This window comes from Psittacula echo, assembly GCF_963264785.1.
Source record: "Psittacula echo genome assembly, chromosome: 2".
Taxonomy (NCBI): domain Eukaryota; kingdom Metazoa; phylum Chordata; class Aves; order Psittaciformes; family Psittacidae; genus Psittacula; species Psittacula echo.
The window spans coordinates 20946438-21523153 of record NC_137737.1 but is presented as its reverse complement, the minus strand read 5'-3'; the positions used below and the strand labels follow the sequence as shown (position 1 = coordinate 21523153).

The 576716-nt window shown below is 37.6% G+C and overlaps 1 protein-coding gene across 2 annotated transcripts; it reads left to right on the top strand.

Annotated features, from left to right (window-relative positions):
- Positions 1–109751: 109751 nt before the first annotated feature.
- On the top strand, positions 109752–544093 carry ZNF385D (zinc finger protein 385D; the record flags this gene model as incomplete). Of its 2 annotated transcripts, XM_080639318.1 has the most annotated exons (9): positions 109752–109854; positions 201053–201331; positions 405420–405562; positions 449062–449172; positions 482044–482206; positions 535026–535259; positions 537146–537324; positions 538627–538728; positions 543121–544093. In XM_080639318.1, the coding sequence occupies 9 exons, from the start codon at positions 109752–109754 to the stop codon at positions 543352–543354; spliced, it is 1548 nt and encodes a 515-aa protein (XP_080495444.1). In that variant the 3' UTR covers positions 543355–544093. The 2 variants fall into 2 exon arrangements, with proteins under 2 accessions (XP_080495444.1, XP_080495443.1); XM_080639317.1 differs by lacking the exon at positions 109752–109854 and having other exon boundaries at positions 200413–201331.
- Between the last annotated feature and the right edge of the window lie 32623 nt (positions 544094–576716).

Genomic DNA, 576716 nt, shown 5'->3' with positions numbered 1-576716 from the left:
AATAATATTCATTAGCCTAACTGTCTTGCATTAACGTGAGCGTGAAGGCTAGTGGTATGTGGAATATGTGCTTTAAGCTGAGAATTGTTCTTCCTATGTAGACTAGATAGCAAAAATGATGTGATGAGGAAGAGTAATCTGCTTTTCTTTTTTTTTTTTTTTTTTTTTGCTGGGTCTTGAGGGAACCAGTATTGAGGCATGTGCCTGTGAAGAGTCTGCCTCAGACTGGAATTCTGACTCATTTCAAATGTCCACATTTTCCTTTATGTTGGCCACCACTGTTGTTCAGCAGCATGTAGAAATAGCTTGCCTTCAAATCCAAGTTTCAGTGGATAAAGTAAATGGGCATATATCTTGCTTATACAGATGGCTGACAACATCTTGGGATTACCAGTGTGTGTAACCTGGGGAGCCCAGTGAGAGGCCAGGAAGGAAGACAAAGCAGATGGAGAAGCTGTGAGCTAGCAGCAAAATTGCTGTTCTTGAAAACTATAGACCTATAGTCAATTCCTCTACATTAAAGCTATATTTCCAGAACCATTTGAATAATTCAAACCTCACAGAGAAACCTTATGCAAGTTCCTGTATTGCTTTAGAGCATCTCCCAGGTCAAAAAACAAAGACCAAAGGACATGGACTATACCTGGTTTATTACTGTACTAGAGTATCTCTTCTAGGGATTAGGTGTGAAGGTAAACTGTCCCATAGTAAACATAGCACTTTCATCGTCTTGGGAGTGTCTGAATAGTATATGTATGTAAACAGCTTGATTAGCAAGCATAACCTGAATCTTCAACGTGTTCATAAAAAGGGCTTAAGACTCCATGCAGCAAAGCATGTAACAGTATTGAACACTTCTGCTATTGCTAATGCTATGCTACTTAAAAAAAACTAACCAACAAACACTTGGTCAGATGTTCCTACAGTTCAATCTATTGTAAAGACTGCTCCTCTCCTAGAGAGAAGCTTCATTGCTGACAGTTTATAGCTGAAGTCAGCTAGCAAAGAGTTATAGTCCTTGCACATCATGATTTAGCAAATAAGAGTCTAAGTGCTATTTACTTAGTCATCGAGTTAGTAGAGGCAAGAGTACAGTAGAAGTAACTTAGGACTGAGTGACGGGAAGGGGCTACAACTTACTAATGGTCCTGAACAAATAGTCTTGACAGTATCCTGCCAGTCAAGTTTGGGTGGAAGTAGATTTCATTTAAATGAGCTATGAAATGGAAATCCCAGGAGTCTGATGTAACATCTTATTTCAGTAATATACAAAATGTAAAGCGTGTGGGTGTGGGCATGATTACAGATTAGTGGATTGAATCACAGCTGATCCAAAAGATGGAGTTGCACATCATTTTTAAAAGTGCATTTCTGCTGTGAAAGGGGAAAAACTCTTCACAGTTTTATATGAAATTGGTACAGCTGCAGCCTAGACTAACTTGCTGTAATATTCTTTTATTGCAATTTTTTCCTCCAGGCAATAAGAGTCTTGCTTTCAGAAAAAAATCTCCTTTTTCAGAGTAAGGATCTCTCTAAGTGCAAATGAAGACAGGAAAGGAAGAAGGTGTGATGTAAACTGACTTAAAATCAAATTAACCAACTGAAAACAACCCCAAACCCCCACAACCAAACAAACACCACACAAAAAAAGCCCCTCAAACCCCTCAAGATAACCTCCTGAACTCTAGAAGAGACATGCTGCACCATGAACCTTTCCGAGTGAGGTTGGTGGGGAGAAGATAATTTAATATAGCAGTGGAGAGAAGATTTGTGAGGTCAAACGCTCAGCTAAGATTTATTCCTCTACTGTGAGTCAGCTTGTAAGACAGGGGTACAATGAAAACTCCTGAGCACTAACTCTTCCTTGCTTCTGAACTTCTAAGACTACTCATGTGCATAAGTGATTGCAGAAGCAGACAGTATTTTGCTGTACAAGGATTATTAAGGAATATTTTCAGGATGAGGCATTCTGGTTTCAACTTCGTTTGGCAGGGTTTTTTTGAGTGTGCCAGAAAAGCACTTGGCAGATGGAGGATAATGGGATAGAACTTCTCTTACAAAACTTTTTCTTCCCAGTGTCTGAGGAGAGGTGACTCTTTAAATGCCTTTTGCAAAAGAAAGTGTTGCAGAGGAATGTTCCTGGACTGAGCCTAGGCATAAGGACCATGGCCACTGTGTGCTTCTTATGCATGTTCTGCTGTCTAGCGATAGGGTTATCCACTTTAATCCTCTTTCCTCACAGATTTATTTTTATTCCTGGCAGAAGTAATCTGTGCAGATGTGCAAGAGCAGACTAGAACTCTGATAGAATAGTGGGTACAGAGCAGTACAGATTGTTAGGGTAAGCTCGGCATGAACCAGAGTTGTTTGCTGTTACTCTCTGAATCCTTGTATTTCAGATTTTGCCAAGGTGTTGAAAAAGTTACTGCCATCTGTAAAACTTATTAGATGATTGATTTTTAGTAGCAGAGTGGACTGGGGTGTGGGAGGGCCATATTGCATCTGATTTAATGTAACTCAAGACATCTGAAATAATAAAAACCAATTCCATATTTTGGTCTCTTGACTAAAATAGCAGATATTTCATTCTGCATAAATGAAGTAGGTAAAAGTGCAGACAAATTAATGTCTTGGTCTTGCTTCCAGAAAATTCATAAAGTCAAAGCCTGTTTTGTTTAAAAATAAGTGTATAAAATAAAAACAGTTGCCAGAAGAGCCCTGAACCAAATGAAACTATGTCTTGTGGAGGGAGAAAAAAGGCTTTCATGACTATTATGACTGTCATTCCATAATAAGTATGACTGTGGATCCAGTGATCAGGATCACTTTCAATATGTTAAAACATTTTCAACATCTCCAGTTCCTGTTACAGCAAGTTTAAGTTTTGTCTTCTGTCAAAGCCACATTTACACCCTTTAGATGCAAGTTATTTTAGTGGCACTGAGCCCAACAGAGAAGTAGGTGGGTCCAAGAAGTAACTGTAAGAAGTATATGTTGTGTTATGAATAATGGCAGCTACAGTGGGGACCCTGCATTAATCCAACTACACAGGACATGAAATATTACTAGACTTTAAAATTAGACACCTTTTTATTTTGTTTTTAAACTTTCCTAAAAAATGGCTGTCCAGTATAAGTACTCATGAATGCTTAAAGCCTTTTAACACATGATACCAGTATTTTACTGTCAGCTGCAGAGTGTGGTAACTGCTTCAAACCCTTTCCAGTAACACAACTCAAATTATGAGTGCTGCATTTTGGTCTTATTTCTTTACAGCACATACAATTCAAAATGACAAAGCTAACATTTAATAAACTCTCTTCCATATTTGTTTAGTAAGCAAAAGCTTATATTATGTGGCTTTGAAGTTATTCTTCAGATGCCACTCAGAGAATATTAAGAATAAATTAAAAAATAACATCAGACTGAAAATCTGTGACTTTGGCTTCCAGCAAAGTTAGCCTTTAAATTTAAAATCCCTTTTCTGAATCTTTCCATAAGGCACACAACTGGGCAGTTCAGTAAGTCCAAGAGGGACTGAAGAGCAGGGCCTTATGAGGCATTTACTTTTTATCTATTTGGCACTTTTTCAGTAAGACTGTATATGCAGAAAGCAGATTGGTGTTTAAGCTTCCAATGGACCACAAAATATTGCTCTTTCTGCTATTTTCAAGGGCTTAAATAAGGAAAAACTGCTAGTCTTTCTTTAGAATGTATCCTTGGAAAATAGTATTTGAGGAGGGTGAAAGGATGACATTTTAATTTGAAGGAACGCTTCACTTCCATGTATCTATCAAACCAATTGACTTTGCTGTCATTAGCATTGCAGGGAGAAGGAATCCTCAGTTTCTCCTTGAGTCCGTAGTCTTCATAATCTGGTATCTAAGAATTTTCCCGTTTTGGAGAAGTATTCCCCCATGAATGCTGTGGAAGTTGTTATGAAGTTGTGCAGCTCTGTTGGCTGTGTGCCAGGCATATATTTGTACTCATGCTGCTGTGAACCCATTCAGGAGAGCTTGCCATAGCCCCAGGCTTCCTACAGAGGGGTATTTTTTTTACCCTGTTGTTTTTTATGAGACAGTCCTATAGTTTGTAATGTCACAATAGGACCAGGTCAGCTCAGCTTTTGAGGCCTGAATGATCTCAGCTGAAAAAGTTTTGAAAGTCAAACTATGAAATTCAATTAGAGGAGACTGCAGAGTGCAGTTTGTGTTTTAATAAGTGATTCTGAACTTCAGGCTGCTTGGTGCGTACTTGAAAGTACCAAGAAATAAATTCTATTCCTAGGAATCTAGAACTATAATGTATAAATTGTTGTGGCAATTAGGTTGGTTTAGCTTCCGACTTTGCAGCGTTGGCCCAGACTTTAGGCAACATCACAGGGATGCAGAAAGGTGGTTTAGAACAGCACTGGGTTTAGTTCTCTGTTGTGCAAAGTGTGGGCTGTGTACCTGACCCTTGAATGCTTTGAGAAGCCAAGTAAAGCATTTGAAGGGCTCTCTGCAGTTCTCGTTTACTGAGATTACCCATTCTGGACTGGGATTTTTTGATGCACTCCAGGTAGTCCGAGGAAAATGAGGAGTTTAACAAGTAATATATGCAGTCCATGCTATAGAAGAGTTACATAGGATCTGCTGTAGAGTATTCTTGCAGCCTGGAGCTGCAATGGATCACCTCACCTCTTCTCTTACTGCAAAGTACTCTGCTCCATGTGCTCATACTTTGAAATTATGTAAAGAGAATGAGCAGCAGTATGCCAGAGCTTTTGGAGACAATATTTCCTCAGGAAATGTGGGCTGCTTATTTAAATAATGGTTCTAGCAATTATCCTGTAAATATGCTTGGGGTTAATTTAGTATTATGATGTATCTCATCTCCGGTGTTAAAGTAAGTGAAAATGCTTTCCAACACCCTAACTTCTTCACTCTGCGGTTTAGATGTATTAGGGAAAGATAGGCATATGTTATACACTTTTAGGACTTCCAAGTTGAGAGCATGGAACTGTTACCAAGGAAAAGATGGTCTGATGTGAGATTGTCTTACTTGTGGTATCCCATACTGCCATCCTGCATTTGTGTTGCTCTTATTTTCTTCTGGCATTTAAAACTTTTATATTATATTGAATCTATATCAGAGATCCGTAAGAATCTTTCATTAAGGTTAATTTGAGAAGTCCTTCTTTAAAGGAAACAATAAGCTTGAAATTTCATCTATACCCAAAATGCAGATGTCTCTGGATCATTGAACTGGGAGGAAAAACCTGCAAATAACCTCAACAGCAGCATATGAGATGCTTGGAAGATTAGGCTTTTTTGTCAGATTTGACTAAAGGATGTGTGAAAATGCAAGCAGGGCAGCTATTTTGGATGTTTTTCTGAGCTCAGAGAGCAAGACTTTGTTCATGCCAATAAAGAGGATTGTACCAAACATACTTTATTCCATTGCAGTGTTTCTTTCTTATCTGAAATAATCTTCTAAGCTCATATTTTTATATTTTCTCAGATCAGAAAGGACAACAAAATGCTTCTGAAAGCATCTTGTGTAATTATAAAAGCAGCCATGGAAAGGCTGTTCTTAGTGTTACTTCTTGATTTCTGTGCATGTACGACTTATACAAAAACTCAGACCAAACAGAAAGTTTATGTGAAGAGAAAAATGATTGAAAACTGGAGCCTTATCTTGCTTTTGCAAGTGACAAGTTATACCTATGCGTGAATATTAGGAGAATTTCAAGAATGGGTTCTTTTTTAAGGCTGTAGATAAAGTACAAGTGGAAGAAAAATCTTGGAAACAGAACTGTTATGCTTTTTTCCCCCCTTAGTTCTATCATTACAAACCCAAATTCTTTTAATGCTGTAGTTTTTCTGCTTCAGAATTTTCCTTTGAACAACTAATTCATGGATGAAACTTCTATATCAGTACATTTGATAGATTTAGGACACTTGTCCTAAAAATATAACAGTGATAAGCAGTTGAAAAGAACACCAAGCATAAAAATGTCCTATTGATACATTTTTATGAAGGACAACATATCTAATGGAATACTTAGAATGCAACAATAATGGGTTAAAAAGGGTACTGTTTCGTATAAGTGTAGCTTGTTGACTTAATACATAATTCAAGAATCTAGTTAACAGTTGGATTACTGTGACCTTTAGGGGACCCCTAGAAATCTATTCTTTTAAGCCAATGTTGATAAAAGCAGCTTTAACTTTTAGTTCTGTTACAGAAATGAAAGTAATTAACTTATTCCTAGTTTAACTAGTGTAAGCAATGCAAAGATCCATTAGTTTCTACAGTTAGTCCATGCTTGCAGTATTGTAATCTAGTATACTTGCCAAGACCTCCTGGCAAAATGTATTATTAATGTATGAAATGAACTAATGTGAGATGCGACTGAGGTAAAGACTATATCGAGTTTCAAAAAAGAAAAATTACATGAAAATTTTCAAATAAAAGGTTAGAGGAGAGGCAGGTGGTATCTGCAGCTACACAGCTAAAAGAACTGATACTGACTTTTCAGGTGCATTAAACTTAAAGGCATTGTGAGCAGATGTACCAAGTCTCTGCTTCCTAAATCTTAGTTCTTCTCATCAGCAACACCCAGCACCAGGTAAGGTTCATGTCTGTACCAGTTCTCTTGATTCCATTTCCACTCCACTTGCAATACTTTAGCTATGATGGGACCTAATGGAAGTACAGCTCTATGTAGTGATTTGAAATAAGATGATGTACCTGGTAACTGGCAGCCAACTAACATGTTAAAGTAGCTCCTTTCCCTCTTTGTCTTAAATTTAAGTGTTTGTTTGTAGATTTTGGTCATGTCTTAAATTCTTTAGTGGGGTTAATAGTTACAGCAGAGAAATGTTATCTCTAGTCTTGTTCACATTACAAGTCTAATCTGTCTATAGCTTGATAGGATTATGGGTGGGATAGGAAAGAAATCATTACAGAAACCTCAGCAACAGTGGGGGATTTAGTTAGTGCCTTCTAAATAGTTGGGGTGACTCAGATGCACTAAACAGAGCTTTTCTATGGAAGCCTGTGTTCAGGTTCACTATCTTACCAGTTTCAAGTGTGTGTTCAAGAAGCTTAATCCTACAATATTTTTCTTGCTGTCTTTGTAGAGTAAGTGGCTCTCTAGCTACTCACTTGGCAATATACCCTGAAGTATCACAACATCACAGTTGTGGCAACCCTGGATTATGCCCTGTTATACTTGTGGAAAATTAAGGGCTTATAGCAGCTGAATATAAAATAAATTCTTTCCTATATTTTTCCCTTGTCCTTCTCTGTACAGCATTCATTTTATTCAACTGCTGTCTATATCTCATTAGTTCATTCAGTTACTCTGCTCTTAAAATCATGCAGCTTTTTTGGACTAACTGGATATTTTAAAATAATGAAAAGATTTGCATGTACATCTACATTTTTCTCCCTCAGAAATCATAGTGTGAGAATTGTGACCTTCATATAAACCTTGTTAGCTGCCTTTACATCTCTTCCAGAAATGCCTGCTGTTGCTCTGGCTTTGCACTGGATGCCAGATAGATTAAAGGGGTGTAGCCTTTATAGCTATATGATTTTGCAGTATTCGTCTAATCCATATTTAACAGGAATTTAATGTGTCCTGCACGAGATGAAAGGATTTATCTCATACATTGTCATTACTTTGAGATAGTAACCTTGAGGGAGGAGGAGAAACTTAATGGGCTTTATTTGCTTCTGATTCTTGCTATGAAAATGTTAGTCCTTCCTGTAGGGGCAAGAGCCACTGCTTAACAGAGCAGGCCCTGGGAGTGGTTATGGAGGGCTCCAAAATTGCTTCAGTCATATTGTCTTACACCAATAGGATCTGTACAGGGAGTGATTTAAAATTGAAGAGAAATTTGTGGCAACTCAGCAGACCTATCCTGCTTGAAGAAGAGAAGTGCAGCAGAAAGCAGAGGGGGAAGGAAGGAGCTCCTATATGCGCAGATGGATTTCTCTTCCCTCCCTTGTCCCAAGTCTAATTCTTCTGCCACAAATTAATTTTGTAATGAATGTTTGTGTGGGAACATAAGTGCACATTCATATTAGCTTTGCAAAATATACTCTAATTAAGTGCTCCTATATATTCTCTTTTTTAAAGAGAGATTTTTTCAACCAGACACATAACCCAATGAATGTTCACTTTTAATGCAGTCTAGCAGCAAATGGTCTGAAATGGCCCATGGACTCACTATCTCTTTTGAAGTCCAAAATTATACTAACCAGCAGAAGCTAAGAATATGAGATGAGCAATTCGGTTTATGACAAGCAGGGAAAGAAATTTGTTTCAATTAGCTGCCAACAGATGAGATTAAGGTTATTTAGGGATATAACACCATTTGGGTTTTAGTGGTGTTCAAAGTGTCATTGTTTTATACCACAAAAAATATTAGAATAAAGTAGTTTTAGGCTGAACTTAGTAGGCAACGATCATGGGAACAATCGCAGTAAAAGCACTGAGGTCAGCTGAGTTGGTTTGTGTTTATACGCAAGTACATCACATGGTAGATTTTCCATGTCTTTTATGACTGGCACAGTGAAGATTTCAGCTGTTTTGCACATATATTGAATATTTACTTCTAGGAGAAGATGGAATTTATTCTAAGAATTACTCGATTTCCCATTACAAAGCCATGTATATGTAATTTAAACTGTATAAGAATACGTTTTCATATTTTTTTGCATAGTGCTTTGTGAAAACTGGAAGAAATAAGTTGAATGAATGTTATGCTGGCTTCTATATATGCTGCTCCTGGAACACAGTGGTCATCAGAAATTACTATTGTTCATTGCTCTTGACTTCACAGTATGTTGAAGACCTCAGCCTAAGAACTGGTATGAAAACAAGCAGCACACCCATCCACCTTTTATAAGCCTGTTTTTAATCCTCTGCAGCTTTTCTCCACTGTCCATGTACACATGTTCTTCTGAAACTACCCTTGACTTCCCTTTTGTTCTGGTTCATCACTTTTGCCTGTCTTGTGGCACTGCACAAAGCCTGCCTGGCCTGGTAGTACTTCATAATCATTCCCTAGAGCAACTTCCACAGAGGTGGAAGCCTCTGCCCAGCTCACAGGACTGTCCTCCCCCTTGCATATGCGGTGAAGGGCCCTTTGTGTGCCTCCTTGGATGGGCTCATAACACTGAGATATATTCTAACTTGTTTGCTGTCTTCCCTATCCCCAATCTTCTTGGCACACCCTGCCTTTGAACTTCTCCCTCAACCCACCCTTCTCTCTGACATTTTAGAGATAGTTTAGCAGCATTGGAAAGTGTTTGTGTGTAAGTGGCCATGATTGTTTGATACTTGCATTTAGGCTTCTATTAATATACTACTCTTGTATTATACTCTTGTATACTTTATACCTGTACTTTTAGAAACTCATATCTTCATATCTCTCTACATATGTACTGATGACAATTTATATGTACAGCGTAAGCAGATTTTTGTATATTTTCTTATGTGCACATATGTGCATCTTTATACTTCTAAGTACTTCCTGGTCCTGTGGGAAAATTGTCAGTATGCTTTGAGTTTGCATGGGTATGGCTTTAAAAAATGGCAACCAGACAGTTGCAGAGCAGCATGAAAACACAAGGTGTAGAGGTGTGGGACTTCCCTTGGAAGTCAGGGCTGGGATGCCGGTCACCTCCCTGCTTGGGAGGTGGTTGCCCCAGTGCTGCTGATTGTGGCAGGGAAGCTGTATGTGTTCCACCTTTGCTCTTGAGTGAAATGCTTACCCTGAGGGTATGCAGGGCACACATGGTGTAGGGCTTACACAGCCCCCTCACCGCAAACAGTGCTCTTGCTTTTTCCCATTAAATTTAAATAGATAAGAATAAAAAAATTGGGGTATTTTTGAGAATCTCTAAGTAGAAGCTTCTAGTTTCATGTACATCTGTATTCTGCAGCTCTTGACCTTTTAATGCAAGTTTCACATTGCTCAGCATGTGATATTCTGTCATGCAAAAATGCCACTGAACTGTTGACCAGTGAAGAAACCTTACAGGCTGAGTTCTTGCTACAGTGACCAGTGACTTAATATCTTAACATGTCAGGTAAAAGTCACAAAGAATTAACTTTCCCATTTACTTAAAACAAGTATGAAGGTTCTTTTTTAACTACAGTGACTCCATCTTTGTTAAAAATCTTGAAACATTCATTTATGGAGTGGTGTGGGAAGACACTGGTTACTGATTTAGGTGGGAGTGCAAATACTCCAAGTTCAGTAAGAGCCTATAGAGCTATGAGCAGCTCAAGAATGTGGAATTTTCCACCCACCACTGCTCTTTTACTGATAGTGTGCCAAATGCTTTTTAAGCCTCCTGAAAGGACTGAAGGGCAATACAGGTTATCTTTCCAGTGCTTGCCTCTTGCTCCAAGGCCAACATTATGGGTCACAGACTTTTTCATGTTCTAGAGACTGCTGTTTCCAGTTTTTAACATCTCCCATTTCCATATGAGATGCTTTTCCTGTAGTCCCTTTGTAGGACTAATAAGTCCCACCAACTCATTAAAGGTATCCAAGGTGTTTTCCTGCAGTTCAAATGAGTTCATGTAGGGGAAAAGAAAAAACAAAACCAAAACCCAAAAACACTCCTCATGCTTGCTAAAGTGAGTCTCATCATTCTTTTGTCAGAAGAGCTTAAACAAATCACCTTCCTGCTACTTGTGTGTCCTGCAAAATAAAAGTCCAACTCTATGTACATGTAAAAGCAAGACATGTAAGGAGGAAAATAAACTCTAAACCAGCTATAGATAGTACTGTATAGTCATGTTTTCAGTTAGTTGAAGCAGTAGTGTGATGGGCTGCTGTGTCAGACCTTTTCAATTCAGTTTCTCATGAGATTGCTGTGCCTGCATCTTCTCAACAAAATCACTGCAACTAGCTTCTAGGTCTTCAGGGAGATGTTAATAACGCATATAATATCATTGTGATTTTAATTGCTCTGTCCCTCTCTGCTCATTTGATAGTGTTTTTTGAGCCTTCTACTTCTGCAAAAACTAATGAGAATGAGATGCTCAAAACCTTGACAACGCTGTTGAAAGAATGCTTTGTTATCCCTAAAGCAGGTTTGTGAATAAGCCATTTTCTTTCACTTTCCTCTACTTTTCTAAGGGCAAATCCACAACTTTATTGGTAATATAACTTAAATCCTTCTTGTACCTAAAGATGTTTTGTGCCAGTGTGTTGGCTTTTCTGTTAACTTAGGCTTAAACTATGTAAATTACTAAAGTGGGGGAAGGAATCATGGAAATAGTTTCCTCTACCTCTACTTCATAAGACACTAACTGAAAATAGTTTGGGCTTTTCTTTTGTATCTTATAACTAGATATTTTATTCTCTGAAGCAAGAAGTATTACCTCACACTGGAAACATGACCATCTTACGAAAGGAAAACCATACTAGATTTTAAAAGTACATATGAAGATATTTATGTAAGTGAATGTCACAATAGGCAAATAATATATTTACGAAGCTATTAAAAATATTTGCTGTCTTTTAATTATAGGTGCCCTAGACTAAGTCTTCTGGATGAAATTAAATGCTTTCTTAAACAGCATTTAGCTGTGTAGTGCTAAACTTTGAAAAAATAAGACATGAAACAATGAAATATGCTTTGTTTTGTCACAGCAGTCATGCAAGAACTTGTCTTGCATATATGACTCCTGATGTTTAGATTTGTTCTGCATGTATGCTCTCAGAGCCATTTTAAATAACTTTTTTTAAGGTATAAAGATATATATTTAAATAATGACACTTCATATTTTAGATTGTAATGAAGTAAAATCTCTTTTCACATACAAAGAATGGGCTGCTTCACACATGAGTGGAAGCAGCCCAATTATTCTTCTAGAAAAGAACCATGTGGTTTCCTTCTGAAGATCCAGGTAAATCTGTGTGACTTTCAGCCAAGACTAATAAGTTACTTTTGACCTTTTGGTTGCCAGAGTCAAACTTGCTTGCTATCTGTTTGCTAGCTGTTATATTGTCTAGTGTTTTCTAGACTTACTAATATCAAATTCTGCTGGATGAAAGAGAAACAGTTTTATGCCATTTTTTTTTTAAGCTAAGAAGGGGTTAACTTGTAATTCTGTGTGTGCTTTCAGTATCAGTTGAATAATGAGACTGGAGAGAAAGTAATGAAAGGGCAAGTATTTTATCCCAGATATTTTTACACATCTGAAGCACAGACTCTCCAAACTGGGAGATGCATATGAGATGGAGGTCCCTCAGTGATAATTAGGATGCTTTCCCCAAATTAAGTATGTTTCTAGGCTTAGTGATATGCCTGTCTGCTTATGCCTAATTTTACAGTATTTTTGCTTACAGTGTTTTCTGTGTACATTATGTAGAAATTATATTCTTCTTTTCCTAGAAACACAGCTCTGCTTAGAGAACTGGGTTTTATGCGCTTAGAATTCTGACATCTCATAAATGACAGCTGATTGGAAAAGAGAGATGATGTTTGTCTGAGACCAGTCCTTAAAGACTCAAAAGTGTAAGTTGGAAAGTCACTAAGACTTTTAAAATAATAACAATAAAAAAGAAGGTATTTAGAGAATGCCACGCAGTGTTGCTGTGTAATATGAGATCAGTCACTAAATAGGTACTAGCACATCTTTTGCAATGGTGAAGACACTATACAGTCTGTTTTCTAGAACAGAGGAAATCAACCTTTATGCTGTGGTTTGACACTTGTGCATGTACAGAAACATTTGCATTATTATGCACTCACGATGGTGTGATTGGCTGTGTTTACTATTCTGGAGCTTGAGGCTGATTTCCTATCAGACTGTCCTCGTTATCTTATAATAGTGCAAGCCTCTTTCAGCTTCAAAATGCTGCTTTTGAATTTTTTTTTCCACATGAGCTTTGTGCTCCTGAGATAATTTATAAGAAACTATAGATATAAGCACATCCTAGTGACTTGAGTTTTAACGCTGTGATGAGATTAGATTAACTTCGCACAATTCTGAGTCTCATTATGAGCCCTGTCAGAAAGCTGGATTCATGTTGTGCCATTTTCTATCCTCATTACCGTTTTTGTCACAAGAATGAAATTTTTCATCTGTCATACAAGCTGGAAAAGACAGCAGTCTGCAACTGTATTACGATGGCCTTTGTAGTGCTGTGCAGTTTGACAGGCTGTGCCTTTCTCCTTTGTTCTTTTTAATGGTTTTTCAACCTGTATGAGGGAGAGAAGGGATGGATATCCATCTCAAGGTGTAATACATGATTAATAGTGCTGTCTATGTCCAGAAGACTGCAACTTTCCAAACTAGGTGACTGCAGAGGGTGGCAAATATTAGAAACATTACTACTGCTAGCTGAGCCCCTTTTTCGTTTGCTTGTGCTTCAAGAATCAAGATGAGGCTAAAAGTATTAAAGTATCTAATTTATACCTATGTTTCCACAAATTCATGGTTGCTTTGCCTTGCTAGTATTACATGTCCCAAGTGATAGCGTTTCTGTGTAAAACAGATATAACAAACTGTCAGTGTTTTACAATATTTAGCCTAAATTTTCTTACTCTTAATTTCTTATCATTATCATAGTTAAATGCCTGCAAATTACCCTGTTTTATCAAATTCCTGTCCTTTTCTGTTTATGTCAGTAGACCTGAGGAATATAGCTGTCCTCTAATTATTCCTCACACACTCTGTAATGAAAATTTCAACAAAGGTTTTTAAATGGATATTCTTCATTTTTATATCTTATATTTGTAATATTTCCTGTACTTTTCTATTTAGAAGAGAAAATAATTCACAGTTCTGTGTCTATATGCTCTCTGTGGAGATATCCTCATCAAACTACTTGCATGATGAGGGTGTGTGACAGCACTGCTTCTGTAAGGGTTTGTTAGCAGGACAATGCTAGGATGATGCATACTGAAGTTAATAATTTTTTTGCCTGAGAAACCTGCTCAAGTGCAGATGCCCAGAGGCTTCAGTTATAACTATTAGTATTAGTACCCAGCACTGCTCTTATAAGAAAAGGGCTGGAACCATGATGTGTGCGTCTTTTGGAGACAATATTTTTGGCAGAACTTTCTTGTGATGCACCCTTGTAAAAAATAATATATGACAGTTTCTTACATCATTTTACCTTCAGAAATGTATTGACTGACTAAATGACACTTAACTGCTCATCCCTTCCACAATCTACTGTAAGAATAAACTCAGTTTTCTTGAATTTAAATGTAGCAGGTCTACCTGCTTATTGAATAAACATGTCTAACAGCAATTCTACAGCAGATGTGAAATATGGAAAAATTTCCATAGTGCTAAATCCTTTCCTAAAGGGCTTTTACATAAACCAGGGGGTTATGAAATGTGTATTTCACTGTTCCTAAATGTTAAAGAAGTGCACTTTTACATGAAGACATCTGGAATGTAAAGTTCAAGTAAATCACCAAAGACTCCACCTCAGATGCAATCTATTTCAACATGACCTTACATTAGTAAGCCCTGCACCTTGCCTGCTGGCAAGTAAGGGCCCACTCCATCTATCTTTTATCTTTTCATAGAACTGTGTAGCAGGTTTCAATAGTGATTTGTTTTTTCTTTTTTATTAATGGAATGCCATTTCTTTTCTTAAATACCCTGAAGGCTTGCAGCATCATTTGGTATGTCTTTGTCCTTCTCGCTGCACAGGAGAATCTAAATAACTCAATTTTTTTCAATACTTGTCTTAATTCAGTAGATCATATTACAGTAAATGCAGGGACATAATACCAACAAAAGGAACATCACTTAATAGTGAAATTCCATCCCAGCATTAAGAACAACTAAGTTAACACCACCTGAGCTTAAAGAAAGCAAACCAGACTCTACTACTTCTGTAATATACTTTATTTAGTTTTTGGCATGTCCTATTTAGATCATGAACTTGAGACAGTGCAATGTGCTTAAAGTAATTATTTTGATCCATTTCATTATAATGGGCAACATCTTCTAAAAGCCCTTATTGCTTTGTTTACTTAGAACATGTTATGCATAAAACAGTCAGTAAAAGCTGAATCCATGAAGCCAATCAGGTTATACCACAATGGCTTTTGGTCCATTTTCCATGTAGGTACCCTTGAACTATTAACTTTTAATTTTGCTTGATTGTTCAGTAGATGAAAATGTCTCACAAAGGAATAATCCCTGCTGTGTAGTAGCTAAAATGGCAAAGCAATTGTAAATGCATGTTTAAAATTGGAGAATATATAGGTGTATAACAGGTTGTGAGGTGGGGGAAAGCAGAAAAAGGAATGGTTAGTAATGGCTTGTCCAAGTGCCTTGAGGTACTTGTAGAAAGAAATATTGGTTCTTTTAGTATCTCTTCCTCAGCAACAAAATAAAAGCTAATTGCAGTGTACAGTCTTCATTTGTATTTGAGATGCTACATGTTGTATTTTGGACATGTCAGGACTTTGATTCCTTTTTTTTGCTTTTCCTGAGCCCCGTTGTTTGGAATAGGTGCTCTAAGCACTTTAAAGCCTTGTTATCCTCATAATTTCCCTTTAGGAAAGGATGCCTTTTTTTGGAAGAGTAACAGAAGTACCATAACAAACAGAAAGGTAAAATCAAGACAATGCAGCAGAAATTAGTTAGGTGGCAAATTAAGAGGGAGCTTTATCTTCTGAGGAAGGCATGTAGTCCTATATTAATTTTGTTCATTTTTACAGGGAAGACGTGTATGACTAGGAATTCTCTTATTGATCCATTGGGGTAAATGTTGAAGTATCAGCCACGTATGTTACTGGCCTACTATTTTTGTCCTTTGTTTCTCCAGCTTCCTAAGACTGTTTCTCTCCTTTAGCCAATGACAGATTTCATGATGCAGAGAACCCTTAGGTAAGAAGAGAATTGATCTTTGCAGCATCAGATTTTTCTGGGAGGATGAGGTGGGAGTGGGGAGTGCACTATTTTCATTTTTTTGTTTTATCCAATTCCTGGTTTGCTGTGAGATTGTGTTATGAAAAAAGTAGTGCAGACTCAGATTTCCCTAGGTTATAAAACAAAGTACAAAACAAGGCTACAAAATAGAAATGAAACCTGATTTTGAATCAGCTCTGAGTAGTGTGTGACTGAAGAAATATCAACAGTGTGCTGGTAGTCAGGCATGTTCTTGTAGTCAGGTCCAATACTTCAGAGAATCAGAATACTGTGAAACATCTAACTTTTAAATCCATCCATGAAAGTCTTTGGTTTGTTTTGGGAATGCTTAGGAACACAGTTGAATATTCAAGTATATTCTTGGGAAGTGGACATGGTACTTAACTGAAAATCAGTTTTAGAAAAGGATGATGTAGGTAAATGTCTGTGCGGATTGAAAGGTCTGCTTTTCTTTTTTTTTTTTTTTTTAAGCCTTTTGTCCTCAGAAATAATGTTACTGCAATTAATAAAAATTGCTGAACTCTTATGTTATGCATGGTTAAAAGAACCGATTTTGCTTACTTACCTCCCCTGATGAGTCATGATTCAGAAATTTTGTGTCGATATTAAACTAAGTACCCACATTACTGATTTTTTTCTTTTATTTTTTTTACTTGACTGAAACTTTAGCTACTGCATTAAGAATTGGGTTTTGCCTTTCTTAATTCTCAAATAGAAATACCTTTGTCTAACAAACTTCATGGAAAACGCTAGAGCAGAATAAGGCCCTCTGAGCATGTACCTTCAGACTTCCTGAGAATATCCTGCATGCTGTTTCACAGGTATCATGAACTCATGGCTACTTAGAGTCTGTAAATACATAATTTTCTTTGATTTGCTAAATATAAACTGTAAAATATCTTCTAGTTGTAAAATTTGTTTAAACTGTGCAAGGCTTATGATGGTAATGATAAAAGCCTTTACTGGAACATCCATTGTCAAAATATGTGACAGTTGTTTTGGACACTATTGTCTAAAGCTCTTCAGTGGTTTCTTGGTTAATTATTTGCCATCAGAGATTTCTAAGCCAATAAAGCAAGACATACACATCTAAATCATAGAATAGTTAGGGTTGGAAAGGGACTTAAGATCATCTAGTTCCAACCCCCCTGCCATTGGCAGGGACACCTCACACTAAATCATGTCACCCAAGGTCCTGTCCAACCTATCTAAATATCTTCTAATTTCTGAAAACTGAGTTTTTTAACAACCTTTTTTTCCCAGATTTTATAGCTTTTGATTTTTCTTTTTCCTTTCCTAATGAAGAGCAGAGTTTGAAAATGTATGTGATTTAGGTTAACAAGGTGTCCTAGTTTCAGCTGGGATGTGAAAGAAATGACATGTGAAAGAAATATTTTTGTAATTCCCATCCATTTAACACATAAAGGATTTGTGCTGGCTCCAGCTTAAAGAATCATTGCTTTTAGGAGCAGGCTGCAGTTTTTCTTTTTGGTTTCACTCCATGTTCCCCAAGACATGGGCCATTTGTTTTCCGCTTTAAAATTCTTCTAGAAGAACAAAATTGGAACATGTTCAGCTCTTTGCTTGTTGGCTTTTGAAAGTGAAAATGTGATCCTGTATGTCAGCATGTAGAGAACAAAAGCAGCAGCGTGGAGGCAGTGAACTGCATTTAACCACATTTTCCAAATGATGCCAAATCTTGTCATAATCCCAAATCTTTCAGAGGAAATATTATCTTTGGTTGGTGTAACATGATGGTAGTTTAGATACTGTTAGAGAACAATCGGTAAAATCAATCATGGAAGAAAAATTTCCATAGTGTAATACTTGTGATTGTCAGAGTATATAAACCAAGAGGTAACAATCTGAGCTAGCAAATAGTTCTCATACTCAGGGATGATGGGGGTTTTTTTAATAGTAAAACAGTAATCATTTTGGACAGAGAAAACATGTGCAAAGGTTTTGCAAATGGTGGGCCTCACCTTTGCCAAAGGCAGGCTCATGTCAGAGGCTGAATGGCTCGGTGAACAAAGGAAAGGAAGATTATGAGATGTGACGAGTATCTGAAGAATCAGGCTGGAAGGAGGGGAGCAGTTGAAGGTTAAAGCATATTAGGCATTTTGGGGAAAAGTCTTGGTCCTGCTGCTTTTGTAGCACCATCAGTGTCAGTGGTGTGAGTTTATCCCCTTCAGTAGTTGAAACATTCATACCTGAATCCTGAAGATGTTCCTTGTGTCAAGTTATGTTAACTCACGTTGTCCTACTAACATACACACTGACTTTACTTACAGAAGTAAACCCTTAAAGACTTCAGAGACTAGAAATTACCAGTAAGTGCTTATTCTACCTATTTTTCTTCTTGTCTCAGTTTTGTGACAGCTGTTACCTTGAAACAAACTTCTGACTGAACGGGGAGTTCACATTGATTCTTTTACATTGCTAGGAGTTGCAGCTGTTAATTACACATGTAAAAACGACATTTGATGGTTTCCCAAGAGATTTCCTTGCCATTACTCTTTTGAAACAGCTACTGAGGGTGTTGTGGAACAACCCTGCAAAAATGCAGCTGGTATATAAACAGTTGATATATACTGAATGCCTGATATATACTAAAAACAGGCTAACAGTTTAACCTTAGCTTTGTTACAATGAATACAAAATGTGTTAACAATTCACTTTATCCATTGTTTGCTCAATAATTTTAAAGCTTTAATACTCCATTTAAAATGTGGTCTGCTGTTTGCATTTGTGATGAGTAACTGCAGGGCAGGAAAAAGGTAAAATTAGCATGGAAGTGTTAGTTTTAGAGCCCCTAACTGATTAATTCAGCAGGCAATCTGAGTCAATTAAGACTAGGCCAAATCTTGTCATAGCCCCAAATCTTTCAGAGGAAAGATTATCTTTGGTTGGTGTAATGTGATGGTAGTTTAGATGCTGCTAGAGAACAATTGATGAAATCCATTGCATGTTAAAAAAGCCAGTGTGATGCTTGTGATTGTCAGAGTACATGAGCCAAGAGGTAATAATCACAGCTAAGAAAAAGCCCTCATCCTCAGAGATTATGTTGGGGGGTTTAATAGTAAAAAATAAATTATCTCTTTGGATGAAGAAAGTAAGTAGTTGGAGTTGTTCTCTGCTGCCTCCTGGTCAACAGAGCATGCTGGCTTTGAATTAGATAAGTAGTGATGATTGGTTGAGAATGGGTTTTCATTTTTTTTTAAAGTAGAACTCATCTTTTGAAGTTGGTCTTAGGAGCCAGGTCGTTTCCAGAAACATACTGTGTGTTATAGAGGATATGACTCCATGTAAGTTTTATTTATGTAAATGCTTGTAATTGCAGTAAGTCGATATGCATTTTGTTCATTTTTGTAAGAAAAGGACTAAATCCTTTATGTGGCAGCTATCAAAGGGGTCTTTATGAACAACGGCCAAAACAGGATGTCTGATTTTTGAGTGTGTTAAAGTTGTGTTTCAAAGATGTTGGAAATGTTGGATCAATAAACATAAGTCATCACCCATTCTAGTCCTTCTTTCGAGAGGAAAATTAGGACCAGGAATACCTAATGGTGTTTCATTTCAGGCTAAAGTAAAAGTCTTCAGTTATGCAAGAGAATAAAATAGGATTTATGAATCTAGGCTATGAAATTAAGTGTAAGAACATAATTATTTAACATTACTTGATACACCTGACTCCTGCAGTTGTACAGCTGTTTGCACACAAGTGCTAGAAATGAACTTGAGTTAAGAAAATACAATTTGTTGTATGATGTGGGAGAAGGATTGCTTGTCAGGAATGGATTGATCACGTGGCCCTGGGTAAGTGCAGGATGCTCCTTGTTGCTGTATATGCTTACTGTCAATATTCATCCACATTGCAATTTCCATTTCAATTCCAAAACTCAAAATTGCTGTGCTCTTGTATAATACACTCCTGGCACTAAATCATGCTACCTACTGATGTTTAGTGACCTGAATGAAATTGTTTCGATGTAATTGAGTGGTATGCTTTGTGTGTAGAAATAAGTCTTCTCAGCAAAGGCTAAACTATGTTTTTAAGTCATAAAAAAAAGACTTGTCTATTTTAGATTTTGGCAAACAGTGAGCGCCCATTGATTTCATCCACAGAAAGAGGTAAAATATATATATGTAAAAGTACACAATCTTAAAAGCCATTGCTCTAGAATTGCACTCTACTTGTTCTCCTTGTTTTCATATTACAAGCCATATCTTTTTCTACTGTGATAGACTTCTCTAAACAATGCTGTGTTACTCTTAACTGGGGATACAGCCTTGGTCCTCTTTTGGAAGTAGGTTGGGTGCTGTTGCCAGAAGGAAATGCAGTATACAGCAATAGGAACGTGCAAAGTGGGTGGATATGGGTTGTGTGGTGAATGTATTAAAAGCCTGTACTGCATAATAGATGTGCAACAGTAGAGTATTTAAAAGTTGTTTGGAAAATTTTGTTAGATTTAAATGTGCTCTGTGCTATGTGTCTTTGTATTCTGCACCTCTGTTGTCAGTGCCAATGAATTTTGCTATAGTCAGCACAAACTGTTCTGTCAAATTGAAGAAAAATTATCAGTTTTCAGTATTTTCACAGCTTTGGGAGTGGGTATGTATCACCTGGCCAAAGGCAAAATCACCAGAGTAAACGGAGATGATGAAGTCATTTCATGATTTTTATCATCTTATTTGGGAACTAGCTAATAGATGGTAAAGGTTGATTCCTTTTTTAATGGTTTTCTCTAATAATAAAGAACTACTGTTGCTCTCTTTCCATCATGTACTTCGTCAGAGCTGGTCCTCTGATTGTTGTCATCCCACTGCTGGCTTTGAAGGCTAAGGATGGAGGGAAGTGATTGCATGAGGAGTCCCAGGCCCAGTTCCTACTTTCATTGATGTATTTCCATAAGACAGCTTCTAAGTCTGGTTACTGAAGAAATAGATTCCCTATAGCATGACTGCTGCTTGCTGTCTGGCTTACTAGACAGGTTACTTGTGTTATTTTGGAGACCAAGAAGCTTCTGGGTGATAGCCAGATGTGTCTGAATAAAGGGATAAATCACTGTTCACCACTCCCAACAATGCATTCACCTTCCAGCCTTGATAGCTATGAAAGGTCTGGTAGCTCCTTCATAGAGCTCTTCAGCCTAACTTTTTTGCCCTCTGGAAAAGATTTTGCACCTCTCTAAGATCTGCATTTTGATAATGACATCAGCTCCTGCAGAAAATCACAAAGGTTTTGCTGAGAAACACAGTAGTAATTTCATTTAGCTCTTTTTGTCTACCAATGACTATAAGAAGTCAGCCCTACTTGCTGTTTCATCTCAGCTTTTCATCACCTCTGAGGAGTAGCTGTAAGCTGCTCATGGATCTGGCTGCCCCTGTCTGGGCTCACTGCCTATGTGGCTAAACATTAGCTCTCCTGACCTAGCCCCTTGTTCTTTGTAGGATACCACTTAATTTCATCAGGAAAACCTAAACAGAATTGTACTGCTTGACATAAGTCAGGAGCCCTACCTTGAGTTCTCTTCAGAGCCTTGGCTGAGGGAAATGACACCTATTTTATCCCCTGAAGGACTACAAAGGAAGGATCTGGCAGACACTCAAAGGCCCTTAGGAGTCTTTTTAGCTTCAGGTTTATAACTACTCATATTCACTGAACATGAATCTGCTGGAAAATGCCACACATTTTGGGCCTGATGTCAGCAGCATGCCATGGATGTACAGCTTTCTTTCCTTATGCTGGAAGAAGGGACTGGTCTGCAGCCTTGTAGGTGATGTTGGAGCCTGTGCTGTGTAGGTGGAGTTAATGGAGCAGAGAGGGAAGGAGACACAGCCCCACACTCTGCATTTCGAACCTTCCCTTGCACCTTTGTACCCTTCTCCCTTCTACCACCCTTGGTAATGGGTTTGGTTCTATTGAAGAAGTCCTTTTTCTGTAGCCAGAGTTCGCTTGGAGAGACCTTCTGCTAAAAGAAAGCTAAAGCGCTGCTGGATTTGCGGGTGCTCTCCAGTGCACTATGCTAAAGTGAGAAGTACTGCCTGCTGCAAAAAGAATGGTCTCTGCTTTGGTTTATTGATACACAGAAATATTGACTAAAATGTTGACATGTGGTATTTTAAAGCAAGCTGATTACCTGAAAGCCTTCTGAAAGATGCCTTATGTTAGATACTAATAAAACCTCAATTTAAGTCAATCTGTTCTGCAATTTTATTAATTTTAATCCTCAGTAGCATCTTTTAATTCTCAGTAGCATCTTTCTTCTGAGGAGTACTTACAGGTTTTACCAGTCCTTGACTACTATTAGGTTCTTGAAAAGTAATCTCAATTGGTTTTGTGTTCAGTTTGTACCCATTTAAATCCTCCCCTTAACTTTATATGTGCAATTTGAATTACATGTGTTTTTCTTAAAGCATAAGTTTTGTGTCTTCTGCCAGGTTTCTGTTTAATGTTGCAAGTATGCGAAAAACAAATACAACCTCCCATTACTCAGGGAGAAAAGATTCTTCTGATAAGATGATACATTTCAGTTATTGCCTGTAATGGGTCCAATTTAGACTATTTTATTCCCTCTCCTCTCTCCTCCCCCTCCCAGCACTAGGAACAAAAGATATGCCTTGGGCTCCCACTAACTAAATATTTGCAGATAGTGAAATAGCAATCCTGGACCAGTAAGCTTCTCTTTAAATATCTCATTATCGTTTACCTACTACTACAGTCTGAAGTTGAGGGTCTTGTTTGGTCTGTAGGTTTGTGACTGTGCAGTCTACAATTGCCTACATAGTCCCATTTGACTTCTCTTAAATATAACAGTCTGTATTTGTACTGTTTCCTCCAGTTACACGATTATGTCTTTGGCCCCTAGACTATGTTTTCTGTGGCCTTTTCAGGTGAGTTTTTGACTTCTTTGCACACATAAAGATGGTTTATGTTCTCCAGGTTCCACATGGAGTCACCTTACTACTCACACATTTATTTTCACAGCATTTCTTTTGCTGTGTTAATAATTGCCACTTCCCCCATCCCTCCTTTAGAGACTATGCAAAAGAAAAATGAATTCATTTTCCTCATCCCATCTTGCCTTGCCAGCTCCAATGTAAATAGTTTTGTGCTGTGATCTTTCTGGTTTTCTTAATACTTGTTTATTAATTTAACCCTGTGGTTTCTGCATATCTTGCTTTGTTTGTTTGCTTTACAGCTAATTCAATATGACTAAAGATAAAAATACCACCCTTGTGGTTTTGAATGAAAGAAGCTTGTCTTCACACTTCTCTATTCCTGTCAAGTGCAAAAACACCACTAAAGAATTCACATATCCCAAGGAAAGCAGGACATGTTCCTTCTTTACCAAAGATAGGTTTTTAGAAAAACTTAGATTGACAATGCGTTAGTTACTACTCAGATGAAGCCTTCAGTCTTACAGATCTGCACAGCTCCAGTGGCCTCTTGTGTAAAGGTATTAACAGTTACATTTGATGTTCATGACACCAGAATAATTAAATTTTTCACCTCTATCTTCTCTCCCTCCTTCTCCCTGCCAGTTCTTCCTTTTGCTGTTTGTCACTCAAAGGAAAATGATTATTCTACTTTGATGTAGGTCCTTTTTCCTCTTTCTACTGTGTTACTTAAACACAGTAACGGGTGAATATCATAAAGTATATTTAGTTAACTCATGGCAAAGTCCAACTTGCCAGAGTTAGGTGCCTAACTGAATAAGTAGTTCAAAGCTATTTTTTCTAGCTCCCAGCTATCTTATAGTCTCTTTTGTACCTCAAATTAAGTTATAAACATGATAGATTTTGTATATGTTATTCCTCTGTACCCAACTTTGGGCTAGACTTTATTGTCAACTTGCCAGCAGACAGAAGTCCACAGAAGCCAGGGAGATGCCAGCTGTACAGCTTTATCATAAAGCTATTGTATTTTTCTCCTTTTCTACTTGTTATTTGTCTAGCACAAAAGCTGAGCCATAGAGACCCAATTTTGCACTCAGTTTCTAATCATATACTTTACTTTCACCTATAAGTTGTTCTGTTAACATGGTTCATCAACTTTCTCAGGTAACTGTATAGGTATTGGCAAGAACTACACTGTAGGTTTTGGGGTTTTGTTTACTTATTTTAGTTCACCTCTATAACTTGATACTACTGAGAAATATGTAGAACAACTGTTAACCTAAGAAAAATGTTTTGGAACAGATCTTACACGTACAGGGTGTAACAGAACAGTGGAGAACCTAAAAATACACACTTGGGACAAACATTAAAGAGAAGGGAGTAATTGTTTGGAATGATCTTAAGGAAAGAATTTTTATGACAAAGAACTCAAAATCCCTTTATCTGTCCTTGTAAGTGGTTTTGTACAGTATCAAGCTCCTTTTAATGTTTAAGATGGTCTTATTCTTTTCAAATGGAAGTGGCTGAGAAGACAGAAAAAGGACTGATTAGAGGCAAAATGATTTCCAAAATGTCAGAATGAGTATCACTTCAAGGCAATAATGAATTAAAATTACTTCTGTCTCCTAACATTCTGCTGCTTAATCTGTACCTGCATTCATAAAATGAAATACTGTGTGGTAAGGGTCATACAGAAATATGATCTGTAGGAAATAACAACATTCTAAGTTAAGTAGTAACTTCTTTTCTTCCACAAAAGCTGGGATTAAAAAGTAGGTCAACAAGCCCATTTAAATAGCTTATTCCATAGTGTGTTTTAAATTAGTGCTAGTGACAAGTGTATGAAAAGCTGCACATTTTGTTTTTATAGTATATTGGTTAAATTTAGAATTGTTAAAAGTTGCTGTTATATGCAAGCCTCAAGGCAAATTCTCAGATCTTTCAGTCAGTGGACTTTATTGCTTTTAAACATATATAACATGTTGGTATTGTATTTGTAAACCAGGCATTTTATCCAAGCATGCAATTAAAGCAATGAGTGTTAATGTCAGTACAGTGGTGGAGCCTTTTGACCCTGAGGAGCTACAATTTCATCTCGAAGGGTAACACATTTATGTGCTCCAAGCACATGAAACCCATTCCTAGTTTTGTCCATGAATCCTTCCAGAAGAGTGATTTTTTAATCTAGAAACAAGCTGAAATCTTTAAGTATCATTGAACAGAACTGCCCTTGTAATATTACTTAGTAATGATAGGTCAGGCAGCTTCGATCACACAAATGGCCCTAGATAAAAGGGTGATTGTGGCAAGGAAATGGCTTTTGCAGGAGCTCTGTTCTTGCTTCAAAAGCCGTTCTTTGGCTTGCAGTCTCCCTCTCTGCTTCTTGAAAACTGCCAGAAACAATTCTGGCCTTGAAATTCAGAGGTACCCAGTGCCAAGGTAAGGATAGGTTTCCAGCTCAAATAGAAATCTTTCTCTGTTCCTCCTGCTTTTGTTGCTGTGCAAGAGAGAGTTCTCATCTGCACCCTGACTGTGAAGATACCAGCAGAGCTGAGTGAATAATGAGGAAATCTACTCACTAGTGTTTTGACATTGCTTAGATCATGTTTGTACTTCTTTTATCTGCTGCTGAGCTTTTTGTGAAAAGCTGTGGGAGTGAAGTGTTTGCTCAAAAGAATACTTTCAGGGAACTATTTCTGGACTGTATTCATGATTAATTTAATCAAAACCCAGTTTTTCTCACTGTAAAAGTAGCTGATTAATGATTACATCATAAGTGAGGAAAAGAAACAGAACAAATCAGTGTGTTAAATTTGGGCTCGTTCTTTTTCAGAGCTCTATATAATTCAGCTGCAGCAGCATGTCGTCGGTAGCTTTTCTCTGTATCCTGCTCTCCCTTGTCACAGTCTCCCTCCTGTCTTGCTCTTCTATGCCATTCTATTTTATGTAGGTTTTCATTCTGCTTTCCTTGTGAAGTATATGGGTATCTTGCAAGTTTATGGTACATGAGGTGACTACCATCTGTCATATTTGGTTCTTTCCTTCCCTACGTGAAGAATGAGATACTTAGCAGGAGTGCTTTGCTTTGATAGGATTGTTTTCTGCTTATAGGAAGCAAGATAGAAGAATAAGGAATTGCATCTGGAGTAAGAATTGATGCCATTTGTGATAGTCCTTAATTCCTATGGGAATTCATTCCAGAGCCTTGGTTGGCTATGGACAAAGCCCTGTGGTTTAAGCTCATTAAATTTGTTATATTTTTTATACTTGCACACTCCAACAAAACTTCTTTGTCAGGTCTTCACCCTTAATTTATTCCTGTTTCTCCTGTAATTGTTGTCTAATTGGAATGGTCAGCTGAAAATACTGAGAAACTGAGGCACAAAAAAAGCTGCCAGTGCAATGAAGTGTTTGTCTCCGTCTTGGTGGGGTTTTTTTCTTCTAATGTGGCAGTTGTTGAAAAAGTTTCTCATTTGTGCTCTGAAAGCTGAGACACTGGCAAAAATAAAATAATTGAGGAAAATTACAGCTTATTTTCGAAGTCATCTATCAAGCAAGGTTAACTGTTTCATACTAAGCACTGTCCAGTCAAGGCGAAATACTCAAGCCACCAACTTTTTTCTTGGTAACGACTAAGTTTCTTCTGAGTCATCCCTAAGCTTAGCTAACAGTCCACATGTATTTGGGAATGCACTTAAAAACCACGTTTGTATCCCTTTAACTGCAGTAGATTGAAGCAAGTAATTAAGCATGCATCCTATGAGGACTGATTTCCTGCATTGGATCTGTGTTGCAAACATATCTTAATAGGATTTGTCACATAATACTTCTATTTCTTCCTTCTTACATAAATGGTGAGATGAGTTAGGTACAATATGACAGGGTTGTATGATGCCACAGCTAGTTACCAATATAAAAAGTCATTTGAATCTATACTTTGTGGAATGACTTGATCTGGCAGTGCTTCACAAATTCCTGTGAGAAACTTTTAAAGGAATACCTCTCTGACAACTTTAAGACGCAATTAAATTTTAAGAGCTTGAGAGGTTTAAGAGCCAAAGGAATAAGCTTTTATTCAAAACAGTATCAAACTCTTATTAAATTTGATGAACTTTGAGGGATACTTCAGGGATATCTCCTGTTTAGCATTGAAAGGAATTCTAAAGGTGCTCTGAGAATTTACTGTTATAAGAGTATTGACAAATTATTCTGTCTTGGTGCTAATGGACTACTTACTCATGAGCTGAAGATGAATATCCTGTTTTCTTGTGCAAGAAAGCAGCAAGCAGACAGGTAAGAAAGCCCAGAAAGAACAGATTCCGCAATATGGCATGAAGACTGATAACAAACATGTACCTTCCCAGCACAGTGATGACCTCATTATGAACACATGATCATGAATGAAGTTAGGAAGTTCCACCAAGAAACTGGCTTAAAATTTTAAGTAAAGTGTGTTAAGTAAAAATTTAAAAGTGATTGAAACTTGTAACAGTGGCAAAACCTATATAAGGTAAATTTACTTGAAACAATGCCCTGTAACAGGGTTGTAGATCAGAGATTTTGGACAAATAGTTAGACTTGGCTGGAATTTAATAAACGTATTTATGGATGACAATCTCTTCCAAAAAATCAAGTGCACTTTTGTCTGATGTGTTTTGTTTACTCTGAAGTAAGTCCAGAGGAGGGCCCCGAAGATGATCAGAGGGCTGGAGCACCTTTCTTAACAAAGACAGACTGAGAGAGCTGGTCTTGTTCAGCCTGGAGAAGAGCAGGCATCAGGGAGACCTTCAAGCAGCTTCCAGTGCCTAAAGGCAACCTACAAGAAAGATGGAGATCAACATTTTACAAGGGCATGTAGTGGCAGGGCAAATGCTTTAAGAAAAAGGGCTTTAAGAAAGAGGGGAGATTTAGATTAGTTATAAGGAAGAAATTCTTTACTGTGAGAGAGGTGAAACACTGGCACAGGTTACCCAGAGCTGTGGCTGCATCACCTCTGAAAGTGTTCAAGGCCATATTGGATGGAGCTTTGAGAAACCTGGTCTAGCAGAAAGTGTCTCTGACCCTGGACTGGGTTGGAACTGGAGGACCTTTAAGGTCCCTTCCAAACCAAACCATTCTGTGATTCCATGTTAAGAGGACTGAAGCATAATCAGGTATTTGTCAGTTATAATTTGTTAGATTTTCTATAGTAAATGAAGAGACCTTCCACAGATTAGTGAGATTTCCCTACCTCCAAGGGTTTATTTGCTTTAGTGCCCTAAAACATATTTCAGTTTAGAGAATTAAGAATCTTGAGTCTGAGAACTCGTTGCCAGAGGTCCCTTCTATGACTAAAGTTTTTCTCAGGAAAAAGGTGCAAATCAGGTAGCCATTGTTTGTGTCCTGTGTTTTTCTTTTCCTTAGCAGTACTATAATCCACAGCTAATTGCTTAACTGATCATTTTGCTTCTCTTTAATTGTGACATTTCCTGAGTTGCAAGTCAAATTCCATGACTGTCCCACCCATTAGTTTTTCTTGAAAGACACTCATTAAGACTTGCCCTCCTGTTTCTTGTTCCCTTTTTGGTAATCTTCTGAATAGAATTTCTTGATGCTTTACTGTATGAAACACCTTTTCTGTTCCTAATATCTTATTTAGCAAACCAAATAAGTAACCTTCAGTGTAAGTGCTTAAGAGAGCATTTCTCTGTGAATGGGCTGAGTGAGCAAGGCTTAAATAATTGAAGTTATATTTTTACAATCCAGCTTACCTGCAATGATATTACCATACATGATCCATATTTAAACCTCTAAATTGATCTGTTGTTCTTTCTGCCTCTATTTATTTGTCTCTCACAGTGCTCTCATGGAGAAAGTAAATAAATACTCTCATGCTTTAATAAGCAATTAAACTTTTTATTATGTCATCATTAGTCTTTCCATAGAACCGATGCAAACTAGGTTAGCAAAACAAGTGTTCATCACTATTTCTGATATGCTGAGACGGCTCTGGGTAAAACAAATGTTTTTGTCTTGCTTCAGGTGCTCCAGACATGTGCTGCCTATTGTGATCTGCAGCCCTTGAAAGAGTCCAAATGAAAAGCTTGGATCTGGAGAGAAATGGTCATTAACAGTGTAATTTGATAGCTCCTTTTCTTTCTTCATTTCTTTTATTCTGTTTTGATAGTGGGTAGATAAATAGCACTGTGCTATCTGGCCAGGATAGTCAAACAGCTAAGATTTCTGCTCATGAAGCAGTTTTAGATATGTATAGATGTGTTTTTAAGATACATCCACATAATACTTGCATTTTCATGTTTTGAGATTCTTGAAACTAACAGTTTTAATCTGAACAAATGGGTTCCGTCTAACACAGAATTGACAGAAAGTGGAATTTTGTATGAGGATTGTCTTTTTGAACTAAAACTATGGGCAAAAATGAGGTTACAACATTTTCAATAACAAATTAATTTCCTGGTGATTCTCCTGAGAATCTAGGTATGATTCAATTAATATCTCTTAAATTTGGGTAATGATTCCCCAACTCTTAATCCTGTGTTTTTAAACCCTGGTGGTTTCACCCAGCATTGGCTGAAAACAGCTGTTGTGAGCAGTCATCTATGTTCTTGTGGTGATTTGCCAGTTGTTCAGAAGCATTTTTTGCCTTTGCTCCCATCCGTCAGAACCAAACAGTGCTGATATATTTAGGACTCTGGCTCCACTGTGAAATTAGAAGTGGATTTCCTGGTGTAATTAAGGCTGTGTTACCCCAGAGATACAGGTCCAGGCTTAATCTGACTCATGTCAAATGGCTCTGCTATCCTAAATGGAGCTGTTCGTGCATATGGGTAAGCTTATACCTAAACCTCTGCAAGAGACAGGCTTGAAGTTCAACCTGAACCACTAACAATATTCTGGAGGCAATAGATTCCTTAATCATCAGGTCTCTCGGGCATTATGTTTTTCTAGACTTTTTTTTTTTTTTTTAAATTAAAATTACTCTTCCTCTTAGAAATGTCATTGCTATGAAAAAAAAAAAAAAGAAGCTATAAAGTTACTTATCATAAATTCTGGGAGGCAAAACTTCTGGTAAAATCCATAAGTTAAAAGGATTACAACATTTCAAAGTTCCTTTGTCAGACACTATTTATTTTAATTTTTTTTTTTCCCTACATTATCACTGTCCCTGCAGGAATGACAGATGACAGAGAATGATGTTCCCATTAAATTGTTATCCATAAACCCTCCAGAGATTTATAATTAATATTAAAGTTTACTAGATTGTTCTCATTGCAAGAGCTTGCTCATGGTGCTCTGTGTTTGTGCCAATCTATAAATCTTCATAGCTCTGGGATTCCCAATGTGTTCCATTATGATGAAAAAGTGGCATCTGATGCAGGGAGTGTAAATACTGTTCAATAAAGTGTTTCATTCTTCACTGGTGACTTACAGCTTTATAGCACATAAATAAAGCAAAGCAAGAACTAAAATATGAGGAATATGTGTATATCACCCATGTTGTCTGGAATGAAATTGTTTCTACTGTGGTGACAATTTTCTCTTCTTCAATTTGTATTCATGTTTTGTGTTATGCCATTCTAAAGGCAGCTGGTTGATGTTGTCATAGATGAAATCAAATAGATGCTAGATTCTGCTATCCTCCAAGTTTTCATGGGAGAAACAGGTCCAGCTGGGTCAGAGACCAAGGGATATAGTTTATCAGCCTGGTGAGGTTTGATAAGAAACAGTATTTTTTATGAATCAACTTTATATAGTTAAAGAAAATATTTTGGACACACAGACTCTTTGTTGCTTGAACATGATAAGAATTTTTTGACCTACTTATGTGGTTTTTTGGAGAGAGTTATTAGTTAAGTAAATTTTGACCACTTCGTATTTTGGAGGATGCTCTTCCTTCTTACTGATTCACAATAAAAATATCCTCTTAAATGTAAAGATGGTAGGAGACTTTACCCCAGGAAGGATTCTGGATTCCTGATAAGAAGCTGGACATTATGAATGGTTCAATATTCAATTCTCTGTTTAAAACAAAACCCCACCTGTCTGCATTACATACAAGAAAGCTGGGGGATGTAGCACTTCTATCCGGTAATGTGGTCTTAGTCTTTGGTGCAGTTTAGTTGTAAAATTGCTTTCACAGATATATTAGCTAATCAATCATGGTGATTTATTTAGCTACTTTTGATAGTATTGGTGTCTCCAACTATTCTTGGCTGTCTGGTAAAGCAGCTGATGGTTGGGGGCCTTCTGTGATCTGAGAAGGTGACTATAAGAAATAGTGTCTGTAAGAAGCAACATTTCTTCTTGGCAAAATAACTCTCTTGGTCACAGCAACAAGGGTGTTTCAAAACCCAAAATCAGTGCTCCTCTGCAGCTCAGTGAGTGAAACCCAGGCCCTGGGGCTGTTGATGATGTGGGGGATGAAGCCAGCAGGAGTGGTAGACATAGCAAATAAGTGTGACCAGGCAGCAATGATGAATGCCACCTTCTTGATTCTATGTTGGTTCTGGAGCTATATCTAGTACAGCAGCTGCAAAGTACTCTGACTTCTTTCTTCCCTTCCTGTGCACAACCTTCCATTGAACTGTGTGAAAAAAATTCCCACACTAGAAGCCATGAACTTAAAAAGCAAATCAAAGCAAAAAAACACCCCCCATAAGCCCCACACCCAAAAAAACCTCAACAAACCCCAACCAACCACAGAACAACAACAAAACAAAAAAGAAAACCTAAAAAATGACCCCAACCCAAAAGCTGTACAAAGTAAAATGCCCTCAAACTCAATGAAAAACAAATGCATAAATAAAAAAGGCTTCCCCCTCTCTCCCACCCCATAAGACAGTCTAAATATGCTGACAAGACCTGCTTTGTTCAGCATCAGCCCATGATGAGTTTTGCTGTTGCAGTGATATGTGAATTTTCCTAATTCAATCACTAGGGTAAACACTTAGTAAAAGATATGATGACAAGTGAAAAGGATTTCACAGATCATCAAATCCAATCTGCTGTGCTAAGCATATTGTCATATCACCCTATTTATAAATATGCCAGTTCCATCAAAATTGGTTAAGATGTTTGCTCCTCTTACCTGTACGAGCAGCTTATTCTAGGAATGCACTTGTTTTATGGAGGGGTCCAGTTTATGGTTATTTATGGCCTGGTTATATCTATTGGCTCTTCAGTCTGCACATCACTTCAACAGCTCTTTCTCTTTCCAGTGTTCATAGCCTGGTGTGTTTGTATACAGCTGTCCAAAGACTTCCCTCTGCCACTTCTTTCTCCTGAATTTTGTGCCTTTCATGTAAGATAACCTTTATTCCTCTGATCATCTTAGCCCTTCTCTGACCTGCAGTAGTCTTACTTTATCATGAAAAAGGGTAACTGGAATCTGTAAGCTTAATTCTAGGCAAGGTCTTAGAGAGGTAACACACAGTGCTCTGATTTCTTATACCATGTGTGATGTGTCATAAGACTGAATTTGTGTTTTTTTTATGTCTGTACTTATGGTTCATGGTCATTGCAATCTGTGTGATACCAGGCATTTCCAGCTAGTGAACTCTTAGTCTTTAGTAGAAATTCTTGTTGTATGTCAAGACTTTGTCTGTATAAGACTTCAGGTTGCATTTCATTTCCCAGCTGAAAGGAAAACAAGACCTAATGGACAGGCAGGAAGAGATGCAGTGCACTTTGGTCATGCCCTTGACTATCAAGGGTCAGGACTGTAGATTGCAGAGTCTGAATGCCCATGCTTATTTTGTGAATTATTTTATCAGTTTTACTGCATTTATCTCACTTACATTCTCTGCATTTTTGATATCGCCCTACTGTGTCATTAGTACAGCTTGTTATATTCACAACAGTAAGCAGCTTGATATGATTTAGACATATGGTCCTATCTGCATGGATGAGAAGTATGGCTGAAATCTTGGGTGAGGCATTTCTCTGTTATTGCAGGCTAGATATGAAATAGTTTAAAATCTGCCTTGATCAGTGTGTTTTCTTCTTTTCTTCGTGTTTCTGGGCTCAGGTGGATGTGTACAATACAGTAATGTTCACTGGGCATTTTTAGAGAGATCTGTTTACACCTGGAACAAAGATTTATAATTAATTTTACTTTATTTGAACAAGTGTACTTCTTAGGGTGTTATATGTATTCTTTATAAGCTAGAACTGTAGTAAGAGCTGCTCCAAATACTCAATGTATGAGTGGTGTTGGTTAATAGGAGATACTATAATGCTAGCAACTGTTTTTACTAAATTTACAGGTTGGATCAGGAGACACTGCATTTGGCTTACAAGCAAGATTGAGGTCAAGGCATGGGCGTTCTCATCCCTGCCACAGATCTGCTGGATGAGAGTGAGTCAGACTCTGCCCTTTAGTTTCTTTGTCTATAAAACTTAAGCACACATCATCAATTTAACAGTCTATGACACTTTACAGTGTGAGTTCAGCCATGGCCTCTGCCTTCAAACCAAGTGGCATGTTAAGGTGTATTTGGCAACACCACAAAAATGTGGTAATGATTATATTAAGTCAGGGAAAGAAAAAGGAAAAAAAATATACTGTGTATGTTCCTCCAAGTTCAGCAGATGAGAGTCATTGAAAGTGGAGGTTTTAAGGTCCTCTGCAGTAAGTCATATCTTGTGGAAGATATGCTGGCTGTACCTGGATTGAAAGACCATAACCAATAGTCTGGGTTTTAGAATCAGAGGGAAGCATGTCCATATTTCACTTTTGTTGAGTGTCTTATTCCTTTCTTCTTTCAAGAGTTCTATCAGCTTCCCTCTAGGACCAAGAGCTGTAATGTGCTGCCTTCCCCTCATTGTTCACTGCCAGAAGGGTAACAAGGCCTGACTTGGAAATGCTGTGTGAGTGGCAAGCAGCTGAGCAGTCTGATTCAGTATATTGTTGCATACAGCACTGTAAATCTGGCAAACCTAATTATACTCAGAGGGATAATGACAACTCCATATGGAATGGAAAATTGTTTGCATGTAGATTCTTAACTCTTCTGGTCTTCCTGTAGTTAGTAGGCAGGCAGCAGCCTCCAAAGCTAACAGTGATACTATTTTTTGTCCAGCTGGCATGGAAGATTTAACTTCACATGAGCCAGCTGGCTATCTCCTTGCCTCCTTTCACCTAAGAGACCAAAATATGTCATCCTTGAGATATGACCAGACTCTTGGAACTCACACATCTTTCTGGGGGAAAAAAAGCAGCCTTATTAGCAGTACTCTGTATATGCTTTGCTTCAGAGATATATAAATGTGCATGCATATGTATGTATATGCTTTATACGTCTTCCTGCACAGATGTTAAAACTAAAATGTATACCAAAGAATCTTCACGCTTACAAATACAAATCCAGAAAAAGAACCAGGAAATGAAAACCTAAGGTCTATGACTGTCATACTTTCCCTACCCTGCATACGTGATAACTTTAATTATCAGTTGGGTTGTTTAAATATGCAGCTGAATTTATTCCATATATATACTCAGAGGCATTGATATTAAGAGCATCAGAGTATTTTCATTTCCTGTATTTGGGGATTTAATTTGTTACTCTTCAGTATGGCTCTAGTGCTCTTTGTACTTATTTTCCTTTCTCTAATACATAGAAATAATATGGTGAAAGATAAAAATGGTGGTTTTAATAACACTGTTTTTTAAATAGTCCTGCTAGGCTCTGAAAATCACATCTGGAACAATGAATTGGATGGGATGTTATAACATTTACTGATGCTGCTGTTTGGCTGAATCTTGATTTTGCAGAGGCAGCAATGTATCAGTCTGAAGCTTTCCCAGGAGAATGTAGAATTTGGAGACAAAGTGATAAAAATACAGATTCTGTCTATTTGGGTGTGGTGCTAGGGCAATATTGGTGCTATCTCATTAAGATACAGATGCTTCTTTTAATGTCAATTATTCCAGGCAGTCCTGGCGAGCTCCTTTTAATAGCATGGGAAATGAATGGGGTTATTTTCCATCTCCTCTTCTGGCTGCTCAAAATTTAGAAAATGCTCAAATGAAGCAATTTCAAAATTATCCGAGCTTGCAAAAAATGAAATTAAAGAGCGTGACATAAAAGCACTTGAAAAAGTGCTAACTGTGGATTCTTTTCTTGTATTTCATGAACAGCAGATGTGAGACAAACCACTAGCAATAATCTGAGATGCCTATAATGCAGTTTACTAAAAACAACAAAGAAAACCCCTTACCTCACATAAGTCACTGGTATTGTCTGTTCTTTGCATACCTAGTCCTGGTGGCACCATGTGCCTTAATTTATATTCACTAAAACAGAAAGCCTTTGTTCAAATAAACATTTAAATAACGCTAAATATTTGCCTAAAAAAAAAATAAAAATTTGCAACTATATTCCAGGGTAATGAATGAGGATTGTGACAATGAACTCTTTAGAATCCACTAATTGAACATTAATAGTAAATGAAGATAGGATTTATAGTAGTTAAAACAGAGGGGCTACAGATTTTTAGTTATTACAATCTAATGTACTGATACCCTTCTCGCTCCAACAGTTTCCTTTCAGCAATGTGTATGGTCTCACTTAATGACTAGAACTACATAACTAGTCTTGGCTGTTGATTCAAGAACGGGGCTCACAAGAACGATCTCAAAGGATATCAGATGCTGTTTGTACTGAGGTTGCTGATCATGAGTTGCTCAGTGCTCTCATCTGTTTCTAACATTTGTCATCTGCTCTGTCATTAATGATTGTGATTTCCATCTTCTAGGTGAAGAACATAGTTCATCAATGCTTATTGCAACTCACATTGTGAATAATATATGCTTAGGATGCTGAGAATCAAGCAAAATACATCACATGTGACATCAAGGAAAGATCTCAAGGGCTATCATATAAGACTGTTTTATAAGCTTGACTTTGGAATTCTTGTCTACATTGTCAAACTTATAAAGAAAAGTTGAAATAAATAAATATGAAAAAGGCCATCTGAGATGGCCTACTTAGTGCCTTTGCATCTGCTGCAAGTTTTAACTGCTTCCACTGGAGGCAGTTCTTAAAGTTGTGTGGCACCCAGATTATTTGCAGTAGTTTTTCAGTGACAGGATCCTTCAAAGGAATCTACAGAGATATATCCAGGAATATATCCAATGGCACTGACCACAGGAGACCTTTGTTGCTACGTAAGATGTCTCATGTTTGGATTGCATCCATAAAAGGGGCTGTAGTGCAATTCCTAAGCCCTAAGACTTCCAAACCATGGATTACATTGTGAAGGTTCTTTTTAAAATTTTAAGCGAAGTCTGTTGATGAAGATGACTTCCCTGAGAATTGCTGGAAAAACACGTTATGTATATGGGAGTACTCCACAATTTAGATGGCACAGACACGATGACTTTTCCAATTTATCTTTGTATGTGGTTTATAACATCCCCAAATTACTTCTTCAGTGCAATTTTTCAATTTTTCATGCTTATTCTTCTATCAGAAGTGAATATTTTTTCCCAAAGGATTTCAAAGAAAATCATTTTAGCTCAGAATGAGCTGGGTGTGAGAAGGATTGTTTTGACACACTTTTATGCTCTGGTTGCTCCAGAAGCATTTAAATCTGAAAATTGCAATTGTGATGGGTAAATCTCAGCCTCTCAGATAACACGTTCTAAACACACAAAAATAACATTCAGAGCATGCTAAGGTTGTGAAGTTAAGTGCTTGCCAAAAAAAGTTACACAATGACAGAATGAACATATATAGGTAGTGAATCCTGCTCCATATATATGTTATGACTTTTAAGTGATAATGTACTTTTTATGTCCTGTCTTTTTTTCTCTTTCTTTACTTGAGTCTCATATTTTTTCTTATCACAAGTTTCCCAGTGATGCTGAACTGTGTGGTGTGATTGACATGCTGGAAGGAAGGGATTCCATCCAGAGGGACCTTGAGCGTGAGAGGTGGCCAATGGCAAGATCATGAAGTTCAGCAAAGCGAAGTGCAAGGTCCTGCACCTGGATCAAGGCAATCCCAGGCACAGCTACAGGTTGGGCAGAGAATTGAATCAGAGCAGTCTTGAGAAGAAGGACTTGGAGGTGCTGGTTGACCAGAAGTTCAACATGACCCAGCAATGTGTACTTGCAGCCCAGAAAGCCAACTGTGTGCTGGGCTTCATCAAAAGGAATGTGACCAGCAAGTTGGGGGAGGTGATCTTGCCTCTCTGCTCTGTGAGGCCCCACTAGCAGTCCTGTTTTCAGCTCCTGGGGTCCCCAATACAAGAGGGATGTGGACCTGTTGGAATGAGTCCAGAGGAGGCCATGAAGATGATCAGAAGACTGGAGCACCTCTCCTATGGAGGCAGGCTGAGAGAGCTGGGCTTGTTCAGCCTGGAGAAGAGAAGGTTCCAGGGACACCTTAGAGCAGCTCCCAGTGCCTAAAGGGGCCCTACAAGAAATCTGGAAGGACATTTTACAAAGGCATGTAGTGACAGGACAAGGGAGAATGGCCTTAAATTGAAAAATGGGAGATTTAAATTAGATATTAAGAAGAAATTCTTTGCTGTGAGGTTGGTAAGACACTGGCACAGGATGCCCAGAGAGGTTGTGGCTGCCCCATCCCTGTCCAGTGGTCAAGGCCAGGCTGGACAAGGCTTGGAGCAACCTGGTCTAGTGGAAGGTGTCCCTGCCCATTGCAGGGGCTTGGAACTGGATGATCTTTAAGATCCCTTCCAATCCAAACCATTCTATGATTTTTCTATTCAGAGTCAGTTTTCTTGCTCAGTAATTCTTTCTGGTTTATCTATGCAGACCTCTCATTTCTACCCCATCCTTATTTCCTTGCCACATATTCTTTCTTTCATCTTCACTCCTGAATGTCTCTTCTCTTTTTGAACTCTAGTACCTTATGTCATCTTCCTGCCATTGGCCAAGAAGAAATGAAGTTGTAAGGAACACAAAATCCACATCTTGCTTGTGTAGCTATCATAAGTATCATGATACACATATAGGAATATGCTTGAGAACAAACTTATGGAGGAGGGACAGAGGGGAACTCTTTCATCCTATGACCGCAGTCGAGTGTCTCAAATCCTTTTGTCTTGAAGGTCCTTTTGTTATGCTATACACTTTGAAATTTCCAATATTTATGGGTTATTTCAGTTACAGGAGTGATGAGTTTTCGAAGACTGTTAATAAAGGAAGATGTTAGAAAAGTCTGCTGAAGGAAGCTATCTAGGAAAAACAAATCTGAGAAAAAAAAACACTGTGGGTATTCTTCATACATCTGTATGTCACTAAATATACGAGCATGATAATTTTGCATGCAACTCCTCTGTGAAACCAAGAGCTCCTTTCACTCATATCCACCATGTATGCTTCCCATTCTTTCCCTGTATCTTTTTATTTAATTGACTTTTTCTGTGTTGTCTTAAGTTATATTAATTTAGCTTCACAGGGAAGGTTACTGTGTGTATGTGGCATTAACTGGAACAACAACCTGCAGGTTTTCAGGGCATTTCTGGTCTGTGCTCTGTACTCCAGCTATGCTTAATGATCAGTGAGCTGGGAGGTGTGAGCACACTGAATAAACCAGTGAGCCCAGCTCACTGGGTGAATTTTACCCTTAGTTTAATTTGAGAGCTTCTCACTGATGTTTCAGAAAGCTAACTTAGAATCATAGAATCATAGAATGGTTAGGGTTGGAAAGGACCTTAAGATCATCAAGTTCCAACCCCTCTGCCATGGGCACGGACACCTCACACTAAACCATGCCACCTAAGGCTCTGTCCAATCTGGCCTTGAACTCTTGCCAGGGATGGAGCATTCACAGCTTCCTTGGGCAACCCATTCCAGTGCCTCACCACCCTCACAATAAACAATTTCTCCCTTATATCCAATCTAAACTTCCCCTGTTTAAGTTTTAACTCGTTCCCCCTTGTCCTATCACTACAGTCCCTAATGAAGAGTCCATCCCCAGCAGCTTTATAGGCCCCCTTCAGATACTGGAAGGCTGCTGTGAGGTCTCCACGCAGCCTTCTCTTCTCCAACCTGAACAGCCCCAACTTTCATCTTCATACAGGAGGTGCTCCAGTCCCCTGATCATCCTCGTGGCCCTCCTCTGGACTTGTTCCAACAGTTCCATGTCCTTTTGATGTTGAAGAAACCAGAACTGCACACAGTACTCCAAGTGAGGTCTCACGAGAGCAGAGTAGAGGGGCAGGATCACCTCCTTTGACATGATGGTCATGCTCTTTTTGATGCAGCCTGGGATACAGTTGGCTTTCTGGGCTGCAAGCGCACACTGAAGGCGGCTCATGTTCATTTTCTCATTGACTGACACCCCTAAGTCCTTCTCCACAGGGCTGCTCTGAATCTTGTCTCTGCCCAACCTGTAGCTGTGCCTGGGAGTGCTCCAACCCAGTAGGACCTTGCACTTGACATGGTTAAACTTCCTCAGGTTGGCATCAGCCCACCTCACAAGCGTGTCGAGGTCCCTCTGGATGGCATCCCTTCCCTCCAGCGTATCAACCGAACCACACAGCTTGGTGTCATCGGCAAACTTGCTGAGGGCGCACTCAATCCCACTGTCCATGTCACCAACAAAGATGGTGAACAAGACCGGTCCCAACACCGATCCCTGAGGGACACCAGTCTTTACCAGTCTCCAGCTGGACATTGAGCCATTGACCACAACTCTTCGCATGCGGCCATCCAGCCAGTTCTTTATCCACTGAGTGGTCTATCTATCAAACTGATGTCCCTTCAATTTAGAGACAAGGATGTCGTGTGGGGACAGTGTCGAAGGCTTTGCACAAGTCCAGGTAGATGATGTCACCTGCTCTACCCCTGTCCATAGTTCTGTAGCTGCATCATAGAAGGCCACCAAATTGGCCAGGCAGGGTTACCCCTTAGTGAAGCCATGCTGGCTGTCACCAGCCACCTTGTTGCTCTTCATGTGCCTTAGCATGTCTTCCAGGAGAATGTGCTCCAAGATTTTGCCAGGCACAGAGGTGAGACTGACTGCTCTGTAGTTCCCTGGGTCATCCATTTTCCCCTTCTTGAAAAGGGGGGTTATATTACCCTTTAAGAACTTATTACCCATTAAGAACTTATGTTTTTAATTCTCTATGTTGTAAGTAGATCTGGCTAATTTGTTCCCAGCTGTTTAATTTGCAAAGGGGGCTGTTGTTCTGTGGTAAATAAAACTGGAAAAGAAGGAGCCCAAGGAAGATCTGTTTAATGATGAAAGTTTGTACCAGTTCAAAGCTGCTGTTGATATTGGGTGCTATCCAAAATCTCCTGTTGCCAGAGGAGATGGTTCTTGTGATGTCATACTGATTTCAAATGAGGGTCAGTGTGCTCAGCCATTGCTCTGTCACCCGAATCTCTGGGAGGATGGGCTCTGCCAATGTCATTTAGAGTGACCCCACTCCTAATTTCCCCGGCCTAGTACCATATAGAATAGGCATTCCCTCCCACTTGTATAATTCTACTCTGTTTTTCTCCCGAAGTATTAAATGTGAGATACTTTTGTCCTTTTCAGCCTTTCCTTGTTTTATCTTTCCCTTCAAGAAGCCAGATGTGCATGGTTTTGTATAATCCACTGTTATCATGGACAAGGTCTGAGTGGCCCTCGCTGCCTGGTAGGCTGCTGTCCCCTAAATCTGAGTTGCTAGCTCATTCAGCCAGAAACTGATTCCTGGATGGCCTGCTCGGACTCATTGTCTGAGTCTGGACATGACTTAATGATCCCCCCACCGACACTCTCTGTGCTTTTACATTATAAACCAAACCAAAACAAAACAAAAACAAAAAACCATATTTTTGAGAATCTAGGCAGTTAAATGAAAGATAATAGATGAAATCAGGGGTTTCTAGTGATCCACTTTGATGGTATTGTATGTTATGGGCTCAGGCACCAAACCATAGTCTTGACAAGCCCCACCAGCATGTGGCCAGCTGTGGGGCTGAGAGGAGCACTTCGATGGAGAGTTTGGTATTGATAGTCTACTTTTCAGTTTGCTTTTCAGGAAAATGTGCCTCACTGGACAGGCTCATGTTTGAATTGGTTTCTCACTTGTCTTATGATCCATAATGCCCTTTGGTGTTGCTGATCATGCTGTTTTCTCTTTTGCTTCACCTGCCTGTTTTCCCCAGGTTTTATCTGCCTCTGCACTGCTGAAATTTCCTGTTTGCTAATTTACTTTTAGAGGGTGTGGGATAGAGACCCCTGTCAAGTAGTCTGTCTGCTGGTCAAAATATGCCATAGGCAATCTCTTACATAAGTTCAGTGGTCAAAGACACAAAAATACTTTTTGTGCTGTCCGAACAAATATTCAACTCTTTCCAATATCCAGGCTTTTTCTCTGTGATTTTTAACAACTGTTGATAATGGATTAGCTGCTATGGTAAAACTTTGCTTTATGGACTATGTACTATTTTGGGCTTTGTTCTGGTGGGTGAAGAGAGCTGGTATAAGTTGCTTTGCTATTTTGAATCTGTTATCCCACATATAAAAGGAGAATAAAAATGCTGGCTGCCTTTCTGCTATGCTTTTAAATGCACTGCTGAAAAATGTCACTTAAAAGTTGGACATTATCATCTATAATTATAATCAAATCCATGTGAGCATTATGCGTAAGAAGGCAGCCTGATAGCATATATGGTTGTACATGTTAAGAAATTGGGAAACTCCAGCTGCTGCTGTAGACGAGTGACACTGCAAGCATTTTTAAGCACAGATAATTAGCTGTTCACTCTGTCACTAAGGCAGAGAACATGGGGAGTTGCAGTGCTACATGTTAAAATTCCTCCCTGTATTTAATTTCTCTGCTGTGATTTTGCATTAACATAATCCTTTCACCTAATTATAAAAATATCAGCAAAGGACTGAAAACCAAAGTCAGGTTTAGAGCTGAATGTCCTGTTGTTATGCTTTGTGATGGCATGTTTAGGGGAAGAGAGAGGGCAGTAGGAACTCACACACCAAAAACTCTAAAGTTGGACCACAGAACCTAGCTTGCTTTCTTGACGATACAGCTTCTCTTTTGATGTCTACAATTTTTAATCTTATTGTATAACTCTGTCCTGGAATTTGAGAACCTTAAATGTACTTTGGGGCATCAGGTTACTTCAGGAACTTTGATGTGAAACATTAGCTTTTTTGGCTTACAAAAGTAAAAAGGTTTTGTTATCTTAAATAAATATAAATTATTACAATTGATTTAAAAAACTATTTTTAACTTGCGAGCATTGTCAAATATGAATCTTTATTTTCTCATTTCAGGTGTTAAATGAATAAATCGTCATGTAACTCCGTAGATGAGCAAGGTTTTAGATCTACCTCCAAAACTCCAGCTGCTACTTATGTTAGTCCCACTTCCCTTGCTGATCTTGTCTGGATACCTCAGGACAGTCCAAGGACGTGTTCAAGCTGTTGTCTGATACACCTATGTTATAGAGGTTGGTTCTCCCTTATTAGATTTTTGTTTCATGATTTATTGGTTCCAGTCCCCAGCATCAGTATTGTAAAGTTAAAAAGCCCAAAAATCTCTCTACTTCATTTAATGGATGTTACATAACATATCCCTGATATCTTTTTTTTTTTTTTTTAAATGAATGTCTTTTGTTGCAAATGTTCTGGATTATGTTCCTTGGTAAAGGAGCAATAAGGTTCCAAACTGCATGATTCATCAGTCTGGAAATGCTCGTGCAACCCAATTCTTATTTCTCTGCTTCATGATACTAGTTTATTGCGTTTTACTGACATTTTGTAAAAACGCAGAACAAATCCTTGTAAACAAGTGAAGCAGATTACACTCGGTATAAATCAAGACAGTAACATGAAGTTGTGACTTCTTTTCTTTCTTGAACTGCAACTGTTTCCTGCTATTGTTAGTAATAATAATACTACAGTGACTGTGGAAGTAGCATATTGAGCTGCTAAAGGATTATGACTGTATTGTGTTACACACTTCAAATGCACCTATCACAGTATCACAGTATGTTAGAGATTGGAAGGGACCTCAAAAGACCATCTAGTCCAATCCCCCTGCCAGAGCAGGAACACCTAGATAAGGTTACACAGGAATGTGTCCAGGCGGGTTTTGAATGTCTCCAGAGAAGGAGACTCCACAACCCCCCTGGGCAGCCTGTTCCAGTGTTCTGTCACCCTCACTGAGAAGAAGTTTCTTCTCAAGTTTAAGTGGAACCTCTTGTGTTCCAGTTTGTACCCATTACCCCTTGTCTTATCATTGTTTGCCATTGAGAAGAGCCTGGCTCCATCCTCGTGACACTCCCCCTTTATATATTTATATACACTAATAAGGTCCCCCCGCAGTCTCCTCTTCTCCAGACTATAGAGACCCAGCTCCCTCAGCCTTTCCTCATAAGGGAGATGCTCCACTCCCTTAATCATCTTAGCTGCCCTGCACTGGACTCTCTCCAGCAGGTCCCTGTCCTTCTTGAACTGAGGGGCCCAGAACTGGACACAATATTCCAGATGCGGTCTCACCAGGGTAGAGTAGAGGAGAAGGAGGACCTCTCTCGACCTACTGACCACCCCCCTTCTAATACACCCCAGGATGCCATTGGCCTTCTTGGCCACAAGGGCACAGTGTTGGCTCATGGTCATCCTGCTGTCCACTAGGACCCCCAGGTCCCTCTCCCCTACACTACTCTCTAACAGGTCGTTCCCCAACCTATACTGGAACCTGGGGTTGTTCCTGCCCAGATGCAGGACTCTACACTTTCCCTTGTTATATTTCATCAAGTTACTCCCTGCCCAACTCTCCAGCCTGTCCAGGTCCCGCTGGATGGCAGCACAGCCTTCTGGCGTGTCAGCCACTCCTCCCAGCTTAGTGTCATCAGCAAACTTGCTGACAGTACACTCAATTCCCTCATCTAAATCATTGATGAATATATTAAATAATACTGGTCCCAATACTGACCCTTGAGGCACTCCACTAGATACAGGCCTCCAACTAGACTCCGCCTCATAGACTACAACTCTCTGGCTTCTCTCCTTCAGCCAGTTCGCAGTCCACCTCACTACCTGATCATCCAGACCACACTTCCTCAGTTTAGCTATGAGAATGCTGTGGGAGACTGTGTCAAATGCTTTGCTGAAGTCAAGGTAGACCACATCCACCGCTCTGCCATCATCCATCCACCGTGTTATTTCCTCATAAAAGGCTATGAGGTTGGTCAAGCATGACTTCCCCTTGGTAAAGCCATGTTGACTGCCCCTCATAACCCTCTTATCCTTGACATGCCTTAAGATGGCACCAAGGATAAGGTGTTCCATCACTTTTCCAGGGATGGAGGTGAGGCTGACTGGTCTATAGTTACCTGGGTCCTCCTTCTTGCCCTTTTTGAAGACTGGAGTGACATTTGCTTTCCTCCAGTCCTCAGGCACCTCTCCCGTTTCCCAAGACTTGGTAAAGATGATGGAGAGTGGTCTAGCAATGACTTCCGCCAGTTCCCTCAGCACCTGCGGGTGCATCCCATCTGTACCCATGGATTTATGGATGTCCAGATTGCTCAACTGGTCCCTAACCCATTCCTCATCGACTAAGGCAAACCGCTCCAGTGACCTGACTTCATCTGAGGTCTCAGGAGTACAGGGCTCTTCAGGACTGCCTCCGGCAGAGTAGACAGAGACAAAGAAGGCATTCAATAACTCTGCCATCTCTGTATCTTCTGTCACCAGGGCACCCACCCAATTCACCTGTGGGCCTACCTTGCCTCTAGTGTTAGTTTTATCAGCTATGTATTTGAAAAAGCTCTTTCTGCTGTCCTTGATCCCTCTTGCCAGATTTAATTCTAAGGAGGCCTTAGCCATCCTAGCTGCCTTCCTACATCCTCTAGCAGCAGCCTTATATTCCTCCCAAGTGGCCAGCCCCTCCTTCCATGACCTGTAAACCCTCCTCTTCCACTTGAGCATACCCAGCAGTTCCTTATTTAGCCATGCAGGTCAAAGACACCTGATGGAGTCTTGTGTATTTCCCTGAAAGGGGATTGAGTCTGAGGGGCCACAGAGCACAAACAGATTTGTTAGAACACCTTTTTGTTAGAAACCAGACAGAACACCAGATTTGTTAGAAAATCTTAGGGGTTTATTTTTGTTTGTTTTTAATTAATGGACTTGAGCAGGTAATAGCAGAAAACTATTTGCACTGTTCTTTCACTTACTCTTTTGAAGTGTTCACACACCACCTGTACATAGCTGGACCAACTGTGAGAGGCCAACCAGACTGTACCCTTGCTCAGAAGTGGTTTGTCACCCTCACACAACCATGCTTTCTAGACAACTGTTTGGAAACTCCTTTAAGGTCCCTTGTGTTAGCAGGTGTGTGTTACATCTGTAGTTTTGATCTGCATGTAGTAACTCATTTCCTCTCTTGACCATGGTCTGAGTTATCCCACCACCGGTTGATGGACATGTTTACTAGCCCCTTGGTGTCATCAGTTTACCAGTTCCTGGGAGACTTTCGTGTGCTATCTCTTGGCATGTACATTTCCATTCTTCACACATTGCTTTTTGGTGACTGTTCCTCCATCCTCTTCTGTAGGTCCTTGGGGAGCCCATTCAGACAGGCTTGTGCAGAGGTTTTTTTGTGGCAGGAACAGTGCTGCTGAGGTGCCGACTGTGACTGAGAGAGGCAGAATGTACGTGGGAGAAAGGAAGAAGAGAGACTGTTGTGTAGCTGGAGAACAGGGCCACAGATTTTGTTACACTCCTGGCAGGAAAGTTGTGAACTTCATCCAGAATGCTTGTGTCCTTCTTGCTCTGCCCTTCACTCTCAAGAACAGCTGCTCCTACAATGTTTAGTTCCTGTTGTTACTTTAGCTCTGATGCAAGTTATGCAGTCACGGAGTACTTGCTTTCCTGGATATACTAGTATTCTGGAAATAGGCTCCAAGATCTGAGGAAAACCTTAAAATATCTTAAATCAGGCCTCTAGGGCTTGGTTTGCACACTCTTACTGTGACTCAACCTGAGCTGTTTGTTCCTCTCAGTGAATCAGACATTTCTTCCAGTCTCAAATCCACGAACAGTGGTTAGAAAAGGTAGAGCTCAGAGGTATGTCAGGCGTCAGAAGGAAACAATTGCTTGGAAGAGTCTATTTTCCCTATGACTCTTCCACCCAACATATCTAAAGTATTTAAAAGAAAAGAAAGAATAAGTTAAACATCTGTAAGAAATTAAATCCAAAAGGAAGACTCAAAAGGATTAAGAAAAATCATTGAATCACAGTCTCAGTGTAATGTGTTTTACAGAAGTCACTTTGTTTTACCAACCCTTGTCTTCCCACTGTTACTGAGTCCAAGTGCTGAAAGCAACAGTTGATGAACCCTTGTTTTAATTTCACTCCAGATATTGCTAATCTATCTTTATGTAACACTGACAAACATACTTCAGGGTAGTAATTTTGACTATATTGGTTTGGCGGTGATGGTGTCAGCGTTAGATTCTGCTGAGGATATGAGTCATGACCAGACCTAAGGTTGTAACTTCATGTTAACCTTTTCTTTGGTTCTCTTTTTCAGTCTCTGAAAGCTTGTTAGGTTTTATAGAGGAAATATTATGTGGAAACTGCTTTTATCTTTAGGTAAATTCCATTCATGTAATAAGGATTGGTGTGTATAGAGTTTATAGCTTGACCATGAAACATTTGTGTTTTGAATGAAAACCATTCAGATCTATTTTCTTTTTTGCACTAGGGTCTGATGCTAAGATGTCAACAGTTGCAGGATCAGGCCCTTAGTCAAAACTGTACAACTGGGAAAATGCGGAGTTTGTACAAGGTCCTCAAAAGAGATGAGTAAACTCCTGGCTACTCTCTCGCTCCAGTTAAAAGCTGGGCATGGAAGGGAACTTGATCATTCTGTAAGATGTTACCTGATTCTACAGTACTTGATGCCACACTGCATTCTCCTTAGCCTATTCAGGCCTTGGAGAAGGCCCTGGTAGTTGCTGGTGACTTCTTAGTGCAAAGGTCAGAAGAGTTGGAGGGGTTTGTGATGGCAGCTAAAAAGAAAAAGTTGAGAAGACAAGTAACTCCATGCTGTGCCTTTTCTTGTATTCCGTTGATTATTGCTATTGATTTGCTGAATCAAAAGCATAGAAATTCCTTTAAATACTAGTAATATTGATAACTTTTCACTGAATTTTCTTAGTTAATAAGTATCATATTTAAACAAGATTTTGGTTGAGTAAAGTGTCAGTTCCTCTTACCATTAAAATATACTTAAAATGGCTTAATAGTGCTGGTTTTTCAACCCCAGTGTACACTGGTCAAAAGAAGTTAATCTGAAGTTCCTAGTATTAAAAGTATTCTTGAGACTGTCAGTTGCTTGGCCTGATATACTTAGGAATGATTATAATAATAAAGCATCTTATTGTTTTAAACCATACCTACAAGAGGACATTATGCAGAACAAGAATGAATTAGATGATCAAAATTTATGCAATTAATGGATCTGGAACACCTCCTTGAGATACAAAGATGACATGACCCTTGTGTTTGATAGGAAAACAGCCTATTGGTGACAGTGGTGGTAAGCAAATAATAAAAGAGTTAGTATGGGTATTTTTGCCTGATGCTAAATTGTACATTTCACCATTGATTGAGGGTAATCTTACCGGTTTTGACTGTGACACTTGCAGCAAATTGTTCTCCTGTTTATACATGAAAAGCCACTTGACCTTCTGGGAGTTTAAGGAAGGGAAAATGACACCAGAACTTGTCTGACCATGATGTGTGTAGTAAAATTTTGGCTGTCAGACAGAACACATTTGAAAGATTTATATGGATGTGTTTTGTTTCCTATTTGAGTTAGGAAGATAGGTGTTCTCCCTAAAAAGAAAAAAAGAATTACTTGAGCCTTTGCTTTTGGAGCCCAAGAATGGGAACAAATTGAGGCTATATTGAAAGGCAAATTCATGTCAGGTCAGAAAACCAGAAAATAATAATTACAAGAATGCATTGTGATTTATTTTTTTTTCCTCATGTAATTCAGTTGGGAGTTCATTGCTCAGGGAAGGCATATGATTGATAAAGTCTTCTTCATTTTAACTATTATGGAACAACTTGATTAGCATCTGAGCCAATTTCCCAGACTGCCTCAAACTTTGAACAGACAGAAAAGGAGTCAAGTCTCCATGTTGATTCAATGCGTACCTAAGATGAATAGTCAAAAACGGAAGGAGATGTGGAAAAGTTCCATCAAAATCTTTGATTGAGCAAAAGAGGTAATTATTAGACTACTTTGAAATCTTGAGATTATTTTTAATGGTGGGACTAGGTTTTCTTAAAGGTGCATTGAAATCAGTAAGAGATAAATACCTCCTTAAGCGTTCTTGTGAATTGCACTGTATTTTTGGCTAAAATGCAGGTTCTTTGCCATGTTTATCAATTTGTGGAAGGTTGGATATGTGTCAGAGCCCTAAGAGCACTAAGAGGTCTTAATGACCAGCCTTAACTGGGGTTTTGTCCCATTAGAGTCTTTAGCCCCTACCCTGAGCTACTTTGGAGGAGTGCTTGCCTCTCATGTAGCCAGAGTGATGAGTTTTCCTAGCCAAGGGTCATCTTGATGCAGACCTCACCCTGTGTGCTGGCTTCTTGTCTTGTACTTGGACTTGTCTTATCACCATGGTATTGCCTTGTGACTAGGACTCCTGGTTGGACCTGGCCACAATCTCAGGATCTGTGCTGCTCCCCAGCTCAAGATGATGGATGGGCACTGGATAGCAACACCCTGTCCTGCTTGTCCCTATGGGCACCTGGTCCTGACTCAACTTCCTCTAGGGAACAAACTTGCTCTTGCTGCTCCTTTACAGCTTTTTTTTTTTTTATTATTATTTTTTTTATTTTTTTTTTTTTTATCTTGGGTTTTTGGGGCTTTTTGTTTGGCTTTTTTTTTGGGGGGGAGGGAAATTTGGGTTTTTGATTTCGTTTGGTTTGGGGTTTTTTTTGTTTGTTTTTTGGCTGTGGTGGAGGTTTATTGTTGGTTTGGTTTTATTGCCTTTTTTTATAACAAAATCATGTTCTGCAGACTCCTTTATTACTCCATTGGCTTCACAGAGATGTTTGAATTAGATCTGATGCCTAATCTTTAAACAATTATTGTTAGTAGAGCAGGAGCACATCCTAGTGAAACCAGAATTTCCCCTTCATCTCTAGGACTTGACATTATTTGAGTTTTTTGACCTAATTTATTTTCCTGAGCTTGACTGTTTCAAAGATTTTCTTGCAGGTCTCCTCTATGGTAGATCTCCATTACCTATTCCCTAAAGACCAGATATAATCCTTTCATCTGTCTTGTGTGGTTATTACTGCCTGCTGCAACAAATGAGCACAGCTTTAGCAGCTTTAGATGGATATCTGTGTAATCTCTTCATGGGCTGGCCAGCAGAATCCCACTCTTCACTGGTACAGTGATCTTTCATATTCATCATGTGAATATTCAAGTGCTCAGATTTTGGTAATGGCAGTACCCTGGAGAGAAGATAATAAGCTTCGAGGAATGCAAATATTAATCTTCCATTTTACAGCATTTGCTGAAAACATTTAAAATCGCATACCTATCTGATTTTAAAATTTACAAGTTGAACCATGTTTGGTTATTTACAGTAGCTATCGAGTATGATCAATAAAGCATGACTTGTGTAAGGGAAGTTTCAGTGGAAGTTAATTAAAGGTAATCAGGAAATAGACAAAGTGTACAATAATGAATTTTAATGCCACAAATCTAATGAGAATTTTGTCATCAATTTCACAGAGATTTCATGAAAGACTCATCTGACTTAGAGGAAATTTTCCCAATGTGTAAGTCAGTTTCATGTTAATTGCTATTTGCTGAAATAATTTTAGTAATGAAGAATGTGAAGTTAGATTTGCAGATGATTCACAACCACAAAAAATGACAGAATGAATTTTTTGTTTTGTTCAATTCTACTTCTTTACCTGTTACTGCTGGCAGTATCACTAGCTCTCTGTGGCTGAAAAAGTTAACCTGATTGAAGTGATCAAGTTCAGTCCAAAGCAACATCTGCAGTCGAAAACTGATCACAAAGTTATACAGTGTGTCAAGGGACTGAAGAATAGAAGTACTAAGTTTGCTGTTTGTGAGTGGAAGAAAGATATCTAAAAGAGTGCCTTCTATTTAGCGAACCAGCTGTAGATTTTGTAATGATGCTTTTCATGGTAAATGATGGTTCTAAATAAATATACTACAAGTATCAGAAGTCTATAAAATTTTAATGTTTAATTGTTGCAAAATCAATGGTGGTGTAAAAAGAAGCACAGTCCAATAACATTCCTTGTTTTTATTGCGCAAGAGAAGTTTTTCAGGGTTTTAATGGGTTTTGGGTTATTTTTGGTTTTGTTGAATTTAAGACCTTCACATTTGTCAGAATGTGAGTCTGAGTGAACTTCACAAAGAGATGTTACATGGCTCAGGCACTAAAACCCCTCTCCTTGAGTAAAGAAATCCTTGCCCCATCTATATCTTTGCTGAAAGGAAGAAACTAGTTCAGTTTTCATGCTTATTGTTATTGCTGGACATCACAGTAAGTTTAACAAGGCCTGTAGGTTTTCAACCGTGATGCTTAGCCGAGGCTGGGGTTCAAAGCATGGGGGTATTTGTGGCTGCATTTAATATGGAGGGGCCTGAGGATAAACCAAAGGCTGGACTTCGTGAGACAAATTTCTGCATATCTGAGGAATGAGTGGTAGATACAGGTCTGAAGAGGAAACATAGCCCATGAGGAGAGGGAAAAAAGCAGTGCTGCAAGAGGTGAGGGAGTTCCTTGGTTATCATCACACCTGGTGGGGCTGTGAGAGGAATGGGGTAAGGAAAGGCTGAGCTAAACCAAAAACCAGAGAGAAGAAAGAGAATAAGGCAAAGCTGAAAAAGATGTGAAGAAAAGAAAGAAGGAAGGCAAGATGGGACAAACAGTCAATTGCTCAGGAAAATCAAATCCCTGTGAATATTTGCATATATAAAGTTTAGTTTCATGGGGCTTTATTATCATATTTCTAACACGTGAGAATAATCACTACTTCAACTGAGGAAGCTGCTCATATCCTGTGGTGGAAGAATCGACTCCAGGCATCAGCTCTAGCAGAATTTACTTTTGCTAGATGAATAAAACCCACATTAGCTGCCAAATAAAAATCATTATCACATGAGTTTCTGCTATGCTTGCTCAGTCTCTCATGTATGGAGTAGGTATTGCCAACTCATCTCAAATAAACTACCCAGCAGGTTGCTGATAATGGCTTTAGGCTGATACCAGTCAGGATCATGATGCGGGGCATAGTCACATCAGTAGTTAGTGTATTGAGCCACTCTTGAAACCACAGCAAAATCCCACAGCTGTCATTCAGCATCCTCCCTGCAAGACATTCTTGGTACTCTGAATTCACTTACAGTGGTAGCTTCACCCTTCGGGTGTTCTGAAGGCAATTTAGTTGATAAAACAGACAAACAAAACACAGACACTGTAGGCAATGCAGGCTTTCATAATTTCTTTTCTATCTGTTTTTTGTTTGGTGTGGAGTTTTTTAACTCATATTTCTTTTGTGCTGTACATTACTGTCTACACAATGCAAAGCAGTGTGATTGTGAGACTGGATGGCAGTCAAAAGAAAATTTTGCCCTTCTGTGTATTTTTTTACTTTTGCAGTTCAGATCCCCAAAATAAAAGGTATGTTATTTGTGTTTATCTAATCTTAATATTAAATGTAGTCTGCACTGTGGAGGTGGGCGCTGCTGTTTGGGGTACCCCTTCCAATTTATGTCATAACTGCTAAAAAATGATGACGTACTGACAACTGGGAAATGCTGTAAAAACCCCATATTCATTCCAGAACATCAAAAGATGCTCCTAGTATCTCTCACATTCCTTTAAAATGGCTTTCTTATTTATCTTTTTCCAACAAGGCAAGTAATACAGTTCAGTGCAACCAAAGTTATATTCTACGCAGTAGCAGCCTGTGTGTGTTCTATTTCAGAGGCTGAGCAGTGCTGGAGGGACCCATTTTTTAATGCCTGCTGCAGCTCTCTTCATTATTCTTTTAGCCAGATGTCAAACAGAAAACTGACAAGCTTTAGATGCTCTTAAAAATGATAATAAGAGAAGATGATAGAATATAACTGCTTTGTACTCTTGCAGCTGAATTGCTATTGATTTTAAAGAATGTAAAAATCTCATCGTGAGACAACCATCTCTCTAGCCCTTAGCTACGCTCTGCTAGCTTGCCTGCGTGGGGCAGGGTAGGACCTTGCAAATAGCTTTGCTCTTTTCAAGGAGATGGCTTGTAGCATGTAGTTCTGTTTTGTACGAGCCTCGTTGCTATAATTTGTCTCTCTGATTAGTCTTTCTCCTATTGCAACTGCTATTAGGCATTATGTTGACTTTCAGGTGCATAGAGCTATGTTGTATTAGAGCAAAGAGGCACTGATTGTGTTAGATGTTGCATTGTAGCACTTATTTTCATGGGTGCAGAAGGATTTGTTGTAGAAAAATAAGATACAGTCCCATCCAATGAAGTGGGAAGTTCTCTGAGCCCAAAGTGTATTTCACAAGTAGTGGGCATATAATTCAAATATTTGTATTTTTAATAGGATATTTTTCCTACCTTTCACCTGCAGATTTCCTTCCAAGGAAGTTATATTTTTTCCTTACTTTATTTTATTTTGCACATAAGGAAAGAACATAAGAGAAAATATTTTTGTCACTGTTTTGCTGGTGTTTCCTTATGTACAAAGAATTTTTACAGCAAAGAAAAGAAATTATTTCTTTATCAACAAGGCACAGGAAACAATCATTAATTACTGTACAGATATTGCAGCTTATCTAATATATTCAATTACTGCAAAGAATAGTGGCAAAGCTGGATTTTGTATAGCTTTATTACTGCAAAGGCTATAGGACAAAAGGAAATTATGTTATTTCTGGTTTAACTTTTATATGATGCTGTAAAAGAAACATATGCAGTTGTAAATTGTTTCTTTATGTAGGTCCCTCTTACCAGTAGATACTTCTGTTAAAAGATAATGTTTTGCCAGATAGCCAATAGATGTCTCAGAAGCACATTCATGCTTTTTATTCTTGAGAAAATACATGTTTCCAGACTGTATTAACACAGATTGTTTCTCCATTTAGTGTATATATGTGATAATTATGGAAATATGTCACAAATAATTCTGCAGGGTGTAGCTTTTATTTTTTTCTGTAGTGATATTAAACAGCAGTATAATTACAGGGAGCGATGTGTAGTGATATCTTTAACTTGCGAAGACAAGGTGTCACATCTAATACAGTACAAACCTAATAGGGTGGTACAGCATGACAGCAGTGAGTTCAGACTGCATGCTCAAGTATACATTGGGGTACGTGTCGGAACAAAGCAGGAGACAGAGTTCAGGAAGCAGAAGGCTTGTAACATTTATAAAGCTGGAAGCATAATAATTTTCCTGTCTTTTGTTTTATATGTTAGTTCTGATGACCCAGAATCTGATATTTTTTTCCAGATATCTTGCTAATTTTTTATTAAAATCCATGACATTGAAAAGTAACTGTCACACAGTTGATATTTGGTTTAAACATAGGTATTTATTTAAATTTTTGTTAGGATTTCATCTCCTATTTATGTAGCCAGATATTTGATTGTGTTGACTGTACAGTTGTGTTACTTCCAGTTAATTTTTGTGATGTAATGTGCAATAAACACTGAATGTATTCCAGATTTCTTTTTTCCTTTATGAAAGTAGTATCACAACAAAAATATAGGAAGTATGGGTGATCTGAGTTCAAGGTTTGGCTTGAACCACCCTCAGTAAGGCAGTGTATGTGATCTCCTTGAACTTCTCTCTCTGGCAGGCTCCGGGAGCTCTGTTGAAAGTTCAAAAGGTTTCTGCTCCTGGGATAAGTTTTCTGATGCACAGCTGAAAGAATAATTTGTATCATTATTAACAGATATGAATGAGAGAACTTGTGAATTGAGCATTTAGGAGGACAAGAAGATCCTAAGCAACTGTATGCTTGAAGAGTTTGCTTTTCATTCAGTAAGTGCAGTGGCGGTTGGTGTACCTGTTCAAGGGCCAATTTTATGCAATTGAACTTGAAAAATAAATTTGAAGTGAGCTATTTTTACCCAATACATACAGTTTGCAAAAATGAAAAAGCTTCTGATTTTTCAGACAGTAATATCTCAGAAAATCTTGTGGTGATTCAACACAATTTTCCCTTGCAGATGGATTTTGTATCTTGCTTTTAGTCAAAGCGTTCAGTACTAGCAAGGCAGGGAAGATATCCCAAACAAGGCTTGTAACAGTATTTTGGGAAGCCTACCGAGTGCATAAAGGCATTTAAGTAACAAGAATTGGCACGAAAGGATCAAGGATCTAATGTCAGCACATTAAAAGGTATATGTGTCAGTGCTTGATAGTGGAGTCCAGCTCCACTGTAAGTAATTTGGGTTTTTGTTTTGTTTTTTGTTTGTGTTTTTTTTTGTTGATGGTGGTTTTTTTTGTTTTTGTTTTTGTTTTGTTTTTTCTTTTTTACCAGAAAAGAAATATGATCTCCACTGAGAGGCTTATAGGTCCTACATACCACTTAAGGCAGGAATTGCAAAGTTTAATCAGGCAGAAGCAAATCATAAAAGTTCATTTAGGGAAAAATTAGAATTCCTCAACTCCCTTTAATGTCCACATACCAGGTAAGGACTATTTTTCTTTTTCTGCCCTTGCAGAAGTGGAAACTTCCCTCTTTTCTGGATGACACAAACACTCCTGGAAGGGGTCAATGCAACAGCTTCTTCCTGTCAAGCAGAGTGTTAGGTGTAGCTGGGGGAGTATTCAGGATCCAGTGTATGGCTGGGGCACAGCCCAGACTCTTGTGGGATGACTCTCTCATGGGTCACTTTTTGGCTAGATGTATACCTAGATGTAAAGACCTTTCAGTTGCTAGAGCTCTGTGTCTGTCGGAAGCAGCTATGTGAAGAAGTTCTATGCATGGGCTGTACAGCAATGTCTTGTGGTCTGCAAACTGTGGGCTGCCCTTCTGGAACTCCTGCTCTGGAAAGGTTGTTTCTGCCGGAAGATGTTTTATTCCAGAAAACTCATATGTAAGTAGTTCCCATATCTGAGGCCACTTATAAACAAGAGACTGTTTCTGGAAGTCCTTTTTGGTAAATGCTGTCTTTTTTCTGTTATCTTGGCCTCTTTCCCTCCTCCTTGATTTGTCAGTTGAGAATCCACATAAAATGAAGAATGTAGCACATTCAAAAGAAAGTTCCTGGAGCTGAAATGTTGTAGCAGTTCTGCTTCTGTGGACTCTTAAATCAGTTGCAGTTTGTGTTACTTGTGCTGAGGAGAGTTAAAAGCCTTAGAAAAAGTTGGTGTTTGCATCTGTGGCATAAAGTACCACCACTTCACAACACAACAAGGGTATGAGCTCTTGAGAGCTGAAAGCACTGTAGATTTTATCATTGTGAGCAAATATAGTATGCACAGCCCCAAGAAAAGGTAACTTCAAGTCTTCAACCTAATGACAGCTATTAGGGCAATTAAACACTAATTTTAACATAATGAAGGCTTCTGGGCTGTGCAAGACACCAATATCCTGTCTGATTTCATTGCTGAAAGATACCCTAACTTGGTAAACTCATATCACTGGTGAGTGGTTCTTTCTTGAAGCACCATTTCACATCCTGTGAAATTCAAATCATTAAGCATTCCACTTGGAAATGGATGCTTTCCCCTAACTTTTATGTACTGTACTTATCAGAATTGAGACATTTCCCCCCTACCCCACCCCCCATATCCATTAACTTGATACTGCAGCTGGATACACTGTGGACAAATGGAAAGAAAAACAAATCTGGTTTAGTAGAGCTGCTGTTTGTCATGAGCTCTGATGAAAATGGTTGTGGTACTGAATGCATTTGTTGTTGCTGTATGTAAGATTAAATATATCCCCTGTCCACTGGACTCCTTTCCCCTGCCTTTAAATCAGTTAACAGATAAACAGCAGTCTCAGATGCTCAGATTCCCATCTACCTCTGAGAATGTGGTGTTTGGTAGATTTTTTTAGTGGCTTTTTTGGGGGGTTTTGGGTTTTTTTTTTAGTGTTTGTCTTTGCACGTGTAGAAGATTAAAACTGGCATATCCTGGAAACTGGGCAGCCAAATAACTTTAGATACTTTCTGAAGAATGTGTCTGTGGGGCCATGCCTTGAAGATGATGCCCAGGTGCTTGCAAGTTGGGTTGGGAAGAGCTCGTTAGTTGGCATCTGTTGAATTTAAAGGCCAAACCAGAAGCAAAAACCAGGTGCAGTTTGGAACCATTCAGTGTGTTAGTGTCTTAGAATCATAGAATAGTTAGGGTTGGAAAGGATCTTAAGATCATCAAGTTCCAACCCCCCTGCCATGAGCATGGACACCTCACACTAAACAATGTCACCCAAGGCTCTGTCCAACCTGGCCTTGAACACTGCCAAGGATGGAGCATTCACAACTTCCTTAGGCAACCCATTCCAGTGCCTCACCACCCTCACAGTAAACAATTTCTCCCTTATATCCAATCTAAACTTCCTCTGTTTAAGTTTTAACTCATTCTCCCTTGTCCTATCACTACAGTCCCTAATGAAGAGTCCCTCCCCAGCACCTTTATAGGCCCCCTTCAGATACTGGAAGGCTGCTGTGAGGTCTCCACGCAGCCTTCTCTTCTCCAGCCTGAACAGCCCCAACTTTCTCAGCCTATCTTCATACGGGAGGTGCTCCAGTCCCCTGATCATCCTCGTGGCCCTCCTCTGGACTTGTTCCAACAGTTCCATGTCCTTTTTATGTTGAGGACACCAGAACTGCACACAATACTCCAAGTGAGGTCTCACAAGAGCAGAGTAGAGAGGCAGGATCACCTCCTTCGACCTGCTGGTCATGCTCCTCTTGATGCAGCCTGGGATACAGTTGGCTTTCTGGGCTGCAAGCGCACACTGAAGGCGGCTCATGTTCATTTTCTCATTGACCGACACCCCGAAGTCCTTCTCCACAGGGCTGCTCTGAATCTCTTCTCTGCCCAACCTGTAACTGTGCCTGGGATTGCTGCAACCAGGTGTAGGACCTTGCACTTGACATGGTTAAACCTCATCAGGTTGGCATCAGCCCACCTCACAAGCGTGTCGAGGTCCCTCTGGATGGCATCCCTTCCCTCCAGCATATCAACCGAACCACACAGCTTGCTGTCATTGGCAAACTTGCTGAGGGCGTACTCAATCCCACTGTCCGTGTCACCAACAAAGATGTTGAGCAAGACTGGTCCCAACACTGATCCCTGAGGGACACCACTCGTTACTGGTCTCCAATTGGACATTGAGCCATTGACCACAGCTCTTTGTACGCGGCCATCCAGCCAGTTTTTTATCCACCGAGTGGTCCACCTGTCAAACTGATCTCTCTCCAATTTAGAGACAAGGATGTCATGCCGGACAGTGTCGAAGGCTTTGCACAAGTCCAGGTAGATGACATCAGCTGCTTTGCCCTATCCATCAGTTCTGTAGCCCCATCATAGAAAGGCCACCAGTGAAGACCGAGGCAAAGAAGTCATTAAGAACCTCAGCTTTCTCCAAATCCAGGGTGGCCAGTTCTCCTGATAGCTTCTGGAGGGGGCCTATGTTGTCCCTAGTTTGTCTTTATTTTTGCAATGTACCTGTAGAATCCCTTCCTGTTATCTTTCACATCCTTAGCCAAGTTTAATTCTAACTGGGCCTTAGCTTTCCTAACCTGGTCCCTAGCTTCCCGGACAACATCTCTGTATTCTTCCCAGGCTGCCTTTCCTTGCTTCCACCTTCTATAAGCCTCTTTTTTCCCTCAAAGTTTCCTGAGCAGCTCCTTATCCATCCAAGGAGGTCTCCTGGCCCTCCTGCTGCACTTCCTTCTAATTGGGATGCAACACTCCTGAGCTTGGAGCAGGTGATCCTTGAATATCAACCAACAGTCTTGGGCCCCCCTGCCCTCTAGGGCTATGTCCCATGGAACCTCACTAAGTAGGTTCCTGAAGAGGCCGAAGTCTGCTCTCTTGAAGTCCAGGGCAGTGAGCTTGCTGCACACTCTTCTCACTGGCCTGAGGATCTCAGACTTGACCATCTCATGATTGCTCCAACCAAGGCTGCCCTGGAGTGTTACATTTCCAAGCAGCCCTTCCCTGCTGGTGAGCATGAGGTCAAGCATGGCACCTCTCCTTGTCGGCTCATCTGTTACTTGCAGACGGAAGTTGTCTTTCTTTTCTTTTCTTTCTTAATGTTAAGCACAGTTATCTTATTTAATTTAACACAACTAGCTTATTTAGAACTGGGAATTTGATATCTCTTCTATACCAGACTTGACATCCACTTCAGAGATATCTCTCTATCAGGGAATAGCTTCTTAGTCAACCTCAGGATTACATTACAGCTCCTGTGTAAGAACTGCTGTGTGTCAGGAGGTCAGTGTAAATAATGAAAATCTGTAGCCTAGAATAATCCAACCTGACACAGACAACCTAAACCCACATTATAATTAGCATGGTGGTACTTAATTCCTTGCTAAAGTACATTGCTTCTCTCACTTGGGAAGGTAAAAGTGCTTATAAATGTAATTAAAATTCTTATTTGAAAAAAAGATGATCTAGGCTTGGACTCACTTGGGCTTTTAATCACTGAAATACAGAAAGATTTGTTCTTATGGGTAGGAAGAGATTGATAATAGCAGATAGTATGATAACATAATCAGAAAATCAGTTTGTGGAATTATTTTATGAGAGTATTGTTGTTTACCTTGGCCAGCATTAATGTTCTGACTTGAGAAATCAGCACTCTTTCAGCACTCTTTGCTGAAAGATTGTTGCTGATCCTGCCTCTTTCTCCCAAGCTCACTCCCCAGCACATAGTTAGCAAAGTTCTGTTTGCCTTTTACTCAGCAAAAAATTCAAAGTTGCAGCCTGTCTCTAATTCCCAAACACTTGCAGAAAAGCCAACCAAGTGACAACGCACAGAGGTGGAGGGGAAAAAATCCCAGTATGAAAAATGGTCTTGGATGCAAATACTAAGAAGGCAGAAAGTGATAGTCTTCTACAGCTCAGCTTTCTTCTTACCTTTGCATTTTTTCCTTTCCTTTTAAGGCATTTCCTTCTTTTTACTCGGATCACTGACTTAAAAGGACACCTTAGAAAGGTCAGTTGATTATAACTGAAGGCAGCCTTAGTTGAAGAGAAGGATTTACAATCAGGAACAGATGAAAAGATGTATAAAATGATACGAAACTTGTACTGAAGTGGTTGTAATTTATACTTGAAAGGGTCATAATGACGTTGCTTCTCTGCACTTATATCAGGTGTTGCATCTTAAGATCTCGAAGGGCTTTACAGAGTGACTTTATTAGTAGTATAATCTCCTCCTTTGCCTTTAACGTGTTGCAATAGCAGAGTAGGAGAAAAGTTGGGGGAGGGCATTAACAGAATCTACAATATTCTCTGTGATTTAGGCTGGCATGCTGTGTCGTATAAATGACATGCTGTCACCTAGACCTCATCAGACTAGCTATAGCACATAGAAGATCATAGGTGCTGCCCCAACCCTCACCTGATAGAAAACATTATGCAGGAGAAGGTGTAAAAATTTTCTATCACAATCTGGGCCAGAGATGCCTGATGAAGTTGTGGGGGCATCATGTCTGAACTCACATAGCTAAAACATAAATGGCTAGCTGGGATCATGATGTCGATTAGTTGTCTAGACCCCCCTGTACTTTCAAGAAATGGAACAGTCTTTTCTATCAAACAGTTTCTGACCTGTTTTAGATGTTCCTGTTAGCACCATTAACTAAAAAGGTCAGGTAGATATTTAAAGTCAGATGAACTTATCTCCCTGCCCCCTTCCAAAAGCAAATGCTTTGTGGTGTTAAGGCTGTGCTGAGAAAGGAACTTTTGATTTGGATTTTTTGATTCTCAGGTTAAGAGTCTAGTAAAAAGAGAGTACTAAAGTAATTCTGATTTTAATGAAAGTTTCCTGAACTGCTATGTTTACTTCTGGACTGCAGGTGGTCTTTATACACTGAGCATGCTGTGAATTGTCTTAAACAGATAGATCCTACAGATACTAAAGTGAAGAAATAATGTCTTTACGTCTCATGTTTGGACTACAATAGTTAACTATTTAGGTCTGTGAAAAGTCATGATGCTGAGTGTGTAAGCACATTTTATCAAAGCATCTTCAGGACTACATAGTTAAGTGGCTTTTTTGGTTGCTTTCTGGACACAGAATCAGCTACAGCACTGTTCTGTGTGTCACACACAGAGTTTGGTGTTTTGGGTAACTTGTCCTATATGACGCCAAAAGACTTTCCAGGAAATGGAGATGACAGCCTTAGTATACGGAAAATGAAAGGGCTGTGTTCAGTATACTTCATAAGCATTTCTTGGGGTCAGAGCAATCATGGAATTGATCTGGTTGTCTCAATACTTGGAGCTGACATAACATCAAGAGAAAATAGATGGGAAATAATCCAGTCTGCCTTCTTCCACTTACTGACACCTAATGTTGCTTCTGCTGGGATCCTCCAGTAGCTTTGAGGCAGGTGAAGGATTACCTTATATAGAGCAGGTCTGCCCTAGAAACACCTCCTTGCTTTCTTTGTAGACCAGAGCTTTATTATCTTTATAGATGATAAGGAGTCTGCAGAACAAAAATCTAAACTCAAGTTTAGTATTCAAGCGTATTCAAGTAGGCTAAAGGTGTGTTGTTTAAAACCTACTATACTTAAAAGCTGCTGTCCTTTCAGTAACTCTTTCTGCATTGTATTATGTAGTTTTCTTGTTAAGACATCAGCCTCACAGTCTCCAAAACAAGATCCTAAAACTTGAATTCTTGCATGCATTTGCAGAAGCAGCAGGTGCCAAGAAAGTAGCTATTATATTGCTGCCACCAATTTCAGTGGCCCAGCAGGAATGGTCTTTAAAAGTAAAGCTAGACTTACAAGTGTTCCACATTCTAGGGGGAATATTCCTTACTACAAAATAAAACTTCTTTTTTAGAAGTCTTAAGGCAAATAAATAAGTCCTTGCCAAGGTAATGTCTGTTGCTGTTGGTTACTGGCCTCAATAGACCTTTCAGGAAAAACCTCGTTTAGGCACAGGTGGAGTTGGGCTGTTTTAAGAGAATATTTTGTAGGAAATGACTAAGCTGCACCATAGTCATTTCCAATCTTGGCAATTTAAAATGTTTTTCTCAGGTGAGAGACTCAAGAGCTTTCTAGGTTTCCCTTCCCTTTTGTCTACTTGTCCGAAGTTCTTTGACATGTTATTTTAACATCTGCAGAGAGAACTGAATATCTACCCACCATCTGCTGGGGAGATAAAAACCTGATTCATAGCATGGCAAGATGCTCCTTCCACCAGTAAAACCTGTAAAATTTGCCCCAAATTCAGACACTGTTTAGAAGGTTGAAATATTTGTGTTTAGTTTGTGTTCTCCATTTTCGGTTTTCACATACTTCTCCACAGCTTAGCCCTTTTGCCTGAAGAAATGTTTAAATTATGCAGTTCTTTTTTTTGGAACGATCTCAGATTAGGAGGCATCCAGAAGAGGTTTCTTATGGAATTCAGGCAGCATTTACAGCCTGATTAATGCAGAAGTGGCTTACCCCTTCTGAGTCTTTCTGTAATGGTATTACAGTAGCATCTAGCTCTGTCAGGTTGGTATTATATATACACTTCCCCTTTCCTAATAAGAAGGTGCCTAGGTGCTCAAATTAGAGAGCTGAAATTTTATCTCTCTTGCTGTTCAGGTTTTGTTGTATCTCCCACTGCCTTATTCTGAGAGTGGGAGTAGGCTGTCTTGGTCTGTACTTCCTGACCCTTTTTTATGTGGAGTGAAAGTAGAAGATTTTTGATATTAATAACATAATCACACTAATACTCTCTGGGTTTTTCATAACTTCAATAACTCCATGTGTTAAAAAGAAAACAATGAGGAGGGGTAAAGGTCAGCACTGAGCTGGTGGCCTAGGAGGTTGGTGAATCCTGGTGATTGAGGTAGAGCTTTGGGGAAGGTCACATGGCTCTAACCTGGGATACGCTAAAAGCAATCAGTTTATTGAATAACAAACTCAGTCAAGGAAGCAAATGAATATATATTAGAAAGTTTATCAACTGAATGACATTTATTTTCTGGGCCCTTCTGAATTGCCTACTTTGTGAAATCCTACTTTGATTTTGCAGAAATATTTGCTATACAACCCTCTGGTTTCTTCCAGTGACTGCTAGTGATTTCATCTTATGCTGTATGAATTTTTAGTAATATACTGGGAATTTTCTTTTTTTTTTTTGTTCTGCAGTTCAGACTGAACAACTCGGAGTGTAGGCTTCCCTAGAGCTTCAGCCATATTATTCTCTTGTTTTTGCTGTTCCATCTCAGCTGTAAATTGCATTTTCAGTCTTTTGCTAGCAGTGGGATGAGCTGTTCTTGTCCCTCTTCTTCCCATCAGAAGTCTGGTTTCTCTTGTTTAATTTAATATCTTTTCCATTGGAGAGAGTTTATCAGTTTCTTAAGCATTCTGTTATATTTTATTTGCCTTATTGTCTGTCTCACTATTTAATAAGTCTGGCGCAGTGCCTTCCCAATGGAATTCCTATGCCTCCTCTGTGTACGAGGTTTTCAGCAGTTAGCATACGTTTTCTTGTTGGTTTCAGTTTATTCGGGCCGATGGGTTCTTCCCTGCTGTTTGACTGGCACATTGCAATGATGGCTCTGTCACTTTTCTCCAGCCTGATTATGCCTTTGATTGTCATATCCTTCCAGAGCTCCAACTATTTTCTAAATGTTAGTCTTGAAAATTTTTCAGTCTCCCCATTAGCTTTCTCGCAGGGATGCAAAGTGATTTTTCCCAAGGGCATACTGAATTTTAAGCACTCTAGGCACACACACACACATTTATTATAAAAGCCCTGTGATGTCAAAGACAATTCAACTGGTTGTGACAGGGTGACTTCAGGAGTCTCACTGCTTTGCTGCTGCAGCTGACCAAGAAATGGGCACTGAGACAGATTGAAAACTATCTTATGTGTGCCTGAGATGGGCTTAAATGCTGCTTTTTTTGAAGTGGCACACAGAATGTGAGCCTCCTTAACACCCTTGTGACAGCTGTTCCTAAACAAAAGTGACTGTGTATAAAAACACAGTATTATAGACCCACCTGAGCACTGACTAATCTTGTCCTCCACCCTAAGAAGGAGGAACCAGGTCCTATGTAGCAAAACCAGAAATGATAAGCAAGAGAACAAAAACTTCCCCAGCACCAAAATGTAAATTCCTGTTCCTACAGCATTTGTACACCTGCATTTCCCACCAGCATGCTGTAGGGAGCAAGGTTTGGGAAGATGAATGACAGGCAGAAATGATTATATGTTCTCCTCTGAAATCCATATCAGAACCATATATCTTGAAATGTACAGTATGTGAGTGTGATTTGTCTGGACCTGTGGCTCAGATTTCCTGGATTGAATCTTGCATCGTGATCATCCAGGTTCTGCCACACATCATCATACTCAAATCCTTACCTTGAGAACATGGAAAACAACAGAGTAAGTCACATGGAAAATTGATGCTATTTGTCTGAAGTGGAGCCCCCTGTAGCCTGTGCAAGTCACTAACCTTCTGCCAAGCTGGTACAAGTCACATCTTGAGAGATGGATGTGCTGATTGTGCAGCGAGTGTACTTTGTTCAGCTTTGCATGGTAGGTCAAAGCAAGGTGCTGTATGTGGAGGACAGGGAGCATCTGTAAAGGCATCTTTTCTGAGCTTTTTTATTAACAAGTGAATGAATGCAGCTCCTTAGATCAGTTTATTTCCTGGGCTGATATTTCTTCTTATTCTTATACGCCTTTGCATTTCTTGCTCTTAATTTCAGTGCCTAAACATTTCACTTTAATTTTCCACATAAAACTCCTAGGAGGTAAGGTTGTAGCTGCAACTGGGAAGCCTGGAGCTGGACACAGCACTGCAGCTATCTTACCAATGACCTACAAGGATGCTGGAGATGGACTATTCATCAGGGACTGTAGTGACAGGACAAGGGGTAACGGGTTAAAACGTAAACAGGGAAAGTTTAGATTAGATATAAGGAAGAAATTCTTTACTGTAAGGATGGGGAGGCATTGGAATGGGTTGCCAGGGAAGCTGTGAATACTGCATCCTTGGTGGTTTTCAAGGCCAGGTTGGATGAGGCCTTGGGTGGCATGGTTTAGTGTGAGGTCTCCCTGCCCGTGGCAGGGGGTTTGGAACTAGATGATCTTAAGGTCCTTTCCAACCCTAACTATTCTATGATTCTATGATTCTATGTTTTCTGAGAGGGAAGGATCACCTCCTTCAATCTCCTCGCAGTAGTGCTCCTAATTCAGCCCAAGATACCGTTAACCTTCACTTGGCAATTACATTGTTCTGTTTTTAAGGAACGTTTTAGTGCATCATATTTTCACTCCTGAAATGTGAATGTTTATAGGTCTGTGATCTTAAATAAAAGAAGAGAGCAGCTTTCAACAAAAATATTTTTCTCAGATTTAGTCAGTGCATTTAAAGGAGTATTCTTAAAAATAGTAAAACTTTTAGGGAAGTCTGGCAGAGCTACTTCTGTTTTGTTTCTTAATTTTCCACTTCTGGATTTGCTGCTGCTTTAATTTTGATAGTTCTGGATACTTCACAGTGTCTTAGTTTTCACTAGAAAAGGGATAGGAAAAATGTTTTTCAGGCATCTGTTTAAAATAATATAAATACTTTTTTTCCTCTTGCTGGGCAGCTAGAAATTTTATATAGCTGCAGATTGCCAATGCCACTCCCTCTAGAGAACCTGTGTCATAGGTTTTGACTTCTTCCTTGCCTTAGCTTATTTGGATTTCAGTTTTTCCATTCCATAGTTTTGTTTTATGGTAATAACAGGTAGCTTATTGGTGGAATTGTCTATATTTTTTTTTGTGGCTGCAAAGGAGACAACAGAACAAGGAGATTCACTGCCAGGAACTTCCTCAATAATAGCTAGAAGTAATATAATTTTCTAGGTTATATAGGGTGGTAAACAGAGGTCTTCAAGAAGACATCTAGATTGCATTGCTGTCGAGCATGAAAGATATATTAAAACGGGTAGGAAATGGAAGACAGGGGATTTTTGCCAGATCAGGTATCTCTATGAATGGACTCTGCCAGCCTGAGAAATCCATGGCTGCTTTATTCCAATGTTAAATCTTTATGTTTGTGTTGTCAGGGGGAAATATACCTATATATCAATGAAGTAAACCTCAGTGATGTACTTCTGAAGACTGGATTATGCACAAGGTTCCTTTTTAACCAAACTTCAAGGTGAATGACAGACATGAATCTGCTGTGCCTGAACTGTAAATTGAGCACATAAGTGAAAATGACCAAATTGAAGGTGAAAAGAGTCTTTGCAACACACTGCACTTCTGTTTTCCAATAGTGATCCAAACAAGGATCAGCACTGAATGTGAGGGCAGAAAAAAAGAATACTTGAAAGTAAAATTTGGAATAAAGCACAGTTCCTTAGAGACAATGGAAAATCTCTGTTGAAGGAAGCCACTGATGGTCAGAAAGGGAGGATAAAAAGATGGACATGACAAGAGGTAAACAATGGTTTCCAGGTGCCATGGTGGGGTGGCACAGCCAGCAACTGTGCAAAGTGCTCCCACGCAAAATCCTACTTTGGGTTGAAAAGACTTCTTTAAGTCTAATGTTACCTCATGAATAGGGAATAGAAAGTTTCTATATATACATATATATATATAGACACTGGAGCACTTGGCATCCCAGGCCACCCTGACTCCAGGAGGTCTCCTAAAAGACTGAAGTCAGCAGGGAATTGCTGAACTCCTCACAGCTAAAAAGGATTTCACTTGTGTTTTGAATGGAAATTTTGAGATGACTGTTAGGTAGAGGCTACTCATCTGTGCATCCTTGGAGCATCATGAGCTGCCATGTACTTAACCTCTACTAAACATCATAAGCTAAAGCATTAAAAGCAGAAGACCTGCATCCTATTCTCACCTCTGCCTCTAAGTTGTTTCTTAATTTTGGTTAACTGACACAATTACAACTTCAAAGCTTGGCTTGCTTTTCTATGTTGTATAGGATAGACCCTTTACAAAGCTTACTTCACTAAAGGTTGCACATGCAAGAGGATATTATTACATAGTGTGCAGTGGGTAGAAATAAGGTGGCTTAAAGCAATTGATTTGTATCTAAAGGATTCATATGGGAGCTACTTATAGCACTAATGTTAAGTAGGAGCTTCACAATATATGGAGGTCTAGACTAATGTTTTTCTATAATTCTTTCATTTGATTTTACTCTATTGTCAGTATCTTGACAGGCTATCAGTACTCTGTCCAGATTTCTATGAAAAATAACTGTGCTGTACAAGCATGGAAAGCCTGCTGGGAGGTGGTGGGCAGAGGCAAAAATCTAAGTCTTTAAAATGTATGTATTGAATAATGCATTCTTATTGTACTGGGATTTCCACCCTTGTTTTAAAATTTTACTTTGTGCTAACAATTGCACCTAGCTGTAATACACTTAATATATTTTTACTAATAATAAAAAATTGTTATAAAGGTACAAGGAATAAAACAGCAGAGGGTTGTAGGATGATATTAACACATTATGTACTTCATATTGTTTGTTGGAATTGCCACTTGTAATCATAACCATATATCTCCAAAGCCCTACTTGGTTTGAAATAATTTACTGTTGCAAAATCAGTCATGAAAGATCCTTGACATCAAAGTTTGTCAGTTTAGAGAATGGAAAAACAGGCCTAGCAGACATAACTGTATTTAAATGTTTTAGAATATAATAAATAAACTCTGTTAAACTCACAAGGGCAGATTCAAGAATATGTAAAGTCTATTTGTATAGCTATGACTGGATGCTTTGCACAGAGCAGGTTTGAAACATAGCTTTCTGAGAGTGAATATCAGTGACTTATTAAAGTTGGTTCTAATTCAGTAAAAGTGGTGAAAATTTTTATGTATTCATTGTAGAGAGAATTTTCATGCTCTGACATTTGTAAGTAGTCACAGTGCATGACTGCCATATTAAAAAAGAAGCTTACTTCGTATAACAAGGACTTCACAATTTAATCTGCATAGATTTTAAAGATTCATTTTGAATCTTTTATTAAAGATAAATAAATAAAAGTTTATTCTTCTTTAATAAAAGTCATAGCCAGTAGTCATGGGTATCTTCACTGCATGCACTCTTTTATAAAAAGTATGCCCACATGGTACATAACCTAGACCAAAACTTAATCTGAGTCAAGGCTCACAATCTGACTACTGCTGAGCATGAAGATTTGTATTTCTTCACAGGTGGAAGATTCTAATTTCTCAAACTTAATTTCCCATTAGGTTTCATTTTTGATAGGATTGGTTTTGAGGATGCAGTTGTCTGGACACTTTTCAAAGGAAAAAGAATGAACTGCACTCAGAAGCACAAGTGTCTCATCAGTTTCTAGAATTTCCTGTTGAAGAACTACAAGGAGGTAAATTTGAGGCATAGGAGTCAATGTCAGGACATAAATTTGAAGGGTGATAGTTCTTGATAGTACTAATCCTACTGATCACATTGTTCTTCCCATAAATGCTCTTGGGTTTAATCTCTACTGGCAGCCTAGCATGTGAAGTTTTTAGATGTGAATCTATTTGTCCAATGGTATCATAGGAATAGTTCCTTTATTGCTAGATAGACTTGGGAAAAAATGAAAATGAGCATGTTCTAACACAAAGAATTCTTCTGGCTTCAGCTTTTAATCAAGGCTTGGATCTTAGTGGTGTTTGCAAGTTGGTTGCATTCACACTTGCATGCATGTTGCTAGGGATAGGTAATCTTATTATGGCTCTCATCCTCTAATTTCTCTCTCATGTTTTTGCCCCCTCACTGTTTTGTGGAAACTCAATAATTTACTCCCCTTCAGTTCTTAACTATATAAGAAGCTTTATGAAGATCTAAGCTCTGGAGCACTTAGATTTTAGAACTTGTGCCATCCCTATTTTTGACTAATCTTTTTAATACTCTTGCCTTCATTATAGCATCTGCTCTCAAGGCTTGGAAGGAGACAGTGCTTGGCACTGCATTTCAAATGCACAGAGTAAAAAAAATGTATAAATGATCTGTCATAGCTTGGATACTCTTATATTAAGGGGGGGGGGGGGGGGGGCAGAGGAAAAAGGCTGTTTCATTGCATTTACCCGTAATGGGGTTTGACAACGCACACAGGAAAAGGACAGTTTAAAACTTGTATGGTTTAGTTACCTTTCTCCAGCCTCCTCTTTATCATTCCACTTTAATTTTTAAATATTTCATTGCATCTCAATAATATGTTTAAAATTCAGCTTGGCATGAAATGCATAAACTGTATTATTAACATCCCATTATTTTATGGTTATACAACAGCAGATTTGAATTGTCACTTTAAATCAAAGATAAGTCAAAGCAAAGATCTTAATAGGCTGCTTAGATCTGTATCTTCACTGAATGAAACAGTAATTTGGCAGTCTCTTCTGCTAAATGTAGTGAGATAGCTAGTTAGCGTGATATGCCCAGGCAAATATATTGTGTTGCAATGATGGAGACAATTCCCTGTGGCAATTACACTGGCAGTTGAGCTGATTCTTCTTGATACACTGATTCAGCGTGTTCTTAATGCTGAGGAAGGAAAATGTGTTTTAGAGGCTCCTAATGTGAATTCTAGGAATTGGGCTGGATATCACTTGTCACCCAAGATAGTCTTCCCATATTCTTATGCTATTTATTCTTTCTAGTCTATTAAAGTGCCTTTACTATGGAAAGTATCTAGTTGAAAATTATATATAAATTGTATGCTAGTAGTGAAAATGCTTAGTATTCACAAAAAGCTCCATATACTTGATAGGGGATAGACCCCATACTTTATGACACCTAAGCTCCATTTTTTAGCACTGGAGTTTTTGACAACCAGATATTTTTCCAGATGTTTCACCATCAGCCTTTCTGTACATCCAGAAAACAGCTACAATACATGTGTTGAGAAAGTGAGCATACTGTAATGCATGGGGTACTTTGAGCTCTCACGGGAGCTACATACAAGAAGGACAAGTCTGTCTCATAATACAGAATCACTCTCTATCTCCAGGACTTTGGAGACTAAGGGACTGCAATATCTTGTACATGACCTTGCTTCTTATTTCAGGTGTTTGATTTTGATCACTATTTTGCTAATGTCTTCCAAAGAGAAAAAGTGTTTTTTATAAAAAAACAAATAAATAAAAATTTCCATGTTATAAATAAAGTGATGGTTTTATTAATGCCATTAGGGAATATAAACATTTTTTCAGGTCAAGTAGAATTGCTTACAACAGTATTTCTTCAGACACTACTAAATAAAGCAAAATAAATAGAAAATACCACTGCTGGTCTTCGATTTTCTGCTCAAAAGAGGATGTTTTCAGTAGGACATTAACACTTATCCACCTCCTTTAGTTGCTGTCCATGTACGTCAGAAAAACCCAGCCCTCTAGACAGTGAAAGATAAAGATGGAAGGTGAAAAGGAAAGTTCTCTGCGTAAATAAAAGCCATTTTTTTTCTGACTTATGTATTTTTTTCATTTACTTAGAGAAATATTTGTGTACTGTGTATGTTCCTGTATTTCAGTTGCTGATTAAAATGTATTCAATAGACATTTTTATTTTAGAAGTACAGTTCTTCCAATAGGATTGGAAAAAAACCACATCCCTTAGGAGTAGGCATTACAGAAGACTTGTGACCCTCCTGGGAATAAAGCAGCAGCTAATACTTCAAATTAGAACTTGAATTTAGTGAAACCAAAGGCTGTACTTCAAGAATTATAATATTAAAGAGAGGATGATGAATCCACACTTATGAGCATTCGTGTGTGACACGAGAAAAGATCTTACAGATACATACAGAAAAAGAATGGTTTAATGTTGTGTTTCTCTTATTTCTTTTACTACTTGTGCTTTCATCAAACACTGTCTCAGATCTCCCAACACGATAATCATTTAAGTCTCGCTGTCAAATTAGGAGAACAGCAAGGATAATAAGCATCATTGAAATGCTGCCTGTTAAAAGAAGCAATGTAAGCAGCCAGATGGTTGTACTCCAGTCTTATCTTAAGCAGTTGTCTTTGGACTCACAGACTTTTTGCTTGTAATATAAGTGCATGCTTTCAACCTCTTCAGATGGTAAAAATATTCAGTTCTGCTGGTATACTGTGAAACACACTCAGCAATTGCATTTCTAAATTTTTCTGTATGAAGAATAGTAGTGTTACTATTTTAACTCCTCTTGAAAGTGTCCTTAGGAGTCTCTTCTTGAGCAAAAGCCACTTTTTGTCAGTGTGTCTGTGGGACACCATTTCATTATTTGTTTTGTGCAAAAGGGACAGCTCTGTGCTTTGCTTCATGGTACAATCATCCATAAAGCCATCACTCGGCTTTTTCAAGAAAACCTGCATGCTTTCACTCCTGGTGAAGTTCAGATGCATATCCTCATTTCACTCTTGATGACTTCCCTGTTCTCTGCTGGCAAGCTACTCCAGAAAGCTACATCAAAAAAGAAAGGTACAAAAGGATAAAGGAATGAAGCCCTGTTCATGCATTCATTGCATTTATTTACCTTCAGTTTAAATACAGGATCTTATCCATCTCTGTAGATGTTATGTCTGTTTCCTTCTACGGACTTCATTACAGAAGAATTTATGTTCAGCTGTTTTGCTGCCTGAAAGCACTCCTGAAATATTCTTGTGTTTTTTTGTGAAAGATTCTGTTTCAATTTCAGCTGGCAAAGCAAGTGTTTTTTAATTTGGGGATTTCCTAAAATTTTACCCAGGCTATCCACATACCTATGGAGTACCAATGGTTTTGCAGTTCTGTGGCCCTATGGGACAGAGGGAGTTACAGCTACAGACATTATAGAGTTCACAAAGCGAATCTTAATCTGGCTAGAGCTTTCTGGTGGATGATCTCTCTGCTTCCTCCTAAGTACTGGTTCATCCGATGCTAAATGTGATCCTGATTTTCTAAAGGAAAGGACTGTGAATGTACTACGGATGAGCAAAGGCTATATGGAGCCACATGATACCTAGGTTACTTTTCTGTAAGAGACTGTGATTGAAGCTGCATCTATTTTTAACGTAGGGGTGGACCTGAGAAATGACACTTCCCTGTAGAGATCTTTTACATCATGCAGGCATTTAATTAACAGTGTTTCCATATCTGTAAAAATGAGTGAAATCTGGTTTTCTGTGGTTTTGGGTTTTTTTAATTTGATTTTGTCATCTAAGGAAGTATAAACTCCCCTTGGAGCTTTCCCTTAGTGGGAGCAGGTATGAGGAGTTTCTTTCTCATATGGGAATTTTAAGGGTTTCTCTATTTTCTATAAAGTTGGTAGGACCCACACCATCTTGCTGATATTGATCTTTTAAATTCATTTCAGTCAGCGAGCTCAGTGTTTATTGAGGGTGACAAATATGCAGCTTGGCATAAAAAAGAAGCACTATCATAGTGGAAAAATCTAACAAGAAAGCTTATGCAAACAGAACCTTTTTTAAGTTTCATAATGCTAAAGATTTGGATGGGGAGAGGAGAAAAGCTGATAGCCCACTGACAAGTTGAATATGTCATGCAGCACAATATGCTGGAGTCATCATACTTGCTGACTTGCATGCTTGTAGAGAATGTCTGATGTGTTCCTTTCCTGGGTAATGGCATTTTAAAAAGTCACTATTTTGCTTCTGGTGTTACCCTGGCCCTTAAGCAAGTTAATTTAATTTATTTATGCCTTATTTATAGTGTGTTAGAAGATAAGTTAATGACCTATTGACTGCTTTGCATTTTAGCTGAGCACATAAATCTTTCCTAATGTTGGGGTGTTCTAAGTATTTGAACTTTTTTTATAGGACCTAAATGTAAACTCCAACTTTGTGGGTTTTTTTCAGTTGTTTTTTAAACATTAGGGTATGTATTTTAAGTGTTTAGGTATTTTTACCTAATGAAGTTCTTATGTAGGTTTTTGGGATGTTGTTTTCATTATCTTACAAATGTAATAGTAATTAATAATAATCCAACAGTTATGATGACCCTCAACTTTTTGTGAACTGAAGATGTAAGAAATATGAATAAATGTATGTTAACAGGAAAGGAGGTTTTCGTAAGTATGACTGTATATAATTTGTCAATGTAGTAGAAAATCAAATTTAATCTCTATATAATAAATTGAGCTGACATTCCACAAACAAAGCTTATTACTCAAGAGTGGCTGTAGTAGTGACTTAGGCACTGACTCATTACAAAAGTGACTCAATGCCTATTGCTAATTTTCATTTGCAAAGAGCCCTCAGAACCTGTTCTTTTACTTGGAATCACCACTGGTTTGATCTGGCTATTGAGTACATTTCAGTCTTGTTTCTTTCTCTGTTCTCAGCATAAAGTTTCTTCTGCTTTTATGCATTAGGGGAGCAGCCTATATGCAAAGTTAGTTTAGTGATTTTTTTTTATTATTATTATTGTTATTTTTTTCTGTTCTCCCCCAAAACATCCTTTAAAATCCAGAGCTGGATGACGGGTGGCTCCAGGGCTATTGCTACATTGCAGCCTTGCTTCAGATCTACAATGCCAGAAACGCACTGCTATTTCAGCTAGTGTCATACAGGGGCAAACATGAATTAGACAGCTATCTCCATTATATTATGCATACAAGCTATAAAAAGCCATTCTACAAATCTGGTTTTGCCATATGTATATAAGCTAAAAGGTTGCCCTGGGGCTCAGCTACAGAACTAGAAATGGCTTTTCCTCACTGTATTTTTATTTATATGCTGTTTTTTCTGCAGAGGAGTTATTTAAGGCCAGTTTTTTCAAAAACTGATTTATTTGCCTATTATTTGGCTGTCCATCATAGGCCAGCAGTGGTCTCTAGCTCTGAAATATCAGTCCCAATTAAATGCAAATTGAAACACCAAAAATATTAGCAACAGTTGAAATATAGGCTTTTAACATTCTAGGACTCAGAGTTCAGACTCCTAATAGTTTAACATGAGTAAGAAGGCTTCTGTGCGTCAAGTGGGTATGAGACTTCAATTTTGTAGTAGGTTTGGAAATGCCCGTGACTGCCAGCTTGCAGGGATGCACCAAAGTCTTTTGGGAAGTCACCTCAGTTTTCACAAAGTTTATGTCCTTCAGCCATTGTGGTTTTCAGTCATGAGAGTCCCAGATAATCTGACATGACATTTTAGTGAAAAGTGTGTCAGAGGATAAAAGTTTGAAAAGAGCTTCCAAAACGGGAAGCAAATGTAATTGTGCAAAAGTAGCCAACTTGTGCTGCTTTTTTGATCTGGTTGGGAATTGGGGGAGATATTGTACAATATTTCTGGAGGGCAATACTAACTTGGTGTGACATGGCATTGCACAATGGAACTTTAAATAGCTATGGTGAATAACACGGTCAATTTCAACTCCTCTTTATGATACTCAAATTTGTCAGGATGGTGTATAATTTTCTTAAATACACTTGTTGTTCATAGGTACTATTTCATTCCAAGTGCTATTATTTATTCTACAGGCTGAATAATAAAAAAATTAAAAATAGTATTTGGAATTCTAGCCACACTCTTCAGGCATCAGCCTGAGTATGTTATTTTCACTCTCTGAATGAATGAGCATAGCTTTTTATTACTTTTTTTTCCTCTTCCACTTGCAGAGTCCTCACAACTGGAATTCACACTCACATTCACCATCTGATGTGCAACTTTACTGGCCTCAAGGCCTCTGGTAAGGAATTCTGGGAATTAGGTCACCCTGTGATGAATTGTCCCCTACGCCATGTAAAATAATACCACACAGGTAGTGAGATTTATTGGTTATAAAGCTTTCATTAGCAAAGTAAACTTCATTTCTGCAAGGTGCTTCAATGCCTTGTGTGGGTGGCTCATTGTTTTCTCTTGTGTGGGACTTTGGAAATGTTACCCACCTGCAATGTGAAGCACTGTCATGTACCAAACCCACTGTGCTATATAATACACTGTTATATACTTATATGAGTAACTGCAGTTTCTTGCAAAAAGGCTTACCTTTTCCAGTTGTACTAATATGCTCTTATATATCTCTCCTTCTGCAGGATTGAAACACTCTACTGCCAAATGCTTCTTGTCTTTTATAACACTACTGAAATCTACTGAAGGAGGTTTTGCATTTTTACAGTGGTTATATGCACATTTTAAATGAAATCAAGGCAACCTCCAAACAAGATACCAGAAAAAACCCTTCTCACTCTTCTTCTCCCCCACCTCACCCCCAGCCTTTGTAGAACAATAAGTTTGTCTTTACATGGCTGCACTCCCAAAATGATTTTTCGAAACAACATTCTCTGTAAATACTGCATTTGTCATCACAAGCCCTTGCCTCTGAGAAAGCTCATACAAAAAGCAGAGACTCATTGAAATCCTAAGGGGAGAAAATTCAAAAGGGGTTGGGTACAATCATTGTCTCCATTGTGCAATCACTGCTAATAAGAATTCAAGTTAAAATTCAAATGAATACTTGCAGAAATGTTCACCCATCTCACACATTTTATATAAATATGAGATACATGTTATTTATATACACGATGTAAATAGCATCAGTTTCTTGGCTCTTTTAAAATGGCTTGAAGAAATGGAGTAATCGCTTCAGCTGATGAGGCTTTGCAACATGTAATTTACTACGGGTCCCATCACTTTTGAATGTGTTGAGATTATGTTTGATGTATTATTGAAAATGTAACTCCTTCATCTGAATTTCTTCCCAACTCTCAAACAATGAGAACAGTCGCAACAAAGAAGAGAGTGGGAGAAAGAGAGGGAATGAATGTCTTACAAAATAGACAGAATAGCCATCTAATAAACATGCTGGTAAAGGAGTATTTGGATAGGCTGAAGTTGTCCTTTATTCATTATACTTTTGTCTCCATATATTTTTGTCTCTTTTGCCTTTTGTCTTCTGCTGTACCTTCCCAGAGGTTTATAGGTGTTTTTGTATGTATATTACTGTTGAACTACTCAAGGGATTCATCTGCATGGAGAGTTATAACAGCCTTTTTTTTAACCTCACTCAGCAGTGGAGCATTCACAGTGCGGGTATCCTCAAGATGCTCTTTATCACCTCAGTGAATGCTGGGGAAGGGGGAGGTGAGTCTCTGCTGCTTTTTTTCTCCAGGTCATTCAGAAGGGAAGACTAGATTGAGTCCCTTCATGTGATCTCTACACGGGTCAGTTTTCTTTCACTGAAAGTGTGTTAACCTAACCATGATGAATACTTCCCTTTATTACCTCTTACCACCTTGCTGAACTGGGTCAGCAATATTAAGTTACCCTTTTGCTAACAATATTAGGACAGTTGTAAGAGCTGAACTGGGATTTATATCACTAAACAAGATATGGTTTGTCTCATCATCTCTATGTTAGGATTGACTGGGGAATTCCTTTCAGGATGTAAAGATGGGCACTTCTTAGCCCACTGCAGTTGGTGTCACAGCTGGCAAAAACATCCCTGAGCTCAGGAGCAACATGATTTCACTCAGTAGAGTGCAAGTTACTTGCAGTTATTTTACGCTTATTTCTTTCTATCTGCCTGTTTGTCACTATTACCCCTAACAGGTATGAAGTTCCATCTTTTCCTCTGTGCTATAACATAATAAATAGTTGTGAAAAGCTAGCAGATTTTATGTTATTGCACTAATTTATTGCATGATGCTGTCATGAGCAACAGCATCAGCAAAACCTTTAAAGTAATATTTGAAAAGAGCACAAATGAAGGTTCAGGAATAGCTTCTTAATAGTGCACTTGAAAAAGAGTGATTTTCCAACCAACATCTCTCTGACAGACCATTAATGGCCTAGCAATTTGTGGTAGGAGTACAGCTCTGTGAATGATTGTAGCTGCTCTTTTTTCTTTTTATTTTAAATTTGGCCCAGGAACAAAACCAGGAATGTTAAGGGAAAACCCCAAAGGAAAATGGATATTTATTTTCCTTTCCCACAAAGCTAAACAAAGCCCCAAAGCATATGTTGATTTCAGACTGAGTGGGATGTTTTCCTTTCAATACACAATTAAATACCACATTTAATTTTCAGTTGTACTTAGCTGTTTTTAAATAGGTAAGATGTTAAAGCAAAACATGTTAAGAAATTAGTACAGCATTAAAATGCTCATCAAATGTGTTTGCTGCTAGCCCCAAAGATGGTGATAAATTCCACCCAAAGTCCCAAATGCTGTTTCTTGACATTGCATTTTCCCACAAATGTAATCTAGTCTTAATAGACAGAGGCAAAATTCTTGTCTTTAGTATTCTGCATAGTCTCAGACAAAACATTTGCTCTGCAAAGTGTATTCCCATTAGTTACCTTATTCTGTTTCCCTTATTGGTCTCTCTTTTGTTTCACTCTTCTACAGCACCTTGTCTGGAAAACCACAGTGTGTATTTATACTTCATAGAATCTAATTAACTTAAGCCATAGTAAAGTGAATGGCAGTAATTAAATATTTCAAGTCTCTACCATACTGGTTTTTTTGCTTGCATAAAATGTTGTTATTATTTTATACCATACAATGTATTAGCATCCATCCCAAGTTATAATTAGCTTCAAACAAAGAGACTTTTGGGGAAAAATAAAAAGAAACTAAGAATCAGTGCACTGACTTGCAACCAGATATCTTACTTTTTCTTCCCTTTTCTTTCATAGTATATACACAACCATATTGTAATTCATGTGTTCAAGAAGGACTTTGAGATCTTCACATTAAGACAGTCTTGTCTGAGCTTTTGCATTTAGTTCACTTGCCTGTTGTAGTTTAAACTCAGCTGGCAACTAAGCCCACACACCCAGTGGAATGGGGAAGAGAACTGAAAGAGTAAACTTGAGAAAACTCGCGGTTCTGTGATTCTGTGGTTTGAGATAAAGATGGTTTAACAGGTAAAGCAAAGGCTATGCACACAAGCAAAGTAAAACAAGGAATTAGTTTCCTGCTTCCCATTGGCAGGCAGGTGTTTAGCCATCTCCAGGACAGCAGGGCTAACAGTTACTTGAGAAGACAAATACCATCACTCCCGGTGTCTGTCCCCTGTCCTTTTTTCTCTAGCTTTATATACTGCGCATGATGTCATATGGTCTGGGATATCCCTTGGGTCAGTTGGGGTCAGCTGCCCCCGCTGTGTCCCCTCTCAACTTGTGCACTGCTAGCCTACTTCCTGGTGGGGTGGTGTGAAAAGCAGAAAAGCCTTGACTCAGTGCAAGCACTGCTCATCAGTAACTAAAGCATCCCTGTGTTATCAATACTGCTTCAGCACAAATCAAAAACACTGCCCCATACTAGCTATTATGAAGAAAGTTAACTCTGCCCCAGCCAAGTCCAGCAAATTACCTTACGTTGAGTGTGGTCATTTGGGTATAACTGAAGTGTAACAGTCTACCATCCCAATAGCAAGTTTCATTTATATATGTTTACAGAAAGTAAGTTTTATCAGAAGTTTAGTTTTGTTTCATCATTTGATTATCTGGAAATGCTGATGGCTAGAGAGGGAGACAGGGAGGTCACAACTATATTAAACATAGTGATAGTCTTTGGCATTTGTGAATAATGTTCTATCATTAAACTCTAAACTTATTCTATCTGCAGTTCAGTACTTGTATTTTTCCTTTTTCACCCTCTTTCTCCCTCTGGGATATGGTAATAAATGAAAAGAGCACATGGTTCTGCAAAACCCTTAGATCTGCCTTTTCTAAAGGGGCCACAGAGGATGCTTATAAAATTCCCATTTTCCTTTGTTCCTGATAGGAAACCCTTCAGCTTTGTGTTCATGTCGATCATAATTAGTAACAAACTAAACCTCTCCATGGAATACTTAATTTGATCTAAATATGTCATATATTTATTAATACAGCTGTAATTATATGGTTCTTGCAGGGATAGAAAATGGAATACCTGTAGAAGTCACTGAATATAATAAACAAGCAAGACAAAAGGGAAAGCACAACCAAAGAGGATTCTCTGTGCCATCACTCTGAATTCAGTGGCTGCTAGGCAGCTGGATGCCCATTTTTAGAAAATCTTTCCTTCAGGCCCAAATACACATGCTTTCATATGAACACTGGCAATCAATACAAACTACATCAAAATGTGAATTTACATCAGCATCCAGAAGCTCTTTCTTTAGGCTAAGCCCATCTTGAGAAATTCACAAGAATAGGCAAGTTAGTGCAAAAGGTCCTTTCTGGTTTTTCTACTCTAACAATTAAAATAAATACTCCTGTGGGATGGAGCAGTGAGCAGCAGTAACTACTGGTGAAAAGTGATATGGTTTGACTACATATGACATCCCTTCCATATCCTATTTTATTCTGCTAATCCTGCAGATGCAATAGAGTGGATTTTTACAGGGGGAAAAGGCAGGGGGAATGGGTCTTTCTAAAGTGGATTTGGCACCACTCTGGTACTTAGATGAAGGTCAGATATTCAGAAGGGGCCATCAAGCATCTCCAACCATGACACTTGTGCACAGATTTTTCAAAGAAGTCAGCATCTTGCATGCAGAGCTCGTTCTGATAATATTATTTGTTTTGGTGGCAAAGCTGAAGCTAAGCTCTTCTGAAAATCTGACTGCTGTAGCCAATTATATTGACAGAAGCCCAGTTGGTGCATATTGAATTGTGGTTTGGAATGGTCAGAGAAATGGGAATTTTGTGTGTTTCATAGATTTTGAAATTAGTTTAAGAGAAAACTGAGCAGAACAAAGAGCTCATTGTAAACCTCTCTTGTGTAGCCTTCTGGAAATCACACCCACAATGTTTAGTCAGTACATTCTTGTCTTCAAATAGTAGGGAGACAAATTGAATGGCATTTCACTGTTTGGGTATAATCTTATTCCTTTGAAGAATCACATATAATTTAATACATGAAGAGCAGAAATTCTAAGTCATGAGTGAAATCTAACCCTACTAATATATTGTATATTTTAGCATTAACAATAGAACAAGTTTTGACACTAGTTTTACAAGCACTGGCAAAATAATTGATGTAAAACAATAGAATAAAAGTTTGTTGCTTCACCAAAAAGTTAAGGATGTGACTATTTTAAAATATGCTCTTGTGGTTTCTCCAGCTGCACTTTCATCTGTATATCTATGTGAAGAAGGCAGATACGTACCGCGACCAGCGGTACTTTTTAAATTGTGTTGCTTAAACCAAAATGTTACAGTATGTTATAGTGTATGTGTATGTACTTGGCTGCAATAATTTAAAGAGCTTGATATAAAGTTAATTCACTTTCTGAATTCATTTAAGAACATGAGTGACATTCAAAAATTACTCTCAGTCCCAGGCATCTAATAAGTTTTTAAAAATGACTGCCAACCATTTTCTGTTTTTTGTTTTTTGTTTTTTTAATAATTATAAAGTAATTAATACATTTTCTAGTGTCAGTGTTTACAAGACCAAAGTTTTGCAAAAGAAAACCCCTAATAATTCATCAATTTTAAAGATATGTTGAAATAAAAAAATATATGTGGAAATATAAACACCCATGCACACACACACATTACAGAGATGTTATTTGAAAGACTTCCTGCTCTTTCCATCTATTTTCTTTTCCTTGCAGCCAAGCAAAATGTTTGCTGGAATGTTCAAGACCAGAATAAAGACGTTTGTGGGAAAGTCAACAACTCCATAGAGGCAATGGCATGATCCACAACAATGACATGAAGGAGAGAAATGAATATACCTGTTATTTGTTTCAACCCCTACCCCTTATTTTTTACTCCAGGATCTTTCTGCACAAACCACAAGTTCTAGGGTATATTGCTTAATAACTTTTGGGTATGTGCTCATTTGCTGGAGGCAAGTGTTGGAGGGGATATAACAGCATAAAAAGGTCCAGCCTTTTTTTTTGTTAACCAGAAATAAAGCCAATAATGTCTAGGCTTTATCTGAAGTTCATTGGGTTTTGGTGGTTTTGTTCCTTTTTTTTTTTTTTTTTTTTTTTGCTTTGGTTGGGTTTTGTGTTTGTTCTTTATTTCATAGTTCAAGTTTCTAATTATAGACTCAGTCAAAGCCCCACATATATAAGTGGTGTGTCAGTTTCTAGATAGTATATGCTTCCACTGTGACCTATTTTCACACAGCAAAGTCACTGGATTGATATTCATTCTTAAGTGCAACATCAAACCAGCAGCAATTTTAAACCCTGAGAGACGTCTCTTCAGGTGAATGGATACACAATAGTGTGTTCCCATTTTAGCCCGTTTATCATCTGGAATGTAGCAGCAACTGGTGATGCTAAATGCAGTGATTTCATTTGAAGAATCCTATGAAACATAGACCAAAGTCTAAGTGGTTCATTGCCTTAAAAAAAATGTGTGAGATTTTGGACAGCCTTGGGTGACGTGGTCTAGTGTGAGGTGTCCCTGCCCATGGCAGGGGGGTTGGAACTAGATGATCTTAAGGTCCTTTACAACCCAAATGACTCTATGATTCTACGTTTTCGTAGGTGTCTAAATCACACCAAGCAGAGAAGCAGGAGGGATTTGGTTCTTGTGTCTTTTTCAGTAGTCTCTGTTTTCTCCTTGCAAATTTTGGTTCAAATCTAACCTGCAAGTATGAATTTCAACAGGGAGATGCTGAATACTGTCTGCAGTATACAGGAAAAGTTAGAAAGTTTGCTGGAAAGAGAAATTCTTAATAAACAAAACCTTTTCCTTTCCATTGCATTCACAGACTATCCCTACTAGTTTTCTCCTTTTACTGTGCAAAGTGACCAGAAATTCTGATATGAAATGATTTGCCTCAACCCCTGCCAGTTATCTTAAGTTAATTATTATGAATTTTATGCGTGTTTGTATCTTCACAGATAATTAAACAATATTAGAATATTCATTACAAAAGGGATCAGACTGAGTTTGGATTGAGACTCTTGTACTCTTCTTCATGACAAGCTGTTGCAAAAATCCCACCTATACACACAACACAGTATTTTGAGAACTGACATTTATTTTCCACAGTGCTTTCTCAATAGCAGCAAACAGAGAGAAATCATAAATAGATAAACATGACTGGATTGTATCTGTCCAATCAGTCATGTTCAGTGGCTTAAAAAAATTAATCCTCTGTCCAACCACCCTCTTCAAAACACAACAACCAGGAGCAGTCTGAAAGAACCGTGAGTTATTGACTATGAGTTGCATTTATCTTTCCAGCAAGGACTAGAATAAATATTAAGTCACTTCATAATATGAAGATAATCCTTTCTTTCCATTTGCAGAAATAGATTTTTCAATAGTTATTTTTAAAAAGGAACTCTTCTGGAATTGAAGTACATGCATTTTTTTTTTAATTGCCTCTTTTTTTTTCCTTCACTGGAATCGTATTTTTCAGGCCATCTTTATTTCTCATCTTTTTAAAAATAAACAAATCTTGAAACTTGATCAATATTCTGTAAATTTTAATTTTATTATTCTCCAATCAAACTCTGACTGTTACATACCTTAGTGTAATGCAGAAACCACGTAGCAAAGAACAAAGAGAATTTTTAATATGAGGAGAGAAGGCAGATTAAAAAGATAGCATTTTGCATAAAAGATTTAAAAACTGAGCTGTCCTTTAAACTCATGAAAACTATATATAAGATTTAGAGCATTTTACAAAGCCAGAGAATGATGTAGCTTGAGATGATTTTTAGATCCAGTAAGCACATCATAAACATCCCTTGGTCATTATATATGCTGGTAGAAGAAAGAATAAGCTGAAAATGCTGCTTAAAATGTGGAAAGGATATATATTTAAAAATCTTTTAAAAGTACTAGCAGATGTACTATGAAGAATGATGTCTGGATCAAACTCCTTTCTTCTAAACATTACCCAATCAAATACAGCAGGCTCTAACAAATTCTGATAAATATTTTAATCTCAGTAAGAAAATTAATGCTGTGATGTGCAAAATGAGCGTATGAGTATCAATAAGATTTTTATGTGCTAATGTGTTTTTCCTGGAGTATGGCGAACACAACAGGAAAGAGCCTGCCAGAGGTGTGTGTGCATGTGAGGCACAAAAGGGCTGGTGACAAAATCAGATACAGATGGTGAGGAGAAAGCTAAATGCTGACATAAAAACAGAAGCATCTTCATTTGTATTTGCTTTTTGAAAAGGTAACATGATCAGCACTACATGCTGAGGGGCAGTGCTGCTAGCAGGCTGTGGAAGGAATTGAGTGGGGGCAGTTGCAGCTGGACTGAAGCAGTTATGTGAAATACAGGCCTGGACACCTTGCTGGTGTGGCATAGGCTTTTTTTGAAGAAATCACAAGATTTAGGTCTGACATGGATGGATGAGTCCAGAGATTATTCATAGATCCTGTTTAAAATAAGATTGAAATATGCACCCTATTCTTTTTTTCCTGTAACATAACAAAAAGTGTGAAGGCAATCTGCATTTTCAGAGCAACCAAACCCTCTTGGCTATGCAGATTATTTTGAATATTGAAGTGTTTTTGCATTTAATGTTATTTCACTTTGTTCGCAGTAGTTAAATAAACAGGTTTTTTTGTTTAAAAATATTTATAGCAGTATACTAGTTGTAATTTCAAATTTTTTAATGCTTCTGGTTTACTTACACATAAAAAACTAGATCTTTCTGCATGTATTGCTTTTTATATGGGTTCATCTTTTTAACTTTTTAAATAATTTATTCAACATATTTTGACATATGTATAAACTGTTCTTTGTTCTTTGTAATGTCTTACATGAATATATATATTCTAAGCTACCTGAAACCTCCTATCTTGCAAATAAAATAGAAAGAAGGGATTAAGTTAGAGGGCAGTCATGTTAATAAAGCAAGCTTGAATCTGAATACAGTAGAAAATCTCCTAACCCTTTCCGAAAGCCAAGGCTATAACTGAATAAATTTTTTGTTAAACTTAAGTACTTAAGTATTTTTAGACAATTTTCCCATTAATTTTCACAACACTTATTTGATTAAACACACATATATATATATATATTGGGCTGTTTACTAAATGAAATAGTGTGTAAAGTATGTAAATGATACACACATTTTTTTTACCATGATCTTTACTTAAACCTTTCTCTCCAAAGATAAATACTAAAATAGGTCACAGTATAAAAATAGCATAGTAAGCAACATAAGGACTAGATTCTGTTTGCAAACTGAGTGGTATATATCCACCCTAACTCCACTGATTTCAGTGGTTTAACTTGAACTGTGTTGTTATTAATGATTGTGCATCTACTGCAGATGAAATGCTAATTCCTTCAAGGTCCTAACAGCAAGGAGCAGGATTTAGCTGGCAAAAAAAATGGAGTGGAAGGAAATGCCTACCTTCTTTCATTCCATCTGCAAATTTCTACTTGCATCCTGCAATGCAGGAGTTCTCACCCTTCAAGCAGACAGATGCCAGGTCTTTTAAGTAGGTACCCAAGAGACATACATCTTCAGCCTTCCTCTGACAGATAACAAAAACTGTGCCCATCATGGAGCTGCAGTGGCCCTCTATCCTATGACTGGCATACAGCGTCCATATTCTGTTTCAACATATATTACTCTTTCAGTTACATGGAAGGATAAGCACTTATGTTGGGGATGCCCAGATTCTGCAGCTGTATTATGTAGAAGTCTGGGCATGTTGCAGAGAGAGGGGTTGGTGAGCCCTTTGGAAAGTCAATAAATGCTAGAGCAATTTAAATAACTTGTGTTGCTTTTTGATTCTCTCAGGTGTCCCTGAGGATCAAGTCATGCAGTATACAAAATGTACAGAAGAGGTCCAATAAAAAGGCTGCAATGGAAGGTGAGATCCTTGGACTGTGCTAGTCCAAAGGATGATGTGCCATAGGTAGTCCATGCTAGGCTGCTGTGCCTTGAGGCATAATCCTTATGGAGCTCTTATTTGTTAATCAAACTCTACTTCTTCCCCAGTAGGCCAATAATGTAACGAAAATCCCTGACTTTTAATGTTCTTTTTTATTTGCAACTAATTCCTTCTTCCAGATTCAGTGCAAGTTTGATTACTTCTTAAGCCATTTATTAAATATAAGGAGCAAAAAACTAAGCCAAAAGTTTCAGGTTTAGTGATATTTGACAGCTGGAGAAACACCAAGACTAGCAACTGCCAAGCAGAGGCAATTCTGAATAGAAGTTTAAAACAAAAAATTGATTTTTGTCAGAAAATCTTTCATAAATCATTTGGTTTGGGGCAGCTGAAGCAAAATATTTTTCTCACATCAACTTTGCCAAAACGTGGTCTATTCTTCAGAAATACTTTATCCTTAGAAAATTCAGATTCTTAAGGCTTTTACATTTAATTGGCGTTGAAATTAGGGAAAAAAAGTCTAGTACCTAATTAATTTCTTCAAAAACCTGCCAGCTACAGAGCTTTATAAGCAACCTCAGAGATAGCATAGGGGTTTTTTCATCCTTCTATGCAAGGATACATACCGCTGCAGTGTGCAGTTATTAAGCTTCATCCTCATTGCACAGGTATTCATAATGATACAATTTTCAATCACAGTTTTATGTAACATCACAGAATTTGATGCAGCTGTATTAATACATAGCAATTAAGAATCAAGCCCATCACACACCTCTTACATCCTTTAAGTATTGTTGAAGGAATCCTTCATATAGTTTGTCATCAGCAGTAGCATGTGGGTAAGTTTGAATGAGTAATCAAACCTTCCTGATACTAATTTCGAAGTTAATGAAGAAGCAGTCAAATTAGTAATAGGATGCATGTCAGACTAAGCAAAGCATTTAGGATATATCTAAGTAGAAAAGCAAAATGATCATTGCATAAGAAATGGCAAAATGTCTGAAAGGTTTTTGTGACAAGGAGTACTGAAGAATGGGATAATTCAGATAAGCTTTTTTTTTTCCTGCTAAAAAGAATCTTCCTAGTGTCTGCCTTCGTTTATCTTTCTATTCTCCAAGTGTGTGTTTTTCACAATCTCTTTGTTGCTGTAATGCTGGTTGATTGAAATTCTCAATTTGTAGGTCTCCTTGAACATGTTTATTCAGGGAATGGGACTTGCACAAAACAATACACTTGTATGAGGCAATCCCATCACATCAGCCTTCATTATCATTTTTAGATTGTCTAACTGGGATATTTTTCAGCGGTTGCTGTAGTTCCCATACTCCCACAAAATAGCCTCAATTGTTGCATGCCAAGCTTTGATACCACATTTGCCTTAGCTTTACCATGATGTCTGAATTAGATGAGCATCCAGTGTGCTGCCACAACTGCAACCTTTCTCCACTAATACAATGGGATGTTTTGAGCACAGGAGCTGAGGTCTTTCTTTATATGAGGATGTGATACAGCTGTTGGGTTTTGGTGGGAGTTTTTTCTCCCAATGTATTTTTTAATTTAAATTAAGATGCCATAACTGCTATCTATTTCAAGCTCATCAGTTTATGCACATGCACAGATTATTGCACTGGTCATCTTCAAAGGAGGATGCAGAGTGTCTGAGCTAGTTTCATATTTTCCACAGCTGGATGATGTGTCTATCCACTTCCCTCTCTGCCACATCACATGTCCATAAATCTATCATGAGTAATTTTTCTCATGTGGAAACTAATTAACATTTTGGGAACATATTGCTCACATTGTCTTGATATTTTTTAAGTAACCAGATGCTGTAATTACTGTGCATACAGTTCTTTTTGCCTATAGGTTGTTAGATAGCACCCCCATCACTTTAATTAACAGCATAATGTTCATTTAAATGGTAAAAGATGAGCCAAATTTGTTTAGAAGCCTTTAAAAGTAATAGGAAGATCTATGCTGAAGGTAAAAACAAAACAAATTTAATTCAAATCATTCATGCTAGAAGATTTAATTAACTTCCTTTTTACCGCTACTATTTTCACATGAAATTCTCCTACCATTAATTATATTCCTTTTGTTTAATTTTTATTGTGTATATACTAGTACTTTCTGTTGTTTTACTGCAAAATAGATCTAGATCTTCAGTAATTACATTCCTGGTGAAACCTGTATTTATTGGTTCTTGTTCTACTATTGTCTACTTTGATTAGATGGTTACTAGGGCCTCATTTCTCCTGACTTTTTCCAAGAAGCTTAACAAACTGGATTTCTATTAAGAAAAAAGATCTCTCATTGTCAGTTATTCTTTTGGTGACAAGAGGCAATAAGTGTTGAGATCTGGTTTAAAAAGATCCATATACAGAAGCAAAGGGAAGGAGGGGCAAGGCATAAAACATGAAGACATGTATAAGGAATCAGTAAATCATCTGGCTCTCCTAGCCATTATTGGTCATTTTTCCATAGGCAGATTTACTTATGAGTAATGTCAGTGTGACTGTATTGTAATTGGTCCTGTATATACTGTTGGGTATAGTGAAATGTAGCACCTTTCGAATGAGAGGGACTTGTTATATCAGACTTTCATCAGAAGCTTTCTGAGATCCAAACACGCTGTGTCAGCTTTTAATCATCAGTCTTGGTTATAGCGCATTCTGAATAGTCGGAACAGATTTTCTCATGAGAAGTATTAAAGAAAAATAAGGAAAAGAGAATTCAATGGAATGTGTCATCAGTTAAAATGCCAAACACATGCACAACAAAAGGATTTGATTTGAGGATGGTATTCACATAAAATCAAAAAATAAGATTACAGTCCTTTATATAAATGCTATGTTTAATTCATGACATTTGGTTGCACCTTTTTTCCTTGTCGTAGCCTATGACTATTCAAAATATTCTTTCATACAACCATGTAAGTTCTTTTCAGTTTCATGATGATGAATGTTATAATCTTCTGACCTAACTTTCAGCTCAGAATGTTGTATGGTACAGAGCTATGACTGAAATTATAAAGTGATAAAAAACTATTACATTTGCAAAATATATCTTATTTTGTTTTTTGGGTTTTTTGTGGTTTTTTTTCCTGTACTTGGTGGACCACTTATAAATAAGAATAGCAGTATCAGTGACATTTGAAGTCTGTGTGAACTGTTACTAAGCGTCAGAGGAACATAATAAAATGGATACTTCCAGTAGGAAAATCTTGTTTTACCCACTTCTCTGTCAAATCAGGAGGAAGTGTAACATTAATGCCAAACAGGAAGTAAAGAAAAAAATGGATTAGCAAGCGGAACTGAACTTGGGAACTATCCAGGAGAAGTTCAGCTGTCATAAACAAGACTAGGTATGTGCTAGCTGAAAAAGAGAGACCCGTGTCTTGTTCTGTGTATTTGGTTGGTTGTTTTTCTGTATTTCAGGAACCTTTAAAATGGAGAAGCCAAAACCTCTGATATATTGTCTGTTTATGGACTGACCTGTTTTTTTGATGAGTAATGTCAATACCTGTGATGTACTGGCACCGGTCATGGAATGATGAGTTGTGGGAAAGCGTGCGGTTCCAAAAGCAGTCTCTACCTCTGGGATTAGTAAATTACAGACGATTAAAGGAAGGCTTTCCTTTTTTGTGATTGCTTATAAACTTGGTTAAGTGTCAACACCAGAAATTCCCGAAGTGGGGTTGCCAGACCATGCTAGTGGTCTGTGAATTAAACCACTACACCACACGATTAGGATGTCAGTTGCTGAGTTAGCTAAGACAGTAGCATAAGGTTTAAGACATGTTAATTGCTGACAGTGGACAACACAACCTTCTTACTGTTGTGTATGGGGAAAAGATGTGGGGCAGGGTAATAGAGCAGTGGGAAATCATAGTCAAGGACAGAGCTGCCTGAGGAAGAAGCTGGAACTAAGAATCAACAGGCAAATATGAGAGAGGTCCAGATACCAGGACTCAAGGCTGGGGAGATGGGAAACAAGTCCAGGATAGGTGCAGGTTTTTCAAGCAAAAGAAGACGAAGTTAAGACAGGAATGACAAAGGGAGATAGAGGCAAAGATCACAGACTGTTTGAGTGGGCTGTGTTGCCAAGATGCTTGTTGTCAGGTCTCAGTACTGTTGTACAAAGTGAGAATTACAGAGAAAAGGGCCTTCATTCAAACTTCAGTCTCATCTGTTGCTTACTCATGCTGAGTCATCACCTAGCTTGTTCCACCTCCTGAACTAACGCAGGCTTAAGCTTAACAGTAATTGAAAGGGTGAATGGCTGTAATTTTACAGTATCTTGTAATATCAATAAGCAGAAGCAAAACTCTCTCCACAAAGCATTTTTATGAGGTTCATTTTCATTAAAATTTTGATTATTCTTTTTTTTTTTCCATGAAAGAGGCAGGAGCTTTAGCTGCAGAATATGCTATCTGAAAAGCAGATAGCTGGAGACCCTTAGTTTTGACAAATTCAAGGTACTCTGATGTGCTTAAAAGAAACTGAGCAGGATTGAAGAGGGGCAAACAGGAGGGATTTGAAATTTACCTCATCTCCAAACAAGCTTCAGAGAAATCTTTCTGTCTTTGAAAAGCAATTTTCACAAATTAGCCATTTCCAAACAAGAATAAGCAGCCCTCTCACCCCCTCAAACCACAAATTTAAAACCAATTCTATCTCCATGCAGTTTCTACTAGGATGAAGTTGGTATCAGTCAAAATGCTGCTGGACTTAAATTCATTAGTGTCACTGCTGGCAGCCAGTACTGGGAAAAACCAAACTACTGTAATGCATTGCTGGAGAGTGTTCTAAAGATGATGGGATTATTTATCTTCTGCTAGATTTGAACATTTATCTGAGTGCAGTTTGATCAATTTGGATGGTACTACTGTCACAACCAAAACCCAATGATCTTTATGAAGCACAGTGTCCTGAGTGATGATTGCCCTGTGTCTTACTCACAGTATGGTATGTGCTCTAGAGGCTGACATTACTGTTTTGGACAAACAGATTAAAGATCTTGTTATCTAATACTTGTATTCTCAAGGGCAAATGGATGAATGAATGTTATTCTGGGGACATACCTTACTTAGAATCACAGAATCATAGAATAGTTAGGGTTGGAAAGGACCTTAAGATCATCTAGTTCCAACCCCCTTGCCATGGGCAGGGATACCTCACACTAAACCATGCCACCCAAGGCTTCGTCCAACCTGGCCTTGAACATTATATTGGTAAAGCAAACTAATATGGAAAATCTTGTATTGCATTGTTTTTTCCCTTATTTCTTTTGTGAGTTGTAACATCTTTTACAGTCAGATTATTTTGTTCAATACTGACTTCAGTGACTTTTTATATATATATACATGTACATGTGTGAATTACAAAGAAAATTCTTATAATTAGTTTTTTTGATGCTTTAGAAATTGAAAAATAAGAAGTGATTGGGAAAAATACACAAGTTCACAGAAAGCAGTAGCTAAATGTACTGTTTTGCTGGGGTTTACATGTTTTAAGTAGAAGTAAAAGAAATGTCTTTTTAATTTCATGAATGGGTGAAGAAAACTGCTGTGAGTCACAAAAATTAATTGATCCAAATGGCAGCAGTAGAAGCATGGTTGGCCATCATGTTTTTTCTCAAGACTGTTCTGCTCCATCCTATGCATGTGTCACAGCCATTAACACAGACCTTAAATACTATTTCAGCAGGTTTTAGAAATCAAAATGTAGGAATAAGAACATTCACTTTGAGATTCCTGACCCCTCCCATCCATTCAGTATTATCTCTGTGATACCTGCCTGTGAATTGCCCCACTGCACCTCGGTTGAGTGTAAGACACATTCCTCCTTCTCCCAGTTTCAAGTTATCACTGTTTCTACACAGCTGTAAACAACTGTCTCAGTCCAACTGACAGGCAGCTGCTTTGAATTGTGGGTACAGGGTTTGCTATACCAAGTTTGATTGTTCTGTGGCTAGTGGGTTTGGGGCAGAAGTCTCAAAAAAGACATGAAGTGCTATGTGCTGTATTGTAATAGTGCAAACCTCACTGCAATTAACTGTACCCTGCCACTGACCCTCAGTGGGCTCTGATGGACTGTAGGACTAGAGTGCAGGTTACCAGATGTCATGTACATTAAAATAGTGACCTTTTAGACCATGGACCTCTGCCACCTGCCTCTACGCTGTTCTGTTCTTTTTCTGGGTTTTAAAATGGTCTGCAGATAAGTTAATGTACCTGTCATCTTGCCCCAGTGAGATTTGTGCCTAATCTTTCAGCGGTCTCTCCAGTAATGCTGCTCACATTTTACAGTTTTGATTCTCTCATATAGTAGATTTAGTTTTATTTTTCTGTAGATATTCCCTGGGGCCAAAACAGAAGGAAGGGGAAATCTTTGCTGTAAAAGTCTTATATTTATGAGGCTTATGACGACAGGGAGGAGGAAGAGCCTTAAAAAATAACTCCAGTTCATTTTAAACCTTTGTTCACTTTTCAAAATGATCCGTGGAACACAATTTTGTGTCTATAAAGCAAACAAAAAAAAATCTTGTGTTGTTGTTATTAATAAAGCAGGTGGCTCATCTTTCAAAATCCCATTTTAGCCAGGCAGTGATTTTCAATGGAACCTGACATGTTCATTTTTGCCAGACTTAGCAGCCCCCAAGGCTTGTTGAAAGTCATCTGAAAAAAAGCCTCCTTAATAGATCAGTTTTCTTTGCTGAAGCTGTAGCATGTCCTGTATTTATAGTGATATAGTTCTTTTACAATTGTAATAGTTGAGCAGCAAGCTAACTCTGGTAGAGAAAGATTAACAAAATAGGCTAGTTATACAACATTGAAGAATGATATGTCCTGGAAACCATTTAGTGAGCACCTTTATATATTGGCAACTCTATTTTCATTTGACCATTTATTCTAGAGAAGTCACTTCGGCATCCAATATACAGACAACATCTTCAAAGTGGCACTGTTTCTGCATCTGGCTTCTGAAATGCCTCATTTTATGTCTAAACTTTGGTACTCAGTGCAGCGTGCTTTTAGAGTTTTCTTGCATACTTGTAAGTATAATCATCATAATGATTTCAGTAACTCTCTCTTAATGTGGCTATCATTGTTCTCTGGCTTCAAGAGGGAATTATAAGTTAATTTGAGCTGATCTTTTTTTTTATATGTTAATATTGTATGAGAGGTTCCATCTAAGGCACACCACTACATGCTCTGGGGAGTTATGCCATGATGGATAATAAACGGTATAGCTAAAGCGCCCATGTTGAGTAACGAACTACTTCATTATGCCAACATCATGATGAAATAATTTCCTCCTGCATGAATTAAGATAAACTGTATTTTATAATTTTATTTGGCTTGTCCTGTGTCTGTTGGTTTCTCTGCAGATAAATGTTGACATTCTTCTCCAATGTATAGAGTTTTTTGATTTGATACTTCAGCTCTGTATAAAAAGATACCTACAGAATATATGCATTTGAACTAGCTGAGATCAACGCTAAACCACCAGGCAACTTTCCTTTTTCATACTGTTTTATTTGTCTATCTTGGTTTTGTTTGGCTTTTTTTTAATTTTATTATATTTTTCTTACATGCCAGCTGGAACAGCTGTTACCTTCTGGTTTCTTAGGGCATGTATACCTACCTATATGGTAGTAAATTCTGGACTTTCAAATAGCTTTCTTTATATTCTTGATAATCAATCCAGGAGGATATATTCTTCTTGTACTACTTTTCATCCAAATTACTTTTGAGCATGACAAAGACATAGGACTCTTTGAGGCAGATTTGGATTTACTGGAAGATGAAGACGCTGGAGCCTTCCCTCTTTTGGAGTGCGGACACCTTAGCCTGTATATGGGGGCCTCTTTGCAGCTCCCAAATCCAAACTGCAGTCAAATCCCCAACTTTACTCATGTTTAACTGTCTGAGACTTTCTGATCCCTGAAGTGCTGCCAGACACCTGAGGCTTCCTGTTTATTTATTTAGGTTTACAGTAATTGCACACAAAAACGTAGCTCTTCTGTAAGAGCCTTTGCTGATTACAAGTTCGGCTTACTCACAGAAAGGTAATTTACTGCCTGCAGGGCAGGACCCAGGTATACCCAGCTTCCTGGGTAGCTAAATGTATCATTCCATTCCAGTGCTCATTCACTTGCTGGCCTTTCTCAGACTGCTGGCAAAAGCACTTATCCAGCAAATGCTTACTCATGTAAGCAATAATACTCTAATTAGAAAGTAAGTAGAGTTTGGAGACATTAGGTTTCTGGTTTTTTTTAAGTGAGTAAGCACTTGCAGGGCAAAACCCAAGGGCACCAGAAACAATGATAATTTTCTGCATAGTACTTTGCCTATTTTTATCCTGAAGTCTGGATCTTTACATAACATTCTATTAAACTGAGATCTTCCTTTCCTAGAGAAGTCAGGCAGCCCAATGGGCAGACATTCTTATGCTTCAAAGCATTTTCTAATGACTCCCTTTTAAAATTAAATGAAACATTAGCCTGAATGATAACTGTGATCTGCCTCTAAGTTCCTTTTTAAGCACTAAATTATATCCTTCCAGTCACTGTGTCCTTTCTTCTGTCCCTCTGAATCTCACTTCATGCTTATTAAATAACTGCTTTAACAAATGTTGGCGTTCAGGTACGTTGTCATTTTAAAATGGGATTGTTTACAAATGTCTTCCCAACACATTACAGCTTATAAGAAATTGTGCTTTTTCATCTTCAAGGATGAAGATGACTGCAAATGTGTCCATGCAGGGGCAGTTTTCCACAAAGACTGAAAAATAGTTGTCAAAGCAAAAAAAAACCAACACTAATTCAGTGAGTGGAGGACTGTGGGTTACCCAGGCAGATGTTAACTGGCATGCATATGCTTGACTTGCTGCTGCTTCTATTACCACTCTTCTTAATAGCACTCTGACTGCCTTTAAAAATAAGTCCTTTGTAAGAACACTTTCATCTCTCAAACCGTTCTTGTGATTTTACTCTTCTGCTATTTTCTTCTTTCAACAGTTTATAAAGACTAAAACTGCAGAAACGTTAAAGCAAAGAGCAAAGTTTTGTCAAGCCATGTGTTCTTAAATGGTGTATTTTATGCAGTTGATAATAAATGCTTTAAGGCATAGAAGAAAAAAAAACCAAATTCAACCTAAAGTAGGCATGCACACTCCCAGCGATTTCAGCACTTACATTTAGGGTGACTTTAACTGTCTGTTTTCACTCAGGACTAGGCATAATGTTCAAACTGTGTAGCTTTCATTGACGTTAGGTGTTGGCCTGGGATCTAGAATAAAATTGCTTTTTTTTTCTAGTCTACTCAAAAATTACTTCACTCTATTTCCAGCTTTATTCCTTTGCAGAAGTAATAAAACCACTGATATAAAATGTTCACTAGGTATAAATATATTTCCTGGTATTTGATCATTTTCTTAGCTCAACAGTGCTTTAAAAGCATCATTCACCTGCAAACATTTTGATCCTCTCTTACATGAATAGAAAATTTAAACCTCTAATACATGCACTATTCTACATAAAATACCAACTGTAGGCAATCAAATATCTCTTCAGTTGAATCATAAATTGCAAAGCAGGAGTTTATCCCCTAGTAAACAAAGGTTCTAGCCCTATCTACTTGGTACGCCAGGGAAGCATAGATTGCCTCAGATAGTTAAAGAAGCAATGTTTTCTTTATACTTGTAGAAATACACTGCATAGGAACTGCTTATCTAAGGTTTGGTAAGAAGAGAACAGGTAACTTGGAGTGCCAGGTTGATGACTGGGCTTGGTGTGCTGACACTTTTTCTCCATCTAAAAAGGCTTTTCTGGGGGCTCCTTCTGCTTTCACTTTTCTTAGATATGAAACAAGAAGGTTTTCAATATTGATGGATCCTAAGTAATTCAGAAGTTTCTTTGGTTGTTATTACTTTATTGCACGTCTAGTTCCTCCTTTTCCTATCCAGATTGTATTCTATCCTGTGCTCTGCTGCTTTAAATGGATATCTGAGGTATGAGGTGATGACATGAGGTTAAAGCACACCCTTACAGCTTAAATACTGTTTTCACATTATTTGAAAATTGTTAAATTGCGATTATAATAAAACTTTACTTATTCCAGGAAACTATAATCTCATCATAGTGTCAGAACTGAGAGGCTATTGTGGCATCTTTCAGAGTTTGTTTTTGGTCTTCAGAAAACCAGAAATTTCTATGTGAATTATAACTTTTAAGAAAAGGTTTTAAAATCATTGTAAGCCATAATATTTTTCATTTCCATTCTTCCTAAAGAATGCCAACATGAAGCAAGGAAGATGTATTTAAATAATGTCCCAATTTGGTTTTATCCTCTGACAGTGAAATACAGAGAGCTTTTCCAAAATTCATTCATTTTCTTAAATCCCTGAACTATAAACCTACCTGTGAGCCCTGTGTGACTCCAAAATCATATCGTTTGGAGTGAGAAAAGAAGCTGTGTTATAGAAGAGACCAGAAAAGTTTTAAAGAGGAAAGTAAATAGAGAAAAAATAGGTAAAAATGAGTTGTAGTAACACTCTCAAAATTCTCAAAACTCTCAAAATTCAAAATTTTGAAAAGTAAAAAGAAAAGTTGCAACCAGTGCCGGCAATATCCATCCAGAAAGAGGGACAGTATTTACTTGGCTTTAGTTTTGTCGACGTAAGGAATGCAGTCTTGGTCTTCACTTGGCAAGTGGCAAAAATCCTATTGACACTGATAGGGTAAACATTTTCCTCAATGTTTTTCTGATGCAAGCCTCATATGAAAATGAACAAACTGACATTGCACTCAGTAGAACTTTTGCCACTGACTTCGCTGGCAACAGTGCTAGACCTTTTGCCTTTGGGCCTTGAGTCCGAAATCAATGGGATTTCTGCTTCAAATTAGGTCACATATTCCAAACCTAGTCCTGCAGTGGATTTTGTGTCTCATAGCCTTTATTTATTATTTTGTTATGACTACATCAGAGTCAGATCCATAATCTAGCACAGAAGTGGAACAATCAGTTTTCAGTGTACAAATTAAGGTGTGCATAGATGTTATGTTGTGTTACAGATTCAATCTATCTGAGCTCAATTCAGCTATGATGAAGTTTCCATTGCTCTCAGTGAAACAAAAGTAGAAATAAATCTGCCCCCTTTTTTCTATATCAGAATAAACCCAAGATTTTGTAAATTAAAAAATAAAAAGGAACATTTGCTTGATGCCACTTTTCAATTTTGCTTTGAAATAGTTTAACCAATGCAGATTAGTAATCTGTAGACAAAATTGTGTTAACAAAGTTGAGCATCTTGTTTGTTGTCTTAAATACTGAAATAAAAATGCCAGAAGCTAGTGGTAATCTTGTAATAATGTGTAATTTCTATGAGCATTTCAGTCTTGTTTAGATGCAAAAGCTTTGATGCAATAGAACTCTTTTCAAAGGAAAATATAGCCTAAAGGGTATGCATCATACTTCATTTAAAAAGCCCTAGGAGAACTTCCCACTGAGATTCTTACAAATTATGTTGTTTTTTTTTTCAAAAAGCATCAGTGGAAAAGTACTAAAATGTTGGAATGTAAGAAAAATGTCAGCATTTCTAATTGTTATTCTTCTGTGCGTGTGTATGTGTACACACAGACCCTGTGACGTCCAACAGCATAAGTTTACATAATGGAAAGTCTATATATATTCATTTGTGTAGTTGCAAATTGAGCATTCTTTACAGAAATAGGTAGCGTTTTAGTATTTTTGCTTTACTTTCAGTGTGATAATTGTCATTGCCATGTTGTTTGGAGATACATAGTATGCATTAGCCAAGTACTTAAGTGGTGTGCTTGGCATTGTACATTAAGAGGATAATATTTAGTCCATTATGATAATTATGGGGGAAAACAAACCCCAGGAAAGAGTAAACATCTAACTTGCAAACAAAGACCCACTGGGAAAGATAGACTAGACCTGGATTTTCACACAAAAACTTTAAAAAATTGCTTATTGCATTTACATAGCTTGATTAGGTTATTTATTTTAATTAGTCCGTGCTTGTAGGTTGTTCCCCATTAGCAGGTGTAATTTTCATTTTTCTCTGTGCTCAACACATTTTGCTTTAGTCCTATCTTTTGTACTGCAAGTATATGACCGCTCTCACTTTTATTTTACAAGCAGTGGGACAAGAGATTAAATTATCTCTGTGTTCTGTAAGGATATGCCAACTCTGAGCACTGGAGCTTGGTGCGCATCTCCTGGAGTAGATGTGGATTTGAATAGATAAAGATATACAGTGCAGCATTTTAGCAGTATACTTACTGGCACAAAAGCTGTTTGCAGAGTACTGCTGTACCACTTCCAGCCTTGATCCAGCTTCATGTGCTGCTAGGCTGGGTCTCACATTCGTTGCTGCCACTGGGTGTAGTATATGTGAAGCCAGCTCAGCTCAGCTGTAGCTCATCTACCTACACAGAATCTATGTAAAAGATAGTAAGCTACCAAAACCATACAAAAATCTTATTTTTTGTTGAAGAAAGCCATCTCCAATATCTATCTTCCATATCCTGTAGCAAAATTATCTTTGCCGAACACCTGTACTAACTTCATTGTGCACTATAGTATATTTAAAACCACATCCATTACATATAAGCCTTATATAAACCTATAAACACCTTAAATCAGAGAGATTCCTCTAAATGTATTTATTAAAAGGTTCTCTGTCCCTACCAGTGTATCTTAGAGAAGGTTTCTCTTTGCTGAAAAACGTGCTTTAATTAGATTAATGCATGGTCTTACATAAGCCAAGGCTGGTTACCCATTTTAGGAATATTCCAAGTGAGTTGTTGTCTGGATGGCTGTGTCTGTACTTGCTGCTCTGCTACACAAATATTTTTGACATAGTACCCACTGAGGATTTTCTCAAAACTTACGTATGACAGTTTTTTGAGTGCCTGATAAATAAAAGACCTTCCTGGGATCTTGGACAAAACCCACTCCTGGGTGACTTAGTACTAAGCCAATGCAAAAATTACTGGAATTTGAGAAGTAAGCGAAGAGACCCAGGCCATGCTTAGACTGGGAAAAGTGAACAGTACTCTTATGCAAAACGAAATCCCAATTACTATGCAAAAGGCATACAGAGCTCCAGTTCAGGTCATGGAACAGTGCATTAAGCTCTACAAACTGTGGAAAACTGTACAAGGTAAGATAAAGGCTAGCATCAGGATAAGGACAGAGGTATTGCAACAGATAACATCACTGTGCAGGAATTTTAAAGATTTTCTTTATACACATCATGAACCAAGAATTTGGCAAAATCCCCACTTCTGGGGCATAATTCCCAGGAAGAATAGCTAATATTGAAACTCATGTTTGGACTAACCACCTGAAGGCAAAAGGTGCACAAGTCAGCTTTGCAAACAAAAAGTTATGTGAGAAGCATGGTGCCACTGTAGCTTCAGTTCCACTTTGCAACGAATGTGTGTGCTTCAGTGGAATAAAAGAGTACATGATTTCTGAAAATGAGGAAGAGTAGAGAGGAATTTATCAATTATTTATTAATTTTATCTAGAGTCTTTCTCCAGCTCTCTGAAGACACTACTGCAGGAATCCCAAGAGACATGGGATGCGAAGTACAGAAAGACTTTGGGAATTGAAACGGCTAGTAAAATCTGTAGTCATGAGGTACTGTGACAATGTAGATAATATGAACTCCTGGATGACTTTTGCACATTCCACATAAATGTATATATTACAAGGACACTATATAGGTTTGGACTGTGAGTGGACATGGCAGAATGCAGAAGCAGAGTATATTTGTACCACACAACTGAAAGATGAAATATTCATTTCTTTGGCTAAGAAAGGAGTTTGTTCGTTTGTTCCTTCCATAGCGATGACCAAGGATGTCAGTTTTTGCAACGACATTAGGTATCCTATCAGTGGACATGAAAGGATGAGGGAAAATTTTCTTTTTCTTACAGGAAGCTGTAAGAATTGCTGTTTCCCTAGATGGAAAGTGTACAGTTAATGACAGGTTGGGTCTATGACAGCAAGTGCAATAAAAAAGCATTATGTGTTCAAGAGAAATTTAGGGGGAAATGTGTTAATGTAGTAATGAGATTCATGTGTGGTTGATATATCAAAGACAAATGTCAACTTATCTATTTGTTAATGAATCTATTAAAAGCTTTGTTTATACTTGCTTTTTTTTTCCCGCAAGCAGTGTGGATTGTGCAAATACTTCATTAAATGTAGGAGTTGGAGCCAAGAGAACCCTTTCAAGTCCAGAATCATGTCAATTAACCCAATTTAACTGCATTCTTGATCCACCTTTATTTTTTACCATTTCATTTTAGATTTTTGGATAAGACCAGAAGTGCATTGAGTAATTCTATGTGACTGAATGACTCTATACATCCTATTTTACTAATAAAAATACAATCTGTGCTCTCAGAATGGCACAGTACCATGGAACATAAACCCAGCACAAGCACCAAAACTCAAAAGCTTAGTTAGAATGAGTCACTGAAGAAAAGTTGGCATGAACAGCCCAAGATTCCCAAGCTTAAGTGAGCTGGTGGGGAGAGAAGAATCCTATTTAAATGCGACAACCGTTTTGTGTTGAAATATTTTCTAAGATGCATTTTTCTTACTGCTGAACAGCTACTTTGTCAGTATCAATAGTTCAAAGAAATTTGGCTTTAAGTTGAACTAATGAGTCATTATAGGTCTAGTTGCAACCTATACATGTAGGTTTGCCACTTGGACACAAAAATGTTTTGATTGGAGATATTTTTACAGTATTTAATAAGAAATGGAGTTTTATCCACAGCTAGTTGCATAACTCTAGGACAATTTTGTTATTAAATCTAATGTGTAGTGCAAATGATTAGCTTGATTTTTTTTCTTTAAAGCAAAAATTTACTAAACTAAATGTGAAAATTGGCAACAACTCTATCTATTATTTCTAACTGACTAATAATAACTGTATGAATTTTCAATTTGCGCTCGTACGGTCTTTTCAACGAATGAAAGGTCAAATGCTGAACAAGATGAATTTAATCCTAGATTTTTGACAGCTATGTCACTAGCATGTGGTCAAGCCTGAATGCAATTCTGTACAAAATAATTTTACGAGTTACAAGCTGGTAAAATATTATGCATGAAAATCTAAAATTGTAATATTTTTCCTTCTATTATCTCACTGGTGTACATCTCATTACCTTTGGAAGGCATATGTGATATCTTTAAGTAATTAGATGAAGGACTTTTACTATGAAAGTGTTTCTGGGATGGGATAAAGGATCGATCATATGATGCCATATGCCTTCGCAAATGGATGAATGATTTTTTTTCCCCTAAGGTGAAAAATAATCCTTTTAAGGATTTAAAGAATAGTTACTACCAGTTGCTGAATATGTTAAAATTTTAAGACTACAAACATTTTCATTCATCATCTCAGTTATTCTGATTCTCTCAAATTCTCTCAAATAACAAAGAGGGATTTTAATAGTAAAAAAAACAAATGTAAAGTTGTTTATATGTCAAATAGAGATTTTATTTTTTTTTAATTTAAACTTTTTCAGACCTTCCACAGCTTCTTAAAAATCCATGGCATTTGAGCAATACCAATATCTGTGAAAATCCAGAATGACCATTGAGCAAACAGAATTCCCTGCTGAAAAAAATGTGATTGAGCACAATGTTGCCAATGTATTTCCCCAAAGAAACGTTTAATTGTTCAGTCCTTCTAAACAATGTTAAAATAGTAACTTCAACATAACCTCTCATTTGGCTTTCTCATTATGCTTGCTGAAGTTAATGGGACTATATGCATGCTTAAGCATATACTCTAGAGCTTTCTTTATAGGTTGTAGGTCAGAATGGCAAGGGGATAATATTTAAACAAGGAAACAAATTTTAGTCAAACTTCCACTGCACTGTTATGTTTAATAGTGAAGGAAATTATTTAAAATCTGCTGGCACCTAGTCTATATTCAGCATGATTTCAAAACCACAGGATGGTCTATTAAATTTTTCTGGCATGTGAAACTTGGAACATGAAAAATTAAGGGACTGTTCCCACAGATCCCTTGCTTGCAAGAATAAGTACTTACAGGGCTGAGCTGAAAAACCTGAGTTCCTTCTGAGTTTTCACTGGAAGCCAAGCAAAATCAGGGACTTAGAGTGCAAGCATCCAGCTTGGCACTTGGCTTTCATCTGATCTCAGACAGGATCCAGATCCAGTCAGTATGTCTGCTTAAAAACCCCTGAGAAAATAATTTAGCAGGAACTCTTAAAAGCATGCCTAATGAGTAATAAAGAGGTGTCTGCCCCACAAATGTAGCTTAGGCCACTGTTTGAAACCTAATTGCAAATTAAAATATGGCTGAAAAAGGAAATCTCCCTTACAGCTGACAACCTAGTGGTTGAAATACTTCTCTAGAAAGTGACAAATTCTGGTTCAAATACCTTTTCTGCCATTTCAGAATTAAATGTGTATCTATTTTAGGAGTAAACATTGGCCATCTTTCCTGAAGACTTTTCCAAGGGAGCAGCATGTTTTCAGTGTTTCAGCTGATTGTGGGTCATAATTATTATAAGATAGATAAATTCGTGTATCAAGAATAATTGATATATTTATGCCATAGAAGAAAAACAAGTTAGCATCACTTATTTAGGAAAACCTGTGGGCATTTAGTCTTTTGCTCCCTGGAGTATTTCTGTATTTTACTTTTAGCAGTCTCTAAAGAGTTTTGTGAACTGCCAGTTTTCTAGCTCTGTAGAGCTGAATCCACCTCTAAAGCAGGTCTTCCCATAGACACACAGCACAAATTCTTCTCTTTTAGGAGTGTAATATTTATAATTTAGACATTTTATTCCCTAATTTTGTATGATTGTGCTATGTGTCAGATATCTGCTATGCATTAGATTGCATCCTTTTTCTTTGCTGTGGCGAGTTAACGGACTCAGAAATAGAAATTAAGGTAAGCTGAGCTTTAATCAAAACTGAGTTTTTCTTCCTTTGACACTTGTATATAGAAAATATTAACACACTCCAAAGCATGGGAACACTATCTAATGTTTCGTTTGCCTTGGGTTTATCATATTCTTGCTAGGGTCTTTACATTTTTTGAACAGAAAATTTCAATTATGTGTTGTTTAGAAAATACGATTATACTGTAGAAAAGTAGGAAAGGTCATCATTAAGTGTGATTCCAGTGTTTGTAGATCAATTTGGTGAACCTCCATCTTATCAGAACAAATAACACTTGCGTTATTCAACATGTGCATATGTTTGATCCTGCAGTTTAAAGAGGAAGATTTACTAAAATCAGTATTATCATTGAAAATGAAAATTTTACAGAATCAGACCAGTATTTTTGGACTTTTATCTAATGTTGGCCTAACCTTAGTGTTATATTGTCCAAAATATTTTTGAGAATTCTGGGTAAAGCCCCAAGCCCTTTCAAGTCAATTGACTTGATCAGGTGCTGAGGTTCACATAATCATAATTTTTTCTATTGCACATCAGGAAACTATAGAGCAGAAAATGATAACTTTTACAAAACATTTCCTTCTGTGTGAATGAATACTTAATACTGCTGCTTGAGTAAGACTGGAAGAACTGACTGTAGTGCCAGATGCACCTAAGTCTAAGAGGGTGTTGCATTGTTCTGAAGAACTGCTGAAGCTTTTAATATTCAGGCTTTTTATCTCTAGTCTCTTAAACCAGTGCTGTGCAGAGTGCTTCTAGAAGTGAAGAGGGAGTCTAGGTATGTAGACGTGAATTGTCGGTATTTCTTTCCTTTTCTGTGTGCAGCTGTGCTGAAATTTGTATTGAGCTTTGCTTCTGAAAACAAATGCATAGGCTTGTATTCAGAAATAAAGTCTAGTGTATGTGCTTTACATCTTTAGTTTCGTCAAACCTAGCTTTTTATTCTTGTGCTGTGTTTTGAAGACTGGAGTGCCCTAGAATGATCATTTGTGCCATTAAATGAAACTCATGCCATGGGGGTCCCATAGGCAAAACCAACTGTCTTACACACTTTAGCTCTCTGATTACTGACAGGAATCTTTGGGATTTTTTCTTATATTAGCGTGAGCCAATGAATGACTGAAATGGATACGAACCATCAACTATTTAAGAAACAAGTAAGTTACACATGATGTATGTAATTCTGTATCTATATAAAGAATGCCTTTGAGAGGCATAGGATTATGAAATCCTGAGCGGTTCAATGTATTTATATTGAAAAATATGAGATGGAAATAGAAATAGAAGAAGGCAGATCTGAAGCACTTATATGTGTGTGGTGCTTTTCAGTTTTACTGTAGCTAGACAGAAAACGTAGAAAGACATGCATCATTATTAACAACTCTATTTGTGGTTTGTCAGTCTTTAAAAGTCAGGTAGTTCCACAGTACGTATCTGATATATGGCATCTATTTCCATATCCCTTAGTTCCTGGCTGTTAAATCTTAACTTGAAAAAATGTATTGGGAACTCAGGAGGTGTCAAAAATTGAATTGTATTTTTATCTCTAGTCTATAGGAAAGGCAGGGTCTGGTTGTGACAAGCTGAAGCAACCCTAGGGTAGAATGCTGATTTTTTCTGGTCAGCAATGTGGCACTGGCTTCTGAGAGCACTGTGTTGTACAGCTCAGATGTGCACTGGGTAAAATAATATCTGCTTCTTTCCTCCTGTCCCCATTTCCTGTATAGGATACAAACGTTGTTTTCCTTTTCTCTATTCATGCAGTACTGTGGAAATGTTTATTTTGACCAAGACTGAAAGATTGCATAGGTAAAGGCCAAAATTCATCTGCCTGGTAGTAAAGCCCCCGCTGCTGCACATACAGCTGTGAAGAAGTGCTGAGAACAACCCCCATTTCACATTGCATACAGATCTGGTCTATGCCAGCTATAAGATGTGCCAATCAACTAGGCAGCACATGACCTGACATGCATCATAATTGTGAACATTACCAGCATCTGCTTCTCACTCCAGGATGAGATTATTTTTCTGGTGTGTGTATGAAGAGAAAACTTCTCACATGGAAAGGGGACACCTTAGTTAGCCTCCTACTGATGGTCTAAATGTCTCCCTTATGCCTCTGAACCCTTTCCTCCACAGGCCAAAAGAGTAGAATTGCAAAAACTCTATTATTCAGGGCAAATAGTTTCAAAGAAGGTTAAGTAGTGTGTGCCACTGTATTTGTGATAGTTGTCTTTATAGCTATGCTGGTTTTAGCACAGTAGCACATCAAAGAAGGAGGAGGCAGTGAGATGAAGGTGTGATGCAGTAATGTTGCAAGAACCTACGAACCCATCAGCATGTTCTGCTAGATGGTCAGGTCATCAGAGTTAATGTACTGGAATTCAGCTACTGAATGTGACAGAGTTGTGGCCATCCCCTCGATTCTGTATGATCCCTGAGCACTGCATGGGTCCAAGATTAAAAGAAATAGAGAATAAACCCAGAAAAGAAATGGTTCCATTAGGGGCCAATGAAAGTACCAAAGAAACTTGAAGAAGGATGAAGGCAATGGAAGGTTGAAGGAATGTTGTTATGTGATGACTAGCGGGGAACCAGCCAAAGGAAAAAGAAATAATGTTAGGGATCTCCTGTACACCTTACTCCAAATGAATTTCCTTATTTTGATTCCATATTCTTCATTGATGTTACATAGAAGCACAAAAAATGTTTTCTTAAGGTTATATTGGAGTGATTGTTAGATGCCTACTTATATTTATTTTAAAGTAGCAGTTTTTTCAATAATTAGGTTGTTATTCAAGTACGGGGAAACACAGGTCAAATGATGCAATTTTGTGTTTAAAATTGCAAATCCCTCTTTTCTGTGCGGCTTCACATTAGCACGTTCTCATTACCAAAATCACCTAAAGCAACAGGTTTTTTTCAGCAAAAGCCAGGGAAAAGCCATATAGTATAGTTGTAGTAGATTTAATTTAACACTTCCATAACTGTATGAGTTCAGTTACATTAATATGCTACTCAGAAAAGAGGTAGCATGGCCGGTGTTTGATGTGCTTTTAGCCACTGCTGTTAGGGTCCAATCCCAGACACTATGTTCAAGCATAACTCTAGTGGAATAGAAAGTAAAACCCTGAATTATGGTAACAGAAACAAAGAACAAACAAACCATTTGCAGCTGCTAGTATCATAAAACCTGTGTGAGGTTTTCTGCAAACTCCTGCAACCTACCATATGCCAGAGGGATGCTACAGATGTTGTGGCTGTTGGCAGGTTGATGCAGAGCCAGGAGAGGTAATGTTTCATTCAGTGCCTTCCTCTTGCAGACCATGGCAATAGGTTTTCTGCAGTTTCCTACAGACATTTACCTAGACCAGATTCTATCACCAGTTATATCTTGTAAAACTGACTTAAATTTATATAACTACTACTTTTTAAAGTAAAGCACAGCAAATATGTATCTGACACAGTGACAGGGAAATGTATTTATAACAGGGAACACAGAAAAACCAGGTTTTGCAGATTGTACAAAATGTATGTCAAAAAGGAAGAGACAGGAGTTTTCTCTCAAACTGCTAAATTTATTTGATAAGGAATTTGGAAAAAATCAGGGACAATTTATTTCATTTGGGAAGAAGTAGAAATAAAGATGTCTAAACTTTTTATCATAGCTATTTCTTTATTAAATTCTGTGGCTGCGGTAATTATAAACTGAATTTAGTCCTTTATGACTGGCATTCTAATCTTCTCTCAAGCATTCCTGGGCATACTTTTGCTCTATATTTATTTAAAATCCAATTCCTCAGGGTATCCAGAGCAGAAGTGCTAGCAAACACCTGAAAGCAGTGAGCCCTCTTGGGGTCCTGTCTTTTGCATATCTTAAAGATTATCTGGCTTCTGATCCAGCTCTTGAGTAGCATTTCCATTTCATTAGATATTATGAGGGGCCAAGAGGCACCCATGCGATAATTCCATAGCTTTGAAAACAGAAATCTCTTTTACATTGTTTTACAGTCAGCAAAACTTGACTGACCTAAAAAAGCAGTAACTATTCAGTTTTTCTTCATACTTACTTTTATCATTATTATTTTCTTCAGGAACCTCCCACTTTATTTGTGAGCTACTAAATGGCGGTACCTGGAAATGCATACTTATATCCCTCTAAATGTTTGCCCATTGGGTTAGTGATGTACTTGTATATGCAGTTTCCTCAGCCTGCTCTAAATTATGTAGTGAAATATCAGAATGCGTTAAAAATTAATACTAGGATAAATCAACCTGAGATAATAAACCTTGTAGTTTTTCAGTATATTGGATGAAAAGACAAAAATGTGAAGCTAACTGTGTCTCACAACAACATCTTGGAGACAGAATTGTGATCCAAATAGTCCCCTCTGATTAAATTTGAGTGAAACTTTCAGTAGAATGTACTTTTGGCAGGACATTCAATATCTAATAGGATAATTTAAAATTTAGGCTTCTAGAATAGTAACTGAAATGCTTTAAGGTCGAGGCTTAGAGCTTTCCATGTTTATCGCCCCTGGTGCATCTACCTAGAACACTCTACTCTTTGGGCAGACCCTCCATTGCTTTTTACAGTCAGCTGGATCAAACTCTGTGTGTCATGAAAAAGGTAGGCACAGTTTATGAATTGTATCATCTGGCCTATCAGTTGGAAATGTATCCTTCATTTCCACTTGCTGGAAAATGACTTTTCTGCTGTTAGGCACAATAACTGAAAGAACAGAGGTACATTGAAAGAACCACAGGCAAGGGCATAAAGAACAGAAATGGTGCTTTTCAGCGTGACATTGTTTCACAGCTACCTACTCTTTTCCCTAGTTCCTAGGAGTAGAACAATATTATACTCAGAAGAAAGATCCTGGGAAGTGAAGTATGCATTGAATTTTGGGACTATGTAACCTGACAAATTTTGCAGATACAAAGATAAGTCACTATTTCTGCTTTATTCAACAGAAAACAGTACTGGCTTTCTTCTTTCGTCAAAATTTCAGTACTGAGATCCGACTCCATTGCACATTCCTTTTTATGACGCGCATCTATGCTTCTAAACTGACCCCCAGTTCTGTGAATGAATTAAAGACCAAGAAGCAAAGAATATGACTTGATTAAAGTTTTGCCTTGAAGTTTTTCTCAAACATCCCCAGCCATCAGTGCTCTCATGTTTTTGAGCTGGTGGGCATCCCTGCTGCCCAACATGCAGGTGCCAAATCTTTGCTCAACTTGATGCCAGTGTGTGCATAGCTGCTCCTAACACATAAAAGAAGGAAAACTCGGAAAGATTATACTGAAGGTTACAAAGTTGTAGTGGGGATGGAAGCTGTTATTACCAAGGCAAGAGCCACCATAGTCTAAAACCTGCTCTCTGCCTTCTCTTGTAGCTGGTACCAAAGCCACCCCATTGTTTTTCCAATTACTCCATCACTGGGAAGAGTAAGAGGAGTGTACATAGGCCAAACCAAAGCAATGCATGAATATAGCTGAGATTGCCGTGAAGGAGCAAGCTGGGGCAGAGGTGCTGGGTTAGCTGCTTTATCACAGCTTTGCACCTGTGCAAAGCAGAGGAGGGCAGCTGCAGGCAGGTAAGTTAGTCCAGAAAAAGATGCTTGTCTGCTTCAGTCTGGTTGGTACAAAATCACCTGTATATTTACATAACATATTATAACCTGGAGGCATCTTCTGAATGGGCACAGGTTCCCATGTGGAATGTGAAATGATGCTCTGCAAGGAACCAGTGTCATTTTGTGAGCTGCTTTTCTACCCCATCTAGCTTTCCTCTGTTTGGCCAGGTTAGAACGTAGAAGTCATCAGTACCAAAAGGCACTAAGAGAAAATTCTTGCCAATGGTAAATTATGAGGTAAATTATGCTAGCAAGTTTTGTACTGGAAGACAAGAAGGGACAGAACTGCCTTGGGACTTCTAGATTTGAGCTGAATTGTTATGCTGAACTGAGCTCAAGCCTTACAAATTTGAGGTCATGTCCTCAGACTGACAAGGCAGAAGGTACTGTGTATTCCCCTTTCCAAAGGAAGCAAGTGTAATAATTTCAGCACTGAGAAACGTTACTACTCAAAATTCTTCCATATTATTCCTAGGTAAAACAACAGATGCCTAACCAAAAAAGCAAGTATGGCAATGCTCCTATTTGTCAAGGTCTGAATAAGTCAGTTCATTATAAGCAAAATTTAGAACACGTATTCAAATTACCAGTCTGTTTAATGTGTCTATGCAAAGAACATGTTAAACAGAGAGATATGACATCCAAATACTCCTTTGCCAGTGGAAAAACAGCCCCAGGTTAATAAATGAAAACAGTTGTACATCTTTAACATTAGATGAGCAGGAAACATAAACAAGAATAAACAAAAATTAGCCTGCAATTTACGATGCTACCCTAAGGGAATAACAGTATGATACATAGAGGTATCATGTAACATTTCAGTATCATCACTTTATGATATCTGTACCTTTTCTTTTCAACAGAGGCTGCTCATATTCTCTATAACACCTTCTGTTGGCATGTTATTAGTAAGTGTCATGGTCCGTTAAATCACAGGTACTACTCAGTGTAATGATATCTAAGAAGACTCTTATGTTTTTCACTGCTTAAAAAAAAAAAAAAAAATTAAATAGTAAAATCATTTTTTCAAGAAGGGTTTGCAGATATGTTTTTTCAGCTTTGGAATTTCTGAAGAAATACCTGTTTGTGCAAAGACAAATTTAAGACTGTAAGGTTGGTATAAGTCTTTTTTGATTTTTCCTATTTATTAGACTCATTCTGGAATATTAATTCTACATACAACTATTACAGACTTTTCCTTCTCTTCACTAATTCCTTGTTTTATATTTTATATTTTCATATAATTTGAAAATATTGCTCTGTACAAAACTTTTTATACCCTGTTCTTAATTTGCATTCCAACTAATTGCTGTAGGAGTTTCACATTCTTTGCAAAAGGAGAGATATCTCCAGAAGTATTTTCTTTTGTTTTCCTTTCTTCCTCCTCCCCTGTGTAAAAACTATTCTAAAAGTACATTTACCAAAAGTCTATTTGCTATAAAAAACATCCCCATGCAGAATAGCAGTGACATGATACACCACAAATCCACTTGTGTAGTCTTTATCAATGACAACAGAAGCAGGATGAAGTGAAAGAAATAAATATGTGATTTAAATCAGCCATTTGTATATTTATTTGAGATTCTTCAAGTGAAGATGAATAGCAGGTTTCTAAATGTGATATTATGTGGGTAAGCAAATGAGTCATTATTTGTATTACAGTGCAATAGAGTTGGGCAAGAGCAACACTACAAGAGGGAATAAGCAGTCATATCTAACTGTTTATTCTATTACATTCATCACCACGGGCTGTATCTGTACATGTCAGGTCAAGGGCAGTAATCCCTGTTCACATGAATCATTCTCATTGCTAATGAAAACCATCCCTGATGCAGCGTGCTCAAAGACCAACAGCTTCATTGGGTGACAAAACCAGACCAACTCACTTCTGCAAGCCAGAATTCACAGGTGAGGCAGAATGGCTAGGGTGGATTCAGGGTTTAGGATGGAGAACAGATTAGCAGAGCCTGTTGGAGGAGATATGCACTGAAAATAAGATGGATAACTTTTAACTGGAGAACAACAGTGCTGTTGCATCATAAGCTATGTCTCCTTCCCACCTTGGCTGTTTGAGTTTCGAAGCCAGGGTCTCTCTCTCTCTCTCTCTCTCAAAAAGAGGCAACTTGGTTCTGAGTCAGTTTCCAAAGAGTGAGTTATAAAGTTATGATAACAATGAATCCTGATTATCTTTCTTCACAAGCTTCTTGGAGTCAGGGAAACAGAGATGGAATATAGTGGCACAGGAAGGAGGTTTTATTTTCCTTTTTCATTCTCCCCCTTCTTCTTTCAGTCAGTGCAAATTCTGCATACGTTTTATCTGTATTTCAAAGTGTCCAGATAAAAAGAAGAATATGCTTGGTTGAAGTGCTGATATGTATAGATACATATGTGGATGAAAAATTAAAAATCAACTGTGGAATAGCTTTTCAGGGCTGTGGCAGTGATGGCTGTGATTTGAGATACAGGTGGATTTATTACCAAGATTACAAACAAAAGTTATGCGCATTATTTGTCCTTAGGAAACATACTGCTTTGCCAAATCCCTGGGAATAAAACTGCACTTCAAACTATTTTTTCTTGCCTGAAAATTGCCAATATTCCCTCTCTCTGTGCCTGTAACTTTTTAATCACAAACCCTAATTTTAGGAGGGCAACAAATTTCAGAAAATGTGATGTTTCTTACATTGCAACGATGTTTTTACAGAAATTGTGGCGGCCCCATGCCAAAGCAAGGGGTGGAAGGCAATGGCGGGGGAGTTCCTGGGACTCTAGCTAGGAAGAAGGGGCTCGGCGGAGGTGAGGGCGGGAGGCTGCTATCTCACCACACATGGGCTTGTGGGAAGTGGGAATCTCAGGTTGAGTTACTCATCGTTTTGGAGTCAGGAGTGTGCAGAACCAATGATTTTGATGGCAGGAGGTAACGTACACATGTTTTTCAGGGAAGGTGCTGTGGGAGGACTTGCCGGCGGGCAGGAGGAGGCTTATACCGAGGACTGTCATCTCCCAAGTGTGCAAGCCTTCTGGTCCCGGGAGCCCACCAGCGTTGCTGATGTTCTCCCTCTGCACGGTATGAACAGGGGGCTGCCGCCGCCGCTCTACCCCTCCCCGGCAGGCGGCGGCGCTCGGACCGGACCGGGCAGGGGGCCAAGCGCTGTCCTGCGGTGCCCCGTCCACGGCAGCCAGGGGCGCGGGGCGGTGCAGCCCGGGGCTCCGCGCTGCCCGCCTGCGCTGATTGACACCGGGCCGGGCGGAGGCGGGCCCGGCGGGACCGCGCTGCTCCCGCCCGCCGCCACCGCCTTCGGGCAGCGGGTCCCGCGCTCCACCGCCGGGTTCGGCTGGGCGCGGGGCCGGGCCGGGTCTGCCGAGGCATGGCTGGCTCGCTGGGCAGGGGGGCGGCTTGCTGGCGGATGCGGAGCGCGGCGGGAGGCAGGAAAGAGAAGACGCCGGGAGGCAAGCCCCAGCCGCGGCACGGTAAGAGGGCGGCCGCGGCGGGGCTTAGAGGGGCTCACAGCGAAGGTGGGACGGGGAGCACCGAGGTCCGAGCGGGGCACCCCCGAGGCTAACTTGCTTGTGACTTGTCTTAGCCGCTGGGCTCCGTAGGGGGCAGGGGGATCCTCGTTTCCTTTCCCATACAGCGGGTTGGATGGGAGGGGAGCTCCCTGCCTCCAAATTCCGCCGAGCTGCCCCTCATGCCTTTTATTTAGCACGTACTGGGGCTAAGGGAGAGGAAAAGGCTTCGCGTGCATTTTGGCATTTGCTTTGATAGCGGCTTTTTTGATTGTTGCAGAAAGCATTTGCAACCTGGCAAACGCCAGTGAATCTGGGAAGAGTCCTCGAAATCTTTTTTGGCTTGCATCTGTCTGGTCTGAATGCCTGGGAAACACCGTTAAAAACACTGCTGTTGTCCCCCCTTTACTTGTTAGTGGAGACAGATGCTCTCTTCCAGGGCTATGCTGTGCACAAGCAGTTCTTTCAAAATCAGATCCTGGCTTTGGAAACAGAAGGGAACGGTCTTGCGTGAACTATTGAAAACAAGTGTTGAGGTTCGTGACCTCTTCACTGTGTGCAGATCGGTGAATGCGGTTACCTAGAGCTAAGCCTTGTCATGTATAGTTTCCTTACTGTGCCACTTGGCTGTCACTGTAGTCTGCTTTGATGAGCAAACCCAACTGCTCATAGATCCGATCGCAGTGTCTGGAAATCTCACTAGAATTTGTTCTGTGTGTTCCCCTATTGGGAACACTCTAGGGAACAAATAGGGGAACTGTTTGGGTAAGTGGGTTTGCGGAAGTCTCCCACCTAGCCCCTCAAGGATAAAGTAACAGTTTAAGTTGAGTTTGAGTTCTGCTTGAATCTGTGCTTGTTTGTTGTTGGGTATATTAGTTTCCAGAGTAACTTTCTGCCTTTTCCAGAGGAAATAATTTGACTGAAGGAGTAATTTGCACTCCTCACAAGGATGAAGAGTGCTGTAGTGCATGCAGCAATCTTGACGACAAAGGTGTTGGGATGATGAGGAACCTGGCATTTTAGGTGACAGTGTTCTGAAAAAGGTGCTTGCTATGAAAGTAATAATAACCCTGAATGCCTGTCTGAAATGAGAGAAAGCTAGAAGTCACTTCTCCAGCCGACTTTCACCCAGGTGTTTCTGAGCTAGAGTGCTTTTGCAGCCACACCTCCTCTTCTCTTTTGCTTGTTTGTGCATCTTTCACAAGGCAAAGAGGAAACAGACTAAAAGTCTGAGCAAAGGTTTTGTCAGTGGATGTCAGAAAACCTCTAAAAGAAGTGACTGTGCAGAAAAGGAAGTGTCATCCAGCTAGAGAATAGAGGTGGCTGTTTAACAGTAGTTGTAAATATTTATCCTATGAATTCCAAGTGTGATGCTGGTAGTGGGGAATAACAGATGAACAAACGAGTTGGTGGGATCCCTCTAAGTAATATCTCTGTTATTTGTGGATGTTACGCAGTAGTTAGGTGCATAGACCAAAATCCTGGATGCAATGAAGTCGATGGGAATTTTGCCACTGACCTGAGAAGAGCCGTGATTGAACCCACAGACTGCGTGATGTAAGGTGTCTGGCCAAGCTGAAAACCTTTGCCTGATACAGCTATGCAATTGTGGCAAAGTTTTATACTTCTGCAGTATGCCGCCGTAGTCAAAATATTATCAAAGTAGCTCTACCATAAATTAGTTAATTTAGGGAGATATTTTGTAACAGAGTTCTAATTTAGCATAACAAAAAAGGTGTGGTGTGCTTCAGTGTCTCAGAGTTACTTCTTCAAAATGTTTTGTAAAGTGTCATATGTCAGTAAATTCTCATTTAAGTAATTGCTGTAACAACATGGAACACTAAATTTAAATGCAGCACATACGGTTCGCATCCCAGTTACTTTTCAACTGTACTTTAAGGATAATCATTCTTTCTGCTGTGCTGTCTTTGCAATGTACACTGTCATTATTTATCAGGTCATTTACTATCCTTTAGGAGCTCCAAATGTAAGGCAAAACCAAAATTAGACCTACTTTGTACATCCCTAATACTGATTGTGTTCTATAGGGAGATTTTTGGGGAGAAAGAAAGAAAGTGTAGTATTACTTTAGCATGCTTCTTAAATTTTCAAAGTTATAGAAACCCTCTGTTTTCCAAGAATGGATTCAGGATTTACCTGAAATTAGATAAATTTCAGATTTTTTAGACAGTATTGATGATTTCATGCAGAAATGGGAAATTTACATAAAATGTTAAAGCTGTAGCATTAGAGGGTTTATAAGTAAGACAAATGTGCTGTGTGAGCTGTCAGCAATATTTAACTGGCAAGCAGACTCACAGGTTTGATTCATGCATGCATGCAGTCATCAAAGTGAAATGAGAACTGTTCACAAGAGAACTGGGAGTTATTGAAAGTATGGAAGACTTTTGGGGAAGTAATGTTATTCTTTCCTATTCTCTCTTTGCTGCAAAACCATTTCAATGTGCCACCAGCCTCTGTTGGTAAAATGTGGTGTAGCCCTGTGTATCTGAATGGCACTGTTGTGATTGACACCAGCTAAAGACCAAGCACGGTACTTCTGTGTATGTTTGGCTTCAGATATGTTTATCTGGGCATCACTTCAGGATCTAAATTGGCAGAGTGCATACTGAGTTGGGAACACCTGAGCAAATCTGCCATTTAACTGAGTCAAGTTACAAATATTTGCCAGCTTTGACATTCTTTTCACCTTTTATATGAGCAATTATGGAGACTATGCTATACTTTTCAAATATTTTAAAACACAACATGAAATTTTCCCTGTGATCTCATGTTCTGAAGTTCTTGTTTTGCACTTTTTATAGTTTGTAAAGTACAAGCATTTCTATCCATTGTGGTCTAGGCAGTAAACAAAGTCTTTGTCAAGATGCAAGCAAAAAGTCAAGATCCTGTTAAGATGATGAATAATAACGGTCTTGTAAAAAGCCTATTTTTAAATGATTTAATGTTGGTTTGGCATTGACACCTTACTTGTAAAGTCTCCTAAGAGCTTCAAAACCTGGGTGGAAGGCTACAGCCAGAATTCTCTAAGTGGAAGATGTTAATGAGTAGCATCATGGAAACAACAGTGTAAATCAAGTAGTATTTTACTGTGCTACTTAAGAAAACTTAGAAATACTTGGATGAAAAAATCTCCTCCCTTGAGGAGCACATACAGAAAGTTTGTGACTAGAGGTTATGAAACACAAAGGTATTTTCAGTGGTGTCGAATAATTGAAAACAACGGAGAGAAAGCTTTTTAAAGCTATGTGAAAGTTAGAAATAAAACAATCACCAGTGGAAAACAGAGCAAGTAAATAGTGCTAGATGAACACGTGGGAGTGTGTGCATACAGAGGTGATATTTTAGACAGAAAATGATTACTTCTTAATTTATTTTATTTCTTTTTTTTTTAAACAAAATGTCACAAATTTAGGCTGGGGAGCAGAAGTTGTCTGTGCTTCAGCCAGCACAATGAAATCAGTTGGTATTGAGCCAGTACGTTGGGTCATGGCCAGGTAGCCTGGATAAATGAATGTGAGCTCTAGCGGCACAGCTCTGTTTTTCACCTGGACCTGCCAACCAATTTTAGTCTTCACCTGTCTAGAGCTGTCACAGAACAGGACAAAAAAATGTTGTCTTGATTTCTGCTTGGTGTTTATTCCACTTGAGTGTAATGGAAAGGCTGTAACGCGGTAAGGACAGAAGTCAGCATATTATGTCTCTAGAGAAGTGGACTCCTCTAACTGTGTTGAACTGGTGGAAGAGCTGCATACAGACCTGCACATTGTTTTACTCTTGTGTAAACTTAGATATATACATATATCCTGATGACAATGACTTCTGGTTGCTGCTGGACTAGACTAAATCCACACTTAATGGCAGGGCAATAAAGTTGTGCTTGAGTTTTTCCACTTTCAGATGTTCTCATCTTCTCACATTTATTCTTGAAACATTCCAGAGTATGCTTCAGTATTTTTTGTCAGCTTGTTCCTTTCTTTTCCCTTCTGTGTCTCCTGGGAAATAATGTTCTTGGTCATATTGAGGTAGTCATAACTAAATCTTCTGTTTTGTTGGAGGCATAGTTCTCAATGCCTCACTTTTTACACTTGGCTTACTGTAGTATTTGTAAAAGTAAATGTCTGAAATTCATGTAGGCATTTTTTATATATCTATTTATATATATAAATCTAAAAATAGAAGTTGTCTTCTTGAAACAAATAAACCTCTTTTCTGTGATCAGCTGGAATAATCTGCAGGTAGACTTTAAATCTTAAAGCATTTTTATAGTCTGTATGTTCAGAAAGTGTGAACATTGATGCTATTTCTGCTTCGATCTACTAACACTTTGATGCCTCAGCCACTTTAGGGTCTCACTAGTCAGTGAGTTTGTGTTTGTCATGTGTAATGCAGATCTTGCTGTGAAGGCATGGCTTTCAGAACAAATAATGGGTTAAGATAAAGGGGTAAAAGAGTTAGTTTACCAAATGTATTTTAACTTGCTTAGCCTTCTCTTTGATGCAGATGCCAACTGATACCTCTTAATCAGACTATATATGTAAGAGGTACAACCTCTTAAAGAACTTGTAAGATTTTAGGACTTAAGTTCCATTCTGTGTATGGTTTGTTTGTTTGTTTTTAAAATCAGTTCATAATCGTGTTACTCTAAAAAATAATACTCTAAAAGGGTAATACCCTTCGTGGCTGGTAATGGGCGCAATAAAACCAGTAGGTACCTCTTACATGCCTGCATGTACCTTTTCTCCCCTAGGTCACCGGGGAGGTTATTTATGATACTGATAAAACCTAGCATTATAACTTGCATAATTAGAAGTAATCAGAGCTACTGATCAATGGTTTATTTTAAATTTGAATTTACAATAGAATGAGAAACCCACCTTCTAGGTCATCTTCAAATACAACTTTACGATATTCATTTAAATCTAATTTCGGCACAGAAAAGTAGTTAAGAAACTGGAGACTTCCCCTCCATAACCAGATTTATTTTTCTGACCTTTTTTTTTTTTTTTTTTTACAGAAGATTTGGAGAATTTTAATCACACAAAGGTCATAAATCACTTTGCTGGGAAAAGCAAGGTGTGCTTTAAAAGCTGGGGGTGGGGAGATCACTTTCCTGATTATTTGGTTCATGCTGTTTAAAATTATGAAGCTGGGTGAAATGATTACTCTGACAGAACTATAGAATCTATCTCATTTTAGTACATTCTGAAGTATTTCATATTTTGAGTAGCCCTGGCTCAGGGGCATTTTATACTTACATCTGGAAGTTTCCAGTGTTAGTATTCAGTTTAGTGTCTCTGCCTTTGTCTTTCCATTTAGCCTTGCCATGGTACAACAATGAATCATCTTGTCCCTTAACTAAAGTTGGAATGTCTGTTTATGTACTGAATTTGTTTCATGACGTCACCATAATAATTGATTTGAACTGTGGCAACTCTGACTGCTTTCCCATATGTATTTGGGCTGGACTTTACCTAGTGCTATTCTAAGCAGCAGAAGGATAAGCCATCCCAAAACCTGGAATGTCTTTATCCTTTTAGGATTCAACCTCTCTTTCTCATGAAACTATAGGGTAGCATTTGCATATTTTCTCTGTGTATATGAAATCAGAGAGAGGCTGTAGTATCTCTAATCATACAAAATCATGACAGAGTTGCAATACACATAAAAGTATAACAGTTAAACCAGGAATATTGTTGTAGGTTTGCTTTGTTGTGCTCTGTTCTGTTGATGGATTTTAAATCAGTGCTAATTAAAATATTGAGGCATTAAATGAAAAATAAAACAAAACTATAGTGGCATTCTTTGATTAATAATGTTAATAGAGTGAACAAGTGTCACAGTGCAAATGAAGGGGCCACGTCTCAGGGAGGCTGGGCCAGCAAATGCAGATTCCCACCTCTTGCCATGTGAGTGGGCTTGCAGATAGCACTCTCATTGCTAGTTAAACAGTGTTTTGAAAATTAATGTCCTTTTATTAACAAGTTATTACGCTGACTGTACCTTGACTTATTTAATAGCACTAAGACTTATTTTGTGGTAGTATCATTGAAATGATTTTCTTTATTTCCATTAAAAAAAAAACCCCACTTTGTTCCATTTGGAAGGTAAATACTGAAGGATCTGCTAAATAAATAAAACCGAAATGTTGTGTAAAACATACTGTTCTTTTTAAGATGACTTTGTGATCTTGTGTACTGTGATGTCTAAGAATATTTTTGTGTGCTCTCTATGAACAATCTTCATTAAGAGTTGTTGATGCTGCATTCCTGTGGAAAATACCAAAAAATAGAAATGAGGAGTAGGAATTAGTGGGTAGAACTTTCTCCTGAAGGCAGATTAAAGTAGAACTGTTAGTTTGTGATAACAAACCCAAAAGCCTGTGGAGGGAAGTGAGAAAAAAAGACTTGTTATTGTCAATGACTGCATTGAGCTTTGCTGTACAAACCATTCCAGTATTTTGTTCAATACTTATCACTCTGAAACTGCAGAGCTGTCTAAACTGCTGGCATTTGTAGTGAGGGGGAGGAATGGGAGGTTGAGAAGAGATACTCTTTCTCCAGAAGCTGGATTGAGTAAATATGCGTAGTATAACCAGGTGTCCTACCAATTTAATCTTTTTGGCTGATAGTCACTGTGGTTTTATGTGGGAGGTCATGGTTGCTCCTAGAAAAGAAGTGGGTGTAAGTAAAATTTTTTAGGGGGTGAGAGGAGGTTCTGTAATAAGAAGCTGTATGTAGAAAGATCAAGGTACCCTTGCGATGCATTTGCATCATCCAGGATTGCAAAACAGATGAGATGCTGTGTTTGGTGGTGGGCAGAATGTCTCTGGGCTTTTGCATCACTTTTTAATACAAGATATCCCTATAATCAAACCTTGACATCATTAGTATACAGCTTATAATGTTCCAGCCTGTGTTTGAGGGAATGGGAATCGTCAATTTTCATTGAAACCAGAGGTGTGATTTTTTTTTTTGCTGTCTAGCTATTTGTAATTTCAAGAGAGATTCAGGTCTCAAATCCATTTAAAAACTGAAGGAACATGCTCTTTAGAACACAAGAAATGCTTTAGGGAAACACAGTCTTTTCCAGTCTGGATGACGTTGGACTTCTATAGATTCTCTATGGCAGGCTGCTCCCATCCAGGTATTGATTTCAGTTAACGTTTAAGTAGCCTGAGGCGTGGTCAGTTGTTTGTGTTACTGGTACAGTTGGGTGCAGCCTAAATTACTTCGAGCCTTTGGCCTACCAAGGCAAGTTCTAATGAAGCAAAAATGACCTTATCACTGGTTTTATTCTTTGTGCAACAGGAGGATGTCTTGTTATTTTTTACTGAGAAGTGGTAATGGTCTAATCAGTCCAGCAGCAATTTTTATTTATTTTTTATTTATTTTTGTATGTGTATAGTCTTTGTTTCCTGAATGTCCAGGATGAGGAGCTAGCCCCAGCTCAGTTACTTTACTTTTAGGGAGAGGACTCTATTGTAAGTGTAAAGATGGGAAAAAGATCACCTTTCAGAAACTGTAGTGACTGGAGTGAGCTTCTGATCTTGGAATGACTTGATTCTGTGGGATCAAGCTATTTGCTGAATGCACTATATCAGTTGGTAGCTTATTTTCAAGGTTTTTTGAATTCTGCTGTTTTGCCACTTGTTACAGGGACTGAAAGAGACAAATGATCTCGCAGAATGATAATTGATACCTGAGAGTTTTTCAGGGTTCTTAATAGCTTTGTTCCATTGCAGGGTGTCGTGGTTTAAGCCCAGGCCGTAAATCAGAACCACGAAGTCCACTTCCCCCCCCCCACCTTTCTTCCCTCCGCTCCTGGAGGGACGGGGAGGAGAATCAAAAGAATGCAGCTCCCACGGGTTGAGATAAGAACAGTTTAATAACTAAGGTATAACACAAATCACTACTGCTACCACTAATAGTAATAATGATAAAGGAAATAACAAGCAAGAGAATACAACCGCTCACCAACCGGTACCTCACCCCCACCCTGCAGTGCTCCAGCCCTTCCGGGAACTCTCAGTTCTACATCCTGGGCATGACGTGCTGTGGTATGGAATACCTCTTTGGCTAGTTTGGGTCAGGTGTCCTGTCCCTGCTTCCTCCCGGCTTCTCCTCCTCCCTGGCAGAGCATGAGACTCACAAAGTCCTTGGTCAGGGTAAACATTCTGACCAGCAACTGAAAACATCAGCTTTATCAGTATTATTCCCAGGTCGAAAGTCAAAACACAGCACTGCACCAGTAGAAAAAATGACTGCTACTGCTAAACCAGGACACAGGGACAGTAGATCTGGAGATGCATTGTGCATCATGGCTAGCTTTATTTCCCCTATCTTATTCCTGTAATACCATGATGGCAATTTGATGGTAGATGGACGTTTTTACCCAATGGTTTTTGTATTCTGCAAACTGACTATTTCTAAGTGTAAAAAGAGGAAAGTTGCAAAATTCTGTATTGCATTCTTTGTATGAGTGACAATAATATATGACTTTTTTTTTGTTTGTTTTAGTCAAGATAAAATCTTTAGTTTTAGTGAGTTCTGATCATATTCAGCGTATTTAATATAAACCTGAGGAATGACTAGAATAATTGACATTGGAAGAGTCCTAAGAAACATCTTTAGTCCAGTCTCCTGCTCTGTGTCAGCTGTGAGATCAGATCAATCTGCCCAGGGCTTTCTTCAGTCCAGTCCTAAAACCATCCAGGAAAGGAGAATCTACAAAATCTGGCAACTGGCTGCTTTTTCACAAGTCAAGATTCAAAATTGAGTCTGCAAACTGGAAAAATGGGAGTTCTAGACAATGGCCCCATCTTCCTAGAAATCAGGCCTAGAGTAAGTGGTGCCAAAACGATTCCACTGATAATCTGAAGTATCACTTGCAAAACACAGTGCAAAATGCCGCATTTTAGGATGTTCTATTAAAATTACCATGGAAAGCTAACAATTTGCTTATATGGTTCTTGAATAGAGTGGTAACTATTACTAGGCTTGCAATCGCTAATCAGAATTCACCTAGAAACATAGTAACTTTTTATGAGATATGGAAGTGTATGCCAGCTATCTGGCCCTGGAGCTATCTGTCGCAAAAATCAAAGTGTGGATAAGATTTTCTGACAAGAAGAGCCTTGGCAACTTGAGTAATTGAAATATTCCACTGTAGTCTATACCACAGAGGTCTCTGGTCATTATAATGGAGCTCTATAGCAGAGGCCATTTCACTAGGTTCTGTTAGAAGAAAACTTATGTGCCTCGCTGTCCATGAACCAGACATTCTGCATGTCAGTGGACTCTTAATTCTTTAATTCTGAAGCCTGTCTCTGGCTTCTTTGGCAAAGAGTCTGGAACCCTGATGTTCCAGTTGGATATGGGCTCACAGCCCTCTCTGAGTCCCGCCGGAGTGTAGTAACATGGCTGCCTGCTCTGAGGCTCCATGTACCACTCTGCATCGCGGTGGGTGGATTTCTCTGGAAGTCGTCTGTGTCTGTCATGAAGAATCTGTGCAAGAAGCTGCAGTTACATTTTGTCTTTATGTCCTGGTATCTTCCAAGGAAGCACTTTATAATTTTTGGTATTAACAGCCAGTGTCTTACATATCCTAATAAATTCACCTATTTGTTATATTTAATTTACTAATGCTTCTGCAGTCATGTAATAGGATACATTGGACCATGGACACTGTCAATGCATTCAAGGTAAAAGCATTTTCTTTCCTTAGTATTTTAATAACATCATTCATTGAGTTCTGTGACCATTAAAGACTCAGTTTGAAATTTTTCTCCTGCTTGTGTTCTCCCCGTTTGTTGTTATTATTATTATTATTATTATTATTTTAACCCGATATCTGATTTTATCTTTGTCCCTCTGCTCTTTGAAGGATTTGTTTTTAACAAGTACATGGGTAAGCGTTTCTGTCAGTACAGGTCTGATTCAGAAGTCTTTATTCAGTGGTTTTCCTAGGACCTTACATTCCTAGTAATACTTCAGGTGTCAAAGCTAGGGGCAACACGTGGTTTAGAAATGAATTCAATTAAGTCTTTTATGGTTTTCGTAATGTAGGAGAAAATTAAGGACTGTATCTGCTGTCAAAGTTGTGAAAATTTGGCAGTGGCTGATGATAATGGCAAGACAGGCTTCTCCTATTCCTAATCTTTAACATGTTTCTTAAGAATTAACACCTGCACTAAACCAGTTGTATTTTTAAATGTGTCTATGTGCAAGTAGGTGTGTATGAAACCAATCTGTGTAGCAGAAGGAATTACAATGAACTAATAGCTTTTTCAGAAATCTGTGTTCTCTGGCCATAACTTACTGAGCCTTGAATCTGGTGCATTGGAAATGTGCTGCGTGAAGGGTGACATGAAGTATTTTTATTGTCAGAACAGCACCGCACGGTGCATGTCTGTGTTACCTTGTTTTGTTTGTATGTTTTTGCAATAGAAGAAGATAGCAATAACAGCAGGCACTACTGAGGAGCGTGGCTAGGAACTCTGCTGCCATCTGTGTTAGCGCTGTCTGTTCATGTTGTGCGCTTGTTTCCATATGTATAGTTTAGCACTTAGTCTCTACAACAAGCCATTAGTAACATATCTGAAAACAGTTGTCATAATGAAAGTCGATGGCAAACAGTCATTTAAGAAGTTAATTTACTTGTTTTCAATATATATGCTCTTTTTTACTTCCTTTTTTTATTTTTTTCTTTCTTACTTCCTACTACTGTAGACACATTTCGTGAGATACTGCTGCTCATTCCAAATTTAAACTCATCATTTCTGGCTTTGTACATTGTAATAACCTCCACAGCAACCACTGTGATGCCATAAACAGAGGGTTTGACTTCAGGTGAAGAATGTAGGCAGTAAAAGCAGAAAAACCCATAAAGGAAAATGTGGGACGATGAGGAGCACAGGGAAAGTGATTATTCTGACTTTCTGGGTAGTGATTCTCATCCTCCCCCCACCAACTTTTTTTATCTTTATTGATAGCTGAGAGAAAATAAATTCTTTTAAAATGTCACAGTGGAACTTTCATTTCAGGCAGTATAGTTGAAAAACTATGTAAGCAGTGGGGTCTTATTCTGCATAGGGTTTCTTTTTCTCTCTTTCCATTCATTTTTTAAAAAATCACTTTAGTAAATCCACCCTGGGAGGAAAGTTTTGCTGCTGTACTTTTCCCAGGATGTGGCAAGCAAAATTGCATTTGCTGTTCAGAGAACGAAATTAAACTTGCTCTGTCCTGATGATCCACTACTCCTACACCCAGCACATTCCTAGGAGAGGCTCCTGCATGCTATAGGAGACAGTTCCCTGAATGTGCCTGCACCTGCTCTTGTGCATGAAGAAGCAGGAATAGATTCAGGCCCACGTAGCTCTCAAATTAGAATTAGGTACTCTGTGGAGTGCCTGTGTGTGTGTGTCTGCCTCCTCTCTGGGGTGTCGCTTTTGGAAAGGCAGACTTCAAACATGTCACTTTGCTTATAGGGGTTGAGATTACTTGCCATTCTGTAACGTATTTATACATGCTCAGAAAGGTCAAGGGTCTATGGAGCACTGGGCAATTGAGGGATACCCATTTTCAGCTTGCATCATCTCATGTTCAGAACATAGTTGCTAAATTGTAAGATCAGTAAAAGGAATTGGAAAATGCAGATTCCCATTGTGGCAACTGGAAGAGCAGACTGTTATTTATTTGTTTACTTGGGTGGCAGTGGGAAAGGCAACTTATCTCCCACACTTTTTCTTCTTGAGTAATAAAATCTCACTCTTCAACCACCCATCCAGTAGAGATTATGTACATAAACCTCTATTTCTAGGTTTTCGTGCTGCTTTTACAGCCATCCAGTTCTTTCTTCTGGGCCTTGGCTTCTCTGTAGCAGCTTCAGGTGGATAAATGCTCAGATGACCTTACGTGCTTATGTAGTGCCTTAACTACATGCCTAAAAGATTGCACAGCAGTAAGTACTTTTCTTACAGAGTAGAAGCTGAATGCATATAATGCCTATGGAGAAAAAATTCTTCAATAGCAGCAGAGAAAGCCCAAGGATCAACAAGGATCTCTGTTTTAATATAATACTGATATTAAAAAATATAAATTTATATTTATATAAATATAAAGCTTGTTAATGTGAGGAGACTCCCACTATATATATATATATATATATATATGTATATAAAGTTAGCTCTTTATATTTGACAATTCCAGCAGTTTTCATTTACATTTCAAAGCCAGAGAGTGACTCAGAGCAGGCCTATCTGTAATTCCTATAGTTCCTCTGTGTGGATGGCTGTTTCTGTAAAACTGACACAGTATGGGCAGTTTTCATCAATTTAATTTGTTCCATCTTCTCAGATGAGCCTTTAATCTCCTGCTTACTGATCCCTGGTTTATAATCAGATTTGACAGCGATAGGATGGTGGTAAATATCATGATGTGAAAATCTGTAACAAGATAGTGCTGTCATTTCTTCTCCTTGCTCCTCTGGCAAGGTGAAATTTTATTTGTGAAGTGTGGATAACTGAAGCTTAAACCTGCCAAGTTTCAGGCCATTTTCAGGTCCATCTGTTTACAAGTAAGCCTTTTTCTTTCCCTCTGGAAAAGGCAAGAAAAAGGGTTATTTGTTGACTTGCTTGGTAATGTTTTGGAAAACAATTTTATGTCAAGTTGATTAATTATTCTGTTTCCCCATAGGTTGATAACATGCTGATTTCAAGAAAGACCTGAAATAGTAGATATTTGATGTGTGCATAATCATTTTGGTTCCTGAATAAAGCCATTCCTGAATGGCTTTAATGCTGTCGATAAAAACCGTACAGTTAAGGTTTTTAATAACCTTAAGTTTATGTAGGAAAATATGATTAATAGCTGTATTTAGCAAAGCCTGTTCATTTTGGGTTTGTTTTTTTTCCAGTGCTTTGTATACATATGTTAGTTGCAAAATTTCTGCATCTATTTTGCTTCTCATCAAAATGGAAGAGTCCTTTTTGCTTTTTAGCCATCCTCTGCATAATCTTAAATCTCAAGTTTTGCCACAAATTAGTTTAGTAAGAATACTCAAAGTATAGAAGGTTAGGGGTATATGCAAAATGAAATGTATACGCAGGTTATGTTAAGTGTAACCTGGGCCTGTGAAATAAAATGGTTTTGCCCAAACTATAAGATGGTAGCAATCATTTTCAATTTCAACAAAGAGGCCTTTTTTTCTTCAATATTTTTACTTGGTTGTGTCTCCCCTATGCTTTTTATATTCGTATTTATAATTCTGTCATTATCCCATGGTAGCCTGTCTGCCACGAATCTTCCTGTTACCAGTCTTGGGTGGAAAAAGACTCTTAATACACAATCATATATTCTCTATTTCTCTCACTCTGCTTTTCATGATATGCTATTTTCCATGTCTTCGCTGTTCCAGAAATTCTTTCCCCTTTTTAGTCCCCATAACCTCAGTTAAATGCAAGTGTCACTGTCAAAAGCAAGGATGTAAATGTGATTTCTTTTACTGCTTAACCTCTTGCCTTTCATTTTTAGGATTTTATGTTCCTGCAACCTGCCTGTTTGAATTTCCATCTGGTGTGCTACAGATTCTTCTATTAGATCAATATGAATTATTTGCTGTTGAGATATAGCCTGTAATTTGATTTTCTTAAAGTAATTTGTAGGGTTTTCCATGGGTGTAAAATTCTTCAGGATTTTTCTTCACAACTGTAATGAGAGTCCAAATTGTCTGGAATTTGGAGCCTGATAAGCCCCAGATTCATTAGCTCCACAGGCTTCCCTAGGTCGTAGTACTGTCACTTTCATTTATGTTTTCTCTGTTTTCTGTTTGTTCTGTGCCAATAATTCTAGGAGGACCAAACATAGTAAACTTTCTAGGTATAATTTTACGGATAGAACAGAAGAATTTTTCTGAGTGAACCATGCTCCTAACTATATGCATCAAAACCAAACTGAAATCACAAGATCTAGAGATGGATGTAGAATCATAGAATCATAGAATAGTCAGGGTTGGAAAGGACCTTAAGATCATCTAGTTCCAACCCCCCTGCCATGGGCAGGGACACCTCCCACGAAAACATGTCACCCAAGGCTCTGTCCAACCTGGCCTTGAACACTGCCAGGGATGGAGCATTCTCAACTTCCTTGAGCAACCCATTCCAGCACCTCACCACCCTCACAGTAAAGCACTTCCTCCTTATATCCAGTCTAAACTTCCCCTGTTTAAGTTTGAACCCATTACCCCTTGTCCTATCACTACAGTCCCTAATGAAGAGTCCCTCCCCAGCATTGTTATAGGCCCCCTTCAGGTACTGGAAGGCTGCTATGAGGTTTCCATCTTGTACATCACACAAGTCCTAGTGATGATTGTCCTCATTGGAAGCTGCTGTTTTCACTGATGTGGCTGTGGTATAATGTCTTTGATGTTTTGAGTACATGTGACTTGCAGAACTCTGTGGAAATAGCTGATACACAGTGAGAATCTGATTTGGAAGGTGCCCACACTAGCATGGTAGTGAGGGTCTGCATTAGTGCTCTTCACTGGCAAATGGTAGAAATCCTTTTTTGTTGGGTCAGTGTTTCTGTTTCATCCACCCGTCTTTTGGGTATTCACTGGATATGCTATTACAGAACTTTGAGAGAAATACTGAAAAGTTGCATGCAGTAAATGAGCATTACAATTTTCTTATTAAGCTACTTTTCCCTTTGGCAAGCTGTTCAACTTCAGACAGTATATTTCTTCTCCTGCAATTAGAATTAATTTTGAATGTCTTGACAGCCAAGTTAGTTGAAGTAGGAGTAAAACTCCACATATGGCAATCACTGAAGGTGAATACTTGGATTGAGCTGGGTCTACCAGCATTCGGTAGTGTCCAACTGACCAGCAGCCAGAAGTGAACTCTGAGGTGTGAGGGAATTGCAATGTGTATGGCTAAACTGAAAACCCTTGCTGTTTGTGCCAGCATGTGAATTGACCTTTAATTAGAATTATACATTTTGCAACTTTAGGTGAAAGGTGGTAAAGGCTGCATCAACTGAAAGTGAACTGCTTAGGGTTTTGGAGGTTTATTACTGAGAACAATACAATTCCAATGAAAATATGAATTCTATATTATATAGAATGTATTTATATTTAATATATGTTATATCAATTTATAAATTATATATTAATGTATAGGAATAGGGTGCTTGTCATGGAAAAGAATATGCAAAGCTCTGTATGAGAAGGGACACAGCATTGCCTGACTCTCAAACAGTTACAGGGAGTTTTCTGGCAGTGAGTGAGAAGCTGGTTTTAATGACTTAAACATATAGGGGCATACAAGCAATGTCTGCACAGCGGCTATTTGCATTTTAGAAATGGGAACAGGTATCTAAGGAATTTATTGAGGCAAGTTAGTAGGTTTTTTGACTGTGGAGAAAGATGCATCTGTCCAAGTCTGCATGCATAGGGGTTGTATGTTGTTGGCATTTTTTGAAGTTGCTGATCAATAGCTCCTTGAGTAAACAGTTTAAATTTAAAAGTGTGGAATAGTTTTGAATGATGAAATATGAAATATTCTAGCAGTGATAAGGAGAGCAGTAGCAAAGGGTATGATTAAGAAGGAGAGAAAACATTAGAAGCAAAACAGGAGAAGTCCCACAGAAGGTTTTAATGCTAAATAAAGGACATGATATAACTGAGCTTGCACAAAGGTGAGTATAATAGGTTTAAAAAGAGATGTGGAGAAGATGATATATTTAACTGGTTAAAGAAAGCAAAGAGGAGTATAATATATGGTGGTCAGCAGTGATGATCATTCCAGTTCAGCAGCTGAAAAAGGTATTTGACAAGTGTACTAATGACAGACAGAATAAAACAGCAGAGAGGAGCTTTTTTAATCTTTTTAATCTTGGCTCTTAATTGAAGCCAGGAAGCAAAGGAGAATACTGAACTGAAAGTCTTCTGGTATCTATTCTTTCCCTATGGAAATTTACAGTTCTCCAATTAGAAATACAATTATTTTTTAGATATGTAATTCATACAGTGAAAAAGTTGCGGGTTTGTATGTTTGTGGAATTGACCTGATTTGGGGATGAGAAAAGTGAGAGCAGTTTCCTATATAAAGATCAAATCTCTAGATTAGCTATTGGATTAACAATGAGGTACTTCATTTAGTAATGTTTTATCTAAGAGGACAGAAAATCATAGACCTGCATCTTTCAATAAGCAAGTTAACATAGAGCAAGTAGTGAACGAATAGTGTCTCCCAGTTCTCATCAAGCAACCGATCAGTTCAGGCTGAAAGGGGTATGTGTGTATTGGGGGGGTTCTTCCCTTTTTAATTTTTTTTCCTTTTCTCATTTTCCCGTATGAGTCCAGAAATACAGACAGTTGGTCTGCACCTGCAGCTTCTTGTTGTCTGTGAGTAGATATCACTAAGGATGTCTTTGGAGTTAGTCTGATGTTTTGGATGTTTCAGTGGAAATCGAAGCAGGCACTAGGGGCACTCTTGGATGTTGAAATTGTTGCTGGTAATGTTCTTATTGCAAGGAAAGGAAAATTCAAGTAAGAGGCAGTAGAATATTGTGATATTGGACAGTAATAACTCTTTGGGGCATGCCAGGCAGTGCTTGTGTCTAAGTCAAAGGATGAAAGGGAAGGTACCTCTTGTGGGAAACTGAAAAGATCAAAGGAAATCCTAAGGGTGTCCGTGGTTCTAAAACTGTGGAAACAGCAATGTTAGCTGCACTGTGGTACTGCTGGAAAGACTGCACACAGTGGTGGTTGCTAGCAGAGTCTTTAGAGACACAAGAAACTACGGCACAGTAAAATTGATAGCGGAGCTACCTAAGAGACTGATAGTCAAGGTTAAAATGGCAGATCCCTAGCTGAGACTGTGTGACTGCTCACATTACTTGAAAGTAAGACAGTAGTACAGCACAGGGACTCCAGTAAGTTAGAGGAAGTGGATCCCTTTATTGCCTGCAGCAGCCTTTTGCAGTCCATGCCACTACCATGCAACTGGCAACACGTGGAAGTAATTCATGCCAATCTTTTATGCCTGTGCCTCAGCCTACTAATTCTGCTTTTCCTCGTTCCTAGTCCAGATTTCCTTCTCTGGGCAGTCTGAGGCTCCCTAACACTCTTGATTCCCCCCTGTATTTTCCTAACCCTTTTTCTGTCTTCTATGAAGCCATTCACATCCAGTAATCTTTTCTGGATTTATGAGCAAACAATATGTTTCCCTAGCCTAATTTTCCCAAAAGTCTTTAGCCATGTTTCCCCAAAAATTCCAGCTAGGACAGACATTGAACTAAAAAAAATAGCATTGCAATAAAGTTTGGCAAAGTTCTAAGCAACGGAAGATGGGGTCTTCCTGATAGCAAATGATGGCAGTGTTAATGTGCAGTGCTATCAGTTCTTCCTGTAACAACTTTTGACAGATATTGACATAAAAAAACGTTGTCAAAAGTTTGAAGGAACAAATTATGCCCAGTGCTCATACCTCAGAGTTATAGGAGGCATTTGAAAGAAAGGGACTGATGAAGATAGATGGAAATTAAAAATACACTTCTGTCTGATGCTGTTGCTTAATGTTCTTAGATGTGGCAGTCAAGGATACTTTGACTAAGGGAAAAAATGCATTCTTTTTTGTCTTTAAAGTATTGTGTGTTTGATAGTGCTTTGTGGGATTTGTTTAGATATTGTGCAGTACTAATTTTTAAAAGTTAAATTACTACATTGTGCAATTTGAAAAGAGAATTCAGATACAACACATGAACATGCATTGAATTTCCTTTTTGACACTGAATAAATTCAATTGCAGAGAAATTCAGCATTGAATTGAGGAAGCCATGTTTTATGGTCTGATTTGGACCTCTGTCTTTAATTGAATAAACTACATTTTCTTAAGGCCTTTTTAGAAAACAGAGTTTCCTCTGAATAAGTTTTTATTTTAGTGGATAAGGTATTTCAATATCATACACAACTGAACTTGAAATATATATATATATATGTATTTCATTTTTATTTCAAACTAATCCTTCCTGGTCGTAGAATAACTATCTTCTAGAAACAGTTCCTATTTTCAGTGGGAAGTTTGTATCCAGCATAACTATTCCACTTCAGGCAGCCTTGTTCTCTTAGACTGAAATATCTTTACACCTGAATTAGTTGATCTGCATGCCCTTTATTTCTTTTGTGGTATTCACCATTTCAGTGCTGGTATTCAGCCAGTTTTGCCCCTTTGTATTTTAATTCATCTGAAGTTAATGCAGCTGGAATCACACAATTTTCAAATCGCCATGCTTTGTTCTTTGTTCACAACTACAGTAGCCCAGGGCTCCTAGACTCTCTTCAGAGTGAGGAACAGTGTTCTGGCTATGTGAACGCTGAAATGAGAAATTCTTGGCATATTTGGAAGCATGAATAGAGAAATGCAGAAAAGGACCAGGCCTGCTTCAAAAGAAACAAACAAGAAGGGAGCAAGCTAAGAAAGTGTCTTGGGAGGACTGTAGGAATAAAAGCTGTCTCAGTGCCTATATCCTTTGATGAAGTACAGGGCTGAAAGTGGGCTGATGTGATGAATGTGCCATGGTGCTGCGTTGCCCTGAAACATTTGTGTCTCGAATGCAGCAAGTTCACTGTGTCCTAAAGGCAGATTTAAGTTGAGCATCTTCTCCTGTTGCCTGGTGCTAAATATGCCAAGCAAGGAGCTCAGTCATGCCAGTTATGCTTAGCCTCGGGCACTGTTAAAGGCATTCCCACAAAGATGGTGGAGAGAGTGGGCATCCTTTGTCCCCAGGCACAGAGAACAAGCTTAGAATTTATTCACTGTTATTTTGTTCCCTGCATTGAAAAGCAGAGTGAAGTTTTCTGGGGTAAATGAAACAATAGCCTGGGCTGGGATAATTGACTAAGTTTAGAGTGAGTGAGAGCAAAAATGAAAATGGCCACCAACGTGAGCTTGGCCTGCACTGTGACCACCCTTGCATCGGAGGTTTCTCACGAAGGCTGAGTGGAGAATAGCTGAAATTGCAGCTGAAGATGCTCTCTTAAGAAGTGTCCTGTTTTTCTGTTGGTCTAGCAGGATGAAATGGTTCATATGATGATCAGATACATGCCAGAAAGGGAATGGGAGTGTATGGTTGGGGAGAAGATGAAAGACTGGCAGCCACATCTTGACTCACTAGGGCTGCTTGAGGTATGCAACATTTGGCAACAAATCACTCTCCTGTAGCTGCAAACAGGGCAATGGCACTAGGCAGTGTTTATGCATGTTTTTTTTCCCCTGCCACTAGATCACCTGTTTTTGCTCCTTTACAATTTAAGCCTCTTGAAGGCATGCCTCAGGGCAACATGCTGATAATCTGTGGAGCTTTACATTGGAGTGGGTATTGCTGATGCTAATACCCACTCTTCCAATCCAGAACATGTCAGTTATTGTACAAAGGCTCAGTACAAAAAGGCTTTATAATCATCAAAGTGCTACTAAGGTATGATAGGAATGTCATCAGATATCAAAAGGGAGGGAGAATACGTGCACCGTTTATTGATGCTGATATGGAGGGAGACTTGTATTGGAACAATAGTTTTGTGTAGAGTATCTTTAAAGCTGTCTTTAAACAGCTCAGGGTAGTGTGACCCTTATGGAGAAAAGTCTAAAATAGCTGCTGAGGATCAGAGACATCTTTGTAAGGAGTGAAAGAGGGCAGAGGAGACGTGTGCCTGATCTCTAGAGTAAAGGCCAGCAGAAGGCCAAGAAAGCAGATTAACTGAGGGAAGTACCTGGAAAAGGCAGGGTCAAGCAAGAAGGACATCTGGGCAAAGGTGGAAATAAACAGCTCTTCAACAGACTGCACTGTTGATGATGAACATCCCAAGACAACCAAGTACTATGCACTGTGATGAGGACAGGAGGCTGATAAGTGGATAAGCCAGTTAAGAGACCACTGAATGATCACATCTGTCTTGCAGCATTTTACCACATAGGAAAGGGTGACTTTACCTTCATGATTTATAACCTATTGACACCAACTTATGAGCAGTCAGAACTCCAGGCATGTTCTGTTACAGCTGTATTGCAGTTTTATATTTTGTTGTTTATATTCAATTAATAAACTTATTTTTTATGGTGAAATAATCTCTGAAATGCAGATTCCTCTTAATGACAACAATTCCTAATAACTTGTTTATGTAAAGACAAAACATGAATTTTCTTACGTACAGTAAGGAATCATTTTTCCTGCCATCTACGTTCTAGACTCCAACTGGGAATGTATGATGCAGCTCTGACGCAGATCCACTTACCATCTGGACTACCTTTTAGAAACACCCTTTTTCATTGTTAGTAGCATTTATAAAAGCTCTTTAGCTTTGCCCTCCCCCCCCAATCTGTTAAAGGGGATCTCAGATATAGTTGCACAGAGTACAGCAAAACACAGCAGACATACATGACATGCTGCTTCCAAGCATCCAGCCTTGTCACCCCCATGTTACTTTCAGCCTTACGAGTACCTAGTTCTCTTTTGTTGGAGTAGCTGAGTTTCCCAAGAGCCTGGCTGAATAATCTCACTGCTGCCTTCCTCCATGTTAATACATGGTATTTAGCCATGCTATGAAGTGCCCTGGGGAAGACCAAGACCTGGTTTCTCTCATTAGCCTCAGAAATTCATGGAGAAGGCTAACAAATACTGTTAGTGTTCAAACAAAACTGAAAATCTCAAGCAGTTGGTTGTTGTTTCTGTGAGATCAGCTATGTGAATTGATGTATTGGAACAAAACTAGTTGGCTGCATATCAATAGCAACTGAAGTGGTGAATATCCAGATGCTAATGACCACAAAGTTAAGAAACAGCTCTCATGTTAATGGAGTAGCACTGAAAATGGTTTCAAATGAAGGCATTTTCCCAGTGAGATTTTAAGTTGTGTTACCACAGTCACAGATGGAGAATGTTAATTTAACCAATGGACCCTTTCTAGCTGACCAAGCCTCAAAGTATTGGTGACTGATGAAGTTGGTCTAGGAAAACTTTTCATTGTTGTTCTCATAACCATTTCCTAGCTCATGAACACAATGCAACTGCATAACAATGATGAACATAAATTAATTGACTGCTTAATAATGGTGAATATTGGGATGTACTTTGGTAAGCTGGTAAATAGTAGTCTGCAGATTTTGAAGAAATCTGTCTTGTAAGGAAAAGCAAAGTCTTTTACAAATACCTGATGTATAACCTGTTTCACTGAATATCTTAACACAATTTGCTTACACTCTTTTTGCATTTTTTGCAATATATGAGATATGTATATGTATATGTACGTATGTAACTTTTCAGTAAAATTATCCTTCTAAATTTTACATAAACATGTGCAACTGCCTGCTTTTTAGAGAAAAGTGCATGGATTTGTGGTCAGGAGTTGTAAGAAAATTGGCACCTTTGAATAAAAATTAGATAAAATTCAGAGAAAAATAATTTGAAATTTTAACTTTGCATTTTTGTGCATTATAGCTGACTTCGTTAGTTATAATCCTTCAGGTAATGAACAGAGATGATTTGTGTGTCTGATTAAGACCAATGTGACTGGAATTTCAAATTGAAGAACAATTTTTTTTTCCTCGCAGAGTCCGTAATACAAGAATTGTTTGTTTTATATTTTTTTTCTTTTTTCTTAATATTTTGAACTAATAATTAAAGAATACAATAATCTCCTTGGGGAGAAAAAAAAAAAAGCTTAATGCACTACCCTATTTCAGATTGTTTGACCTATTTAGGAAACTAAGAACTTTGATCTTCTGGACTTTATTCTGTCAGTATTTGGCATCTACCAAGGACTGCATCAATTATTACCAGTAAATATGAAACCCCTATGAGCTACAATGAGGTCATTGAGGAGAAACCAAAGAATTACAGATTCAGTTTGCTGTCATTTAAAATGTGAACCCTAAAGTAAATCAGACATTAGCAACTGCCATTGTTTTTCAGGATCATGAGGTAGAAATCACTGCTTTTTGCTTTCCTGTTGTACATGACGTGATTTGCATGTTCATGACACAGTCTAACTGAGAGGAAAACAAAGTTAGTATTTGAGAATGTCTGAAATGAACTAATGTTGTGATTTGTGCCAGATGGGTGCCTAAAGTAATTACAGTGTCAGTGCTTCCTAAGTAGGGTAACGATATGGACCTAAATCTGGTCAGTCTGGAGAAATCTATTTTGATGAACTTTCAAGTCTGTTTAGCTCAGACATATGTTGAAAGATAACCTAACGGGATGTTACTGCAATCTGTTTGTATTTCTCCAAGCTATTGAATACGCTATTGCTATAATTATACTGACAATGGTCTGCACAAGTACTGAGACAAAAAGGCTAACGCCTATTGTTTTTCTGCTTAGTATGAAGCCTAAAGAAAAAATCACTTTTACCTTGGTATTGCATTATATTAAAAGCTAAACTTTCTTGGGAATCTTTGTTGAATTTTTTTTTTTGTTCCCGTTAACAGAAACTTCTGATCATGGATTTGGGCATTGAAGGGGGAATAAAAGGAAACGACATAAACAGTGAAACAAGTCAACTCCTTTCCTTCCCATTCCCCTGGCTCAGCTTAACCCAGATGCGTATCCTTAACCCTTCCTAGTCTCAGCTTCCCTTATTTTCACTGCAGGTTAGGTTCAGTATTCCCTAGATCTTTTGGTGAGATGAAGTATGGGAGGTAGGGTCCCATACCATAATGGTATATTTCTGCCCTTCTCTGTTTTACTTTTTTCTCTGCCATTCTCTTTTTTAATGTCCTTGCTCTAGAGTGGCATCCACAGGCCAAAGTTCCCTTGGGGGTGTCCCTGCCCTGATATAGCTCCCTCACAACTGCAGTCCCTCAGGGAATCTCCCTTTGGCATGGAGAACCTCCTGCCCAGGCCAAATCTCACTTGCATTTACAGCGCCATGTCTCTCATCCCTCGTGGCTGCTGCTGGCTCTCTTAAACCTCTCATAAATCTGCACAGCATTTTGGGCACAATGGGCTGTTTATGCTGGTTTCAGAGCTGTCTGGAACTGGATGTCACCAGCTCAGGGCTGCCTTCCACACAGGGCACTGCTGCAGCCCCATGTTACCAAAACCCTGCCCTTAGTGCCCAGTACACAGCTGTAGCACAGATTTTCCTAATCTTGTTTTCAAGTTTTACTCTACAAAAACCAGTGCACAGACAGACTTGAACCTACAGTACTGAATTAGGTTAGCGTTTGGAGGAAATGGTTACCTTCAAGGAAGGGCTGTTCGATGAATAGCACATAAAGAAACAAGACTTTGTAAAGAATCATTTTCTTAATTCTTGGTTTTGTGTCTTAGTCCTTGTGTTTCATTAACATCGAAGTCATCTTTCATTTTAAATAAGAAGAGACAGCTGTATTTCCTCATGGACTCCTTCAAGATTACTTTTTAGAGATAAGCAGCATACTCATTTACCTTAAGCTGCAGAATGCTTCATGCCCTTATTCCTCCTTCGCTGCCTTTTAATATGTTGTTTGCCATGCTGCTGAAATAGTCATTTAGCTCTTTTGGATAAAATGATTTTTCAGTAAGCGGAGGCAACAGAAAGACTCAGTGCCTGGGAGCAGGTACTGTCTTACCTTTATGCTCATACCTCCAGCAGCTGATGGTCATCTCCTGGTCTCTGTAATCTGGCATTTCAGCAAGGGTACGTGTCTGGTTTGCTGACTCAAGATACACAGCTCTTCCTTAGTGTCCCACCTGAATCTTGACAGATGTATCCCAGCTGTGTCATCTAAAGAGCTCAGGACTCAACTGACTGATGCTGGGATTTATAGTTCATCTGTGTGAGCCCAGTAGTGTTGGTTCAAGCTGGGGTCTGAAGGCTGAGAAGTGGAGCCTTGGTTAACACTTCCTGCATGATTAAAAAGCTGTTTGAGTTTGTTTTCTAAGTGATCATATTCTAAATTTATCTTCACTTTAAGGAGAAAAACTGGGATTTGCTAGGATTTGAATGTCTTTTTGGATCCCACATATTGAGTTGAATGCTTCTAGACTGCAGGTTTTCTAACAGACGTATCCTATTCATCTGAACAGATCAGTTTATTATATAAATTGTCCAAGACCTGTTTTACTCAAAATGAGCTAGCATTCAGGCTTTACATAAGCTGAAGAAAATATCCCTTTGCAAAGCTGACTGCAAGTCAGTAGACCAAATTGTGTAAAAAGAGTTTGGTATTTCAATTTAGAATTATATTGAGGATGGAGGGGAAAAGGAGAGATCATTTTGTGCTGAAAGTTATGATTAGGACAAAAATAATTCTAGCATAATAGTCTCCCTTTGGAAAATGGGGTTTCATTAAAATCACCCTTCAGCTGAACCTATCAGAGCTGTCAGTCACAAGAAGAGGCCATTAGACATGAAACTGTCCAGAAAGATTGTAGGTGCGCAGCCTGTCTGTCTGTATCTTCCATGCAATAAATACCAGCACACGTTTTGATTTGAGAAATATGAGAACAGTTTAGTCAGAAATGCTGAAGCAATGAATTTCTGAGGTAAGATTCTTGCGTGTGGAGGGAGTGGTGGTGAGTGTGCTACTTGTTCTGAATTCTGTGAAGAGCTTAGATGATACAATTTTTTCTGCCTTGTAACTCATCTGTAGTGTTGTTGAGTTTGGTTTCAGATGTGATGCATATGTCTGATATTGGACATTGCATACTACTTACATGTTTTGGAGAATCTGTGACTTGGCAAGACATCTGCTTTATTGAGGTTAGGAGGTTAACTGCATGTTTTACCCGGAGAGTTTTTCAGCAATGAAACACTAGGGTCATCTTCATGAAAATAATTATAAATAATGCCAAAACACTCGTATCTATTATTGGAGTAGTATATATCCCAAGGTGATATTTTAAAAAGAGAAATCTCTTTCATATGTGTAATATTTTCTGCACTAATTGACTTGGAAGCCTTTATAGTGTTAATTGAAAATGCCAAAAATCTAAATAATAGTATTAATGTACAATAGTTCTCTTTTTCTGTTTTACTACTATTTCTAAATTGCTGTCTTTCTGAATCTTTCTGAATGAAATGGTACTGAAATTGCAATTCCTATTTAGAGAGAGTGAAAAAAGCCAAGCTCAGAATATTTTTGTTGTCTGTGATGGATGCTTGACATCCAGTATTTTTGATATATATAAATAGATGGCAATTGCCACTTACCCATCCTATTTTATGTGACATGCTATCAAACTTGTTCTGGCTGCATGTAGCACAATTTCCACAGGATATGGTGATAGCTTTTGGATTTAGCTTTGAGGGCTTTTGTATCAGTTGCATTTTCTGATTTATTTTAGTACATATGTTCAAGCCATTAGAAAGCGAAGGCTCTCTGATTTATATGTATGTGATCTAAGGAGAAATAACACTTGTCAGTCTAAGGGTGGCCCTCAGCCAACAAAGACTCTTCCTTCAAAAGAGTAACTTGACCGATGTATGTACTTTGGTTACAAGAAAGAAGCAACCAAGTATGAGTAGCTGTGTTTTGGTGTGGGTTTCTTGTTGTGGTGTTTTGGGTTTTTTTTGTTAGTTTTTCCCTAGCTATTGTTACATTCTGTATTGCATATACAATATATCATAGGCAACTTTGACTTTTACAAAGACAGATGGTCTCTTCTGAGAAGTTTCCCAACTTCCTTTCTTTACTTTCCCTCACTTTTATTTCCATCAGTCTTCTGTCAGCCTCCCGTTCCCAAACATGTACAAACTCATCATACGATGAAGACTCTCTTTGGACTAACAGCCATAATATATCTTTGTATCTGCAGTCTGGCATGGACTGATTGGTTTTTGACAATTAGATATGTGCAAATTTCAGCAGCTGGTATGTTTTATCCAGTACATTGAGTGCTATTGAAGTGGGGAAAATCAAATAGAGCTAGCACTATACCAGAATAAACTTACACAGGCAATGAGTAGTGGACAAAATAACTAAGAAAATCAATATTTTCTTAAAAAAAAAAAAAAATTCCTGATGTCATTGTCTTGATCTTCAAGATAAACTGCAAAAAAAACCCCCACTATTAAAAATGAACATCAGTGCTAAAAATAAAATTTCATTAGATATGAAGTGTAACAGCGACATTGGTATTATGGCAGATTATCGTTTTTCCTGAGTAACGCTTCCTAACTCCCAGCTATTCTCTTAGTGCTAAGTATTTGCTCCTCATGCTTGGGTAATGTACTATGAGTTAATTGTTTCTAGCCCTGCTAAGTTTTTTTTCTGCTCAGTAAGAGTCTAGCTCCCCTTTTCTACTGATTGTCTAATTGCTCTGGAGCTGAGCTAATTATATAAACCAAGTGTTTCCAGAGTTTTACTTAGCTTGATGTTCCTCTATTTTTCAAGTCTGGTCAAAAAGCTTTTGTTTCCTTCAATATCTCTGTTTCTGCTGATGTAAGACAAAGATAGTATCTCTGCAAATGCTACTTCAGCTGTTCTTAACGCCCTCTTCTTGCTTGTCCTTGTCTCACCTGGTCAGTAGTTGGAGGTTGTAAAGGTTTTTGAAGGCTGTAAAGACAGATGAGTTGGGGAGAGATTAATTTCATTCACCCTTGAGGCACTTAAAACTTCATCATGGGGGTCAAACTAACCAACTAGGCTTCCTCTGCAATAGAGAGAAATAGGCACAAGCAAAAGCTGATTTTGTTCTTTTATTAAATGGGGGAGATAAAACAAAGTTTTAACCTTGAAAAGGTCCATCTAGTTCATGTTTCTACTTTTCCCTTTAAAAATGACTGATTCTGGAGCAGTGTTTCTGCCCAGATCTCCAGGATACAGTCTGGACCTGATGGCTTACCAAAACCAAGATGGAGGGAAGGCCCACTGATTTCTGTGATACCGTTCAGATGAGTGCATTTAAGTATAGGAAAGCAGTGACTAGATAACTAATTACTCTTAGGGATTTAGGAATAGGATGCTGGTATTTGTTGGTTTGCATGCAGAACAAAATGTCATTAAAATAGTAATTTTAATGTCTGCATTAGATGCACTTTGTATCTGACTCTTTAATGTTCTATTACAGTGGACTTTGCCTACCAATATTGTTTGCTTTAGTGGCTGACATGTAATTTTGGGTGAAAAATGCTGCACTTAACCTCCTATTATTAATCTTTGAGACTTTTGTATGCTTTCCAAAACTGAATTACATTTGAATTCTGTAGTAAAGTGTTTTAACTAACCTCTTCCTCATCTGACATTTCAATGTGGCAGGTTTTTTTCTCTGCCTTGAAAAAAAAAAAAAAACAAACCCAAAAGTTTTATGCTAACGTTAGTAATTATCATTATCCTAAAATGAAGATCAAAGAACTTACACACAACTTGGAATATTTTTGTAATTACTGTGGTAGACAGTGTTTGTTGGTTTGTTTTTTTTTTTTTTTTTTCAAAACCAGTACTCCAGGGGTGTCTCCAATTTCTAAACTCAATTAAATGGACTACAGCTCTGTTTTAATAGGTTTCAAAGAGATACCTGTTCATTCCTCTCTGCATACGATATTTTGACCTGGAGCCTCAAGAAGACACTTGTGGAGATTAAAATTTGGGCAAGTTAATTTTCAAAGGGAAAGAAAGAATATACTAGAATGTGTCTGTGAAGATTTACTAAAGGTTGCTGAACTTTCTATATTATATATTAATATTTGTTTTCAAGTGCTGTGCATTTAAGCTGTGTAATGTTCTAGGGGAAAAAAAAACCCTCCTTTTTTCCTGGTTATGGTTGGAATGCATTTTCTTGTACTACCAAAGCAAAAACTAAAGGTGTAGTAGGTAAGTACGATCACAGAAGGAGAAAGAGACAGGCAAATATGATGTACTTTGGAAATGTTGCAGAGATTTGAGATGTTTTAATTATAAATTATTCAATTTCTAGGCTTGCTTTCCTAGTAATGCAAGTTCATCCATAGAGTAGATCGTAAGAGGCAGTAGCAATTACAAGTATTTTTAGCGAATAAGTATTAGAAGTTCTAAGAGAGCCATAAAACTAATTATGCATTTTTTAAAACATTATGTTTGAGCTACAAATAATTCTGAAATAGTTTTGAATACCTTTAAGTTCATATACTTTTCAAGTATAGAAATTAAATGTTTTGGCCTCCAAACACACATCCTATATGCATATACACTGTGCAATTTGTACATAGTACAGATCTGATTAATGGTGTAAGTTGATCAGCAAATTTAGTCCCAAACAGAAATAAGTGTAATCTAGATGGAAAGTTGCAAATTTTCTTGTATCCTTGGTAAGAAGTAGAAAGGATTTAAGTGGTAAATTTGTGTATCTGCTTTTAGCTGATAACCATTTGGAAACTTCAGTGAATTTAATCTACCAGAGCTATTGTATTTGGAAGTTTATAGAATGCAAGAACAAAAATTCTATTTCCTGTGACTTTACAATTTAATATAGGATTATTAATGCTGTCTTTGTTCAGCATATTATTTTTTTTCCTCTGCTTTACAAGGACATTATTTTGTGCTTGCATATTTTTCTTATATGGAAAACTGTTGGTTTTAGTTTCATATCTGATTTGGGAGATGGGAAGATCTTTTCACAAAAGTGTTTGTTTATCCACTTTTCCTACGTGCCAATCTAATAGGTGGTACAGTTTGAATTACTGTTATTTTATAGAAGGTCTTTAGAGAGAAGGATTTAAATCTTATGGTTTCATATTCACTTTTTCATTGAAATAAAGAGTAAATGGGTTTGATGGTCTGTTAGTTAGCATAACATTTAGATTAAGTGAACTAGAAAATAATCATGCTCGAGATAGAGTGTCCATAGACAGCATAGCATGTCATTCTTTACAACTGTCTTCCCATTTATATTTGTTATTTATTCACCTTCCCCAGCAAGGTCAAGCAAGATGAACTATATTTGAGTCAGTAAACACACTGGAAAGGGGTTAGTTCAGTGACAGTGCCTCTCTGTTCAACATAGCTGGATTTAAATTTATTAAAATTCCACATCCTGCATAAAAGCATTTCATGGAAACTGGACAGTTGGACATGGATTTGTTTTGAAATTCAGTTAGTTCTGCAGTGACCAAGGATGCACTCAGAGATCCACAGTAAGATTTTCCATGTGTATTCCTTGGCAGTTGGTTAACAAAGTGAAGATAACCTAGTCTGTTGGGACAACTGCAAGGACCATGGAACTTACGATTAAAAGCCAAGTCATTGTTTGGGCCTACAAATTGATGCTTTCATTACCTCTTTGTGAGCAAAGGTTTCATTATGTTTGTAGATTAGTACTGTTTGCCACTGACCTGTAAAAATAATACTATAAAGGAAATAATATAGACCAAATAGCTCTATAACAATAGAATTAATAAATTATTAGATTGCAGAGAATTAAGCAAAGATGCCTTGTTGGCAGTCAAGTCAGATGATCTCTGTAGCCTTTTAACTGCATATGACTGAACAGTGAAAAGTAAACAGATCTAAAGATCACTGAAGTCAAAATAAAAATTCCCATTGTATAATGGGCTTTGAATGAGCACTGAAGAGAAAAAGCTGGAAGTAATGCAGTACTTGCTCACTTCTCTTGAAATATTTTCCAAGTCAACTATCAGGGCAACTTGTGTGGCTCCCAATTCCAGTGTCGTGTGATGTTCTGTTGTACTCTTATTCCCTATTTGCATTTTGTTAGCATTTGTGCAAAGCATAAAAATAGAAACATTTAAAAAAAGCACTCAGGTCCATTGTCACAGCTTAGACTAATTATATTCACTCATTTAACGTGGCTTTGAATTAATAGCCAGGTTTTACTTGGGTTATTAAATCAGGGACTTTCTTATAAAACATTTGCAAATTTTAACAGTTATTTTGAAATGATGTGTAAGATGGACAACTATTAACATTGCTAATGTCCCTGTGCCACTACTGTGGACCAGAGAAAAGGAGAACATGCCTTTCATGTTCAGGCACAGAGAAGACTACATATATGTCAAATTTCTGCTGTAGGTAACTGAGGGCCAGATATTTACATACATGTACACAGAGCGTTACTTCTCTGTGACACGTGGCCCCCTGAAAGTGTGTGGCATGAACGTCACTGCTTATTTTCTCTTCCCACAGTACTACTCTGATCTCACCACATCCTATGATATTTCAAAGGCTTAGAGAGGTTTGCCTGGTGCTGTTTCATTTATCATAACTGATTATTTAATCTTCTCATTTTCTCTTGGAACAGTGAACATTTTTCCCAACTTTATTTTTTTTAATATGAAGAGTTCAGAGCACTTTCTCCATTCTCTTCTGTGTTTTGTTCTCGTTGCGTCTTTCTTGTCTCAAACTGGTTTTACTGGCAGCCTGCTCCAGTATAGTGAGGCTGCACTGTGGGTTTCCATGCAGATGCTTGCTGAAATCATTGGAAAGTTGCAGCCCTCTGAGGCTGTCACATAGCTATTTCTGCTGCTGTGGCTTGCAGGCTTTTGCTTCTGGATGACATCCCTGTGTGCATTTCTGCCAGTGGGTACACGGACGTCCTCTGCTACTCAGTGTGCGTTAGTGTTTTGGAGCTTACTCTACTGGAAGGTTTTGGCAGTAGTGTCACTCGTGAGGTTGAGTGAATGCATCCATGACACTTGGGCATGACAGTTACTTGAGGAAGAAGAAAACAGTAATGTCTTTCATTCTCAAGTGCTTTTTACAATTAATAACATCTTGATAAACTTTATTGCACTCCTTATGCAATGACATTTGGGCATGACAGTTACTTGGGGATGACAGTTACTTGAGGAAGAAGAAAACAGTAATGTCTTTCATTCTCAAGTGCTTTTTACAATTAATAACATCTTAATAAACTTTATTGCACTCCTTAACTTGAAAATAACCAAATTTCAGTAACATGTTGTGAAGCAGATAAACTATAAACCCTAGCCATTTTCTTGGGTAATATGAGATGAGACCTTTGCTGTTCGATTCAAACTTCAAGCTTTGTGAACAAGGGCTACCCCTGTAATTGTAATGAGGTGACCTGAGAATCTTTAAGTTACCCAAAAGCTGCAGATTCCAGTGATCTTCAGAAAACATGATGAAAATCAGATTTTAAGTTAATATTAAATATTGCAGAACTCTTGATGGAGTCAGAATTTTCATAATTCACAACAGTTCCATTTCCAGTGAATGGACAGATTGATGCCAACTCTATCTTTGAGTGTCATTTATTTTTGTTGTGTTTTGTTTGTTTGTGGGGGCTTTTGTTTGATTTTTGTTTCCGTTTGAGTTAATACAATAAAAAGGACTGAGGATTCTTTATGATCTATTTTTAAGTAGATACAGTTCATTTTATTGTGTGCCAAATATGATGTTTTCCTTTTCTTTTAGCATTATTGAAGCCCATCGATAAATGGTCAGATTCAAACCTGAAATGAAGCTGGTAGTTGAGCAGGAGTTAGAGTTTATTCTCCAGCTGAAGTCCCTTGGACCTTTCCTCTGCCTCACTGTCTTTTCTCTCAGCTCTCCAGGCTTTGGGATGACAGCTTATCACATGGAGAGACTAACTACTTGAGCTTTCTCTGTCATGAACATTGTAGTTTCAAGCTGAGTGACACTTAAGACAGAATTTGAAGGTTTTTCAGTGCCAGAAACTGGTAGGTGCATATATTTATAATTTTGCTGGTGGTAAACAAGGATATATGGACACAAAGAAGTACTATTATAACTTCTGTTGGAAGGCGTAGGTGATATATCCTTAGATTATATAGTATGAGAAAATACCAGTAAAACCTTAATTAGGTGTGGAGTATCACAGTATCACAGTATCACAGTATGTTAGAGATTGGAAGGGACCTCAAAAGATCATCTAGTCCAATCCCCCTGCCAGAGCAGGAACACCTAGATAAGGTTACATAGGAATGTGTCCAGGCGGGTTTTGAATGTCTCCAGAGAAGGAGACTCCACAACCTCCCTGGGCAGCCTGTTCCAGTGTTCTGTCACCCTCACTGAGAAGAAGTTTCTTCTCAAGTTTAAGTGGAACCTCTTGTGTTCCAGTTTATACCCATTACCCCTTGTCCTATCGTTGTTTGCCATTGAGAAGAGCCTGGCTCCATCCTCATGACACTCCCCCTTTATATATTTATATACACTAATAAGGTCCCCCTGCAGTCTTCTCTTCTCCAAACTATAGAGACCCAGCTCCCTCAGCCTCTCCTCATAAGGGAGATGTTCCACTCCCTTAATCATCTTTGTCGCCCTGCGCTGGACTCTGTCCAGCAGGTCCCTGTCCTTCTTGAACTGAGGGGCCCAGAACTGGACACAATATTCCAGGTGCGGTCTCACCAGGGCAGAGTAGAGGGGAAGGAGGACCTCTCTCGACCTACTGACCACCCCCCTTCTAATACTCCCCAGGATGCCATTGGCCTTCTTGGCCACAAGGGCACAGTGTTGGCTCATGGTCATCCTGCCATCCACTAGGACCCCCAGGTCCCTCTCCCCTACACTACTCTCTAACAGGTCATTCCCCAACCTATATTGGAACCTGGAGTCTGCTGTTACTCCTGTAAACACACAAATAAAGCCATATTTCTGTTCCATAGTGTAGCTGTGATGATAACATATGGCCTCCAAGCTTTTATTTTTTTTTTTTTTTCTGGAAACGTTTATGAATCAATACTTAGCCCTTCTGGTAGGGAATAAAACAGCAATTAGGAGCATTCCCTTACCCGTTGCCTTTTCTTTCTGTCTCAGCATGTAGGCATGTTATTGTTCTAGGTGGGATGAAAAGCGAGCAAGAGCTATTTAGAAAACCTGTTTCAAATACTGGACACCTACCCTATTATGTATTTTTCCTAATATAAGATGTCATTTGCATTAGACGTTTTTATGATATTCTGACACTCAGTAAATATGAGTTTGAAATTAACTAGACTTTTCCCAGCACAGTGATCCTGATGTATCCATATTCTTCAGTATTACATAGTATCTGAATTTTGGAATCCTGATGCATCTAAACACATGTATCTGTACCTAGAGGAAAAGATATTTTGTAGGTGCATGTAAATAAAGTGCCAGTATCTGAATATGAGTAATTCCATATCTTGCACTCGCAAGTAGGATGCTTTAGAAGAAATATTTTTCCCTGAAAACTCTGCTTGCACAGATAATTAAGGGGGGAAAAAAGCATCATGGCTGCAGAAACTGTGGAAGGATTTATGTTTGTTCTCAGGTGTTCTTTTGTATTTGAGAACCTCACTTGCCAGGCTTTTCTTCATGCTGGGGAAGGTGTGGTTGGGATGGGGATAGGTGGAGATTCCAGGTGAGGCTGTTCAGGGCAATTACTGCCTGTGCAGGTGCACTTGGCATCCTGGCAGTCACACCAGTAAGAGCAGACAGTAGTTGAGATTAGTCTGCAGCCTTTGACTCAGCAGAGTCTCCAACTGGATCTTTCTCTTCCATCCAGGTATTAATTTTCTTGTTAAATTATATTAAAAATAAAATGCTTTGGTAATTTTGTATTTTAGTTGTCTTGGTGTACCTGAAATTTTATGAAGGTGAGTGATGTGGATCTAACGTATATGACAAAATGTGGCTGTGCAGCATGCTGTTTGCAGAGTGGACATTCTGTTGCAGAGGTTTGATTTATTTGTCTTAATTTGTAGGCTTTTAATTAAACAAGCAAAATTAGAATAAAGCCAGGCACTAATGCTCTTACCTATTTTGATATTGAATCCTATTTCAGGTTCCCTGTTCATTTTCAGGCTTTGAGTTGTTGAAGGTTTTTCTGTTGATAATAACCTGAATGCATCCTAGACACTAACAGGAGTAAACTTGGAGCTTTTGATAGAAAACAGAGTTTCTGACACATAGGAAGTTTTGGAAACAGGTTGTGAGTGTTAGAATAAGTCTCTTAGCTGGATATTTCTGCAGAAATGATCAATACTTAAAAGTCAACAGTGCTAAGATTTACATTGTTATCTGTAGGCGTTAGACTGCCTAAGGTACTGTAATGGTTGAAGCAGTTTATACTATGTTGCAGGCTGTCCCAGTGCTCTGAAGACCGAGTTGCCTTGCGCTGCACTGATTTTACGTCCAAGCATAGGGGTTAGAAGCCTAGCTCTGTTTTTCTAGGAAATAAATAAATGAATAAAAAGGTAGGAGAGTAGTGAGGTTGGTGTAGCAAAGCAAAATCTAGGTCGCAAAGTAACAGGAGAATGGTTATGGGAATGACACCTGCTTGTGTTTCTCTGAATGAAATGGATTTTGCAAGGCAGGAAAATGGGGTTCCCATTGTTCCTCTTGTGCAAAGAATTAATGATGTTTTAATGAGTTTTAGGTTTTTTCCTTAGTGTCACCTGCAACTCCTTGTTAAGTATTTTGGAAGATGATCTGAGGTTGTGTGGCTGACTGTAAATGTACCCTGGTGCTTGTAGGGTTGCTTCTTGTAAGCTCCAGCAGGTTTCCAGACTGGCTGTTGGACCTGCTGTAAGTTTAACAATTTTTGTTTATTAGAGTTGAAAAATGAGGCAGTAGGAGGTTGCATCTCCTCCCTACAGGTGTGCTGCTTTATCCACTGGCACAGAGGGAGTGGGGGGAAAATTGTACCTTAAATCTGGTGTTCAAGATTACTAGACAGAAGCTCTAAAAAGTTAAAATTGCTATCCGGAGGCATGCTAATTGTCTTCTATTCTCCTATTGAAATGTTCTCGCAGTAGCTTAAAATAACATTAAGCGAGGCTCCTGAAAGACTTTTAAATGCGTAGTAGTAATTGTTTGAACTCCAAAAAAACTAGGGGGAGATTACAGCAAAAGTCTGCTTTTTATAGCACAGTTGGATACCAAGGCTTTACTCTTGTATGTCTGCTCTGGTCTTTCCATTTGTTCATAGAGTTAAGGTATTTACACAGCTGTGAAATAATTTTGAGGTGTATTTATTTAAGATCTTCTCTAAGAAGTAGCCTCCTGAGGTGGGAAACTTGTTTTCTTGAGAGCCCCAGTGGGATACCAGTTATCACGTGTTCCTTGAGCATCTTTCATCTAGACACAGTGCAGGCTATATAATACATTGAAGACTGTTCAAATGCAGAAAAAGACACTGTTTTGAGTGGGAACCACATTTGGGCTACTTTACACAGCAGGGGTAGCTGTTTGAAGGATGCTGAAGTTCACAGTTCTTAACATGACATCTGGGAGGTACTGCATCTAAGCTAGGCCAAGTACTTCAAGTGTTCGGGGAAGTATCAGTAAGTGTGCAACCTGCTGTGGACCCTTTTAGAGAGTGCAGTGTATTTTCTGCTCTGCAGCACTAACTGAAGATGTCCTTGTGTTTTATGAGTGCAGATACTGAAATTCTATTTGAGTGTTGTGTAATAGCACAAAGATAGTGGAGAAATCTTGCATTTGTTGCTTCCTGTGAACTTTTTTAAGGCCTCCAATCAATCTGAGTTTCAATATCTCACCAACTGTTCCAGCTTGCTTCAGAATTGTTATGTTCAGCACTTCCACAGCATTTTGTTTTAGGAATGAAACTAAAACTAATAAAACCCAGGCAAATTTCATAATGCAAAAGCTGTTACAACCTCGTTATATACCACAGCAATAGTTCTGACAACAACTATATTTGAAGAGTTCCAGATTTGTATTCCAATCTAGTAGTGTATTTTCTATGATAAATCTACTAATTACATGTATGCATTCTTGTTCTTCACTAAGGATGATCTATTTATTCTGTCCTAGTAGTAAAGACTTCTGTATTTTGATACTGAAAATTGTGGATTCTTTTCCTTGAGTCACCACTGAGGCTGTATAGCTAGCTGTAGATTTTGATATCACATATGTAATATGTTTAAAAACTGATAAACACCATTTAGATGGCACTGACTTTTTTCTGTCTCTCTCTCTCAGCTTCCAAATATATGTTTCTCTTTCAAAAGCAAAATATAATGATTTGGTGCCTAAAGAAACACCAAAGGCAATGTAAAAGTTTGGTGTTCTGATATTTGATGGTGATGTTGACTGAAATTTTTCATACCCCTCATGTATAAAATTGTATATGAAGCATAATTTGGAACCCTATATATTATATCATTTGCAAGACAAAAGATTTGTGATCAATTATGGATGTTACTGTAACAGTTGAATACAAAGATGGTGATTTTTTTGTTATGATACTAGGTGAACATTTCCTGCTTCCCCTGCCTTTCTTCTCTCCCTCCTCCCCAAGATGGAAAAGATTGTACCACCCAATTTAATAGAGTCTGGTTAAGATACATTTTATAAAGAGTCTCACAGTAATGCTTTGAGCCCTTAGGAAACAAATGTGTATATGACAGTATGGGAAAATTGATGAGTGATCGCATTTTAATGGGTGTGGGCTTTCCTAGCATATAGAGGAAAGAATAGAGAAATTGGAAAAGAAAGTGGTGTAATGACATAGATTGTGATATTGGTGGTAACTGGCAAGTTTGAGGAAGCATTTGTTTTCTTGAATAGCTCTGCTCATTAAGTTGGGCCTGAATGGACTCCTTTGGATCTCTTTGGCAGGAGAGTTACAACAGGTTAATGCATGAATCTGTTTTATCCAATAGCTGATGCAGGGGATAATAAAGCTGGTTGAAATATATTTGCTGGTTGTAGGCAGAGAAGAATTAATTACAAATTTTAATTCTTATCTGAGAACTTATACCTTGGAATTTATAGCATGGCTAAAGTTAACTGCAATTTGTTTGAAAAATCATATGACAAGCAGGAAACTATTAAGTATGCTCACTTGGAAGCATTTAAGAACCAAAATGTCAAATTTTTCTCTTATAGTTTTCTAACTATAGTGCAGAAATACAAAGGTTTAATGTAGACAGATACCGATTTCTCAAATTTAAATTTAAAAAACCCAAACCAACAAACAAGCCAACAACCCAAACCCCAAAACACTCGGGTGTACACAGTCTAGCCTTGCAATGGGATCATTCTGGGTACAATGTATTTTAAGTTTGTTATTGATATATCTAGCTCATAAACCAGCTTGAAGTAATTCCCAGTGACTGTGATGACTCTTTAATTATGAGAGCATAGCTAATCATCTGAAAGCTGTCCTCTTGCTGATTTCTGCCAAGAATTTGTCTTGACACCATCAAATGCTTTTTTTCCTTTCTGTTTTTTTCAATATGTATTTTAAGCCAGCAAAAACCTTATGAACCATCTTCTGTCATCTGTCGAAGAAACTCAGTTGGTATGATGCTGTGAGTGACTTGTTTACACCAGTAACAGTAGAACAGTTGGCAGCTGTTGGAATGCAATTCTGTAGTAGTAGGTCATCTTATGGAAGAGAGGGTATTAGCTAGTTGGGGAAGCAGTGAGGGAAGGGTCTTTATTGAGCAGAAATGTATCAGGCCTGCTTTGTTAACTGCAGCATGTATTTTCAAAGATTTATTGTATAATTACCTTGATTAGATAAGAAAAAAAGTGCCTGGAACTAATCAAAGAGCTACAATTCATTGGTTTTGTAATATTTTCTTTTTCTCCTTGTGGCATGCAGGTGCTTGGTTTGAGTGTGAGGATGGTGGTGCTTATCTTCTATGAAGTTTGATTAATATCTAACTTTTTGCATCATGGAAGGAGCTAATCAGTTATTCAATTGGCTAATTTGCTTCTCAATTTGATTAGGAATATACTAATCACTTAAAATCAATGTGAAATATGTTTAAGGTTTTTGACTTAAAGTTACAACCATCTTTAAGGTGGGGAGGTGGGAGGATCTGCTTACTACTACCAGTTTGATGCAGCATTAAGTCTGAGGCAGCTGCAACCTTTCCAAGAGTACCAGAGAGAAGGGAGAAAGCTCAGAAGCAGATGCTGCAGGACTTGCTGTTACAGGCTGCACTTGAACTTGTGTCCCTGGTGCCTGCTGCTTTTCCTAGTCAAGGGCTCATTTACCGAGTCAAGAGTAAAAGTGAGAAAGCAATATCCCCCTTGCTCAGCTGATTACTTCTGTTCTCACTCTTGGGATTTCAGTGGGATTTCCATTTTGTAGGTGTGATGTTTGCTTTTTTTTTTTTTTTTTTTTTTTTTTTGTTTGGTTGTTGTTTTTGTTGTTGTTGGTTTTTTTTTTTACATATCCTGACTGTGGAAAATCTTAATTTTACTATTTAATTTTGCTTCATGACAGGTGTCACTGAGAAGGTGGCAATATGTGAAATACTGTCACCAGTGGTGTTGGGCTTTTTCTTCACACTGTTGACAGGTACTGCTACTTGGGGAAATGGGGCTGTTTCTCTTCATAGGAGAAGCCTTTGCTGGCCATCCTGTGTTTCCTTTTTCTGTTGATGGTAAAAATGCTCTCTCAAATTAAATTATCAAATTAAAAATAAAATTAATTATCAAATTAATTATCAAATTAAAACTTGCTTCCTCTGTTGTTTTTTCGCTTCACTTGATGAGAATTGGACAATGCTTGGCCGCTGCTTTTGTTATACATAGGTTTTCACTATGTTTGCTCATTTACTGATGCTCAGAGTGCGTTACGGAGCCTGGACTCTGTTAAAATGAATAGCAAGAGGAGATGGACTTGAGCCCTTGTAAACATAATAAAAGTCAGAGTTAGCTGCAGATATGCAGCTTTATTTATTAATAATGCTTTCTGCTGTTACAAATCTGTAGGGACATCTCTGCTATGGCACAAAGGCTGTATTTAAATCCAGATAGGGAAGTAAACTAGAAATTAAGCTATTAAGTCTATATGCTTCCCATTTATGTTGTTGTGTAAATTAATGAAACCAAAGTCAGATGAGCCATCTACTGAGGACATAAGAGACCAAACTGCTTACCTCTGTCAGACAACTTGTTAAAATAAGAATGTAATGGACATTATTACATTAATTGCTTTTTGGTTCAACTTTAAAAACATAAACCAGCATTTTAATTATTATTTAATTGATATTTAATTTCCACTTAAACAATTTTGTGCCTTCTGCTCTTAGATGGCTCATCTGTTCACTTGTCCGTTGCCTGGCCATGTTTGCAGTGGTAATTGGCTGAATGTTGGTTCCAATAAGAATAAGGCATTTGTAGTTGGAGGCTGAAGGTGTAATCAGGATGGCAATGATATCTGTGAATGTGTTCTCTTTGTTTGTCTTTATATAATGAGTAGGGGAATTGATGTATCCCCATCTGCTTCAAGTAGATTTAACATCAGCAGTACCAAAAGTTTTCTTTAAAAGTGTTTGACTAAAAGCCAACACATGCTGGCCATGTGTTTATTAAAATAGTAAAAAGCCTGCGAGCTGAATGATAAATATTGTGATCATTGTTTTTTGTATGTCACCTTCTAAAAGGCAATATGAATTTGGCTTGTGGGTGATGGAAGAAAGTAATCTTAAAATGTAGGAACATGAATTCTGAAGTAATGGTAGTCTTCAGCTGTCTCTGCCTGAAGTAGTTCAAGTTAAATATTATTTGCAGGCCTTCTCTAGGGAGTGGGCATGCAGAATACAAGGATACATTTTAATATTTGATGATCATTGAACAACCCTAATTTTTTTCCACCTTTTGTCTAGATAGAAGGGTGAGTCCAAATTTTACCTTGAACCTGAGATTCAGAAAGTCTGAGAGTGTTTGTATTTCATTTTCTGTTTTAGTCAGATGACCCTCCTAAGTTGAATAGGGCAGACATAGAAAAGCATCACTTTTCCTAGTCAAGAGCTCCTTGACTTTACCTCCACAAAAGTCTAATGACATTTCCAGAAGGAACCTGATCTTGTTCTGCTCTGTAACTGCAGAAGACTTTGCTAAGTTGATGTTCATGACCTTTGATTATTTTTTGGCACAATATCCATGAGGGATTACATTCTTAAGTTAGAGCAAAGTTTGGATGCTTTGGTTTTATGACAGGCCAAAGGGGTTTTTGGGATCAGTGTGTCAAGACAAACCTAGAGAAAGAGAGAGAAAGAGAGACTATGGCTAAGCCAAGGCTGCTTCAAGGGCTGGCTGAGCAGTGCTTTGCTTACAGAAAAAGTATATTGCCAAACACTGAATGTGAACACCCCCCCCCCCCGCTATGAATACATAAGATGATATTCCTCTGGGAATATTTGTTTGACTTAATGAATATTTAGTTTGCAATGTGTTTTGAATGCATTGTTACCATATTTCCATTTTAAATACTGCCATTAACAAAAGAGAAAAGAGGATGGCATAATAAGGCAGGAGAGTGTGTGTCTTTATGTATGCTCAATTAGCCTTAGAAGCTACTACTTTATGCCCAGATTGTGGCATTAATACTCACAGATGGAGTAGGATATTGTGGAAAGATTCTGCCCAAATGGCTGAGGCTGCAGGCACTCTCTCATTGGAAGGAAAGACGAAGACAGGATATTCCCAGTGTGATTTGGTAGTGCCTACAGTGTGGCAAGTCCCGTACCTTTTAACTGCAGTGTTACTAACCATGAAAAACAAATAATTCTCTGGTTCAGACCTTATATTTCTTCAGCCTGTTCTGCCTGTCAGTAGGGGTGCAGGGTGCTGATGATTCTGGTCTTTCCAAAGAGTATAACAGCTGGGAATCAGACTTGTGCTGTCTCTTGTTACTCTTTCCATGGTATTTCTACAGGAAAAAAAAAAAAAAAAAAAAGGAATTAAAAACTCCACAACCCTTAAAACCAGATCTGGGCACATCACATGACTTTCTGGCAAACACTCAAAAGAGTACTCTGCTTTCTGGCATTTCTTTCACAGTAAATATGCACAGTTGCCTACTGGTGCTCAAATGGCATGTGATAATGAATTTTCCTAGAGAAATGGCAATGTCATCGCAGCCTTCTTAATAAAGGGGTAGCTTTACATAACCAGGAGTATATTACTATTATGTAGAATTAAAAATATATTTCCTATGGTGTTAGGCTCAAAGAAATGTGAGACTTTCATTAGGTTGTTAATAAATCTGCCTGTTCCTTCTGAAGAGCCAGATACTGCGGTAATGGCATTCAAAATGATGCTGACATCAGCCCAGTGGTTCTTGCCACGACTGAAAGAGCAAATAGTTGCCATTTAATCCTAATGTAGTGAGATAGCCTGGAGCTAAATAATACATTTTTGCTTGTAATTATTTAGCACAATCCCAAAGTGAAAAATAAATTTACATATGACTTGTCTGTTGTCGAGTATCTTTCTTAAAGGGTATATGGGAAAACAGAAGGGAAAATAACTCCCAAGAGGATGGTCTGTTTGCATTACTTCAACTGTTAACATTATTATAAGCCTTTAAATAAAAATGAAATCTAAATAAGCCACAAGTTTTAAACATTAAGGACTCCTACATGCAATATTTAACAATATTCCATCAAAGATACTACCTGTTCATGTGAATGTATGAAGACAAAACCACTTTCCTAGGTTCTTAGGTGCAGAACTCCTGTGGTGGTTTTCATTAATATTCAAGTAATTGAACATATGCATTGAAGGCTGTGTGAAATTCCTCCTTTTCTCATTCAGTAAATTGAAAAAAAAAAAAGAAAAAAAATACTTACTAATCTTTGTGAATTGATTTTTACATAACTTTAAAATGCAGCACTGGTTGTGTGGAACTGAAGGTAAAATGCAGCGAAGGTTTGTTCGCAGGTGATGTGAGCCCTGCTTTGTGCTTTTGTGAGCCACCACTTCCAGTGTTAGCATGCTGGAGACCTGTATTCAGTGTGACTCTGGAAAATCCTGAAAACAACTGTACTGATGAGTAAATAGCATTTATCTTTAACAGACTTCTTCAGTGGAAAGTGCTGTTCCTGATTTTTTATGCTGTATTGCTCTTCTTTTATTTTATTTTATTTTTGCATCCTTGCGGTTTGGTTACCCCAAGCTGGCACTGGTTGTGCCAGAATTGCGAAGTTTCTACTGTTGTCCCAGTATCGCAGTGCCTCATTGTCAAATGTTGATGCCACAGTATGTATTAAACAGGATAGCACAACATCACTTTTCTCTGACCCTTCTCACACATGGTGTTTCACTGGCTGATAAGCATTTCTTATGAGGAATGGCTGGGAGAGCTGGGACTGTTCATAGAATCATAGAATGGTGTGTGCTGGAAGGGTCCTTAAGGATCATCTAGTTTCAACCCCCCTGCCACTGGCAGGGACAACCTTTCCAGTCTGGGATGAGGCAGCCACAACTTCTCTGTGCAACCTGTTCTAGTGTCTCACCACCCTCATAGTGAAAATTTTATATCTAATCTAAATCTCCCCTCTGTCAGTTTAAAGCCATTCCCCCTTGTCTTGTCACTACATGTCCTTGTAAAAAGTCCCTTTCCAGCTTTCTTGTAGGCCCCCCTTAGGTACTGGAAGGTCTCCCCAGAGCCTTCTCTTCTTCAGGCTGAACAAGCCGTACTCTCTCACAGGACAGGTGCTTCAGCCCTTGGAACATCTCTGTGGCCCTCCTCTGGACTCGCTCCAAAAAGTCTACATCCTTCTTGCACTGGAGGCCCCAGAACTAAACAGAGCTGTTCAGCCTTGAAAAGAGAAGGCTTGAGGGGGTTCTTATCAATACGCATAAATACTTAAAGTGTGTAAAGAAGATGGAGCCAGGTTCTTTTCAGCGATGCCCAGTGATAGGACCAGAGGCAACGGACACAGGAGGCTCCATATCTGAACATCAGGAATCATTTATTTTTCTGTGAAGGACACGAAACACTGGCACGGGTTTCCTCGAGAGGTTGTGGAATCTTTTATCCTTGAAGGTATTCAAAAGCTTCTGGACATGGTCCTGGGCAGCTGACTGTAGGTGGCCCTGCTTCAGCAGAGGGATTGGACCAGATGATCTCCAGAGGTCCCTTCCAGCCTCAGCCATTCTGTGATTCTGTGAAATGCTTGATCTGGTGTGTTACAGCTTTGGCTTTATAGTTGTTTTTCATTCGTGTGTGACTTTCAGGCAAAAAAGAGGAGAAGAAAAAAAGGCAGCATTAAAACAAACCTGGCAGGCCTTGTTTAAACAGATGGATTGAAAGAGAAGAGAAGCATAGTCCTTTGGGTTAGCTGGAGCTGTAGATCTTAGTCCTCTGAGAGTGGGGAAGAAGTTAAATCCAGGGCTTCCAAATGAGCTCATGGCCTAGTTTGTCTGATCTAGGCATATTCAGCAGTCGCTGACTGGTACTGGTGAGGCTGCACAGGGACCTCAGAGTGGGAATACACAGTTGCCAGATCAGGACTGAGAGCTGCTGAAGCTGCAGTTGCCTCCAGCTCTTCCTCGGCACATTGACTGTAGATAAATGGGGAGACTAATTATACCCAGTCAGGGTGGAGGCTGTCAGTCCCACCATCTCCTTCTTCACCTGCAGCCTGCTGTCTGTTACGACTGAGTGGATAGCTCTTGAATTTGAAGGAAGGCTTAGCTGAATGTTTTGTATGCTGCTTAGTTCTAGTGTAAATGAGCTTGTCTTTATAGAGACCTTTTTTGGTTTTGGGTGCCTTAATATGCAGCAATGATTGCTCTGTTTTCCCTTAGGAGAGGTGATGAGGATGCTTTTATCTTTCTGAGGCAATCTAATGTAAAGCAGATGAGAAGAATAACAGCAATTATAAATGCTTCCTTTGATACCTATTAATTTTATTGATGATGCTTAAAATTTACACACAGAATAATGTTTCTGTGACTTTGTGTTAAGACTTTTAAAGTGGAGTTTTCATTGGAAATTTTATATTGGTGAGAAGACCTTTTAATGTGCCTTTGCTAATTTTTTACAAACTGAACTGCAGCATTAAAATAGTCTGTTTACAGTGACAAGTGAGGGTAAATCAGGTTGTAAAGGCTGCCAAGCTGAAGGTTTTGTTTTTAAATATTGATTTGGAGTGGATTATTCTGAGGTGAGTGCGTATGTGGGAGATGGTAGATTCAACCAATTTGAATCTAGCCCTGAACTATGATTCATAGTAATTAGATTATTGACATTTGCTACTAGAATGCATATAATTATATTCAGCTGCATTCATTCTTAAGATTGGCCACTAGCAAGCAGGCAGACCTCAGAATGCTCACGGAGGTTTCTGAAAAGATGTGGCATTTTATTGTAACACTGAGGAAAGAGGAAGCACAGCATGGGTCAGGTACCTGTATGATTATGGCAGTTGATTCTTTCTTTTAATTGGCTTGCCTTGGGATTGACTTGCTTTTCAAGAGAGTCACATTTGGAGAGTAAGGGAGCTAGATTGTCCTCAGGTAGTGGCCCTCAGCATAGAGTTGAAGACCTAGTGCTGTTCTCCACTTCACAGGGACAAGTCAGACATACAGGGAAAAACTAGGACAGCCCGAGGACTGTTTTACTGTTGCTTCACTAGCCAGCCGCAGTACTTGCTAAGTGTGAGGTGAAGGAATTATCTTTGTCCACTAAAACTCCAGAGAACTTAATCTTCCTAGAGAGTAAAGAGGAGAAACAATTCACTTGGGTTTGGTCCTCTGTAGTGAAGCTGCATATTACTGCAGACTTGGAAGTGTGGGTTTGCTGATGGTGTGCAGTCACAGGACTGAAATACATTGGCCTTCTCAGTCTGATCTTTACCAAAGTCTAGGAAGATCTGAAAATGGTTGTTCCTTATCGTGGCTAAATTATATGTTGCACAGAATACCTAAGACTTACTGCTTTAGATATTTTGACTTCTTGACTTGTAATCATTTAACATCTTGAATCTGTTTGTTTTTTTTTTTTTCTGAGTTAGGCTTTAATTCACAGACTAATAAACTTTTTTTAAATGGCATGTTACTGAGTTACCATATAAGGCATGCTTCTCAAGTACATGATTTATGCAGAAGTGTGTTGTTTCTAATTGATTGCATGCCTTTCCGCGTGCTAGTTATGACTTCATAATTAGAGCAAATAAAATACATTAGATTTCAACAAGTAGTAAATAGTGCTGTAGGATTAATGGTGACTTACACTGAAGGTGTTAAATCCTCTAATGAAGTGGAACAAGTAGGTAAATTAGCGATATTGAGTGACATCTAATAACTTGAGAAACTGAATTCTGAAAATAGATTAATATAATTATGAATTTTATCCATGATATGCTGCTAAAAGCCAAGGAGCTATCAAAAAGGATTCTCTTCTGTATAGTGGCATGCTTTCAAGTTATTTCTTTCAGTAGGTCTGACAAGCTTTCTGCAGCTAGGCTGAAGTGGAGACTAACCGTGGAAGCCCTCAGCAGCCAACACCTTCCTCTTGAGGTACAGAAACATGGCATCATTTATCACGGGCTGTACCATGGGTAATGGCTGTAGTGTATGAAGTGGTGACCAGTTGCCTTCTCTAGCTGGAGGGTATCATCTCTTAAGTGTCTCTGTGTGGCGTACTGCATGGAGCTGGGATCATCAAGCTGCATGCAGGTGTATTGATTTTTTCAGATGCTTGACTAGTAGGAAAAGAATTGAAGCACTGGAATTGAGATAAATGGCAAAAAAGGAGTTGTTATTATAAATACCCTTGCTTTTTTATGTATATACTGCCAAACAGTAGAAGCCTGTAGAAACTGAAATATTAATGTTTTATGCCTTATGTGTAAGCTTCCAGTATTCTGCAGTTTTTTGCTGTTGTCATTTGAAGGCTGGTGCTAAAAGGGGAGAGGAATGGAATTATTTATTAGGCTATTTTTTCCTTGAACGTTTTTCCCCCTCTCCCAAATCTACGTAAAGTTTTAGCTATTGTGTTTTGAGATAGTGCAACTGGAATCAAGTCAAGACAGCATTCTTAATGTGCGTGTCAAATCTCCCATCCCACCACAAGAAGAATAATCCTTCAAAATTCTAGGTCCAGAGCTTTGTTTTGGGTGATGTCAAAGTAATTGAGTATAGCTGTATGGATTTGTGTCACTGTTAAATGCAGTAGGTGTATTTGTGATATATTTCAAAGTGTTCACATTGGAAAATACTGGCACATCCAGATGTTTGCTCCAATTTGTTGCCTGTGCCTATGGGAAAATATGATCATGGTTAAATGGCAGATTCTGTTGTTTATCTAGTTCTAACTAGAAAAAAATAAATGCATAGGCCTGCTACAGGGCTTTCTCTCTGTAGAATGGCATTTTCTGGCCATACATCTTGCTTGTGCCAAAGGATTCACTGGTGTCCAGGGCAACCCACAACATGACCTTGCCAATGCAGTTCAACTCCTTAGTTAGGCTCCTTCAGCCTTGGTCAGACAGCGTGGCTCCATTTTTCAGTTGAGGTAAGAGATTGGAAATACAGCAACAGACCTGTCCAGTTATGTCTATGTACGGGGACTGAATGGCTCTTCTGTCTTGCTGGACTCTGCAGTGTCCCATCTGAAGACTCATATCAACCTGGAGAGAGGCTGAGGGAGCTGGGTGCTGCTGGAACTGCTGCCCACTTTCACAGCCATTCACCTAGTACTCACCCTCCCATATCTGCCTTCAGCCGGCTGCTTGCTGTGCTCCACTGCAATACCTTGTTGCAGGAGGTAAATTTAAGAGGTCTGATGGAAACTAGAGACTGAAGATAAGACATGACAGATGATGTGTTCCAGAGTACCCACTGTAGTTGTTGTTTCGGAATGGGAAAGTGTTACTCAAATGTGTTTCCTCTCATATGTTCAAGGGCACCCGAAAAAAAAGAAGGCTGTGATTGTTCTGGAACTATGGCTTGAAGCAGGATTATTGTGGTAAAAAATATACTCTCTCTATTTCAGCTGTTTTCTATTCCAACACCATCTCTGGACAGCTGAGATTTCAATCATTTTTGAATGTATTTCATCAAGATGCCTTTGGGATGCTTCCTGAGATTTCCTGGTAATTTCATTAAGTAACTCTGCTGTTAGTTATGCCCAAATTTTATTTGGATTGACTTTATTAAATGGCCTTTGACTTGATATTTGAGTAGAAAAAGCTGCTGTGACATTTGAAAATGTTCAGGTTTGGTTGTTTTGTTTGTGGGATTTTTTTTTTTAAGTTTGTAATTAAGTTTTATGACAAGACTTGCGGTTATTTCTCCTCTATTTGAGTATGTGTACCTAGAACTGTGTTTTCCTTTTTAGCTCCATTATGTTTGTTTCTGTACTTATAATTCTCTGAAAGTTTTCTCAGGTATCTGGAATATAGCTGTTTTAAAAGATTCATTTCATAAAACTGAATTGTTTTCAAAGTGCGTGTATGGATTTGCATAAGCAGCTCTCTGGAAGGGGTCTAATCTTTAGTGTTATTCATGAATAGCATCTTACACAATTTTGCCTTCTATTCTGATTTAGGGCTTTTAGACAAATGATTTAAATGCCAGATTTACAGTTATTAATGGCCAAGGTTAAGAAAATGAAAATTTTATGTGCCTGACATTTTTGAACTCCCATGTTCTCAGCAAATCCCAAATCTACTGAGCAGCCATGGTGAAAGTGAGAAACCATTACTAATTAGATTCAGAAAAAGTTAGCACGCTTCAGGCAGGCTGATTATATGGGCTATTTTAATGGCTGTTTGATGCTAGGTATGGATTTTATTTATCTGCCAGAAAGTTGCATGTAGCAGAGCCTGGAGTGCTTTTGAGTGTCAGGAGGGAAATGCATACATTTTTTTGTTTGTTTTGTAGTGTATTTGGGGAAATATCCATTAATTTATATTGAATGTTATGGAACAGAATTGAGGGGAAAAAAAATGGAAGTTTTCTGAAACTTCAACTTGTAGTGAAAAATACAGCTAATACACGTTTACGGGAAGCAATAAGTGTGCCTTTTGGTTTTCTGTTTTTTAATAGCTAATCTTTGAGGAAAATGCCATCTTCACAATAAATAGGGAGAAATGGGTGGAAAAAAAATTCTAATTTTGAACTGCCTCTGACCCTTAACTCATTGTGGCAAATATAGCTCCAACCATATAACAGGAGACTAAGATTTAAATTTACATCCTAGCAAAATGTCCTTAACCTTATAGATATTCTTGTGATCTTGTCTTGAAAATTATCTCCCTCATAATTATTTCAGTCTTATTGGAAGATTCCAGACCTTCCTGTGTTTTGTAAAACTAAATTCTTCCAAATGTCCATATAGGACTTTTAAAGTTCCCTAAGGGGAAATGACTTTCTTTTACTTGGGGATTTCTGCCTTGTTTCTCAGCTAGTTTTATCCATATTAATGTAAATAGTAGCTTCCAAAGACAGACTCTTTTCAAAGCCTTGGCCTGTGTATAAAAGCACTAGCACATTCTGAGAAGAATTCCAGAGTTTTCTTATCTTTTTATATACGTATCTACATGTAAAACATGTTTATATATATGTAATCTAACAAATCCTGAAATTATATATGTTTATAATATAAATATGAAATTTGCGCACAATATATATATTTAAGTAATTTATACCTAGACAACAAGGTAGACTTCTAATTACTTTTGATAGCATATAAAATATCAGAGAAATGTTACTATTTGGGCCTTTTTGTCTTGATGTCCAAACAAAATAGACGTGCATTTTGTTTGGACAGCAAACAAAATGTTTTTATGCTTTTCCTCTGTGTGTATTATCATATGGCCTGCTTTCCCCAGGACTGCCCCTATTAAATACATTTTTCTTATCTTTTTTGAGTGCTATATTCAGGAAAAATGCTAGATATTAAATCAGATAAAAGGTGAGACAGTATTTTTGTATTTGTATTTATTTATTAAATATAAATATTTTAATTCCATGAATAGATCTGGAATTGAGAATGGTGCCAGAAATTTGGAGAAGGATAGCAGTGGTGAGAACAGCAGTCTAGAGATAAAATTTGATTTAGGAAATAGGTTTTACTATCCATAACACAGAGCTGAACCTATATTGATTATAGAAACTTGGCACTTTTGAATTTCTACATGGCCTGGTACCGTATTGGAGGCCCTTGGTTGTCTGCCTATTGTTTTGAAGTACTGTCCTTGTATTAAAACCTTGCTCTGCTATCATCTTTACCCCATTTTTCTGTTCTTCACCCTTTTGCTGAAAACATCACTCTGTATAGTGTTAATTCGACTGTTAAGAATAAGCTACATTGCAATATTTTTAGTACTTCGGTAATATATTATTTACATATCACTGACATAAGTACTGCGTGGAACTCCCTTATTGACACCTACACAGCAGCATTCCTTCAGTCTTTTTATGTTCATGCTGTCTGTATATTAGGTAGTGTTATTGGTATGTGAATCAGAGATATTTTATGATGCAATGCATTGTCCCTCTATATTTATACTGCATGTATTTTTTGAGTCTGTCTTCGTATGCCCCTCCGTCCTTTATTCTTACAGAAAAATTTCTTCATTATCTGTCATATCAGTAACTATTACACTTTCCAGGAAAGCATCTTTGGGGTATTCTTGTATTATGCTTGTACAAAGTATATCCTATAACTTGTTCATTAGTGGTCTTTCCTGTATTATTCCATGAAACTCTGCCAGTAAAAATAAATTCTGCATGTCTCAGTCAAGAGTATCATTGTAAAATTAATCAAGATTAATCATATGAATGAGAAAAGAGAATATTTGATCTGCGTTACTCCATAAGTAAGTGAAAATCAGCCAGCTGTCAAATTTTAGTGTCTTCTTTTGGAACCATGAAGGTGTGTTCTTGTGGTGTTGTCTAAAGATGTGTAGTATCTTGCCCTTTAAGAGCTAAATGCCCAATAATCATAGAATCATAGAATAGTTAGGTTTGGAAAGGACCTTAAGATCATCTAGTTCCAACCCCCCTGCCATGGGCAGGGACACCCCACACTAAACCATGTCACCCAAGGCCTCATCCAACCTGGCCTTGAACACTGCCAGGGATGGAGCATTCACAACCTCCCTGGGCAACCCATTCCAGTGCCTTACCACCTTCTCAGTAAAGAATTTCTTCCTTATATCCAATCTAAACTTCCCCTGTTTAAGTTTGAACCCGTTACCCCTTGTCCTGTCACTACAGTCCCTGATGAATGTTGTTTAAAAAAGCCAAGCAATGTCAGGAGTTACTAGGAAGAAGTAGAAAATAAACCAGAACATCATTATGACACCAAATTATTCCATGGTGTACCTGTGTGTTCAGTATTAGGGTCAGTTCTGGTCTCCATCTCTCGAAACACATGCAGTAGAAATGGGGTAGATTCTAAAAAGGCAAGCAAGTATGATCAAGGGTATGCAATGACTTCTGTGCAAGGAGAGACTGAATTGGCTTGGACTCTTTATTCCCTGAAAGAAGGAGCTTATTTTAGAACATTATAAAATTGTAAGTGGCATGGAGAAAATGAATAGGAGAGAAAGAAATATTCACTGTCATGTCTAAGAAAAGAACAAGAAGGAATAAATGAAACTAGCAAGAGCTGGCTTAAAGCAAACAAAAAGAACTACAGTTCAGTGCATAAGCTACTTGCTGCAGGAAGCTGTAGATAGTAACATTTGACATGGGCCTAAGGTATGATTGGAGAGTTTCAAAGAAAAGAAATCCATTAAGTACTCTTTTAAAACAAAAATAAAGCTCACACAAAAACAAACAATGAAGCAAACAAAAAGCACCCTCCAAAGAAACCCCCACAATTTCAACTTTGGAAATCCACAAACTGTTGGAGACTAAGAGGATATTCAAGGTGTATGTGCTAGGTACTTGGTCTGTTTTGAAACTCTTCTATATGTCCAGTCGACTTCTGTTGTTTCAGACATGCTAGATGGACTTGTATTCTCTCTTACACTCTTGTGATCTACAGCAGATTAGCAGATAAAATAAAACCTATGGAAAAACAATTTTCTTCTAAAACAATACTTTGTGAAGTGTTTGTGTATATACATATCCGAAGACACCTAAAAATACGTCCATCACAACCAAGTGTTACTCCGCGCACTTTAGTTTAAAGTCATTTGCCAGGATAGGAATTTGGTTTCCCAAATTCTGCACTTGTAACAGTGATAAAATTCTTTATACTCAAATGAAAATATGCAGAAATCTCTTTGGGACTTTGTGGCATTTGTTTCAAGGCTTTATGATTTAATTTTGTAGAAGTATAATTTGAAGTAAAACCTATATATTTGATGGTATATTTCAAAGACTATGTTCTTTGAAAACACAAGTGATTCCACCTTTTCCATCTGTATAACCCTTGCTTTTAAGTAACACTTGCTGGAAGAGTTTAATAGTAGAATTTTTTATTTTTTTCTATTTCTGGCATGCTCTGTCACTAAACTTTAGCGCTTACATTTCTTGTCTGGAAGACAAGAAGAGCCTTATCTTTCAGATTGCACCAGCAGCGTCATACAGGTATGTAGCAAGGAAACTCTGAAGATCTTACGGTTATATTCTTAAGGGCAGTGCTCAGAAAACCATTTTGGTGGTGCTTGAAATGTGCAGGTGTGAGCAACGCAATTCAGGATGTACTTGAAACTGGCCACTGTGCAGATCTCCAGTGCAAGGACCATTTATCAGGTAGTCAGCCAAGCAGGTTGTGCAAACAACATGATCTCCAAGTCACTTTCTAGTGATAATAAAAGGGCATGAATGCATTGTACTTTTTACATTGTGTAATGTGAAAAGCATTAGGATTCTGCATGATTTATTGAAACAGTTGCATAGAAATCATCATTGCAAATTTTAAAAAAGGAACAGTATCTCATTATATTTTAAGATAAAAATTTGTCAGTGGGTCCTGCTTGTGTGTTTCAGTTATTTATAAATTCCCACTGTCTTGAGCTATGCACATAGAAATCATTTTTTCTATAAAAAGGACCAACCAATTCCTTCCCAAGAGGCTTTTGCATGGTAGAAAGCCAAATAAAAAGAAAAAAAAATCCCTTATAATACACATCTGTGATATTGTGTAAGTTAAATTTCTCTTGCTGCTTGACATTTACTTACCCAGAGTGTATCTCAGAGAATGGTTTGTCATTGTGGTGACATTTTTTTTAATAAACATGAGTGTGTTAAATGCAAATAACTACATTAGTGTGACATTATTACTGGAATTTACACACATAAAGTCAGGAATTTCAGAATAATGATTCCCACAACTATCATAACTTGACTCATTTCTTACATGAGGTGCACTATGTTTCTGTTACCCTCTGTAAGCATTTGTGTCTTGTTAAACACTAAATGTTGTTTCTGTGGTTGGACCACTGCCTTTCCCATATGCAGCTTTGGATTTTGCTAAGGTGGTAGTTGTGTGTTATAATTTTCTCAGCAGTTGTTTAATGTCAGTGAAATAAATACAGTGAGAATCCAATGCCCTTCAGTCTGAAACCTCTCTCTTTCCTCAGAGATTATTTTAACCTGAATGGGACAGTGTCAGGGAGTGAAATAGTGCAGGAGTCCTGGCTAAGGGAGGGTCACTCATCAGACCTTCAGTGCAAACTAAGCAGAATGAAATAATTTTGGCTTTTGTTTGGTTTGTTGGGTTTTGGTGGTTTTTTTTTTTTTTAACCCCAGGGCATGTTTTGACTGGGTATAGTTCACCTTTATGTAAGCATAAAATATCTCTGCTATAACTATTCTGTTAGATTGTTGCAGCTTATTCCAGTAATGCGTTTTCAGTTGGCGCAGTGACATTATTTTCTTAGGTGAGATCAATTAACAAAACATGCAAATGCTCTGGAGTTAATTTAATTGAATCTAAATGAACAGTTACACCAGATTATCTATATTGGCAGGAGGATATGGATCTTTTCCTGAGAAAAGCTGTATCAGAAATCTTTTCAGCCATTGTTACTACTAGATCTTTGAAATAACAGTTTGAGTGTATACATAGCTTGCTTGGGAGGGAACTGCAGGTTTGGGAAGAGAGGTATTGACATATTAAGAACTTTTTCTTAGAACAGTGTGAACTCTTTGGAAATAGGATACAGTCAGCACAAAGTGGGTGACTGCAGGAACAACAGTTTCTTTATGCTTAAGTGTAATGTGTGTTTTTCCTTACTTGGCTAAAGTAAATTAAAAAAATGCATTAAATGTAAGCAACATGGTATATTTGCACTCTTGTAGGGTTTTTCAGAAATAAACATCCTTCTAATTTTCAAAGGACACAGTGTTGCTCTGTAATAAGAATGTCATTTTAAGGGCAGGCCCTACAAGACAAAAAAATCTTTTAATGCTATTATTAGCAAGTCTTGTAGCTAGGAACAGAGGGCAGGATTGTCACGCAGTCAGCAAGTGTCTGCAGGTGAATTGTTACAGTGGATACCTATGAACCTGGCATCAATTGTATAGATTAGCCCTACACCCTGCAGTATTTAGTTTGTTCAAGGTGGCATCTCCACAGGCTTTTCTGCAAGACATCTGGCAAATAAATGTTTTGGTTTCCTGTCTGAAACTAGGCATTCTTCATTGTTCTGCATTTTGCCCTTTTTTAGTTTTAATGTCTATGAATACTGTAGGTTTTTGTGTATGCACTTGAAGTCAGTTTGCTCAGTTAATCAAACGTCTATTCAAATCTAATTGTCCTGGTACTTTGTGTACATGTATTTGTAAAAAATATCCCAGTGCATGGTGAATGATGCTCTTTAATGTGTTTCACGTATGTCGAAAACAAACAAAAGGAACTTTATTAGGCATCCTCCAAGTGAATTAATTCTTGAGCTAAGACATTCTACCCTACGAGTAATTTTTTTTCTTTTAATGATTTATGGCAGTGACTTCTATGGAAGTGACTTATTTGAAAGTTCTTTCACCTTAATGACTTCCGTTGGTGGAACAAAGCTCCAGCGTCATCAGCATTCTGTGCCTAAACCTGCCATCTGCTGAGGAGCTGCAAGGTACATTAACTCTTGTCAACTTAACAGAGATTTGTTGTAAGAGAAGCTGCCTTCTTTTTGAGAAGTTCAGACTGAGCCTTGACACTTAATCTAAATACTGAATCTACAGGGATTTTCCTTGAGGTAATTTTGAGTGGTTATTAGTTGATTAAAGTAGTTCCCTGTGTCAGTTTCAATCATGAATTGGCCTTATATGTGTTGGAGTCAGTTTATCATGCTGATGGATATTAGGGTGCAACTGAGTGTTTTTCATATAAATTGGAAAGAACAGTTTGGTAATCCCCTTTTACAAGCTGTAACAAAATCCCTCAGAGCAGCTCTCCAAACATGTCCATCTAATGCAGTAGTGCTAAGCAGCTAAAGGTTAAATACCCTTTTCACCTTCTGTTTTTAAGGTAGGCTGTCAGCTGTGTCAGATCTGTTGTGTAAGGCAAGCTTATTTAAATATAAATAGACATTCTCAGATAATGAAATTTTAAGTGTGTCAAAAACGTAATGACTTGGATATTCATCTGTTTATTGACTCTAAACAGAAGCACTGATTGTAGCAAATAGTAAGTTATTTTGAATTTGTCATACTGAAATGAGAAGTACGTTTCATTTTTGAAACTATAGTCACAGCAGTGATGAGCTCCTGTGCAGTGTTCCAAGTACATTGTGCTTGGATTTTTAGCAAACAGCAGGTCTGACTACTGCTTTCTGCCACCTTTGCCTCTTTTTGCTGTAAGCTCTTCCACTAGATCATGTGTATGGTTTGCCCTGAAGGACTAGGCTTCAACACTTCACTGAATTTGAGTTTCCTTTCTGAAAAGATAATCTGTTTCACTGGGTTCTAAATAATACTTTACTATTTTAATACACAAGTAGAAAGCGGGTTTACTAGTTTGATATGAGTACAGGAAGGTACCTTCAGCTTGGAAGCAAATAAAAGATATTTTTTTTGTCCTCTGTATACATCTGTAAAATTAGTTACTTTGTGATTAAGTAATTAATTAAAAGAAGAATCTCATTTGAAAATAATGCATGGAAGTTGTGCTAAATTTCTGGACTTGGCATAGAGTGTGAATTTTAATTTCCAGGTGTTTCTCTTCACATTTCTTTAATGAGCAGTTGCCATCAATTTAGAATCTGGAAAACTGACCATGTCATAATCGTGATTTCTTCTGCATTAACTTCATCAATGTGCTTACCTGCCAGTTCTTGTTTAGTTAGATAAATTGACAGTTTCATATAGCTTGATGTGGTTTATCTGACACATAATTTGGATTATTCATGAGTTTTCCTCCTTTTAATCTTGGAAAGCTGGTGATTCCAAACGCACTTGAAAAGGTTTCTTTAGCATATAACTGCTAGATATCTGGCATGTTGATTTGCATTTGTGTGCACATCCAGTGCCATGGTGTATAGAGGGGGATTTCTGGAAAAGCATTGCCGGCTACTTCCCTCTCCTGGAATTTCCTATTTTCTGGCATTTCTGGGGCTTCAGTGTATGTTTTGTCCTTTCACAAGTGCAAGTTCTGATGTGCAGGGTTTAGAATTAGGAAAGGTAACCATCCATATCCTATGCATACTGGCCTTCTTCAGGGAAGCCTTTTTATAATATTTTGGGGGTTTACAGATAAACACAGCATTTCCGTGCCCTCATTTTTCTAATTTCTTGGTTTTGCCATTCTTCAAATTCCTGTTTGGCTTCTGTAAATTTGTGACAACCACATTGGTAACTCCAGAGATACATGATTAAGATTTTGCTTATCATATGAAGATGGAAAATAAAGCTATTTAGTTTTTCCACTGTTCTTGTGGAAAATGCAGAGTTCTTTAATTTTACATAGTATTAAAAGTTGCATTAATTCTGTCTTTTTTTATTTTTTTATCTCTTCTCCGTACATTTTGTGATTTGTACTGTCTGTAGCTCTTAAGTTTTTTTTTTGTTGTTGGTGGTGGTGGTGGTGGTTTTTTTTACTCTGAGGATCCCATGGAAGTTAGTATCAGAAAGGTAATTCAGGTTTTTACTGTCACTTGAATATTGGATATTAGCAAGTTTCATTTTTACCATTTTCATATTATCCATTTATATATTTAAATGTGAATGATCTTTGCCAATTTTGATAGAAGGAAAGGAAAGGTTGAAACTGTTCTGCAGAAAGTTTCAGAAGTAACATTCTTAGATTTGAAGCTCTTTATGCATTTCTGAGCAATAATCAAGAAGCAGTAGATAGGAAGTTGATAGGGCAGTGGGGAGCTTTCAGAGGGTATAAAACCTTTTATCAAGAATTTATAATTTTGATAGATTTGCTTAGTAAAAATTAACAAACCAGATCCATGGCATTCATGAAGGTTCCCCATATTTCTGTGCTGACTTGTCCTCCACCCCATATTGTAGACCTGAAACTTCTGCTGACTAAAACTTTAAGTAACTGTATCTTTTTCAGTGAATATTTAGAAAAAATGAGATTTTTTTTTTTAATGCATTTGTTTATAGATATTTGCACAGTGAATTTCCAAATATTAGTTTCATTTCAATGAGAGTTAAATATTCCATCTTTTCTGTATTGCAATACCAGCTACTTAGAAAATCTTCTTTTGTAGAAAATCTTCTTTGTAATGGGCAATACATGGTTTAGACAAAGAAAGGAAATGCAGGCACAGAGACACATTTACTGGTTAAAATTCATAGTGTTTAAAACTTAAATTTTCATGTATACACTCTCACTTTTGTTTTCTTCTCCTTCCCCTCTTATCCCCTGCACAATCCCTGAATTATGAATTTTAATACTGTGCTGTGGAGCTGTTCTGGTGTGTGTGGGATTCTTTGTTTTGTTTGGGTTTTTTTCCTCTTTTATTTTTAATGAGTGTTTATATATTAAGGAAGCAAGTATTCATTTGCAAGTGTTTGCCTTCTTTATTCGCAAATGGTGATGGAGACCTATATATAGACATATTTTAGAGGAAACTGATCCAAGGAGGTGCCTTTGAATCAGCTGCACTTTACATCTATTCCTGTTCCTCTTCGTGCCAGCTTTGGGGTTGCTGACCACAGAAGAATGCCATAGTCGTTCTGAATCTTTGAAATAATGATTATTTGAAATAGGATTAGGAAGAGGAAGAGAAGGGTCAAATTGAGAACTGCATCATTTTCTGTAGCTCGGTTCTTAAGATACTTGAAACGTTTTATCTCTTTCTGTTCTTTTCTGGTGGCATTGCTTTCCCCTCAGATCAGTAATTTGCAGCCATTGCATGACCACACTTGGCAGTTTCATGTGTCAAACAGGATGCAGCCTTCTGCTTAGGCCAAAAGGGGATTTCAGAATTGCCTTGAAAATTCAACCAAATTGAGTAAGTGATTGTATTGGTCAGACAGGTAATAGTGAAGCTGCTTTATTGAACTGGTTCTTATCTGTGTTCTCCCTCCTCTTTCCCCCGTTATCTTTTAGGATAAAAAGACTGAGCGCCATTCAGTTGGTCTGGAATGGTTACAGTTGTGAGATAATATTGGCTGTTCAGTTTGTTTGCTAAGTAAGGCAGTATTATGCTTGGAGATGTGCTTTACCTATCTGTATCACTCAAATGGTGTGTGAGTGAAGAGGCGTGTAATTGATTTAGCAAGGATGCCCTTTCAGGTGCAGCTATATATTTTTCATTAACAATAAATAAATGAAAAGGAATTAATTTTATTCTATATTTTATCATTCTCTTTAGCATTATAAGCTTACTTTCAGGTATTCTTTATTTCTGAGTATGCAGATTTTTTCAGCGAAACAATATACTGGGAACCTACTCAATTTATACGTGCCTCTAAGAAAAACAGGTTTTTGAGACTTTATTTTGAAACAAAACTTTTGTGAGTTTTTTGCCAAGATGTTTAAAGGTTTGATGTGATTCAGTTTGATTTACCAGATTTATTTTTAGAGGTTCCTATTGTTTGCATTCTGCAACTAAATCAGTTTATCACAAAAATCTGTCTTGGTGTTCTCAACATAAGAAAAATAATCTTCCCAATTGCTCTCCTGACTTGTCAATGTGTGCGGTTTGAAAATGTTCTCAGACATGGTATCTGGTGTAATGATATTTTATAGGACAGAAAGTTTGAGTTGTTGGCCAGAGAAAGAGTAATGCTTAACACATGCTATTCATGCAAGCAAGTGACCATCTTGCTGTACTTCTCCTCTCCTTCCCTCCCCCAAGCCCTGAAGAAATGTGCAGAAATAATTGCAAAGTTTAATCCTTCAAAGACTGGGCCCTATTCTTGGATATATTAATGGTACCTTGTTAGAATGTAATTGGTTTGAACATAACAGTAGAGCAATGTACTGTGAACATGGTATTTATTGGCCAAGTCTTTTGCAAAGAATTTTTTTTTTTTTCTTTTTTGGAAAGAAAAAAACCCCAAAACCACAACCCCCCAACCCAACCAAACTCCAAACACATGGATTTTTCATATTTCTTTATGTATACTACTTAGACTTGTAGATCTCGGGGAATTCATAAATATTTTGGCCTTTTTTCTTTACTTGTTTCAACTGAAGGATAGTACATGAGGATGATACCATGGATACTAAATTGGTTTTTATCATAAATCTGTGAAGCCACAGTAACTGTTTTTTCCCAGCTCTTCTGTTATTCTAATTATGAATCACAGAATCCCAAGGGTTGGAAGGGACCTCAAAAGATCATCTAGTCCAACCCCCCTGCAAGAGCAGGGTAACCTAGAGTACATCACACAGGAACTTGTCCAGCCGGGCCTTGAATATCTCCAACATAGGAGACTCCACAACCCCCCTGGGCAACCTGTTCCAGTGCTCTGTCACTCTCACAGTAAAGTTTTTCCTGATGTTCACATGGAACCTCTTATGCTCCAGTTTACACCCATTACCCCTTGTCCTATCACTGGACATCACTGAGAAAAACCTAGCTCCATCATCCTGACACTTACCCTTTACATATTTGTAAACATTGACGAGGTCACCCCTCAGTCTCCTCTTCTCCAAGCTAAAGAGACCCAGCTCCCTCAGCCTCTCCTCGTAAGGGAGATGTTCCACTCCCTTAATCATCTTTGTGGCTCTGCGCTGGACTCTTTCAAGCAATTCACTGTCCTTCTTGAACTGAGGGGCCCAGAACTGGACACAATATTCCAGATGCGGCCTCACCAATGCAGAGTAGAGGGGGAGGAGAACCTCTCTTGACCTATTAACCACACCCTTTCTAATACACCCCAGGATGCCATTGGCCTTCTTGGCCACAAGGCACAGTGTTGGCTCATGGTCATCCTCCTATCCACCAGGACCCTCAGGTCCCTTTCCCCTTCACTACTTTCCAGCAGGTCAATCCCCAACCTGTACTGGTACATGGGGTTGTTCTTCCCCAGATGCAAGACTCTACACTTGCCCTTGTTGAATTTCATCAAGTTTCTCCCTGCTCGACTCTCCAGCCTGTCCAGATCTCACTGAATGGCAACACAGCCTTCTGGTGTGTCAGCTACTCCTCCAAGTTTAGTGTCATCAGCGAACTTGCTGATAGTACACTCAGTTCCCTCATCCAGGTCGTTGATGAAAATACTAAACAGCACTGGTCCCAGCACCAACCCCTGAGGGACTCCACTAGTCACAGACCTCCAGCTAGATTCTGCCTCATTGACCACAACTCTCTGCCTTCTTCCTTTCAACCAGTTCTTGATCCACCTCACTACCTGATCATCAAGCCCACACTTCCTTCGCTTATCTATGGGGATGCTGTGGGAGACAGTATCAAATGCCTTACTGAAATCAAGAAAAACCACATCTACCGCTCTACCATCATCCATCCACCTAGTTACTTCCTCATAGAAGGCTATAAGGTTGGTCAAACATGACTTCCCCTTGGTAAAACCATGTTGGCTACTCTTAATGACCCCCTCATCCTTGATATGTCTAGAGATGGTGTCAAGAATAAGTTGTTCCATCACCTTTCCAGGGATGGAGGTAAGGCTGACTGGTCTATAATTACCCGGGTCCTCCTTCTTGCCCTTCTTATAGACTGGCATGACATTTGCCATCCTCCAATCCTCAGGCACCTCTCCTGTTTCCCGTGACTTACCAAAGATGATGGAGAGTGGCCTAGCAATGACCTCCGCCAGCTCCCTCAGCACCCATGGGTGTATTCCATCTGGACTCATCGATTTATAGATGTCCAGATTGCTTAACTGATCCCTAACCCAATCCTCATCTACCAAAGCAAACTCCTCCTTTATCCTGACTCCTTCTGGGGCTATAGGAATCTGGGGCCCTTGGGAAGAGTCTGCAGGAGTAAAGACAGAGGCAAAGAAGGCATTCAGCACCTCTGCCTTCTTTATATCCTCTGTCTCCAGGGCACCCATCTCGTTCAGCAGTGGGCCTATATTGCCTCTCGTGTTAGTTTTATCCACTATGCATTTGAAGAAGCCCTTTCTATTGTCCTTAACCCGACTTGCAAGATTAAGTTCCAAGGAGGCTTTAGCTGTCCTAATTGCCTCCCTACATCCTCTAACAACTGTCCTATATTCCTCCCAAGTGGCCAGCCCCTCCTTCCATAATCCATAGATTCTCTTTTTCCACATGAGTTTGCCCAGCAGTTCCTTGTTTAACCACACTGGTCTCCTGGCTCCCTTACTTGATTTCCTACCCATTGGGACGCTCTGATCCTGAGCTTGGAAGAAGTGGTCCTTTAATGCTGACCAACTATCTTGAGCCCCTTTACCACCTAGTACCCTTTCCCATGAGACTTCCCTTAGCAATTGATTGAAGAGGCCAAAGTTGGCCCTTCGGAAATCCAGAACTGTGGCCTTGCTAGGTATTCTGTTCCTCCCACACAGGATCCTAAACTCCACCATCTCACAGTCACTGCAGCCAAGGCTGCCATTGATCATCACCACTTCAACCAGACCCTCCTTGTTGGTGAGTACTAGATCCAGCAGTGCTCCTCTCCTAGTTGGTTTTCTGTGAAGATGTTTTCCAAAACCAATTCTTTTGCTCATCCTAGAGGGTTGCTTGGCTTTTTTAAATCTGTATTCACTGCTTTATATAAAGTGAAGATACTTGGTATAGATTTTGATGCTTATCTCCTGCAACAGACCTCATAAGTCAACTGTTCAGACTGACGTTACTTGCCTTGTTCAGCTTGGAGAAGATGACCTCATTGAAATCTAAACTTTCTCATGGTGGCAGTGAAGGTGCTGATATCCTCTCTGGATATCATAGTGACAGGACATAGGGAAATTCAGTCAGACTCTGTCAGGGGAAGTTTAGATGGGACATTAGGAAAAGGTTCTTCACTGAGAAAATGATCGATCACTGGAACAGGCTCCCCAGGGAAGTAGTCATGGCACCAAGCCTGTCAGAGTACAAGAGGTGTCTGGACAATGCCCTTAGTCATATGGTTTAGTTTTAAGTAGTCCTGTGAAGAGCAGGGTGTTGGACTTGATGATCCATATGTGTCCTTTCTAACTTGAGATAGTCTACAATTCTATGATTCTAGTTTGCATAGAAATGGAGGGTGACAGCAGTCATTAACATTCTGCTAATGACAAAGTGACAATACTGAGCATATTCTAATGTAACTTTTGCAAACTGAGAATCTAAGAAAGGACAGATAGGTTCACAACAAAAGAAACTTTAGAAACACTGATCAATATTAGCTTTCTTTAAGAAAACAAGTCTGAAGTGCAAATGTAAAGTAAGGTAAATTAAATATTTTCAATGAATGCTTCTTTGCTCATTAAATCTGGAGAGAATTAATATTTTGGGCATTTTAATTTAAACTGATGTAGCTGCTCAGAGAAACTTTTTGACGGGAATTCTATTGCATGGTTGTTTATCATCCTCATTGTAGAACATCTGCCTTAAATCTACTGTACTTGTCTGTGAAAATGTCACTGCAAATGGATTCTTCTTAATAGCTAGGATACCTGTAATTACTGTATCTAGCTTTAATATAAATGCTTTAGGTACTCCATGTTTCTTCTGCAAAGTAATGTGATTTATTGAAATGTACTAGTGTCTAAAAGCAGGTTTGAAAGTACATTTTACTCCATTTCCAAAATATCTTATTTCCTAGTTATCTTCAGAGTCATTTCTCTGTGATAAGTCCCTCGTAAAAACAGACTAGGAGCAGAATCATAATTTTGAAACACTGGATGGGGTTCAGTTATATTGATGTAAGTCCTGATAAACGAACTGCTATATACCTGCAAGGTGTTCTGCAGTTCAGAGAATCAGAGGATGTCTGAGGTTGGAAGCCTCCGCCTACCCCCTACAATTGGGTATTTATATATATTGATAAGATCAGGGGGGGATCAGGGACGAGCTTTCTCGTCTAGATTTATTTTGTGTTCCCCTATTGTTCATCTGTGGGCACTTTTCATACACTTATGTTTCGGTGCTTTATAGTGGTATGTGGAGATCTTAAGGGTTATTTTTGGAAACTTTCTCATGGGATATATTATGTAAAATCTAAATCCTGAATTGACAGGTAACAACATGTTCAGGTTGCTTTAAGCATAAATTGATGAATAGCGACAATGGATAAATAGTGATATTGGGTAAAAATACTGAAATTGTTCTAACCGAAAAAAAAGCCCAAAGCTTAAAGGAGCTGTCTGGCTGTCAGAGATTGAACTTTAATCCTGAAATCACTTCCAGAAGACTGTTTCTATTGTATTTATAGGAATGATGTGACGCTGAATGAGCCATATAATGGGTTCCTTTTAAATTACCAGATCAGTGGTAGCCCTGCCTACTTCCCACTGAGGTTCATTAGATCACTTTCTAAGTAAGTTAAAAAGTATTGAAGTGAAAAAAATGCCAAAGAGAAAGATCCGTTACTAGTTATTTGAGATGACCAAATGCAGTTCAGGTTTGTACAACTTCTTCATCAAAAGCCCGTTCTGCCAAACTTGGAACTCATTTGTATAGAAAGCATAAGCAATAACAAAAGGGGATTTTAGTTTTTTCCTTTCACTCAAAGGGTGTGTATCTGCCTGCTTTACCAAGAGCATCAGGAGTAGTTTCAAGGTCCCATCTTTAAAAGTACTGGCAGATGTTAAGAGAGTGAGAGTGGAAGAAGAAAGGGCATGGTACATAATGTTGTTAAAAAATGAATAGCAAAATCTAATGAGTATGAATTCTGTAGTGTCCAAGAATTATTATTCTTGCTTCTGCTTTAGATTCATTTGAGCTTCATTGGAAGAGACTTTAACCTTCAGCCATTGTGCTCAACCAGGATGACTCGAGCTTTTTTTTGCAGACAATCTAATTAGTTGAGCAGAAATGTATGAATGCAGTTGTTGCCTTAGAGAATCTGTCAGCAACCAAAATTGTAATTATAACTGCATACTATAGCAAGTACATTCTGAATCTCTAGATAAAGCAAAATATAAAATAGCTTGTATTTTAACTTCACACACTTCTTTAGTACTGCTTCCTTACATAAGTTGATAAGATATGCGTACCCGACAACTAGAATAATTTTTTCAGTATTGTGTATTTTTTATTTTGCAAATAAAATTTCACTTAATAAGTTGACCCTTTGTTCAGGAATACTTGTGCTCATGCACTGATGTGCGCACACTGATAATAGTTGTTGCTGTCTAGAGAAACTCAAGATCAAACCTGTTAGAGCTGGCTTTATGTCCTGTCTCAGTTGAGTCCCACTCATATTGGATTCAACACCCTGATGAGGAGTAGCTGGTTTGATGATGAGTAGCTGGTTTATTCATGTGCTGAAATAAGTTCATCTGCCAGAGGAGCTCACTGTTCTGCTGTGCAGCATGTGCACATTAAGTTCAATGCAACTTCAGCTAGCAGAATTTACAGCATAGGTGCTACATAGGTGATGCATTAAAGTATCTGTATAATCCAGCATGTATATGTATTGTATGCCAGACTCTTACTGATCAAGTTCTGTGAAAATGTTTCATTTGTTTTTGCATAACTTTCCTTTTCAGATTCAGAATGTGAAGTAGTATTTTATAAACACAGCTTTTTTTTCATAGAAATCTGGTCTTGGGTAAACCAAAACCTAAACCAACTTCAGTTTCCAGATTTTTTATTTGCTTGCTAACTATATTTAGAACATTAAAACTTCTGGGCAAATATACAGATAGTCACCAAACAGTGATATGGCCCAGAAAATCTACAAGTATGTACAAAAGAAAAGTGTTAAATTTAAAAAAATAAACTAGTAACTCAGCTGTCAAATTTAACCATAATCCCTGGTTCTCACTTTTCATGTCCTTTGAGATAGTTCAAACATGGTGCTTCACTCACAGAATACTGTAATGCACGGTGGAGAAAAGGGAATTCTCCATGGCTGATGTGCAGCATTCCCACAGTGCCTGTCACTCTTATGTTTTGCATTGATTTTTTTCATTTGTTCTTTTCTCCTCTTTTTTCATCCCATCCTGTTGCTGGAGTTGTCATGCTGAGTTTTTATGCTTTCCAATACCTTTATCACTGCTGAATGCCTGTGTATAGATTTTGTACCCAGCTGTGATGAAAGCATGTGCTATTAAGATGCATAAGAAAGCTGAGGCTTCCTTGCTGAGGCAAACCCTTGGAAAAAAAAAAAGACACTTTGTACAGAAAAAAGAATACATTTTTGCAGTCATTAAAAACATTTCTTTTGGGGGGATTGTGGTTTTTGCTTGCTTATTTGGTTTTTTTTTTTTTGAGGGGGGGTTGTGTTTGACCTTCACTGTCGACTTTACCTTCCTTCAGGAATCTGTTCCAGTGTCACAGTCCTAATTTGAATATGAGTACTGGGAGAGATTTTACTTCCATACACCCTGTGAATGAGTTCTTGTTTTCCAAGTTCTGTCCATGCTTAGTGCAGTACTAAGCTCATTTTTCACAAAAACATAAGGAAATATTAAGGATTTTTAAACAGACTATGAATATTTAGTGAGTGTGACTGAATGCCAAGGCAAAAGGGAGGTAAATCTGTTATGCAAATCTGAAGAATGAATGCACTATCCTAGTGGTATGGCAGGAAGCATTATAAAACCATATGTATTCAAGATACAGCCCACAATACAGTCTATTTCTAGTGATCTCTGACAAAAGTATGAAGAAATGACACTCGAGTGACCCTGAGCTGGAGCAGAAATAGAAGAAAAAAACTCTTACACTGTTATATGAGGAATTCCTACAAATTACTCTGGCCCCAGAGAAGAGCAAAATGCTCTTTCTTAGCAGATGCTGAAAAGATGTTTCTTACTTGACTATGGTTTAGCCTTTCATCTTAGAATGATAGTCTTTCAGACAGTACCATTCATTTATCATGGTAATTATATGTTCAGCTTGTGATTTATTCTAACATTCATACTCTTTAAAGCTTCAACCTAACCAGTTTTTACCCATCTTATATTTGTGTGGGTGATATTTCCATTCCTGTCTTATGGGATCTTCTTTATGGGGCTTCTCTCCACCTTGTCAATTTAATTTTGAATTTAATCTTTGCCTCTGATGTGCCTTCCATTCCTTTGTGCTTGATGTAATCTGTCAGTTTAATAAGTATATACTGCATTCTATCATCCAGATGTTAATGAAACTAATGAATAACATTGGGCAGAGAACATCCCAGCAGAGCCTATTAACACATATTTCTCATTTGGAGAAATGACAGTTACAACTTGGTCATTGTTTTCTCATAACTTTAGCATTGGTCTCGTAGAAGTTTCATTTAGAGTATTTTTTTTCAAAATGGAGAAAAGAATGGGAAAATGGTATCAAGCAACTTCAAGATAAGAGTTAGTGTCTGTTTTTCCTTTCTCTGTAAGGCCACTTACTGCCTAAGAGGTGTTTTTACATGATTGGTTTTGACACTTTCATGTTGGCTGTTATTCAGCTTTTTGACACTTTTGAGGTACCAAGTTTAATTATTCTTTGTTTTTCTGCAAGTTGAAATTAAACTACATTGTATCTCCTTAGTTTTTCATCTTTTCCTTCTTCCTAGTTTTAGAGGCAGACTTTGTATTTGCCTTTTTCTAGGTATCTTACACTTTATCTGTCTTCTTTGAATTCTCAAAATTAACAACTCAGACTGTGTGTGTGTGGGGTCGGGTTTTGGTGTTTTGCTTTTTTGTTTGTTTTGTTTTGTGTTTTTGTTTGTGTTTTTTGGTTTGTTTTTTGGTGTTTTTTTGTTTTGTTTAATTTAACAATTCCAGGTCAATAGACAAGAGTCTTGTGGCATTTCTACCCTAATATTGTTGTGTATCAGTTGAATTATCATGATTCCTCATTTTCCCCTCCTGCTATTATTAATAGGCATAATAATGAAGAATTGAAACAAAATGGCAGACATTTATTTCCTTGTAATTGTTGAAGGGACTAGCAGTGGTGATAAATAGAGTTAATTGAATATGGGCAAGTTGGTTTACTGGAGTGCTCAGCCTCTAACAATTTGTTCATCATTGCTCAGTGAGTGAAGGAGCATTTTGTGCTCTTGCTAACAAGTTCTCAAATCAAGGCACAGACACTAGATTGTTGTAGTGTTATGAACATCACTAATTATATTTTCACTGTATAAATATTCTCTCCATATGGATTGAGGCTGATTAAAAGTTTATTTGTGCCTCCTATGTCATGGCAATGCAAATCACTATGGAGGACTCCTCACAGGTCTGTTTATTTTCTGTCAAGCCTGCCTTGGTTGTTGGTGCAGGTGTGAGCTGAAGACCCTCAGGGTGAAGTGTTGGCTTGGCTCAGCTCCACAGTCCTTTCTGAGTGTTAAGGGCTCAGAGCAAGAGATGTGTTATAAAGAGACTAGTATCAGTATGTAAACTGATCTCAGCACCTCTGCTTTGCATACCTGCAAGTTTTTGCTGCACCCGCACTGGTTTTCTTAGCTGGAAGTGATTCCTTGCTTCAGACAAGAACTTGTTTCACAAAAGTTTGTCTCATTGTAGGCTTTGTAGATTGCTGACTATATGCTCTGGGAACAAGCTCTGCTGTTTCCAAAGGCCTCATTAGAATGTCTCACTGTGGAAAGGACACTTGAAATTCAAGTTGCAAAGTATGTTAGGTTATTCCTTTCTTTCTTGTTGTTAATTTTTCTATGTGAACTAGGTCAATTATTAAACCAAATGAGCAGAGTGTTTAACTAGGGAGACTCATTCAGTGTGTGGTACCATAATTCTTTGCTTTATTTCTGGTGTTTAACTTTTTCAATACTGTTTTTATTAGGTTCCACAAAAGATCGTTTATGTTTATGCTTAGTATGTAAATTTTTCCTTGCCAAGCAAGTTCACAGGAAGCAATTCAATTTCTTGTAAAGTAAATGTGAGCTACTAAGGCGAGTCAAAACTCCATGATTGGTGCAATTTATTAGATAAACTGCACACACTGTGTGAATACAGGAGCATACCATTGCATAAGGCCATGGATTAATACTCTGATGAAACAGGTGCACTATACTGTTTCCTGTATATTGTGACAGGTTGAATGATGCCTATGCTATTTAAAGTTTCCTTTGAACACCTAACTTCTATCAAAAAAAAAAAAATGCATGAATGCAGTATAAGTGTAGATTACTAAAAGCTCCTTTTTTATGATATAAAGAAAAAAAAAACAAATAAAAAGAAAACAACTACAGTAAAATCTTTTACCTGTTTCTTAATGGCACAAACTAACAATCCTCAGTAATAACAAAACTTATTATGAATGTGCCTTTGATTTCTGTGTTTACAAGTGGCATGCATGAGAATGCATATATGAACAATAACTGTTTTGTGTAAAGATCATAAAATCACAGGATGATTTGGGTTGGAAGGGACCTTAGAGGTCATCTAGTTCTAACCCTCTCACCATGGGCAGGGACACCTTCCACTAGACCAGGTTACTCAAAGCATCCTCTAACCTGACCTTGAGCATTGCCAGGGACTGGGACATAGCCTGCCTTTCTTTTCGTGTCATAAACCATTTACTCTGCAGAGGTTAAAAAAGGATTAAGATACTGCATGTAGTCTGAGGTATAAGCCTATTTTATGAGAATATATTATAAAGTGTAGAAAGCTACTCCCAGACACCTCCCTATATTTTAATACAGGCAACTGCATTCTGCCCACATGACTTCTTGCAGTTTTGTTTAGAGACTGCCCACTTAGCTTTCTTTTTTCCATCTTAATAATGGATATGAAAATTTCTCAGTGAGCTGCTTTCAGTAGAACTATGAACATACTGCACTCTGCCTGTTAAGAAATTGTTCTCCACAAATCAAAATGAAAGAAACTAGGAAATTGTAGTAAATTAGAATCACTTTACAGTTAAAAATAGGGCTGAAAAAGAAGCTTCTTTTTCTGATGTAGGACTATCTAACTACCCCTTGGAGGCACTAAGTTATTAACATGGTAATGATTTTTCTTTTAATGATGCTGACCGAGTTGTAGGCAGCACAAAAGTTGCCAGCAGTTGACATTCAAAAGAGTTTTTGAATTACTAAGTGGAAAATTGAAGAGAAATTGCTATTTTACAGTAGAGTGGGTCTTTGATTAAATGTTACATGCAATCACCAGTTTTCCCAAAAAGATGTGAAGTGCAACACACTTCAGAAGGTATTGTGGTAGTACAAATATTATACTCCTTATGTGAATGTATTTTAAGGGAACATGGCTAATATTGTACTCTCCAGGTTGCTATTCCCACTTTAACATCACTTCAGATCCTCTCAAAAAGAGGAAGAGGAGTAAATAATTGCTAGAAGGAGGAACAATGCAACCCAGAATACAGCTCAAGTGACTGTATTGTTTTCAGTAGAATAGGGAACTCGAGAAAGGAAACAACCAAGCAAACTCTTGTTTGCAGGAGGACTCGGCACATAGGTAGGATTATATTGCAACATACAGTTAAATATTCTTGATGTTTAGTAACTTTCTTATTTCTGTAGCTTGCGTTTGTCACAGATTTAATGTGATTTCATCCAGATTTATGATTTTAGGGAAGAACTATTCTTGGTTTTTTTTGATTCGTTGGCAAATAGTAAGTGGAGGTGTCTTCTAAAAAGGCAGATAAGGGCCCCTTGCTCTTTTGGATCTTTAAATCTGTAATGCTAAGGCAGAGGACAAAATGCGTGTCCTTGAAACTTCCTGCTAGAATGCTCTTTGTGTTCAGTAAGATACATAAAACAAGTGTTATGGTTGCTGTTAAATGCTGACATTGAAGAGGTGATGTTTACTGGGATATATTGGATGTCTCTAAAATTTGAACAGTATGATTTAAATTTCTTTTGATCCTTTTTGTCAGCCTCTAGTGTCGATTTAATGTGTTTTAAATCAAATTCCTGGATTCAGAGCAGACTCATTAAAGACTTTTATAATGAAATGTTAGAGCAAGTGAGTTGTGTTTCAACATGAAACAATGCAAGTCTGAGCTAACCAAGATTTGTGAACCTGGGCTGAATTTAATATATTCTCCCTAACTCTTTTTTATTTTCTTTTTATTTGGAAAGAATTTGTAAATCAAATAAACACTGTGAAGTTGTGAACCCGTAGAAAGTAAAGGTAAATGTATGTTGAACCCCAAACTCCTGAGTTTCAGTTTCTGAAGAGGATTGATGTTCACAAGTTCTTGGATTTTCATAAATGTTTTGGAGGTTTTCACATATCCAGTAGAATTTGATTACTGAATTCTAGGTCAAAAATCAAATAAACTTTTGGAGAGTGCCCTTGTGCCTCAGTTGTTGTCTCTGGCCTGTATTTCTGCTGTGAAAAAGCAGGATTTAGGAAGCTGGCATGTCAGATTATTCACTGCTGATGTAAATTCATGTGTCTATCTTCTCACCCTTCCCCAGGAGATTTGGACTTTATGCCTGTTTTGTGAAACCTACGTGTCATCCTCTTCTGTCAAGTGGCTGCATTTGAAACAGCCTCTCTAGAAGCAGAGTTGCTATTTCTGTAGATGATGATATTAAGTGCAGCGGTGGTATTGATTTATGCAGAGTTCAGATAACACGCTCTGGAAATACTGCATACAGATAAATTAAGATGACCCTAATTCAAATTCTTCATTAGAGTAGAAACAATGAAGAATCATTTATAGAAATAATTTTATTTCTGTTGAACACTTAAAGTAATTCAGATTGGGGGAAACTCCTGATTGTGGTGTTATTACTGGGGGGGGAGAGGGGTTAAATGTTTGCTCTGTGTGTCTGTTTGAGTGTGTGTTGGTCTTTGATATTGACAACATTGTGAGTAGAGTTTAGTGTACAATGGGAATGACTGAGAGGAGATTGGGGAATGATTAATCTGCCAACCCATCCACTCTTAGCTGCCTGCCCCCGGGCAGCATGTTGCCCAGTGAGTGAAGAGTGAAATGTATGGGCACAGTAGATTGTGAATCCTTTTGTGTGGCTAATCACCTCTTTGTTCTAGCAGTGGTTTTGTTTAGTCCCTGTGTGTGGTTGTTTTAGTTTTCAAATATTAGGAATGTCCTTTGTAGGGCTGCCTGAGCCTACAAAATCCTGATCTTAACTCTCATCCCTGTAAAGGCCACTTGGGTTTTCTACATTTTCTGTGCTTGCACAAGCAGGATACATTTGTCCCTCAATTGAGAAACAAATGGGTGATTTTTATAAACATTTTCTATTAGCTTTCTAATTTTGTTCCGTAATTGTCTTAGAAAAATATTTCCTGTCGAGTACTTATACTCTCTCTATTACTCACCTACAACTAACTTCTCACTTGTTGGCTAGGTTGATAGAATGATTGGGGTTGGAAGGGACCTTGAAGCTCATCTAGTTCCAGCTCCCCTGCCATGGGCAGGGACATCTTCCTCTAGACCAGGTTACACAAAGCCCATCCAACCTGGCCTTGAACACTGAGAGGGATGGAGCAGCCACAGCTGTTCAGTGCCTCACCACCCTCACAGTAAAGAACTTCTTCCTACTATCTAATCTAAATCTACCCTCTGTCAGTTTAAAGCCATTGCCCCTTGTGCTATCACTACATGCCTTTGTAAAAGGTGCACTTTATGCAGTATAATCCTTAAATATCTGAAAAGATACATTTACCTACAGTCTAAAAAAGTCTGACCCACACTGCTTTGGTAACAGCATTCAGCTGTTTTGGAGAATGTTACGTGTTCAAAGCACTCAACACGTATTAGCAAATTAATCGATTAAATTAAAGAACAAAGTATTCTTCCAGCAATGCAAAAGAATGTGCTTAGCACACATTACAGTACCAATAAATGGATTCCAAATCTCTTTAGCAGATTTAGAGGATGCACTGTACTGTTTTCTGGTGAACACATTTGGGTAAGTGTCTTAATCTGACTCAAAAATTTTGCCACAAAATGGGCAAAACCAAATGTAATTTCTTTTGAAGTCCATGTGACTACTGAGAAGCATTTGTATGTTTCCCTTATGTAATGATGTTCTTATGATTAACTATTTTTTAATTATTACTTAGTGATTGCTTTTTAAGAAATTGGAGAAATATCCATGTAAGTTAGACTAAAGTTAGAGCATACTAATTGCAGGTTTTTTGGTTTGATTTGGTTTTAGGCTCAATTTGGGCATGATTTTGAGGTTCTTATTCCTTAAGAAGAGACGGTACAAAAAATAAACCATCATGTCAAAGATTTGTTAATGGTCTAAAAATTTCACTTCAGCCTTTTGTGTTTAGGGTATACCTAGGATTTGTGCTTCCTATCCTTAAAGCACTAGATTAATATGATCATGAACTTAACTGCTATTTATATAGGATATTTGTGGTATTTTTTTCCAATTGAATTCCCAAATGACATGATATTGCATAATCTTCTAGTGTAATTTTCCTTTAAATAGCAAACAGAAGGGAGCAGGAGGCTATGAAGTATACTGCTGACCTTCTCTCCATGCTAGGCATAGTATCATGCTAACAAAAAATACTCTGACGTTCAAACATAAAAATTTTTTTGTCAGTTTTCCTTAAAAGTACAGTAATAAAGTTGGGTAGACAAGGAAGAACAGCAGAGCAGAGTGGGGGTTCAAGGAAAGGAGGGAAATCATCCATTAGTATTAGTGTTAGAATATGCGCTAGATTAGGAGCTCAGAAAGCATGAATTCAAGTTTCACCTCTCCTACTTCACTTGGCAACTGCATGGTTGACTGAAGTGTTTTTGTCTGGATACAAACAGGAATTGTACAAGATTTACAGATGTGGTAAAAGGCTTTCAACAAAGTCTCTGCTGGCAGGACCGAGTGTTATGTAAGGTATTAAATGTTGTTCTGTACGGTATTTTCCTCAAGCTCCTACAGGTAATGAAGAAAATAAAATAGTGCTTTTATCTAATCTTCCCAACTTCACTGCTATTTCCAGTGCTGAAATATTACAGTACTTCATAATGGTCTTTTATTCTAATAATTCATTTAATTTAAAGACACTTCTGCTATATTTGAGAGTTCAGAAAGTTTTTTGTCTCTGTTGTATCTCTGTAGGTACTTTCTCTTTCTCCATTTTTTTAGATGGTCCATATTTCCTTTAATATACTTTGAGAAAATAATACTTTTTGTAATGGGAGTGAGAGATCTTTGTGCTTCACAATAATGCAGTTCTAGACTGCATGTTCTTTTCTGTGTCTTTCATACTGGTAAAAGATTTAAAAACTTACGAATACATCTTAATAAAACTTTCTTTTTAAAGGAATTATTTGTTCTGTGTGATGAAGTATTTCTGTGATGAAGAGTTCAGTATAATGAGTCTACTTTGAGAAAGAAGGTTGTACCTCGCAGTATGGAAGCAGTTGGGGCTGTTTGAGTAATTGGGTGGAAATGTGGTGGGACAGGACTGTTCTGCAGCCCTAGTAATCGGTAAGCTCCAGATGCAGCTGTTTGATATAAGGAACTAGGAGGAAGCATGAAGTATAAGTGCTCTAGGAATAAAGCTATCTTTGCGGTATTTTGGGGGGAATCTTATGTGGGTGATTAGCAACGTTCTGTTGGGACAAACAAATGAGCTTAGTGAAAGTGATGTAAAAGTAGAGGAACAAATGCGAAAGTGAGCATGGAAACAAAGATGAGAAACTAATGAGGTTTGGTGTGTTGCATAACCTAGGACAAAACATTTGTTAAAGACATGGACTGTACATGTTCTGACCATGGTTAATGCAGAGTTGCTCATAAAGAAGAAATCAGAGTCAAATTGAGTAACTACAGGGAGGCAGCCTGTGGGACTGTGAAGAAAATGAGTTTTGACTTCATGAGTTTCTGGAAGGCCAGCCTTATGGTGTTCTCCTTTCTCTTTGTTCCTTGGCATAATCCTGAAGTGCAGTTCTAAGGTCTGAATGTCCCACAATTTACAGAGTTACTGTTATTAAAATGGACACCAAACCATACCAAGCTAACATCTGCGGTGGCAAAGTGGATTTCCTCTAGTTGCATTTCTTTTTCTATATATGTATATAAATATAATTTTTTTCCTTTGTCTTCACTGGTCAACCATTAGTAGAAAGGGTTCTTGTTTCATGTGGTGAAAACAGAAAATCCTTGCATGCATGCTGAGAAATATGGCTGGTTATGAAGGTAGTTAACGTTATCAAGTGGTTACCTCCAGGATCCTCTGCTTTTCTCACTCCTGCAAATTGGTGGAGCCCAAAAGTTCATCAGAGGGTGAATGTGGCAAAGTCAGTGTGAGAGGAGAGCTCAGGGATGGAATAGCTTTGTTTTGTTATACTCTTTTATGCCAGAATTTACCATGTTCGATCATACATTTTGTCAGGGTTGGTGGTTTTCATGTCTATGGTGAGCAAGAGACTCCTGCAGGCAGAAATAAAAGGATCTTGTGTCATCATTTGTCAGTGCTAATCCCTTTGCTGACAAAATGCTCTCTTGAGTAAAGAACAACCTATGCTGTATTCACAGGTGTGATAAAATATTGTGCCATTGTGAAACTTATATCTAGGGTGTTGGCTGCTTGCTTTCATTTCATACTTTGACACTTGGGCACTTGTTTTTTCTAGTAGGCTTGTTCTCAGAGAAAATCCACCCTCCTTCTGATACCTCTTTCACTGGTTGAAATGGTGACAGCACGAAGAGTGGTAGCTGCTTTATCTCTCACTTTAAACTCATAAGTGTTGAACATGTGTTAGTAGGTGCTGTACCAATTGGCTGTAATAGGAGCACATTCTTGTACAAAGCAAAATTTGAAATACAGTGATTTAATATTGCTTAAGCCAGAAGACCCAGAGGCTTTTGCTCTCCTTTCTCATTAAAATTTAAGTTTGTGCAAGGAAAGTTGAAAAAGTGTTGTCATCTATTTCTGTGTGAAAATGCTGACTTTGGCCAAGCTCTTAGAAAATTTCCAGTCTTTTTGACCCCAGATGATTAGCTCAAATGGCCGTGTTGATAGCTCTTTCAAAAGCCTTGGATATCTAAATCTGGATATATATTTACATGTATATTTTATTTTTGTATACATAAATACATGCAATAAATGATAGTTTCCTGTCCTGTTTGAAGTTATTTATTCCACACAAGGGTTGAAGCTAGTTATTAGGACAGAAATAAGTGTGCTCTGTGGCAGATGATGTTTCAAAAAAGTCCATGTAGACTCCTAAGCGGTTGGTGGCCATTCAGAATGGTTAACTTCCTAAAGCCATGTGGTTAGTTATTTGTGTGTTACAGATTTTTGAATTCTTCAATACTGAAAAATTGTGTCTGTAACAAAATAATAAAGATAGAAGTCATAGTGCGCTACAAGGAGAAAACCAACTGCTCTTTCTGCTTACTTCTGGGTACATACTGTGCAACTCTAATGGACAAATTATTTTATTTTTTTCTGGTTTTTTTCCTTAAATAAACACAGATCATTGTAAAAAGTCTTGATATAGTAAGAAGTATCCAGTGTAAAGTATCACTGCATTGGTTTGTGTGTGAATTCTTGCAATGAAAGTCTGAGTTTGTTGAACTCTGAGCAGTATGTGGAATGAGATTTAGTGAATGAAGAGTAGTAAGTGCAGTGATCAATAATCAAGGGATTTGTGGAAAGCAGTTGGTGACAGTGAGTGTGTGTTGATTCCAGATGTGTATGTACTGTAGGAGCAAGGTGTGCTGAAGTGGAAAACACTGCTATACTGTGAGGTAAGCCATGCCTGTTTGCTTTCTACCAGTGAATGTTGATTGCAAATGACATCAATGGGCCAGATTTAAATAATGCTAAGTAAAAGAATGATGATTTTGTCTAATCTATGGAAATGAGAGATTGGATGGAGTAGTCTCTCGTGTGCAGTGGCTTAGTGGAAGGTCACTTGTTCAGTTGTTTGGTTTTAGGCTGTGTTTTTGATGGCTTTACTTACTTGCAGTGTTTATTCTTCATATGACTGTGACAAAATGAAAATGTGACAAAGATTTCAAATGGATTGCCATCAAAATGAAAAAAAGTAAATGAATGTATATTGAAAGGTGTGGCTTTTCTGTTGTCCATAGCACAACAATTTTTCCTTCTATAAAAGAAGATTTTTTTCAGGAAAGAAACAAACCTGACAGTATTAAGGTTTATGATAGAAGTAGTAATTTGACATAATATTTACTTCTGTTACCTTACAGATCTTCTCAGGAAACTAAAACCAGCTGATTCATGAAATTAATAATGAATGTATTGTAGCCTTTTGAATCATACAGTCAACAATGAAGTTTTAGCTATTGTAGCCTTTGTACTTTTTCATCATTAAATGTTTCCCTTTTCTGATTAGAAAAGCTTTGCAGTTCTGCAAATCTTTTGTCGCATAAGAAGTTCTTAGTCATTCAGGTGATCCCATTAAAATTCACTGAGACTGCTAGTGTGAATAGTCTGGTAGGCTGTGTTTAAATTAATAAAGGAGTCTCATTTCTGTTCTAGAGTAGAGGTATATCAAACACTGCAAGTGCTTTAAGTGTTCTTTAACCCCAGCTATAAAAGATAGCATAAATTTGAAAAGTGACAGTTTCTATAATGCATGGCAAGAACAGCAGAAATAATGGTGACTACTGAGATGCTGAAATCACAGCATGAATTTTGAGGCAAAAGGAAAATAGGGATCTGATTGCTTTTCTTGCACGATTTGTATTCCAATGTGCCACTGACTTCAGTGACTGTCAACCTGACTTGCATCTCAGTAGAAGTATGTTTATCTTGCCGTTTTATGAAAATATGTTCACTTAGATGTCTGGTTTTTAGTAGAAGGAGCCCCATGTTATGTAAAGCTCTGTCAATAGTTGGGGGTCACTACTATCCTTGTATTTAACGCTTCTATAACTTGTCTGAAAAAGATGATTTAGATTGAGGTCTTGTTTATGTCCAGTGAGGTCCAGTGTTTTAGATGATGAGGTTAATCAGTGAAGGTATTTTTGAGGTAAGTCTTGAAATACCAGGCCATTCAGTATTCCGTCAAGTGTTCTAACCTCGTGTCCTAAAATCATGTTTCAAAATGAGTTAATCCTGAAAATTTCATATATATTTTATTCAGTAGCCTTAGATGACCTTCAGTGCTAACGAGTATTTAATGTCAAATAAAGCTGTCATTCTGAAAAGTGGTCGGGTAAGTCCCAGGGATTTTATAAACTTATCCTGTGACTAATAGAGTTTAAAAGCTTCTTCATCTGAATCAGCAAAGCTGAAGGAGGAAACTTCATAGGTCTTACACAGAGCTTTAAATTCTACCATGAGTGACTTCTCAGTGGTTTTCAACAGCTTTAGCCTACCCTGACAGGTCAGGAGAGATTGCAGATGGCTGGTGGAGCTCGAAATATTTTACAGACTCAGCAGCAGTACTTTTTGCAGATCACAGTGGCTGAGCAAAGTGCTCAGGCTTCTCAAGAGCAGCAGTTCTGGGTCTGTGCTATGAGCATTTGCCGCAAAGTGCTGGACTGCTGCAAAGGTCTCCCAGAGAAAGCTGGAGAGAACATGCTTTCTGTGTGTTTTGTGGTTTTATTTCCAAACTTTCTGTGGTTCTTTTTCAGAAGTTTGTATTTTTTCATTATTTTTTTTTTAAGGACAAAAATGACTTCCAGTCATGTGAGGATGTTTCAGAAGTAAGCACTGATGCCTTTTAATTATTAGCAACCCATGATGTGTAAAGCCTAATAAAAATAATATGGTGGTAGAATCCTGAAGGTGGTGATCCAAGAAAACTTTGCACAGAAAGGATATATAAATATACATACATATTTTTTCTGTAAAACCGAAACACCTTTCTTAGTTTAGAAGCCCATTTTGTATTTCAACAATGGTAAGACACCATCATTGACTAATGTGTTCAGAAAGCTCCTGGGCCTCTCTGGTAATGTTCTAGATTTTGGAAGATATTGCTGGAATGTATTGCAAAATCAGCAATTTTTACAAGCAACGTGAAGCAGCAGTGCCTGCTCTATAGAGGAGCTATGGGTTTGAAGTTACTAGTTTGCCCATGTTTTCCTCTATTTCCATATTTTCATTTTTGAGCTGTATATGATGAAATTGTAAATAGGTAACATTTAAGAGATCGTGGTTCAATAAAAACTTAGAGAAATAATTTCAAGCCCTCCCCTTATACTTTACCCTAAAAGCTGTTTTAATGTGTGTAACTTATAAAAAATATAAGCAAATTGTCCCCAGTATTCCCTACCCTAATTTTCCATACATGAATGTAATAGAGGGATGAATTACACTTGTGGGACAGTAATGCAAGGAAAAAGTTACTGCAATAAATGTCTCACTGCTCAGTAGGTCCTCTTAGGTCCTGATAGTCTGTGATACATTTTCCTGGACATACACTCACCCTGTGGGATGATGGCAATCATATCTTGAAAATACATTTGCATTCACTAATAATGAATCACCTGAATTTATCTCAAATAAAAAAATAAATCATCCCAGTTTCTCTTTTCAGTAATTAGATCCCTTTTGCACATTTTTTTTTTGATGCATAAGCATTTCTATAAATGCATTACATCTGGGTGCTGTGATGAAAAGGTTATTAGAAATGTGACACAGACAGGCTTTTGTGTTAAAATAATACCCCAGCTGTGAAAGTGAAGCCTTATGTGGGCCATGTGTGAATGTAACAAAAGAATTTAGTTGCTGCTGTAGGATACTGTGTCATCCTAGGGGAACATGAAAAGGTCCAGGTATCCCAATTTGTCTTTCAGAGTTTTACTGATACATGTCAAGGACAGTCTGGTTTGCTAAACATTTATCTCTGTATCCCTAGTACTGATGAACAGATTGAAGTAGTTGACATGAAAGAACATTATAGTCGTATAAGTAATAGAGGAGCTGACAAGGAGAGGTGCCATGCTTGACCTCATGCTCACCAGCAGGGAGGGGCTGCTTGGAAATGTCACTCTCCAGGGCAGCCTTGGTTGTAGCTATCATGAGATGGTCCAGTTCAAGATCCTTAGGACAGTGAGAAGAGTGTGCAGCAAGCTCACTGCCCTGGACTTCAAGGGAGCAGACTTTGGCCTCTTCAGGAACCTACTTAGTGAGGTTCCATGGGACATAGCCCTAGAGGGCAGGGGGGCCCAAGACTGTTGGTTGATATTCAAGGATCACCTGCTCCAAGCTCAGGAGTGTTGCATCCCAATTAGAAGGAAGTGCAGCAGGAGGGCCAGGAGACCTTCTTGGATGGATAAGGAGCTGCTGAGGAAACTTTGAGGGGGGAAAAAGAGGCTTATAAAAGGTGAAAGCAAGGACAAGCAGCTTGGGAAGAATACAGAGATGTTGTCCGGGAAGCTAGGGACCAGGTTAGGAAAGCTAAGGCCCAGTTAGAATTAAACTTGGCTAGGGATGTGAAAGATAACAGGAAGGGATTCTATAGATACATAGCGAGTAAAAGACAGACTAGGGACAACGTGGGCCCTCTCTGGAAGCTGTCAGGAGAACTGGCTACCCTGATTTGGAGAAGGCTGAGGTTCTTAATGACTTCTTTGCCTCAGTCTTCACTGACAAATGCTCTGACCACACCACCCAAGACTTGGAAGGCAGACACAGGGACTGTGAGAATGAAGACCTTAGGCCCACTGTAGGAGAGGATCTGGTTTGAGGCCATCTTAAGAACCTGAATGTGCACAAGTCCATGGGACCTGATGAAATCCATCTGCGGGTCTGAAGGAGCTGGTGAATGAAGTTGCTAAGCCACTGTCCATCATATTTGAAAAATCATGGCAGTCAGATGAAGTTCCCAACGACTGGAAAAAGGGAAATATAACCCCCATTTTCAAGAAGGGGAAAATGGATGACCCGGGGAACTACAGACCAGTCAGTCTCACCTCTGTGCCTGGCAAAATCTTGGAGCAGATTTTCCTGGAAGGCATGCTAAGGCACATGAAGAGCAACAAGGAGGTTGGTGACAGCCAGCATGGCTTCACTAAGGGGGAATCCTGCCTGACCAATTTGGTGGCCTTCTATGATGGGGCTACGGAACTGATGGACATGGGTAGAGCAGTTGACATCATCTACGTGGTCTTGTGCAAAGTGTTTGACACTGTCCAGCATGACATCTTTGTCTCTAAATTGGAGAGACATCAATTTGATGGGTGGACCACTCGGTGGATAAAGAACTGGCTGGCTGGCCGCATGCAAAGAGCCAAAAAAATGGCTCAATGTCCGGCTGGAGACCAGTAACGAGTGGTGTCCCTCAGGGATCGGTGTTGGGACCGGTCTTGTTTAACATCTTTGTTGGTGACACGGACAGTGGGATTGAGTGCGCCCTCAGCAAGTTTGCCAATGACAGCAAGCTGTGTGGTTTGGTTGATACATCAGAGGGAAGGGATGACATCCAGAGGAACCTTGACATGCTTGTGAGGTGGGCTGATGCCAACCTGATGAAGTTTAACCATGTCAAGTGCAAGGTCCTACACCTGGGTCAGAGCAATCCCAGGCATGGTTACAGGTTGGGCCGAGAAGAGATTCAGAGCAGCCCTGCAGAGAAGGACTTCGGGGTGTTGATCAATGAGAAAATGAAGATGAGCCGGCTTCAGTGTGCGCTCACAGCCCAGAAAGCCAACCGTATCCCAGGCTGCATCAAGAGGAGCATGACCAGCAGGTCGAAGGAGGTGATCCTGCCTCTCTATTCTGCTCTCGTGAGACCTCACTTGGAGTATTGTGTGCAGTTCAGGTGTCCTCAACATAAAAAGGACATGGAACTGTTGGAACAAGTCCAGAGGAGGGCCACAAGGATGATCAGGGAACTGGAGCACCTCCCGTATGAAGACAGGCTGAGAAAGGTGGGGCTGTTCAGCCTGGAGAAGAGAAGGCTGCGTGGAGACCTCATAGCAGCCTTCCAGTATCTGAAGGGGGCCTATAAGGATGCTGGGGATGGACTCTTTGTCAGGGACTGTAGTGATAGGACAAGGGAGAATGGGTTAAAACTTCAACAGGGGAAGTTTAGATTGGATATAAGGAAGAAATTCTTTACTGTGAGGGTGGTGAGGCACTGGGATGGATTGCCCAGGAAGGTTGTGAATGCTCCATCCCTGGCAGTGTTCTAGGCCGGATTGGACAGAGCCTTGGGTGACATGGTTTAGTGTGAGGTGTCCGTGCCCATGGCAGGGGGGTTGGAACTAGATGATCTTAAGGTCCTTTCCAACCCTAACTATTCTATAATTTTATGGTTCTAATATCGGGCTTTCATTGGTTGTCAAGGCATGACAGAGAAAATGCTTTTTAAGTTATATGCAGTATGTTTATACTTCTCAACTAAAAGTGCACAGTCTACCTCCCAAAAAAGCGAGGCTGGAAAGTACCAGAAATTATGTTCCTATTGCCATGAATGTAAAACTAAATGCGTCCTCTTTGCGAAAGAGAATGCAATCTCAAGGTGCAAAACCAAGATAAACAACAGTAACTTTCACCTGCTCTTGCAGAAACATCTGCTAACCTTTCCAAACACAACAGACTCTTACCCTGATGTGTTTGCACTGCTTGGAAAATGATCTGCTCACCATTAATTTCAACATTAAATGGCCCAGTGTGTGTAATGAAGCAAGAGAATAATAATAATACAAAATCCTTACAGTTGTAAATGCTGCTAAAGCTACCTGAGTATTTATAAGGTGCAGACAAACTGGGGAAAAAAAAAAAAAAAAAAGGATTACTTTTGTGGAAATATGAATGATAATATTCAAATAGAAGCCCTAATTCATCAAGCTTTTTTTAGCACAGGTGTTTGCAAAAGTGCATTTACAAGGAAACAAAATGTACAATATTTTGTTTGATCTGGAAATCTCTTCTAATTGAATTAAAATTGAACTAAACTAGAAAGAGCTCTTGCTCTTCTAGGTTCTTCTGCTTTAAATGTCTTTTGTTTAAAAAATACCCACATAACAATTCCTTATAACAAAAGTATTAAAAAAGGGAGAATGACTTCTAACTTTTAGCTGATTTTATATGTGGTAAACATTGCTGTTTTCTAGGGCCTGAGAGGGTTTGAGAATTCAAATCATAAACTCTGGCAATCTTGAAAAATTATCTTGCAAACTACAAGAAAATAATAAGTACTGAAATTGCTTATATGGAAAAAAAAATTACAAACCCAAATTTCTGACGTTCCTCTTGAAAGGAAAAGAAATTCTGAGTTTTAGTAATCCCTTGCTTGTGACCTTTAATTTCCTTTTTTCCACCATGGCTACATTTATTGCCAGTTTATTTTGCTCAATGTCTGAAGGCTGCATTTGATATGCTGATATGCATAACAAAGATAGTAGGGGATGAACTATCTGTCTCAAAATTACCATTCTCTATTCTGCAATGTTTTCCGGGGGGGATTTTTTTTTTTTTTTTGTTAGTAGAATTCCTAGAAAGCTTGTTCATGTGACTTGCGTTTTAATTCTTTTCCTAATTAATTTTGTAGGTGTATTTTCATCAGTATATTGCTGAAATACTTAGCCACAAAAGAATAAAAAAGTGAATTGTGTTTCTTAAGAGAGAACCTATCAGTAAAATAGAGACAAACACCGAAAGTTAATTCAAAAAATTACCTACTTGGATACAGTGGTTGCTAGTGGTTGTATTGGAGACAACAGAGCTCAGTTGTCTGCAAAAATTAGTTGCTCCTTATGCCCCAAAACTTGGCCATGCTTTTGCTTTCTGCTGAGATATAAAGATTTGACTGGATGTTTAGTTACTAGGAAAACAAAAGATCTTTTAAGGTGGTATGTGTCACTTAGAGGATAGCTGGGTGACTGGTTGTAGGCTGATTTCACATTAGGGAGTTGATCCAGAGAGGCTGAAAGAGGTGATTTTTACCTATGAAGTCAAAAGTAATATTCTTCTATCAGAAATATTGGGCCACAGGACTAGGGAAGTGATGGTCCCCCTATACTCAACACTGGTCAGGCAAGCCTTGTGAGGAGTGGCTGAGGAAACTGGGGTTGTTTAGCCTGGAGAAAGGGAAGCTCCTTATTGCTCCCTACAACTACCTGAAAGGAGGATGTAGCAAGGTGGGTGTTAGTCTTTTTTCCCAAAGGAACAACTGATAGGATAAGAAGAAATGGCCTCAAGTTGCACCAGCATAGGTTTAGATTGGCTATTAGGAAACATTTAGGGCTGTCAAGCGTTGTAATGGGCTGCCCAAAGAAGTGGCTGAGTCACCATTCCTGGAGGTATTTAAAAGATATGTAGATGTGGTAGCTGGGTCATAGTTTAGTGGTAGACTTGGCAATGCTAGGTTAATGGTTGGACTTGATGATCTTAAAAGTCTTTTCCAACCTAAACGATTCTGTGATTTTTAATTGCAATTCCTACAACAATTCTGTAGTTTTGTACAGGTTGATTGTCATCTTTTTCCTTTGCGCATCCTTTTTCCTTTGGACCCTACTAAATGGTCTTATTTGTATGTAGCTCAGAGTTAAGTTGAAAAATCTGCATTTTTTTCCTTTAATATCTGCGCTTACTTCCTGCCTTCTCAGAAATAATGCTTAACCCAAGATTTTGTTTAGTAGAGGCATTCTGAATTGCAAACAATCACCTCTGTGCCTTCCTTTTTGGCCAAGCCAACTCAGTGCTGTTGAATGGAATTTTGAGGCTGAGTGGAATTCCCAAATATGGAAAGCAAGAATGTGGAAAAAAATAATACACTTCAGGGTGCGTAGCAACACCAAATTTTCTAGGTAGGCAGAGCCTTCATAGCTTTGGTCGCTATGCCTTTTGCCATTTTAACCACTGCCTTCTATACACCGTCTGTACCACGAGATACCGCTGCTGGAGAGGAGGGTGAAGCAACGCAAACAGCCTGCTTTACCTGTGCGGCAAAAGCATCCCTAAGGACCTGGGTACCAGACACGTAGCTGATTACATGTCTTTATTTGGCCCTATTTTAGGCACAAATCTTTGTCTTCACAAGGACTATCTCTGAAGGCAGATTGAATAAAAAGCAAATGAGGGAGTTTTCATGGCTTGGCTTTGGCTGTAAGTCACCACAGTAGTGCTTCTCAGATTTTTAGAAGCTGATGTTTGCAAATTAATTGCTTGGCCTTTAAATAGTTCCAAACCACCCAAAGTGCTCCATTATGTTAGTATAGGCTTGAGAAATAGATATGTAGTACTAGCTAATTGAATAACATATGGTGTTGATTAGTGCTTAGCTCTTTATAGAACTCAATTAAAAAAATGTCTGCAGTATATTTTGAGACTATGAGATGTCTGTTGGTTGCTTCTGGCATGAGGGAACTGCTGAACCAAGAAATGATGAACTTCTGTTTAGTTCATCTATAAGTTCCTTTAGGAACTCGTGGTGCACGTGACTGTGATGGGAGATAGGCTGGAATCTGTTCATTTGCAGCAGTATTGAAATGCAGCCTTTCCTGAAAGATTTAAGTGCTCTCCTGGCAAAACAAAACAAAAGCCCAGGCTTTTTTGTTTTCTCTGCTATTGCTCAAGGTATACAAATATACAGTGAGCCTATTTCAAATGGATAAAAATCTACTCGTATAGGGTGCAGTTTGTAGAGATGCATTTCTTGGGAGGAATTCCAGGACACAGACTTTAAGTTACAAAGCCCTTCAACCCCAAATAACCTCAGTCTCCTCCCCCCTCATCCTTCTCCCTCCTTCCCCTTCCCTCAGCAATAAACATGTGGGGAAAACCTGTCTTTATTTCTTTCACTTGATGCAATTTTTGCTCAAGAGATTATTTTCCTCTCAAACTTCACAAAAATTACCGGAGATGATGATAATTATGATTTTCTTATTATTCACATAGATGATTGAAGTGGTATAATAGCTAACAGCAGAGATCAGACTGGGAAGAGCTGGAAGAAGACAGAAAAACAATAAACAGGAAAATAAGGTGTTTCTCTCTCTTATCTTTCTTTTTTCCTTCCTCATAAGCAACCTCTTCTACTGTATCTTTTGTGGATTTTTTGAAGAGAAAATTTGGTAAATAGTGGCTTCAAGCGTGACATGTGCTGTTTGAGATGGCAACAAGAAATACTGACTTCTCTCTGCAGTTTTGTCACTGACTAGTAATTTAGCTCTTGGGTGCATGATCTGACAAACTCTTCCTTTACTTTTTAGAAGCAAGTTATGGTTATTCTTACAGTCCTAAAATTCTTAGTAGAAAAGCCTACCAACAGTGTAAAATTATTTAATGCATATATTTTCCAGATTTTTGTCAACAGCTTTCATTGTATTGTATACTATTTTGTATTTATTTTTTATCTGAAGGACAGCAAAATCTGAAAAACTCAGAACAAAGGGGGTCTTGAAAAATCAATTATCTAAAAAATAAATCCTTTCCGATCCCAGTAGGTTCCTATTCCCCTATAGCTCTTCCACTGAAATGACGTTCATTCATCCATCCAGAGAAAACAGATGAGGCCTGCAGCGTATCCTGAAGGTTACTCAGGTCATTTGGGAGGGAGCTGCACTTCAGTGCTTTTCACCGTGAGTGCCCTTTCACCGTTTCCACATTGTGTGTCCTTCTCATTATGTGCTTGTAACTGCCACAGCAGCAATGTGTAAAATAGAGCATTCATGACCTAAATTGCTCTGGGCTCAAAACCAGGAGCAAGTGCAACCCTCCTCAGAACCGTAAGGCTGCAATGTCAGGACCACGTCATTCAGTGATAATGGGGGTGGAAGAGGCGAAAGCTATTTTGTTTTTGTGTTCCTGATCCTTCCCCCGGGCTGTCCTGCCCCCTCCATCCATGTGTAAAATAGATGACAATATGTTCATTTTTAAGCTTATCCCAGGTACAAGTGTCAAGAGCCTACTTTTTTTTATTCAGTGAGGTCAATCTAGAGGTTGTAAAAGCAAGTTAGTTGTTACTGGCTTCTTGTTAAAGGTGCCACAAGTACCCAATGCAGCAGGGATTTTTGCGAAGCATAAAAGGCAAATAGGGAGTCCTTAGCATACAGACACCAGTTTTGGGGAGGTTTCTGTCATATATGGGCTCACAGTATGGAAGATATTCTTTAAAGGCTAATAACGAGGGTCACCGTACTGCCATGGTTGTCACCAACCAGTAATATTCTATCACTTGACAGATCTAGCAACATACTTACGAAGTTTGAAGAGATTTGAAGATTCTAGTTATTACCAGAAGGGTGTTTGTGTAGCGTGCCTGTAACATTCCCCCAAGATGTGAAAACTGACAAGGTGATAATTAAAGAGAAGATCTTGATAAGTCATCGATCTTTTTTTTTTTTTTTTTTTTTTCTTTTCTTTTCTCTTTTCTTTTTTTTTTTTTTTTTCTTAAACATTGTGCTAGCAACAGTTTCTTTGAAAGCAGCTGGTATCTCTTGATATCTGAAAATTGTGTTTTATTATTACCTGCGAAAGTTCAGTCTTTTTAACATTTTCAGAGGCTATTATGGCAGGCAGAGTGAAATTCAGCCCATCTAACTTGAGATCTACAGCAGACATCTGCAAAGGAAGAGGAATATATGTTTCTAGGAAAAAAACCCACCTATGTTTATAATTTTGGTCTATTTCACAGGAAGATGACTCTTTCCATAGGCCCTTTAGGTGAGATTTACAGTGACTGCAGAGTCTAGGGGTAACTGAGATGCAAGCATCTATACCTTTGATTCCCACTTTAATGTCTTTCACAGTTTTGGAATGAAATATTAGAAATCCCTGAATATTGTAACTAGGGGGCTTTTTTCCTTTAATGCCTTGTCTGTATTTTTCTATCCTTCAGCTATTACAGGAATGTATTTGTTGTAGCAACCTGTTGGGAAGCACACAGGGAGATATTCCCTAAGATGTACTGCATCATTCATCAGTGGAAGGTGATCTGCATTGAGTACAACTGGCTTACCTACATAGTGGTCTCTTACTATTGGATTCATAAGTCTCTGTTGGTCTCTTAAATGTACCCAACATACTTGACTATTACATGTGCTGGGTCAGAGTCTTAGTGACTGAGACAGTTCTGTGCTGACAAGACAATCTGGAAATAGAACAGTTGTAATACAAATGAGCAAAGTTTCCTTTCAATATCCTTGAATAGAAAGCATGATATTTTCTTGCATTTAAGAAGGCAAGGATTGTTTCATGGGAAGGATGTAATTTCTAATCCCTTACTTTCAAGCACATTTCAGAAGAGAAATCCCCAGCAGCCTCTATGTTAGCTGTGCCAGCAAACACCACAATTCATAGTTGTGTGGCTTTTCCACATGGGACAGTTTTCTACTTCACAAAGCTATAATGTCATGCAAAGTTCATTTTAGTGGTAAGCATCATTGAGCCAAAAGTGAGTTCAGAACTCCAGGGAAAATAAATGTAAGCATTTATCCACAGTGCTGTTTCAATTGGCTTGAAATTTCGCGGTCTTCATCAGGGTTCCTAAAGGTTGAGAAGTTAGCTTTTTTTTTTTTTTGGGGGGGGGGGGGGGGAATGGGGAAAGAGTGGTGGAAGGGGAGGAGAGAAGAGAGGGAAAAGTCACCTGCAAAACTGATGGCTAAGATATGTAACTATTATAGTCAAGATTAACTCTGTAATATGGCAGCAGGGAAAGAGGGTTTTTATTTAATGCCTATTGATCAGACTGGTAAGATATTGATAGCAATTAAAAATTGCATTTTAAATAAAGATTATAATGTTTTCTTCTAACCATTTTCCATGGAATTTTCCAATAGAATAAACTAAGCATTCTTTTCCTTACTCCCACCAATCAAAATTGCTGCCTGAACATTTCAGTCCAAAAAATAAAGTATGCAGTAATGCAGGCACAAACTGAAAGTCTGCTGCTTTGCAAGAGTTAATCTGCAGCTGCATTAATTTAAACAGTGGTGGATCTTTACAAAATTTCACAAACTTGATGTTTTTTCTTCTTTTAACATATTAGTTGAAGTTGCAAATTGTATTTTAGAAGTATACCAGCAAGTTATACTCAGTAGGATGTCTCCCCCGTTATCCTTTGCTCTCTTTATTTCTTTGTCCTTTAAGGAATATCAGGTAGAAAGTACTCAATGTTTTAAACTGCTGCTGTTTTTTCAAATTTTTTTGTCTTCATGTTTGGGATTTTTTCTTTTTCCTCTCAAACCATTTGATCCAGTCTACATACTGAGTACTGCTATGTAGTGCTATTTTACAGCATCAGATCAAGTGGTTTGTACAGGTCTGTACTATGTCACCGTAGTCCTTTAGTAATACCATTATATACTCAGAAATCCCTTTGTATCTGTAAAGGAAATGGTGGCAGACTGTAATATAATATGTCTTCCTGAAACTTTTGTTTTCTTAATTGATATCTGGTCTGCAGTTACCATAAAATCATAGGATAGTTTGGGTTAGAAAGGATCTTAAGATCGTTAAGTTCCATCCCCCCTGCCATGGGCAGGAATGCCTCACACTAGATCATGTCACCCAAGGCTCTGTCCAATCTGGCCTTGAACACAGCCAGGGAGGAAGCATTTACCGCTTTGAGCAACCCATTCCAGTGCCTCACCACCCTCACAGTAAAGAACTTCTTCCTGAACTATCCCTACTTAAATTGTAATCTGTTACCCCTTGTCCTGTCACTGCAGTCCCTAATGGAGAGTCCCTCCCCAGCATCTTTGTAGGCCCCCTTCAGATACTGGAAGGCTGCTATGAGGTCTCCACGCAGCCTTCTCTTCTCCAGGCTGAACAGCCCCAACTTTCTCAGCCTGTCTTCATACGGGAGGTGATCCAGTCCCCTAATCATCCTCGTGGCCCTCCTCTGGACTTGTTCCAACAGTTCCATGTCCTTTTTATGTTGAGGACACCTGAACTGCACACAATACTCCAAGTGAGGTCTCACGAGAGCAGAGTAGAGAGGCAGGATCACCTCCTTCGACCTGCTGGTCACGCTCCTCTTGATGCAGCCCAGGATACGGTTGGCTTTCTGGGCTGTGAGCGCACACTGAAGCCGGCTCATCTTCATTTTCTCATTGATCAACACCCCGAAGTCCTTCTCTGCAGGGCTGCTCTGAATCTCTTCTCTGCCCAACCTGCAGCTGTGCCTGGAATTGCTGCAACCCAGGTGTAGGACCTTGCACTTGACATGGTTAAACTTCATCAGGTTGGCATCAGCCCACCTCACAAGCGTGTCAAGGTTCCTCTGGATGGCATCCCTTCCCTCTGATGTATCAACCGAACCACACAGCTTGGTGTCATCGGCAAACTTGCTGAGGGCGCACTCAATCCCACTGTCAGTGTCACTGACAAAGATGTTGAGCAAGACTGGTCCCAACACCGATCCCTGAGGGACACCACTCGTTACTGGTCTCCAATTGGACATTGAGCCGTTGACCACAACTCTTTGCATGTGGCCATCCAGCCAGTTTTTTTATCCACCGAGTGGTCCACCTATCAAACTGATCTCTCTTCAATTTAGAGACAAGGATGTCATGCCGGACAGTGTCGAAGGCTTTGCACAAGTCCAGGTAGATGACATCAGCTGCTTTGCCCTATCCATCAGTTCTGTAGCCCCATCATAGAAAGGCCACAAAATTGGTCAGGCAAGATTTGCCCTGAGTGAAGAATTATCCCCTTCTTTCTCCAGATTTGAGAGACATGTCTGAAGGCAAAAATGTATTGCAGCTCTAATGCCATCACAGCTTTCTAATGAAAGAGAAATCAAATCATAGATGCTCAATTTTTTTGTTTCCAAGGTGAAATTTCCCTTATTACTTTTCTGTGTCTCTGCTGACTGTGCATTTTATAATTGCTTTTTCTGGAACAAGATGCAAGACAGAAGTGTTCTGTATGCCAAAAATAAGAATCTCATATATTATTAGTCTGTTTTGACTTGCATACTGGAGGGATGCAGTAACATGCTAGTATACCTTATTAGGCTGCCAGCTTATCTATTTAAACGTTTCAAAAGGAATTAGATATGTGTGCACATAGTGTATAAGATTTGTTTAGTTTACTAGATTACATTCGCTTACAAAGTTTTACACCTTGGTTAGAAGACACCTTGTATTATAGTAATCCCATGCCTATATGACTAACACTATATGTCTAGAGGTATGTTTTACTTGTAATTTTAAATTTATACTGCTCTCTAGTGGAGAATACTTTCAATGCAAAAGTATATATGTATTAATGTACAGATGTCTATAAGCTGGGATTTCTGAAAAGTTACTGTCATCCAGAGCAATTCAGTAAAACTAGTGCTATCATGTTAGAATGTAATCCTTGTAATGCTTTGATTAAAGACTGAATGTCTAAACTTAAAAATATTTTAGACAGATGAATATACCTCTTTGGAATTAGCAATATCTCCAGCAAACTCTGCTGCTTCCTCAGGAGAAACCTCCTCTTTCCATTAGGAGAAATATGCTACAGATCTACTATAGAAAAACCTCAAGTTTTCCCCTAAGCTTCCAGTCTCATAATCTTATGGGAGAGTTGTAATTTGTCTATAGAAGTTCCTATCATCTGTTGGTATAATAGGTTTGATTTTATTAAATAACTGCTTTTATGCTGCTTTTTTGTTTTTTGGAGTTTTTTTGGGGTTTTTTTTCCTTCTCTAATTTTGCTTTGGAATGAATTCTTTAGCCTGCTTTTGCATCTCTTGCTGTGGGCAGTTAAAATCCTAGGTAAGAATTGACTATGCACAAAAAATGAAATAGTAATACCGACTGAACTGGTTGAGTGAGTTTTTAACGTACAGCAAGTGTGGAGCTTTTTCAGAACTGGATCTCTGCTTGCTTAAAAGAAATAAGATTTGTTACCGTAAAAAACCACAATGCTAGTTAGATAGCAAGCAAATCTGAAAACTGAGATTGGGACTGTTTTGAATATTGGTAGGTGTTAGATTTGCATCTTTAGATAAATTGATCTTTATGATTTGATTGGAAAGCAGTAAATGTGTTTAAATCCTTGGGAGGACTGGCAAAACATTTTGCTGATGAAATTCACAATATTTGAAGCTCTCTCAAGTGATTTGCAGTATTTTGATGTAATCAGACCTAAATCTGAAGGCCTGTTTGGATTTATTTTTAGATACTGAACCTTGTCTGGATCTGGGATCAAATGAGTCTGTAGCCCATTTTCTTGTGTTGCTGCAATCATCATTTTTGTCTCTAGGTTGACTGATGTGTCAGGTAGAGATCAAATAGTATCATTGTATTTAAGTCTGCAGTAATTTTGTCACTCAATGTACCGATCAGTTTCTTTGGCTAGACCTTCATTTATTCACTAAGTCTAGGAGAACAAGCAATTTAAAGTTTCATATGCTATATAAAGGTCTCATCAAGATGCTAAGTTAGTATGAGATTTTGCACTCTGTGAATAGCAAATTAGGCTTGCAGTGCACAGAGCACGTCACCTGTTCCATTTCTGCTCACCTTTAATCACAGAAACTCATGTTTACATTGGCTTCTCTTGAAGTTTTGCAGATGAGATGATCGTCTCATTTCTCTTGTAGTTGTTACAGTTTGGTATTAGCTGAATAGAAACTAACTACCAACGAATTACAATCCTGGGAGGTTAAGATAAGAAACTAATAGGACATGCTTATTGTTTGAACTATTTTGAATGAGACAAGTTATGAAACGGTTAGATGGGCTTGGAAGCATTCATGGGAATTGGAGAGGGGGTGACTAGGGGTTGCTAAATAATTAATAAACTTGGAAGTGGGGACTATGCATTTAAGTTTTGCAGAATAAAATATAAGGGGGTTATTTTTTCTTCTAGTAATTGCAACACATCAGAATATGTAAATACAGGAAACCCTAACTCACCTCCCCCTCACTCCCCCCCTCCTTTTTTTTTTTTTTTTTTCCTCCCCTCAAAGCATGGGTTTTCCATGGGCTGCAGTTTCCTTTATGGCATGTCTGCCTGCTCTGGCATGGGGTTTTCCTTGGGCTGCAGGTTGGCTATCTGTTCATGGAGGTATTCTGTGTGCTGCAGGGAGACAATCTGTGTCATCATGGCCTTCACCGTGGGCTGGAGAGGAATCTCTGCTCCAGTGCCTGGAGAACCTCCTTCGCCTTCTTTTCCGTTGTCTACAAGGCTGTTTCTATCACATGTTTTTGTTTGCAGATGTAGAAATCTTGTGTACATTGTTTCGTGTCGCTCATTGCTTATCCTTCTTATGTCTTTTCCCCACAGAAAATATGAAGAAGCCCTGGAGCCCTGATTTACCAGCTGATAACCAATCGTACAATTCAGATTTCACATCCGTCCCAGACAGAGAGAGTGAGAAAGAGTTACTACCTGATGGCACTGAAGGAAAGAAGGAGAGAGAAAAGAAACACACAAATTTCACTTTGTGTGGTGTTTGTAACATTCAGCTGAACTCTGCTGCTCAGGCACAAATCCACTACAATGGCAAGTCTCATCAGAAGAGGCTAAAACAGCTCAGCAATGGCAGTCTCAAAGGTGATAATGGTAAGCATTAAAATATGTATACCTTTTTGCCATTTTTTGAAGAGAGAATTGCAGAAATGTGCAGTAGAGTCTATATATGTGAGTCTAAAAACTTTTTAAATTCAGACAACAAATTTTTTGAACTTAAGACAAAGGCTTCTGGTGACCCCAGAGTGCTTGGTGTCATCCCTAGCGTGAGCATCTGGCAAATAGATAAAGGTATACCATCTGTGTTGTTAGAAGTGTTTTCATTTTATGTTTTGCTTACGTGATGATGTTAATTCGTATTCGTTCTCATTCCATTTGCATTTTGATGGTTTTCAGCATAATCAGTGATGTTCCATATTTCACGGTTGACTAGAAAGGTTATACTTGCTGAGGGTAGGATTGCTTTTGATGAATGTAAGGTGATTGCAAAATAAATTGAAACAAATACGTTACACAGAACAAATATATTCCCAAACTCATTTCACTTTAGTCTGCTAATTCAGGTTCAACCCATAGCAAGCATATGTCTGTTTAAAGATCATAACTGAAGTCAGAGATGGAACAAAGGTTATTTTGGTTTTAATTGATTTCCTTGGCAGCTTTGGGGAAAGTATTTTATAGTAGGTTGCATGTTTTCCTATCATCAGGGTGAGTTGTATGCCTCAAAGAAAAATATTTGTGGCTTTATGTACAAAAGTAGATAATAGAGGCAAATGATGGTCCCTGACAGGAAAAAGCAGATTACTGGGTTATAATTTTCTCAATGTCATAACAGGTAGTAGTCAACTTTGCTGCTCTATGGGTGGAGTTGTACTGTATTGCACTCTCTGCTTCTATGTACTATGTCACATAAATAATGGTTTTAATATGATGTGCTTAGGGCTTTCAGACTCTCTCTTCAGACCTCACACTTTGCTTAATATTTTGTGCCATGAGTTACTTCTTGTCTGCAGAGGGATTTGCAGAACATGAGTCCTTAGATAGGTATTTTAATAACTCGTGAGGAATAATGTAGGTATGTTACTGAAGTGTGTTGGATATGAGTGCTTTTCTGTGTAAGAGATGTGTTGCTCATTTCCTTAAAATAAAACAATAAAACAACCACTGAGCAGCACAAATCATTTTGTGCTTACGTGGCAGGACTATAACATGTGCCACTGTTCGTAGTTCAGGCTTATGAGGAGTACCACTGCTATTAGTAGGAGTTGTGAAAATACATAAAGATTGATTTCCTAATTTATTAAAGGTGCAATATGGTTATCCACAAATGCATTTGTTCTAGCAAAATAAACAAAGCCTAATGTTATTGCTATCTTTGTTTAAGGTAAAATCTTATCGTTATTTTTAGCACAATAATTTTGCTAATGGTGGAGTGTATTTTTCTCCAGTTAATTTTTCTGCTTTTATCCATGGTAATGAAAAAATTAGTAATTAAGCAGTGCTGAAATTAGTGTCAGAGGGCTTCAGTCACGCTTCAACATTCATATTTTGGCAGGGTTTTTTTTCCTTCTTAAAAGTATCCCTGCATCATGTGTACCTGCATCCATTTGTAGACAGAAAATAGCAGATTGACTATCTAGCTCTTTGTTTCAAGGTGCAGTTATTTTTTGTGGTTGCCTGAAACTTGAGGTTTTTCAAATCTGGCAGATCTTTGAGTGTAATCAAAAGTAGCACTTAACTGAGAGAGCTACGTAGGGAAGAGCATAAGGGAATGATATTCCCATGTTACTAGACTTTGAGATTTCATTTTTTTTTAAACTGAACATTAACTGAAATAGACACCAATATTAAATATTTCTTGCTAGAAGTCAGAACTGTATTACAGCTGAATGTCTGAGTAACCACCCCTCTCCCCACTTTGAACAGAGACCTTGTTAGAGATCCCTTTTGTAAGTCAAGTAGAAATCGGAACTTGACAGACTTTCCACAGTAAGTTTTCTCAAAACTGGTATTTATGAAATATGGGCAATGTTTTTCGGACAAATGAACTTTTTGTTGATGAGACTCCAGGAAGCCCAAGCAACACATGACCATGATTAAAAAACATTATGACTTGACCCTTTCAGTTTATCATGTGCACACAAATGACACTTTTTGAAGGTCACTGAAGTAACTGTTAAACATGTATGGTACAGTTTATTCAATGTACAGTCATTGGTGTACGTATGTCATTTATGAGAATGGTATTTCTTGTTTAGAAGTCTGATCATCACAGAAGGCAGCTGTTATGATCAATGTCCAGGTTAATGGTCTAATAATTCGAGATTAAATTTTGCTGTAAATTAAAATTAAGTAAAGGCTCTGCTTTATGAGATATCTTCCAAGGCTTCATCATCAGTAGTTTTTCATTATATCTCATGTTGAATGAGTGAAGTGTTTGCACTATGCACAAGAAAACCCTGTTTCCAAATGCAGCAATTCATGGACTGTACTATGGGTTGTATATGTTTTGCAAAATTGTGTGTTTGCTTGGAACTGACATATGTGGAAAGGTTGGGAAAAATACTGGAATTGTGACTTACTGTTTTGCTTTATCTCTGAATTATTCCCACAGAGCAGCCAGGTTTATGTGTTTCATATCACAAGGGCTAATAGAAATGCTGAACTGATTTGTATGGAGCAACAGCCCATGTTTAGTTCCAAAATAATCTGTAATGGACTGCTGAACAAAGGTAGGGTACAGTTGTATTAGCATTTGACTATGTAATTAATGCTGTCATCATCTTCGAACTGTGTGAAATAGCTTTTATCTGCTAGAAGTAAATAACAGAGCATGCTACTATACTTGAATATCTCTGTGGAATTTCATAAGGTAAGTTACTTAAGCACAAAACCTATTAATGTCTGCAAATATACAGTTAATAAATAATGTTGCTTTTTACCGCACAATGCACATTTCTTTGCTCCTGTGTTGGTATCTGTGCTGAATTTGCGCAACTCACCACATTTGCTCTAGAAGGTTTTGCTAGCTGCTTATTTGTCAGCTTGGTAGCTTTATTGTATGATACCCGCTTGGTTCCTTCCTGGGTGCAGAGCAGCCTCAGAGCAGCACACTCGGCAGTCACAAAAATGATGTGAACCCATTGTTTCATGTGTCATTACTCAGTACAGTGATTTGTGATGACTTCACATGACATAGTGAGACATCAGCACTTCTATTACTGAACTGTATGTGCTTGGGAATAACACAGTTTTCTGTGTTGCTTCTTCCTAATAATTGCCTGTTATGTCACTTAAAAAGAATTCTTACGCTTTTCTCATTACACCCTATAATGCAATCTTCTTGATGGTGATTTTTTGCCTTTCTGCTCTAATACATGCAGTACCAAGGTGACAAGGAAGTCAGAATCTTGAGGAAGTCAGATCTTGAGTAAGTTTGAGGATTAAAAGAGAGCAAAATGAATTTTGTATGTGGTCTGCTGACATTGTACCACTTCTCACAAAACCAGACTGGAAGCTGTGGGAAGAGGTGATCTCTTGTGGGAAATGGTTTATTCTGACCAGTAGAAGCAAGACTTGTGTTTCTACTGACAGAATGGAAAAATAACTGTGGGTGTGAATGTGTGGCAGTACCAGAGAGAAAGCTGATATTTCTAAGACTTTTATGTAAACCAGAATTTCCCCTGTGCTTTCTTTTCTGTAAATTGCTGAATGAGTGAATGAGGCATGGTTAGGGCAAAACCTAAAACTGCTTGCCTCTGCAATACTTCCTACAATACATTAGATAACAGGTGGAAAAATAATGGAGATGAGAAATGGCACAAAATTAATAGAAGTCCTTTCACTTTAAAAATTGGTTTCTGAAACATTATGCTTTTAAAACATAGGAACCAGAGAGGCATTTGGCAGTAATTTCTTTACCTAGCTCTTTGGATTCATAGCCCAAACAAAAGGCTATCCAGTTTAGCAAGTTTCATTTACTTTCTTTTAAACTAAACCTACCTACAACTTTTTTTTCAGTGAAATTTCATCTTGGAAAAATCTCATTATGCTGTGAGCAAGGACAGTGAATGCATGAAAGAAAGGAAAAAGATCAGGATTAAATAATCCTATTTATTTACTCCTTGCTAACTTCAAAAAGCAAAACTCTTAATTCAACTGTAGGTATTATTTAAGAATGAAGAGTAATTTGCTACAGTTATACTGACATGTACCCTGAAATATGAACAAAATTTGTTTCACACATATAATTTTTTTTCGACTGCATTTGGTGATTGAATGTAGTTTCCTACACAACTCTTGAGATAAGAATTTCATAGTATCAATGCTGTAATTTTTTTTTGCACACTGATCATTGGAAAATATTTAATCTTTTGCGATTTTTTTTTTTTTGTGTGTGTGTGTGCAAATCCAGACTTTTTACTGTCTTGCAGGTAGGAAATCCAGAATACTCACCTAAACCACTTGCAGAGTCTCCTCCTTGCACTTTTTTGTTGCTGGTTCTTTTCTAGTTGTTGCTACACTTTACACTTCTGCTGTCAAGTTTTTTGATTATGAAAACTGGCAGCTTTGGGGCAAATAGAATCTTACTTTAAGGTGGTAAACTACCAAGCTACAGCTTTCAGGGAAATGGTGTCACCTGCTCTTTTCATTACATTAGTCCTCCTTTCAGAGACAGAGGATTGGATAAGGCATTGAGTGATGGAGGAAATCTTCAGACAAAGTGTGTTTTCCTTCAGAAGAAGGCATTCTGTGTTTGTTTCCTGGGAAACAAGCATTGTCACATCAGTCTGAGATGACTCTGGAAATCATGTCTCTTGCAAACTTTTTTTTTTTAATTTTCTGATGCAGAACCTCGTGGCCAGTTAACAGTAACTCCAATATGTGTTATCCACTGGTTGTAAGCCTCTAGTTTGTGGGTTATAAATGCCAGTATTTTGTAAAGAAGCAGAGCAGGTTCCTTCAGGGCATTCTGTAATACTTCCCAAATATGCAAGCTGGAGATCTCTGGACAAGCAGGACTGGCTGAGGGCAGTGTGTTGTCACTTCCACTGCTCTCAGATGTAAATCTTTCTTCTCATTCCAAAACACTTGTTTGTTTTCATCATGTTCCTATTCCATTTAGTGAACGTAGTTTCTGCTTTTAAGAGCACTTTTACAAGCAAGATATGCTTTTAGAGCACTACTTGTGTTTGCAGAATTATTTTTTTATTATTTTCGGAAATCTATACCCACCATCTGACATTATAGCTAATCACTAAGTTTTATCACGTGGTAACATGGGTATCATTGAATGAATTAAGTTTAAGAAAGAGCCAGCTCACACCAACCACATGCATGGTGTTCATATTTCCCCTAATAAGTGCACTAGGATCCACTTGGTTTTGTGAATACACAAAAAAGGATGGGTGATAATTGTGGACAAACTCATCATATGTGTGCAGATATCCATTGTGGACTTGCTATAGTTAGCTGACTGCTATCGATCTCAGATAAATACAAAGGGATGTCACTAAATTTTAATACAGACCAATCATAGGTAAACCCTAGCATTGTAGCAAGTTGTGGGGAGGCTGGGGAGAAAGTTTGATGAGTACACCTGGAATAACTTCTGTAATGACATGAAGTCACTAAGATCACTTATATTTTAGCAATCCTCAAAACATCATTATATATAAATCCATTATTTTGGATTTGGGGAGGAGAAATTCATCGTATTTAAACAATTTTTCATGTAGTGTATCTGGTCTACTGATTAGCATGACAATGAAAAGTAATAATGATATAGGAACCTAGAAAAATGTGGTTAATTATGATTAGTTCTTCAGAAGCTGGGGGTAAGTGGAAATGGCTAAATATGCTTAAGATGGTATTGAAGTTCCTTATTGTTCATCAAGGGCACTTAAGAATATGCTTATGTCCTTTGTTGAAGTATGTTTTTTGTCTCAACTGGCAAATTCCTTTCCTTTCCACCATTTTAGGTGACATCTGAATAAAACCTGCTGTGACAGTTAATTATGAAACCATTTCAATTATATGAAGAGTCTTAACCATCAAGAACATCTGCCTAGGGTTTAAAAAAACCTCTTAACTGTAGGTTGAAAAAAGTTAAAAAGAATTGGTTTTTTTCTAGTTTTCTGCCTGAATGTAAGACTGCACAGGTTCACTTTTTATATCCCCAGCTGTTTATCTTTTGGATACCATCCCAAAGCTAGATGTTTGTTAAGTTGTCTTCATCAAAAGAACATGAATGTTCATGAAAAATTTCACAACAGTGTCATACAGCTGGAAGAAATTCAGAGCCCCGGGTCCTTGCTTTGCTGCCTTCCAGCAAAGGTTTGTAATTGCTATGCTAAGGCAATAGGGGCTGAGGTACTTAAAGGTTCCTTCAACAGCACACAAAGATTGCTGTTATATGCAGGTTAAAGGGTGAAAATCTTCACCCACTGTGTGCCTGCTTACTATGTACATTTTATCTTCTTCCATGCTTCCAGTTCTTTTTCTATGTGTTCCAAATGTTGTTCGCTCATAGTTCACTTGTACTTTTTAGACATTTATGTCTGCATGTCTTCAGGCCTTTATGTTTCTTCTAGATGTACAACACTTTTTCTTCTGTGTTGACAAATGAATGCCCTCTTAGTCCTCAAATCTGTGCTTAAGATATGCTTGCAAAAAACAGGAAATAATGTAATCTTACTCTCTTTGCACTTCTGCCTAATACCAATATAGTCTCTTCTTAGGGCTTCAGGCTAGATCTATTTGTCTGAATTGGTTTGTCCTTCCATTTTAAAGTTAATACTGTTTTAGGTGTGTTGTCTTAATGTTTTCTGCTGTAGCATGAATATTGATAATCAACACTAAATGAGCTGTTTAAGGTTCAGTTACTCTGGGAGCAATCCATGTCCATCTGTGGTGTTTCTGAACTGTGCTGAGATGCTGGTCTGCCATTCTTTGCTCCTCCCTGAGTGTGGCACCAGTCTCGTTTCTAAGAGTTGGCGTTTGATCTCTGCGTACATGTACAGTTAACAAACTGTTGAAACCTTTTTTGCAGGATCTCCATTGAGTTCTGATTATATCACGGGGTCCAATATAGATTATGATGACTATGGCTTTCTTCCAGACCTTCTCAGTAACTTGTCATCTTTTAATGTGATGGGATTTCTTTTTTTTCTGCCCTGGCATCTGGTGGCAACAAATCATCTATGAGTCATGACAACACACTAAGTTTATCAACAATTCCTGGTATTAATTTCCTGAGAGCTATCTTTTCCAATATTCAGTTATTTTCCTTATTCCTCAGTGAGGCTGCAAAAGGAAAATTTTGTATCTCTCATATTATATGATTTTGTTTAATTTTTAGGATATTACATAATGTAAGGAGAATTTTTAAAGTATATCTGAATAGAAGAAAAATAAAGAAATAGTGACACACATTTTGGTAATGCTTTTTCTTATTTATGACTTTTTACTCCTTTGCTTGAAAATATACTGTTTTCCTCATAGTCACCTCACCGAAAGCTTTAGTTGATTTTTTATCCTCTGACATGTTTCACCATAGGGAGAACTATCTCAAGTTTAGTGTTTTAAGACCATCTCCAGTGAAATTAATTATAAAACTCCTGTTGATTTTAAGAGAGGGAGGTACGTTCCACACTCCTTTGAGAAATTAATTGATGAATTAATGTTAGCACATATTTATGCCAGTTCAGTTTACATCATCAAGGAAGCACCAATTCTAATCTACAGTTCACACTACTACTGTGGGAGTGAGTTAATTTGTATAATGTCTTCCCTTTGTTTCTCACATTAATGCTTATACATTAACCTGGCTGGAATCCCCATGCAGACAGCATTGTAGATATGTAGACATCATCAAGAATTACTCTCAGTTTTCCATATATATGAAATTAGCTGGAAAGATACACTAATTATAAGCAAAGCAGCTCCCTTTACTAAACTAATTCTTTGTCCTGTAATCAAAATTTAATTTCTTAACATTCTTTTCTAGACATTTTATGTCACGGTAATATGTCTTTAAATGCAAGCCTTTCTAGTGGGGATAGTATGAAATTTATTATATGGAATATAACATGAACGTGTGACTTTTTCACTATAAAAGTAATATTGAGGCTTTAGCATTATAATGACTTTTAGACTAGAACCAAAACCGTGACATAATCTCCCTCTCTGCTGGATCCTATGATGTTTTAGAAGAAATGAGAAAGTTAATGAAAAATAATTTTCTGATCAAACATTTTAAGAGCTTTAAGCAATTTCATTCGTAGCTACGTACAGTGAAAGAAAAACTGGAAATGTCAAAATTACTCACTTTGATATCTCTGAGTACAGTTGGTTAGCAATTTTGTGAAAGATTATTCAAAAATGAAATTATTATTTTTCTTCTGTTGAATCTTTTCTATTTAGAATTATTCTTGGGAATTCTTAACTCATTTGTCCACCTTTTTTGCCAAGAGAACCCCATCCCTACCTTTGAGAAATTCTCATTCCATCACAGTAGAACTACTAATACTGTTAAAAAATGCATAAAAAAATTCCTCCTTCCGCTTCAATTCCTGTCCTCAAATTTGGTAGAGATTTGAATCTTTGCAGCTTATATTGTGCATAGATGTTTTCCCCCACTGGGGAAAGGCAGAATTTGTCTTTTTGTTGGTCCTCTGTTTTAACTGTTTTGATAATATGCCCTAGGTGATGGGTTGTTTTTTTTGTTGTTGTTGTTTTGTGTGTGTGTGTGTTTTGCTTTTGTGGTTTTTCTTTTTTTTTCTTTCTGTGTTTTTATTTGATCATCAAATGGAAGAATAAACAATCATTCCATGGTCATAGTTCTTGCTGCACTTAGCTCCATTTTTCTCACTTTTGATTGAGTTATTACTAGTCATAATACTTTGGTATCATAAAGCCACTGATTTCTAGTAAAACACAGATGGACACATATGCATAGCTGCTTATTCTCAGTAAAATTCTAATTTCAGTGCTGCCTTTTCCTCTTTTTGCCTTCGCACAAATAGTACCTTTAATGTTTTGTTTTTTTTTTTTTTCTCTTCCCTGGAAGAGGTAGCAAAACTCTGCTGATAAAATGACAGCATTCTTCTTACCAAAGACAGTTAAGGGCTGCAGAGAAATGCAGTTGTGTTCAAATCGAAATGCCACCAGGGATGTCCTCAACTAAGTACTAATATGTGATACTCTGAAGTATTATTTTTAAGTGGTGTAGTAAAAATTAAATGTCTTTAAAAGAAGCAGCTTGCCTCTTTGGAGTATTTTCTGACCTCATGCCCATAGGACATTACAATCAAGCCTGTGGGAGTTTTTCTTGTGGAATCATATGCTGGGAAATTTTTCAGTGGCAAGCATAATAGTACATTTTCAATGGATCTATATGGGAAGAATATAAAATAAGGATGACCGCAAAGAGATAAATGTCACTCATGTCTTCAGAAAAAGCAAGAACTAGAAGCCAGTCAGTCACTTATCAGTGGCCGAGAAGTATATGGAGCAAGTCTTTATAAAAGCCATTTGCGGATACATGAAGTAGAGGAAAGTAATTTGGAATAACCAGCACAGATTTACATGCAGACTTTGTAGGACCAGCCTCATTACTTTCTATGGTGAAGTGTGAATATTTTTGGACTTAAAGTTTTCATCATGGTCCATCATGGTCTCCCATAGGATCATTATAGCCAAATTGGCGAGATAGGGGTTGGATAAGTGGAGTACAAAGTAGATTAGAAAAATCACCAACTATCAGGTTCAAACTGTAATGATCAATCTTTCACAGTTATATAGACAGATGATTGGTTATGGCACTCCCCAAGAACTGATAGTGAGGCCAATGCTGTCTTAACATCTTCCTGAGTGACCTTGGTGATAAGATGCATTGAATGCTTACCAGCTCTGCAGATAACACTAAATATGGTAAAATCAGTAGTATGATAGTGTACAAAGCTTGAAAAAAAACCTCACAGGAAGCTTAATAAGCTGCAAGAGTGCCCTAGCAGTAACCTCATGAAATTCAACAAATGCAAATCATGAGGTCCTGCATCTGGAACAAGTCCTGCAAGTACAGGCTGGGCACTGACTGGGTGGAGAGTAGTTTTGTGAAAAAGGACCTGGGTGTCCTTGTGGGCAACAAGTTGAACATGATACATGAGCTTTTGTGGAGATGAAAGCTTAACTGCACACTGGGCTGCATTTGCAAAAGGGTGAATAGCAGTTTGAGGGAAGTGATTACCACGTGCTCTGTGCTTTTGTGATCGTATATGGAGTACTGGGCACAGTTTTGGGCCCAAAGTGCAAGAGGCATCAACAAAAGGGAGTGAATCTCAAAGAGAAACGCTGAAGCAGTCAGATAGCTGAGCACATGACTCATGAAGGCAAGCTGACAATCTGGTTTTATTTACTGTGAAGAAAAGAAGGGCTAATGGGGGATCCTGTTGCAGTCCTCAAATTCTTGAAGGGATTTTAGAGCGAAGATGGATGTGAGCAGTGAAAGAGCAAGAAGGTATAGTCACAAGTTGCAGCAAGGGAAATTCTAATTAGATACATGGAAAAGAGCATTCATAACCTCACTGTAAAAATGGGTGAGCACTGGGATAAATTACCCAGAGAGGCTGTGGAAATTATTCTTTGGAGATTTTAAGAACTCAGCCTTGGAAGTTAGTTCTGCTTTGAGTAGGAGATTGGGTAAAATGAATTCCGGAGATCCGTTTACACCTGAATTATTCTAAGGTTCTGTAGGAAACATACTGGGAAAAAATCGTTTTGAGGTTTCATGGGTCTACTTGCTTAATTCGCATCTGGCAGGAGCAAGATATGTACAGCGAAAGGCTTGAATTTTTCTTCATGGCTGTGTGTTTAAAAATAAAAAAATAGACAAAGCTCCACTCTGAATGTCAACTTGCTGATGTTATGTGGCAGAAACAAAACAAAATAAAATCTGTATTCTTAGGAAGGCTTTGAGATGTAAAACAAACTCTTGAAGCCTTTTTTAGTATTTTTATTTTTCCATCAAATTGCCTGTAGCAGTCAGAACTGCTGTTGATGCATGCTGCAGTCTATCTAGTTAAAGGTTACAAAATTCTTGTCTTCTAAAAGGGGAAATCTAGGAACAAAGCTACTAGTATACATAGACCTTGTTTTTTTAGACCTTTCTTCTGTCGCTAGTGGTGAGAGAAGGACAAGGCTAAAGAATGCAGTCAGTAACAACAGATACAGTGTTGTTCAATGATGTATTAAGACAGATTTGATCTTCATGGCAGGCCAATATTAATAGCCATTCAAACTTATTTCTCTTAAAAATGCATTAGCTTTTCATGTAAACCATTGAAGATGTCAACAGTAGACCCTGCCAAAAAAACATTGTGATGATCAAACAGCTCATTAAAAAATTTTCCAGCAATTAATATTGAATTTGTGTTTTCTGGGTTTTGTGTGTGTGGTATTTTGTTCTCACAGATCATATCTCATCATGAAATTAAGTTATGATTAATTAAAAAGTAATTGTTTTATGTGGGGGAAACATACATATGTCTCTTGAGAATTGTCATTGTAATCTAGTATCAAAACTACCACACATCAGTAATGGCATATTCCCAATGTTTTAAAATCTTGAAATGTTTAAGGAAAAAACATTGCCGTAATAATTCACTGTATTTTATTTGATTTCAACACTGAGTCTTTTGATGTCAGTGACCCTTGTCACAAATGGATGAAATATGCTTGAGAAAGCCAAAGAGATCCTGGAACTGTCAAGCTTTGAAAAATGTATATTACTCAGAATTGCAGCATTGGTATTTGAAGACTTGCTACTGTGAAATAAAGTGTTTTTAAGAACAGTGGCAAGCCTCTCTGGTTTTACGAATGCTCCAAATTAAAAGATTCTGGAAATAAACGATGCTTTAGCTAAAAACCGTAGCAATTAAATAAGTTTATAGCTGGTATAGAAGTCTTAGTACTATTCAACAAGGAAACAATTTTTCCGACACTTTATTCTTTACAAGGAAGATTTTATTTCAACAAATTTACTCTTTGTGAGATTGGATTTAAGTGTAAATAGTTATAAATTATTCTATGTGTTTTGGTACAGACTGAAAATTTAGACTGATGATTAAACTTATATACCTGTAAATCTTTTTCCAGAGGGAGGGGGAGGAAATAATTAATTAATTAGTTTCTTTTTTGCTTCTTTTGATACTATACACAGGCCATCTACAAAATCCATTGACCGCATTGAGTACTAGAGAGGTTAAATTTGAATATGTGTGTTTCTGAGTACAGTGATTATATATTCATACGCACATTTATGCACACACACAAATTATGGCACAGTTTTTTTCTTAGTCTGCGTACAAATATTCTAGCCCTTGGGCTAGTTTGGAGGAAAATTTTAGTGCTTCACTCTACTTATCTGTGCCATCTCCATGTCAGGACAGTCAGTCCTATATGGTAGTCAGCAGGTAGTTAGATTTTAAGCTTTGAAAAATGAAGTGAATGATTTTTTTTTGCTGAAGAGCTGCGGTTATTTCTTTTCTTTTTGAAAGAAATTTTCCAAACAGCGTGTCTTTATTTTGTCAAATCAGAAGCCATATCAATGATGTTTTCAAGTGAACATCAGTAGGAATAAAGCTTCCCAGTCCTTAATGGCTCTGGAAACCTGAGTTGCGTTTCTTCTAATTCAGTTTTATTCACTGATGCTGCAAATTTTGTAGACCAGGGAACCTGCTCTTACACAATATGACTAAAGTTTTTTTCCAAAGTCTTTATTTTTTTTTCCATTGAATACACTCAACAAAGCCTCTTACACTTTTAGTATTCATATGATGTTATGACTGATGTAAACCGATACTTAATAAGAATAGGTTTTACTGCTTTTGACAGATATCTAGGAGTATGTTATTTGTTGCTAAGATTACTGAAACATCATATCTTTATGCAAGATTTTTTTTGTCCTCACTGGGAATATGAAGTAGGGTAGTTACTGTTCAGTGCTATTAAGATATCACTGGTATGTTTTGGTAAAAACCCTATTCCTTGCTGTAGCCATTCTTTTTAATTTCTTTGAAGAATGATCTTTATAATATGGCTTTCTTCTTCTGCCAACTAACTGTGCATATTTTGGTAAGTGTCATCATAAAAAGCTTGAGTAATCAAGCTTAGCTGATCCCCAAAGTTACCTAGAAAGAGAATTGTCACCATGTCTTACTGTTTGTGGATATCCCAAAGATTTCTGGTTAATGTGTTCTGACAGAGTTTCCCATGTTCTGCAGTTCGTCTGCTATAGATGTTATGCCATTAAAATGCAGTGACTGATGGAGCATGTGCAAACACAGAATGGCAGGACTGGTGAGTTTATAGTGCAGTTTCTGAAGACAAGGTGGGGGGGAATCAAATGATATCTGCTTCATCCTCTATATTCCTTTGATAATAAAGCATTTCACAACATTCTTGAGACCAAAGCAGACAGGAATATGTACACAAAGCACAGCATGGATTTTTGAAATGTGCTCAGGTTATTTGTTTTGTGTACAAAGTGAGGTGCCTAAGGCTTCTTTTCTCTTGACATTGTGTAAGGTCAAAAACCACCCACTGTGATCCAAAGAAGCCCTGCGGGAAAAGCAGGGTATTACCCATACAGAGGGCAGTAATCAGGCCAAAAGCAGCTTCTTACTATACCATTTTGCTGTAACAATATGTGAGGTCAGATTCATACTGCTTAATCTCATGGAAAACTTTAGAAGGGATTGGCTCCCATAGAGAAGTGCTCTCTCTGATGGTAAAAGGCCTTGTGAACAGTGGTGTGAACCCCATAATGAACTTTTATGTAGGATAAAAGAGGATCAGTACCACAGCATGAAACTAAGGAGGGAATAGTAAGATTCAGGTGGGGCTAGGTCAGTGCTCTTTCATGATTCGTTAGGAAAATGAGGCATGAAAATTAATTTTTATAGGATGGGATTAACTTGCAGAGGTAAATACAAATAGAGAAAATTATTAGAATGGGTAAATGAACAACTGTGGGGAAGACTACGGGATAGAGGAGGGAAGTGTTTGACTTGTATGTCAAAGTATACCTGGCAAAAGGTGAAATATTTTTTGTTCCTGACCATCTTGAAGTCATTATAGAAATTACCATTAACTTCCATAGAATTTATATTCCACATTCACTTAAATGCCTGGTGCATATATTTTCTACTCAGATGGTGGGCTCCTTCTGGAAGGTGCCAGCAGGTTGGTGTAAATTACCCAGCAGAGAGGGTGACCAGGTATTTGAACAGGCTTCCCAGGAAAGTGGTGGAATCACCATTCCTGGAGACGTTCAAAACCCACGTAGATGATGCAGATTCTTGGTGGATGTTTTTATCTTCTAAAACCACTGATTGAACTGCAAAGTTCTCTTATGTCTTTTGGGGGTTTTAACCTGCATCTCTAAAGCATCTTACTGTTTTAAATTCAAATATTAAATGGTTGCTTGGGAATGAATAAATGTATCAAATGTTCCTTTTTGCCTGTACAAAGCACATGCTGCAAGTGAGAGTGCAACTTTATGAAGTTTAACCATGCCAAGTGCAAGGTCCTACACCTGGGTCAGAGCAATCCCAGGCACAGCTACAGGTTGGGCAGAGAAGAGATTCAGAGCAGCCCTGCAGAGAAGGACTTGGGGGTGTTGGTCCATGAGAAACTTAACATGAGCCAGCAGTGTGTGCTCGCAGCCCAGAAAGCCAACTGTATCCCAGGCTGCATCACAGGGAGCATGACCAGCAGGTCAAAGGAGGTGATCCTGCCTCTCTACTCTGCTCTCGTGAGACCTCACTTGCAGTATTGTGTGCAGTTCAGGTGTCCTCAACATAAAAAGGACATGGAACTGTTGGAACAAGTCCAGAAGAGGGCCATGAGGATGATCAGGGGACTGGAGCACCTCCCGTATGAAGACAGGCTGAGAAAGGTGGGGCTGTTCAGCCTGGAGAAGAGAAGGCTGCGTGGAGACCTCATAGCAGCCTTCCAGTATCTGAAGGGGGCCTACAAAGATGCTTGGGAGGGACTCTTCATCAGGGACTGTAGTGATAGGACAAGGGGGAACAGGTTCAAACTTAAACAGAGGAAGTTTAGATTGGATCTAAGGAAGAAATTCTTTACTGAGAGGGTGGTGAGGCACTGGAATGGGTTGCCCAGGGAGGTTGTGAATGCTCTATCCCTGGCAAGAGTTCAAGGCCAGATTGGACAGAGCCTTGGGTGACACAGTTTAGTGTGAGGTGTCCCTGCCCATGGCAGGGGTGTTGGAACTAAATGATCTTAAAGTCCTTTCCAACCCTAACTGTTCTGTGATTCTATAACCTCTTTATATTCCAACTTATTCTTCCATGAACAAACAGCAGCATTGTTAACTTCAGTATGTACAATAACAAAAGCATGATGTGTACAATAACAATATTGTGAAGGAATAAAAAAATACCAATTCTTTGTAGTATGCTGCCATTTTTATTCCTCCTTCGTGTCTCCCTTGCCACTCAGACATTATTTTCTAACAAATTCAGTTAAACAAATAATTCCATCAGAAGCTCCCTTTCAGCTTTATTTTTAACTCCCCTAGTAATACTGAAGTGTCAGCAGCCACCAAATTTTCATGATATTTACAGAATTGCTGAGAAGTTTGCAGCTTTTTTTTTTCCTTCATTTTTGTCTGTGAAGTGCAAAATAACAAGTTTTTATTGTTCAACAGTTGATAGCATCTAAAACTTAATATTCCCACAGGTATATTAGGTCCTAAACCCCTTGGCTTTTTACAATTAGAAAGAAGAATAATCATGGTGGATATTTCATTTATCTGGCAATTCACTGGTGTCTGAAGCTGCTACTGCCAAACTCTGGAAGCATTTGTCCTGAGTAAGTATTTGATCTGGAATTCTTAAAATGCCTTTGGGAGGTGAGATCAGATGTGTAAGAATGTGATTGTGTTTATTTTTTACATGAATCCTGCTGGTAGAATCCTTAGGGATTTGCTGTATTAAGGATATTTATGAGAAAATTGCTCTTGGCTACAGTTTGAAAGGGAGCAATGTAGGACAGGGTATCCAAACTGGGGACTGATCACAGAGAATGGGTAGAGTCTCCTAGATCTGGAGTCCCTTTCTGATACCTAGCACTCAAGCAAATTAAGTGAATGTGCAAAAATCTGCAGTCACATTTCCACTTCAAAGATTTGCTTGTGTATTACAGCGTCTGAATGTTCATAATTTCAGAAGTGACAAAGTATTAGCGCACTTAGTCATGCAATAGATGGACTCAGTGTATGCTGTTGTCTGTACTTCAAATAAGCCCGTAGTGTGGGCTTATTTGAAGAGCAAGATCTTCAGGCATCCGACTATTATATTTGGCCTTTGGTGTGAAACAGATGTTTGCCATTTGTGCACATAAATACTTCTGTGTTCTTGCAGTCTTCCTGCTTTAAAGGGAAGAACTGGGCAAGAAGATGATAATTAAAATCTGGCAAGTTTGTCATAGCAGTTCAGCAGCATGTCTAGGTTGACATTTCCCATGAATATTAGGTAGTAAAAATGATGAAGCAAGCAGAAAAAGAGGAGTTACAGAATCAAGTATGTGAAGTTTCTTTCCCTAAGGATGTATTTTTCCAGTAAGAAGGAGGAGTTATTTGCCCTCCATTTGGTAAGAGATCTCAAGCAATGCAGAAAACTGTTGAAAGATTCCAAGCTGAAAGATTCTATGAGCCAGTTGAAGTCTATATAAAAAAATAACTATGAAATCTAACCTTTATGTCAATTTTGCTGACCAGAATAGTTACATACTCTATTACTAATACACATTTACTGATTTATAAAAATATATATGCACATGTGCATAAACATACAGAGGGTTTTAATTAGTTGCTTAGTGTGTAAATCTCTGCCCCTTTAAATTTGCTGACTGAAAGATGAAGAATTCCTGCCCTTTGAAAGTTCAGCTTTCACAGAGGTTACAGTAAATCTCTTAATCTCCCAAGCACTTATTCTCCACTGGGTTTTTCACAGGCATTTATCCACAGGACATTCATTTCCAATATGTATTTAAATCCAGGAATAACTACGTGGGCTTTGAGCTATCTGCTTTCATGCACTTGTAATGGGCTTTACCACAGGAACTATGGATGAGCTGAAAGAAAAAATAGATTCAAGCTCAGTCATATTTGGCTTCCATTTCAGCTTAAACTGAGTCTCTATTTATTCTTGGTGAAGAGGGCATTAAAGAAAACAATTATTTGAGGGTGAGGGAAGGGCAGGATGGATCCATATTAAAGGATTCATTCTGGCTTTAGGAAGAACACCGGAGTATCAGGTTTTCAGGCTTATATAATGGGACATAGTTGGATGTATTGGCAGAATTGGGTGTGAGGATTTGAAACATATCCTCACACCCAGTGCCCCTGAAACAAAAACTGTTAGCTTTTCTTGTTCCTTACAGGAACTATAGACCAGATTCTTAGATGTAAATGGTCATAACCTCTCATTGTCCTGTAAATACACAGTAACTCACAGTAGCATGCTTTCCCATTACTTAGTAAATTCTTTATAGCTAATATGCAAAATGGCCCACTTTTTTGTAATAGAAACTTCATATTAAATTAATTTTATGCTGTGAAAGAAAACACAGTGTTCTTTAAGTAGTTACAAAGAAGCTGTATCTTGAACTTCTGTCATTTTCTCTGCTATGCATCAAAGAATTTGTTTCAGTTTCATAAAGAGCGTACTTAGGGAAGGCAAGTGGAGGAAATTGAAAGAAACTGTGCAGAGGACGCTTTTAGTTCTGTATTTCCAGCCTGTGTAAAATAGCCTGAATTTGAAAACTATCTTAAATTGTATCCAAAAATATGTGTGCTTATGCCAATGAATATAAATCATAGAATCATATAAAACATAAATCATAGAATAGTTGTTGGAAAGGACCTTGAGATTATCTAGTTCAAACTCCCCTGCCCTTAAACAGGAGTTTTTTCATATTCTTCTGTTGTTTTGTTTTTTTTTTCCTGTCCTATTTTCCTCTCCAGCATTATTCTTCATTATAACTGTTCTCTTTCTCCATTCTTCGAGATTTTCACAGAATCAGAATCGCAGGATCATTAGGGTTGGAAGGGAACTCTGGAGATTATCCAGTCCAACCCACTTCCAAAGCAGGGCCACCCAGAGCAGGTTACACAGGAATGTGTCCAGGCAGGTTTGAATGTCTCCAGAAAGGGAGACTCCACAACCCCCCTGGGCAGCCTGTTCCAGGGCTCCCTTATTGTAAAGAAGTTCTTCCTCATGTTAAGGTGAAACTTCCTGTGTTTTAGTTTAAGGCCATTGCTCCTCGTCCTGTCGCAGGACAGCACTGAAAACTGTAAAGACTTGGAACAGTGTTCATTATTTTCTGGTAAATATGCTTAACTTGATTTTACCTTTGAAAATATTCTCACTAGGGAGCATATAGAGTGATGATGAACTGTTCAGTAGAAGATAGATTTTTGTATTTCTTTCAAAATTGCATGTCTTGGTCTCATGCAGTGCTAGTACTACAAATAAAAATAAATGGGCTAATTATACTGTGATGCTTATTAAACTCTTGAGAAATTCAGTTAGTCCCTCTTTTCTGATGCTGGAAAGTCGAACACAGATGTAACTGTCTGGATAGATGCTTATTAGGAAGAAAATTCAGGTTAAATTTTGTGAAATGCTGGTTAAGGTTGGGTCAAGGAATACCTTGATGGGAAGTGATGGACTCACTCCAGTATCTTGACCTCTCATGGTGACGTGAAAAAGGAATTGGAAAGGAGGAAACTAGTCCAGGAAATTGGGCTAGTACCGGTTTGAGGTTTAACTTCATAAATTACTGATATGCATAGCCTAAAGAACAGATCATACTTGATCTAATTAAGTGCTGTCCAGCTATTTAGTAAATAATTGCCTGACCAAATTTACTTAAAACCCTCTGGTGCTAGGACGAGAATAGCAATAAGCCTGAAACTTGCTTTTTATGTGTGTATTTATTTTTCCTCCTTAAAGGATCAAAGTCCTGGCCAACAGTTCTAAACATGTCTCTGATTCAGTAAATTTATACAGTGTTGTCTGTTTTCTTACAAAGTTAAGCAAACACTTATAAGAGAATGCACAATATTTCTTTGACCAGAAAAGTATTATTTAAGATCACTGCACTTGTTAGATTATTTAAACAAGAAGCTGTTAAATTCGCCTCTGTGCAACAGCCTATCCTTGCACTCCAGATTCCTAGCTAAAATAAATTTAAAAAAAACGTTCAAGGTGAAAAAAAGTAATTTAAACATTGGATTACCTTGAAGTGGGAGATTTTAAAACTGGAAATCTGTTCTTTAATAAATTAGTGGTCAGTGACTTCTTTTCAAAACCGAGGAGTTGTTTGGTCACACCAAGTTCTTGTTTGCTGTAGATTGCTGCACGTTGCTGATGAATGCGTATGCTTCCTAGCAGTAACATTTCTTAGCAGAGTTGACTATAGCAATAAAGAGAAATTGTCTATGAAAGAAACTTGTTTGAAACACCATTTAACTTGCAAGCCATAGAGGTTTATGCTGACTGATGGCACATTTAATGATCATAATCATGTGGACCACAGCCAAGAGAATTCTCCTGTTCAACTTACTGAATTTGTTCTTCATTTCTTAGGACCCTGGATGTTAGAACCCTTCCTTTATCTTTTAGTTTTGCAAAGTAAATTTAGGGAAGCAAGATAAAGCCATGCTCTTCAGCATTTGAAAGCTCAAAAACTGACTTCTGTTTCTCTTATTGAAAAGCTTCTAGATTGAAATGCAAGTTTCTCTTTGTCACTTAGAGAGTTGGCATTTGAGATTAATTAATTTTCCCAACATTTAATAACTGCATTTTAAATGAGGCCTGCCTTGGTGGTTAATTACTGGGAATTTATGGCTGCCTTGACATTTCTAATATGCCACTGATTACAGTGGAATCACTTACAAACTTCCATACATTTTAAGTTGTTTGCTTATGAACTGTTTATTCATCCACTTTCATGGGAAATTGCTATAGCAGAAGGGATTGCTGGTACTCAGTATGCTGCTGTATGAATTAGTTTACATCGGCTTCTCATCTGGCAAATTATCTAATAGTCTATCAGGCACTTTCATCTACCTGTAATAATGATGGAGAAATTCAGTAGTGTAATAACACTTGTATCCAACCCAAATACATGTGTGGAGTATGAGACATAGAAGTTTTCTGACTTGTCCAAAATCTTGCAGGGAGTTTCTGGCAACTAGAACTAGAATGAAAAATATCTGATTTATGTTCCAGTTTTGACTTGCCTTTCTTCTGATATTTACAGTCCAAAGCTGACAGGTAATTCACTTACTGGTCTCCATATTTTCATCAAAACCTGTGGTACATCTCTTTATGCCCAGCTCTCTGACAGGAATCAAATATTTATTTAATTGTAATATTTCTTTTAGAAAATATTAAAGACTTTTTAATAAGTTCCCTCTGATAGTAGTTTCTAATTCTGTGGCTTGTAATACAACGTAAACTTTGATGGTAGCAGGTCTGAGAAGAAGCCAAATTCTGAAGACAATTATGCTTACATGGATATACTTCTAGGATTGAAAATGGAGTATTCAGCGATTTTTTTCCCCAAACCTTGACACAGGAGTGGTTTGTGAGAATACCTGCATGCCTGCTAAAGCTTATTTTTCTGTGAATTTTAGTTTGAGGATTTTCTTACTCATTTGTAAAAAAATACCAAAATACCAGAAAAAACCCAGCAAAACCCAACACCCCCTCCCCCCCAAAAAACCACAAACAACCAAACAACCCAAAACATTCACAAACAAACAAAGCTCCATCAAACCAAACAATCCCCTGCAAAGCTCCCAGAAAACAAACAAACCCCAAACCAAACTTCAGGACTCTTTTTAGTTGGGAAAAATGAATAATTTTAAATCCTTTTAGAACATTGAATAACTTACAGCATAAATGTTATGCTGTGTACATTATGTAAAGCATAATAACATAACATAAGAAGTATCTCCACCGAGTACAAAATGGAAATTTGCAGCTACACCAGATACACTCATAATGCTTAATTTATGAGTAGTAAAGATGGGGTCATGAACTGGAAGTTACACAAATTTTCGGTACTAGCCATATTCATAAATTATTTTGCTACTCTGAAATATAGTTGAACTCGTCAGATGCTGAAGGGTAAATGACAAGAAATTATAGTCAAATATTCAGGCTCATGCCAATGAGCTGTAGTTCCCTTTGCTTCCATCATCCATACGGAGCTTTACTGTCTGAGGGTCTTCTGATATTTCACATAGGCTTCTGTGACTGTCACTGTCTTTTTGTTGTTTGTTCATATTGTCACTTTTGCATAGCCCATTTAACTGTAATGGATGGATGGATTTAAAAACCATCTGCAGCTACTATTAATATCACTCTTCAGTGTGTGTATTTCCACAAGCATTTGGTAACAGCTGTTTGAGCAGAACACTTTTGATTTACTTCCTTTGAATCTAATTTTACAGTACCATTTCCATTTTTATTTGACTTAGGTAATACTTGTCTGTCAGAAAACGTCAATCATAAGATTTTAAGAAAGTAATTTCCAAATGTCCAGTAAGGTATTTGAACTTAGAAAGCACATGTTGCATGTCAGTAATTTAAAATCAAAATGGTTTTATTTTAGTGTTATTACTGGCAGTAGGTTATTGGAAGTTTTGAGTGTTTCTATAAAGCTCATTTGTTTTACTTTAATTATATGTGTGTTCTTCTGGCAAATCAAAGAAATTATTTACTGTAAAGGCTGTACTCAGCATATATTTATTGAAAAATTTAAGATTACTGTTATATTTTAATGACTTCAGTGGCCATATATTATGCTTACTACTTGATTACTGCTTAATGTGTGATTTACATCTGGGTAGTAGAAAAGCTTTCTGATTAAATAAAAGGTTATACAAACTTAAAATGTATGTAGCTTTTAATCAGGTCAGGAAAGCTAAGGCTCAGTTAGAACCGAGTCTGGCCAGGGATTTCAAGGATAACAGAAAGGGCTTCTATAGGTATGTTGCCAATAAAAGACAGTCTGGGGATAATGCGGTCCCTCTCCAAAATGAAACAGGAAAACTGGCTACTGTGGATTTGCAGAAGGCTGAGGTTCTTAATGACTTTTTTGCCTCAGTCTTCACTGGCAAGTGGTCTGGCTGTGCCACTCAGGTCTTGGAAGACAAATGCAGGGACTGGGAAATTGCAGACCTTAGGCCCACTGTAGGAGAGGATCAGGTTTGAGATCATCTTAGGAACCTGAATGTGCACAAGTCCATGAGACCTGGTGAAATCTATCAGTGGGTCCCGAAGGGGCTGGCGAATGAAGTTGTTAAGCCACTGTCCATCATATATGAAAAATCATGGCAGCCAGGTAAAGTTCCCGACGACTGGAAAAAAGGAAATATAACCCCCATTTTCAAGAAGGGGAAAATGGATGGTGAGGCACTGGAACAGGTTTCCCAGAGAAGTGGTAAATGCTCCATCCCTGGCAGTGTTCAAGGCCAGACTGGACAGAGCCTTGGGAGTCAAGATCGAGTGTGAAGCGTCCCTGCCCATGGCAGTGGGTTTGGAACTAGATGAGCTTAAGGTCCTTTCCAACCCTAACTATTCTATGATTCTATGATTAGAGTTTATTGCTGCAGATAATATCTCCATGGAGAAGAAAAGGTAATATTTTGCACTACATAAATTCTTCTGTTCTGCAGGAAATTCCTTTGGTTAATGTGGTTAAAGTTTGGGATATGAAGGAAAAATCAGTGACCTCTTTAAAAACAGTTTACTGAAAGTAATGCCACTTATATTTGGAGCAGTAGAACGTATTTGCCCTTGTTATATTCTAGATTGACTTTTAGTAATTTTCTTTGAAATAACTGATTTTCCAGACAGTTGTGAAATAGTGATAATAATGAGCTTTTAACCAGAAGATGGAGTACACCAGGTTAAAATAGGTTTTACTGTAGTCTTCAGAACCACAGGACACAAAGAAAGGAAAAGACTCTGGAAGTTAAAATATTTTCAGAGGCTACTTTGGTTCCACAAGTGTCATTCTTGTTTGACTGAATCAGTCTTCCCGTGTTCTAGAAGATGCAAAAGTGCTTGGTTACCATTGGGAACAAGTGACAAAGATGTTTTATATTCTCTTTTACCAGGTAATGGTTTTAGATAATCAGTATATTTTCTGTTTATACTGTAGTGAGGAATAATATAAAATTTTCAATTAAAACCCTTCATTTGGTGATGATTATGCAAGCTAAATTAGTTCTTGCTGTTGCAAACTGATGGTGAGTGAAGCATTTAGTATTAGGAAATAAATACAATCCCAACTTTTCTTGGCTCTCTAAGGAGGGTTTGGCAGGTCTTCCTATAGGGTTATTGATCCTTTTTCCTTTGTGACTCAGCACCTGGTCAGGTTATTATTTACAGGTTATCTGATACTTACAGTATTTTTCTTTTGGCATTCAGGAACTTATAAAGGGTTCACTGCTTCGAAATGTCTTCATCTTGAAGGGCAAGAAATGTGCAAGATCACTTTCTGAATAGTCTTTTCAAGTATGTCTTTAGTGCGGGACTATGCTATGCGTCTTCTACCCTGCAGTGTAAGGTAAATCATGGACTTGGAGAAAAACTCTGAAGTGTCTGATACCTTTAATGGGGATTCTGTTTTGAGAGCAGAATATAACACTGAGTGCGTGTTCTCTGAAAATACATGTGATGATGACGTTGCTGGGATCATTTTCCATTTGAGGCTTCTATATTATCCTGAGAGCTGGATTTTTCTTGTTACCTTCATCATGTTCACTGGGTAGGATTAGTTCTAAGTCAGTGTTAATGATCTGGGTGTACAAATCTAAAATCTCCAAACAAATCGGACATTTCAGGCCAATTGATTTGTGACAGGCCAATGATTTCCAAAAGTAATTACTCTGTGCTGTACATTCTGGTGAATGCTTTACATTTCAGCACTACAAACAGAATTTGGGGAGGAAGAGAATGCTGTTTTATAGCCAATTTTTGTAGGATACAGCCATGACTCCAATAAGCATTGCAGTGCTTCAGCTGAGGAAACTGCCCTGGCTGTTTTTCCATTCACATTGGAAATAAAGCTTCTGTATTTAGTACTTTTTTTTTTTTTTTCTTAATTTTTATTTACAGATTTTATTTTTATTTATTTTTAAATACTAGTCAAAAGACGAAAGAATGCAAGTACTTCTTCTGAAGCAGTATTGTCTGTTTTCACCATAGGTGAGCTTGTATCTCTCTGAAAACCAAAGAGCTATTGTAGCAGAATACCTTGTTGAACAAACTATCTGATGTTGTCACTTCTCTTATCATAATAATCATAGCTTCAGCTAGTGAACAACACCACTGAATCAAGAGTTGATTTTTTTTCTAGACTTTATATCGTTGCTTGCATCAGATGCTAACTTGCAGTGCTTCTTCTAGCATGACCTGAATTTCTTGAGGATTTTCAAGTGTTATTATATTAAGGTACCAGCCAGACTACATTAAAATGAAATACAGTTCTAGCTGTTTGGGTTTTTTTGACAGGTGAAGTGCTTAACAGTTCTGTTTTCTAGGCCTATCATTTGGAAGGATCAAAAGAAGCTTGATAGTCTGAAATTTAACATTATGTCCCTTTGAGGGTAAAGTAATCTGTTTTCATGTCACCTAAACCCAACTAATCTGTGTTAAAACAGGAGAGAATATTTCCAGGTTTTTGTGCAGAACATACAGGGAAGAAGGATTGTTGATGTTTTGTTTTAAATTTAAATGTGCTTAAGTAATTGACAGCTGTTTATCAATATAAATAAAAAAAAGAAAATTTTCTCCAATACTTGCTGCAGCACTCTAATTGCAGAAGAGGAGGTGCATTTCTGGAGTAAAAGGTAACAGCTTAAAAATGCTATCTTGGCCTGCTCTAGCTTTACGTAGCTAAAATGCTAAGCCACTCCAAAGAGAGCCTTTGATGACCCATATGCTAATACTTCATGGCCAGCATTACTCCTTATTGTCAAGAAATCTAATAACCTTCCTTGGCAGAGATTGCCATCTTCTCATGTCATCAGTGATCTCTACCAGCAGTTCTGAGTGGGTAGGTTCATGGTAGATCCATGTGGTTTTGCACTGTTCCACAAAGATCTGCTCTGCATGGCTTCATTTGGAGTGTGCTTTTGTGAACTTGATATTATTACTTGTCTCACCAAATTTCAAGGATGACTTAAGACTAAATATCACAGTTGAAGTGTTTTATTTTGTTCACTAGCAATGACTTTTGTGTGACAGCTGCTCTAAGGGTTGTGGAAATGGATGCATAGACACATGGGAGAATTTATCTCTCTATAGTCATAAATTCTGGCAGGATTCAGTCATGGTTTAGTTTGTTGTTCCTGCTATACACCTATAACCCCTTGTTAATATTTCTGTCATTGTTTTAAGAAATGGCTTTTTTGAAATGTAGGCGACATTTATATTTTTGCTATGCTGTTATATCCCTGCTAATACATTTGGGATCTACCTTCTATGATTCTCAAAAGCATGCGTTCAAGAACTGTATTTTTGTGTGTAGTGAACAAAATTGTGAATGTCAAAATTCCCAGAGGCAGCGCTTTAGTTTAAAAAGCAAAACCCTAATAACACCCTACCCAAAACCAGCAAAAGCTCCTTATCTGTGGAGTTTAAACTAGTTATCTACAGACATTTCCTGAGTATTTTTTTCATCTACCACTGCAATCCATATAAGATACATTACCTAAAAGGAAGCAGGCTTAAGAATTGAACTTGCAGGCTGAATTTGAAAGGTAAGATGAACTCCCTGTTGAACTGGCTTGCCTGGTTTCTTTTCAGAACATTTTTAATATGAAGAACATGTGAAGCGTAGGTCATGTTTTACGAGAAGTTACTTGATACTTTTTTTCCATGGAACACTTGAAAGGTTTTGCTAGAGTATCGCTTGCTCTGTGCGAATGTTATGCTGTGGCATAAAGAATAACTTTGTGTGTTTACTTTGTATGTTTACTTTGAGTGTTTCCAGAAGGTGACGAAGATTTTAATTTTGGGGGAATATGGTTTTCTGTGAAATTCAGTTTTGAGGTAACATCAAAGAGACATTAAGGGAATCTCTATTGTGTTTGGAAAGTTGTACAAATTGCAGTCTTCTGGATGTAGTTTTTTTGTAACCCAGAGTCAAAGTCCATTTCTGTTTCTCAACTAAGATTTATACATATTAAGTGTAGGTTGACCAGCATCTGACATAAATGTTACTATTCTCTTTATCTTCATCTCCAATTTTAATTAAATGCAGGTGCGAGACTGAATAATAACATCAGCACTGTTCCCACGCAACAAATCCACATGTCACTTCAGAAACATTTGATGTCTGTTTGTGAGAAATGTTTTCCTTAGGAATTGGTGTCAGTACTTTTTACTTATTTCATATTTAACTCTCTGCCTTGCATTTGAATGCAGAAAACAAAACGAGTGTGTAGAAATACTTAAAAAAATAAGTATGCCTGAAGCATTAGTTGCATTTTGCCTATCTTAAGTCTGAGACAGGAAATTCTTTACAAGCATTAAAATTCTTTTTTTTAGTATAGTAATAATTCAGATTGTTACTCAGCACGCTTTTTAATTTGAACTTTTTATTATTAAGGTAATAGTTCAGTTTTCCTATATCTGATGAACTTGTAGAAAATGTCTTGAAATAAAATATAACATCAAGAGCTTTTTGTCTGTGAGAAAACAGGTTTAGAGGTGAGAGTTACCTTCTGTTTTCAACTGGTTCTAGGAGTGAAGACTGGTGATTTTTGGTCAAAACTGTAAATATTGTATTCCTGGTTTTGACAAAATTGCTAAATGTTGCAGTATTTATCATTTTACATGTGTGGACACATTTATACGTATGTATGTATGTATGTATAAATGGAATATATGTGTTACTGTAGCTGTATAATATACCATGTAATATGCCATAAGAGAAATTAGCACATTGAATATCTGTACCTGAATTTGCATGCATTAAATGCTGGCAGTATTCTAAGTTGTGAACAAAATATCCTGTACCTTTGCAGCACTCTGTCCTTTCACAGCCTCCTTAAAAGACTTAAATTTAATGAGTCCAATCCCTGAGGTTCTGTCTTTAACCAGTGGAGTAATTTGATCTATTTCTGTTGTCATATTAGAAACTTTTAATTTCAAAAAAAAACCAAACCAGAGTTCTAAAAATATTTCCAATGCTGCATATAATAAGTTTTGCTTTAAATATTCTGCATTGGAAATGTGAGCCAAATAATTGACTTGTAATTGAACAGCAGATCACTTCTTCCCTACCTGCAGTGCCACTCAATTGTTCTTGTTTTTCTAATAATACAGATTGCAGGTATAATTGTGAATAACAGAAATGTGCTTTATCAGTTGCATTTCTATTGAAGGGTTCTGATTTTGTTCAGGATCCAGAATAGTTGTTTCATAATGCATTTTGTTTGATTTTCAGTGTATAATTACGTTAGTGTTTTTCTTTCATTTTGTTAAATGCTTTAGTACTTTTAAACTTTTTGTAACTGAATTTAGTTCTTTGTAGAAACTGCGTACTTCTAAACTCCTACACTCCTGTTCCAAGCTCTTACAAAACTGTCATTTCATTATAGCCAAAACTGCAGTTAAATGCTTTTACTTGATGTTTATAAAAGGTGACCCCATTCTGTTGATGTCCTGGTGGTTCATGACAGGTCAATATATGTAGTCTAAGAAAGAGACTAAACCATTGTTTGTCTTCTACTTCAAGTTTATAAGATTTTATACAAGTATAGATTTGTTGTCTTCTACGCTTATTATTAAACCTTTAATTTTATTTACAGTCATTAGGCCATTACATGAATGCTTTGATTGCATTTGGTAGTTTTTAGATTATTGCTTATTTTCCTCATGCACAGATCTAAAAAATTCTAGTTAATAGATTTTTTTTCCACTGGATAACATAGTATTTATGCAACCGTGTATGTTGCTTGCCCATTGTAACTATTTGCAGGGTTTTGATTATAATCCGTTTTCCTATTAGGTTTGTTAGTCCTTTTAATACTTTAAGAAGATGAATTTTAAACAGACAAATTTATTTCTCCAAAATAATTGTAGCCATATAACGTTTTGCTGGAAGAGTTACTGTAGTGTCTCCCAGCAAAGAATATAGCCTGGATGTGTTCTGTTGTTTTATGCTACCCATGAATATAAAATGGAGGAGACTGTGAAATAGCTGAGTCTTGATTGAAAACACTCTTAGTAGAGGGTAGAATAGCTTGATAAATTTGTCATAATTAATTTGATACTGAAATATCTGAGGGAATGATTTGGTCATGGATCACAACCCCAGAACAGCTTTCAAACACTTCCTTTACCTAAAGTTCTGTAGGTTCAGTAATGACTGTGGTTGCAAAGCTGAACACTTATGGTAATGAATGAAGTCAGTTGGCTGGCAGGCAGTGGCTTTTTATAACATCTTCCTTTGTGGCATTTTATGTAACCTGTTAGGTCAGGGATGAAATGGTGTGATCCCAGGTTTGGCAGTGCCACTATCTCCTGTTAGGTGATTAGTATCCATGAGAGGGCACTATAGCATGTATTACAGATGTGGAGAAGAGATGTGTGGAGAAGAGATGCATGGAGAGGCTAAGAGAGGCAGCATATCTTCAAATACAGCTGAAGATAAATCTGCTAAGTGCCTTATACTATTAAATTGAAAAACCAAGGCGAGCTACTTTTATTTCTGTAGAAATATGAACAAGTTTAACGTATGCCAAGACTTCAGTGTAATTTAATACTAATACACTCTATGCAACAATTAGCAAGAGAAGATAGTACAGGTTTTTTAAATATTGCTTTTTTCGTATTGCTGGACACTGAAATTATTTAGGAACATATATTTAACTAATTTATGTCATGATTGGAATGAAAGTGAAATGAATGCACCAAATACTCTCACCTCCTTTTATTCTTCCTAGCTCATTGACAGCAGAATAAAATAGTAATTGTCACTTTTCCATGTTCTTTCTGAATCCAGGCAAACTGTTAAAATGCAAAAGCTGAGAATCTGACACTGTAAGTTTATATTAGTATCTGCAGAACTAGATTTTCAGTTTTTCTACGTGAGCAAATTAAACCTAATAGCATGCCCCCAGCCCCTGAGGGGCTGCCATAGCAGCACCAGGCACAAGTAATTTCCATACTGCAGAGCATGAAAGAGTTCTGCTGAGGTGAAATTGAAGCCTGTACCAGGATTTTTTCCTGGCGATTACCTATATCAGCTCTCCAGAGAGTACGTTTAAATGCTGAATCTTAAAGGCTTCCATGTTTTCGAGAGCTGGGAGGCTATCTAACATCAGAGTGTTATTTGTGCGCCAGCCCAACTGTTTCAATTACCAATTTATCGCTGGGGAGCAGTAATGGATCTTTAAAGTTTGAAGATAGATCTGAGCTCTTACTCTCGAAAAGAAAACTCACGATTCCATTAGGAAGATAGTGTAGATGCTGAGCAGCTACATGATTTAACCCTACTGTTTTCAGTAGCGTTTATTAATATGCTTTTATACATCCTATTAGAGCTGCAATATTGCCCATTCTGCTCACACTGTAGCATGGAACTGAAGTCTGTGTGAAAATACTCGAAATTATGTTATTACTCCTATTAGTTTAATGTAATAAAATTACTTTATCTCTACCCTCAGACTCATGGTCCTTTGGCAGACTTAGTAAACGGTTGTGAAAGCCCAAGAATCACATTATCACCTCTTGAGAGGTAAAATACAATATATGTGTTTGTAGTGCATAGTGCCACTCTCACTCTGTTCCACGATGCACCTAGACAGGCAGTTAATTTTCTGCATGTGCTTACATTAATTTGTAAAGAGCGGGAAGCATTTAAGGTAATTGTCTGAAAAATCTGAAATAATATGTTACTGCATATCAGTGTAATGGGATATTATTTCGGTATTTTTGTAAATAGCTAATTTGTATTAACTGCCATTAGGAAATGTATTCTTCTAGATCTCTTTTTCTGACCCTGAGTGCTCCAAATTTGCAGCCTGTTTCAAAGGCATCTAAAATATGCCAGTCAGAGGCGTTTCATGCATTGTTTCAAAACTGGAATTTTATAATGCAGTATGGAGTGATCAGGACAAGATAGTTACGTTTACATCCATCATAGTGTGTGTCTTACAGCTGGGACACCTTCTCCCCCTGCTCCCTGTGGGTGACCAGTGGGAGCTGTTGGAGGAGCCCAGCCTACAACAGGCTGGCTCAGGTGTAGGCGTGCTCAGGTGTTTGTTCAGTCACCTCCCTGTAGGTTTGAACAACTTTCTGTTTCTTCTTCCTTAATTCTAGGTACAGTTTAGTGAGGGTTGGAGAGGTGGTTTTTCATTTATTTTGTGGGGGTTTTTTTGTTTTGTTTCTTCCAAATAAGGTCCCCATGTCAGATTTCCTTTTGATTTCTGTGGACTGGTATTACATTGGGAATATAAAAGAACAGCTGACTGTGACTGGTTTGCTCTAAGAGCTGGATTTCTCTATAGCCTGTCAAATAGTTCTGTTGAGGAGAGATACCCAAGAGGCATTTTGTTAGTGCTGCTGCAGGGCTTTTTAAATTATGAGACGGTGTTCTCAGGGATGCTGATGAATTTCAGTGGCAACTTCAGTAAATCAGAAAAGCCATTTTCAGCTGTTCTTTTAAAGCTGCTGCCTTATTCTTTGTGGGGTTCGGCCATACAAAAGACTCTCTCAGAGGGAAAGAGGTGACTGTCATTTCACAATTCAGAGTATTAAAAGAAATAATAATCTAAGGTTTTGTATCACTGCTTAATACATTTTAAGAAAGATTTGATTAGAATGGTTTATGAAGCTATCAATTCCAGCATGTCAGTAATTGAGGGAGGGGAAGTGGGATGAATTTTTCAGTATGTTTCTAATACTCATCATGAATCATTTTGTCTAGCGTGTCATCCAGAACTTCAGCTTCAGAGCAGCCTGTTGACAACAGTTCATGTGTTAGAGCCGTGTGGCTTAGCAGTATGTGCCAGAGATTTTTTTAAAAAAAGGTGAAAGATATTTTGCATTTATTTATTTTCATTTTAAGCATGAAGGCATTTGGTGTCATAACTGCTTAATTCTGGTTGAAGAAAATGGAGTGCCCCTAATGGGACATTGGGAATTTATGGTATGGTGTTGAAATCAAGATCATGACTAGCAGCACTTCACACTCTGTCTGTGGAAGCAGTTATGTCTGCGGAAGGTCACGTCTTTGCCTCCCATCAAGATTCTTGTATAATGCAGAATGTCATTTGTATTTTTAAAATCAGTATAAAATGTTTACTGTCCTTAGAGTGTGATGACTACTTTAAAAATTAATATTGTAATTCCTATTTTAGAAACAATTTTGTCCACAGTTGCAGACTTCCTGAATCATACTACCTGGATATCAAATAGTTTATGTGTGAACTTGTGTGCTTCAGCTCGTTGAACTGGAAATATTTTATAATGCTACATAACATGTTTATTTCATACAGGTGATCTCATTTACCTGTCATGGTCTGCTGTGTGTGTCCTCATTGCAGGTGACAGGAGATATTGGTAAAAAGAAATAATTCTTGGATTCAGTATCGAATACAGTCAGTTATACATAATGAAATCCCTAATTTGCCCCAGTTAAACTGCTTCATAGATTTTTTAATTAAAATAATAAAGAAAAATAATCCTAGGGATGAAATCATGTCTCACTTAACTAAAATTAGACTTTAGTTATTCAAGTTTGGGTTCCTACACTCATGTCTGGAACATGAGGAAGAACTTGTTTGCTGTGAGGGTGGCTGAGCATTGGAATAGGTTGCCCAGAGAGGTTACTTCCCTGGAGATATTCAAGAGCCATCTGTACACAGTCTTGAGTAATGTGCCCTAGGTGAGCTTGCTTGAGCAGAGATGTCTGACTACGTGACTTCTGGTGGTCCCTCCCACCCTCAATCATTCTGTGATTCTGTGTGATTTAGTGGCAACAGCAAGTGGAAACTGCTGTATAGGCTGACAGAAGTAAAGCCATGAGACTGCCAGTGAAGTGCGATGTGCTGTGAGTTCAGAGGTCCTGCCATCACCCACTGGTGAGTCCAACAGCTGAAGTGATACAGAGGACAAAAGCATTACATCACCTTGCTGTGAAAGGGTAGCTGAATTGACTTAGGTTTCTTCCCAGCATTTTCCTCTTTAAAGAAAACTCCAGAGAGTGAACATAACAACCGTAAAACCTAAGGCAGAAACATAACAGCCCTAAAACCCGGATATAGAAGAGAACTTGTTTACTGCCTTTTTTTTTTTTTTTTTTTTTTTTTTTTGAGGGAGAGAATAAAATCAAAATAAGTAATTTTCGAGGATATAATTGCTGGTTTGGTTGGTTGGTTTTGGTTTTATTTGAGTTTTTTGTTTGGTTTGTTTTTTTTTTTTTTTTGTTTGTTTGTTTGTTTGTTTCGTATTTAGTTCGTTCTGATTTATTCGAATCTTCCATGGTCTTTGCATTAACATTTTCCAAGTAGAATAAAGCTAAAAAGGACTGTTATAACTAAATACATGATAAATAAGAATCATTCAGACTGGAACAAACCCCTAAATTCTTATCTCTAGGCAGAAAATAGTCATCTCCTTTAATCTGGTGCTAAGGGACTCTACTCTTGAACGAGAAGGCTCATACCCCTTGAAAAGGATATCTATATGTTTGCTTCTCTTATTGGCTAGAATGGATAATTATGAATGATCTCTATTTTTTTTTTCCTGAGTTTGATTGCTCGATGTAAGATTCTCAGTTTGAAGCCTGCTTTTATTGCTTATGATGATGTATCAGAGGGTAAATAGCTCCTCACTTAACTGTAATACCAGAAATAATGATCAGCTTAGGTCAGGCATAAATTCTGCAGGGTCTAATTTTACATTTGGTTCTAGTGTTTCTTTTTAACTCAATGTATGCCTGTCTATAAACACTAATTTCAGCTAACTAGTGATGTCAAAGTTATGCAGTCAATCTTTAAGCACAGGGAGTTATAAATATAATCCCATGGCAGTTGATCTATTCTAAAAATATATCTAAAGATATAATTTATACATGAATTTGTGTGATATAGGGGGATGTGGGGGATTGTAGGGGTACCATTAAACACAGAAAAGAGTAATTTACAACAGCAGTGCTGTAACAGCGGTGATAGCTTATGATTCTCAGTGTAAAAAAAAGTACATAGATTCAGTCAAAAGAACTAAATGTGATACTGTGCAGGATGGGTAGGAAGCTATCTAATGCAGGCATTCTTCAAAGTGGCTCACGCTGTCATAGCAAGAAGTACTTGACACTGTTGAAAGCTCTGTTTCTAGAGCTTTGACATGCTGTAGAATAATAATTTGTAACGTGTACAAGCTCCTAGGTCAGCCTGAGGAGTTCATAAAAGCCAGCTGCTGACAACTTGTACCTTGCACTTGGCATGAATTGTATGACAATAATTCTTAATTTCATGAGCCTGTGTTTTTTGTTTTATTCTGCTTTTCCACAAGGCCTTTGCCTCATTCAGTGCATTATGATAAGGAACTAAACCTTCTTACTACATTTTCCCTTTTTACTTGACAGTATTTCAAAGTTAACATGCTTAACAATATAGCGCAGACATTTTTAAACTCCAAACTTAATAATGATATCAAGATCAAAACACATCTAGTTTTTACATTTAATTGATTTCAACGTGTGCCATAACACATTTTGTTGCATCTGAAAACTTACAGTAGGAATGAGGAAATTATGAAATATGGGCTCAGTTCATTTCACTGGCTTCTGAAAGGCAAACAGCATTTCACTCTGGTCCATTTGCAGTGTGAAAATATTAAGTGGATCTTGGATGCAATGATTTTTCAGCTATTATGACAACAAAACTATTGAAGTGTTAACTCAGACCCAGATCTAGCTTAGAAATTAAAGATGTCATGAAGAAGGCGTAATGGGCTTGATGGGGCACCAGATATCCTTCTGTTGATTTCTTTAAGCTTTGTTGCTCGTTCTGCTTACGGTTGATAAGGCAGGAGGTGATACGTGGTTGATTTTTCAGCAGCAGCAGATGGAGGGCACCAGCAGTAGTTGGAACAGGTTGAGCAGAGAACATGCACATGCTTGTACTGCATTTCCGTGTGGCTGTAGAGGTGCTCATAAGTCCTGAAGTCTTCTGCAGCTTATTCCCATATGTTTACAGTTAAGAAACCACAGGAAGCTGCTGAGAGCTGCTGCTTTTCCATGGAGAGCTGGGAACAGCTGAGAAGGCTGCAGGCATATTTGTGTTCATTACTAGTCTCTACAGACCTGCTAGTTTGAATGCTACTTTTGGGCTACCCTTCTGCATTGACTGGGTTCAGTATCCCATGCTATTAATAGGACACAGCCTTCGACTTGTAAACTGCAATAATTCTAAAGAAGAGGTGGCATCTAGGGGGGCATGAAGTGCATTGTATTTTAGATTTGTTAACCTCTCCTTCATTTCTGTTCCCCACTGTCCTCTGTCTTGTATCCTCACATTTTCTTCAAGGCAGATGCTTCTGCTTTGTGATGCAGAAATAAGAGAAACAGGCAGAAAGGGATCAATAATGTTAAACCTAATGCAAAAGAGTTGGGTTTTTAAAAAAAAATCTGAAGAATTTTGCAAGGAAATTTATGTTATTTCCCATAAGTTACATTACCCACTTGGCAAGGAACATGAAAAATAAATGTAATTTGTAGAATTAAACTGGTAGTAGTACAGTATAATAGACTGCACTTCAGGCCTGATTATTAGCGTATCTATAAAGTTGCTCTCATTTGAAGCTTAAGGGTTAAGTCCGGAGTTTCATAGCCAGCTATCTAATAACAGCTTAGCATGTGAATAACAGGAGCCAAAAATCTGGATGATTGATTTAGTATCTGATTACATTATATTTGTTACAACTTCCCTAAACAGTAAATTCCATGCTTGCAAGAGGTGCCAAATTGACAGCTCTGGAACTTTACCTATCGAAAGAGAACATTTCTGACAGCAGGAGTTTGAAATCTCTCTTACTGCCCCAAAACTCAGACTAGTAGGATTCAGTACAGAATATAAGGATTCAGTTTTGTCCTCAAACCATTTAAGACTTAGTTTCTCTGCAGAGGTTAGCAAGCTCTTGCACTGCATAGAGGAGGCACAGCTCCATGAAAGGTGTTAATGTCATATGATGGAAGAGCCCCAGATTACTGTTATGCACATGATTGCTGACTGTGGAGCAGAGTTAGAGACCATCCAGGAGCTGTGCCTGCATCCCAACCTGTGCTGCCTTCCCAGACCATGCAGAAATAGACCATTCAGCTTCTTGTTTGCAGAGGGATTCCCCATGCAGAGTCATCAGGATTTGGGGAGCAAGGGTGGGGAACAGAATAAAGGAGAAGAGTCATCCATCGTTTTTTTGTGCGTGCTGGCACTCTTGTGCTTTCAGTAGTGTGGAGAGGAGGGCAAAATCTTCCTGTATATGGCTAACTGCAACTTTCACTGGACTTGCCTTGGTTTTAAGAATGAGCATTTATATTCTTAGGTGCATGTGTGACAGAGTGTGTGTAACTTCTTTCTTAAGCTAGTTCTTAATGATGGAAAAGTGTTAGCAATTTTGGCCTAGAATCTTTTGCTTGTTTTTATGTCTTCTAGTGGTTTTCTTCAGAATTATGCGTTTTACTCACTCTTGAACTTCGGTTTTGTGTACGGTTTGTTCATTATGCCGTCATCCTAAATAGCATGACAGCTTCTGAGTGTGGTAAGCTGTAAATATAAATAATGCTGGTGCAGTCTTAGATATCAGTGGCTCCTGATTCATCAGCATTATTGCAGATGAAGATTGTTTTCAAAGAGGGCTGAGAGATTGTCCTGACTTGATGGGTGTCTATGGAGCACCTGGGAATTGTGCTTTGACCAGCCTGTGCTTCTACATAGTCTGCTGCTGTACTTCTGGAGTTTAGCAGTGGGTTTCAGATTTATATCCATCCAAGCAAGATAATACAGAAAAGTGAAGGAAGGAAATAACGTTTCCATCAGTGATTTTATCTGAGCAGCTGAAGTTTGAAAGAAGTTCAGAAGAACCTTTAAGATTATTCTTTTAACCGTGAATAACTGAGAGATGCGCAGATAATGGGGTTTTCAAATAAAGCTCAGATGGACTGAAATGTATTTAGTTCTGTGATAGTCCTAGAGAAAATTGGTGAAAAATACCATTTAGAACAGGGTTAGATAAAACTCTGGAAAATATATTAAAGCATTAATCTTATATTGGCAGAATGGAATAGATGATTACTGCTGATAAGTTATTATTTATTGGATCTACATATCCAGTATGTGAAGGAATTTTTATAAAATCTAATTTTGCATTTTCTCTGTTGGATTTTAATGAATGGTAGTTTCAACTGAAATAGTGTCTTATCAAACACATCCCAGCATCCTTGGCTTTTCAACTTGAGATTTATTAGCACTGCATTAGTGACCAAGGTTGTCTGTATTAAAAACTTGGTGTTTAGTAGAATGGAGAACCACCAGATTTTAATCATAAAATAGTTTTGTGATTTGGCTCCAATCAAGAAAAAACAATAGTTTTTGTTTGTTTGTTTGTTTGTTTGTTTTTTCTGAAATGCTGGCTTTTCTATAAAGGTGGCCTGTTTCTGCCAGACCTATAGCAACTCCAAAGGGCTTGTCAGCATTAGCACAGCTTGGTTAGAAACAGCCAACAGGATGTGGAATATTTGTACAGTCTTTCTAATTCCACAAAGGAGTAGGCACATTTGCTGTTTTAGATGCAAATGCAAGAGATGGTGATATAAAATGCAAAGGAGGAGTAGCATAAAATATATTCTTTGTATTTTGCACTGAATATGTCAAAGTATTGCTACTCATAATTGAGCGTAAGTTCGAAAATGAATACAAGATTAATCGTTAAATCCAAAGTTGAATGGAAGCCAACCAGTCTATTTGTTTTTGGTTTTGTTCCCCCACCCTCCCCCCAACTTTTTTTTGGTAGTTGATTTTAGGTTTATGTTATAATGCAGTATTTTCGTAATGTAATACAGAAATTGTTAAAGATGTGTATTGCTTGTAACGTGTTAGAATTATCTCTATGTAAATTTCAGGTTGAAATTTGGCTTTTCCACTGTCTTCTTGAGGAGGAATTCGTGGGCAATTCTAGGAGAAAACCAGTAGAGAAAAATAACTGTTGAGATTTTAATAGCTCCATGGTAGGAGCATCTGGGAGTAGGAAAGTAAATTTTTCAGAGAGAGTGTCCTTGCTGAGAAGGAGCCATCTGAAGTGTTTCAATGTATAGATTTTTCATCATATTCCACTATTAAGTTGGAACAATTTTCCCTCACTGTTAAAATGATACAACTTTCAACACAGCACTAGTTCTTGCAGTTTCACTTTGCTATATAGAGCTTTGCTTTTTGCTGAATTTTGCAAATACTAAGGAAATTTTTTGGGGGAGAAAAATTGGTGCAAGCATAATGGCAGTGGGGAGTACCTTGAGGTACCAGCATAATCTTTAGAAAGCAAAGAAATGGCATTTACTTTGGGGTGGCACTGGTTAGCTTGCTCACTTTTCTACCCCTTCGGCCAAGGGTTTATCTGCTAGTTTCAATGTACTTGAAGAGGAGCTTACTGCTCCAGTTAGAGGGAATAAAAGTCGTGAGCATATCTAGATGCTCTGGCTGTTTATGTTGGAGAAGTCTGTTGCATTGGAGAAGCCCGGACATTATAATTTTGCTTAGAGAAGGAAATCTGAGCTTTACATGAAAGTGGAACAGTAATAAGCAAAATGGAGTTCAGAAAAGCGTAGTTTCGCTCTCTCTCTTTCAGATATAGTGGAGGAAAATATAGTTTGTATACATGAAGTCAAGAGTGAGGTCATTCGGTGTCTGAACAACAACAAAAATTTGAAAGGGAGACTATCATACCAAGAATTTGTATATATTTTTTTTTACTGAATTCTGCTAAAGCTGATTATAACTGGCATCCTTCTCAAATTTATGGACAGGAAAAAAAAAAAAAAAATCACTTTTCCAAAGCAAAAAAGGGGAAGTGATTGCTTCCTCCCCCACATCCCCCCCAGCCATTTTCAAGTGGATGCCTTGACTGTGCAGAAATCTGTTGTTTGTACTAAGTAAATGTTTGAGCACTAAGTAATTTTGTTTCCGGCCAGTGTTGTTAAATATTTTTCAGTTATACATAAGTGTTTTGTGTGATTTATCCCTAAATAATGATTTTTTTTATTTGTTGAGTACCTTTTTATTTTTCATGTGAGAGGGGTCAGGTTCAGCACATAAAGTACTTTGTCAGGATTATCTGATGCTCTGAGCTCCTTGCAGTCCATAAGTATTCAAACTTGCAGCATGTGAGTGAGGTCAGAAAGCGGTATCTCTTCGTTTTCTCAGGTAGGAGAGTGAGGCACAAAGAAGTTGAGAACTAGCTCCTCAAAGGGATCTCACTACTCAGATCCTGCTGATTTCACAGGGAGATAGGCACTCTGTTTCTGAAGGTGGCTATCTGGCTTACTGAGAACTCACAAAAGGTCGTTGGTAGACTACTGTTATAAACCTCAGTCTTCTAAATCTTGATCTATTACCTGGCCTTCCTTCCTTCCTTCTAGGGAAGTCTTAATGTTTTTCTTTCTCTTGATCTTTCTCAGAGACAAAGGCAAAAGGAAGGCTTCAGTAGTATCTCTAGCACAGGTAGTTTGAAGAGGGGAATAGGGAGAAAAGAAGTTAACTCATATTCCTCTTTAAAGTTTATTTTAATTCTGACACAGTAATCAAACTGATCATTTTCTGCTAAAGTGTATGCTTGAATACTACAGACCCATCTTTGACAGACTTTGTTTGACTTAAGCATCAGGGCAATGCTTTGCCAGCCCTTAATATTCTGAGTATTTCTGTGACCATGAAGCAACCTTCTATAAATACGTTTTAGCAGTTGTACATGGCTGTCTGAAGAAGTCTGTCTGTAAAGATCTATTTGCAAGTGTCCTTTTACCCCCTGTTTTGTTTTTTTATTAACAAGCAGCTTTCAAAGGCTGTGTATATTTTTGGCAGAGCTGTGAGCTTTCTCTCAGGGCTGCTCACATTTCAGAGAACAGGTGACTTGCATGCTTCTTGTTTATAAATTACAAGTAAACTACATTGTCAGTACAATATATATTTAAAGCATCTTAGCTAATTATATTGCTAACAGTTTCCAGTTCGTTTTAACATGCTCCGAATTTCTGGTTGGTGTTTTGAGGGGTCATTTCTTTGTTTTGTTTTGGATGTTGGTGTGTTTTCTTTTTTCCTTTTTTTTTCCTCCCTCCCCCCCACTTAGAGACCTCAAGATGACTTTTTCAAACAAAGCTTCTCTCTTTTTGCACTAAGTTGTACTTCGCATGTATTCTCTGAAGGGGATAATTCTCCTGTGTTTGCTTAAAATCACTAATAATTTCCTGTTAGAAAAGAGAGCACTCAAAGATTGCTAACAAATGGTACATGTGGGAACACATAAGAAATCACAAAGCATCTTATCAGCCCGAGAAAATGAACTCCTCATCTCTTGGCTGATTGAACACCGTAGGGCGATTTCAGGAATTTTTTTGTTTGCTTGTTTTAAATTCTGAATGGGTTGTATAGAAACTTTTGGGAAGTGGCGTAATGATCTGCACTTCTTTTGTGGCTCAGTGATGGAAAGAACTTGCCTTGTGGAACCCAGGGCTTAATTCCCTGTTGGAATCATCCGCTTGACTGTTGAAATTATGCCAGTGGATAATTCTACCCCTGATATTCCAGGAAACAGAAAAACGGATGCTGAAAACTGCTAATATCCCTGATCTGTAAGCAAATATCCCATACTTATAAGGGCGGGGGATACAGCATATTTTTTAAGGAGGGATGTATCTAGCTTCAAGATCAAGCAAACTGTATTTTTGTATTCTTGTGCCAGTCAAAACTTATTTCATGAAAGAATGAAGGTTATTTGAGCACTGTCATTTCTGTAACACTAAGTATTAAAAACCAGGAAGCCGAACAACACAATTAAATAGAAATAAAAAAGAAGGTGCTAACACTAGAGCAAACATAAAAACCAGCACTTCATACAGTCACCTCAGAATTCAGATACTGAAGTTTCCTTCAGCTCCAGAACTCTTGTTTTTCCCTTTTGTTGTCCAGCCGTACATTGGTTTTCTTCCTCGCTCAGCCTCTCTGACCATCTGACCTCTGTCAGATGATATCAGCTCCTTTCCATACTATGACTAACTGCACTGCTTTTGATCTGATCACACGCAAGTCACATTCTACCTGGCAAGGTCTGTGAGGGAAATGCCATCTCTGTGCATGGCATGGATGTCTAGGGGAAAGCCCTCTACAATTCCACCCTCTTACCAGTTACCAGGAAACCCAAGCCTGTCATGGTGGAATTCCTCATCTGCCTTGCCCTCTATTGAGACTATAGCAACAGAAGCCAAAATAAGGCAGGAGCAGTCCAGTAGCCCTGGCAGTTTCTTCTCTGGATGGTAGTGATTCTTCTTGGCAGATGGCTCTGCCTGAGAGGCTTCAGTCAAGTTTCAAGCCTGTTTTATAGCTCGTCTCCCTTTCTACAGTTTCAGAGGATGGGAACAGGATGAGAGGCAGTGAGAACACAAACTGCGTCTGAGGGTGTCACGGGGGCATAAGGTGCTCAGGCCATGTAGGACTATAATCTCAAAGCAGAAACACACATTGATTCTGTGTACGCTAACACTTAGCTGTGGTAAAGTCATGAGAGATCAGTATCATGGAGATCCTCAGATTCACAGTTTGTTCAGAATTGCTTTTGTTTCCTGTTCAGAGCTGGACCGCCTTAAACCGTGAAGATAATAATTGTTATCCTGCTATTTGCTCCATAGCTGAGATACCAGTGCCTAATGGAAAACAGCATGGTGGCAGCACTAGATTTTAAGATTACTGTAATGGAAGTTATCAATGGCTGCAGAAACTTGGTAAGGAAAAAAAAGTGTTCTTTCTATCAAGAAACTTTTTCATTTGTAGACTATCAAAATACCGAAAATAGCATCAGCATTTTCGGTGTTCAAGTGTAGACAACGTGTAACAAACATATTGATGAGGGTGTTAATAATACATAAAAAACATTTCAGCATTTTATAATTGCGTTTCTTAATCACATAAAAATGCATATGGTAGTAAGGAATGTCTCTCAAGGCCTTTATACAGAGGAGCGTGATTAAGGTGTGTTTTTAAAAGTGTGCAAATAGTGTATGGCCTGAAAAGATAAACCACATGATGGAAAAAGTAATTTTCAACTATCTCTGGGCACAGTCTGCTCACAATATATAAATGAATGCATCAAACTGGGCATAGGTAACAAATCCCAGGCAGACAAATCAAGGTATCCCCAAATTTTTCTGTTTAGAACATTGTTTTTACATGAGAAGGTCAGAAAGTTACTTATAAATACCTGCATGAACAGATTTAAAGCAACTTGGTCAGTCCAATGTTTTGTTCTGTCCCCCAAGCACATATGTACTTGGTTCCTTCTGTGCATTAACCTTACAATATACTCTCAAATTCCATCTGCAAGTGCTTTTCCTTTGTCTCACTGAGATTGCGTCTGGTACTTAATTGGTGAGCAGGTGCAAAACAAGGTGTCACATTCCTTCCTGACATCATAAGCAAATCTTGCATTTCTTGTATCTGTATACCCTTATGGGATTATGAGGCTCCGCAAGTTACCTGGAGTCTGTAACCTGTCTTGTATTTTTTTTCTTGCTGTCTGTCACATCATTTAGACTGTCCTTGAAGCATGCACCATCATATTTTGTTGTATGTATATATATTTTTAGTGGAAAGGCACCTTGACCCACCTGTGATCTGTAGTGTGGGTAGCTATTATGTAAATTTTAGCCTTTAATAACCTCGAATAATTGCTTTTCAGTAATATTGCTTGGCAGCAGTTATCTGTGATATACTAGGTTTATGTTCTGAGAAAAGGAGGAGACTATCACTTGAGACAAATCCTCGAAAGTGACCTCTTGATTTGCGGAATACATACAAAACAGCAAATCCAGCATGTTGCTGAGGTGCAGCAATAAATACATTCAACTTCTTTGGTTGACTTGCCATCCTTGCCCTGCTGTTTGCTTAGCCAGGGCTGGAGTTGAAGTGCCCTGAAATACGTGTGATTGTTGTTATAGGCCTTATTTTAGCCTGTAGTGTATTTATTGATCTTAAATGGAAGTAACATTTTGTTAAAGAGATTTCAAAATCTACAGTGAAAGATATACATGTAACTGCAGTGTAAATATCTCTTGATTTATTCAGTGTGTTTCAAATCCTATATAAGTGTGTTTTTTCCTCGTACTTACTAGGTTCATCTTACCCTGCCCTGTGCTGAGCTCTGTTACACCTCTGTGAATCTTTATAGTTCAATATATTTTTTTCAAAGCTTATGTGCTGTACAACTGAGCTCTTGAGAAGAACAAAAGCATTCTGAAACTGTTCAGCAAATGAATCCAGACTGTGCCACTTTCCAGCAACTGCTTAGTTCAGCACAGCGTTTAACTTAGCCTCCAAGAGTTCCCCTGAGCCTCAAATCAGCATCAAACTGAAAAGCAGCATGGTCAGGATAGCACACTGTTTCCCACAGCTTCAGAACATTTATTTTCTTTTCAACTTATCCTCCAAGCAATTGAGTCTCTAAATTGGCATCACACTATGTGACATGCTTAGGAGGGTACATCACTAATAGCATTAAATTGCTGATTTCTCTTAAAAGAAATACAAAACAAAAAGGAACCAGACAAAAATACAAAAGTTTTCTGATGTTAATGGAGCCTACAGATGAGAAGGACAGAAATAACTGCTTGTACAGTCATTATCAGCTTTGGCTTTTTTTCAAGTACCACACTTCTTTGGAAGTAGTTACGGCTTGCGGCTTCTTGAGAAATTGTTTATGTTTTGTGAAAGCAAAAGGATAGAAATGGTCTGATTGAAAGCCATTTAATATGGTATGCCTGAACAGTGCCACGAGATTCAGTTTCTGCCTCTCTCATGGCTATAGTTTGGGATGGAGGCCTTAGTAGCTATGAGAAACAGATCATTCTGATCATCTTCATGGCTGTCTTCTGGACCTACTCTTTTACAAATGTGACAGTTTTCACTAGTCACAACACTTGTGCAACAGTTTTGGGTAAAATCCCTTGACTTTCAAAAAACAAGTGGTGTTTGTGGGAAAGTTGCAAAATACTAGTAGCAGTTTTATGGGGAAGCCCCCCCCCAAAAAAGACTAAAATAATATCATCTGACCTTTGCAACCTGAAAACCTCATTAGTTCTATGCTAATATACGTGTATCTGAATCATCATTAAAAACAAACTAAAGCTGTGATATCAAATCATCCATATTATGCTTTAGTATCTTCCTTTATTTTGATTTGTTAGGGTTTTTTCAGTGCTATCTTTCATGGTTTTGAAAAATGGTTGTCCAAAGAATTTTTTTGTTGGTACAAGTTGATAGGATTCTGCAGTATTTTCCTAATACTCCTCGTTTTGTCAGTTACTTTGCTTATTTGTGTGCTGTCACAGAAAAGTACTCTTTGTGTTTTGAGACAGAACAGAAGATGTCTTGTGTGCAGATAGCTGCATGTACTTTTTGCAGGCATTTCACACTGTTTTTTCCTGCTGTGTCCATTTCTGGCAACAAATTCAGTGCTGAGATAATCTGACTTCAATTGCCAAAGTGCTTTATTTTATCTGGTATCCAAATTTTTAGTGTGTTTATTGCAGCCATGCCAGAAAATAGATGTGACAGCATTTGGATTTGGCAAAATAATAAAGAGTCTCTAAACTTTTTTTTTTTCCCATATAGAAATAGAACTTTAAAAGAGATAAATTGTGCTGAGTGAAAAAGATTCTTAATGTATGTTAGTTATTTTGTTAATGACTTTGTACAGGAAAAGCAGGGTTGCTTTTGCAAATGGAACTGAAGTATTCTTTGTCTGAAAGAAAGCAAGTGTATAGGAAAACTTAGCAAAGCACATATACTCTTTCATCCTCTTAACACTTTGCAGTTTAGGAAGTTGCAGTTGGAGCCAGAGGTGGTTTCTGTGTGTTTGGCACTTTTCAGAGGATTATTTCTTTTTCCTGTTGGTCTGCTCAGTCTCCCTTTGAACCCATGTAATCCTTAACCATCCACAACATTTATAGGCCAAATATTTTTGCCAGCTTAACTGCTCACTGTATGAGGAACCATTTTGTTTCTTTCAGTCTTGCTGCTTGCTTCCTTTGAAATGTCCTAAAACTTGCATTGGAAGAAGCAGTGAACAGTTGGACTTCTAGCACGCTATTTTAGAAAGAACAAGCTTTCCTCATACTGTATCATAACTTGTACTTGGATACTTGGGGTGGCAAAAGAGCTAAATATCCTAATCCTTTATAATTATAGATTTCTTTGCAATATCTCTATGAATTAAGGTGCTGTTAAGTAGAAGCATGGAGAGGCTATCTTTCAGATTTTCAGATGTCTAGAGATACACAGATAATAATGCAACAGGAATTCCAAAGTACACAATTGTCTAATTCTATCATCTTCTCCTTTTAGTTTCCTGTATACTGTTTGTCTTAATTGACCATAGAGTATCTTGCTGAAAATAGAACAGGTATTCTGTACTGCAGCGGAAAGTGAATACCTACCTCTAGGATGTCAGAGTAGAATCTGCAATAGTGGATCATCATCTGCCTTGGATAGAGAAACAGGTTTTTGTTGACTTCTATAGGAACAACATAGATCCAATTCGAGCCAGAAACAGTCCCCAGCATTTGTAGCCATCAGGACTGGTTTCTCAGGGTACCTCCAGCATAAGTGGAGCAACATCTGTACCCTGCAATAGCTAAGGAGCACTCAGTCACAATACTTGATTGCAGTTCTCCATGCTCTTCACTTGAACTGTAACTCGCTATGCAGTCCCACGTCAGATGTCCTACCACCCACTGTAAGCATGAAATAGCAAGACGAGTAGCTGAGGGCACCCAGGCACTTTTGGCAGGGGAGGGAGGAACACCCAGTACATGTCCTGGGGAAAGTACCTTGGTGTTTACTGCAGGGCCGGGGCATCACCTTACATCTGGGGCAACAGACTGGCTACTCCTTGCTACCTGTTCAGTGCACTGAACAGTGCTCCTGAGATCACCATCCTTTTCAAACTTCGGATTCCCTAAATGTACCATAGAGAGTGGCTGTGTCATTTTCATTCTGTCCCTGATAGGTAAGGAAGCTGATGTTGCTATAGTTTGATGCATCCAATTATTATAAGATACTGTACTAAAATGGCTATTTCTTGGTATAAGCCTGCGGCATCAAATAAAAGAACACCAGGATGAGTAACATCTAAGCTGTTGTAATCAAACAAAAAACTTCTGTACTGAAGTTTAAATAAGATTCTATTTGGTATATATTTTGCAGTCCCTTGTTGAGTTTGTTTTATAATGACAATTCTGTCAGTCCTTTGAAGAGGCTCCTTAAGAATCTATCCAATTCTTGTAATGGTGATAGTATTTTGTTGATTTAAATGAAAACCAGAAAAAATTAACCCTGTGTATTACAGTGAGGCTAAAGATACCCTCTTTCTAGAGGATAGAATGCTAATATATAGTTGATATTCTTTTAATTGGAACCATATTCTATGTATAGCTCATCTCTTCCATTAGTTCTATAGGGACTTCCCATTTTTAAAAATATTTTTAGAATGTCCAGCTGTCTGTCCTGTTTCTTAGATAACTGCTGTAATGAGCATTGTATGATAATTTTAGATGTTTTGCAGCTACCTGTATCTGTCTATGTCCCTCCTGGTCTGAATAGATCTGAGTTTTGTTTCTGATATATTTTAAATTTGACTCATCTACATTGAGCAGGAAAACAATAAATAGGTTGTTTAAAAAAAAACCCCTTGCACTCTCATACAAGTACTAGCAGAAACTATTTTATTTTTGACGTATAGAGTTCTTACGAGGTCAAAATAGCACTTATTAAAGACATTGTCTTTGAGTGGTCTTGCCTGAATACTGACTGTTGTAGAAACATTTTAAAGATCATGTTATGCTAAAGAAGCTTCATATGCAAAAGGTACAAAAATTTTTTGCATTGCATGGGTGAATATCTACTTGAGGTAGAATGAATGTAGGCTTAACTTGTTCATGCATTCGAGAACGCTCTTGACATAGAAAGGAGGAGGTACACTAAGAATTCAAAAGGAAGGAATAATTAGGAAATTGTCTACCAGGGATGGTGGGTTATATGCGAAGCCTCAATTTTCTAGATTCTCAATTTTGGTACCTTAGTAAAATGCTAAATTATGTCTTGGTTAGGTGGTAGATACACATGGATTAATTCACACCATCGTGTCCGATAGAGGAGAAGGCTGGTATAGAGAAGAGTGCTTAAAAAGCACGCAGAGTCCCTAAGTATTGCAGGCTGGGGAAGGACACTGACATTGTACCAAATATGCTGAAAGGAGCTTTCTTCTTCTGCTCTAGTGTTTTTTCTGCAGAAGTTGTCAAGTGGCAAAATGAGGGTTATGCTGGGTTAAAAGAGCTGTTCAAAAGGGGAGGATGCAAGACAGTCCAATGAGAGACTTAAAGAAGGAATAGTATTTGGGGCTGTTATAATTGTTAGACTCATCTAGTAGTTTCAGTAAGATGAACTTAGTTTTCTTTTTAAAACTGCTTACCTTTATATTATCAGTATATTTTTTAAATAGTACTGAATTTTCAGAAATCTGTTCTATGTTTCTGTGTCACTGCTGGTTGCTGACTCCTTAAAAGAAAAGCTGCAAATATGTTTCCATTTCTGTCTGTTGTGAAAGGGCAGTCAGTATAATATACAGTGCAGTGTGCTGGAGCATGAGGTCTGAAAGTAACGGAATTTCAGTATTCATCTCTCAAAAGCTGACACTACAGTTTTGAGGATTGCTGAAGAGTATGAATTTTCTAAGACTAGAAAAGACATCTCTAACTGAGAGAATACAGGAAGAATATAGTAACAAACCCTCCAGCTACAATCCACAGCAATTTAAATTTGTGGAACAAGCACTTTCTCATGCATGCAAGGGTACTCTTGACATAGAAATTAGAAGGTTTATGAAGAATTTCAGAGAGGGGAATAATTAGGAAATAGCCTGAGCTAATTCTTCTTGGTATGTATTTTTTTTTTAAGAGAACAGTCAGTTTCTAATAAATGCTAAACCATTGAGATAGACACTATTTAACTGGGTTTGAACTATTTTAATTCGCTCTGTGTGTTTGTGTAACATTAGATGTTTGATTGTGTCCTTGGTCTTGGGCAGTCCAAAGCCATAAAAATCAGGAGATATTTTTCTCTGACAACTATACCATGAACACTTTTCTTCTCCCTCCAAGGCATTTCAGCCTCCGTGACTGGTCTTTCAAACTGAGTTTCTGTAATTTGTCGGAGTATGCTGCTGAAAGAAAATGTCAACCACAATTCTCTGTTGAGGTTCATTTCTGTCATGTAATATTAATTTTTCAACAGTATATAAGGACACTACTGTTGAATTTTAGGGGTGATCATTTTGATACAACATTCTGCTGCCATAGCCAACAAACATTAACATGTGGAAGGTCTTTTTTTCTTTTATGGGAACAAGAAGTGACTAGGGCTGTCTCTGCTGAGCCACTGCATTGAATGCAGTAGAGGTCTGGGGTATTATATTTTTGTTCTAAAAGCAACTTTTGTTTTTCATAGAATCACAGAATTATTTAGGTTGGAAAAGACCTTTGAGAACAGAAAGTCCCACCGTAAACCTGACACTATCAAGTCCAACACTAAACCATGTCCCTCAGTGCCACATTTACTGAGTTTGCATGGCATGGTTTTGGTAGCAGGGGAGCTAGAGGCGGCTCCTGTGAGAAGCTGCTAGAAGCTTCTACTGTGTCTGACAGAGCCAATGCCAGCTTCAAGACAGACCCATTACTGGCCAAGGCTGAGTCCATCAGTGACAGCCTCGGGGAAAACAGTGCTCCATCACATCTAACAGTTACATGGGAAGACAAATGGCAATATTCCAAATATCCTCCCCTTCCTTCTTCCCCCAGCTTTATATGTTGAGCATGGCAGCATATGGTATGGAATATCCCTTTGGTCCCTTGGGGTCAGCTGTCCTGGCTGTGTCCCCTTCCAGCCTCTTGTGCACCTCCAGCCCACTTGCTGGTGGAGTGGTGTGAGAGATAAAAAAGGCCTTGGCTCTGTGCAAGCACTGCTCAATAATGAAAACACCCCTGTGTTATCAACAGTGTTTCCAACACAAATCTAAACCAGAGCCCCATACCAGCTACCATGAAGAAAATTAACTCTATCCCAGCCAAAACCACTACATCCTGTCACTATGTGCCACTGCGGGGAATGAGGTACTAAAAATTGGGAGTGAATTTGATCCTGAGAAGGGAGGGGTGAGGGGAAGATGTTTTAATATTTTGGCTTTATTTCTCGTTACCCTACTCTGATTCGACTGGCAGTAAATTAATTTCTCGAGTTAAGTCTGTTTTGCTTCTGACAGTAATTGGTGAGTGATCTTCCTGTCCTTATCTTGACCCACAAGCCTTTCATTACATTTTCTCTCCCCTGTCCAGATGAGGGAAGAGGAGTCATATAGAGTAGCTTGGTGGCATCTGGCATCCATCCAAGGTCAACCCATCACATGAATCCAAATTATTTCAGAATTCATGCATTCCACACTAGCTTTTTAAGCAGATGGATAAAGGCAGTCTTCAAACGTCATTCAGCTATGTAAAAGTTTTCCAAACAAGAATAATCATCAAGCCATATTGGAATATTCTGTCTAATTTCTATTTATTTGTTTATGTGAAAGATTATAGAAAAACTTGTCTTCAGTTGAAAAGAGCATCTTGAAAGTCTTTTGAAACTTTGTAGTTTTTTAATCTCACTTTAATTAATTTACTTGTCCAGAGAACAATTCTCAGAATGATTCTGTAGCCTGGTGGTGAGGTCACTCATTCCCACCTTCCAGTCACTGTACGTGTGTCCTGGGTTCAGCAGCAGCCGTCAGTTTTTCTCCTTCTTAGTAGCTGGTGCAGTGCTGTGGTTTTGACTTTCGGCCTGGGAATAATACTGATAAAGCCGATGTTTTCACTTGCTGGTCAGAATGTTTACCCTGACCAAGGACTTTGTGAGTCTCATGCTGTGTCAGGGAGGAGGGGAAGCCAGGAAGAAGCAGGGACAGGACACCTGACCCAAACTAGCCAAAGAGGTATTCCATACCACAGCACGTCATGCCCGGGGATGTAACTGGGTTTCCCAGAAGGGCACGTTCTCTGCTCTGTCGGGCTCGTTTTTGGCGGGTGGTATCGTATTCTCTTCCCTTGTTATTTCTCTTATCATTATTATTATTGGTGGTAGCAGTAGTGACTTGTGTTATACTTTAGTTACTGGACTGTTTTTATCTCAACCAGTGGGAGTTACATTCTTTGTATTCTTCTCCCCATCCTTTTTGGGGTGGGGGGGGAGTGGAAACTGCGTGGCTGACTTGCCGACTGGCTTAAACCACAACAACATGTAAACCATTTTAACAAGTTTGTTTTAATGGTCTAGACCGAGAGAGTGCCTCTCTCACAGCAGACTCTATGTAGTTCAGTGTTTATGGAACACTGAACTACAGTCTTGAACTGCAGTTTATAGAACTACTGAACTGGCAGTCTTGATTGACAACCCAACTTCAGGATTTCTTTGAACTAATATTTCTGACATCCCCAGACGCTGCCCTAAGTTTTCAGAGATGTGTCTGAGCACCAGATATCAGGTATGGGCATTATTTTTCTTCCTGTATTTTGGTGATTCACAGCTATGTCTATGAAACCAGTGCCAGAAAACTGGAATATTATGGTGTCATGGTTTAAGCCCAGCCAGTAACTCAGAACCACGCACTGCGTTCGCTCACTGCCCCCAGCTTCTTCCTCCCCCCGCTCCTGGAGGGATGGGGAGGAGAATCAAAAGAATGTAACTCCTACAGGTTGAGATAAGAGCAGTCCAGTAACAAAGGTATAACACAAACCACTACTGCTACCACCAATAATAATAATGATAAGAGAAATAACAAGGGAAGAGAATACAACCACTCACCACTTGCAGACCCATCCCCAGTCCGACCGAGCAGTTATCTAGCCCTTCCGGGTAACTGCCCCCAGTTTATATACTGGGCATGACGTGCTGTGGTATGGAATGCCTCTTTGACTAGTTTGGGTCAGGTGTCCTGTCTCTGCTTCCTCCCGGCTTCCCCTCCTCCCTGACAGAGCACAAGGCTCCGAAAGTCCTTGGTCAGAGTAAACATTGCTGAGCAGCAGCTAGAAACATCGGTGTTATCAGCGTTGTTCCCAGGCTGAAAGTCAAAAACACAGCACTGCACCAGCTACTAAGAAGGAGCAAAATGACTGCTACTGCTGAACCCAGGACATGTGGTTTGGAGGAGAAATTAATCCATTGTACTTCAGATATTAATTTTTACCTTTTTATCCATCAGAACTATTGAACAAATGTTATCTTGATGTAAATTGTTCATTAATGGAAAGTTGTCCAGCTGTGAAGGTGTGGTGCACAAGTTTTCTAAAATACAGTTTCTTTCTGGCTGACATATGCTGGGCACTTAGAAACAGAAGTACCTAAAATCACTAATAGTTTCTTAGAATTCTTTCATGCTTGATAGATCTTGGAATTCTTCACTGTGTTGAAGTATGTATTAACAGGTCTTCATCTGTGCAGAAATGCACAGTGGCACATTACTTTGAGGTTAGATGGCTCAATCCAGTGTTGTTCATTCCTTGAACAAAACATGAATGAGAGCTTTCTGCAGGTTTCCTAAGGTTCTGCTCATTTGAATTTTTGTCTTTTTTAAGATTTCCAGACAGGAGTATGAAACATAATGCAATATTGGCTCTTCAGGGCAAATCATTCAACTGAAGCCTGTAACATGGTGCTTCCACTTTCAAATCTTCTAGTAAACACCTGATTGGACCTAAATCATAATTACCGTCCCCCTTCGGGTAGTACCAGAAATGTTCAGGGTGTAGGCCAACTTAACTTTGGCAGCACATCCATGCTAGAACCATCCTCCTCATTATTACTTAGTTCTGCTTGTGAAGCCTCATACCTGTTGTACAAGGACACCCGGGAAGGTGGAGTGGTCACAGAAGAGAAGTGCCTACTGCACCGAGTGGGAACTTGTCCCTATTGTCCCCTATCTCTTAAGTCATTGTGTTCAACCAGGCAGGGAATCCTCCATATCATGCTTTCCGTCTGCCTGTCTGGCCTGTCTCAGGAAAGGTAGGGTGCTTTTCCAACAGCATGTCTTTCTCCATCTCTGATACTCCTCAACCTACTCATATCCTCACTGAACTCTGTCACTGAGGGCTCCTTTCATACATGTGGGAGGGCTTGGGTATCATTGCTTCTGGCCTTGCCGACATCTCATCATCTGTCTGGTTTCCCTGGTTCGGGAAACCCTGCTGTGCACAGCACTAGCGCATTCCAATGCTGATCATGTTGGCAGGTGAGGCACTCGCTTCGGCAACTGACAGTCTTTAAAGTCCTTTGGAAAACTGAAATACTTATTGGTGGTGAGACCTGAGTTTTAATTTAAAACCAGTTTACTAAACATATAAGGCTTGTTTGACCTTCAGGAGAAGGAAAAGACAGTCTGGTCTTGTAAAGTCTTAGAAGAAGATATGAAAACCAACTTTGATAGTGTTGCAAATTTTAAAACTATGACTGAGATAGAGAATGGTATTAGCTGTCCTATACCATTGCTCAGATGAGCTAAAATAAACTGACCTATAAGTGGTATTAGGCATTTTATTACCTTCTTACTATCCACTTGAGCTCTAGACCTTTATTAAAGATTGTTTACAGAAGTTATTGAATGCCACTGGTTTTATTTCTGAAGTACTGACATGATGGCATTAATGTCCCTTAAACATAAAAGGAAGGAATGAGATAAATTGTAAAATCATGATCTAGGTGCAAGGGGAAGTAAGATAAATATAAACCAAGCTTGTATGTTCTTCCTTGCCAAGAGTCTCTTTATATGCCAACACATCTGCTGTTACTTTAACAGCTTCTATCAAAGTAAAATGGAAAGGAAAAACATTAAAAGAGTAATTCACTGCACAAAAAATGCTTCTTCAGAGTCACATTAGGCACAGCCTTTGCATACGATCTTTGCTTTCATAATGTATTTGCTGCTTTGATGGATGTTAAGGTTATAAGGATGCTAAATGGGGATGGAACATTTTTGATTATGGGCATCATTGATCTTGATGAAACACTAGGTATGACTTGGATATAGTGATGCAGCCCATGTTTTTTATTTCCTTTTATTGATAGTTTCTTTGTCTTCATGGCTTCTGCTTTGTCCCCTGTTCTGCTGTAAATATAAATGTGGTTTTCTCTAAAACCTTTTTAATTTTAGATTTTGAAAGGTGTGTGTAAAAGAAAATAGCTTTAGTAAACAGGAAAGGTCAGAAGCACAGAAAACATTCCCTTTCTTTTTAATTGTCATAAAGAATACATATAGCTTTAAACATACTTCCACCTACACTTTGTGTGTAATTTTGAAGCTAACAGTCTCTATTTTGATCAGTTGAATTGGCATTAAGGTGTATATCCTGGCTATTTGTGGCTCAAATGAGTTTGAGATTACCCATTTAACAATATTTAGCAGGTTGGTCACTTTGTAACACCATTCTTTATAGGTGAGTAATAGTGATTACTGGCTTTGGTATGCTTTTTGATAGGGGAGTGTCGTGGTTTAAGCCCAGGCCGTAAATCAGAGCCACGAAGTCCACTTCCCCCCCCACCTTTCTTCCCTCCACTCCTGGAGGGACGGGGAGGAGAATCAAAAGAATGCAACTCCCACGGGTTGAGATAAGAACAGTTTAATAACTAAGGTATAACACAAATCACTACTGCTACCACTAATAGTAATAATGATAAAGGAAATAACAAGGAAGAGAATAAAACCGCTCACCAACCGGTACCTCACCCCCACCCTGCAGTGCTCCAGCCCTTCCCGGAACTCTCAGTTCTACATCCTGGGCATGATGTGCTGTGGTATGGAATACCTCTTTGGCTAGTTTGGGTCAGGTGTCCTGTCCCTGCTTCCTCCCAGCTTCTCCTCCTCCCTGGCAGAGCATGAGACTCACAAAGTCATTGGTCAGTCTAAGCATTGGTGTTATCAGCTTTGTTCCCAGGCTGAAAGTCAAAAACACAGTGCTGCAACAGCTACTAAGAAGGAGAAAAACTGACTGCTACTGCTGAACCCAGGACAGGGAGCTGTGTTTGAAAGTTCTTACCCATTTCAAAATAGTCCACCTGAAAACTACATGGGATTAACAATTTGTCTATACTCGGTCTCACCTCAGATAAATTTACTGTAACTAGAGAGATACAAAAACAGTTTATAAAGTAGGATTTCTCCTAAGATTATAGTTAACAACAGATTTTTAGTCTGTTGCTAAACTAATAGGTTTTTTTTTTTGTTTCATAAAAACGTCTGATAATGTGCTTCCTTTAAATTCAGTTTACTACTAGGTGATTGAATTCCCCCAGACTGTGACAAATACGGATTTTTTTGTGTGATTTGGTGAAAACTCTTCTAGTCTGCTTCTTGTACAGCTGCTGTGAAAATACTTGCTTAATCAAAAGATTTACATGCCCTTGGGTACAATATGTCATGAATTGTGTTTCATTACTAGTGTACGCAGTTTCTGCTGCTGGAACATCTGCTGCTTGTTTGGAAAAGTGTAGGAAAATTCACTATACAGCTAATGGATAATAAAGCCATTGAGCTTGAGATAATTGCTTGTGCTAAACTAAATTTCTTTTGCTGCGGGCCATATCCTCATTCAGATCTTTGACCCATCTTTCTGAGGGATTAAATCAATTTGATTTTTACCAGTGCTATATTGAATTTTAGTACCTGTTGCTATTTGTTGATAGCTGATGGTTTGTGTTGGCCCTATTTGTTGTTATTGTTTGCTGCTAAAATATAAATCTAACTATACGTATGTTTATTATAAATAGCCAGTATTTTTACACATTCTTGGTGCATAAAGTTGTTCTGTTTGGTCTTCAGCTGTTTTGCTTCATCAATTTTACGCAGATAGGTGCCAGTTCTCTAAAATTATATTTAGTCGTCATTAAAAATTCAGTAAATTTTCAGGAGAGAAAGTATAAGTTTATTAATTTATATTTAATTGTTTATTAACTTATTTTTATTAGCAAGCTGTTTGCTTTCCCTCTGCACAAGTCAAAAATTATTGGTCTTATGGCAACTGAAACACTTTTGGAATAGCAAATGCAATTATTTAGAATCAGTGATAAAATTAGTAGTAATTAAATGCTTAGTACTTCCTATATATTATCAGGAATACCGAGCAACTTACTGTGGCTGAAGAATATCTTAAGCCCCTGTAGAGCAAATTCAGTTCAACGGGCTGAACTGGGGAGAGAGTTTGTTAATTTTTCACTAAATGGTCTGTGCTGACAATGAATATTGTAGAGATGGAAAGTTTGCAAGGTCAGTTTGTTTTAAGTAGACTTCAGTGTTGATTCCTGCAGAGTTTCTGAGAAGGCTTCTGAGAAGAGGAGAAAGCGAGAGAAGAGCAATCCTGTGGGGAAGGATAAGTATCTGTTAGAAAAAAAGCAAGATTTATTAGAAAAGGACTCCTTGTAGCCCATAGCAATATTATCCATGATTTTGTTCACTGGAATACTGAGTTGATAAGAGTATATTCAGTTTTGTTTCTTCCCTGGGGTATTTAACTGACTTTTCTGCTTTCATCAGGACTGTCCATCCCTATATGCTGAACACTTTCCTTAGCTGATGGTGACTCCCTGACCTTGCCAGGGATTTTCCAGCTTTATCTGCAAAGGCTGATAATTATTTTAATAACAAGTGCTAGCTCAATAATGTTTAGCCACTCAGGCCTCCTCCCTCATTATTTTTCTTCCCTGGGGGCAACTGATCTGAAAACAACCTCTGTTCTCACCTGAGGTTTAAAGATATGAAAATTCATTCAGATCAGTTATCTTTTCTGCTGTCTTCCTTGATCCCAGATATGGTGAGCTTAACTGAAGTCTGCTAGAACAGCTGGTATAAATAGCTTACCCACTCGCAGTCTACTTTGAATCCAGTTTGTTGTCCCGATTGCATGAGGCAAACAGAAAAGATGAGCAGAAGTTTTAATTACATGTACATTTCAATATCATGTTCTAAATATTGTTAGTAGCTTCATTGCTTGCCTTGTTCTAAGTCATGTGCTGCCAGAAGTTCTCACTTGCATCTGTTCTCAGCTCTCAGCAGGAGGCTTTCAAGCTGAGTCCAGGAGCGCTCGCATATACGGGATATTCCCAGTCTGTGTTTATTACTGTCATAGCCACAGGGTACCATAGCTATGGACTACACTAGTCTTTGCCCCAAGAAACTTACAAAGAAGTGGTGAAGTTACTTTAGAGAAGCTCCTTGTTAACTAAAAGCTCCAAAGGCAGGGGGAAAAAAAAACCAGACTTCTAAAGATCTCCACTGTCGCTTCTTGGGTAAACTAAATGGGCTGTTGTTCATTATTCAAGGTCAAGCAGTGTACTCAGTTAAACATTGCAGAGATTCATACTACATAATAAAGCTAGTTTCAGTGGCTTATGAGGACATTTTCCTGTATAATTTTATTAAGTAGTATGTTATTTTTTAATGGAAAAACAGAATTTGAAAATGCAGCACTTTAACCCCCCCATTCCCTGGTGTGTAGTGGATCTTTCCTGAAGTATTATTAGTGTCAGCAACAGCAGTATTGATAATGGGTTTAGAGAACTGTTGCAATGAGGTGTAGTAGATCCCACAAGTAAAGCATTGGGCAAGAGGGAAGAAGCTCTTTTCTCTGTCCCTGACAGGGGCAGTTTTGGTAATACTAGCTTATGGCGCAGGGGTTGGACTAGATGACCTTTAAAGGTCCCTTTCAACCCATACTATTTTGTGGTTCTAAGAAGAAAGTGTCAGAAGATGAATGGAGTGCTACTGGCATCAGTCTGTAGTTTAACAAAGTATGCATGTCTGAGACTGCCTGTTTTTTTGTAGTCATTTTAGTACTTTGATAGCATTTCCTAGAAGTCCTTTAGGGTGAGAAAGATGGGCACTTGTAAAAAAATACTTAAAAGTCTGCTTCAGCGCAAACCACTGAAACCTATGCCACTAAACAGTGGCTCATTGCTGGAAAATATTGTGTCAAGTAGGTGTGATGAGATTCTCCTGGCTAGTTGCAGAGAGAAGGAATCTGTCCCTGAGCTCCTGTCTCTTTTTGAAGGTACGAAAAGATCAGTACAGAGTCTGATCAGTACAGTCAGCAGAGTCAAAAGTATAATTTACCTCTTTCAAAAGACAGGTCTAAAATAGATTAATAAGCTATGTAGATCATCCTTAGGCTATGGAAGGATATGACTGATGGTGACAGTCATACATATGTATAAATAGTATATGTAGATTTTATATACATAAATTTTTTTTTAGATGTGTAAAGTTAGTGAAACCTGTGGAAAACTAACAGTGAAAGAAAATTGTGTTCTATATTGCCATTTAGTGAGACAACCTTAAATTATAGAGGAAGGAATCTACAGAAATCAAACTAAGCTGGCAATTAAGTAGCACACAGCTGCTTTCTAACTTCCTTTCACCAGTGGGATGCGGAGGAGAATTGGAAAAATACCTCTGTGTGTTGAGATAAGAACAGTTTAATAATTGAAATAAAGTAAAATAATAATAGTAGTAGTACTAGAAATGGAGCTATATGTATATATGTGCTCTCAAATATATTTATGTATATATATATATTTATTAAAGAAAATATTCAAAGTTCATATTGGATTTTGTGTAGTACCTCAGAGAATTCTGATCAAAAAGCAGCTGTTTTCATCCTTCTAGTTCTGAATGCCTCCACAGGCAGAGTAAAAAGGGGTCTCAGCACAACACAGCTGGGCACAGGGAACTCCTCCATGGCCCACTTAACAGCATGCTACTCTGCAGGCTGAGGAACAAAGAGAATATCCCTAGAAAATCATGGAGAATCCTCCTCGTAAGATAAATTTAAGGTTCGATTTGTGGCTCAGCAGATGAACATCCTGCGTATGATCAAGTAACTTTCTATTTCAGTTATTAAAATGGAGTTCAAATAGGAATTTGAAAGCCGAGCCTATTAGATCTGACGAGGTGCATGTTTCTAAAGCAGTAGATGAAGGAAACAGTCATTACTTGGTGATGAGGATCAAGTATTTTTCCTCCCGCATTACATGGGAAACCATAGCATATGAACAGCCATAAAGGTAAAAAAATAAAAAATAAAAAAAATAAGAAATTAGCATTGAATGATTGAATGTGATAGAAGTAAGGGACGAAAGAAAGGTAGAAAGTGGGTCTCTGATGATCAAAAAACAGACTAAGAATTGATCTTTATGATCATAAGGGATTGCAGCAAAGCTCCTGGAGGAAACATTACTGCACTGATCAAGAGTAGAGATGACTACTTAATTTTTTTATTTTAGTTGCCAAAAGATAGAGTTTCAGGTTGACGACATGTTTATGAATTTGCATGGAATTTTTCATATGCCTCTGGCTGAAAAACAGTTCTCTTCTGTGATTGTAAGTAGTTATTGAAGCTATAAGGGAATAATATTTAATTGGAAAACAAAGCTTCCCCCACCCCCTAATATAGTCACCATAACAGAAATAAAAATAAAAATTTGAATGTTTTGATTTTGAACTGGATCAGGCACTTGACACAACCTGAAACAGTTTTATGTCAGCTTTTAATTTCATCCGAAAGATTGCCTAATGTACACTGCTTCAAAGCATGTTTCTCTTGAGTTTTCTATTCAGCCTTTTGCTGACTTAACAGTGATTGGTGACTTTAAAGAGCAGATTTGGAAAGGATGTAGGGTAGGTTTAGATAAGACATTAGGAAGAAATTCTTTGCTATCAGGGTAATGAGACATTGGCGCAGGGTGCCCACAGAAGCTGTGGCTGCCCCATCCCTGGCAGTGTTCAGCGCCAGGTTGGATGGGGCTTGGACCAACCTGGTCTAGTATAAGGTGTCCCTGACTGTGGCAGGGGTTTGGAACAGGGTGATCTTTAAGGTTCCTTCCAACCCAAACCATTCTATGATTCTGTGTCTTCTAGAGAAGATTTTAAATACTTAGATGTTGTTTTATTTAGGAGGGGTGTAATATAATTTAATGTTCCAGCTGGTGGTTAACTTTCAGCCCTAAATTATAGAAGTAATCCCAACATTGGCCAGAAACTGAGAACAAAAAAAGGTATTCCCGTCTTTATTATATTTCTTTATTATATTATTATCCTTTCATTATATATAATAATACTATATTATTATATTATTATCTTTTCATTATATTATATATAATAATACCATATTATTATATTATTACATATTATATAATATTATTATATTTCTTTATTATATTTTTTTTTCTTTATTACCTTCATGGATCTGGACCTTAAATTCTTATTCTTTTCCTGCAACAATGCTACAGTGCATTTGAGTTTCATCTATCCCATGTCCCAACAAAGCAGTGCTAGAACAGTGTTTGTTTTTTGCATAAAGGCATACATATGCTTTTTCTTGTGTCTACCACATGCTGAGCATGTTGTTTTGTAAGTCTTTATAATGAGCTATCAAATACTATTTTTGTTGCTAACAGGTTGCCGCTAAATTGAAACATGATCCACGGTAAATTAAAACTACTAATCTTAATTTAACTTCTGTTTGAGGTCTCAAGTGTAAATTTCAGAGGCATTTATGTTTATTAAAAGTCGAGATCTAACAGTAGAAAAATTAATTATTGGATATTAGCCAGTTAAAATGCACAAAATCATAAAGTGGGTATCTCCATCTAACTCCAGAGGCTGCACAGCCTTGTTCTGCACAGATCTTGGTCTTTTAGGAGTCAAATAGTCTTATGACACAAAGTGCTGAGTTCTTGTGCATTGGGTATGGGCAGGCAAGCCAGATTTTATATGGACTGAGCAGTTTTCAATTGAGTTCTAACCAGGAACATTCTTATTTTACTCACACTTTATGTTGAACTTGACAGACATTACAAAGAATGAAAATGAATGCTCTTGACTTCTGTATAGGGGTTGAAGGGTCTTGAAATGTGAAAATGACTACCCAGGTTGTAAGAATTAGAATCTAAATTTGATGTCTGCACTATTTTCATATATATGTCAAATTTCTATAAATGAACATATGAATTTATATTCATATGTAAATATGAATAGGTATATGCTCCGTACAGCTTCCTGAAGAGGCGAAGTGGAGAAGGAGGTGCTGATCTTTTTTTCTTCTTTTTTCTCTGCGATAGAGTGACGGGATACGTGAGAACAGTGAAAGCTGTGCCGAGTGGGTTACACTGGACCGTAGGAAGCATTTAGCTTCCAAGAGGGTGGTCAAGTACTGGAACAGGCTTCCTAGGGAGGTGGTCAATGTTCCAGGCCTGGTCTGGATTTTGCTGGCTACCTCCAAGCTCTCAGAGACAGGTAGGCAACAGCTTGGTTTGAATGTGAAAAGAGGCTCATGGAAGAAAATTAGAGAGCTCTTTGCACTGTAATGGACAATTTTCTGGTTTTGAATGTATAACAACTAAATATAAGCAGAATGGCCTGGCCCATTCCATTCCATTCTTGCTGGTTTTTATGCCTTTATATTTCATTTTAAAATGCACATTGTTATCTAGCATGTATATCTACAAGTAAAGACCTTCAGGATTGAAATGAGTGGTTTTCAGGATTTTGGTTTCTTGGCTGAATGATATATTAGATATCAAGTCATAAGTCCATTTATTGACTTTTCCAGCAGAGAAATAAATCAGCAAGGTTTTAATAGCATTTGCAATAATTGAACTTGAGTGGCTTTCAGCAGAAGAAAATAGCAAGCAGATTGTAGAAGTATTAAGATAACCTGAAATGTTTAGATTGGGCTGTTTCTAGTGCAGTACTATCGGGATCTCACCAGTCTACTTTACAATGCAGAAAACATGTTGGATTTGCTTTGGATGTACTTGGATCAGAAACAAAGAACTATGTAAATGTTTTCTTAGTCTGCAGGTAACCGACAACTGTGTTATGTATATTGGGTAATTACACACACAAAAACATTGGTTTCACTGTGGATTTTATACAAGACTATATGAAAGATACATACAACACAATGAGAACATACTTGTCCAAGTCTAGAGCTCTGCGGAAGATGGGTGCTCCAGAGTACTCTCCTTCATGACAGTATTCAAACCTTTTTGTGATTATTGCAATGCATTGGTTTATTTTATAAAGCACTTGAAACTTCATATATTTGAAAAGATGAATCATGCCAGAATTGTGAATAAATAAATTTTAATTTTGTCAGGTCTTTGGAAATATAGTTGCTATAGTGTATTGATTTTATTTCAGTGTTTAAGTACTGAATGTAATGTCTTTGGAAGTGTAATCTATATATTGCTTCTGCATCATGGCTTGTTCCATCTTTGGCATGCAATTTATCAGTGTCTCGATAGAAAAATGGTTGCAAGTTGAGTCATAGACATGTATGGACGTAATTATTTGCAGTTCTGTTTCTTAACAAGTTTTTGTTAATATTTTTACTTAAAAAAAAAAACTGGAATAAAATTTGCCTGTTGTCATTCTATTCCAAGCTAACAGACAGTGAAAAACACTAGCAAAAGGATATGCAAAGCAGTTTTTAAGGTATCTGACACAAATCCTCTGATCCACTTGAAAATTGGTAGGTTTTCATTGTGGTGTGAGAAAAAGCTACCTAAAATAGAAGTGTGTGTTCCTCTCATAGCTCCACATTGAGGAATGGTAAAATGTAATATACAGTGGTGGTCTGTTTTTATTCTGTTGTTTTAGAGATCACATTTCCAGTGGAGGCAGAAAAGCTTTAACTGGAGGAATTGAGAGCAACCTGCCTTGTATCTTTTCATAGAGGGAGAATTGTTCTTCTAGCAGTAATGTGAATTTATTCCTCTATTTCCTTTGCTCTTAATACTGATGTCTATTACAAAGTGTTACATCCCAGGTCAAGTAACTAATCTGATCTGAAACACCTTCTTCTTGCCAAAAAGAGAATACGAGGGACTTGTGGTTTAGGTTGACATGAACTGAAGCTTCCTTATTTTTGTCCAATAACTTAAAAAAAGTATTCTGGTTAATTCTTTATATGCCAACAAACACAAGGATTTATTTTTAACTCATTTAGGTTAATTATTGGCCTGTAATAGTGTAGTGATGTCATGTTGCTCAATATAGTATGAGAGTGCACTTGATTCTAGCTGGCCAGTGCTTCCTCTGTTGTTCTGGTATGTTTTCTTTCTGGATCACCGTATCTATTTGGAGAGTTTATGAGTAAATTTTCTCCCTGGTCCTACACTTTTTGATTTTTTTTTTTTAATATTTTTATTATCAGAACCAAAAAGATTCTGATAGGAGAAACCACTCTAGGCTATCCAGCTATGATATTAGTCAGTCTGAGTTCAGACATATTGTTAGAAGATTATAATGAATGTTTCTGAAATATTTACTCCAAATCACTTCTTCCAAATAAAAGGGATACAATGAATTTCACTTTTTGTTTTCCCCCAAACTGCTTGCTTATTTCTGAAGTAGAAATACTGATGTATTCTAGGTAACTTTTCTGTACAGGAATTTTGAAGATGCTCCTTGTAGAATTCCTACTAGTAAGTCACTTTAAGTTCTCGGGAAAGGACAGGAGAAACCTGACACTGCTGGAAATCTTGTGAGTTCATCTGCTTCATTTCTTCGTGAAAAGGTCTGTATGAAAATACTTGAGAGGTACTGTTTTATTTTCAGTGTAGTAAGTATAGCTGAACTGAAATTGTGATTAAAATCCTAAAAGCAAAGTGAAAACCAAGATCACCAAGGAAGAATTCTTGCTTGTAATAATACAGAGTATGATACTTTAAATACATGTCAATGAATTGAAAAGATACAAGTAGGAGTATGAGTCTGTATATTTCACCTGACAACACTATCAATGATCAATTTATACAGTACCAAAAGAAAATAAATTCTAACAAGTACAATGAAAGAGGTGAAGTATGAAGTGCAACTTGTCATCTACATGCACTTTTGAAAAATACATCTTTAGATTTTAAGGTTTTATTTATAATCAGGATCAGCGTTTTTGTTGACAATATACTTTCTAACAATAAAAAAAAGGCATCAAGAAAGAATGGCATATTCCATGCAGCATAACTGCTTGCAGTGGGGTCTCTAATACCAGGCTTCAGCATCAGTAAGTGATCATGCAGTGCTTGTTATAGTTTGTCAGGTGTTCTGGCAACGTATGTGTCAAGATGAATAGTTGAATGTTAAAAACCTTTTTCTCTCTGTTCTTTTAGATACGAAACATTTTATACTTTATTTCTTTTTCAGTAAGAGATTTACTCTGTGCATTTGCAAAGTGCATATCTGTATTTAATCATTGAATCAGTTAGGTTGGAAAAGACCTTCAAGATCATCAGTGAGAGCCATCCCTTATTTACAGGAGCTAGGAAAATATTGCCTGTTTTTTTTTATGTGATTTTCCAAATATGAACCCTGTTCAATGAATTTGCAGTTCTTGTAATGTTTTTCTCTTATGGAGATGGAGATAGAGATTCTATGGCTTTTTTCCGCAGTCTGTCAAAAAAGCTGATTTAAAAAACCAGCTTCTCTTTCCTAAATGCCTGTTTTCCACACCAATTAGTTGAGTAAATGCTATTGTTAGAAAGCTTTTTTAATGTCTTCCAATGAATTTGAGGAAAGAGGCAAAGGCCTTGCTATCTCTTTGTCTGGGTTGGAGCTAACATCTATATCTGGACACCAGGTGGAGGTTCTGACCTAACCTTTATCCTCTTGAAAATCAATGACCACTCCTTTGCTTTGAAGTTTAAAAAAAAGTGAACTCATAGCACTGTTTTCCTTGTGGAACTTCATCCTTGGGCCAGATTTGGTCCATGTTATACAATGAAAAAAAGTGCTCAGACCATTGAAGACAGAGTAGGTTATCTCTCTCAGGCCTAGTGAAATGTGAATAATTTTACAAGAGGAATGAAGGCAGAAGGAGGCTGAATAAGTTCCAAAATACTTTGAACATTAAATCATGGACTTGTATCTGAATATGTTTCTGTTTTCTGACTCTCCTCTTTCTCTCTTGTCTTTCTTCTGAGATCATTGTTCTAAAATGATGCAGTGCATAAAGAATTGCCAAAGCCTGAACGTAACTTTTCTTGATTTCTTACTTTCTAGATGGCTGAGAAGTGTAACCAATAGGAAAGAAAGTATGGAAAAATGTCTTTCATGCGTTAAAATTCATTTTCTTACACTTGGGGAAGATTTCAGTGCAGGGGACTGTCCTCTTCTTCCCCTGTCTGTTTCTCACTGGAGAGGTAGCCAGCTACTTTGAGCAGCTTAATGTTGGACATTGTGCTAACTGCAGTTTTGGATTGATGACAAGGATTTTCCCTCATTGCAGATCAGCTTGTGCACTTGAATTTTTTCCTCACCTTTTCCTTGCAGCCCAGGGAACTGGTGGAGAGATTACATTCCCCTGACAGTTTTGTTCCATCTTTCAGTGCTTCTTTAAAGGCCTTATTCAATTGGTTGTTCAATACCCAAGTAAGTCAGAAATGAAAGTGAACAGACAGATGACATTTCCTGTAGGATATCAGAAAGAGTCTTGTATGGTAAGTAGGTAGCTCTCCTATACTTTGATCATTCGCCAAAGAAAGCACTGTGCTCAGAGGCATTTGCCTAAAGTTTGTGTTGATTATTAGCACTGTCTTAGCAAGTTGAATAGGGAGATGGATGTTGATGGCAACCTGTGTCATAGTTTTCATGGCACTGTCAAGTAGTATGGTTCATAAAAGAAAAGTGAGCTGCATGAGATGAACTGCTGTCAGACTGCTTCCACTGCAGTCATATATGAAGGCGTTCTTTCATGGGTGCAAGTCATATGAAGACATGACACAGTGTTGACAGACTTAATACATTCATGCATTGGCAAAATGAAAACAATCCATATGGGGCATGATAATTTACAATATTTTTGTAGTAATTCAGGGGGTGAAACTAATAAAATTCAGATTTAAGAAGCAGCAGATTGTGTCTTCTTGGTGCTTGTTTTTTATTTTTTTGTTAAGGAAGTCATATCTGTGCAACATTCTTTTGTGAAGAGTCATTGACACAAATTGTTTCATCACTAGACTATTCTGTCAAAGCTGAGCATCACTACTGTCAAGTACTTTTTCTCCGAGCTTTCTCATTATTACGAACATTCAGCATCAATGCAGTCTCATTAACAGCTGAATTAAAATCTGCACAAAAAAGTTTTAATTAAGTTAGCTGAATGAACAGAGCTATAGGAGCCTAGACAAAGGTGAACAGTAGTTGTCTTTTCGATCTGAAGGATCACGGCTGTAACAAACCCTATCTTTTCTCATTTGAGTTGTGTCAGAAATGAGAAGTCGAATTACCTGGATAGTACAGAGCTGCAGTAGCTCAGTGAGGAACCTGTTTTAAAGCTGGAGAGAACCTCAACCCTTAACTTGCAGTTCCTCTGTAATGCTCACTTCAGGCTTCATCTTTGTTTGAAAATACTGATTTTCTCATCTATGTGAAAGCAGTCAAACCGTAAAAGTGATGGGCTCTAACAGGAGCTCTAATTCTGCTGCAGTCTTTCTTGCACTGCCATTATTGTTTTCTTTCTTATTTTTTTACCACTGTAAACTGTCAGATTTTCAGTGTTCACGTGTTGTTTTCAGAGATTTCTGCTACCATGAATGCCAATCATTGTATTTGTAGATACCAGTGAAAAAATAATCTCAAGCTATTCTCACCAATAAATGTTTTCAGTTATTGTAATTCTCCAGCTCTATTTTTTGGTAACATTATTTTTTATGTCACTTATTAATGTCATTCACTGCAGCACAGTGGGATTAAAGTGTGGGGTACCTTGTCATGATGCAAACTCTTGCATTCACAGGATATAGCAGTGTGCTTTGATTTTTTTTTTTTTAAAGAGAGTGGGATATCTGGTGTCTGCAAGCTGGCCAGAAGAAGCCACAGCTCTTTTTACTGATGCCTTTTTTTGAAGCAATTTGGGCTTTCAAGTTGAAGAATGTTTCTACTAGCTGGTGTCACTACAGCATATGACAGTAAGACAAAAACAGAGACATGAATTACAACTGTAATACTTGCATATCTCCTTTTCTTCTTGTAACAAAGTTTAGCTGTTATAAAATAACTGCCTTTTCTGAATTGTTTTCCTACTGCAATGCTCTGTCTTGTTAGATGTTTTCTGCTTACGTGTGCTTGTTTTATAGGCATGGATAGACAAAATGGAATCTATCATAAATTATAACAGTTACCAGTGAGAATAAATCAGATCTTGAAAAATAATTCAGTGTGCTCCTGGGAATAATTTGGATGTGATTCACTGCTGAAATCTGTGTTAAACAAAGTATCATGACTGCACTGGTAATTAAGTCTTTCTTAGTGTGAGTTTGGAACAGAAATATTTTATTTAACATATTTTTGTGTCTTTTAAACTTTTGTAGATTGTTCCCTTCACCCACCAGACAAATATTTTCCTTTTAATTAAAAAACTAAAGGGTCTGATTCATTGGAAATAGATGGCATATGTTAAAAAAACCAAGTCATCTGTTTATGTCTATCTTGTTTATATTGTGTCCAGGAAACACGGTTTTAACTTGCTCTCTTTCCTCTTGTGCTTAGCTGTTAACTTGCATGGGAACTAGAAAGTCTCATAGTCTTAAAGTCTTAATAGAATATCTAATCCCCAGAGACGAAAGGTCAGATCTGGCCTGGTACATATCAATCTACCTCTCTTGGAATTAGTGAAATTAAGACAATTTGCAACTATGTGGGATTTGGCATAAAGGGTATGACCCATTCTTATCTATAATGAAAAAGCAATATTGAGATTGTGAAATGAAGTATTCAAAAGACTAGGAAATGACTGACTTATATGGCTTTGATGTTATTGGAATGATGTTTGAATTTTTGTTTTAAGTTAAGGGATGTCCTTAAGTATGGTCCTGATTAGAAAGCCTTTCTCGAATTGTGAGCTTTGTATTCCTCTTTTTGAGCCATCCACAAGGAAGACATTGTTAGCTGCAGTTCAGAATGGTACATATGCATGTTCTTAGTGCTAAGCAGGCAGTACTACTTGAGTAGGCATTCTCAGGAAACAGGAAATAAGCTAGAATATAGTGATATGTCATTGAAGGTACTTCTCTCGAGTAAAAAACTCGAGGAAAGAGCTATAAGATATTTTTCCTCTATACTGTCAATTAACATTCATAGTGGTACTTACGGATTCATATTTTCACCATTATGGCTGACTCAGAGCCTGTACTGAATTATCCATGACTATTAATTTCTTTCAGCTTTGTTTTAAATAAAGTTCCTGTGATTTTTCTGTAAAAGTCTAAAGCAAAAGCTAAATGAATATTTCTGAGTTAAAAATATTATTACTTTAGAACAATTACTGTATTCTAAAAGTTCTCTTTCTTCCTTTGCTGATACTACTTCAGAGAGGCTTTCACAATTAGGGGTGCAGAAGTAATTGTAGATGCCCAGTTTAGATACACAAAATGTCAAAAGAGTAGATCTCTAAAGGACACTCTCTCTGGATCGTATTGCTACATACATTTTAGATGTTATCATAGTAACTGCTGTATGTAAATGTGTATGTTTGCTATAATCTTTTAATGCAGTGGTAGCCCATTATATGTGTGGTATAAATGTGGCTGTCAGTACTTTTTTTAAAATCTGTATAATACGATCCATGTAGCATGCCTTATTTTTTGGCATGTGGATGTGTCTTTATGTTTATGCATATACACATACCATGTTTTACGTATTTATGATGAATAACATGAAATGATGTTCCTATAACATGTAATGAGGACTATGGGGCTTACACTTCCACGTTAAACAACTCCACAACCGCCTAAGTGTATTGGTTACTATGACAACCTCCTAAAAATACCTATGCAGTTTTAAAAAAGGACAAAGCAGTCTCCAAAAAAGTGAAATTGTGGTATATGATTGAAATCACATACAATTATATTTGTCATCATAAGTCATTAAAAAAAAGATGTTGTTTTAAATAAGGAATTGTTTGCATAACATGTCAAAATTACATGTGTTTGACATGCAGGAATCATGAGAGCCCTTGAGAAGCATAACATGGAGTTTTACTTGTCAGAAGTCAGGCTCATGAGGAAAAGCTCACTGAGGTATTTGGTGAAGCTCAATGTGCACCACAGCAGCCTGGTGGTGTAGGATCCAGTGTGGTCTGTGAGAGAAGGGAGGCACCAAAAATAAAACTGGTTATATGCCAAACATCTTCCTACTCTTTAATTGAGCTTAATTTCCTCTCCAGATCTTGTAAAGAAAAGAGGATTGCCAGTCAATAAATGTGAAAACTATCACTGAACCATGAAGGGCATTTGGTCTGAAAGCCATGACTGATCCATGTTTAAGCAAAGCCTGAGCCGTGCTCCAGAAGTCAATGTATTTTTGCACTGACTTGATAGTCAGATATGTTCGGAAGGTTTTTCGTAACTTTGCAGTTGTGACACGTTAGGGCTATTTTCAAAAGACATGGAGTGGTGCATGGAGTTGCATGAATGACTCAAAGATTCAGGATAACTTGCATCAATCAAAAGAATTTGCTATCTGTGACTATTGATGATGTCCTGGAAGCTAGGGACCAGGTTAGGAAAGCTAAGGCCCAGTTAGAATTAAACTTGGCTAGGATAACAGGAAGGGATTCTATAGGTACGTAGTGAGTAAAAGACAGACTAGGGACAACGTATGCCCCCTCCAGAAGATATCAGGAGAACTGGCTATGCTGGATTTGGAGAAGGCTGAGGTTCTTAATGACTTCTTTGCCTCAGTCTTCACTGGCAAATGCTCTGACCACACCACCCAAGTCTTGGAAGGCGGACGCAGGGACTGTAAGAATGAAGACCTAGGGCCCACTGTAGGAGAGGATCTGGTTCGAGACCATCTTAAAAACCTAAACATACACAAGTCCATGGGACCTGATGAAATCCATTCACAGGTCCTGAAGGAGCTGATGAATGAAGTTGCTAAGCCACTATCCATCATATTTGAAAAATCATGCCAGTCAGGTGAAGTTCCTGACGACTGGAAAAAGGGAAATATAACCCCTATTTTCAAGAAGGGGAAAATGGATGACCCGGGGAACTACAGACCAGTCAGTCTCACCTCTGTGCCTGGCAAAATCTTGGAGCAGATTTTCCTGGAAGGCATGCTAAGGCACATGAAAAACAAGGAGGTGGTTGGTGACAGCCAGCATAGCTTCACTAAGGGGAAATCCTGCCTGACCAATTTGGTGGCCTTCTATGATGGGGCTACGAAACTGATGGACATGGGTAGAGCAGGTGACATCATCTACCTGGACTTGTGCAAAGCCTTCGACTCTGTCCCACATGACATCCTTGTCTCTAAATTGGAGAGACATCAATTTGATGAGTGGAACATTCGGTGGATAAAGAACTGGCTGGATGGCCACATGCAAAGAGTTGTGGTCAATGGCTGGATGTCCGGCTGGAGATCAGTAACGAGTGGTGTCCCTCAGGGATCGGTGTTGGGACCGGTCTTGTTCAGCATCTTTGTCGGTGACATGGACAGTGGGATTGAGTGCGCCCTCAGCAAGTTTGCCGATGACACCAAGCTGTGTGGTTCGGTTGATACCCTGGAGGGAAAGAATGACATCCAGAGGAACCTTGACATGCTTGTGAGGTGGGCTGATGCCAACCTGATGAGGTTTAACCATGCCAAGTGCAAGGTCCTATAGCTGGGTCAGAGCAATCCCAGGCACGGCTACAGGTTGGGCAGAGAAGAGATTCAGAGCAGCCCTGCAGAGAAGGACTTGGGAGTGTTGGTCAATGAGAAAACGAACATAAGCCAGCAGTGTGTGCTCGCAGCCCAGAAAGCCAACCATATCCTGGGCTGCATTAAAAGGAGCGTGACCAGCAGGTCGAAGGAGGTGATCCTGCCTCTCTACTCTGCTCTTGTGAGACCTCACTTGCAGTATTGTGTGCAGTTCTGGTGTCCTCAACATAAAAAGGACATGGAGCTGTTGGAACAAGTCCAGAGGAGGGCCACGAGGATGATCAGGGGACTGGAGCACCTGCCGTATGAAGACAGGCTGAGAAAGTTGGGGCTGTTCAGGCTGGAGAAGAGAAGGCTGCGTGGAGACCTCACAGCAGCCTTCCAGTATCTGAATGGGGCCTATAGGGATGCTTGGGAGGGACTCTTCATCAGGGACTGTAGTGACAGGACGAGGGGTAACGAGTTCAAACTTAAACAGGGGAAGTTTAGATTGGATCTAAGGGAGAAATTCTTTACTGAGAGGGTGGTGAGACACTGGAATGGGTTGCTCAGGGAGGTTGTGAATGCTCCATCCCTGGCAAGAGTTCAAGGCCAGGTTGGACAGAGCCTTGGGTGACATGGTTTAGTGTGAGGTGTCCCTGCCCATGGCAAGGGGTTTGGAATTTGATGATCTTAAGGTCCTTTCCAACCCTAACTATTCTATGATTCTATGATAATAATATGGTCACAGTTCTTGAGAAAATAGTTTGCTCTGTGGCTGCTGAGGTCACTGTTAGTCTTTTTAGTAAATCATATTCCACCGATAGACATAGTTCAAAAAACATTAAGAAGACTTTTTTGTGAGAAATAATAAATTGGCACTCAAAGGTGCACCCACTGGGGCACATTGGTAAATGATAAAAATTCAGTTCTCAATAATGGTTCTTGAAAATAAGTTCTCAAAATAAGAAGATAAAGACTTTAGTTTTATTCACAATGAGAAAAGATCTGAGCAGCCATGTTAGCATGTTTTGTTTAGCTTTACCAGGTGTGTGCAATAGCATATCTTCTGATAGCTGAGCTGGGTGAGCCATAAAAGCTGTACTGAGGAGTTGGAGTTCTGCTTATGGCTGGTGAATGACTTTTAATATTAAACCATTTTGTCAGAACAACTGGGTGCTTTGTTCACCAAAATTATTTTCTCAACTGGCTGATGTTCAGGAGTAAACTTTTTCAGTGTAATTTAGAGATCATGCAGTTTCTTCCTTTTACTATTTAAAATGCATAAAATAAGATTACTGTCATTATAATTCTTACCAACTAAAGAATCTTTTCATTTCATCAAATTACTCACATTAACTCTTTACTGATTAGGAAGTAGAATACAGGCCATTTGCTTTTTAAGGTGTGTAATTTAAAAAGAAAACCAGAACAACCCTCAGCTGTATGATGGCAGCGGAGAAATTAGTTGAGAGAATTAACTAAGTGCATTATTTATTTTTAGAAACAGTCTGAAAGAGATCATAATTTGTCATCATGGAGTGATAAAACTCTGAAAAATGTTTAGCATTTCTTTAAGCTGGTGTGCTTTTCAGCTGCTTTAGGGAGAATATCACATGCTAATGTTTAATTTTTTTGCTCAGCCTCTTCATTGAAGAGTTGGCTTCAATCTCATTAAAATGTGTGGCCCAGTTTTAGGAAATAAGGGGAAAATGTAGAAGGCAAATAGAACAAAAGAAAATTAGAGATGAGAAGTCCTTGGCAATTTCTTTTTCAGAGAGGGTATTAGACATGAGAGAATGGTTATATGGCAAGGTTGAGACAGTTTTGTTTAGCTCTGATGAGTTATAACCTACTTCATATACAAAACTTAAAGTAAGGCTTTCTTGTAATTATTTTGGCTTTGATATAGTCAGATTTACAAATTATTTTGCATGCAGCTCTTTTGAGAAGAAAATTAGTAATACAAATACATTTTTTATAAGCAAGGTAGCTTAGGACTCATGATCAGCATAGTTAGGGGAATATTCCAAGAAGAAAAAAAGACTCTCGGAGATATGGGAAATCTACAGATTAGATTGCACCAAATAAAAGAGATTTAAAACCACTTAGTGACATGAGTTAATGTTGTTTCACTCATGAATGCTGACAGTTTCAGAACTTACGGCAGTATAGTATTACAACGGTCATGTTGACAATTACATTGTGAAGGCAAATCTAAGTATTTCCACTGAAATGATTGCAGTCTTTTTACTGTCATTTTGTGGTGAGTGAAAAATAGTATTTATTGTAACTAGAATGAAAGATATAATAATCTACAAAAATCAGTAGTTGATATATTGCAGCAGTTTACATCTTTCAAAGGATGAGAAATAATTTCTTACAAAAAGTAGGTTGAGATATAATGCTCTTTGAAATATTTTTAAAAATTATATTGATGTTGAAGCCTTTTACAGCCTCGAGTCATGCAGTCCATTTGATTAATGGAAGGCAAAGGAGGTTCCCTTATACAACCATAAAAAGAGATGTATGGTATTGTTCCGTTAAAAAAAAAAAAAAAGGTACAAAGCAGCTGATAATTTAAAACCTTAAAAAGCCCATAGTCAGAAATGAAATAGACTATCTGCCACTTGAGGAAAAAAAAGGGGATTTTTTTTTTTTTTTTTTTTTTAAACTTTAAGTAAACTGCGTGTTAATGCAAAAAGAAAGTAAAATCATGACACCATATTTTCTCAGAAGAACTTTGGTTTCTTTTTCCTCTTTAAACTGCCTTAACTTCTTTAGCGCCTTTGGTGTAATTTACATGAAATTTCCTCTTTCTGTTTTGTATTATACTAGACATACTTTCTTGATCTTCTTTATTGTTACAGTTTCTGTGAAGTAACAGAAAAAGAATTGTACTATCAAAAATGAAAGATGCTTTGGGTTTGGTATTGTAAAGGAATGAATCAGTCATATCAAATGTGCCATATAAGTGGCTTTATTTTTTTTCTACCAATGACAACTTATTATAATTTAAGTACTACCTAAACCAAAATATTTCAGCTGCAGAACTAAGTGTTCCAGAACTTCACTGTTTGTTCTGCTGTCCACCAACTACCTTCAATGAATGAGGACGCAGTGCAAAATAGCCCATTAGTATGGTACTATTTATAGCAAAGTAATGGGAATCTATGTATAAACGCTCTTTTGAAAATAATTGAGTCATCCTTACAGCTGCAAGTAAGTATGAGGTTGCCAAAAAACTCCACTCAAATTCAAGAATGGCTTTTTGAAAATTTAGCTCCCTCTTTTAAATAGTACATGCAAAGGCTGATAATTCAAACTGTAAAGAAAGCAGCTGACATTTATATACTAAATTTACAGTAGTCACAGGTTAGCAACATTAATATATTCATCCAACATACATGGGAATTGAGGATTTAATTGTAACCTCAATGGTAAAAACTGGGGATGATTAAGTCCAATGTATGCAATGAACCACAGGGAGCAATTTCTAGTCATCTTTACTGGGCTTTTGATATAATTAGTTTGCTATAGTCTTTGCCAAAACTCAGTCACTTACAGAAAGGTGGAATCCTACATCCTACAATACTTAATGATTTTTCTATATGAGCTCTAATAAATGCTGCACTCTGTATGTATAAACTTAGATTTGCCTTACAAGCTTTTACGGAAAAGTCTATACTTACCCTGGACACAGGTACATAAAGCACCAAAGGAGAAGAAAGTAAATCTTAGTATGATAACTTAGAACGCAGGATGTGCTTACATTTTCATAATTACACAGGCTTGTTTTACAGAGAATGTTATAAATTTTAATTGAAAATTGTAATAATATAGCACTGTTGGTGCTTTAATAATTTTTGTCTGTATTGTTATTCTTGACCATCAAGTCTTTCACAGTCTACCTGCTGGCCTAGATTGAGTAATTAATATTCAGTCCATCAAATGAAACTATTTGCTAGATAGTTTCATGTTATTGGGTGTGACATACTGCTTTGAAAGGAAGGCTCAGGGACTAATGTTGTGTTTCTTTAAGGAGATTATTTTTCCACACTGAAAGCTGCTAAATCTCAGTTTACTTCCTAAGCTTAGGTCACAAATATTTGTTAAATATAGGCATGCATCACACACAAAGAGATCTAAATCAATATTTAAAACAGTGTTGCAGTGAGATAGAGATACTTATTGGCCTAAAAGTTATGAAGTTCTCGTTGAAAGCAAAACTTACAATAATCAACAGAAGCTTGTAATTTTATTACTTAAATATAATAGTGTCCACAGTGGTCTAGCACTGCATGATGTGAAAAAGTATGAATACTTTTTACAAAGACGTTGCACATCAAAAAGGGGATACACAAGCTAAAGATGCTAAATCTGATGCCCTACAAGTCCTTTGGTCCTGGGCTTTTATTGTCTCCTGAGAAATTGAAGTAATGATCCATCAAGTGGGATCAGGAGAAAGGGAGTTTGGAGAATGCTGGGAGACAAGCTCTTTTGCAGTAAGTATCCTGGAAGAAATTAAAGTCCTGTGCCAGAAGCATTGCATCCTAGGATCATTTAAATAAAAGTAACACTGGTGCATTTAAGGCACAAGTTGAAATTATGGTATAGTTAATAAATTCATTAAAGGTACAGTGAGCTATTGTCCTTTTTTTGCACCTTTACACTAACCTGAGCCTAAATCATCTCTGCAATACAGCTGCACCGTATGAACCTACATGCTTCTTTGAACTGTCTTCCCTTTAGCCCCCCAACCATTCACTATACTTTCTTGCTTGTTTGCTACGTATTCTTTGAGACTATACATCATTATGATTTCTGTCTCTAAAGATTCTAAGTCCTGGCCTTTACTGCTGTCCCTACATGTGTTCCTTATTGTCTTCTGATATAGTATTATAATCCTTTCATCTCCAGTTACAGATATTAATGCCCCTTCCTTCAACTGATGTACATTTTTCACTGTTTTAAGAATGAAACTGCTTTCCTATTCTCATTCTTGTTCAAGTTCTTAATCTTTCTAGTAATTAGAATTTTTTAGTAATAAGATATGCTTACACTCTTATCTGCTTTTGGCTGTTATTTGCCTCTTCCATTTGCATAAGTTCTACTCACCTTGGATGTCTCTGTCCATTTTAGACTTGCATCTGCATGTTGTTACATGGAGTGTTTCCGCTTAAAGTGTCATCTCAGAGTTACAGCATTTACTCTGTCCTCCTCTGTCTCTCTTCTCAATACCTTTTGGAGTTCTGAAAGAAGTTGACTACCAACGGGATGTCTAAATTGAACAGCATATTGGAGATAGGCAGGCTTGTTTATAAGAAGTTTTTATTTTTTTTTTTTTTTTTAAAAAACAGTTGAACATTCAAACACTTGTAAGCCATCAAAATGAGCATTATCTGTGTTACTATGCTATCTGATCACGGTTAGTTTGGTTCTTCCTACTCCCGTGCTGTCATACTGGTTCCCCTCCTTGTTTTGCTGATGCTGTGTTTCAAATTATAGCATATATTTTTCAGGACAGCAACTGTCTTTATTTACAGACTTACTCCCAAGAGGCCCACAGCCTTGATAAAGACATTGGATGGTACAGCAATATAGATAGTAATTGCAGTTAAAGCGAAGGTCCTAAACTAGCTTCTTAGAAGGAAGAATCTGTTGCACAGCCAAGTTTTTTGTACTTCTCCTTTCTGTCACATGACAGAGTCAGTCCTGCAAGGTTATGAGCTTTCTGTAACCTATTGGACTCCTTATTGCACCTTGCAGAACTCTTCACCACAACAGAGGCAGGAGTCTTGTTTTTATCTTCCTCTTTAGGTAAACTTGCAAGGTCTGAAAATCGTATTGTAACAGACTTGCTATGTTGAAAGAGGAGGGATTTTTGCGTAAGAGGCCTTGGAATCTTTGTAGCATTGGTGAAGGAAGGTGGGGAGGGAATAGTCTTTACATTTAAAAAAAAATACTCAAAGAGAGTAAGTTTTAGAAGGCATGTGTGCAGAAAAAATTACAATATAGTGCAGAGTGGTAGATTACAGTGCATCTTGTTAAGGCTTCAGTACTTAACCTCCAGGAATAAGTTTGAATTAGAACTGAAAAGGAAAAGATAAAAATCTGAAGGTATTTTCATCAGATACCTGAAGGGTCATTTGTGATGTTCTGACTAAACCAGCAAATGCCTTGTCTGGCATGAGTAGCAGCAAAAGGAAGAATATGTTCCTGCTTAATAGTTTGACAGATTTCATCACGGAAAGTGACGGGAGCCGAGCCAGAAAAGGGAAGCACTCATTGTTATTTAAGCAGAAACAGTGAAGGCAATGTAGCATAACTAAAAGAAAGCAAGCACTTTAATTTACAATAAATTTGCAACACTGACTTCATGTCATGTTTTTGCCAAATTGACAGAGGATATTAAACTCTTTTTCTGAAGGACAAAATCCTCAATACTGTTGTTTCTTAAATGTTCTTTAGGGTAGAAGAGTTTTAAATCTAGTAAGGCTGCTTTGACATTCAGTTGCAAGATTTTGATTTTGTCTAACTAGGATTTGCATAATCATGGCAACATAAAAACATAGAAAATATAAAATTTCACCTTTTGAAATAAGCACATCTGGAGAAGGCGATAAAAATACAAGATGGCTTAATGTTTCTGTTAGCTTATCAAATGCAACAATGCTATTAATGTTAATGACAAAATTCATAGTTTATATTTATCTTTCAAGTCCTAGAGAGTACCTACAATGAGATAAATTAGACTGCGTTTAACCTTGTGGAGCAGATGAGGTTATGAAACAGTGCAGATGACCGTAGATAATACAATGGAAAGGACCTCTGATGTGATTCTGTATATTGTCATTGCCAGAACAGGAGGTCACCTCCTGACTTGTTCCTCCTGCTTTAAAGGGGAAAAAACCTGATTTCAACCATTTACTAGGGAAAAGAAGAATTTCCTATATTTTATTTAGTTTTGTTTGCATTTGGCCAAAATATTATTCTTGCATTATGTGCTATCTTATATTCTGCCGTGTAAATCAGGAACTTGCTCACCTGCAGTGATTGAAAGAAAAGCTCTTTTGTGCACGTAGATGCAGAAATAAGGGTATCACCCACCCTAAGTTGTCACGTACTGTGACAAGTATGTGAGCTGGGGCATGCATTACGAAAAGCTTCCTTTTGTTTATAAGCACCACAGAATGTAATTTTTCATGAGTATCAGAAGAATCCACATTAAGCTAACTGACCAGTCTAAATGTTTTTTGGCATATGCGCAGCATATACATTGCAGTGTGCCCAAGTGTGTAAAGGCTGAGTTGTATCTTGCAGAAGTTTTGCTAAAGTGGTACTTTAAGCATAAATAACCAGCATTGTAAGAGTTCCTTTTCTGAGAAGCAATTTGTTAGAAAAAACTTAAGACTTGACAAATTATAACTGCAGCTGGTGAATGGTGAAGCTGCTAAATACATTTCCTGTTTAAAAAAAAAAACAAACAAACTTTTTTATTTTATTTTTAACCTCAATAAGTACTTTATTATTTTAGCAAGTTAAAAATATAAGTACTTAAATGATATGACTGCCAATTTAACTAGACTTTCAGACTCATCACTCTTCCATAATGAACAGTGTTATTCTGGACAATCCCCAAGACAAACAAAACTATGTGAGAACTGGATGAAGAACACAAATTCTGTTTCATAGATAAAATCAGAATGTAAAATTTTTGGTATAAATTAGAATGAAATTAGAGTTCAAAGTAAATTCTGTAGAAAATCAGTGAGCATTCCAACTCCCTTGTAGTCATGAGCTTTAGTAATGTTTCAGTTGGGTAAGATACCTGTGAAGTCTACACAAATAACTTTAGAATCTTCTAGCATTTCTTTTTGTGGTACTACTCTGCACATAGGTCACAGCCTTCTGCCTTCAGTTTCAATGGATGGTAGGGTCTGGAATGGTTATTAATGCTATTAATGTCCTCCTTTTAAACCTGCTAAAGCTTCTTTCAGATGAAGACATCTGTAAAGTGGTGTTTTGGAGTAATCAAACTATCTACTTACTGAACTATCATAATATGCTGCTGGGCCCATCTCTTTCTTCTCAAAGATGACATGTATTTTAGCTATAATTTCTAGCTCAGAAAACTTTGAATTTAAGCTCAGCCCTTTTTTCCTCAACTTGAGCAAGGCTGAGGGTTCTTAGTGTTGCACCTGGCCTTAGTGCTCACCATGAGTGTAAGCAGATGTACTTTTTGCTGCTAGGATGGAAGTATCTGTGTGTTGTGACATTAATCTCAACAGCTCTTGCACACCTGTCAGTGTTCATGGCTTTGGGGAATGATAGTTTGTGCTTGGTTTTAGTTTTGAAAGCAGAATATCTCATAAAATTAAGAATATTATTTTCATTAGTTTTACCTTAAAAGTAGTATTATTTATACCACTTTTTCACTTTGGTAGTTCTTCCTGTGAAATAACATGGTTACCATGCATTTGGAAACAGTTATTGCAGTACTCTAGGTTGCCATGACATTTCCCTATATACAGTGCTCCAAATGCTTATGGCATGATATGAAAACGCTTTCACGCATTTTCAACTGTTAATGTTGTGTTTGTCACTGTACATACTAGGAGCTAGCTGTAAAACTCCCAGGAGGTCTGGAGTTGTTAATCTGGACGTCTTATCAGCTTGCTGTCTGTGGACATTAACATGGGTATTAATATTCAGGGTTTCCCATGTAATCACCATTATCTCAATCTGTCTAATAATTTATATGCATATTTACGATGACATGAAACTAAACACACTGTATAAATATCTGATGTTATTTCTGCTTCAGTAAACTATTTTCATTCCAGATAATTTGAGATTTTTGTCAAAAATACCAGAATAACCTAATAACATTGCTTAATCTCAAAATAACATTGTTTTCAACTTCCAGTTGAATACATGTTCATGACACGTATCCATGTTCATGACACTAACTGGCAGCAACAGACTCAAACAGCGTTAGAGATATTTTTTTTTCTACTAGATAGAAATAACAAGTAAATTGGTACCACACAGTCTTGCATATTCTGCTAAACAAATATAGTAAGTTAACATCGTTTGACAGTTGCTTTGGGCCGGTTGGGTGGCTGATTTGCAGAAAGTAAAGGAAGTGAAAGGAAAGATACAATCCTATTGCTATTAAAGTCAATGACAAAGCCTACATGCATTTTGGACTTGAAAGGTATTTAAAAGGATGTTTCTATATGGACAGAGATTTTAGAATGGAATTTTCGTATTTGTTAGACGTGATCTATTTAAAGGTTAAGGATTCTATTTTCTTTTGGTAACAGGCAGTGATTAAATTAATTTCTTGTTGTTGCTGTTAAGAGAATCAGCATTAGGAGGGGTTAAGCTGTGTTCTGTTCTTTCATGTACATTAATGGCTATTGTGCAGGCATCATGGTGGTTATTCTTTGTAACTGAAAGCTTGATCTTGTCCATAGATTCTTTTAATATTTGAGCATGGAATCCCTCTTTTTATGTTTTTCTTTTTCCTGTTTATTTTCTCATTTTTCTTGTTCTAGAGCTCTTACATTTTTGACGAATAAGAAAGTTTATATGATACCATGGATAGGAAATTTAAAATTCTGAGCAACAGGTCCAATCAGAACCTTAGGATTATGTCTGTGAAATTTGCATAGTGGAGGAAAATTACATATTCACAGAATAGTTACTGAAAAATATCCCACAGTGATTATGCATATCCTTGCTCTTTGATTGGCTAATGATAGGTTTCAGGCAATCACAGTAAAGGAAATAGCGCATTATGCGGGTATTTCAAAATTAGCTTGTGCAAATCAGACATCTATAGTCAATCAGAATGCAAGGAAGCAGATAAATTTTGAGGAAAGAGCAGAATTATTTAAGTAGAGTAACAACCCTTGTGAGCAAAAGTTATTTATTTGTCTTTTCTGAAACTTAAAAAAAAAAAAAATCATATTTCAAGAATAAGAAAGCATGGAGAATATCAGTGAAAATGTTAGGCCAAACTATACATTAAAGTTTGGGGATTTAGGAAAAAGATATGCCATCTTTGCCAACTACTGCATCTACTTGGCCATTATAACAGAAGCACAGGTTTTAATTTTGCTATTGTCGTGGTTTAAGCCCAGGCCGTAAATCAGAACCACGCAGTCTACTTCCCCCCCACCTTTCTTCCCTCCACTTCTGGAGGGACAGGGAGGAGAATCAAAAGAATGCAACTCCCACGGGTTGAGATAAGAACAGTTTAATAACTAAGGTATAACACAAATCACTACTGCTACCACTAACAGTAATAACGATAAAGGAAATAACAAGGAAGAGAATACAACTGCTCACCAACCGGTACCTTGCCCCCACCCCGCAGTATCTAGCCCTTCCGGGCACTCTCCATTCTACATCCAGGGCATGACGTGCTATGGTATGGAATACCTCTTTGGCTAGTTTGGGTCAGGTGTCCTGTCCCTGCCTCCTCCTGGCTTCTCCTCCTCCCTGGCAGAGCATGAGACCCACAAAGTCCTTGGTCAGGGTAAACAATCTGACCAGCAACTGAAAAGCATCGGCTTTATCAGTATTATTCCCAGGTCGAAAGTCAAAACACAGCACTGCACCAGTAGAAAAAATGACTGCTACTGCTAAACCAGGACAGCTATTAATTAAAGTGTAAGACATACATTTAAAGGCTTTGAGATTAAATTTTGTGGTTAGACCTTCTCATGACGAAGAAACCATTTCCTGTTGATCTGTTTATTTTTTCTGAACATGCTTTTTTTTTCTGAAATTGTAACTGTCCATTCTAGCTGAGCAGCTAGGCAATAAGGCAATATGCTAGTATTTTAAAGGTTAATTTGATATTGCTACTTTGATTCAATGGCCTTCTGTAGATAAGATCAAGGAAACTGTGTGCTCTAACAGCTGCTATAGAATAGTTTCAGGTTGCTAAAACCTGAGGGCTTCATTATGTAGTCTGTAGTTAAAAGGAAAATTGTTTTTCTTGAGAATCTTATAGATGTAAAAAAGTTCAATTAGTAAGTGTATTCCAAGAAATGTACGGCAGACTTTACGTAATTTGAAGGCTAATACCCATACAGGAATTGCCTAGAAACTGTTATTATTCATACTGTGTTTGTCACATGGAAGGTGACTTAAAATTGCAAAATGATGTTGTTTGTTACTTCCTTGAAATCTTCACTGGAGAACCAAGGTTGGTTTATCCCCAGACCTTTCTAATTTTCTTCTTTAGGCTCTTCTTTAATTTTGTTAAGTACTGAAAATCAAAATATTGACTATTCTATGTATACAAAAGTGTTTTAATTCATCCCCTTTAAGGTTCACCTTGGAAAATTGTTTTCTAGCTCTAACTGCTGGTAAATTATTTGCAATTCTAAAGCCAGAAAGGCTTGGGTTTTAAGTTCTATCAACATCCTACCTAGTGATGCTGGCTGTGAAGGGATTTTTGTATTACTGTGGATAATTCATCAGGGACTGTAGTGGTGGACAAGGGGTAACGAGTTAAAACTTAAACAGGGGAAGTTTAGATTGGATATAAGGAGGAAGTTCTTTTCTGTGAGGCTGGTGAGGCACTGGAATGGGTTGCCCAAGGAAACTGTGAATGCTCCATCCCTGGTGGTGTTCAGGGCCAGGTTGAACAGAGCCTTGGTGACGTGGTTTAGTGTGAGGTGACCCTGCCCGTGGCAGGAGGGTTGGAACTAGATGGTCTTAAGGTCCTTTCCAACCCTAACTATTCTATGATTCTATGAAATGGGCAAAGCAAAACAAAGAATTAATTCCCTTCTTCCCACTGGCAGGCATATGTTCAGCCATCTCCAGGAAAGCAGGGCTCCATCATCTGTAACGGTTACGTGGGAAGACAAATGCCATCACTCTAAATGTCTCCCCCCTTCCTTCTTCTTTCCCTCACTTTATTTACTGTGTGTGATGTCATATGGTATGGAACATCCTTTTGGTCTTTTGGAGTCAGCTATCCCAGCTGTGTCACCTGCCAGCTCCCTCCCCCCCTCCAGCCCATTCACTGGTGGGGTGGTGTGAGAAGCAGAAAAGGCCTTGGCTCTGTGTAAGCTCTGCTGGGAATAGCTAAAACATCCCTGTATTATCAACACTGTTTTCAGCACAAATGCAAAACATGGTCCCATATCAGCTGCTATGAAGAAAATTAACTCTATCCCAGCCAAAATCAGCACACAAAATAAGGATTCTAGATATACTGAGAATTCATCACCAAATTTGTTGGCACAATATTTAGTAATCCAACAGGATCAGCATGCATCAATTACAGAAGACTAAAGCATCCTTTCAGTACTACTTTTCACTATCTTATGATTTTGCTGTGAGTCTCACGAAGTGTACTGTCTTTTCTATATGTCCAGGTGCTGAACTCTAGGATTGTAACCTTGTAATGACAGCTAAAGTAATACTAAGAAAAGAATTTTTTAGGTCTTACAGTGTGCAAAGAAAATGTTTAGAAGATGAATGCAATTTGCCAGGAGGCAAATAGAAGTAACTTTTGCTGGTTTATACTATTTCTTGTTCTTGGTTTTTTGGTTGGTTTTTTCTTCCTTCCTCCCTCCCTCCCTCCCTCTCCTTCCTCCTTCTCCTTCCTCCCTCTCCTTCCTTCCTTCCTCCCTTCCTCCCCAGTCCTTACGGGTCCTTCTCAAACACCAGAACAGTCGGAGTTTAGTGCTAAGTGCTAATATTCACAGAAGGTTCTAAATCTTCCTATTGCAAAGAGTTGGGGGAAGCATGGCCACTAGAAACATGGAGCTTAGTCGAAGTAAAAACATCCTCTTGTTCTTCTTTCAAGCCTTGTTCCATCAGGTGGAATATTCTCAGGACTCCCCACTCCTACCGGTATGTCCTGTACTGCTGTTGGTTTCACTAGAAAACTTCCTTCATTTCCAAACCAAAACTGCTTCCAGATTAAGTCCAGTTTAGTGGCATAAAATGGTGACAGAATTTATATTTTAAATTTTTATGTCTCTGTATTTTAGATTGATGTTTTCTTAACTTAAAAACATTTGGATTACAGTATGTTGTAGATTTAATTGTAAATAGCATATCAAGCTAGCATGATTGATTTCTTTTTTATATTTCCTTCAGCATTTTTTATTTGCAGATGTCTCCAGTAAATATGTGTTCTGTAGATAGATTGTTCATCATGAGGAGAAACATAGAAAGTAACTCAAAGGGCAAATTGTATTACTGTAGTGCCATGGAAATATGGTTGCAAATAACTTGCTTTGGAGAGCTTAAGTGGCTTGGATAGCTTGGAGTAAATTGCTATTTTAACAGTGCAAAGGTGCTGGAATCTGCTCCCTAGCACGTTATACTGTAGTATACAGAATAGTTCAACTTCCTTTGCAGTGAGCTCTGCCACTCATGCCCTGCTATGAATATATTAGACAACGACTGAAACTTAATTACTCTTTGAATGGCACTCAAATGGCTGTGATTTATGATGGAAGGTTTTCCTATTTGTAGTCCATCAGTTGTTATCATAGAAATATTCTTGCACTGGCCTTGTATTGACCAATATTTGGGTAAGAATTACTGCTATTTCTTGTTAGAGAATTACTGTGGGCCAGACTGGTAGTCTCCTTTTTCACCTTGGCTGAAAACTGGGTAATGCCACTGCCCTTGCCTGTTGGGGAAACCCATTCCTCTCTATTTCTGAGTTTTATTATATGTACCATAAGTAATTCACTAAAAATGAAAAATTCAGGAATGACATCAACATTTTGCAAGATAATAGTTATAGTAAAGAGCCGTGCAGAGAGTTCAGTTTTAAGTTGGAAAAATGTCCTTCATAACCTAATTTTTGCTGCTGCTCCTTCTCTAAATATTCCTAAAACCATGGTAAGACAGTGTAGCAAGTAAAGGCACAGGCCTGTTCTGTAGGCATGAACAGAAATGGAAATGGTGAATACTGCCACGAATATTTGAACAGACAAATTCAATTAGTATCAACAGAAAAGAATGTCAGTGTTACGGGAATAGCTGAAAGTCATGCACAGCAGGAGAAGCAAATATGATTAGGGTGAACGAGTGTCTAGAGTAACACTAGGGGACTTTTTTGGTGTATTTTATGGTAAGATGTGGGGAAAAAATGGACTATTCTTGTCAAGATTATCTTTGGTTCAGATCCCATCATGTTAGCCGCATTTCTGTATGCTCTGCTTATTCTGCCAGTACAAAATTCTTTTGGACTAGAAAGGTTAGAAATCTTCATTGGTAACGGATGGGTTCAGAAATTGGAATGCAATCAAAATATAAGTACCTTTGAAAAGAAAAAATGAAAGTTCCTAGAGTAGGAGTTATTATTAACAAGTTGGAACTTGTTAATAATATGTAACCTGTACATGAATTCATTTTTATAGTGAAGTTATTAATATTTACTTTGTTTTTTGAGTACACGGAGCCTTTATTTCAATGATTAGTAAGTGAAGTCTTGTCATTCATAAAGGAAGTCCTCATGCACTGCAACTAATGTTTAACCTTTTTTAAAAAGTTGTTATTGCATAGCTCAAGAGAAGATCAAATGCTGAATATTTCTATGCAGTAAAATACCACAAATGCAAATTCCACTTTTTTTTTTTTTCATCAGCTATCTACAGTGAATATAAGGTTATTGACAAAAAATAATGAAAGTAATACAGATTTACCATCGTTATTCTTGTTTATTTCCTAAAGTAGCCATTAAAATCAAATGTTGCCTGGCTATTGTCATGTTCTCCCCCTGCTGTTTGTGATAGTTTTAGAAGAAAATCCTCTATATTTTATCATTTAAAGCTCCTTTATATGTAAGTTTACCTACAACAAAGGCAGGAGAGTAATTTTAATTAAATGTGCAATATTAGATGTTACTTGCAGCTCATAATAATGCCTGAGAAAAAAGCCCACTGTTTACTGTGTAGTTTTCTAGATGCTAAATGTGCATTTGAATGTGGAAGGGAAAAGCAGAGAGCTCTTCTGTTCTTCAGTGACACTAAACCCAGGGGCTCCAGTTTGCTGCAACCAACCACCTCGTAGAAAGCAATGTGAAAAGCTGCAGATTAACTGTATTCAGATGCACTGGTTTGATGTAACATCAGCTTGCTTGAATTAATGTCCTGTGACAAGCCCTCCTTTGCAAAACCTGTAGAAGCAAACTGTTTCTTTGTCTACAGTTTTAAGCTTGGCTACAGCCTCTGGTAGATTCTGCTTTGTTTCTTGCATACCGTTTTTTCAGACAAAGTCGAATCATCATCTCTGAAGGACTAACCAAAGGGTATACACCAAATTGCTAGTGGTTTATTCAGCTTTGACACTTCCCAGTGTGATCCTTACTGCCTTTTGTAAACAAGAAGGCAAGGGAAAGGCTCCAGAGACTTTCTTCTATTCATTTCTGTAATAGTTTTCTTGCCACGGGAGGCTTAAGAAGATTTGTACTGCCTGCTTTCTTTTCATTAGCAGTGAGTGCAATGCTGTTGGGTAAGTTAATGTGTGAGACTATAAAAAGAAAAGTACAGGAATTTGGAAAAAAAAGTGCATTTTCTCATTGATCTATTTTTAATGTTATTTTTCTTGATTTATTCTGTATGGAGTGCAAAGAAAAATAAAATAACATGTAACAGTTGAAGTATGTTCAGTTGTTCTCAGCCAGACAGAGAATTAGAATGTAGCTGTAGTCTGTTTCTTGAATGCAATACTATGCTTCACTGGGTTTTGGCAGCATGTTAAAATTCTTGTTATTAGACTGACAAAGAAACCAAACTGAATTTTCAACACAATCATATTTCGTCATGAAATGTAATAATATTTAATGATTTCTTTGTATTCCTGTATGCAACAAAATGCCTCAATCTGTGAGCCTTACTTTGACCTCTGTATTGCACTAACCTTTTATGCTTAAATTACCTTTAGTTACCTTTGAATTATTTCCTCTGTATTTCATTCTGAATGTTTGCTTTAATGAAAGCTGAGCACATGAGTTGAGAAAACCCCAAAGTTTGGCAAATGCATTTATACTTAGTACAATAGCTGTTTTCATCAGATTAAAATTTGACTCTATGTAGAAGCACTTCAGCGGTCAGTTTTATGTGTTGTGACAGTTAATGTGTAAATCTACATCTGTATGTATACATATAATAGCATTTTAAAAAATAGTACTATACCATCGTTGTTGTTATAATTTTCCCCAAATCTCTGGGCTCATAAAATTTGTTGCAAACAATGCAGAATAGGTAATGAATATAAATTAGCCTTAAGAGAATAGTCCTTTTAGAGGGGATTAATACAGTTTAAAATTCCTATCTTATGGACTGGTGGTGATAACTCATGCAGGACAGTATGTGTTAAGAAGAATGAAACTGATAATAAGTGCTCATAGTCCTTAAAAGATTACTGGATGCTACATTTCTTAACTTTTTAATCATGCTGCTTTTCCTTTGTCTCCCAACACACACTTAAATTTCTCTTCTGGGATATAAGGAATACAGTAATGACTTAGGAAAAATGCTGGTAACTCAGCTGAAACAATTCTTTTTTAAGAGGGTAAGCACAACTCTTCTCTGCCTGGTAGACCAGATGCTCAAGATTTATAAAGCAATTTTGTTAGGGAAATATGTGGGGTTTTCTAAATGCCAAGTTTTATTTTTTTTTCCAGACAGTTACTAGTATATTCCTAGATATTTTGAAATATCCAAGCAGAGGTAACTGTTGATAGATGTAACTCAGCACTATTACATATTTATAGAAATCACATTACCTCCAGCCATACTTGTCAGCAGCTTGGCTCTTTTGATTCCCAGTTGGCTGAGAAATGTAGCTTGAAGTGTTGTCAGTATGTGATATCATTAATCAAGAAACCAGTTATACTCTGTTTTATTTCTATTTGCATACCCATGACTATGAATTACCAGCCACAGTTACTCAGCCCTCAGAACACTATAGTCACTGCCTGATGGTTTACTTGTATTCTATTTGTGTAGTTTTACTGAGAGACATGACTCACTAGAAGCTAGCATACATCATAGCCTAAAAATGGCCATTACTCATTAGAAGTTGTGTAGAGAAGTAAAAGCTCCTTAGTAAAAGTTGTATAGGGGAGTAAATGCTTCTTAGACAAGCATTTGTCTCATGGATGGAATTATAATTTTGTGGGATGCAGTTCTTTTTTGTCCAGAAAGTGTGACTTTTCCCTTACTGGTATTTTATTTTTGCTAGGTATGATAGCTCAGTAATGATTTGGAGAAGAGAGCTTCTTGTGAAATCTGGAAGTCCGCTTGGTTGTGGTTCAGGGGCAGTTTCAGTTAGCTGACCAAGTTTTATTGATAACTCCAAAATCTTGTTCCCTGGCATGATAATCAAAACATTTCTGGATAGCATGTATGAGCAAACATACATACAAGCAGCACATGAACACATTTTATCGAATTTAACATGATTAATCTTTTGCCCTTCTTATGAAATGTGCATTAGGGTTGTTGCAGCTATTGACTTTGTTTTTCTTTTCCCACTTCCTTGTATTGTATGCATTGATCTATCTTCATTAAAAGTTTTATCTCATGGTAGCCATGGGATAAAATTACTGCATTGCTGAAGTCAGTATCAACATTTAGCACCTGAATAGAGTCAGTTTATCACCATATTGTATTTATGCAGTACTCAGACTGCAGTGTGGAAGGTAGAGGATAAAGGGAGAATTGCTAGAGTGATCCAAGCTTGAAGTTTTGTAGCCATATGCTGCAGAAGTGGGTAGTGCCATAGAGGTGCTTATAGCCAGAAAGAAGTCAGCATAATTCTGATTCATTTCACCTTCCTCTACCTTTCAAATATTTTGTAAAGCATTTAACTTAAAAAATGCAATGTAGTACCTTAAGAATGCCATTTGTAAACTAATAAAGGTGATAGGTGTGTTTCTGCTGCTGCAAGCAATTGTGTGAGCTTTTTTTTTCCTTTAAAAGGTCCTTTCTATGTACAGGGTTTTTTATGAGACATTTTCTTATTATAGGAATAAAAAACCAAAACCATTTGCATAGCCTTTCAGCAGAATGTAACTTGTAATAATTTTTTGTAGAAACTATTTTTAACAGTCTCCAAGGACTTTGATCAGTGTTCTTTATTCACTCAAACTCCCATGGAATTCAATAGGCATTTTCATGATTAAAAACACCCAGAAAAGAATGTTGAATACAGTCTGTTTATTCAAACGCAAGCAAATCTTTCAGGCTATATTTTCATAACAATCTGGTTATTACACACAAGAGAAGCCTAAGCTCTCATGCATTATTTGGGTGCCAAAAAGATGGGATCTACTCTTTTAGAGCTATTTGTTATTTTGACAGTGTGCCTCCAAGCTACATTGTACTAGATAAACCCTTAATATTACATAACAAATAATGAAATATTGTTGCTTCACTGCCTCTCTTCACATGATTAAAAGAGATTAAATTTGTTTAGCATCACGTCATGTTAATTCCTTATGCTATACCTGCTATTGAATCCTGATGTTGATTTTTGAAATATGCATATTGGATTTTTCTTCTCATTATGACACAGGCCTCATTATAGCACATTGAACTTAAAGCTAGTCATCTTGTCATACGGTATGACATCTTTTAAGGGAAAGAATGATCAGGAAATTGGAAAGTAGCTTGGGATAGGGTTTCTAATGTCCCTTGTGTTAATTAGTTGACTCCCAAGGGGACAGGGCGTCGAGAGAGGACAGTTTGAGGACTGCACAAACTCCCAGAAAGGGAATGAGGAAACCTTAATGTGCCACCATGTGACTTGAGAGAGAAGACTGAACCATTTTGAAAAAGGATAGAGGTATGGGAGACTGAAGGACACTGTGACATGGAAAGCTTGCTTGAATCCTGTCAGACATTGAAGATGGCTTGTGGAGTCCATTAATAAAGAGGAAAGTCATGTAAGATTATAGCCCAAAGGAGGAGATGATGTATGAAAAAGGCTTTCCAGAGATGTGAAACGGGTCTCCCAGAGGTAAGAGCTGCCTCACAAAGAGCTGGAGTAGAGGTAGGAATCCAAATGTATTGGAGGAGAAAGAGTTTGAGTACACTTTATTAAATCCCCAAGAAGATGTTTTGTACTGTGATTTGAAAATTCCTTGGTAAGCTATAGCATCAGCTGAAGGTCCAGAAGGCCTCTGCAGAACCATCTATGCCATTGGGGAGCATTACAATGTAGAAGGATGCAGATGGATTCCAGTTCTTTCTCCTCTCCAGGCTAATGAGAAGTGAGCCATCTTCAGTCTGAAAGTGATGTACCTATGTTAGTGTGTGTTGTCACCAGCTAACTTTTGTGTGTTATGCCATGGCAAATTGGAATCACAGGTTCTGGACTGGACTACATGAGCTTGCTCAGATTTCGAACTTCTATCAAGAACTGTCTACTGTCTGCTAGTTACTTATGCAAGAGCTGCCTTTCTTGACTTACATAATTCAATTAGGAAATTGTCTTGTAAAGAAGAGATGATAAATGATCAGATGATTGCTTTATTAATGAGGAGGCAATGTAGGTTTCTGAAAGGTATGTAAATAGGATGGTGAGGAGGAATGTAGTATTTTACATGAGATTTAAAGATCATATATGTGTGTATATATATCTCACATAACATATATATATAAATATATATATAGTGTGTGGTTTAGATACATATTAAACAAAAACAATTGCTGGCTAAGAGTAACTATGGTCACATGAATAAAGTTCCATAGAGAACTTTTCTTTGTAGAAAACCAATGCAGTTAGGTCTGACAGATCTTGATAGCTGGTTTCATGGGAACTGTTGAGAACTTTAATTCAAAGCAATATTATGTGGAGACGCATTACAGCCCTAGCTATATTCCCAGATCAACAGACACTTCTCTCACAGGCCTACTTGAAAGATTTTTAGCAAGGTGTTTGTCTGTGATAAGTCTTTATTGCTCCTGATATGGAGGGTCCTTGGTGACCAGCCAGAGAATCTTTTATCTATGTCATTTGTCCTATTCAGGAGTCTTTCACAACTGCTCTGTTGAACTCAGCAGATTTATATTGTTCAGGTTTGATAAGTGCTTCATTGATCAGTTTTCTTTCCATGAAGAGAGAATGCAGTAGAATAATATAATCTATGCTACTTTGACTTATGCTGACTGAGAGCAATGCAACACAATGCACCAATTTTTTGTGAAATTTCCGCAGGCTAGCGCTGAACAGGTACATTTTATGGTCCATTTGGCATGCTCTGTATATCTGTTCATACTAGAACTGATATCCTTTTTATCAAAGTCCATCTTTCATGTCATTATGTAGCATTTTATTTTATGTTTTTTGTCAAGCAGAGAACTGGAATGGTATCCATTAACAGAAAAGTCATTTTAGTCTCCCTGTGATTAGACTGACTTGATTCAGCACCTCTTGGATGAAACAGCTATATAAATCTTTAACCTCTGTAGAATTACCCTTTAAATCAATAAGAATAAATGAAAAAAGATTAATGTGTTGTAATCACTTGCAAATGCTTCTGTTCATGAGGTTGGCAAGTGTTTGTGACCAGTCAAGCAGTTAACAAATATCCGTGGCAATTCACATCTTTAATATACATTTGCTTGGTTTTAACTATTCCCTCTTCATTGACTTTTCAGCACAAAAAGAGCAACTGTTTCAAGGGTGCAAGGGGATTTTTCGTATCTGCCATCTTAGGCACCTATCTTCCTGTACAGCATAATAGGTATTTAATAGTTGGATCTGGATTCCAAGTCAATGTCAAGTTTACTTATTGTCTTTAAACAGTGACCTGCAGTAGGAAAAAATCACCTGGTTTCTATCCAGCTATTTTACTGCCCAAGATCCTTGGGGCTACAGAAGATAAAGCTGGTACATTGGAGGGAAGGCTGTTATGTTCTCACAGTTCTGAGGTAGATAGAGCTCAAAAATACGTTGTAGCTGTAACAGAGGAGGACAGAAAAGTTTCCGCACATGTTCTGAATTTTCTTCTAGGTTTTGCTTTGAGAAATAAAGCAGTCTGGTGAAAAAAATATATAAGAACTTTCTTGGCTGAGAGAAGGATGACCTTTTATATGAGCAAGTAGGCTCACTGGGGCTGGGAATGGCAACTGGAGAATCTGTTCCAAAGAAAACTAAGACAAGCAGCTATCTTGCCATCAGTACAGATTTCTGGCAGTGTTGCCAGTCTTGAAGGAATCTGTTTTTATTAGCTGTTAGGTATATTAATTAGCATTCACTTGCTCTTTAATCAAGCCATTTTCTTCTTGATACAGCAGAAGTACTTTTACTACATAGAGATCTTGTTGTTATAGTCTCCTAGCAACAGAAACTTTTCTTAGGCTGACATTTGCTGTCTCAAGAGTTCTGTAGTTCTGTGTCCAAATTACTTTGAATAGCCTTAATTTTCCACAGAGGTCCTAAAATTTAATCAATCTCATCTTTTGTTAGTTTGATTTTCTAACAAAGGCATCTGATTAAGTTATCTCCTGAGCCTTGGTTACAATATCATCCCAAATGATGATTTCAGATCATATCACAAAAGAAAAAAAAAAGAAAAAAATTCTGAACCCATTCTGCCTGCATCTTGAATGGGTTATATTACTAAGATATATTCATATAATCATGGAATGGTTTGGGTTGGAAGGGACCTTAAAGGTCATCTAGTTCAAATCCCTCTTCCATGGGCAGGGTATCCACAACTTCTCTGGGCAGCCTGTTCCAGTGCCTTATTGTTTCTCAGGCATCCTCAGAATCAGTGATCTTGAATAGAACTTCTGCAGTTACTCTTTTAACTGACACAGAGCCTCTGCAGTTACTGTTGGTCATAAGGGTGCTCTGCTTCGCATCTAAATAGATAAATTCAGACGGAAAATTTAGGAGCAAAAAAAGTCGCAAAATCTTTGTTTATGCAAAATAAATGCATATCAGTGGAGAATGGCAGCAGTTATTCATCCAGGTCATAGATGGGGAGGACCTCTGGATGTATTGCATCAAGCAGTCCACTGAATACTCTGCAGGCGTATTATCACCTTTATTGCTCTGAGATTGGCTCCCATGTATCTGCCTGGAATTATAATCAGAGCTGTGTATGTAACAAGTACACATAGTGTTTACAATAGAGTTGTCCTACACCCTAATGTCCTAGTCATGTGTCCTGTGGTTATGTCCACGACTGACTGTCTTGTGGTAGCCAGATTGCAGGATCAGGTTTTCAAAGCTACCTAATATTTGGAAATTCTGGACAAATGTGTGCTTTCAAAGTATTCTAGGATCACTGTTTCAGGAAGAGAAGAGCTTGAGTATAGGAGAAATTAGGTGAATGCTGAATTTGGACACAACATCCTCATGGTGATCTCTGAGTTACCTCAATTCATTGTGATCAATACAGCCATTGAATGGCTGAACTGGCACTTATCTTGTTTATTTATGTCTGGCCACTAATGATCTTTATGCTGTCATACACCTTCAGTCAGTTCTACGAGATTTCTGTTGTTCTTACCTTTGGAACTGCCTGTGTGTTGCTGAGGAGTATGTACTCCCAAAGTGCGGATCCCTTAGTTCCTGTCTGTCACTTTATACACACATAAATAAGAATTTAATGTAGTACTGGAGATGGAGGAGTTGTACATCTGCAAGTAGGACTTACCTTCTGTTTACCATGGCATAGAGAGCTGTGATTATTTTACCCGTTCCTTGTTAAAGCTTCTCAATGAAAAACAAATTATTTGATTCTTGGCTCTTGACAGTTTTATCAGGAAGCAGTTGGTGGCAGTAAATTTCGTATTTCCTCCTCATGCATTTGTACAAACCACGCAGGTTTTTTAGGGAAATGTGTGGATTCATATGAACTTATTGTGGGTGGGGTTTTTTTTTTGGTTTTTTTTTTTTTTAATAGACATTCTACCTCCTCGATCTCTGGTTTGATTTTTTTATCCAAGTGCCATATGGTCTACTGCTTCCTTGGGATTCTGATACCACTTTGGCACTTGGGAGCGCCTAGTCCTGGTTGTAATCCATGCAGCTCACTTTATTGCATTTTAAGACATACTCCACTCACAGTAAAGTCTGTTTCTTAGTTATGTATGTTGCATAAACACCAGGTTTTTATATATGAAAATGCAATATGTTCTGTATGTAATATGGCTGTAATAATACTCTGTGGCTTTCTGAATCAAAATGTTTTGAAGTAAATGGGAAGCCAGATATCTGTACAGATGGGAACTTGGGAGTTTCGAACAAGCTGGTTTCATGATACTTGACAGTTACTAGCTTGGGGAAACTCCTCACAAATAAAATATCACTATCTTCTGAATAAAACATTTAAAAATTGAAAACCCCTTATTGTAGCTGCAGTAAGGACATGCAGACCTGGAACAGCTGTGATATTTTTCTTTGAATGCGAATCACAAATTCCTATGTCACTTTCTAAGTTGATCTGCTTATGTGACCCTTTATATTATAAAGATCATGCCTTTCAGCTTGTAGACATTATCCTATTACACTATTCAGGAAAAAAGGTAATAAACTATAAAGCTTAAAAATACCAAGAAGAGTCACAATTAAAGTTATGGAAGCTTATGGATATGGAAACTTATCCCCCCAAGAAAGAGGTAGTGTAGGGGGTTTTTTTGTATAGTTTTTTTTTTTTCCCCCTTCAAAATCTGTTTCTTGTCTTGACTAGAAGAGCTCTGTTCAAACTTCCTGTGAAGAAAACCATGACATAAAATCTTCAGTTTCTCTGGAAGATGGCATGAAGTGTGGACATTTCCCTTTATCTGTATGAACTTTGCATGTTGAGTCCATCACTTTCTCACTTCCTCTACTTTAAAACTGTCATTGTAATTCATAATGAAGATCATATTGGTAGAACTGTGATATTATTGAGTTTGTAAATTTTTTGTGCCTCTGAATTTCACGTCTTTAAAAAACATCAATTCACATAAAACTTCTTGTCAGCTTTATGAAACTGATCAACATTTGTGCAAGAAAAACATGTTTCTAATTTAAAGGAGGTTTGTTTGAAAAAATAGTTTCTCAGAATAAACTTCTTTACTGTGTTTTGTAAAATAGGATTCTATTGCTGTCTTAGCACTCCTAGTACTTATATCTATAGAAACATGCTTCATGAGAGTATTACCAAAGAAGGCAGGTTTATGTACTAGAAGATAATCTGTCTGTCTTTTCTTGGAAAAAAGTGGCTTGTGCTTCCATATTTTTATTTCATTTTAAAATGTGTTGTTAATATTTCTATATTTATTACTTGTAGGTATATACTTTGCCAGTTAAATAGAAGTGTTCCTTTTACTCTTGCAATTACATTAAAAACTTAAATAGCATTTCAAATTTGAAAGCATATGATTTGCTTTAATTTGTGCCCTGAATTTTGTATTCTGCTGGTTAAGCAAAAGACCTACAATTATCTGACAGAGGCTGCCTTCTTGACATTTTCCAGCTTATTTTTCATCCTCAAGTAGAGCTGCGTATTTTGCATAAGCTTAGATAATCATGTAAACTAGTTGCATCACTGAAGTATTTTTATTTCAAATTCAAATACATTGAGGGTTGCATACATGAGCTTAAAATAGTTTTTGCAGATCTTCTAATCTAATGTCTATCTGATTTAAATTGTTCTTGAATCTCTTTCCCTCACCTACCCTGTCAAGGCAAAATCTATTTAAATTTAAATGTACAAAAATATGTGAGCCACTTAGAATACATCTGTAGAAATTTAAGTATTGTTATAGTGTATGATATTTAATCCATATTTTTTTTCCTTTCCTTTACTGTATGTACTGTATCCTCACTTCCAAGTTATTAATTGTTAGGTGCAAATACTGTGAACAGTTCTGCTAGGGCAAAGGAATGTGACTCTTCCAAACAATTAATTATTTATACAAGTTTTGAAAGGTTTGGTGTCCTGTGTGGTTAGAGCTTCAGGTACAGTTTTTGCTGAAAACACCAGGTATACTCTAAAATTACTTACTCCTTCCTAAGGGTTAATGTTAACCATTAGCGAATAAGCTGTTTTTTTAAAGATCCTGGTGAGTAGCAGAACTGCTTTCAGTTTTCTTATAGGATCAAAATACAGATCTACTGAACTGTCAGGTATAAAAAATGGTAGCTCTATATCATACTTAATTCAGCTCAGGCCAAAGCAGTGACATAAAATATAGTGCTCTAGGTTGTGTATGCAGAGAACATTTTACAGATGCGTATTTGTCTCTTTCCTTCAGCTGTCAGCCCAGATACATCATCATATATCATTATCACTTCTAGCAATGACACTGGAACATCTTCAGCAGTAGTATGCTTACTGTGCACATATAAATATAATTCATGGTAGTTACTTCCCTATGGAATATTCCAAAGGCAGAACCACCTCATTTCAGGATTAAAATACCTTGCTACCTTCTTGTATCAGAAATAAGCCAAGTTTGTATTGGTGCTTAACTTGTTCAACCCATGTACTCTCCTTGTTGTGAGAGTACAAAGGTGTCCTCATACTGCACTGAGAGCTAAAGGTAAAGAAGAGGTAAAGATATCCTTTGGACATACATACCTTTGAGAAAAAGTTGTGATAAATTAGCAACAGGGGAAACATGTACCCAGGGAATTTAAATTCTCAGATTAGGTCAATTTCATAAGGTAAAGAAAAACAAAACAAAACAAAAAAATCCCAAAGTTTTCAAAATTGTACACTTCTTAATTTTCTGAAAGACTACAAGGCACTGAAAGCTAGGTTTTAGAAGGTATTTGGGTACCCAGAAATCCAAATAGCTACCTGTGGGTTACAAAGGACACCTAGCTGCTTTACCTGTACAGAAGTTGCCTTTCAGTTTGTCAGGCATCTAACTTAGCTCCTTTTGTTAATTCTACAGTGTTTATCTGCATTTTGGAGCACCTATTAAAATGCAACTTTAAAATTTTGCTTTCAATCTCCCAGTATGAAACTCCTGTATGACCTGCTAATGTGCCTGAAAATCCAGTTCCTGTTTCAGTCATTGAACTGCCAGGAAAATTATATTCCATTTGGTACAGGCTCTAAGTGTACTCCAGCATACTCAAGTGTAATGTTCTCTGCACTTGAACTGTCCTTGAGCATATGGAAGTTTGAATGTCTTTTATGATTTCAAAATGATCCATGCTAGTTGTTGGTACTGCAGGAGAATGTGTTTTGTAGAGCAGGTAAAGCTGTCACAAAAGGTGTGAACGATTTAGCATTCATCTTTTAGTTGTTCCTAGTTATTGCTAGCTTACAGGGGGTTGTTTGATTTGATTTAGAGATAATGTGGTTGCTTGTCCAATGGATACCTGAATAAAGCCATCAAATTAATTTCCTATGAAATACTGAACAGTAGTTAAATAACAAAGACTTTGTAATGGGAATAGTAATTGTCATTGGTAACAAAAGTATATGTGAAAGTTCAGTCATACAAAAATGCATGTATGTTAACTGTAGCCATCCAAATAGTGGCAAACAGCTGTAATCTTAATTCCTAGCTTTTTCTGTGACTGAATAAAATTTGACAATCTGTAAACGTTATAGAAACCAGAAATGAAAAAAAATATTCTAGATAAAGATATGCTTAGTTTCCATAAAATCTTTTATTTTACATATGAAAGTTCTGAAGGAGTACAAGATTAGCTGAACAGTAGAAAATGAAGAGAGAATTGCATCTTATGGGTGTGAAAACATAGCTCCTCAAGTCTTTTCTTTGTCTGTGTTTGTTTAGTCAAAGAATAAAGATTAGAACCAGTAAAATTTGAAGGTTTCCAGGGATGATGATTCCACCACTTCCCTGGGCACCCTGTTGCAGTGCCTGACTTCACTTTAAGTGAAGAATTTTTTCCTAATACAGTCTAAACTGAATATGGAATCATAATCCAGTTATGCGGAGATCTCTGTGCTTAGTTAGCTGTTGAGTTACAAATTTGATTGATGGAAATAACTTTATTATAAATAAATTATTTTATTTCTAAATCCAAATCTAAATGAGTTAATCTTTTCGTGGAAGATACTATCCTTGTGAGAAGGATATGCTTTCTGTACTGTTTAACAGATATGAAGGTCAGGGATTAAAGCTCAGCAGAATGACATCCATATGTCCATTTTTGAAAATAAAATTCAAGTTTTTGCATTAATATTCCTGTCTCCTAATTCAAGTTTTTAAAAAGTATAAAAAGGGGACTAAAACTAATGAAATGTTTTAACTGATTAAAATAATACTCATGGTGGCTTACTTTGAAAGTAATTTTGGTGGTTTTACTTAATTTAGTCTTTTCCTCAATAAATGCAGCGGAGTAAACTGGTAAATAACAGTCTAGTACCAACAATATCCAGCTGGTCTTGGAAACCTAAATAATGCTACAAAGCAGCTGTACTGCAAATTGCAAGGAAATGAATCAAGGATAGGATGGGAAGCTTTGTTTACTTTTCTCTGTAGGTTCTTGCTTGTTTGGTGTATACCTGACTTTGCTGTTATTTTGCCACAGCCACCTTGTATTTCACTGAATCCTAATATATGTAGATGGAAAGTGTATTTGTCCTAAACTGTGAGAATTTCAGGACAGATGGAAGAACAGAGAACACCACTTGCATTCTTTTAATCCCATCTGGTTAGTAAATACTAGCAGGACAGAAGGAACGTATGTTGCTTTAGCTTGCCCTGTGTCTTGCCAGAAAACACGTTAGACTGGCCAGACCCTGGTCCAGGGGTACATACACCCAGTGTTGGAGATACAGTGTAGATTTTCATAGATGTGAGAAGTTCTTGTTAACAGCAGAGGAAAAATTAACAGTCCTACCAAAATCCTAGGCAACTGTTGATCTCTGGAGCTGATATATGTGGGACATTCAGAGTATGACTTCTGACATCATGTTGCCAACAGTGAATAAGTACATCTAGACACTTGTTTAATAACTAACTTCACATCAGTTCTTTTTCCTCACCTGCATCTAAAGTAGGAAGAAAACTTTGTCGGGATTGGTAGAAGAAAAAAACGTGGGTTAGACTGTGCGAGGTAAATTTTGTTCTAGGCTACTGCTGCCCTCCACACCAGGGAGTCTGGTTCCCTGACAAACTGGAACTGAAAATAAACAGAAAGAACATGTCCCTGAAGGGAGGTGAAGGATGAAGCCAGTGCTTGAACTGCCTGATTCATTCCCTGCTTTTCCCCCATCCTTTTTCCAAGGGTCAAATCAGCACAGATGTGTTGCAGACCCCATGCAGCTGAGTGCCAGTGGGTAATCAGCCTCGTGCCACAACGAAGACATGACTTGCTGACCTACGCTAATGACATAAGGGTAGTGAGATTGCCCTTTCTGTACTCACTCATCAGTAAATTCATGCCCAAAGGTGAACAAGTCTTAGCAAGGGTGTATAGAGGGTTAGTGAGAGACTACTGTCAATCTTTACTAGGCACATTAGATTACCAAGAAAATATGTGAGAGGTCAGCTGAAGGTAGCTATTACATAGGAGTGTGATTTGATTAAGACCAGGCTATGGCCTAGCTAGATGGGGCAAGAGATGGTGTGGAGAGTTTTGCCATTAATTTAAATGGGAGCACAATCTTTTGCCAGCCTGCAATCTTCATCATTTATAGTTTGTGATTTCATTATTAAAGTAAGCTGTTTGGTGAAGCTCAGAGGCAGAACTTCTATCGATTATTAGATAGCTAGCACTTTATCTTTGCTTCTTGTTTAAATATAAGCTTGTTTATTAGCTGTCAAGCAGCTGTGTACTCAAGTATATAAATAGCATTAGGAAAAAGGGCATTTAACTTTTAAAATCTAAATTTACTTTCTATGTAAAAATAAATTTTCTTTGAAGATTGTTGGTATTCAGCAGATTAAGCTGTTTCATTTTTGCCAGCTTTTCACTTTACTACCTTTTTAACAGCAAGATAAAATATCCATTGAAACTACAATTATAACGAAATGGCACAATATAAATAGACGACTTTCATCATAATGCACTGTTTTTAGAAATGTTCATAATTTAAACAACTATGTTCCTTGACTTCTCGCCAATTAAGTTTAGTCATCTAGAGACTCTGAATTTTAATGAGAAAGCTCCACAGTCTTTTACAGATATGATCTGTTGGCTGGAACACAGTCAAACAAGGAAAGGTTTAATCTTTTCTTTTCCCCTTATTTCTTTAAGTATCATAAAAAACATAAGAGAAAAAAATTAAGTGGCAGAGGAAACAAAACCGCTGCACAGAAAATGGTTTATAGCTTTGTGTAGATTGAATGCATAAAAAAAAAAATCTTTGCTTACTATCCCTTGAAATCAGTGTGACAGGCTTAAAAGATACAAGGCATGTTAAACAGACCAATGAAAAAATTAAAATTAGAAGCAAACTGTAGCCAATAACTGTTACTCTCTGATTATTCAGATAGTTCTAATGAACATTTTCACAAAAATTTTGGATCCAGAATCATAAGGAAAAAAATAAATAGGAGTGGCATAAGATACTTCAGATATTAAACTGTGGTCCCTGTACCTATCTTTCAGTGGCCAAAGCAGAACCCCCCTGGGGATTAGAATTAGATTAGCTAAATGACTAACAGCTGTCTTACAGGCATGAGACTAGATAAAGCAACCAAGCTGTAAATCTGTGCAAACTGCATGAAAGGCTACATAATGCAAATTGATTAGTTTAGGACTTGCATTAATGTGGTTGTGAATAAAAATAACCGACCAACAAATCCTGTCCTAATTTTAACAGCTACTGAAGAGAAAAAGCTTAACAGATGGGTCATTATGAGGTATGAGGTTACAATGAATTTACATTGTGATCAAAGAAAAAAAATCAACCTAAACTGCTAATCCCCATGAAGTAAGAGTTCTAATCTCTATGCAGAAAGACAAATATTTGAGGTTTTAACTTGGATTGATAAGTGGCTTTCGTAGAACACCAATGCCCTTTGCATTTTGTCAAGATGAAAAATATGAAGACCTTTTGATTTAAAGTCAAAGAATATGTGTTGTGGAACACATCTCACTAGATAGTTCATAAACTATTGAAATGTAGCGTACATTATTAAGACTGATTAGTTTTCTGCTGTTTCAGGATTATAACATTTTAAATTAAGAATGGTGGAAGCATTGACTTAGTTATTTGCATTTCTTAAACCTACAGAACCTGATGTTAAATCTGTTACATAATATTTCTTGTGTATTCAAAATTCTATGTCTTTTATTCAGCTGATTCTTATCACGTTAAAATTAATACTGTTTAATGAATGCTTTATTTGTATGACATTTGTGAGTTGTAAAATTTTATGTCATAACTAGTCAAGAGGTGGTAACCATGGGATGGTAAAACCACAGTAATATCAGTGACCTATATTCTTTCTTTAACGGCTATGGCTTTATTTCATCTTACTCTTTATTTATGGACTGCTACATTAATATTAATGTGGACTTGTTCTGTGCCATATACTAAAAGAAAGTGAAGTTTCATCAGATTGTCAGGCTTTTGGATGCAACCTCCTTGTATCAAGTGATGAGTTTTCAAAGCTTTGTCTGTTGAGTAGTATGCCTTTGTGATGTTTTTGAATGCAGATGGATAGAAAATTATTCTGCCTATTTTTAGAGTTAGCCAGAAGTCACCTAACCATAATTTGCATTAAAGTAAAGCCCAAGGTGATAGGCAAGATGTACTGAATCAGGTGCTATTGCAGCCATACATCTTCTGGCTAGGTAGAGCACAAGCAGAATAAATTAATTTACACTGTTTCCCTACTCTGTTCCCTAAGCTCCCACAGCCACAGCGTGTACGTAGATACCTATCTTACCTACATGCGCTGAGAATCCACCATCAAAGAGTTTTTCTGCCTCTACCCCTGCAACGCCTGACATGTTTTATGTCTTTCTAATACCAATCACTATTATAATAGAGCATCTGTAATCCCAGGTCTAAAGCCAATCCACTATGCCTGTGATACTTAAATGCTCACTTGACTTGAATAAGATTTCCCTTAGTGATAACAGTAGTTACTGGTCTATAGAGAGTCCTGGTATCTGATCCAGCAGGCACGGATTAATACAGTATTTCAGTTGTTTCAGTGTGAAGGAAGAAGAACAAAATTGTATTTTGGCTTCCAAAATTTTACTTGAACAACCAAAAATGTATACAGTTTGCAATACGTTGTATTTCTTTCACTGCTTCTGTGACATAGGAAGAAGTTTTTAGTTTTTGATTGTAACTCATGAATGAAAAATGCCACAACCTCAGTAATTGTTATTAAGAATGGCAATTAACATTATTGTATGCCAAAACTTATCCTAACCTGTTGGTTTGAGTATTTGTGTAAAGTACTCCTGTTGAGGAGAAAATCATAGAATCATAGAATAGTTAGGGTTGGAAAGGACCTTAAGGTCATCACGTTCCAATCCCCTGCCATGGGCAGGGACACCTCACACTAAACCATGTCACCCAAGGCTCTGTCCCGTCCAGCCTTGAACACCGCCAGGAATGGAGTATTCATAACTACCCTAGGAAACCCATTCCAGTGCCTCACCACCCTTACAGAAAAAAACTTCCTCCTTATATCCAATCTAAACTTCTCCTGTTTAAATTTTAAACTTTTCCTCCTTGTCCTGTCACTACAGTCCCTAATGAAGAGCCCTGCCCAGCATCCTTATAGCCCCCCTTCAGATACTGGAAGGCTGCTATGAGGTCTCCATGAAGCCTTCTCTTCTCCAGGCTGAACAGCCCCAACTTTCTCAGCCTGTCTTCATACGGGAGGTGCTCCAGTCCCCTGATCATCCTTGTGGCCCTCCTCTGGACTTGTTTCAACAGTTCCATGTCCTTTTTGTGTTGAGGACACCTGAACTGCACACAATACTCCAAGTGAGGTCTCACGAGAGCAGAGTAGAGAGGCAGGATCACCTCCTTCGACCTGCTGGTCACGCTCCTCTTGATGCAGCCCAGGATACGGTTGGCTTTCTGGGCTGCGAGCGCACACTGAAGCCGGCTCATGTTCATTTTCTCATGGACCAACACCCCCAAGTCCTTCTCCTCAGGGCTGCTCTGAATGTCTTCTCTGCTCAACCTGTAACTGTGCCTGGGATTGCTCTGACCCAGGTGTAGGACCTTGCACTTATCACAGTTAAACTTCATAAGGTTGGCATCAGCCCACCTCACAAGCATGTCAAGGTCCCTCTGGATGGCATTCCTTCCCTCCAGCATATCAACCACACAGCTTGGTGTCATCGGCAAACTTGCTGAGGGCGCACTCAATCCCACTGTTCATGTCACCAGCAAAGATGTTGAACAAGACTGGTCCCAACACCGATCCCTGAGGGACACCAGTCTTTACCAGTCTCCAGCCGGACATCGAGCCATTGACCACAACTCTTTGTGTGCAGCCATCCAGCCAGTTCTTTATCCACCGAGTGGTCCACCCATCAAATTGATGTCTCTCCAATTTAGAGACAAGGATGTCATGTGGGACAGAGTCGAAGGCTTTGCACAAGTCCAGGTAGATGATGTCACCTGCTCTACCCCTGCCCATAGTTCTGTAGCTGCATCATAGAAGGCCACCAAATTGGTCAGGCAGGATTTCCCCTTAGTGAAGCCATGCTGGCTGTCACCAACCACCTCCTTGTTTTTCATGTGCCTTAGCATGCCTTCCAGGAGAATCTGCTCCAAGGTTTTGCCAGGCACAGAGGTGAGACTGACTGGTCTGTAATTACCTGGGTCATCCATTTTCCCCTTCTTGAAAATGGGGGTTATATTTCCCTTTTTCCAGTCGTCGGGAACTTCACCTGACTGCCATGATTTTTCAAATATGATGGATAGTGGCTTAGCAACTTCATTCACCAGCTCCTTCAGGACTCGTGAATGGATTCATCAGGTCCCATGAACTTGTGCATGGTCAGGTTTTTAAGATGGTCTCAAACCAGATTCTCTTGTACAATGGGCCTAAGGTTTTCATTCTCACAGTCAGTCCTTCAACTTTAATGATCACAGTCAATCTAGTCTTCCATTTCTTGGAGGAGCGCTTAAGCCGTCGGTATGCTAGGTAACAGCTGTGTATCTGAGTTCTTGTTCACTGTATTTTGGGAAGTAAATGAAGCAATTCAAGAATTCAGTACATATTAATGAAGATACTTCATACAGGTAAAACTGAATTTTGGCACAGAGCTCATCCACTTTGGCATCCAGTGATAAACGAACAAACAGCTAAACCCCAACCCCCTCTCAAACAACCTCAAAAGAAGAAAAAAATATAAATACAGGATTTGTGCAAATACTGCATTTTGGTCTGAAGCATAGATTGTGCATTTATTACTTTATTTCATCTTGTACACCAAATAATGTTAGAAACCTTAAAGTGCTGTAGCCTTTTAGTATTTTACATTACTTCAGTCACTGATTTTCTGTAGCAAATGACACAGGTAGCTGTATCTCCTAGACTGTTTCCCACCTTCTTTCTTAAGAATCAATGTTTTGGGGTTTTTTTTAATTTTTTTTTATTTCTGGTCACATTAACTCGCAGGCTGTTATATCTGTATATCATCACTGCTTTCTTCCTGGTTAAGCCTTCTGACCAAGCTACAGAAAAGTAATGGAAAATTACAAAAAACGTAATCCCATTGCAGCACTCCATATCCTGAGCCATTAAAGCACTAAGGATTCAGGCCATGTTACAAAGAAATTGAAAGTGGACTTAAAGGAAGTTATTTCCTAAATACAAGCCCCCTTTACACCAGTCCTTCTTTCAAGAGCATGTTAATGGAGCCCCAGCAGCAGGGTGAGATTTAAAGTGATAGGTGGTATGTCACCCCTAGCAAAGGGAGCTAAGGAGACAAGGAAAAGTCTGATGTTATTACCAAGTATTTCAGAAGTGAATTAATGCGTTTGTGCTCTTATTAAATGTTGTATTGTGCTGAAGTTTAGTTTGACTTGGTATTGGGAACTCAAACCAGTTATCATGGGAAGGTTGCAGCAAAATACATACATGCATACACACTGCTTTTTAACATTCTTATTTACTTAACTCAATACTAGATCAAAAAGAGTACTTTAATGGTGACCATAGAGCTTCAGTGACAGTGTGGTAAATGGGAAATGAAAAAGTAGAGTATGTCCTCTGCAGAAGGTGAGGGAAGACAGACACAGATAAATGTGTTTTTACTGGAGGAGATAAGGTTGGAGTCAGTCCTCCCTTTCTGTTTTTCCTTTGTTCTTACTCTTCTACAGTCTGTGACTGTCTTACATCTTCTTGTTATTTTCAAAGTGTGTGGGATATTTTACATATGTCAGATACAGATTCTTTGTTCTCTTTTTACTGTCCTAAAACCAGTTCTAGCCAACTGCCAAGGCTTCATTCTTTTGGTGATCCATAGCAGACCATTTGTGATTTGTAGTCCAGGGGCCTCTGGTGTCTTCCTGTGTCTCTGTTCTCTAGGCTTCTGGTGCTGTTTGGGCTTGCTGTCTTGATGGCCCTTGCTACTCTTTAATCTCCTGTGCCTTGTCTGTGATATGCAGGAGAAACATCACTGTGTATCTTCTGTTAGTTCGTGGTATAAAATTCTCCCAAGGTTTGCAGAAGCTTCCAGTTGCTTGTGGTTCTAAGGAAAGGTAGAAAACAGCACTCATGGTACCTTATCTCAGTCTATCTCCCAAAGTTTCCAAAGGGCTTAATCTTTTTTCTTGATTGTGCATCATGAACCTGGTAACTTGGAGCTATCCATTAAAAACATTTTGAAATCTTACTTTGTATGGAAGGGATTATTCAGCAATTGTATTTGCTGCTGATATCTGGGATCAGCTCTGCCTTTGTGACAAAGTTTGAGAGGCTGGTCCAGTAAATGCCAGCTCTCTTATCTGTGTCCTTTCTTGTTGAAGAAAGTGATATTTTAGCATTGACTTCAAAGGGTGATGAGTTGGTTACTGGACATATCCTGCTGGGCAAAGGCCAAGAAGGAATTCTAGTGAAAGAGGGGGGCATAAAAGGGGTTCGTGCTGATTGCATGATATATTCATTCAGTACAATATGAGTAGCTTAATACAGCTGTGCCTGTGCCTCTGATGCCTGTTACCTCGGATGCTAGCACTCTCAAGTCACACATACCAATTTAAGGTCAATGAAACAGTGGTTACAGAGCCTCTGAGATCCCTCCCATCCGTGTGTGGTTTCATGTTCTCTGTTAGGATGCTCACAAATTCATCTCTCTGAGTCATCTATATCCGTGAATTTAAGTAGAAAAAACTTCATTGGCGTGATGCTGAATAAAATGATATTTTGTAAAAGTAACTGATAGGAAATGGGAGTTGTGAATAAATGAGAGGTTCTGTTCTATGTCAAAACATGCATCATATGCTGATAGAGTGGAGAAATTGATGCACTAGGTTGTGTTGAAATACAACACCATTTACATTGTTTCTTTGTGCATACCTATTTATAAAATTGAGACAACTGCACAGATAGAATACACATACTTTTTCATGAGTAGCAAATGCCAATTTATGTCCTTTTGTCTCTTAGAAGATAGCTTAATTGTTTCAAATAATCCAACAGAGCAATCCAAGTCACAGTTCAGGTAACATTATTTCCCAAGGAATGCTGGAATGCTTGAATTTATGATTCCTGAGATTTCAGCCAGATTAGCTCTATATGTGATGTGCTTTACTTGCGTATATTTAGGTGATTCTCTTCTCATGAATCTGTTCTACAGATATTACACCATGGCACTGTGGCTGTGATTATTTTTTTTAATATTTTTTTCAAGCTGGTGGTTTCATGGAGAGAGGATAAATTGCTTTTTTTTTTTTTTTTTTTTTTTTTTTTTTACTTTTTGCAGAACAGAAGTTAAAAATATATTACTGTTTGTTTTTACAGGGAAAAAACAGCCAAGCAAAACAATCAAACCAACAAAACTGATTAAATGTAATTGCTTCTTCCACTGGGTCATTTCAGATCTTTTTGTCTGGAATGCTGACACCTGAATCAGTATTTTGCTTCATAGTAGGCATAGTATAGACTATAAAATTAAAGCAAGCTGTGCATTCAAGCTTCCTATTTCCTTGTGTAAAAAGTAAAACTTCCACGTGATGTCCTCTCAAAGGAGAGAACTGCTTGGAAAGCCAGCGTAATTGTAACAGGCTAGCATTACTTTTTGTGACTTACTAATTTCACCTATATTGGAGTCTTACCATGAGTTGTAATGACTATCTGTCCTTTATTTTTATAATCATAGAATCATAGAATAGTTACAGTTGAAAAGGACCTTAAGATCATCTAGTTCCAACCTTCCTGCTCATAGAATAGTTTGGGTTGGAAGGGACCATTAAAGGGCGTTTAGTCTAACCCTCAGTAATGAGCATCACAATCTAGTAGTTCTTCTGAGCAGAGGTTATCTTCAAGCATAAAGTAGTTCCACAAAAGCAAACTAAGCAACATGTTTAAAATTAAGTGTATGTGATTTGCTGGTTTGTGGCTTAGCAACTTTGTGGTTCCAAGCAGATGTTTACCAAGAGGGCTTGTCTCAGTCACTCTCTTTGCTAGGTATGCAACATTGTATAGCAGAGAGAACAGTAAGTAGTGTATAAGTAGTGTAGAATAAAATGAAAAGCAAACTGTAGTCATGCTGCAGTGAAGTTTGTAAATGGAAGTATTTCATAGTGAGCAAATCAGGAGGTAAAAGTAGCTGTAACAAAGTTAGCAGCTTTCTTGTAAGCTATGTTGTCTCTGGAATTAGACAAAGCCAAGAACACTTATATGAATTAGTCACAGTGTCTTGAACTGATACAGCTTTAAGAGTGAAAGTTTATCTTGCATTCTGGGATAGGCAGGAACAGAGCAAATCTTGGCCAGAATTGGAAGATATGTCTTCTTCTTCCCTAAGGAATTAATTTTATTGATTTGTAATGCATCCTTCTGAGATGCCAATCATACTTTGTAGGCTTTGACACTACATAGGATTAGAAAAAAAAAAAAAAACCCAGCAAAAAACCCACCAAAACCAAAACAAACAAACAAAAAAACCCAAACCAAAACAGAAACCAACAAACTGGTAAAATATAGAGTATATGAATTTCACAAATCATGTAAATTTTTTTTTCAAAGGTTTGGCTTGACTTAAAAACCTGAGGTCTTTGGAGGGAACAGTTTGTTTTGAAACTTAAAATGTTGAAAAGTTTCATTTGCAACCTGTAGATTTTGTGTGACATTTAATAAAGTCATTAAAAATGCTGTCAATATCTGATATAATTGGAAAGAAAAAAAAACAAACATAAATAGAAATCCCATCCCCAGAGGGATTTGATCTTTTAACCTTAAATGTGTGTGGCTGTTTTTTATTAGACTATACAATTAAGTGCATAAGCAAGTGTGAAGAGTTTTGAATGTTAAATTTACCACTGGAGGGAGCCCATATTCCGTAAATGCTGTAGAAAAAAAAAAAAAAAAAAAAAAGAAAAAAAGGATTATAATTTTAAAAGGCAAAAATAGTGCACTTTTATAATACATTTTTCCTGGTGCTGACTTTGCATGTATGCAGAATTTCTGATATACTTCCTATACTGTTCATTTTTGTTTCTTCCACATAATGTGGAAATTAAAGGTCAAAAGTCAGAAAATCTGAGTTGCCTGCTTGGGATATAGCCTTTTCCAAACAGGCATTTTGTAAAAAAAAGTATAATAGCTGCTTTATTTTTAACACTGGAATAAATAGGTACACCACTAGACAGTTACATGAGTGTAGTTCCAGATTTTCAGTCTTTGAATTTCTTGGTCTTTAAGTCTTTGACTATCATTAAGTTTCATTTTTCATAGCAATAATAATCTTCTAAGATAGGTGGACTTGCCAGTATGATTTTTCATCTTCTAAGCCCTCTGACTTTTTAAATATGATCTGGAGTTAATCTGTTCTAAAGCAGGGTTCAAATGTCTAAAAATGTTACCAGTGTAATGCTGTTTGTCATCATCTTATAATAACCAGTTGACAGGCAAGAAGCTATTAAAGCTTTCTTCTCCCTTGCGGGTTATTTGAATTGTCATTCTGCATTTTTGCAGCCTGTGTACTCAAACCAATTTGTGATAACACGACCAGAAAGCTAAATTCACTAAAGAGTTCATGCTGACATTGTTATTCCACTCAAGAGGCCCAGCAGGGGGAAATGCTGCTATAATTCAAATAACATGATGAAATGAGATCTTATATCACAAAGACTTTGGTGGATGAAGAAACATAAACATCTCCTCTTTTTATATAAATTAGAAGAAGATGTGGGGTCATACTGAAGTTGCATCTACTATTTTTATTTAACTTTTTACAGCCAGTTCAGCTGAATCGAGGGTTGGAGAGATGGTTGAATTACAATATGTTCACTCAACACATATTTTAAGAATTTAGATTTACTTTGGCAGGTAGTTTTTATTTAGAATATTTGAAGTAGGTCAGAAGAAAAGCATGCAATGAGTTATATTTATCACAGTGGATACTTTTAAAGTAAATTACCTAATCCTGAAGGAGTTTTAAGTTTCTATAATTAAAGTGATATTGATTTGCTGTATATTTTAGAGTATCATTTTTTGGGAACATGCCACAGAGCAGAATATCCTTGCTCTTAGCAGTGAGACCACGGACACTAACGGTAGTTTATAGTGGAAAAGCTCATTTTGTACCTACTTTTTTAGCACTCTATTTCAAACATTTTGCATCTTGGTATTTGAAATGGGATATTCCTTTTCAGTTTGGTTTTATTTTTATGTAAATGCAGTGTAGCCTTGCTAGAATTATGGTTTGTGGATTTGCATGCAACTTTAGTAACTGAATTTAGCTTGCATGTTATATGTTTCTAAATGTACCTCAGGAATACCTGTATTTACATGATAGTGTAACAAAGCAAATTAAATGAAAATGAAGGTAGAACTTATTGAAGAGATTAAAGAGGAATTATTACCTTGTAAAGCTATATTGAACTGAGGTCAGAGATATGTGTTTTAGAAGTTACCATTCTGTACTGTCAAATTTCAGGATTGCTTTTCTTTAAGGGTTTGTTCTGACAAGTCGTAGGCAAATAATTTTAGTCATTCTTGCTAGTTCGTACTGAAAAAAAACCAACAGGTACTCAGATGAATATCTGCAAATTTTAATGAAGAAAATTGGCAAAACAGCAGATAAAGAAACTTAACTTTAATTAAACCCAAATAAAGTTAGTATAAGTATTGACATGGGGAATTTCTGAATGTTTCACTGGTTTCAAGATAAACAGTGGTTTCAGAGTGTTTCTTTTTTGTTTGCACAGTTAGAGGCTTTGCTGCCTAAAATGTGCTATTAACCACAAGGGAATTCCATTTTCAAATGACTTTCCGACCTTTTCTTTAGTATCAGGTACATTTATCCTCAGAACACCTCTTCAATGAAATGTAAAATACAGTAAATAAAATATCTGGCTTCTGTAGTGTTCTTTTGATGTAGACATTTCAAACAGTTCAACCAGAGTTTCTTTTCATTAGGAAAAAGGTAGAGAAACTGAGTTGTAAAGCTGAAGAAAACCCAAATAAAACCAGTATTCCTGGAATCCTGGTCTAGCTTAATTCATTAGACTGCATATCTGCATATCACCATTTCTGCATCCTTATGTACTGTGGAAAATCACAGGTTAAATCTGCTTAATATCTCTAAACCCTCATTTTTTTTTATTAAAGCAAATCTGCATTATTCCTCTATCTCAACAGTGGTTTTAGTCTTCCTTCCTTAGTGGGTGCATAGCAAATGACTACTGGCAGTGTCTTCAATATTGTTTATATCTTTGCTTCACAAGTATCAAAAGATCAGTTCCAAATTAAGGGGGAAAAAAAAAAAAAGAATAAAATGGATGAGATCTGAGAAAGCAGATGATATACCAGAAACTGTTATTTTTTTCATCAGGAGATACAAGAGAGGCCTTTGTGACCTTGACCCCTACCTTGGTGTTCAAAGGGGTTTTCCTGCTTGAGCTAATGACTCTGACTCTCTGTCTCAGGAAATTTAATATGAAAATCTTCCTCTGTTTGCTTGAATATCTTGTGAAGTAAAACAAGGAAAGAATTGACCATGACATTTTAGAAGAAAGCTCATACCAAAGTCTATTTCTAAAAAAGCCAACTTTTCATGTTCAAAATTCAGCTTTATTTTTCTGAGCAGGAGGAGGAAGAAGGCTGAAAAAAAGAAGGAAAATCAGATTTAATTGAAGACACTTTTTCTTAGGAGGGAACACTAAAGTTGCATGGGGGGAATGGCACACATGACTGTGTATCCCAAACACCATGAAATCACAGTAGATACCTTCTAATTAGTTAGTCACTTGAAAAGAAAGACTCTAAATTTCTACCCTAACCTAAAAGAACAAATTCACTTCCATATTTGTCTTTACAGTTGATATATCATTGAGAAGTTGTGATTTTACATACTGTAAAAGACCAAACAGTTCTCTTCAGCAGGTTTTTATCTAGCAATTACTAGTGCTTTCTTTTAGGCCCAAACATTTCTTGCTGATCCCAGACATTGTTAAAAGATAAAGGTCTAAAACAGAATGATATCCTTCCGCTGTGCTTGAGATAGTTTTTTTTTTTGAATGCTAGTACAAGCTAGAGGCAACAGAAACAAAAATGAAAAACACACCTAAGTGATGGGCACTTAGAATTAGAAACATGGAAAAATTATTTGTAGCCCCAAATGTTGTTAAATAGATTCAATTAAAAAAAAAATAAAAATTACAAAGCCACCCAAATTTTCAAGATGAAACTAAGAATTTATGCATATATCATAGCAATCCATTCCTTTGCACTTGGGCACAGATTAAAGCAAGGCTGAATTTGGCTGCACAAGGGAAGAATGTGTTTTTCAAAATTCACCCAATTGTGTTGCAGTGACTTTCTGAACCTTAGCCATACGCGAGGTCTCTACTGCTGAGATGTAAGATGTTTAATTTTTTCTTCTCATAAGATGTCATGCCTGACATAAGATTAAATGTGCACATAAAAGCTTTTGGTTTATTGTGAATTGCAGCACTTCGTATATGACATAAAATTCAGACTTGAACCCAGTATGTTTTGGGGACTTTTTTGAAGATGTAGAAGAGTTAGTATAAATTGATTGTCCTAATTTGAACATAATGTGTATTTTAAAAAATTTGCTTAGGCCCTGTACTAAGTGCTGTGGCAAGCATATCTCAAAGTGAAATTTGATAAAGAGGAGAGTGCAGTGGCTTGTTTGGGAGGACATCTAAGTGACCTGAAATTATTGAGTAGAATATGTAAGTGGCAGGAGATTTTTTTAAAATCACAATGAAAGGTTTCTTTGGTTTTGTTGCTGGTTGTGTCAGTGAGTCATAAATAGGCAAGTTATAACCTCTTTGTGTCTGACTTTTGTAATATTACTGTAAATATCTAATTCACAGATTGAGCTAAATTAGTATTTGGGGATGTATTAAAGTCTTTTAATTTAACTGTTTCTAAAATCATGAAGTATTAAATTACGTGAAAATGCAGCTGTTTAAAGTAGGGTTGAGAATGTTTTTTATTTTGTTTTTAAATTGCAAGAGGGAAAAAGTAAACAACTTAAAAGTTATGTAACAAAAGAACGAAATGGAAACCCAAATTGTGCAGCCATCTGCAGGGCATATTTTAAATACTATCACTGAACTATTTTTGTAGGTTTTGAATCTTTTAGAAAGCCAACTGTTACTTACAAGCTGGCCTTATTAAGTGACAAGGGATGGCTGTGGCTTTGGTATCTAGATGATGAAGCAAAATGAACAAGTCATGTGGATTACAGATTTAGGTAGTTATATGAATTGTTCTTTGTGACAGTATAAAGGAAATTAATACAACTTTCTATTTGAAAGAAATCAAGCAAATTAAAGGATCAAAATAAGGTGTTAGATATTTAAGTTCATATAAATACTCCTATTTCAAAATAACAATAAGATAATAAAAACTTTTAGGGACATAGGTCTTTAAAAGGACTGTGGTTTAAATAACAGCTATATGGCTTGTTTATCAGCAGACTAACAGGCGTTTGTTTCCTTCAAAACCTATCTGTTTATTTGTTTCTCTGGCACTGTGACACAGATTAATTTAAAAAAAAAAACAAACACCTCTGTTTCCTGAGTTCTTCATTAAGAGCACCAAAGACCACTAAAGAATCACCAAAGCTAGACAGGTTTTAATTTATCTCTGAATAGCCGTGTGTCTTAGTGGCTAGGGGAACCCTCTCATCTTTTCACACATGCAGGGTTGTTCTGCAGCTTGCTGTATTCTGTAGCCTACAGAAGTGGTACAGAAGGGTAGGGGCAGAAGTCAGTTCCAGCCTTTTGTCCACAGACTCACTCAAAATATAATTCTCATCTTAACAATGCTTAGCTAGGTTTTAGGAATATGAATTAGAGACTAGAAATGTGTTTTGCGGCTATAAAGAGGTAATATTGCTAATTTAGAGTGCATGATTTAGTTATGTGGCTACTATAAAACATTTATCATATTAAATAAGAATGCTAACGATTTGGTTTCATGAAATTTTTAGAAAGTCTACTCAGTTTGGAAACCTCATTTATGTTACAGCACTTGCTCATCCGGGTCCCACTAGATTGCCTATTACACAGAGTCTAGCAAGTAGCTGAAGAAATAATTCTGCTGTGGACAGAAACAGTGTCACCTTCCTTTTGCTTATTTATTCACACTAGCTATTGTATACTAACATCAAATTTTGTGTAGTCCTGTGGTGAGTTGGACCAGGGAACTGCTTTGGTAGAAAATCAACAGATTTTTTTAAAGTTTCCAGTTTTATAAATTCACTAATCCATCTTGGAGATAGATGTGAGGAATGTGAGCACCAGAGCAAGGAAGGCAGTGGGGTTTAGTACTGAGATTGTCTCATTTTGTAGAAATGTGGGGGTTTTTTGGATTAAAGTGACTTGCTTTGCCTAGAACAGGAGCAGAGAGGGTAAGTACAGAAAGTTAAAGAAAGCAGAGTTCCTATGTGGAAAAAGTATTGTGGACACCCGCCCCACCTCCCCCACCCCCAGCATTTATTCAAAAAGGACTAAAGCAGTTGATGATAAAATGGGTTTACTTTCACTGCAATAATGGTCCATTTGTAGGAAGATTGTAAAAAGTTTCACCAAAACTGAAAAACATTAAAACACACACATTTGAGGTTTTATCACCGCAAATAGTTCTAACTGCCATGCTTTTAAAGATTATGTGATTTATTCTTCTGGAAGAAGCATCATCATTTTCTGTAGTTTCTCTGCAATTTTAGAGTCTTCACACAATTAAACTTTGGTGGCTTTCCTCAGAGTAAGGGTTCTCTCTTAATTCCCCATTGCTCCTTTCAAGCTTTGTAATTAAAAGTAGAATGCAGAAAGTTTGAGTGTTTGCACTCAGGAGTATAGTAACTGTGAGGTCCTTTGGCACACACTATAGGCAGGAGTTCATAATTCCTATGTTTCTGTGTGGGATAATGTTTGGTACTGGGGCAGCAACAATAAGAAGTCTTTAAGAAAAATTCTAAAGTGGCATAGCTGGTGACTTAAGATGTCAGGAGAATGAGTTTGCTAACACATTTGGTCTACCTAAGTAGCAACACAATGAAGAGATACTGCAAATGTGAGAAGGTAGAAGTAAACCACAAAATACGTAATTTCTTAAAATGCAAAATAACGTGTCTGCATTAAGAAGCATCAGAGGATTTAAAAGTAATTTAATATCTTCTCCCATAGCCCAGTCTTTGCAGTGTCATGTCGTTAAGCAATAAAATGGAATTTTTGCAGGAAAGATATCTTGTGTTTTCAAATCAGTGACATAAATCTAACCATATGGATTAGGAAGTCATCCTTATCTATTTACAGTCTAATCTGCTGATGATACATGGTGCGTTCTGTTGTCATTTCTTTAATATGATAGGAGATGAAGAACTCATCAGTCATATCCCGATTACCTTCAATAACATTTTTAGAATACTCTTTTAATGGTGATAATTTTTAATAGAAAATTGTGTAGAACTGCCTGACATGGATGATGAAAGCCCATTGAAGGAAAAAATAAAAAGCAACTGTTATATAACAAGAGCTTATTGCTATCTCTTATTCCAGTTTTATTCCTCATGATTAGTCCTTTGTCTTCACATATCAGAAAAATCCATGTCTGGAATTTCTGCAGATCAATGGAAGCACGCACATCTGAATAATAAAGAACTATTGATAATGGATTTCAAGTATCAAGTATAAGCAAATATTCATACTAATGTATTTGAAAAGTATGACCACGTAAATATGAACTCTTGGCAATAAATGCTGATAATTTATGCATAACTTTTCGGCTTGTACAATTTCTTTTTTTATATTTTAAATTGGTTAATGCATCACATGTTGTGTGATGCCCCTTGATGTTCCTGCTGCAGCTGGTTTACACTGGTTTGTACATGTTAAACTTTTTCATTGCACCACTGCCATACATTTTTTAATAGAGTGAGTTGGTAGTATGATATATTTGGGGAATCATTTCTTTATTGCACTCTTAATAGTATGGAAACAGACTAAAGAGATGATCTGAGGAGGGAGATGTTGTGTTCCTTTCAGTAGTTCTTTTCATTCATCTCCTTTGTAGGTAGAGTATGTTGAGACTGTGAAATCCTGTTTTACCTGATGAGTTGTATGAAGTAACAGTCTCTTATCAGGATCAAAGACTGATAATGTCAAAGAGTGGTTTATGAAGAATGATACTTTATAGTATTTGGTGTGGTTGTCACAAAGTTACTCATGTAAAACAAAACATGGAAAAATATATATGGTTTTCTTATATAAAGATGGCCTTTTGAAAATTAAAGTGGTGCTGCATTACAGTGGTGGCTACTGAAGTATTTTTTTAACTTAGAAGATAAAATCTGAGAGCTTTTTATAGAATCAATAAGTCCTATATAATGACTAATTACTAATAAACTAAAACATTAACTCAGGGTGTTGTGACTAACTAGTTCAGATTCTTGAGTATTGAATAAGAATAAAAGCAGTTCCCTCTGCTTCAACTTTGTACTACATTAATGTATGGCTTTTGATGCAAAACAGCTGTACTAACTGTGAAGACAGCAGCAGCTGCAAAGGTAGCAGAGAGCTAGCAATAGTAGTACAAAGATAGCAATAAATTGATCCCTTGTGTTTTCTCATGAGTATACGTTCTGTCATTTAGATAACTTTACATTCAGTTAGGAATAATTTATGGAAATAAACTATTCAATGTCAAGAGAACTGTATTCATTAAAGTCATAGGGCTTGGCAGACAGCAAAATGGTCTTTTTTCTATATCTGTGATGCCTTTTATTTTTTAACCTGATAAGGAGCAAATTATTTCGTCAGATGACTGTCTTCTTAGTGTCACTTTTGATAAGCCAAATGTGCAGGTTTCGACATGTTTTAAAACTCTTGATATATTTGTATGTAAAAAGAAAGAGAAAAAAGGGAAAAGAAAAGAAAAAAGGAAAATAGAGAGAAGTTATCTCTCAGAATGAAAACCTGGCAACCCAATTTTCAGAGTATACTGATGGCATATCTAAATGCAATTGGGAATGACAGTAGAAATGACCGTGCAGAGGCTAACTAGTTTCTTCACTTCTTTTGTATTTAAAGGAAAGCAATCAAAAGCTGGGGTTATTTTTTTAACACTCTGAGATTGGTTTTTATGCTGTGTTTTGAAAAGTAAGATGGTTACCTTGTTTTATACAACATAACATATATTATGTAGTGTGATGTTTCATTTTAGAAATATCCAGAACTACACATCACTGAAGAGTTCTCTCTCATTTTTTATGTTGTACTTTGGAAAGAAACAGGTTCACACATATCAATAAAATCTGCATCCAGGGCATATCACTTTTACTTCTCTCATTTGTGTCTTTTCATTTATTGTGTGTTTACATTCATAAAAATAAACCAGTCTTGGCAGCACATTAAAAAATTAATTGCTAAGAGTTAGTTTCATTATTCATAATGGGCACATCTATGCACAGCGTTAGCCAGCTGTAAAACCTGTATGGTCTTACTGGAAGGTACTTTCTAGTGTGTGTGTGTGTGTTTGGTGCAATAAAAGAACATCAGGAATTTAGCTGATCTCAAGCATGTGCCAGAAGTCTATTTTCCAGGCTGGTCTGCAGGGCTGAGAGTTCAGATTTGAAATAGGCATGGGAATTACCAAACTTAACCTCTTGTACTTTGGCTTAAGGAAATATAATGAGACTGTCTCAGGATCTCACTGCACTGCTTTTAAGAACCTACATTTGAGTAGATTTCTCTAGTTTGCCATGTTTCAGTGTTTAATTACCATAATCATTAGAAAGATTTTTGTGGTATTAATTCTAGGGTTTTTTTGCTGCTGACTAAAATGATGATTCTTCTCCTGCTTTTGTAGACTGACATGGAGAAACAGCTCTGACATTGGGAAGGAGCTGATGACTTTTTATGACAAGGACATAAACGGACATGTCTTTCCAAAATAATTTGTTTCCAAATTATAAAAATCTTTATTCCTTATACTTTTTCCCAGGAGATCTAGTTGTAGACCTTGTTTTTGGATGAAGAAGCCCATGAATAGAAAGTAAAGTTGACAGATTTCATTCCGGTCATCACAAATTGCATTGTGAATAAATCCATTAATAAGGTTTGTCTTTTTTTTTAAGCAGCGTCACATTTCTGATTTGCATTGATGTAATGCTCACTGCAAAACTGCAGTGACAACTGAGTTTTTCCTACTTGGTACTTGTGCATTTGTCTTCTCCAGATTTATTGCTCTCCTCAGCTGAACTTTTGCTGAATGCTTTGTTCATTGCAGAACATGTCTTTAACTTTCCAAAATCATTTGGAACTTTGATCTTATTCTCCAGATATCTCTCCTACAGGAGAGATTGCAGTTTCTCCTGTTTTGAAGCTTTTGACATGGTGCATGTATCTATTTCCTTATTCCCTTGGTGAAATTTGCCAGTGGGAGCTGTTTCAAGACACCTTCTTTATATGACTGTCAGACACTGATAATTAGCTTTTTTGTTGCAATTTCATTTTTTAAGCTTTGGCCCTTATCTTATGTAAATGGCCTGTAAACTAGATTCCTTAGCTTGAGTATGCTTACAGTGGAGGGTACTGAAGCCTTGCTGAAGTTTCTCATCCAATGCCAAAGTATACATTCAGATGTTAGCTACTGGAAGCAGAGAAGGTTGCTATCTCAAACTAATGCTGATAAAGCCAGTACCGCTGTCTCTGCCTCCCTTCTACATGTCGTATGCAATTTGGAGCACATCTTGCTGATATATTTGTCATGCATTCTTCTGTTGTGGCATTACTAAAAAGTATTTTCACTGAATTAACATCTCATAGATCAAAGCTTTAATATTAACAGAGGTTCTCCATAATGGGCTGCAATCACTTTATAATATTAGTAGGACATCTTGAGCTCTGTCTGGATTTACCTTGCAGCTTTCAGTTATGAATCACATTTCATAGAATCATAGAATAGTTAGGGTTGGAAAGGACCTTGAGATCATCTAGTTCCAATCCCCCTGCCATGGGCAGGGACACCTCACACTAAACTGTGTCACCCAAGGCCTTATCCAACCTGACCCTGAACACCGCCAAGGATGGAGCACTCACAACCTCCCTGGGCAACCCATTCCAGTGCCTCACCACCCTCTCAGTAAAGAATTTCTTCCTTATATCCAATCTAAACTTCCCCTGTTTAAGTTTGAACCCGTTACCCCTTGTCCTGTCACTACAGTCCCTGATGAATAGTCCTCCCCAGCATCCTTGTAGGCCCCCTTCAGATACTGGAAGGCTGCTATGAGGTCTCCACGCAGCCTTCTCTTCTCCAGGCTGAACAGCCCCAACTTTCTCAGCCTATCTTCATACAGGAGGTGCTCCAGTCCCCTTGATCATCCTTGTGGCCCTCCTCTGGACTTGCTCCAGCAGTTCCATGTCCTTTTTATGTTGAGGACACCAGAACTGCACACAATACTCCAAGTGAGGTCTCACGAGAGCAGAGTAGAGGGGCAGGATCACCTCCTTCACTTTCAGATGGAGTTTTTTCTTTGATGGTCAGAGTGATGTCTAGGGTGCTCATGCCCTGTGATATGCTTTTGGCATTAGTATGATAATTTATGGCATAAGAACTCTATTAAGAATTTATTGTAAACCTGGAAAACTGTTTTTAAAAGGGATCTACATGCAGCTTTTTTTATTTTTTTTTTTTTTTTGTCTGAGGAAGGGGCAATGACATTTAATTAACAATTTAGGGAAAGCTGTTGACTTGAACCATTGCAGTAGTTTCATCGTGTTGGCACCCCTGAAAACATGTACTGAATTTTAGAAGTGGAATTGTGGCTTCTTTTGCTGGCAAAAGAAAGGGACAAGACAATATAGATAGTTGCATATATAGGGAGTCAAAAGTATCAAAAGGCAGAAAAAAATAATACTGATATTTGCCAACTTGTATTCCTTGGGAAGTTTTGGTATTTTTTTAAATTAAAGTGAAAGACAAAATTTTGAAAACCATGTTGGAAGCTGTGTCAGAAGGTTGTTCGTAGTCACAGGTGAATAAGGTTTTGCTTCCTTTATTCTCAACAGGTTTCTTTGATCAACGAAGTGCAATAAAAGTTGTATTCAATCAGTATCAAAAGAAAGATATTTATTGCTCAGGTATTGTATATTAAGTTCTACAATTTTTACAGTAATGAGGTATCCAGAGCTTACGCAAGGCAAATATTGGATCTGGATTTTTTTTTGTTGTTGTTGTTTATTTTGCTTTTTCTCTGCTTTTCCTTTTGGCCTATAAATATTTTTTCCCCAATATTTACCGGTTGAGGGAGAAGCCACACTGCAGTACTTTTTCATTGAAATTGCAAGGAAAATGGTTTCAGCAGCTCTCTCCCTGATTCCCAGCCAGCTGGAGGCACACAGCTGCCAGTTCCCCACCCCTCCAGCTGCCTCCAGAGCTGTGTTGGATTTAGCAGAGGTGTGGTACTGTGGTTGAGGCAGGCAACTGAGGAGGGTGGCTTTGCAAATGCCTTCTGTGGTTTTGGAAAGCTGCACAAGAACAGTCCTTTCCAAGACTAGCTTTTACACCTGGAAATATTCTGACTAAAATAGAACGTTCAGCAGTAATATGTTCTATGTTATATTTATTCTTATGTTATGAATCTCATTAAAAGCTATGTGTGATGTTCAGGATGCAGGCAGGAGTGTAATATTAATTAACAGTAGAGATCTCTGCTGCAGAAACACTTGGAACTTTCTAAATGAGCATCTTCTGGTCATAAACAACCACCGAAGGCAATCAGACCTACAGCTGGAAGGATTATTGTCCATGAGTGATTATGTGTTCTTTAGCAGAGAACACATACTTGGTTCTTGAGCATTTTTCTTTTCAATTGAGGTAATGACAAGCTCAAAGAGGATTGTATGCTTATACCTTAATTGGGGACTGGAAATGAAGATATGGGATCAGCACAAAGGTACTTGTCTGAAGTGATTCAGAAAATGGGAAGGTGGAAACTAGGGGTAGTTGTTTGGATGTGATTTTGGTGGTGGCTCTTATTTTGAGACTGGGAATTAGCTGAGGAACCACAGAGTTTGCTAAGTATGCCAGTGGAAGTATTAAGCAAAGGAGACTGAGGAAGTTAAAGGCTAGCATGGATTTTGCTGTTTTAAGTTTGGATAATGCCCCCTTTTTTTTTTTTTTTTTTTTTTTCTTTTCTGTAGGCTGTTCTTTGTAGTTTAATTATTGTTATAATACCACAGCCCCTCAATTACATCTTTCTTCCTTCCCCTGCCTTCCTGGCTGTGATATGTCAGCTGCACTCCCTTCCTGTGTTGCTTTGATTGCCATGCCGCTAGATCCGAATAGATCTGTTCTGTGATTTTTCCAAATCTCCCTTTATCACCAGAAAGCTAATTTTCTGGAAAAAAAACAGTGTACTGTAGCTACCTGTGCTTCCACAACATGTCTTTTCCTTCATCACCATTTTGTTTACAGTCCCTTGTTCACCTCATCTTTCAAACAACTCGTGATGCAAACATGAAATGTGGAAATGAACAAAGTCTGTAATGGATATAAAAACTCTAATTAGGAATTAAAAAATGGCACTCGGAGATGGATGAGTAGAAGAAGTAGTGATTGCAGGGAACCTTTTCACAGCTCTGCTCCTTAGCAGCTTTCACGAAAGCATCTTTGTAATATTCCTTTGTGGGTTCACATAGAGAAACACTGCTGAGATCTGGGTAATCAGGGGACAAAAAAGTATCTAAGGTCAAAAACCATTGGCATAAGAGGTTTAAAGCTAAGAAGGTAGCATCAAATGATGGAAATAATAGGGTAGTTTCTTCAGCTTCTCTTTAGAAAATGAAGCCCTTCTCTGTGTTTAAAATTTGCAAGAGCTCTCTGCCTGAAAATATTTGTCTGGCTGTCTGGAATTTCTAGACTGTGGTTCATTAGCTATTAAGGCTGAGAAAAACACTGACATTTTAATGAAACTGTTTTAAAAGGGATATTTGATTTTTATGTGTTTCCTAAGCATGAAAGGAAACACCTTAATAAGCATATATTACAGAAGTTTGATCTATGTTCTGAATGTATCATGTTGAATATTAAATCAAAATTCAGTCTTCAACGTTTTAAAAAGAAATTGTATAAGGCTCAACGTGACCTTAAATATGATGCTACCATCAGTGCCTTTATGATAAATTGCCAAAAGCGATAATCTATATCTGTAATCAGACAGTGTCTGCAGAGTTAGTGTTCTGCTTATGCAGAGGGCTTAGTTCAATTAATCAAAAAAAAAGTGGATTTAAAAGCAGAATGCAGTCTGTTAAGATCCAAGACCTGGCAAGTTTTGTGTTTCTTCAGTAGTATAAAATCTGAATTGCTTTAGTTCTTGATGGAATTAAACTTTTCCCTAGATGTCTGTGATAATACTGATTTTTTTCAAGAGGCACTGAAAGCTGGCAAGGGGATAAAAGAGGAAAATGTTTTTAAATATTTTGCTTTAAAGTACAAAAGTACATCTCTGTTTCTGTGTTTGTGTGTATTAAATGGATGCCTGCATACTGTTAGCTACTGGAATTGGCAAGCACTTTTCTCTGAGTTTCATGTTTTTAACCAGGATTTTAAGCTTATGAATTAGTTATAGAAGGGAAGAGTAGGAATCTGCAGAGTAAACTTCAGCGCTGTCTCTGTCTCAATCTGGAGAGAAACCTGGAGACATGTTTTCGTCCAAGTATGTTTGGTTTTATTTGTCTGAGGAAGAAGCTGAGACAAGTATCCTGCTAAAGAAATAAATACGTAGTCACTGGGATGGTAAGAAGAGCAGGTTTGCTATATAAATTTGGTAGTGAGTAGGATGGTTGTAAAGGTGAATCAGGCAGGGCTGGTGAGATTTCTGGGGATCACCCTGGCAGTTCTGCTACGTGGGAACAAACAAGAAGAAGGGTTAGCTCAAAATCTAGAAATATACATGTTTTTTATCATGTTTCAATTTCTGTGGAAGTCAGTAAAGAGACTAATTTTCTCATGATGTCCTTGACTGAGACAACTTTGGATCATATCCTTTAAAATACATTAGATCCCTGCTGCAACAGATCTCTGATCCACTTTTCTTTTAATTATGTTTTAAGAAGTCATACATTTATTGCTTCTTTGATTTGTAACAGGAACCTAATAACAATTTGATTTTAGAAGGTTTTGAATATGTTTATCATAAATCACACAGCACTTGAGAATTTATATTTAGTTTTACGTAATTATGTGTTGAACAGAAAAAGTATCTTTTGAAATCTTTTCAAAAAAGGAGTGCTCTTTTGTGTTCAGCCTAGCACTTAATATTATTAATTAATGTATGGAGTACAGAGTGGCGCAGATTCTTGCCTTCCTTGAGTTTTAACTACCCATGATGGATAATACAATAAACAAACCTGTCTGGCTGTTGAGCATTTCAAATGCTTCATTAAAAAAGTAGTTATCTTCCTGTTTGAAATGGCACCATGTTTATTTTAGCAATATTGATTAATTAAGTTTCTGTTTAATGATACATATGCAAGGTAGAGGATATCTGGCTGTGTATAGGACAAAGTACTCATTGAAGTGAGGCTTGAATTGGGTGCAGCAGGTCCCTGCCTCTGCAGCTTAAACATGTATCTAAATGCCTGCAAGTACAGAGCTTCACAGGCAAAACATGGGTGGAATATGGGAAAATGCTGATATTTTGCATGGGGGAAAGTTAGAGCGAGACAGCACTTTTAGAGGCAGGAATCATTATTTTACAGAACATCACCACCAAAAACAGAGCCAACAAAAATTATTTAGGCAGGTATGTGAGATGGCTTTGAGCTTCGTGTAGCTAATTCTATTAATTCAAGAATAAATTATTTCATTTTTTTGCAAAAAAAATGTCAAACTGTCTGAATTGGCTATCATGAACTGTAAATAATTTGCTTCTTGAGAAGGTGTGCCTACCTGTTTTGTATGTGTTAAAGCAATTTAGGATTTCATGGTATGCAAAAGAATTTGTAGGAGGAACTTGTGGATTAGAAACAGTGATAATCAACAGCTATTTTTCAGTTGATATGTTTTAAATTGTTGGAAATTTTTTTAGAACAGGGCTGATGAGGGCTGTCTGAAGCTATCTGTGTGCATTGCAATTTTTTGTATGGACCCTTGTAGAAATAGACTTATGCACAAACAGTGGTCTTTAAATGGGATGATCTCTTTCCACTGCCATAATCTTGTCCTTATGAGTTTGTATAAATCTGCTCCCTTCATTGCTATTCATACACAGAAGGTGCTAAAAATAACTTTATTTTTTTTTTTAGTGCATACTGAAACAGATAAAAATATAAGGTATATTTTGGTTTTATGTAAATCATGCTGGGCTGATAGTACTCTTTTTAATGTCATTTGTTTCAGCGCACCCAGCAAAAACTGAGGACCTCAAATACCACCCACACAAATAGTCTCTGATTCCTGCAAGGAGTCATTTTCCTTAAGTGTCTATCCAACATACAGATAACATTTTCCTTCAATAGCAAAACCAGTTAAAGTAGGATAGAGCTATAGGAACATCATATTACGATGTAGATTCAATTAATTTTACTTGCTATCTTCCTATAACTCACATAGTATCTTGAGACATTAATGATCTTCCCTTTTTATTAGCCATTAAAATTTTCATACTGTGCTATGTTTTCCTTTGTTTTAAAACTCTTGCCTGGCTTGGAAATTTAATATGAAAGACTTTGGCCTGGCCAGTCACTCTTAAGTTTTGATAACAATGGGAAAAGTTTCTCTTGCTGGGCTGAATCATTCTTTTGGCAAAGAAATCACAAGCATTCAAGCTTCAGCTTCTACAGACATATATGGTGCTATGATAATAGTGCACGGAAAAAACGGATACTAGAGTTACTGCTCTGTAGCTTTGCTAGGTACATGCCTGAATAGGTATTATCCTATTTGTACAGAACTTTGTTGAGTAAAATTGTGTCAGGTCTTTTTTTTTCATATCAGGTTACCATATATACAGGACTACATGTATTCTCTTTTTAGCCAGTAGAATTGCAAAGAACTGATGTTGAGAATGGCTACTACCATCTTAAAGATTGTGAAACAGGTTTTTGATGGGAACAAAACTGAGCTGACAGGCATTGCATAGTGAAAAGGAAAATTGCATAGTGAAAATGAAAAGGAAGTCTTGCTTTTTAACCCTTTCTCATGGCTCTGTAATTCCTCTGTTTCCTTGACAAAATTAATTTTTGACAAAATTAATTTTCTACTAATTTAACTCCAAAGATCTTGGCAAGCTTTGGAATATTTTTTTTTTTTTTTTTTTTTTTTTCCATTTTGAGAAATAAATTCCTCCCAGCTTTCCCAGCTTTTTGATCACGATCACTGCTGTTGATGGATTGACACTTTACATTCCTGCAGCTGCTTTGGGTGTTTTTAATGCATTTCAAGTTCAGCAGCATGGAGGCAATACATTTTAGTTTCTGATCCTCCACCAGGTATTAATTCTGTTCTGTTGAAACTAGTATTAGTTAAATGTAAATGAGTCTAGAGCCTGCCATTGTGAGTCTTGCAAGCTAACATTTAATATACATGGTAGTTAAATAGATAAGATTTTTCCCCAGATGGAAAGACTCTTTATGACTCAATAATTGCCAGGGCCTGATCTTTATGTTATACTGTTGCTTCTTTAGAGATAGGCCCAACCTCAGATCCCGTTCCAGTGAGATCCAGTGATATTATTACTAATGTCCTTTGCTGAAAATGAGAGAAGATCCAAATTCTTGATCCCTAATATGTAAAGGTGGGTAGATAAAGTATTGGAGCATGCTTACTTTAGGGGGAAGATACAAAGGGTGGGAATGAAGTACTTAATGCTGAGTTGCATGGGATCAGAGCTGGGGCATGGCCAACTGGAGAAGAGAAGGAAAGAGTAGTGGAGAAGGAAGTGAGAAATTTCTGGAATGCAGCCATGTGGGAATAAGGATGCAGGGAAAGACTGCAATGGAGAACGATCAAATGATGGGTTAAATATTGACTCATGTGACTATGTACTAATCAGAGGTGGATTATTAATCAGGTATGATCTGGAGCATACTTGGGGCACATCATAGGGGTGAAGTCACTGCACACTAACGAACAGTTATGTATTGCTCCACAGCCATCTGGAAGGTGAGCAGGGCAACACTACTGAGAGATTGTATTCTTGTAATCTTAGTATTTAAAATAGGACTAGGAGATCTGGGGGTTTTGGCCTTTTTTTTGTTTGTTTGTTTGTTTGCTTCTTTCTTTTGGACTTCAGTGCAATTGTTCCTCGTATGGCCAAAATGAACAGTATCTGTTTCCTATTTCCTATAGAAACATAAAACAACCATACTAACTCCTTGCTGCACTCTTCATTTTCAGTAATGCTTGAGGCAATGTTTTCACCCCATGAGGCTTTTCTTGAAATGTCTTTTTAATACATTTTACCTGGAAGTAAGGTTGTTGAAGGAACAAACATAAAGAGCAGCTGCTTCAGGATATGGCAAACTAATCTTCAGGAGTACAATATCCTCACTCAATATTCTTTGAAGAGTAAGAGAAGTAGATTGAAAATCTTTGGTTTGTAAACATCTTCCTATCATTGACACTGGGACTCCTTATATCCCTTGTCTTAGTGACAAAACATATTGTGGTTTTGATTTGCTCCTTGAAGAGATACTTGGGATCTAGATCTACTGTTGTGGTGTTGGCTGGACAACACCGATGTTTATAATATATATTTAGCATATTTTGCACTGCCACCATCTCATTTTTGTTTATTATTATTAGCTCCTTAACTTTCCTTGGGGAAAGGCAAAAAAAGATGCAGATGAATTGAAGGTACAGTTGTATTACCTGTCCGTTACAGATGCCTTTCTAGAAAAAGTGTGCTTGCTTTTCTGTTCTTCAGCACTATATGGAATTACTTTCCAGTCTCACTAGCACATGTAGTGTGAATATACAGTGTCCCACTGTATTAGCCATGCATAATGCATGAGTTTGCCTTGCAAAGTTCCCTTACATTAGAAACAATACTCAATTACACATTGCTTCAAGTGGTGTAACAGGGGAATGAGGGCAAAGAAAAGAATTTATTTGGAATAACTTCATTTCTTGAAGTATTTGTTTACAGTATGAATTTCAATAATTAATGTACGTATTGAAACATTTTGCTTATCTTCTTCTTCCAGCAGTAGGGTCAGCACCTATAGCTACACATAAGGAAGCCAGAAAAGCTTCCAAACGCAAAGCTGACAAGTACAGTGCTTCATCTGCAGCCTCAGCATATGCTGCAAAACTCCATACGTTACTGCACTAACGGGAATGTGTTTGTTTTTCCTGGCCAGTTCACCAGTGTGCTGTTTAGACTATCTGTGTCTCCTGAATGTCTTTTTTTCCTTTTGGTATTACAGAATGTGTATGCCAAAACCTTTATATAGCTTTTAATGTAATAGGAATTGTCCCTATTTCCTTTCCTGTTATCAACCTTGTTTATCTTCAGGAGTCAGCTAAGCCATTTGTGAACTAAAATCTCCTTTTTTCTTTGTAGCAAATTCCTTAGTAGCTCTGGTGTAAATGTTGGTGTTACAGTATATTCACTCTAAAACTGTGAGCTTTAAAGTGTGGAGACTTGATAGTGCTGTGCTATTTTTATTGTTTTCACAAATATAAGCAGGAATGCATACATTTGTCTTTTCTTCTTCTAGGACAGTAAAACAGGATAAGATTCTTCAGTTAACCCCTTTTATACGTTATTGACAGGAAGAATAAAATCCAGTGTCTGTTAAAGCAATGGAAAAGCTCTTTTTATGGATGAATCTTCTAAAATTTTGAATATACACAAAGAAGCAAGTAAATGCTTTGGAAGCATAGAAGTTTTAAATTTACATTACTTTCTCATGCATTATTGATATTGATTTAAAAATAAGATCATGGCAGATTTGCCATAAGCAGGCTATCAATTTTATTTGTATGAGTAAAAACTGAAGTGGCATGAAAACTTGTACTTGGAGAATGCAAGGGGAAGATGATTAGAATAATCTATTCCCTAAGAGGAAAACATGGAAGGTATTTGTGATAAACCAGGAAGGTCTGAAGGATGCAGGGAGGAATGGGATTATCTGGTAGGCACCTACTCCTAAAAGAATGTTAGTTGAGAACTACAATTTCATTTTAAATTTATTAGGGCTCAAAAAACATGAGCCCGTTACCCCTGTTTCCAGAAATTGTTAGGTAATACCCACATAGTAAACCAAAGAAATTGCACACCTTGCCTTGCTGTGTTGTAACTGATCCATGGTATTTAATTGATTTATACCTGGAATTACTCGAATTTACTTTGAGTAACCCAGTTTTCTTAAGTAAAAGGGATTAATAAATGCAAGAGGGAAAAATGAGAGATTCAGAAACAGATGTAGGACTCATTCATTATAAAATATAATTAAAAGAGATAAATTTGGTGGAAATCTGATAAATTATTAAGGTGAAAATGCATAAATCCAAAAGCATATAAATAATTCAGACCCGATCTACTTATTCTGTCTCAGGTGAAGGGAAACTGTTTATGTTTGTTAACAGGAAGCATGTTTTTGAAAAAATACGTTTAAGTGAATAGTCTTATTATATGGCAGTCACTTGAAGTTCCCGACAACTGAAAGAAGGGAAATATAACCTTTGTTTTCAAGAAGGGGAAAACGGATGACCCAGGGAACTACAGAGCAGTCAGTCTCACCTCTGTGCATGGCAAAATCTTGGAGCAGATTCTCCTGGAAGGCATGCTAAGGCACATGAAAAGCAACAAGGTGCTGGTGACAGCCAGCATGGCTTCACTAAGGGGAAATCCTGCCTGACCAATTTGGTGGCCTTCTATGATGGGGCTATGGAGCTGGTGGACAGGGGTAGAGCAGGTGACGTCATCTACCTGGACTTGTGCAAAGCGTTTGACACTGTCCCACACAACATCCTTGTCTCTAAATTGGAGAGACATCAATTTGACAGGTGGACCACTCAGTGGATAAAGAACTGGCTGGATGGCCACATGCAAAGAGCTGTGGTTCCAGCAGTCTGCGCTCGCAGCCCAGAAAGCCAACTGTATCCTGGGCTGCATCAAAAAGAGCATGACCAGCAGGTCGAAGGAGGTGATCCTGCCTCTCTACTCTGCTCTCATGAGACCTCACTTGGAGTATTGTGTGCAGTTGTGGTGTCCTCAACATAAAAAGGACATGGAGCTGTTGGAACAAGTCCAGAGGAGGACCACGAGGATGATCAGGGGACTGGAGCACATCCCATATGAAGACAGGTTGAGAAAGTTGGGGCTGTTCAGCCTGGAGAAGAGAAGGCTGCGTGGAGACCTCACAGCAGCCTTCCAGTATCTGAAGGGGGGCCTATAAGGATGCTGGGGAGGGACACTTCATTAGGGACTGTAGTGAGAGGACAAGGGGTAATGGGTTAAAACAAACAGGGGAAGCTTAGATTGGATCTAAGGAGGAAGCTCTTTTCTGTGAGGCTGGTGAGGCACTGGAATGGGTTGCCCAAGGAAGTGGTGAATGCTCCATCCTTGGTGGTGTTCGAGGCCAGGTTGGACAGAGCCTTGGGTGACATGGTTTAGTGTGAGGTGTCCCTGGCCATGTCAGGGGGGTTGGAGCTAGATGATCTTAAGGTCCTTTCCAACCCTGACTATTCTATGATTCTATGATTATTTGGGTGGACTGCTGGTGTGTGTGTAGGTTTCTAAGATCAAGCTGTATTGCTATGCTAATTAAAGACTCATCAAACATATGCACAGGTAAGCACACCTGTAGTCTAGTTGTGGACTCTTATGTTCTGTATGTCCCAACCAGTAAAAATGTTTCCTAGTAAGATTTACATTGTTACCCCCATTTTCTCTGCCACCACAGAAGCCCTGAAAGGGCACAAGGAGTGAGAAAACTCTGCTTGCAACAAGCACAGTTTAAAGCCTGCCAATTTTTTATTCTGTCATGCAGGTTTGTGCTCTTTCTGGAGTCTTATATTTAAGTATCTCTTTAGTATGTATGAATATTTGTATCAATTTGTCTTAAGAGACAGGAAAGGAAAGGGTTTTTCAATGTTAACAAAATAATATATTTGTCCTAAGAGGCATAACAGATCAAAAGATTTGTTGCATGATAGATCAATCTGATAGACCAACTCCTGCATGCAATTGCTTAAATGTATGCATGTGCAAATGTGACCACTTACACAATGTACACACAACACATCTTAACAAACCTTTGGTGTATACAGACAGTATTCTGATAATTTATGCAAAAAATATTCAGGCACTTGGCTTGCTTTGATTCTCTTCGTAATTTTAAGGGATTATCTTTACTCCAATGATATTTTCTCTTGAGGACTGCTTTCATATATTTCAAGCAGACATAAACTGAAATGATAATGCTTGTGTTTCATTTTGGAAACTGTTTGCTGTCAGGGTCTGACATTGTTTTTATTTGTGCCATAATATCATGAATTTGTGACAGGATTGTGAAATCAGCAGAATTTTGAGATTCTTAGTGTCTTGGGATATTTGGATACACCCAGAACGAGAAACCAGTTTTGCATTTAGACCATACTAAACCACATTGAAATGTGGCTGAGTGAAGAAATATCTATGCACATTGCACCTTACATAAGTCAAATATCCTAATTTTCTGGTTTCAATTTTGATCTCTAATATAAAGCTTGGATTTTCTTTATTTGCTAGAGGGTTTAAGGTGGGTGTGGTTATTCTTGGGAGCTAAAACTCCTAAATCATTGTATCAGTCTTCAGCATCCTATATGCCATATGAAGATGACAATGGAATTTATATGCTAACTACAGTGTTTTGAAATGTTAGAAGATTGTGTGTTGCTTTTTTTTTTTTTTTTAATCTGTCACAGTTATAATACATTACATTTACAGACTTTTGCAGGTTTATTGGAATACATTTTCTGGATGAGAAAAAGCTGTCAGCCTACAGAAGCTGAGCAATTTTTAGGTGAACAGTTAAATCAGTGCATGTTTTCAGGGATAATTAGTAGTTGCAGTTACCACTTGCACTCAGTAGAGATTTTAACCATTGGAATCATTTAAAACACTGTCTAATTAATCCTGGCCACACTGCTGTGAGGCAGATAACAAATGCCATACTGTACAACCATAGTAGAGCTGATAAACTGAGGCACAAATCTGCTAAATTTGTAGTTAAGCCAGGATTATCACCTACTAGATCTGAATTCTAGTCAGTCATGTGCTTTAACCACTAGCACTCATGTGAATTAACAGAGAGTTTGCATCTCAGAAAAGAAGTAAAATCCTTATTATTAGAGATTTTCACATTTTTCCTGTTAAGTAACTTGATATGAGCATGATGTTCTGTGGCTCGGGTCATTCACCAGTCTTTCTAATGCATATGAATTTATTTAAAGGCAGAGATAGATACAAAACTCTGATGTGGCACTTGCAGCTTTTTTCATTTCATTACAATGTGATCCCAATACCGTACAAAGTTACATTTGCTTAGGAAAGACTCCTTTTAGGCAGTGGGCTTTTGAGCTGAAAGAACCACTTTTGAAATAAAAATAATAAAAAGAATAAAATAATAGCCTTGGTGTTAGATGCACTGTATATGGGGCTTTTATGTCTTGAGTTCATGATACATCAGAGCAATTACACTTATCGTCTATTACCCAAGAAGTAGTATCTTTGTCTAAAGAGTCTGTCAGGCACAACTTAAATCTCTGCTTGCTTATTTTTCATCACAGACAGCTAAATTCTATTTCAGTTGGAAACTTTTCCAGTCAAAGAAACCTAGCACCTAGAAATTCGCCCCGATTGACCAGAGGGTGTGTGTAGCTATGTTTTATAGTTAAGATCATTGTACAGGTTGCATGCAAGTACCCTTACTGCATTAGAGATGATTATATGCTACAGGAAAATATTAACAAGTATAAAGCAAGATCAGAAGATACTTGATACACTTTTAAGACAAATTGTGTTAAAGGATCATATCTTATATAAAAATTAGGTCCTTTAAGAAAGCATTAGTTGAAGTCAGTATTTTAACTGGTATGTTCCTATGTACAGCATGTTTAATTTAATAAAAATAGTAGCAGTTGCTGGCTTTCTTACATCTTTCTGAAGTATTTTGAAAATATTTTGAGATTTCTACTTCTCTACCAATCTATAGTTACACCATTTCTGTTTTTTAAAATTAGTCAGCTTGGACTTGTTTAACTGCAACGATTTAGAAATTTTATTTAGGATCTTTTTTTGTTAACAAAATGTTACTATTTTTCGTGATAATAGATTAAAAGAAAGAATACAAGTCTTTGTGACTGACACAAGCTGTCAACAGCTGCTCGGTTGTACAGCAAGAACCTTTTTTTTGCATGTGCATACACAACCATAGATACATATATGTATAGAAAACTCTGAACAGTGATCAGGATATCACAGGGAAGTGCATTGGTATCTAAGACAGCTTACAGGTGTTCTAGGATTAAAATGCCCTAACACATGAATCACTTAAATGTGGGTGTACTGTCAACTGATTCCACAGCCATGCAAACAGTTGTATCCTTCTCTTAAGCTTGCAAGTAGTACTGTGTTTTAGATAGGGATCATAGTGGAGTTAAGAAAAATGTGTGTGATAATCAGTATTACTTCTTGGCTGGAAAAATAATAATATTGCTCTCATTGTGTCTTATATTGGAAAAGGATCCTATTCCACCTTTATTGAAAGGTGAAGGGAAAGAATTCATGCTGGGCTTGGAAACGAATATTTTTTTTCTATCCTAGCTGCTGAAACAGTAATGTGAAAGTCTGCATGGGAAGCACAAGCAACTGGAAAGTTTTTCCCTTAAGCGTGTCCACGGTCCTGTCAAGCCAGCTATTTCCCACTGTCATTGGCAAATTTGATGTCAGGTTTAGTTTACTCCTTGAACATTAAGTTTCAGATAGGGTTTCTGTTCTCTTGATTTTGTATGCACACACATGCATGAAATATCTATATGTGCATTATATACATATATTTATAAAACATTATGGGCCAAAAAATATTATATGCTGCAGTATGTGAAATAATGTAGCAATCCTTGCACTTTTCAAAGTTGTTTTTAGAAAGAGATATGAAGATACTGTGCTAAAAAGTGGAAAGCTGATTTAATGTTTCTGCTTACCTGCATTATGAAGCTCATTTGTGTACATTTGATATTTTAGTTCATGTTACTCTTAGGTCTTTACCCCATGTCCTGCCTGATAGGACTCTCCTGGTTGAACTAAACAGGCCTTTGTTTTGAAAGTTGCATGTTTTGAAGATCTGTAATTTCCTTAGCAGTAAGCTCCCTTTCGTTGCAGTGGAAAGAGGACTGGGAGCCTCTGCTTTTCTGTCTAGAGAGAGTGTATTTGGAGAATAAGAGGAAAAAGAAAACTCAGGGCCAGAATAGGACCTCATCTGTAATAATATTCAAAGCAACACCTTCCTAATGCATGCATTTTCCTGGGTAATCTTTATGGTGGCTCTGTGGAAAAAAACTCCAGAATCTATAAGAAAACTTAGCTTTGCTAAGGTGTGTGTAACAGATTTCCTAATGAAGCTGGAAAGAAGCTGGAGAAATTATATCTTGCTGTTGTCCAGATCACTATTCGAAGAAGAGACTTCAGCTTAAAATATGTTTCTTAGCTCTTAAATTTCCTTTACTTTCTTTAAAAGTCCCTATAGTTTTTTTCCCCCACACATTGTATTTACTTTGTAATAAAGAGAACGAACAAAACAGGAGGTTCTGGCTTTTATTCAGACAAGGAAGAAGTTCTATTAAAATGGTTTTTATTTAAAAAATTGTTTATGCAAATGAGCGTATATTTTTGGCAAGTGCTTTCTCTGTGTTCAGGACTGCATGCTGTAATTCAGTCAAAATGGAGTAATTTAAATGATTCAATTTTCTGCACTCTCTGCCTCTTTCTAATTTTTTTTTTTTTTCTCCTGAATATGTTATGTTCTGTAAGAAAGACCAAAGACTTTGCTTTGAGTATATTTATGCATTAGCATAATGGCTGCTTTGGACCAGCTTTCTGCACAATAAAGAAAAAAAAAAAAGGCCAAACCCTGGCATTAATTTCACAAATATTAAATATTGATATATTTAACTATTTATGAGGAATTGTATTCCTGCTATTCATTACTGTATTTTTTAAAATACACCTTTAAAAAAGGCAGAAACCCCTCACAATATTACATGCCCACCTAAGTTTTTTTTCTTACAAACTATACAAGCTTGTTTATATCATCAGAGTTAAAGTAAGGGGACTTAGTTATTATTGTATTTATCTGTAATACTAATCTCTAGTTAGTTAAATAGATTTTATACTAAAGATATATTTGGTGCAGATCCTCCAAAAGTACATGTGGGTAATTTTATAACTAGCTTAGAGGGAACATAGAGTTTCTTTGAAGCCTGAAAGCAGAACTGTCTTTAAAAGGGGGAAGACTGTAAGGAAGGAGAGCAAATACCTTAATAAAATCTGAAAAGCACATTCCTGTTCTGTGATAATAGATGCCATAGCAAAATATTTGCCAGTTTTTAGCAAAGCTGATAGGAACAGTGGAGTGGGAGAAAAAAGTTAGGAACTCAAACAAATACTGACTATGAATGATTTGACTAGAACATTTATAAATGAAGAAATTTTGGGGCGTGAGTGAAATTCAAACAAGGAAAAATGGTGAATTTTGCCTAAGTGGTGTAATGACAGATCCACATAGCTGGCCTAAAGGTCATTTTGGCATTTGAATAGCAAATATAAAGACATTTAATCTGTGTCAAATCAGTTCAGATTTTACTGGAGAAAGTGGTGGTAGCACTGATTTCCAGCATTTTTCCAAGAAAATTTATTTAAGATAAACTTGGCTTTTTTACTTGGTAAATTTAACAGATTAGCAGATGAAATCTATATTATCACAGACAAAAAAAGGATCCTCTAGATAGATATCACGGGCTTCTAGAAAACAAAAAAAAAGTTATATAAATATATGCATATGCATATATGTACATAAATATACCATCATTACATACTTACACACAATTAGATGCAATTCCCTGTGCCTGGTGCATAACTACTAATTGGCTAATCAAAAAGATTTCTAAACTCCTAGTTCAGTAAAGACTACCTGGATGATAATTGCCATTTATTCTTTCCTTACTTTGAGCAATTTAGTTTTAAATCCAAGGAAAAAGGGATAATTTTTTCCATAAAGTTTCCAGCACATCTTAATTTAGCTAGTATATATCCATATCTGTCATTAAAGAGTCAGAATATAGGAGAAAGTAATTAGGAAAAATAATTAATACTTTAAAAGATAAAAATGAACACTTAGGTACTGTAAAGATCATATTTAGGACAGACTACCTGAAGAATTCCTAGTTTTATTTAAACCAGTTTTCTAATCCCCTACTAGGCCAATTCATACATAATATGGTAAAAGGACATGGGTTCTATTTTTGGGTCTGCAATCATATTTTAAATGAATCATATTATTCCCCTGTCTCATTTTCTACATTTCTAAATAGAGATAATAAGATGTATCTGCCTTGGCAGTACATTAAAGACAGTATAAAGCTCCAAATTAGTAATTCTTATTAACACACACAGTTGCACACCTAAGCAAAGGAGATCCCATTCTGCTGATGAACCTAAAATAGGAGACTGGCCAAGTGTCACAAAACTGAAATCTTGCCGTTTCTGGAGAAAAGCTAAGAAGCATGGATTTGCACATATTTGCAATGTATTTGAGAGAGAGAAATTAATTTGTTTCAAAGCAGTGTTCTTCTGACACGCTGAAGAAATAGAACACAAAGAAGGTGCTAGCATGTTCATGGAAACCCTTACTTGGAAAGCTGATGTTTTAAGCAGCCATGTTACAGGAGGAGTCCAACTGGAAGACCCAGAGGTGTTTCTGACTCTTGGGTACTGCTGTGGGCAGTAGCTGTTCTAACTTATTTACTGTAACTTGGGCATGCATTATTGTCCCCTTTATGTCCTGTGGTTCACATAAGAAAAATCCACAAGTACCTTACCCAAACAGATGCTGCAAGGTCAATCTCAGTGGTTCACGAGCATGAGCATTTTGCCCTTGCCAGCAGTTAACAGGCCAGAAAAGTACTACTTGGGTTACAGTAATGTCCCACATTTATCGTAGTGATATGTATAACAACTAATAGAAACTGCGTAATGCTGTAATCTGATTGACAAAGTTGTATTTACAGTATTAAGCAGAATAAAATTCTGTAATTTCCTTAATGTGTAATCTGATTGACAAAGAAGTATTTACAGTATCAGGGAGAATAAAATTTTAGACTTACTGTTGGTTTGGTTTTTGGTTGGTTTGGTTTTGGGTTTTTTTACAGAAAGAATCTAGAAGGATTGCTTTTGATTGCATGCATTTCTATAGTGTTTTGTAACAGAACCATTTATATATTGTGCAAATACATGGGAACTGGAAAATCAAAGGGAGGAAAGCCATTAATCAGCTTGCTAATATGTTTTCCTTATCAGGCTGAAAAGAGTGCTAAGAACAGGCAGGTAGCACACATTATGAGAAAGAGATGGACCGTCAGATATGGCTTTGTGAGGTAAATCTGTGCAGTGGGAGAGATTTATCTTTTTCCTTTATATAAAATTTGCAATTCCATAAAAAACATGATTAAGAAAATACTCTTGTGTGAATAATGACCTGATATAAATTTCTGAATTTACTTCTTGTTTCCCATGTGTCGTGGTTTAAGCCCAGGCCGTAAATTAGAACCACGCAGTCTACTTCCCCCTCACCCTTTCTTCCCCCCACTCCTGGAGGGACAGGGAGGAGAATCGAAAGAATGCAACTCCCACTGGTTGAGATAAGAACAGTTTAGTAACTAAGGTATAACACAAATCACTACTGCTACCACCAATAATAATAATAATGATAAAGGAAATAACAAGGGAAGAGAATACAACCTCTCACCGACCGGTACCTTGCCCCCACCCCGCAGTGATCCCGCCCTTCCAGGTAACTCTCAGTTACATCCCCGGGCATGACGTGCTGTGGTATGGAATACCTATTTGGCTAGTTTGGGTCAGGTGTCCTGTCTCTGCTTCCTCCTGACTTCTCCTCCTCCCTGGCAGAGCATGAGACTCACAAAGTCCTTGGTCAGGGTAAACATTCTGACCAGCAACTGAAAACATCGGCTTTATCAATATTATTCCCAGGCTGAAAGTCAAAACACAGCACTGCATCAGCTACTAAGAAGGAGAAAAAGTGACTGCTACTGCTAAACCAGGACACCATGTGACATGAGGCAGGTAACTCAAATCTCCTATATCATCAGTATGTGTATACCTCAGGAGTAACCTTTTCTGCCTGTTCATTACCCATATAAAAATGCATTATTTCATCTTCCTTTGATGTGTCATGTCATCTGCCTCCAAACAATTGCAGCTGCTTGCTGTAAGCATCCAGGTGATTAAAGCAATCCAGAACCTTAGCACTATAGGGTCTAGTATGAGGAACCCATTCCCTCTGTGTTTTAACCACTAACTGATTTTGTGTGGTGTCTTTAAACACTGCTGTAACAGAAATAACAGTAATTGTATCTATAAGCTGGACCTTCTTATTGTTATTTCTAATGTGACCATTCTTTAGGTCAACTTAATGCTAACAGCCACTTAACTTTGACAGTTATATGGTTTTGGGAAATTATTTTGCATCTAGTCATCTTAAGCTTTAATTTGGAGTGCAGATAAAACTGAAGTGCCAGAAGGGGATTCTGTCCCAGTTTAACAGCATAGCTGTGATTTAACTAGTCACCTTTTATTAATGCCTGTCCACTTTACGGTTTGCCAGATGTATTGTGAGAGTAGAAAAGATGCCTTTTGACAATGACTGGGATACAATACATACAATGAATGCTTGGCTAAAATTACATTTTTTTGTACCATGCATCATTAGGTATTTTAAGTAATTAATGACTGCACAATAGAGTGACAAGTTGATTCCAGCTTTGTTGTACAGCTCTATTCAACTTTCACAAATTGAGAAAGTAACAGTGGGTCATAGGGGACTGACAAGACTGATTTCTGTTCAGCTTTGGGGCACATAGTGAGATAATCTGGTTTAGGTCATATATTGCCATTTGCTTCATCTGCATTTTGCAGCATACTGTTTGGAAAGAAGCCATCTGTGGATCTAGAGATTTCTGTTGTAATACTATTACTGAATTTGGTTTCACATATAGAGTCTTCTGGTTCACCTCTGGGGCGTTGGTATTGCCTGCACATGCGATCTGCTTCTTTCAGAAAATTCATCTTTCTACAGCAGTGATTTCATTGATCTCTAAAGAAGGCCTGTTGCAAAAGCAAGTGAATTAAAGTTAAGTGCATACTGGCAAGCTAAACATACAAAATACAGCAATGGAACTGGAGAATTTATTACAACATCTGTCTTTCTTCAGTTTATTTTTATTTTATAAATTATTAAAAATTGTATTTATGTTTCTGTTATGTCAGGTTTGATCATCTTTACATAGAGATGATTCTGCAACAGGCTTATAAATTCCATGGACTGTGAGGCCACTGTAATTTATTATGATGGACAGACTGTCTTCCAGAATACCCATCTGACATGTAGGATAAGTATGTTCTTGTATCTTGTTTACCTGAAAAACCCATAAATTAAAAGGATATTCAATTAATTAAGAAAAGATAAAATATTAATGAGTGCCCAAGTTCCATTCTGTTCCATCAGAAGTAATAAACTAAAAGAGAACATACAGTAAGTACCTCAAACTGGCTTGAATAAATTTGATTCAGCACTTATCTTGAATTCCTAAGAGTCTGTTAATTTCTTTCAAAGAAAACATATATGAATACACTAAAGGTCTGCACAGAAAACCCAAATCATTAGTACTCTGTTGGAAGCTGTAATTTTATTAATATTTGCTTTGAACCTATATAGTAACTTTTATTCTAGTGCTGTGGAAGAATTTGCTAGTCATCTATGTTGATGCAGAAAGAGAGATACTACTTATTTTACACTGTGAGATAACCTTTGCTTGTTTGTTAGAAACAGCAAATAGTGATGATATGAAACTCTTTAGAAATGTGAGCATCCTTGAGCCAGATGTTTAAAATGGCCAAAGCATCAGACATGGTTATATTTATATACCCAACTATTTCACTAAAACCTTGAGGTGAAAATTTCAAATTATTTGCAATCTGCAGCTAACTTCAGGGTGGTATCTTGTGAAGAGCTGGTGGAATAATAGAATTAATTACTGAGTAGTATAATGGAAATCAGAATATGTGATGAATCTTATTCTTAGCTGTGCCCTATATCTACCAGAAACAGTTAGCAACAATGCAGGGGAGGAACAGGTTAAAGGTACTGAGTTCTTTTACCTTGACCCCTCCTATAGTTCAGAACATACTCAGGAGAGCCTTAAACTGAATTGCCTGGGTGCTGTTCCTTGATGCTTGGCACATGCAGTGCAGAAGAAATCTACATCATCATCTCCTGGGTGCCATTTGGAGGGTGGTGGTGGGAGGAGTTCTGTCAGTCTTTCATGCCTGAGGAATTTCCACTTTGCTGCTGCTGAAGCTATTGATGTTATAGCTGGTGCTTCAGCTGGCGCAAAGGAGCTGTAGGCATGGGGAAAAACTTGGTCCCATGTCCAAGCAAATAATTACTCATAATCTCTACTCTCGAGTACAAGCCAGGAGAAGATGGTGAAGGCATGCAAGAAACACAAGTCTCACAGCTTATCCTGAGTAAGCACATGGCAGTAAGCTTCCAGGCTCCCACTGATATTAATAGCTGAGCTATAAAAATGACTTTCAGTTTAAATCCAGGCTCCCTATTGATTTCCAGCTTGATTTTTACATGAACGTCCTATCTCTCTCTTATCAGCTTCATGCAGCTCTAGGTGGTTTGGCACTTTGTGATGTTCTTGACATTGTTCAGAGAGATGTTAAGTTAAAGCTGAACACCTTCCTTGACCTGAAATTTAAACAGGAATGTGACAGTCCTGGAATTTTACTTAAGACTCAGAAACATGTCTTCAAAAGTACCTGAAAGCTGCCTTTTAAGAAGCATTTCAGACACGCACATTGTTAGCATTAACTATTTAATAATTTGGAGCAAATATTAACTGGTCAGTATTTTCACAGACACTGTTTAACTAGAGAACAAAAATTATTTAGGAAGGAGATTTTTATGCAAATCTAAAGTCCATGGGAAGCTTTTCTTCCCCTGCCCCACCCTATTTCTTTTCACAGGAATAAATTAATTGATATGGGTGCCTTTTACACATTATGGAATAAATAAACCATAGCTTTCACAGCCATTCTGTCTGTATTAGCATCAGCTGTGTGTTTTTGCGCTTGTTAAAAGTAGCAGTGATGATGGAGTTAGAAGAGATACTGGATGATGAGGATGTGGTCCTGTTGAAGAAGAAGGTATGTTAAGCCAAGATTACCCCCCACCTCCCCCAAATTTCTCGGTGGAGAATGAGGACTGGCAGTGGTTGGACCTGTTACAGAGAGCAGAGAATGAATGATAAACCTATTATTTTTAGTCATAATTGAAGTGCTTTGCTGCAACAAGTCACTGTCCAAAGGCTGCAGTTACTGTTATGAGTTTGTATCCCTTTTTTTTGTAAAGAGTTATTGCTTGTTTTCCAGCTGACAGCTGAAATTGGCCAGGAACTGTAAACTAAAAATAGGAAAATACATCAAGAAAAAGAATATACAAGCTTTTAAGACCTTTGAAATGGCAGCATAGGGGAGTTTTCTGAGGAATGGTCTGGGGAAATGACTGTAAATTGTAAAGAACTGTCTTGTGTGGTAATGTCTCCTTTCCCTGCAGTCACTGTTTTGAGGTTGTATTTGAACCCACCATAGACTCCTTTCTGGTCCTTTAGGTCACGGTAACTCTGTTAGTTAGGACTTTACTGTTAGGAGACTATAAAGAGCCTTTATTGATCTACCTTCAGGTCTTATAAATTGTTGCCTTGTGATCATATTTCCTACTGAATAGAGCAGAAAACTTTCATATTCATGGTTGGAGTGTATCAAATCAGATGAAGATCTATATTAAGTTTCCTGGATGGTACTCAGTGCTATATATATATATGCCAAGACAAAAAGCTTTTCTGACCTTAACAGCGATGAAAAATATTTGTTTGGAGTGTATGTGGTAGATTGGGGGTTTTTTAGTGTTTCCTTTGGAATTTAAAAGTAGATTGCCAGGACATACAGGGAGGAAACACCTGAATTAAATACATGGAGAATCTGAGTAAAAACTCCAAGCAACAAACCTAATCTTGCCTTGATGAGCTAATTACTCTTAATTGGCTTGCAGGGAGCTTTTAGGGGAAGGGAGTAAGATGTGGATAAAAATGATGTAAGAATTTCCTAACCGATTACAGCAATTTCACACTTTGCTGTAATCAGATACTAACTGATACTAAGAAGTCTTGTGCCCTGTTACAATATTGCAGGATTTACAAGAAAGTCTGTGAGATAGCTATGTGCAAATGAAGAGAGCTTATAATATGAAATAAATGTGAACAAATTGTCTGTGGAAGATAGCATAACACATCAGGGGATACAAAATAAAAGTGGTAAGTTTTTTTTTATTTGACTTGGATATAATTTTTTTGTTCGTAGTTGATAATCTGAATTCATCAACATACAGGTGTATATCTGCCTACATAATGGTGAATAATTTGTTATAAATATGTTCTTTCTATACTAGAAGCAGTTCATAGTTATGCTTTGGATTTTTTTTTTATATCTGTTGATTTATAGATGGGCATTTTTTGTGTATATTAATATAGGACATAATGAGCATTATGTTTAGGTGGTTGTGAATTCTTAAGTAGCTTTTTTACCTTGTGAAGAAGAATTGTGTGGGTTCAGCTGTTGTGGCAGTTACAGTCTCCAGGGACTCTTTGCACAAATAAACAGACTGGATTCTTAATTCAGTAGAGAGCAAGCACAGCAAGAGAAGCACTCGGATGATCCAGTTCATTGTATCCCTGTTGCTAAGCAAGAAAGGCTTTTGTACCAGTTGGAACGTTTTCAGGCTCTGTGGCTGCATTCCTAGATGAGTTGCAATAATTAAATGTGAAAGCAGTGATTGCCAGCGTTGCTTGCCAATTCCAGTTTTATAAAAAGGGGCAAAACCATCTGATCAGCCCTAGACAGAAACAGAAATTTCTTTGACCTATAATTATGTGCCAAACCAATGGTGGTGTAAGTTTAAAGACACAAAAGCATAAAAATCCTTCTAAGCTGTGGATTGTCTTACTATTCCAAGAAGAAATAGTAGGGAATACTATCCTTTTTGGTAGGGAATACCCTGGAAGGAGGAAAGTGGTTCTCCAGTAATAACAGCCTCTTTTTTATTAACCTGTTTCAAGGCTCCTTGAACTTCTGATTTTGCTAGGCACTGAGTAAATTCTTTTCATGTAATAGGTAAGATTGGGTGTTATCTGTAATCTGATCTGCTGGTTTTCTGGTTTGTGTTGTCTCATCAGCTTTTTTAGCCACCTCTTCTCGGGACTGAATAAGAAGGGAGAAAGAACTGAACTGTTTGCTGCTTTTCAGTTGACAGGGGCAGAGAATTGGCAATAATGAACTTTTGGGTTTCACATGAGTGAAAAGGCCTATACAGTTGTTGGATGGACCCTGTGGAAGTAACACAGGGCTATTGGTGGTTGTTGTTGGTAAATGCTGTAGAAAGGTCTGATAATGGGAGCGCTGGTACCACTTGGAGAATAAAACAAAATCTGTTAAAAATGTGGAGAGTTTGTTTGCTTTTGCAAATTTATTTAAAAAGGGACAAATATGTTTCTCCAACATAAGAAGATTATAAGAAAAAAAAAAAAAAAAAAAAAGAGAGAATTTAATGGACTACTTTGTTGGTACTAGAATTTTTATTTATTTAAGTATTTTTAAGTTTTCAAAATTTCACACAGTTTCTGTGTAATTTCTCTGATCTTCTGAGATAGAAGACTAAGTGAGAAAAGAGGTGGGACAACATGCCTCCTTATTGAATTCTGCGTCAATTAGGTAGAATTCCTTAGAGCTCCTTGCTAACTTGCCTACAAGAGGCAAAATGTATTGAATTTTTTTTGCAGCTGTTATATTGACATGAGCCTCTGGATAGGAAGCAGTTGGAACCTAAGTTTCTCCCATCATGAAATGAGACAAAAATGGTAGGTATTCAGAAATGATGGGTTGTGGGTTTGTTTTTGTTTTTTTTTTTCCCCACTGAAAAATAACTTTGCATTAAAACTTCTAGACAGCTTTTGTGACTATAGATACATTTTCCTTTCTTATGAATAAGACAAAAAAGATGAGAGTTCAAGCCATAATTCAGTACTGGGGCTGGATGCTTGCCTTGAAAGATGATGAATTCTCAGCATGGAAGACATGCTTTGCCATGTGCTTTCAGAAGAAGGTACGTAAAGGTAATTTGTGAGGTCTCTAATACCCAATAATTATTTTCCTTTATACAGGTCAGACTGTTGCAAGTTTTAGGTCGAATGCAAAATTTGAAGTAAGTCTAAAGTTATTTTTATTTTATTTTTAGCTTTACTATTTGTATGGTTAGTATCATAAGGCTCTGTCAGTTTGTTAGACTAAGTCAAGTAAAAACTGAAGTAATTGTGTTGGGCATGGTAGTTAAGGAGCAGGCATCAAAACAACACAAAGCAGCTTTGATGAATGATATAGGAAAATGTCCTACGTATTCTTCCTTTGGCTGCAAATAGCTTCAGCCACTACTTTGAACTTACCAATAGTGCTAACTTATTTCTTCTTAATAGCAAGTTAATTTTTCACCTGATTGATTGTTGGGTTTTCTTTGCTGAACCCTTATCCCTCACTACCAGCTGTCATTGCAACATGTTTTGCTTGTTTTAATGATGGCTTGTATCAAGAGTTACTTTGTGTCTTAGTTCAAGATGAAAGTCATGTTTTATCATGTAAACAAAACAATTAAAAATGCATGGAGAGGAATAGCTGTGAATAATGCACATGTATAAATAGTTTACGTATGACAGAACAATACATGATGCTTATGGTACAAATGTGTTATCTCCCATCTTTTTGCTACTGTATTATTTCATTGTAGCTTAAATGTGTAATGGAACATTAATTATTTACTTTTTTGTGTTGTTGGGCTAATGTTTCACTGTGCAATAGCTCCTTTTCATAAAAGCTGGAGTTTTTGCTTTTGGGCGATCTGATGTGAAATCCCTTTAGCATTTCAGCTGCTATATGTAAATTCCATGAAGAAGCAGTATAGATTAAATAAGTGTCAAGGAATGCAAAGTGATCAGTGCTAACACGGAAGGATGAAAGACTGGAGAGTATTTCTATGAACATATTAAAAATGCTCTGTGGTTGATGGTTTCTCAAAGGAGGATGCTTGGTCATTTCTCCATTGAACCTATTCCAAGATTTTTGCTATTCACAGTTATTATTTTGAATAGACTATCACTACTTTTTATGGAGAAAGCTTGCAGGTAAATGCCCTCCTGTGTGAGGACATGGACCAAAGTCTCATTTTTTTTGGGCTTCCTGACTTGTTACTTTCAAGGATGTGCAGCCATTTGGCTGAGTTGGAAGGAGCTGCATCTCAGCTTGGTTGCTTAAGCATCTAGTCTTTTACCTGTGGTTTAAGTATAGTTTTTTACTTTGCAGTGCAAACATATGCACAAGCTTGCATACTCATGTACACTGAGAAGCTCTTTATCTTGGGTGCAGGAGGGCCCTGGCTCTCATTTGGGAGGCTGCACCTCCCATACCGATTTGCTCTCAGCTGTATTGGAGGAGTTGAAAACAACAGGAGAGGAGTGCTTGGGGAGCGCATGAGTTGGCAGGAAGGACCTTTGGAAACTTCAGGACTATACACCAATGATTCCTGGCCAGTACTGCTGCCTTAAAAGCAGGCAAAAATTAAGCTTCAGATGGACAACCTGGGTGTGGGACAGTGTTGACACAAAATAGTTACTATGTGCTGAAAGGAATAAACAGTATTTTGTAACAGCTCCCCTGTGGAGACAGGTCCTGACACTGGCCTAGCAAGGAGTGCAATACAAACAAATCTGGAATCAAGAGATATTTCACAACTTTAGTAGGTGGGAGTTTTTTGAAACTCACCTTGGGAAACAAATATTCATGAATAGTCACTTCATAAATGCATTCATGATGAATATTCATGTGCTGTACAGAGGAGTTTCTGACTGGGATTTGACTTGCATGCACGTACTAGGACAAATTTTCTACCACAGGCAATTACAGTCATTTAAAGCAAGACATGTTAAGAATAAAGAGTATAAACAGCAGTGTAGTTGCCTTAATGATTCTAGGTTTCATCTAAGAAATGATTCATTCAATTTGCAAGAACATCTGCCATATTAATTTTTTTTTTTTCTGGTTTCAAGATAAATAATATAGAAGGTTATGATATTTAATTTAAAAATATCCATTATATCTACTATTTTATAAGTGTAATTCATGCTGAAAGGGGCCTCATGAGGTCTCTATTCCAACCTGTGTCTGAAATCGGGGTCAGCTGTGAGATCTGACTGAGCTGGTCAAAGCTTTATTTGGTCCTTGAGAACCTCCAAGGATGGTCATTGCATATATTTATTATGCATATTTGTTTTTCTCAACTAAGGAAAATACTGAATCTTGTGCTGAAACTGAATGAGACACTGAAGTCTGAGTTTTCAGGAGCAGGGTAGTAACTTCCAGCATGTGTTTTCATGCTGGTGTAAGCAGGAGGCAGTCTCTCAGTAGAAACGGGGGTGTTCCGTTGCTGCTAATACAGGCAAAAATGAGAATTGTGGGCACCTGCCATCAAAAAGTAACTCATGTTGATGTTGGTCTACTACTTTATCATTTGGTTTTATTTTTGTACCAGTTTTCACTGGAATTTGCCCCCTTATTGTCAGTTGGAGTGAAGCAGTTGAAACACTCCAAGTGTTTATCTCAGTTCAAATCTAAGTGATTTTTTTGCCTTTTGGTACTTCCCCAAAGTAAGATAGTGAAGGATTTCTGTGCAGAATTGTGGTAGTTTCTGTCAAGGCTTCCCTTTATGGCAACATGCCTTGATCTGCTCTGTCTCACCATCGTGGCAATGAAAGGTTACTGAAGATAGATAGCTACTTAGGCCAGAATCATGCTAAAGCTTTGCATTAAATAGATTTGGTTAGATTAGATTTCATGTTTTTTCCATCCTGGCTGCACTTCAGAGAAGTGATTACCTGTAGTTAGACACGAATGTCAGCAGAATGGAAAGCCAGGTTTTTTCTGTCTTTAGGAAGACTGTGGCAGAGACTTTGTGTTAACTCTCACTCTCCTCACTTAGTTTTAACAGAACTGTAATCATGTTCCTCAAATTCATGTCCTGTGGTGTTATTCCAGTACTACAAAGAGGCCGTTCTGATCATCTGTTGTTACATCCACACCATAGTCACAGTTAAACACTGGGAAAACTACAGTTATGGAAGATGCACTTACTCTCCCTCTGCTTCCATTCCTACACAGGCATATCCTTCCTTTTTTAATTAAATGTCAGGGGACACTCTCATCTGTGATATCCAGAGGGAGAGTTTTGAGCCTTACAAGGGTTAGAAATGTAGGAAGAAAACTTGGCTGTGAGAAAGTGAATCATTATTCCTTTACAATTTTTTGATTATGGAGCAAGAAATCTAAACTTAAATGTGTTATCCTGCATGAATAACTTTTGTTGACTCAACCAATTTTATGTATTGTCTAGAGAAAATTGGAATTTATGCCTCCTGGGCAATTATCAACACGTTACGCCACCTTTTACTGTGTTTGTGTTTTTGAACTTGAATAATTCACATGCTACTTACAGTTCTAGTCTCTTGGTTACTAGTCAGTGCTTACTTCTGGTTTTATTTTTCCTTCCAAATTTCAGTCATACAGGTTAAAAAAGAGCAAACTGTGTTGGACCTAACAGGATATACATTAATATGGCATGGACTTGGATTGACCACAGGAAAAAGCATTTGTAATTAAATACTAGGTTTTTACTCACCAATTTAAAATTATTAAAATAAAATGATAGAATGTTACCCACAGTGTCATGAATTTCCAGCCTCTATGATATTGTATTATCTCATCTTCCTGTATTTGCAAATGCATTTTTCTTAGCGTTATGAACAATAGCATCTAAGATTGAAGGCCCAAGCAAGTTTTAAAAAGAGCTTGCCTATAATATTTGCAGTCAAGAAGATAAGATGTGTGGGGTTTCCACATTGATTTTATAATCTGCCTCTCTGCCAGGATAGCATGTGAAGTGCTAATCAAACAGGGTATGCTGTGTTCTCTTAAAAGTGACTAAGCTTCCATTGCTAATCATTGCAATACCTGAAAGTTGCAACAGTTTTATGAAAAAAGTTGGTTTTATAGCACGTTTCACTTCAGTTTAGGGAGATCTTGTGATCTGGCTAAGAGCAGTCTTGAGAGAGGTAGCGATACCAGCTTAAGTAATCATCGCCATAAGCTCATACAATTCAATGTTAGCTTTATTTTGCCTTCATTGTTTAATGAGGTATAGGATGTAACTACCAAAGCAATAAATATTGCAAAATATTATGTTTATTTCTGTAAGAATAATTTTCATGAGGTATGACTGTAATTCCTTGTGTGCTTTATTTGTCTGTATGGCATATGAAGCCTAATACATTAGCCTGAGTCAAGCCAGACAGGATATATAAACAATATGTTGTTTCTGCCAACTACACTGGTAGCTTCAAGTGCTTTGCATTATTTATTTGAAAGTGTCTGTTGCTTAAACACTGCCTTTGACTACATGCTTTTTAAGTGACAGGAAGTCTACCAGTTTGGATCCATTTAATGGAAAGGAAAAGCCCTTCCCGTAAATTTTAAGCTGCAACCATAGGAACCAGTGTCAGAAATTGTAGTGAATTGAGTTCTGTATGGAAGTGGTAATTGAATCTTCTAAACAAATTGTTGCATCCCCGTCTGTGCTTCGACTTTCATTTCTCACCACTGCCATGTAACATGTGAGCATGTAACATGATTGTGTCATCCTCAGCTGTTCAGGCAATCTAAAAGTTTCATAAGAAAAGGACTGACAGTATTCCTAATTTAAAACACATGATTATTTATTCTGGATAAAATAGTCTTGAATGTTATAGATTATATAGATTATTCCATGCTTTATATATCCTTATATCTATAGATTATTCCATGTGTTATTTAAAAGAGGCTTCAGCAGACCAACTAAGATCCAGATTTCAAAAGCTTTGAAGATCCTACAGGTTTATGTTAGTATTATTAGTAGTATGTTAAGATTTGTACTTAGTATTTCATTTCCTAAGGAGCCCTGCCAAAATGCTGAGAACTGCAGAGACACAAGTCTTCAGGCATTTAATTTCTGGCTCCTGCACTGGGTTCTCTGTATAGTAAAGGGAATGTCTGGTGGAGGTTTCCAATTTTGCAAATCCTGCATATGGACCACCATTCAAGCTCTGTGTTGGCTGGACAAGGTTTGACAAAGCCACCCTAGAGTAGGAAATGTGAAATACTTCCAACAGAGGTTCCCTGAAGTTCCTACAGTCTTAGATTTGCTGACACTTCATGGTGGTCAATACTTCTGGAAGCAGAGTGTAAGTATATTTTTCCTCACAATGAGTAAAATATTATACAGTATATTTATATACTGAGTATTTCACTGAGGCTATTTCAGAAGAGCAGTCACAATCCTTAGTCATACAAGATATGGACTTGAGAACCTACAGGAAAACTGAAGCACATTGTATCCAAGGAATTTCTTAGTATTAGTTTGACCCAGTAAAAACCAAAATGATAGGCTGAGAAAGTTACTTTAGAAGAATTGTCCTTAAAAATACTTGGAAAGCCTTTCTACTTGTTTCATAATGGAAAGGGTAAATATTTTGTTTTGAAAGTGTCAGAATGTTTTTTAATTCAAGAGTAACAATTTATTGTGATGTTTAGAAAGCTATTTGCAGTGCTCATAAAAAAAAAAGCAGAATGTTAAAAAGGGGCAAGCCTTTCAAATTCTACAAGTCTTTAGCTTTATTTATTCGATAAGAGTCTGTGGGATAAATATGGTTCTTCATAAAATATAACAATACTTCTTTATTGATAATACTTGTTTAAAGTAAAAGTTAACATGTACAAAATGAAGATAGCAATTTTTTTATTACGGAATTAAATTACTTTTTAATAAATATAGTAAAATAAAATTTCTAGCGATGCCTAGTTGATCACAATTGTGGGGTGAAAGTGAAAGGTGCAGGAGAAAACAAAAGTATAGTAAGTTAGGAGTCAATAATTTTTGAGTGCAGTGTTGTTGAAATGGATTAAATGTTGTCATAGGAGTAATAAAGCTTGAGAATGGGTAAGGATGCAAATCTGAGCAGGATTTAAAGTTTTCTGTTTAAGGTTTTCCTTTTTTTTTTTTTTTTTTTTTTTTAAGTACTGTCATGTTAACAAAAGAAATCCCTATTACCAGCTTTGTACTGGAAGACTTCAGTGTTATGAGAGTGCTGACCTTAGATTACTGGCAGGGTTTCGTGGAACATGCAGTCTAAATAATTATTTGGCAACCAGCTGTATTTCAAATATTATTTTATCTCGAGGTTGGAAATAAGATAATGAAGACATTTTGCTCAAGATCCATGGTTTAGCATAATTCATGTCCAGTGAGCTTTTCATGACTTCTCAGAACCAAATTTTGTAGTGCAAATGTAATATGGTTACAAAATGCAGGTGGAAAAAGATGTCATTGGGCTGAGCTGCTGTTTGGAGATGAGATTTTATTTTTATTACGTTTTGAGATATAAGTTCATTCACTTCTGCGTTAATAACTTTTTTTGCCTGGTTTCTTATCTTCAGTGTATGTGCATATGATATGTAATACTATTTGAAAACATATTGTGTATATTTTAGGAAAAAAAGGAGATACTTCACATTGATTCAATATAAAAACCACATAGAATTTAGAATCTTCCTTGGGATCCTGTCCTATTCCCATTTATATTGATACATTCTGGTTGTTCTCTGTTAAAATAGGCTTGGGGTCACAGTATAAATTTCAGAATACGAAAGTATTTCTAATTCTCTTTAAAATTACTCCAATAACCCCTTAAACTGTACTTGATGTTTTAGCATTTCACAGTATCACAGTATCACAGTATGTTAGAGATTGGAAGGGACCTCAAAAGATCATCTAGTCCAATCCCCCTGCCAGAGCAGGAACACCTAGATAAGGTTACACAGGAATGTGTCCAGGCGGGTTTTGAATGTCTCCAGAGAAGGAGACTCCACAACCTCCCTGGGCAGCCTGTTCCAATGTTCTGTCACCCTCACTGAGAAGAAGTTTCTTCTCAAGTTTAAGTGGAACCTCTTGTGTTCCAGTTTATACCCATTACCCCTTGTCTTATCATTGTTTGCCATTGAGAAGAGCCTGGCTCCATCCTCATGACACTCCCCCTTTATATATTTATATACACTAATAAGGTCCCCCCGCAGTCTCCTCTTCTCCAAACTATAGAGACCCAGCTCCCTCAGCCTTTCCTCATAAGGGAGATGCTCCACTCCCTTAATCATCTTTGTCGCCCTGCGCTGGACTCTCTCCAGCAGGTCCCTGTCCTTCTTGAACTGAGGGGCCCAGAACTGGACACAATGTTCCAGATGCGGTCTCACCAGGGCAGAGTAGAGGAGAAGGAGGACCTCTCTCGACCTACTAACCACCCCCCTTCTAATACACCCCGGGATGCCATTGGCCTTCTTGGCCACAAGGGCACAGTGTTGGCTCATGGTCATCCTGCCATCCACTAGGACCCCCAGGTCCCTCTCCCCTACACTGCTCTCTAACAGGTCGTTCCCCAACCTATATTGGAACCTGGGGTTGTTCCTGCCCAGATGCAGGACTCTACACTTTCCCTTGTTATATTTCATCAAGTTTCTCCCTGCCCAACTCTCCAGCCCGTCCAGGTCTCGCTGGATGGCAGCACAGCCTTCTGGTGTGTCAGCCACTCCTCCCAGCTTAGTGTCATCAGCAAACTTGCTGACAGTACACTCAATTCCCTCATCTAAATCATTGATGAATATATTAAATAATACTGGTCCCAATACTGACCCTTGAGGCACTCCACTAGATACAGGCCTCCAACTGGACTCCGCTCCATAGACTACAACTCTCTGGCTTCTCTCCTTCAGCCAGTTCGCAGTCCATCTCACTACCTGATCATCCAGGCCACACTTCCTCAGTTTAGCTATGAGGATGCTGTGGGAGACTGTGTCAAATGCTTTGCTGAAGTCAAGGTAGACCACATCCACCGCTCTGCCATCATCCATCCACAATGTTATTTCCTCATAAAAGGCTATGAGGTTGGTCAAGCATGACTTCCCCTTGGTAAAGCCATGTTGACTGCCCCTCATAACCCTCTTATCCTTGACATGCCTTAAGATGGCATCAAGGATAAGGTATTCCATCACTTTCCCAGGGATGGAGGTGAGGCTGACCGGTCTATAGTTACCTGGGTCCTCCTTCTTGCCCTTTTTGAAGACTGGAGTGACATTTGCTTTCCTCCAGTCCTCAGGCACCTCTCCCGTTTCCCAAGACTTGGTAAAGATGATGGAGAGTGGTCCAGCAATGACTTCCGCCAGTTCCCTCAGCACCCGCGGGTGCATCCCATCTGGACCCATGGATTTATGGATGTCCAGATTGCTCAACTGGTCCCTAACCCATTCCTCATCAACTAAGGCAAACTGCTCCATTGACCTGACTTCATCTGAGGTCTCTGGAGTACAGGGCTCTTCAGAACTGCCTCCGGCAGAATAGACTGAGACAAAGAAGGCATTCAATAACTCTGCCATCTCAGTATCTTCTGTCACCAGGGCACCCATCCCATTCACCAGTGGGCCTACCTTGCCTCTGGTGTTAGTTTTATCAGCTATGTATTTGAAAAACCTCTTTCTGTTGTCCTTGACCCCTCTGGCCAGATTTAATTCTAAGGAGGCCTTAGCCATCCTAGCTGCCTTCCTACATCCTCTAGCAGCAGCCTTATATTCCTCCCAAGTGGCCAGCCCCTCCTTCCATGACCTATAAACTCCCCTCTTCCACTTGAGCATACCCAGCAGTTCCTTATTTAGCCACGCAGGTCTCCTGGCCCTCTTCCTTGACTTCCTACGTGTCGGGATGCTCTGCTCTTGAGCTCGGAATAAGCAATTCTTGAATGTCAACCAACCATCTTGGGCCCCTTTACCTTCAAGCAGCCTTGCCCATGGGACTTCCCCTAGCAATTGCTTGAAAAGGCCAAAGTTTGCCCTGCTAAAGTCCAGGGTTGCAATTCTACTTGCTATTCTACTGGTCCTACCACACAAGATCCTGAATTCCACCATCTTGTGGTCGCTGAAACCAAGGCAGCCCTCAACCTTTACTGCTTCGACCAGCCCCTCCTTGTTAGTGAGGATGAGATCCAGCAGCACTCCTCTCCTGGTTGGCTCATCCACCATTTGCATGAGGAAGTTATCATCCATACACTGGAGGAACCTCCTGGACTGTGGCTGGGTTGCTGAGTAGTCCTTCCAGCAAACATCAGGGAAGTTAAAATCCCCCATGACGACCAGGGCCTGTGACTGTGAGGCCGCTCTCAGCTGCCTGTAGAAGGCCTCGTCAGCTTCCTCACCCTGATCTGGTGGCCTGTAACAGCCACCCACAACAGTATCGCCCCTGCCAGCCTGCCCCTTAATTCTCACCCACAGACTCTCAACTCGCTCGTCCTCTGTCCCTGGACAGAACTCAGTACATTGTAGCTGCTCTCGCACATAAAGAGCAACTCCACCACCCCGCCTGGCTGGCCTGTCTTTCCTGAAAAGGACATAGCCCTCCATGAGTATATTCCAGTCATGTGAGCTGTCCCACCACGTCTCTGTAATTGCCACCAGATCATAATCTCCTGACTTAACACAGGTCTCCAACTCCTCCTGCTTATTTCCCATGCTGCACGCATTGGTGTATAGGCATTTCAAGGAGGGAGCTGAGCTCACCAATTTCACCCTAGGATTATAGGAGGCCTCCCAGTCTTCATCAATCCTAGAGTGCTGCCCCACTGGGGCAAGCCCAGCTGCAACCCCATCCCCCTTCGAATCTAGTTTAAAGCTCTCCAAATGAGCCCTGCTAATTCATGCCCCAGCATCCTTTTGCCTCTGTGAGTTAAACCTTTCCCACGTGCCATCATCTGGACTGGAGCCTTATAAAACCAGCTGTTATCAAAGAACCCAAAGCCCTGCCTAAAGCACCAGTCTCGTAGCCAATTGTTTACAGACTGAATTTTCCCATTCAGTCCCACATCATCACTGAAAGATGGAAGAAGTGAGGAGAAGATCACTTGAGCCCCAGACTCTTTCACCATCCGCCCCAAGGCCCTGTAGTCTTTCTTCATCCCCCTCAGACTGCGGGAAGCAGCTTCCCCCCACCTGTCTGGAAGACCAGCAGCGGGTAGTAGTCTGTCAGGTGCACCAGGCTGGGGAGCGCCCTGGTGATATCCCTGATCCGGGCTCCAGGCAGACTACACACTTCCCTATGATGAGGGTCAACTCTGCATATCGGGCCCTCTGTTCCTGTCAGAAGGGAATCGCCTACGACAATGATTTTTCTTTCTTTCTTGTCAGAGGCAGTCTTGAGGTGCGAAGTCGACCGCCTTTTCCTATGTGACCTTGTAGTCTGGCCTTGCATCACATCCTCACTTACCTCTCCATCAAGATCCATTCTTTTGTACAGATAGTTTGATACCTGATAGTTTGATGGAGAAGAGCAAGTTGCAATTTTTTTATAACACACCTAATATACGCAGACTTTTGTTTCTATTTTTAACATTAAGAAAAACTCCATAGATGTCCAAAGGCAGATGAGAAGTTAAGGAAAGAGGAGGGATCAAATGGAAAGGTAGCTATAAACAACCTTTGGAATTTAATTAGCTGTCAGGGTCCTGGACCATACCTATTGATGAACGTTTTATGAACTAAATAAAACAGTGATTTTCCTCCCAACTGGCTACTGTAGAGAGCATACATAAAACTTGTTGTTATATCTTGTTGACTCTTTCTTTCTTTCTATTTTCATTCTACTTTAATAGTTAAAGCCCTTGGGATGCTTTGAGTATCCTTTGGATATATTGTCTTCAGCTGCCTGAGAACATAAGGAGAGGTTAGCTGGGACAAGAGATACAATATCTCTTATGTTTGGGAAGAAACAGTAGCAAATCCTATACTTCTTTCCCTCCTGAGCAAAGAAAGTAAAGTAACTCTCTAACAGGTCCTGTCACTGAAAGGTTTTTTATGTGGCATGTCTGGTTCATCTCATTTTAGCATTATCAAAGGGATGGAGCTACACCTGGAAGGGGAGGCTTTCCTCAGGGTTTTATAAAAAAAAAAAAAAAAAAAGCACTCTCAAACTAATTCTTGCAGCTTGATGGGAAGCATATTGTGGTTCCTGAGACTTCAGACTCATTTGCAAGCTCTTGTGGGTTTGTCTGTCCACAGGATTCTGCTTCTCTGGAAACAGTGGACTCAGTTAATGTGTCTTGGGTTTCTCAGTTGAATAGCATTAATTTTTCACACTAGTGAAGTTTTATAGGTTTAAAAAGTATATCTTGTGAATTCAGGCAAAGCAGAAGTTTACATCATTGACTGCCAAATTTGGAAAAAAAAAAACAAACCCACAAACCAACAAAACCCCCAAAAACCCAAACTAAAAGCTTTAACATGAGGAAGTTAAATAATCAATGTAGCCTTAGGGTTTATCAAAGGTGAGATAATTTCCTTTGCATTGCTTAGGATTGTTGAGGTAAATCTTGGCCTTAGGCCAAGGGGAATAGTTGAAATGGTAGACACCTCCTTGTGGGATGCTAAACCTCACAGTGGGAGTCTGAAGCCAGTTGTGTGAGGGAGGTGATCATTCTTGTCCCAGACTGCTCTGAGCAGCAATTGCAATGAGAATTTTCTGTCAATTTATCAGGGGTGGGAGTCTCCCTGCTCTCACCTTTTGGCATTTGTAACCTGTCTAATGCTGCTTATCAGAGGATGCACAGCTCTTACCTTTTGCTGACTTCTCTCAGATTACGACTGTGCCTCATTAGTCCATTTCTTTAGCTACACTGGCTTCCCCCCTGTCAACTTTCCAAGACTGCTCTCGGTCTTCTAAAATCAATAAGAGTATTGATTGTACAACTGTTCTCTTAATTTTACAGTCTATACCATGTCCATAGCTTTTCACAGAAATCATGCAGGGTATGAATAATCCAGGCTTCCAACTTGGCATTATATATAAGTTTTAACTCCATAACTTTTGTTAGTTGAATACCTGAATACATCCATATGAAACACTGATGTTTCTAGCCTAGGGGGCCAGTTTCTAATGCCATTACTCACCTTGCCTTGTGCCTTTCAGTTGTAATGGCTAGCACACATTAGGTCTGTTCACATAGTTCAAATCTGAGTAGAATAACAGAATTTCATTTGAAAAAAAAGAAAGTCTTTATAGATGTTAGAAAATTATGAACTTTCAGGTTTTGTAAGTGATAATATCTAAAGAAAACTCCTCCTGAATGTCTGGAATGCAGCAGTTTCAAGGGCAGCTCAGGCAGTCACGTCGACAACTTACCATACCTGGTGTCTGAGGATCAAAATATCCAAATTAGTATTTTTCTTTAAGATGACTCTTTCATATAGGAAGACTCCTTTAGCAAGAAGTTGGGTGTATTTTCTCTCTGTTCATATGTGAAATACTTGCTGTTAATAGAGGATAGATTGTCATCCACACAAGCTCTATTGTCATCCACACAAGCTCTATTTTCCTGTTTCGTAGAAGTGTATTAGACCCATTCCTGATGTTCTTGAAGCATTAAGGTATTTTCTCTTTTGAGCCTCTTGCTAAATGCCAGATAGTTTGGAAAAGTGGAAGTCAAGAAAATATGATCTCCAGCATCTGGAAAAATTTCTATTTTTTTGTTGAGTCTAATGAATGTTTGGGTCACACCCCTTGCGTATTTGGAAATATGAGAATAAGCACTATTTTTCCTTTAAAAAGTAATAAACACAAAACTGTTAAGTTTTTCTTGTTGTAGATTCATAGGTAATAGTACATGGAGTTTTATTTACATTTCAACTGTATATATACAGTTGCTTTTACCTTTTATGTTAAAAATAAAACCAAGTAAACAAAACTTCATCTGGAAAAAAAGACAAATGAGACTATTTTCTGATAATAAAAGTCAGCAAAGCATAGCCTGATTCCTTGTGATAGGGACAAATATATTGCCACTAATGTGCTTAAAAGGCAACTGATAGTTTTTAATGACCATAAGAGATTTACTCTTTTAGCAGAGCTACTATAATAATAATCATACTTAAAGGAGTACTTCACGCAAATTCAGGAAATTATATTCAGAGATTTAGCTAGGGAATTTGATTCTGGTTTGAAAGATAACATTCATTTATATATACAAAAAAACCCCAAACTTCATTAGCATACTTTTATTCTGCAGACACTGAAAAGCTTTGATGCCCCCTAAATTACATAGATGTAACTTAGTTTTAGGAGTTATCAAGCACTAAAGATATAAATAGCCTTATTATTCTGTCACAGCTAGTGCAATACTGTTCCAGAACACTGCAACTGCACAATTGGAGCATTATAAACGGGTGTTTTTCCCCTCCACACTAGTGTACCAGATTAACTTGATTCTGAGATAACTGACTGAAAGCGGATGTATGGTTTTAAGACATCTGGTGAAGTGCAGACTTCGGCATTAAAGCACTAAAATGATTCTAATGGGCAGACAATGTTTTTGTGAAGTGCAACTTCTGATTCATAATGTAGCACCAATGGAATATTAGTCAAGTAATTTTAATGAATAAGAAAAGGGATCAGACCAAATGTGTTACTTTGCTGGAGGCAATTTTCACTTGCTCACATCTGTGAACATCTGTGCATATATATGTGTATATAAAAGTGTAGGGCCATTGGTGACTGAAGCCAGTGGAGTTGCAGTTATGAAAAACTGGAATAAAGAAGCAGGTACTTGGTCTCTTAATTTAGAAGAGCTCATCTGGGTGTCACCACCAAGTATCAATAGTAGGGGTCATGGCTGCAAGATTCATAGCACTTTGAGAATTTCTCATAAATTGGAATTAATCTCTCCCTTTTCTCCAAAGATACTCATGGCATACTGTATAGATATTAGTATCAGACAGCAGAGATAAATAACATTACAACAGCAGTGGCATTGATCTTTAATGACTACACAAAGAAATGCTTCAACTTGGCTGAATCAGGCACTAAGAAATCCACTGTTAATTTTGTTTTAGCTCTGCCTGCCTTTTTCTTGAAAATTTGTATTAATCACTGTGAATGTATCAGATAAAAATGAAGAAACTGGAGAAATAGTGTTGAAAGTAATTGTCATTCTCTGGAAAATTGATTCAAAGGAACTTAGTGGCAACTTTATAGTTGAGAAATTTTCACAAGTAATACTTTTTGTCTTTACTTAAAATAAAAAAAGCCCAAAACCAACTTGGTACTACTATACTCTCAAAAGCTGCTAGCTGTTAATACCCAAACTGTACTAAGTGATAATGTTCTTATGCCAGACTGATAAGCACCTGTACAAAAGATATAGATTGCTAGCTAAATTAGTCTGGTAATCCTGATAAACCCATTGTGAGGTCTATAATGTCTGCTAGGGGCAAAAAACTATTCTGTAAAACTTGCCTACAATCTATATTTTCAGTCTATGCGTGTCAATCAAATTATTTCAGGAATGGCTTTAGCTTCTCTGATAGAGAGAATGGCCTTGAAAATTTCCTCCAAATCTAACTTTCAGCAGGGTAAAAGATGATGCTCGCTAGGTTAAGGCTTTGAAGCTGGCTGGGGCTTTCATGGTGGCCCTAGATTGGAGGTGAAATTGAAGAAGTGTTTGATCTGATTCTTCTTTTTCTTATTTTTGCTGTTTCCTTATAAAGGAAGAGCAGAAAAAGCATGTTTAAAGTTAATGGTGGTTGTATATTTAACAGCAACAGAGGAGTTGCCAGAAATTACTGTGGCACATAATGCAGCAACCACTTTATATTCTTTAGTCATTGTCACATGGTTAAGACACATCCCTAAAGTGGCTCTAAAATGGTTTGCATAATCTGGCTCAGCAACATCACATGGGAATACAAAGGTGATTTTTAAATGCAAGATGATTGCAAATGGCTTAGACTCATGCACAAACTGCATTTGTATTAAATTCTGTGTGTTCTTATGCATAGAAGAGCCTTGCATATAAAGCTAATGAACTTCAATGTGTAGTCATGTAGGCAGAATACAAGTGATTATATACTTACATAAGAAATTCCAGCATAGGGAAAAATTGCTTCTTTTGATGGCCATATATTTTATCCTTGGTAACTTCTTCTGTCTGAAGAATATATATTAAATCTTGTTTAAGAATGTATGAGGTAGTTGATGTATATGAGGCATCAAATGATTCTGTCAGAGAGCTGACTGTTGATAAAGTATGGCAACCAATGGCTTGGCAACTGTACTTGCAAACTTCTTTGTAATCAATACTGTATTAATCATTTAGTTTCTGCCAGTTTAAAAGAGATTCTTTCAGGGACTGCATCCAGCACAGTGAAATGTGATGTAGCATCAGGATTACTGTTGCATTTGGAATGGGAAGTAAAACCGGGAAGTTTTAAATTGGCCTCCTAGAGCGAATGTGGCGTTTGTCTACCGGGATGTAATTTATGCATGGTAAACTGAACATATGGGAACATTCTGTTAGATGCTTTTCGTCAAGCAGAAGGATAAAGGCCATATTGTCAGCCTGGGTCACCACTGTGATGGCAAGTTGTACCTGGCAGCAGATGATTCAACAGAGGCAGTAGGTGTTATTCAGAAGGTTTGAGCTTTATTTTTCTGATCCAGATTTATAAAGGATACTTTGCTGATGTTATGTTATCATACTTACATACAGAGGGTCTAGTCACAGCTGAAAATCTGAAACTCAGTGCCATGACTAGTTTCCAAATATGTGAGGTATTCAACAGAAACTCGTAACTTAGATGTTGCATGTCATTTTGTGTTTGCCCTCAGCTTCGCTCTGTAGACATTACAAGTAAGGATCGAGGCCAACACTGCCAAAGAATTTTACGGTTATTTAGATAGTAACTGTCTAGGTGCAAAGAGCATTCCTCCATTGATATAAGCCACCTGTGCATTTTTGTAGCTGTTAACAAAAGTCAAGTGATCAAGTTGCCGAAGTAAGTGGGATCTAGAGTCTTTTGTGATTTCATGTGTACTTACATGTCATGTACTTTTAAAATGATATACCCCTGCTTATTCTTGGGAGCACTTTTAGACAGACGAATGCCCAAAAGCAAGTCAGTGGCATAGTTTTTGAGGCATATTCTGACAGCAAACTGTGAAATTCTGGTTTTCTTTTTCAAGTAAATTTGCTTACTCTGTGGCATATCTTCTGTAAGATGACCTGATGGGGGGTGGGGTGGGGGGAACAAACAAAAAAAACCAAACCAAAACCACCCCATAATCCATTTTTTAATGTAACTTAAGTACAAAACTTAAAAAGCAAGTTTATTTTCATTATTTTCATTTATTTTTCATGCTGTGTAATTGATGACAGTGATAAGAGTTCCAGTTTTCCTTTAAATTGGTTGAAACCTGTAGAAGGTTTCAGGAATTGTCTTTTAAATTATCAAGCACTTCATGAAAGAACTCAAATCCCAAAGACATATAGAATACTTGCATGTCAATATTTGCAATGAGATCTGTTTATAAACATACTGATATGTTTGTTCATCTGTATATTCTGCATCTGAGAAAGGTTCCAAAACTGTCTGGCCTATACTTTAACTGCTGGAAATGTAGTAGAATCCAAAATAGTGTAAAAAGCGCCCTTTTTGGCCAAGCCCATATCCGTTTTTCGGCACACATGTGCCAGAGCAGATGTGGTGTGCAGCTGAACACTATTTACTGCATGGGAACATCCAGCTGATCAAAATTTCCACACTAAAACTGCAATAATCTTTCATTTCTGTTGTTTATGTGAGATCTACCCTACCAGTGAATCTGATACTGGGATTTAGCATAGGCATTGAAGGGGAGATTTATTATGTTTAGAAAATAAGCTAAGATATTAACAGGGTGCTATTACTTGCAACAATACACTTTGGAGCCAGACCTTGACAAGTGGTGGTGTTATTAAGGAAGACTTTTCATGGCAATGTTTTTGCTTAGGCTTGCTGGCTGTTTACAACAGTTGGCCAGGGATACTGCATAATGGAAATACTGTCTTACTCATTTGCTAACATCAAGCTGTGAAGTGAGATTTTTTACATACTGATCTGGTTTCCTAAAGTTTAAGAATTAAAAAGGATATGGAAATCTGTATGCCTTTGTTAGATGTATATATTTTTTCGTTAGATAGATGATGTAAATCTATGTAATATTTACTTGTGATCCTCCTAATTGGAATTGGTCTTTCATGCATTTCAAAAGCTTCATTCAAGTGCAGGTGGAAGGCAGATTTGGCCTGATTGACTGTAAAATGCTTCCACATTATATGTGTTTGCTGAAATAAATATGAAAGAAAAAAATATATCCTTTGTGTCCAGAAATGCAGTTATCACTGCCAGAAGTGTGAGTGTGTGTGTGTGGGGAAGTCTGAAGAGAGAGAAATCAGGAGGTGAGGGAAAAAGAGAGCTCCCGAAGATGCTGTAAAAACCCTACAAACCAAACAAAACCCCACAAAGCCAAAACATATACCAAATGAGTTAAATGAGGTAGTAAATGCATCATAATATATAGAGAAAAAACATCAGTCACAGATAACATGCCACACAACTGTTCCTTCAGTGAAAAAATTTATATACTATATTATATACTATATTATAAAATTTATAAAAAATTATATACTATATTTATATATACTATATATACTATATTTATAAAAATATATACTATATTATTATATATTTATAAACTATATTCCAGGGTGCACACTAAAGTACTGTGTCCAGGGCAAGGAAGCATGTGGATGCATTTCCTTATCTTATAATTGTTATAAAACAAAATATTGATGCTCTCAAAAACCTGTTAATTTACTTCTTTCCTTAAATGTTGTGTAGTTACATGCTGCAGTCAAGGGTCTGTGAAAAATAAATATAATGCACTATGTTGAAAATGGATTCTTGAGAAAGATCAATAAATGCTGTGTGCAGCAGAATGAAGTTATCAAAATGCAAATATTTTAAACAACAGAATTTAACAATTGCCAAGATAAGCTATTTCCTCAAAGCATACTGAAGACATTTCCTAGTTTACATAATGTAATTAAATTCAAGCCTGAAGAATTCAAATTTGTCCCAAAGACATTATTGGCAATGTGATTTAATGTGGTGATAAGGATGAAAATGTAGCATGTTTGAAGGCCACAAGAGTATTATAAAATTACATTTGAAAGCTGACAACAATTGTTTGCAAGCATTTTCTTTGAAAACTACTCAATAGTGACATAATGAACAGAAGACCTTTTCCATTATTAGCAGCACAACCTCCTCCTGATACAATTTGGGTCGAGTTCACCCCTGTGTAACTTCCACAGTCTCACTGAAGATACAGAAGGAGAAAAATACCCAGTTTTGTCTTGGGGCAGGTGGGGCAACCTACAAAAAAAAAAAACCAACCCCCCAAACATGTAAGTGAACATAGTGTAAGGAAAATGTGAGTCAGTGCTTTCTTACAACATAGTAAACCATTTAGTTTATATTCTTTCAGCAATATGAGAGATGAGTACAGGTTTTACTTACACTGCTTTCTCACATTTGCATTTATTGTTTATATGATGGGAGACAGTGTGAGCTGAGTGCTGCCCTGGAGTCCAGAGCTTCACAGGCTCAGCCTTTTCTGTGTCTCTAGCTAATCTCTCTAATTGTATTTTAAACCCACATTTCATCTGCAAATGAGGGATATACTGTTTCCCATCTTATGAGATCAGCTAGTTAAAATGCAACAGCTCTTGGAAAAAATATTAATATTATATTATAAATGTTCATGTCCTTTGATCCTTTTGTATTATGAGTGCCTGAAGTCTGGTAAATTAGGACCTCATTAGTCAGGGTACAGACAGATTAATTCTGTGAAGCATATCTTGGCACTGGTGGTGGGGACGTCTCAAAAGGTGTCAGTGTTTTGCTGTTGATGAGCAAGAGTCATTTAGCTTTGCTGAATTGAAAGGGTCTTTAACTAGCATTAAAAATGGAGAGAACTCTTTGGTTTGCAATGCTACCTACTAGAGAAGCTTTACAGTCAAACCACCTCTCTTGAAATGATTTATTTGTTCCTTAACAACTTCATGGTGTGACCCCTGATTGACAGTGAAGTGGTGTTTATAGTATTTAGCCAGTCATCAGAAATGACTAATTATGCCTCCCTTGGAATGTACATGCTTTGATGACTCATGTAATATGCTCTAATTATCTCACAATTTGATATCTCTGATACATTTAAAAATATATACAGATGTAGTAGTGGTACTTAATGTCTGCCTTCTTTAAAGTGTCATAAATTAAAGATTTTGTAATTTTTAGTTAAAAACTGTTGCAGCTCCTGTGGTGCCCCATTCCAAAGTAAAGGGTGTTTCTTGTTCAGTCAGTCGCTTTTGCATTTGTTATTTTACAAAGTCTTCTAGCAGGCTTGAATGCATGTAAGTCAAGGAAAAAAGATCAAAGGCTAATCCATTAGTAGTCTCTCAGATCTGACCTTTCTCTAGAAAATATTCTGTAAAAACTTTGAAATGACCCTTTACAAAAGGGTAAAAGACTGTAGCAGAAAAATCATGAAATATATAGTATGTGCAACAGCAGGATCAAACCACTGGTTCATCTGCTTCTCCACTGGAAAAATCAGATTAAGTAGTCATATAACATATAAAGAACAATCTGTTTCTTGAAGTTTGCTATTTTTATGTTGTTAGACAGAAAAAATAGCCACAAAGTACTAAAGAAACCCTGAAAGTACTCATCATAAAATACTACTTGAAATCATCTAAACTATGCTCTTCTGTGATTATTGTTGCCTTAAACTTATATAAATCTATTTTTTTAATTGAAAATTATCTAACTCCAAAGAAAAGTCAATAAATGAATAATACTTAAACCCCAAAGCAAACAACCTAACAATGTATTGTGCCTCCCTCCACTGATATCCAAGAATAACACATGGACCACACTTTATTATTTATCAGAATACACCAAACCTATTAGCAGGAATCTATTCACCAATTTTCTGGTGAAGTTTTTCAGTTGGGAATTGTATTTTAACAGTATGCTTGCATTTTTACCTCAGCGAAAAAACCAAAACGTTAGACTTATAAGTAGCTTACCTGGATGTTAGGGAGAGATTTAACTGTTTGTTTTGATTCAGACCAAGATATTTCCTTTGGTCTTACCTATCGTGCATGACCCATTGACACAAGAGAGCTATTCTGAAGATAGTGTTTTATCATTTGTCCTAGGGAAGTCTTTATTTGTAGAGCTTTATTCATAGCATAAGACAGGAATTGATAATATCAAAAGCTTATTAAAGCACTCACCAGGTATCTAGGAGACAGTGATCTAAATTTCTGTAATAAATGGATGAAGACAGGTGATCGGAGGTAAAGCATGTGCTTTGGAACTGTGGATATTAATCCTTGAGTAAGGGGGATGAGCCTTGGGTGGCCTGTGGATTGCTGGTAAACCTCCACCTGGGACTAATCTGCTCATCCTTTATGTGGCTCCAATGGACTTATACCCAATGGAAGACCCTCTCCAATGACCTTGACTAAAAACATGGTTAGTTCTTACGTGTTGGTTCTGATGTTCAACAAGGATGGGGGGAGAGGGAAAGAGATTTCTAACCTGACTAGAACAGTTATGACGCCCAGAAGACAGAGGTGTAACCAGTCATGACAAATTTTGATGTCCAGCAGCAATGAGCAGGAACCCACTAGGACTTTACTAAGGACAATTCCTAACACTAATTGTATTGTAACCTGTTAAATTTTTACTATTATATTTAACCTTTTCCTCATTCTAATCAAATGTCTCTGGGATACTGCATAGAAAGTAAAAAATAATACAATAGAATGCAAATTTTATCACTCCTTATTCTAAAATTTGATTGCCCTGATTTCCAATGATGAAAAAAAGATCACCTTGTTGAGCAAGGATGAGAAAGAGAAAAGGGGAAGCAAGAATCCTAATGTGACTCTTTACCTGTGCAGCAAGCTAATTATGCATCTGAGAAAGCATCTAGCATTGCCATGTTACACTGCATGCATAGGTGTGTGCATGTGGCTGAATATAAATAGGTGTGTATATGAGCATGTGTGCATTCTTTATGCAACATTGCACTACTAGTGCACGGTGCTTCCTGAATTTGTTCTTAGACATTGGTTTTAAGAGATTTAAATAAAGGTGAAATATGGCCCAGTGGATTTTAATGTATAGACAATTACTCTTGGTAAAAATAATTACTTGATTAAATGCTCTGGTGGACGGTGATCAAGGAAGGAAGTGGTAGATAAGTAATGAAAATGTATCAGTACAAAAAGTATCAACAGCTTATAGAACATGATAAATTATGTTTAGTGGGATAGAACAGGCACTGCAGGCTTTTTACATGAAATGGTATTACCAAGGACTTTTATTTCTTACACTATTTTCTATGAAAGCTTTTTTGTAAGTGATGCAGTTTCTATTGTACAAAACTAAACTGCCAAATCACTGCACACCACAGATGAGCTAGAAGTCACTTTTACATTGTAGTCAAGTCTGTCTGAGCAGTCAGAACATAAACATTCATGAAATGACAGTGAGTTCTTTACATACAGAGAAAGTAGAGGATCTGCAAGTGAAGTGAGTGTAGCAGTCCAGCATACCATCATGCATCTTCATGAAAAAATCATCTTCTTTCTGCTATCTGCAAATCATTCCCCAGCACTAGGCAGAGATACAGACGTCTCTACAGCCAGCTTTTCCTCCTCTAACACTGGCAAGATGAGATTGTGTTGGCATAACATAGTCCCTCTTGTCCAAGATGAGTTCATAGACTGTCAATATGCTTGGAACAGTTGTCTCTTATCTACAGAGTCTGGAAAGATACAGCTGGGGCTTTCAAACCTAGCTGAAATTCTTTCAGTTGTCAGTACATTGCAGGATTATGAAGTTAAGCTATAATCTACACCTTCATCTGTAATATACTGTTCATCTATATCGTGCAGATAAGAAAAAGTTCTTTGAGGTAAGGTCTGATATTTTCTGTTTCTACATCCATATTTAGGCACCTACAGTAACTAAACTTATTTTTAGAGCTACTGAGTGGCCAACTGACTAAAAATCAAATCACTGAATTATCTAAAACCAGCAGCAGTACTCTGTTAAGGCTGTCATGTCACAAAATTATCCATTTCTTAATTATTTTGGCATAAATACGTTGTATTGAGATGGGCTCTGAAAAGTGCATATTGAAGAAAGAGCTTGTCTTTGGGATACAGTCTTCGTTCAGCTGTGGGAAACAGAATTACTTATAGGCTGCTATTATGGCAAGATGTTTTCAAACCTGATAATTAAATTCAGAGGTATGCCAGATCAAAAAGAAACTGTACAGGAAAAAGATGTAACAAGAAAGTCAGGAACAGATACAGACAGGAGTTCTTTTCTGTACATGCCATTCTGAATTAGAATGGCAGGAGGCTCTGTTAATAAGATCAAAAGGTAAGAACAGAGATGAAACTCTCCTTTTACTGTTAATTACCAAGTAGGAATGTATTTGAACACTATTGGCAGAGTCCTAAACAGCAGTACCTTTCTCCCCTCCCTCCCTTCTAGGAGAAAAGTACTGGAGCCTTTGAAATTTAAAAGAAAGAAATTATTTCTGGGTGATCTTCAACATATTTTTCTTTTCAATGTTAACACTAAATGGCTATGTCATCTAACAGCCACTTGTGACATGTTCCCATTTTCTTTCTTATAGATAAGCATAAATAGCATAAATTAATCCAGAGGGATTGTAGTGGAACATGGTTATTGTAGGATGCCAGCTTGGTCGTTCAAAAGTAGTGCTGTACATTTTTGAGACAGATATTTTTTATCTGTGTTGGGTTTTGTTTGTTCGCTTGTATTTTGTAGTTGTTGATCTTGTTTGGTTTGGGGTTTGAAGGGTTGTTTTTTTTTTTCATAAGACGGAATATTAATGCACTGTGTGGTCACATAAGAGCCCAGGATTTTTTCTCAAGCTCATGTTATAGTTAATTCCTTCGGAGATAATTCAGTTCTTCTTGTATAAATTTCATGCTGGTTTCACTTGCAGGTGTTGTTCATGTTCTGTTCTAAATTGCTGCTTAGTGCTGCTGAGCACAGTTGGTAGTTGCTGTGATGATCCCAGATGGAGCTGAATTTCAATGGGTATGAGTGATCTGCAGGGGTCCCAGATCTTTTGAGAGGTTTGGAAGCCTTAGCTGCAATTCAGCTTGTGTTTCTCAGAGCACCTATGTTAGGTACATGTGTATAGGTATCTGTGGGTGAATCGGGTGTTTAAGCTCCCCTTTTGATCAGTGAAATTCTACTCAATATAGTTAATGGAGGTTGGAGAAAGACTTGGCCAACCAAAGTTGGTGTCTATGTCCAGATGTGGTGCGTAACTCTTCTTTGTTAACTGCATCAATCTGATCTCTGTTGACTCTGATGGAAATTTAGACATTTAGCTCACAGGTAGGCACCCACATATACACCTAAAATCATCTGTGTCAGTCTCTGAGTCAAAACCCACTACTATGGAAGACAATGAATATCACTGATACTGACAATTTGTTTCTTTGCCTGTGTTTCTTTGCATAAGCAAAATGCTTACACATCAACACATGAATCAAATTCAGCGTTGGTGTGAATAAAAACAGTACGCATTTTTCAAAACTATCTCGTGAAAAGTTGAACACTACTGTAACTTGCATCTTTTTATACCCTCAAATTAGGGCTTTGTCTGCTGCCATTTTGTCTTCCTCCCCTTTTTGCATGGCAGTTTCTGATAGATTGCAGCTTGCTCACCTTTCACTAACATTTCCCTTGATAGCAACATCTTGGATATTAAACTTGGATGTTAAAGGGGAATTCAAACGCAGCATGTTGGTGTTCTATGAGATTAGTTAAGCTGTTTTATAGTCACTGGAGATGAAATTTCTCCTGCCTGCCTTTAACTGGCTAAAGGTGCATTGTCTAACCAAAGTTAAATGTTGATACCTCTCTGTGAATCAGTGGAAAGAAATACCTGCAGAGAGGAACTGATCTTCCTCCTCTCAGATAACAGTTTACCATGGGATGGGTTTACTCCATCAGACACCTGTAGCACTGGCTAGTTTAGTCAAGATGCCTCCTTTTTTGGTAGTTACAGCCAGATGTCTCTTAAGCTCCTGCCTGTTCTTGGTTTCAGACATGATGCTGGCATCTGGCAGATGCTTTGGGTGCTGCTGCAAAGTAGCTCAGCTTTCCGAAGCAGGAGAGAAGCTGTAGTGCTGTGCAGCTGCTAGTGTTTGTGTCCCTTCCTGTCTTAGGTCTCTGCTGCAGTTTTGCTCCTCTCTACCAATCCAGTACAAAACCCAAGGTGTTCTGCACCCACTCATCTCTGAACTGCTGGTACTGCTCCAGCTACCCCAGCTCCCACAACTGGCACAAATGCTTCCTGATGAACTTCCGCAATCCAAGCTTGAATCAAAGCAAAACTTCTCCAAAAACTTCTTTTTGGACCACTGATAAAAACTTTCTGTTTCTCCCTGTATAGACAAGCTCCCAGGCTTTTGGTCCACTTTACAGTTTTCTCCGTTACCTTGAGTACACCAGGCTCTTATTCTAGTATTCACTCTCAGATTTGGCCTTTCAAATTCACTGCACCTACACTTCAACTCATGCTGCTCAGCGACCCTTATAGGTCCCTGGAACTGCATCTGCTGGCATTTGACTCTTGCAGTTATATATTGAAATCATAGCTTGGTGCCTTCGTAATCACTGGGAAATGTAAAATCATGCTGCATTGCTTTTGTTTGTTTGTTTTTCTTAAACAGCTCTATACAGCATCAAGAAAATAAAGGAGTATTGTTTCATGTCTATATCTTGAATTTTTTTCCATTTACGGACTCAAGAGTGTGAACAATGATTTGGTTATATTCTATAGGAACAAACAGGATGCAGATAAAATCTTTTACATATTTTGTGTTTCAAGTTGTTTTATTTCTTAAAGGAAGGTGAGGTGCAGAACTGATTGGGAAAAAAAATATAGAAAGGCTTGGAAAGAAAACTGACACTTCCTTGAACAACTAGAGGCCACCAGATCATAAAAAAAAAAGGTCATTTCATGTTCTGAAAATTGAACACTTTGGCTAGAAGTCTGTTCTGGTTCATCCACAAAATAAGGACAGCCACTGGAAATTAAAAAGCAACTTGGAACAAAATCATAACAGGGGAAGTGGATACTATCTATACAAATTAAAAGCAAGAAGTATGGAAAATTTATAGGGAAAGCCAAAAATAGGAAATGAAAGATCTGGGTTGGCAAGGCAAAAGACAATAAATAAAGTTTTTAGTGTAATAAGAACAAAAATCCTAATATTATAAGCCACTAGATGGAGATAGTAAGATTGTTACGAGTGATTTGAAAGAGATATAAGTGTTAAAGAAATATTTTTATTCTGTTTTTTGAAAAATGCTTGATACTGTCCTTATGCCATGGATGTGCTGAGGCACTTTGCAAAATGCATGGAAGAAAGACAGGAAGATGTCAAGCAGGAGTTACTTACACTAAAGACAGTTTAGAATCAATAGGTTTGCTGAGGAGATCCGCATTTTATTGGTGCACCTTCTTGAAAAAAAAAAAAAAAAAAAAACAAAAAAACCAAAACCAAACCCAAACTGCCCAACTGAAAAAGAAACCCCAAACAAAAACCAACCAAACGAAAACTTCCACCCCCAACACCCCTGCCTAAAAAAACCCAAACCACCCATGTGAAACCACAGGAGAACACAGGAGTGCTAATGATTTGATGGTTCTGAAATTTAACTGACACGTATGCAATAATCACATTGCTATCATTTATAAGCAAAATGAAAAGGTCTCTAATTAATAATGCAATAAATATTAGTTATTTTAGTTTAACCAGATATAAACAGAACAGGCAGTATAAATAGGCCATTTCACTATGTAATATCTGGGTTTGTTACTTAAGACTTTTCATTTGATTGATAAAGATGATTTTAGAAATAATAGATGTGCATAGTTATGGCTACTGATTTCTTTTAAACAAATGCACCATACAGCATATGGCATGTACACACCTGATTAAGAAGGGATTATTGACAGGTCCTTTACATGCCAAATTTACTTAATTCATGATGGTACAATCAGAAATGCAAAATTCAGGTTGGACTTACAAATGGAGTGCATCCTGTAAATCAGAGTGCAAAAAATAAAAGAATATCGAGTGCAAAATCTATACAGAATTTTTCAGTCCCACATCTACATTTATGAGTTTAAATTTATATACGATAAATTTATAAATTTGGAAAATACAATACCTGGGTATGGTGATGACATTTAAAATGAGTGTCACAAAATTGTAGAGAATGTGAGAAAGATGGATAAAAAAAGTCAATTTGTTCACCTCACCAAAGGTAGTGATGGATTGTCTACATGTGATCCACTGAAAACCCACACATTATTTAGACAAATTGTACTAAACACAATATAGAAATAAAATAAGGGAAAGAGGAACAAAGAATAGATGGTTTGTTGGAATTGATGTTATCACCAGATCCAGTTTTCATTCTTTGAAAAAATAATAGGGGTTTTTTTGTGTGTGTGTGAAAATATCTTTGATGTGGACTCAGACAAGCTTATCGGTCTTGTAGTTTGCCTTTAAGACCATCTTTCTCTTTAAAATTTGTATCAATATATGTACTCAAGCTTCTGCACCAGTTTTGTGCTCATCTATATTAATTATCTCAAATCCTGTCACACGCTTAGGAGCAAAAGATGACAGGAGTGGGCAGTTAGTAAAACAATAAGCAGCAATAGTGTTTAAAATGTCAGTTTGGTTTTATGTTTGCAGCATTCTGTTTTTTCATGTAATAACTACTCATATTCGTGGAAAGAAAATTCAGAGAAGTATGACCTTTCAATTGCCACGTGTCATCTGTGCTCAAACTGTAAAATGCAAGAATAGCTTTAAGCTTACCAAAATGCATATGGTTGCTATTCATATTTCTTACACCTTGTATGTAGAAAATCCCAGTAGCTTAAAAACAGCAGTGCTGCAGTTACTGTTATTGAACTGATACAGTCTGCATGGCAAAGATTTGTAAAGGCTCTCAAAATCAAAGCTGGGTCTTTGTTTACCTCTTGAAAACGCTTTTATAGGAGGTTCTGGTTAGCCATTTCCAATAGAGAATGGAACAGTTGATCAGATAGCAGCTAAACTAATGAAAAGCATCATGGAAGTGACAGGAAGATTAATTAAGTTCCTCCAGTTGTATTCACGTGTGGCAGTACAGAGTTCCTTTGGGTACTGCTGCAGTTAAATGGTGACAAATATTGCAGATTTCCAGAAGTGACACTTCTGAATCAAGGGTAAAAACCACATTTGGTAGTTTTAGCCAGTGGAGAATGTGCAAAACCAAAGATGAGCCTCTATGGTTAGTTAAAATATACAAATGTAACTTGCTCCTTCTCTTCTTATCCTTTAACATAACCTCAAGAGATTAGTAACGAATCACAAAATCTGCATTATTGTGTAGTATGTCTTAAACTACTGCAGATGGCTTAAGAAATAAAAACAAACCAAATTTCTAGCTGATGTACTTAGCATATTTGAGTTGAGGCACAAAAATATGTGCTCTTGGAAACACTGTCAGTTACTTTTGGAGCCTTACAAAGCTTTGGCTTGTTCGCTGTTTTTAATTTCTGCACTGTGGTTACTATAGTACTAATAGGAATGAATTATCAGCAAGACATAAATTTCCAAATTCTGTAGAAGTTCTAGCACTACTTTACTTTCAAGAATCTTTTAGGTTTGGGATGCTTTTGGCAAATTAGTAGGTAAACTGTAATTTAGATTGTTTCATCCACTTTATTTTCAGAAACAACTGTTAGCACAGTGCATTTTTATTCTTAATAGCTGTCTCTGTACAGTAGATAAAATTTATTTTATGAAAATCTGGAAACATTTCAAGTGTATGAGATCTTTTAGCCTACTACACATGATGCATAAGCTTAAAATATTGTGTCACTAGCATATTTTGTTGCCTACTGTTATATTTCTGCCAGCAGAGTCCCTTGATATGCTTCTGTATTTGCAAGGAAAGGTTTGTGGTCAGCCTCGCTAATTGAAATTCATCAAAGCCAACTGGTAAAAGTCCGAGTATAAATCTAATATTAGTTGCCTCCTGGGAGAGTTCAAAACTGGAAGAGAGTTTTCCAGGAATCCTAGGGAATTAACTGGATGCATTAATATTAAATATTAATTGGTCTCAGCAAAAGACATGCCTGAGAGTGGTTTTAATACTTGCAGTACAGGCATTGTGTAAATCAGTGGATAGATAAAAATGAGTAGAAAGCATAGATATCACAGCTAGTTCACGAAGTGGCCTTCTGGCTCTAGACCAAGTCAAGGGTGTGAGGTAGCCTGTAGCTTTCCCAGCTCTGGAGAAATGGAGAAATTGCAACTTCTGGGACATTTGTAATCTCAGTTTGCTTTTTGTTTATTCTGAGGAGGTAATGCCTTGTGGAGTAGTCTGGGTTTTGAAAACCTGTCCTCTGTGGCAAACCCTCTACCAAAGTGGGGTTGTCAAGGTGAGAAAGAGCAGAAAAAATGAAGGTGGTGGTGCTTAGTAGGAAAAAAAAGAAGGTTGTCAGGAGAGAGGATTTCAAGGAGTAGAAGCTACTTCTATTATTAGAAATAAAGGTGTGAGGTAGCTGTTTTAGCAGAAGGTATTTTTTCATGTTATGTTTATGGCGTTGCTGAATCGTAGTGGTTTTTTTGGTTTTGTTTTTATAGATGAATCATGCATGAAAATATGTTAATTTTGCATTTGACTTGCATCTGTAGCAAAGCTAAATGCTGGTTAGCCTGTGCTGGCTTGTTGATGACTGGGAGTTTTCACTGTCGGCTGATGTCGTGGGCTAATTTGTTCATTTATTTTGCATGATCCTGCATGCCCAGACCAGGTCTACTCAGCTCTCCAGACACATGCAAGTCTTTGCTGCTCCTGACTTCCCCACGGTTGTGTTCAACAGAGTTCTTAGTGTTTGAATTAAAACACCAACTATTTGGGATTGAAATTACTAACCTAATCCTCACTTTCACTGGCAGTGGCAATATCCTACGCTGGGAATAAAATTTATTCTTTGTCCCTTGCTTGACACTCCTTTTTGCAGTTTATTAATGTAGCACATGTGTAAATGAAAGTAGAATTTGGCATGGAATGAGAATTTGGGCTGTGACTGCTTTCCAGGAGATGCTACCATTTTTCCTTCTCCTTTGTATGTGTTTGATAGTTGAAATGTAAAGAAATTAAAGAAAGCTTCTTGTTTTAGTTTCTCTTTGACTGCTTTGATTGTATGCGTATTGTAAGAAGGCAAATAAGATGCAAAAAGGAGGGAGATAGTCCTGATTGTTTTGCATCCTAAAGGGAAAAACAAAAGTGAAGTAACATTCAGAACCAAGTAGTGGAGAATACATAGATCTACATGGCACTTCGCTGTTTACACTGACCATCAGGCTCCACCAAATTGGTGTACAGGTATTGTAACGGAGCAGCCAGCTCGAGAAAGCATGTTTAAAGGCATCATGATTGTTGCCTGACCACCAGTGTATCCCTACACAGATAGCACCGTCTGTACCTAGGCTCTCAGCTGTCCAGCTGATGGCATGGATCAGGCATATTAGCTTCGAGGAAAAGACTGGAGGTAGCCTACATCTTGCAGGGTATGACTCCTGGTAGAATGATCTCAAGCTTTTCTGTGATAAGGTAAATGCAGCCTAAGAGGCAAATGCTGAGCCTGGGCGCCGACTATCCTGAAGGACACTGTGCAGTGCCTCTACAAAAGTGCTGTGGAGCTGGCAAAGGAGCTGAAGGATTTCATAGCGAATTGATTCTCTGAGCTTTTATCCTCAGTAAAGGGAAGGGAGTGAATGTTTGTGTTGCAGGAGGCTCCTAATAGTAGCTTATACCTACTTCTCAGGAGTGGCTCAGCTGAGATATTTTAAACCAGCCTTGGAGGGTGGTATTGTCTCCGATAGCAAGGTCTCCTTCCCTATGCAGTAGAAGTGAATAAGCATTGTGATGATGAAATAGAGGAGAGGAAGGTGCCACAAATACCCTCTGTTACTTGCTGTCCAAACCCTCTAATTAAAATAGCAGCCATCGTTTCTAAAGAACTTCTTTTTTTTCCCCTAGGGGTTTCTAGGTGATATTTCATCACTGCAATTTAGGAATTGCTCAACTTAAGTTTCTGTTGGGCAGTGTGAACCACACAAGAAGTCTTGATCTTCATCCCTCATGCACTGTGGCCTGAAAGCGTGCTTCTGCACTGTGTGCTTTTCTAGTGGTGAAGCTGTTTATTTTGCAGTTGATCTCATTTCAGGTATGCCTCTTTCTAGAGGCAGTTGGAATAAGACAGGGCACTGCGAAAGGCTGGGCATCAGAAACAGAGAGCTGTGGGACTTTCAGTGAGGGACAGGACTGAAATTCATGCCCCGGTTCCCCCCAGCAGTGTTTAATCTTGGTGACTTTCATACAGGTAGCATGAAACCTCATGAGAGCAATGCTGCGGAGGAATCCTGCTGAGACATGAGTAGCAGTGATGTATGTCAGGGTCCTTAATTCTTCTGCTGCAAGTGGAGCGTTCATTGGCTGCTGTGCTGGTGGCATAATTTTGCCCTAAGTGATTGGACCTCATGAAATAACAGTTATGCATGGAGCTTTTACAAATAAGAAGTGGAGCTTTAAATGAATTATACCTGTCATCCTCTTTCCTGTAGAATAAAAGCATTCATCCCATTAGAACCTATTATAATGAAATAAATGCTTCGGCATACTGTCCATTATTTTTTTACCTTTATCTAGTTGAAGTGTATTATCAGTGATACACACCAGACTGACAGCAGGAAACCAATGTCCTCTATAGACTCACAGAAAAGACGTAATACATGCATAAATACAAACCGCATCACCAGTGTGTGTCCGATCCATCCCAAGGCACTGCGCTCAGAAGGTGGAGAATATTTCAGTATTTCTTTGGTCAGGCTCCCTCTGAAGCTGCTATGAGTTCATATAGCAGCAGAGATTGTGCCGGGACCTATTTACAGCAAACTTAGGACCACTTCATTTGTCACAGCACAATAAAATAGCTACCATCTGCTAATGACTTATCAACCTGGGCCAGAAAGGAACTGGAGACCTGGAGGGTGAAAGGTTGTAAACTCCATTACAAATCCTTGCTGTCATGCATCTCCCATCCTCGTGCTTTGTTGTTCATGCGAAGAAATCGTAGTTTAAAAAAATCAGTTTGGCTCTATTGAAATTGAGCTACCTATTTGTCAATTGCTTTTTAAAAATAGAGGCAGACTTGAGCTTTATCCAACATTTGGATTAAAATGATTTATTTAAATGGAATTATTGACTTATTTTTAAAAAAAAATAATTTCCCAGGGACATGATCTTGCAAAGTGCAAAGCATCTTTACCTTCTACTGAAGTTGGGGAATTGGGGCACTCGGGGCTTCTCCTGGAGCCTGCCCTCCAACGAAAAGTACTCTAACAATATACGCTTTGTCTTTCCCATCTATTATGCAATTGAGCACGTTATGTCACTAAATGAGCTTGATGCCAGAAAAAAGGGGGGGGCGGGGGGAGGGCAAAAGATTACATACCATTTCAGAAGGGGTTTTTTTCTATTTTTCCCTAAACCAGAGTTAGGTTAACTGGGATTTTAGAGCATGTCATTGCTAGCTCGTTAAGGAAAGGATCTGTTTGTAGTAGTCTTAGCCCTGATGTCACAGGCACGGCAAGGACATCAGAAGGAGGAGTCAGATTACAGTAAGAATGGGCAGTGCAGCATGCAGCCGGAGTAAACGCTAAATCAGACAGGGATTGTATCAGGGATAAGACTGCCTGCAAAGCGCTCATCCTGAGGAGGCACACTGCTCACTCACGCTTCTTCTGCTGGGAAATTTCCACATAATGTAGAATGAAAAAGCTTCAGTTTACATGTCAGCCCTGCGCGGGAGCTAATGCTGAATACACAGCGGTGGGATCCTGACTGCATGATTAATGAGAAACATAATGTATTTTGGTAAGTGTTAACTGTGATGTAATTCTGCTTCTGCTCACATTATCAATAGGAGTGAATATTATAAATTTCAGATTCAAGAACATTTCGTGCTGGCACGCACCTAAAACTGACAACTGGAGAATCCTGTCGGATTTGCAGTTTGAAAGGATTCCATTGTCTGAGAAATTTTCTGTTTGAGTGGGCTACAGCATAGTTTTAGCAGCTTGAAAAATAAGCCAGATAAGATGAACTCATCGTCAGTTTGTTTTAAATGAACTTGTGTTTCATCTGCCGAGAGGGGATGAGAAATGGTTGTGAGGCATGGGAAGTTTTAGGCAAACTTAATGTAATGGACAAGCTGCTACTGCACTATCTGTGGTGGGGAGGCACAATAAGCCTTGGTATTTCATTCAGCTTTTAGTTTGAAGAATTCAGAGATGCAAAGGCAAAACAATGCTTTATTTGCAGTGGTGTGTTTGCCAAGTGCTCTGCATTATGCAGATCACTGGTGTGGAGCTGGCTCCTAGCATACCACAAAATGCATGTTATTTTAAGCCTTTAAAGGTTTTGGAGCTGTTAAGTATTTGTGCAGACTTTAGTTTTGTTGCTTGATGGAAATCTTCCTTAGCTTACAGCTGAGCTGGCTGCGTACCTTAAAAACACGCTGGAGCGTAGAGCTATGTCTAAGCAATGTAGTGCTGGCGCTGCAGAACTGAGCTGGAGGGTACAATTGCGATATAATGCTGCAAGTTAGTCCTGCTAAATAACAAGAAAAAGAAATAGGAAATTGGGTTGTGTGATGGAAAAATACTATTCCTGACTACTTGAAATCTCATCGAGCCTCAGTGTTAATTTATAGCTGCGTAATACTTAGAATGAACACAGAGCAGAGAGTTGGAGGATTTCTGGGACATTCAGCAGCTTTCCCAGTTTCATTAAATATTGAATCAGGAGTTCTCTTCAAACTTTAACAGATGAACTTCTGTAATATTCTGAGCCGTGGCACGAGAGTACTGTGCTTTCTGACATGCCATTCCTTATTTTCATAAAATAAAAAAATATTTGAGGAGGGGTGTGTGTGTGGGGGGTGACTTTAACAGTGAAACCCATCAGTTATTAATGCAGATTGATTTTGTCTGTCCTAACAGAAAAAATACACATTGGCTGTGTTGTCAGAACTGTTCAGAGTCCCTTTCAAAGATAAACGTGCAATGTTTTAGCTTTGATATGTTTTGCAAAGACTGAGGAACAAAAGAGAAGCATTATGGTATAGGGTTTGAGTATTTGGATGAAGTCTCTTCACTATTTTTTAACGGTGGCGTTAGGTTAATTTCTTATTTGTTTCTTTTGGGTTTTCTACCTTGAGTATCATTGCAAGCACAGGATGGATTTTGTTTTACAGTCAGTTGCCTGTGTACTAGGATTTGAAGTTATGGTTTCCTGAAGTTATACGGGTTAGGATATTAGGAATATGCTAGCTGTATGGTACTTAATTCTATCTTTTTTTCTGTGTATAATTTTCAGAACCATGTAACAATGATCAAAATTATTTTGGTATTATTCCTTTGAAAAAAGTACAAACCACTGTTTCACATGCATATTTGTTTTCTAGTGCAACACAGGTTTTTAACTGGAACAAACTGGATTGTATTTCCTTTCTGCTATGTAGGAAATTTCACTTCTGAGAGTAGAGCTGAAAGTTTCTGTTAGGCAGGTTCTCAGTCTGCTTTGTTCAGTCTGAGGCTTCCTTTAATCTGAAGTTTCAAACAAATGTTCTTGTTTCTGTCTTTTGCATAACAAAGCATGAGTTAATGGGGATAATGTTTACCTGTGGTTGTTCTGGGTGTTTTCCTGCTCTGTCTGTGAGAAGCCAGAACATCTGTAATCTCTACCTTTCCCTGTTGTAACACTTACAGCACAAAGCACTATGGCACACAGCCGGGTGAAAGCTTGATTGCATACGTCGCACACCTATTTTGGCTTAAAATTGCTATGGACATCATGTAGACAATATCAGGATTTTGTATTTGTTGAGGAAAAAAAGAATTTCATTTTACTGTTAGTGAAGAATTCTGCAGGGTTTTTTTGTGTGGTTTTTTTTTTGTTTTGTTTTTTTTTTTTTTTTTCTCGGTATATTCTACTATTAGGCTACCAGATGTACAGGAAGGAAAGAAAAAGAAAGCATTTCTGCATGTTTGTATGCATCTTGCATGATTTTCTGGGCATTCTTGTTTAATTGCTGCTAATGTAAGGTGGCATAATAGGAACACATATGTACAGGGTTAAGATTGAAATAAATACTGAATAAACTACCATGGACCTAACCCTCTGAAAGTGTGATTACTATAGAGCATGAGTTAATGGCTGAAGTGAGGTTCTTAACAATCAGAGAGAAAAGTTGTTACATTCAGGAATCAGCATAGTGTTTATTGCTTTCTTTAAAGCTGAAGTCTCCAAGACGATTTTGGGCTGAGCTATTCTACTGTTCTACTACATTCTAATATGTATATTCTACTATTTGCGCTGAGTCTTCAAATAACTAAACTTATTGTGACCCTTGTAATTGCACAAGCCTTTCTTTTATATTGCACCAGAATTTTGATGGAGTGGTTTTAATAGCTATTAATTTTCACTCACCGTGCTGTGCTTTAGAATTTGTTGTTTGGTCACCGTAGATACATTGGTTACTTATTGGGTTGGTTTTGTATTCATCATTTCAAGTTGAACGGAAATATGGAATGGTAATAATAATAATAAAAATCCTACAAAATGATGTAGTATGTTTATAGAGTAAGCCAAAAGCCAATGAAAATAGTGAATTTTTGTTAAGTGTTCTAATATGTTGGCATTTTGCACTTAGAACATACATACCTATCCAAAGCAACTTTTGCTTGTGTTTATCATTGAGATAATAATTTAGCAAAGATAAATCAGTTGCGACCAATCTCAGCAGCTCTGAAAAGAGAAACAGTGGGTGGCTGTCAGTGCCACAGTGCTGATGTTGCACACTGATAAAGGGACCTCCTCTAGTCCTGCTCAACACGAGAGTTCTTCTGTGGCCTATGGTCATAGCTGGACACTGCCACCTCTACCTTAAAAGGTCCTGTGGGGCTGCCTTGGCTCGGCCACCTCACCATCATCATGCTTTCCTTGGCCTGGCAGCGCGGGCGGCTCATGGGAGCTGGCTCGTCCTGCAAGCATGATGGCCGCAGCGGCCGTCTCTCAGGCTGGGCAGTCAGTCTGGTCGCTCAGGTGGAAAGCACTCTTCGCTGTTCCAGAGTGAAAGGGGGGAGAGCTTCTGGTGTGTGCTGTGTACCGGCCCCATGCTCGGCAGTCGTCAAACCGGAGAAAACGCTGCAGTGATATTGCAGTTATGGGACAGTGGTCACTGGTCCTCAGCGCTCGGCAAACCCTGACTGGAATTGAGAGCAAAGCCAATCCTCCACCCCCACCGCCAAAAATATCGTTCACACCCCCCATATCTTCCTGTTACTGTAAAGAAGCTAGCTAAAAAAAAAAAAAATAATTAAAATTTACAATGAAAAAGAGGAAAAAAACCCAAAACCTTATACTTTTTTTTTCCTCCTTTCCACCCCTTTTTCCTCCTTCCACCCTATTACTGTTTTAAGTATCCTCTGTTCTCAATGTTTCCATTTGTATTATACAAGAAATCTGAAATATCTGGATAAAAATTAATACCCTATGGGATAAAATAATTGAACTGTTAAGGGGAAACAGCAAACAATCTTTGCCTGAAATCATGTTTCTGTTTGCATGATCACTGTTTTCATTTTCGATGGTGGTTTTTATCAGTCACCGTTGTAGAGTGTAGTAATTCATCTGCATGAGTACTACTATTCTGAGTATCACTTTATATTTTTGGAACATTTTCTTGTAGAAAAGCTTCATGCTAGATGAGTCACGAAAGGAAAAATAACACCACACCCCTCCACCCCCCAAATCTCACCGCCTCTATAAAAAAAACACACATTGTACAAAGCCAACCAACCAACCAACAAAACCTGTTTCAGCAGTTTCAGTAAAAATATTTAGTTGTCACTGGTTTGTTTTTGCATTATATTTCCCTAGGTTAGACACTGTGGAGGCCGTTTGTAGCATTTCTGTTTGTCTTCATTTAAGGCAGCATGAATCGGTGATGATAAGTCTGTGCTTTTAAAATGTTTTGGGAAACACAGATACTGGGTTATTAACTGTGTTTTATCACCAGCCATCTGCAGTAAGAAAGTGTGGTTCATATATAATGGATGTTGTATATGACAGAAGATTTCAGCTGAGCAAGCCAATATATAGGATCTTGAAATCTGTGTGAGTCTGTTGTTTACACTTGGAATATAACAGCCTCCTGGGCAATGAAGTTCATATCTTGAAGCACTGAATAATCATTAATGCATGTATACATAATAATAATGAAAAAAAAAATCCTGTTTGAACTTACAGAAACTGCTCTGTGGTAGATTTTAACCTTTTAGATTCTATTACAGAAACTGTTCATTTAAAATACCTCTGAATATATCTAGTATGTTGCCGTAAATAAAGGGTGATTTCACCATATCATATGCACAAAAAACCTTGTTTCCAACCCTAACCATTCTATGATTCTACGATTCTCAGTGTTACCCTTCTTGAAGGTAGCACAATTGCTCCAGAACCAAAATTAGAATTAATGATTTCTTGCTTCATTAGAGAAGATTAGGTCACAGTTGCTTCAGCTGAAGGTCTGTGTGTGTGTGTGTATGAGTGTGCGCATGCAAGAGTGCATGTGACTGCGTCTGTACATATTTTAACTGGGATGACTGTAGAATTTGATCTTGTATCCCTTCTTAGCAAATGTCTTGCTTCTGTTAAGAAACTAAATGTTGAGTAGAAACCAGGCTTTTTAAATTTTCGTTACAATGTCATACCTTTATCATTTTCATCTTTTTTCTAAAAGAGAATTCATATAAAATATTTTTATAAAGTATTTTATTAAGACCCTTTGAGCATGGAATTATCTAAGAGTCATACAGCTTCTACATCTCTGTAACTGTATGCAGATATCCTTCCATATTGTTTTGATTTTTATTTTTTTTTAAATAACCTAGTGACAACTCTAGAAATTTTTGTAGTTACAAAAATGTTAGTCAGGTTACAGGAATCCTTTTGAAGCTTTTGCCTCTCATTGCGCTAAGGAAAATGGTGGTACTTGCAAAAGAAGAAATATATTTGGACTTGATAAAGGAAATATTTCAATTCGTATTAGATTGTGACAAGTTCTTGAAATGCAATAAATGTCATAAGGGCTTCAGTTTTAAAGAAGGGTTATTATATGTAATATACTGCAAAGATTACTTTTGCAACTGAAATGGCATAGATGATTGGTTGGCTAGAAATTCCAAAGCCTGAAGTGTCTGAGGTCATACTTGAATCAAATTGCTGCATTTGAAAGTGGGAAGAAGCTTTGCTCTGTTGTAGGGCTAAGTTGCTACATGGCACAGCCACGTCCTGTAGGTCAGCCTGTATTCACAGTGATTTTAGCAACGCATTCTGCAAAGTCTAGTTGGGAGTGAGAAAACTAATATGTGAAGCTGCATTATTGGCATGCTCATATATTTGGACCTCCTGCCCATTTTGTTGACCGCTTCTTTCAGTTTCTGTCCCATGCTCACGAACACATTCCGCTCAAACAACTTTGGTTTTGCTTTGTACACATGCACCATAAAGAGTTATTCCAATCATAAGAATGGTGTGACAACCTAAAGTTGGCAAGGGTCTGGATCAAATGTGAAATGTGCAACTGTAATTTGAGATAGAAGTTGTGGGGGGGGAGGCTTTTATGAAAGTTTGATTACTGTATCCTCCTTGCCTCTTGTTAGCATTATGATAATAGAGTTCTGTCTTTTTTGATGCTTAAAATTATATTAATTGAAAACTTATTTAGGTTGGGGGAAAAAAAAAAAAAAAAGGTGAGACATCTTGAGTCCTTATCTAGAACATTTAAACAAAAGCCCTTGTTCTCTCTCAGGTTTCTGGGTTCCCCCTCACTTCCACCATTTCTGCATTGGCAAAGGTCACAACGGTTTTAATAAGCTGGGATTATATTAGTCTTTTTCTTTTTTTTTTTAGTACCTCAACTAGCTGGCTGAACCAGTTGTTTGGAAATGAGGGGAAATTCTTTCATCACTATAAGATCAGGTCCTGTCTCTATTACCCAGCCAACTAATTTACTCTGTTTTATAGTCCCTGCAGATTTCAGAATTTAAAGCCATAATGTACCGCTTGCTTTTCAAGTAAAGCTTGAAAAGCTCCTGGGGTTTGGTAATGTATAGTATCTTCATCTCTGAAGCAGTTACAGGAGACAGATAGAAAAATGAGATTGACTGGGAGTGTCTGCTAACTCTGGGTAGACTGTTTGAAATTTTAGCATATATTTAGGATCTCAAAGGTGTTTGGCTCATATTGGTAATTTTTATACTTTATATTGTTTATGTGTTCTGTTTATTGCAATGCGATCTGGCGGTCTCTTCTCCAGTTCTCTCCTTCAGAAAACAAGATTAAGCCTAAAAAGTAGGTGTATGTTAGAAAACCGTCTCTGAATATTAAAACTGCTTTGTTAAGAACAAAGGAGGAAAACTAGGTTTAATTTACTCTTTGACTTCTACTTCGTAGTGGTTCTCTTATTTATTTACTTTTATGGTGTGATTGAAAAAGCAGATGGACAGTACAGTTTATTCAAATGAAAGCCATGAAAACTTTCTCTGTTTTTTCTGTTGTTGACCTTGTTTACTCAATTTGTTTATTATGGAGTGTAGTACGTTATGAAGATGGAGGGAGATAATGGATGTGTTTTCTAATACTGTTGCCCCTTGTTGCACTAGGGATCAATAGTAAGTGAAAGCAAAAAAAAAAAAAAAAAAAAAAAAGAAAAAAGCAAAGTATGCAATTGTGGGGGGAAAAAAAAAAAAAAAAGAGGAGATGGAGAGGAAGGGAGGAGGAAGCCAGTCCTGGCAATATCAGTGCTCTTCTTGCTAAGCCAAGTCATTTTTCCGAAGCGACCTGGGGGTCTACTGGCTCTGTAGTGCAATGTTTAGCAAATTAGGTTTCGTTTTCTGGTATTTACCTGTGATAGCAAATCCACTCACCTCCTGTCAAAACCAACCATGTATCAGGAACGTTTAGTTGCCAGGTATGTGACTATTACATAGCAAGCAAACCACTCCTTTGTTTTTCTATTATTACTGGTAAGTTGTGCTGCTTTAGCAGCAAATTTTTCAACAGTGGAAGTTGAGTGAGCTTGTCTGCTCTTAGGCAGTGCAGGAAAAAATAATAACTTTGCTTCAAATGTTTATGCAGCATCTGTTATTTTTAGTAGCCATTTTCATTTCTTTAAGAAGGAAACACTGACAGGGACACATAAAACTACCTAATCTCTTACTTAATTTTGCAATTTCTGTGTTTGTAAAGGATAAATTCTAACAAGTCAAGTCAAACAGACCATAAAATGTTGTGTATGCATATGTAAAGATATATTTAAATCCTTTCCCTTTTTGTCTCCCTCTCTGACTGAGGGCATGGCAGCCACGTGAATATGGGTGCTGTAAAGCCATTTTAATGCATTAGTTTTAGTATCCCTACATGCTTTTAGTGCTCAAGACATGATGTAATCATTTACAAACATTTGTCTCGCCAATCCTGACCACAGTCTGTCTACCTCATAAAGCTGCCTATTTAGTCCTCCTCTCCACCTGCAGTGCTAGGGTGGCACTAACTTCCAAGTAACACAAGTAATTTCTGTTTGCTTAAGTCTTAGTAGCACTGAGTACTTGGAAATTGCATTGGCCCACATGGTATTATTTTTCTCTCCCCTTTATTTCTTTCCAAAGAAAGGTTCTGAATTAACTCTTTTGCAATTGGGTTGAAATAAAAAATTTCAGCACATTCATAGATTCTCATTGGTTTTCCTTTTTTAATTTTTTTATATCCCTTGTAGTATTTTTTAAGAACATTGAAAATACCTTCTTAATATGTACAGCTGACAAACCTACTCAATGTTAATTAGCAGCCCACCATTTGGGTTCCTATGGATTCAGTAGCAGCTGGACATATGTCATCACTTTGGATGTGCTGTATAGAAAGCACAATGCCTTGCAGAAATACCCATGTATGGTCAGGTTGATGTATATGAGGCAAGCATTCTTCATATCAGTATTTAGCTCTACACACTCCAACATTGCATGTAATAGATTACCTTACCAATACATGCAGGTTTACAATGTAAAAAGAATCAGTGATCTTAAAGAGGGATATTACTACACAAAAATAGCCCACACAGGTATGTTCCTTCACATGAATGAACTTACTGAATGTAATAAACAAACACTGAAAGACTGAAAACGTATTAAAAAAACCTCAAAGCAACATTTAAAATCTAACAATGTTGATACCATCAAAATGTGTTTTTGATGCCTTAGTGTGCATATAAATTCTGCTGGCAGAGAAAGGCAGGCAAGCGCAGGTAAAGCACTGTGACATGCTGGTGCTGCTGCAAAATAGTACTGGCAGCACCACCCTGCACAAGCAGTCCTCTGTTTTGCCCGTACTGACTACCTTGAAGCAAAAATGTCATCACATGCTATCATCAGCACACAGGGAAGAAAATCTATTTAAATAGCCTGAATTTAACTGTGTGAAGGCAGTGACCAAATGATGCTATGTGTAACTGTGGACATCCAGACAACTGTACAGATTTTTAGGAAGATAATACAGATGTTTAGAATGTTAATTTATTTTTATTGCTTATTCTCCTCTGTCCAGATTTTTTTTTTCTTCCTCAGTTAAATATATCCAAAAGAATCAACATAGTGAAGTAAAGCAGTACAGAACTAGGTAGGCAGTCTTTGTTGATACTTAGCATTGAAAGAACATTAACAGTTAATACACCTAAAATATCCCTCAGCTTATACACATCACATGAACATTGCTATAATAAGCTTTTTGCGCATTTCTAGTATGCAGATTTCTCCACGGCAATATCTACAAAGATAAGAATTGCATGATATATTCTTGTAATTTCTTATAAAGGACTTTTTTATGTTAAAAGCTATGCCAGAAAATTTTCAGCAATACAAAGCTCACTTAAAATTCATCTAGAGACAGAAATAGTGCCATCTGACCTCAGTATATATTCAAATGAATTATAAATGGTTTATATCAAATATCTGTTTGAGACACCCCAGCTGAGCTAATACTTTCCAAATCACAAAGATAAGAAGAAGCAATGTTCATTCTAAATTATTAGCCCTTTTTAGGAAGCTTACAGTAATAGATGGTTAATGTTAAAGGTTTAAAATAATAGTAAATCTTCTAAGAAATCTTTCCAAGGTACTTGTGATAGATATAGCTCCACTTTTGCAGGTTCTGCTATCCGCGTAGCCAGCTTCAGTTCTAGGAAATAATGTAGGGAGCTGGTTTTGAGACTATATTGGTTGAGGTAATAGTGACAGTTTGCCTGAAAGAAGTTGGGCAGTTTTTGAAATCTGTTGATATAATGAATGTATGGCAACTGCTGGCAGGTACAAAAAAAAAAGCTCTTGCAAGTTCAAGAATCTTTCAGTAAAAATTGAGCTTTCCTCACTGATACTGTTTTTACTGAGTCTGATCTGTTCTTCATAGTGAAGAAAGAATTTTTCAGAAAGAAATTATTATTTGTAATAAACTGTAGAAAGTGTCGGACTGTGTTAATAGATTTGCTTGAACTCAATTTCATTTGCTGTACCAAACATGCTGAGAAACTTCTATGGTCCCACAATAAAGCAAGAGTTTCAACTGTGCTGGAAATATTAAATCAGACCTAGTCTAATTAAGATAACTGTCAAATAATTTGTAACAGTTTTGTTTAGTATCTCAAATAATTTCAGATTTGAATTAAATGCTTGTTAAAAGCTTAAATTTATCATCAGCGGTATAAGTTGAACCATGTGGGGAGCAGTTCTGGGGCTGGAGGACGTTGGCACGCCCAGCAGCACAGCCAGCATGTGTTTCTTCCTCACCCACCACCAGTCTAGAAGTACAGGAGGAAGACCTGATCCATTTAGGTTGCAGTTCCCACTCAAACAGTTGTTCTCTGTCTCGTAGCCAGAAAAGGTGCTGAATGTGATGGAAAAATGAGCTTGGGCAGTTAGATAACTTGAACCGATTGGCCTTGCAATGCCCCTTGCATGGGGAGCCCCACTTACAGAAACATGCATCTGCAGGGAGGAGCATGCTGCCACAGGTTTCCCCATGGTTGGAACTAGATGATCTTAAGGTCCTTTCCAGCCCTAGCTAGTCTATGATTCTACGTTAGGGAAGCTCTGCACACCTGTGGGGAAAGACTCCATCAGCTCCCTTGTCCACCTGAGCTTTGATGGTTTCCATTGGAGGGCTCAGGAATTACCAGGCACTGGAAGCTGTGCAGATTTTCTTTTTTTCAGGAAGTGGTTTAAAACCACCAACCTCTTTTCCAGAAGGTAGAAAACAGCTTTCAGCTGCAAAAAAAAATAATTCATTATTACTGTTAATAATTTCAATTACCAAGTCATCAGTGCCAGTAATGACAATGGTCAATTAAGTCAACTGAGCTATTTAGTTCTACACATCCCTAAATCCAAATCAATTTGCATTATTAAAAAAAAAAAAAAAAAAAAAAAAACAACAACAAAAAAACCAAAACAAACAAACCCCAAAAAAGCTTATAGCTACCGTGACTATCCTTTTTAAGTTTACATTTGCAAGGAGTTCATCTATTTGGATGGGGACTTTCAAGCTCTCCTAATTACGTGCAGGCTGTGTAGAATACCTCTTAACTCACTGTAGTCCTATTTAAATTCTGTTTGGTTTCAAGGGGGCAACCACTCAACTGATTTGTTGAACTGGGATGCCTTTTTTGTCTCATTAAGACACATTATTGGCAATATCATTAAAGAGATCAGGACAATTCAATGAATAGTTTAGTAGTTTATGGTGACTCTCCTCCAGTTAACAGACTTTAGTTGAGCAGAACAGCAGCACTAAGGAAAAGCTGAGGTTCTTTCTCCCCTCCCTCAAGCAGAGGTGGCTTAACATTTTCCTTAGAGGATCATCTCATACAGGTCTATTGAAGATTATGACCACAAATCATACCAAGCTATCATTTCTGTGTGTTTGTAGCTCAACCAGAAAAAGCTGCATGTGGGAGAAGCTCATTTCTAGTCTGAGTTTCTAGTCTATGAAATTCTGGGTTTAACATTTCTAGTTGTGTGCCTGGAGCTCCTGAATGGACATGTATTAAAATTGTATATGGGTAAGAATTCCTAGTAACAAGCTTAATTTGTAATTAGGATGTCAGTTTGACTTCTGAATATGTCATTTTGGAAAGACCAAATAACATTATACTGTTATAATAAATAGCAAACTGGAAATTTATAGGGAATTTTAGAGTGAAAGAGAGAAAATGTTTTACTAAATCATGTCTAGTCAAAGGCCATTGCCTATGAAGAGCAATCACTTAAGAAAATATTCTCAAAAATAGATTTCCATGGAAAAAAACTTAAAAGGTTTCTAGTCTCGTCAGGCGTGTTCGGGCACCCACTGCCTTCCATGTTTTTTTCAGCGTGCATTAGCCCTTCTAAGAAATAGCTCATGCCACTTTTTTGTAGCTTTCAATGAGAAGAAAGAGTCCTGAAATCATGTGAGTTGGCAAGCTTAACACCAAAGTGCTATCCGGTTTGGGGCTTTAAAAAAAAATTAAAAAATAAAAATTGGGCTAAAATCAACTTGCTTACATCTGCAGGAGAAGTTGTAGGGAAACACTGAAGGATGTATTGATGCAAGAAAGATGGTCTTGTGGGAGCCAAGTTCTCAGCTTATACTTCTGAAAGCAAGTGGCCTTTTCTTCTTCAAGATGTCAGACACTGAATTATACTGACTTTCTCAGTCTCTTTTTGCTGTTCTTAGGTCTCCACCAATCTTAATAGTCTGAGTCTACTAATTTAGTAGCATGACCAGGCTTGGCCTTAGTAATGCTCTACAAAACTTAGTGTCAAACAGTGCACAGTGGCTCAGCGTGAACTCTGCATTCCTTTCTTTTGTTTCCCTGCTGCAATGTTATTCTACAAGCAACTTTTAAGCACTTCATAACAGTTCTATTAATATAGTTGATACTTGACTTTGGACACAGAGACACATTTACTTTTAATGCTTTTGGAAGCGCAAATACTCATGTAGCTGAATATCTGAGTAATTTGATGTATTCTGTGGACTTAGATGGTAGGTTAAGTGAGGAAAAAATTTTTTTTCTTTTTCTACATATGGTAGTAACAGAATCTACATAACAACACCCAACTGCTGTGTGTGCTCTAGGTCTTCTTAATGCATTTTAACTATAATTTAGCTATCCGAAGAGCGTAATAAAGAAATCATAACATGTCCCATTAAAATTCTACTGTTATCCAGACAAGATTACCACATATTGTCCCCAAGTCCAAGTGAAACAGAATAGCCAGAAATACAGGTTTGCAGAGCCTTCTCAGATGCTAAATCAAATCATTCTCTAATACATAAATGAAGGTAACAGATTTATGATGCTACAGATAGATACCCAGTGTCTGAGTTTGAAGAGCAGAAAGTGTAAAGTCCCAAGCCTAATGCAGATATTTAGACAGAAGAACTGTGCTGGCATCAGTGGTTTGGGGCTGAAGAAGGGTGTGCAGGTCTTACGTCTTGTCATGACTGAGCCCACATCCACAAAATCTTCTCAGCCTTTCAGGTTAACACACCCAAAACACTCTGCTGTGGATCAAGTGCTTTATGTATTTATGTTCAGTTGCAACTGCAGGTCGGTAAAATTGGCTTGAGCATGGGCTTTGGAATGCAACCCTTATATAGGCAAGTTGTGTTTGGGTTCATGTTTCTTGGAGGCTTGCATGCAAAATTGCCTTATTGCTTGAATTGATACCTCTAATTAAACAGATTCATGTGCTTCAGTAGTTGTCCTTTAGTATTACAGCTCAAACTAATGCCCAGTGTAACTCTCCTTAAATGACTGGAATTATGGGGAGGTAGGTCTCTCTTTCTCAGCGACTTACAGCAACTTTCTGAGTGTTTTTTTAATGGCATTTCTAGATCTAAGAAGTATGTTCTTGTCTCTGGAATAATCCTATTCTTTTTTTAAGTATGTGATGTCAGAAAGTAAAGATGGAAATCTTAGTGCATCTTTGGCGATATGCATAAAGTACCTTAACTTTCATCTTATGTTTACAGTTTCATGTTTTGCTTCAGTTCTTAGGTGGTGCATCTTGGTGGTTTGTAAGTTTGCTTTGTTTTTCAAAAAAGTATTAAAGTAGGAAAAAAAATTCTGGATTATGCAAACAAATTTTCTTCTATATATGGTGATGTAGGTCAAGTATTCACGGGTTTGATTCATCCTTCAAATTAAACACTCTTGGTAAAATTTTAATTCCTTTTTGGTAGAATAGAATTGTCTTTGTTTAAAACTCATTGTTATGGAACATTTTAAATGTTTAGTTGTATGGAGTCATTCAAATAAGAGATAGACCCTACTTCTGCATGCATGAATTAAAAAAGAATTAACTTTTCTGATGTCATTCCACTGATGGGAGGAATTGGAATAGTTAAATATATGCAGAAGTATTTGCAGAATTGAAGTTTGTCTGTGACTTAGCAAATCCTTGCATTTCTATGGCAATCTGACAATAGGTTGGCTCACTTCACTGGTTTAGTATAATTTAATTTTCTTGGAAATGTGTTGTAAGATTACCTCTTATGGAAAGCAAAGATGATTACAGTATGCAAGTCTCCCTCCACTCCTTAGCAGTAGAGCAGGAGGATGGCAGAAGAGATCCAACTTGGCAACACATGGTTCCATTGAAGGCTCTTTGAGCTTTCCTTGCCATGTTAGCTTCTCAGATATTGTAAGGTTATTCTCACCAGATTAATATACCAAATCTATTAAAATTAAAAGTTGGTAGGTTTTGGGGAGGGTATTTTGCTCTTCTCCAGTAATACAAACATATTGAGAAATCATTTGAATAATTTTATATACAATTCAATTAAATAAATGTCTGTGGCCTAAATTGTGGGGATTACTTTTCTATTTTAATGTGAAAAAATAGTAGGAATATGTGAAATGATGTGACACAAAGAAATCAAATGATGATTATAACTTCACTCCAAACAGTAAAAGCAAAGCAATGCAATGACTTTATAAGGATCAGAGCAAATACTTCCATATATAGCATACTCAATAGCATCTGGAATTGTAATAGATGGACTTAGCATTAGGAGGCTGCATGATTCTGATCCTTCTCATCTACATGGATTATCAGAAAAGTCTGCACAGGAATTTTTCTCCTTGGTTCTGTGTTCTGTCATATCATGGTTAAAGGCTTGGTAGCAATGCCTTTCAAAAATCACATTTAGTATCTCCCAAGTAACTGTGTTACAAAGGAGAACCAAAGTTAGTTCTGTTTTTTTCTTTCTAGCAGAGAGAGGCTTAAAAATAAAATAAAACATGTCAACCAAGAGAATTTTTTTTTTCCCCTCTGTCGAGTGACAGTTTTATTGTGTTATGCCCAAGGCTTGATTTTTTTCAAGCACCTTAGTAACGAGATAGATAAAAGATATTCTTTGACTGGAATGAGCTGAAATGTTTGAAGTGGGTTGTTTTTGTTTCTAGATATATTTACAGTTAGTTCAAGGAATGCTGAATTCTAAACTATGAATAACTAGGAAGGCAATATTGATGAATATCTAACCTGAGTTTGTGATGCACACAAAGTGAAATTTTAATAGCTATGTAGGGCCATAAGTAGATATTCTGAGCACGGTGATTGCATGAGCAAGAAGGGACCTCCCTACAAAGTTATTTAAAATTTTATAACTCTCTCCTATGTGTAGTTCCTAGGACAGGGGCTATAACATTTTAAGATGCCTTGACAGAGGACCAGAACATAGCCAGGCTGGTAGAAGGACAGGCCAGGAAAGGTACTTGAGCTGTTGTCATATTCTTTTTTTCTTTGCAGAGGGTTTCAGTCTGTTTCTGAGCTATGTAAAAATGCAGATGAATAGCATTTGTCCTTTCCACTATCCCTTGCCATCACTAGCCAGCAGTGAAATCTGCATGTGTAAGTATGCAGACCATTTCTTGCCACTTTTTTATACCACTGCAGGGTGGTTTTTTGTTTGGACTGGTTTTGGGGTTGTGTGGTTTTGTTTTATTGGGGTTTTTTGTTGTAGGTTGTTTTTTGTTTTTTCTTTTAGAAATTCTCCCATGTAAAATGGTAACCAGAGATACACAAGGTACTGTCCTGTTTCCTTTTGTTTACAGCTACAAGCTGTGTGGTCCACTCTGAAAACCTTATGTCAAAATCTGTGTCAGAACCTATAAAAATTTCTTTGCTTTTTGGTCAAGGAAAAAGTTCTGAATGCAATGAATAATTGTGGATTTATTATGGAATAATTTTCTGTATGCTCAATAGTAAAATGTTCTTAAGGAACACCTGGATAGGATACAGAAAAGCTAAAAAATCATTATTAGTTTTACATAGCTTAAAGAAATATGAATATATTGTTGGCTTAGGTTTCTATTTTTTGGCCACTAGTTTATGCCACTTTACTGAAAACTCTTACGTGTATGTGTGTAAATGTAACAGGATTGTAATCAATAGAATTGCCCATCAACAAGCACAATTTGTATTAGCCATGGGCAGGGATTCCCATTCATTAAATCTGTGGAGGACAAGCCTTTATCTATTTCCTGGATGTAGCCCGAAGCATCCAACATGTCATAGATTAGATAAATTGGGCCTGGCATGCTTCTGTTTCTGGAAAATAAGACAAAATTTTGTCCTTTGTGTTTTGTTTGCAAAAGCAGTGGTGCTTTTCCCTCACCTATAGAGGAGGAAAGGAGATTATTTTTCTTGCTTGAAAAACTTTTTAAAATTATAAGCATGTTTTGCATAGAGATACAAAAAAATGGACCTGCCAGCATTTTCACAATTATCAAGAGAAGGGCAATCAGCCTACTAACTGCCACGTCTTCCAGTTCTCAAAGCATTTGCCTACATCAGCTCCATTAGGTGTAAGCTTGCCAAAATTAAAGCTTCCATAGCCCTTATTTATAAATAGCCATTTTGTTAGAACTTCTCCACTGAAAAAGAATGTATTCACTTTCCCAGAAAGATACTAGCCCTGTGGTCAAGGGATTTTTGTGGGCTGCTGGAAACCCAAGCTAAATTCCTTGGTGAAATGAATACACATTTACACGAACATAAACTGCTCCTAAAAGAGATTATTGTGCAAGTATCCCGAGTTTAGTCAACAGTCCAGCTATTAGGACATTTCTCTGAGGCATTAGACTTACAGCAGACTTCAATACAGGCCTTTGATTAAAATACAGACCTTGATTTCTTTCACTTTTTGAAACTTTTATAAGGATCCTAAGATTTGCTTCCATAATAAGTAGATGTGGCTTACATACGGATCTTCAGAGAAAACAAATTCTTATGGAACTTTGCACCACAGGAAGAAAGTTAAACTTTACAGTGTCTTCCACCTCTCTCCTATTCACAAGCAATGGCATAAGCCAAAATGTCATAGAGGTATAGTTATGATTAGTTATCTGTAACTTTGCGATTGCAAGGGCATGTGCAACACCAAAGCCTGATTTGAGGGAGATTGGAATTCTTATTTCATACTGGCATCAAGCATGGTTTCAAAATGGTCCTCTATGACAGAGAACAGAGGCAGCTTTATAGAATTGAATTCAAGGTAGTCTGATTTGTCATGGGTTTCTCTGCTGCAGAAGGGTCATGGCTGGAATATATTAGTGAGAATGGAGGTAACCTGCTTGTACAGTGGAGCATTTAGGTGTTCAGAGAGTTAGTCAAATGCTGTTATTTCAAGCCCTCATGCCTTTGGAATTTATACTTTCTTTCTTTTTTCACTTTTTTTTATTGACAGCTCAGAGTGTTACTTAAAGGTGAATTTTTGTGGATTCTTATCAAGAACCAGATTTTGATGGCTCTGAGCTCTGGTGCTTGAGTCTGCCACCATAGACACCGTGAGTTCACTGTGCCATAAAGCATTTGCAGGACCTCCTTTCATTGGCATCTTTAACAGTCTTTCTTGCTCTAATTTGTAGGGAGTTTGATTCAACTGTGACCTCACAGCATTCGTATATATGGGCCAATGCTCTTACCAAATACTGTATAAAATATGTTAATGTGATCTTTCTCATAGATAGGAAAGCCAATTTTTTCTTCACTTGTCCTAATGAAACTTTTTTATGGTATCTATGTTTTAAATTTCATCATAGTGTGGGTTTTTTTGCTTACCCTTTTTGAATATAGAGACTTGCTGGTTTATGGAGTAGCTAATTTCTTGATTGTAACTGTGTCTGTGAAAGCATAATCCCACAGTTTTTGGAAGGAAATAAAAACACTTAGTCATCAGGATATACTGTGAACTAAAACTTAGAAACTGTTTTCCAGCATATCATATGACAAATGTTTATCTCTGTTTAAAAAGAAAAAGAAAATCATTTGATTTGCACAAGAGCAGTGTGTGATTACAATAAATTGTTTTTGGAAATGTTGTTAGTATTTTCCAGATACAATAAATTGTTTTTGGAAATGTTGTTAGTATTTTCCAGATACAATACAGTCACACAACCATTACTTTTAAAGTATGTTATAACATGTCCTATTTAAACTTTATTGAAATTAAATCTGTGGCTAGATATAGAATTTCCATAAAACATCTGCTTAATTGATTCTGTCCAAGGTTCAGATTTCTCCCATTGATTTCCAACATCCTATTCTTTTATTTACATTCTTGTTCTGCCTGCTGCCTTCTTACTTCCTTTAGCTTCCCTTCCTTTCCTCTCCACTTTTCCCCCTCCCAAATTTGATGCAAACTCCTTGCCCTTAACATAATCTTGAGGGGTTTATGTTTTATCAGCACCTGCTCTCCTTTCATGGTTGACCCCTTGTTGAACTCAAAAATCTACTGCAATCCAGAACTGGTCATCATTTGCATCCGTAGTCTTTGTCAGACAGATAAATGTGTTGATCTGTACAATAAAGCAAAGGTTCCAAGAAAGGCAGTGTTGATCTGCAAATTTCTAGTGAATTAAAGGACTCATCTCTTCATGCTGGAAGGCTGCTATCTTGTTAGGATGCAATCACTGCAGTTAACCTTCAGTTTTGGGCAATGTGGCAACAAAGCGACATCTGATTTCATGTCTCTATAAGACTGTGTGATGTAAGCTGACTTCAGCTGCCTAATGCTGAAGGGAGTGACTCTGATCTTCAAATATTCAGGTGGTACTTAACGGGAGACAGGAAGATTTTCTCTCTCCCCAGAGTGCAACTGGCCCTTCCCTCCCCACCCCCCTTCCCTTTTTATGTTTTTCTTTTGTAATTGCCTGCTGATGAAAATCCAGAGATTAGTCATTGCTGGACACAGTGCATGTGTGCTTTGAGATGGCATACAATTCTGTTCTAGTAAGGTTTAAACTTAACAGTTAACGAAGCATAACTCGTCCCCTGTGTCTGTGGGGACAACAGACTGCCAAGAATTGCCTGGTGTTTGCTTCTCACTACAAAGCATGGGTTGCCTGCTAGGATAACTTCAATTTTTCATCAGCTGCTTTTTCCCAGTCTTGGTCACAGATGGAGCCTCAGGCTCTTGATTTCCCCCCTCACCCTCCCCGAACAGCTCTATCTCCTGAGGGCTGAACTGGTTTCGTTTCATTAAAGCATAGTAGAAGTTATATGAAAAGTTATATGGGATTTAGAGACAATTAGGCCACGTGATCTAATAGTTGGGGTTTAGGGTTCCTGAGAAAGAATAGTATGAAAGATATTAATGTTTGCTGGTTTGGTCTACTTTTCTTCAGGCATTTCATTCAGAGTGAGAATTCAGGTATTTCATTGGTGGGAAAAGTTCCTAAGCCAAATAACTTGAAGTATTTTTAATTTAGGAATGCATATGAGAAAACTGATATGATGTATAATTTATCTCAACAAGTATCTTCCAAACCACCATGAGCTGAATAGTGATTTATGTTCAGGAGATTGTCTTTTAAAACCCACCTCTGTCTACTGTGGCTCTGGCTGTGCTCACTATCCATTTGTAAATCCTGTACTTTGGGTTCCATTCTACTTTTTCAGTGTTCAGCACAAAATGATACTTTATTCTGTCACCTACCTATGAAAGAACATAATCTAATAGCTTTAAACATATATATGGGATTTTTGTGAATCAAAAATTCTGATATTATGATAGTTTCGGGTGTGTTGTGTAAACGTTTATGTCTTTATGCCCAGGAAATAAAAATGAAAAATGTGGTTCTATTTCAGTAGGTATGCATTTTTCATTTTTGTTATGAATATATACAAAATATGTATATTTTGTATACCTATGTATGCAAAACCTGTGAGGTTAATCCCAAGGGAAATCCTGTCCCAGTCCATGCAACACTGGCTGAGATTCACAGGGAGATATTTTCATGTCCATTGCTGTGTGCTACCTGTGAGACCAACAGCCACGTTGATCTACATAATGGTAGACTTTCCATCACTATTCTGTCTGTGCACCTCTTTCCCTCCTTCCCTTCCTTCTCTGTGATGCTGACTTTGACCTGGCCAGACTTTGCTCCTTTGGCTTGGATTCTGCCATCTTTCTCCTAACTTAGTCACTTCCCAAGATGATCTACCTTCAATACAACAGCAGGAGTTTTACAGCTATCAGAAGAGTGAAGTGATGCTCTGGTAACATGCAATAACTGTTGGAATTAAGTTCCACTTGAAATGTGCAAAAAACTAATTCCAGTGAATTATTAATAGAATTTATTGAAGTTGAGCTTTCTCAGTGCTAAATGAAAGATGCATTGCTGCACAGTGCTATCCTCCTACAGCTTATTAGTAGAGTGTGTCCATTTCATCCTATTAGTAATATATTTGTCTCAGTTGTATGCTTGTTTCATTTCAAGACATCGGAAGTTGTTATTTCTTTTCCAAGCATGCTTTTGAAAAATGGCACTTTTAAAATTGTTAATATATTCATCATAAAAATGGAAAATTCTTTGAAAATCTGTTTGCAATACAGCATTCTTCTGATTAATAACCCTTGAAAATCTGTGCTCATTATACTGTAAACATGACCTTTATAAAAACATCAGAAAAATCAAACTGCAGAATATGCCAGGTCAAGAATATTTTAAATGTCAAAAAGTGTAAAGCTTTACAGTTAATGTGATTTTTAGAATACTTGGCTGATGCTTGTATTTTTGCTTTATTTCATTTATTTATTGGGAGGCGGGGGAGGTTGTTGAGTCTTAGCAGTTAGGATCTGTTGGGAAACTGTGCCCTTAATGCTGTTCAGCAGCTTCCTCCACGTCATTCAATACCTAGATCCATTCAGTTTGTAACAAGATTTTTGCTGAGCCCGTAGCTGGTTAGATCCGGTAGGGTCTAGTAGAAATCTAGTAGAGGCCACTAAGCACATACTCTGACCCACTGGTTAGGAGACATCCGTGATGTGCTAGTCAGTAATAGTGCAGTCAGTGTAGCACTGTAAGAAAATTTTTTTACTTGCTGAAAGATGTAGAGAAGCACAGTATATGCAGTTATGGGGACATGTGCATTTGTAACACTGTGCCCTTCCTCTGACTTCATTGAATTGCAGTGCTTCTCTGAAAACACTCATGCTTCCCACACAACTCAAGATACACCTCAGCTTGAGTCTGAATGTAAATGTTTCTGCTGCAGACTGGGAATCATACTGTGGGTAGCTGCTTTATGTGGGAATAACTACCCAAGATGAAGACATTATGGTAATGAGAAGAAAAGGGAAAGCTGATTTATCTTTCATATGCGGACAAACTTTTCTGGCCTGCTTGGGGATAGGAATGCCTATATGTATTTCTAGCTCACTCCAGGTGTAAGGCAGGCTTTTCACTTCCTTGGACTCACTTTCTTACTAAAGAAAGTAGAAATTTCTGTAAAACATGGGCAGTAGGGGAAAGTACATCAGAATATAGAGGTGGGAATACATAGTTTGCCAAAAGAAAAGATAATTATCAGTGTAGATATGGAGTCATTGCTCCACTCATCTGCCCTGTAGCATTTATGGTTGGTGTCGTGGTTTAAGCCCAGGCCGTAAATTAGAACCACGAAGTCTACTCCCCCCCCCCCCTTTCTTCCCCCTGCTCCTGGAGTGATGGGGAGGAGAATCAAAAGACTGCAACTCCCATGGGTTGAGATAAGAACAGTTTAATAACTAAGGTATAACACAAGTCACTACTGCTACCACCAATAATAATAATGATAAAGGAAATAACAAGGGAAGAGAATACAGCACCTCACCACCCGCCGACTGATACCGATACCTCGCCCCCCACCCAGCAGTGTGCTAGCCCTTCCAGGTAGCTCTCAGTTACATCCTGGGCATGACGTGCTGTGGTATGGAATACCTCTTTGGCTAGTTTGGGTCAGGTGTCCTGTCCCTGCTTCCTTCCGGCTTCCCCTCCTCCCTGGCAGAGCATGAGACTCACAAAGTCCTTGGTCAGACCAAACATTGGTGTTATCAGCTCTATTCCCAGGCCGAAAGTCAAAACCACAGTGCTGCACCAGCTACTAAGAAGGAGAAAAAAAATGACTGCTACTGCTAAACCCAGGACAGTTGGGAGGGAAGAACAGGTTTTGACATTGTCTTTCCTATAATGAGATCACTCAAGTCTGAGTGAAAATCGTAGAATCCTAGAATAGTTAGGGTTGGAAAGGACCTTAAGATCATCACGTTCCAACCCCCCCTGCCATGGGCAGGGACACCCCACACTAAACCATGCCACCCAAGGCCTCATCCAACCTGGCCTTGAACACCGCCAAGGATGGAGCACTCACAACCTCCCTGGGCAGCCCATTCCAGTGCCTCACCACCCTCACAGTAAAGAATTTCTTCCTTAGATCCAATCTAAACTTCCCCTGTTTAAGTTTGAACCCGTTACCCCTTGTCCTGTCACTACAGTCCCTGATGAAGAGCCCATCCCAACATCCTTGTAGCCCCCCTTCAGATACTGGAAGGCTGCTATGAGGTCTCCACGCAGCCTTCTCTTCTCCGGGCTGAACAGCCCCAACTTTCTCAGCCTGTCTCCATACGGGAGGTGCTCCAGTCCCCTGATCATCCTTGTGGCCCTCCTCTGGACTTGTTCCAACAGTTCCATGTCCTTTTTATGTTGAAGACACCAGAACTGCACACAATACTCCAAGTGAGGTCTCACGAGAGCAGAGTAGAGGGGCAGGATCACCTCCTTCGACCTGCTGGTCATGCTCTTTTTGATGCAGCCCAGGATACAGTTGGCTTTCTGGGCTGCGAGTGCACACTGAAACCAGCTCATGTTCAGTTTCTCATCACCTGACACCCCCAAGTCCTTCTCTGCAGGGCTGCTCTGAATCTCTTCTCTGCCCAACCTGTAGCCATGCCTGGGATTGCTCTGACCCAGGTGTAGGATCTTGCACTTGGCATGGTTAAACTTCATGAGGTTGGCATCAGCCCACCTCACAAGCATGTTGAGGTCCCTCTGGATGGCATCCCTTCCCTCCGGCGTATCAACCGAACCACACAGCTTGGTGTCATTGGCAAACTTGCTGAGGGCGCACTCAATCCCACTGTCCATGTCCATGCATGAAAATGCATTCAGTTCTCTACTAGAGTAGTAGAGGAGGCTGTTGCAGTGCTCAGAGCATTAAGTTTAGGAACCTAGGGATCAAATTCATTCACCTGCCACAGATTCCTGTATGAGCTGTGAGCAGGTGACTTATGCTGTCTGCCCTAGGATCCTAGCTGAAAAATGGGGATGGTCTCTTGCCATATAGGAATGCTCTGCGAATTAATACCAGAATTCCGTAGAGTAATATAAAGCTGCTGAGTATTTGACATTTGTTTTTTTGTTTTGCAAGGCAAATGGAAATGAAAAGCTCATCCATTCTCAGGAGGGAGGAGAGGCGGTTCATGGGCATTTTGCTTGTTTATCTTCTCCAAAGCCATGACACTGGTGGTCTTGGGCTTCCTGATTGTCTGGTAGCTACAATGGCTGGTACTTGGTATGGGCAGCTGGTAATAAGCAAGGCAGCCAAATTAGACAATTTCTTGTTGTTTCCTTCTACTAGAAACAGCCAGAACTTTACAGAAAGTGGAACATTTGTTTTGGATCATTTAGTTTTCAGTGATCCGACAGCTTCCAATAGGGAAAAAAAAAGTCATCCAGATTTGTCTGACCAACTGGAAAAAACCTCAAAGGATTCTGAAGAGCTCGATTAGGTAAGTCATGTTGCTAAAATAAAAAGCTTAGTTGCTGCCCTTGTGCAATTTATAATCCATAGAAGATGTTGCTTGTAGTGAATTAATGGAATTCATTGTCAGGCAGTGTTACGTACTGAAGTTCAGATCATGGGTTATTTTCAGTAGATTTTATGTAATAAAAAAATAATAATATTTTGTTTAGTAAAGTGTTTCCTGTGGGCCATAGCATATTCTTGATATGAGGAGAAGGGGATAATACTTTATGTGGTTTTTGGAGGCTCTGACATTAGCATCCTTCTGGACTGAAGTAGGTAGGGTCTTCACCACTGTGCACTTTGTTCCTATTCAGACAGACTGGACTTTATTGTCTGTAACCTGGGCCCACCTGTCTGTTAATGCAGGAGCAGGAGAGAAGAAGGTAGTGAAAAGGGAGCAGAATTGTCTTCTGAAAGTAAGGAGAACAATGAAAGAATAGATATCAGTGTATTCATGCAATTTTTCCTAGTCCAGCATCATAGTAGTAATTTCACAGCATTCTATGCAACAAAAAGAGAAATCTACTCCTTTAGGTTTACAGAGGGGTATATTTTTTAATTAAAATTCTTATATCAGGTTATATGATTTTATTTTATAAAATGCTAGTAAGTGTGAAAAAAAGACTGAAAACCCCAATGTGATGCATGACCACAAGCTTCTAAAACTACTACTATTACTAATAAAAAAATTTCTTTTTCTAAACTCGCTCACTTTGCAGGAATTGCAGAATAAATATTGTCTCTAGACAAAATAATACTTTGAATAGTAGCAGATGACCAGTGATTTAAACTTTCCAGGTGAATAGTGTGTATGCTGAAAAACGCACTCTGTAAATAAATAGTGCATATTGTTCTGTGCCAAACTGAAGGAGTTCTAGTTTGGATTAAAAAAAAAAAAAAAAAAGGTGGGGGGAAGCAGGAATGAGGTTTGAAAATATTTGAAAATATTTTTGTAATGAGTAATATTGAATTGTTTGGATTTGGATATTTGAAATTTGCCTATATTTAAATAATAAAAGTGGTCAAGTATCCAAGTACAAACTATAGAATTTAATTTTGGGTGAAAGAAATGTTTCAGCTGACACAATGATTTTTATTTTTTCCCCCTAATTGTCTTTATTTTTTGGTTTGGGCAGTGAACTGAAAAATCAATTACACTCAGATCTCCACAGCTGAGACAGTGTTGCATTCATCCTCTTCAAAGTGACTATCCACTGTTAACATTACTAACAGCAAAACTTATGAAAGGAAAGCTTGTATTGCCACACAATGTACTTGATCCTCAAGCTGTCTCAAGAGAGCCAGCAGGATCAAAGCTGGTGTGGTTGGAACCCCATTTTGAGGGTGTTTCTTTTTCAGTCGGTGTAAAATATTTAATACAGTTCGGTTTTTTTCTTTCTTTCTTTTCTGAAACTAAGAGGGATTGTATGAAACAATATGTTTAAATGTGGATGTCCTCATTTTTTAAATATTTTCAGGATTACTTATTGGGATATTTATTATAATGAAAGCGCTCTCCAAGATAAAGTCTATGAACCATACAGGTGTTGAAAGCACTTTGTTTTAAGATCCTTATTTCCCTTCCTAAAAAAAGAAGAAGAAAAAAAACCCAAAAAAAACACACATGCACACAAACCAACCACAACAAAAACCTTACAAGGAACGGATTTTCTGAGCAATAAATTCTCAACAGACATCATGTATTTGTTCTCACATGACCTCTTTTCAGTCCATATGGAATACTCTGTATCCTATTAAACCTTTAAAAGTGTATCTGTTTATGTACATAAAAAGTACAGATTGCCTGTTAGCTACCTTTTGTATGCTGAGTTCATATTTTAGTCATTTGAGTACTATAATAACTACTAATAAGTAGTTCAGTGATTAGGCAAAGCTTACTACTTATTACGAAACTGAACATACCTTTAAAGTGACAATTCAACAGTTTTTAAGAAAAGTATCAGTTGCAAAAATGAAGACTATCATACAATTATAAAAGGGAGTACCCTAGTGACTATAACTCATGGCAAATTACATTAAGCTAATTCCTAAAAGCCAGGTCTACAATTCATGTTACATTGTCTTTTTTTATATCCCAGAGCAGGTTATTCTTTTTGTCTTTGGATATCTTTAAATTTTCCATTCTATCAGATTCTCTACAGACCTAAGTGTGATATCTAATATTTTAGATAAAGAATGTTCATTATTCATCATGGCTAGCCTACTGTTCTTAAATGTTTGTCTTTATTGCCTTTTGAAGAAAACCCTCTCAAATATATCTTTTGTTTGGCCCACTGGCAAACTAAACTCATAATGAAATTAAAGTTCTAGCTGATACTGAGTTACCCAAATGTAAGATTCTTTGCATTTATAAGATAGAACATATACCTTCTTTTTTATACTTTAGAATGGCCTGAATTAGTTTTTTTGAAAATTTTCTAGGGAAAATAAATTTATTTGGCTCAGATTCTATCCTAATATATCTTAAGAATATATTGTAATGCTTACTGGGTATGAACTGTCAAATATTAGGATCCTATATAAAACAATATTACTGATACCTTTTGAAGTTATCTTTTTAAGTTATCTAGAAGTTAACTTGTAAGTTGGAAACCAGTGATGCAGTCCCAGCTTACTCCACTGAGTCATACCAGCTGAAAGGTTCTTCGAGCTCCTGCCAAGGCAGAATGTGTATATTGTTTTGACCTCAAGTAAGCTGTATTGGGAGAGGCGTGAGATGGGCTGGAAAACTTGGGAATTATCTGTATCTTGAAGAAACTAAGTTATGATACTGAAAACAGACTCCAGGATGTAAGGAAAATTGGACTTTACTTTAGGTTGTCTCTGATGTATTTAAAAAGGCTTGTATTTAGATGTGGCCAGAAGGAAAGAATTGCAAAGTAATGAAGGAATCGAAATGGAATTCTGCAGAGATTTGCTTTTTTACTCAGAGTTTATGGTGGTAATAGTTAATGATGGAAGAGCTGCAAAAGGTTTAGATTAATGGAGTATTAGTTTAGAGTTCCTGCCCAGTTGACATACCTCCAAGTTCCAAATGATTTCAAAAAAATTATCTACATTGTTTGTGTCTGCAAAATTTGGGCTGGATATTTCCCAAGGAGAGACTATTTGATAATAGAACTGGTGATTCTTTTTCTGAAAACTGAACCTGCAGTTGAGTTTAAAGGTTTGGGGATGAGTGTGTGTGAGGAAAGGCTGTGCAGGGGAAGGTGCAGCATATCTTTCTCTATAGCCAAGTTACGAAATATAGCAGTAAGTGGTTGCCAAATTGTTGAGTTGTGTGTTAGGGGACCTGAGGGACAAGGATGTTAACTTCCTCCAGAAACACTAAGAAAACTTGTTATTTCTTATCCTGTATATAAAAACTACTCTGCTCTCTTATATCTATTTATTTGCATGGGAGACTTTCTTATCAGAAAATGATGTTTCATTGAAAGCAAAAATTTCCCACAGAAGGTGTTATTTTTTTGTAAGGAATCCTGACAGAAATGTCTTTAAGGCCAAAACATCAGCATTTTTAAAGAAATCTGGTTTCTTCTTTTTGGAATGACTTCTCATTTTAAAATTTATTTTCATTTCCATAGTGAAACATGGTCTCTGAAGTCAAAACTCGGAACAAGGGGAAAACAATATTTATTTATATTTCAACTAAAAAAAAAAATATTATAATTGATTATGGAATGAACAGTTTGTGGCTGAACCTGCAGTGGTGAAGTTCATGTCATTATATCATACCAGGTTTCTGAAGAACTGCCTGAACAGGCTGTGCAACAAAGAGTATGAACCTCATGTTGCACACATGGCTTTGCACCACATAGGCTGTCTGTGCTCAGAGCATAATGCTGTATTGCAAAACAAATTACCTAGTGGTAGAGCAAAATGTCTAGTCCCAACTGGAGATACAAAAGTGTATCCATGTGTAAAAATGCAGCTTGATTGACACTAGGGGAGTTCTCAAAAACTGTCTCAATGAGATATAGGAAGGGGCAAAGGTCTGTAGAAAGCTTTTCTTCAGATTTGTTTGCTCATGATTACCTTGGATGTGTACCCAGTGCCTCTGGCCAAGAGATTATCTTGTCTGTGATTTAAATTGCCTGAAAACTGAAGAAATGAATGATTAATTCAGTCTTGGTTAAAATGCTGAGATAATGAAGCTTCTACATTGTATTATATTATTCTTATATTTCCTGCAAAAAATTAATTTCCCAAATATCTACAACATTGATCTCGCATTTAAGATCTGAACGTGCTGCAAAAATTCTTCCTCTTTAGAAAGAAATTAGACTGTAACCTCACTAATTTGTGATACTGGAATTAGTAAATATGTTAGTATCCTCCTATTTTAGGTAATTGTAGCATGCTACTCATAAAATATAACTTCAGGCCTGTACTGGCCTATATTTTGTGGAGACAGTTAAATATCTTAAGCCAGGCCATGCATGCACCTAGGTTTTGGCAAGGATGTACATATGAACTTCAGGTTCAGAGCATCAAGCACAGGCTGTGGACAAAGTCTGTGGTGTGGGTTGTTATCCTATCTTTATTGATCAAAGTGGAGCTCCTGACCTTGCTGGTTGGAAGACCGCAAAAAGGCTGACATTGAATCTTCATTGTATGCTGCTCAGCATTGTTGCATCCGCACAGAGAAAGCTGTGAAGGTCTTTCTGTAGAAGCTTAGCATACAGAACACCAAAACAGTCATAAGCAATCCTCATGGTTGCTCACCTCAATCCAGTGTTCAGTAATACTAGATAACTAAAAAAAGTGTATGTCTTGCTATAGTAATTTTCTAAGCATGCTGTTGTCACACATAGCACCACTTATTTTCAAAGTAAATTGCTCTTTATTAGGTTTAGTGCACCTCTCTTACTTTACCTTCAGTTTGACTTTCTTGGTTATCATGTTTTCATCCTATCATCATTTCTGCCCTTTATATTGCCTTCTTTATGATAAGAATTTATCTGTGTGTTTTTCAAGAACCTTTCCCTGTGGGATTCTACCCCTCCCCATCTCTCTGCTAATGTATTAGATGGGAAGTAGTTAACGTTCACATTCCCAAATGTTGTCCAAAGGTTTTTCAGTTAAGCTGAGTCACAAAAACAGTTGCCATTGCTTCAGGTTTTCTGTTGCCAATTCTAGACTACATCTCTGCTCATGTTCAATGGAAAGAAGTGCTAATTTTTGCAGCCATAAACATTAGAGAATTTCTTTCAAGCAAAAGCTCAGATTTCATGATACCTATCACATGCTCCATCGTTCAGGGATATGCCTGACACTATTGCAAAACCAGAGAAAACAGAGAGCAGCTGTGCTCCTGAACATACTAATTTTCTGTGCCACTCTAGCCAGGACTGTGGTAGATTTTAAACTCTGTTCCAGAGGCTGTGAGTTCCAGCCAAGGTCCTGCCGAGCTGGCTGAATTTTTCCATTTAAACTGTGTTCTTGTCCCCAGATGATCTGTGCAGCCCTGGCTGGCAGTGGCAGGTGTGTGAGCGCCTAGTCATGCCACAGGGAAGGATCACACAACGGAAATATTTTATCCTTCATAGCATGGTATCCTAGGAGAGTATGGGATAGCAGTGCTGATGCTCTAGGTAATCAAAACCTATGAGTCTTTCCTCCATAGCACGGAGATAATACACTCAATGAAGTGGGTCCCCAGGCACAGATGATATTTCTCAGTCTAGTTTGCATTTTCATCTGTGAGTTGTAGGATATTTAACCTGCTTCAGATTCTTAGCTATTACCAGGCAAATGCTCACCTTGGCATTTCTGTTATTCTGTACAATCTCAGGTGCAACTCAGAGACTTATTAAGTTTTATATTAGTAGGAGTGATTTCTTCCCTTCATTATATGTGAGAGGAAAAAATATTTCCAGCATTTAAAAAAATTACTTCATTGGTCTTTCCTATTCAGAGAGAATAAGATTGGCATGTTCAACACTATCCTATCATCATTCTGACCTGTTCAATTTATTTTTATGCTGGTTTTGTAATAATTCCATGGGAATGTAGCAATTGCCAATCCAATCGCAATTATTAAATATTTGATTCTATGATAGTGAGCTGTGGAAAGCAGAGCTGCTTGCCCTCTGCTTTTCTGTTGCTCATATCCTTAGCTGCTGCATTCAAAGAGTGATTTGCTACACTTTCAAATTGAGGAAAATGTAAAAATTAGTCCAAAACCAGCAGTTACTCTATGGCAAAACCTAACGTGAGCTTGGAGCGAACCCTCATCCAATACCTTTAGTTTACTGGTGGGTAATGTTTTCCTTTCAATGATTTTTAGTGAAATCTTTCACAGAGGACCTGAAATTTGGCAAAACACAGTCTCTGAAAATTTGGCTCCAGCTGATTTTATACCTAGAAGCAGAACTGTGGATGATCTGTTACAACTGTTTAATTAAATCCTATGCTGTTAGCCCTCATTTAGACATATTTAATGGCAAACCTTGTTAGCAGATTTGCTGGCCAAATACAGAGAGATTCTGTATATCATTCTGACTATATTTGGTCTTTTAAAGAATGTATGCGGCTTGTCTAATGAAGTGTCTGTATGCATGAAAGGAAAAGACAGATTCCGGCTCTCTTCCCTCTGTTGATCTGTCTGCCTGTGTCTCTGTTCAGTTAGTGGGGTAAAACTCCCCTTACTTTTTTTTGTTTTAAAATGTTTCTTGTATTCTTACAAGCAGGTTTTTACAGTCTGCTGCCTGCCTCTCAGTTTAGAAGAACACTGGCATATTTTAACAGTTTCCTAGGATCCAAGTAGTCTTTAATTAACAGGGAATTGATGTTTTGGAGTGCAACCAAAACATGGGAGACATTGGAAGCCGAGAACAGGCTTGGATCCTTACAGTTTCTAGCTGGCTGTGGCAAGGAACAAACAAATAAGTAAAAGAGGGTTCACTGCAAACAGGTAGTGACTTATTGGTATGCAAGAGGATTTCCTCATTTGCATCATGTTCTCACAGAGCTAATGGCTGGTACCATTAGCCAGCAGGAACTTTCTGCTGCACAGAGCCTGAATCAGCTCCATCCCTTGCAAGAGCAGAAAATGTTTATCGATACCTTCCCATAAACAGGATTTTGGTGGCTGCTGAAACTGTTCTGAATTTAGATTTGTATTGATCAGCTGTTGAGGCAGCAAGGTATGTTGTGTTTGTGAGGTTTAGGTTGACTCTGAAGCTGTAAAGCTTTGGAGGGTTGAGCAATTGGGTTGGGATGAAACACTGAAATCATATCAGAATGAGACTAGCTGAAGTTGTAAAAGAAAGTCAGACATACACTGAACTATATTATTCCAGATAGTCCAGGGAGCGAAATGGATTATTAGTTAATTTTGAATAATAGTAGACTGATATCTGAGGCAATTAACTGGCAAAGAACTATAACCAACTGTCACTAAGGCAACTGTGCTCTTTTTCAGTAGTGCCATAATTTGTGGCCAAATAAAAATGTATTTGTTTAATCCAGTATTGGCTTTTTATTGTTTCTTTTTGGGGTTGGCTTTTTTTTTGTCTTCGCCTTAATCACAGTACTCGCTGAATGGTTGTCTCTTTCTACACATAGGTGGTACATGCCAGAGCCCTGCTCTTCCAGCCCTAGTGCGTCCTCCTGCTCCACCTTTGCAGCCGTCGCTGGATATTAAACCATTTCTTCCGTTTCCTCTGGACACTGCCGCAGCAGTCAATCTCTTCCCCAACTTCAATGCAGTAAGTACACTCCTAACAGTTACTGTATACCTCGGTGAGCCACAGTTTCCATGGAAGACTCAAGAGGGCACAAAGTAGAATTTTATGTACTCAATTAAACCTGGAATATCCTCTCCTTTACTGAGGGCCAAATAGCTCTTTCAGATACCCTGCTAGGCCATAAATTAAAGCCTAGCTGAGTGTTAGTCAGAAGTAATATAGAGGAAAAAAATTATATGATCCCAAGTGACATTCAATAAAGTTGCAGGCCATATTCAGTCCCAGGGCTTGTGAGTTTCTCATTTTAATTTAAGATGTGCAGAGTTTCGCTCGCTTACAGTTTGCTGCATCTCTCAGAGAGTGAAACTCTCAGATTGATGGCATTCTACATCCCATCTCCAGCAGGCTTCCTGAGAAATACTTAAAATGTATAAATTGGAGGGGCTACAAAAGATAAGACTGTTGGTGCAATTAAAATAAGAATGAGAACAGCATTAGCTGGTATATAAGCTATTAACTGGCAAACAGTCCAGTGTATTTTTTCAGGTTAGGTTATGTTGTTTCTCATGCTTTAGGTTAAAACAAGGTTAGTTATTTCTTTAATATTTTTTTTTTATTTAGTCATACTGTGATTATAGAAATCTTATTTGCCCTTAAGTATTTTCATTATTTTACTGACATTTGTCATGAATGTTTCAATTTTCCTGTTTCTGGATGAGATATTTAATGCTTTAAAAAAAAAAAAAAAAAAGTCTGTATTGTTTTTATGCTTATTTTGACTTGATAGAATTATGCCTCTTTTTAATTTGAAGGTATTCTGGAAAGTCCTTTTCCTTGTGTACATTTACTAGATATAGGGGAAAAAAAAATGTGCGCGCTTACCTATTTTGAGAGACAGAAAGGGGTAGAATTTGCCATGCCAAAACAATTCTAATTAACATATGAAAACCTTAATTATAGTAATTGCCAGTAGTAAAAGAACATGCCCATTTTAAAAGCAAATTTTAGTAATCAATAGCAAATTCCCATAATTAAATGTTAAATTATTTACCTTTTATGGATATTCATTTTACTTTCAAGTAATTAAAATGAACTAATTGTAAAAAGTATTTATGCAGTCTTAAATTCAGGCAATTAACAGCATTAATAGAGATCAGAGAAACTATAAGCTGCAAGTCTTAAAATGCTCAGAAACAATGTCAAAGAATTATTATTATAAAGAAACTATAAAATTTTAAACTTTATATAGGTCTACAGCAGAATTTCAAACAGTAGTGGTTTTAATCAAGTTACTGATAACTCAGACTTGTTCAGAATGCTTTAGGGGAGGGATTTTCACCAGTTTTGCTTTGTGATCACTGTTTATATTTAATGCAGTAGGCCAGCTGAATTTTTAGAAATTGACTATTAGATTTATGGAGGTTTCCTTTCAGGATTTTCCATAGTTTAGAGTTTGATTGTTTTGCTAATTGGTTAACTCTGCACAATGCAAATGCAATTTTAATGATGGATTTTAATAAATAGTTGATAAGCTTCTGTTCTTCCATATATTTGCTGGTGTTTTTTTTCTTACAATGGCTGATTTTACCCTACAGGTATTTTGGGGGAGGGGGGAGGAATAGAAGGTGTGCTCATATTAATTTGTAAGTAAGAAAGTAAAAATAGACTCCTTCCAAACCCTGTTTTTCCTGAACATCATCTTAGTAGTATATCATTTGGTATAAGCACTGTAGTTGGATTTTACGGACTTCTTCCCTCTTCAGTTTTTCAGTAAACTGAGCCTACGTTTCAAGAATGAGACTAGCAGCCCCTTTTTAACAGCACTCTGAACTTTGTTCCCATGCAAAGAACTGCTTCCTGTGATGTGTGGCCATCTGTCAAATCCACCTTTGATGAATATGTCAGTCCTGAATGTGAGGATGCTATAATCAGAGCTGCTGTCACCTGCTTTGCTGCTCGTAGTCTTCGCCTTGCAATGTGACCTTTGCCTTCTTGTCATGTATGCTGACATGCAGCATCATCCTCAGTGTTCCCATTTCCATTCTGAACGGTGTATTATTGAACGCTGCTATGTTTAGCTCATATGACAGAACTGGTTAATGGCATCCTCCAAACATGTAGGCTAGCTGAGAAGTTCTGCGTATTTCCAGTTCTTTCCAAGCTGGCAAATCTTTTGGGTACACATCAGCTGCTGCTCAGCATAATCAGCCTAAGGAGAAGGTAGTGTCTGACAAGGGCTTCAAGTATGTGAATGTGAGACAGAAAGCAAGTGTTTAACCCAAAAATGATCTTTGTAGATAGGCATGCTCATGAACGATTGTAGCTGTTGATAATACTGTATATTCATTGACAGTCCTACGCAGTGTCAGCAGAAAAGCATTTATGTTCTATGGCTAAACCAAAGTCAAGCAGGTGATCAGTAAAAGAACACCTGAACTGGACATTCTTTTGATAATTTAGCTTTATCCTTGATTGAAACATCAAGGTCATAGACTGTGTCTTGGGAAATGGATTTCTGAAAACTTCTTGACCCTCTCACAGTTCCACAGGAACTGATGAGTTTGTAGCATGTAGTCCAGAGTTTTGGCCATTTACTGGCCACTATTCAAGAGCCTTTGCTTGAGAGGAGCATGATCAAGGAGAAACTTCAGTAAAAATTCAGTCATGTTTCAGAGGAAAGAAAGTGGTCTCTCTTTATGGCAATCTGAACTTGAGAGTTTGGTTCTGACAGGCGTGAACGTCTGAGCTAATCAGGCTAAGATCACAAAAGATAATGGAGGAAAATGGGCAATTTCTCCTTTTATTTTTGTCTTTTTTGAGTGGAGAAAAATACAGGAGGTTGGTTGCAATGCAGGCAACCTGTATGTCTACTTTGGCATGAGGTAAGTGAACTCTGAAAGTTCCCATTCATCTTCTTTTGGACAGGTCTTTGATGAACCATGTCTAGTGGAAGGTGTCCCTGTCCGTAGCAGGGCTTTGGAACTAGATGATCTTTAAGGTCCCTCCCAGCCCAAACCATTCTGTGATTCTGTGCTCTCTGCTGACTATAATGAGGGACCAGCTCAGCTGCATCTGCATTTAGTTAGATGAATCCCACATTTGGGACAGGTCATAAGCCATTCACAGCTGATACATTAAATTCCACTCAGAAATCAGATGACAGAAGTGCTGACATTGAATGTTTACAGAGGAATGCTCCAATTTATCAAGCTTCTAATTTTATCTAAGGACAATCTTAAGGGTATTTGGGGATTCAGATGAAATGTATAGAAATATCAGGAGAGGTGAAAGCAAAAGTAACTTAACCAGTGGAGAATTTCAGGCACATTCAAAAGAACTAACAAAACCAAATACTGATTTTCAGTATCAAAAATAATAATACTAAGGTGTCGCATTTTATAACAATTTTTTCACTGTATTTCAGTTTCTTACAAACATAAGATTATTACTGCTGATTTTGCTGTAAAGCAAGCTCAGTTTTTGCTGGCCGCCTTTGGAGAAAACATTCAGCACTGATTTCAGAGAATACAAGAGATAGCATGGGGTGTGCAAACCTTTATCAGTAATATCTTTGGACACTGAGGACAGGTAGAAGTAAAGGGAGTAACCTAAGAAATGCTGGGAAAATAACATGTGAACCTTTGAACTGTTCTGCTTGAGGAAGAGCTCTTTCTATTTATATAAGAAAGTATAAAGCAAACATAGCCATTAACAATCTGGTTAGCTAAACAGTTGTAGGTGCTAAGCTCTTAATTGTGAAGCAAATGGGTACCCTGAAGTCCTATATAAAAAGAAATTTTAACAACACAGCTGTTTAAACTGAAAACAGCCCAGTGGTGCAGACCCTGAAAAGTCACAAGTTCATTGCAAGGTTATCTGGTATAAAAAGATGAATCAAATGTATGGGATTTAAACGGCTAAATTTTATGAATGAAAGAAACTACAACTTTAAAAAATGCTTATGTAGCCTTTTAAAATATGATTTGAAGATTGTCAGAGGAATAGAAAAATAAACTGTCTATTGAAAAATGTTTGGGATCATTTAGCAAACATTTTGTATACTGCTTTTTCATCTTCAAATTGAGACGCTCTAAGTCTGTGTGCTTCTTATAACTGGTTCTTAGAGAAACAAAGCTTTAGCAGTTGTATTGAATATGTGCTGGTCCATGGGTGCATATGAATGTGCATATGTAGTGTTTCTGTTCATGAGCCAGTGGTTGGTTTACAAAGCATCGAAGTCTAGAAGTTAATTAACTTGTAGGAAAACATTTGCATTTATAGAGTCCCTGGCTAAAAGGAAATGCTTCATTTTGCTAGACATCAGTGTCAGCTGTAAGTGATCCTTCCATATTAAAAAACCTCAGATCTCTTTCATGGTCTCCAAATCCCATCATCCTCAAAGCACAGGTGTATCAGAAGCCAAGTTTTGCTTATTTCTGAAGCTCTCAGAGTTACATATTTCATCTTCTTGAGAGACAGAATTGAGTTTACAAATCCGGGAGTTTTGCTGTTACTAGGCGGAAAATCAGAGAGTGCATTCCACTCCTTGTCCATTTATTCTCTGAAGGATATGCTGACCATTTTTCTGAAAAAAATCTAAAAAATAGATTACACTTTGTAGACTGTAGGAAAAGGTCCACAGTGTTGAAGATATGAGTAAGTGCTTGCAAGCAGAAATAGGGTTGTTGCTTGAAAAACTCCATCCTAACTCCATGTGAATGCCTGATCTCCCCTTGTTGCCAATGAAAAGTTTCCCAAGTTTCCAAGGAAGTATCCTTTGGAAAGAAACATGATAAAAACATAGACTAGAAATGTATGACTTGGAAGAGCAGTGGCAATGTCAGAACTGCACTAAACTGAACTATTACTCTACATACATTTCTTTTTCATGATCCTGTAGTAATCCTTGTTCAGTCCCCTGATTTTTGCTGTTTGCTTCCTTGACACCAGTAGCCCCAGGTGCAATATTGAAGTCTCAGGCTCCAGCAGAAGCTTGGGTTAGGGTACCAGTGTAGTACCCCTTGCTTCTCAAAAACCAGCCTGTACAACATGCTAGCAGCTTCCAGGGCAGCACAAAGGCTGCATTCTCCATTTACAGAGGCAAAGCTTTTGTTTGTAGGTATTGGTGGCAGGAAATTATGGCTGGCTTGTTTCACGGGGAGCTGTTTTTCTCACTGCTTTGGTCTTGCTGTCAGGCTCTGCCTGGCCTGCTAATAATCACTGAGCTAGCTCATACGGAGTTTGTGGTTGGTTGGGGAATGCACTCTTCTCCCATTGTGTCCAGACAACTGAAAGAAACAGTGTAGAAAACCTGCTTGCTGACAAGTATTTCTGGGAAGTTTATGCCAGGAAATGTGGAGAAAAACCTGTCAAAAAGCTGCCAGAAGACATTTTAAAAAACTTTTCCTTAGGCTTTTGTCCCAGATAGTTTTTTTTATCTAGAAGAGAGATACATGCTGCAGAAATGGTGTGCCAATTTTCTGGATGTTATGAATAAGATGTAACTTTTGATAGTGAAGCGTGGAGGAGGAATCTGAAATACATGTTAGTTTTTCTAAACATTAGCAGCCTGAAATTCACAAAATAAACCCAGTGGTTTTCTGTATCTCTACACAATGGTTTTGTTCTATGTTTTCTGACTTAATTGAGCAGAGGAGCATAACGAGACTACCTTTCCACATCATATACAATCCTTTAAAGTTCAGTAGTGATGACATGCTGTCAGAATGCTTTGTTTCTAGAAGAGGATTGTCGGGCGACAACACAATGGCCTCAGTTTCATGTGAATCAAAGTGGAATACTGCCTATATAGAAGAACTTGGCAGTAAAAATAGTCTGTGCTGATTTTGTTATTTCCATGAGAAGGACCTTTATCAGGTGGAGAACTGTACTGCACCAAATTGTTAATTTATCAGTAAACAGGGATTATTGCTGCTGGGGTTATTCCTTGCATGGCTGCTCATTCACACGTGTCTAGAAGCAGAGGGGTTTGATTTGCTCTTTTCCTTTCCATAGCACTGCAATTGAGCTGTAAGGTAGCTCTGCTCTTCTTTATGGTCTATATCTCTAGTGCTGTTTAGCTGAATATTTTTCAAAATAGGGAAGGCTGCAAAAATAATGCTTGGGTTCAGGAATTCTGTATTATAATAATATTTTCATCACTGGCCAGGACATATAATTAAGAAGTCTGCAGGGGAAAAAGAGGGATTAGACAATGAGCAAACAAGAAAATTCTGGCAATTAAGATGTTTTTATTTGGTGCTTGCAAAACAGGAACGAATCAACATCAGTATGAAATATTCAGTTGTTTGAATTGGCCAGATTTATTTGCTGTACATATAAATCCTTAATCTACACCCTGGGCTCTGTTTGAAATAGCAGTAAATCTCTGATTCTCTGCTGCAGAGGAAGTGTTCACAGCTCAGGAGACATGGTGAAATTCTTTGTGGTTTTCCAGTTTTGGGTCATTTCTGGGTGGATGCAGATCTCCAGGAATGCTCTGTCTGCCTGTTCTTATATATGGTCTATGATCTTTGTCACAAACAGGGAACAGAGCTCATATTCAGACTGTGTATAAATGAATGTTCCTGCAACCGTCAGGTAACTTTCCCATGGTTGCCTGTCGTTGTATGACTGTTGTTTTTCCACTGAAGAGTGACTGGGGAGTAGTGTCTCAGCTCCCTAGGAGTTGTCTACAGAATGATTGCTTTTATTTGTTTTGGGCTTGATGCATTGTTAAGGATCATCTTACTAAATCTAGCCTTAATCCCTTTGCAACCTCCTTTGCAATCTCCTCTAAAAAGTTTTGGCCTCTGCTTGCAACTTACAACTGAGATTCCTTCAAGTTTCAAACCAGATATCAACAAAAGTTTGCTTCTTATATTTCTTTTAGCATTACCTTATATTTTAGCAGCACTTTGTGCCCTGGTTTTAGAATTGCTTTTATTGGTCCCATGGCAATGGGGTTGGGCTAGATGATCTTTAAAGGTCCTTTCCAACCCAACCCATTCTCTGATTCTTCATAACTTATTCGACCATTTTTTGGATTATGTTCCAATTAGGGAATTAGCAGTCTCCTATGCTTATGATGAGCAGCTGTCACCCCTTTCCACATAGAATACTGCAGTCTTGAGAGCTTAGAGGAGCTCGCTCATGGGCGCAAATGGGTAGATATAATAAAAAAAATCCATTATAAAGTTTTATTTTTATTTAAATTAAATTTGTATCAAGGGTGTTTCAACCTTCTGTGATGGGTTTCGGTATAAATTCAGGTTTCTAGGATGCACATTCTCCTGGGGAAGCAAATGTTAAGACTATATTAAAATAGACTAAGTTTATGTCATTTCACCTTGCTGAACATTGTGATACCTATCCTTGAATTCATCTCTGTAGTTGTAACGTGGTTGTAAACTAACCAACCATACCTGTTTCCTAGTTGCTGCCCAGTTTTATGTGTGTCTTTGGTAAGTCTGTTTTGATTGATCCTGAAGATGTATTTCCAGTATGTGTATATGGAACTCATCACATATGTTGGGCCTTCTCCAGCTACCATCTCTGTTGGAATTCAGCTTGGTGGCCTTATTCAAGGTCCTCACAGATGTCTTTCTGGTGGTCATTTGGCAATTGCTACCTGCGGATTGTATTTGCTTTGTGGGCATGGGTAGGATGTTGTTCTTCGCACATGCTGAGCATATAGCATGTGTACTTCCACCATCTGTCTGATAGCTCACAGCTTCTTTAGGATTTGTCTAGCAGTATTTCACTCTCCAGTCAGTCAGCACCTTACGGCTGAAGAACAGGCATTTGTGCTGTTTCTTTTGCCATGTAAGAATGGGTGGACTTCTAACTAGCCTCCACTAATTTTCATGTCCATAATTAACTGAAAAGGTCTGAGGCAGAAGCATCCTGTTTGTATAAGCTCATGACTACACTATTAGATAAATGTTCATACACTAGGTTGTAGAATCATAGAATGGTTTGCGCTGGAAAGGACCTTAAGTTCTAGCTTTGCTGCCATGGGCCAGGATGCCTCACACTAGGCCATGTCACCCAAGGCTTTGTCCAGCCTGGCCTTGAACATTGCCAGGGATGGAGCATTTACCACTTCTCTGGGCAACCTGTTCCAGTGCCTCACCACACAGAAGTAAAGAGCTTCTTCCTTATATCTAACCTGAATTTCCCGTTTTAGTTTAAACCCATTGCCCCTTGTCCTATCATTAGTCCCTGATGAAGAGTCCCTCTCAGCATCCTTGTAGGCCCCCTTCAGATACTAGAAGGCTGCTATGAGGTCTCCATGCAGCTTCTCTTCTCCAGGCTGAGCAGCCCCAACTTTCTCAGCCTGTCTTTGTATGGGAGGTGCTTGAGCCCCCTTATCATGAAGGCATTTTTGTGAGCAGTGTTGTAGGTTCCACATGATCTGTAGACAGGGAGCTCCACATACCTGAAACTGATGCATAGCAAGCTTTGTTTTGTTTTTACTTTATTGGTTTCTTGTTATTGTTAAAACAATCAATAGGATCTAAATATCTTACATGCTTGTTTGTTTAACTGACAGTTACTAATACCAAAACAATAGACTTTCTGAGCTATCTCATCCTGCCTTACACATTTGCTGAAGGGCACTGCACAGTGCACTGACAGACAGCTTGCTGTTGGAAAGTCATAGTATCCAAGGCAAAAGCAATAGCACAGCCTTTACTGAAGACTGAGGGTCCATCAGGCTTTTGCTTTACATGCAAAACATTCTCATAAAGGAAATTAAATTAAGTACTCTTCAAATTTGTTAAATCTTGATGAGTGGAATTACTTAAAACTAAATTTTATAAAGCATTTTGTAAAGCATTTTAAATAATGTTTTAATTTGTTGATGTTTATACCTTTTGTCTTAATAGCGCTCAGTTGAAAAAGATCAATGATTATTTTATTCTGCAAAGACTATAAAACTTTAATGGGTTGCATAATAAGTATAACTCATAAAGTCTACAATTTAAATATAGATGGTTATTAACCTGCTTTGCAAAAAGATGCAATTAAAGTGAAAAGGAATTACTTTAAAGCAATTATTTGATTACAGGAGTGTGAGGAGGAAAAAAGTGATAAAATTCTGAAATCAGTATTATTTCTGTTGTGAGACAGACATTTGAAAAGATTTAAAATAAGGCACGGATCTTTCCTAGCCTTAGGCATGTTTGTGCTGCTAATCTTGCTGAGTAACTATTTACTGATGTTTCTTGTACAACCTGCGGTTCGTTCTTCTTAGGAATTTCAAAGATGTCTGTTGAAAAAAGAGTTTGTCTGTTGAAAAAAATGAGTTTGCATGACAGGTAATTTTACACACAGTAAATACATTCCTAAGCACAATTACCTTCTTAATTGCTTATTCATAGCATGCAGTAGCAGTGCTATGTTATTCAAGAATTTGTCCTCAACGAGACTCACTTTTATCCTTTATGGTAATGAAAAGATTTGGCGCTCACTCTTTGCCATTCCTTTTAGTCAGTAGTTTGAGCTGATAAACGGCACATGCTGAAGAACTTATTTATCTGGAGTCATTGATGCAGTCTCTGATGGGATATTTCTGTAATGTCCATGTCCCGTCTAATTTATTTTATCCTAACTTTTTTCTTTTTAATAACGGAAGAAAATCTCCTAAGGTTGTATATGGGACTTGTGCAGTAGACTTGACTGTAGAACTCCAGATTGTCATGCAACTACTGTTTTTCCTGGCATCTTTCCTTTGGCTCTGAATGCTTGAAGTGACACTGTGTAAATATTCATACAGATTAAATTAGTAATCAAAATAATTCATAAAAAAATAGTATATAAGTTCGTATCTCTCAGGAAATCAGTGTTTCTCTTTTAAATACGTTGGTTTATATAAAATAGAGGCATATCAAATTCTTACTATATAAAAGAGTACAAATCAACGGTTTCCTATCAAACATTATATTTTGTCCAGAATTAAATGTTTTATGATATCATGAATAAAACATTTTAGATTGCTTATTACACTTGCATAGTATTTTTATCAGAATCAAAAAAAATATAATTGCGTCTTTTTATTACACAACAAAAGCAATCATGTTTAGAATTAAATGTAAACTGTCTAAATGACTCACAACAGAAGGCTAAATAGTCTATAACTCAATGAAAATGTCAGATAAAAAAAAGACATGTAAGAAAGATATTCTTAATTACAGCTAGAGGTGGTGTAAAGGCTGCTCGAAAGCTGACCAACAGAAGTTTCCTTCATTGGTTTCTTACTGTGAAACTGCTGGGATGTTTGAATGGCACAGAGAGCAAGCGTAGTGAGTGGAGGCCATGGCAAGACTTCCTGCAGTTCAACAAAATGAACCCTCTGAAGAGAATATTTGAAGAAAATTTTAGGGGATTTATATTACTTTTAAGTTATTCCTGGGACATTTGTCAATAAGCCAGAAAAGGTATAAAGCTGCATCCTTTACTTCCTTTATTCCTGCACACTTTCCACTAGGTTTATCTGTAGTCTGTCATGTCCATGCTTTGTTTACAGTACAGGGAACTGTGTCCATCAGACAAAGATATCTATTTTGGATTCTTAAACAGTATGAGCTAATTACAGAGTTTTTTCTTTTTAATTTGTGTTCAGCAGTCCACACTCAAGAGAAGTCAGGTAGCTGATCTAATGTACCTATGCTATGCATCTTTAGCTTCAGCAGGTAGGGCAATGAGATTATAACAAAATAACAAAAGCCAGGACTAGGCCAAAGCATTATCTTTTCCTATAGCTTTTCTCTGACAGCTTGTGGAAAAGCAAAAGAACAGAAAACAGATAAAGCCACACTTGCCAGACTATGCCTCGAGTGAGGTATGTTTTAGGAAGTTCTTAAGCCAAATGTGTTGCCTTGGCATGTGATAGCCTTCCATGAGTTAACATGCTGAACTGGATGGAATTGGCAGGAGAGTTTGTTTGTTTCAACAACTAATGAAGTAATTTGAGTTTCCTCATCCCCTTCTCTAGATGGTGCCTAATATATCCAAGTAAGGGAGATACATGGGGCATCCAGAGTAGTAGAAATAGATGGGACCATATGAACTATGACTTGGTCATAAGCAGTAGAAGTCTAAGGAAAATTTTTAAGGTGCTGTGCTTGTGGGAGCTGGAAGTGGGTGGAGAAATGTCCATCACCTTACTGGCATTTTGTGTTTGAAATGTACTGATTTACTAGTGGATCCAACCCATTACATTATTGGTGTTCCTAGGACTCGGATGACAAACATAAATCACAGGTGTGATGCCAGAGTTTATTATAGCAGCACCTGCCCAAATGGCAGTATCATCTCTGGGAAGCAGCAAAAGCTATTGTTGGCAATAGGAAGTAATGCTAGAGATTGGTGTCTGGGAGAGAAGCAGCAGTACGGAGTGAAAGGGCTGGAAAATACTAGATACATGGTATTGGGCTTGGAAGAGAGGTAGAAGAAAGAGCAGAAGGGTTTTGAGAAGAAAGACTTGGAAATAGCTCAGAACAGGTATTTGAAAGATGCATTTGCTTCACACACAGAGGCACAAAAAGGTAATGGTGGAAATATTGCAAAGCAAGTTAAAATATCCAGTTTCTACTCAGAGTCTTTATGGCTTTGTTCCTGGCAGGAACGGTTCCTTTCGGTTTTAGTTGCATATTTTTTTCTCAAGAAATTATTATCTCCTGAAACATTTAGAATCAAGTTTGTTCTCTTTAAATCTATCTTTCTTATTTTCATTTTACAGGAGCTATATCTGCTTGAAACCTTATGTTTTCCATTCTAAATTTGAAAGAGAGAAATTACCTTGGTACTTATTGAAAATATGTCTCAAACTGAACTAAAACAAACACAAAATCAGAAAGAGTATGTGTTTCTGAAGTCAGGGAAAATCCTTTAAGAACAAACCCTCAGATACTGTAAAATGTCATAGCTACACAGCTGTTCACTCTGTTCCTCAGTAAGGATTCCCTGATGAAGGGGAATTGTTCTTAAATTTCTGTGCACAAAGATGATAGCATGTAATTTTGGTCTTAAGTGCCTTTCTTTTCCATTAAGCCAAGCCATAAATAAAGGTAAAGTCTGCCTCAGCAAATACTGTGTATGCATGTCTCCTCTGTAGCATCATAAAAAAAAAAAAAAAAATCCTGTCTTTTCAAACAGGCTTTCTAAAATGTGAAAAAATGTCTGTTTCAGATGACACCAAGTTGCACAAGAGCTATGGATCTGCAGATTAGCTTTTACTACGTTTGCGAAGACCCCAACATTCGATTGCAAAAAGTTGTATTTCATTTAGAATTATTTCCTTTAGCTGTTTTCTTCACGAAACACTGCAAACTCAAAAATACAGAACATGCAGTGTATAAAATTCTCATCCTTACTTCCACATTTCTGTGATTTGATTGCTATCTCTGTTTCATACTAGTTGGATTCACAGTAAAGCACTATAATATTTTATCTGTTTTTCTTAAAACAGCATTTCTGTGCACTGGAACACACCAGGAGAAAGGTTGTGAAGAACTACAAGTTCAGTAATTAAGCATCTTAAATATTTGTTAAGCTTTTCAGTAAAACCCAAGATGAATCAGTAAAGCAAAAAAGACACTTATTACTGCAATAATGTATTATTTAGTATATAACTGCTCTTAAATAAGAGGAGGATTAACAATCACCTGCTTTAGTCTTTAGCTATCATTAACAATGTTTAAGTCTTCAATCTAAGCAAGCATTTAAGATGATTATGCAAGCAGCAGATCTTTTAGATGGCTACAGCTGGTGATAAGTATGCATTATTCCCAGCTTCTGAGCTATGCTAAAAAATTATTGTCTTGCTAGGCTTTTGTCACATAACAGTATAAAAAGTCATTGATTTCAGTTAGTTGTTTCTAGCTGTTCATTATACAGAAAGAGGGAGAAACTCCAAGTCTTAAAAGAAATTTTGTTGAGGAAGCACATTGTTGCTGATAGAGATAATTCCTAAAGGAACTGGCAGTTTCACTGGATAAAAGTTGCCAGTCTTACAGATAGCACCAGTCAGGTATTTTTTAAATTGAGAGAAGTTTTGTATGGCAACAGGAGCTTATGTGGAGTCATCACAAGCTTAGGAATTAATTTGTATGCTGTTTGTAGCTAGCCCAAAACTCTGGATGATGAGATCGTCTGAGCCTGAAGTAGCCTTTTTGATGTATTTCTTCCTGAGACCAGTGATACTGAAGCACGTAGAACAAAAGAAAATCTGTTCAAGTTATTCTAATGAGTTTGAAATTCAAAAGTTCAAGTTGAAATTGTAGTCTTTTGAAACATATCCTCAGGCCTTATTTTATTTTATCTCATTTATCCATCCTTAATTTTACAAAAGAGATGTCAATTATGAGTAACATTAATTTGACTTTACCATCCATCAGTTCTGTTACAAGGTAATCACTAACAGCCCATCTTTCACTTCTGCTCATTCAAATGATTGCTAGCTGGACCTTCCTTTTAAGTCTCCATGAAGAATTTTATAAAATAAATACTGCTAAAATATCAGTAGGTAACCTCTTAACCAGGTCTTTGGCTATTGGTAATTTGTTTGATTCTCAGATGAGTCCTTCATTTGGAGCAAGTCCAGCTTGATTCTGCGTCTTTTGGCATGGACAGCCTAAGCAGGTTGGCAGAGATCAGTAACTGCAGCAAAATGAGTCTTGACTAGTTCTGCAGATTGCTTATCCCCATTAGCTAATGACAATTCCCAGGGCCTAGTCAAGCTTCTTCTGAGTTTGGTAAAGTAATTTCTCTCTTTTTGGGCTCTGATTTACTTCCCATTTCAGTAACAGGGAGTGATAGTGCATTCATGCCCTCAAGGCTCTGTTTTCATGCTCTGGTTGGTATTTTGAAAACAAGACTAACATTCACAGAAGGCTTGGAAAATGTGATGTGCCTGAGGAATCTGACACGAGACAAAGATTTACACATATTTGCCCTATGAAAGTTTTTAATGCTTCTATCCTGTGTGCGTAAGTTACAACTCCCTGATGCCTTCCCCCAAACTCTACAAAATGTTTAGCAGTGTTGGGTTATCAGGATTTGTCAGTGATGACTGCTTCATACCATCACCTAATTCCTGTTTTCATGTGAATATCTATCACAGAAATGCTTAAAGCAAAATTATGCTTTTATACCTAAGGGCATTTTTTTCATTGTTCCATCAAGAGAAAAAAAGATATTACTGGTAAATCCTATTGTTATTGTATAATCTGTCCTTGAGCTGCCTCATTGGTCCATCTCTAGACAGGCATGTGAAAATATTGCATAGCAAATATATATTTTTAGGTTGTTAAAATGTTTTTTCTGCTCACTCTGGCTGTACAGCAGAGCAGAATGGGACTGCTTCCCCGGGAAAGGGGTAAAGGCTCCGGGCATGGAAGATGTGTTGGGTTCCTCCAGCCTCACTGGGCATTTATTGTCTGTAGATCAACAACAGAGAGTCTGCTGCTCACTCTGAGGGTGGTGAGACACTAGCACAGGTTGTCCAATGAAGCTGTGGCTGCCCCATCCATGGAAGCATTCACGGCTAGGTTGGACAGGGCTTGGAGCAACCTGGTCTAATGGAAGGTGTCCCTGCCCATGGCAAGGAGGGTTGGAATTAGATGATCTTTAAGGACCCTTCCAACCCAAACCATTCTATAATTTAAACAAAAAATGTAAATGAATATCACAGTATGCTAGAGATTGGAAGGGACCTCAAAAGATCATCCAGTCCAATCCCCCTGCCGGAGCAGGAACACCTAGATGAGGTTACACAGGAATGTGTCCAGGTGGGTTTTGAATGTCTCCAGAGAAGGAGACTCCACAACCCCCCTGGGCAGCCTGTTCCAGTGTTCTGTCACCCTCACTGAGAAGAAGTTTCTTCTCAAGTTTAAGTGGAACCTCTTGTGTTCCAGTTTGTACCCATTACCCCTTGTCCTATCATTGTTTGCCACTGAGAAGAGCCTAGCTCCATCCTCGTGGATGAGCCACTGAGGGGCCCAGAACTGGACACAATACTCCAGATGCGGTCTCACCAGGGCAGAGTAGAGGGGAAGGAGGACCTCTCTCGACCTACTGACCACCCCCCTTCTAATACACCCCGGGATGCCATTGGCCTTCTTGGCCACAAGGGCACAGTGTTGGCTCATGGTCATCCTGCCGTCCACTAGGACCCCCAGGTCCCTCTCCCCTACATTCCTAACAGGTCATTCCCCAACCTATATTGGAACCTGGGGTTGTTCCTGCCCAGATGCAGGACTCTACACTTTCCCTTGTTATATTTCATCAAGTTACTCCCTGCCCAACTCTCCAGCCTGTCCAGGTCTCGCTGGATGGCAGCACAGCCTTCTGGTGTGTCAGCCACTCCTCCCAGCTTAGTGTCATCAGCAAACTTGCTGACAGTACACTCAATTTCCTCATCTAAATCATTGATGAATATATTAAATAATACTGGTCCCAATACTGACCCTTGAGGCACTCCACAAGATACAGGCCTCCAACTAGACTCAGCCCCATAGACTACAACTCTCTGGCTTCTCTCCTTCAGCCAGTTCGCAGTCCACCTCACTACCTGATCATCCAGACCACACTTCCTCAGTTTAGCTGTGAGGATGCTGTGGGAGACTGTGTCAAATGCTTTGCTGAAGTCAAGGTAGACCACATCCACCGCTCTGCCATCATCCATCCACAATGTTATTTCCTCATAAAAGGCTATGAGGTTGGTCAAGCATGACTTCCCCTTGGTAAAGCCATGTTGACTGCCCCTCATAACCCTCTTATCCTTGACATGCCTTAAGATGGCACCAAGGATAAGGTGTTCCATCACTTTCCCAGGGATGGAGGTGAGGCTGACCGGTCTATAGTTACCCGGGTCCTCCTTCTTGCCCTTTTTGAAGACTGGAGTGACATTTGCTTTCCTCCAGTCCTCAGGCACCTCTCCCATTTCCCAAGACTTGGTAAAGATGATGGAGAGTGGTCTAGCAATGACTTCCGCCAGTTCCCTCAGCACCCGTGGGTGCATCCCATCTGGACCCATGGATTTATGGATGTCCAGATTGGTCAGCTGGTCTCTAACGCATTCCTCATCAACTAAGGCAAACTGCTCCATTGACCTGACTTCATCTGAGGTCTCAGGAGTACAGGGCTCTTCAGGACTGCCTCCAGCAGAGTAGACAGACAAAGAAGGCATTCAATAACTCTGCCATCTCAGTATCTTCTGTCACCAGGGCACCCATCCCATTCACCAGTGGGCCTACCTTGCCTCTGGTGTTAGTTTTATCAGCTATGTATTTGAAAAAGCTCTTTCTGTTGTCCTTGACCCCTCTGGCCAGATTTAATTCTAAGGAGGCCTTAGCCATCCTAGCTGCCTTCCTACATCCTCTAGCAGCAGCCTTATATTCCTCCCAAGTGGCCAGCCCCTCCTTCCATGACCTGTAAACCCTCCTCTTCCACTTGAGCATACCCAGCAGTTCCTTATTTAGCCACGCAGGTCTCCTGGCCCTCTTCCTTGACTTCCTACGTGTCGGGATGCTCTGCTCTTGAGCTCGGAATAAGCAATTCTTGAATGCCAACCAACTATCTTGGGCCCCTTTAACTTCAAGCAGCCTTGCCCATGGGATTTCCCCCAGCAATTGCTTGAAAAGGCCAAAGTTTGCTCTGCTAAAGTCCAGGGTTGCAATTCTACTTGCTATTCTACTGGTCCTACCACACAAGATCCTGAATTCCACCATCTCGTGGTCGCTGCAACCAAGGCAGCCCTCAACCTTTACTGCTTCTACCAGCCCCTCCTTGTTAGTGAGGATGAGATCCAGCAGCACTCCTCTCCTGGTTGGCTCATCCACCATTTGCATGAGGAAGTTATCATCCATACACTGGAGGAACCTCCTGGACTGTGGCTGGGTTGCTGAGTAGTCCTTCCAGCAAACATCAGGGAAGTTAAAATCCCCCATGACGACCAGGGCCTGTGACTGTGAGGCCGCTCTCAGCTGCCTGTAGAAGGCCTCGTCAGCTTCCTCACCCTGATCTGGTGGCCTGTAACAGACACCCACAACAGTATCACTCCTGCCAGCCTGCCCCTTAATTCTCACCCACAGACTCTCAACTCTCTCATCCTCTGTCCCTGGACAGAACTCAGTACATTGCAGCTGTTCTTGCACATAAAGAGCAACCCCACCACCCCGCCTGGCTGGCCTGTCTTTCCTGAAAAGGACATAGCCCTCCATGAGTATATTCCAGTCATGTGAGCTGTCCCACCACGTCTCTGTAATTGCCACCAGATCATAATCTCCTGACTTAACACAGGTCTCCAACTCCTCCTGCCTATTTCCCATGCTGCACGCATTGGTGTACAGGCATTTCAAGGAGGGAGCTGAGCTCACCGATTCCACCCTAGGATTATAGGAGGCCTCCCAGTCTTCATCAATCCTAGAGTGCTGCCCCACTGGGGCAAGCCCAGTTACAACCCCATCCCCCTTCGAATCTAGTTTAAAGCTCTCCAAATGAGCCCTGCTAATTCATGCCCCAGCATCCTTTTGCCTCGGTGAGATAAACCTTTCCCACGTGCCATCATCCGGACTGGAGCCTTATAAAACCAGCTGTTATCAAAGAATCCAAAGCCCTGCCTGAAGCACCAGTCTTGTAGCCAATTGTTTACAGACTGAATTTTCCCATTCAGTCCCACATCATCACTGAAAGATGGAAGAAGTGAGAAGAAGATCACTTGAGTCCCAGACTCTTTCACCATCCGCCCCAAGGCCCTGTAGTCTTTCTTCATCCCCCTCAGACTGTGGGAAGCAGCTTCCCCCCACCTGTCTGGAAGACCAGCAGCGGGTAGTAGTCTGTCGGGTGCACCAGGCTGGGGAGCGCCCTGGTGATATCCCTGATCCAGGCTCCAGGCAGACTACACACTTCCCTATGATGAGGGTCAACTCTGCATATCGGGCCCTCTGTTCCTGTCAGAAGGGAATCGCCTACGACAATGACCCTTCTTTCTTTCTTGTCAGAGGCAGTCTTGAGGTGCGAAGTCGACCGCCTTTTCCTATGTGACCTTGTAGTCTGGCCTTGCACCACATCCTCACTTACCTCTCCATCAAGATCCAGGGCCTCAAACCTATTATGGAGGGGCACCTGGGGAAGCAGGGCAGGAAGGGAGGAGGGCTGCCCACGACTCCAAACTGGAACTTGCTTCCAGCCCTCATTGTCTTTTTGGTCCCTTACCTCTGCGCGACAGCTACAGGGCAGGGGCTGTCTCGGGCCATCCCCCTCTGTCTGAGAGGACAGGGGGTCCATCCCCTTTTGGGGGGTATCTCCCTGGAACCGTTCCTGCTGGCACGCCAGGGAGTTACTCCACCAGTCGATCTCCCTTTCACACTCCCTGATGGTCCTCAGCATCTCGACCTCCTCCTTAAGTTCTGCCACCAATCTAAGCAGATCTTCTACCTGCTCACACCTCACGCAGGTGGAATGCTGGCCTCCCTCCCTCAGCAGCAGCAGGCTCTGGCACTCCCTGCAGTCAGAGACCTGAACAGCCACGGTTTGGGACAGGGTCTCTGTCTGAGTTGCTACAGTCTCCTTACTGCAAGCTCTCCTTCTGGAGGCGACCATATTGGTCAGCAGTCTGGGACACCAGCAACAGGGTTCACAACACGACCTGCTTGTTCCTCCCTGCGCCTGGTGGGCAGTCACCGGTCGCTGCCCTCTCAGAGGCTCTTTCAAGGCAAGGGGTAGGGGTGCGGTCGCCGTTACCGCGGGAACGCCCCCTGCCACGTCAGCCGCTCTCTCGCAAGGGCTGCTGGGGCTTCGGGGATCGGGAGATGTCGGGAATCGCGATGTCTCTGCGCTGTCCCCTCTGCTTTTCCTAATCTCTTCTGAACCTCGTGGTCTCTGAAGCGTGCCGGCTCCGGCTCTAGCTGGGCTAGCTCCGATCAGCTGACTGACTGTGAAGACAAATGGCTTAATCCAATTGTGTATTAGACCTCAAAAACACATTTTACATAATGATTTAAAAAGGAAGGTGGTAGAGGTCTATAAACTTAATGGTAGGAAGGACAAGCAATTAGACTACCATAGACTTATTTGATATTTACTTGGAAAAAATTGGGGTAAATGTTGAAACAAATTTCCAATATTTTTTTTATTTTACCTTAGAAATTTACAGTCGTTAAATAAAATTTTTTATTATAATGATGTCAGTTAAAAGATCAGAGCTGAAAATTCGTATATTTAAATAAATTAGTAAGATCTGGGATATTTAACTTTATTCCAATAAAAAGAAAAGAAAAAATCTGGCTTTTGGTTCTCTCTCATTTCTACATGCCTGACAATTCAAGTGTGTGTCAAAGTATGCCCCTAAGCCTAGGAAGATAATAACTAAATTATATTATGATATTTCTTGCAGAAATTTAAGTTAGAGTGGATGAGATGAATCTGATCTAAACTGATGTCTAAAAGCAAAGTGTCCAATCTGAAATAACCATTCAGCTCCTTCCAGATTTCAGTGTGGAAAGATAGGTAGCCACAGAAAACATTTTATCCCATCTGAGGTGCTTACCTGGCATGGCTTTAACTTCTGAAGAGGTACTTATCTTACATAGATTCTATACCAACTGTGCTATCTTAAAATGCTACACCTGAAGTAGTCAAATGACACAGAAAATTCCATTTATAACTTAGGAAGAATTTTTTCACAATGAGTGCAACAAAACACTATACTGATTTCCCCAGGAAAGCCATGGACTCTCCATCTCAGGAGATACTAAGAATTTCACTAAACAAAATCCTGTGTGAGGGCCTGGACAAGGCTGCCAGTTAGTGCTGCACTGAGAACTAAGGAGCTGGAGCAGATGATGTCCAGAAATGTTTTCTTAAACTAAATCATTCTGTGAATTGTAAACACCTGCAGTAAAGCATAGAGGCTAAGACTATTGTGTTTAGAGGAGATAAGAAATTATAAAAGGGAGGTGGTGAAGAAACAAAGCTGGAAGGATTGTGTCCAGCCTGAAATGCTGCTGAATATTGCAGCTCAAGCAATGCAAGGTTGATAGGGTCAAGCAATACTGTGTTAGATCAACAAGCTAGCTTCAAGTGCACAGCTTCAGTGGGTGTTTTTTTGTTTGTTTTATTTTTTTCCCCTTCAGCTTTTGCTGGAATACAGAAATCAAACAGAAAGAGTAAAGGATGAGACTAGAAGTAGAGAAGGTATGTGGAAGGTACTGTGTGATATTAAAAGATCTCTGGTTAAGATACACTTTTCCTAAGTTTCTGATCATTGCATTATTGCTATTTTACTCCAGAGAGCTCAAATTAGATTTCCAGTGCTCATAGTCTTGATTCATCTCTGTCTAACTCTTTATAAATGAATGTGGGAGGATAGGGAGTAGGAGTAAAGAAGGATAACATACATAGAGGTTGAACTGTGACTGACTATACTGGCTCACATCTAAAGGTTGACTCTCAAAGTTGTGGATCTTAGGACTGTGATCCAGAAACAGTGACTAGATTTCATCCAGACTTGGATGTATGTGTGGCTTAGTGACAGAGGCTATTTAAAAGCTATTGGTGTCTGTGTATGGGGAGGAATGGTGGAAATTTGTGGGTTTTATTAAACTGTGACATCATTCCCTAATGGATATTTATAAATCATCTTTTCATCAAGATGAGGCCTCTTCTTAGTAATTGAAGTTACATTTCAGCATTAAATTAAGGAATAGTAATTTCCGAGTGTTTGGTGCCTTGAAAGCAAAAGAAGTTAATACTGCTTATATACAGTATTTCAAACTTCATACAGTTGCTTGAGCAGAACATATGCTGGTTGAGTGCTTCAATTAGACAGTGAGATGTTCAGTTTGGAAAATTCACACTGTGAGGGAGAAGCTCACAATTAGAGCTTAGAGTCTGGTCTGCATTCTGCTTGCCAAAACATCTGCTGCAAAGTGATGTCTTCTTTTGACATTGCATGAAATTAAATTCCTTTGATTAACTTTTTCCTGCAGTTTAATAACATTACTATTAAAATTCAGGGGGTTTGGCTTCTGTGTACATGTGTGGGCATGCATTCTTATTTTCCTTCAGTAGTAAAGTCAGGATGTGGTGTTCTAACCACAGATAGACTATTCCCATCTGATAGTGTTACCTACTCATTGTATAGGCTGTTGTATTTGTAATGTGCTAACCCTTTAATTCCTCTCAGTACTCAGCAATGTGTTGCATAAAGGCTAATGCACATGGGTAGGGAGTAGAAGCTGCTGCAGTAGGCACTGTATAGTTCCTCCTTTTTTAGATATTCATACAGATAAAAATTTAAATTTATCATGGTGTGAGTTTAGCGGGGCTGTATAAATTCAAGCAACAAACTGTGTTCAGTCTTTTGTTAGATTTGCAGTTAAGAAATTTACTCTTTTTTCTATTCCAAAGTACATAGACAGCAACAAATAGCTGAGGACTCCAGGACAACAACATTCTTGTAATATGTTCTGCAAAGAGATGGGGATAAACTTCTTTATGCTGGTTGCAAAACCAACTTGTTGCAAGCAAGAGTAGATCCTAGTTTCTGAACATCTCAGTCATCAATGATTTTATCCTTTTGCATCCTGTGTACCTCATTTTCTCTTTTGTGGGTTAATTGAGGTGCAAAGGCACTGGTGCTTACTTCAGGTCCTACAGAAGGTAAGTGGATAAGCATGAGATTGACCTGAATTCTTCTAAACTATACTTCTTTTTTTTCTTTTTTTTTTCTAAAAAAGATCATGTAGTGTCTGCTTACTGCAGACGCATCTCTGCAGCAGGACAAGGTAGCTGTCATTTCCTTTCACACCAAGACAGTGGTATGAAATGGAGATCTGAAAATGAGTCATTATCAGACCCTCAAATGTAGCACCTGTTATTTTAAACTGGTTTACTGGTTATCTCCATTGCTCAGAGATACCAAATTTTCTTAATGGCTTAATGGTTTAGATGCATGAACTATGTCTTTCATAGTCATTTCCAAATAGTGATGCTGACTGTAACTAATTAGATTCTGACTGATGTATTTTAAAAGATTAGCAGAATCTTTTAACAAATAGTATATTTTTGAGTACACTTCTGGGGAGCGAACTAAAGGAAGGTATGATATCATATGTCATTGCACATGTTTGCTTTAATCTGTACTGGTTATAATATTGTAGGGTTTTGTGTGTGTCCATCGCGGCTCCTTAGTATTGCTGAAGCCTCAAATAGAATCACAGAAATAGAATCACAAAGCCATTTGTCATTTCTAAAACAAGGCTTTGTTAAGTGTTATTAATGTTATGTCAAGCAAGGATAGATTTAAATGAAAATCAAATTGCTTATCAATCCCAGAGACAGTGCCTAAATTCTGTAAGAACTACTTCACCTTTCCCACTCCAAAATATTTCTGGAGTTTAAGGCATGGTCAGTTAGGCAGACACTCTAGCTGAGTCTCAAACTAAACTCTTTTGATAACACACATGTATTACAAGAAAATTCTTTCATTACTAGTATAAAAAAATAAGTGTTTTAAGTTTGCATTGTTTTGAAGTAGATCATTCAGCAAACTGTATTTTGCATTTGAGCTGCTATCATTATGCAACTTATGTAGTATGCTAGTCCTTGGGGCAAGTATCACCACATCATCTTTGAAATGTGAATACCTGAAATGGCTGAATGAACATGAGTTGGCACATAAACCTATCAGATAAAAAAAGGTTGATGGCTTCTTGTCCTTAACTTAGACATGTTGTCTAGGAGTTCAAACAGAATGAATTCTGCTCTAAGATTTACTTAGCTTGATTTATTTTATATACATTTTCTTAAAAATAAAACCCTGAACTCCTTCCAAATTGAAATAACTGCAGGCATTGCTGGATGACAGAACAACATGCGAGTTATGTTATTACTGAGTTATCCCCTTCCTAATCAGGTTACCTAAGTGAGAAGGGATGGAGTAATGCATATCTCTTAAATTTTTCATTAGGAGGAAACTAGACAAGGTGATTGTGATGAAAGCCTCTTTGGAAAAGGAGTGCATTGCAAGGAACTGCGTCAAGAACAGCAGACAGGAGAATGAAGGAACAGACAATTCTAACCCTAAGGCAATTTTTCCACTTCCTCCAAGAACATTAAAAACAAAGCCTTAAATGTCTTCTGTCAACCTATGCATTTATTACTGTGCATAAGAGGTAGTGTACCTCTGAGCTACTGATTTCCCATGTTTTTTGCATAGTAGTTTATAAGCTCTAGTATTATGCCTTCCTGCTTATGAATCTCACGGGAGAATACCCATTTTTCTTTTTAATAACTGTATATCATCATATGCCATCATTGAATTCCTCATCTTCAAGGTTTCCTTCAAGACTCCTCCTCACCAGTGTCCCACTCTTTATGTAATTAAAACTCTGTATCTAGTAAGAACAAGTTCAGGATGTGTAAAACCCCTGAATTCTGGCTTGTTTGTCAGTGGTATCCTCACTGACAAACAGAAGAGAGATAAGTCCTAATAATGAAGTTCAAGGTCGGGATTCAGAAGGCATAGGGAAAATTCCACATCTCTCAAAACTGTTTTTTGTGTTTGTACTGACATACTCATGTCCTCTTTAGTCATATTTTTTCCTGTATATCTGTCCCTAAAGTGCTATCTGCTGCTGAAGAATAGAAGCTTTCTTCAGTTTTTGTAGGAGTTATTGGTCTCCCACAGTAGCTAAACTGGACTTCTGTCATTCAGCAGTGTAAACACTGGATGGCAAAGAAGAGCAACTGTCAGCAGAAAATGTGACTAAACCAGATTTTAAACACAGTGGACAGTATGTTGTTGCACTTCTTTCTAAGTAACTCCACGCTGATATAGTAGCATCGGTGAGTTAAGTTTGCTCTCTTGTTATTTAAACATGGTTATGAACTATTCCCTGTTTATGAGAAAATGTTTTTCTTTAAAGAAAAGAAGAAGAAAAAGCACCAACAAAAATCAGTCACGCTTTGAAACAGGTATTTTTATATATGGCAGTGGAGAAGCTATGTTGTTTTGCATGAACTTTGTATTTGAGTAAGATTACTTGCTTGGTATTATTCTGACTCAAGAATGAAATCAAACAAGGCTTCAAGGAAGGAATATGTATTGAAGAAAACAATGAAGGATATGCACCTTATCTCTAGAAATTATATTGAGGCTTCTTATAGAAAAATGATGAGCTTGTCACCAGAAAATATTGATGTTTCTGTTGCCATCCGAGTTAGCAAGCTTATGTTTTGCAGGCCAGAGTCTAAGCAGGAGAATATTTAAGCCATTAAAAATTCCTACCTAGGGAGAAAAAGCAAGCGAACAGCGAGTGAATACTAAGGCACGTTGGGAAAGTGTTGGAGGAAGGCTCTTCTCTCCTGGCTCATTGTCCGGGTTTTTACTGGAGTAGAGTTAATTTTCTTCCTATATCTGGTACCGTGCTGTGTTTTGAAATTAGGATGAGAATAATGTGATAATGCACCGGCATTTTAGTTGTTGCTGACCAGTGCTTACACTAAGTCAAGAAATTTTCAGCTTCTCATACTGCACAGGAAGCTGGGAGAGGACACAACCAGGGAAGCTGACGCTAACTGACCAAAGGGATATCCCATACCAGATGGTGTCATGTCAGCATTAAAACTGGGGAGAGTTTGGCAGGGTGTTGTGGCCTAGCAAATCAGTGACAAGCTGGGCATCAGTCAGAGGGTGATCAGCAATGTCACTGTGCATCCCTTGTTTTGTATATTCTTTCATCATTATTATTTTCTCTTCCTTTTATGTTCTATTATACTGTCTTTAGCTCAACCCACAAGTTTTACCTTTTTTCTGATTCTTTGGTGTTTAGCTACCTGCTGGGTTAAACCACCACACTCAGCAATACCTGTTGCTTCCAAACAGGTAACTGAGTTATCCCCAGAAGCACTGTGATAATTCTAACAGCCAGATCTGCAGACCTTGGGTAGGCTTAACCTTTGTCTTTAATTGTGTGCACCTCTTAACAAAGGTGTTCCTGTGAGGAACTGTTCGAGGCCCGTTACCAGCTTCTGTCACGGGCACCTGAAAGCACTTTTATAGATGGTTACTTCCCTTAAGTGTAGTGTAAGTGTCATCAGCACTGAGATTCACTTTGTTTGGTTAGGCCACTGAAATCCACACAACGTGCAAACCAAGGCTCTTGTCACCTAAGAGATGTATTTATGGAACAGGGTAATTGTAACAGTCCCCCAGAAAATGAGTCAGAACATTGGGTGTTGTAGTGGATATGAGGTGGAGCAAAATGCAGGAAATGGGGAGTCTTGTCTTCTGTGAAAATTGCTTACTGAGAGACTGGGGGGATAGGTCACAAGCATACGTTTGTGCCACTGCATTAGCTGTTAACACATATATTGTGAAAATACTATTTCACACTTCTTTTCAAAGAAGTAAACTAATAGAAGCTTCCTAACATAAACAGCTTCCCTGGTTTGGTAATAGGAACAACTGAGATCAGTAGCAGGTCTGAGATTAAACTTCTATATAACCTGAAGAATTGCTTCTTTTACAGGACTTTGGGCTTATTGAGCATAGGGAGTCCTTACACCAATCAGTTCCAGTGCTTAGCTTCCACAGCCTAATATAATGAAATTTACTCAGCAGATTTGTTGTTAAATTGCGAAATCAGAATTAGTTGAATCTTGCAGCTTCTGCAATTACATCTATATTTTGTAACATCATACAAAAAACTTTGTTAATTTATTTTGACAAATGCAAGTTAGCTGCAAAATGACAGTCTGTCACAGTATGTTGTACAAATTGGTAATGCCTTAAGATTAATAAGTTTAAAGTTATGACAGTGTTTGTAGGACCATGAGGTCTTTGAAAGCATCATACTCTTCGTTTCTCATGCAACTCTCATGTTTCACGTTGTTTGAAAAATGGCTTACAAGCTAGATAAAAGGAATAGTGGATATTCTTATGCAAAACAATATGGCAACAATCATATATATATATCATAATATCATAGAATCATATATAATATCATAGAATCATAGAATGGCTTGGGTTGGAAGGGACCTTAAAAATAATCTGGTTCCAACCCTGCTGCCACTAAACCAGGTTGCTCAAGGTAAGAATGATGTAGACTGCTTTTAGCATATCAGCTACCTAAAAGCTTGCTTTTCACACTGTACATATTACAGATTCATCACCTAGTCCAGTTCTTGGTAGAGTTCTCTGTAAAAGATAGCAGTCAGATAAAACACCAAAGGTAGGATGTTATATTGCTGTGAATTCAGTATGGACTTTAGGCCCTAATTCTTCAAAGCATTTAAGCATGAATTTACACTTCAAAGGAAAGCAGAATGACTTCCTACCCAGCAACTTTTGGTGAATTATCACATTGCGTTGTAAATTACTAAAAGTCAGAACTCTACCATGCAGAATGGTCAGTCCAGCTCTCTTGCAAACATAATGTTCATTATTAAAAGCAAGTAACTGAATAGACTGAACAATATTACTATGTAATTTTCTTACTCATATTCCTTTTACATTACAAAAATATTTATCTTTAACATGGTGTTTGAAGATATGTTTGCATGTTTTATCATTTCCTTTTGAATTTAGGTCAGTAAATACCGTCTCTAGAAACAAATTTATTGTTCTTTATGTAAAGTTCAGAGCAAAAGTGTATTGCTAAACATGTTTATAAATTTCTAAACTAAGGGGTTACATGGGAAAGCATGCCAAAGCTTTCAGCATAGAAACACTACTAGGCCCTGCAATAACATCTGATGCACTAGCAAGAGAGCACCAGAGAAAAGCTCTAAAATGTGTTGTGAGGGGGTTTTCTTACTAAATATGCTTTGTAATCAGAAGCATTAAAGATAATTTTTTAAAAAGCATTGATTAGAATAAAAATTACAGATGGTATTTTTAGTTATATTGCAAATGTGCCAGACTGAAAATGGAAATATTGGACACCTACTTAACATTTACTGCACTGCAGTCAGATCCATCCTGGCAGGGTTTATCTGCTATCTCAATCAATTCTCTCAGAAAAATGAAATTATGTATTTCTCTTTGTGCTCTCAAAGCAGCAAATTCACTAGGTCTGTTGTATTTTTTGATATCGGGTTTACAGACTTTTCCTTCTTTTCTGTGCAAACTTATCAACATTTGTAAGTCAGTATTTGTTTCTAACAAGCTTCCCTTGACCTGCTGCTTAAAATTCTACAGTCCGGACAGGTAATTCTGAATGTGACTGTATTTTCATTTGGAAGGTCATGGTAGAGTGACAGAAGGAGGAGATGATATTCACAATACAGCATGTTAAAATACTTAGTGCTTATTCCTGTAGCACTAGAATGGAATTCTTACCAATGTATAACATATTTTTATAGCAGTATAATTAATTTTCTGAAGGGGTCAGGGTTTTTTTTTCCCTATGTGGTAAATTATGCTAAGTCTTTGTGAGTTAATTAAAAATCTTATCTGTTAATTATCTACAGTGCGTGCAAAATAGCTGTTCATGTAAGTTCTGAAGTTAGGATTTTATTTTTTTTATCACTGGTATCTTACTGGCTAAGTTAGAAAAACATGCAAATATCCTAAATGTTGCTTTACAACTGAATTGGAATACATTAAATTGCTGTTAGTGTCAATTGCCTCTTTTATATTATAAACTGAACATTCATTGTGACTGACATAGGGAAAAAGTATGAAACAGGGTATGCCATTATTATTTGTTATATCTCACTTATATAAATACCAGTGATAATAATATTACCATTTTTGGTAGTAATATAGCATGTCATAGTTGTATACCATTTTTGGTCAGGGTCTGGAAAGATAAAAATCTCTGTGATGTTTACTTGGTATAATACTATTATCAGTGGTCTGAAGGATTAACTCTAAGCTGGGTTTTTGTAAGTACAGAATGGTTAACGTTTTTTGTTCTCTTGTTGTAAGTAAACCTCTTGTTATTGACTTAAAACCACTAACTACTGTCTGTAGTGAGGGGAATATTTTTCAGATGCAACAGTCACCATTTGATTTTGATTGAAGCCAGAACTCTGTTATGTGAGTGCTTATTCCTCGTGGGGGGAGAGTATTTTAATGGGTTTGTTTTTTGGTTTTTATGTATGTGTTGGGCTTTGTTTTGGTTTGGGGTTTGTTTTGTTTTGGTTTTGTTGTGGGTTTGGCTTGGGCATTGGTTTTTTTGTTGGGATTTTTTTTTCTTTCTTTTTTTTCCCCAAAAAGAATTGAGGCATATAATAGCTTCTAAAGCTCTGGTGTTCACTGCAAAATTTATTCTCTACTATTAGTTCCTGGTATGTGAAGTGATGGTGCATGGATTTACAGGCAAGAATATAAGGAGGATTTCAAAAAAGACACTAAAGAATTATGAAGTGCTTTTTATGTCATAAAGTCAAAACCAAAAGAGGGCCAAATTAAGTTAATGGTAAAGATTTGGCAGCAACGCTTTTAAAACTAGTGTGAGTACTGAATGCATAAAATCAGTAATCAACTTGGGAGTCATATGTTAGAAGCAGCAAATGCATTACATTCTCTACAAAGATAACAGCCAGTGTTCATTTTTCTTACTAGCTAATTTAACCACCAGGTTTTTATTGCTGCTTCTGCTTAGTCCTTCCATTATTAGCTGAAGTTGACATTTCTCACAAAAGTTCATCCTTGGTAGTAATAATTTGCTGCCATATAAAATAAATGACTTAACATAAAAGATTTTATTGATTGCAGTGCCAATTGGCGCTTTCTTGTTCTCTGTCAAAATGAGCACAACACATTGTCTATTACAGCTGCACGACTACCCTGTGACCACAGTGTGTTGCAAGTTTTAACATTATTGCTTCTGTATGTATTTTCCCCTCATAAATTATTCTTTGCTGAAGAATGTTAATTAGTAACTGATAGATATAAAGATTGCCAGGGACAGCCCATTAATTCCATTTACCTTAATGGCACTTAGATCATAGCTTGCAATACAGCTGTATTCAGACTGGATTATAAATGTAATTTTTTGCATCATTAACTACCCTGATTAATCTTAGACAGCAAAAGAATAATTATAGAAACATCGGACTTGCAATGTGCCACTTTAAAGTTGTAGCTTTGCTCTTTTATATTTACATCATTGCAAACATCATAGGTTTTGAAAATTTAGACTAGGAAACAGTTTTTCTTCTTTTAATAATTAACTCGTGCCTTGTACTAGTCATTTCTCATTTCTGCTTCTACTTGGATTTTTTGAGGCTTTATTTTGTTTGTGATTTGTTGGGATTTTAAGTGTTTTTAGTAACGTTCTGCTTTTGACTAGTGCAGTTACTGGATATTTGCATAGTAATTGACCACCATTAGCAAAGTTCATTCTGCTCAGAGTATTAAGGAAAACACATATAGTCTGTGTCTGATTTCTTTGAAGGCTCCATAGATGAGAAACTTACTGCCAGAAGATGTCATTTTGATTTTCACTTTATGGTCATCATGAATGTCTGACAAACAATTCACTGTTTTGGGTCAAACAGGAATACCAGCCTCAGACAGGAACATATTGGATGAGGTGCTGATCTTCCAGAGAGCAGCTGGGAAATGACGTGTTCTACTTGGAATTCATGTTTAATGTTAACAGTTGGGAAGCCTGACCTGCCCGATATCGTAAAGGCTTTTACCACGTGAGGTTTTTTGGCTTGTTTTTCTTTGGTCTTAAGCAGCAAAAGGTGATGTAACCCTACAATGGTTGTGTGCCTTTGATGTAGTATCTTTTTGATGTTATATGCACCCTGACAAGTGCATAATGCTACTTAAAGTGTTAAACTTCTGGTTGCCTTAAATAATAAGACTAGAAGTGACAGAGAGAATTTGCACTGATAATGCCATTTCAATAATAATAAATCTGAAAAGAAAACTAAAAGTAGTTACTTGAATTGCACTGTCTCAGAAATGCCATTAATAAACAGTTAATGGATGATTCTCAAGAACACACTGGATTTTTTAAGATCAGTTGACAATGCTGCATGATGTGTGCATACGCTATGTGGCTCCTCATATAGAGTGTGAACTGAAGATATTTTGAAGGGGAAAAGGAGAAGAGAACTTTCCAATGTTTCATTCAAATTGATGTTGCACAGATACTTCTTTAATAGCATGAATTTCTCATGTGTGGCAGATACAATTCCATTTCAGTGTAAAAAACTGCACCGTTTTTAATTGTTTCGAGTCTCCTTGTTTCCTCTCAAGCTGTAGACAAATCCACTACAGAGGCAATCTGCTGCACAAATTACAAGTGTACATTGGTAAAGTGTTCTCAGTAGTGCCTGAAAAGGCAGCAGCAGTCATAAGAAGGCACAAGAAAAGAAGGGTAGACATTTGGTGCACTGAAGTTCACAGCTGTGTTTAAAGGAAAAGTAATTTTTAGTTATCCTATCCTATAGTAGAGCTATTTGTGGCTGCAGCTGCTCCTGAAAGCCGCCAGGGTAAAAGCTTCCCTCTCACTTGATCAGACTGTCTTTTGAAACAAGAACCAAGAGCCACATGAAGTGTGGTGAGGGGTTAGCCAGGGGAGATGCTCTGAGCTAGGGAGAAGGGGTTGGTGGAGAAAGCAATGGGTTCAGCCCTGCACTCAGGCACAAACCTCTGTGGTGGCCTTGAACCATACTTGCTCTCAGTTCCTGTTTGTAAGTCAAAAGTATTATTTCCTGGCCTTTTAAGTCTGTCACAAAGATCCTGATCATTAATGATTAATCCTGGCACATGAATGTGTGCAGTATGAAGATCTGGACATAATTGTCAAAGCTGAGATCCAAGGTCAAGTATTGGTTTGAACTTCTTCCATCGGCATGTCAAGCAGGAATAAGTCCTGGTAGATAGGGTTCATCTCTAATATAACTTCAGTATAAAGCTAAAAGAGCTTTATAGGAGCAGGATGAATGACATTTTCATTGGTGATGTTATTTTTAAAATCACATATAATTAAATGGGTAGGAAATAACACCAGCCTTAGAACTGAGAGACCTGCAGACATCTAAGAAGATAGAAACAAGCTCTCTGAGGTTTGCACTGCACTTTTGGTGTCATCTTAGTTTTTTCTTTCATTAGTTGCTGCTGTCTTATCAGGTCCCTCTTACCTGTTCTGTGTTGTAGATATCTCCAGGGCAGAGCTTTTACTGTAAAAGCAGAGACAATGCACCCATTGGTATTAATAGGCATCAAATTATACATAAAAAATGAATCCTTCAAAATCAGAGCTGGGCTGTTTCTGCGTTGTGGAGTTTCTTTTCTGAAAAGATATGCTAGCAGTGAAGATGTCTAAGTACTTGACTTACAAGCAACAACTAGACAGTTCACAGGCATTAAAATTGTCTGTGTTCACATCCATAGGTACTTGTGAGAGGTACTCCAGACATAGATTGATTTTGAATCAATTATACACCTATGCTGTCTACTGCTAACGCATAAGGCTGTGAATGAGAACAAGTGGATTTGCCAAGAGTTCTAGTACAGCTCAGTTTTCATATGTTAATTACCTGCATGCAAGTGGTCTTTATAAAGCACTGTGAAATACCCAGATAAGACTTCCTATTGTGTTTAAGTTCTTAATATACATTAAGTCATTTTCAACCTGTTTAATTCAAAATACCCAACAGTACCCTAGCTTTACTGAATGTTAAGTGATACTGCCCTTGTGGCTGGAGACGAGCTGAAGTGATGGAAGAACTCTGAAGACGACTTGCCTGCAGTAATTCAGTGTCTAGATGCTTTGTCCCTTCCTTTTTACCTAAACTCTTGTTCCCATCTGCGTGTACTAGTTCATCTGGGATTCCACCCTGGACTGGAGTGGAGGGGACACAGAACCTCCCTTCTTATCCACTGGACTGTAGTCTGCAGCTCAGTCCTCACCTGGTCAATGAACCTCTGACTCCTTGGGTGTCTCAGGAGCTGTATATACATCACCAGTGTAATTGGAGATAATTTGGGATAAGGGCATCCAGTTTGAGTTTACTTGACCTAAAATCACGGAAAGACCAATATCAACCTGAAGTAACTTTAAACAGTCAGAGAATTCATGAAAGGAAGTGGACTACCGCCAAGCCAAATTACTAGTATGGAAAGAAAGCATGTCACAATCTGCCGTGACAATGAAGTAGTGAATTAATTCCCCCTTCTCGTATTGTCCTTTCAATACAGGCAAAAAAAAGAACAAACCAAAAAAAAACAAAACACACCCCTCCCCCTCCCGAAAAACAGAAAAAAAGTTTTTTGTCTTTTTTAGTTGTATGAAAATTTATTTCTGGTAGTGGAATTCTGGAGGGAGTGGAGATCGCTATTCTAAGCCTGTTTTGAGATATCTTGAACTTTTGGGCTAGTATTTCTATAAGCACATAAATAGCAACAAGTTTTCTTCCATTGTTTCATTTAGTTCTGGTTTCATCTATAGAAAGCTCAGAAGTCAGGGTCAGAATGGTACCTCCCTGGCAATACTTTTTTTTGAAATTTTAATTTTGATGTATCATTCAGATGAAACTTCAAATACGAAATTGCATGGAAATGTACGCTGGTAACTTTTCATCTTTTTCCAGATGATATAAAAACATACTGGGAATTATTTAGTGCACCACATTTCAGAGATGGGTAGGAAGGGATTAAAGCACTTCAAGTAGTGAATGAGCCATAACCATATTCTGCACAGCTGTTCCGTACACTCAGGATCACACTAATGATTCAGTCAATAAGACTGACAGGAGACTTGAAATGGAACTCAGTGGCAATCTGTAGAGAATTACGCAAAACTGTACAGTCCTAATGTGAGTACCCAGTGCAGGTATAGGTATGTTTTTTTCGTCACAAAGTAATACAATTTTAGTTTTGTGCTATGAAGAAATTGTGCAATGTTTCAACTGGTAGGGAGTTGGTTTAGTAATGTAGTAATATCCATTTGTTCTAAATTATTTCTTGTCTCTCTTTTCCTACTTTCTGCATCATAAAGAGCCTGAAAGGTAAATCAGGTTGATCTTAATTATGCAGTTACAAATACCTTATTAAAATGCAAGTCACCTTCTGACAACCTGTTTCTCTAATCTTTCTGGCATCTTGCTCAGCTTAGTACCAAATTCTAATGTTGTTTATGCGTATGTAGTTACTAAGCACAGCAAGGTTCATTTTCATTCTTACTTAAGTTCTCAAACTATATCAAGATAATTTATTAATTTTTCTTTTCCATTTTCCAATTTCATAGTTCTCTTTTAGTGGAAGTGAGTTTCCTGATAACACAGTCTCGTCCTTGTTCAGGCAGGTTTTAGAGCTAATAATGTTATGGAGGAAGTAGGCAGGTTAATGTCTTCTTCTGTGGACTGTTATCTATGAACTGAGCAAAATTAAAATGTTTATTGCATACAACGAGATATAATGATCTTAGTGATCTGTATGAGGGCTATGAATACAACTGTACTGTATTCATATTTAACCGCAACCTCTTAAAAAGGCATATTTAGATGCACATGTAAACTATAGCACTTCAGTTCCCGTATGTGAAGTGTCTGGGGAACGTTATTTTTCTGTGTTGACTGATGGTGATGAAATTAAATAAAATGGTCTTGAATCTCAAGATGTGAGGCAATATGATGACATTTGGTCACATAGTTTTATTTCTTTGAATTTTCTTAAGAAGGACAGTAGAACATTTCTTATGAGAAGGCAGTGGAGATGTTTTATGTGCTTTTATTTCAGTGCTGACCTATGACAAAAAAAGAAAAAAGAGGAGAAAAAAAAGCATCTGTGGTCAAATAATTATACCAGCAAGTATCTACACTTGCATCTGAAGTGAAATGTTTCTGCCAGATTTTGAAGACAGACAGACGCCCACTTGAGAACCAGGAGAGAAATTCAGTAATTTTCTAATTACTCTGTTGCTGTGATAAAAATATTCTGTCCCCATAACTTTTTTTTTTTCCTTTCATGAGGTGAGGTATGGATTAAATGATGCCTTGATGTCCCTTTTAGTCTCTTATTCTCAGGTTCTACAAATATGGGTTAAGAACTGTAATTTCTCCCAGTGTTAAGTCTTAACTCGCTACAACAATTTTTGAAATGTTTGAAAAGTACAGATTTGATAGACTGTTCTAATAGTGTCTGAAGCATATCTTGGACTTTTTCAGGTAAGAATGTATAATTGTAAGTATTCCAATTATACTCTACACCTTAGTTCTTAATGGTTTCTTTGGAGTCACTAGGATAAAAATGGTTAATAAGAAGAATTTTTAAAATGGGCTAAAATAGCAGCATGATGAGAAAAGTTGCATTTCAGAATTAATTTGCCACTCATTAAACACACATATACATAGTCACTTCTCAGGAACACATGTAGTAGTTTGTAAAAACCATTTTGGACTCTTGTACTTGTAAGCAATTCACTTGTAAGAGTGAAAAATGTGCCTCTGCCAGTTCTCTGTCTGGCACACATCCTGCTTTTATTGTTGTTGTGATTAGAGAGACTTACTATTATTAAATACCAATTATAACATTTGGTCCAGTTTTCTGAAATTCATTCACATGTGAATGATGTTATTGGGAATTCGTTGCATAACCCTCATTACGCCTGCCAACCTTTTGTTCCAATCTCTTTTCTTAAGTACAAAGCACCAAAATGCCCTTAGCTTTTTTTAATGTGTTCTTTTTCTCATAAGCTTATTTTTGCTTTGTTCTTCGTTGAAGCTGAGGAAACAAATGGCATTTTAGAACTTTAGGTTTTTATCTTTATTGGTATCTTTAGAGGTATCTTTAGAGAGACTATAAAGTTTATCTGTTTTTGCTTTAAGCAATTATTTTGTGTTTAATCATGTTTTTACCATCTGCCACTGCTCATTTAAGTGAATAGCTGAAAAGAAACAATCCACCCCTTCTTTCCACACCACTTTGGTAATACTTACTAGAAATGGAGTTATTCTCCCACTTTCAATGTGATATGTTTCATGTTAGTCTGTTTTTATGCTGCAGTTGTTGTATTGAGTGTTGTCCACTGGATAACTGAGCAATATGTCAAACATGCTGTATTTGATTGCCTTTCATCTTCTGTCCTTTGGGAGAATCTTTTAGGTCTGGTAGAATTTTGTGTGCTGTTTGGATCAGCACTGGAGATCAATCATGGGTTTGTAATTTGGAAGTTTATTATCCATTGTGCTTTCGCTGTGTTTGTGGAAAAAAATGGAAAACATATTTTGCAAGAAGTGGGACTGAAGAAAAAGAAAGGGCCATCCTATTCCGGAAAACCAGTTGAATGCTACCCTCAAGAGTTCTGAGAGATACAAGGGAAGTTTCTTAAAGCAAACTTCGTAGCAACTCAGACAACTTTTCTCAAACAACTTTATGGCTTGTGTGTCCAACTTTCAGTCATAAGGCTGTGTTTAGTCTGTGTTGCACCTTCACAGATTAATCTGAAGTCAGGAGCTGTGTGGTGCTCATATGAAAGGCAATATAAGTAAGTACCATTAGGTATATTCTATTGGGTAACTGCAACTAGCATATATTTTCATTCTTCATTTCTGAGAAAATACCATATTTTGTCTAAGAAAGAAGTTTTGAAAATAGTTACACTTGTGAGTTACTCGCATCCTGTGTCAATGAAGACTGTAGGAGAGCGAATGAATAGGCTGATAATTCCCATTGAGAGCAAGGTTTCAGCTTTATATGGTAAATGAGGTCTAGGGCTATTCATTGGACCCCTTGGACAAAACACAACATTGAACAGTTGCTCATTAAGTGGGCATTGTCCATCTTCTGAACAGAACAAAGCCAGAATCTTTCAGGAAAAATATGTGAACATGTTTTTAAAATGTTAATTCTTAAAGTGTCAAATTAAGGCTTATGGGTATTTCGTGTTTCTAAAGGCTTGATCTGCAACCTTAATGTTCTTTTAGCATGGTGTGGTTTTGTATTTAGCATACATACACATACATACACAGATTTGTTCCAGTTTGACAGTCCTTCACATGCTGTTTAGTGTGTTTGATTAGCATAATCACTGTCTGATTATTTCTCACTAGCTCGCATATGCAAATTCTTGTCTTTTGACTGACAACCATTATTAGACAATCAGAGTATGAGGATTTGCATAATCTCTATGTGGTTACAGTATTTGTGTGCAATACCACTGTGAATGCAAATCTTTTTGCTCTGACTGGTTGCTGTATATTCAAGCAGTTTGCCAGAAATACTGCTGCTGCCTCAGCATCTCATTGCCAAGTGGAAATATCTACAAGAACAAAAACAAAAGCAAGAGAAATTCTAAATATTTATAGATATTTACTAGATATATAATACCAGAATCACATCAGAAAGGTGACAACTGCTAAAATTAAATAGCTCCATAAGTAAAAAATATATAAAGAAACAGATAAATGAAAAGATAAATCCTTAAAGTCTTATAATATTTCAATGAGAGAATAAAAAGTATACTTTGGGTATTCATTCTGAAGTACTATTCAAATTACATAAACCACTTACATTGTTTAGGAAATCACTGCAGTTTTCTATTTTATAGATACCACTTTTTTAAGAAAAAGTAATTATTCTGTAAATATTGCACATTATTGTAGTTGTTTCAGGTATTTTTTATATATTATTTTATATTTAACTTGATTGAGTAATATTTCTGATTTATGTACATGAAAAGCATAAGGCTAGTTCCACCCTAGTTCACTATTAAGAACAGACATGGTAGACACTAACAAAAGATGTGTAATGCTGAGTTCAATTCACTGCATAATTATTCACCATAATTACTAGGGCAATACTGAATAAATTAGCTATAAAAGGATAAACCATGCATGATAGCACATCTAGAACGTATATTTTAACTATTTGACATCATATTGTTCTACTTGTACATGAAACCAAAATATTGTTGAACATTTGTGTGTGTGTGTGGTTTTTTTATGCTTACTAAGCTCTTCCCATCATTCCTTTTGAATTGTGTTCTTTGGTTATTTCGTAAGATTCTAATTCACAGATTAATGTGATGTTGGAGAAAAAAACCTTGACTGCCAGCCCTAACAATTGGACGTATTTCTTATGGAAATACAGAATGTCAAATATACTTAGAATCAAATCACTGAGCTGTTATTGAACTGTTCTGTTTCTGACCAGAATATTAAGAATGTGTCAGGTAGATTGGCAATTTTAAGTCTGATAGTTCTTGAAAGCATCAGATCTACTACATGTGCTGCTTAGATTTTATTTTATTTTTAACATGCACAGTTAATAAATACTTTCAGGAGGTTTGAGATGGATGTGCACACACAGAAATGAACTGCAGTATGTGACACCCAGTAATTTCAATACTTCCTTGAAATTATAGACCTGTTGCATGTGCTTTGCTGCATGTGCTTTGTCCAGCTTGAATTTGCAGTTGCAACAGATGTCAAGTATCTCCTGGAGAAGAAGGAGCTACCACTTAGCTGAACAGTGCCCGTAATATGGGCACTCTATATGGGCAACATAAGGTTGACTGTCTAGCAGTTCTCAAAAATACCGGTTTCTGCATAAGTAATAATATAACAATGGAATATAATAAATATAATATTGCTGCATCTGTACAGTTTGCCAGCATGATTGCAGGGGAAATGATTGTGAATTATTGATGCTACTGAGATCAGAGAAGAACTGCTCAGTTTTCAATTGGAAATAGTCAAATTATGCCTGAGAATATTTGTGGTTCAGAAAGTCTCCTACCTATAAATGACAGTTGTTTTACATGATTGAGGAGCTTTCCTATACCTTTAGCAACTGCCTTTCTGTGTTTCTAATAGTGTGTCACAGTTATAATGCAATAGGCAGTTTTATGTTTGAACTGTTTGGTATTAAGACTGCATCTACCATGCATTTTTAAAAAAGGATTAAATTCACCAGTAAGTGTAAACTGATGCAGCATTTTATTCTTTTTTGCTTGGTAAAGGCATTGTGTATGTGTTTGGCACAGGGTTTACACTGTTTCCAATGCTCTTATTAGTTTCACTGTTTGTTGGAACATAAGAGAATGGTTGAAAGGAGCCCACACTGAGTTATCTTTAGTTCTTATCAATATTATAATTAAGATATTCATGTAAGTCTCAACTCATATGTAAGAATACATATACCTTGACTGCAAGTATAATAATATTACAGTGTACTTGTTTGACTTAATTTTTGTACTTACAATTAAATATGTTTGTAGAAATGCAAACTCTACAGTAAGAAACCATACTCAGAATATCATTCTTTTAATGTTATTTTCATTGTAACATTGCATTGTGTTAATATCTGTATTTTAAGAAGTCCTGAGAGGTGTTGCTAGGTTTGTCACTAAATTCACTTACCTATTCAAGTAATGGACGTCAGTGTTTTGGTAGGTAATTGTTTTGTAAATTACCACTAAAATGGTCTACAGCAATTTTTTCCTGAGAGCTTCAGTGACCTGATGTGTTTTTCTGCTCACTTAGCATAGGATCATAGAGATTTGAGTCAATCTTTTGCAGCTAATTTCTTTGGCTTTGAGGTAAAAATACTTACTTTCTTACTTGGTTGTTTTAGGCCTACCATATGTTCTGAACAGGCTCTAGGCATGCACATTATCTTCATCATTTTACTTAAGTGCTTTTATTTATACATGTTAGTACAATTCCATTAGTTTGCTACCAAATTCAAGCATTTGAAATGCACATGCTTGTCATGCTGCTTTGTTTTAATACACAATTATAAAAAACCTCAAGCTTCCTTTGTGTCCTGGGTTCAGCAGTAGCAGTCATTTTCTGTCCTTAGTAGCTGGTACAGCGCTGTGTTTTTGACTTTTGGGCTGGGAACAGTGCTGATAAAACTGATGTTTTTAGTTACTGCTCAAATGTTTAGTCTGACCAAGGACTTTCTGAGCCTCATGCTCTGCCAGGGAGGAGGGGAAGCCGGGAGGAAGCAGGGACAGGACACCTGACCCAAACTAGCCAAAGAGGTATTCCATACCACAGCACGTCATGCCCAGGAGGTAACTGAGAGTTACCCGGAAGGGCTAGTTCACTGCTGGGTGGGGATGAATTATCGGTCGTTGGGTGGTGAGGTGTTGTATTCTCTTCCCTTGTTATTTGCTTTATCATTATCATTTTTGGTGGTAGCAGTAGTGATTTGTGTTATACTTTAGTTACTGGACTGTTCTTATCTCAACCAGTGAGAGTTACATTCCTTTTTGATTCTCCTCCCTGTCCCTCCAGGAGTAGGGAGAGGGAAAGAAGGGAGGGGAGTGAGAGAGAAACTGCGTGGCTAACTTGACAACAAGGTTTAAACCACAACACTTTGGTTGATATCCTTTAGTGATTTGAGCTTTCATGGATCAAACTTGTAATCTCTCCTTTGCTGTCGGTTTGTTGTTGGTTTTGACTTAGTCATACTATTATGCCTCTGGAATAAGAGATCACATAAAAAGGACTAATAAAAATTATATATATTTAACCCTTTTTGAAATGCAGGAAGAGCTATGTGTGAGAATTTCAGTTTTAACCTAAAAAAGCTCTTTACAAAAAAAAAAAAAAAGCACAAAAAAAAAAAAAAAAAACACCAAAAAAACCCCAAAACCTAAAAGACCACTTTATTCTGTAGAAATTATGTAAAATTTACATTTCCTAAGGATCAAATTCCTCTGTAGGTAAAATTTGCCTGGTTGAGTTCTGCCTTCTGCAGATATTTAATAGAATTTAATGAAGAGACTTGACTACAGAAGGCCTTCAAGGACAGCAGCTACAGTGATTCTGGAAATGTTGCCAAGGCAGGTAGGATAACATGGGCTCTCCTGTGTAATTTTTTAGGTGATTTTGTAGTAGTTGTTTCATCCAGAAAAGATCATGCAATAGCCACTCTTTTCACCTGCATCACACAAAATAAAGAGCTCTTTCATGCAGTATGGTAAGCACAAGAACAAAGACGACTTATGATCATTTGTCTGCCAAGGCTGAATTTGAAACAAGCAAGCAAAACCAATTGAGAGTGATAAGGTCAATGCTGACAGTGGAGTGAGGGGCTAATTTCTGCCATGCCTGTGGTTTAAGTCTGCATTTTGCTGAAGCATGGTGAGCCCCTGAATATCTTGAGAAGGGAATACAGTGCTTGATCAAAGAAAGTGAATAATATCATGTTGCCACAAATTTCAGCTTGAATAATTAAAACATAGACAATAGTATTGTAGTTCATTTTATGTATTGAAAGCAAAAATTAACTGAATGAAATATGAAACCTTTCATATTTGTCTTCATTGCCCAAACTGACAGTTACCTTGTGGGTTGCAGTGAATTTTGAGCCATGTGCTGTCCTTTGACCACAAGGAAAAGTGTGACACAGCCTGTGTTGCATAGTAAGATGTACCTAGTCCTGGATAGTAGAAAAGCAAAAGATGATGAGCAAATCAAACACTGGGAAGCTCACCCTCTTTTTGTTGTAACTTACAGTGCAGACACATTGGCAATGGGAAGTAAAGGGACATTTTGCATACCTTCGTCTTCTGCACAGCTTTGACAGCTGAATTGTAATCTTTCATGTGAATTGCAAACCGCTCTGTCGTTCACTGTAAATGGGAGTAAATTAAATCAGTTGCATCTAAGTAATAAGATAAAACTCCAGTGATTGTAATATAGCACTAGTAATGAGTAAAGAGCAGATTTTATCAAAGTTTATCATGATAACTTATTTTGAAAGCAAATACCACTTACATAAGTTGAAATACAATTTATGTGTATAATTGCTAACATTCAGTGAGCCTAGAAGTGCTTGGAGATCCTGTTAAGTATCTCACCACTTGCTGATTATCTCAGCTATGTGATATTATTTCCCTCTTTATACTTCCCTGCAATTCTTGCTCTCTATTTTCTGGCAATCAGCTGCCTCTCTTTGTTCCTCTGACTCTCAGCAGGGCTCCTCTCTGTCATCCAGTATCTGTGAGATCTGAGTGCTTATCATGCTGTACCTAGCTACCCTGTTACCTCTCTCAAATTTCCTGCACAAAACTTCTGGGGGTTTATCTGGTGCTTTTGGATGTTTATTTGAAATTTATGGATTGGTGGGGTTTCCCAAATGAAATTTCCAGGAGCAAATAATAATGCCAAATACCACTCCAGCATACTGCCCTAACTTCATTAGAATCGGGGGCTGTTTGAAGTTTTAATTCTCCTTTGCAGTATCGAAGACCCAACTGGCAGAGAAGAGATTCTTACTTTGAAGCAGCTTTTCTTAATCAAGTTGGAAACTATCCAGAACACTTCTTCATTTAGAGCCGCAAACACAATTCATCCAGTTCACAATAAGGCCATGTAGCTATATATCTAGAAGTCTACATCTTTAGAAGAGAAAGGGAAGTGTGCAGATGGGTTTCTGTATCAGCAGATAAAAGAGAAAATCTGTGGAGTAATTAGGAAAGAAACTCCACATTTTTCAATGAGATAAAAATGAAATTGTATACAGAATAAACCAATTGTTCTGCAAATTCATGATTTTTCTCAATTCTGAAAAAATTACTTGTTTCTTTTTAAATACATTAGCATCCGTTCCCCCAGGAATTCAACCTCACTGGAAGCTAGAATTCCTACTCTGAAGTGTGGGTAAATCCCACTCAAAAAACTAATTGTTCCATTTTATGAACTATGGTTGTAATTTTCATATGACCCTCAGAGAGCTTCCTTGTTGGCTTTCTTGACTTGTGGCACTTGTGAGATAATGTGAAAGAGCTGAACATGTTAATACTAAGGCTGAACAAATACTGTCTCACAACAGTGGTTAATGTGAAGGAAAACAGTTACATCAATCAAAGAATGCACAATTTCTTGTTACGATATGCTGACTTATTCTTATATCCAAGCTTAAGGTCTCCCTAAGTATTTTAGACATGCAAAAGGGACAGTGCCTAAAGTAGGCTAAATTTCTCCAAACTTCAGCAGTGAAATAATATCAGTTAAGACCAGGATATGCGTTGATGTTGAAAATTGCAGAATACCCATCTATTGGTTCTGCTGGCATAAGAAGTCCCCTCTTGAGTAGCAGAGCAGTTGAAAAAAGAAGAGCTGTTAACATCTATTTACTTTCTTATGCAGTGGAGTTCTTTCTGGCCTGTAGCATTATTGGACTGTCAGCTTTTTCAAGATCATGTTACCGAGTAAAATAAATGCCCTGGTACATGGTCTGATCACTGCAGAAAGTCTTACACAGTATGTTGTAGTGTTTCAAAGCTTGATATACATAATTGTTATTTTAGGGTTATGTTACAGTGGCATCCCTAGTTTCCAGGTAGGATTGGTGTTTTGTGAAATGTATGAGGTATTTTACTTTCACATCAAATTGAAGAGGATGTCCAAACTGAGCATTTCTTCCAAACCTTTCTCTAAAGATCTGCCATTTTCCTTATTTTCCTTGTTCCCATTTGTTGGGAGTTTTTTGTTGGTTTGTTTTTTTTTTTTAACCAATATGAATTTCTTTTCAACGGGAATTAGTTTAATGACCTACTTCATATCTGACACTGAACAGCTGTCAGGTGATGAAATTTTCTATAGTGATCTGTTCTGGATTCACTGCAATAGAGGCCGTGACTGTCTACCATTACAGTTTCCATGAATATTTGATTACTCTAAGGAAAAGCTCTGATTCTTTATTTATCAAATAACCCTTTGCTAACAGACTAGGAAAAAGTGAATCATGGGGACATGAGCATAGAAAAAAATATTTTTTCTTAAGAAACATACAAATTATTAGATTTAAAAAATAGCTATAAAATGCTTCTTTTGAAGAAGAAATATAAGCAATTTTGACCAATGAATTTGGGGAATTTGATTTCAATGCTCCATGTAAAAAAAGTCTCTTGAGTAGCTTTTTTGCAATTCTCTGCCACAATGGTACATTTCTTTTCTGGAATCTTCACTTGCAGACACTGCCTGATCAGCATTCTGGTAGAGGTTGATTCAGAATTCATCCTCAAAGTTGGGTTTATTCAAAATAGTTTCTTCTAGATGGCTATGAAAATGATCTTTGGAGGATTTGTATATTTCATAGGTTGTTTAGTAGTTGGTTTATGGAAAAGATTAATTTATTGGTTCCTAGGATTATTTTTCTTCTCATAATACTGAGCTATTATGTTATTCCATAATTATTTGTATATAATACTCCCTCACATTTGCATTGATCCTTTTTTAAATTTAACTATTCTTGTTTCATTTAGTGAGCTTTTCTATGACATAAAAAACCCCCAAGAAATTGGTGTTTTGATAGGTAAACTTGCTAAACATATACAGATTTTACCTTTCTTCATTAAAGGGAAATTGGTACATATAGAGTTGGACTAAGATATATATTTCAAGATAGCTAATGACACTTTTCTTTCTTCTTTTTTGTATTACTTCTTTGTAAAACTGCAGGAAGAAGAACTACTCATTTTCAAAGTATGACATAATGCAGAATCTGTTTTGAGTCTATAGATAACATAGCATACAGTGGAACAGCAAAAGCTTTCATTTTTCTCTTTCTTCTCTCTTTACAGATGGACCCAATTCAAAAAGCTGTAATAAATCATACGTTTGGGGTTCCTCTTCCTCATCGAAGAAAGCAAATCATATCATGCAACATTTGCCAGCTGAGATTTAATTCTGATGTAAGTTGATCATTTTGTATCAGATTAGAAATGTGTACTTATCTTCTAGGATGTGCCATAATTTGCATAAATTGAAACTAAATGAAATGTTGTGATTTCAGTTTGTGGCTCAGCAGATGAAAAGGCTGTAGGATGCTTCAAATAAACACAATTATTTGCTAATGTTTATACACCCGGCCAGATTTTCCCTGCGGATATATCCCTGCAAACTCATCAACTTCCGTTGTGCTGCACAGAGTCTAAGTAGTAAAATGGACTGATCCATTGCTGCTAATAAGGCTGAAATATTTGCTGGGTCCTAATTCTTCTACCAGTCCTGGTTACGTTTGCCTCCCTTTCCAGCCTGTAAATGTTAGAAATTATTCAGATATACTTAAGAGTCCTTGTGGATCTACCTTCTATTTTCTACCATTATAGCAATATCTATATTTAAAATACATATTTATATATTTAATATCATTATATATTTATATAACAGATACAGCAATATCTGTTTACCCAGAATTGAATTTTTACATTCCTGTCCTGCCAGTAACAGCTGTCAAAAACCCAAACTACTCCTCCAGCAGTGAAATAGAGCAAGCTGAACTGGAGATGGTCTGTAATATACAGAGGAAATCCAGCCCCTATAATTACCCAAGGAAGCTGTGCTGTTGTGCTCCTTGTGAAGGAATACCTGTTCTGTCACAGAAGGGCCTCTTAGAATTTAACTCCTTTATTTCCTTCTTCAGTATCACTATGTGTACAGACAAAACCTGACATTGTACAATATATTCTTCTGCTACTCTAGTCTCTCCAGGAAGTTTCTTGACAGAGACGTTGCTGGTGAAAATTTATCTTCCCTTACCATATGTCTTTCATTTACTACCTGTTTAACTAATCTAGATAATGGTAGTTACTTCTGACAGAATAAAAACCTTTGAATTTAGAGTGATGTCTAACCCAAAAGCATCCATAAGGTTATTTCCTCATGCTGGTCATATGAAGAAGTGAAATAATTCTTGTGTGCTGCTCCTTCTTTGTAGGCATATGGACAGATTATATCTATGTTTAGTTTATTAATTACTTATTAATACCATGACTTGTCAAAAACTTAAATTGAACGTTGAAGCCTTCTTTTAAAGATTTACTACCAGGGTATGAAAATAATGCAGTTCTCTTCATTCCCCTAAGCTTTTTATTCCTTAGAAATAATTTTAACAAGACCAGTCACAATTTCCAGAGCAGTCAGTATCAGGTGCTTATTTTCACTGATGACTCCAAGTTTTGTAGTTCGTGGACTGAATGGACACCAAGGAAGGGTAATGCATTCTCTGGAGCTGCTGTCCCCCTCACAGATAAAAATGAAAGAGTCAGATTAGGCTCTTCCATTTGGAAGCCAAATGCTGGAATTAGAACTGTGAATACTGACCCATTCATTTGGAGGGAACGATAGAGGCGTCTGGGCCACAGTGGATCTCACTGACTGAGCAGCCCAGCTCATCACTTACAGTTCTCAGCTTTGTCTTAGGAAAAAGCATGTCACACAGAATCATACATAGTTTATAGCTTGCAAGAGACATCAAACACTTCAATGTTACATACCAAAGTGAAACATATCCTTTCAAAGAGGGTATACCATTTGTTAGTCTGCAGAAAGATCCAGACAAAAGTGAGGATGAACATGGCATTAAAATTAGTCATTAGCAGATACACAACTCGGATTGATACACAGAGTGGAAAATTTTTGAGCTGACAGGAGATAGGCATTTTCCAGAATAAAATGTTTGAAATAATTCTACACAGAAGCAAATATCGTATCAGTGGATACTGATAGTTCTTACTCAGAGATTAGGTATGCTCCCATACTGATCTTTTTCTGCTGCTCTTAGAGAAGATTCCAAAGAAGAGAGAGCGAAGAAGCAGTGGCCATTTTCAGAGTTTTCTATGGTGTCAAAAAATTTTAGAGGAAATCTATTAATTTAGTCTCTTCACACCAAACTCTTGGATGAAAAGCTATTAAGCAGATATTTAGTTGTCCTTTCACATCTTCAAGTGATAAAGGTTTGAACTTCAATTTGCCAGGACTATTTGGTGGAAAGTTGTTTTAACGCTCCCTTCTCTCAAAGTAGATCAATATGGTTAACTTTATGGAATTGAGAGACCTTCTTGCTGAGAATATTTCTGTTTCAACTTTTAATATTCACCTAATTTTCAAAGCAATCCCAGTGATGCTGGTTTGTAGAGAGATTGTGATCCAAAAGTTGCCCACTGATGAACCTGGGACGATTGCTTTCCACCTTTTCACTACCCCACAGAGGAGATTTGTGGTTATCTTTATGATGGTCTCTTCTCCTTCCAGTGCATACAGTTATTACTGCTGTAAAACACAAAGTGCTCTGCTGAGGCTTTTCAAGAAATAATAAGTAGTCAGAGTCCCACTGCAGTTTAGAAATGCTTTTCTGCAGTGTGAGGGGAATAAGAAGCGTTCCTCCTTTGCTTAAGTAATTCTGAATGGCCTCCAGTTTTTAAAGTAAAAATGTGATAAACTGAAGATTTGATGTTGAGACTTAAAGATTGCTTTGAAGAAAAAGAGCTACTAGCTATCATTTTTTGATTACTATATGAACAAGCACACACATTGTAATTTTTTTCTCTTATTATTATGAAAAAGTTTACATTTACTGAATATTCCTACCTTTCATTTTCATCATATTTTGTTTAACATGATTTAAAACCATAACAACAATAAACGGATTTTCTGTTTAGAAACCCAGGGCTTTGTGGCTGTTCTACCAATATGTCTTTACTTTTAGATGCTGGAGAAAGGATTTATCCAAGAGTAATGAATAGAAATTCCATTTATCTACTGCATGACAGTATTATGGAAATGTTTATAATAAAACTGGTCTGTGAGATTTTTCATTTTTGCAGAGAATACAGAATTTTCTCCCATTTGATACAGATTTCTTTCAGGACAGAAGAGTTTTTTTTCTGGTTGCATGGTATCAAAATAACGTTTCAAAGAAAAATGAGAAAATGCGATGCATAGTTTAAAATCATTTAGCTTCTTTCTAAAGGAGTTATCTATAAATCTTCATGACAGCTGTGTGTTCAGTATTTCTTTTTAAAATAAGTCTTCTCATACAAGAGAAGGGAGGAATAAGCAAGTAACCAAAGCCTCTCCATGCTGAGAAAAAACATTAGAACAGCAGAAGGAGGTTCTGTGGAGTCCATTTCAAGCAGTGATTTATTTTTCGGTTGGTTCTTTTTTTTTTTTTTCATTGAAAAAGATCTATTAATAACATTTACATTCACATTCTGCATTCAATACAGGGCAAAGCATTTAGGTATGTGCCTAGTTGCAAGCATGCGTGTTGCCACTTAGACTTTGGCAGCTGCTGATAGCTATTGCGCCAGTTCAAAAGAACTGTTAGATTTATGCTTTGTAGTAAACATTAAACATCTGCTAAAAGCACCCTGTAAAATGAAGTCCTGCTGACTCCAGTAGGACAGCTCATGTGCCTACAGGTAGCAGTAAGAGTAAATTATATGCTGTAATGAGCGATCAGTAAAACAAACAAACAAACCCCAAACAAGAAACCAAAACAACCCCAAGGCTTGGAAACAAATTTTACTCATTTTTTATGACCTGTCTAGACTATTTGATTTTCCTTTGCTCACATTTCTAATTTCATTTTTTTCATAAGGGTAGTGACAGTCTCTGTTAACAGGGTCAATTCTTGCAAAGGCATTCTTTCTCTTCCCTCTTGTTTAATGCAGATGGCTGAATGATAATCCAGCTTGCCTTTAGAGAAAGGTTGAGCAGCATTTTTATGTACTCACAGGATTTGAATTCCATTATGATACACTGTAAAATATTTCTAGGTATATTAGCCCGAAATTATTGCTTTACTTAAATAGCAACGCTAGTAATATTCTCCTGAAAATCATAAGCTGAATGCTGATCGTGGAGTCCTTATTTGTTGTTTTTTCACCTTGTTTTTCACCATCTCTATAAAGCCAAGAGTACTGCTGAATCAATATATAGTTCAAGTGTGCGAAGTTGTAAGGATTCAAAAAGTGCTCTTCCAGTAAAAGAATAGTGAAAGGTTTTTTTTGGAGGATAAGGTTGCAATATAGATCCAAAGTATTTTACTATGGTTCTAACTTTCATGCAGAAAGAAGCAGGACCAGAGGACTTATAACCTATTTAGGTTATGCTTGGTATCTAGAACAAATGTTTTCAGCATCAATTTGTAAGCACCTAGGGGATAATATGGTGCCAAGAAACAGGCAACGTGAATTTGTCAGGAACAAATCATATCAAACCAATCTAATTTTCTCCTTTGACAGGGTAATTGGTCTAATGGATAATAGGGAATAAATATATGTGATATATTTTGCTTTAATAAGGTCTGATACAGTCCTGTGTGACAGTCAAGTAATTAGGGAATGTGAAATTATTAAAAGTTGGTTGCACAACAAGTTGAAAAACTGTACTGAGAGTAGTTGCTGATGGTTTCCTGTCAAAACAAAAGATCACTACAAGTCAGGATCTGCAGGTGTCTGTTCTGTACTTGCTGCCACTCTAAATTTTCATTAGCAATGCACCTGACAGACTAGAAAGTGCATACACCAGGTTTGTGGATGACACCTATATGGAGGGTGGCAACACTTCGTGGAAGGTGTCAAGTTCACGACTGCAGTCCAAAATTATCTTCACCAGTTGAAGAAAATAGTCTGGAATCCCAACAAGTACAGCAAATAAAAGCATTAATGGTTGTGCTTAGACTGGAAAAATTAAATGGTAAAAGTAATAAAATGAGAAATGTCTGCCTTAAGGGCCAAAAAGGAATTACAGTGAATCACGATTCAGATATACATTAACAATTGCTAATGGGGAAAGAAAAGAAAAACAAAACCACTCACATAATCCTATGATATTTTTTTTTTTCCCAAGGAGTGTTGCATTTATCAATAGACAGGTAAGTATTCCACAGTGTTTGAAATTGGCAATGCCTCAGGTGAAGAATTATTTACAGCAGTAGTCATCACACTTTAACAAAAGCATTATTAGCTGCACAATTTAGAAGACATCCAATAGTGAGACTAGGGAAAGTAGAAAATACTGGGTAGATGTACATTGGAAAAGACAAGGGAAATATAGTAGGTTTTTCAGTATATGAAGGGGGGTTAATAAGAGAACAGTGACCATTAGATCTTTGTGTTCCTTGGTTTTGATAGAAGAATAAATCTGATTAATTCTTCAGATTAATTTGACTCAAGATTTTTTTTTGTTGGAATATTTGGTGAAACAATTCTAGCTGTAATGGTAGTGAAGTGTTGGAAGGAAACATGTAAAGGACATTGGCCAGCACAAGGTCTTAAATTAGACACCTGTTTCTGAGGATGGACAGGAAACACAGAGCACAGGCCCTGAGCTGAGAGAGATTACATGACCTCCTGCTCAACTAATTTACAAACCTGGTAATCCTCTGATTTGGAAGAAATTTCATTTCTTGTCCATTCCAAGCGATGGTCACACCTGGCCTGCAGCCTCTGTTTGCAGAGAGAACTTTCAAAAGTTGGTCCATTAAGAACCAAGAGAGGCTGATACAGCTAACTGCTTGAAGTTATTTAGTATTTCACCATTCTGATTTCAAATCTGGTATTTTTCAACTTTCAGAGATATGTTTAAATGGTGTTTGAAATCATGTGTGTTATTTGCCTTACTCAGTTTTTGTGTGTGGCATATGTTCTTATTCTTTGTATGTTTTATTGTGTGTCTCCAATTATGGGTTAGATTTAGATTTCCAATTAACCTTTAGATTTAGAACCCTGCTTTGGTATGAACTCAACAGTTTCTGCTTGAACTGTAATTCACAGCTTTCTTAATCAAATTCACTTATTGCAGGTATTGCCATCAAGCACATTTATCTATTATCTTTAGGCAATTTTACTTCTGGTGTTTCCAAACTAATGCATCTGTGTTCTGTGAAGTTATCAGCCTGATTCTTTAAGGAGATTCTCTTGTGCAAACATTTACAGAAGCTCAGCATCCCCTTAAATTCAGTCTTATTCTATGAGGGTATGGTATTAATTATTAATTGCCATATTTGTACTTCATCAAGAATAAAACTTTGCGCAGGATTAACTTTTTTTTATATATATATGAAAAATTATACTTATATAGATATGAAAAATTATTTTCATATACATGATTTATATAGTTATATATCTCCATTTCATATATATATATACACACGTGTGCACGCTACTTCTGTATGATAATGCACCATCTTTCCTGTACTATAGAGTTCAGTGTAAGGAGAAAAAAATTCTGATTTCAGTTGCACATGCCATTCATGTGAGATAAGAATGTGAGTTTGGATGGAAATTCACTCATAGGTCTACACTTTTCCAAAGATATTGGTTTATAGTATTCACTGGAAAAAATATCAAGTAATCACAGAAAGTCAAGAGATTTCCATGAGATATGTGACATTTGCCTCAAAACATTATGAAAACCCTAAAGAATTGCTAGCAAAATAACTTAAAATATGTAATTTTTCTTTTTTTCATTCCAAAAGTCTAATCAAACAGCACACAATATTTTGCATTTACATTGCATACATGAGAAATTTGGAAACAGCCTGGGGGGGGGGGGGGTCCCCAGTTGGATATTCAGTGGAGTGTTATTACAGGCTTAGCCTGAACATTTAAGAAGCATTACCTACTATTTCCTAGACAACAGTTTTACAGGCTACAGTATGAATTGAAGCCAGGTCCTGTGCAGCTTTGATCTTTCCCATGCTAGAGAATTAAAACTTGGTTGTGAGTAACTTTTTTTCATGTAGGAAATAAGTAACTTAATTTACAAATTACAAATTCAAGAATACTTTGTTGAACACGGTCACAAATTTTCATATAACCTGTAGTTTCTTAAAGCTTCTATTAAGCATTTATAACATGCTTAATAAAAAGTATAAATAATTTCCTTTATTGTATAAAGTATTTTGCCCGTAATTTTCACCTTCTATGCAGTACTTTTATGTGCTGATACAACCTAGAAGCAGAAATTACTCATAGCTGACACAACACCCTGTTGTTTAGCTTCAGAGTACTTTTGGGGGTGTTGAAACAAGTCCCCTGACTGATAGCCTAAGGATTTGAATATTTCCTTGCCTCTTAAGCATCGCCTACAAACTAAATGTTTTGGGTGATCCTCAGTAGCAGCTCTAAGTGGTCTCTCAGTGGTCCACAAACTATGGAACTCTCTACACAAACTCTTCATTAATCCTTATACCTCTCTCCTCTCTTGTAGTGCAAGTAATCTATTCTGTCTTGAAAACTTGTACTGTTGCAGAACCTGGCCCAGCCCAGGGGCTGTATCAGGCTCACAGAGGCAGTCACTGAGGATAAAAAGGCGGTAGGAAAGAAGGACAGTTTTAAGGTTTTTGAACTTTAAGAAAGTGTGCTCTTAATGTCAGTGGATTACTCAGTCTGTTACTGATGGGGAGCGATGGAGTGCCTCAGTGTCTTCTATATTCATGCTGCAAGACTTTCCTCTAAAAATTCATTCTTCATCCACATTCAGCAGTGGTATTTGGAAAAAGAGTTTCTAAATCAAGCATTGGAACAGTCTTCCCAGGGAAGTGGTGGAGTCACCATCCCTGGGGGTATTTAAAAGGCATGTATATGTGGCACTAGGGGACATGGATTAGTGGTGGACTTGGCAGTACTAGGTCAGTGGCTGGACTCAATGATGTTAAAGGTCTTTTCCAACCCAAATGATTCTATTCTATAAATTGAGGAGAAAATAGTAGCTTTCAGCTACCTGGTCCCTGCACAAGCAGAGGTTATAGAGAAATGTTCAATATCTGTGTCAACTGAACATCAGAATCAGTATAGGAACATGATCCTACAGAGACTGACATTCAACTGATCGGCAGCTGTTGCTGTATTAGAACTTAAAGATTTTGTAAACTAGATTTTTTTATTCACCTTTGTCAAGTCTTCCTACCTCTGCTCACCCTACCAGGTTATTTCATTTTCAAAGCTTTCACTTTTTTTTGATAAAACAAGTCAATTGTGCAGAAGGTTTTGATGTCTCTTGAAAATTATTTGTTTGCTGGAAATGATCTGTGGATAGGCAATGACTGTCTCTGATAGTCCTGTTTATAATTTGCAGAAGATTAATGACCAGTATTCTGACTGTGGAATACGAAGACAAATTGGTTTAAAAGGTTTCTACTTTTGGCATTGAAGTGAATGGTTGCAGCATTTGCCCTTTCGTAGCCAACTTTTAACTTCTGCTTGGGCATAGATGATCTCAGAACTGCAAAGAGCAGAAGAGGGAAAGGCAGAGGTGAGAGTAGTTAATCAGAGCAAAAGTCAGAAATAAAAGCAACCTCCCTTCTGTGTTTGAACACATCCATGCTTGCTGCTATTAGAAATTTTCCTTCTCTCAGAAATTACTACATTAGAATATAAGAATGTACCAGAAAACATTTTACTGGAGAGCGGGAAACAAACCTAAATGATCTGATAGGCCCTAGATTTTCCAAAATCTGCTGTCAGTGTCATGATAGCACTTAATGTGGATTAGCTGTCATTTACCAGGATGACTTCCAGTCAAATTACCAATGTATTTCCAGTGGTTTTAATGACTTGAATCTTGTAGATACAATAGCATCAGAAAGATTTCGTGCCTGGAGGAGGGTGGAGAAACATGAGAATGAAATTCAAATCCCAGAGTTGGACAGGTAGCGGTTAATTTCTTTGGTAGTGGAATTTCTTTAAAGTGTTTGGCTGGAATTATGAGAATGAAGACAATGCTTAGGAGTTTGAACTGTACATTGAAAAATGCCATTTGATACCCAAAGTAATTGGTATTGGCAGGGAAAAACAGACAATAGAAGAAGTATAGACAGTATAAAAGGGGATAAAAGTGTCTTTTCCAATCCACTCATGTTCCATTCATGGAAAACACTGCCCATTTCAACTGCAAGGAGAGAAACCTCTGCTTTATCACTCCTTGCCATATAGTTGTTTGTATTTGAGGCAGTTTTTCCTGTCAGCTTCATCAGTCAACATGGGAATTAAATCAGTCAACTCTAATAAACAGTTCAAATTTATGAACAACTGTGATGGGGATTCTACAGAAACCACTTCCCATAAGTGAATCATCACACAGAAGGAAAGATAAATTGGATCTTTGCTGTGCAGTCTTCATCTAGCTTTGTTTGATCTGTTGTATCATAGAATCATAGAATAGTTAGGGTTGGAAAGGACCTTAAGATCATCTAGTTCCAACACCCCTGCCATGGGCAGGGACACCTCACACTAAACCATGCCACCCAAGGCTCTGTCCAACCTGGCCTTGAACATTGCCAGGGATAGAGCATTCACAGCTTCCCTGGGCAACCCATTCCAGTGCCTCACCACCCTCACAGTAAAGAATTTCTTCCTTATATCCAATCTAAACTTCCCCTGTTTAAGTTTAAACCCATTACCCCTTGTCCTGTCACTACAGTCCCTGATGAAAAGTCCATCCCCAGCATCCTTGTAGGCCCCCCTTCAGATACTGGAAGGCTGCTATGAGATCTCCACGCAGCCTTCTCCAGGCTGAACAGCCCCAACTTTCTCAGCCTATCTTCATACGGGAGGTGCTCCAGTCCCCTGATCATCCTCGTGGCCCTCTCTGGACTTGTTCTAACAGTTCCATGTCCTTTTTATGTGGAGGACACCAGAACTGCATACAATACTCCAAGTGAGGTCTCACGAGAGCAGAGTAGAGGGGCAGGATCACCTCCTTCAACCTCCTTCAACCTTCCATGTCCTTCTTATGTTGAGGACACCAGAACTGCACACAATACTCCAAGTGAGGTCTCACGAGAGCAGAGTAGAGGGGCAGGATCACCTCCTTCAACCTGTTGGTCATGCTCCTTGTGATGCAGCCCAGGATACAGTTGGCTTTCTGGGCTGCGAGCACACACTGCCGGCTCATGTTCATTTTCTCATCGACCAACACCCCCAAGTCCTTCTCTGCAGGGCTGCTCTGAATCTCTTCTCTGCCCAACCTGTAGCTGTGCCTGGGATTGCTCTGACCCAGGTGTAGGACCTTCCACTTGTCACGGTTAAACTTCATAAGGTTGGCATCAGCCCACCTCACAAGCATGTCAAGGTCCCTCTGAATGGCATCCCTTCCCTCCAGAATATCAACCGAACCACACAGCTTGGTGTCATCGGCAAACTTGCTGAGGACGCACTCAATCCCACTGTCCATGTCACCGACAAAGATGTTGAACAAGACCGGTCCCAACACCGATCCCTGAGGGACACCACTCATTACCAGTCTCCAGCTTGATATTGAGCCATTGACCACAACCCTTTGCGTGCGGCCATCCAGCCAGTTCTTTATCCACCGAGTGGTCCACCTATCAAATTGATGTCTCTCCAATTTAGAGACAAGGGTGTTGTGTGGGACAGTGTCGAATGCTTTGCACAAGTCCAGGTAGATGACATCAACTGCTCTGCCCATGTCCATCAGTTCTGTAGCCGCATCATAGAAGGCCACCAAATTGGTCAGACAGGATTTCCCCTTAGTGAAGCCATGCTGGCTGTCACCAACCACCTCCTTGTTTTTCATGTGCCTCAGCATGCCTTCCAGGAAAATCTGTTCCAAGATTTTGCCAGGCACAGAGGTGAGACTGACTGGTCTGTAATTCCCCGGGTCATCCATTTTCCCCTTCTTGAAAATGGTGGTTATATTTCTGTTTTTCCAGTTGTCGGGAGCTTCACCTGACTGCCATGATTTTTCAGATATGATGGACAGTGGCTTAGCAACTTCATTCGCCAGCTCCTTCAGGACCCATGGATGGATTTCATCAGGTCCCATGGACTTGTGCACATTCAGGTTCTTAAGATGGTCTCAAACCAGATCCTCTCCTACAGTGGGCCCAAGGTCTTTATTCTCACAGTCCCTTCCTCTGCCTTCCAAGACTTGGGTGGTGTGGTCAGAGCATTTGCTAATGAAGACTGAGGCAAAGAAGTCATTAAGAACCTCAGCTTTCTCCAAATCCAGGGTAGCCTATTCTTCCTTATAGATTTATTTTTAAAAATAATTTATACAGTAGAGAATCTGAAATTCTGAATTATTAATGATAGGTGCAGATAACAAATTTCACTATAAAAATGGCAAAATATTGTCTAGTTTCAGTCACCAGTCAGTGACTCCTGGCTCACTTTCTTAGGCACTGATAAAGAAGAACTGGCAGAATAGGAACTGGCAGGGCTATATGTCAGTCTGGTCCGCAGAAAGAGCACATAGTGAAGAAAATGTGCAGTTTTCTGTGATGGAGAAAGATCTCCATCAAAATGAGTTGGATTATGTGAATTGTGGATTTTATTTAAAAAAAAAAATCCTAATTTCTTCTAAAGTGCATTGAATGTAGAGTTGCTCTTTTACTTTGCTTTAGTTGATTATACTGTATTCCAACAGCCATAAAACCTTTTCAAATTATTTTACACTATCTCTGGACAGTTTGGTTTGGTTTTTTTTCCACTTTATGGTACAGTAAAATTGCACTCCCTTGGGTACCTATGATACATTCTTTTTTTTGTGGTGTATTTATGCAGCCACCTCTTGTAGCAAACATAATATTTCCTTTTGAAAGAATTAATGTTAAACATAACTGCCCCGATGTAAACAAATTCCACTTCAGCACCTCCAGGCCTAACTTTTTCAGCTCCTTCCTTCTTTTATCACTCCTCTCATGTCTTTTACAGTCCCTGGATAAAATGCTATTCTGTGTACATAACTCACATCAGAGCTAACAGCTGGGAGTCTGATCCTCTAAAGGAGTGGAAGTGCAACCCAACCTCTGCTTTTCAAATCTTTATATTGGAATAAAAAAAGTACATATTGGAACTATACCTTTGAGGGTGTATTGCCACCACTCATGCTTTTGTTTGTTTTGGTTTATTTTTTAATCTCAATTGAAAAGGAAGTCTTTAAAGGTTTAAAATGGCCAAAGGGTACTGACTTCTTCTCAGGAAAGAATCCAGTATGGCACTTACACCTAATTCCCGCATGGCCTTTAAAAACTTTCATTATGAATTCAAAATGTATTCAAACTGAGGCAGTGCTCTACTGGCAGACCATGCAGGTTCTTTCATATACACATAGTGTTTGATGCGTTGATCTCAAGCTGTGATTTTAAAAATACAAGGGTTTATTCTGTTTGGGGCTAATATAGGTCTCATTGTGTCGTGGTGGAATAACTATAGATACAGGTGCATAGTATATGTACTGAATTCATTTATGTTAGCTCTTTTTGGAAGGGCATAAATGTTTCATTTTATTCATTAGAACAGAGGTTTTAGAAGGTAGTTTCTGAACAGGTTTTATCCTTTCCCGGCATAGACTATTTTCTCTGCATCAGTGGACTTGTCATGATAATCAACTTTTTTGTCCCAACCATCAATCACTCCTGATTACAGCTGGGGAGAAGTTCTCTTCTGTTGATCAGTGCACATAATGTTACACCTGGAGACAAGTGAAAATCATCCCTCAATGGGAGAATCAGTTGCCTTCAAGCTTTTTGTCTGAAGTATTTTAATTTACATTTAGTCTGGTTGCAATTGTCTCTGCTTGCTTTGATTTTATTATTTCTTTGACAAAAATAATAAGTTCAGTTGTTCTGTCCCTACATGATTAGAAGAAGAATGCTTTTCTATTTCAAATAACATCTTATGTTGTGATTTTTTTCACTTCATTTTACAAATATTTCAACAATTACTTCTATATAAATAAAAATTAAATAGTTATTTGGTACTTCACTAAGAGAAATCTAACAGATGCTAGCCTAGAATTTTTGCAAAATCTATTTTGCTGGCTTTTAATCAGATACTTGGCTAGGGTAATATTTATCTTTAGTGTTCAATTTATATGAAATGGCTGTGTAGCAAAATTCATAGCAATGAAATCATTAAAAATCTAAGGTATCTTTCCTTTCTTTAGAGGAAATACGGTGTATAATTTGATCATAACTAAATAGCGCACTTCTGAAAATGAGGGTGTTCTATGTATTTAAAGCCAAGCATCCTTCCTTCCGTGTAATAAAGGTGTTTTTCAGTTATCACAAGAATGATAAAATTTCAGCTTGAGTAAACCCTTTATATTTTCCTAATATCTTAAATGTGACTTTTAATTAGCTATCTGAGTAACCAGGTGTATTTTAATTTTACTGTTGTTTTTCCTACCACAGTTACTTGCCTTTTAGGCATCTTTTTAAATTATCATTGTCACAAGTTTATACTTTCACAGTATCAAAAAAACACAACATACAAGGCGACTGTAAACCTTCAAGGTCTACAGGATGAAGTGTAAATGAAGAAGAAAGTAGAATGTGAGAGTATGGGGTAATAAAAATTTGATTAGCAATCATGTTTATATGTAAAATTTTTAATTAGCAGCAGCTCATTTTCCTATTCCTGCTGGCCATTTTCAAGACAGTGATATATTGCTTTTTTGGAGTGAGCCATGCCACCAAATAGAAAGTGTTATGTTTTCATTAGATGCAGGCACTTCAGCATTATTATCACTCACCTCAGTCTACACAACAATACAAAACATGTCCAAATGTCATAATTTAATGGGCCAATGATATATACAGTAATTTTAAAACTATGGGATATTCACTCAGGTGCTTTGTTTTGTTTCTTTTTAAATTGATGATAAAGGCACCAATTTGCAAATCAAACAATCACTCAAACAGCCTCTCTCTTTATGTTCTACCTACTTGAACACTTTGTTTGCCAAATACAGGATTTCATCACTTGTCTAGAAGTTGCTCTTCCAAAGTGTTAACCTGTTTATTTTTATGGTTTAGCAATTAATGTGAGTATATTGCATAGTTTTTATTTTACAGGGTACATCGATCTGCATTATCTTCCCAGACTCTTGCCACTTATTTTAATGACATAACAGAAAATTTTCCTTTGTTAGTGAAGAACCATCAAATATCTCTGTTCAGTGTACTATTTTAGTCAAATAGCCTACCACAAGGTACTTGTCATTGCTTGTCAGTTTATTCTGTAACATGATTTTCATACCAGAATCTTAGGTAGTGATAAATGATTACAATAAAATCAATTTATAACTTAACCACTTTCTGAGAAGCAGCAGTGAGTAACAGTATCAGAAGGTGCCATGAAACATGGAATATGTGGAAATAACACCTTGGACACTGAACAAATGAAGGTTTTTACTGCATTTAACTGTATTTTATTCTATATAATTTCTAGTGGCAAAGGATTTTTGTTTCTAAAATTAGTTTACATGGTTGTGTCTTATTAGTTATTGAAAAGACTGTAAGATTGAAACTTCCTTCAAAGAGCAAAGAAAATGTACATCATGTAGTTAGAGGATGAACGAATCTTTAATAAAATGACCTAAAATGGCTGCAGAATCATTTTAACTATTCTTCTAGAATCTGAGCGCTATGTCTTGATTGGCAAGACAGGCCTTACTGGCAAGGCAAGCCAACAGGACATGAGATGCAGAGAAAAAACAGCAGTCTTTGTAGGCTTATTAGCTTGTCCTATGCTAAATTAATGCTGTTAGAGGTGGTGCTCCCCACAAAACAATTGGCAAGAAGTAAGGAAAGAACAGATATTCAGGAGAAGAAAAGAGCAGATGCAATGACATTCAGCAGCAAGAATCATGAGGATTGGGTGTGCAGCAAGATAAAAAGAGCACTGGCACAGACTCTTGGCTAAAATAGATTGTGTTGTATTAGTGCTCAGCACTCAGTCATTTCTTTCTTGTAGGGCTGATTGCATTTGCCCAAAGGATTAAGTAGTTAAGGCACATTTCAACTCAGGGCACAAGTTCTCTGATCTTTCCAAGAATAATCTAATATTTTATTTTGCATTGTCTGCACTAATAGAAGGAATTGAAGAAGAATTTGTATAGAGTGGAAAATGTGCACTTCATAGTTAATGGAAGTTTGTTACAACATTGTCAAGGCTAACAAGATGAGAAAGATGATTTCTTGGACTTATGTCATGATCTTGCCTAAGCTATAGAACCAAGTTCTGAATTTGTTTATTCTCTCCAGATCCTGTAGAAAGTTAGTGACATTAATCAAGATCAATTTGATCTTTTAAGAAAATTAACACTAACAAAAAATAAGCCTTTGCTCTGATGACTCTTACTAACTGATTTTTTGTACCATTTAACCATTTTGAGGATTAATTCAGTCGTAGCTGTGATCTCTGTTGTAGACATTAGTCCATGCTACTTCAAGTCAGAACCAACAGCAAGGTCCCAAGAGAAAAGAAGCTCAGCATTTCTGTCATGTGTCTTGCTGAGTGTCTATTGAAACAGATAAACAACCATTAATCGCAAAATACACTGGAAATCTTTTCTTAGGAAGCATGATATCGGTATGGTCTGAATTATTCTGCAATAATGGTCTTAAAAATAGTAGAGATACTGTTTAATGGGTAATTTATGTAGAACCTGGAGAATATTATGGCTCATTTATACAAGGAGCCTACAGCTAAATATCTGTGAAGTGTACAGTGCTTTACAGATGTGTAAGATGAGATCTTTCATCTAGAGAGCTTATTTTCTAATAAATCAGAAATGAAACAAGAATATAAGATAGGGAGAGCAGCAGGGGATTGGTGAATGAGTTAATGGAAAAATACTTTCTGAAACCCATATTTAAGCTTTCTTGAAAAAGGGAGGGTTTGACAGCCAGTAGGCATATGATTCAACTTATTAGATAACATGTTAGAACATTTGAAGTCAAGCCTGTAAAAAGTGTCTGAGGGTAAATAAGAATAAATGTATTTTCTGAGTTTGTAATTTATGGAATAAATGGTTGGAGTAGGTGTGTTTTTCTAAGGCACGCAAGAGGGAGAAGAAGCTATGTAAGAGAAGAGACAAATAAGCAATATTGAATAACAGGTGTGATGATGCAGAGTAGGAGATCAATATGTGGACAGAAAGGAGTCTCTGATTCTGTCATAGTTCATAATTAAATTTGGGTTATCATGACAGAAAAGAGATGAATTGAGAAATGGAAAATTTCAGATGGCAGAGTAAACACTGGAGAAAAATTAGAGCCATTGAGGAGCTATTAATGCTGAATGATCATAAAGATACTCTTTGAAAGCAAAGAAGTCATCCCAAAGAGAATGTGTCTAAGTCGAGAGTAAAAAGGCTTGAAGACAGAATCATGGAATATATTTGGCCTGTGCAAGTCTTGTTTTACAATGGGGAGGAGGTTTGTCATCCAGACATTTCCCAGCTGGGGTTATTTAGGATTCAGATCTTCCCTATAGTCAGCCTTAATAATTTTTTATTATTTTCCACCCATCTACTTACCTACATAAAAGTTAAGATATCTGAAGTCTATTGATTAGCGCTTTTGTGGTGTTTGCAGAATGGAATATTGACAGAAGCACTTTTAGAATACCTGCTTTAAACCTGGATTCTTAAAATTAACAGAGATTACATGTTGTCCCACTCAGAAAATATATTTTTATCCAAAAGGTGTTGATTTCCATATTCCCTGAATGGGAAAACAAGGCTGAAGATACTTATCTACTTTTCCCATCAATGTGCTGCCCTCCACCCCCACCATCATCCTCATGAAACCAGCTTGGTGATTTATCATGACTGATCCTGACATGAAACAGGTAACAGAGTAGGAACAGATTAATTCCCAGTGAAGAGGTATAGCCACTTACAGTAATTGGACTATGAATTTTAATTCAAACCTTAAAACATTTGTTGTTGCAGTTACAAGAATCTGTGTGTTTTGCAGGCATGACTCCTTTTCTTTTTTCTATAAAAAGAGGTCCCACCAATACTAAATATGCATTTTTAATTGGGCATTTATATTCATAACAAACTGATTGAACTGTAGCTAAGAAGCCAGGATTTTGCTCGCTTGCGGGGGCTAATAGAGGCTCATTGCATTTCAGTATGCTGTTTGTAGAACCATGAAAAATTGCATTTAGGACAAGGTGGGGGCCTTTGTTATTTCACTGCAAGCTGTTCTTGTATGTGCAAAGGTGCATATTCAAACTCTTAAGTGATGTGTTGGCCCTTGAGGCCTTTTGGCTGGGGAGAAGCATAATTTTCATAATTCTCTTTTCTCAGCACCACAAAAGATGAATCAGCAGGGTGATGAGCTTATCATTAACATCAAATCTTGAGTGATTTTCTGAAATTCTTGCACTGTAGATAACCACATACAATTCTCTGTGACAAGGTCATCCTTAATGTCTGTCTGTTTAATGAGCAGTAGTGGACTCCACCCTTTTTGAGGGATGTGAGTTCTGTAAATGGGGAGAAGAATAAGGGACTTTACAGCCATGTGAAGCAAAGATTTACGTAGACAATAAATTCTGGATCCTGTGGTAATATGCTATGTAGTTAAAAGACACATGGCCTATGATGTGACCTATCTGATCAGGTAAAGAAGGTAGGGGCTATCTCCTACAAAACATCAGGGCTTCTCAGACCTGTATTCCTGAACCTGTTGAAGTCATAGGCTTACTAAAAGTCATGTTTGCACATAACTGAATGAACAGTTCAGCTACAGATTTAATCCATCTTTAGCAGACAACTGCTTCTGCTCCTACCACATTTGGACTGGCATACATTTTGGCTTAGCCTGAAAGCTCCCACTTAGATTCCTGGCCTGTTGTCTGCCTGCAGAAACCTGTTAGATTGACCATGTGTAAGCCTGAAGATGCTAATACATCTTAAAACTCTCAGCTGGAAGTAATATCTGTTTTGTATTTGGAATGCAATAAGAGGTATGTTTTAGGAGACTGGAGGGCAAAGACATTGAGGCTGAAACTGTATCTGCAAGGTGAAATTGAAGAAGCACTGAATTAAAGATTATAGCCTCAACCCTCTTAAAAGAGAAAGTATTAGAAGTTAAATCATATCCGAACTTGGTAGGACTCCGGGTGCTAAAGTCAGTTGTCCTGAGCCTGGCCTAGTTGTCGTATTTCTCTGTAAATGACTTCGCAAAAGTCTTGCAAGCTGTTAGATGTTACACACTGCACATGACATTCATGTATCTGTCCTGATGGCCTTTGTGATCTAATTTGGAAAGTGGGACTTCTTGAAGTTCTCTTGTCATCAGTAGGGCTCTGGGTGTTACCCGAGATACTCTCACGTCTTCTTTGGAGTAGTCACAGTGCTGTACAGTTCAAAATCCTTATTACTCAGTAAATGTATGCATCATTAAGTGGTGATAAATTCTGCAGGTTTAACTAGCGGGGTAGGTGGAACACACTGGAGCACTTCAGCCAGAGCTGGGAGTGGAGGTTTCTTGAGGCTCCAGGAAGAATGGCACTCAGAGGCAGAGGGGTGATGTGGTTACAGCCATTAGGGCCACCCTGAACTCTGAAAGCCAGGAAGATGAACTGGGAAAATTAACTGTCTCAGGAAAGGTGATTTGTCTCAGTTATATTTTCAAGACCCACTGCCAATATTTAGCATAATGTGATAGGTCATAGCGACCTACACCTGCAAGTACTTGCTTATACAACCACGACATTTGTAGTTTGCTATTACCCTTCCATATCCATTGTTAGGTTATGCACCCTTAATGTTCTTTTAAGATAGGGTCCTTGCTTTTTTGGCCTGAGATTCATTCATATTGGAATAAATGTCATTCTTAAAATTATTCATAGCATAAGGCACTGTATTTGGGAGGTATATTGAATTATTCTATTTAGTTTTTATTACATTTTGGGTGTATTTTTATTATGGATGGACTCAGGTATAATTTGGCTCCAGGATCAAAAATTGGAAATTACTCTAAAATGGAAAAATAGTCCCAGATATTCAGTTGAGACTGAGAGTTCTAAGGGTTATCTGCCTTCTTCTGAAGTTTTATTCTTTAGATAGCATTATGTAGTGTTTCTGATATATGCTACAGCTTTATATCTGCCCATAAACTGCTGCACAGATTATTTGGTATCCAGTAAAAAACTCAAGACAATGGATTATATCTCTCTTACAAAATGTGAGAGTCTTTGTTAGCTTTATAGCTGGATGTCTGCTGGATATATATATATATCAAATGTACTCAACATTGGAAACCTTTCCATCTAACATAGTATTTCTGGTGAGATGGCAGGTTGCCTGTGATGTGTGTGTATAGCCATATAGATATTTATATATACACACACATAAGTTTCACAAACAGGTTTGCTGCAATATAAAATAAAAAAAAAAAACCACCAAGAAAATGTTCCTGTGCAGATGACTCAAATGGTGTGGTTGTCTCTAGCAATGTTAAGTAGAAGCTGGTAAAGAAAGAACAGAGAAATAAACCAAGTCATTTCTATTTGCGTGGAATTATTCTGAGTGTTCTCAATTTTCATTCTGTAGATATTTTTTAGAGTGTATGGATGGATGACATACCAGTAGCAGCTAAGTACGAGTATGTATCACCAAGCAAGATGATGCGGAGTTACCCAAACATCCTATTGTGAGGATCGACAAGTAGTAAATTCCAAGTTGAATATTACATGGTTTTGTACTGAAAGCATGGCTTTTCTTTTTTTTTTTTTTTTTCTCAACTGAAGTGTTGCTGTGGTGCTGTATATTTTGTTTTGTTGGCTCAGTCAAAGGCTGTCCATCCATCTTTAAATTCTTTCCACTGGGTCCAGGTGGAGCATCACACTTGCTTTCAAGCCTTTTCCAGGTTGAAATAAATGTCAGAATTTGTGTTGACTTAAGTGGTGCCAGAATTTCACCCACACAATCTAAACTTAACATGCTTGGGGCTTTTTTGTTGGGTTGTTTGGGGTTTTGTTTTGATTTGTTTTGTTTTTTCTCTCAGCAAGTTGGTCCTTGCAGTTTCCAAAGGGCAATGAAAACAGCATGGTTCATTGTTTCTAGACTTTGGTCTATAATGAATCCATGGGAGTGAATATTAAAACAATTGTAAAGCTCCTGCCACAATGTTGTTTCTTTACAAGAAAAGTAATGAAGTATATTAGTTATGCTCAAAAAATAATTTCTGAATCAATTTGCAAGAATTTGATCAATAATATGAATGTTAGGAAGGTAGCAGAACCATTCAGGATTATAATAAATGACTAAGAAAGTTCTTTTGCAACACGGCTTCTAGAGTAATTTGCTAACTTCCTATCATGGGTGATTTCAACACAGATTTCAATGGAGCTTGGACTGTTGAAGCAAATAGCTCATTCTTGAAGATCTTTTGTTGTTTTTAACACATTGAATTAGCTCATTACTGCTGAATATGTGGTGGAAAATGGCATCTGTTTACACTGCAATAATATAAAAATTACTTACCAGTAACAGAATAAGGAGCAATTTGCAAAAGCTAATCATATTTGTGCACTTGTCTGCAAAAAGTAAATTGTTAATACACACCCAAGGGAAATAGCACTTACTGGTTTATGCAATTTAATAGTAGTGTTAAGCATAATATATTAAAGAAATTTTTTTAGGATTCAGTTTTAAAAGTCATAAGGATACTAACACAAAAGGCATAGCTGTCCCATATTGTTCCTTCACCTGTACTTAATGACAGTTAAACTCCAGAAGGCATCGTGAAACTCAGAGTGCTCAAATCAGTGTCAAGGTGTCCATACACCCTGAATGTACAACACCAGATTAGAAACCTGCTAGGAGTTTTCATTAGTGAGAGTTCGGTATTCATTTAGCTAGAGGTTTTCAGCTGGATTTCCTCCATAATGTGAGATTGGGGTGCTGCAAAGCATACTGAGGCATGCTGAGAATTATCACAGCAGAAAGATCATAGGTGTGAACTGAGAGCTATTCACAAGTTCAGTTCATCATTGGAGGTGAAGATAAAGATTCTTTTCATTTTATTTACAGAGGATTCAGAAATCTCTAAAACTGTTTACAGAAACCAGTTTTCCAGAAGTAACTTTGTAGGGGCCAGGGCAGCCAAGTTAAATTTTTAACCAAAAACTCTACGTGCAAACTTGCAGTGTTTGTCCCCTGACATTTTAGTTTTCTTCAGAAGTCTAGATAGGAATGCTTTGTTCTGAACTCTTATCTCAATACAAAATTTGTAAGGAGCTTCAGTCTCTTATTTAAGAACTGTGTATTTCTGTACATTTGCTTGTGGAAATATCAACTGTTTAATTATTTTTAAAGGCTAGAAGGAAGAGGAATCTTGAATACTCTTCATTATTTGCTGAGGTATTTTAATACCTCATTAGTTCTGATGGCATAATTTCTTCTTCGTCAGTGGTGTCATCAAGTGTCCATGGCTAAAGTTTCATAAAAAGCAAACTAAAAGAAAAAGTCTTCTGTTTCACACAAGTGTTGTGTGAATTAAGACAGCATTTCTTCAGGTGTTAAGGTCATGTCTGCAAGGTTAAATTAACCTTCTTTATAAAACTATAGTACTTCTTAATCACTTCAGAAGCATTCCAAAATTTGGAGGACATGGGTGGAAAGCTGTTAAATGTTACTTACTTAATTGTACTAATTTACATTTATCAGATCTCTGTAATTCTTAATTCTGAGATGTAAGTCTGGGGTTTTTTTCGTTTCATATGAGTTATAGTTACCATAGATGGGAATCAGCACTGAGGAATAACAAAAGAAAGAACAGCATAAAAAGAGTAAAGAGCAATAAATAAGTGTAAATATGTTATTTACATTAAATAAATAAATATTTTTAATAGGTATGAAGGGATTTGCCTCCTCCAAGGTATTTGGAGTCTCAGCATTAAATTTCAGTACCATTTGGAACTTTCACTTTTTCAATAATCTCTGACCAGACAAATATAAAATACTAAATGATTTCTTAGGTTTTAAACTCAGAAAGGACTCTTACAGCTGTCTAGTTTGATCTTTTTTATGTTACACAAGATCAGTTTTGAACGGAAAAACCTGTGCTTGACTAAAGATGAGAAATGTAAAAGGCAATGTGACTGAACCTGAAATACAGATCACCTCTTAAGCACTTGCCTTAGAATCATAGAAACAACTAGGTTGGAAAATACCTCCAAGATCATCAATTCCAACCATTACCCCACTACTGCCAAGACCACCACTAAACCATATCACTGAGGGCTTCATCTACACAGTTTTTGAACGCTTCCAGGGACAGTGATTCCACCACTTCTATGGGAAGCCTCTTCCAATACCTGATCACCCCCTCTGTGAAGAAATTTTTCCTAATATCCAATCTAAACCTCACCTGGTACAACTTCAGGCCTTTACCTCTTATCTTATAACACTTCATCATATAAAATGTGCTGTTGATTTCAGCAGGGCTGCTCTTATCCAGCAGGGTAGAATTGCAGCCAGTTTCTTATAGCTTCAGTATTTTGTTTTGGTCAATGGAAGAAAATGGATTTTCAGATTTCAGTGTAATTTGAAGTAGAGGGAATGAAGGTTTGTAGGAAGAAGACAAAATATAACAACTGCAGTGTAAACAGTAAGTAATGTAGAACATTCTCATTAAGTTTTGTGCAATGTTTTGTATCCCTAACCATGGCTTACACACAGGAGTAGTGGGTAACTTAAAGGAGTGAAAGATGCTGATCTGTCAGCTCTTTACTGGAAGATATTTTTGCCTGTTCTGTATTGATGATAGCACAACAATCTACTTGTGCTAGTAAATAACTGCCATTTTTCAGTCTGCATAACTTTTGGAACAATTGAATCTATCCACATATATGTACTACTTCAAGAACAAATAATTGACTTTATAACTGTCATCGCAATTAGGTCTGTGGACACTATATCTATATCTAAAGGTTATTCAAAATACTAAGGCTCTGACCCTTCAATAGCTGATAGAACTTGTATAATGGCAAACTTTGTAGGTATACACAGCACTGCATAGACTTCACTGAGGCTCTGAATGTGTTCACAGCATCACCCAAGAATGATTGAAGGCAAGGCAAAAGGAACAAAATTATGTATTTTATAAAAAGAATAAATATAACTGATCTTCAAGTTTTCCTGTGTTTTACAAACCTTTGTTTCTTCTGGTTATTTTTCTTGTTTTTCTCAAAATATTTTTTTCTTACTAATAGTTTAGATAAAATTAGTCTTTAATGCATATTTGCTTCCATGCTATACCACTAGTTTTTATCACCACTTAGGCATTTATTTTTAATTCATATTAATTCCTTACATAAAACATATTTGGTTTGGATTTTCCTTGTTGGTTGTTTTTGGGTCTTTCTATTTGTTTTTGTTTGTTTTTTTTTTTTAATTCATTTTACTTTGGTTTTTGCTCTGTCATTTTCATGTAACATATATCTCCTCCCAAAGAGAGAAGTCCTGTGTCCTACCCTAATAGGACTTTTTAAGCAAATCACTGGCATAGAACTCAAGATCTTAGAGATACAAAATTTGTCTGAATGAGTCAGGAACTAGTGGGCTGAGAGTACTTTTATTCCAAGAAAACACACTGCCTCTCTATAGATGTTTCTGTACCTGGAAGGCTTGGATTCCTCTTAGAATATGAGAAGAATGAAAGAACTTGTAAACTTTTCCATCTTAGTCCCAGCCTTAAATTATAAATCTTCGTGTAGCTGTGAGAACTCTTCACAGTGGAAAAGTTCACATAATATTTTACATATATTTACAGCCTTCTACAGGAAGGCTGAAGATTTGACCTGGGAAGCATCTAAGTATAGTCAAGTCCACATAAAACAGAGTTCAGGAAATCTGAGTATTTATGTTACTTATTTGTGGAGTTTGAATTTCTACTTATGGGTAGGAGCTGATATAAAGGACACAGGACAGATTCGTACAGAAATAACTACTGATATTTAAATTAAACATCCAAATTTAAAGGTTTGTGTAACTGTATATTTATGAAAAAAGAATCAGAAAGTCGAATCTGAAGACAGACTTGAAATTGGAAAACTTCTAATAACTTTAGTATTAAAACCAGTAATTCTAATTAAAATATTAAGACTGTGCTCAAGAGCATGGTGAAAACATCTCCATGTACTCTCTTTTTTTTAAAGTTGTATTAACTTGTTTGTAATTTCAAATATAGAGTTCAAACAGTACTGAGCTAATAGGAATTTAAATATTCACCTTTTAAACTTCTCCTGCTTTCTGTAAAATTTCTTGTAGTATCTTTGTGCCTCACCACTATTCTCTGATGCTTTTGGTTCAGTCAAAAAAATCTGCAAATCAGAATTCAATGAGATTGCTATAATGAATGTAAACAGACTGAAATGGTTTCCTTGGCAAAAGAAACCAGGTGAAAACACTCAGATGAACTACGCTAAACCCACCCACTCAACTTTCTCTATTCAGTTTACAAGCTGGATGCTGAGAGAATCAACTGGTTTATGCTCACTCAATGTAAAGTTTCTAAATGAACTGAGGCTCTGGGCAGGTAAGTGTATGTTTACACCCTTGACTGCCATTAGCTGTTGTGAACTGTGACAAATTGAGATTCAAAAACAAGGTGTTGGCTACGTATCCACCACTGTCATTACTTTTTAGATGACAGCAGAAAATACTGAACTTTTCAACACTTTAGAAAATTACTGTCTTTAAAACAGTTATTTTAAATTTAACAGCATCTGCTGGTTTTAAGTAAACTTTGTGTATAACCTGAACATTGAATTATATTCACATTATTAAACTCATTATTAATTAAATCACAACCATCTTGAGCTTATTTTCTTTGTTGTTTCATAGATAAATGTATGTCAGCTTTCAATTTTAATATAGCCATTATTGACATACTATTCAAAAGGTGTTGATTAAAACAATGAATATAAGATGTGCATCTATTGCTATTGGAGGGAAGCTGAGGTACATTTGTACAAAATTATAATGGCATATACAATTTGCTCAAGTTCTCAGCCCCAAATATGTCAGTTCCGAATTCAAAACTGGAAGCATATATGTTACATTTACTAAACTGAATTAATACATGGTTTATTTTATCACATGTAGCACATAACAGTGTGTATAGATTGACCTTCTGATCCTTCTGAGGTTAATCTGAGATGAATCACTTGGCTAATGTGAATAAGAAAAAATAAACAAGTTTAATATTTTCTTAGAATACTGACTACAGTAAGATTTACCATGGGCAAAATAAATGATGCTGCCATTTAGTGCAGTAAAGATGGCATTAAATGTTAAAGTTAGTTTCGTTGATATCAGTTTGCAAAAGAGAATGTTTCATCCCACTCATCAGAAGAGCTCCCTAAAATGCAACCGTTATTATTATGGAAGCCAGCATGTAAGAATTTCTAGCAACTAGAATTAATAACCTTGTCAAAATGAGTTAAAGACTGATTTCCCCAGTTGCTGATTAACAATATAACTGATTAACAATAAAAATGATAAAATATATGATAAAGTAAATAATCTGTTTATTGAATTTCAACGTGCAATGAACTTTTGTTGTGCTGTATGAAGTACTGGTGTCCTTAAAAGAAAAATGCCAGATATGGGAAGAGATTAGTTGAGCTATCTTGCCTTCACTATATATATTTTGACACTGTGTATGTCTACTTAGAATGCAGAGTGAAGTATGTTATACCTAGGCAAGTTTTGTATTTTGCTTAGATCATTTCAGATAATGCCATACTCAGTGGCAGCCTACAGCACAAACCAGATGTGTGGTCATAAAGATGCTGCAATATGGGACAAGAAACATCAAGTAGAAAATTTCAACTTTCTGCATCCGACCAAGATAAAATAGCTTTCCTTTCCATAATGAAAATATGATACTTTTTTCCATAATGAAAATGAAATTGATTTTACTATAGGATGGATGATTTTGCCGTAAGAATGGAGTGAATGCCAATCTCTAACAATGTGATGCAGACTCCTGCTAGGTACAGTCTCTCACCATTATATAAATGGCTCTGGAAGAAGCCCAAGCACAGGGAGTGCAATGGAGCAGCTTTGTGAATGCAAAGGAGCTAGTGAGCTCAGAAAGCACCCATTCTCTCTGATCCTTGAGTCTCAGTGATCCTTGAGTGCGTGAGTGTATTGAATAAATGGTTTTTGACGGAGAAGAGGAAACAAAGTTTTTCTTTACATGAAAAGAGAAAATTGAATACTTGGGAATTGATATGCTGGGACATTTAATGTGTTCTGACACAATAATGGAGAAATGCTTTCCTTTCTGCAGAAAGGTCCTTTTTGGTACTTGCTCTGTTATTGTGTATTTGGCTCTAGGTAAGGGGGTAAATTGATCAGTCACAGTTTTGGGGGCAAAAGCCTTCTCTCAGAGCATATCTGAAAGAATTAATATTACACACATCCTTGGTGTTTTATACCACAGTTACATCCCAGTGCATAATGTAATTAGACCTCTGGTTCTGTATTACACAGTAGTGTTGATGATAGAGTTGCATGAAAAATTGAAATGACACATTTGAGAAGAGAAAGGTAAGCATAGCAGAAGGAAGATATGATGACAGGCAACATTTATCTGTACTGTAATTGACTGCAGATTGAGTTTGTATGTATCAGACAGAAATCAGAATTCTCTTCTTGTTCAACATGAAGCATGTCATTGTGTTGACATTACCTTTAAAAATTGTATTACATGTCTTCACTTAATCTTCTGCAAAGTTTTGTTTGTCTCTTGTATTGTGAATCTGTGAAGCTCTGGTGAAGTTCATGAAATTCCTGTTTTCTATAAAGGAAGCGTAGGACTTGTTAGTCCTGAATTCCCTGTGTGTACTCACTGGGCAAACAAAACAGTAGGCCTTCTAAGAAATTATTTTTGAAAAATTACAATACCCTCAAATAAAAGGTTACCTACTAAATAGACTAAATACATCTCAGTGCAAGCGACTGTATAATCCTCATATCATCTGGCATGGATCACAATAAAAGCCCTGCCCTAGGCAGAACCAACTGTTGGGCATCTCAAGGCTGTTAGACTTTCTCTCAGTAAACTTCTCCAGTTTGCTTACTGGAGAAGTCCCATAGAGATCAGCTCAGGTTATGAAAATAGCACGTGCCTGGTAGTCTACAGATGTCTCAGCTGCATACTGCAACCTTCCCTGAGCAGTGCTGTCATCACTGACTTGCAAGGCTTTGGAGTCATTAGAAATAAGTATGATGCTTGTTCCAAAAATAAAACATGCCTTTTGATTTTTACCACTTTCTTTTGTGCTTAGAACATCTGTAAAATTGTATTTGAAGTACTTACTGACAGCCCAACTTCAGGAAAATGTTCTGTACTCAGAGATTTAGACAATGTGTATCATAGGTATCTCATAAACAATTTCTCTCATTTCATCAAGGATAGAAGCCCCCTTGGCTTGTGCAGTTGTGTATGATTGCTTTCCATGTGTGCTCAGCTCACTGACAGTATTAGTTGGAACCTGGAAACTTACTGGTTTTAGAGCTTTTTAGTCTGGAGGATCCTGACATCAGTTGTTGATGTGTTAGCAAAAAATGCTACTATTTTACTGGGAATAACAGCAGAGGTGATGGTAGTATCCAGTAGCTGGTAGGAAAGAAAGACATGATGTGATCTACTGAAATCTCAGATAGACAAAAAAAAACTTTTCAGCCGCCTCATTTGCGGCTTTCTAAGGGTGCAGACAGAATGCAGCCTTGCTACTAACTGGTCAGATGACAGCATGGAGTAGAGCATTCTCCACGATGAACGTCTTTCAAAATGCATTGTAAGACGAAAAAGACATGGTGCAGGATAGTTGGACTGAATATTTGTGAGGAAGACTTGGTGGAAAATATTCACAACACTTTTTAAAAAATGTTCTTTGAGCTGGCTTTTACTATGAAGATATTGCCTAGAAGGAATGAATGAGGCAGGAAAACCATCCCTAAGACTGTAACATGAGGTGGACCAGGAGAGATATGGGAAGGATAGAAGATGCAGTGCTGTGAAGCTGAAAACTCTCTGAATAGGAAGAGGACTCTTTGTCTTCATGTGAAAAATGAAGCACAGTGTTTTTGTTGGACCAATGCCTAAAAACATAAGTGAGAAGACATGATTCGGTGAAGTACCTTAGGCAGGCAGGCAAACTTTTGAAGACTTCAGTGTAATTGTAAGCGTATACTATCTGGATTGTTTAAAATATGTCACCTTTCTCATCATACTTTATATATTGCAATTTGTTTGGTAATATGTCCTTATGGTAATTGTGGTACAATATTGCACTTGAGCTGAGTTTTGACATTATGACCATAGAAATCTTTATGGTATGTGTATGTGTGTTTATAACATATAGGTATATATATGCACCCAATAAATCATTATATAGACCAATACATTTTTTTATATTCTAACAATTTGGGAAGGTTACAAAATATAAGGATTAGAAAGGTCCCTAATTATTCAAGATAGATACATGGAACCAGAGGAAATTATGTTTTGCAAAAGAGATGCTTAATTTTACTTATACCACTCAAATAAGCAGGACTTCATTACAAATAACCTTGAAAAGTGATTTGCTGTTTAGACATCTTGCCATTTCCTTGAAGTAATTCCCACAGACCAAAGTTTGTTTACATGTAATTTGCAGGATCAGAGACCTCAAAATTTAGTTAAGGATCCTCAAGTTTTCATCTTCAAATATGAAGTAATAATGTACCTTTTGGTTTCTTGTTAGACATCTTTTTCAAGAATAAATATATTTTTTAAAGTCACTCTAATATTGAACCAGCAATAACTGACGTACTCCTCATGCTTCTTCACTGACTGGGCCACATGTTTAGCTGACAGTGACTTGTCTTCACAGTGCTAGGGTTAATTCTTGTATCAAAAGTGGAAACTATGATGAAAGAAGAAGGTAAGCTCTTTCTGAAGGTATTCTTCTAATGTGTTATTTTATAATCATAAAGAGAAACAGAATTTAATATTAGAGGGGGTTTAGGATGGATGATTACAAAGTGTTCTGTAGAAATAAGGAATTTTTTTCTTTAGGATTGTCCAGTATCTCTTTCATCTGATTTTACATCAAGCAATTGTTTCTCAAAGGGGACTGTCTTCCATCAAGATGAGCAATTATAAAAGTCAGTATCCTTTTTCAAAACATGGAAAGAGAAATCTTCCTTTGATTCCCATTGGTTGCTATAGGTGTAGGGTCATAAACTCATCTGAGCACAACTTCTAGCTCAGCTTGGTAAGGTAATATATGTATGTATTATCTACTTGCGTTTTGCTACTATGGGACTCCCTCTCACCTTTCTGAAGGAGTACAGACTCTTCACTCAGTTAAGCGTCATGGTGAGCACCAAATAGTAGGACTAATGACTTTTATTCTTCTCTCTCAATATTTCTTAATCCTGAATGAAAGTTGGGAATAACTGCATTTTATGATCTCTGTTATTTTTGTACTTAACCTACAAGTAAATACTGGTTAAGCAATGAGTTTTATAAGTTAGAAGTAAATGCCATTTAAGCAGTGAGGATAATTTTAATTCTCTTATGGCTGCAAGAAATGATTCAGTGAGATACCATATTTTACATTGCTGTGCTGAAAAAGATATTTATGAGCATTTTTTTCCATTTCCTCCTACAAGGGAAGATAATGACAGATGTTTGGTCGGAGTTTTTGGGGGGTTGTTTTCTGGTATTTTTTTAGGGTTCCAATTCAGTTGTAGAAGTTCAGCACAAGCTAATTTGGAGTTGCTTAAATGCTTAAGAGCAATCTGTGTGCTCTTACATAGAACTACCATTAACATGCTAGCTATAGTTATATTGAAACAAGCTCAGATGGCTTCATGTCCCCACAGAGGACAGAGATTTAAACATTTAAATAAAAAAGGCATAAAGATCATCTCTAAGTATAGGCGGGGTTAGCACTCTGTGGAAAGTGAGTAATCATAGAATCATAGAATAGTTAGGGTTGGAAAGGACCTTAAGATCATCTAGTTCCAACCCCCTGCCACGGGCAGGGACACCTCACACTAAACTATGCCACCCAAGGCTCTGTCCAACCTGGCCTTGAACATCGCCAAGGATGGAGCATTCACAACCTCCCTCGGCAACCCATTCCAGTGCCTCACCACCCTCTCAGTAAAGAATTTCTTCCTTAGATCCAATCTAAACTTCCCCTTTTTAAGTTTGAACCAGTTACCCCTTGTCCTATCACTACAGTCCCTGATGAAAAGTCCATCCCCAGCATCCTTGTAGGCCCCCTTCAGATACTGGAAGGCTGCTATGAGGTCTCCATGAAGCCTTCTCTTCTCCAGGCTGAACAGCCCCAACTTTCTCAGCCTATCTTCATACGGGAGGTGCTCCAGTCCCCTGATCATCCTCGTGGCCCTCCTCTGCACTTGTTCCAACAGTTCCATGTCCTTTTTATATTGAGGACACCAGAACTGCACACAATACTCCAAGTGAGGTCTCACGAGAGCAGAGTAGAGGGGCAGGATCACCTCCTTCGACCTGTTGGTCACGCTCCTCTTGATGCAGCCGAGGATACAGTTGGCTTTCTGGGCTGCAAGCGCACACTGCCGGCTCATGTTCATTTTCTCATCAACCAACACCCCCAAGTCCTTCTCTGCTAAATTTGAGCAACATGTTTCTACTATGGAGCAATTTCATTCATATATTTCAGAACATTGAAAAGGTCATCAGTTTCTACATAGACCCTCATTGTATAAGCCTTGTACGTCCAACATTACTTGAGTTGAGGTGTGTGAAGTTGTAGCTGCAAGAATTGGAAAGGAAGTATGGATGCAAGAGGCATAAACCTGAGGTGCTTCAGCAACTATTTTGTCAATAAAGTTGAGCTGTGTATCAAACTAATATGAACATTCAGTATTTAGGACTGTATTCTGACTGCCTTTTTTATACTTGAAGAATTACACTGTTAAGGAGAACAAGTGCAGTCAGAATCTGGAGCTGACTGAAAATTAAATTTTACTAGAAACTGTAAAAATACTTGACATGATAGCAACATGAGGGTGTACTGTATAATGTCATTTTTAATGCATCATTCTAATTTGATACTGGTCTTTCAGTTTAACTAATTAATATCTCGATTGTTTCTATTTGGCTTACAGTATGTCTAATGTTATGTGTTGGGAGTCATGAAAGGTGCATGATTGTGCTGTTTCTGTTCTGGTTGTTTCTAATTAATAACTTCACTATCCAGTGTTCTTTCAATAAGGGTACCTAATACAATATTTACATTATTTTAGGTATAGAGAAACTGGCTTTTTAACCAAACTGAATGATGCATCTCAATATACAAAAAGAGCATATGCGTGTGTGAAAATCTATGCATGTGTACATTGGTTTAGACAAGTTCTCTCACTTCTTCCCTAATCACCTTGAGCTTCTCAAATATCAGGCGTCTGGAAGGAATCATGGCTTTCATGAAAGCTGGAAGTCATAAATCTTAAGATGCATTAATATGCATTCTTATTTGACACTCAGTAGAACTTCCTGTCACTCCCAAATTCAGCATATTAAATAACATTAAATGAAGGTCTGATGACTAAGAGATGCCAGATAATGCAGGTTTTTTCTACCTACATGAGTGGCTTAGTGAGTCAAGTAACTGTCATTTTATTCCTTTGACCCTTTGAGTTTTTAGCCAGTAAATTATATATGTGTTTTTTTCTAATTATTATTCTACAACAGAAAGCATTTACCTTTCCTTTATGTTCTAAGTATCTGCTATTCTATTTAATGAGAAGCAAAATGACTTTTTTGGGTCCTTGGGGTCATCCAGCATAGTTGCTTTTCATTTCTGCAGTTCTGTAGTGGCTAGATTTTGACTATTTTTTCTATAATCTTAATTTCTCATTCAAGTAAAAAAGCTGTTACTTTCAAAACTTTGAAGCTCAGAAAAAAAAAAAAAAAAAAAAAAAGAATTTTTGAGGTTGTTAAACTTATTAACTGGAAGACTTTCTTTTAAGATTTTAAATAATTAGAGAATAAATAAACTCTGAATATTTATACTAATGCCAGTGGGTTTTGTATGAAGTTTAATCTTTACTTCAAATGCTATTCTTAAAATATATTTTCAACATAAATTAAATGCAGGAAAGCTGGTATTAACTCTTAGGATAATAAGGATACTTTCCAAGTAATACATAAATCTTAATAGCAGTATACATATGAATCTATTTTAGCTTAACAATATCAAGTATCCAAAATACATTTTGGACGGTGACAGGATTTGTGTGAGCTTTCTTCTTTGAAAGGATGCTCTTGGCTTTGAATTTCAAACATTTTTGCAGCAGGTGAACAAACATAATCCTATTTCTCTTTTTTTTTTTTTTTCAAGAAAGCCAGCTAATTGCATGTCTGCCTCACATTCAGTTAAGTCTTTGGTGATGGGCTTTGAAGAGAGCATTTTATGTTTTGCTTCCTTTTGTTTGGGCTTTGGTTTGGGTTTGGGTTCTTTTGGTTTGTTTTTACTGTCAGTCTTTGCTGAGAAGTTCCTGATACCACTGTTAAGGGTAAACTGTTCTTTGAGGGAAGCTTTGACTAAATCTCTAATTTGAAATAGAAACTGGAAAAGTGCAAAGCTAATGGGAGGAGAGTGCCTTCTTCCCCATTGCCTGAGAGTTAATTTTTTTTTTTTTTTTTTTTTTTAATGTGAAAGCAAAAGAAGTCTTGACAGAAAAACTAATGGTAGCATGGTAGACTAAAACAACCTTATTTTGGTAATATACTGTTATGCAGTAATACTATACTTATCTATTTGGGGTGGCGTGAGTATTTTTTCCATTGTTTTTCAAGCATCATTCTAAATATGATTTTCTGTTTGGTCACTACTTGGATAATGTGAATGGTACCCATTATTGAAAGGTAGTCTGTATTTGTACTAATACAGAGAATGCCAGTTTAGAAATGAGCCTGATTGCATGGTTCATTTTGTTCTCCTTTGTAGAGCCAGGCTGCGGCCCACTACAAAGGCACTAAACATGCCAAGAAGCTCAAAGCACTGGAAGCCATGAAAAATAAGCAGAAATCTGTTACTACCAAGGACAGCGCAAAGACTACCTTCACTTCCATCACTACCAATACCATCAATACCAGCTCTGACAAAACAGGTTAAGCGACAATCTTTGTTGGTTTTGTTTAGCTTTTTTTTTTGATTTTGTTTCATTTCATTTTTCTTTCTTGTTTAATTCCATGTCCGTTTGGTTATGTGCTTGCCACATTGATTCATGCTCGATCCATCTTTCTGTGTGGTATTGTTTTAGTCCTTTCAATAGACTGGTGAGAGTATGATAGTCACGACTGATTTCTCTTAGTGAAAAGAGGCTTATCATTCTTTTAGGCCAGAATGCAATAGTGACTTGATTAATTTTTGTAGTGGCCAAACTATTACATATCAACTGATCTAAACCTCCTAGTCTATATGCAGTATCTCTCCATAAATAATTACATATGGCACATTTCTTTTGACAACAAGCAAGTAGTAAATTGCACTACTTGTGTCTAGAAGCCTCTTAAAAAGCATTATGAGTAAACCCCTAATTTTCATAAATTTTGAACATTGCATTATTTTTTTTTTAAATGGCTATTGCATGGTTTTGAGTTGGAAAATAGCTGTATAACCTCTATTCCACATAATCAGGTAAGTGCTATTGTTGCCGATTATTCTGCTTAAATGCGTCTTCAGACTGCAAAAATATTCTTTAAATTATTGTATGGGTGAAAAGTACTCCTTTGCAAATAAAATCTATGTGAGTATTTGGTAAAGTCACCAGGATTTGATCAAGCTCAGAGCTTAAATATGTGGTTACTGTACTGGAAATTTCAAAGGAAGGTTGTAAGTTCACTGAAGGGTACTCTAGTATGTGACAAGGTACTACTGCTCTTGTGGCTGAAGGGATACAGTTGCATATTTAGTCATAATCAACCCTCCTTCTCCAAACAAGACAAAACCAGTCATGGCAAAAAAGCCAAAGCTGTGAAATAACAGAATCTTTCTACTGGTGCTGGAAAATACTCATTTGGAACTACTTCTGATGAGTAAATTTAGCATTGTAAATAGACATGCACTAACCAATTACAGTATAACAAAAAAGTAACTTGCAGACATGTGTAGTACTTTCCATAAGACACATCTTAGCTATATTAGTTATAGACAGATTCCTCTATGTCTATCTGTCTATCTAAATATCTTTGTTCTAGTACTTTATTATAGACAGCATATGTTTTTGTGGAGATTTATATCCTAATTATAATGGGATGGCTTTAAAAACCAGTTGGCACATTGTTTTCATCTTTGTTACAAAAAGAAAAAAAATCCTGAGTACTTTTGTTTATATGATGAAAGAAAGTAAATGAAGCATAGGAGAATGGGAACGATGTCAAAAGTTATATATGAAAATATGTATGTTTCTAAACTTACAAATACTGTTAAAAAGTTTCTCCTACTGTTGCCTGTTAGCATGTTCAGTGCAGAAAGGGTGATGTCGGATGGAAATAGTGATTTATTGTTCACGAAACATGATCTAGTGGTTGGAGAAAAATAACTGAAGAAAAAAGAGGTCTTTCTAAGCTTTAAAATGTATTATTCAAAAACTTTTATCTTATGCTGTGTAAGTTTGAAGGTTTTTCCAAGGTGTCTTAAAGCCAGTCTGAGTCTTTCCATTGGGCTTTGATTTAGATCCCTGACAAGATGTATGAACTGTCTTGTATCCAAGGTCAGTAGTACAAACCAGTTTTTGTATCAGCATAAATAAGAAAACATCAAAAATCTAACAAAAGCGATGGCCTATGCAGGAGTTTCTTCAGCTTTACACATTGTGACTTCCTGGATTAATTTCGTAGAATGTGTGTATACATATATGTATGTGCATGTATACATATATGTATTCTATATTAGATATATTGACTTTAATGGCATTCTAAAAGACACATATTAATTAACAAACAGCCCAAAATCTGACAATTTCATAAAATACTGAGAAAATCCAACTGCTTGGCAAAAGCCCTATTCAACTGATGATGTTCAAAGAAAGGTAGACAGTTCAATCCAAATACAGTTGTTACGGGTCAGCATTGATATGAGTGACAATAGAATAGCATCCTTGGTGTAAATTATCCTTTGTAGATTCAAGCATGCATGCATAGCAAGAAGGGAAAAAAAAAATTGGGTAGCCAAAAGGATGAAATTTTCTGTTAAACATGACATGTTAAAAATTTCATAAATCAGATTTTCTTTCCAGTTGTTCTGTGTCTTGTGTTTCTTGATAGAACTTAAATCCAGAAGAACATCAGAATGTAATGTGCTGTGTGAATTTGCACGTTTGTAAATGATCGCTGTAAAAGTTAAATATTCTGATAGTCATATGGAGCTCTCAGATAATAGTCGTACTAATGAATATAGTTCATTAATTAATCTTTCATAACTAGAAATAAATTCTTTAAGTTAGTAAATCTTTGCATTTATGATAGTTTGGTACAGAAGTGTTTTTATACAGTATTTTAAAACTTACAGCTGAAGTATTAAATACTTGATCCCAAATGCATTGAGGATAGGGTCATGTTCGTATCACCTCCAATACATCATGCACAGCAGTGGTTAAATGGTGAATTGCGTGTCAGTCACAGCACATTGCTCAGGACTTCAGTTCACTGGTTCTGTGTGCCCTTAGCAGTTTCAGGAAACAAAATGTCATCAGGAAATCTGTAGTCCTATGCAATGAAGGTTATGAAAAAAGACCACACAGTATACAAACTGATTCAAGAGTTAAAGCAGCGATTTGTTATGTTGCTTATTCTGGAACTATTTTGTTAGACATGGTGCCAGCAAGTGTTACTGTAGTAAATAATGGAGACGACACAACCTACAGTGTAAGAAGACTCCTTAAAACCTTTCATGATTCCTGGTGAATCATGTGATAAGGAGAAAACATGAACTATGGGGTCATTTTGCTCTCTCTGGGACAATTGCTATTTTGTTTCTTTACCCCTTTAAACAAACTTTAAGAATTATTAGAACTCTTGAACTTATGAAGAGTTCATAAGTCATGAAGAGTTATGCTGTCAGCCACATAATGGACGATGCCATTCTTAACATGTGGGAACTTTGTTACAAATTCTATTATTCAACATCATTTCTCGTCAGCAGATGAAACTTGCTGCTGAAGTAACAATTTCAGTCCAACTGTGACAATTTTAAAATGGTGAGCAGGTGGAGGTATAAAAATGGAAGGCAGAAAGGAGAAGGAAATTGGAAATGATGTGCCAAGTCAGGGTAACCTTTGAAGGAGGAAGAAAGGAAGATGGCATGAAATGGAGAGGTTTGGGAAGAGATGTAGTTTGGAAGCCACAAATACCACAGGATCACAGAATTTTTGAGGTTCTGTGAAGGCACCACAAAGGGACATCTGGAAATTGACAAGGCCACCCCTACAGGTCAGAGCAGAGTCAGCTAGAGCAGGATGCTCAGTATCTTTTACAGCTGAGTTTTGAACAGCTTCACAACTTTTGCTGGGCAGCAATTCTAGTGTTTGACTACCCTCAAAGTAAAGAAGAGTAAAGAATTTTTTGTTTAAGTGCGAACTAAGAAATTGTAAGAAAAAATACAAATAAGCTCAAAGAAAAGAACTAAAACAGGAATGAGTAAAACTTATTCAAATCATTAAATTCTGCTAATGCATGGTTTTAATATGTTTGCACTTGTTTCCAATCAGGCAAATAACATTGAATTTATGTAATATGCACTACTGTTATGAAATGTACTTTACATGCAATTAAAGAATTAAAGTTAAAAAAAATTAAATGGCTGGGAACTGCCTGAAGTGCAAAACTTGTTCTCTTGCATTCTAAATTCTTGTTTCTTTATGTCTTTCTGTTGAAACAGGTGGCAAATTCTGAGTTTTTATTTCAGAGCTGGTTTATTCTTTTTAAGTGTACTTCATGCCCTGTTATATACTGTCCTTCTCCTAGGATGGCTGCCCAAAGGCTAGTGAGCCTTCAAACCCTGGCAGATGGAGGTCATTTAGCCTTGTAAGGCCATCCAAGAGAAGGATACTAACCAAACCTATGACCTGAGGACTTTGCTGTCACCGTCCTAGCTAGCTAGGCCCTGGCAGATAAACCTCAGGTGTAAAGGGTGAGGCCAGTTCCACGCACGCTGCGCCTCACCAAAAAAATCCACTGTGCAGGCCTGAAGGGTTTACTCACACTTGCAAAGCCCTGTAGCGACAGGCGAGGGATGAAACGGCAGGTGACAAGGTGCACTGGAAGCTGCAGAACCAACCCTGCATGCAGGTGATTCAGGAAGCTGGTTGCTCAAGATTGACCCAGGAGATGACAGTCTTGTTCGGCAACATCCTGAATGACCAAGCAGCCTTTTTTCAAGGAGTCCCACATTGACCTTTTTAGTCATCAACACGCTTGTAGTAAGTGTGGGTAAAGCCCTTCCCAAATCTTCACTTGCAAAGTCAAGCCATCATCATCATCATCATACACTGTATTGTCTTTGTTTATTGGGCCTTTTCTAATACCTCCATAGTACATTTTTTCACCCTTCCAATCTTTAACTGTGCTTCTGTGGGGTGACTGAAGAGTTTACAGATACTGGGAGCAAAAGCTAATGCAGATTTTTTGCCCTAACATCAAATTACACTGAAGCTGAAATTGGTCTGCAGATATGTAAGGAGTAGTGAATAATGTGTTGTACAGTATGCAGGATGTCTTTTGCCATTACTGAGATGGAGAATTCAGCTTTAAATTGAAAGGGTGTTTTAACAAAATTAACTGAGCTGCTTGGACTTTTCATCTGTACTTTTGGTTTTCTTGAATATGTGAAAGAGAACGGCAGAGGTTATGAAACATGATATTCATTGAGAGCCTAGGTGGAATTTCTTTGACCAACTATAGACATATATATTGATGCTAATTGCACTGGCTTTTCTTTACTGTGAGAGGAAATCGTGTCAATGAAGTCTAAGGCACATTTCATCTTATTCTAAAATAAACATCTATAATAAATAAGATGAATCATGAAAACCTGACAAAAAAAAAAGTATCAAGCAATGCCTGTGGTGGCTAGATGAGCTGTGAATTCCTACACTGGTACCTAAAGTTAGCTGAGACAAATTCAGTTAGCTGAGACAAATTCAGACAACCTCAGTTACCAAACTGCCCTTTCCTTCAGTGTATTCAATTTTTTTCCATATGTGTTGATTCTTTTGAACTGAATCATGAGTTGCTCTATATGAATTTGATGGTCAGTGTTCAAAATAGAAATTGTATGAGTTATTTTGGAATGATTGCATAACAAATGACACTAGTTTTCTCTGTCAAGTGGAAATTTTAATAGGCTTTTGAATAGTTTTAGATTTCCCACTGATGAGAACTTCGTTTGTTTATTTGTTTGTTTAAAAAACATGAAACTTTTTCTCATCTATTTTTTTTTTAGGCATGGAAAGAAAATTACTGCTTAATAAAAGTAGACTGCTGGAGTATGTATGATTTAGTATTAAAATACATTATATTCAACTATAGGTGCTGAAGTGAACACTTCCTATTAGACCAGTGTGTCTCTCTCAGGTCTCTAGTAAGGAGTCCATGGACTCTTTGCTAGTAGTCAGTGTGTGCTGCTTTATTTAGGATTCAAAACTTCTGCTCTAAATTGCAAGAAAAAGGTTTTAAATGCATTGCTCAAATGAAAACTTGGTTATAAGAATCTTTATAGAGAAGTGACATATATTGACTGCTACCACAACAGTTTCATTAAAAATGTAAAGAAATATTCTCTGAATATATTTATATGAATATATTTCTGTGTGTTTGCAATATTTGCCCTTCTCTGTTAAAGACAGGTAATTAAATGTTGTCTTCTCCAAAATCATGGATTAGCACACCTTGATGGCTTTCTTTTATCACTTAGATTGTCAAAGCCATATGTACATTAGCTCTGTACATATATGTATTTGTGCAGTTCCTAGTTCAGCTCCAGAACCTATAACTGAAAGGAAATCCCATTTGAAAATGAAAATTAGTTTCCTGTTATCTCTGCTTTCCTTTTATTTCCACTTTCATTTTATCTCCTTTACATTCAGGTTTTGAGCTTTGATTTATCTATTTGTTTACTTATTTATTTGTTATAATCATACATTTTCTTAATGGCTAGGCTTTAAGTTATATGAGGGCTTCCGTATACTTAGAATTATTATATTATTTCTGGTGTTGCTTGGTATATCTGCATTATTTTATCATCCCCTCTTATTTTGTTTAATCCTTTGTTCTTAGTGACAAACCACCTTAACTTTCCTTTTCTTCAGGAAAGCTGAGGAAGATATGCTACTGTATACATTAACATATAGTTAATTAAAAGTGACACTGCCTGTTTATTGCCATTTTTATAGATAGCAGATTTTCTTGTAATCTTTTGTAACTGAAAGAAATTCTATTTCTAATCATGATACAAATGTCAACTGTATTTAAAAATCAAAATAGTATTTAATACTATTCAAAGTCTGCTAGTGGATGCAGAAACAATTTACTCTATGATCCTAGTGTGCAATTTGTTGGTACAGTTTACGCTGTGGATACCCTTGTAAATATAATTATTATATTAAGGGCATTTAAGAAGAAAACAAAGCAGTCTGTTTTTATAATTTAGATGTTGTTTTGTTTTCATATGCTTTGTTATATCATAAAGTGTGCTTTTATTTTGGCAAGTGATTTCTTCAGATCATTTCAGCATTGCTTAGGGCACAGCAGAATTAACAGACTAATTCTGGGTATAGGTTTGTGACATTTTGGATGTAAATGGATTTCCTTTGCACATCAAAACAGAACAATGACCTTGAAGCTTGAATTTGTTAGGATTTTTATTTCACATTAACTCGTCTGAGATATTTTGGGTGGACCATTCCAAAATTGCAAGTGTGAAATAATTGCTCAGTAATTAGCACAACACAGATGGATTTCAGAGCCAGCTATAGGACTTCATGGCTTACTTCCCAATTACCCCATTCTGAAAGTTCAACTTTTTTAACTTCATTTAATGAAAAACCTTTAAAAGAAACTATAGTTTGAAAAAGATGTTCTCATTTTATGATTCTTTTCTCATTTGCTTGGAAATTGGAGATTACTGATTCACAGCTAGCCATTCTCTTAATCACATGCTTGGGAAATTCAGCCCAAACCAATAAAATTTAACCGTGCGACAAAATCTTTCACTTTAAATCATCTATGCTTTGACTTCTCTGTATTTCAGACAATCTGTGGCTAACTGCAGCACAAAATGTTATCAGCATTCCACAGACTGTTGTAGCAATTTTGCCTTAGAGCTTAATGGTAATTGGGAAGACAATAGCTTCTCTTTTGATCTCTATGTAGAACTAGGGTTTTTTCTTTCTTTCAGTGTAGCTAAATGGCGATATAAAAATTACAGTAATTTATGTGTGCCTCAATTGATCATGAATGTTCAGTAAAATCCTTCTTTGCTTGCATCTACGTATGCTGAAAGCATCGTCATATGAACACCATGTGTTTCCTATGCACCCAGCTGCTTTTGATTGGGATTGCCTTGACAACAATTTTATGCTTGAAATATCCTGCAGATAGAAACTGCTGTCAGTCACAACATCTGATCAGCCTATTGAATCAGTATGGAAGTCCAGTACAAACAGTGGCATTGTTTCTAGGTCTAAAAAGCATTTTCTATTGAAACTTTATGTAGAGTCTTTCATAGTATCTCCAGGAGATGTCAGCTTGGTTGGTGCATCCCCATAGTTGTAATTGCTAGCAACCTTGGGATTAATCTGTTTATCAGATACTCATTTAGAAGTTATTCTCTAGCATTGCTCTAAAAACTGGATCAAGCACTATAGCATGTATCTGCTTAATGACTCATCCTTCGTTGTGTGTTTTGCTGTTTTGTTCTTATGTTGGGGGTGGCATTGGTGCTAGCTAATAGGACGGGTCTGAAGGCTCCTGTCCTGGGTTCAGCAGTAGCAGTCATTTTTTTTTTCCGTCTTAGTAGCTAGTGCAGTGCTGTGATTTTGACTTTTGGCCTGGGAACAATGCTGATAACACCAATGTTTTTAGTTACTGCTCAAATGTTTAATCTGACCAAGGACTTTGTGAGTCTCATGCTCTGCCAGCGAGGAGGGGAAACCGGGAGGAAGCAGAGACAGGACACCTGACAAAACTAGCCAAAGAGGTATTCCATACCACAGCATGTCATGCCCAGGAGGTAACTGGGAGTTACCCGGAAGGGCTGACTCACTGCTCAGTTGGGCTGGATATTATCGGTCAGCGAGTGGTATTGTATTCTCTTCCCTTGTTATTTCCTTTATCATTATTATTATTATTATTGGTGGTAGCAGTAGTGATTTGTGTTATACCTTAGTTACTGGACTGTTCTTATCTCAACCTATGGGAGTTACATTCTTTCGATTCTCCTCCCCATCCCTCTGGGAGCCGGGGGGGAGGGAAAAAAGGGGGGGGAGTGAGTGAACGAGCTGTGTGGCTGGATTTAAACCATGACAGTTCTTTTTGGTGCCCAACGTGGGGTGCGAAGGGTTGAGATAACGACAGATCTGACCAGAGTGTGTCTAATCATATCTGTGATAAGCATTCATTGTTTTGGATTAATAGTCATTCATCACAATGCTGATTTACTGACTGTCAAGGTTGTTTCTCTTGATCTCACAGTTTCAGCATATTGTACCTCACTTGCAGCCAGTATTTGCTGTGTTAGTGTTTATCGGCTGGGGGTCTTGGGCTAAGGTTCTTGTCTCATTGTACTTTATGGTAATGACTTGTAATACAACAGAATCATTGATCGTTAAACTGATCTATCTGTCTTATGTTCCCAGTGTGGTCACCACCTTTATACTTTGAGAGGTATATAATAGAAGTGCTTAGCAATTACACATCTTTTTTCTCCTTCTCAGGTGGTCAACCTGTGAAGGTTACATTCTCTTACCCTCCCTGGCAGAGCAGGTTTAAACCACAACAGCTCCACAATTCGTAGCCACTGGGATTTAAAAAAAAATGCAGGATTGCAGTCCTTGATCCTTTTTCAAGTTTTTATTGTAAAACATCAGTCTCAGAAGTTTGTTACTTTTGTAAAATAATTTATTTTGTCAGTTTATGGGCTAATAGGGAATGGAGCAAGAACTTCTTGATCCAGTGCTCTCAGATAGGTAGTTAGGTTTTGTGAGTCTGGGATTTTTTAAATGAGGCGGCAATGGAAAAGTAGGTAGGTTTTCATTTCAGTGATCCATGTTTTTTCAAGCTGACATCATATTGTCTGGACAGTGTAGAAATAGGAAGTAGTTGTTCGTTATTTGTTTGAGGATTGGTTTAGCTTTGTGGGGGACATTTCTAAGGCAACGGCAACTTCATCTCCAAAGATGCTTTAGAGGTTGCTTAAATTATTTTCTTTTTGTTGTTCATGTCATGTTCTTGCCATGCCTAAACCAAGAAAGGAGGAGAGTGTTAAGAATGTGAGTAAATTTACTGTGCCCTTACAGTACCATTCAGAGTAATGTAAAGACAACTGGAGCTGGAACAGTTGTATTAATGAACATAGGGGTAACTGCTTTAGCCAGACCACTTCATTGGCCATTCATGTTACAAGAACTCAGCATAGCAAAAATAATAATTTCTATAAACAGACTATCCTACTTACATCTAGTAACATCTCAGAAACAAGCCATAACTACTTACTATTCAAAACTACTGTAAGAATATTAAGAACAATTTTATTTTGCAAGTTATATTTATTCTATCTTCCATTTGGTATTCCACATTTTTCAACAATGTATTTGAAGTATTAGAGGACAGTGATTTCTTTCCTTAGCTGGAGAAGTCTCATAGATGAAATTCTTTGGTACTATGGCATTTCTTTGCTAAAATATACCTTCCAGTTACTGTATTAATAGAATTAGGCTTTGCAAATACGCATTTTGTGTTTGTTCCCAGTCAAACAAAGATAACACAAACTATAATATCAGGTGGGACCATTTACTTTCTCAGTTCCCACCGTTGTCCCCCTTCTTACACCTAAAAAAGATAAAATAAATAAAAAAATCTATTGTATTTTTTAAGGTTTGCTGGCACTACAGTTGTCACATAAATAAGCCTAAACTCATCTTACCTTAGTAAGGTATTTTCAGCACCAGCAAACATCAAGTTATCTTGAGACAAAGCATAGCTGTGACTGCAGTATGTGTTTGAGGACAAAAGTAAACACACGATTAGTCTTCATGCACTTGAATTCTGTGTTTCTTAGACTTTAGTTTTCCATGTACTAGATGGCTTGCTTTAGGTAATTTAGGCAAGCCACACCTATAACTTCAAAATAAGTATATTAGGAGTCTCTTATTCTCAAAATCCATATACTTTTTCAAATATCTTGAAGAATTATTGTGTATTTATAATTTAATTTTTGTGCATTCTGTACTCCATCATGATACATGAAATAGCAGTCTTCCAGTATTAAAACTCTTGTTTTATGGAATTACTTTCAAAGGAGCTAGAACAGTTTATGTAAATTCATAATATTATTATAGGTAACAAATGAACACAAGATTAAATATCATCATGGGAATTAAAAAGGCAGTTTGAAGAGTAACAGTAACCATGAAAATGTGTCTGATAGATTTGATTTGAAAGGGAAAAAACAAGCTTGCTTATGTAAACTTGATTATAATGTTGATGTTTAAGTGCTTTCCATGCTAATGGTAACATTAAGTGTATTTAACCGCAAGTATGAAATTAGACCTCAGATCAGGAAAAGGTGCTTTTTTTTAAAAAAAGGAAAGTTTTTTTTTTTTTAAAAAAAAAAAAGCAGATAAAGACCTTTCTGGATAAACTGTTCTGGTTTTCTGTACTTTGTAGACACTGTAGAAAATCCAGAGGATTAGAAGAAACTTAATGTTCTGTCAGTATTCACAAAAGGTAAATGGGATAAGTATTGATAGGTCTATCAGCTTGACACCAGTGTTGGGAAAAATAAAGCAACAGCTGACAGGGGACCTGAGTACTGAAGTAAATATACAGTTGTATAATGACAATGAATATGAACTAATAGAAAGTTAGACTTTCCTGCCTAAAATTGCTTTTATGAGATTACATATTTGATTGGCAAAGGATAAGCATGCTAATGCTTTGTGTTTGCACAGCTCTAGAATGTGGAGAAGTTAAAAATTATCTAAGCTATTGGAATGATACAGAATGAATATTAAACATATTAAGTGGACTTAAGCCTGCTAATTATAGGCCTTGGAATGCAATCCAGGGTACGAGGCACAAGTTGGTGTAGAAATATTCCAGTGAAATCCTTTTGGAGTAGTGTCTTAACTTCAGCCAAATCTTACATCATCAGTTGACTGCAAAGAGTTGTAAATTCTTTGCAAATTGTAAATGGAAAAAAAAATGGAGTTCTGGGCAAGTAATAAAGATGAGCTGGAGATTCATTGAATCAGATGTTTTTAATACAACAAAATGTATTGTTCTTGGGAGAGAATAATAATTTATTCAAAAGTTGGGGGACTACATGTAAAGATGAAGATGATTTGGGAGTATCAACCTGTCCTGGGTTCAGCAGTAGCAGTCACTTTTTCTCCTTCTTAGTAGCTGGTGCAGCACTGTGTTTTTGTCTTTCGGCCTGGGGACAGTACTGATAAAACCGATGTTTTCAGTTGCTGGTCAGAATGTTTAATCTGACCAAGGACTTTGTGAGTCTCATGCTCTGCCAGGGAGGAGGGGAAGCCAGGAGGAAGCAGGGACAGGACACCTGACCCAAACTAGCCAAAGAGGTATTCCATACCACAGCACGTCATGCCCGGGGATGTAACTGGGAGTTACCCGGTAGGGCACTCGCTGCTCAGTCGGGCTCGTTTTTGGTGAGTGGTATCGTATTCTCTCTCCTTGTTATTTCTCTTATTATCATTATTATTATTGGTGGTAGCAGTAGTGATTTGTGTTATACCTTAGTTACTGGACTGTTTTTATCTCAACCTGTGGGAGTTACATTCTTTCGATTGTCCTCCCCATCCCTCTGGGAGTGGGGGGGGGGGGGAGGAGTAGAAACTGCATGGCTGACTTGCCGACTGGTTTAAACCACGACACATGGTTAAATATCAGGGCCAGGAACAACTGGTCTAATAATGTTTCCACATAGCCTTGTGAAAAACCTTTTCTTTTTAAGGATAATGGAGGAATGTAAAGAGTTCTGTTTCTTTTAGTACTTTAAATTAACTCTATTATCTATTTTATTTCCAAAGAATATCATAAAACTGAGTGGAAACTTAGGGAAGATCTAATACAACCATTTAGGAAGGGTTTAATAGTGAAAGACCAAATGGGATAGATGCATTCAACTTCATTATTTACTTTATCAAAGGGAACATGAGCAGTATTTTGATTACAGTCTATAAAAATTTGCATTAAAACAACAATCTAATAGTAAAACAACTCCTAGTAGTTGGGAGGTATAGCAGTATCCAAAGATTGCAAGTTGAAAATAGCTTCATTCCACAATCAAGACAAAACATGTTTACACTGTGAAGGTTTATAATATATACAAAATCTCACATGGGATTATTATAATCATTTGACAAAATCTATTGATTTGACTCAGGAATTAATAATGGAATTCCTCTGGACAATGTTCAATATTACATCAGAGAAAACTGTGAGCATACTGTATTTTTCTGGCTTCAAATATGTATTTTTTCTTCCTGACTCCTCCCAGAAAAACGTCTGCAGACTACAGAACTTGTGTATTATACATTTGAGGTTTTCTTTAATGAAGTCCTTTATGTGGCAATTTTAATTAAGTACTTAAATTTAAATATGAGATCAATTCTTTGATTTCAGTCAAGCAACATGCATTTTCAAAGCTGAAGGATTGATTCTTGAAGTATGTCCTACCTAGGTCACAATATTTTATCTTTCTGTGTTTTGTGCAGGACTGGACAAGTGAATAGTGCTTGATTAAATGAAGCCCTAGAAAATTACAATTGCTGGTATAGATTTGTGTGGATATACAGATAATTAAAGATGGTTTATTTCTCTGGAAAAGTAATTTCTTTCTATTATTATACCTGCTATAATATTTTCATTCTCTGTCACTACCAGAATTTGAATTAAGTGAGAATTAAAATTCATGTTTTAATTCCCAAGTTGTATACTTTCAGCCATTATTTCTATGTCTTTCAATCAGAATATGGTAGTTTCCACTTGCTTGTTCTGCCTCTGGTTAGTTTTAAGCCCTACAGTAAACATTTTAGAAGATTCAGGAGGATCTGCTTATTGAATCTAGTAGATCTGTACTGATTAAAGAATAGACAGTAGCATTACTTTTAGTAACCCATGTTTTCAGCTAAGCATTACAGAGAATGCAAATTTTAAAAATCAGACTTTTTTTTATCACACTTTTCAGTTATCTCATTTCTGCTTGCACATAGCCATTTTCTTACATTAGAGCACTCCAATGTACTTTGTAGTTCATTCGCCTTATCGGAGGAGTCCTGAGACAGCTGCCATGCAGTTTTAATCCGTTCTTTAGCTGCATTTTACTTTTTACTATTTCTAGTTCATTTCCTGCTCTGCTGATTTAATAGCTGCAAGTTTCTAGCGTCATTTTAGCAGATCCATGTGAAAGTTGCTTCAACATATTACCCACTTTAGCCATCTAGTCAAATTTGCTTGTAGTAGTTGCCCTTAATAAACAGACTTTTCTCAGTAGGAAAAGATGGTTACATTTTTCCTGCTTTCAAGTATAAGGAAATATATCAGCAGCCATTAATGGCAATACAAAGGGAACCTGAAATGCATTTCAGATCTTGCCTAACAACCTCATCATGCTTTCCTGCACATGTTTCCTAGTTGTTAGTTCTTTGTTACAGCTCCAGACACAAGGCAAGGGCAGTGGTTTGGAGAAGGGTTAGTGTGTTATCTCCCTGATAGAGTATGACTAGTGTAAGTGAGCTTCAGCAGCACAATGTAATAGATCATTAGTGGGAGGGGGACACCTCTAATGTGTGTGCATGCATGGGAGTGACAATGCTCACAGTGCCTGTGAGCATGCTACTTGGTGAAAGCTTCTGTACAAAATCAATAGCATGGATGGCAATATCTCCCAATGTGAATCAGCTCTTTTATTTCAAACTGCTAAGAACCGGAAACTTTTAACCCAGTAACAATCGCCTTTGTGGCAATAAGCTTATGACTGACACTTCCCTTGTGAAAATACACACACACTAATCCATCTACAAGAATATTTTCTGGAAGCACAAGCCAGGTAGCTGTTTTTGTTTAAATGTAGATACATTCATGCACGTTACCTAGATACCTGGATCGTCAGATATTGATTTACGACGATGAAGAGGGGAACTAAAAGGGCTCTCATTTCTCCTGATCTTTTCTCACTGTAGTCTGCCAGCCTGAGATACTTGTGTAATGAGTCCTGCAGCTCCTGCTCCAGGTATCAACAGTGAGCATGGTAACTGCAATTCTGAGTGGAGAAGGTGAATTATGACCATTATGAGCAGAAGAACAACATGGAAACCAATGGAGTAGACATAAATTTTATACTGACAAAACTGCTGCCCTACTGGATTTGAGGGTCCAACCTCCATTTGTACAGGGGCTACATCTCCTTTTCAAGGTTTTGACTGATAACTGAATGCCTTTTTGAGTCAAAGGCAGGGCACTCATTGAAGGCTCACAAAATCGTTTAAAAGGCAAATAACTGCCTGAATATTCGCACTACATAATGTACTTAACTAATGTTTTTGACTAAATTTAAAGGAAAATCACCCAGCCTGCTTCTGCAAATTTAAACCTTTAATCATCACTTTTTTGTTGTTGAGAATTTTTCACATTTCACTGCACAAGTGTAAAGTTCTTGTTTGTAGTTGTGGTTTTTGTATGCCAGGGGATTCTTCAAGCTGTCCACTGTGATGGCTGTTCAAAAATACTGAGTTGTTACTGGGCGGCCTTTTACTTTTCCAATGGTTTGTCTAGCTGCAAGTCAAGGTCCCTGCTTGCCCTCTGTTACAACTGTGAATATAGCTTCATGACTATGTTCTGCTGTCTTTTTGTTTTGAGCTTTCCGCAATTGCTAGCTAGCTTTCAGCAAAGGAAGAAAATAAATGGAGTTTTGAATTGACCCACTCCTACTAATTAGCATTAACAGTGTGGTTTTCAACACTGGAGCGCTTTGTGTCACATTTTTGACCTTCAGTAATAGCCTAGGAGAACCGTCTGTGACTGGAAATCTGTCTCATTGTTTCCTTCAGGTAATAGTCTTTCTAGTAATTTAAAGAGATTTTAAAAAATGCAGAACTTCTTTCCAGGACACTTTTAATAAACTCTTGAAATGAGAATACTTGGGAAAAAAACTAATTATGCAAGGGGGGGGGGGAAAAATAAAAATCCAAGTGTTCCAAATACTAATCTGGTTCATCCAGAACAGGTCAAAACAACAACCCACAAGCAGACAAGTAGAAAACCAAAAAAAAACACCTCAAACCCAAAACCCAAACCAGAAAGCTGGAAAGAACCATTTCTTTTCTGCTCTTGCACAGAGCTGTGCTCCTTTAAATTTAGTGGTTTTCTGTTCCTCAAATACTGTAGACACTGTTTCTAATCAAGATGGCTGTCATTATGGAACTCACGAGATATATTGCTGACATTTCCAACCTTACATATTTGGGAGTGCATTTATCTTCCTTTAGTGTGTGTCATCATACTCTGAACTACAGCTATTGTGTGCACACTTGTTTTGTGGTTGGTAGGGAGAGCTTTCCGATGGCTGAGCCCACCCTTTTGCCTACTGAGTCCTGAAACACAAGTTTGAAGAACATGCTTATCTTTTTCAAGGTTATTGCTACATTTACTACATATTTGAGCAGTCTCTGAATCGAGAGACAAGATGTGATATTTTACCAAAGTAAGGAAGTTCTGTGGTACATTTGATGTGGGGGTTTCTTATTGATTTGTTTTGTTTAGTTTAGTTTTAAAATATTTCTCTGATATGAACTGAGCTGTGCATTGGCAACCTATTGTTTGGGTTTTTTTACTCAGATGGAAATTATAAGAAATAACATTCCATGGAGAATGGGGATGTTATTGGAACTAGATGATGTTTAAGATGCCTTCCAACACAACCTGTTTATGATTCTCTAATTCAAATGGCATTTATTATTTGGAACATTTCTTTAACCTATCAGCTAGAGGCTAGTGAAGCATCAGTGTGATATAGACAGGATTCCTGTCTTGAGTCTCTAAGGGAATGTATAATTCTAATGATAGTGAAGCATAGGACTTCATTAGCAGTACAGTTGTGAACAGCTTTTGTTGTTTTCATGCTTTTAATTATGGCAAAAACCTGCTTGTTTTCCAGGTCAGATGTGCTTATGGATGTTAAACACACAGTTTCCATGAAGACTTTTGGGGTTTAGCTAGGGTACTGTAATTACCTGTCTGTCTGGTATTTATATTTCTTTGTTTTGCATATTTTACAACTAATTTTAGTCCAAAATGAATCTGAGGTACTTGATTTGTGCCATACCCTCTGTCAAGCATTTCTGTCTCCATAGAGGAAGTGACTGCTGCCTTCCTGGGGAGAATAGCTTACCAGGCCTCACAGATCACAACATTAGCAACTTCAATAGAAGGAAAATATAACTGATACAACATAGCAAAGTGAATTATCTGCTTTAAAATTAGCTAACAAAAAACATGCTTGTTTCCCTCTATTCAGTCCAGTCAGGTAAGCTTACATAAGGCTATGAACATGCTTTGCTGTGTGCTATGAACATACTACTCTTCAGTAGTGACACCTTCTACATTTCAAAAATTGGACTACAGATAGTTAAAAATATTTATTGTTTGAATAAACTACCTGTTTGCCATTGATACCAGGAATGAGAAATGCTCTCTCTGAATATTTGTTAAGATGACTGAGGGCCTGGCTTTCTAGAAAGTAGATTCTAGACTACGCTAAGTATGCGCATGACAAACATTTATCTCGAGAACTTTGACATCTCACTTAGACTGTTAAATCATATTAATGTCTTAGAAAACACAAGAAATTGAGACAATTGATTATAGTGTGCTTAGTTTAAAATTTTTGGCAAATCTTTGCCTGAGGACAAATAGACTTGTATTATGACACCTGATAGCACCTGTTTTCCAGCAACTTGTTTTTCAGTGTTTTGAGTGAATTAATGAACATATTTATATTCTTTCAAATATTCATTTATTAAAACAGTATCATGTTCACTGTGAGGGTGGTGAGACACCGGCACAGTTTGCCCAGAGAAGCTGTGGCTGACCCATCCCTGGAAGTGCTCAGCGCCAGGTTGAACAGGACTTGGAGCAACATGGTCTAGTGGAAGGTGTCCCCCTGCCCATGGCAGAGGGGTTGGAACTACATGATTTTTAAGGTGTCTTCCAATCCAAACCACTCTCTGATTCTGTGAAGCTGAGCTGTGATTATTATATAATTGCTGATAAATGCTGGGTCATGGATTCTACCCTGTATACATCAGTGTTCTGTAAGCAGTTTTTATAATGGTCCATGGGTCTCTTTGCACTGTGACCATACAGACTGATTTTATTGTCTGTTTATGTTGCAAAATTTTAATGTAATTTGTGATAGTACTTATGTATCCTCTGAAACTTCAGACCCTATTTCTTCAGGCAAATCTTATTACAGCTGTGTAGTGCTCTAGTAAACCTGGCAGCCAGGTTTATTATACTTTATGCTTGTAAACATTCTGACTGTGATCTCAGAGTACATAGGGCTAAGGAATTTTCATGAACAAGTCCTCTCCTAAGGAGGAAGAATTTGTTTACTGTTACATAAAATAGAGATCACAACTAAGGGAAGTTATTTACTTCTGTTTAAAACATCCCACCGCTAACAAAACACCATAACAATTTTTGTATCTTAAAATTTCTGAAAGGACTGAATTGGTTCAATTTTTCATGTGGTCTGTCAAGCCGCTAAGATTAGGAGTGATTCTGACTGATGTATGGTTATCAAAACTTACATTAGTGAAGGGCTGGATCAAGAGAAGAAAGGGTAAATTCAAATAAAAAAAGAAAATCTTTGTATTTAAATAACAGCAATTATTGGAGGTTCTGCTTGTATTAATATTGTCTTAGCACGTTATAAAGCATTTGTCATAGCTAATGCATTCCTGTCAAATCAAGCAATATTAAAAGAGCTCTTTTATAATGAATATTAATAAAAGAGACAGCCGTAAGTGAAGTAAATTATAGAGGCATGTAAATGTAGTATTAACTGCTACAGCAAAGTTGTCTTCTACTGTAAATCAATTGCTTCCTATAATGTTAGTAAAAAATTAGGCCACTTGGTAGTCATCTGCAAGTTGCTAAGTGTTGATGTGAGTTTTCAAGTACTTTGCTCATGTGTCTAGCTCTAAATTAAAAGTCATATTCAGGAAAATGGGTTTACAGTCTGTGCTCTCAGCTTATTGACTGTGCTATAGGTTCTGCACAGTTCTCAAATTCTTGTTCACACATCAGAACATCTATCTTCCATGCAGCCATCTATGATGATTTAGGCAGGTTAACAAATAAGTGAAATAATTATGCCTCCACATCAGAAATAAGATGCATGAATTTAAGTTTTGGCTGTCTTTTTTGATCCCATTTTTGAAAATGTCAGTGGAAGTTTTTTTGGGTTTTGTTTGGGTTTTTTTTGTTTGTTTTTTTTTTTTTAATTCAAGGCTTTTTGGTTTTGCCTTTCAATGTAAAAATATACATCTGCATTTGTGTTAGTGTTTTTGTCATTGATCTCAATTTTGATGTGTCCTGGTTTGGATTAGGAAGTGAAAGTAGGATTTAAGGATTATGTGCATCAAGTTAGGCTTCATAGTTTTACCACTATATTGGTTTCATTTGTTTCAGGGTTTTTTTTGTTTGATTGGTTTTAGGGCTTTTGTGCCTTTGTTTGTTTGGGTTTTGTTAGCATTAATTAGCAACTGACATCCAAGGCATACCCTTACTGGAAGATACTTTTGGAGAGAAATTATGATTGTTATGTGTGGTCATTATTTGGAACTTCTTTCCCTAATGCCAAAACTCGATTCAGAATCTTAATAAATACATGATCACTACAAAGATTGTTTCAGTTAAGGTATAATAAAGATAAAATATCATTCCTTATTTGTAGTGGTTTACATTGGAAATCAAAGATATTTTTCTTACTTACTGTTAATGGGTGAACACAATCGCGCTCTGGGAGTTTCGAAAACAATTGCCACATGTTATTTTTGTTGTGGACATCATTGTCATTATTGTGCTTCAATGGCTAATCTTTTATAAAAAGGAAAAATGGAAAATCTCTAAGATAAATGGTATTAATTATTTTGAAATGGTAGTAGTATTTTGATTCTGTGTAACGCTATGTCTGAAAAGCATTGCCTAGAAACAAATCTGTAGACTATTTTCCAGATAAGCTAGTATGGAGCAAAGGTACTGTAGAATTTGATAATGTAATGAATTTCTGTCTAGTCACAAGTCTTAGATATTTGAAGGGTGGAATTTCAGCACCTAAGTCTGAATTTAACCTTAAATTCTTAAAGCTTGTGCTCATCTTTTGCCTATGCTTCAGAGTCATCTCAGTTTTAGCATTTAAGTTCCCCACACTGGCATACCTAGATTCACCCTTTCTTTCTCATATTTCACAGAATTCAGCAATTAAGGGTTCATCAGAACATTTACAATTAATGTTGATATATGCTTTTATATCATATCTGATATTTAGCTTATGTAATAATAAGAGTGTAACAGTCAATCAGCTTCTTGGAAATAGGTCAACAATCACTTGCAGTTGTGCAACTGCTGTAATTTATCTACACATATAAATCCTAATAAAGATTTTTAGGTCTGTCACTTTTCAAGACCACCTTGGTCCATGTACCATTACCTCTCAAATGTGAAGCATGTATTTTAAAGCCAAACAAAGCTGAAAAACTTAATACTTTACAACAAGCTGTTTACATCTTTCAATCCGTCATCACCAGACAGATCTTCGACATAATCAGGGTTTTTTTAAAGGAAATAGCTATAAGCAAGGTGGAGAAGCTGTAAGCATGGTTTACATTTTACATACAGAAAATTACGCTCTGTATGCAGCTATGTCTAAAGATAACTATTAATCAGAACAATATGTTAATTTTATAACATCTTCAGTTAGCTGAAGGCAGTCAGGAAATAATCTTACTCCTGTGGAAATTCTTACTGATTTCAGGAAATTTATTTTTTAAAAAAATATAAAAAGAATATTTAATGTTTTTACTGTATTTTACTCAGATTTTTGGTCTTTTTTTTATTTTAAAGGCAAGTTAATAGAAGGATGACAATTCAGCTAAAAACTTCTAGGTTTGTAGTTATTGTTTACAAACTAATGTATAACTATAAATTAGTTATTATTTGTTGGAATTGCTGCTTTTGAATAATTTCATATTTTTTTATAAACTAGAACGTAAAAGAGTAGGAATAGGTATGTCAAGATTTTAGCAGTGTAGGTGTGTGTCACCTGTTTTTCTTATTGCCCTCAGGAATGCTAAAAAAGTAAAAAAGTAGTTCAGAATTTTCTAGGTAAGATTCTACCCTCTCTCAACTTTTCATTATCTAACTCTATTTAAGAGCAAACCTCTTATTAACAGCAAATCCAGAAGTTTCACTAGCGATATGGGAAAGCATTGTCACATCTACTGGATGTTTTTGAATTGCAGTATATTGCGTAGACCATATTTGTTCTGTGAAGCAAATAATTTCTGTTACTATTCTTTGCCCAGCATGTCATAAAGTATTCAGTGAATTTTAACTGAAAGCGAGTTTGCTAGTCCTTTAAATCAAAAAAGTTGATAATGCTGTTTGTTTCTGAACAGAATTTATAGTTGGAGAGAGAAATGTATTTATGTTTCCTAAACAATAACTATATGAGTTGGATTTTAGACTTGAAGGTGGGAGGAGGAGTGAAGGGCAAACAATGATTAATTGACGGTGATTGATGTCCTGGTCAGCTAAGGTCCATCTAAGTTGAAACTTAAATGTTTAATGCCACCTTCAATCCATGTAGCACTTGAATTATCTACTTTTCAAAAACAAAGGAAGAAGAAAAGAAACATTAATACACAAATAAAGCCTGTCTCATACTTGGGTTTGAATTCATCTTGCCTAGCATCAGGCAATTCAAGTTTCCTTCATGGAAAGATGTTTTTATAGTCAATGGAATTGAAACAGCTCTTGTAGAGAGTATTTTATCTCACTTTAATACAATTCTTCAAAAGAGATCACATCAATTGTCTATCCCTTTCTAGAGCCTAGTGGGGAATGCTCAGGTGTAGACTAGGTATATCCCCCCCTACATAGCAAGTTGTGGGGTTTGTTTTGTTCAGCGAACATTAATGACATTTAAACATCTTTCTGTCTCTTAGTTTAAGTCAATCCCACACTATTACACTGTCCTTAGTAGCAGTATTACTTTACGCTGAGGTACAAATGAGAACCAAACTTGAGCTTCTCTCTCTCTGATTCCCACCTCTTTTTTATTCCTGAACTGCATAATTAATTCCAGATGTCTACACTCTCTATCTGTCACTAGCTTTAATGTTGGGAACATGCTGCCAGTCAAGACACCAAGTTCTGGCTCCTTGTGCCTCTTGAGCTTCTCAGCTTGATACATAATACGCATTACCGTAAGACACTTTCTAAGCATGTTTTATCAACACTGGGTATGCTAATGTTTGCTCTAAGTGAATCTCCAGACAAGGTAGCTCTTAACTGGTCTCTGTTTCCTTCAGACTAGGGATAGTAAAAGTAATATAATGGCCACGTTTTAATAGCATATTCCCCATCTGCACTCTCAGTCCTTCACAGGGGCCAGTTTAAAGCATCTGTTTCCCTCCCAAACTACTCATGTACATATGCAACATTTTCATCTATTATCTTTAGCTTGACATAAGAAGTACTGGGCGCTCTCAGCTAAGCCAAAAGCAACAGTTTTTCTTGCAGATTGTGTAGAAGAGTAATCTTTGAATAGCTGCAGGAACTTTCAGACTCTTAATCTTACTTGTCGTGTTCCTGTTTGCCATTTGGTGGCTTAAAACGTTAAAAGTGGAAAGCAGTAAGTGTTTTTGTATTTGGTAGGAGCTTTGAGAAAAGCACTCAGGGCTAAGAAATTGTTTGTGATTTTCACTATACAGCTTATTACAGGCAAAAACATCACAGAGAGAGGAGCATGTAAGCAGAATGTATAGTTTTGTTTTAAGTGTTTCCATCTTGTGTGTGTCTTTGAGTGTGGACAAGTGAAGGTGGAAGTTTCCTGAGAACTCATATAAACATACGTGTCTTAATGAAAAGTTATCTGTGCATTGGTTGGACTTACTCATATACTATGGAAATGATTATGGCTGCTGTCAGTCTTTGCTATATAATTTTATTGATTACAGGAAAAAGAGGTTATTTCAAGATATTGTTCAACAGTAAAAAGTACTTTTTTACATGAGATATACACATAAGAACTCTTGAACCTCCTCTACTTATCCCTCCCCCCCCCCCCCCCCCCCGCTTTTATTCTCTTGGAGTGGTTCCATGGGAACTGTGATTATTTTAACACTTCCATATTAAAGACATCCACTTCCATTCTTGGTCATTTTTATTTTGTACTTATTGTTGATATTGATTTTCATTTTCTTGGTTATGAGTATCTTTAACTTATTTTAACAATCAAGTCTATTTTCTTACATTCTTTGACTGCTTTTGATTGCATATTTCAAGAGAAAAAAAAAAAGAAAATTTTCCATCTGACAAAGGGAGTTGGTTGTTTGGGGTTTTTCTAATCAAGAAATTATGAATATACCTCAGTGAAAGTGAATCCGTTTTTAACAAAAAGCTCTTAGGTGAATAACAGTGACAAGTTCAGAAATCATCCTGTGTTTGTGTGTTCAAATCCATAGAGGCTGCCATTAATATTCATTCAGATGTATAATTTATATACGCAGTAAATGTAAAGAAATGAAGAAAATAATTCTAAGATAGAAATACGAATTTATCCATTTCAGTCTCACCTGTCTAAAGATATGCAGAAATAGAAATGTTAACATCTAAATATATGCACTTTTTACTCCAATACTCTTGTTCCAGAGTCCTCTAAATGAAAGAAAAGTATCTAGGACTGACCTGTAGCTTTTTTTTTTTTGCTTTGTTTTTCTCCTCAGTATTCATTAACACAATATCTTTTCAATTTCAATTGGAATTTATTTCATATAACCGAGTATATTGGTTTTAACATTCTAAACTATTAGTGCTTATTCAAGGAATTCAAAATGTCATCAGTAATGGGTAGTTATGACATTCATAATGTTTTTTTCCTAAAATGGACAAAAATGACTTCACAGATTGAATGCATTCTCTCTGTGCATTTGCATTTGTTAACTAGATGATCATTAAGGTCTCTTCCAACCCAAACCATTCTGTGAAATAATAACTCAGCTTTCATCTCCTAGCCAAGGGGGAAAGAGCATTCCTAGCAAGTACTAATTGATTATTCTTATGTCTCTGTGATTTTCATGCTGAAAGTTGCCTGGCACACCATATAAATATTGCCAACGATAAGTTATTTCAGTAATTCTACCAGGACTAAGAAGTCTGTGGGGGAATTTAGCCATGTAGATTTTAGGCCACAGGAGGAAAATTCTCCTAACGTTAATTAAAACTATTGGTTTTTAAACTTGCATGTTGAAAAAGGAACAAACAAAAACTAACAGCAGTTCTTGGAAGGTCTGTAGTCATTTAGAAGATTATGAATTAAAGACTATGAAAATATGAGGGTTTGTGTAGAGGTTATCCAGGAAAGTTCTAGTGACCCACCACCTGGAGAGGAAATAAAAACAAAACAAACACAAAATCAGTAAACCAAACTAACGCAAAGTAGTTGTACCAGGAATAAGATATAGCACACTCTTTTGTCAAAGGAATATTATTAGGGGTACAATACAAGATATTTTACTTCAAATTCAGTTTGCTGTTTCACATATTTTAAGCATGTCACTTTTATACTCTCTGCCCAAGGTGACAATGAGATTCCTTTACAAAAAAAAAAAATTAAAAAATCAAGTTTATTTTTTGTTTTAAAATAAATATTCATAAAGGGGGCCTATAATTCCTGCTTTTCTTCTAAGACCCACAGACAAGTTGTATCTGCACACACACAAAAAAGAAAGTCTTCAACAGTAAGACTAAATTCTAGTCTGCCTCTTTCATGGAAGTAAATGTTTGACTCTGGAAGTCAGAGTTATGATTCTGAACCATATTTCACACTATTTGTCAATACTATATTCACTGTTATCTCCTAAGGCAGCTGGTTTAAAAATGAATTATTTATTTTACTGGGACACCAGGGACACTTGTTCTTATTAGGGCTTAGGGGTTTTTTTAGTGAAAGCTACAGATTTGGAATTCATTGACAGCATGACATCTCTTAAATGGGCAAGGCACTGGAGAGCAAAGGTCCTAGAAAGTAAAATATTATGTGCTTTGCAATTTTCCATCAAGTAATTTGAATAGAAGGAATTAAGTCGTTTTAATGTGACTACATAGTGCACATGGTGCAGTGTCCAAAGGGCAAGTTAGCAGGTCCTAGTAATTAAAGAGCAAATTAATAAAAAGCAGTAGTGTGGATTCCTATATTTTTATCAGCAGCTGAAGGAAGTAATCCAGCAGCAAAAGAGAAGCATACATTCAGGACCTTATTTCAGTCCCTTCTCTGACCAGCAGTAGGTCTGCGGTACAGAGAGAACCCAAAGGGTGCTCAGATAGTCCTGCTCTTCCACTTTCACTTCTTCCTTTACACAGACATGTGGTAAATGGTCTCATATGCAGCATGGTTAACTTACATTAACTGTCACTGGACTATTGAAAATCTTTTCTGGAGAAGGCTTTTTACGATGATAGCTGACTATGGTCTCAGCTATAACGCTTAACAAAAGGGCAGTGAACACTGTTTCTGTCTCCTTTTTAAAGGTGGATTGAGCACAGGTGTCATAGAAAGGCTATAGGAAATATTTCTATCAGAGCTTTTGTTCATTGTACTTTCAAACATCCTATTCCCCTTTTGCATTCTCTGCTCCAGCTCTTACTGCTGCCATGACTTATTCTTGTCCTCAATCTGTCAGAGACAGATCTATTTGACTGCAACGCAATATTAACTCTGCATAGTTACAAATGAGATTTTAAAAAGCTAAGTATAGAAAATATGAAAATTATTCTTAAGACTAAAAATCCGCAGTTACATCTTTTCATAAACTGTCTTTTATTCTTTGTATGTTATGTGTGTTGCTAGTTTTGACTTTTGGTTTCATATTTACGTTTCAAAGATCAGTATAAGAATTAAATTATCAACATGCATAGTTATGAAGTAGGAAGTAATTTTACCCATGCAAGAGGAATTAATTACTTAATATAATATTCCTTTTCAATAAATAAATTCCATGGTTCTGTGATTTACTCTGTGCTTTCATGAAAAAAACAAGTCATTTTTCTAGGCTGACAGGAGGCAATATTTGTCATCCTTTTTTTTTTTTTTTTGGATACTTGTGTTTAAACAGACAATTAAAATGAAGCCTTGTATCATAGAATGCATTTATTGGACAATAGCTTTTTAAGTACCGGAATTTTCATTCCTCACATATTGTTGTTCCAAATGTCATTGTCACCAAAATTATACCCCATACCAGCTTTGAAAACTAATCTTCAGTCATTTCTGTGTCCCTCCTCTGCCTTTTTAAGTGCAAAATTGCATCATTAGTTATAGCTCTGGAAAAAAATTAACACTTTCTCTGAGTCTTCATTGTATTGATTGACTGAACTATTTCCAACCTAGGGTACACTTATGTAGCCTAAAATAATTTTTAGCACATTGAGAGAATTAATCAACTACCTGCTTTAAGACGATAGTTGTTATATTAGTTGTGCACCGGAATTATAACTCTGTGATTTATACCATCATATAACATGCATATGAAACGAACCAGGTAGATATGGGCAACCCTGTAACAACAAAGACCTCATTTTATTTAAAAAGAATTTATGGCAGGCCTTTAATATAGATGAATGAAATTTAATTTTGAAGAATCATTTGATTATGAAACTGCAGTGAGCGAAGGTAATGTGTGTCTTCAAGCAGATTATTGTGAAACAATGGAGCAGTAGATTTAGAATAGCCAGGGTATACACTAAAAGGCATATCCTGTCAAACACAGATGAGAAGTAATATCAGCATATGACAGTAAACAATCAAGGAATCAAACTCAGTATAACATATAAGTGAAGATAAAAGAGCAAACAGAGCACTGTTAGTGTTGAAGAGGAGGTTAGAATGTAATGCGGGGAAAATTATTTTAGTGCTCCAAGGGGCTTTTAAGATTGTGTTTGCACAGCTGTATGCAATTTTGAGCACATGTATAATCTGAGACCTTAAAAAGACAGAGAGATTTAAAAGGTTCACAGAATGCTAAACTAGCATGAGTCATGTTCAGAGGGCTCACATGTGCAGAAAGCCTGGCAAAACTGAGGCTAAACTAAGAAAGCTGTTTAGGCAAAGTTATTTTTCAGTTTTCCAGGATGCTGTAGATAGTGAGCACTAAAGAACATTAAATCTTTTAACAGGGTTGTGGTAAAAGAGCTAAAGACCAGATGATGAATGTTAAAATGTAATGCTTGGCTAGCTTGTACCATCAGAATAGAATAGATAGTGGTAAATATGGGTTGATTGGCTTCCAAGTTAGTTCATGAAGAATACTTGAACTACAAAGCTGCATGAACTATCTTCATTTTTGGGGGGGGGGGGGGGGGGTGAGAAAAATGGTCTGAAAATATAAAAATGGTCTGAAATTGTGCAAGTTATTGTGTATGTGTGTATGCATATAAATATCTTGTTATCTATGTTGTCCATAAAAAGCTAAAGGCTGGTTCAGGGATTTATCATTATTCAGTGGGTTAAGCACTGGACAGTCACACAGTCGGAATTATCATTGTGAAAAGTTTGTAGAAAATATCAGTCTGCATTGCTAATTTATGCTGGTACAGCAGTATATTTAACAGATGTGTATAAGGGGGCAATGTTGTGTTGATGTAGCTGATTTCATTCAGGAAATGTATCAGGACTAAGGATCTGTGCTGATAGCCCCAAAGGGACTTTGAGGTGGGAGCCTCTCATACTAGCTGGGTTGCTGAAAGGAGTGACCATTTTTGGCTGCGCTCTTGGTGTGTGTGAGGCCTGCTCTGAGCGTGTGCCTCTCAGAATGAGTATTTTGAGGTGGAAATGCCAAATTCAAGAATTCCAAAAGCCTGTAAGAGAAGAATGGACTCACTACGATAGCAGGCAACACAGCTTGGCATTTGTAATACCAGAACTTCTTTCACAGAATCACAGAATCCCAAGGGTTGGAAGGGACCTCAAAAGATCATCTAGTCCAACCCCCCTGCAAGAGCAGGGTAACCTAGAGTACATCACACAGGAACTTGTCCAGCTGGGCCTTGAATATCTCCTAAATGGTTTTAGCAATCAAATTGAAGTCTCTCAGGAAGAGTTAAGTTTTTTGTCATTTGCTTGCTTTGATGCCCAAACTGCAGCTGAATTGTAATTCCAGTGATCAGGCCCTATTGGTGTGTAATTCTATAGACAGTATTTTCACCATTTCACCAGGACTGTCTTCAGTGTAATAACAGGGCATCCACACAGAACCAGGAACTCAAGAAACTCATCTCTTCTGGGATTAGAAGAGATAGACATCCAATGACACCCTGTTATTGTCAGGCTTTAGTGTTTTTACTGGGTTGATGGAAAATAGCCTTACATTAGGATGCAATGGAACATAACAGCAATACCTGAAATCAGATATAAGGGAATAAACAATAAATGTAGGGAAGAACTCCTTGATCATTGGTTAGTATTTGGTTAGTAATTTGATGTTCCAGACAGGGTCATTCTTATTTCTGTTCATTTACAATACTCATCCCTCCTTGCTCCTTGCAAGTGCTCCATCCCTGCCTACGCGTTCTGAAATTATAGCATTCCACCAACTCCTCATTTCTCGTTAGGATCAGATAGGTTTAAAAAACACACTTCTGGAGGATGCCCTCTTTGATGGCCTTTTGTTGTCTTGCTATTGATGTCAGATAGGATTACTTATGCTAGTTTCTGACAGTGGTCCTAAATGGAAATCCTTCTTTGTAGACTGTAAAACAATTGCGCTCCTGCACTGACTAATTTAAAGCTACAATCTTGAGTTTGGGTTCTTGTTTGGGTTTGTTTTGTTTGGGGTTTTTTTGTTTGGTTGGTTTGGGGTTTGGTTTTATTTTGCAGGTTTGGGGTTTTTTTTTCATTTGAACAACATTTTTAAATATTTATGCAGACAAATCTTTTTCTTTATAGAACTGGATGTACCTCAGGTGACCAGGGGGGAAATTAATGCTGCGGCTAGACCAAAGCCTTGCATGAAAGAGCTTTAAAAAGTACAGGTTTGATGTTTTTAAAACTATTTGTCTGGCAATTTAGCTAGTTTGAAACAAAAAGATGTGTCTTTTTCCACAGTTTAGGACATAAGCAAGCTTCTAGGCACAATATTATGAACTTCTCCAGAAATACTCCCTACTGAAATAGTGGGGGTTTGGGTTTTTTGTTTATTTGTTTCCCTTTGAAGCTATTGTTGGAGACAGAATGTTGACCTCTGTGGACCACTGGTTGCTTTCAAGTGCTATAAATTTCCTGTTTATACCACAGCAGTGATTCAAGGATCTTAAATGCATTATTGCTTGACTGCCCTGCATTTTAGACTGGATATTTTTGTGGAGAAATTTCATTATTCCATATTTGAGAGAATGGAAGGAGACATCTCTACCTGTGGTTCTTTGGGGATTTTTTTTGGCAAACAATTGCTTTTTGAAGATCTGAAGAGGTTTAAATAGTATACACAGATCTGGGCATGAGAGATAAGTGGACAAAGGCAGGGATGAGGTGAACAAAAGTGCATGATAAATGCCTGGTTTTTTAATTTATTACATGGGCCCCAGTCATGTAATGGTCTTTGCTATGCTGGAATACCAGCATAATGCTTAAATTACAGGACTTTCTCATAACCCGTTTCCTGTTTATTTCAGAGTGAGTATATTTATTTCTTAATATGAGGTTTATATGAGTTGTGGGATTTTCAATTTCAATACTGATCTAATTAAGAAAGTGCAGAAGAGCCCAGTTCTCACATTAGTTCCTGAATTCCAGGAAAAGTATTTGGAAACACAGTCATACACTGCAATTCAAAAAGTCTATTTTCATTTCTCTTCTCTATTGCATGGTTTTTATAATCTCCTTCATAGTCTTGCATATTTGCATACTTGAATTTACATCTCTTAATACCTATTGGGCAAGCGTAACTTGCCATTTCCTCTTTTTATAATACAGACATTTTCTGAGTGATTTCTGGACATTTCAAGTAAATTACTACATTTTAAAAAATTAATTACTTCCCTGTCATACATCTGATGTTGCTCAGTGTATGCTTTTGCACTTTGCTAAGTGTTATTCAGAAACTAAAAATCTATGAATAACCAGACACAAAGGAAGACATAATTACCCAGCAAAAAGTGACTTCACTATAGTGGTTCAATGCTTTCAAAACAATTAAATTATGCTAAGAATTGGGAGTAGGAGTGGGGCTGTTAATAGTTTCAGCTATACAGTAATTTTTAATCACAGTGAGCCATATTAAGAAGTTAACAGTAGTGAAGTAATAGTATTAGTGTCTCTAAAAATCCAATGATTTAGCGATCCAGAATGCTTAAAATGCCATTCTTACAGGCCCAGCATCATGCTTAGAAAATAAGGGGTGGCTTTAAGAATTATGGATGGCAAGCTGTGGGTATCACAAACAAAAAGAAAATTTAATGAGTATTTAAGAGATGTTCATTAAGCCTCTCTCCTGACAAAATGGTCATGCTGGGGAGTGCCGTTTCTCCCACGTGAAAATATTTATGGTGAAATTCTCATTTGTGCTTCTCAGTGAGGTAGCAAAGCCCAACTGCATCACATTAGCAGAGGGCTGATGTAGAGCAGCACTGGCTGCTCTGTGGTGCAGCAATTGCACTGCACATAGTCCCTTCCTTTCAGACGGCTCCACCACCTGAATCCTTAATATCTGTAGAGGGGCTCTTCTGTCATTTACCAAAAAGGCAGTGTGAAATTACTGCTGCGTGGCAGACCTGCTACCTGCTGCAAGCACTTGTATGTTGCTGATGAACAACATTACAAGAAGGGATTAACTTTCATGTTCGTTACCAAATGGTTTAAAATGCCAAAGGTCTAGTTTGTAACAGTGAGCTGAGAGCTAAATAGTTCACCCAGTCAGACACCAAACAAAAGGAAATTTTCAGAGTTTGTCGAGAAAATATTTATGTGTTGACAGTTTTGCCACCTTCACTCTTTGCTCTCTTTCAATATTGACATTATCTTTCATTTGCACAGTTTGAATGGAAAGCAAATTTCACATACAGCATTCAGTAAATCTTTGGCAATGTGTAAATCGAAGGAGCAGCATATATGTCAGTTGTTTTAATTTTGTAGTCAATAGGGCTATTTGCTAGCACAACTGTGGAGTATGCATCCAGCAAAGTAGAATGGATGTCTTCCACAGAGATGTCTGAAGGCTATCTGAACTTAGAGCAGGTTTTTTTTTGATGGTGAGAAAGAAAGAATATGATAGATGTGATTTTGACAGAATGATAGATGACTCTACAGTGAAAGGTTCATGGGAGTAGTGCTAAGTCTTCAATAAAATCATCTAGTTACAAAAATAAAGCACTCTGTTCATTGTACTCCTTTTATTATTTCAGACTGTGAAGCAGCTGATACGGGATTTAATTCTATATACACAGATAGAATTTTTTTTTTTATTATATTTAAAAATTGGATTCATTTTCATTTAAATATTTACTTGTAATATGCTCAGTGTAGTCATTTGCAGCAAAATAAAATAAATATTTAAATAATTTTATTTTCATTAAAAGTGTATACTATTTAACCTTCTCTTTAGTTATATGTATTAGGGCCTGTTTGTAACCTCAGACCCCCAAAATTTAAGGACTTCATGAAAAAAGCCATTGAGCCTAAATTCTGGCTGATCCTCCAGCTGTGATACGCATCCCACTAGGAATATGAGATAATATCAGAACTGTGTAAATCTTTCAGGCAACCCAGGTTACTTCAGAAGGTTTAAAGCATAGTTTGGATTTGATATGCTTGTCGAGACAGTCTCATTTTAGTCTATGATAGATATTATAAGTCTCTTCACACTGAAGAGATGGTGCTTTGTTTTAAAATTGTAGGAACGATTCTGCAATACCATATGTATTGTTATAGGAATAGGTGTAGTATGGGCAGGTAATAAAAATTAATATTTCACATACTTCTGTAGGAAACTGTTATTTTTTTAGAAATATTTTTAATAAATTCTCTTGATTCATTGACATCTTTATTTTTATATCAGTTTATATTCTTTTACATTAATTGTATTAGCATATAAGTAGTTTATATAAATTGTTTTAGCTTCTGATTTTCAGCCTCCTTGGCCATGATTGTTCAACTGCAATCCCTGAGAAAAAGAATTCAATCTGATGAAAGAAAGCAAATTCTGGGCAGCTCTTTCCCAGTCAGTAATTCATGATTGCTGGAAAGTGCAATGTTCAATCAAACACTTCTAGGCTAAGAACATGGCCACATTATTTTGGCCAGATTAACATTTTAAGTACATGCACCATCAAAAGCCTGTGCCCAGTAAGCCATATTTTAACATACATGTGGGAGTTAAATGCATTTTTTATTTTAGATTGAGCCAATTTGATTCCAGACCGGTGAGCAGTTCAGTGTAATATCTGACCACTCTCTCATTCAAAAGTACTGAGAAATAATTAATGTCTTTACTTCTCTGTAAGTGATTGAAATACCTATGTGTGGGTAATGTAGGCTAAATAGCATCTCATGCAATGCTGAGATTAGATTTAGCTTGGTCACTTCAGTCAGTCACTAATACAAACAGGTTGATACTGTAATGGAAAGTTGTTAGTTGGTTCTGAAGTTAAAATCCTTTTGACAGAAGATGAACATAACAGGTACTCCTGGTATAAAAAAAAAAGACATGCTAGCCTTGTCAGCCCCTATTGCCTCCAGTAAAAGCATGTGCTCCAAGTATGTATTTGGCATGTTGTTTATTATTAGCGTGCTCTCAATCAACTTGAACACTGATTAGTTTATGTTCTCCTGTAGAGATATGTGTAAGACCATAATGAGCCTCAAGGTATGATTTATGTAAATGTATTGGAGTGAAAAGGCTGCTGTTCATAGGGTTTTGAGTGTATTCAATAAGAAGCAAGTCACCATGTGCAAACCATTATTTATAATATTCTCGAATGATCCTTGAAATCCCTTCACTGGGTCTGGAGGAGAAGCATTGTCACTATCTTAAGAGTCACACTTGTGGAGAGGAGCTTGACATCTGTCATCCATTAAGCTGGAGGTGAAGAGATCATCTGAGCCTGCATGCCTAATAAGAGGTAAAGGTTTCAGTTGGACAACATTCTTACCAAAAGATACTGGAATATCTGCCTCAAAGGGGCTGGAATTTTGGGAGTATGGTTAGTGATGTATTATTTGGCCATCATTCTGAGAAAAAAAAAAAAAAAAAAAAATATTCCCCCAAACAAACCTCAATTTAAGTCATCCAGTTAAAAAGGAACAAAATTATTAATCGCCCTGTTGTGAGAGACAGTAATTTATTGACAGATTAAAACAGAGGAAACTGAAGCAAAAACAACTAAATCAAACACCAAAATCAGCTTTGAGTTACCAACAAGATCTGTTTAAAAACTTGTGCATTTTTTGCTTGCTTTCTACTTCCTTTTTAAAGGTTCAGTGACAGCTACCCCATGAGTGTGATGACAAAATAAGTTATGAAAGATCATATGCAATATACAGCTCTATATTTGTCATTTTTAATTGGAATTTTATTTTCAGGGTTTCTAACCACCCTGGAATATTTCTTAATCTTTTCCTTCCCAAGATAAACGTAACTTGTTTGCTAAATTAAAAGACCTACTGAATTGCCTTGTCAGAAAGATACTTTGAGTATTACTCTAACCTGTCCTATTCATTTAATGAAATAATATTACAGGTTTTTGACAGTCCTTGCTTAGGTAAACTGCATGTGGTCCTTTTACCTAAGTTGATATTATTTTCACCTAATTTCAAAATTTAATAGCTTAAATAAAAAAATAGCCCATTTCTCTGGATTGCCAAATTCTATTTGTGTGACTAAATTAACAAAATTTGTCAGCAGTTTTCACTTGTTAAAATCTGAATTGTAATTATGTGAATAATTTCATCTTTGCAGTTTTCTGCAATTAAGATACTATTTAAATATTTTGGGTCGCATTCCAAAATGTTTTAAATTTTCTTTATGGCTAATCAGGGAGTCAAATTTTCTCTTTCAGTGCATTAAAGCAGTGTCAACAAGTCCATTAGGTTGCTTCTTGGCTAACAAAGGACTAAGTTTTCCCCTGTTCTAAGCACAGGAGCATCAATACTTGAGATGAGAACTGGTAATTAAGCCAAATTTGCTGTCTAGATAGAATAATTGATGTATTCAGTGAGGAAGAGGTGTAATCTGGAGGAAAATTGTTTCAGGTGGTTGCTACCATCAAAGAAAATCTTCTGGTTTTTTTAATGATCCATTAATGACTTGCTTTTATTCTACCTTCAGACATCTGAGAAATATATTCATAGTCCATTAAACCACTTCTGGTTTTTCTTTTATTTGGTACTGATGTAGGACAGAAGTTTCTAAAACTGCGATAGACCAATTCCATGTTAACTTGACAGCATTTATGTAACAGAAAATGTTTTGCTCAGTTATTTCTTGAAACACCTGTTATTTTTTCTAAGTAATTCAAATTATCATCTGAGAATCTAATTAAAATAAAAAAAAAAAAGTGTTCCAAAATGATGGTAGGCATATTTCTGGGTGAATTTGCAAATGTGCCTTGAATTGTGAAAGAAAAGTATCATGCTGTACCTGATACTCAATATTAAATACTTACCAACTTCTTCATATTATCCATAAAAATTCTTTATAGAAAAATGTTTGTATATTCATAGGTGAAGGTTGTTAATGGTGCTGATATATTCTTTGTCAGATAGATCATTCTGGCACTACATGAAATACATGTCAATATCGAATCATCCAAGAACATAGTACTATGTCTGAGTATTGTTTAAAAAGGAAGTGAAGATGTGACTTTCAATACCTTCTGTGTTTTAAACTCATGAACATAGAGGAAAGGATTGGGAGAAGGTTTTATTTTTTAACTTAGTGGCAATCTTAGCTTTTTTCAAAATGGAGTTCTTGTATTTTTCATTTGTCAGTGGACACAATAGTGAGCAGCATTTTTGACTCTGCCAGTGTGCAATATTCCTTCCCTGAACAGTGAAGATAAACATGTGACGCAAACATCTTCTGTCATATAAATGTATGCATTTTTTAAGCCTGTGATCAAAAGCTTTCACTCAAAAAGAGAAAATTGGTCTCTAGTCTTTGTTTCCTTGCCTGTTGAACCCTCACAGCTCTGGGCTTCTGTGCAGATTGCTTTCTGGGAGATTTCTTTGTCTTGTTCCATGCCAGTTTGGTGTCTGCTTTTTTATTTAACTTCTATTCTTGGAACAGCTGTCTCTTCACATGTGCTAGATAATCCCAATATCTTTTGCTTCTTAAAATCTCCACAAAGCCTGCTTCTCTTGAATAGCCTTGCAGATTTTTTCTTACATACTCTAACAGCACACCTACTTCTACCTGTTCTTAATATTCTCAGGTGACAGCATAAAACCTACAAAGACTTGTCTGCAGGCTTGGTGGTATAAATTAGTTGTGCAAATTAAGATCTAAACCTGTTAGAACAATGGTTTCTTTTCTTTTTCCCTTACGCTGCATACAGATATGTAAAGTATTAGTATTTTAATCATTCTGATTATATCATGTATACTTGCTAGGAAAGTCTATGAGTAAAAAAGCCTTAGAAGTTTTTATTCAGACTTCATACTTTGGGTGTAAGTACAGCAGCAGAACCCATATTTTGTACTTCATCCATAAGAAATCTTCCTATTGCCCACAAACTCTTAAAAATTAAACCAAAAAAAGAAAACCTTACAGAAAGTGGGCTCAACACATTTCTGTCAAGAAGCTCAGAGTTCAGTATATCCCTTAAAATATGCTAGGAGATCCCTCTGTCACTGAATGCTGAAGTGGCTCACCAGCTCTGCAGCATGGGAAAAAGAAAAACCAAAACACTTTGTTCAATGTCTGGTGTAGAAAGAGGCTGATGTTCCGAACTGAGCCATACCTGTGTGCTGTTTTTGTCAAGAGAGTGATTTACAAGACCATGGTCAGTACTTCAGTCTGAAAAATCATGAGGTAAATATTGTTGGTATTACTATTACTAGTGTTACAACAGTTTGAAACTTTGTCCTAAATTTGGTTTAAAGTTCAGAGATATACAAATATAGAAAGGTTAACTTTTGTTGTCATGTATGTGGAAAGAAGTGCTCAAAATAAAGTAGTGATTCACAGAGAAAATCAGGTAAGTAATCCATTCATATAAAACCAGGCAACAATGTAGTTGTTTAAAACAGCAACAAAATGGTATTTTCTTCATGGAGGTAAACAATTTAGTATTTCACAGAGTAAGCAGTGAGGTGTGTCCTTGACAGACAGATTCACAAATGGAGCTGCTATATACTACTTACTAGCGCATTTTATTACAGACATTTTAACATCAACATGGTACATGTTCAAAATGCTAAAAGTGCACCTTAACAGGAGGTGAAAATCACTGTCAGTGACTGAAAACTGTCTTCCTTGCACAACAAAATGAACTGGGGAGGCGATAAAGATTCTTTTGTCATTGTGGTGGGTGTGCATGTGCACATGTAAGTATTTCATTGTGTATAAAATAATGCAGCACCCTGATTATCCTGCAACTGTGCAACTGGAGTGGACAAGCATAAAAACATAATTCAATGCTGAGGACCTATAGAGCTCTTAGTGATAGGGATTTACTAAAGTGAAATCGTAGCTAATCATTTTTTTCTGTGAATTCTGTAAGATTTATGTTTGGAACTCATAGGAGTAATTCTAGGTGAAACCTGAGGCTTTTCACCTTGAATTTCTTTGAATTTATTTGGTCTGGCAGATCTGGATTTCAATCCAGTCATGTTTACATTGAGGAGAAGAAAGAACTGATGAAATGCTGAAGGGTTTTCCATCTCCCATTAATGCCATGCATCCAAGAGGAACATTATATGATATAGAGGTGATTATGCAATTCTTCTTGTCATCTGGATGAAAAATAACTTTGACCCAAAGTGTCCCTTATATCCCTGTACCTCTGTTATTGTAGAGGTCTGTTCCAGAATTGTAGGAGATCTCATGTAACAGCCATAACTTCCAGAAAAATAGTTTTCGTAAGATCTCATTGACTCTCTAGACATTTTGGTCTGGAGTAGAAGATGTAGAAGATGGAGTAAGAGACTGTCACTTTGGGCTGCAGTTCTGTAAGCGCTATTTGCAAGGTTTTATTATCATTATCTGATCTGCACTGATGAATGAGTTTTCATAGAAATCAGCATATTACACATGCAAGCTAATTTATGTTCCACATATGCAAAGTGATAAAATTGTTTCCAAAATGGATAAGTATATTGCACAGTAATTAATGAATTTTTAGGATACCTGCACAATAGGTTGTACTGTTGGCTTTCCAGGTTGATATTCCAGATGCAAAACTGTCTACTTCTTAGATGAATTATTGGTTCATACAACCCAGTACATAAAACATCAACCTCCACTTGAATTTTGCTCTGTTCTCCATTTCCTAGCAGAGAGGCAGTTGGTATTAAAGGATCATCTGTGCATAAAGCTCAAGCTAGTCGTCCAATGGTCCCAGCAGAACCCTTGTGTAAACAACATGAACAGAAACATGGACAAAAAAGTGCAAGTCTGACATTCAGGGTAAATTGAGTGAGAATTTTGCAAATTTGACAGGTGATTTAACAGCAGCTGCTGATACTCGTAATATAAGCCAGTGTAGTGCAAGACTTTAGTCATAAAGCAGCAGCCTGTGAATTACTGAGCTCTTGGGCTGGGGAAAAAGAAGAAAATCTGGAAGGAAGAAGCATTAAAAGCCTTAAAGTTCAAATGGAAAAAAGCAGTATATATAGAGACAAGATTAATGGAAAATATTGAAAGGCTGAGTAGATAAACTTTTGAGCTGAATATGTTTCCAGTTTATAAGAACATTGCTGAGATATTTTTTGTAATTGCCAAACTCATTTGATTTACTGTTTCTGATGCAAACATTACCTCTAGGAAGCTTGAAACAGCAAAAAATATTTACCATTTCTTCCCCTCCATCGTGCATGCAGATTGGTTTTTTTATTGTATGGATGCTGGCATTATTTATTTTCTTTTTTTAGAAAAAACATCATTGAAGCATTTGTTTTGGAAAAAACACATATAAAGAACTACATGGACTTTGCTACCAGGTATGAGAAATTATATTTAAGAAAAAGCAGGTCATAATTTAGGCCTAAAGGTGTTGTCATCCTCCGTTAAATTCAGCTGGTTAGTTCTAGTAATTATAATCTGACATACAAGAATATGTGAAAAGATAAAACCACACTATTTTTGTAGAAGATATGTTTTTTAAATTTTTTCATAGATTTATTGTTGCAGGAACTATTTATCTGATACCATTTTTGGTGCTATATACAGAAAAATTCTGACTTGTGGTCTCAACCTGGATTTGAACAAACAAGCAGGGTAACCAGGACTCTGGTACTGCAAATTCAGCCCATAGTGGCTGGGGAGTTTCATCACTGCTAGTGATTGCTTTGGGGAGGACTTGATTATGTCATATCTTAGACCAGTAGTACCAGTTGCAAACTTAGCAGAATCACTGCAGTAACCTAAATCAGCAAAAGTGAGATTATACAAAGTACTTCTCTGGTTTTAGTGGTTATTGTTGATAAGAATCAAGGAATATTTTAGGTCAGAAAATGTTGTCAAAGGATAACTTGGTAGTCAGAGATACAGTGTAATTGGCTCGTAAGAGACCTTCACCTGTGTGTAATGGAATGAGAAGCCCAAAGTTTTATTTATAAGCTATATCTTTAAGGAAAATATTCTAGATGCGTGTGCTCTATAAAACCTAGTAGGCTTAATTTCAAAGATTTTTTTTAAAAAAACACTGATTATCATAATACTTTGCTAAAACTTGTTTTCCCTGGGTTGTCAATTGTTATATGGCATTTTTTCAGTATCCCCATAGAGTAAAGAGATCTTCATTGGACTCATCTCATTTGGCACTGTAGCAGCTGCACATTTGGACTGATTAAAAGTATTAATAAGCTTGGAAAAAAGAATTGATAATCAGCTATCCATCTGCAGATTTCTTGGCATTAGGCACTGATAGGTTAGATCTGCAATTCCCCTGTCCACATTGTCTATCCTTTTTAATTCTGCCCTGTCTGCTGACATTTGAAACAGCTGTTGCAGCCTGAAGTCACAAAAAGAATGATGTTACCAAGCATGGATACCTTCCAGGCCAATCATATTTATTTGTGGAATTAGTGAAAAACTTATGTCTGCAGAGAGATACATTGATCAGTTGACTAAGTTATAACTAAAGCATTAGAAAAGAAATGCTTGCTAACTCTCAGGTTCATGCACTGAATGATTTAAAGGTATGTCTGTTTCTTCAGAGGGAAATGATCCATCCGCAAACCTTGCTTATGTGTTTGCAATGAACCTAGAAATGTAAGCTAGGAGGCAAACCATGCAACATAAGAAATTTGAAGGTTGAAATCAGTATACACAGTTTTTCCAAAGCTGGGCAAGTTCTCTGACATAATACCTAAATAATGTCAGTCTTATGTGCAACCACAAACTTACCCAATATGTGGCTGAAATGTCAGTTATCATGGACTATGTCTTTAGTTCTCAAAAGAACAAAGATTAGAAGGCATTTTAATCCAGTTCATCTTTCTAGCATCGTTAAGTCCTGATGTCAATGAAGTATAAGAGGTCATAGCCTGATGAAGACAATGTTGATGATTACATACTGAAATGAACAGTAAGTGGATTTTAAGTGGTTGCTTGCTTGCTTATTATATGAGGCTTTTTATTGACTTTTCTGACAAGTAGAAAAGTAGACAGACAAGACATAAGGACACACAAAAATGTATAACAAATATTATGGAGGGGAAAAAAGCAAGAGAAAAAAAAAAAAAAAGAAAGAAAACCACTAGAATTTATTTCCCTTAAAAAAAAAAAAAAAAAAAAGAAAAAAAAACCACAAAAAAAAAAACCAAAACACCACAACCTTGAAAATTCCAGTTAAAAAGAAGGAAAAATACATAGGAAGTCATCTTGGTTGCTTGCTTTTAAGAGCTCTGTTTTGACTTTTCTACCTTTACTTGGTTTCAAACTGTCTTGTAAGTGCTATGGATGGTTTGCATCTTAAAACAGTACTTAAAATATAGCCCTAAAATGTGAAGGGTGTAAAAAGCAGACATGTATTTGAGGTCTGCTTATATTTAATAAGCACTGAATACTTTGCTCTCATAGCTAATGGTGGTCCCACTCTACCTCGAATTTTTAGCCTCACCATGGGTAGTCTTCTTTATACTGTATTTCTAAGAGTTCTATCACCGTCTCAAAGCTGCATCTTCTACTGAATGCTGTAGCATTTGAAGTGTTGGGAGTATCATCTCTACTGTCAAGTGTAGACTAAGGATAAAAGGAATGAAGTGTTTTGCTTTGATGTGAATTGTGTTTAGATTATTACACTGCTTACCTACAGGAACTTCACCTTAATCTCTTATAGGAATGTCTGAAAGCTATAAGAACAAGCTTATAAAAACATAGTTTTGGAGCACTGCTTCTCATCTCCAAGTTGTGATGTTTATGACTGACTTACAGTTTTTGCTATTGGTTTCATGGCAGTGGAAGCCTAAATTTGATGCTTTGGGTATTTTTTCCATCTTCTTTTTCATCTCACAAAAACAAATCTTACAGTTTTACAGGTGCATTCATTTTTCTCATGGTCATGGATCGAGACATCTAATGATCTACATTTTCACTTGATCTCCAGTTCAGAGGCTTTGAGAAGGAGGAACCAGTATTTTTTGGTCAATTTACAGTCTTTCTCTTCCACTTACCAAAATAAATTTTAAAAATCTATATAGGTATATCTCCGAAGACTGTAGCTAAAGTACCACTATAATCAATTTGCTTACAAGGTCACAACTGATGCAGTTTTATTGAAGGAGAGCTAAACATGCTCTCTACCAGCCTGCCAAATGGCTAATGGATAAGCATTATGTAGGGAAACTGTTTGTGCAAGTGTTGGCCAAATTCTTTATACTGAGAATTAATCATTTCCAGTTTTTATAAATAAAATCACTGACATTCTCTAAAAGGCCAAAACCTGCATTACGTAATGTGTGTTGCTGTTTCAGAGACTGACATATTTGAAGTTTTGTTTCAGAAGAGCTGTGCACAACCTTTGTTGCATTTTCTAAAATGCTGTGTGATGAAAAGTGGTCCTAAGTAAGTGATGCTAAGCTGAGTGAAGGTGTGGCTGTGGACTGGTGATCTGATTTTTGCAAATGTGTGATACTTTGTACTTGCATGTTCATGTAAAAAATACTTAGATGGCTGAAAGGCTGTTGAGGTATGCAAATTTCACTAATTCACCTAGGCACTGTGGAAACATGAATGTGAAAATACATTCAGTTATTCATAAAATAGCTACAAATGAGGGAAACTTTCAAATATCTGTGCTTGTGTTGCTGTTTTCATGGACTCTTATTCATATTTTTTTCTCTGTTATAATGTACATGGAAAAGAGATTTAACTATATGACAGAATGAAAACTAAGGAACCAGTAGTAAAGTATATTATGCTCCTAAAGAGAACTTCTATTTTCTTTCTTTCTCTTTTTTAAGACTGAATGCTGAGTCTGAGTGATGTCAGGTCTAGTCATGTCTGAATAACTGTCGTGTACAAGAAAGGCAAAAAACAAATACAGAGGGAGCTAGGGTATGATCTTGTAAGTGGTGTAGTATTTGCAGCCACATTTAGAAGGGAAGCTGAAGCCACTTTTGTTGCTACTGTGTTGCATTGTTAGGGAAAGAATAGCATACAAAGGAAAGTGTGGCACATGTAGAGAATGACAATTTGGGTTTACCTAAGAAATTGATAAAAAACTGTAATTATGCTCATTAATATCCTCCCCTACTGGAAAACAAAATGTGAAAAGACCAACCATTACAGAACTAGCACAAACAGTTTGTAATTATTAGCAGCCCTATTCCTGTTGCACAGGGCTGTTTTCTTTAAATGTACCTCCATGACATTTCTTCTGAACAGATTGTCTACGACTAATGGCCTGAGAATCACACCGCTTGAAACGTAGCATTTCCTCAACATGACAGGACTTTTGTCTTTGCAAGTACTGACCAAACAATGCAACAAATTAACTATGTCACTATGAGTATTAGCACGTCACTTTTAGCTTTCCAGATAACATCAGCCTTTAATGTTAGCCTTAAAAGCAAATGTGTAAGAAAAGGCCAAAGCATAGAAAGAATTAAATGCCTCATCCAGGAACCTGCATATGTATGCTAAAGCTAGTCTTGGGCTGCCATTTTGATGCTGACTTTCAGGAGTATGCCGTTGCTTTCTGCTTCTGTCACTGCAAACTAAGAGCAGCCTTTCCTTATTAAGGTCTCTTCTGCTGGCTTTGTGTCTTAAAATGCAAACCCATCATCGTTTTATGTGTAATTGGTTGAATCAAATAATACATTTGATTCCATAAACTTTGAAACTCGGAGTATCTATGTATTGTGCATTATGAAATACATTTGTGATTTGCACTGTTTACTTGTGTGCAGAAGACTTTATATGATTCCCCAGAACAGCTTTGGGCTAGGAAGGCATCACTTCTTCCATTTTGCATATGTAGAGAGCTTGTCTGATAAAATTATAGTATTGATCATCAGCAAAGCACTGATAACCTCTCTGCTGGGTATGTGTATTGGTGCCAGGGAATGCCACTGGAAGAGACAAAAACAGTTGTTTCAAGGTCTTCTGACAAAGAGAAAATTTGATGAGAGGGAATTCACTAAATTAATGAAGCAGGCAGGTTTCTCTTGCTCTTTGCCTAATTCCAGGACCATCTATCCACCTAAAGCGCATCTACTGTGCTTTACTTGTTTTTTCTGCCAACTAACATAATTAGACTAATAGTTCAGTTGGTTGCAGGCTGCCTGAAGGTAGAAGACTGACACATGATAGCCAACAGAGACTGCTAGTGTTGCACAAAATAATTGTTTTATTTAAAAAAATAATAAAAAGCAAGACAAAACTGTAAACCATGCCAAGAACTGTGATGACAGCAAGTTATTTAGAAATTGTTGGTCTGCATTGTCTGCGCAACTCTGTAAACATCATTCAAAGCCTTTAATTTCAATGATGACACAGGGTGTTTCATAAGCCCTTTGTTTCAGGCTAGAAGCAACCTGTGGTGGGTTGTAGAGGGGAAGGAGTAGAGGGGATGTAAGTAATTGTAGAAACATTTATTTTAGATTATGGAGCCTGCTGGAGATGTAAAAGCGACTTAAATAGATGGTCATAGTGACTGCAGCTCTGAGTAGTAATGTATCCTTTCACAGATTCTAGAAATTGCAAAATATTTCCTTTCACTGGCACCCACTTGGAAAAATTCCAAGGAAGAAACCCCTTGTAAAAGCATTGTACTGAAGAGGACTACTAAAAGTCTAAATAGGATAGCAGAAAAATCAAAACACTTATTTAAATATTAATAACACTACCATCTCCTGTTCTGTTCTCTTGTCAATTCCTTGTGAAATTTGTTCCTCCAGAATTTGGGTGTTTAGTATCTCAACTACTCATGGAAAAACAGGTGGTTTTAAGGAAAGCCATTGCTGATCAGTCCACAGAACACATCTCTTCTGGTGTACTCCAAGACAGACGTCTGAAAGAATGTATGTGTTCTCATGGCTCTCTTTGCCTTAACTAAACTGAAAACAGTTACACAGTTACAACAGATGCTAGAACAGCTTCTGACAATTCCTGTATTAGACACAACATTAGTTTATTGCCAAAAGCAGATTCACTAGCTCAGTGCTCTCCAGTAAAGGAAGTAAGCTGCTGTAAAGGGTATAGTTTGAATTATTACTGGAATCAAAACGGGAGAATGCCATGAGGTATTACACTTGTGGGAGTGGCCAGAAGTCAGAGTTCTCTGAAATTTGGAGTTGGATTCCAGTTGTTTTAAGTTATTTCTAGGTTCTAGGACTATAAATTTATTTTGAAACTTAGAGTTTAGATGGAGTTTTTAAAGAGGACATTCAGCTTGCTTATAATGAAAAAAAAATCAACTCCCTACTTAAAATGGAGAGTGTTCCTATACAATCTGCAGTGAAGTTCACTCATTCTTTCCTTGTTCCATTTGATTAATGAAAGCAATGTATTTTCTCTCCTTCTGCCTGTGATTAATACTTCTCAGCACTCCTTTGTTCTTGGTGGCAGATTGTTGGGGGAGAGTTTCCACAATGAATTGGTTTTGATATCAAGTTTTAAATAGGCTTTGCCAGCCTGCTTGTTCTGTGAAAAATACTTCTCAGTCTCCAGTAGTGTATAGCCTGGACTGTGTCTGCTCTATTTCTCTGTTAAAGAGAAAGGAGTATAAGGAGGAGAGCCCATTTCAAAGCTCACTTCCATCACTGTGGCTGAAAAAGAACAGCTTGGCTGCGGCTTCCTTTCCCATATAAGCAGGGTAGGCATGTGGGGGCAGCAGGAGTAGTAGGCAGAGGCTGACTGAACCAGTTAAGTACTAGCCTTGGTAAGGGCAATTCATTCTTCCAGGTATGTGGCTTGAGTCAAAGCCTTACTGGGTGTTTGGGTGATGAGGTATTCTTTTAAAGCCATTATTGTCAGTGACACAGACAAAAGTTGCTCCCTGAATTCTCCTTGGGGAAGTACTGCCTCCAGTACTGACTACGTATAATTCAGTTACCTAGACCTTGGTGGTAAGGCAGGGCCTATTTTTAAGTAATATTTTGGACTGCCTACGCTAGTGATTCACACAGTGCCAAGGATGTTCCTGGACACGGGAATGCGATCATCCATTCATTTCCACTGTTAGAGCTGTCTTTGGATGACTTCTGGCCAAAGTCATCTGGGAGGTAACCCTGAGCGTAGTCTGGAGTTCAGTATGAGCCAAAGAGCAACAGGCAGTTCATATGCAGCTGGCCTGTTTTGGAGGATAAGAGAGTTTAATAATACAGGTGGGGACTGCTGTGAACGTGTTGGCCTCCATGCTGCTGAAAGGTACATTCAAGGCAAATTCATTTTGATCTAGTATCTTACAGAAACTTTTTCTTTAGTGGGCTATAAGCTTTTAAGGACTCATTTTCAATTCCTTGGTTTTCTACCCATGGTAAATGCCTCTGATGCATTGTTTCTGCTCATGCATTAGGGTGAACTACAGATACATAGAATCATAGAATCATAGAATCATAGAATAGTTAGGGTTGGAAAGGACCTTAAGATCACCTAGTTCCAACACCCCTGCCATGGGCAGGGACACCTCACACTAAACCATGCCACCCAAGGCCTCATCCAACCTGGCCTTGAACACCGCCAAGGATGGAGCATTCACAACCTCCCTCGGCAACTCATTGCAGTGCCTCACTACCCTCTCAGTAAAGAATTTCTTCCTTATATCCAAGGAAACACATTTTTGATTGTGTTTGCTTTCACTTAGAAGTTGGGAAATGCGTATTGAAGCAAGTGCAGATGTAAAACTGATGGCAGTTTGCCAGCATAATCTTTGATGTTACCAAGCATGAAACACCTATGTACAGGATAATACAGCTTTCCTTCTATATATGTGGTCAAACCACCATGTGCATGTTTTATTCCTTATCTTAAAAGCGTTGTTTTACATTGCAGCCTCCAAAATAAAAATTTAACTATTGAAATGGAATCCAGCACCCTCCTTTAAGTTAGAGTCAAAATAGAAAATGTGTTATTTTAGTAGGGCCGCTAAGACTGCAAAAATCCTCTTTGCACTTGACTGTGAGCTTCACCCTTTAAACAAACACTTTGTCCTGGTTTCAAATTCAATTTTTCACAACACAAGTCTTATTAATTAGATGGCAAGAGTAGCTGCAGCCAGTGACTTGTTCTTCTCCTGCAACTCCTTGTGTGGGGACTCTCACTCGTAGCTGATGAAAGCTATTTTACTTCTGCCTGGCTGAGGAGGAATCTTTATAATAGAAAGGACAGCTCGGTATCACAGTATCACAGTATGTTAGAGATTGGAAGGGACCTCAAAAGATCATCTAGTCCAATCCCCCTGCCAGAGCAGGAACACCTAGATAAGGTTACACAGGAATGTGTCCAGGCGGGTTTTGAATGTCTCCGGAGAAGGAGGCTCCACAACCTCTCTGGGCAGCCTGTTCCAGTGTTCTGTCACCCTCACTGAGAAGAAGTTTCTTCTCAAGTTTAAGTGGAACCTCTTGTGTTCCAGTTTATACCCATTACCCCTTGTCCTATCATTGTTTGCCATTGAGAAGAGCCTGGCTCCATCCTCATGACACTCCCCCTTTATATATTTATATACACTAATAAGGTCCCCCCGCAGTCTCCTCTTCTCCAAACTATAGAGACCCAGCTCCCTCAGCCTCTCCTCATAAGGGAGATGCTCCACTCCCTTAATCATCTTAGTTGCCCTGCACTGGACTCTCTCCAGCAGGTCCCTGTCCTTCTTGAACTGAGGGGCCCAGAACTGGACACAATATTCCAGATGCAGTCTCACCAGGGCAGAGTAGAGGGGAAGGAGGACCTCTCTCGACCTACTGACCACCCCCCTTCTAATACACCCCAGGATGCCATTGGCCTTCTTGGCCACAAGGGCACAGTGTTGGCTCATGGTCATCCTGGCGTCCACTAGGACCCCCAGGTCCCTCTCCCCTACACTACTCTCTAACAGGTCGTTCCCCAACCTATATTGGAACCTGGGGTTGTTCCTGCCCAGATGCAGGACTCTACACTTTCCCTTGTTATATTTCATCAAGTTTCTCCCTGCCCAACTCTCCAGCCCGTCCAGGTCCTGCTGGATGGCAGCACAGCCTTCTGGTGTGTCAGCCACTCCTCCCAGCTTAGTGTCATCAGCAAAATCGGTGCCCAAACACAGCCATCACCAAGAGTTACTTAAAATAACCTGAAAAATAAATGGTTTCTCCTCATCTTCTCCTTTCCTTCCAATCATATTTTTGTTAGCTACATTTGCCTGAGAACCCAAAACTCAGACGCAGTGTGACATTTCCCTTCCTTCCGCCTTCCCTTTCCACAGGTCTTTTACCCCCAGCTGTTGCTGTTGCTGCCAGCTCTGTTCAATTAACCTCAACAGGAATGCAGTCATCCCTCTGCAGTTCATCCTGTTCAGGATTAATGAACTGTGCTTTAAACCAAGGGAACTGCTAGTAAAAATGAGGTGTAATTTCATTAGAAAATCGTGTACTGCTAATTAATGAAGAAGGTCATATTAGGACTTGGCAGAATTGAGCTTAACTGGGAAAAAAAAATCTACAGAGCACAAATACGTGAAGTTTGCTACTTTCTCTTCTCTCTCGCTCTCTCTATGGACACTTTTTGTCACCAAACACCCTGTTTTCTGTCTCACTCGCATCAGGTCACCACGAAGGCATGGTATAAAGGCAGATGTAAGACCACTTGTTGTGGAACCACTTGTTTCTTCATCCTTTGTTTCTGAGTGATAACTGTGCATAATGTAATGTGTTAAAAAAAAAAAAAAAAAAGGACTGATCAAAATACTGAGGTCATTTCTTCTCCAGTTATGAACCAAGAAAATTCATGGTATTTTACTTTCATGCTGGTCCTGGAAAGTTTGCAGTCCTTCAGTTTCCCAATAGTGCTTGTTCTGTACATTAGAGCAAAAGTTTGGGCCATACCTCAGATACATTCAGCCTTTCACTTTCTGGATATCAAAAACAATCTTGATGGACACTTAGACAACGCAAAGTGACAAGGAACTTTAGAATAAAAAGTGACTGAAGAGACAGGGTAGTGACAGGGGAAGGGAGAGAAAACAGGTGAATGGCCAGTGTTTGAAGATCAGAAAAGGCAGCACGTAAAAATTTCCAAATTCTGTTTCTGTTTGGTCATGCATAACTTTATTTATTACTTCAGAGCTCTTGACTCTTCCATTGTAGCCTATTAATCAGTACCCGTCCTGTAAAAGATCAGGTAAATATCAAGATTTCCAATATTTCATGTCGTTACTAAAGGAGGTTTTATCATTAAGTAAACTGTCAGTCAGGTACTTTAATCCTTTATACCAAAAAGCCTGTATGTATGATATTTAACTCTCTAAACCATGTTGTAGTAAGTAGATTTTTCTTACTAAAAATTTCCATGGATCCTCCCAAATTCTAAAAATATACTTCTGACTCTCCAAATAAAAGATAATCCATTCTGGGAAGTATGTATCTATAAAAAATAGATTGAATCCAGGCTTTGAATATAAAACAAAGTCTCATGACTGGAATTTTCATAATATGATACTAAGAGAATTTTCTGTACAATATATTGTAATGGGCTAAATATCCACTAACCACAAAATATGCAAGTTTGTATTCTGTACATATAAAGGAGGAGGAGTGGATACATTTGAGTCAAAGATCCTCAAAGTATTTTGTATAAGAGCCAGAGCCAGCCAATGTGCTAGCATACATGCTTGTGTCTTAGCATGTAAGTACAGAAAGTCAGCCAAGCACTAAAAAAAAAATAAAAATCAGTTGCAGTTATTTCGGGGATGGTACTTTGTTTTTTATGTACTCCATTGTTGTATTTATAGATTTAAAAGAAATTACATCTTATCTTCAAATGTAATTACCAGGGGGAACATGGAAAATGGAATTTTCAAAGCAGCCCAAGGAAACTAAGGACCTGATTCTTAGCAGGCAGTAAAATAATATGCCAAGTGTCTTTTGGACACGCCAATGTCAAGCACCCATATGGGGCATTTTGTTACTTGATGCGGATTTGTTACAAGCAAGTCAGAAGTTCTGGTGAGAAGAGGATTTGCAATACAAAGACGTTTTATAGTATAATGAAATATTTCATACCAAGTTTTGTTTGTTATGAAAAAGAATGTGCTTTCTAGTTTGTGCAGAGGGTGGGTTGTTTGAGTTGGGGTTTTATGTTTTGTTTGTTGTTTTTTTTCTTTTTTCCTGGACAGCATTATGGGCCAAATGCTCAATCCTTTTATTTCAAAGGCAAAGTTTGATTTAAATGAGACCAGAATGCGTAGGTATGTGCTAAATCAGATATTTTTAAATGCATGCCACTAGAGATTGTGGAATTAAAAACACATTCATGAATAGTTGTTATTTCTTTGAGGTCAGATCACTTTTCTGTCTATGGGTCTATTTATGGTTTCAGGATAAGAAATTCTGACGCGTAGTAGCAGGAACTGATGAGTAAAACTTTCACATAGAAGAAAGACATGAGTTGTAATTTTCTGTTTCTTCAACATAAAGAAAATTCATGACTCCTGTAGCTGGGATGTAAAATTAATCTTGCTTATTTAGGAGGACCTTAATCAGACACTTTCAGTTTTACACTTGAACTGTGGTATCTGTAGTACCCAAAGGAGTCAGTTCTCACAGAATGTTTTTCATCTGCCTTTGTCTTCTTCTTAAAATATTTCTTTGATTTTGCCAGTGACCAATATTAGATCTTAATGGTATTTATTTATTATTTTTATTCTGTAGCTATATTAAGACCAGGAACACAAATGGAGTCCAGTTCCATACAATATTAGCAATCAGCTTCTATGCCAAAGCCAAGCAGTGACAGTTACAATAATGAATATTTGCTGCAGGCCACTGGTATGAAAATAGCACAGTGCTGCAAACCTGCGTCACCAGAAACAAATCTTCCCTTTGACTGTGACTGAATTCCCAGCTTAATTTTAGATCATTTATTATTGAAATAGTTCTTAAAACACTGTCATAATATAATGTTAAAAAATGCTGATTCAGTCTTCAAGGCATCAATTCAAATGCCTTCCTATTCCTTTTTGGTTGTTTTGTTGTTAATTTGGTTTATGGGTTATGGTTTTTTAATCCTTTATACCTTTAATGCTGTGCCCTGTATTTAGGGCACTGAAATGTGTACAGGCAGCAATACTGTAATATATTCGAAGAGACTCATGCTGGTTAGGTTAGAAGTTCTGGTGAGAAGAAGATTTGCATTTCATCTTTGTAAGCTTAATTGACAGCTATTAGAATGTTTTCTGTTAATTCCTGCAGATAATTCTAAAGTTTATATGAGAAGAAGCAGCTTTAAATCTGTGGTGGCTTTTATATGATGAACTTGGGTGGTTTTCTTGTCCATATTTTGAGTCATTAATGCATTCACATTAGTGGAATATATAATGTATTTGTACAGGACACCTTTTGAAAGTGCAGAATATATACACTGAACTTTGATTATTTTTTTAGTTGAAGAATATGAAGAGTTTAACATTTTTATTTTAATTTCTATATACAATGCTGCTTTCAAGTGTGCATCTCAAAATACCTGCAAAAGGACTTAAAAAATTGATTGCATTTTCTTTTCACTTTAAAATAATTACATAGGGAAATACTAGATGACATAGATAAAGGAGGTCACATATTTGAAGCCAAATAAAATCTGCAGCTATTTAAGTTTTTGTTGTTTTTCATTGCCTCAGGTTTTCCTTGCTTGGGGAGGAATACTGACCCTTGCACTGTAAGGCTGTTAAATGGTGATTTACATATGATGTACATACCTAATTTCCTGCAAGATTAGAATGAGCACCAAAGTTGCCGTCAATCCTGAGAAAATGTTAATGTCTTTCCCTCTTCCTGGTGCCATCAACCCTCTGCCTTCCTTTTCACCAAGAAGGTACATTGGCTGAACCTACTACTCTATGGTAGAACCAAGATGGAATAACTGAAGTTCTAAGACCAGTGTTATGTACTGCTGGGATTGGGCTTTTGAGGAAAATAATTTCACTGTGGCAACTTTCAACTGAAAGTTGAAACACTGACTTTCAGGTTCTTTGGGATGGGAAAGGAGTGGCTAGTTAAATGTATAATTTTGTGGCCAGGTCTACAAATGCTTCATTTACTCATCAGTTTCCCAACAAAAACCTTAATATTTCAAAGCAGGTTGGGTTTTCCTGAAACATTATTGTTGGTCTGTAAAAAAATAATAAATAAGAACAGAATGTTCAGCAAGTAATACTATTCCTTCTGCACCAGTATTTGACATGGCCGGTACTTTCAGGATATAACCACCTCCAGACTCATTCTCAGGAAGAAAATGAGGTGTTAAGCAGGATCTTATTTTTGCTATATGCTTTAATGCCTGGCAATCTGTAGAATATTCACATGACAAACTCTGCTTTCTTGGTTTTATGAATAATAATTGTTAAAAAACATTTGGGTTTTAAAAACTAAATGGGAAAATATGTACAAACATTACAAAATATACAATGTATAGAAATTAGTAAGTCTTGAAGGGTCGAATCCCCACTGACTGAAAGGGAATCATACCTGGGTTGGTTGCTCCTGCAGATATTTGGTCAGTCAGTTTCAAGTCCTCCAGTAGGCAGTATTTCCGGATGTCTGTAGGTAGGCTATTCTCAAGCTTTAATATTAGAACAAATTTCCTGATGTCTAATCTAAGGCTCTCTTGATGTAATCCAATAGTCTGTGTCCTATTAGGAAGGATCAGGGAAAAGAGTTTATTCTCTTGGTTTTAGCTACCTTCTACAGATATAAAAAGTGTTTTCAGTGTTTACCCTTCATCTTCCATATTCTGAGTCCATGTTTTCTAAACGTCTAATTTGTTTTGGCTTCCTCTCCCTCTTGTTGGTTTCCATTTGTATTGCTGCTGGATTAACAACAAAGCAGGTAATTTTTCATTTTTGACTTTGCAGTCCCCAGACTGGACACAGGGCCTTTAAGTGCTGATTAGAGGAGAAGAAAATACTTCATATGGCTTTCACTTTGGACTTCCAGTATGGCGGGGGGGACACCTTTTTCATAGCACAATGATATGAGAGATCTCTGTTCATCTTGTTACCTGCTACTGAAAGCTTTTTCTCATAAACAAGCAAAGAAAACAACACAAAATCAAACAAGTCCTCAAAAAGTAGTTTTGGGGCTGTTGTTCTTCATCCTGTTTTAATAGATCAGATTAATCCTACTGAGTGTGGACTCCTGCAGTTGTCTTTGCTGAAAAGTATCTAATTTTCTAGGCTGTTTCTCAGAATTGTTTTGAATCATGTCTCTGTGTTTGTGGTTGCTCTCAGTTTGCTATTGTCTGCTAAGGTATTAGGTATGTTCTTCATTAATGAAGTTGTTGAACAATCTGAAACACATCTCTGCAGCATCAATTAGTTGTGTCCCTCATGCACCACAACACATGCTGAGATCTATCAGCAAAAGAATTATTATTTTGCCTATTCTAATAAATTGCAGTGAATAAAGCACGGTACAGGTAGAGCACCACTAACACCAAGGGTTGTATGAAAGAAAATTAGCTGTCTGTGTTGGAACATACCCAGTTCCGGGGATATCTGAGTTAAGTAACTATGATTTCGTGCAGGAGAAACTGCTACTCAGTAGGACTTAATATGACAAAATACAACAGTGTAAAGCTGAAACAGCTCCTGTCCTTACTCTCCTTTACCTGTCCCTTACTTGCTCTCTTCTCCACTGGCCCACTTCTGTATCTTGCTGTCCTCTATCCTGCCAAGTACTTAACTACCATATGAAACTGCCATATCCAAATTTCATTTGTGCATTATTCAAACCACAATACCATTGTGTATTTTCTCTCTCTTGAATTTGAAAACTACAGAAAAAGCACAAGTTCTTAGATGCAAGCACTAGGTTTGCAAATAGGTTTAGGTTTATAATATGCTTACAATTTTTCCAAACATACCACTGATAAGAAAAATGAAAATCTTATTAGTGTTTGTGTAAGTCTCAGATTTAGAATTTTGCATATTTAATTACTATTATTAGTATTTATTGTTATTATGTAATAATGGATAATAATGGATAAATGTATGCTGTATATTATTCATTATGTATCATTTTATATTAGTTTTGGCTAATATCAAGTGAAGAAACAATTTAACATTTTATCAGATATCAAGAACAGACAATTATTTTAATATTAGCTTTAGTACAGAATGGTAAAACTTTAGCTTGGCTACTCATAATCAGCTGAAGTATTATGTGGTACTACGGCAGTTTATGCATCTGAAGTGCTGCCTATAAATTCTAACTGACTATTATAATGGTAAATTACACAACCTCTTCTAGTGGATTATCTTTCAGTTGCATAGTGCAGTTTTAATGACCTGTCTTTTCAGTTTATGAATTCTGTATTTACTGGGTGTTAGAGCAAGGCAGGAGACAGAATACGTGGCATTTCGATACATGGGAGTACTGTATTTTGTAACCACGCAAAATACAAAGAATAAGGTCAGATTTAGTTTGTTACCATTAGTCAAACCATCACCAGTACAACCTGGCTCTCTGTGCAGTTGCAGCATTAGGATGAAAACAAGCAAATGTCAAAGGTCAAAACCCCTTTTTTTGTGTTTCCTTCCATCGCCTGTCTTTGCCCACAGACATTACTACAGGGACACCAGCAATATCAACAACAACAACCGTGGAAATCCGGAAGAGCAGTGTTATGACAACTGAGATCACCTCTAAAGTAGAGAAAGTCCCCACAACAGCCACTAGCAGCACCACATGCCCTTCCGTGGAGACTGAGGAAGAAAAAGCAAAAAGACTGCTGTACTGTTCACTATGCAAAGTCGCTGTCAACTCTGCCTCGCAGCTGGAGGCGCACAACAGTGGTGAGATGGAGCAGTGCTTGCTTTTCTCCTTTTTTTCCTTCTGTCTCAAGAGCTGTGCAATTATCTTCCCCTGAATAGATTAGATCTCTTGCAGCAGGGGACAAAGAGGTGGCAGAAAACTGGCAATTACGAGGAATTCATTAACTATTAAAGAATAAAAATGACAGGCAAAGAGTCTTTCATAAAGGGGGAAGAAAAGGATTTTATTGCATGCAAGTTACCCATTTTCTTATATTTTAGCTTTTGCAGCTTCGAAATCTTATAGAGCTAAATGACAGCTCATGCTTCATTACCTTTGGTGTTCACAGTTTGCATAGTTTTGTTTGCGCCAGCTAGCAAACTGAGTATGAATGCCATTAGTTTTGTTTGAAATCTAACAAATTAAGGCTGAAAGAGGGAGCGTCAGTTGGAGTCCAATAACGAGAGTTAGAATTCTTAGCTCCATATTGTCTGTTAATAACCTGTTAAAATTATGTATATCTTCCCTTTGTTTTCATCAACTGATAGCACCTACTGTATGAGAGTTTCTTAATTTTCAAACATTTTCATGTTATTAGAGCTAGTAGCTTCAATAATTGCCAGTAGTAGCGAGCCATCATTCACAGTCAGTTTTAAGTGGTGAGCAGAGTTAAAAGATCTTGGGATTTAATATGGTGGCAATGACCACCTATAACCATCCTACAGAAAATCTCCTAATTTTGGATGTCAGGGGTTACCTGCCAGCAGGGTAAATAGATTTAAGAGACAGACAGAGAGCCTAAGGTTTGAAACATAGAGACAGCAGCCATATACCTGCAGCAAAATGATCAGTGGTTTCATGATGTAATAAAATAGGAATTAACTTTGGCATGTCTGAAGAATCCTCTTAAATTAAAAAGGAAATGATAATTTGTTGGTATTCATGAGAAACAAAGCCTAGTCAGTTTTGAATGCTGTGTTTGATGTATGCCAGGTCTTCAGCTGGTGAAAATTCAACTTTATAAAGCTATTTAACTTCACATAAGGGTTAGACTCAGCATTTTTCTGATCAAGATGAGAGTCGAAACATTATTCTTAATATTTAAACACAACCTTCCAAGTTTTTGCCTATCGATGCTGATAAACTGTGTGTGTGCTCACACACATGCATGCTTGTTAAAAGTGCACATGTGAGTGCATATAGCAATTACCCATGGAACACTAGTTCTGTACACAGAACAGTTTGTTATCATCACAGCCTGCCTGTGTGGAAGTCAACAGTATAAGAGATTGTTCAGTCTGAATAAAGGTAACGCTACAGGACACTTGTTTTCTGTCCAATCTTTATTTTAATAAAAAATTCAAGTGAAATTTCCTCACATGTACATTTCTGACACATTTCGGTTTCTGTCCAGGCCATTGAAGATCCATAGGTTGCTGCCAAAAACCTCTGCCCCTTTTTGATTTGAAAGCTAATTAGTTAATTACAGATTTAAGTGTAAGATACATAAGACATACTGTTTATCAGTCCATTCAGGAGGACAACAAATCAAACCCAACTACATCTTTAATAGCTAAATTACTCTTCTTTTGCAGCTACAGTTCAGGTCTTATTAGCAGCAGGAGTTAATGAGGAAAGTCACACCCATTTAACTTCACATCAGGATGCCTGATTGTGCCACTACTTACTGGTGTGGCTGTTTTGTTCTAGTGCATTACCTACAGTTATGTAATTTAATGATGAAATATCAGATGTTAAATACTGTTACATCGGTATGAATCAGATACAGACAAACACAGGCATATTCCAAGGACAGCATGTGGCACCAAGCCGAGGCTCATATGATTTTCTTTTAAAAAGAAAATAAAACAAGGAATGCAACCAAATTGCCAAAGTTGTTTCTGTTTCCCATTTCTAATGTCTCCAGGGACTAAGCACAAAACTATGCTGGAAGCTCGGAATGGAAGTGGAACCATAAAAGCCTTTCCCCGGGCAGGCGTAAAAGGCAAAGGACCTGTGAATAAAGGAAACACAGGCCTTCAGAACAAAACATTTCACTGTGAAATATGTGATGTGCACGTAAACTCTGAGACACAACTGAAACAGGTACTCAGCTAGCTTGCAGAGTGTGAATCCTTGGCTGTTCTTTGTTTTCATGATGATAAAGTACCAACACAGTCAACATGTGTCAGTCTAACAGTTTACACCCAAATGCAGCTTACAGATTTTGCCCTTTGTATTTGGCTGTCATGCTGTATATTTTGGTTTGGATATGATTTTCCCTTACACAGAATATGTTTTCTCAAAATCTCTTGATTACTTGATGATCTCAAAAAGTCTTTTCCAACCTAGTTGGTTTTATGATTCTATGATTCTACATATATTTCTGTAAAGCGTTATAGAAGCTGTAAGCTGCAACATGTTACAACTGTCTTTAGACTGCTGTAATTGTCATGAGCTAATAAACCCTGCCATTTAGTGTACTGCATGATATTGGACTTGACAAAGAGGTGGAGGTGGGTGCAGGTAGTACTTTCACAGAACACTGAATAACCTGCTTGGAAATGCAGGCTGGAGAGGATTTGTACTATTTTTTTATCAGTGTTACTCTAACTGAGAAGCATGACCTCTAAATTGCAATCACACTAAGTTATGTTCAGTCATTCTTCAGATGAACAAAGCCTCTGTTCTGAAAAACACTTAGTTTAATTCCGTATGCCTTTTGGAATTAAACTTGGGGAACTTTACAAGAATGAAGATAAATTCAGTAATGGACAATAGCAATACTTGTCTTCTGCTTTCAGGAAAAAAAAAAAAGCCCAGGGTTTTTTTTTGGGGGGGGGTTTGTGAGAACTGTTGAGAATGGAAATCAAAGAATATAGTACTGAAAAAGGTCCTTTACATCTAATACTGCAATAAAGTCTGTGTAGCAGGATTTTTGTAAAATCTCATGGATTTCATGAAGAAGACTTTAAACAATTTTGTGACCTTCCCCCCTGCCCCCCTTCCAATAGGGGATACTCTACTATCTAATATTCTTCCAAAATTTCTGCCAGCAGTGGCTTGAATTTGATGAGTGCTTTATAAATAGGGAGGAATTTTTCAAAGGCTTCTGTCTTTGACCCGATTCAGGTCCTGTTGAAGTTAGCAAAGGTGATAAAATAATTGACTACAGGGAAAGCAGAGCTGAACTGAGCACTGTTAAAAATCACAGTTCCAGTATGTGATACACAAAGGATCGTTCAAATTGGAATAGACCCTGTTTCCATTTGTTATTGAATTAGTCAAAGTAATGCTGCTGTAGAGAGCAGTAGCCTTCAGTGTTGGAACACCCTTATGAAAAGCAAAATCTGAAATGATTTATTAAACAACTATCACTCTTCCTCCCCCCCAAATGTATTTTAACAGCACATAAGCAGTAGAAGGCACAAAGACAGAGCTGCTGGGAAGCCACCTAAACCTAAATACAGCCCTTACAACAAACTCCAGAAAGGAACACATCCTCTAGGGGTAAGTCAAACACTTTTATGGTTGTTTGGGTTTGGGTTTATTTTATTTTACTTTTATTTTCACCAGGCTGAGTAGGGGTTTTAGAAAATGTAGGTGGAAAAATTATTAAAATGAGAGGAAAAGTGCCAGCAATGGGAGTATACAAGTGTATGAGCCCACGGAAGCCCACAGGGGACTTTTTATATACTCTAATGGGTGTTGACTACAACCTGTAGGTCCTCAGTTTTGTAGCTTGAACTGAATAATCCCAGGAAAGAAGCTTGTTTCAAAGGTAATTAAGGAGCAAGAGATGATAGAAACATCCAGATGTCAAACAGGATTTTTCCAGTTTTCACAAAGGACAATAGTGATGAAATGGCTAAATAATACTCTATAAAACATGAAACCTTTCTTCTATTTAGAAAAATTATTCAGATAACAATTAAAATAATTGAAAAAAGCCATCTCTCATTTCATTCCACTCAGTTTCAGGATAGTTTTGGTCACATTTTTGGCTGCCAGGATAAACTATCTGTAACACAGTTCTTATTAGTTTCAATAGCTGAGAAAAATGTTTACTTTTTAATAAAAAAACCCTCTAGGATTCTGCCATCAGTTAAGAAACAGTTTATATTGTGCGTGGGTTAGCGAAACATCTGACATTTATCTCCATCAGATAAACTGCATGATTGTTTTATGTGCTGTGGTGTTTTTTAAGTGTTTATAGATGGTTTTGGCAGAGGAAGGATGTTGACTCCTTGGCATTATAGAGAGTAGCTCCTTATGCCGTGACCATCTTCTTTAATGCTGTTAGAATACGGAGCTTTGTTTCTGTGAAAACCCAGTTCTCTTTAAGTTAAAGCTCTTTTCTTGACAACAGAAGTTTGTCTTTGTTGGAGCCACCCTCATGAGTATATATTCATGCATGATTCAGTTGGGTAGGAGCTTTCCTAAATGTTGTAGTGTAATGCAGTGCCACATTCTGGTACATCCACTGGTAGGGATATAGGCCTGTAGGATTTTCCAGTAATCCACCAGGAAGACCAAGGTCTCCAGTACATATAAGCTATACTGAAAGGAATAGAAAATATGTGAGGTATCACAGTATGCTAGAGATTGGAAGGGACCTCAAAAGATCATCTAGTCCAATCCCCCTGCCAGAGCAGGAACACCTAGATGAGGTTACACAGGAATGTGTCCAGGCGGGTTTTGAATGTCTCCAGAGAAGGAGAAGGACCACATCCACCGCTCTGCCATCATCCATCCACCGTGTTATTTCCTCATAAAAGGCTATGAGGTTGGTCAAGCATGACTTGGTAAGTAGGACAAGAAATCACTAAAGCCTCTCCGACAGCATTATTATTCCTTTAGGAAATCCATTGTTTCCTAGGGGATGAAAATAACTATCACATTACTGTTGCTGTTGTGCAAAGTTCTCTGTTTACAGATTTTTGTAATGGTGGTTTTCGAGAACTCCAGCCAGGATCATTTAGTTGCTTCATAGACAAATAAAGGCAATGTATCCTTTTTCTACTTCCTAACTCCCAATTGCTCACAATATACAAGTCAGGGTAGAGGCGAGCAAAGAGATCAAGGCAACTTAAGAAGGATAGAATGAGTTAGTAATAAACGAACAGATCTGTGTAGTAGAATGGAGACCACACTTAGAAAAGATGACAGCAGTTATCTATTCAGTCTTTTCGGTTTTGAACAGAAAAAAATACCAAAATTGCTGTCATTTGAAATGCAGAATGGCACAGCAACAAGCCAAGATGTGCTAATTTATCTTTGAATGTAAATGTTTTTTATGAACTCTAGATTTTTCTTTGCTCCCCATTAATTTTTCAAGTCATTTACTGTCCCTGAGTTTGCTTCATTGAAAATAAAACAGATAGTGGCTACTTTACTTTTGATGCGGACTTGTGTGTTAACTAATACTTGCAGGGTATTGTATATGCTAAATATTACTAGTTTTGCAGCTATCCTGAAATCAGAGCTGTGTTGATAAATTAACTACAGAGCTATCTAACTTCATTAGAAGTTTTTGATTCCTCCAAGAATGGGAAAATATAAACATAAGACACATAAAATCTTTGTTCTTCATGACAAAAAAAAAATGTATGAACATCACCAGATGTTTTTCCACAGAAGTTAGGAAAAGGATGTACTAGATTTTCATAGCTGTTCTAGACCAAAAACCTTTCCATTGCCATTTTTTCAGTGTCATCTCTACTGCTTTGCTTGGTCTGGTTTTGCATGCTTCAGAGGAAACTTTATTAATTCCCATGGTACTATTGCAGAGTTTAAGAAATCTTGTAATATTGGGACTTAGTTGATATTTCTTCAAGACACAAATGTCCAGCATGTATAAAACACTACACTGGAGGGAAAAAGTTTATCAGACATTTGATAGTCCAAACTTTCTGCAATAAAATAACTCTTAGGAAGAACATCCTTCACTGGAAATTCTAGACCTCAGTCAGAGTCCTGTTGTTTTGGGCTGGGGTTTTCTGTACTTTGTACACAGGATTTTTACTTTTTTTTTCTGTGTGTTCTTAACAGTATTTACTAAACACTGTAAGGAAGGAGGAAAAAGTCAAATGCTCAGCAGGGAAGAATACAGCGTGGATCAGTGGGTGTCATACTGATCAAGGAAAAGATCAGATCATTCTTTTCATAGGCACCATGAGGAATTTTGTATCTAACATGCATTATATCCTCCTTTAAGAGAATAACAGAATCTGGTCCCCTATGAGTATCTCTCTCAGAGCTTTAGAAAGACCTTGAGGCCAGGAAGAGTTGCCAGTGGGTATTAGGAAAAGTAAAAATCCCGAATCCATCTGGCTGGTAAAGAACCACAGGCTTTTTTAGAATATGGCAATAGTGTAATGGTGAAACTCGCTGGTGGTTCATGTCGGACTACTCCTGCTCTTACTTTCTGACTGGTCACTCTCAAGGTACTGGTGAGTTGAAAATATCAAATTGATAGAGTTCAAGCTAATTATTTGAAAGTCCCTTTCAGTTCAAGGATGAGAAATTGTTTCCCTGTGAGTGAGAAGTGTCCATACTTACAGTGAGATGTACCGTGGTATGGTATATATATTCATATTCTGTATATTCAATACTACATATTCAGGTTTATGTTCTTTGCAAAGAGCCTCAGGTCATGCCAGGACACATACCCACTAAAAGTCCATCAAAGCCAATGGGAACTTTTCCTTGCCAGTGCATGAGGTTTCTATTCTTATCTCAGAATTATAAAACCAGAACAACAAAGGTATTCAGGCTCCTGGCATCTCATTAGAAACTTGAAGTCCCACTGAAATCTGCAGAAATCTATATAGACTACTCTGATGTTCATTTGTATGCATACCTAATGTAAATTCTCTTAAATAATAATGGACCTCTGTGAATATATTCAGTCAGTCTGGGAAAAGCATCAGGAGTTGGTTTGTTGTTTTTTTTTTTTTGTCTTTTTGGAAACGAAATTAGTTGTATTTGGTAATTGCACAAGACTCATGATTTAAATGTTTTTAAAGGAGAAGCCTCAGTGACAGTAATAAAAATACCATGTTTTGGCATGTGATGTAGGGAGGATTCTTTTCGTGACAACATTTTAAAATATCTGCCACTTTTTCAGAGTCCTTGTAAGAGTGAACAGTATATTAGTCAAAAAATTTTGAAGATGCAGATAGATGACATAAGGCAGCACCCATAGAATTCACCACCTATTTGAACCTTTGAAACATAGAAGATTTTAATAACTGGTGCAAGACAAACTTTGTTTTTTTATTTGCTTGTTCTCGGAAACAGGAGCTAAAAAATAGGAGCTAGCTGGAGATCTTAATTTTAAGTAGAACTTGCATCCTAATAGTAAAAACAAAAGTCAGACCAGGGAATAGGATACGTTTTCATTGTACTCTGTTCTCTATCATAAAGCTGTCCAGATGGAGGTCTTTTAATTGATGGCTAATTCTTCTTTATTTAATTCTTGTATGGTACATGCAGCATTACTTTGGTGCAGATTGCCCAGCCCCTATTTTACTTAGTGGGAGGTGTCCCTGCCCATGGCAGGGGGGTTGGAACTAGATGATCTTAAGGTCCTTTCCAACCCTAACTATTCTATGATGCTATTTAAGTTTTCTTTGTTTTCTAATCTCATGTTAAATTGCAAGTCTCAGCAATAAGGTGTGAACATTGAAACTGCCTGTCCCCAACCAAATCCTGCTCACCCTTGTCCAATCTGTAAGATTGTATCTCCTGTCACAAGCCTGCAACTCACAGAGTCAGTAGCTGCTATGAGGCCCCTCTTACCTGATTTTGCACTTCTCATCTTAAGTCAAGCTCCCTGTGGTGTTCCTAATATGAACAAATTATGTCTCTCTGTTTGTTTGTTTTCTCTCTCCCCCACAGGTAAAATTAGTATTTTCAAAGGAACCTTCAAAGCCAATGGCTCCACGGATCCTACCAAACCCGCTAGCAGCTGCAGCAGCAGCTGCTGCTGTGGCTGTGAATTCCCCCTTCAGTCTTCGCACAGCCCCAGCAGCCACCCTTTTCCAGACTTCAGCACTTCCTCCAGCACTCCTACGACCAGCTCCAGGGCCTATACGGACCACTCATACTCCTGTGCTGTTTGCTCCTTACTGAACTCCAAACGGGAATTAATTGTACTGCAATAATTTTTCAAAACAAACAAACAAAACAAAAAGAAAATCAAGAACATTGAACTATGCAGTGTTTATTTATAGTTTAAAGTATATATGAAGAGCCAGGACTTTTGATAGAGAACTGAACAAATTCTAAAGGGGGGAATGGGCAGTATTTTCTCCAGATGAGAACATTCCTCTTGAGTATTGATCGTTTTAGAACTGATCTCCAGCATTGACTTGTAGTGACATACAAAACTCATGAAGCCTTTGACTGTGCTTTTTGGCACATATTTCCCTGCAATGTCTTTCCTGCTTTATGAAACAACTTACAAATTTGTCTAAAGGGCATTAACTGGTTCCAATGTACATAAAATACTTTATTCTGTAGATTAAAGAAGAAGGAAAAAAAAAAAAAACACTGTGAATAGTAGTACCCTTACCAATCCTCCTGCCAAATCAGCAGTTAATGGGTATTTATCTGAACAAAAGTAGATATAATAGATGTCTTGTAAAACAGTAGTATTGTGTCTCTATCTATGCCACTAGGTTTCTAACTGAGTTGCAAAAGACAAAATGAAAAAATTATGTCACTTTGGTAAGTAGTCAAAAATTATGACAATAATGTGGCGCTGTTCCTGGTGAGCAGAAATTGCTTTCCTCACCCAGAGAAGAATGGGCAGGAAGTTAACCTATGATTAGGGCAAAGTAAATTGTAAAGAAGATTTAGTGAGAGAAAAAAAAAATATCCAGATGCTGTACACAGAATAGGTCAAAATTCTATTTAACTGAGAATGTATGTGTACTCTGTGTGTATATTCAAAAAGTGTAATACATACAGGATAGATCAATGTTGAAGGCATGCCAGTGGACAGCTAAAACTACACTCTTGTCCTGAAACAGTCCTGATACCTTAGTGTTGAGCAGACAGAAGACACAAATGGGTTGCGCAAAGTCATAACTAGCAAATGAAAAGCAGGAGAGAAATCCTGGCCTCATTTAAGTCAGTATAAAGTTCCTTCTGACTGCAGTGTAGCCAGAATTTCCTCCCAAGAATGGCACATATTCCTTTTATATCACACCAGTGGGAGTGTCTATAGATCCAGGTAACATTTTTTGCAACAAGCTTAGTCACAGAAGCAGTTTTATTCTCTTGTTTTATTTCCTACTGATGTGATATAAAATGTCTTAATATACCTATAAAATGTAAACAGCAACTCGTGAGATACATATTACAAGATAACTGCACATTGTGGGTTTGGAACAAATGCAACCTTTAGGATCTGAAGGGACCCTGGAATTCTGTAGCTGACCTTTATATAAGGACAGCTTAAAGCCTTATACACTTACTGTGAGGCTTAAAGGGGTTGACTGTGTCCCTTTAAATTGAGATTTATCAGGGGTATATATAGATATATTGTATATATGTTAGAGTAAGAAAAATAACTTATAAACAGAAAATCTACTATATAAAATAATTATATAATCATTGAGTTTCACATGTGGGTCATTAAGTGATACGTAACAAAAGCAGAGAAAAAATAGACTTCTTGAATCTGATTCTTGCTGCCTGCTTTTTCCCATAGGGAGCTGAAAAGTATCTATTAATATTACAGAGTGCACTGCTGAGTGGCATGCGACCACTCTGATGTGTAGCTAAGTGAAATACCTACCATACATTTAGGAGGAATAAAATTTAAAAACATAATTTAAGTTTAGATGTGGAAATTATTTGAAAGATTTTATTAAAAAGTAGTAATGCAAAATATTGACCATGTGGTTGCTATAAGATGCTGCCTGTGGTTAATGTGGACAGTTGGGAGATACAGAGGATGGGAATATACAGCACTTTTGACTTGCAGTTCATAAGTGAGCCTTCCATATACATTGATATTTGCCATTTTTTAAACCTCTCTGCATTTAGATTTTATAAAAAAAATATATAAAAAGAGAGAAAGAAGAGGTTCCATGGATGTCTGTGTCCAAAGAATTCCAAAGAGATGCATTTATTTATCTACAAGTGTTAAAATAAGTTCTATATTATGTATTTCTATTTCATCCAGTTTATTTGCAAACGTTTGTGCCTTGAAATGAAATGGGCTTTTGTTTATATCTAATTCACTCCTATGTAGCCATGAAGAAGATGTGATGGTGATTTCAGGGCTAATTGCTACCTGGATTGCTTTGGCCCAATTTCCAAAACAAGAAGAGTATGAGTAAGTTCCTGAAGCCAAGTTTAGGCACCTAAATAACTAGGGGCTGACATTTAAAAGGGCTCCCTAACTCTACAGCTCCCAGTAAAGAGGCAGTAAACAAACCAGCCTTCAAAACCTGCGCCTAGAACTCAATTAAGAAAATGGCTCATTTTATTTCGGTACGTAAATGTAATGTAGTAATGTTCAACTCCTCTTTGCAAAATCTTAGCCTTGGTCTTTTAAGCCTGCTTTCAATCTTCCATCTTTTTGCAGAAGTTGTAGTGCCGTTGCCAGCTGTGTTCATATCCCTCCTTGAATAGAGCACTACTTTTCAAGCTGTGCTCCATGAGCCACCATTTATCTCCAGGCCTTTTGTAATAGCCTGTATAAGTAAGAGCTCGCTAAACAGAGGAGGAACAGCATTTTGGGAAGGCAGAAGATCTGGGCAGGAGATCTTTTCCCCATGAAAAAATAACACAGATGGGAAAAGGGGAGACCCACAAATATCCTTAGGCTCTTATGCATGGCCTTCTGGTGCATGGACACCTGCTGTACATCCTGCCATGTTGTTAAAATGCCATCAAAATCAACAGGCTGATCCTTGCCAAAATGTGGCCTGTGGCATGTATGGAGGCACAGTACCAAGGTCAGAGATAATACAAGTTTTGCTAGAAATAAAAAGAGCATCATTCCAACTACTTACATCAGCTAATTTGCAATGACACGTTCCATTTACTTGGACCTCTTTTGTCACAGTGCTCTATGGAACAAGTTTTTGTTCACACAAGTCTCTTAAATTTCAGCTGTAAACAAAAAAGTAAATTCTTTTTATGTCTCTTACTCACTACCTAATAAAGGATAAAGCCTAAATGTTAGAATGCATAGTGGATTTTCTGTGCCTTGCTGCTTCACCCTGCTCTTGGTCAGTAACAAATCGACATACCTGGGATGTCAGCACAACTGTTTTAGTATATATATATATATATATATATATATGTCAAGGAAAATATTGATAAGCAATCTGATTGGGCAAGAAGAGCTTCCCATAAAGGGTATGTCCACAGCATACAAAGGAGCTGACAAAGGAGCTATCAAACAGAAGACACTTTACACCTGCTTGTCAATACATCCTATATAGAGAGCACTATAAAAATGTGTCATCGTGTTGCATATTACAGTAATACTCCAGGGCCAGAAGGAAGCCTAAAGCACAAGGAAACAGATCATTTCATTGAAGACACAGTCACTCACTGGAATAACAGTGTGAAATCAGCCTGCAGGGAAATGGCTGGGCATGAACTAAGAAAAACAAATAGGTTCAGGGATGTTTTCTTCAATTCTATACAAAGTGTTAAAGAATGACTATGCTGTTCTGACCCAAAGAGATGGTATTTTTGTGGGAGGGATAGATATATATATATATATATATCTAATATTTTTATGCTATCTGCATTTTTCCAACTATCTCTGGCTTCAAACCTTTGTTCTAAAGGATCATGGTTGCTCTGAACCATGAAATTAGTTACATTCTTGAAAGCTGCTGTAAAAGCTGATGTGAGAGGTCAGTAAGCAAATGGTCTAAATATGATGATTTAAAATAAAAAAAAAAATAATAAAAATGAACTGGCCATGTCAAGGAGTATTGTATTTGAAAAGTATGCATCTTTATTTTAAGATAAATTAAAATTATACAAAATTAATATCTAAATAAAGTTAATATAACTAGAAGAATTACATCTGTCATTTTAATACTGGAATATTACAATTGGCTTTGTATTTTAAAATATGAAAAGACTTTTTAGATGCTCAATCAATGCAAGGATGCTATGAGTAAATTTAATGTCTCGCAGTTGTTATCTTCCAGTTATACCAGGAAAACCATAACTGCATGGACCTGCCCTTTGTCACTTAGATACAGTAGAGTATTGGCCTGATATTCCCTGAAAGCTGAAATAATGCTTCTTAGGAGCCCTTGCTTCTGCCCTCTGCTCCCAGTAAAGACATAGTTTTTAGGGTCTTCTCAAAGCATCCTGGGAAATTTTACTTTAATACTTCTCTTTTTTTGCAAAAAATAAATGTCGTTTTGTGAACATAAGACCAACACTGAACAGATTTCTTCACAATTACAACATTCTTGTGGCTAAATATGAAGAAAAAATAGCCAGATTATTTTGTTGCACAAATCGCTCTGGAAACAGGTGAAGTCAGAAGCCTAAACCACTTTATAAGGTGTATGTTCTTTTTATTAACATAGATGTCTGAATCTCCATTTTTAGAACTGACTTCAGCATAGCTCAGGCTTCAGGGCTCTGAGCATCTTAAGCTCACAAGAAAATTACTTCGAGCTTCTTATTTACCTAGATGCATGTGAAAATGTGAGGCTGTGCTATGTAAAACATTACAGATTTTTTTTTACATCACATCTTCCCCCTGTTCTCATTGTTTATCTGTGAGTACCATTACTTCAGTGCTTGTGAGTCATACAGAAGCTTCTGTGCTGAGATTCAGTACATGACTGAAAGAAATAGTAACTCTGATAAATCTTATCTTAAAGTAGTTGAAATCTCAAACACACAATTAAGGGTTTAGCTGAGAACAAGATCTTTATGGCCTCTCACACCTACAGGTTTATTAAAATTCAAGACCATTTAGGACTAAATGTACCTATCTGAAGGAGGGTTATTACAGAGCCTGATCTGAAATGTCATGAGCTGAAAGAGGGGCTACGCTCCAGACCAAAATGAAGAATACTGTGAAGCCATAATGGTTTTAACCCTGGGACTCCTAAAAGCAGTTGCAAAGATCTTTGACTTAAGTAGAAACAATTTTTTATCCTGAGTGCCTAAGGCCTTGTGCAGTCATGCTGTGTACTGCAATTAGGTGTCATTCAACTCTGATTCTGTATTGATATATTGATAAAGAAAGGAACTTGGCTCAGCCTAAAATGTGATGAGTATCTGCCAAGTTCTTGCGATCAGCTTCATGCTGGGATGATGCTTGGATGGTGAAGTAAGAAGAGTCAAAAGAGTCAATGTAAAGAAACTAGTAAACTAATCTGATCCTTTTTCCTTGTGCAATGTTCTTATATGGAACTTGTGAGTCCTTAACAAGCTGGGACATTCAGGAGTTCCTGGATAAAGAGTAGGGACCTTGAAGGTCATGAGATCTTAACGTTGAAAATAATTTTGATGAGAAAGATGAGAAAAAAAACCATAAGACTTTCTTTGGCTTAGGTACCTTGTAGAAATGATCTTTACGCTCGTCACTGTCAGCACACTGACATTTGTGCTGTTCACAGCAGGAACTGATTATTTTACACCCATAATTAGAAGCAAGTATAGTTATTAATATTAATTGCATAGGTATTGGAAAGTCAGTTGCAGGACACAAGAATTTTGCTTGGAAATCCATGCATTCATATCTGTTCATACCAGTCAAGATACCACAGCATCTCGTCAACACCTGGGTCTCCAGAAAGGATTACATGTTTTTTATTTGTTATCATTACTATTTGTCTCCTATGTTTCTTTATTCATAGTTTCATCTCTCATATGAGTGAACAGAATCCATAAGTTTTAAGTATGCGCTTAAGAAGCTGATATTCATCAAACCCCTGTTGGATCATTAGGTAAGAGTCAATAAATTGGCTAAAAATTTAAAGCAGCAGCACCATAGAAATAGAAATATATTATGAATAGAGAGCATGTGTATACTACAGTGCTCTTTATCTATCTAGTCAGAGTTTTATGACGCACACAGTTCTTTATTCTTTTACAGTTGCCTGAAATGTTCTTTTGGGATTCTTCAAAGGTTTAATTAAATGTAAATGTTATTTCTTGTGTTCAGCAGCAATAGCTATGTATTTCTGAGAGCAGAGGGAATAGAAAAAAGGGTAAAAATCATAAACCATTTTCTCACTACAAATACCTGCAGGATTTGTTAACAATTTCAACCCTCTCTACTTGCAGCTGATGGCTGGTATTTGCCATGGGAACGGTTCTCATTGACACATGTATCAGGTGAAAATTGTCTGCTTAAAACACAGTCTGACAAGTGCAGATATTCTTTTGGGGAACAACAAAGTGGGAGATGATAACATATGGGCAAAGCTATGCCTTTATAACAACCTGTTATAACTTTCTCAAAACTGCCTAGTGGCTCCATGGGAAGAGGCATCTACCCCAGAGGTTCCTAATGTGGCCATTCTGTCATATTTATAACATAGAGGATATCCACTGGAAGAAAATCTCCCAAGTGCTTCAGCTTGAAGGATGATGCCCCCCCAAGTGTAGTCTTTCTTTCAGATACATTTTCACTGTAGTCTTGTCCATGATATATTGCCAGTCAAAACACCACCTGAATCTGTTTTGTTCATCAGAATAAAACCATGAAGGTATTTTTCGTACACAGAAGGAGCACCCAAGAACAAAAAATAAAAATGTTATGAGCCTCAAGTTGGGTCACATTTTTTTGTACGTCCTGCAGTTGCCCAAACCCTACCAGCTTGCTGGAATGTAGGTGCCAATCAAACAGAAAAAAGCCTGTTTCTGTCTTTTACTGGTTTTAGAGTTTTAGAAAGGACATGGAAACAGCTGTAGCTTTTTATCTCATGATTTACACACTAAAACCACGATGTGGTCAATCAGGAAAATGTCTACATATATATTTCCTCTCTGTATATACGCAGCTCCTACTTCCCTCCCATCTCCCTCCTGAATCGGAGGTTTTGTGACTCCTCCAGCAGGATGGAACACTGCAAAGAGCATTTAAAAGGAAACAAACCCCAAACCAAAACACACTCACTTATAGGGTGTATAATATGGATATATAACATAGTACTCTTTTATTCCCTTCAGTGGTATAACCCAACCAAGAATGTGTTTGAAGTCCTGCACTGAGCCCCTCATTACGGTCTTGGCTGCTTTAAATAGTGAACACTGAAACTAACCTTGTTGGCTTTGCTATAGTTAAGCCTTCTCACTGTCTGTATAAGATTCTCTGTTCTCCTCTGGGGTATTTTACATGGCAAGTGAATCCTTGGAAGAAAAACTAGAGCTATTTTCATCTCCTTTTCAAAGCTATGAAAAGCAGTAGGGAAAAAAAAAATAATTTTTTTATTGATATCTACATTCCAGCTAAGTGTCAGGAACTTTGCAGCTGCAGTAAATACTTGAGAAGCATTTCAGTTCTGCTCCATGAGACAGGATGCAATGGATTACTATTCCATGCAAAAAGTGCTTAATCCAGAGCAGTATGCAAATCACCTACTCTATGCCACCAACTCACTAAACACCTTAAACTTCTGTAGCAAAGCCTCAAAACCTACTGGGACCCACTGAAAGCACTGGAGATGAAGAGCGTATGTTATATGATATGGTGTCAAAGAACTACTAGGAGGACATCCAGGTAAGTCAAAAGCTGCATTATATGAAGGCAAGAGGGAGTAACAATTCAGGCAATTAAATGTAGGGAAGTTCCTTCTGAACTCAAATGTGAGAAAAAAATTAACCCCAACAAGTGCACTTCAACAACTGGGAACTGGAGGAATTTGGTGGTATCCTGGAACCATGTATTTCCAGCTGTGGAAAATCTCCATCATTGCAATAAAAGACCTCAAACCAGAGACCAAGTTATTCTAGGCCTTTTAGATAACCAGCATAAGCCCTTCATTTAGTAATACAATGCACATTTAAATTAGTGGGTACTAAGAGTACTAAAGGCTTCACAAAAACTAGCCCTGATTCATTCACACTTCAAAACCACTGTAAATTTAGGTGACATTTTTGTAAGTCCAGAGAATAAAATTTAGTAGTTTGTAATGGTAGTTTTGACTGATAAATAGTCGATATAATTACTCTAATTAAAAAAAGGAGGAGTGAGGCAATTGGGGCAATTATACCCCAATATTATTATACTTAAAACACCTGATAGTTGCCTGAGGGTTTTTAAAGGGTCACAGTTATCACGTAACTATGTGGGGAAGGGAATGTGTTAGAAAATTGTGGTTTCTTAGAGGTAAGTTAAGTGAGATAAAGTTATCAGTATTTTGGTATTTCTTAATACCTAGGTTAGACTAATTGCTCTAGATTAGGTTGTGCTTTTAAGATGGTGACCCATAAAAGTTATTCAGTTGGTACAATGAATATTTAGACAACTACTTTGAGAGAAGCTAACTGAAGTGAAGGCTGCAAGGATAATAGTATTAGGAGTATTATTAGGGCAGGAGATAAGGTAGAAAGCTGTTCCTCAGGAGCCATTCTAGGTTGTATCTGGTTTTACTGGTGATTTACACACAGAAAAAACCCGTGCCCTTGAAATTATTTGATAACTCACATTAAGAGCCATCATCAACATAGAAAGGAGCATGATGTTTTCCAGAAAAAATAAAGTAACCTTGAGAACTAATATAATAGAAGGAAGCTCTAACTCAATAGGAAAGAGAGGGACAATCATGTATTTAGAACTAAATAACAAGTAGCTCCAAGAACTCAGCAGCTGGAAATAGCTGAAAAGGAACATAACTCACAGGTATTACCATTGGTGACAATGAGTTACAAATTTGATACAGTTGTTAAAAAAAGAAAAAAGAGGCAAAAATAAATTATATTCTACATTATTCCACCACAGAATAAAAAAAATTATATTTTGATAACTTCAGTGAGTCATGATGAAGAGTAACTAACTCTTTTTAGAAAAGAGTTGAGGGAAAGTGGAGAACCTAGTACATGAGAAAACAATATAATTGCATTTATATGCTCAGAATAAGGAGCTGAAGGATGAAGGAGAGAGGGGTCCAACTGCTCCTTACAAATCCTGGGATGGTAACCATAAGGAAGACAACAACATGTTCCAGCATAAGCACATGGATAGTTGGCTATAAACTTACCAGTGAACACTAGCTGGAAATTGGAAGATATTTCTAAAGGTTAAAATGCAGAAAAGGTGTCAAAAAGGTTCTAAGTAGGCACAAATCCTCAGGTGAGCTCTGTCCTCATTAAGAATGAGGTCCTGGGATGTAGTAGTAGCTAACAAAGCACAGAATCATAGAATAGTTAGGGTTGGAAAGATCATCCACACTCAGCAGATCTGTGCTGTTTCTTTCTGTACATATTTAGTGTGTAGCTCCAAAAGATGTCAATGGCTTTACTTCATGACTTGATGAGTCAGGGAGACAAATATAAGCATTATGGAGGTTGGCATTTCATAGCAAAAAGACTTCAGAATCTTACCCAGGGTCTATTTCACCTACCTCTTCACGTGACAATAGCCAGTTAGAAAATTAAGTGTTCCAAATCTGAGCATAGGTAAATACTTTTGGGAGTGGCCTTTGGACACTGCCTGTCAGCTGCAACAGTTTGTCACATTATTGCTAAAATAGGTTTCAGTATAGTTCTCCTAGACAATCTCATGTCAAAAATACATCTATCATGATCAGTTGCTAAGCATAGCTCATGCTTTTAAAAATGCTGACAGATCAGGGAAAATATTTAACAGTACAGAAAGAAAAAAAGATGTCTGTAGTTCACTGAATTAATGAAAATATGCAGAATTCAGCAAGGCTGTACTTTGGTAGAGCTAAACCTCTTAAATGTTGCTTGTCTTTTACCTTGGGCAAGGACTGACTTTCGACTTTATGGCTGAGCATCCCAAAAGGAGAAAGAGGCCTGCAACAGAGTCCTTGTAACAAAATAAGAGGCTGAAGTCAAAGTGCAAGGCTTCTTGGTTCCTCTTTCATTTCAGACCTCTCACTGAGGTTGCTGAATCCTGTGAGTTGTGTTCTTCAGTGTATGAGTGCCAATGATGATGTGTGGTTGTGCCAGTTTGCTAAGGAGCCACTCAGTTAAACTGTGGAGCTCCTAAAGTTCAGCAATAAAATACAGGCCTTATTGCAGTTCCTGGACTGGTTATGTGATATCTGAATCTTGGCAGTTTGCATTCAGTTTAGGCTTTAGATAATAATTAGGTAAATAATTTGCCACTTGACATCTGCCTGTCTTTTATTTTAAAAATGTTCCTCCTTCCAAAAGTCACAGATTTACTCCATTCAGGAGGGGCTGGATATAAACTTCATGCTTTGATACATTGCAGCTAGGTTTCTACTCTCCATTCTAATGCTTATTTTGCTATCAGGCAAAATGGGGGTAAAAAACAAAACAACATACCAACCAACCAACCTCCTGCCAAAAGGACCCTGAGAACTTATGAGTTAAAGGTCAGCAATATATTCAGTATGTTATTAGTTGATACGGAATATTCTTCCATGCAAAGTGTGTTCCAAAACATTTTGCAGAATTTAAAGCTTTTTGTGACTACAGCACAAAAACATGATCCAAAATGTTTTGGCTAAAAAAGAAAGCCTTCTGTTTTCCTTATAACTGAGGCCAAAACAATTTTAATTTCTGGCTTCTTAAGTAATGTTAAATACAGTTTAGTCTGAGTTTCTCATCAAACAAATATGGCAACACTTGTAGATTTGCAGTTTAGTCCATTGTTTTATCTTTAATTTAAGCATCCTGAGTATGAGAGCAGTTAAATTCAACATCTTCATAGATTATGCCATCTGTTAATAGAAATCTGTATTTCAGAGCTATGCAGAGTGTGGTTGAAAATTTCATCATTTTATTATAGCTTGACCATTCTTAATTTTTTTTCATGGAATAGGTGCTTAGAGGCTCTCTATGATCATAAAATAGAATTTAATTTTATGACAAAATAAAGGTCTTAAAAGTCATTTTCATTACACGCTGCCATACACTGAGAAGCTTTTGCTTTCAGGAGAAAAGAAAGAGACTGATGGTCTGAGATACAGTAGTCAAGTTCATCTGTTTGTTCTGATTCTTTCTGGAGACCAGAACTTCTGTTAGGACCTAGGTAAAGTTCCTATGCATTAAATGTGTTCTCTTACCCCCTGTTTATCAGTAGATGAGCTAATTCCTTCATTATCATACATAGTGTAGATGCATACATCTCAATGGTTATTAGATGCAGATTTAGGGACTTGATACAGCTGTCCTCTATTAAAAGTCCACTGTAGTATGAGATGACGTGTGTCTTAGATGTACTTATTTTCCCCACAGATTGCAAAGGAAGTGTTGGACAATAGATGAGGTAGACATCTGTGCTATATGGGTCTGAAATTGATGGAAAAGTTAGGCAAACATTAGATGTCAGAAATTAATCCAATCTAAGAAGCAAGTTACTCCTTAGTTCAGATGCCGGACAGCCAAGGGGAAGTCCAGCATGTGGTAGAGCACAATGACAAAACTGAGTCTCCCATAGGCAAGATGTGTGGAAAAAAAAAAATAAAAAAATTGTTGTTAGTAATTTTGGTTTCAATCTCAGAGGTGAAGAATTTTTGCAGTGGAGTTTTACTACATCAAGCACATTAATGGAACAGGTTTGAATTAGGGATTGGGTTTTTTTTTGTGAAGTTTTGGTTTGGTTTGGGGGTTTTGGAGTGTTTGTTTGGTTTTAAGCAAAACTTAACATGTTGGAAGCTCTCTAGGGAACCACTGTTTTTTTAAGAGTAGCAAGAGTGGGATTCTCCGCAGGGCCAGTGGAGCTGGAAGCCAAGGGTGCAGCAAGGCAGCCAGGCAGGGAACTCTCTGACAAGGGGCTAGTCCCACAAGGTGAGTAGAGCTGATCTGGTGGCAGTGACCAAGTAAGCTGAGAGTCCAGGACTATCCAGGCCAGGAGCAGCAAGGCAGTCAGGATGAGAAAGGTGCAATGCCAGGCACAGGCAGACCTACAGCTTCACTTGGGCATCCTTCAAGGGAAGAGCTTGGGTTCAAATGCAGCTCCCAGGCCAGGAGACAGAGGGTCTCAGAACCCTGGCAATATTACCACATACTTTGTAAAGAGTAGAAGAGATGATTTTTACTCTAGCAGTCGCAGACTAAAAGAAAGTCAAAGGGCAGGAAATTAAATGGAGGCACTGAGCTTTATGTATGATCACAAAGAAGGATGGAGCTCTTCTCCCTATAACCAGCATTTAGATGAAACACTAGTATTTGCACCATGAGATCATCATGCTCTATCATAGAAGCTGAAGTTTGCAGTGAATACAGAATCTCATTGAGGACAGCAGGAATAAATCTTAAGTATAAATTACCATGTGCATATAAAAGGTTTTTGTGAACAGTGGCATGCCTTTCGTGCTCCCAACACCGCTAAGTCCAACCTAGGGTGAACTCTGTTTCCTATCTGTTAGCCTTTCAGAAAAAAAATTCTCAGTTGAGAAACCCCAACTGTTTAGCAATTTATAAGAAGTCAAATGTTTCTTTTAACTGCACAGAGCTGTTTGTTGGATAGAAATACTAAGTTTCAATTTTAGGGGGGTGGTGCGTGTGTCCTTTTATAAAGGCTGAGGGTTGATTTGAAAGTTCAGCGCTAGCTCCTTAGCAGGTCTAAATCAACATAGCCTCATTGGTTTTCAAGGCCTATAGCAATTTTTGGTGGCTTAGTTTGGAACACAAGTGTTACTGTCAAACCATAATCAGGGAGATGGTCCCTGTAAAAGATGTTTATATTCTGCATTATATCTGCTGTCTTACCAGATAGACTATAGCTGGAAAATCTTCCATGAGAACTGCTGTTTCTACTTTTTCTCTTCTTTAATGCCAAGCTACTACAGATGCAGTACCTCAGTCATGGAAAAACCCTCTTGTCTCCTAAATAAAGTAGCCGTTAATAGTTGCATATTATTCTGACAGAAACTGTAAATAGCTTACTATTTTATAGACTCAGAATCTACCAATTATCTCAGGTTTTCACTTGGCTGAGGTGTGGTGTATGGAAACTTTCCGCTTCAGAGCCACCTGGACACTAATAGCTTAAATACCTGCACATGGCAAAGGCACAGATTCGTGTGTCCCAGGATTGCTGAGCAAGAAACTGTTCTTATATCATAAAGATCCTCTTGTAGCTGTCAGAGCTGAAGTGCTATGCCTGTGTGCTCTTACCTTCACCTCTTCCCAGTCTCTGTTACACTTCATTGTATATCATGGGTTAACACAGACAAGAGTTGAGACACTGATGATGAATGAAGATATAGAGCATAAATTGAAAAAATGGATCTCTTGAAAAAGTGGGTTATTGGTTTGGTTTGGGGGTGTGCGCAGTTCCCTGTAGTGAAGGCAGCGTATGAATCCAACTTTGTATGCTGACCATTCCTGGTGTTGGGCAATTATTCAAGGGTGGCATCTGCTTCTATAAGTGAATTCTGAAGAAATGCTGTGTTTGATTAAAGGAGAATAAGATCTAGTCTAAGAACCTATCTATCTAGTGATTGAACTGTCATGAAACTGATGAGTAAACATCGGTTACTGGGGGTGAATGATACCCTGACTAGCAGGCTCAGCCCAGTATAAATGGTTGTTTTACCCAAATGCTATTTCCCCTACAAAGTACCTGGGAAAAGAAATGTTGACATTCATAATTGCATATCTCTCTGCCTACTGAAGAATCTATCACACTCTTCTGACTACAGCTCCCTACCAGGTTCCTAAGCCAGATTTTCCTAGTCTTATGTCCCTGGCTTCCTCCATCCTCTTCCAAAATCACAGAGCTAAAGACTCTGTGCTGGTGCTGACACTGCTTAAGATAAACTTCTTTGCTGGCATTGCCCTTGGTCTGGTGAAAGACGCAAGTCAATAAGAGGCAAAAATTAGTTTGTAGGACAGATAACGTCTAATTAAAAGCCTGCCTAGAGAAAAGCAGCTAAAATTGCAGTATCTCTGCTCCCAGCAAGGAGAAGTCATTTGGGATATGCTTATTGATTCCTAAGAAAGATACTAGGCTTTAAAATTTAGATGTTATAACACTTGTGTTGTAGATATGTGATTGGGAGTGGAGGTCAGTCCTTTTTGCAAAACCCCTTTCTTGTCCGGTAGACAGGCAGGTGATCAAGCTGCTCAGCAGGAAGCCGCTAAAATACATGTGCAGTCTTAGTTAACAAAGTATGTGGTTACAGTTTCTTCCTACTCTCTCTTGGGTATTTTATACTATATTGAGCCTTTATAGAATCATAGAATAGTTAGGGTTGGAAAGGACCTTAAGATCATCTAGTTCCAACACCTCTGCCATGGGCAGGGACACCCCACACTAAACCATGCCACCCAAGGCCTCATCCAACCTGGCCTTGAACACCGCCAAGGATGGAGCATTCACAACCTCCTTGGGCAACCCATTCCAGTGCCTCACCACCCTCACAGTAAAGAATTTCTTCCATATATCCAATCTAAACTTCCCCTGTTTAAGTTTGAACCCATTACCCCTTGTCCTATCACTACAGTCCCTGATGAATAGTCCCTCCCCAGCATCCTTGTAGGCCCCTTTCAGATACTGGAAGGCTGCTATGAGGTCTCCACGCAGCCTTCTCTTCTCCAGACTGAACAGCCCCAACTTTGTCAGCCTATCTTCATACGGGAGGTGCTCCAGTCCCCTGATCATCATCATGGCCCTCCTCTGGACTTGTTCCAACAGTTCCATGTCCTTTTTATGTTGAGGACACCAGAACTGCACACAATACTCCAAGTGAGGTCTCACAAGAGCAGAGTAGAGGGGCAGGATCATCTCTCCTTCAACCTGCTGGTCACGCTCCTCTTGATGCAGCCCAGAATGCGGTTGGCTCTCTGGGCTGCGAGTGCACACTGCCAGCTCATGTGAAGTTTCTCATTGACCAGCACCCCAAAGTACTTCTTTGCAGGGCTGCTCTGAATCTCTTCTCTGCCCAACCTGTAGCTGTGCCTGGGATTGCTCCGACCCAGGTGTAGGACCTTGCACTTGGCATGGTTAAACTTCATCAGGTTGGCATCAGCCCACCTCACAAGCGTGTCAAGGTCCCTCTGGATGGCATCCCTTCCCTCCAGTGTATCAACCAAACCACACAGCTTGGTGTCATCGGCAAACTTGCTGAGGGCGCACTCAATCCCACTGTTCATGTCACTGACAAAGATGTTGAACAAGACCGGTCCCAACACCGATCTCTGAAGGACACCACTCGTTACTGAGCTCCAGCTGGATATTGAGCCATTGACCACTACTCTTTGTGTGCAGCCATCCAGCCAGTTCTTTATCCACCGAGTGGTCCACCCATCAAATTGATGTCTCTCCAATTTAGAGACAAGGATGTCATGTGGGATGTCATATTCCTTTATATTGGCATTCGAAATCTGGAGAGGCATTGTGCATAGATTTAGCATTGGGATTAGGCATCAACATTGTCAATACCTGTATTGTGGGACAAGATTTTTTACAGGAGGCAAATGCAGGTACTTTTATCATTCAAGCATTTCTTGACCTAGAGAGAAGGAATTTTGTGGAACAAAATGTTTTCTAATTCTACTCAAAATTCTATTAAAATTTTATGTTTAATATTTAGCTCCTTCTGTGGGTTCCACTGTTATGGCCTAGCTGCTAAAATCTCCAGAGGCTTCAACAGTGGCACACACTGTGCTCTTCATGTGCTATTAGAGAGCAGAGGGAGTGACCACAATGTGGAAGATCACAGATCTTCTTCCTAAGGGTGTTCAGAAAGGAGCCTAGAGGGGCCAGCACGTGTGGATGTATAATTCATCTCTGCCCCTGCAAATGTACGCAGGGGCAGAGAAAAGATTGGAGAACCCTTGCTTTTATCCCACTTGGCTCACAAATCACTTAACTGTTAGCAACATGCAAATTTAAAGCAAAGATAAGCAACACAGTAAATGATTTAATACAGATAAAACAAACTCAACGAAGTACGTATATGGAAGTATCAGGGGATAGTTAGACTTGTTGATTACCCATTTATTTAAAAGAATGTGCTTCTGTTCGATGTTGACCTGTCCTAACCACATCGTACTTTAGTTGTGGTGTCCCTAGAATTAATATATTTCTTTAGTTTCCTTTCCTCATTATTTTCCACTATGCATTCTATGTTCCCCTGTTTAGTTATGTTACCAGAAGCTTGTCTAGTTCCACTTGCTTCTGCAAAGTAGAATTAGTCTATCACTAAAAATTGGTCCAAACTACCTTACTTGGTGAAATCCCAGAGAAGAGAAAGGTATTTGGATATTTGGTCAGGTATTTGGTCTGTAGGCCAGTCATGGGTTTTCTGCTTTCGAATAGTGGTATGGATTTGTAAACTGTAAGGGTACTTTTGAGATAAACAAGTAGTAATAACCCACTTAAAGAGATTAAAGCCTGCTATGGTCCTCATCATCTTAGTTACATGTACCTTCGCCTACTGCAGTAATCACAACACAACTGCTGTTATCCCTTTAGGACTCAGAAACATGGCTCCAAACAGGGACTTCAGGCATAACGTAGCCATACTTCTTCCTGATACACATAACCACTGCAAACTTAAATCCCTCTTCAATTTCCACTTAACTCTAAAGATGCCAAAGGCAGTTCCAGATATTCAATCATCAAATCACAAAATAATTTTGATTAGACCACGGGAGCTCATCAAGCCCAAGCTCAAAGCACAGCTAACCTTCAAAGTTACATTAGGTTGTTCAGGGCTTTGTCTAGCTGAGATTTTAAAATCTACAGAGTTAAAATGTCCACAGCACCTCTAGACACCCTGGCTCAGAGCTTAACCATTGTTACTTTTTTTTCCCCTATACATCTATTTAAAATCTCTTACTGGCAGAATATATTGCCTCTTTACATTTTACTAAGCACTACTCTAGGGAAAGTCCTGCTTTACCTAGCCTCTAAATAGACAGCAATTAATTCCCCTCCCTCTTAGCCTTTTCTCCTGGCCAAACTCGCCTCCTTGTAAATTGTGTGCTTTATACCCTTAGCCAGCACTGAGACTTGTTGAACCTTGGCCTTGATCCAGCCTGTCCAGATCCCGCTGCAGAGCCTTCCTACCCTCAAGCAGATCAAGACTCCTGCCCAAATTGGTGGTGTCCGCAAACGTATTGAGGGTGCATTCGATCCTCTTATCCAGATAATTGATAAAACTATCAAACAGAACTGGCCCCAATACTGAGCTCTGGGGAACACCACTTGTGACTGGCCACTAACTGGATTTAGCTCTTTGGCCTTGGCCATCCAGTCTTTTTTTTTTACCCAGTGAAGTGCATGCCAGTCCTAGCCATGAGCAGCCAGTTTCTCCAGGAGAATGCTGTGGAAAATGGTGTCAAAGTCTTTTCTGAAGTCTAGATAAAAACCATCTACCCTCAACTTCAGCTTTTTTTTTTCCTTGCTGAATTTTAGTTACTGTATATCATGCAAAGAGCTGCTGGAAACCTGTTTTCCAAACTCTGTAAATCAGTGACATATATATCCTCCCAAACTGAGACAACACTCCCTTTGTCCTCTTTTATTCCTGGTTTAGAAATTGTGGTGGGTGTTAGTGTTCTGTTGGTCTTTTGTTTTTGTGTTTTTTTAACATTATTCCCTTGAAAAGAAACTATATCAGAAATGTGTAGAGACACGTGAACTTGTTGCCAGACTTTGGGAATACATCTGAGTCAGCATATAAAGATTTTGTCTTTGTTGACATAATGTATAAAACTAAAATGAATCAGAATAAGATTTGTCTAATTAGTAGCATCACTCTAGGAAGAGCTGCCATAATTTAATTGTGAGATTTTATTAGTATATAAATGATTGTTTTAAAATGTTTAGTCTGGAGTTAATTTCGGAGTGGGTGCTTGGAAGGTGCTTCATATAGTACTGCGTGTCACAACCATGCTATGAAATAGAAGTACACAATGGTGAGCAGCATGAATCTGAGACTATAGTTAGTATGTCATTAATGTGGCCATTAAGTTTTCATGTTAAGATTTATTATGCTGTCATTACAGCACTTTTCTTTTTGATGTATCAAACCACTACTACAGTACATATTTGTTGACATCTCATCTGGTTTTGGGAGGCAAATAATTACAAGTTACCAAGGAAACTAATAAGCAGTATTCAAGGAATAGGCTGCACAATTCTTTTTGCTAGAAAGTCACTGTTGTTTTAATTTCAATTAAATTACACCTACTTCTCACGCTGATAACAAAAGCAAACCATGTACCATTTCAAAAAGAATTCACATAGCCATATTCATTTACCAAATGGAAATGAGCATTGTTTTGTACCTTATACAGATGGAAGATATAGAAAGATGTAATTTGTTGAAGGCTTTGTGTACTTTATATGTGAAGTGCTGTATCTTATGAATTTGTACAAAACCTTCTCTTCCATTAAGTCCACAAGACTACACAACCAGACCTTAGCATCTGAAGGAGTTTTTAAAACTGGGATATTCAAATTTGTTTTCGTACATTTCATTGCCTGTTCAGTTTGATACAAAAACTTTCATTCTGAGTGGCTGGTTTTGTGCTGTTCTGCGGAAAAGGAAGTTTGGCATAAAGCATATCAGTGGGGTTGAAATGGATTTAGGCTGGAGACTCAAATAAAAGAGGTCACCCACCCCATTTCCCAATCAGATTACAATGATGAGCTGTGCAATGCCATGAGTGAAAAATCAAGTAGTTTAATTTTTTTTTGAAAGCAAGAAGAGATCCTCAGGGCACTATATCTTTGAAGCCATAATAGCTGTTGTTAGGAATTGTTGTGGGTATTTACTGTGGAGGGAAAAAATAGGGACATTTGTTCAGGGAACTGACATTTGGGCAAAGGACCATTAATTTTTAAAGTAAGGTTGAATATTCTTTGTTATTCTTTTATTTTCTGTTCTCCTGAGCCTGACATATTCTGGAGGGTTTGGTTTATTGAGTTGTACCACATGCCCCAACCTTTCCCATGTTTGTAAGCTACTCTCCATAGGTCCACCAAAATATCTGGAAGGCAGCTGGAGAATAAAGCAAATGCTGCTGTAGCCTACACATTGCTTAAATTGACTGTCAGTGGGCATGGTAGGTTGAGAGGGCATGCTTAACTAAGTCCCAGGAGAGACAGGGAGCTGAGCAGGACATGCCTACAGCTGACAGAATAGAAGGTAGAAAAAGGCCAGGGGTTTAAAGAGATAATATTAGCAAACATTGCTACCATGATGATTTGTTAGGTAACTTCTTTTTTCTCTTGTTGGATTTTCTCTCAGTAATAGTAGGACTGCCTTCACTGTAACATTTGCTCATTAGAGCTTATGCAGAACAGATACATGTGTGCTATAACTAGACCAGACCATCCCACATTGTTTTCTTTGTGCATGCCATAAAAGGGCTATTCTTAACTCCTCATATCAAGCTGAAATGAAAATAAACGTTGAGTGTTACTTGATACTGATAACCTTCAAAAACATCATATTAGCTGGTTAATGTATCTTAGTGCCTGTGATAGGAAGATCAGAAAAGATGGTCACTGTCCCTTAAGCTTTAAAATTCCTGAAACTGTGGGAGATATGAGGGGATCAGCTGAAAGCCTCTTTAGCTTGTTTCTCTGGACAGCATTTCTTCAGAAGTATTTTTGGCAGTGGGGTTGGGGGGGGGAGCAGGGTTGACAAGTTCTGTAATGAAATCCAATAATTGCCTGTGGCAAAATTAGATCAACAAATTGCATAAACTGCTGGTGGAAACAAGGAGTTATCCACCTCTTATCAGAAGCTATTGAATTTTCAGTTGATAGAAATACACCATGGTAATTCAGAGTACTGCTTTCAGTTAATGGTGTGGTGATACCATCCCTCCCTCTCCCATCTTTCTGACAATATGCTGATATGAATGCTTGGTGATCATACTGCAAGCAGCACAGTAACGATTGCACAGGCATATGTATCCTGTGAGCCCACATGCAGGCAAAGGATCCAAACTGTGGTTTTGAGCCATGGAACCACTGCAAATGTAGTTTTTTAAACCAAAGCAAAAATGCTTTGACAGGTTCAAATATTTCTTTTTATATCTAAATCTGTAAATGTGTATATAAACAGATTCATATATATATGTACATACGTCCATATATGTATATGTGAAAAATTTGCCACAATGCAGTAAATCTGTTGTGCTGGTGTGAGTGAGGCAGTGGGGGATACTTGGATAAGCAGTGCATGAACTGGACAAGAATGGACAGGTGGCAAGAAAAAGGTAGGAGTGGTATACAGAAAACCAAACTAATCCAATTCTCTTTTGGTCTTCTGAACTCCAGTTCTGCTTCTCCAAGCCATATGATACAAGTAGTTTTCGTTGATCCTTTCTATAGTCTTTATTTCCCACAGGCTTGACTTGAATGTCTGAGGCTGGTTTTGTAAAAGTCCTCAAAACTTCATGGGATACAGTGGGGGGAAAAAACTTCATGAGCACTTTTTCTAACATACTTCCACCAAAAGGTGTAAACCTGCTGAAAACTGGCTGCACAGAAAAATTAGAAAATAATTCTGAAGTTTCAGATACAACAATAAAAATTTTGCTGGTGTTTACAAATGAAAACTTAATTTAGTTTGACACATTTGTGGAGACTGAAAACTGAAATCTATGATGATGATATTATCTGTCAAATATTGTATAAATCTGGAAGGTAGGTTACAGCCACACTGATCAGTTTAGTGTGCTAGTTAATAAAGTATGCAAATGTGCTAGTTCTATGAAAGCATATGCTTCATTATTTGCAAAGATGAAATAATAAATTCAGAAGAGTATTTCCTGCAGAGGAAAATGTCATCCTAAGAGAGAAATTGTTGCAACAAATAAATTTGTATTTATTAACTGAGTGTTTAAGGAACTGGAAATGAAATTGAAGTGAATGAGACTGTGAACAAAAAAAAAAAAATCATTCTCTAGCATCTTGTAAAAAGTAACTAGGATTAAAGTTATCACAGTGTATTCAAAAAACAATTATGAAAAGACAAAATGGAAATACATTATCTAAAAGTATTAATCAAAGACCATAGTTACAGGAGCAATCCTGTTACAGCCCATCAATCAATGTTCAGACAAAGAAAGAAAGCAATGTTAAGTTTAGATTCAAATTAATGAATTAAATTATATAGTAACTCAGACAACTATTTCTGGATTTGTATAAGTAGACGGCAGTCCATAATTTTCCCCTGTGGAATAAAGATGAGAATTTTAAAGGATTTCTCCTGGCTAAGTGCATTTTACATAAATGCATAATGCAAAAGTATAAGCTGCAGATAAATGTTATGGTTATATGCAAAGTTTAAATTATGTGACATTTAAAGTATAGCTCAGAATATGCATATATGGAATACAGTGTATTTATTTCTTGGACCTGGATCAAAATCAAACAGCTTTCATGGCAGCTGCTTTCACAGAAATGCCTTAAGGTTCAAGGGGGTTATGTCTGGGAAGGGGGTCTGCCCTCATGGAGATGAACTGTTCTCCAGCTCTCAAAAACACAAGCCACTCAATTAAATAGAGGAGAGGAGTTAAAAAAACGACCAACCATCAAAAAACTACACACAAGGCAATTAAATGAAAATGGAAATTGTGGTTGTAGGCATGATACTGTTCAGTATACAAAGAGAAAGGAAATGATAATCATCAAGATCTTGCATTAAGTGGCTGGATTGGGCAGTACTTGGAGCAGAATCGGTCAAGCTCTCACATGAGTTTCTACGGTACTATCAGAAAAGTGATAAAGGCATGCTGAGGGGAATAAATGAAATATTTGTTTTTTTTAATGAGCATCAAGGGTCCCTCTATCTTCTATTTGATATTATTCTCTCCAGGCTACTTGAAATTAAATCACAGGTGGGAAAGCTGCAGAATAACATAGTGGTGATGATAAGGTGATATCAGAGATTGGCAGTAGCCTATGGGAAACAACAGGGAAGCTATGAACTGACAGACTACCTACTAGCAGCAGACTATGTTCACTCATAGATGGATGTTTACTTGTCCCAGGCTGCAGCATAGGATCAAAAGGGATTCTAAAATTAGAAAATTTCTAGTCTAAAGGAAGGCCTGAGGGGGTTTTAGCAATTGCTGCAGTGTTGTTGGGAGATGATACAATTAGAAATGCTTAAAGATGAAGAAGAAATGGAGGAAAGGCAGTCTGCTCATTCTTGAAGTAGGGATAACTTCTTATAGAAAACATTAACATGCAGGTAAATAAATATTACTTTGACAATTTAGGGCTAAATATTTAACAGGTACTACTACACTGAACTGGAAAATTCCCTGGCAGCCTTGCAGAGCCACTTTTGAGTCAATAGTCTCACATGAAGTACTCCAGGCTCCTGAAACAACACCCATTGCACGTCTCTTTGCATCTGCCTGAAAGGTAGAGGAAAATGACAACGGCCCTTTAAAGCCAATGAGGTAAAGGCCTCGTCCCACTTCTCTAGGCACAGAGTTGTTGAATATACCTGTTATCATTTCTCTGAATGTGCAAAAGAGCTTGTTAAAGCACAGTGTACATGCTAAGGTTATTTAAACAAGGTAAGGAAGGATGGTCTGATCTGTGATTCTGCATTAGACAAATGCATTGAGGCATTCTCTACACTGTAATTTGGTATAGGTGAATGATATTTGTTAGGAACAGAACTACTTTCCTGTCATGCTGTTGAGCTGTCACTAACCTGTCTCAGACACTCTTAGTCTCTGTGGCTTTAACCCTTCAGATAATAAACCTTTCTGGGCACCTTCTAGTTTTGGAACATGTTACAGGGAATCACAATGGAGTCTTGATCAGTCATTTTGCATTTGCTTTAAAGGGAAGGAGCATAATATGAGCCACTAATCTTGGCTAATGAAAAGAAAAGTGAAACAGAGTTTTATAGCCCAGTCTGGGAATGGCAAGATCACATTGTACACAGAGCTCAAGATTTCATGTCCCACCTCCCCAGCCCTCATTGACACATATTTAACAGGATTAGTAATAAAAATACATGTTGCATTACAAGGGAACTAAATAAGGAGAAGACAGACAAATAAATTTGTCAGACGGCACAGGAATTGAAGAATAAACCCAAAACCTACTTTCAAGAAATACTAGGCAGTAGCTACGGTCTGCTACTTCACTTGGAAGGAAAAAGTAGATGGAAACTTGCTAAGGACTGTGATAGGCTCTATAAGGGGAGACCCAATCAGATATTTAATAATCTTTCCTAATAGCCTACTATCTATATCAAGCAAAGAATACTTGCACAATTAAAAGCATATTGAAACAATGATCCCACAGAGCATCAACTGCTACTCTGTAGTACAAATGACTAGAACAGAATCATTTAAGAAATATTATCCTGTCATAAAGTTATCCTTTATTTCCTTGAAGCAGTGCTAGTTGTACATGCTGTCTTACAGAGTCAAGTCTTGCAGTCAAATTCATTAGCATGTATTTGGGTAGCAAACTGTTTTTAAATAATGAAAGACTAGAGATAAATCGCTATCATTAGTGCAGAAGGCAAGGTCCGGTGTGGGACCAGCCACTTGATCGGCACTCAGTATAAAGTTAATAATGTCTCTTAAGGTTTCCTATATTCAACTTCATTAATCTAGACAAGGTCTAGATACAGCAATGGCAGAATTAAAAATTTCAGTTCAAATCCCCAAAACTGACAGAAAATGATCCGTGTACCAGCTGACTTCTATTCATCCTTGCAGAAGTATATTCTTTAAAAAACATATTTTGGTTTGAATTTCAGTGCTTGTAAAAGGTTGAGATATTCAGATTGAGACACTGACCGTTACTTTTCCTTCTTGGGTGAAATAGAGCACATGACCATGCAGTCATCAAGATGCACACACACACACACAAAATGTAAATAATACAAGTGCTTCAGTGATATAAGGATAAAAGTCAGTCTTGCGATTCTCTGTGAGAAGAGGTCATGCTTGGGATTTTGGTAAAACCTCCCTGGGAGTTTTCTAAAAGACCCTGAATTACTCTTTTTGACAAAGCAATTAAAATATGAAAAGCAGAGGAAATCACCCAGTACAGACTGAAATTTGTAGAGAATGGAAGGCATTTTTACCCTGTCATTATGATTGAGAACAGAGCAAAATCCTCCCAAAAGGACCTGCAGCAGAAAGGATGGCAGAGTTCAAAACGGCATTTAATGGGGCACTTCCAGTACAGAACAGCACAAGTCCAGTGTTTGGATTTCAAGCTGCGACTGCAGTGCTGGCAGCATGAGTAAAACCCCAGGTCACCCCTCCAAGATAGCTGCTCTGCCCATGATACCAATGATGTCGTTCTCTGTCCCACTTAATCTCTCTCCTATTTAATCCCAAGGGCCTGTTGATTTAAGTATTTGTGTGACAAGTTTGCACTTCATTAGCTGTGGATCTACTTTCCCTCATCTGCCCAGTGAAGAATGTGGTTGATTGAAGAATTGGGTTGTAAATGAGTAACCTCAAGGATGTTAGGCTTTGTTAGCAACTATAGAGAAAAGGAAATTACTAAAATAAGCTTTGCCGGAACTGCCTGGTGGTTACTGATGTGGCTGATATGACAACGATCCTAAAACAAAGTGATGAAGAAATAACCACCAGGGGTCCGAAAACCCACTACCACATTTTTGTGTGCATACAGGAGGCACTCTCTAAAAGTATGATGCAATGTATGTAATCTGATGAATATGTATGCTTAAGGACAATATAATCACAGCCTGGTTGATGCTTGGATGAGACATTCTTGGAGGAGTGATCCTCCGTGTCTCAAGGGGCCACAATAAAGAATACCTGCTTGTCAACTTAAAACTGTTGTCGAGTTCCTGGAGATTTCTCCAAATCACTAGTACTGGAAGTGTAAGCTATTATAAAAAAGCTGAGTGGTAAGAAATCACAACCCAGGTGTGTTTTACCAGATTATCTATCTCTGTCTTTATTGGGATTATGTTTGATTATGACAGCATGCATTAAATGTCATCTGAAAATGTTTTCTGAACCATGTATCTGGGACACTAAGCAAAACAACAAGGTTCTGGATCCTGATCAACCCTGTGACAGGTGAGCAACTGAAATCTGCTTGGAAAGGGGCTGTGCACAGACAGAAATGAAGCTCTGGCTAGGGAGAGCCTGTAGAGCAGGTTGAGATGCCTCTGCAGGAGAAGGACAGCTCAATGCTGAGTGTTTAGGGATTACAACACACATGTTGGACTGAACATGTATGAATTTTGCCCAAGTTCAGTTTCAGCACAGCTGAATAGCTGATGTAGATGACCTAATAGCTAATAGACCTAGGTCTGTGTGCTGAATTATGATCTTCTTGATCGTAATTGGTTATGACTAGCCAAATGCTTCCAGTGCTTATTCACATGGTGCCTTTAAGACCAAAGAACGTATGGGGTTACAATAACATTCATGTGAATTATGCACACATAGTGATTGGTGATTTTCACTTTATGAAAAGTATATGTATATAAAACATGTTCTCACTGGTCCCATAAATAACAGTATGCAGCATTTACATGAAGACTAATAGGTTATGTCATTTTTGGCCAGCAGCAAAGCATTCAGCATGTTAGATGCTGTTAATTACTTTGTTTTAAATACCTTATAATATATAAAGCCCCTGAAATTTCCCTTCTCATTTCTCCTGCACTCTGTAGCATCTCTGTGCTGACAACTTGTTGGGGAGCAGCAGGGCAGGCTGCTGTGCCAAGGGAGGGGAGTGAGGCTAAGCACAGTCATTCAGGATTAGGGGTGGCCACCAGGCTCAGCTGAGAGCCCATATTGCCCAGCTGAGTTAAAGTCCAGGTCTAGATTGTCATGTTCCTGCCCAGCTGAGATGCTACTGCAACCATAGCTCTGGCAGGGACTGGAGGTGAGAGCCTTCACTTACAAGTGCCCCTCGAGAAAGTTGTAGGAGGGCACTCTTTGCTGGGGCTGCCTCTAGCTTCCCTCGTTACAGCTTCCTTTAAGGCCTCCAGCTGTACAGTTTGGATGATGGCCCCAAGCCCGGGCAGCTGAAGCCCGGGATGTGAGGGATGGCTGGAGGCCTCCGCTGCAGCAAAAGCAGATGGGAGGTTCCTGCCTATGCTCTCTGCTTTTATTCACATTAGGGAAGACCTCTGCCCCATAGCTCTTTGCAAACTACACTGAAAGTGAAATTTGTTGGGTTTCCTTTCCTTTTGTTTTTTGTTTGTTTGTTTGTTTTGGTTTATTTTTTGGTTTTTTGACAGCATGAAAAATAGGCTTCTTCTGCTGCTGTTTGCATAATCAGTGCTTCAAGGGGAAATGCAGTCTTAGCAGCCCTGATTCCACACACAGGACAGATGACTGGAGAGTTCTATAGTACACTTTACTAAATAATAGGTATGTGAGATCAGGAACAGCTGACTACAGAGCTCTAAAAGTGCCTGCCAGGTGCTTAATGGTCAGATCCACCCAGTAATGTCTGAGCATTGGCCACTGTATGGATGCCACAAGCTCTACCACTGTCCTCTGTGGTGCCCAAGGCTCAAGGTGGGTGCAAATGAGGAGAGTGGTTTTGTGGTGCAGCCCTGGCTGGCTAACTTTTGGGTACTGTTGGGCTCTGTGCAATAAGGTATGAAGCATGTATGATTCCTTTTAAGTTGAAGCACTTCTGTACATTCTTTATCAGGTTTCTTGACTTTCCATGAGAAAACCCTGTAAAATTTAGTACTGATCACAGTGAAATCCAATATTATTATATGATTAGTCACTCAGTGTCAGTAAATCTGATATGGTATCTGAAATAAACATTTTTGTTCAAGGATTTGTCTAGCTTCTAATTGAACAAGTATGATGGGATAGATTTAGATAATGTGTTGAGCTGTCCTACAGTTACATAAAGAACTTTGGCAAATGTGGGTTTTCCCCCTTTTGTTTGGTAAGTGATATAAATCCAGAGGTGAATGAGGTAGTGCCATTGGTCAACAGAGTTGGATTTATCTTTGTACTAAAAGACTTCTTAGACTTGTAGAGATTTCTGGTCCTCTTGACAGCCAGCAAGAGAATGTGTGGGTTTAGTTTTGAGACCATCCATCCAAAGATTTTCCTGACAAATGATTCTCTCATGAGGCTTTTGACATGTAATTCAAACCATCCCTACAGCATGTATACTGCACCCTGAAGTACAGTATCCTGGTGAGCAGGTTTGGAAAAAGAGACAGCTGCTGGAAAAAAAGCAAGCGTCATTCCCACAGCAGGGATAAAAATGAATAAAAGAGAAATCTTTATGACTGATGAGGTATAACAGCTTATGTACTTTCATTAAAAGGGAAGACAGGAGAGTTCTGCTTATACCAGTCACATGGAAGTACTCAACTCAAAGAGGTAAAAGCTCTTTCAGTTAGAGCTTAGGTTGAAAGTCAGTATGTGAGCAAGAAAGGCTGTTTCATGGGGCTTGAAAAGAATCCTGATTACTAAAAAGAAAGTGTGACAATCACATATATAAAGGAGGGATGCTTTGAGGGTCTAAATGTGGTCCTGAGTACTCTTGCTTATCATGTCTGAGTGTTGCTATGCTGTACACTGGGGGAATTAGACAGAGTGTTTCGCTCTGGGTGTTACAGAAGTATATGTTTAAGAGGCTCTGGTTTACATCAGTTAGGATCAGTCTGTGTTTTATTCAGCACTTTAAGACAGATAAAACCCAGACACTGAAGCAGGTCTCTGTCAGATGCCCTTGGCGACTCTAAATAATGCAGGAGCTGGCCAAAGAGTGTATAAATATCTCCATTTTCTGCAAATTACTTCCTCAATAATACATACATCACAGTAATCTTTTCCTTGGGATTCTCCCCCAAACTAAGAACCTTAACAGCTGATCTACCCTACAAAGTTACAGAAATAACAAGGGGAGGAGAAAGGGATTTACTTATGTTCCATGTCATTCCTGGTGTGGCTTAAGTAAATTTTGTATAATGAGGCTTTTCACATGTTACATATGCATTAAAATCTCTAGCATGGCTAAAACCTGTTAGACACCCAAGTGTGTTAATCCAGGGCATGTCATGGTGCCTTAATTATAAAAACAATTAAAAAAAAAATCTGAGCACAGGGAGGAGTGATGAGCACATCAGGAACCAAAGTAGTTACATTTCAGATACTTGCCTTTGGCATGTCTCTAGGTATGTACTCTGTTTGCAGTCACTTGTTATACTGAGGCCTGCCCACAGGCTTTGTTCTGGGCTTCACCTAGCAATTCCTATATTCATACACTCACTCAGACTACAAGCAAACAGCTTCAACAGTTGTGTAAAAAGTCCTAACAAGGCTACACATCCCCAGCCTATGCTCTTTGAGTATTCTTTAACATCTCAGTAAGAGGTGCTGGCCTTTCTGCATCTAGATATGTTTTGTCATTTACTTACCTATTGTTTAACTTGGGAAGCTAAAAATCAGGCACCTTCTCGTTCACCTAAAAAAATCCCTAAAAAACAAAAAGGGAGAAACTTGGCTCTATAGCTGTTCCCTTAATGTTTTGTTGGTTTTTACATTTCCTGCTGTTTCATAAGGAGAAATTAAGCATAGAAATATTAAAAATAACCCTCCATTGCGTTTTTTAAATAATACCAGATGTTATGAAGTTAACTTCTTTTTTTTATTATTTATTTATTTTTCCCCTGTGTCACTTGGCATTTTCTTTTCTATTGGATGATTGTAGAAAAGGTGGGGAGCTGAGCAGTGAGCACAGACTGGAGCCAGAAACTGGAGAGAACTGAGTGCAGGGACTTGCCAAGTTTCTTGCTTCCCCACTAGGAAGAACTGCACTTCTCAAGCCTCAAGCATCCAGAGGGGAATTTTGTGGCTCTTTAGAGCAAGTATAATGATGAATGATACATTCCTTTTTTTCCCCCTCTTTCTCCTTCATCTAAACTGCAAATGAAATCAAACTGTGCTTTTCTCTGAAACTATGAGAGTGTGTTAAAAAGGCAGACAAGAAGCCCATTGAATTTAGAGGAAACCTACAGAAAAGAAATGTCAGTGATTGCAAAGCAGCAATCTGAACAAGAAAACAAAACTTCTCTAATCACTTGCAGCTCTGAAAATAAAGGTTTTAATAACTCCAAACTGTATGATATTTTTTCATATATTTCTTACTTTACTTCTATTGCCAAATATGCACCTGAATCAGTATAAGATTCATTCTTTTCCAAAACTCCATGGTTTCTTGCTGGCATTTGGTATATTCTGTCAGATAAATAGATTCCTGAAGCTGATAATGGTAGAAGTTATCCTGCTATTTCTTCACTGAACTCTGTTAATAACAAACGTCAAGTACTGCTTGTAATGGTTCCATTCAAGAGAAGAATTCAAGAAAAGCTAATGAAAAATTGTGTATCTCTCTGCTCAAATCTTTGAAAATCCCCGAAGATTTAGTATAAAGAGTTGTAGTGAAATGTGTCAGCCAAATGAGGGATAAAAGAAAGTCATCCGTCCCTTTGAGCGTGTCATGCGAAGGACATTGGGGAGCTCTATAGAACAAAACATTGCTGATAATCTAATCCCTGGGTTTTCTAATGGATTCTCATGGATTTTTTTTTTTTTTTTTAATGGATATTGACTTTGCCCTGTGTGTGCTGTATACATACCTAATAACAAAAGGCATGTTCACAGCAACAAATCTGAATTATATATTTGAATGTATATAATAGGAAACGAATTTGGGTTCCTGCTCTGATCTTTGCATGTGGAGCTGAGCTAATGAAAGCAGTGCCATTGAAAACTGTTAGGAGACAGACCTGTTTGTTAGTTTTACCCATCTATCTCGTGTGGAACTTTAGTGCTGTGAAGTCTCAGAGGGGGCACTACAAGCACCACTTATCTCCTCCCTACGTGTAGGTAACTGGAGCCATAGTGTTGCAAGAAGGAGGTTCAGCAGTCTGTGAGGTGCTAACTAAAATGCAGCAAAATAATGAGATTTTGATACCAAGAGTCTCTTTTTTGTACATGTTGCCATAAGAGTGGGAAGAGACTGAAGAGGTTTTGTGGCTGTATGGAAAGTAAGAAAGGAGATGACTTTTCAGAATTAGGTCTATGCATGCGGAGAGCACGTGCTGAGGATAAAGTGCAGGAGAAATTATCTTATGTATGTATACAAAAAGGTGGTAAAAAAATGTATTGTCTGGCACAGTTTATATAAGAAACAGAGAAAGTTTCTCTGCAATCTGCAGCAGAGACAGATTATAAGGCACATACGACAGCTTGCAATATGTGGACTGTTTTCACATGAGCTTTGTTCTCACAGATGCTCACCAACAGAAGGATGAAAGAGGTAGTATCCATGAAGCAATCTTTGTTAATGTCTGATCTCACAAATCATTGCAAAACAAAGCTGGATGAATGGAAAAAGCCAGTAGATTATTTCACTACAAACTGCCAATGAAAGCTTCCTCAAGAAGGATTCATATAATAAAGCAAACTGTTAGTAGTCCCTGGAACTTGGAAGCTGGAGATAAATTAGGTGGGAAGCTTAGATAAACTAGAAAATCTTAAAGAATTGTTTAGAAATATTACACTGGCAATTGGTGGCTTTTATTGATTGCATTCAGTGATTATATTCAAGATGGAGGTGAGGGAAGCATTAACAGTGATGACAGCAAATATTTAGACCCACCCACAGAGCACAAAAAAATAAAACCAAGTTAAAACCAGTGTGATGTAATGGCTGGATTATGAAATAGATGTTCTGACAAGTAAAAGCAGCAGACTTTCTCAATGTTTGGAAAACCGAAATACAGGGAAAAGACCTGCAATGCACCCTGATGTTCTTATTAGATAGAGATAATAGAAATAACTCTTTCAAATGTGCTGATAAGGTGGATTGATCATGTATAATTAATCTGTTGGGGTTTTTTTTTGACATTTCTAGTCAATCATCTAAATGAATGTGCTGGCTTGGACTTGAATAGAGTTAATTAGCTGATTGACTAGAGGCATAGCTAATGAACTCTGCTTATTTGTGATGTTGCTCTTTCATACAGTTTGAAAAATCATTTCAGAAAAAAGTTTGCAGAGTTTATACTGTCTTTAGAATATTTTTGTTTCTGTCAATAGTTCCAGTAAAATGTATGCAATGTGGGGCAAGGCAAGTATTTGTTGAAACTGTGGAAACTGTGGAAAATCGGGAAATTGGGAAATATTGTTGCTGTTATTGTTCTTCTAAAAAGATGACCTATCGTTTTGCTCAATAATACTGAAATGCTACTTGGAGCAAAATTAGCATAGTAAAATACAAAAATACAGTGATCTGCAGAGATCACTGGGTTTCTTTAGGATTAAGATCTATTCACAGTAGATTTGAGGGGCAAAGATTCCATTTATATGTGATTGATATGTTTGTATTCCTTTACCTATTAGGAACTAGAATTTAGATGACATATTGCGATTTTGTAGTAACATGGGATGTTGTGAATGGTCAGCTTGTTACCAAACTATGATTGTTACAGATACCTGCTAGCAGTGAGTAGTAACTACTGAGGAAAAAAACAACCAAACAAAAAAAATTTCTCTAAGATTACTCTCCAGATTGGAAGGAGGCCTTGATAAGTTTAAACTAAAAGTAAAAAAAACGGAAAAATCTGGTTTTTTCACAGATGTCAGGCAGGCGAAGTCCCCTTTGAATGGATGACAAATAACATAGACTTGTGTCCAAAATCACATCCCTATTCATACCTTCATTCAGTTTTAAACACGAAAAGAGATCATTCACATATCAGACTCAATCTGTGAGGACAGAGGAAGTCATTACCACCTCAGATAAAGTTAGGTTTGATCTTGGCTTCCATCTGAATATTTGCTATACACTTGATGGTGTCTCTCTCTCTCCCAGAACATATTTCATTATTTAAAGAAAAATTTTACTCATGTTCCTTAGTTCTAACTGCCATCGTTCCATAAATACCACTCTTCAGATGATATTCTGTCTCTAGATATCATCTTTAAAGCCTAGCATAAAAAAAGAATATTCTTAAAAGCAAACAGATTTGTGCAAGTTTAACCCCAGGCCAATTCTTCATAAACATCAAATAAAACAAAGTCATTGCTTTGTTCACAGTGAACTTACAGTGTAAAGATCAGCTAAAGATAGCTGTAGTACATAGAAAGCAGAAGGAACAAAAGAATCAGTATTTGCTTGTTGTGATAAGCAGTGTCTCAGACTACTAATTGTTGGATTCAACTGTCACCAATATTTGTGTAAATGTAAGGGGGAACATTTTTAAACACTGAAAGGGGAAATTTTCAGAAGTGCATATAGTTCCTCCCACAGCTAAGGGAAGCTTGGGAGTAGCACAAAGCTGCTACTGTGGAACTTTCCTAAGCAGAAAAGGTGGGTTTATGGAAGAGTGGAAATGGAGATTGATATTCCATGGTGAGTGGGACATCACTCCATTTGGTGGAATGGAAGAGAGGCATATGGAGAAATGAAAAAGAGAGAATGACAAACCAACCATAGTTTGTATACATCCAGAATTATCGCTTGTTATTCAGTCAAAACATATGCAGAACATGTATTTAGACTTGGCAACTCCTGAATCCGAAAGAATTGGTATAGTTAGTGAGATTCTTCTAATTAAAAATATTCCCTATGGTTAGAGTGTTCAACCAGAATGGCAGAGGACCAGTTTCAAGGCCTATAAGATCATGAAACTGATACTTCAGACATTTTTTTGAACAAGTACAGGCAAAGTAAGGTTCAAGAGAGATAGATGTTTCAGCTATGTGATAAGAGCTTAAATATAGAAAGAGATCCAGTGTCTTGGAGATGTTTGGCAGAAAGATTCCCCACAACATCTTACTCTCTAAATTGGATTTGATGGGTGGACTGTTTGGTGGATGAGAAATTTCCCCTCTATGCTGCTTTGGTGAGACCTCACCTGGAGTACTGTGACCAGCTCTGGAGTCCTCAGTACAGGGAATTATATGGAGAGGGTCTAGAGGAGGGTCACAAAAATGATCAAAGGGATAGAACACTATCCTGTGAGGAAAGGCTGGAAGAGTTGGGTTTGTTCAATCTGAAGAAGACTCCAAGGAGATCTTATTGTGGCCTTTCAGTGCTTAAAGGTGCCTATAAGAAAAACAGGAAGAGAATTTTTAGCAGGCCTGCTGTGATAGGATAAGGAGTAATGTTTTTAAGCTAAAAGAGGGGAGATTCAGGGTGGACATGAGGAAGAAATTTTTTGCAGAGGGTGATAAAATGCCACCACATGTTGCTCACAGAGGTGGTGGATGCACCATCCCTGGAGACTTTCAAGAGCAGGCTGGATGTGGTTCTGAGCAACCTGATCTAGTTGAAGATGTCCCTGCCCGCTGCAGGGGGGTTGGACTAGATGACCTTTGAAGGTCCTTTA